The following is a 576716-nucleotide window of genomic DNA, read 5'->3' on the forward strand; positions in this document are numbered from 1 at the left end:
ATGGAGTTGGTATAAACTATTTAAAAGTACTCTCGAATGGACGACAAACATAACCTCTGATTGAACTGGCACATGATTCAGAAACTACAGAATTTTCTTATAATTCTATCAAGAAATAATTAGCTGAAAAGATGAGAATGGTACCTAAGATTAATGATAACATCAATAAGCTATTTGAACTCAATAGGCTAAAAATGAACACATGGAACACAGCAATTAAGGACATTTGATTTAAATAAAGTACTCTTACTTGCCAGGAAAATTACCCACTGCGTTTATGTTTCCACTGGGAAATATTTCTTGGGATTGGGGCAACCAAAGTATTTTAAAAACAATGGGGAGAATAATCAAGTTAAAAATATTTCAGAAAGAAAGAAAGAAAAAAGCCCTCCTAGCCATTATTATCTTAGATTCTTAGTAAAATAAGAGAGCAGATACTAAGGAAAAAAAGTATTATAAGTACATCAAGAGAGCGGTGAAAGCCTGGGTAATAAACAGCATGGGCTTATATAGAACAGATCATGCCAGACATATTCAATTGCATTCCTTTGATCAAATTACAAAGTGGATGAAAGGAATTCAGTAGATGTAATATATCTGGACTTTACTAAATCATTTGATTTATGCCTTATGAAAGTTTACTCAAAATTTTAATTAAAATTAGCTTAACTATTTACACTAACACCTAGCCTGAAATGAACTCATAAATTAAAAAAAGGGAGATGAGATTTAGCAACAATATATGAGTTGAAGAAGAGGGAGATGGAAAGCTCCAAAATAGGCACTGGAGAAACAATTGGTCCCTAAAGACCATGAGAACTATTAAACGAGTAGTAAGGTGAGATGCTAATACTGAGTTTCAGAATGAAATGTACTTCTCAATATTCATTTTAAGGGATCTGGAAAGAAATGGATATTTTTAGAAACAGTGTAAATATTGTCAGTTTGTAGACATGCTTGCAAGAGGATCTCTGGTCTGCCACCACATGATAATTTTGTTCTTAGAAAAATTTTAGAGTCAAAAGTTGTAAAACCCATTGTGTCAGTGAGAAGGGCCTCAGGTCCTACTTTCAAGACTTTGAAATTGCAATAATGAAATATTTCCTCTAGAAAGTTGAATAAATATTGCCCCAGATCCCATCTAGGTTTTGGTCATTAATTTTAGTCATGGTGTTCTCATTACCATTAACCCTACCATTAGCACAGTGCTTCCATACATTCTTATCATCCTTATTACCCCTATTATGAGAAAGAAAGCAGCTGTTGTAACAGTTGTTACAATGCTTTTTCTTTTTCTTTTTTTTTTTTTTTTTGTCTTTTGTCTTTTTGTTGTTGTTGTTGCTATTTCTTGGGCCGCTCCCACGGCATATGGAGGTTCCCAGGCTAGGGGTTGAATCGGATCCCGCGTCTGCGACCTACACCACAGCTCACGGCAACGCCGGATCGTTAACCCACTGAGCAAGGGGCAGGGACCGAACCCCGCAACCTCATGGTTCCTAGTCAGATTCGTTAACCACTGCGCCACGACGGGAACTCCACAATGCTTTTTCTTACATGAATGTGTTGGCAATCCAGGCATGATCCTGATATAACTGATAATCTGTGTTTTGCAAAACACGTTTTCCAGTTTATCAATTGCATCATATCCAATTTAGAATATGAAAATTCACACTGTCAAAATATGTATGTAATAGTAAGGTGTTTAGAAACACACCCAAAATGCATCTCATTCAGGGTAACTGGCTATAATTTTCAGTAGTTGCCACTAGATGGTGAAACCCTATGATGCTATAGTATAGTGATACTGTAGCAAATTCCAGAGCGACCTACACAGAGCCTGGTTTCCCCAGGGTGGCTGACTGCAAAAACTCTTAGAGAACCCTAGCAGAAGGACCCACTGACCTTGTCAGGGCAGGGAGATGTGTTTTCCTTCTACTTTTCTTATAAAATTCTCCCCAAACTCCAACACATGCTTATAAAAGTTAGCTCTGCCTTATAAACTGCCAAAGCTTATAAACCAGAAAATATGGTAATGTATTAAACAGATATGTAGTCTTTTCTCTCCAGTAGCACAAAACTCTTTTTAAGGCAAACATATTGTTACTATGAATCATGATTCTGTTTTTATCACTCTACAGATATGTAATTGAAAAATAACACACTGGGGTTATTTTAGACCAAGAATTAACATAAAATGTGAGAAGAAAATGGATAACAGGACATTTCTCAACATTTGGAAGTCAGAAATCTGTTGTTGCCATAGAGTTAAGTCACATAGTAGACAGAATTTTAACTGATTAAGAGTTTTAGCTGTTTTTTGAGAAAAAATTAGAAGTACATAAAAACATGTCTATTTGACAACCAATTAAAAACAAAACATCAAAACACAAAACAAAACATTGCATGTTTTGCTAGGCATTGAGAGGCCCACAATGTTTGAGATCAGATTTTTACTGGCTATAGCATTTATTTATTTATTTATTTATTTATTTATTTATTTTACTCAAAATTACACATTTATCATAGTCTCATGTGAATGGTTACAGAGGTGGGATATTATGTAGTATTTACAAAATTTGTCCAAGTAATTCCCCCCCACCCCGCATCCCACCCATCTCCTTTGGGAGGAATATCAAGTTTGATGAGAGTTCTTTCAACAGCTGGGAAAACCAACTCGTGATTATGTTTCTAACCGGAGGTAAGGGTAGCCCATGAGGCCATTTCTGCTTTAGATTACTTTGTCTTAGCAAACCAGACAGGGGGTTTTCTTAGAGGCCAGCCAATGTAGGACCTAGAGTCTCCAGGGAAACCAACTTGTTATGGTCTAAAGAGTTACCTCTGCAAAAACTACAAGTTTTCCTGGGCTACAAAATCTTCTGGACAGGATATATGTGGCTTGCATTTGGTCACTTCCTTAGTGAACACACTGCTCACAGTTAAGGTGGTGAATTATATCTGACTCAGGAAGGAACAATTCTATTGTTAGATGTGTGGACAATTGGAAGGAGGCTATGGAGTGATGGCAGGAGGTTATGATCACATAATTGTAAATAGAGTAGAATTTTTGTGCTGTAGCAAAACTTGTTTTTGTGTAGGAAAGCCAAATAATGTCCCTGTTAGGCCAAGGTAGATCCCAAGACCTAATCTGAACAGGAGCCATTACTGGAAAGAAGACTACCACTATTTCTCTACTAAGAAATACAAAGAATTTGTGAGTTGTCCCCTGGCTGGCTGGTAGGGATTTATTTTAAAATGTACCTGTTTTTTGGTTTTATTCAGGGCTAGGGTGGCCAGCAGACCCAGAGATGATTGCCATTGACAAGACAGATTCAGTTCCCAAGGGAAGAAGGAAAGCCATCTTGTGCAGGGCCACCTGAGCAAGCACCAGAGCCAGTCAGGAGCAGGAGAAACAAGGGGAAAGCAGGGGTAAAAACCTCAACTGTGGTTTTTGAAGGAGCGAGTGGATGAGAAGGGATAGCAGCTGAGAGGTTTTGGGTTGAATAGTTTGAATAAGTGGGTGGGCTCTGAGGTCTGGGGGTAGTCAGTCCCTAGTTGTTTAGTACCTCGCCAAGGGGTGATTAGGGCAGAGGAATATTCCCTCCTGGAGTGAAAACGTCTGTTAGAGGAGATGGCCCTGAGTTTGGGCGGGGTTGGTTAATTTGCATATGAAAGGTACACTTCCAGGAGAGTAATTTGTTCTCTCTCAGAATTGGCTAAGGGAAGCTCCAGATGCCAGAGCTTTAAGAATACAAAGACTAGAGTTGCCCGTCATGGCTCAGTGGTTAACGAGCCCAACTAGTATCCATGAGGACTTGGATTCTATCAGTGGGTTAAGGATCCAGCATTGCCATGAGCTGTGGTATAGGTCACAGACACAGCTTGGATCCTGTGTGGCTGTGGCTGAGCAGGCCAGCAGCGGTAGCTCCGATTTGACCCCTAGCCTGGGAACCCCCATATGCTGTGGGTCTGGCCTTGAAAAGACAAAGGACAAAAAAAAAAAAAAAAAAAAAAAAAGAAAAGAAAAAGAATACAAGGACTGAAGAAATATAAGTAATATAGGACTCTGGAAGGAGGAGAAGTGTCTAGGTAGTGAGAAATCTAAGAACTTTGCTCCAGCCTTCTCTTTCCTATAAAACTGACGTTCCAGGGATGCTCCCACCTCAGGGCCTTTGCATTTGCTATTCTCATTACTGAAAGCAGTCTTTCCAAACTTATCTCCATGGATTCTTCCCTTATTTCTTTCATGTTTTTAACCTAAATAATACTGTTACAGTAAATGCTCTATCACTCAACTTAAAATCCCTCTACCTTCCCTGCTTCATTTTTTTTTTTTTTTTTGGTGACAAAACCATTCTGTGACATACATTTTACTTATTTTAACTTTCTTCCATAACTGGCATACAAGGTCTATAAAACCAAGGTTTAAAAAATATTTTGTTCATGGGTGTGTCTCCATGATCTTGACGAGTACCTGCCCATGGTAGATATTTAAAAAATATTAGTCAAATGAATAAATAAGTGAACAGTGATGTTCAACATTCAACTCTAAGCTGTTTTATGTTCTCCTGAAGCCTCCAATAACACTATTGTATACACAACCTCAGGTAATGGTGCTTTGTACAAGGAGTCAGGAATAGAGTCCAACTTGGGATAAATCAGTACAGAGAGAAGACGGTAGCTCCAGGGGAGAAACAACTGGCAGGGACCAAGAATTAAGCAAGAGCAGGAATTCAGAGTAAAATTGAAAGGGAGATGTGTGCACAAGAATGGTAAGCAACTCTACCCCAATTCTCCAGGGGAAAAGGAAGGATTTGGATTTCTCCAAACATATGGCATGGGCAATCAAATCAGTTTACGGAATATTCAAACAAAAAAGTGACTTTGATGACTGCAGGCTGGGTTATACATGAGTTTCTATGACAATGCAAGGTAGTCTTAAGTAAGAGAAGCATTTAAAGAAAAAAAAAAATAAGAATCCCATATGACTCTCTAAGTACAATTCACAGAAGAAAGGAAGCACATTGAGGTTTGTTGAAGAGTAAGGAGACAAGGCCATTACTCGTGTCATTCTTGGCACTTCCCTGATGATGTTCTCAGTTCTGATACATGAGAAACACAAAAGCTCAGCATAAAATTTCATAGTTTGTGAGTCAACAGTGCAAGAACGCATGCAATAACACAGCAACCTTTAGATAAGTAAAAACACTGCTATTGTTTCTAACTGCATGGCAAAGTTATTCTCTTTTACTCATTTTCAAGATTCCACTTTGCAGATATTTTTTCCTAGTCAATGCAATACTTGCTTTGTTTTGTCACCTAGTTTTTCAATCACCTACCTCTAGCTGATAATAAAAGAAATGAGTAATATCCCAAGCGTTCGCTCAATTTTGTGCTTGTGTTACCAGTGGCAGGAACTATCTATACATAATAATAGCAGACCATTTCTGTAAACTGAGGCTAATTTAAGTACTTTTAATTTTTGATGTGACAAGTCTACTGTACACCTATGAAACAGAGAAACACTGAATTTTATTATAAAGCTTGCTGATGAGGTACAGTATACTTCAAACACATTTTAGTATAAGTAAATAATTTTTTTTTCTGTGATACACAGGAAATATTTAAATATTGTGTAAAGCCTTGTAATTTTTATGTTCACAGCTTTGTCAAAAAGATGTTATCTTCCCAGCAGCATCATATTATCAAAGATGCAAACCTTAAATCAACAGCTGTTACACCTCCAGCAAGTTATGAATTTTTCCTGATTTATAGCAATCATTCTTTTTATTTCTTTTCTCAGTCAAGCAGGGAAATTAAGGTTATTTTCATGTAAAAGATACACACATTGTGGCTTAGTATTGCATATAATCCACATCTCTTACCTTTTAAATTAAATTGCTATTGAGTTGAATGTGATCTGAGGGCTCTTTTTGATTAATGCTAGAAATATTGTTAGTAAATAGAAAGTGGAGACAACATTATTTACATAAAAATAAAGGGATGATAACACAGACATAATAACGGGAATCATTTTATGATTTCCATGATTTGTATTATACTGATATATCAGAACAAAATGAAAATAAAAGCTAAAAAAAATTTGTGATAGTAAAGGAGAGAAATTGCTTCAGGCTTATTTTTGTTGGTTTTAAGTGCTCTTTTAAAAAATATAGTCTGCCTTAGGTAGGTCAGAGAAGGTTATCTTTTGGTGAATTTAGGCAAACAACACTTTGAAGTTACAATCCGCTTCTTAACAAGCTAAAGGAGATATGGTTGTTCTTAAACTTATTTGCCCAAATTAAGAAGAGTTAACATTTATGAAGTATGTATAAGCATGGTTGTATTGAAATGTTTTATATAACAGAGCTAAGAACTGTTAGAGTCCCCATTTCCCGAGGAGGGAATTATGACCTGGTGTCTGGCACAGTGTCCTGGGTCTTAGATGGTGGAATAAGAATTCAAATCCAGGTCATTCGACTCATCAGAAGGAAGCCTCAGCAGAGACTCCTAATTACGGGAAGAATGTCTCCAGAGATTCAAGCATCCTCTTGCAGCAGCAACCAGTATAGAAAGTATAATGTTCTTGATGTGGGTACTTTGTTGACACATTTATGGGTTGATAATGTTTGTATATATATATATACATCCCATATACACTATTACAGGAGCTCCTATGTGCCAGGCACTGTACCAAGCACTTTATAAATATTAAGTATTTATAGGCACTGCTATTATTACCATTAGGTACTATTATTATGACCATTAGGCACTATTATAAGATATGCATTATTATCCCATTTAGGTACTATTATTATTACCATTAGGTACTATTATAAGATATGTATTATTATCCCATTTTATGAATGGGAAAACCAGTTGTGGTTTAAATAACTTGCACAAGGATATGTAGCTAATAAATGGTACAGATTTGACCTAAAGAGTTAAGCCTTATAGTCTGCACTCTTAACCACACTACCCTAAGTCTGCCTATTGGTGTCATCAGGTATTGCTTTAACAAACCACCCTCAAGCTCAGCTTTTATAATAGGCATACACTTTTCTTGGTCACAGGTCATCAGGTTAATTGTGGTTTGGCTGATCTGTGAAGGGCTCAGCTGAATGGCTCTGCTTCCTACTGTGGACTAGGTGATCTTCCTTCTAGGAGTGGTTTGGGTTCAGGTCTGCTATATATGTGTCTTTTTGAGGGGCTGAGGCTTAAGGGAAGCGGCTACCCGGTGCATGCTTCACTCATGCAGGTGGCAGAGCACTGCAGCCAAGCCCAAACTGTGTGAACATATTGAAGGCCTATTCACATCACATATACTAACATGCCATTGGCCAAAGCAAGTTGGGCCCATGCACAACATCAGGAATGGAGGAAATATAGTATTTTCACCAAGGGAGAAGGTCGTGAATGTTTCCTGAATAGCAAACTCAGTGATCACTCTCTACCCTGGTCACCACTCAACCAGATTCAGGAGTGGGAGTGTGTATTAGTTAAGCTTACTCTAGCTACTAAATTAGATAAATGCCCAAATCTCAATTGTATAACAAAATATTAGTCTTTTTCTCACGTGCGTGGCATTTGAGCAGTGTTCCACATGTTTGTTTATGAACTTAGCTAGGTCCTGATCCTGCATCTACCTTCCTCTGCGTTCTCAGAGACCTCTCCATTCAGCCAGCAGGTGCAGAAGAGCTGACTTGAAGCTCGTTCACGATGAAATCTGGAAGTCACATCCATTGCCTCTCTACATTCTGTTGGCTAAAACTTAGTCACAAGGTCACTCCTAACTCCATGAATAGAGTCATGAGCTCAGAAAGAAGGATACATCGATTTGATGAGATCATCTAGCCAGTCGTTGTTATGGATAGAAAAGTACTTTTGAAAAATCAAAGGCATCCGTGTGAGTTTCCAACAAAATATGGGTATTGAATTTGTGCTTCATGTTACCACAGTATAGCCCAAGCCACAAAGGCTTGGACATATTTAGTCTCCTTCTAAAATCAGAATAAGATTTTAGTATAAAAACATAGCTTTTTGATAATGGAATCAATAAGTATTGGCTTTTGGGGGGGACTGGGTGGGCAAGAATGGTCATGTGAAAGGAGGAAGCCATCTCTACTTATTCCTACCTCTATCATGACCTGTGAAAATTGAGCTTGGAGTCTGAAAGCCAGAGTTTGCATCAGAATGAAGCAGGCAGCATATAAAAATGGGACGTTTTGGAACCCCCCCCCAAGAACAGTGTGGGTCTGCAGAAGAAAATATTTTGTGATGGCATGATTTTACAGGAGCCATTCAGAAGAGTCTTATGAAAGTGTACTGTTTTCTACAGGGGTTTGAGATAAGTCACACCTCCCCAAATTAATCTTCACTGTTTCTCAGCACCATGGACAGTTAAAACTCTACATCATTACTTAACCTCATGTTTTTTTTTTTTTCTCTTTTCCTCTTTTTGTGTCTTTAAAAATAAAATTACTCATGTAAGACAGGTGGAAGATGAAAGATTAAATTTATTCTTCTATAGTGCCAAATCGAACTCAATTTTGAGGCAGAGCTGTGGCTATACTAGAAAACAAGTATTCAATTAAAGATGTTATTCATCATATGACTCATCAATTACTAATACAATTATTATAACACTGTTGCCATGAGAAGTTCAATTACATTACAGCAAAATTACTATGAAATACAAAATTGATATTTCTTACCTTTTCATTTTGAGGAATTCTGAGCATCTAAATCACATCTTGTAGCTGTCAGTTTTCAATCATTATTTATGTCAGATGTATTATTGACTGATGAAAGCCAGATTTTCCTTGCTCCCCTTAAAACACTTAGAATAGTTGCTTTTGTATCTTGTATTTTTGACAAGTGCTTTTTGTGTCAAAAACACATTATGTCACAGCATAAATCACTGCTTCAGCCCCTGCATGCATGATTTTCTAAAGGAAATAAAATCTGTTAGATTCCTTTAAAGTGAAAAACCCATAAAACAAAATAAAGTGAAAAAAAATTCTGCTACGTATCATCCACAACATTTTAGTTCAATTTATAACATTTGTTTTGCAAATTTAATTGGGAATGTGGATGAGGCATTTTTGTGTTGATAACATGATAATAACAATGACAAACTCTATGAGAATTCAGGCTTTAATTGATTTTGTTGTTCCCCTGTGAAATTCTGTATCTTATGCCTTAAAAGAAATCTCGCAATGTTGCCAAAACTTAGGTGTTTTTGTTTGTTCGGTTTTTTTTTTTTTTTTTTTTTTTTGCATTGTCATTTGTTTATTTGGTTTAAATGGCTCTAAGACGAGTTCCTTCATTTTCTGTCTCTCTCCTCTTTTAAGTAAAATTGTTGGTTCGTAGGAAATAACTATTCTCTAGAGTTGAAGCAGCTGGTGACTCAATATCCATATTTTTGAGCTGAAATAGCACAGTAAGATCATTGTGGATAGAAAAGAAGGAAATAAATCAGCTTGTGAGATATTATCATTCACTTTACATTGTGAAAAACAAATACAGCGGTCATATTCTAACATTCACCATAGATAAATTGAAAATGTATATCATTATTTAACACGGTGAAAAAAAGAGAATATCTGTGACTATGGGATATGCAGTATTTTGGTAATGTGTCTTATTAAAGCAAAGTAAATTGGATACTGGAGTTAATCAAAGTGCTGAATCAGAGACTCAATATATAGAAAGAAATATTACACATTTAAATGAACAACATGTTGGTGTTTATTAATCTCCAGAATAGGTTATAGCATTGTGTAGCATTTGAAAAATGTAAAAAAATATTAGATTTTCCTTTTTTGTTTTCTGCATCTCTCATTTCCTTTGGAAAAAGGACTTGATTTCTTTTGAGGAAGTATTTCTCCCATTCATATGGGGAGAGTTGTCATTTTGGGACAGGAACTTACATTTCTGACCATAGTGACTGCTCTAGGGGTAGAGGGATCCATCGTGGTATTTCATCCTCCTTCTATGGCAGATGTGATTCATGCTGGGGCCAATAGGACTTAGTCTGTCTCTGGGAATTTTTTTTTTTTTTAAACTACAGCTGGGAGCTGAGAGAAGAAGTACTTCTCTGGTCCGTTTACGAAAGGAGAGAATAAGGCCAAGATATATGAAGAGCAGAGAAAAGAGGGGAAAGAATCTTGTTTGTATCTGTTCTCTTGTATCCATACTCTAAAATCCCAAAAGCTGCTATGCTAAGGTTTGGTCTTTCACTTCTGTGAGACTCAATAGTATCTCCTTTTCTCCCCCTTAATTTCTGGAAGTCTAGGTTAAATTTCTGTCACTTTCAACCAAAGAAATAAAGAAACCCTGATTATATATATATTTTTTCATTCACTCAATAGAATTATATATGTTTATTTGAATCAGGAAAATTTTTAACTTAAAAACTCCAACATCTTTTGTGCTACACATATACAATGGAATACTACTCAACCATAAAAAACAGGAAATAATGCCATTTGCAGCAAGATGGATGAAACTGGAAATTATCATTCTAAGTGAAATGTCAGACAAATACCATATGACATCACTTATATGCAGAATCTAAAATATGGCACAGGTGAACCTATCTACAAAACAGAAACAGATTCACAGACATACAGAACAGACTTGTGGAGGGGGGAGAGGGTGGGATGGACTGAGAGGTTGGGCTTAGTAGATGCAAACTATTACATTTAGAGTGGATAAGTAATGAGGTCCTACTGTATAGCACAGGGAACTATATCCAGTCTCTTGGAATAAACTATGATGGAAGATAATATAAGAAAGGGAATGTATACATATGTATGACTGGGTCACTTTATTATACAGCAGAAATTGGCACAACATTGTAAACCAACTATAATAAAATAATTTAAAAAAGAATGAAATGGACATATACACACTACTGTATCTAAAATAGATAACTAATAAGGACCTACTGTATGGCACAGGGATTTCTATTCCATGTTCTGTAATAACCTATATGGGAAAAAAGAATAGATATATGTATATGAATCACTAACTCACTTTGCTGCACACCTGAAACTAATACAATACTGTAAGTCAACTATACTCCAATAAAATTAAAAAAACTCCTCCAACATCTTTTAAGACTAGGATAATAATGTTTAACTAGATAATAAGGCATGTTGGATTATATAATGTCAAGGAATGTTTTTTAGAGTATTTTTCCTCAAGGTCCCTAAATATAAACTTATATTTTATTTTGTTTTGTTTTAATATCTAGTGAAAAAGCAAGTTTCTAGGCACTCATCTATGCCTTCATTTATCAATAAACATTTATTGAGAACTGCTTTGTACTAGGTACTGTTCTAGGTGCTGGGGATACAGTATAGAAAATACAAGAGGCAAGACATCTGCCTGCATGGAGATTACATACATAATGGCAGAATACAAACAATAAACATGATCGATAAGAAGGTACTATAGTATATCAGAAGATGAAAATAGCCATAAGTGGGGAACACAAAATAAGGAAACAATTTTAAATCAGGTGTCAGCGTTCTCAGTGAGAGCCCGAGGTTGAGCAGACCTGAAAGAGATGAGGCTCTGAGCCATGTGTAGGGTGACCATATAACTTATTCAAATGGGGATACTGTAAGATGGTGCTCATTATGCTGGGATACCAGGCACAAATGGGGACTCTCTTAGGCAAACCAGGATGTATGGCCATCTTGACTATGTAAGGGTCTGGAAGCAGAGAGTGTCGGCTAGAGGAGATAGCAAGTACAAAGTCCCTGAGGCCAGAGAACACATGGCTGATTCAAGCTCTAGCAGGGGGGCCACTGTGGCGAGAGCCAGGTGAGCAAGGGAGAGAGCAGGAGGAAACGAAAATGAAGGGGCCGGAGGGCCACGTAAGGACCTTGGCACTTGCTCTGAGGGAAATGGAGAATCATCTGAGGGTTTTCTCATAGGAGGACCATGACCTGACTTGTGTTTTAAAAATATAGTAGCATGTATGTTGTTAAGAATAGAAGTAGGGATTTCACTTATCAGCAGTTGTAAAAATCCAGGTGATGGGAGTTCCCATTGTGGCTCAGCGGTAATGAATCCGACTAGTATCCATGAGGATACAGGTTCGGTCGCTGGCCTTGCTCAGTGGGTCAGGGATCTGGAATTGCCCTGAGCTGTGGTGTAGCTCGCAGACCTGGCTCAGATCCTTCATTGCTGTGGCTGTGCTATAGGCCGGCAGCTGTACCTCCAATTTGACCCCTAGGTTGGGAATTTCCATATACTGTGGGTGCAGCCCTAAAAAGCAAAACAAACAAACAAATAAAAACCCAGGTGAAGAAAGAAGGTGAGTGGGACTGGGTGTGGATGTCAGTAGCGACAGTTCTGAGAAAGTCGTCAGATCTTAGCTGTATTTTAAAGGTAAAACCAACAGCATCTGCTGATGGAGTGTGAGAAAGAGAGAGGAATCGGAGATGACTCCAGGATGGTTGGCCTAAGTAACTGAAAGTTGCAGTTCAGATGGGAAAGACAGTAGAAGGACCAGGTTTTAGGGGAGAAGATGAATTAACCATCAGACATGGCAACTTTTAAAAGTCTATTAAGAAGCCAAAATAGTTTCCCCAAATAAAACCAAGATACATCAGAAAGAGAGAAAAAAGTGTTGAACAGGTCAAGTTTGAGGGCATTATTTCTAGTAGTAACTGTCTAGAGAAGGAAGAGAGGTTTGTTTGTTATGATTTATTTTTAGTGAGCCTAAGCTGGGATCTTAGGAGTGTTTCTTTTCTAAATACTCCAGATCTGTTCTTCTAGTAATTAGGTGTAGAATCTTGCTGTAGTTTTCAGAAGCTGACATTTTTTTTGAAGATTGGAACTGCTTTTGCGTATGTTGTCTTCTCCAAAAGTTCTTGCAGTGCTCTGGGATGTATTTAATTGTAACTCTTATGAAATTGGTATGTCCTTTTAGGACCTCCTCACCTGGAGCTTTTGCTTCCTTAAAGTTCCTTTTACTTTATCTTTTCCATTTTAAAATCACTTATTTGTTCTGTTTTATTTTAAAAGAAGTGTGTGTAATGAAATATTCATGAAATATATATGCACTTCAGAAAAAAGAAAAAAGAAAATCTTACACCTAGAAACAACTGTTAACATTTCAGTGTATGTCCTTCTCATATTCTTTTTCTTTTGTCTTTTTTTAGGGCTGTACCCACGGCATATGGAAGTTCCCAGGCCAAGGGTCAAATCAGAGATGTCTTCAGCTTCCAGCCTATTCCACAGCCACAGCAACGTCAGATCCGAGCTGAGTCTTTAACGTACACCACAGCTCATGGCAACGTCAGATCCGAGCCGAGTCTGTAACCTACACCACAGCTCATGGCAACGCCAGAGCCTTAACTCAGTGAGCAAGGCATCTTCCTGGATGCTAGTCAGATTCATCCACTGAGCCATTATAGGAACTCCTCATATTCTTTTTTTAAAAATTTTTTATTATAGTTGATTTACAATGTTCCGTCAATTTCTGATGCACAGAAAAATAACCCAGCCATACATCCATATGCATTCTTTTTTTCATATTATCCTCCATCATGTTTCATCACAAGTGATCAGATATAGTTGTCCTTCTCATATTCTTTCTATGCACATACATATGTGTTTCTGTCATCTAAAATTAAATTATATGTACATTCTGTTTTTGTAACTCACCATTTTCACTCATATAAAGTAAAAGATAAAATGGAGGCATAATAGTTCCATGTTCTATAATCTGTTAACCTTACACCATCTGCCCTTAGCAGAGGGCTTATTGCTTCTTTATTTTTTGCTCCAAATGATTAAGAAAATCAAATTTATTTTTGCATTATTTTTCATGTATCTTAATTCTGTCTAGAATTTATCCATTGCCACAATTTCTAATAGATCTAAGCTACTCTCTTACATTAATTTGTCCTTTATTGTATACTTATAGTTACAAATATCCTCTTTGGTGAAGTGTCTGTTCAAGTCCTTTGCCCATTTATTTTTGAAAAAAATATTTATTACTTTTTAATTAAAGTATGGTTGATTTACAACGATGTGCCAATGCCCATTTCTTAACTGGGTTGTTTTACTTCTGACAATTCTCTATGTATTCTGGACATAAGTCCTTTATCAGATATAAATTTAAAAACATTTTCTCTGAGTGTATAGCTTATCTTTTCATTATTGTAATGGTGTCTTTCGAAGAGCAATTAAAATTTAACATAAAGTCCAATTTATCATTTTTAGTGGATGTATAATCATATGTCATATCTAAGACCTCCTTGTCTAATCTCAAGTCATGAAGAATTTCTCTTATGTTTACTTCTAAAAGTTATATAGTTCTGAACTTTATTTTTACATCTTTGATCCATTTTGTTAACTTTTGTAATAAGCGTGAAATTTAGATCAAAGTTCTTTTTTAAATGGATATCTGATTGTTCCATTTTTTTGAAGCCTATTCTTTCTCTATTGAATTGGCTTTCCATCTTTATAAAAAATCAGTTGGCCTTATTTGTGTAGTTCTGTTTCTGTTCTCTCTATTCCGTTTCACTGACTTATATGTCTTTTTTTTTTTTGCTTAATATCATAGTCTTGATTGAATTTTAGAATATAGATTGTCCATGTCCAGTAAACATGCTGCTGAGATTTTTTATTGTAGTCTTGCTTCGAATCTGTAGATTGATTTGAGGAAAATTGACATCATTACTATTTTGTGTCTTCCAATCCAAAAAACATTGAATGTTGCCATGTTGCCATTAATTTAGGTTTTCTTTGATTTCTTTAATTCGTGTTTTATAGTTTTCAGAATACAAATCCAGTACCTGTTTTATTAAATTAATGTATATTTCTTTTTGAGATATCATAAATATTACTTTAAAAATTTTGATTCTAACTGGCTATTGCTATTAAATAGAAATACATATTTCTTGTTTAAATCTTATGGACACTATATTTTTGTATAGCAACCAGGTGACTTATTGGATTCATCAGTTTCAGACAGCTTTCTATGAGTTGTGGTTTCAGTGGCAGTCTTGTTTCAAAACATTTGCCAAGCTATGCAAATTTGTCCCACATCTAATGGCCAGTCTGGGACCTGGATCTCTCAGTTCAGTTATCAAAGTCTTTGATTTGCTATTAAGGAACAGATCCATGTATGTGCAACTCCAGGATGAGCCCAGGAATTTATAAATAAGCTTATGATGTTGCTTTCTCGAGCTCCTCCCTCTATACACTCTTCTACACTCTTTTCTCAGTATCTGCTCCCTGTGGCTCCCTTTCATGGTGCTGGAAAGCTGGGATTTTATTTACCCTGCTCTGTCACACAGTTCCTGCAACTATAACCAACTTCAGGACCAAAACGAAACTTGTACCAGCTTTTCAGAGATTTCCCCCTATGGCCATCTATTTTCATCTACGGGCCACAGAGGAAAAAAAGCAACAGGGGTTCTTGTCGCCTTCTTGTGACCACAGTTCCTCTGGTCAGAGAAGAGAGTTCCTCTTCCTTAGTGCATTAGATGCTTGTGGATTCCGGCTGCCATGACTGTTGCTGCCAGTAGACTTTCTTGCTCATTCAGCTTGAACTAGAGGGCTTCTTCTTGAGATCTCCCTATCCACACCAATGTATACATCTGGTTCTTGGTCTGTCTTGAAACCAGACTTTGGGATACTGAAGGGAAAAAAGAGATAAACTTACTGTTGATTTAAGGGTGATTTGAATCCCTATTTTCTTCCCAAATCTGCCTGCTATCTTCCCTTTAAGCATCCTTAAATATTTGTTTCATTTATATTGTCCTGGTTTTAATACTGCATTCAGGGGGAGAGACAAGTTGGAGAATGCCTATTTCATTTTATGCAGAGCTGGAATTTTCATACTCATTTCTTGGTGGTGATTGGTTAAAGAAATAGCATTTAACTCAATTCTGGCCATTGAGATATAAAACAAAATGAATCCTGTTGCAGGGGTGGGGTTTTGTCACTACCAAGAGAAACACACAAAAAGAGATACTGTGTTTATTTTACTTCTGAATGCTGTTGTATCAAGATGTGACATCTGGGACTACTACTGCTGTTTTGCTACCAGCCTTGGGATAAAGGCAACAGACAGATAACAGTGTAAAAACATGAAAAGAACCTGGGTCTTTGATGACTTGATTGAGTCGGCTCCACTTCTGGACTTCCTCTAGTGGCTGATTCAAACTTTAAGCTTGTTTGAGGTTTGGTTTGAGACTTTTCCTTGTGGCCAAAAGTATCTTAAAATATAGCATTATTCTTTTTATAAATTGTTCAAGGGTTTTTTTTTTTTGGATATAAACTTTTCAGAGAGTTACCTCTGTGGCTAACTTTTTTTTAAACTTGTGTGGTTCAACAAGATAGCTACCATCCACATGTGGCTGTTGAACACGTAACATGTGGCTTTTCTGAATTGAGATGTGCAAAATATATACCAGATTTCGAAAGTTTAGTTTAAAAAGAAAGAAGGTAAAAGTTCCTGTTAGTTTTTACATTTATTACATGTTGAAATGACAACATTTTGGAGGTATTCCAATTATGAATATGATACTAAAATGAATTTTACTTATTTCTTCTAACTTTTAAAAATGTGGCTACTAGAAAGTTTAAAATTTATCTAGTCATTTATGATGGACCATGATGGAGGATAATGTGAGAAAAAGAATGTATATATATGTGTGACTGGGTCACTATTTTGTACAATAGAAATTGACAGAACACTGTAAACCAACTATACTGGAAAAAAAAACATTAAAAATTAAAAAAAATAAAGTTTAAAATTAAATACTTGACCTGCCTTAGATTTATACTGAATAGCACTAAAACCCAACTGCCTATTCAACAGTTCTACTTGGAAGTAATGAACATTGCAAACTTAGTATGTCCAAAATCAAATTCATATTTTTTTCTTCAAATGTGCTTTTTTTTTTTTTCTGTAGTCTTTCTCATCTTAGTAAATAGTAACTCAATCCCTCAAGTTGCAGGGGTTAAAACTTTAAATTTACCCTTGGTTCTTTCTTTCTCTCACATCTCATATCTCTTGGTTTGACATTCAAAAACTATTCTTCATCCAGACACACCCATTCCACTGTCTTCTATTATTTCCTCTTGAATTCATGATACTATCACCTATTGTCTGTATTATTGCAATTGTCTCTGATTTAAACAGAAACCAGAATGGCCTTCTTAAGAGGTAAGATTATGTCACTCCTCTGTTCACAATCCTCCAATGGCTTACCTTCTCATTCGAGAGTAAAAGTTAAAATCTGAGGGAGTTCCACGGTGGTTTGATGGTTAGGATCAGGCACTCTTACTGCTGTGGCACGAGTTCAGTCCCTTATTTGGTAACTGAGATCCTGCATCAAGCCACTGTACACCACAGCCAAGAAGAAAAAAAAAAAAGTTAATTTCTGAGCTCTGCCACATCATTGACCTCATTTTCTCCATCTCTCTCCCTCATATATTTCATGCCAGTCATGTGGACTTCATGATATTTTAACTTGTCCTGTAAGCTCTGTAGGGTCTCTGCACTTCATGATCCATCTATCTGGAATGCCTTTCTTCCAATTGTCATAAAGCTTGCTCTCTTTATTTCCTTTGGCTCTCTACCCAAAAGTCCATGAGATTTTTACCATCCATCTCCAGCACACCCTGTCTCCCTTATCTGTCTTTATTTTTCTCCATAGTACTCATTGCCATCATACATTGTTTATTTTCTACTTTCCTCCGAATATAAGCACCATAAGAGCAGGAATTTTGGCTGTTGTATTTATTGCTGAATCTCAGCATCTAGAACAGAGGTTGGCACATGGAAGGTGCTCCATATCTGTGAGTAAATTGCCTCTCCCTCTCTTATTAAGCATTATCTAGGTTTACTTTTTGCAGTTCATTTTTATCTTATGAATTCTAAATTCTACTTTTATTCCATACTCAATTTTTAAATTAAAAGAAGAAACAGAAGCAATTAATGTTGGTGTAGTTTCTCCTATTTCATTTCCTTTCTTGGACTTGAACATTTTATCAAATACAATTAAGTACCTTGCCAATAATTTACTTATGAAGAAAGTAAGACTTCCAGAAGAGGGTCTGGGTAGTTAATCTTATCACTAGTATTTTCTCCTGACTCTTTGCCAATTTTACAATCTGTATCAATGGGGATTATTTTACTTCCTCCTCCTTTCTTTCCTGTAGAGAGCTGAAGTGAACTGTGGGCTTTTTTCTTCCCTATTTACTCACTTGGCCCCTGGGGGGTTAGGGGGCTGGTAAATTAGCCAAAGCAAACTGGCATGTTTGTCTCATGTCTGCCCTTACTTCACTTAAGAGTGAGCCTGCCCACAGAGAGTTTAAATTTTCTTTTGCTCATCCTTGCTGTAAGCAGATATAAACCTTAAAACCATCCTTGCCTGTGAGTACCTGGCCTCATCTTCCCACTTGAGAAATGCAATTTATTGGGCTTCCTTCCTTGCTTTTTGCTTTTTAAAGCTGCACCTGTGGCACATGGAAGTTCCCAGACTAGGGGTCCCATTGGAGCTATAGCTGCCGGCCTACACCATAGCCACAGCAATGTGGGATCCTTAACTCACTGAGTTAGGCCAGGGATCAAACCTGCATCCTCATGGATGCTAGTAGGGTTCGTTACCACTGAGTCATAAGGAAACTCCCTATTGGGATTTCTTTAAGATTCAAATCTATGTCAAAAAGCACCAGATCCTTCTAACTCATCTTGCTTCTCTTGTAGATGATGATGATGATGATGATGATGATAGGAGGTCCCATCATGGTGCAGCAGAAACGAAACCCAACTAGGAACCATGAGTTTGAAGGTTCCATCCCTGGCCTCGATCAGTGGGTTAAGGATCTGGCATTGCCATGAGCTGTGGTGTAGGTTGCAGACGCAGCTCTGATCCTGAGTTGCTGTGGCTCTGGTGTAGGGCGGCATCAACAGCTCTGATTCGACCCCCAGCCTGGGAAACTCCGTATGCTGCAGGTGTGGACCCATAAAGACAAAAGACAAAATAATAATAATAATACTATCAAGTCATGATTTGTAGAATATTTTTCTGTTTCTCAGTATGCTCCCAGTCCATGTATAGGGTATGTATGGCATAGAGTCCTATCCTGCCTTCCTTCAATTACCTTTGTGCATTTAGAATACATTATAATTTCCATTATTATTTCACATCATTTTCTAAGCCTTATTATTTAGGATGAGGTTCTATTTATCACTTTATGTAATTAGATTTATTTTATAATCCATTGCTTGCACTTTGGTATATAGATATCTGAGATTATGATGTTACTGATCCATTTGCTCATGACTTTCTCATATGACCTATTGGAACTTCATCATTATTTTATGTCATATTGACATACTCCATAATAATGATTTTCAAACTAGGGCACATATAATTCTGGAGGTAAATAAGCTTTTCCAAAGGATATGGTACTAGAGGTAGGTAATTCAATAGAAATGCATTATGGATTCTATTTTAAATATTGCATTTGACAACCCTGTTTCCAAGCCCAGCTCTTAATAGTGGCCTAATATAGATCATCTTTTGACTGTTAATTTCCCTTGGACTCTCATTATAGATAAAAGTAATAAATATCCATGGATACATGAACTAATTGAAAAATAAAGAGCACTTTTGGAGTTCCTGCTGTGGCACAGTGGAAACGAATATGACTAGAAACCATAAGGTTTTGGGTTCAATTCCTTGCATCACTCAGTGGGTTAAGGATCTGGTGTTATGGTGAGCTGTGGTGTAGGTTGCAGACGCTGATCAGATCATGCATGGCTGTGTCGTAGGCCGGCAGCTGTAGGTCCAATTTCACTGCTAGCCTGGAAACCTCATATGCTTGGTGCAGCACTAAAAAAAGCAAAAAAAAAAAAAAAAAAAAAAAAAAAAGAGTACTTTCGTTTCAATAAAAGATGAATTTTTGAGGAGATGGGATTAAGATGGTGGAATAGAAGGACTGGAGCTCAACTTCTCTACTAAAAACAACAAAATTCACAACTAAAGCCTGAGCAATCTTCAACCAAATGGATTGGAAACCTTAAAAAAGATAACCTACTCCAGAAGACAAAGAGGAGGCCACATCACGAGGTAGGAGGGGTGATTTCGTGATATAAACAACCCCACACCTCCGGGGTGGGAAGCCCCACAAACTGGAAACTAACTGGTTCACAGAGACTCACCTACAGGAGTGAGAGTTCTGAGCCCCACTTCAAACTCTCACGTGTGGGGATCTGGCACTGGGAGAAAGAGCCCCCAGAGCATCTGGCATTGAAGGCCAGTGGGGCTTGTGCGCAGGAGCTCCACGGGACTGGGGGAAGTGGAGACCCCATTCTTAAAAGGCGCACACGGACTTTCACGTGCACTGGATCCCAGGGCAGAGCAACATCTCCATAGGAATCTGGGTCAAACCTGACTGCAATTCTTGTGAGGGAAGGACATTGAAAGCAAAGCTCTCTGGAATATTCAGCAGCATGCCTTTCTATGGAGGTGGCCATTTTGGGAAAGTCTGGCCACACCCATCAGTCCCAGCTGAGAAGCCCCAGGGCAAACAACAATCCAGGTGGATTACAGCCCCACCCCTCAGTAAACAGGCTACCTAAAGACCCCTCAGGCACACAGCTGCTACTAATCCCATCCAGAGACTATGCCCCACCCAAGAGAGGGATTAGAATCACTTCCACCTACTAGGGGGCAGGCATCAGTCCCTCCCATCAGGAAGCCTACAGCAAGCCCCTGTACCAACCTCAGCCACAAGTGGGGCAGACACCAGAAGTAAGAGAGGCTACAACTCTAGTATCTGTACAAAGGTCACCACCCCAAAAACCTATAAAAATGAAAAGACAGAGAACTATAACTCAGTTGAGGGAGAAAGGAAAAACCCCAGAAAATCAGCTAAGCAATGAGGAGATTCTCAGTCTCCAGGAAAAAGACTTTAGACTGTTGATGCTGAGGATGATGCAAGACATTGGAAATAACCTGGAGGCAAAGATGGATAACTTACAGGAAACACTGACCAAAGAGATACAAGATATAAAACTTAAACAAGAGATGCAAAATACAATAACTGAAAAACTTCACTAGAAGCAGCCAACAGCAGAATACAGGAGGCAGAAGAATGAATTAGTGAGCTGGAGGACATATCAATGGAAATAACGGATGCTGAACAGAAACAAGAAAAAAGATTGAAAACAAATGAAGAGAGTCTCAGAGAACTCTGGGACAACATTAAACTCACCAACATCCATGTTATAGGGGTGCCAGAAGGAGAAGAGAGAGAGAAGGGGACAGAAAAAATATTCCAAGAGATAATAGCCAAACACTTCCCTAACATGAGAAAGGAACCATTCACTCAAATCCAGGAAGCACAAACGAGTACCACATAAAATAAATGCAAGGAGGAATACTCCGTGACACATAATAATCAAACTGACCAAAATTTAAAGACAGAAAATGTTGAAAGCAGCTAGGGAAAAGAAACAGATAACATACAAGGGAACCCCGATAAGGCTATCGGCAGATTTTTCAGGAGAAACTCTGCAGGCCAGAAGGGAGTGGCATGATATACTTCATGTGATGAAAGGAAAAAACCTCCAACCAAGACTACTCTACCCAGCAAGGCTCTCATTCAGATTTGAAGGAGAAATCAAAACCTTCACAGATAAGAAAAAGTTGAGAGAATTCAGCAACACTGAACCAGCCTTACAGCAAATACTAAAGGAACTTCTCTAGGCAGAAAAGAAAAGACAGCAACAGGAAACAAAAATTCCACAAATGACAAGGCTCACCAGTAAAGGTTTATATACAGTAAAGATATGAACTCATCCATGCACAATTATGCCACCAAAATCAGAAATCATGAGAAGAGGTGAGTACAAATGTAGGACACTGGAGATGAACTTTCCATTAAGAGAACAACAACTTAAAAGAATCTCATATACATATAGACTCATATCAAAACTTCAGAATAACTGCAAACCAAAAATCGACAACAGATACACAAGCAAAGAAAAATCAACTCAAATACAACACTAAAGATAGTCATCAAACCAGAAGAGGAGAGAACAGAGAAGGGAAGAAAAAAGAGCAACAAAAACAAATCCAAAGCAATTAATAACATGGTAATATGAACATACATATCAATAATTACCTTACATGTTAATGGACTAAATGCACCAACCAAAAGACATAGACTGGCTGAATGGATACAAAAACAAGACCCATATATATGCTGTCTTTAAGAGACCCACTTCACTTCTATGGACATATACAAATTGAAAGTGTGAGGATGGAAGAAAATATCTCATGCAAATGGGGATCAAAATCAAGCTGGGGTAGCAATACTCATATCAGACAAAAAAGACTTCAAAATGAAGAATATTTGAAGGGACAAAGAGGGTCATTACATAATGATCAAAGGATCAATCGAAGAAGAAGATATAACAATTTTAAATATCTAGACACCCAACATAGGTTCACCACAATATATAAGGCAACTGCTAACAACCTTAAAAGGACAAATCGATGATAACACAATCATAGTGGGGGACTTTAACACCCCACTTCCAGCAATGGACAAATCCACCAGACATAAAATCAGTAAGGAAACACAGGCCCTGAATGAAGCATTAAACCAGATGGACTTAATAGATATTTATAGGAAATTCCATCTAAAAGCAATGGAATACACATTCTTCTCAAGGGCACATGGAACATTCTCTAAGATTGATCACATCCTGGGCTGCAAATCCAACCTCAGTATCTTTAAGAAAATTGAAATCATATCAAGCATCTTTTCTGACCACAATGCTATATGACTGGAAATCAACAACAAGAAAAAAATTGCAAAAAACACAAACACGTGGAGACTCAACAACATGCTACTAAACAACCAATGGATCACTGAAGAATTTAAAAAGGAAATTAAAAAATACCTAGAAGCAAGTGACAATGAAGATACGACACTCCAAAACCTATGGGATGCAGCAAAAGCTGTTCTAAGAGGAAAGTTGATAGCAATACAAGCCCATCTCAGGAATCAAGAAAAAGCTCAGATAAACAAGCTAAATTTACATCTAAAGCAGCTTGAGAGAGAAGAACAGACGAGACCTAAAGTTAGTAGAAGGAAAGCAATCATAAAGATCAGAGCAGAAATCAATGAAATCAAAGCAAAGAAAACCATAGAAAAGACCAATGAAACAAAAAGCTGGTTCTTTGAAAAGATCAACAAAATTGATAAACCCTTAGCCAGACTTCTTAAGAAAAAAAGAGGACTCAAATCAATAAAATTAGAAATGAAAAAGGAGAAGTAACAATGGACATCACAGAAATACAAAGGATCATAAGAGACTACTATATGCAACTATATGCCAATAAAATGGAAAACCTAGAAGAAATGGACAAATTCTTAGAAAGGTACAATTTTCCATGACTAAACCAAGATGAAATAGAAAAGATGAATGAACCAATCACACGAACTGAAATTGAAACTGCGATTAAAAAATTTCCAACAAACAGAAGTCTAGGACCAGATGGCTTCACAGGAGAATTCTATCAAACATTTAGAGAAGAGCTAACACCTCTCCTTCTGAAACTATTTCAAAAAATCACAGAGGAAGGGACACTCCCAAACTCATTCTATGAGGCCACCATCACTCTGATAGCAAAACCAAAGATACCACAAAAAACGAAGTTACAGGCCAATTTCACTGATGAACTTCGATGCAAAAATCCTCAACAAAATACTAGCAAACCACATCCAACATACATTAAAAGGATTGTACATCATGATCAAGTGGGATTTATCCCAGGGATGCAAGAGTTCTTCAATATCCACAAATCCACAGGTGATACACCACATTAACAAACTGAAGAATAAAAACCATATGATCCTCTCAATAGACGTGGGAAAATCCCTTTGACAAAATCCAACACCCATTTCTGATAAAAACCCTTCAGAAAGCGGGCATAGTGGGAACCTACCTCAACATAATGAAGGCCATATATGAAAACCCACAGCGAACATCATTCTCAATGGTGAAAATCTGAAAGAATTCCTGCTGAGATCAGGAACAAGACACGGATGTCCCCTCTCGCCACTACTCTTCAACATAGTCTTGGAAGTCCTAGCCACAGCAATCAGAGAAGTAAAAGAAATAAAAGGAACCCAAATTGGGAAGGAAGAAGTAAAACTATCACTATTGGCTGATGACATGATATTATACCTAGAGAATCCTAAAGACTCTACCAGAAAACTTTTAGAGCTCATCCATGAATTTGGCAAAGTTGTAGGATACAAAATTAATACACAGAAATTGATGGCATTTCTATACACAAACAATGAAAGATCATAGGAGAAATTAGGGAAGCAATCCCGTTTACCATCGCATCCAAAAGAATAAAATACCTGGGAGTAAACCTACCTAAAGAGACAAAAGACCTGTACTCTGAAAACTATAAGACACTGATGAAAGAAATCAAAGATGACACAAATAGATGGAGAGACATACCATGCCTTTGGATTGGAAGAGTTAATATTATCAAAATGACTATACTACCTAAGGCAATCTACAGATTCAATGCAATCCCTATCAAATTACCAAGGACTTTTTTCACAGAACTCGAACAAAATATTTTAAAGTTTGTTTGGAAGCACAAAAGACCCAGAATAGCCAAAGACATCTTGAGAAAGAAAAATGGAGCTGGAGGAATCAGGTTCCCAGACTTCAGACTATGCTCCAAAGCCACAGTCATCAAAACAGTATGGTACTGGCACAAAGACAGAAATATAGATCAGTGGAACAGGATATAAAGCCCAGAATTAAACCCACACACCTACAGCCAAGTAATCTATGACGAAGGAGGCAAGACTATACAATGGAGAAAGGACAGCTTGTTCAATAAGCAGTGCTGGGAACACTGGTCAGCCACATGGAAAAGAATGAAATTAGAACACTCCCTAACACCATACACAAAAATAAACTCAAAATCAATGAAAGACCTAGATATAAGACCAGACACTATAAAACTCTTATAGGAAAACATAGGCCAAACCCTCTCTGACATAAACAATAGCAACATCTTCTCAGATCCACCTCTTAGAGTATTGACAATAAAAACAAAAATAAACAAATGGGACCTAATCAAACTTCAGAGTTTCTGCACAGCAAAGAAAACCCTAAACAAAACAAAAAGACAACCACAGAATGGGAGAAAATCTTTGCAAGTGAATCAACTGACAAGGGATTCATCTCCAAAATTTATGAACACCCTCTGCAGCTCCATACCAAAAAAACAAAAAACCCCATCAAAAAATGGGCAGAAGATCTAAACAGACAGTTCTCCAAAGAAGACATACAGATGGCCAAAAAACACGTAAGATGTTCAACATCACTCATTCTTAGAGAAATGCAAATCAAAACCACTCTGAGGTACCACCTTACACCAGCCAGAATGGCCATCATCCAAAAGTCTACAAACAGTAAGTGGTGGAGAGGGTGTGGAGAAAAAGGAACCCTATTCCACTGTTGATGGAATTATAACTTGGTGCAACCACTGTGGAAAACAGTATGGAGAGTCCTCAGAAAACTAAAAATAGAACTACCATTTGATCCAGCAATCTCACTCCTGGGCATCTATCCAGAGAAAACCACGACTTGCAAAGACACATGTACTGCATTGTTCATTGCAGCACTATTTGCAATAGCCAAGACATGGAAACAACCTGAATGTCCATCGACAGAGGAGTGGATGAAGAAATGTTTTACATATATACAATGGAATATTACTCAGCCATTAAAATGAACAAAATACTAGCATTGTTTGCAACATGGATGGACCTAGAAATTATCATGCTAAGTGAAGTCAGCCATACAATGAGGCACCAACATCAAATGCTTTCACTGACATGTGGAATCTGAGAAAAGGACAGACTGAACTTCTTTGCAGAACAGATGCTGACTCACAGACATTAAAAACCTTATGGTCTCCAGAGGAGACAGTTTGGGGGTTGGGGGGATGTGCTTTGGTTATGGGATGGAAATCCTGTGAATTGAATTGTTATGATCATTATACAACTACAGATGTGATAAATTCATTTGAGTAATAAAAAAAGATGAATTTTCAATAAAATTTTACTTTTTTACTAATTATAATACTTTTAAATATATTTGTTTCAATTGATAATGTACTAAAATTTACTTTAATGATAATTCATTCCAGAAGAGATTATCATACTAATGGCCCCATAAAACTTTTGAAAATTAAAAATATATATTTTTTATTGAAATGAATATAACAGGTTGATCAATAACATACTTTCAAGCATAACAATTTATTGCATTAAAAGCAAATTTTGGGGGATAGACAATGAAAATTAAGTTCAGAGAGAAAAAGGAATATGTAAGATTTCTGACTAAGGAAAGCTTGTTCATGTAGGCTTCAAATTAACTTGACTCAAATTAAACATAATGGAACAGTTCTATTTTTAAAATATCATTATTGGAATTCCCACTGGGGCACAGGGGGTTAAGGATCTGGCGTTACTGCAGCTGTGCCCTAGATTGCCTCAGATTTGGTCCCTAGCACAGGAATTTTCATATGCCACAGGTGCCGCCAAAGAAAATGTCATTATTTGAAATTCACAAGAAGTTTTATCTTTTGAAACCATTTGTGTATATAGTACAGTTTTCAGACATTAACCCAACAATGTGAAGGGAATGTCAGTAATTTAAAAAAATACTTTTGTGGGGTGCAGGAAAAAGGGTGCTCTAGAGTCAAAGTTGTCAAGTTTCACCTGGGCTTTCTTTGAGAAGTCAGATAGTGTGTGGGCCAAAATCTCTCCAATGGTTTGACAAATACATTCCTAACTCATCATGTCTGTAGTTTAGAAATCCAAATTTCATTCTTTGATTTGGTATCTATACCTGTACCTATGTCTTTCTATTTAGCTATTCGCTCTCCACATACTACTTTTTTTCCCTCCCAAATCCCAACCATTATGGAGGAAAAACAATGGAAGCATCCCATCCCACAGTCCTACAAGGCTACAAATCTGTAAGTTTTTTTCCTCAAGAGTTTATCGTCGCTCTAGAAGTCTCTCATCTCTTTTGTGGGAATTTTCCATTCTCTGATCCCTACAAGAAGCAGCAGGATATTGCTTTCCAAAAGGTTCACCTTTAGTCATATGTGTGCATTTACATATCCATACATGTATCTATACAGCCATATATACATATATCTACACATTTGTTCATAGTAAATATATCTTCCCCACATTTCATGCTCCTTCACTGGAAATTATTTTAAAATTTTTCTGTTTAAGCTTATGCTCACATGCATACATATATTTAAGTATACTGAGGTATTTTAATACAATCGGGGGCATATGATATAAACTGTAGCTCCATCACATTAACTACAACACAGTACAAAGCACCACACTATATTTAACCATGTCCATGTCGATGGTCATGCAAGAGATTTGCAGTGTTTAGTCTCAGTCACAGTGTTACAAAGAACATTCTTATGAATGTATCTTCTTGCTCATATTTAATTATTTCTGAGTTATAGATTCCTATAAGTGGAATTACTTGCTCAAAGACTATACATTTTAATTTTTACTGGATGTTACACTCCAAAAACTGCCATTTTACATTCAGATAACAATGTTAGATATATGTGCTTCCTTATACTTTCATAAAAATGCATGTAATCAACCTTTATAATTTTTTCAAAGAAATAGGCAAAGAATGATTTCTTGTGGAAATTTTAATCTGCGTTTCTCTGACTTCTGGTGCATTACTCTGAGAAATGGCATGCATTTAATTTGAGTTCCAGCAATGCTAACTTACTATTCTTTCTCTCTCAGGCCATATTTATCTGCTCAGTATTATTTGGCTATGGCTTTTGATTCCCCTCTGACTCCTAAAAAACATATTTTTCAGTTTCTTTTTTTGGATCATTTCCTCTTTTCTATTTTTGTCTTCATCTTTCTCAATAAACTGTATAGAGAGGTCTTCCTCAAGCCTGTTAGCTTTCACCTCGAGCAGGTGACTTGCTTAACAGAAATAGTTGGATATTGCTTCTGGCAAAAACACAAACCTAGGCCACTCCCTGAAGGGCCAAAGGAATAATCACCTCACTTTCCATTTTCATTCCTCCTGCTTTTGGTTAGTTTCTAACACTTGTGTTATTAAGTGTTAGAAAAGTTATTTTCTTCTTTACATGAAGGTGGTATTTTTGAAACTTTTCCACCAAATTGCTTTTATAAGCAGAGAAGAGTGAACTTGGAAATAATGATTTGTTTTCTTATTCCAAAGCTCTGAGTAAAATTGAAGGTACAGGAAAGTTTGCTGTTTTATTATCAGTTCTTTCACTCTCTGACAAAAATATCTTGGTTCACAAGCAGTGTTATTATGTTGGATTATCAAAATCATGATTAATTCAATTCAATCCAATTTTACAAAAATGTCTAAATTACATCCTAATGTTTTATTCTGTAGTTATATAGGACCAAGGTGAAAGTTTGACTTTTGACTAGTAGATTCCCTGAAAGGGTTGCAGGGACCTCCAGTGGTTCATGGACCACATTTTGAGAATCATTAATCTAGAACAATGGCTCTTCATCTCACTGAACGTGAGAATCATTTGGTTACCCTGAATCTCAGTCTAAGATTTTGATTCAATTAGTTTGAGGTAGACCTAGTCATTGGTATTTTATCAAAACTTCCCAGGTTATTTTAACATACAGTCAAGAGTTCAAGATCAGTGCTGCAAAACACAGCATGTTGTACTTTGCTTTGTAGACACTCAAAATTTATTTGGGGATTATACTGAGAAACCTGCAAATACAAAAACATTTAAAAGACATTTAAATTTTATAATAGAATATTTATTAGGGCATATTGTGTAGACCAGGGTTATTTTGTGTAGACAATGAGCTACAGCAATTTCAAGAACCTCTTTCTCAGAATTGCAGATACCAGAATGGTATTTGGGAACCTCATTTTTTGTTAGATATAGCCCACTGGTATTTATCTGTCTCTACTCACTTAACTACCTATGCATGTTTATACATGTAAATCTAATGGAATTGAATACTTAAAGAGTGAAATGCTTATTCACATGTATTTTCACACTGTTTACATTAAAAGATGAATCAACATTACAAGATACTTTTCCTCAGTCATTGTGAAACTCCCTCTGACATCCTCTGAGACCATTCATTTCAGAGGATAAATCACTGGAAATATGTATAGGGGAAGAAGGAGGGGAATAGCAGCTTTAGAATTTACTAATTGTATAGTTTTTTTCCCAACTCTTTAAGCTTGAAGAGGGGGTGGAATTTTTACTGGGCTCTCCTTTGGTCACTTCTCCTTGTAAAATCCAATGCGCTGTGGGCATTTCAAGAGTAAAAAGAGAACCAGGAAGGGAGTTCTTGATAAGAGCATGATTCAGGTGGAAATTCCTATAGGTAACGCTTTTACCTTGGTACATGTGAAATGTGGGCGTTTTGTTAAGAAACTAAGCAGTTTATATATCTAGAGCTCTCGTTAATAGGTATTATTCTTACTTATTACACTGATGGTAATTCTTTGGGTTTAACATAAAACTCTATTGCTAATAAGTCAGTTTAAATAAGTTTAATATTAATGGAGACAGAGGGAGTTGAGTTCTGGCTTTTATTATTATTTTTAAATCAAAAGAGAATTAGAATGTATTAGAGACCTAGACATAAAAGATAAAACTATAAACCTCTAGACAAAAAAAAAAAAAAAAAAAAAAAAAGACTATATTCATAGCTTTGGACTAGGCAAAAATTCCACAGGCAAGACACTAAAAGTACTAATCATGAGATTTTTAAAATGATAAACTGAATTTTATGAAATTGAAACTTCTCATTTTCAAAAGACATTTTTAAGTGAAATGAAAAAGTAAGCCATGGATTGGGAAGTAAGATTTACAATATGTGTTGGTGACAAAGGCTTTATCCAGAATACATAAGCTCAATAAGAAACAGTCCAATTAAAAAAGGAGCAGAAGATTTAAGCAGGCTTTGTAGAAGAAGATATACGAAGGTTAATAAGTACATAAGAAGATTTCAAAATTATATGTTATCAGGGAAATGTAACTTAGTACCACATGACATACCACAACATACCCACTGGAATGACTAAAATTAAAAAGACTAAGCAAATTAGTTAGTAAGAACGTGGAACAGCTGGAACTCTCATATGTTGCTGGTGGGAATGTGAAATAGTCTGGCAGTTCCTTAAAAAGTTAAATATAAACCTCCTGTGTGACCCTAGGAGCCCTTCTATGCCTAGGTCTTTACTCAAGAGAAACAAAAGCGCATAACCACATAAAGACTTATATGTGAATAACCACAGCAGTTTTATTTATTAATAATCCAAAACTAAAAACCATCCAAATGGTCATCCACAAGTGAGTGGATGAATTATCTATACGTAATGGAATAAAAATAACTAGTAAGACGCACAACTTCATAGATACAAATCAAAACCAGTATGCTGAGTTAAAGAAGCCAGACACAAAAGAATACCCACTTTATGCTTCTATTTAAGCAAAATTTTAGAAGAGACAAAACTAATGTATAGGGATGGAAAGCAAAATAATAGTTGTCTGAGGCTGAGGACTGCAGAAAGAGGCCAAGGGAACTTCTTGGGTTTTTGGAAATGTTTTATGATTTTATTGATGATTCTACAAGAGTGAATTCATTTTTCCACATGCATCAAACTTACACGTAAAATGAGTACTTCTTATTGCATGTAAGTATGCCCCAATTTAAAAAAAAACATTAGTATATGTAATAAATATTGTAGAAGTTTATAGAGATGAGAGAGATCATTAGGGGCTGGCAGTTTAGAACGTAGAAATGTCAGGTCTGGCTAAACTCCATGAAAGGCAGCTGAAGATGGTAGAAGATCACACTGGTCTGGGAGTCAGATAATCCAGCTTTGAATTTGCTTCCTCTCATCTAAATTTTGTTTTTATGGATTGTAAGGGGCGGAAAGATGTTTCTCTGTTATGCTAAGGTCAGAGAGTAATTGGGAGCTGGATAAAATGAGAACCCATTGTGCATGGTCAGAAGGCAACTTAAACTTTTTTTCTAATAAGTTGCAAACAGGCGCTTAGAGGATACTCAATGTGTGACACTAAGCTGCTTTGAAAAGGTATCAGAGGCTTCTGAGTCTACGAAAGGCTTCAGAGTGGATCTGAAGAGTTCTTTCCTTTTAGTCAGAGAAAAGGCCAGAGATAGTCTAAAAGATTAATGCTAAAGCTAAAAAAAGTTTGCTGCTGTTTTATTTCTCTTTTGCCCAACATAATCTGTGACTTTAATATTAGTTACAGATTTAAAATTGTTTGATTTGTATTGCATACTTTCCTTTTCTAAAGCATAAGATTTCTCAAATGATTTGTTCTTCATAGGAAACCGCCCCCATATAATTTATTTAACTTTTAATTTTGAGATCATTGATACTCACATGCAGTTCTACAGAAACAATGCACAGAGATCCTGTATATCCATCACCCAGTTTCCCCCCAACATTAACATTTTAGATAAACATAGTACGATATTAAAATTGGAAAATTGACATTGATTTCACAGTTTTACATAACCCAATTGGGTGTGTATGTGTGCAATTCTATATGATTTTGTTACATGTTAGTTCATGTGACCATTGCCCATCAAGACCCAAAATAGTCCATTACCACAAAGATCTCTTGTGTTGCCCTTATTTTATTTTTTGCTTTTTAGGGCTACACCTGTGGCATATGGAGGTTTCCAAGCTAGGGGTCGAATAGGAGCTACAGCTGCTGGTCTATACCACCGTCATACCGAATGCCAGATCTGAGCCATGTCTGGGACCTACACCACAGCTCACGGCAATGCCAGACCCTTAACCCACTGAGCTAGGTCAGGGATGGAACCTGCAACCTCATGGTTACTAGCCACAATGGGAATTCCTCTTATGTTGCCCTGATATAATTGTGCCCGTTCCTTCCTAACCCTTGTAAGTAACTCCGGGAAACCATGAATCAAGTCTGCATTTATATAATTTCATCATTTAATGTATGTGGCAGAAATAAAATCATCTAGTATGCAGTCTCTTGGGATTAATTTTTTCACACAGCATAATTCCCTGGGGAATTATCCTAGTTGTTACATGTTGCAATAGTTCATTTTTAAAAATTACCCAGTTCTAGTCCATGGGCTGGATATACCACAGTTTAAGTTTTCACCCACTGTAGGGCATTTTGATTGTTTCTAGTTTTTGGCTACTATGAATAACACTGTTTTGAATACTCATATATAGGTTTTTGCGTCAACATAAATTTCCAGTTCTCTGGGGTTAATGCTGGAGAGTAGAACTGCTGTGTTGTATGGGAACTGAATGTTTGGTTAAAAAACCCTGCCAAACGAGTTTCTGGTGTATCATCTTACATTCTCATGGGCAATGTTAGGAGTCATTCAGTTTCCTCTACATCCTTGCCAGAACTTGGTGTTGTCACTTAAAAAAAAAATTAGCCATTCTAATAGGTATGTAGTGAGAACTAACTGTGGTTTAATTCGTATTTCCCTAATGGAATTGCATTAAGACTAAGATCAATTTGGGGAGAACTGACATCTTTACTATGTTGAGCTTTCCAATCTGTGAACATGGTGTCTCCTTGTTTACTTAGGTCATCATTAATATCTTTCCTTAGCATTTGAAATGTTCAGCAAGCAGATGGTGGGCATGTATTGTAAAGTTTATACCTAAGTATTTCATTTTCTTTGGAATGATTGTAAATGTGTTCTAATTTCGTGTTCATATCATATATTTATTGCTACTATGTTGAAATGACATTAATTTTTCTGTGTCGATATTAATCCTGTGTCCTTGTACAAATAACATTTTAGGTTCTAGGAGTTTTATTGGGGTAGAATCCTTGAGATTTTCTAAAAAGATGATGTCATCTGTAAATAAGGACAGTTTCATTTCTTCATTTCGAATTTTGTATATCTTTTATTTTGTTTTATTCCCTGAATGCAGTGGTTAGAACTTCTAATACTGTGTTGAAGAATGGTGAGAACAGAATCCTTGCTTTATTCCCTATTTTAGAGGAAAACATTCTGTCATTCACTATTAAGCATGATAGCTATAGGTTATTTTTAGATGCTCTTATCAACTTGAGATAGTTCCGACTTATTTCTAACTTGGTGAGAATTTTAAATTATGAATGAGTAATAGATTTTGTCAAATGCTCTTCCTTCCTTTCTCTCTCCTCTCTTTCTTTGACCCACCTGTGGCATACAGAATTTCCCAGGTTAAAGGTCAAATCAGAGCTGCAGCTGCAGGCCTACACCAGAGCAACACTGGATCCTCAACCCACTGATTGAGGCCAGGGATCACACCCACATCCTCACGGACACTATGTCCAGTTTTTAACCCATTGAGCCGGAATGGGAACTCCTTGAATGCTTTTTCTATGTCAATTGATATAATCAACTTCTTTAGTCTGCCAATTCCTCCTCATTCCATAAGCCTCATAGTAAGATGAGGCTTGCTATGAAAATCAAGTCTTGGTGGAAAGCCAGGTATCAGTCAAGCCTAGGAAAAATTAGAAGCAGTATTGGAAGAAAATATAGTACAAAGATTGGATTCATAATAGTACAGGAATTTCCTACTGTACATTAAAGTTGAGTAAAGTATGAATTCTTAATAAATAAATAAGGTACATATATGTTTGAGTTCTGGAGCAAAGGCATGTATTTTCTGGGATTTGCCAGCCTTAAGAGTGGTACCTTTACTTCAATAATTAATAGTAAGCAATAATAGTTCTTCAACTTCCAGGGACATACAATATGTTCATTATACCTCCTTTTTACTGTCTTTAACTTTCATGTCCTCATTTTAATCCCTACTAGCTTTGATTCCATAGTCTATATTTAAAATCACTCCCTTACAAATACCCTTTATCTCCCTTGCCCCACTCTCCCTCCATTACGGTTTACTTGTCTCTGAATCCTCTTAAATCAAGCTCTCCAACTACTCCAGGCCTGCACCTAGAGGGTAGCTTCAAAAAACTTTAAATTTGTGTCCATTAATATCATGTGGGCACTTAGGTCCAATAATCCCAAAGCCCAACATTTCCATATTCTGCTTTCTATTTACTCATTCTCTCAGATTATGGTAGCATATTTTAATTTATTTCCTGAAAACTTTGACGCATTTTACCTGGCTTTACTCAGCTGATGAACTTGCTTCCTCTTCTCACTGAGAAAACGGAAACAATGGAGAGAGAAATTTCATAAGCGCCCATGCATTTTCACAACGTACACTCTTGAACATCTTTCTACTGGTTCCTACAGATAAACTGTCCTCAAACCAAGGCCCACACCTTTACTTCTGGAACCCATCCCATCCTACCCATTTTAGGACATAACGCCAGCAACTCTTCCCATTCTCTCTTGCATTAAGATTTTCTCCCTGACTGTATTATTTCCCATTAGCATGTGCATATGTTATAATGAACTTTGAGTCCTCCCTCCCCAACCTCCCCCATCTCTTAGTCCTATATCCTCTTCTGGATGGTGCCCCCAATTCTCTACCACCCTTTACAGAAAAACCCCTGGAAATATTTGCTTGTTCTCACCACTTACCACTGCTCTCTTCCCATTTGCGCTTGAACCCCCTCCAATTAGGCTTTTGAATCCTGAGTCTGCTCACATGAATGTCATTAGTGGTCTCCACATTGACCAATTCTTGGACTACATATTTTTGATGAGCAGCAATGCAGACACAAAAATCTTGATCCTGCCATTCCCCAAGACTTTGCAGTATCAATAAATGTCAACTCCAACTTTCTAGTTTCTAAGATAAAATATCGTAGCATCAACCTTGAAGTCCCTCACACATACCCAAAGTATTGTCCTTTAGTAACACCCAATCACTCCTCACCACCTCTGTTGCTACCACCCTGTTCTAAGCCACAGTTGTCTCTTTCACAAAAGCGTTCATTCTACTTCATTTTTTACTGTCTTTAACTTTCATGTCCTCATTTTCCTCCCTTCTAGTTTTGATTCCTTAGCTCAAAACGTTCCAATGGGGAGTTCCCACTGTGATGCAGTGGGTTAAGAATTTTTGGCAGCAGCTCGTCACTGAAGAGGTGCAGGTTGGATCCTCAGCCCAGAGCAGTGGGTTAAAGGATCTCGTGTTGCCACAGCTGAGGCTTGAATTCATTCCTTGGCCTGGGAACTTCTGTATGTCATGGGTGTGGCCATGAAACATAAAATTACCAATGGTTTCCTAGCACTCTGAGACTAAGCTCAAGTTGTTGCAATAGCCTCCAAAACCTTACAAAATCTTGCATCCCCATTTTCTGATCCCACCTCATTTTCCTTTCTCTAACTTATTCCACTGTCAACTTAAGAATATTCACAACTTAAAAGTTGAGAGTTAAGTTTTATTTGGGGCAAATGAGAACTATAGCCTGGGAGGCAATATTTCAGATAGCTCTGAAATACCACTCCCAAGAGGTCGAAGGGGATGTCAGGATGTATGTGATTTTGGAGAAGGGAGAGGCGCATACAACCAGGCACACATTTTACAGAAGGCTACTGCTAGTCATGAGGAGCAGACATCATCACGAAGGATTTTAGTGCTTTTCTAGCTAATGAGGAAATGCAAGAATTAGGCTCATAAAAGCTTCTCACGAAAATATCTATCTGAGGACATGTTCCGCCAGTTTTCCCAGAGCACAAGATGCCTCACTCCTGATTTCCACCTTGAACTCCTTTCAAGGGATGTTGAGGATCTGCAGCTCCTGAGTCAATCCACACAGAGGCAGATGGCAGGTGCCAATCTCCAGTTTACAGGACTCTAGGCACACAGGGCTTCTTGTTTTATCTCAAACACATCAGCCACATACCTTTGCTCATGATGTTCCCTCTCCCTTGGTTATTTACACACCTTACTTCCTCTAGTCTTTGTTCAAATGTGAGGACTTCCCTGTCATATTTAATACTGCAACCTACCTTCCTGGGTTCCGCACTCTCTCGATCCCTTCTCTCATTTTTTATTTTACTTAAAATCTTTTTCACTGTCAGTCTATTAGAATGTGAACTCTGGAGTTTCTGTCGTGGCTCAGTGGTTAACGAATCCGACTAGGAACCATGAGGTTGTGGGTTCGATCCCTGGCCTTGCTCAGTGGGTTAAGGATCCGGCATTGCCGTGAGCTGTGGTGTAGGTTGAAGACGAGGCTCGGATCCCACGTTGCTGTTGCTGTGGTTCTGGCGTAGGCCGGCAGCTGCAGCTCCGATTCAACCCCTAGCCTGGGAACCTCCATATGCCGCGGGAGCGGCCCAAGAAATGGCAAAAAAGACAAAAAAAAAAAAAAAAAAAAAAAAGAATGTGAACTCTGTGAGATCAGGACTTTTAATTAGTCCTGATAACTATGCCAAGAACAGTACCTTGCACGTAGCTGTTTCTTAATATATATATATATATATATATATATATATATATATTTTTTTTTTTTTTTTTGCTAAATAAGTGAATGAATAAACACATAAAAAAAAGACATAATCTGGGGACAAGTTTCAGAAAATTAATCTCATGATCTAATGAATGTATCAGTGGCTATGCTAAGGAGAGATCACTGTAGTTCAGGGAACACATTCCAGCCCCTTCTTTGTGATACCCAGAATATTTGAGAGCTGCAGGGAAGATCCTGGGATGGAAGAGCAGGGTCTCAATATCCTCATCAGCACAGAGCTGTGAAATCCTAAGAGTGGCTCCTCTGGATGAAATAAAATAAGAGTGTTCACACCAGCTGTGTGTGAACACTGCATCAAGGGAAAGGATCAAAAGTGTGGCATGCAGTTCAAGTTGTAATACTTTTTTAAAGAAAATATTGTAAGTACAGTTGATTTACAATGTTGCATTAACTTCTGCTGTCAAGTGACTCTGTTATACAAATTTTTTTCTTTTTTCTTTTCTTTTCCACTATGGTTTATTATAGGATATTGAATATAGTTCTCTGTGCTACACAATAGGACCTCATTTTTATCCATCCTATATATATACTAGTTTGCATCTGCTAATCTGAAACTCCCACTCTTTCCATTCCATACCCCCAAGCCCCAGCTGCAATACTTCTTTGACTTTAGAGGTATTGAAGGGAATGAAGATATTGGCGGTGGTTTTCATGATGCCACCAATAGTGCTGCCTTTTTTTTTTTTTTAACCATCATCATCGCCACCACCACCATCATCAAATCAGAGTGATTATAAGGAGGAAGGCACCAGGTCACCTAATAGTGTATTTCCAAAGTTTCTATGAGGCAGGTTCTGGCAATAGAACTAAAATATCTCCCCAAATATAACTTGAGGCCACTGTTTCTCAGATGATTCTGATAGACAAATGTTGCTTGAGATCTTAGTCTCTTTGTTGTTGCCTTCTTTCTACCTCATCTGTCATTACTCAAGAATGGTGGCTATTTTAATTGCAGTCAAGATAATTTGAATTTAGATCTTCTAAAACTTTTCTCTTTCAACAATTTCCCACCTTTCTGACAGGTGCTATTTAGACTGGCAGACTATTTCACAGTCCTGACTTAATGCAGGGGAAGATGGGTTAAAAAAAACCCAATCAGTTTTACAGCCCTGATTTCCTTTCTTTCTACATTTTAAGTGAAAGGTTTGAGTCCTTTAGATTACGGGGTGAGAACAATTGCTGGAGGTCCACTTCTGTTTAATTAATTTCAAGAACAGTTTTATATCCCTGGTTCAGAGAAGAAAGGAGGAAAATAGTGAAAAAGAAGGAGCATGAAGACTGCTAGGGGGATATGCTGGGGTAAATGTGTAGTGATCCTTTTCTCCTCTGTCTCATCAAATGCAAGTTTGTCACAGGAGTGGGCAGGGTGAGGAAAGGGATTTTATGTTTACAATCAGTTCTTCCAATAGAGTGAATGCTGCTTCCAAAATAAATAAATTAAGGAAGAAAGGGAGGAAGAAAATGAAATCCATGAAAAGGAGAAAGGTCGCTAGTAGGTGGTATTCCCAGATGGTCTTTTGCTGTGTTTAAAATTTGTGCATGAATTATATGAAGGGAAAAGTGTGATTAAGGAAAGCTGATGCCTGCAAGATGCCAGAGTATGAGACAAAAACCCAAAAAAGTTGTGAAAAAAAATTGGTTGGTTGACATCATATGATTACTTCATCTTCTTTGCCACTTTCCTGATGCTCTTATAATTATTTTTCAATCAGCATTCCTTTTCTGGCTTGTGTAACTTTAGAGCTGTGCATTGGAAGTTTAAAAAGAGTACCAATGAGGATGAAGATTTTTATACAAAGACATTTTTAACTTCAAACAATTTCCACCTCTCAGAAAAGCTGCATGAATAGCATGACAAATTCCTAAATACCCTTCTCCCAAATTCAAGTTTTGCCAATTGTTCTGACAACGTCCTCATAACAAAAGGTCCAGTTCAGGACCACATGTGAACTCAGTTGTCATATCTCCCTGGCTTCCTTCAATCTAGAAGAATTCCTCGATCTACTTGACTTTCATGACCTTGACATTTTTAAGCGACCGTTATTTTGTAGAAGCTTTCTAAATTTGTTGGATATTTCCTCTTGATTATAACCAGGCTATGATGTTTTTGCCGAAATACTGGACAAGTGATATTGTGTTCTGTTCATTGCTTCCCATCAGGGGGCACATGATACTGATTTGTCCCATTACTGGTACTGCAAACTCTGAACAATGGGTTCAGATGGTGTCTGTTTGGTTTCTCCACTGTAAAGTGAATATTTTTTCCTTTGTAATTAATAAATATTTTATAGAGAGAGACTCTGAGACTGTAAAATTTTCACTCATCTTACTTTCACCTACTCATGCTGGCATTCATTGATATATCTTGCCTGGATTCTTCCTATATTCATAGCTGGAATTCTAATGTAAAAAAGATGTTCCCCTCCTGCCGTTTACCTACTTATTATATCAATGTACATTCATGGATTCCATTTTATTCAGTAGGTTATAATACATTACTTTATTACTTATTCTGATGCTCAAATTGTTCCAGATTTGGTCAGTGGGAGCTCCTTCAAGATGGCCCCTGTGTTCTTTGGTTATGTTCCCATCATTCCTTTGGAAACTTCGTTATTTTCTGGCACATGAACATGTTCAAAGCTCATTTCATTCTTCCCTGAGCCACCTTCAAAATCTTCACTGAGCCCTGAAAAGATGTATTTAGAAACCCGGACTTGGGCATTAAGTTTCTCATTGCTGCTCAGGTCCTCCTAATGGAACACACACACACACACACACACACCCACACACATTTAAATATCTATGTCTATATATCTGTATCCATATATGTAAAACCATGTTGATATCCATTCTTTCAATTCTAATTCAATGACCCAATACCAGAGGATTCATTTGGATTTTTCTCCTTTCCATATTTGCACCTTCCTTCTCCAGCACTAAAAATCTTAACTCCCTATATATAGCCAATTGCCTAATTCCACTGGGCTTCTATCATGCTGCCTACTCCAACATCCCCTTTGTGTGGGCCCTGATACCCACCATACTGCCTTCCTGCTGCAAAGAAAGGAAGGCAGGCATTACTGTCATTTTTAACTGAACTTTCTGCATTGGCTGGTTATTTTGGCATCATAGAAACACTGTAGTGAATTTGTAGCAGTGTTATTAAAACAGCATATGGATAATTTATTTACTCGATTTAATTAAATATTGTATATGCTGTACACCTTTTATACTTACTGTGTGTACATATTGCTATACATAGGAACAGGTACATAAAAACAAGATTTACTGCCTTTTGTGGAAAGTTTAGGGAATTTTTCAAGGGGAAATTTGATCATAGGTGCTTCTGACTTTGTAAGCCAACCTCAGAATCTAACTCCTGCATGAAGTATGATGCCATCGTATGGCCTAAATGATTTCAACATCTGGTCAAATTCTCCCCCTGGGAGAACACATCACTTTGGTCTCCAAAACTGAAGCTGAGAGGATCAGATGCTGATTCTATATCTCACTTACTTATTACTGGCTTATTCAGGGAAAATGATAACATTTTTGTTTGTTAGTTCGTTCCCTCTAAAATGCAGATAAGATGATTTCAACAAATGCTCTGATGCCACGTTTCTATGCCAGAGCTGGGGAACACCACCAATATGGAAGAGCACCGTCTTGGCTATAGGACCAACTTCAATAGGATGGTTCAATGGGAGGCCAAGTGGAAGAGCACTCTCACCAGGCATGGAGGCCAAAGAGCCCTGGGCATGGGGGGAGGAGAGAAGCCTTAAATCAGAGAGAGAAGTAATAGGGGCCAAGAAGCTGCTGACAAATCCTGAATGGAGCATGCATTCATTCAGTATATACTTAAGAACTCGGTATATTCCAGAGATATAAATGAATATACATGTCTCCTACCCTGAAGAAGCTTTTATTCTAATAGAAGAGTCATGCTAACAGTGCAGTACAGGATATCTCAGAAGACTTGTTACAGTTTTTAATTTGTGAATTTTGATAGCTGTTGCTGCATTACTTTCCATGAAGTCAATGCCAATATATAAAGTTGGAAAGTAACTTCTAAATACTACTTTTAAAACCATGTCACACAATATGTTATGTTGAAAGGCACAATATAAGAAAGATTAGATAAGAATTTTGACTTTTCTTGGTATTTCTCCCCACCACACACTTTGAGTTGTTAAAGAGGTACCAATGAAGTGGATAATGGTTTTCTAAGGAAAAAACCAACAGTGCCTAGTAGCTGTATTTTTCTAGATCTTAATGGTCCTAGTTCCAAAGGATATGAAAATTATCTTTCAGTTAAAGCACCGTTAATTGTTATTTTGTTTACTGTTCATTATCTATAACATTTTTGAAATGGCTATGGGTAAATAAAGGGCATTCAGTTTTGTTTAAAATTTTCTGGACTTTATAAAAGCAGGTGATAATTTCATAAGACACTTCTCCCCAGGAGATTATGCGACTGGCAGGAGACTTTCTGGAAGGTTAGGAAGAAATTGTAGATTACTCTTAAGTGGTTATCAACAAGTAAACGGTGATATCTGTGACATTTACCTTCCGCGGAATTTGATTTTTTAAGATGGGACTTGGATCTTTTTCCTTTACTTTTACAGAGTTTATTTTATACTAGTGAGCCTTCTCTTATGGTCACTTCTCTTCACTGACACATTTCCCATTCTCTAGAGTTTATGGGCAAAAAGGTATTAGGAAAGCAAGTAAACCATTGTGATGTCTTATATATTACCATCACAAATAATTGCTTAGGCAAGAGCTCTAGACTAATAAATGAGGGCATGTGGATAATTTAGAATGTTTCTCTTTTTAGAGCCAATTGCCGGGGAATTGAAAAATTCAAAGTGCTTTTTCATGGTGTTATTGTTTAAATTAATTAAAAAAATTTCACTTCATTTGGACCTGTTTCTGTGTCTCCTCAATTTGCCCTCCTGAGAAAGAACTGGAGAATGTGGCACTTTGGGAAAAATTTAATTAAGTCAGTTCACAATGGAACACTAGAAGATAAAACTCCTCAGGCCCAATCCTTTTTGGAACTTTAGAAATTGACAGGAAGTAAAGGTCTGCAGCCCTCTACCTCTGTCTGCAGAGTGGAAGCTCGCCTCCTAGGTGGGCAGGGATAGGAAGGCTGATGAAGTGGTGCTGAGGTGGGGACCGCAATTCCTCCTGTTTTTTTTTGTTGTTGTTGTTAATGCAATTTCAACTCGCCAGTTCGTGTGGGGTGTGTCGGGAGGATTATCATTTTGAACCTTGGGCAATCAGATCTGAGGGCTCATTCTGTTCAATTCATAACGCGGATCATATTTTGCAATGTTGCTAGGACTTGATTATTTGCACGTTCTAGAAGGTATAGCTCCTGCTCTGAACATTTCAAAGAGAACCACTATAGAACTCTGAACATTAAACTGAGAATTACTATAGGTAAACCTCATAGAAAGAAAGAAATGGTCCTATAATTCCGGTTTTAGAATTATATATTTGGATGAGCACCACATCACAGTTTAATCTGGCTATGGTGGCAAGTCTTGAAAATGACAGAGTGACACAGAGAACAATTCATGCACTTTCGAACACTGCAGTTTAGCATAGTGACAAATCATACAGTTTAGTTCAGCCCATAAAGATACACAGTATACCTCTCTCGTCTGTTTATATCTATCTCTATCCTTTTTAGGTAGTATAGATAAATAAAGACTGTACATGCAAATAAGACATAGTGATCACAGAGGGTATTTGCACACATTAATGTTAACTGGTGGACATACATTGATTTTTAACACACCTTTTACTTTAAATCGCTTTGATTTTCTGTCTAGAAGACAAAAGAGAACATTAATAGCTATCCCTTACTAAGTTTACCTAGTTGAATGTTTGCACTTCTAAAAATGAGTCTTAAAAAAAGTAAATATTCATACTTTTTTCACGTTGGAAGATTAAAGGAATAAATGATCCTTTGAAACTGAAAATGAAATTCTCAGAAATGTCAAGAAAATATTTTGCTCAGTCTCATTTTAAGAGGAACTGAATAGAGATCAGAAACGCCTTTTGACATTAAAGTGAAAGTCTGTTGTTATATAATGTAACCCAATTAATTAGGATCTGCTTAGTTTGGAATCTGAAAGAGTAGATATGAAATGTGTTTTGCTGCTTTGTAACTTGTTTTTAAAATTCCATATATTTAACATGAATATGATAAAAACGAAGCGAGGCTAAAATTCATCCCTGGGGTTAAACTGTGGTGAATGGAGGTACCACTTATTTGGATATAGTGCAGCCCCTGCAATAGCTCAGGTGTCCAAGGAATGCTGTGGATGGTACCACACAGCGGTTTATTCAGCTTAAACTGAAGAAAGCCACACTTTTATTATTAATTAGCTGAAGTCGAAGCATAAGTGGAAAAATAGTCACAACTTTTGCCGATCCCCAGATTAGAAAGCCCTGGTCCAAGAGCACTGTCTTGTTTGATGGTAGCCATGCAAAGGTTAAGTGGAGGACTACAGATTGAATGTTATTCTAAGGCACCTTTTTTGTTGTTGTTGTTGTTGTTGTTGCTATTCTAAGGCACCTTTTAATTTGCTCCTGTACCAGATCCATGGGAACTGGCTCTGTGTCAGAATATCATGGAGAAATTCAAATATCGAAGGGTGTAAAAATAGATAATTAAAATGCATTTCCTGAATTGGAAAACACAATTTACTAGGTTTAGAGACAAAGCATAAAGCTTATTCAGGTTAAAAATGATGGGGGAGTTAAATTCCTAGGTTTTTGCAGCCTTACATACTGATAACGTTTGGCTCTTTTGGTTCCATACCAAGATTTTAGCAAGCCTTTAATAACACTTAAATTTTTTGTTGGCGGTAGTGTGCTTCCAGCATAGATAACTGATTGTTTATAACACTCAGGTTATAGGTCAAATCTGAGGCCTTATTGCACATCCAGGGAAAATTACTTTTTGAATAACACATGGTACAACCTTCAACTCCTAATAGGGAAGGAGGAGTTCAGATATGGACATTTACACCTGCAAAGTGACCACATTACACATGATTTTCACTTGCTCTGAAATGATTCCATAAATGCAATTTAAAAATTTATTTCTTCATCATACCAAAAAAACCTTAGCTATAAATTCTAACATGTTTAGGTGTTTTAAAGAGGAGAAACTATTCTTTTTTTGTTTAGCTCTTCAAAAGTTATTTACTTATTTATTTTTGGCCATGCCCAGGGCATATGGAAGTTCCTGAGCCAGGGATTGAAACCACACCACAGTAGTGACCCAAGCCACTGCAGTGGCAATGCCAGATCCTTAGCCTACTGTGCCACAAGGGAACTCCTAGCTATTCAAAAGGTTATTATAGCATCTCTAATATATAGAGGTTGTTAGGGAATATATAACACACTTCCTGTGTGTTCCCAATAAAAGAAAGCTTTCAACATACTGTACTTACTTCCTTATTACTGCAGCATCATAATTAAAAAATAAGCTGAGTAAGGGAACGCAATGCAAATTCAATCTGTTGTTAGAAGTGAGCTGCAAACAAGACTAAATCAGATATAGGAGCTGTTTTTTTTGTTTTTCTAAACAGAATTCAGCAGCATTTTGAATCATCCAGAATCAATTCTCAAGGGACACTATTGTAGAAATGATAATACTGAGTTAAGAAAACATTTTTCTTATGGAAAAAAATCACAAGTCAGAGCTTGCCACTTGTGTTATCCAAGATAAGTTTGGTGATTATCCTGTAAATGAACATCGATTTTTGTGTAGATTCCAATATTTCCAATCTCTGAGAAACGGTTCTGTTGTCTGGAATGGCCAACTGCAGTATTATGGCAAATATTTTCTAGTGAAGTGGTTGCTTCTCTGAGAAAGCAAAAAAACTGCTTCACATCTGAGTTTTACTACACTACTTCCTACGACTAGCTTTAATACAGCAGAAGAAAAGAAAAAAAACCCAAACTCAAACCCCTCTATATTTATTGTTACTGGCTAACCCACAAGGTGGCACTAAAGAGAAAAGTGACAAAAGTGAAGATCACAGGCAACTTTTATACTAAATCAATCCTATTATGAGAAACTGATTTCATGAAATGATCATCCAAGTTTTAACACACTAGTAATTCAAAATATACATATTCACATTTGTTGCTTTCTTCCTACAGACTATTTTGGAGTTAAAAAAAAAGGTTTTAATCAAGCAGCTAATTATATTCTCAAAAGAGGTAGCAGTTTGGCTATTTTTGTGTAGTTATTTTGTAGGAAAGTTTTTTATTCCATGTGTAGATTCTACAATCATTGTATGATTATAAATTGTGACCGTTTCTTTTTATGTTTTATATAGTGCCTGGCTCTTAATGTTCTTAATATAAATGTTTAAAAAGACTTTAACATAATATTTATAGCAAAATGATATACTTAGACTTTTAATACAGGCATATCTTGTTTTATTATGCTTCACTTTGTTACAGATACTATGTTTTTTTTACAAATTGAAGGTTTGTGGCAACCCCGTGTATGTTGGCACCATTTTTCCAACAGCATTTGCTCACTTTGTGCCTCTGTGTCACATTTGAAACCACACCAGTCAGAATATTTCAAACTTTTCCCTTATTATTATATTTGTTACGATGACCGGTGATCAGTGATATTTGGTGTTACTGTTGCAAAAGGATTACGACTTGCTGAAGGCTCAGATGATGGCTAGCAATTTTGAGCAATAAGGTATTTTTTAATTAGAGTATGTATTTTTGTAGACATAATGCTATTGCACAGTTAATAGATTATAGTATAATGTAAACACCTTTTTTTTTTTTTTTTTTTTTTTTTTTTTTTTTTTTTTTTTTGCTTTTTAGGGCCACACCCATGGCTTACGGAGGTTCCCAGGCTAGGGGTTCAATTGGAGTTATAGCTGCTGGCCTACACCACAGCCACAGCAATGCCAGATCCAAGCCACTGCGGCCTATACCACAGCTCATGGCAACGCTGGATCCTGAATCCACTGAGTGAGGCCAGGAATCGAACCTGCAACCTCATGGTTCCTAGTCGGGCTCGTTTCTGCTGCCCCATGATGGGAACTCCTAAACATAACTTTTGTATGCTTCTGTGATTTGCTATATTGCGATATTCTCTCTCTCTCTCTCTCTCTTTTTTTTTTTTTTTTAAATCTGGAACTAGACCTCCAGTATCTCTGACATATGCTTGTCTTTGTAATAATAACACATGCATAACTTTTTTAAAACCACCAGGAATAAGTCATTTTAGCCAAAGTCTAATTGCTTGAATTCCAAAACTAACTCCAGGATCCCAAATACCTATTTCACCTAATTTTCAAGGCACCTGGAGAGTACTTCCTAGATATGAATGGGGAGATGGTCTCAGAAAACTGTGTATAGGGAAGGAAAAAATACCTGCTATCACATTGGCATAGCCTTATTATAACCCTGAAAGTAAAGAGACAGGGAGGATCCTTACTTACAATGCCATATGGTGGAAGGAACTGGGTCTTTCCTGGCAAACATCTCTGGGAATAAGCAAGAAGAAGGTACAGAACCCCTCAAAGGAGCTATTCTTCAGTTTATGATTAAGAGATGCTATTATTCACACACAGGTCTAAAATTCACACGGGAAATACTATAATTTGTTTTTTTTTTCCCTTGGTTTCAAAGTAGGAATTCAATAAGTTGAAAAAAAAAGTCCATTTTAATTTTTACTGTTACTGTGCAATATGTATATACTATATAGTGAAATATTTTCTAACAGAAAATATGTTTTTCACTCAGAAATGACTATGTCTTTGACTAGAATACTGACTCAGTAAAACTATATTATATATTTTATATTGTTAAAAATAAAAAACACCATAGATCAAAATCAGCTTTCAAAAACTCAAGATTAGCAACAATTCATTATCTAAAAGAGAAAAACCACCCTATTTACCGAACTGTCTTTATCAACCCATTTACAATGATCATTTGCTACTCAAATTTAAGAAGATATTGTAATTACCCCATTTAATGAATTAATTTTATCCTTTATTTTTTAAATTGAGATTTAACTGACATAACATCATATAAGTTGGTGTAAAATGTGTTGATTTGATAATTTATATATTGTAACACAATTACCACTGTAGCATTCACTAACATCTCTGTCATGTCACATAATTATCATTTCACTTTTGTGGTGAGAACATTTAAGATCTAGTCTCTTAGCAACTTTGAGGTATACAATATACTATGTAATTACCTCATTTCAAAAGCTATAGTGATACAGATTTATATATCAAACAAATGTCTATCTGTGTATGTCTAGTAAGTGTAGGTTTTAAAAGATAATATGTTTTATTATTATATAGAAGAGTGAATAATTGGGCAGAAAAGGGAAAAATTTGCATTAGAAGCTACAACAGGAGTTTTATGGAAAAAATATAACAGGGTATTTTATGTCTTTATGAGGGTATACATTAATATCTGTATAAGTGTACATTTGAAGCAGATACTTTTCATGGTTTGAAGGAGGTGTGGCAGTATTCAAATCATGTAAATCTGAATTGTCACATAACCCTGGGTCAAAGATACATTGCTTAATGCATTCAGGAGGTAAGATTTCTAAGGCATATAAACTGCTTGATTTGCAGAATAGAATAAGCTACAGTCAACTCTTCAACTACTTAGTTCTCAATCAGGGATAAATCATGTTCTCCTTTTTTCTTCCTATCATTATAAAATTGTAATTATTATTCTGTTCAGGGTCATACTACATTTTCTCTACTCACTCATTTCATTTAATAAACACTCACATAGTACTTCTGGGGCAGGCACTGTAGCCTCCAATGATGGGGGGAATCACAACTGTTGGGCTCAGTGCTAGACCTCCAGCACTTTGCCTGGCACTGACTTAATTTATGCAGCAAATATCAATTATTTGAGTAGATAGCTTACATCTGCTTACCCTGCAGGAAGTACTATAGCATAATGGTTCAGTGTACAGATGACGGAGTTTGGAATTCTGGCTCTACTAATTAAATGACTTTGGGCAAGGTACTTTATCACACTAAGCCTCAGTCTCCGCATGTGTCAAATGGGAGAAATAACAGCATTGACGTGATGGGGTTATTTTCATGATTAAATAAGATACCATCGAGTGCTTAGACAAACACTTGGTGGTGAGGTAAGCCCTTGAAAAATCTTAGCTATTATTATTATTTTCTTCCTGCCATATTTATCTAGAAACATGGATTTAAACAACTTAAATTCATGGTAAAAAATTATACCAGGATACTATTTCTATTTTCTGAGCTACTAGGCAAATCGACTAGTTCTATGGAAACATCTTCAGAAAGTTACCCAGTTTCTGTTCTGCTTTCAGAATTTGGTTTATGTCATGTCTGCAGGTCTCATGAAGAAACTGTAAACATTTCCACGATGCATTCTTTGCCTTTTTATGAAGCTTTCTTACTGAGATCATAAACCAAAGAGCTCACAGTGAACACTGAGGAGTTTTAACTAACCTAGCATTAGAACCCTCAAATAACAATACAACTTTTTTGAGATCCCAGTCCTCTCCTCTCTGGAGAGAACAGTTAAATCTAGAATTGGGAATGACATTATGGATATCTGGTTATGCTTTTTCTTATATTTGCCATCTGGAGAGGCCCTTTTAATGCTGTAACACTTGCTTATTTTGTTTTTAAGTATACTTATGAGACTTTTCTAGGCCTAATATCAGGCAGAATATATTAACAGATTAGAGGATGCTTTCCTTTCAAAATAACTTTATAATTTCACAGATTCTTATGTGAGAAAAGAAGACATAATCAAATTTAGATATAGAACAATTTAGATTAATCTTTTAAAATAAACAGAAGTCAGATAACTAAAGTTAAATCAAGGTGTTAACTGTAGCTGGCAAACTACAGACATTATTAAATTGCACTGTCCCAATTATGGCTACTTTTCAAGAGTCCTCCTCTTTCCATCTTTAAGATGTTGAGGAATGTTCTCTCCAGGACGGTATTTCTTATATGAAATCCATTAACAATGTCAACAGATGCAGTGGTCAAATGGTATGAAAGTTTGAAATTATCTATTATAAAAATATAGTTTGTAATATTGTGAGTTCTCCTCAATTAAAAATTTCAAGTTATCACAATCTCAAATATCAAAATGCTTTTAGTGTCAGCTGGCAGCACCACTTTAGCTGGTGAACACAGACTTCCATCATTCACTGTCAGCATTGGTCTCCCATTAGGTGGGGTCTTCAGGAACACATCCTTCTCACAAAATACATCAGTCCTATTTTTCCTGCCAAGTAAGCAGGCATTATTTTCTTTCCTTCATATTCTTTTACTAGTGTAGTGTATTTTTTTTTATAAAGTCTCTTTACCCATTCAACTTTTAGTTTTTAATTGATTATTTGTTCCTTCTCAATGGAGATGATTAATTAAAAATCCCTGAGCGCATAGAGACTGGATATTAGCATTGGAATTTCTTTCACAGATTTTGAGAACTGGAAGAGATATGAGGTTATCTAGTCCATCTCACCCCTGCACATTAACAAAGCAAGAAACTGAGTCAGTTAAGCAGGTCAGGCTAACGTAGGGAGGTGAAGGCAGATTAGTCTCTAGTTCTTTCTTCAGAGCTAGGATGCTTCTGGATGTGAAGTGCTAATCACATTTGAAGGGGCGGAGAATAAAAGGACACTTGAGCTGTGCCTCTACATACAAACCAGTGGGAAAAGAAAAACAGCACTTCAAGTGTAAACAATCAAAGAGTAAAGACTGTGCACATTCACTGAAAGTAGTTCAGTTTGATTATTCATAGGACCTAGGTGTAGATTTAATTACTAACTTCTTTTTGACCTTACGTATATTAAATACTCAGATTGTTTTCACTTTTACAAGCCCCTAAATCAAATATGGCAAAAAATGGCTTTAAAGACATTTATTAGCTAAGGAAAATAATCATAGATTCTCCCAACAATAAATGTATTTCTGCAAGCAGCAACAGGCACTTTGGGAAGTCTTATTCCCCTGCATGGTTTTAGCATTGGCAAAGTAAAACTAACTCCAATTTAGTCATCTACAATACTGAAGGAAACTTCTTCATAGGAATATTAGTGAGTCATCTCTTTAAGATTTTTTTTGTTAGGTACGCCATTTGATATTTTGCCTTTTTTGTTTTGGTTTGAGGAGGGTAGGATAGACACTCTCTAAAAAGTAACATTAAAATGGTATTATACCAGAGTGTTTGCTTCTCAGGGGTAGGTTATATACTTTCATAAATTAAAAAAGGAGGGACCTTTTATAACACTGATATGAAAAGAAGAAATACCCACTTGACCCTGATATTGAATTAATTGGGTAAAGTTACATTTTAGGGGAATCAGTGTTTTAATGAGTTGTGTTCACTCCAGGTTGATAAGCCTGTGTCCACTCTACGGTCTCAAAAATAACCATCCACTAACTGAATCACAGCCAATAGAGGCTTTACTAATTGGTAAATACATTCTTTAATTCCGATATTCTTGAGAGTTGCCTTGTAATCTTCAAAACTACATGGATAACACACAAAGATCTGAACAAGCCTTCTTTGAATCTTTTCTTGACTACTATCATTTTAGAGAAAGTGGGTAACCTCTTCATGGAGATTATGGAGTGGTTCCCTAACTTCTGGGGGTGAAGGTGGTTCCAATCCCTCTTCTAATCCAAATGAGTTGAATCCATGGACTTTAGATCAAAAATCTCAAACTGCCAGATTAGTATCCTAAAGTCAGAGAAGCTTAGAGAGCTGCTAATAGTCACACAGCTCTTTTTGCCTGCCTATACTACAGGTTTCCTGATTTGGTGAAAACAAACTCTCCACTCCTAAAATGCTTACAGGCAGATACATATGGACAGCAAGAGCACAGAGATTTAAAAACAGAGCAGAAAAAATTAACTTGAACAGAATGTGGCATTTCCCTTGGTCTGTTGCTAACGGCCCACATACAACATGCTTTAAAAAAAAAAAAAAAAACCCAGGTTCATCTTTTTATCATCATTTATAAATGATTCAAATGGACATTTAGAATGTACGGCATTGGGAATGTATCCCATGTGGGGATAAATGGCAAAGAGCTTCAATGTTCAGGGCTGTGGTTTTCAGGCTGAAGTTGATGCATATTTGGGCTCTTCGCTTTGGTCATGCTGTTAAAGCAAAAGATAATATTTTTAAGTCTATTTTCAGGACTCCAAAGCCAGTGACATTAAATATTCCTTTTTGTAAGAAAAACAATTATGGACATGATTTTTTAATGCCTTCAAGAATTGAAGATATGAAAGAAATGTGTAAAAAGGAATTACTTCATTCTCTTTTTATTCTGCCCCTAAAAAAACTGAGTCAAGTCTATCACACTTTGTTTCATTAAAAACTAGAGACTGTGCCTCTGAACTGTTACTTTTGGGGTGGCTGTTTTCTGAATATTTTTCCAAATAGAGTTTTTCACACAGATTCTATAGGTTGGATATCCCATATACTCATACCTACTCTGCGTTATAATTTCAAACTTCTACAAACTTAGACAAGAATCCATAACCAGCCAATGGTCTATGAACCTGTTTTGATGATCCTGCTGTCAGCAAAATTCCTATTGATAATCTAAAGCAGTTGAAACAATTTTCATGGTAACACTGAAAACTGCAAAAAAGTCATTGTGGCTGGGTGAAGTGAAAAACTGACCAATCACAGAATCTCAAGTAATGGGGCTCATGTCCCCAGCTTTTCTCAGTCTCAAGTTTTTAGTCCTGAATATTACACTTTAGGTATTATATTTTAATCATTTCCTCAATCTAAAAATAGAAATTATTCAATAGGAAAAAACATCTTTAGTCTTTACTTCCGGCGATTCTAATATTTCCTTGCTAACCCTTATTTTAATACTGCACACCTGGACACATCACACAGTATAATATATGTAGTCAGGCTCTGGAGAATTTATTTCAATTTACATACAGTCCTTCCAATCCTCTGGCGAGCTTGATGTGAAATCTGAGACAGCTACATCTCCCCAGCAGGATCTTCCTTTGCCTCTTGGCATTAATAGCCAAAGGCTCTAACTGCTCCTCCCGGGAGGCGCAGTGGGGCTAAAGAGTCGGGAAGAGGGGTGACTGCGGGGCTTGTTGCGCTGAAGATTTACAATGTACTTCTTGCAGGCGGCTCAGCAACCCCCTCTGTGGCTGTGGGTGTCTGGTGTGACAGAGCGGAGAAAAGCTCTCTAATCTCCCAGTGCCTGCCTCTGCCGCTCAGTCGCTCCCCTCCCTCCCGCCTTCCCTGCCTCCTCGCGCTCTCTCGCTCTCTCCTTTGCCTTTCTGGGGAGTTTCAGTCCCTGAATGCAGCCAGAGTAGCTTTGGCAATCTAGACCTGGAGCCTGTGTATATATGCTCACGCACACACATGCACACTCACTCGCACACACGCACTCCGGCTCTCCCCACGGGGATACAGAGCAAACCCGGAGCTTCGTCTACCTGAGGGGGATGGCCCGGCCGGACACTTCTTGCTCACTTGTCATCTCCAGAGGTCAGTGCAACGTCGGAACCAGGGAGGCTCGCTGTCCGGTTTGCAATCTCACGCTGTTTGCCGCCACCACTGCTTAAAGTGTCCAGGCAGGCGGAGAAGGCTTCTCCAGGACAGATTCCCCGTGCAGCTCTGCGGCCCTGGGACTTCACCCGGCTGGTTCACCCCGGTCTTTTTTTCCTGGCCATTCCCTTGTCCCCGGCTACGGGGTGCATGGCTCGGGCACCTCCGCTGCTGCCGCTGCCGCAGCTGCTGGGAGTACATCCCACCCAGAGGACTGAACGCCGCCGCCGCTGGAGTGGGGAGAGAAATCGGCAGCCCTAACTTCCCTCTCCCTCGCTCCCCCGTCCTTGCCAGCCAAGAATCCGCTGGAAGGCTCCCGCGGAAAGCCAGGCGAAAGCTCGGTGCAGGGGACTGCTAGCTGGGAGCCGCAAGCGCACAAGGGCGGGGGCGGCATGTGCCCCTGAGCCCTGCGCCCGCTGGAGAAGTAGCGCGCGTTGGGAGAGTGAGACGCTTTCCAAGTTGGGCGCGTCCCAGAGCTCGCCGCCCCGCACCTCGGCCGCTGGTATCCGGAGAGAGGCGGGGCTGATGGGGGGCGCCGAGGTTGCAGTCGCCTACGGCCAGAGCCCGTCTTAAAAGAACACGGGCCAGTCTCCCCAGGGTCCCAGCTGGCGTTGCGCCCTCGGCCCGCGTGCGCTCTCTGATGCCTGCTCTGGCTGTGGCCCGAGTGGCCCGCCCGCGGGGGGTGCCGGAGGGGGCGGGGGAGGAGGAGGAGGAGGCGGTGTGATGGCCCTGGACGGCGAGCGGGGGGAACAAGAGGAGGAGAAGAAAAAGAAGAAGAAGAAAAAGAAGAGGAAGAAGAAGAAGGAGGAGGAGGGGGCTAAGAAGAGCAGCTCACCCTTCGTGGCCACGATGGGGGAGAACGACGCCGCGCTCCGGGCCGGCGGCAGGGGGCTCTCGGACCCGTGGGCGGACTCCGTGGGGGTACGACCCCGCACCACCGAGCGCCACATCACGGTGCACAAGCGGCTAGTGCTGGCCTTCGCCGTGTCCATCGTGGCGCTGCTTGCGGTTACTATGCTCGCGGTGCTGCTCAGCTTGCGCTTCGACGAGTGTGGGGCAAGCATACCGCCCGGCGCCGACGGCGGCCCCGCGGGCTTCCCAGCACGCGGTGGCAACGAGAGCCTTCCGGGTTCTTCACGGCGCGACCACCACGCTGGCGGAGATTCCTCACAGCCCGGAGCAGGCAGGGAGGACACTCCTGAGACCCCGTCTGCCCAGCCGCCGTCGGAGGAGGAGCAAGAACAGTGGCAGCCATGGACTCAGCTGCGCCTGTCGGGCCACCTCAAGCCGCTGCACTACAATCTGATGCTCACCGCCTTCATGGAGAACTTCACCTTCTCCGGGGAGGTCAACGTGGAGATCGCATGCCGGAACGCTACTCGCTACGTCGTGCTGCATGCCTCCCGGGTCGCTGTCGAGAAGGTGCAGGTGGCCGAGGACCGGGTGGCTGGGGCAGTCCCGGTGGCCGGCTTTTTCCTCTACCCGCAAACCCAGGTCTTGGTGGTGGTGCTGAATAGGACCCTGGACGCGCAGAGGAATTACAATCTGAAGATCATTTACAACGCCCTGATCGAGAACGAGCTCTTGGGCTTCTTCCGCAGCTCCTACGTGCTCCACGGGGAGAGAAGGTATGGAGGGAGGCGGTGCCCGGCTGCGCCCCACCCAACCAGGCTGCTCTAAACCGCTGGGCAGCCACCGACCTCTGGGACCCGCTAGCTTCCGATACTGGAAGCAAGGGATGGGGGAAGGAAGGGAAAGTGGGATAGGACCATCCCTCAGAACTCTCACGGTCTCCCAGACACCTGGTTCCTACTGCAGCCAACTCCACAAACTCACCTGTGCCAAATGCCACTTCTCCTCTAGTCTGGGACCCCAGCCCCGTCAAAGTTCCTTAGCCAGCTTTTTTTTTTTAAGGGTAATTCATAATCTGAGCGATGCCAGGTCAGGGTGACATCAAAAGCCTGTCAGGTTACCGTCCAGGAAAAATATGTGAGTACCAGAGGCTAGGGCAGTAGCATATCCCAGGAAGATGTCAGGATAGGGTAAGTAGGGCAAAAATCTAACCCCACCCGCCCCGGGCCAGCAGAGGCTAGGCTTTGGCCTCATGAAGTTTTACCAAACTGGACGTTGAGATTCTGAGCAGCAAGAGCCAGTCCCAGTGGCAAAGTAAGGGTGGTGGCTGATATGGCCAGTGCCAATATGGCCAGTGCCAGGGAGAAGTGCTCCTGCTGGTGCTGCCAGCTCTCTCCTAACACTGAGTGATTCTAGTTTGTTCATGAGTTACTACCTCTGGAAATAACTCCAGTGGTGAAAGGGGGGAAAGCTAACAGTCTCAAATGTCTTGTTAGTGAGTGTCTTGGATGCTTTTTTAGATTTGGGCAGGATTCTGTTTCTTTTTCTTCTTTTTTTTTTTTTTTTTTTTTTTGAGAGGCTGTGACTTTCATCACTTGTTTAGAGTTCAGGCTTCAGAGTCCAACAGAACTGGGTTCAAATCCCAGCTGCAACTCTACCTGTGGTGAAGTCTTGAGTAATCTGATTAATCTAGGTCACCAGTTCCTGACAATGACTACCTCTAGTGCTTAATGAGCATTTTGTATTAAACTCAGTCTTTCGAGAATCCTATGGGATTGGTGCTATCAACACTCCCTATTTTACAGATGAAGAAATGGAGGCATCAGGAAATCAAGTAACTTGTCATATAGTGAGCCAACAAAGCAGGGTTTAGAGCCTTTGGCTCCAGAACCCATATTTTTAGTTTTAACTTGGGGAAATAATAATAACATCCTCATAGGATTGTTGCAAGTGTTCATGAGTAAATGCACTAAAAAGCACTTAGCCCTATACTTGGCATATATGAGTGTCTCATGGTAGTAAGCCCTCAAGCTTATTGTTGAATGAATAAACAAGTGATTATTGCTTTTTTGCTCAAGCCTATTGCATTTAAAATAACTTTGATTACTTAAAAACTATAGGGTCAGGGACAACCAAAATGAACTTAAAAATGAAATCAACAACCTTAGACATAGAGGCAGGTTGGCGCTTAGTAATGAGGCCACTGGCAGAGACTCCCCTGTTCTCAAGTGATTCTCATAACAGCAGAAAACTTGGAATCAGAGCAGTCCAGGGCTCCTAAGGTCAGCAGGTTTATCAGTGGAGAGCTGGGACTCAAACTTTGCTTTTCTGATCCCTGGTCTCTGGAAAGTCTCAGAAGAAGTCGATATGGCTTAAGAGGCTGGGGAAACCTCAGTGTGTTATGGGGAAACACATAGAGTGTTATGGAGGAACCTCATATAAATAAATTGTCCAGTGCTTTAGTAATTGTATGATAATTAAAGGCTCCTGGAAATGAATATATAAATTATTCAGTTTCAAACTCCCAAGATCAGATGTGGATAATTTAATCCCCTTTCTATCTCTTTTTTTGACATATTCTAAAGAATACAGTTTAAACAGATTTTTTTTTTTTTAAACTCATGGTCATATCAAATTTGGAGGGAAAAGGCATTGAAGGCAAGTTTGTATTTTATGTCAAAATGTCAATAGTGGGAGTTGCATATCATTACTGATAAATCTTGCTGTGGTGAAATAAATACTTCTAACACATCCTGTTTTTTGAGCCATGCCTAAATATATTTGGTGAATTGAGCTTGTTTTGGTCAGAGCTTTCAAATTAACAGGGCTCTTAAAAAGACCAGATGTTCCTGCTTGACCCATAACTGATTTCTTGTACCTTAGTGCCTATTTGTATTCACACTCTCTCCTTCAGTTTCCCCCGAAGATGCAAGAGTTTAACCTGGTGCACATATGGCTAAACTCTGTATGCCAATAGCAGCATAGGATTTGGTGTTTCTGGAGATTCCAGGATAGTTTTTATTTCTAAATAGCCTCTTAGAGTCCTTGTTCCTAGTTTTTCCTTTAATAACAGAGTGAATACGATAATTTCTTAGATGTTTCTATTGGAGTTGGTAAGGCAAGGGAAATCTAATCCAACATTTCACATTTATGTCAACATTACATATATTAAATTTTTTTTTTGGCTGTTCTGTGGCTATTTGGAGAATTTTTAAACACACTGATATCACGGACTCAGCTAGAGTTAGACTTTTATTGGTGATGATCTGTCCCCCAAGCACAAAGTAAATTGACATTTTAAAAACATACTTTCCAAAAGGACATCGATGCAAAGTCTACATTTTCATTTGATTAATGATTAAATATCTTGGTCTTTAGTTAGTCATAATTTTTGCCAATTTAAGTAGCCAGATAATTTCTGTAATGAAAATAAATATTTAATCTGCCAATGGGGAGTCACACTGAGCAACTTGAAATATTTAAAAAGAGCAGTACTGCCCTGCCATCCAGTCTACATTACTCAATCTATGTGGAAACACCTCGTTAATACCCAGTCAATCTGATTCTTTGACTCACTCCTCAGAGGTCTGAGAGAAATAATTTGGGTCAGGGCAGGACAATTAGACTTCACTATGTGCTGTCTACCTTTGGCCCCTGAAAGGTTTCATCCCCTATAAACTATTGCAGGGAGCCTGGTTTTGTTCTACAGGGAAAACTTACCTCTCTTGGTTCCCATATTACAGCAGAGAAAGGTTATAGGACAAGCTCCCCATTAGAGACCAAGGCTCTTCCACTTGAGGTAGATCATTTACTCTTGGTTGATCATTTGGCTGAAGGGAAATTCGCCACTTGTTGAATACTGCAAATAAATGGATTCGCTTACATTTGAAATGTTTACACACATCAGTAAATTGTCTCCAGTAGGCAGAATGCATACTCACTCTTCCCTCAAGTAGGTGGGCAGCAGGCAAGTACAGAGGGTTGCTGTACTCATGCCATAAGATCCTACAGTGGAATGTGCTTGCTTAAAATAGGGTAAAATCCTCATTTACCTGAAGTTATTGCTGTTTTGAGGTAGCCAGATGGTGAGCATACCCGTGTTCAAAGTAGGGTACCTTCATTTAGATCCAGATGGTTGGATTGAAAGAAGAAATTTACCCAAAGTAAATGAATGTTTTCTTCACTTTCAAAAGGGAGACTGTTTTTCTTTGACAAACTTTGGGTCTGTGACTTACCACAGTGGCAGAAGACAGAATGAGAAGAGGAGGTCTTTTTCTCTTAAGGGTTAGTGAGAGGGAAACCATGATCTCCAAGTTAAATGGGAAGATAATATTGTGGTTCTCAAAGAGAATAGCAATAAAGTCCTTTGCAAAAATCTTGTGGAGCGCATAGAGGATTTTATGGGTAGGCAGTTGATCATTTGTGGTATTAGCATACATGATTTGCTGCCTTATGCTTTTTCTGGAATGAATTCATAATCATGATATTTAATAAAAACAGGAAAACTACCATGTTGTTTTTATGTTGAAAGCAGCCTCATTTCTCCCATTTGCTCTGCAGAGGAGATATCTTAATGTGAGTGAGTTGGAATATATGGTTTTTTACCCTTCTATAGAAGGCTCTGAACTGAAAAATCCAGGAGAACCATTTATTTCTGTGAAAACTTTTTTTATGATTCTTTAATGGACTTAACTCACTGTTTTCCTGTCAGGCACATATGGCTAAGCTGAGTCCACTGCTGGATTTTGGTCACAATTGAAAATGCCACCAGTAAACTAAATCTAGAAAATATTGGGGAAAAAAGGTTTTTTTTTTTTTTTTTTTTTTTTTTTGTCTTTTTAGGGCCGCACCCATGGCATATGGAGATTCCCAGGCTAGGCGTTGAATCAGAGCTGTAGCTGCTGGCTTACACCACAGCCATAGCAACGCCAGATCCAAGCCTCATCTGCAACCTACGGCACAGCTCATGGCAACACCAGATCCTTAACCCTCTGAGCAAGGCCAGGGATCACACCTGCATGCTCATGGATGCTAGTCAGATTTGTTTCTGCTGAGCCATGGCGTGAACCCTGGGAAAAAAGTTTTGACCATTTAATACTGACTCATTCAGGGAGGAAAATCTATACAGGTGGTGTTTGTCTTGCTGTGTTTTTTTTTTTTATAGCCCTGGATAGTAATAAAGTATACCTTATTTATGAAAGAGTTAAATTAATTTGCTTGTGTTTTTATTTATTCAGAACAAGTCTAAACAGAGCCTGTCTGCTCTGGATCTCTCTCAGGCAAAGATAGACCCGCGACTGATTTTCTGTGTTTGGTTTGCATAACATGTTCATTTCGTCAGACCACTTTTTGCCACTGTGTAGATGGATGGGCTTGAGAGAATAGTACAGGGCAATAGTTTAGGTTTTGCTTGAGGATGATGATGACATTTGGATGATGTGATTACAAGATAGGACTCACTTCTTTAAGCATAACTTCAAAGAATGATAGAAAAAGAGTGAAGAAGAAATAGCCTACCTTTAATACGCATTGTACAGTCTGTACAGAAGGGCATCGCTCTGTAGCCCCAGGCTCATCCTCCTACCCACCAGTGTGATCATCACCGCATGGGCCTTATCTTTGTGTGTCGTTTACATCCTTTGAGATTTACAGTGATGGCTGGGTTCCTCCAGAGTTTTTCAGAGACCCATGCAATCCTGCTTTTTGCCACTAGAGAGTAGATGTTCTCTCCAACAGAGGGGATTTTGCGACATAGAATTTGAGAGACTATAAAGATGCAAACTACTTCTGCCCCTTTCCAGTGTTTTGGACAGCTGGAATCGATTCACAGACAGGCACAGCTGGATGGTGATGAGGGTACTGTGAGGGTGGAGTTAGACTGGCAACATTTTATTAGTGGGCCTGAACTGGGGTGAAGGGTCCCAGGCCCCCACTCTTGCCTTCCCTGCCTCCAGGTGTGCCTTCTCAGTCTCTGCATGAAGAGTGGCCCTAGGGTTTAAGGAAATCTGGCACTTATGCAGGGACAGAGGGGCTCAGGTGAGTTGATTCTTCCCAGTGCAGACCTGTGTTGATATGCAGGGTAATGTTTTAGCTTAATTATTTAGATCTTTCCCCAGGACTACACTCAAACCAAAACCAAAAACCAAACAACCAGAGTATGGAAAAAGAATGAAGTTTTAAAATTTGTGCCGTTGGTTACTTTTTATTTCTTTTAAGAATAGGTTCAAGCCGCTTTTGGTTGTGTTGCTGATGGAAATGTATGTGTGTGTGTGTGCATGTGTGTGTGTACAGTGTGCACAGGGACATTCTGGGACCAGACTGCCTCGATTTATGCCTTGATTCTGCCACTCATTAGCCTTATGACCTTGGCTAAGTTTCCTAATTGTTCTGTGTCTGGATTCTTTATTTGGAAAATGGGCATAATGATATCCTCTTCCATAGGATTACATGAGTGAAGTAATTTGTGGGATATGTGCTTACCAACTGTCAAATTTCATATGAAATATGATTCTATGATTATATTGTTACAAGGCTGGACATCTATTCTTTGAGCTGGTACAAGGTCATTCAGGCTCAATGTTGTTGCCTTAGGTGTCCCCTTACTAGCAAGACGGTGGGGAAATGGTCGTTCCTTCCACGGCTGTTTGTTTTGCCCCCTAAGCACAGAGTTCAATAAACAGGGAGCAAAAGAAGCAGAGCTTCTGCTTCTTTTGACGATGAATAAAACAGTGACGAGAAAGGCTGTGTGCTGTTTCATAGCCAGAGAAACCCCACGCTTGGTCCAGACTCTGTGAGATGGAGAAGGGTTGAGGAAGCAGTAGAGTGTGTGGAACAGAGGGAACGCACAACTCTGGTTATGGCACTGCTTTCTGTCAGCCACGAGAAAAGAAGCCAGCGACCGAAGGGGCAGGAGGGTGCCTTTTTTGTCACTGGAAGCCAGAACAGGAAATAGCAAAACCCCAAGTACCAGGGGATACAATTTACACGACTTTCTTTGAGTTCTACCAGTAGTGGTACTCTATAATACTTACATAATACCTTTTCTCTTTCCAATATTAAACAAATGAATCTCAGATACTAGTTTATTCTAATGAATACCTAATACTACGGCTCAGGAAAGTAATTTTTGTGCTTTCATAATACTCTTCATCAGTGGTGATCAAGTACTAAGTACTCATTTTTGATGAGTATTTAGTGCATAAAAATGAAAACAATTATGAATATTATGCTCTGTTTTTATAACACGATTATTCACATATGCACCACTTCCTACATACATATTGCTGGAATTATTGCATTATGCTTTTAGTTTACTAGAATGGTTATTTAAAAAAAAAAGTCTACACGCTTGCTTATATCACTGAATATTCAGCAGGAACACTTCTCTTGTGAAATGGCAGAGTTTTAATGACTCATTGAAGTACATAAAAACACACAGTCTAAACAACGACCCATTTTGGCTTAAAATGTTTTGTCATTGAGTAATAATTTGCATTTTGATTAACAGCCTTAACTTTAAATGGAACATGTGTAACTTCCATGACCTTGTAACTTTGCTCAGTTACTGCAAACAGTTGAATAGTAAATAGATGTTGATCCACTGGATCATTTCTTTAGATCTTGGGAGTTTTTATTACCAACCTTAAACTCTTGCAACACTGGGCAAATTGCAGTTGCAGTAGAAGCAAGTTCAAAGATCATTTTCCACTGAGCGTATGTGTGGTCTGTATAGATGTGGCCAAAACGGAAATCTCTCAGATATGCCCTGCCGTTTCGTGAGGTTCACTTGGTTTTGGTGGGTTCCACAATGAAATGTCATGAATCAATCTGAATACTAACGGCGTTATGCAAATGTTTGTTTCCTCTGCATGTTTTAACTTTATGAAAAGGCAAACTGAAAATGATGGAACAGAAATTGTTTGTATTGCATACTGTAATTTGTTGGCAATATCAACCAACGTTAATGCATTACTTATGCTGAATCTTATCATAATGACTTGACACAAGTAGCTTGCCTAGTGAACTTCCGCAGAAATAAGCAGAAATCAATTCTCTATATCCTTCAGAGGCAACATAGAGCTTTAAGTTCTCCTTCTTAGCTCAACCAAAATGTCAAATGGACAAGTTGTTAAGAAATCAAGTAATTTATTTTAGATAGAAGAGAATGAAAATACATGTATATTGTTCATATTTTTCTAGTTATGCTAAAGTGACATTCTTGGAATAACACTTCCAGGATGTCACTTCTGGAAGGAGAATATTTTTTTTTTACAATAATAGAAGGATTCATTAAAAGATAAAAATGATTTTGTTTCAGAAAGCAGGAGAAAAATAGACAGCAAAAGACTTTTCCCCATTACCTTCTGCTGCCTGCTGTTTTATTTTACATCTTGTTCTATTTACATGTGTATTTCATAGCCTTACTATATATTAAAGTGTTTTCTATTTTTAATGAATTTTTTGTATTTTTTTCTACCTGGTGTACAGCTGTCACCTCAAAATCAAATTTACTCAGAAATCAAACTCATTATTTTCTCCTCCAAATCACCTTCTCTGGAGGTCTCTGATATATTTGTAATGACAGTAAGCAGAAAAGAAGTCTCACTTCCACCAATAGAAGGCAACCATAAAATATATGCAGTGAAGACAAGATTATATTTTTGAAGCGGAACAGACACTGTTGCCTGTTGAGGGAACTGAGCCTGAAGCTGGCTCTCTTTGTTAGAAGGGAGGCTCTCAAGGGTGAGAGAGTTGTTGGAGATAGGCGGGCAATACTGTGCTCTGACAAAACTGGAACCAGTAAAGAGCAGACAAGGTGCTAACTCAGTATGTGAGCCGAAGCTTTCTTTTTTGGTCACGCTCTGGGCTTGCAGGAGTTTGCAGGAGTTCCCAGGCTAGGCTGGGGATCGAACCCGTGCCCCAGCAGTAACCTGAGCCATGGCAATGACAACACCTGACCTTTAACCCACTGAGCCACCAGGGAACTCCCTAAATCAAAGCATTTTTTTATTCAGTTTTATTTTTAAATGATTTTTATTTTTACAGTGTTCTGTCAATTTACTACTGTACAGCAAAGTGACCCAGTCACACATGCATATATACATTCTTTTTTCTCACAATCAAAGCTTTTTTAAAGCCTTGTTTCTGTGCTACCTGTATTCAACTTGCTTCCGTCTGTCTCCGACCCTTAAAGTAACCACCTAAGCTTCAATACCACTTCTTAGGCTTCCTCCTCCATAAAGCCTTCCTGTAGTTCTTAAGAGCACCAATTCTTGCCTGGATTAGTTCTGCCTCCCAGGGAATGATTGCAGTGTCTGGAGACATTTAGGTTGTCACAGCTGGGGAGGGGCTGCTACTGGCATCTAGTGGTAGAAGCCCAGGGATGCTGCCAAACACCCTACGGTGCCCAAGATGGCAGGACAAAGACAAATGACCCAACCTAAAATGTCAGTATTGTTGAGAAGTCTGCCACTGAACGACCAAATGCTTACATTAAAAAAAAAAAAAAAAAAAAAAAAAAAAAGTCATTAGTGCCAAGGTTGAGAAATCCTACTTTGGGGGATGTAATTTCTTCATACATTTTCCCTCATTGCCATGGCTTTTTGTAAGATTCCTGTTTAGGCATATGTTTTACTTATTTTATAAGAGTATAAACTCCTTGAGGGAGGGAAGCATATTTATTTATCTTTTTTTTCCACAGTATCGAACACTCAAAAATGATGACTAAGAGAAGCAAATGCATTATAGATCTTGTAGTAAAAAAGCTATTTAGCAGTAATGTAATATTTTAACAACATCTCATCAAATTCAGGGAATATTTTATAGCTAATATTTGTTCCAAGTTCTAGGATCTCGAGCTTGGAAAAGACCCTAAATGTAATCTAGTCCAACTGCTCTTCGTTTCCAAGGGGCTTGTTTTGATTTGCTAAATACTGAATTGAAATTCAGTTGCAATCATCCTCAGGTGACAGACTGTGAAATTGGTATTTCCTCATTTAGACATTATCAGAATATATGCTAGCCCTTGGTGCATAGATATATACTGTGTGTATGAATTCATTAAGAGCATTAATTGCAGAAAAAGTCACTCGATCTTTATAGTCCCTTTCAACCCTGAGAATCAGAGATTTAAATTACTAGCCTTACTCACATATTTACTTACTATGAGAGGCAGAAAGGGACTTGAACACAATATGATTCTTCTGCATAAATATTTGGTTTATTAATTTCTCATTAGCTCAGAGGTATTTAGATTTTCTACATCTAATAAATTCCTACCCTTTAATTGCTTAATATCAAAGACACCTTTGATTTTTACTTAATGACTAATACATTCTAATTGCAACCTCTCTGTCAAACTCTTCTAGAACTTTTCCCTAGTATTATTAGTTGTTTGTTATGTATCATATATATATTTCTCTTTCTAGGTAGATTGCAAAGACCTTAGGACAAAAATGATTATTATTATTTTTTTTTTAAAAATCCTGCCATGTACCTGATATAGTGAAAATCTCACGCATAGCAGACAATATTTGTTTTTTAATAGCTGGAACTGGAGCTCTCAGATACCTGAAAGTTAAAAGGGAACACTTTTCCTCATGTATTAAATTCCATAGGTATTTTAAAAATAGCTTAAGTAGAGAAATATGAAGCTCAGTGGACATTTTAATTAATAAAATTGAAACTTAAAATTCATGAACATAAGAAAAAAGCATGTGGAGAGAAAACTGAAGAAAACTGTAAATGGGTGCATTTAAAAGTTACCAACATTTCATTAAGCAAAAACTACATTACTATCAGTAGAAAAATAAGGAAAAATTACCAATATGCTGGCAAATATGGAAAGAAGAAGCTTTATTATCAGTAGTCAAGTTAAAACATTGTTTATAAATTATGGCTAAAGATTAATTTTACTGTTTTTGAAATACAATTACCTTTTACTTAGACACAGAAATATGAATTCTAGACCCAGCTTTGTACTAATTGCCCGTGTAACTTTGGATAAATCACTTAACTCTACTGGAACTGCTTTTTCACTTTAGAAATTTACGAGGGCTGGACAATTTGTTTCTAAGATTGCTTCCAACTTTAACCTTATATTTTTCTGAAGATTTATAGTTAAAACTTCTTTCCTATATATTATCTCATTTTATCATCTCGACAGTTTTGTAAGGGAGGCCTGGAAAATGTTATTATTTTCCTTCTGCTAATGAAAAAATAGACTCAGGCAGTTAAGTGATTTACCCAGGCCTGGTACACAGCAGCTCAGTTCTGTTTCCTAGATAATTCTCAAGACCCGTCTCTCTGCGAGTAAGAATATAATTAATCTTAAAAATATCTTATTTTTCTCTATTTTAGAACTAAGCTTTTAAAAGTAGGCCCTCAGGGATACATGTAAGCTTCATAATTTTAAAAAGGTATAAACATTTACATTTCATGGTTTGAGCCAAGGATAGCCAATAAGATTCAATACACATGTCAACCCCTATTGATTGTAGTAACTGCCTGAAGTGCTGTGCTGAGAATAATTTTGAGGCCAAGTTTGGGCTCAGTGGGAAAGTGTGCCATGTTAGATTAACCACAGACACTGTGGATGAAGGAGAGGGGAGTGGTGGCAGAACCACTTGTGGGGGGAAAAGGCCTTTTAAGGGAATGGCTGCAGCACTAAGTAATGTTTTATGAAGGGTCTGATATTGACTTGCCTTACGTTGTTTTCACTGGTATTTTTTAAAAAGTTTAATTAACTTATGTCATGAATGTTTTCATAAATAATGGCTCTTCTACGTTAAAAGAATGTCCTTCTTAAAGTACTTAATTTGAGTGTTTTCATTTGTAACCCTAACAGGGAAAGAATGTAGAGGGTGCCTCTAGTTTGAGTTTTAATGAGATGCAACTTTGCAGCTTGATCTGAAAACTTGAGAGCATTAAATATTATAATATATATATGCACACACATTGACATGCTTATTGTATAGATATTTATGTTAATTTATTATGTTCACATATAATATCATTTATATAGTAAAGATATTTTATGAGTAGTAAGAACCAAAAGGATTTTCCACTGTGTAATCTCTGGATTATTCTGTGTAAATGTGTTTCAGCGCTCCAAAAAAGGTCGAAGGTAATGTGAATCCATGGCTACCCTTTATTAGCTGCCTGTTGGACGCTATTCATCCATTCACAGTGATGGGTGCTTTACAGCCCCCTTTTTTATTCTATTAAGCTTTGCAATGCTTTTTAGGTTAGGCTTGATTATTTCCTTTTAAGCAATGAACTCTACACCTTAGGGAAATTTAGTAATCATCCAAGATGATACGGCTAAGAAATGTCATGGAGCCAGAATGCAGACTGAGTTTGGTGGGGTTTCAAAGTCCTTTTCCATCACAAAATTAGGCCGTGTCTTCCTGAAACTTGAGGACACGAATGTTTCTCAGTGATGATCTATGTCCTACTTATATCTGATGGCAAGTTTTGGATTTTGGTTTCTCTGTCTTTACTGGTTATAAGCTTCAGAAAAGAGTGAAGGAGAACCACTATCTTCCAGCACTTGCCAATATGATGATGAGTTGTTTTTCTGTGAATGTAATGTTTTGTTGAAGAAGCATGGCTCAGGGTTTAGAGAATTTACTTTAATTGGGACAAAAACTTCCCTGAAGAATTTTTATTGTTGAGGAAATACATATGAATTATGTTTTCATGCTATTTATGCACTTTGGTTCAGAAAAAAAATCTTATAAGTGGGCAGAAATATATGATTTTTATCAGTAGAAGCATGGAAAGTGTTTATAACTTAACTCATGCCATAAATGTAATTGAGAATGTCATTTTCTTTTTTCTAGATTCCTTGGTGTTACTCAGTTTTCACCTACACATGCCAGAAAGGCATTTCCTTGTTTTGATGAGCCAATCTACAAGGCTACTTTCAAAATCAGCATCAAGCATCAAGCAACCTATCTATCTTTATCCAATATGCCAGTGGAAACGTCTGTGTTTGAGGAAGATGGATGGGTTACGGATCACTTTTCACAGACCCCTCTCATGTCCACGTATTACTTAGCCTGGGCAATCTGCAACTTCACCTACAGAGAAACTACCACAAAGAGTGGGGTTGTAGTAAGTATTTTAAGCTTAATGTTGTCTTTGGATAGACTACACTTATTTCCAAAATAACAATGAATCATTTCTGTTCTCTTCACATGTTATATAGCTGAATTCTTTCCTTAATCCTTGGAAGGAAAATTATCCTCCTGGTTTCAAAGATTCAGACAGGAACTTCTCTTCTATACCCTCTTTTCCAGCCCTCTTATTACTTTAATCACTCCCCACCCCTGCATTCTCATCATCTCCTGATTATCACTGGGAACAGCTGTTGTCTGTTATGGGAAATTGCTTGTTTTTATTTATATGACTGGGAAAGCTGTTTCTTTTTATTGTGAATTTTTTTTAAAAAAGACTTTGTTTTAGTCTTTTTTGGCTGCATCTGTGGCATGTGGAAGTTCTCAGACCAGGGATTGAACCTGAGCTGCACTTGCAACCTGCAGCCACAGCTGTGGCAACACTGGATCCTTAACCCGCTGTGCCACAAGGGAACTTCTGTGACATATTTCAGATATACAGAAAATGTGAAGAAGAATGTGATAAACTTCACATACCTACTGGCCTAGCTCTATAGAATCTAAACATTTTACCATCTTTGCTCAGTCTTACTTAATTTTTGAGGAAGTAAAACATTTTGGATAGAGTTAAGCTCTCTGTGTACACCTGCCTCATCTGAAAGCCTCACCTGTTCCCTTTGAGATTAACTATTGCCTTGAATTTGGAGTTTGTCATTTCCAAGCATATTATCATACACTTATTAAGAATGTTATTAAGTATCAATCTATTTACAGTATAGTCCATGCTTTAAAATTTCATATGTGATTTTATATTGTGGATAGCATCCTGAAACATGTTTATTTCATTTTATTTTTTACTTTAAATTATGTTTTTGTGGTTTATCTGAATGGAATGGTTGAATATATCAAAATTTGTTGTCCTTCTGCAGATGAACATTTTAATTTTTCTGATTTTCAGTGATTAACAATGCTCAGTGAACTTTCTTATACATAAGTTCTGCCATTATGCTAGAATTCCTATAATGTACAAAGCTTATTTTAGCCCATAGCACCCAAATGTATGGAAATGGGTACTTAGAGAAGGGTGATAAAAGAAGATAGGCAGAGAATTCACTCTCTGTATTAAATTTATAATGAGGGGAGTTCCTGTGTGGTTCTGAGGGTTCTGGCATTGTCACTGCAGCAACTCAGGTTGCTGCTGTGATGTGAATTCGATCCCTGACCTGGGAACTTCCCCATGCCACCGGTGCAGCCAAAAAAAGAAAAATAAATACATTTGTAACAAGAACTGGTTGGTTTCTTTATGGTAGTTACCTCTTGTGACACCATGGTGTTCTGAGCACTTTTTACATGCTGTTGTGTTGCATTAGTCAGGCTAGGTTAGGCCTTGCCAACTTAACAACTTTCTCTTCATTTCAGTGACCTACACAATAAATATGCATTTATTTGAATTTTCATGTCAATCATTTTCCCAAATTTTACTCCCAAAGAGTAAATTTAAGTTTAAAGAAATAAAGTAACTTTGCCAGAGTCAAAAGTAAGTAAGTGGTAGAGCAGCAAGACAAACTCCTATCAGTTTGATCACAAGTTTTGGGCTGCCCTCCCCGTGCCCTAGGAGCTCTGTTTCACCATTTCACCTGTGCGTCTATACACAAATTCAGATAATGATTCTCCTTGTCCAGTGGCCATCATATTCATTGTTGCTCAAACATAACAGAAGAAGTGAATAGAAATCTATATTCTTATTCTATAGGGAGTAAATAGCTTTGTATTTTTTAATTTTTTAATTTTTTATGAGTCATTTTATTTTTATTTTGACAACATAAAAATGTGGTTAAAAGGTCTTTAAAGGAAAAATATCCTAATAATCCCCACCCTATGTTTTTTCTTTTTTAAAAATTTAACAATTTCACTTTTTTTTTAAATCGTTATTTCCCCAGTACATTTTTTTTTTCCTACTGTACAGCATGGTGACCCAGTTATACGTACATGTATACATTCATTTTTCTCACATTATCATGCCCCATCATAACTGACTGGACATAGTTCCCAGTGCTACACAGCAGGATCTTATTGCTAATCCATCCCAAAGGCAATAGTCTGCATCTATTAACCCCAAGCTCCCAATCCACCCCACTCCCTCTCCCTCCCCTCATAGCTTAGGTTTTGAATATTTGGTTTGGCTAAATAAACTTTTCTCACTGTTACTTTCAATCTAAATCACTGTAGAACCTATTTATAAAATAAAATCTGGTGCTTATAAAATTAATACCATTATTAAAGAACATAATAATGAAAATAATACATAATCATGAAAATAATGCCCTAAATGTTTTCTGAAGAAGGCTAGGAGACATTTTACTCTCTTGGACTTATACTCATTTGATATGTTCAATTCATCTCATGTTTGTTGATGTCTCCTATGGATACCTTAAGGCTATGTATGTTGGGCCATACACAGAAAAGGAATACTAAGACATCTCCTTTCCTTTTACATCTTCAGAAGTTGATAACTGACTTGCTGTGGGTCCATGAGCAGCACAGGGTACACAGGAAATGTTTTCTCCTAGTATGTTTTCTCTAAAGTATCTTAAAAGTGTTCTCAGTTCTTCACAATTATGCTTGTTGCTAAGTGATCCATATTTAAAACCAGACACACTCTAATTATTTAGATGTGACTTTCATTAGAGTTAAGAATTCAAGTAATTAATAAATATGTTTAAAGTTCCTACTTAATAATTTTTATGTAGAAAAGATAAAACGTATTACCAGAGAACACTGGAAGGTTAACTGAAATAAAATTTTTGTTGTATAATCTAAAATAGTAAGAATAGTAAAAGGGAAAACAGAATTGCTACTGGGAGCCCTTATTTATCAACTGTGGAGCTCAAGTTTAAAACCTAGTTCCTTTTTGTCACCCTTTGGAAAGCCAATCTATTTTCTTTTTATTACCATTCCTTGTTATTCCTGGGAACACATGGGAATGATGTTTCTGAACTCAACAGCTGCAAGGGGTGGAAATTTAGCTTTAGAATCTTGGGTGTGGGATGGGCATATGAAATCCAGGTGATCATTTTGGGTCAGATGCTGAAGCAGTTTCCTTTGGGATATGAGAGTTTTTCTTTCTAGGGCATCTTTTCTTTACCAATTAAAAAGTGATTTGTGTTTGCAATTAAATAACCTTCTCAGTTTGCTTCCTGCCAGTAAATAGTTGGGGGTCTAAAGGCCTATTTTTGTTTTCGTACTGGTTCTGTTTTAAGTCCAAACAGGTATAATTATGTAAAGAACTGTTAGCTTTTTATATATCAGGTTATATCCATTCCATTAGCCAAAACTGTACATACAGGTCTCATTAGGATGAGCATTTGTTTACCTTGAGGCTTTGCAGAATAATGCCCATAACATTTTTAGATGCTGTATTATTCAACAGAGAGGGTTTATGAGGCACACCCTTAAGAAACTTAGAAAGTGTTTTCTATTTTAAAAAAAGATCTAAGGGGCATCATTTAAGAGTGTCTGGAGTGCAGTTCCCATTGTGGCTCAGCCCTTAACAACCTGACATAGTCTCTGTGGCTGTGTGGGTTGGGTTTGATCCCTGTCTTCACTCTGTGGGCTAAGGATCCAGCATTGCCACAAGCTGCAGTGTAGGTCACTGATGTGACTTGGATCTGGTGTTGCTGGGACTGTGGTGTAGGCTGACAGCTCAAGCTCTGATTCAACCCCCAGCCCAGGAACTTTCATGTGCTGCAGATGGTGTCATAAAAAGAAATAGAAATAGTGTCTGAAGTCTTATGAAGTTTCTGAACATCCTTGGCTTCATCTTTAAATCATGTGCTTCTGACAGAGACTTCTGCCCACCTCCTCAAGGCCCTTTCTTACTTTAAGAATCTTTTGCCACCAGGAGAGGCTGGGAAGGAGAACAAGTTTAATTTCAAGCTCAGTAAGTCCTGGCTCCTTTCTATTTCTTCTAAATTTTGTTTGGAAACTGGACGGTTTGTCCTTAAGCTCATCTCTCCTGTTTTGCATTTTTCATGACCAGTGAGAGGAAGCCAGGTGGCACTTTCAGTGTTCTGCCTGGAAATATTCTTAGCTAGAAAGTATAGTTCAATAGTTATATTTCTTATTTTCCATAGTGCTGCAGGTAACAGTGTTACCAGACTTTCTTCCACTTAATAAAAAAGGTCCTCTTTCCTTCAGCTTCCAATACCACTCAGCTTAATAGCCTTCAAGCTCTCACCAACAGCTTTCTTGAGGACCATTACGCTTCTGCTAAAGAATCCCCTCTAGGATCTTCTAGCTTTTGCCAACTGTCCAGTCCCAAAGCTAATGTCATGAGTTTTAAGGCTTTTGTTGTGGCAGTGCCCTAGTCTTGGGTACTAAAATAGATTCCAGAGCTCCCATTGTGGTTCAGTGGATTAAGAACCTCACCAGGATTCATGAGGGTGCAGGTTCAATCCCTGGCCTTGCTCAGTGGGTTAAGGATCTGGTATTGCTGTGAGCTGCAGTGTAGGTTACAGACATGGCTCAGATCTGGTGTGGCTGTGGTGTAGGCCGGCATCTGCAGCTCTGATTCGACCCTTAGCTCAGGAACTTCCATATGTTTCAGGTGTGGCCCTAAAAAAAAAAAAAAAAAAAAAAAGAGCTTTTTTAAAAAATGCCTGATGAATTCTATGGGTCAGGAGTATGGACAGCACAGAGATGGGACTGACTCATCTCTGCCCTTTGATGTCTCGGCTGGGAAAGCTTGACGACTGGGAGTGATTGGACAGCTTGAGGCCAGCATCATCTAGCAGCAATCTTTACTTTCTTTACTTATTGCTGGCTCTTATCTGGAGCATTTCTGAGTAGTCTCCCCATGTGGCCTGAGCTTCCTTGCAGCATAGAGGCCTGACGTTGTCAGACTTTGCCACTGGTGATTCAGGCTTCCAAAGGTAAGTGAGTGCACCAAGAGATTTGCACTGCACATTCGTTCCATTATAAATTGTGTATCGATGTATTAGTCACCATCATTTTTTCCACCCTCCTCCTTTTACGAAGTCAGAGGCTGTATTATCCTTTCTGACCTAGCTTAAAAAGTTAAACAGTGTCAATGTTGGTTCATTCTGTACTTACAAACTTAGTTGGTCCAGATTCTAGGGAAGGGGAATGTAGTCCCTATCTTTCAGTGGGAGTGTTATCAAAGAATTGGAAGGTTCGTCAGAAAACCACCACAGTTGTTATGAGTATTATAGGGATTCTAAAATCACAAGCACAGTACCTGACACATTGTATTCACTCTGATGAAGACAGTTAAATCGATGATATATTCAGGAATAGGAATAGGTAAGTTTGAGAGGTAGAGGGAATATAGATTGTGAAAGGACTTGATTCCTGGCTATATTTTAAAGTTATAATTCAGTTAACAATAAGAGCCACTGGAAATTTAAGAGCTGGATGCATGATATGTATACTTTTTATAATCTCCCTGAGAAAAGCATACAAAATATGTAGACATGAAGAGATTGGAAATGGGGGTCCATTTAGCTAAGAAACTCTGGATAAAATAGTATAGCCATGAAAAGCATTTTAAAGAAAGAATTGGTAGGATTTGGTGAGGGATGAAAGAGGGAAAAAATAAACACTGAGGAAGAAGAAGAGCAAAGAATCAAGAATGACTTTAAGGTTGAAGGTAATAAGTACCCTGTAAGTTTATGCTCCAGATTCACTCTCTATTCTGAATTGGTTATCACAACCGATAAGAGTTTTCATTTTTGTTGGCCAGTCTGTTGGACCTGCAACCTACACTGCCTGAGTGCTCTGTTCCTCCAGTTATAACAGGTTGTATAGAATTTTATTAGTATTTTTTATTAGCATTGACAGAAACTCAATTTGAGCTTAAACAAAAAGGGAAATTTATAAGAAAACTATTAGAGAATCTCAAATAATCCTGGGTCAGGAATGGACCTGAAGCTTTGAGCACTGCCAGAAACTTGGGAATCCTATTTTAGGTCCTTGCCAGTGCTTCTTCTGCTTTGCTTTACTCTCTCACTGTGCACAGGCTTCCTCTGTCCTTTGATTCACTTGGTAGAATGTTGCTACCAAAAGTTCCCAAGTTCTACGTGTTGCCATACAGACCCCAAGAGGGCAACTGACCTGTGTAAGTTTCCAAACTCCTAGGGAGTGTATTGCCTGTCCTTGTTTGAGTCATGTGATCATCTCTGGTCACTGTGTCTCAAGAATGCACATCATAGGAACATGACGTCTTCTGCTTCACCTCGTGAATGGCAGTGTGTGTTGCAAAAAAGAGGAGTTTCCAGAGAAGAGATGCAACTACAAGTACCCCAAATATATTTTTTTCAGGGTTTTTTGTGTGGACTAACTACAACAGGGAGGATACACAAAATTTACAGTGGTGGTGCTTGTGTACATATACCTGGGGAAGTATATCTACACATCCATGTATAATGCACATTTCTGAGGCTAGGGTTCTAGTGATACTGTGTATATACACTTAAAATGTGATTATTCTGTATAGTTTCCTACTGAAAATGCAACTTAGGTCTCATTTTAACAGAAGTAGAGGCATATGGGTTAACGTACTCTAAGCATATATTCTAGTTTTAAAAAAAAAATCCATGTTGATAATGGGAGTCCTTTTGTCATAGACATTCTGTTTAATCGTATTACAGATATAGTAATGGTCCATAGAGAAGGAAAAGGAAATCATGACAAAGAGGGTTGGGTTACAGTTTATTTAGGAATATAAGTGGAGGCTTCTTGACTCTCCTAAGAAGAGATAATCCTTCCCCTCCTCCCTACTCTTAGAAGATCTTACACATTGATCTCTCATAGTCATTCTCTCTCTGTTTATCATCCTTGCTGGCCTCCACTCCTCTAGACTGTGAACTCTTTGAAGTCAGGTCCCATGTCTTATTCATTTTTGTAAGATCATCAGTTCCTATTGTGTATAGAAGGGAGATACTCAGTGGAAGTCCATTGGGCATCTAAATAAATGAGTTCCCTTCAGAGAGGTGACAAGGCCAGGAGTTTCCCAAACCTTTTGCTTAGGTTAATATACAGGGTGTGAAAAATCATGAGAAATCATTTTAACCCATATTGAAATGGAAATAGTAGATGTTGCAATACAGATTCATCACGGTTGTGAGATGTTAGGGAGAGTTGTGTACTGAGAGGTAGAGTTTTACTGCCAAACAGGGACTGAATTCACAGAATATAGGCTCTGGAGGGTCTAGTACAGGGGAGGTGAAATAGGGTGTTTCTTATAGACTAAAAGACTAGGGATTATCTCTGTCCTCCATCAGGAAAGTCTCTGAGTGCTATTGATTGGCTGGTGATAGCTGGGCTTGTGGGCTAGGTGGGCCTGGGCTGGCTGCGTATCTTGGAATTTTGGTCCCTAACCCAACTCACCCCTGCTGTATGAGAGATATTCCTGAGCCAGACTTGGGTCATTCAGTCAGGTCGATACTCTGGTCAGTAGGCTTTGTGGTCAGGTTAGTAGTTTTTGGAGTCAAAGTGTTTGAGAAATTAAAGGGAAAAAGTATAACGGATGAACCTCCTTATATTTCATTAGTGTGGTAGAAATAGAGCCAGTAGGTTTGGTTAAGGAGTGAGTGTCAGGTGGAGAAAAGGATGCAGTAATTATGGACTGTGTCTCTAAGGGTGCTAGTTCAGGGAAAGAAAAAGAAAATACATGTATGCAGAGCCTGGTGCAAGTGATTTTTTAAATATAGGGGTGCTGAATATACAGAAGAGAACAGAAACGTTTCCAGACAGTACCCAAATAGATACCAGTTGTTTAGTAGCTTTACTTTACTTTATTTATTCTGTCTTTTTTGGTTGCACCTGTGGTGTGTGGAAGTTCCTGGGCCAGGACTGAACCTGTGCCACAGCAGTGACCCACACCATAGCAGTGACGATGCCAGATCCTTAACTGCTAGGCCACCAGGGAACTCCTAGATATTTAATAGTTTGTGGTGAAAATATCCAACACGCCTTTGTACCTTTCTACAAATTTTAAGAACCCAGGGATAGGAATAGAGAAAGCAAATGTGGGGGATTCAGCCCGGGAGACTGATAAGACCAACACATGGCCAGTAATCGAGAGGGTACGACATCTAGAGTGACAATGAAAACGCAGTGTTGAAAGCACAGGCCATGGTTTCCAGAGAGGCAGAGAGGCAAGAGAACTCATCCTGGGAGTAATATTCATGGAAAATGAATTGGGACAGTTGAAGAATAGAAGTCAACCTGAGAATAAAACGTCAGAGTGGTGTGATGAAGTGGATGAGGTGGAAAACTAGTCTATCCTAGAAAGGAGGTTTCAGATTTCGGGGTGATTTGGAGGAAGTTTAATTGCAGTGTAATTGCAACTTTAGCTGCAGTTTGAGTTGGAGGAACATGATTGCAAAGTTGGATGCGTGAAGGGGATTTGGGTTTGTGTAAAGGGAGAGAGCAATTGATAATAAGGATTACTCCCATGGAGGGTGGTATGGTAGACTGGAGGGACATGTTCCCAGCAGAAGAGAGAGGGGTCTGAGTGGGCAGAATTTAGTTAGTAGAGATCTGTCCAGCTCCAAGATTTCCATTGGGTGTTGATGTTATGGTGTGTACTCAGCAAATCTGCATCCCCCTGGGGGCTGGCCTGAGTTGGTGGTGGATTAAGTGATGAATGATAATGGGTTTCGTTGCATAATCCACCATTTATCAATCACCCTGAGGTTTAAGAGTCTGCATGTTGAAGGAGTTAATAGAAACAAAGGGAAAAGGATTTTTGTGAAAACAAACCTGTGAAACAGGATGGGGTAGTCAGTGTATACATGATTGTCATATGTTTAATCTTGAGGATGGATTGCGCAGTGGATTGCAAGATATGTAGCCAGGTCCATTCTCTCTTGGTGGAGAGGAAGGAGATGATTCTGGCTGTGATCCTTCTTCCCTCAGTCTTCCTGCTAAAATTTTGGGTGGTTGTAGTGGAGGCCACCAGTTCAGCTGCCTCGGAGGTATGGTCCCCCATATCTAAAGTAACATAATAGCATATAATCTGATAATCTAAGAGTTTGCTGTTCCTTTCTTTGCTGTGTACTTTCCTTATGACTTCAGATTTATGATTGTTATTCTTTATCTTCCTTTTCCTTTTTACTTCTAGTTCTTTAGGACTTTTACTTTAAAGAACTGTTTTGCCCAAACCTTTATAATCTAAGGGAGGTATAGTATTTTGCAATATTGAGAAGGAAAGTGGTAAGAGATGAGGTTAGAGATTTTATACAGGGGTCAGATCATGAAGGGATTTGTATGTCATATTAAGGGGTTTTGATTTTATCCTTTAAAAAGAGGGAACCATTAAAGTATTTGAGTTTGGGAGAGCTTCAGATCATATCAGGAGATTTCTGTAGAAGGATGGGGATAATGGGATAATACACATGTCTTATCACCTTTGTCAGAAGATTCTCAGTTCCCTTTGTCCATTATTTACCTGACCAAGATCTGTTTTCCTGTTTGATTAAGGCTGTCACAATGGTCTCGCTCAGCTTTCCTGAAGATCAAGGAACAGGCAGTCAGTGCATGTGTGGCCAACAAATGGAGGGTCTTAGATCCTGGCTGACATGAAAAAAAAAATAGCCAAACTTTTGCATCTGGTCTTGGACATAAAATGTGCTTTAGTCCAGAGAAAAATCTCTGGGTAACCATGATATAAAACAAGTGATGAAACAAAATCATATTTTAAAGGTTGATGTTACTAAGATTCAAATGATTCTTATAGGATTTGATGTCAGATTTCAGAAAGACTAATGAGGGTATTCAGTTGAGATATATTAATGTTTCTGGATAGGGAACTTGCATGAAATGAAGAGGAAAATTATTTGCTGAAGAATCAAACACTGTTCCTTGAAGGACTTGGCGTACAGTTGGATATATAAAACTGAATACTCAGAGTAGAAGACATCACAAGTACTAATTGTACTGTCTGTCTTTAGCTACAGCCACCAACTAATATTTCTTGACTTCCTTTTCAGACCAGATGGCAGGAAGGAAACTTGTGTGAGATGTTGCTGTTTTCTGATTAGGTTTAATTTGGGGAGGAACTGGTGAATGCCTAAAACCAATCACAATCCAAGTATACTGTTCACATGGCACTGAAACTCATTTAGTTCTTAAAACCCTAGAAAACTATTGCTTTATCCATTCACAAATATGTATTAGGCAACTGTGTTCAATAATAAACTGAGATAACTGAAAAATTCTTACATAATTAGGACGACTGCAGAGAGAACAGACGGCAGAATTCTTAAGAAGTTCACAAAGATGTAGGACTTTGAGTGATGGAGAGGGGAAGAATTCTCAACTTTTTGTGATTAATCAATCAGCAAGCTAATAGTTATCCAGTCTCTTCTGGGCTTAGCACTAGGTTAAATGCTGCACATAAATCAATGTGTACGGTATAGGTTATTTCCAGGGGGTTTAGGAGCCAGTTGATTAGACAGCATAAACACATTACCACATACTGGATGGTACAAGGCACCATTTTATAAAGGAGAGGTAAATTCACCGTATGTGAGACGTTGAAGAAGAACAGAGAAGGAGATCAATGTGGACAGATACTTATTGAAAAGTATTGGATCTTAAGGGATGGGTGGATATGGGTAGGTGAAAGGCAAATTAGAGAGCCTTCTTTTGAGATGAAGAGGCCATCTAAGGAAAGGGTGATCATGGGATTTTCTTCAGAGTGAGAAGATTGATACGTCAGTTAGGTGGTTGCAAGTATCTGAGTAACTTAGGAGAACTTAAGCAAAAGAGCAAATCAATGATGGGATCCTGGCCAGCTTATGGAAGTGAAGAATTAAATAATTATATCTTGGGAAGGACAGCCTTGAGCATCTACACAACAGTTACCAATTAACAATCTTCTTGGGACACTGTCATTGAAATGTTTTAGCTGCAGTCCTCCAATTCTCAGGAGAGAATGAGTGATTTGTTTTGCCTGAGTCTCTAGGGCTGATGTAGATTCTAGGATTCCTTCATGGGGGCAGATGGAATCTGGAGAGGGGTAGTTTTTCAAAGGAAAAACAGTATGACATTGTCAAGAAGAGGGAGAGGTATATCCTGTCAGCAAACATCAGATAAATGTAGATCTCATTTATTGAGTACTTAGTAACTGCTGGACATTGTTCTGTTTAATTAATTAATTTATTTATTGTCTTTTTATGGACACACCCTTGACATATGGAAGTTCCCAGGCTGGGGGTTGAATAAGAGCTGTAGCTGCTGGCCTACACCACAGCCACAACAAAATGGGATCTAAGTCACATCTGCGACCTACGCCACAGCTCACAGCAATACCAGATCCTTAACCCATGAGCAAGGCCAGGGATTGAACCCGAGTACTCATGGATACTAGTTGAGTTTGTTGCTGCTGAGCCACAATGGGAACTCCTATTCTGTTCAGTACTTCATTTAATGTTTTGAGGCAAGAAAAGTTATCCCCATTTTCTAGGAGAGGATAATGAGGAGCTGAGAGAGTGAATACCTAGCTTGCCCATGGCTACCTGGTTTATGGTGGCAGAGCCAGCATTCACACCCAGGGAGCTGAACTCCCAGGCTTATATTCAGCTAGAATGGATCCTAAGGAAGATGGAAGGTGGAGTCATAGCAAATTGAAAGTGGTAGGTGGAATGGGGTCAGAAAGACAAGTTTAGGCTGGAAATGGAAGGAAGTCAGGATCCCCATAGGATAAAGGAACACACATGATAAAAGTGAGGTTTAAGAAATACTCATCTTTAAGAAGCATGCCAAATAAATTGGAAGGGAAGAAAGCCTGAAGTATTGAAAACTCACCAGAAGGTCATGGTGGAACATGGATAATGGGGATTTAGACCTGGTAAAGGCAAATGCAATGTTCATATGTCTTTTACACATGGCAATGAAACTTTTTTATGTTTTAAACATAACTCCATGAAATGCTGTGCCTTGATAACTGAATTGAGTGTTTAAAGAAAACTGGTTTAACAAGGAAGAATTATCCCAGCGCAAGAGCTTAACTGTTCTTCTGGGCAGTTTTAGGTTTCATTTCCTCCATGAAGCCTTGCCCTAGCTAGATTTTTTCCCTTCTTGGAACTGTAATAGCCCTTTAAGTATAAATGTCTTTGGATCATTGTCCTAATGAATTTATTATGTTGTTTTCTGCACATTTTTTCACTTATGAGATTGCAAGATCTGTGAGGATAAGAACTACTGCAAGTGTAAAACAGACTCATAAACTGTCAAGCACACATGTACACTGCATTTTATATATGTATAATTCTTTATTTTGTATATAATTATACATATATAATTCTTCCTTTTCTTTTACTTCTAGTTCTTTAAGACTTTAAAGAACTGTTTTGCCCAAATCTTTATTTTACATATATATGTATGTATACACACACACACACACACACACATTTATACGTGTGTGTGTATGTATATATGTATATTTATCCTGGGGGGGCTCACAGAAATGATATGTATGGCCTGTACTATTTACTCCATGGTATACAGCACATTTCCTTGTCCATAGCAGTCACTCAGTATATATTCAAAGCATGGATGTTATAAGATGCACTTGAAGGAAAAATCAATAGGTCTTGATGAGTGTGTTGATCTGGATGACAAGGGAATAAAAGTGAATCAAACAAAACCTCAGAGTTTCAGGTTGCTTGACTGAGAGGATGCTGCTTTAGTACTGAACTTCTGGTAGTTTTTCTCTTTGCTTTCTTTCCCTTCCTCTCTTATTTTCTCTCCCTCTTCTCCATGGAATTCTAGGTTCAGGTGGAAGTTTGGCCTGAGTGAGGCATTTCTTGTTCTTTCTTCCCCCCTGACTACACTACACACGCCTGTCATGCTCGTGAAAGAAAATGAAGAAATACAGTGTCCTTTTAAAAAATATGGTATATTTATTATATATGTCTCTCTGGCAAATGTAAATCTTTTAAATGGCAAATCAGGCTGAAAGTTAGGTTATCTCCACACATGCCTAGAATTAATACAGATATGACTCTCAGTATTTCAGAGAGGAAAGCACAGTCATTTGAACCAGGAACCCCTTTCCTGAATGGAGGAGTGTTCTTATTTATTTTTTCAGTAACTCATTAGACAATGAGAAATTCCATCAGAGGGGCTTCGTGGAGAATGTCAAGAGATGCTCATGGTGGAGGCAGTTCTTTTACCTCTCTTTCCCCTAGGGAGAGGCAACATGAAGAGCAAGTGAGTGGAATAGTCCTTTGTAAAAGAATAAACTGAGAGTGGAAGGATTCTATTAAAGGATGTGTTTTTTTAGGAAGCCATGGAGGAGTCAAGCCCAGGCTGGGCAGAGAAGGCTGGTGCAAACATCATTGGTATTTGGCAGATCAGGGTTGGATTTTGGATTCCTAGGGGCAGATTCTTAACTAGCGGCACATTCTCTGATAGAGAATGGAGATAACAGTGCATGCCTGGTAATGCTGTTGAGAAACTTAAAAGAGACATTGGAAGTGAAGTTTCTTTTTCTTTTCTTTTTTTGTCCTTTTTAGGGCCACACCCACAGCACATGGAGGTTCCCAGGCTAGGGGTCTAATCGGAGCTGTAGCCACCAGCCTACGCCAGAGCCACAGCAACGCCAGATCCAAGCCGAGTCTGCGACCTACACCACAGATCACGGCAATTCCAGATCCTGAACCCACTGAGTGAGGCCAGGGATCAAACCTGCAACCTCATGGTTCCTAGTTGGATTCGTTTCTGCTGCACCACTTCTGAAATGAACTCCAGAAGTGAAATTTCCATCACAATGTTGGACACATAAGGGTGCTCAATGCATGGCAGGCTACACAGACAAGGTTAAGTTTCTGTCTTGCTAGTAAGCAGGCTAGGTGGTACTGGATGGAGAAGGAGTACAGAAGGGTAATATAGGAGCTTTTTTGGCAGCAGCTCGAAAAAGTTTTCAAAGGCCAAGGAGGGTTGTTTAAGTGCAGACGAGAAATAGTGCTATTTCACCTTGACACCCCATGTAATGCTACTGTGAAAAGTGTTGCAAAAATTTGTAGTGTTTATATTTCCTGAATTTCCAACATTGTGCAAGTGACTTATAAGCTCATTATTAGAGGAAGAAAGAAGGGTATGAGGGATGTTCTTTGTGGGTTCTGTCATATGTGGGAAGATGGGATCTTCTTATATTTACAGAAGAACTACTCCCAGGGGAAAAAATGCCAGGGAGAGAAAGGTATTTGAAGACATGGAGAGTCTATATCTGTTATCTATGTTCATATGTGAAAAGATAAAATTATTTCCTACTAGTTATCAGACTATGATTTAAGGTGGGGTAAAGGAAAAGGATATAGAGGTTGAAAGTTGGAAGATACTTTTCTGCACTATTGGAGCATCATGAAATTGTTCATTCATTCATCAAATTATTTAGTTTTAATGTAGAATTATTTTATTAATAATTTATTATGTGTCAGGTACTGTTCTAAGAACTTTACATGGATATCTCATTTAATATTTTCAGCAGTTATGTTAGAAAATTTCTCTTTCATAATATTTTTTTATATTCTACAGGTGAGGAAACAGAGACTCAGGAAGACGACATAACTTGCCCGTCATCACAAACTATTAAAAGCTGGGCTAGAGCTGGAGCTCAGGTGGTCTTAGTGCAGAGCCGATGCTCCTCACTTCTCTGCTGTACTATCTCACAGGTGTCTACAGGGCAGACTCAGGGTGTGCATGATAAACATTGTCTCTCTCTTCACAGAGCGTACTTTTTAGCAAGACGTGAGATGCTTCTCAGAGAATGCATATCGGGATGTTCTAACCACTGGCCTATAGGGGAAGGAGTCCTTTTAGCACCCTCTGGAACAGTTTCTCAACCTTGGCACTGATGACTTTGGCTTGGTTAATTCTTTTTTTGTGGAGGTCTGTCCTGTGGATTGCATGATGTGTAGCAGCATCTTTGGACTTTCCCCACTTGTTGCCAGTAGCCCTTCCAATCATGATAACTGCACATGTCTCTAGACCTTGTCAGATGTGCCCTGGCAAAATCACCCCTGACTGAGAACCATTGATGTAGAGCAATGACTTGGTGGTTGATGACACTGTATGAGAGCTATAGAGGTAAATCCATCTGAAGGTGTGCAGCCAACCTGGAGCATGTCTTTGGTAGGTGACATAGGGCTCTTCCACTGATATCTGCTTACTTCTTCAGAAAAATTTGCACACAGGTGCAATTAAAGGAAATCTAGAATGTATCAGAGATTTTGAGGTTCTGGATGGGAAATAGGATCAAGAGATGAAGTTTTTCCTAATTAAAGAATATAGTTCATCATGTAGAAAGAACAAATGAGGTGTTCCCGTCGTGTCTCAGTGGAAACGAATCTGACTAGCATCCATGAGGATGCAGGTTCGATCCTGGGCCTCGCTCAGTGGGTCAGGGATCCGGTGTTGCCATAAGCTGTGGTGTAGGTTGCAGACTCAGCTCAGATCCTGCATTGCTGTGGCTGGCAGCTACAGCTCCAATTTGACCCCTAGTCTGGGAACCTCCATATGCTGCAGGTGTGGCCCTAAAAAGACGAAAAGAAAGAATGAACGAATGAGATGGAGCTTTTTATGCTGTGTTCAATTGTCAGGCATTGCATGGCTATTTTAGAGATGGCCTGAGTGTTGCTCAGTCTTCAGAGTTTTCAGTGTACTATTTGATTGATGTTTACTTGGTCTTTTTACTCTACATGTATGAGACTTGGTGGAGGCCCTATAAAGTGATTTTTAAACTCTATGTTAATATCAGAATCACCTAGGAACTATTTTCAGATTCACATTTATGGGCCCTACAGTGTAGACTTACTGAATCTGAATCTTTAGACATGGGGCCTTGGATTTAAGAAGGTATTAAAATACTCTGATATACACTCCTAAAGAAGAAGCATGGACTCAAGTTTTTCTTCTCACCCTTCTTTCTGTGGGACGATCTTTTGTGACTCTGCTGCTTCCTTTTAAAGACATATCCTGAAAGCCACACGTAAAAACATTAAAAAAATTCCCATTGGCCATAATTTTCTTACATGCTATACTTAAATGCAAAGGATATTGTGAAATGTAGTCTTTAATCCATAAGGCCATGTGTTGAACTAAAAATGAAGGGTTCTAAAACTGAAGAACAAGAGGATTGGGCATCAGTGGACAATGAACAGTCCCTGACACAGATCATTATCATTAAAATACAGTAACGGCATTGGACATTTATTGAACACTAAATGCGTGTCAGGAGCAGTGAAAAGCAACCATGTGATGTTGCTGCTATCATCATCCTTATTATATAGATGAGAAAATGAAATCTCAAAGGGCATAACAACTTGATCATTGTCACATAGTCAATGTTAGGGCTGAAATATTAAAACAGGTTCTGTCTACAAGCATTTTCCATGAGACAGTCTAATTGTACCAGTGAACCTGTTAGTTATATCTTTTAGATTCTTTAGTTTTAGATATAAAACAAAGTTGGCTTTTATTGGTAATAAGCATGTCAATAGTCCTATATCTTTCAGATTTTATTAGAATTTTACTACTATGCATATTTAATTTAGTATCTATTTTCTTTTCATAGTTCTAAATGGGAAAAGAAACCAGCACCATAAAATGGGGTAGCTGGAGAGAGAGCCTGATGTTATTTAGTAAATTTGGCAACATTTTCAGTTTCTAGTGCCCAGTATTCCAAGGGATCATTGATAAATATTAGGAAATTTTGGAGTGGCAGTGATCCCACCAGAGTATGATTCATAGAAAATCTGGCTTGGATTTATTTAAACATATAGGCCTCTCTCCATGATAGTGAGGTCATGAATCATATAGAAAGGTACTTGGTAAGCTTATTTATCCTCTTGAAATGACAGTCAAAGCGCAGCCTCTGAGAAGCCTTAGAACTGCCTGTCTGTAGTCAAAAGGCCAGTAAATAGAGAGCTCTTCATAACTGAGTTCACACCTGAGATGCTTGTTCTCATCTAGAGTCTTTCCTTAGATGTCTTTTGACATCCAGTGTCACTGAGCCAGATTATACACACAACTGAACCAGGAATGTTTTAGGAAATTGTTAACATAGGGAATATATTTTTCTATGTCTATGACTCACCTTTTAAATAGTCATTCCTAGCGTGCTGGTTTCTTTAGGGAGGGATTTCCTCTGTAAGCAGTTATAGGTTTGTAGATAAGCAGAAATCAGTCTTACAGTCCCATGTGCCTGTCATCTTATCCTGTGGATAGATAAGTATTCTAAGAACGAGAAAGAGAGAGAGAATGAGATTGACGTTTTTGTTAGCATACCCTACCAAAATTAAACCAAGTCAAGATTCTGATAAAAATAAAATCAGCATTCTTTTTTTGCATTTCTCATTCAAAAGTAACCAAACCCCAACAATAATAACAATAACAATAATAACAAAATTCTGACAAAGGTTTAAATGTGGTATGGGACATACGCATTAGAAAATAATAAATTTTATTCCTCAAATTAGGCTAAGTCATTTTCAACAGTTTTTCTTTTCTGAAAAAAAAAAAAAAGATTACTAAATCCCACTGAAAGGCTCCAGGCTCAGTCATTCCAGATAATTACTGGGGCAGATATTGGGACATTGTTGGTGCTCATGGTGTGATGTTTGCAAATGAAATCATAGAGACATAAATTGCCATTGATGACAGGCTGGATTATTAATCACCAAATGATGACTAAGAATCCTGGAGCCTTTTGGCTACCAGAATCATTTGCGTCCTCAGTAACAGGTCCTAATATTTTCAGTAGGATACACTCCAACCATATGACAACAGTTGTATGAAGATGTCTCTGCAACTCAAGAAAGGGAATTTCTCTGGTTTAATAAATGGGATCAGGACATTCTTAAGACAGGCACAAAAACCCACGAAAGAGATGAGATTTTATTGTTGAAGGCACAGGGCATGTCTAAATGTGTGGATGTAATCTGCAGGAGTAAATAAGTTTCCACTGACTCTGTGCCTAAAATGCCTTTCTTCTCAAACATGGCTACATTCCCTGCTCCATGCATTCCAAATCTTGGAAGACATTCTTAGATTTCCTTCTTTGTTTTCCCCTCTCTGCCATGGCTGTTATTACTTTATCATTTGGATGTGACACCTCCCTCTTAACAATCACTCCATTTTGCTGGGTTACTACTTAATGAGAGACACTAGTCCCAAGATCCCGTGCAATTTGGGTTGGTCTGTCATCACCTTTTTCCCAGCTCATGGCCTACAGTTTACTCTCTTGGTAGACATCCAAATGAAACTCTCTTTTGGTTTCCTTTTAAAAAATTTCATGAGATCAGATGTCTTAATCTAATATTTTGTGGGAGAATCATGTAGGCTTTGTATCTCTTTGTTTCTTATGAATGTTTTCCATGTTCACAATATCTGCTGAAAGCACACGAAAGGACAGTATTCATCAATTCCCCCGTCAGTTTTTGATTCCATGTCAGAAAGTAATTATGGACTAAGCATAATATTTCTGTAAATCATAGCCTGGTAAATGCTTTTTGAAAATCTGCATAATGCTAACATTGTTAAATCAGGGAGGGTAGGAATCATTTTATGATATATACAATTTCAGTACTCAGCCATGTAAAGAAGACTTTTGCTCTAATTTCTCATTTATTTTAAATCTACATTAAATGACTTGACAGCAGTACTAGAGGGAGTAGACATATGTACTTCAGCTGTAGCAAACAAAAAAACATTCTTCTCTGTGTAGATGTTATGATTTCATTTATTCAGTCATGGAATAATGTTCACTCACCAAATATTTACTTGAATTTTCATATGTTCCAGGCACTGAGGACAAAGCAATGAATAAAGCAGATAAAACTTCATAAAGCTTACATTCTATTTCATTGGGGGAGATTGACAAGGAAATAAAATACATAATATATGAGATGCCGATATATGCTAAGGAGAAAATCAGTGAAAAGAATGATGCAGTTTTATAATAGGGTGGTTAGGAAAAGCCCTCTGAAGATGAACATTTGAACGAAGATTTAACTGCAGGAGTGAGTGTTAAGGTATCTGGGGAAAGAGGATTCCAGGCAGAGGCAACAGACAGTGCAAAGGCATTGAGGCAGGATAATGCCTTCCATGTTCCAGGTGCTGCAAGAAGAGCCCTGGGGTGAAGAGGAGAATAGTAGATGATGAGCTCAGATGTGTGTGTGTGCACGCGTGAGTGTGTGTGTATGTGTGTGTGTGTTGTTTAGGGAGGGTCTGATGGGTGATTATAGAGACTTTTGCTTGCAATCTGAGTACAGTGAAAAGCCTTTGGAAGGTTTCAAGCAGAAGAATGACATATCAGACTTCTATTTCAAAAGGGCCCTTCTGGCTGCAGTGTGGGAATATGCTATAGTTGGGTAAGGATGAATGCAGACAGACCATCTAAGTAGTGACAGTGTGCAGCCAGTAGAGTGTAGAAAAGTAGTCAGATTTTGCGGAGTTTCTATTGTGGGTCAGTGGCCTCCCACATAGTCTCTGGGAGGACAAGGGTTCAATTCTTGGCCTCACTCTGAGAGTTAAGGATATGGCATCACGGCAGCTGTGGTGTAGATTGCAGATGCAGCCAGCTGTTACTGTGGCTGTTGGTGTAGGCTGGCAGCTGAAGCTCTGATTCGACTCCTAGCCTGGGAATTTCCATATGCTGCAAGTACAGTCTTAAAAAGAAGAAAGAAAAAAAAAAGTAGTGAAATTTCGGCTATATTTTAAAGGTAGAATTGCCAGGATTCATGTTAGTTATGAGTTGTGAGACAATGAGAGAATTCGAGGAATACTCTCAGTTTATTTTATGCTGAAACAGTACCTACAATTTCTCTGTTATACATGGAACGGCTGAGTTAGTTGTTCATTGTCATCAAAGAGAACAGTTCTGAATTTGTTCCACTAAAACTAAGAGCAAATTTTTTCCATTCTCTGAATGGATAATACTAAATACACCCCACAAAGTAATTAATTGAGCTTTTGAAAATGCATGTTGCTGTGCACACATTTTATGTGCACCTATAAAAGTGTAGTTTTTATTAAAGAACAAATGCTTTATGGCCAAGGTACTTTTTATGATCATGCCTATTTCTTCCTTATTATATGGTGGAGACCTCTTGGGATTCAACCAATAACTGCCTGAAGGCATCAGTGGCATTAAGGTTGATCATGTATTTTTTTGCTTTCTTGAAGATCCTCTTCTGGTTACAATCATTTGGGAGGACTTAGAATACAGTTGAGCTCTCAGAGTAGGGCAAGTCTGACTTTGGCATTTCATTTCTCCTCTTGTTCCATAGTCTGTGCACACATCAATGAACGTGAGGACAAATTGCCTGTGACCCAGTATTTGCCAATGACTTCGTCAGATAATTGATATCTGAGAGAGATCGCTTCCTGGGTGTGTTGACAACCTACTCCTTTAGGTGACTGGATGTGTATGGCATAGAAGAAGGATTTTAAAGCTTGACAGATTCTGGAACTGATTCTGGTTCTACTACATATTAGCTGTGTTATTTAACCACTTGAAATAAGTGATTTCATTTCATCTAACAAGCTTTCATTATGCATGTTAGATGAAATGAGATTTTATATATATATAAAGTACCTGGCATGCAGAAGATGATTTTTCTTCAGTCCTTATCTGTTCCTGCAGTGTATTGTATTGTCAGACAGTAACAAGCCCAGTCCAGGTTTTTTATCAGTAGCTGTAGAAATTCTTTCATTGAATATAATTTAGTGCTATGTGCTCATTATTTCAAAATAGAAGGTGATACATAAAATTAAATATTATTTCTATATTTTAAAAACTCTTTTGTTACTTAAAATCTCAGCTGTGAAGACTAGGTGATACATTCCTTGTTGAATTCTAGTATCATGAAGAGTTCTTATTTGGTTGAGAGGAAATACATCTCAATTTAGCATTAAATTGCATAATTCATCTTATTTACTTTTCATTTTTTATTTTGCTTTTTTGGCCACCCTATAGAATATGAAGTCCCCAGGCCAGGGATCAGATTGGAGCTATAGTTTTGACCTACACCACCGCTGTGGCAATGCTGGATCCTTAACCCACTGTGCCAGACAGATTCCAGAGATGTTGCTGATCCTGTTGTGCCACAGTGGGAACTCCCATTTTATATTACCTGTTGATAGTGCCAGTCTACTTCCTTTTAGTTCATTTCTTTTTTTTTTTTAACATTAAAACTCTTGCAACTGAGTTTATTTTTAAATCGACTTTATCAAAGGATAATTTATCCATGATAAATGGCACCCATTTAAAGTGTACATTTCATTGGACTTTGCCAGATGTGACACCGCTGACACAGTGAAGACACAGATTGTTTCCATCTCCCCCCAAAAGTTTCCTGATACGCCCCCTTCATCTCCAGCCCCAGACAACTACTATATACTGAGTTTAATTTTAAAAGCCCTTGCAAGTCATTTTTGAGGTAAAAGACGTAGGACACTGGTTAGAGAAACAAAGAGGTGAGGAAGAGGACACAAGGAACATCTTCTCTTTCAAGATGTTTGTGAAGAGAAAGTCTAAAAGGGGTAATCAGATACCACCTAAGGGAGGAATTTTTAAAAACAAAAACTATTTTTGTATGTTTATGTGCTGAATGGAAAAACAGTAGAGGAGGAGATTTTAAAGCTGCTGGAGAGACTGGAGATCAATGATGAAAGAAATCCCAAAGGAGATAAGAGGGGCCATGATGAAAAGCATAATTGGGGGAAATAACAAAACAGGAGGAAAAAAACAGCTTTTCTTCAAAAAGTGGAGGTGAAGCGATATGAGATGAAGCAAGCAGGAATATTATTATACTTAGAGACAGCAGGTTGAAGATTTTATACCATATCTTTTATCTTCAGGATTAAAGGATCATTAATCAAGTTCCAGAAATGTTCATGTGTTGACAGACACAGTGAAGATAAGTGAGAAAGTACCTCACTTTCAAAATAATGAGGCTTTGGAGAGCAACTGTGCAGGAGTTGTCCTGTGTGACGAAGATTACTGACTGGTCCTCAGGTCCAGTTGACATTGGAGGTCAACACTTCATGGTGGAGCCAATCTCATGGTGATTTTTTTTTTTTTTTTTGGTTGTTCATTGTAGAAGATGCTTTTACAAAGTTGGGGATAAGTTGCAAAGAGGATGGAGAGGAAAGATAGGAAAATCAGAAAAAGTATGTAACAGAGTAGTTGACTGCTATACACCATAGAATTTAAATGGATTAGGAACCTTGCAGGATTAGCAGTCAGGATAGGGTGAAAAACATTTCAGTTTCTGTCAGAGCTGAAGCCCGGTAGAAAAGGAGTGAAACACTGAACATTCTAATATGTTGCTTGTTAATTTAATTCCATTTCCATTAACACAAACTTGAGTAGAGTGTACACTGGTTAGACCGAGCCTTGTACCCGGTGCAGGGATAATAGAAGATGCTGTGACACACAGTATTCTGGAGCTTTGTCGCCTGAATTAAAATGCTGGTTCCTCAATTTTCTGTGTGACCTTGGCCAAGTTACTTAACCCCTAGGGAAATTTAAAAAGTTTCCACATTTGTTAAAGGGGGATAATAATAGCACTCAAATTGTAGTGTTGTCCAAATCAAGTGCTTTAATATGTGTCAACAGGTATGTCTAGTTATTATTAGGAGTCAGGAAACCTGAGTTCAAGTTCCATGTCAAAATTCAGAGCCTGAGGTCTGAGACTGTGGGCAAATTATCCAACCATTGCTGGTTAGTTTTTACTTACCTCATTTGTAAAATCAGTTTAATAGTTTTTCCTGCATGTGCTTTAGTGACAGTTAAAGGAGATGATATACGTGAAAGTCCTCTGTTGTTCTGAAGTACTGTACAAAATAGAGAATTCTTATTATGCCCATTATTCCCATACTATATTAATTGTGTGTCTGGCTTATATAAAGTAATGAGTGTTGAAAATGCTTCAAAATACAAAATGTTTGTATAAATGTAGAGCAACATTGGTAATTGGAAGTGTTTTTTAGGTTTTAACTGTAATAATTTAAATTATATATTTGATTATATTTTAATGCTTAGCTCGAAGACAAAATTTATTTGAGAAAAGGCAGCCATTTAAATTCCTAATTAAAATGGAAGTTTTTGCTTTCCTCATGGATCTCATTTCCTTCCTTTGCCTTACCATGTGGAGCTGAAATTTGACAGTACTTAATCAATACCAATTTCAGTTGATTCTGACCTCTAATGGTATTGGGCCCAAGAATTTAGTCATGTACAGAATGTTGCAGGTTCTTTTAAAGATTTGCGACAACTCTTCATTTTAGCTTCATGGAGCATTATTGGAGGATAAATTATAGCAGTTGTTGTCACTAAGGGTCCCTCTACTTTCTTTGCCCCTTTTCAATTAGCTGGTTTTTATTAAAGTTGAGTTTATATATTATTGGTCTATAAAGTTATAATCAGTACTATTCACCCTTTTGAAGCATATGAGTCTATGGATTTTGACAAATGCATGCAGTCATGTAACCACCATCACGATCAAGACATAGAACATTTCCATCACTCCCCAAAATTCTTTTATGATTCTGTGGTCAGTCCCTCCTCCTGAGCTCCAGTCCCTGGCAACCACTGATATTTTTTCTTTTCCAAATGTTTTGTCTTTTCCAGAATGCCATTTCTATCAATTAGCTATTTTAAAACAGTTTCTGGAAACCTCTTACTGGACTTCATTACTAATTACACACTAATTTATTCATCATCTATGCATGCATGAGCATATGAATGTATGTGTCTATGTATCTGGCTGCGGGTAGTTGAATGAAGATAGAATTAATGAATCCACAGATGCAGCCTTCATTGTAACTCATGGCACCTAGGGTTGGCAGTGCATCGGTAGTGAGATGGGCTCACTGCATTAACATTGCTAAAAATGCAGGGAAAGGAGAAGGTATCTTTCTCAGTTGCCACTTAATAAATATGATTGCCTATTCATCCAATGATTGATACTTTCATGGAACGCTAACAAAATCGCTAACACTGACGACTGCCGTGGAGAAACTCAGTTAATCTGTATAATAATACAATGATAACAGAATTAATTCTGTTTTGTCCATTACACTGACCAATCTGAAGTGCCATGCTTGAGTCAGTACATTTTGGTAGTTGTCCAGTAACACAACTGGAAAAAAACTAAATTGACTGCAGAACATTCAACTGAGAGGCTCTGTCAATTCTTCCCGTAACATATGGGGAGAGTGACACTCATTGCTGAACAGTCTGCTGTGATAGATTTAAGTCATTTAGTACCTTTCTTGGAGAAAGGATTCTTTTTGTGATTCTTTTTTTTTCCTCCTATTTTCTTCATTAGGACTATTATATAGATGTCAGTGTCTGGATTGTAGCATTAGTATAGGTGTAGATAGATACGGAAGCAAAGTGAACCGACATTTCATTAAGTGTGGTAGATACTTTAAATACCTCTCACTGAGTCCTCACACAAACCTAGAAATAGGTATTGTTATCACCATTTTACAAGTGAGTAAATCCAAAGGGAGCTTGTCCAAGGTCACACAGCTAGTAAAACCAGGTCTGCCCTCAAAGGCCAAGGTCAAAGCACCTCACCTTGCTGATTCCCCACATTAGTGCTTATTATGCTGTGTGATGACTTTTCAGTGTCATCCCTTAGGCTCTATTTATCTGCTGGCCAAATGTATTCATACTGTTCGCAGCACATCAACTTTATGACTATGTACAAGTGTTCAACAAATAACAGGAATTGCTTTTTATTTTCTATATTTAGGACTTTCGAATGACTTATAATAAAAATAATGACCTAAGGTCAGACATTTCCTGTAAAGTAATGACCAGCTCTTCTCCAGCTTGCTATTAATTATGATCTAACAGCACTCAGCCATTGTTTTAAAAATAATAAAAAAAAAAACGACAAATGATGCTCTGGTTATTATGTAACAATGTGGTGGGTGTTAAAAAGGTAATATTGGTAGCCTGTGACCATTTCCCGTTACTCCACTTACAGCACAGATGAACACGTTTTCCGGTAGGCCACGGATTTATTAGATTTCATTAAGCTGTGTTTTCCTCTCAAACCTTAATAAAATTTCATGAAGCCTATAATTCTGTGAACTTTTTAAGGTTATACCACTTAAAAAACTGAGATAAACATCAATTTCTTAGGTTCATGAGAAAATATTTGTTTAGCAGTTTTAATAAGTGATAGGCACCCATACATCGACTGTAATTTCTCTTTCTCATCCTTTTCTTTCTCCATCACTGTGGATGGATATACATGAAGAAATTTGTATCTAGGTTTTGAGGGTCTTGAAGCAACGCTTTCCTTAGATTTTGTTTTCTTTTAAAGGAGGCTTGTCTCTCCCCCACCTTCACCTGTTCCCACCTCCCTCCCTTCCTTCCTCCCTTTCCCTCTCTCTTGTTTCCTTCCTTCATTTTCACCATTTGAAATGTTTTTTGCTCTTGTAATGCAAGGCTTAAAATATCTTTCATTGGACTAGAAACATTGAAATTCTTCCGAGCTATCAAATTTTATGATTTCATTATTTTGGGCAGTGTTTATAGTTTCAAACAACTAGGTCAGGTAGGTAGATAATTTTTTGTTACTCTTTTCTAAAACCCAAGCTCTTTGGCTACTTTCAGAATAGTAACTAATTTTTAAAATTTTCTTGATTTTCTTGATCAACAGATTTTGTTGATGTTGCAGAGCACCTGATAGACCAAGTATTAGCACAGTTTTTGGAATTATATTTTTCCCTTAGCTTTTAACTTTATTTAAATTCATTTTAAATTAAATTTATTTCAATTAAATTGATGTAAGACTTAAAAAATATTTGTCATACCTGTTAAATGTTCTAATAAGTGTTTGTAAAAGGTTCTTTTGTTAAAATAAAACTGATAGTGTAAGATATAGCTCAAAATATATTTATTGTACCGAAATGAATCCTACCATCAAAAAAGGCATATATTTTTTTCTTTCTGTTTATCAACATCAAACTTGATATAGTTTTATCATTGGAAAAATGTTCTCAGGGAACTAATGCAAACTTTTTATCATTTTATTTTTAGATAAAATGTGGACCTTTTTAGAAGAAATAATTTTAGGATTTCCCTGGTGGCTCAGTGGGTTAAGGACCTGATGTCACTTCTGTGGCTTGGGTCACAGCTATGGTGTGGGTTTCAAGTCTTGGCCTGGGAACTTGCACATACATGATGGTATGGCCAAAAAATAGTTTTAATGAAGTATGAAGAGTAGAGCACAAAACTGTTGGGGAACAATTATCCGTGGTATTTCTATAAGTCTGTAACAGTTTTTGTTCTGGACTATCTTTTCAAGGATGTTGGCATAGCAAACAGCTTTAGAAGCTTGAGATGGTGTCTCTAGGGAAGAAGGCAGATTTATTTCTTGACCAGGATAAACTCCCTCAGGGACAGAAGTTAGACAGCTTTGTTTGCAGTTCTCTTTGGAAGATTGGTGGTTTCTCAAGCTTAGGATTCCTGAGCTGTGGCACAGACCCCACTGTGTGTGTACCACATCCCTCTTGGCCATACTGCATCATCCACGTTGGACTTGGGGCCAAGGGGAACCCATATGAACATGAAACTCATGCTGCCGGCTCTTCTCTGGGTAATAAACTCCTTTGCTGTTGATCCAGGGAGCTCATGTCTCTGCCAAAATCTATGAAGCTGTGGCAGACTAAACTGTTAGCTTGCAAGCAAAATAAAATTTCTGACCCTTCTCACTTCTCGACAAAAAACTTTTTAATCACGTGTGATCTGAATGTGAAAGAAGGAGTATCAGGTATATCTTTTTTTTAAAAAAAGAAATTATAAATTGCAAACTTGCAATCTGTTACTCCTGATTTCTGGTTTATTTTGTAAATTAAATGCACTGGGAATGAATTGTTCCTGTATAATATTTGCCTCATAAAGCATAATCCACTATGGCAGCATTTATTGTAGACACAGTACATGAATGTGAAATTAATTTTATTTGCATAAAATTGCTACTGTTTCAAATAAATGTCACTGAAGGAAAAACGGTAGTTCTGTGGATTTCAACCTTTTGGCCCAACTAAGAGTTGTAGGTTAAATTTATATCAGAATTGTAGCAACAGCATAAAAACACTCCAGAATTTTAAAAAGTAAAGATACTTGGTGACTATGATCTTGTTTGGCTTCTAGTATTTTTTAATCAGCTTCACTGATTAAATGCAAGAATTGAGCATTTGGATTTGAGATGTGGTTATGCTTAAAAAATGGGTGAGGGAGTGGGATGGATGGGGTGCTTGGGGTTAATAGATGCAGACTATTGCCTTGGGATGGGTTAGCAATGAGATCCTGCTGTGTAGTACTGGGAACTATGTCTGGCCACTCATGATGGAGCATGATGATGTGAGAAAAAAGAATGTATACATGTATGTGTAACTGGGTCACCATGCTGTACAGCAGAAAATTGACAGAACACTGTAAACCAGCTATAATGGAAAAAAATAATCATTATATAAAAATTTTTTTTTAAACATGACATTTGGGACCAGTGTTCAGAAATTAAGCAGTAAGTCTTTACTCACTGAACCACAAATACCTGTTAATATAACATGTTTTCATTGCAGATTGGCAGATTAACTTGATGCTACCTACTTAAAAATAGTTGAGCACATTTATCTATCAAATTTATATTAGAATGGTATCTTAAATCTTTTTTTTTTTTTTTTTTGTCTTTTTGTCCTTTGACGGCCATACCAGCGGCATATGGAGGTTCCCAGGCTAGGGGTCTAATTGGAGCTGTAGCTGCCGGCCTACACCAGAGCCACAGCAACGCCAGATCTGAGCCGAGTTTGCGACCTACACCACAGCTCATGGCAACGCCGGATCCTTAACCCATTGATTGAGGCCAGGGATTGAACCTGCAACCTCATGGTTCCTAGTTGGATTCGTTTCTGCTGCGTCACGATGGGAACTCCTTAAATCTTAAAGTTTATTTATGTGGAGTATTTTTACTTTAGCTTTAAATTAATTAATTTATTATTTTTACTCTTATTTTTTAGGGCTGCACCCATGGTATATGGAAGTTCCCAGGCTAGGGGTTGAATCAAAGCTACACAGCCACAGCCACGGCAATGCCAGATTCGAGCTGCGTATGTGACCTGCACCACAGCTCACAGCAATGCTAGTTCCTTAACCCACTGAGAAAGGCCAGGGATTGAACAATGTGAACTCTTACTTTTAAGCTTTTAAAATTGAAATATAGTGGACATACACTAGTATGTTAGTTTCAGGTGTACAACATAATGATTTGAAATTTACATACATTATGAAATGCTCACCGTGATAAGTCTAGTAAGCATCTGTATGCATACAAAGGTACTACAGTATTATTGACCATGTTCTTTATACTGTATATTACTTCCCATGGCTGTTTATGACTGGAGGTTTGTACCTTTTAATACCTTTCACTTAGTTCATTCCCCATCCCCCAACTGAATTTTCCCTTCTGGCAACCACTTGGTTGTTCTCTGTGTCTGTGCATCTGATTTTGTTTGGTGAGTTTGTTTTATTTTTTAAATTCTACATAAAAGTGGTATAACACACTATTTGTTTTTCTTTGTATGACTCATTTCACTTACCTTCTAGATCCACCAAAGTTACAAATGGCAAAATTTCTTTTTTATGGATGAATAATATTCCATCATTTATATATACCACATCGTCTTTATTCATTCCTTTATTGAGGGATGTTTAAGTTTCTTCCATATTTTAGCTATTATAAATAATGCTGTAATGAATATTGATATGCATTTATCTTTTCTAATTAGTGTTTCTATTTTCTCTGGGTAAATACCCAGAAATGAGATTGCTGGATTGCATGGTAGTTCTGTTTTTAATTTTTTGCAGAACCTCCGTAATGTTTTCCATAGTGGCTCTACTAGTTTACGATCCTACCAGGAGTGCATGAGGATTCCCTTTTCTTCACATCCTTACCAACCCTTGTTATTTGTTGTCCTTTTGATGATAGCCATTCTGACAGGTGTGAGGTGGTATGTCACTATGGTTTTGATTTGCATTTCCCTGATGATTAGTCTTGCTGAGCATCTTCTCATGTGTCCATTGCTATCTGTATGTCTTCTTTGGAAAAGGCTTATTCAGGTCCTCTGCCCATTATTAAATTGAGCCAAATTTTTTAAAGTAGTTGAGTTGTGTGAGTTATTTGTATATTTTAGATATTAATCCCTTATCTGATATATTGCTTGCGAATATTTCCTTCCACTCAGTAAGCCCCCTTTTCTTTTGTTAGGTTTCCTTTACTCTGTAAAGACCTTTTAGTTTGATATAGTCAACTATTTTTTAATTTCTGCTTTTGTTTCCCTTGCCTGAGAAGATATAGCTCCCCCCCAATTGCTAAGATTGATGCTAAAGAGCATACTGCCTATGTTTTCTCATAGAAGTTTTATGATTTCAGGTCTTACCTTTAAGTCTTTAATCTATTTTGATTTTATTTTTGTACATGCTTTGAGAAAGTGTAGTCCAATTTGACTCTATTGCATGTCCAGGTTTTCCAACATAATGTATTGAAGAAGCTGTCTTGTCCTTATGGTATATTCTTACCTCTTTTATCCTAGATTAATTGACCATATAAACATGTGTTTATTTCTGGGCTCTATATTCTGTTGCATTGACCTAGGTGTCTGTTTTTGTGCTAACCTATACTGTTTTGATTACTGTAGCTTTATAGTATAATTTAAAATCAGGGAGTGTGTTACCTCCATCTTTGTTCTTTCCCAAGTTGTTCTGGCCATTCAAGGTCTTTTGTGTTTCTATACAAATTTTAGAATTATTTGTTCTAGTTCTGTGAAAAATGCCTTTGGTATTTTGATAGCAGTTGCATTGAATCTACAGATTGCTTTGGGTCATGTGGACATTTTAAAAATATTAATTCTTAATAATCTATGAGCATGGTATATTTTTACAATGTTTTGTGTCATTTTCAGTTTCTTTCATTTTTGTCTTGTAGTTTTCAAACTATAGTATTTTACCTCTTTGGGTGGATTTATTCCTAGGTGTTTTATTGTTTTTGGTATAATTATACATTGCATTGCTTTCTTAATTTCTCTTTTTGATAGTTTATTACTAGTGTATAGAAAAGCATCAGATTTCTGTATATTAATTTTGTGCCCTGCAACTTTGCTGAATTCATTTTTTTTTTTTTTTGTCTTATGTCTTTTTTTTTTGTTGTTGTTGTTGTTGCTATTTCTTGGGCCGCTCCCGCGGCATATGGAGGTTCCCAGGCTAGGGGTTGAATCGGAGCTGTAGCCACCGGCCTACGCCAGAGCCACAGCAACGCGGGATCCGAGCCGCGTCTGCAACCTACACCACAGCTCACGGCAACGCCGGATCGTTAACCCACTGAGCAAGGGCAGGGACCGAACCCGCAACCTCATGGTTCCTAGTCAGATTCGTTAACCACTGCGCCACGACGGGAACTCCTGAATTCATTTATTCATGTACATTAGTTCTGCTGTGTTTTTGTAACATATTTAGGATTTTCTATATGTAATATCATGTCATCTGATATTGTAAGCAGTGAGTATTTTATTTCTTCCTTTCCAATTTGGGTTTCTTTGATTTATTTTTTGTCTGATTGCTATGGCTAGAACTTCCAATACTGTGTTGGATAAGAGTTATGAGAGTGGGCATCCTTCTTTTGGTCCTGATCTTAGGGAGGATGCTTTCAGCTTTCACCACTGAGTATGCTGTTAGCTGTGGTCTTGTCATACATGACCTTTATTATATTGATGTGTATTCCCTCTCTACTCATTTTTAGAGATATTTTTGATAATAGATAGTTGTTGAATTTTGTCAGGAGCTTTTTTGTCATGTATTGAGATGATTATATGATTTCTGTTCTTTAATTTGTTAGTGTGGTATATCACATTGATTTGCAGATATTAAACTACCCTTGCTTCCCTAGGATAAATCTACTTGATCATAGTGAATGATCCTTTTAATGTATTGTTGTATTTGATTTGCTAACGTTTTGTTGAGGATTTCTGCTTCTGTGTTCATAGTAATATTGTTCTTAGAGATTTGTGGTGTCTTTGTCTGGTTTTGGTATCACGGTAATGCTGGCCTCATATCTGAGTTTGGAAGAAGAATTCCTTCCTCTTCAATTTTTTGGAATAGTTTGAGAAGGGTAGATGTTAACCCCCTCTTTAAATGTTTAGTAGAATTGACCTGTGAAGCTGTTTGGTCCTGAACTTTTGTTTATTGACAGTTTTAAAATTATTTATTTAATTTCATTATTGGTAATTGGCCCATTCATATTTTATATTTCTTTTTTTTTTGAATTCCATATCAGCATCTTTATTTTGTAATTCTTTTTTTCCCCCAGATATTTCCTTTCTTCCTTCCTTCCTTTTCTTTCTTTCTTTTTCCCTTTCTTTCTTTCTTTCTTTCTTTCTTTCTTTCTCTCTCTCTTTCTTTCTTTTATTGTTATTTTGTACTTGTTTCTGATTCAGTCTTGGAAGATTGTACTTTTTTAGACATTTATTAGGTTTTACATTTTGTTGGTATATAATTTTTTGTAGTAATCTTGTGATCCTTTGTATTCTGTGATGTCAGTTGTAATGTTTTATCTTTCAGTTCTGTTTTAATTTATTTAAACACTTTTTTTCTCTACGAGTCTGGCAAAGTTTTATCAATTATTTTTAATGTTTTCTAAGCACCAGCTCTTAGCTTCACTGATGCTTTTTTTTTTTTAAGTCTCTATTTCATTTATTTCTGCTCTGATCTTTATTATTTCTTTCCTTCCATTGATTTTGGATTGTGTTTGTTCTTCTTTTTCTAGTTCCTTTAAGTGTAAGGTTGTATTGTTTATTTGAGATTTTTCTTGTTTTCTGAAGTAGGCTTACATAGTTATGAAGCCCCCTTTAAAACTGCTTTTGCTGCATCCCACAGGTTTTGGGTTCTCGTAAATTCTGTTTTCACTGTGTCCAGGTATTTTTTGATTTCCTCTTTGATTTATTTTTTGACCCATTGCTTTTTAGTAGCATGTTGTTTAGGCTTAATTAATTAATTAATTTTTTTTTTAAGTTTTCTTCTTGTAGTTGACTTCTAGTTTCATACTATTGTGGTTGGAAAAGATACTTGATATGATTTCAATCTTTTTAAATTTACTGAAGCTTTATCTCCTAGAAAGTGATCTGTTCTTGAAAATAGTCCATGTACACTTGGAAAGAATGTGTATTTTGCTGTTTTGGAATAAAATGTCCCGTATATATCTGTTAATTCAGTCTGATCTACTGTATCATTTAAGGCCTGTATATCCTCATTAATTTTATGTCCGGATGATATATCCATTGATGTAGGTGGGGCTGTTAAAGTCCCTTCCTATTATTGTGTTATTGTCAGCCTTTCCCTTTGTGTTTGCTAACATTTGCTTTATGTATTTAAGTGCTCCTATGTTGAGTGTGTATATATTTTTACAATTGTTGTCTTCTTGTTGAATTGATCCTTTTATCATTATGTAATGTCCTTCATCTCTTATTACAGCTTCTGTTATAAGTATTTTTTGTGATGTAAATATTTCTACCTACTTTTTGTTTGCATTTGCATGGAGTACCTTGATATCTTCTCACTTTCAATCTGCATGTGTCTGCAGATTTGAAATTATGTCTTCCGTAGGCAGCATATACATGGGTCTTGTTTTTGATACAAAAGCAGCAGCTCTATATATTTTTATTGGAACATTAGTCCATTTATATTTAAAGTAACTATTGATATATAGGTATGTATTGTCTTTTTAAAATTGTTTCCTGGTTGTTTTTGTACTTATTTTGTGTTCCTTTTTTCTTCTTTTGTTCTCTTCCCTTGCAGTTTGGTGACTATCTTTACTCTTATGTTTGGATTTCTTTTTCTTTTGTGGTGTGTGTGCGGTTTTTGGTTATCATTAGGTTCATGTAAAGCTGCATGATATTTGTAAGTTGATTGTTTTAAGTTAATGATTTGTTAAATTCAAATGCATTCTAACCACCATGCATTTTTACTCTCCCCTCAAATATGTGTTTGACATATTTTATATCATTTTGCTGTTTGTATCTCTTAACTACTTATAGTGATATAGATGATTTTTACTTGTTTTGTCTTTTAACCTTCCTAGCAGTTTTATAATTAGTTGGTTTCCTCCCTTTATTATATATTTGCCTTTACCAGTAAGATATTTCCTTTCATAATTTTTATAATTCTGGTTTTCCTTTTTCTTTTCTGCTTAGAGCAATCTCTTTTTTTTGTGTGTGCAATTTTATTTTATTTTATTTTTTATTTTTTTTATTTTTTTTTAATTTTTTTTATTTTCCCACTGTACAGCGAGGGGGTCGGGTTATCCTTACATGTATATATTACAATTACATTTTTTCCCCCACCCTTTCTTCTGTTGTAACATGAGTATCTAGACAAAGTTCTCAATGCTATTCAGCAGGATCTCCTTGTATATCTATTCTAAGTTGTGTCTGATAAGTCCAAGCTCCCGATCCCTCCCACTCCCTCACCTTCCCGTCAGGCAGCCGCAAGTCTTTTCTCCAAGTCCAAGATTTTCTTTTCTGAGGAGATGTTCATTTGTGCTGGATATTAGATTCCAGTTATAAGTGATATCATATGGTATTTGTCTTTGTCTTTCTGGCTCATTTCACTCAGGATGAGATTCTCTAGTTCCATCCATGTTGCTGCAAATGGCATGATGTCATTCTTTTTTATGGCTGAGTGGTATTCCATTGTGTATATATACCACCTCTTCCGAATCCAATCATCTGTCGATGGACATTTGGGTTGTTTCCATGTCCTGGCTATTGTGAATAGTGCTGCAATGAACATGCGGGTGCATGTGTCTCTTTTAAGAAGAGTTTTGTCCGGATAGATGCCCAAGAGTGGGATTGCGGGGTCATATGGAAGTTCTATGTATAGATTTCTAAGGTATCTCCAAACTGTTCTCCATAGTGGCTGTACCAGTTTCCATTCCCACCAACAGTGCAGGAGGGTTCCCTTTTCTCCACAGCCCCTCCAGCACTTGTTATTTGTGGACTTATGAATGATGGCCATTCTGACTGGTGTGAGGTGGTATCTCATGGTAGTTTTGATTTGCATTTCTCTTATAATCAGCGATGTTGAGCATTTTTTCATGTGTTTGTTGGCCATCTGTACATCTTCTTTGGAGAACAGTCTATTCAGGTCTTTTGCCCATTTTCCCATTGATTGATTGGCTTTTTTGCTGTTGGGTTGTATAAGTTGCTTATATATTCTAGAGATTAAGGCCTTGTCGGTTGCATCATTTGAAACTATTTTCTCCCATTCTGTAAGTTGTCTTTTTGTTTTCTTTTGGGTTTCCTTTGCTGTGCAAAAGCTTTTCAGTTTGATGAGGTCCCATGGGTTTATTTTTGCTCTAATTTCTATTGCTTTGGGAGACTGACCTGAGAAAATATTCATGATGCTGATGTCAGAGAGTGTTTTGCCTATGTTTTCTTCTAGGAGTTTGATGGTGTCCTGTCGTATATTTAAGTCTTTCAGCCATTTGGAGTTTATTTTTGTGCATGGTGTGAGGGTGTGTTCTAGTTTCATTGCTTTGCATGCAGCTGTCCAGGTTTCCCAGCAATGCTTGCTGAATAGACTTTCCTTTTCCCATTTGATGTTCTTGCCTCCCTTGTCAAAGATTAATTGACCATAGGTGTCAGGGTTTATTTCCGGGTTCTCTATTCTGTTCCATTGGTCGGTCTGTCTGTTTTGATACCAGTACCACACTGTTTTGATGACTGTGGCTTTGTAGTATTTCTTGAAGTCTGGGAGAGTTATGCCCCCTGCTTGGTTTTTTTTTCTCAGGATGAGCAATCTCTTTTTAACATTTCCTGTAAAGCCAGTTTAATAGTGCTGAACTTTTTAAGTTTTTGACTATTTATAATGATCTTTATTATTCCTTCAACTGTGAATGATAAACTTGTCAGGTAGAATATCAGGTAGAGTATTACTTGTAGATTTTTTTCTTTTAACACTTTGAATAAATCATGTCACTCTGTTATGGACTGCAAAGTGTCTGTAAAAAGTCAGCTCATAGTTTTATGGAAGATCTCTTGTATATAAGTAGTTGCTTTTCTCTTGCTGCTTTTAAAATTCTTCTTTAGCTTTAATTTTTTCCATTTAAATTATAATATGTCTTGGTGTGAACCTCTTTGGATTCATCTTCTTTGGTACTTTCTTTGATCCTTGGACCTGAATATTTATTTCCATACTCAAATTAGGGAAGTTTCCAGCTATTATTTTGTCAAATAAGTTATTTTACCTTTCTCTTTTCTTCTTCTCTAATGAGAATGCTGGTATGCTTGGTGTTGTCCAAGAGGTCTCTTAAAGTATCATTATTTACAATTTTTTTCTTTTTTCTGTTCAGCTTGGGTGAGTGCCACTAAACTCAATTCCAGGTTTTGTTCCTTTATATTATCCAATCTACTGTTGATTCCTTTTAGTATGTTTTTGTTTAATTATTGTGTTCTCCAGGTCCATTTTGTTTTTCTTTATATTTACTGCCTTTGCTGAAATTCTCACTGTATTCTTTCATTCTTCTGGGTGAACAGATTTATGATCATTATTTCAAACTCTTTATCAGGTAGGTTACTTATCTCCACTTCATTTTGTTCCTTCTCTGAGGCTTTGTCTTGTTCCTTCATTTATAATGTATTCCTCTATCTCTTCATTTTGCCTAATTCTTTGTGTTTATTTCTATGTATTAGTCAGTCAGTTACATTTCCTGATCTTAGAGAAGTGGCCTTAATGTAAAGGATGTATGGTAGAGCTCAGCAGTAGAATCCTCTCTGGTCACCAGATCTATATGCTCTGAGGGTGTACCCTATGTGGACTGCATATTGTAGCAGATCTGACTACTATGGATGTACTGGAGGTGGGACTGGTCTCTGGCCCTTTTGGCTGTGAGGCTGTGCCTCTTGCAGTGGCTGAAAGTCTGCTGAAAGGTTAGGCACAGTCTCCATGTGGCTGTTTATGTGACCTTGGGAGGCTCAGGGCTGGTGCTGTCTTGCTGGTGGCTGGGGCCAGTTCTCTGGAGCTAGCAGACTAAAGTAAGGATTCCAAAATGGTACTTGTCAGCACTGGTGTTATTAGGGTAGAAAGAGCTCCCCCAAATGGATGCTTCCAGGGTTTCTATCATCAGGAGAAGTCCCATTTGCCTCCTGCCTCTCTAGGAGGCTCCCAGCCTCTCTTACCCAGTCTTCTTTCAAATTGTTACCTCTGCAATGGGACTCTGAACAAGTGAGATTTTGCACACTGTTTCCTACAGCCCTCTGGGTCTCCTGTATATAAACTCTGCTTGCTTTCAAAGCCAGATGTTCTGGTGACACACCTTGGTGTAGGAACCCTCGGCTGAGGAGCTCAATGTGGCTCAGACCCCTCATTCCTTGGGGAGGAGCTCCAAAATTGTGATATTCTTAGTTTGTGGGCTGCTGACCTGGGGTGTGGGTCCTAATCATATGGCATCTCTACTCTTCTTACCTGTTTCTCTGTTATTCCTTCTTTGTCTTGAGTTGTGGAAGATCTTTTCTGCATCTTCAGGTCATTCTCATAGACATTTGTTTTGAAGTAGCTGTAATTTTGGTGTGTCTGTGGGAAGAAGAAGTTCAGGGTCTTCCTACCTTATCAAGTTGGTCACCTCTGTCCTTTACTTTTTTTTTACCATGCAGAAGTTCCTAGGCCAAGGATTGAACCAGTGCCACAGCAATGACAACACTGGTTCTTTAACCTGCTGAGCCACCAGAAAACTCCAGCCCTTTGCTTTCTTAAAGGGTTTTTTTTTGGGGGGGGGGGAACGTTCCATTTAAAGGGAAATTGTGTCTTTTAAATTTTTGTTTTTTTTTGAAAAGTTGACTTGTTTGGGTGTTTTCTCAGCTAATTCCCTCCAGATCTTTCATTTGCATAATCTTGGTGAGGACGAGAAACTTTTACCTCAGTCTTTAGTGAAATTAGAAAGTATTTCAAAGTGATATATTTGGGTTGCTTTCTACTAATTTTGTAAGAAAAAAAATGAACAAACTGATAAGTCTTACACAAGTTCCTCAAGGTGACAATATTTTATGAAACAAGTAGTTTAGTTTTGTAAAGTCCATATATACTTTAGATTATTTTCAAGTAGTGATCTGTGCCATAACTCATGATTTCTTGTTCATTTTTAATCAGCATCTAGTTATGCATGGCTCCAGCATTATTGCTGTCTAAATGCTTAAAAACAATAAAGTGCTGCAGAATATTAGAACTCATTGCTGTAAAATTATGGTGTGCATTTTTTCTCCATACCTGAGCAGATGATCTGCAAATCAAGGCCTCTCTGAAGACCATCTGCTGAGCTGCCAAAGAGTGTGGCTGGCAGCAGAATCCCATGGCTCATGTGAGGCTGCCAGGGGCCTGGCCTTCTTGTGGTTTAGCCTTGGGTCCTCCCATGAAGCAGGATGGCCTGGTGTACTCTCACCCCTGGCTTAGGCTAACCAGCCTCTCAATACTGATGGAAGAAAAGAGCTAGCAATGCAGTATTACTGCTATGTAGCCTGACTTTCTGCAACATTTTAATTGCATTGTGTGGCCTTGGAATTATGGTTACTTTAGATGGATGTGTAATGATTTTTTCCCCTCCTTTATGTGTAATTTAGCTGGGGAAAAAGAATGCAACTAAATTTCATTTCAAACAGAAATGTGTTGCACCAGCTGCGGGTTGTGGCCTGGCCTTGATTTGCAAATTTTCAGAGGATGTTCTGCCAGTAGCCAGTGTAATAGCTGGGATGCGGCCAAAGAGCAGCTTTTCATCGAATATATTCTATTCCAGCTTCTGAATGCACAGATCCAAGGAACTTTTTCCTTGAGAAGACACTGATATATTTACCTGGAATAGCATTATACACACATAAATCAAGAGCCCTGGCAAGAAAATCAGTACTTGCAGGTTTTAGTTCTGAGTCATGGATTTGTTATATGACTTTGGGTTAGTCACTTATGCTGCTGCACCCTTCTTATTTTATTTTGGTTTTTTTTTTGTTTTGCTTTATCTAGGGCCGCTCCCATGGCATGTGGAGGTTCCCAGGCTAGGGGTCGAATCGGAGCTGCAGTCACCGGCCTATGCCAGAGCCACAGCAACGTAGGATCTGAGCCGTGTCTGCAACCTATACCACAGCCCATGGCAATGCCCGATCCTTTAACCCACTGAGCAAGGCCAGGGATGGAACCTGCAACCCCATGGTTCCTAGTCAGATTCGTTAACCACTGCGCCACGATAGGAACTCCAGCACCCTTCTTATTTTAAAAATGAGCATGTTCCCTAGAGAACAGGTATCACTGGGAGCCTGACAATTACCAAGGATATAGCTAATACTTAGTGCTATCATTCTTTTCATAATAAAGATTTTCATTAAGGTATAACGGGTGTCAAGAAAAGTGGCTAAATCATATGCTTATGTCTCAGTGAATTTTTACAAGGTGAAAACAGCCACTTAACCACCACCCAGATCCAGATCAAGAAGTGGAATTACCAACACCCATGAAGTCCCCTTTCAGGCTTCCTTGCAGTCACTAACTCTCTTTCCTAAGGGAAAGTGCTCTTCTGACTTCTAATACCATTCATTAATTTTTATGTGTTTCTTAGCCTTTTGTGAATAGAATCATTCACACACACTCTTTGTTTCTGACTTTTCACTTACTAGTATATCTGTAAAGTTCATTCATGTCCATACCATACATGTAGCAAAATTCCATCATATGAATATATAGCTGGAAATAGTTATTTTGTGCATTCATTAGCATGATGTGTCCTAAGGTGGTTGTTTCTTCACTTTATGCTATTTTGGCTTATGAAAGGTTTCAGAGGAATGCTTTACATTGAGATGGCAGGGGAAGCCTGTATTCACACTACAGTAGGTACTTTCAATTTTTACAGCAACTTTACAAAGTCAATTTTTACAACAACTCTATAAGGTATTATCATTCCTTTTTAAAAAATAGATGGGGAGACTGAGTGTCAGAAAATTTAAGTTAGTTGTCTGTTTTTATGCAGGTTCAAAGTGATGGGACTGTGAATTTAACCCAATTAATCCTGCTTTCTCTACTGAATCCTCTTGATGGATTACTTACGCATGATACTTGCATGCCTGGAACTTATATTCTGGTGAAGGCTGGAGCTTCAAGTGGCCAAAGCAGACAAATTAAATGAAAATTTTAATATAATGGAGAAAAGTTATAATAGAGGTATGGGAGCTGTAGGTACTTGGAGGGGAAATGCCAGTGGCAAAATACAGAATGAGGAAGAAGCTGTAGAAGGGGAGGGAGTTGTAGCATTGAATGGGCAGAAAGTATTCAAGGCAGAACAGTGGAAAGTAGGAAAGTATGTAATGTTTGGGAACATTTTGTGAGATTTTTCCATAGGGAATGTGTAGCCTTCAAAAGATTTTTTTTCCATCATGGAAAAAAAAAATCATGATGAGAAATAGTGGAGCATTGCGGAGTCCATGTCCTTTAGCCAAAGTTACATCTGTATTTGGAAAAGTTGAATTTACTCCTCATTACAATAAATGCTATAATATGGGGGGGGGGCATCTCAGTAAAAAGGTAATAGAAAGGACTTCCTAGATCTTGGTGATTTGAGGGAGTGTCCAAAAGAGTGGGAATTTATTCTATATTGGGGTCTATCAGGAAACAGGGGTAATTCTATGATTTGGTAATTTAATCAGTCTTATCCATAGAAGGGTAGACAAAAGGGGTTTAAAGCTGTAATTGGTAGCAGGGCAGCAGTCACTCACTTTAACCAAAGAGGGGGATGTTTTGTATTTCTGTCATTTGCTCAATGACTTTATTTGTGAGTGTGCTTAGACCAGATTTTGAAATGGTCTTGGCTTTGGTCTCATTTTATCATAGACATAGTTACCTTGACTGACTTTAGATTATTTATACCAAGTGCAGAACACACCTGCCTAGTTGTGAGTTTCAGGCCAATTTCCAGATCTCAGGGGCTGCTTTTCTGTTTCTCAGTGGAGAGGAGTGCAGTGTATGAATTCAGACTGGCCTTTCTCATATCCTGGCTTCATTATATCTGAGCTGAGCGAACTTTGAAAAGATATTTATTTTCTTTGTGACTCAATTTCCTTATCTAGAAATGGAATGATTTCAAAGAGTTATGAAGAATACATGAGGTATGCACCCAACATAGGAGCACCTAAATGCATAAAGGAAATATTGACATATTTGAAGCAATAAAGAGACAGCAAAGCAATAATAGCAGGGGGTTTCAGGACCCAGTACCCCATTTTCAACAATGGATCATCCAGACAGAAGAAAATCAATAAGGAAACACTGAAGTTAAACTACACATTTGACAAAAAAAAAATTGAACATTTAGAGAATATTTCATTCAACTGTGGTGGGATACACATTTTTCGCAAGTGCACATGGATCATTTTCTAGGACAGATTATATGTTATATCACAAAACAAGTCTTAATAAGTTTAAAGGTTGTATCAAGCATCTTTTCCGACCACAATGGTATGAAAGTAGATGTTAAACTAGGTAAAACTAGGTGGTGAAGTATCTATGCATTGAAGACTATAAGACAGTAATGAAAGAAATTGAATGACATAAATAATTGAAATGATATTCCCTGGTCAGGGATTGAAAGAATTAATACTATTAAAATAGCCATACTTCCCAAAGCAATGAACAGATTCAGTGTAATCCCTGTCAAAATTCCAATAGTGTTTTTCATAGGAATAGAAAAAAAAAAAAAATCCTAAACATTTGTGTAGAACCGTGAAAGACTATGAATAGCCAACACAAGGTTGAGAAAGAACAGAACTTGTGGCATCACACTTCCTTATTTTATTTTATTTTATTTTTTTGTCTTTTTGCTATTTCTTGGGCTGCTCCCGCGGCATATGGAGGTTCCCAGGCTAGGGGTCTAATCGGAGCCGTAGCCACCGGCCTACGCCAGAGCCACAGCAACGCAGGATCCGAGCCGCATCTGCAAGCTACACCACAGCTCACGGCAACGCCGGATCGTTAACCCACTGAGCAAGGGCAGGGACCGAACCCGCAACCTCATGGTTCCTAGTCAGATTCGTTAACCACTGCGCCACGACGAGAACTCCACACTTCCTTATTTTAAATAATACCACAAAGCTATACTAATCAAGACATTAAAATATTGGCCTGAAAACAGACACAAAGATCAATGGAACAGAAGAGAAAGCCCAGAAATAAACATATACATATATTGTCAGTTATTGTATGACAAAGTAGCCAAGACTATACAATGAAGAAATGTTAGCATTTTCAATAAGTGATGCTGGGAATACTGGACAGCCCTATGCAAAAAGAATAAAACCGTCTTATGCTGTAAACAAAAATCAGTTCAAAATAGATTAAAGATTTGAGTGTAAAACCTGAAATCATAAAATTCCTAGAAGAAGACATAGGAAGTAAGATCCTTCATATTGGTTTTACAGATGTTTTTTGTTTAGAATTAATACCAAAAGCAAAGGGAACAAAAGCAAAAATAAACAAGTGGGACTACATCAAACTAAGCTTCTGCACAACAAAGGAAATCACCAACAAAATAAAAAGGCAACCTACTGAATGGGAGAAAACTTTTGTATCTAAAGGGATTAATATCCAAAATATGCAAGAATTCATATAACTCAATAGCAAAAATTAAACAACCTGATTAAAAAATGGGCAGAGGAACTGAGTAGACATTTTCCAAAGAAGACATACAGATGGCCAACAGACCGATGGGAAAATGTTCACCATCACTCATCAGTGGGAAAATGCATATCCAACCCACAGTGAGATATCATTTCACATCTTCTAGAATGCTTGTCATCCAAAAGACCACAAATAATAAGTGCTGGCAAGGATGCGAAGAAAGGGAACACTCTAGGTGGGAGTGTAAATTGGCACAACTACTATGGAAAACAATATCGAAGTTCTTCAAAAACCTAAAAATATGACTACCACATCTAGCAGTCCCACTTTTGGGTATATATACAAAGGAAGTAAAAATAAGATATAAAAGAGATATCTGTACTGCCACATTTGTTGCAGCATTATTTTTTTTACAATGGCCAAAATATGGAAACAAATGCCATTAACAGATGAATGGATAAAGAAGATATGCTGTGTGTGCATGTGTGTGTGTGTGTGTGTGTATAGTGTATGTGTATATATGTATATATACACAATGAAACATTATTCGGCCATGAGAAGAAAATTCTGCCATTTGAAACAACACAGATGGACCTTAAGGGAATTATGCTGAGTGAAATAAGCCAGAGAATGTAAATACCACACAGTACCACTTACATATGAAATCTTAAAAAAAAAAAAAAGAAAAGAAAAACTCATAGAAACAGAGAGTAGAAAGTGGTTGCCATGGGCTGGGAGTTGGGGTGGGGGAAGTAGGGAGAGGTTTTATAAAAGTATACAAGATTTTAATTCTATGATGAATAAGGTCTGAGGATCTAATGTAAAAATATGGTAACTTAGTTGATAACACGATGGTGTAAAATTGGAACTTGTTAAAGTAGAATTTAAATATTCTCACTAAAAGAAAGATAAATATGTGAGGAGATAAATGTGTTAATTAACTAGATGGGGAGAATTCTTTCACAATGTATATGTATATCAGTTCATCATGATGTACACTTTAAATGGTTTATAGTTTTATATATCAATCATTCCTCAATAAAGCTGAACTTTAAAAAAGATGTACGAGATCATATACGTAAAGCACTTGGAACAGTGCCTGACATGTGACAAAGTCTCCATAAATGCTACTATTGTTATCATTAAAATTTTTATTATTATTTTGGAAAGATACTTCATCAGAGTGAGGGAGGATAGGTATGGAGAAGGAAAGATAGGGGAATGATTAGGAGCACAATTCAGGGACATCCGTGAGAGGTGGTTCTCTGAACCAGGGTATCCGAAGTAGGCATGGAGAGAGGGACAGTGGATGAGAGCTAAGACTGGGTGATCCACAGTGGCGCCAAGGGAAGGAGGGGAGGCAGACAGTTTCCCTGTGGTTCTGCCTTGGAGGAATGAGTAGTAAGTCAGGTCATCATGAAAGATTGGGAATACAATAGAAAAGCACATTGAAGGACAGACAATTTGGCCAGATGGAAGTGTTCAGCAGGCTGCTGATGATACAGGTTTGAAACGCAGGGGAGAGGTCAAGTGCCACAGCCTGTGACATTCTCCGTTCTCTCATGGAGGGGCTGGCTGTCTAGGTGCGAAAAGAAGTGTTGCTGACCTTGCCCTCAGTACCTCCCTTGGCACCCCTCCGTAGGACTGTGGGAAAGGGCTTCAATTATTTTGTATGTGATGTCAAACCTAGACCCACCTTGTACACTGTCAAAAGTTATGGATTTGTCTTTAATCAGCAACATGAAATTTTTCAGTGCCAAGATCTTGTCAGAGACGTTTAACCTTGAACTCTTTTCTGCACAATACTTAATCAAAAGCTTGAATGGGAAAAATAGTGAATGCTTGAGAGGTATGCTGCTTATAGATACTTTCTTAAATATTTTATCTATCTATCATCTATCTATCTATCTATCTATCTATCTATCTATCTATCTATCTATCTATCATCTATCTATCTTATTAATCCAGCAATCAGATTTGCTAAGTAATTAGACTATTTTATCTTGGCTCTTAGTAGGATTGCTTTTACTGAATTGTGATTTGGCATTATGCCATCCGCCTGCTTTGGGAAATATAAGAAATAGCTGAGGGAACCATGGTTTATTGTTTTATTCACTGTTTTAATATTGTGGAGAATCAGAGTCTTTATATTGCATCAAAGGGAGTTTATGAGGACTCTCAGGGGAAAAATATCTCTCAGACATCAATAACATATTTTTTTCCTTGATATGGTGAGTTGGGTAGCTGATGATGTTTCCCTCTGTGCCCTGATCACTGGGAAACTCTGAGTAAAATATATGGTCTTGAATGAAGCATCTGATTATTATGGCATGTACCCATGTGTGAATCCTATCTCCAGTTTTATTTTCTTTCTCCTATTTTTGTTTTTTCTTAAACACAGTCTTCTCAATTGTTCTAGTCTTACTGTAGTGGTAAATTGTCTTCAGTTCTTGTTTGCAGTGAGGAGAGGGTATGTGCACTGAAGCATACACACAGAGATTCATATATTTTAGTGGCATTAATGGTGTGATGTGGACACAGGTACCCTTATTCAAGTGAAGTTGGCTCTTCTGTGTGGAATTTAAAAACACTTTGGTGTTTTACTTCGATGGCAAGAATATGTTTAAAAAGTGAAATCTGCAGTAAAGTATAGATCAGCCCTTTGCTCATATGCAGGCTATAGTAGGAAAATCTCTGGATTTGGAGTCAGAAATTTGGATCTCACCTTCCTTAGTCTATTGCTAGTTGTGTGACCTTAGACAAGCTGTGTCATCTCTGTGGGCTTTGGGTTTCTTGGTAGAGTGAGGATGAAATGATCTGCTGTTCCCACCTTACCATTATTGAAAAGATTACATTAGATAATGCATAAGCTTCTGTGAAGTGTAAAAAGCTATAGGTAAGATCATTATCCAAGCTTTGATTCCACATTAATGGTATTTTTAACTTCTTTGTCAGAAGAGTGTCTACCTTAGTTTTGAATAGGAGTTACCAACTCCAATGCCCATGTGAATAAACAAGTTTTGAGAAAGTGAAAACTGGGATTCTTGGCAGTTTCTTGGTCTCAATTTGGATAAGTTAGTAAGACAAATACTTTAATCTATCTCTTAACTTTATAATTTGGAAATGCAACTGATATGTAGCCAGAGTATGAGGAAATAGAGGAATTTCTAAAACCCAAGGCCAAGAGGAGAGGGTGGATGCTCTGCCCTGGAGGCAGCTACTATTCAGTGCTTGCTGATGGTTTCCAGACAAGAATGGGGGACAGTATTCACAAATGATTTTTTTTTCCAAGAGAGTTCAGAAAATTAGATTTTGTGTAGGTAAATTTCTTCAGTTAGTTCAAAAATTTTAAAATACACTGAGTGGGTTACACTGTTGAGGGAAAATTGAACTTGAGAGGCAGCCTTTGGGCTATCATGAACTCTGCTCTGGAAAGTTTTCAAAAGTCATCTTGTGTTTGGGGCTGTGTAGACCCAAGGAAGAATATTTATGTAAGTTGTATTCTTAAAAAGTAAATGTGCATCTATTTTACCAAGTGTTTAAAGCCCTCTCTCTAGTGAATATTCATTAAAACCTATACTTTGTGTTCTAAATATATTCAGTTTTGTTTCTAAAAGCACCCTTTACAGTGAATGCATTATAGAGACATTTATTAAAATGCAAGGCTAATATAATTGTAAAGTACAAAAGTAGCAGTATTTTATCAACAATTAGATGTGAATAATGTACACTTTTGCTTAGTGTTGTTGCTTTTTGCCTAGTTGTGGATAATGCAATAACATTAAAAAAAAAAAAAAAAAAAGAGGTAGTCCTGGAGGCTCTATTCCCCTAACAGTGAAGAACTGTTGACTACTCATTTTATTATAGTAGTCTCTATGGATAGACGATCACAAAATATCGGGAAGAAAATGGAATGCAATTTAATCATCTAGAGTATATATAAATAGAATCAATCCTCATTGTTCACAGATTCTGTATTTGCAAATTTGTTTACTTGCTGAAATGTATTTGTAACCTCAAAATCAATACTCATGATACTTTCATGATTATTCTCAGACATGTTCAGAATAGTGAAAAATATGAGTTACCTGGTGTAAATGTTTCCAGCTGAGGTCCAACAAGGTGATGTTTTGCCTACCTGTTTCAGCTCTCATTCTGTAGATGAGTGTCCTCTTCATGATCTGTTTAGTATCAGTTATTGTCTCCCCTACATTTCCGAGCTTCTTGTTGGAGATTTCACTGTTTAACATGGCCCCTAAGCAAAGTGCTGAAGTGCTGCTAGTGTTCCTTAACACAGGAAAACTGTGATTTTCGCCTTGTGGAGAAAATATGCATGTTAGGTTAGCTGTGTTTGGGCATGAATTATAGTGCTATTGACCTTGAGTCCAGTGTTAATTAATAAACAATATACAGTAAAAAATTGTCTTAAACAGAAGCAGACATAAGACAAAGATATACATTGATCGATTGATGAAAATGTGACCAAAGGCTTGTAGGAACCTAATCCTATATTTTCCCTAGGAACAATGGGTCAGTATTCATTGATTCAGTGTTTATAGCAAATTTATAGAACATAACTACTGAGAATAATGAGAATGGACTACATATGAAAATACTGACATGACTATTTGTTCAATATGTATACAAACTTGTAGTTATGACTTTAGTATTGAAAGAAATATCTGAAAAATTCCATAATAGCTCCATAAATTATAAATGAGATTTAGTATTTTCTATATGCATGTTCATATATCATATCAGTAATAGACATAGGGGGTGCATGAGCAGTGGGTAGGACCTTAGCCCACCTGCGTTCTTGTCTTAGCCTTGTTACTGATTAGCTGTGTGATCTTAGACAAACTGTTTTCACTGATTTAGATTTTTTAATCTCTGAGACAATGAGGAGAGTGCAGATTTCCATTTTCTCCAGTTTTAAAATTATATATGTCTGTGAGATTATTAATTTAGCACTCATGTGGTTACCCATGATTTTCAAGGTAGGGGTAAGAGAAAGATTACAAAGACGTGACTATAAGGTTCAGTACCTATAATTAAGAAGGTCACAATCAACTTGGGATAACTCAATAAATAAATTGAAACAGTGAACAACATGAAATGAAGTATAATTAAGAGAGAAATTAGATCCCACTGAGTAGTGGTTTTCAACCTGGCTGTGGACAGTAGAGTGTGGTTTATTAGAATTAACTGGTGGGGAGTGGAACATTTTCAGATTCGCTACACATAGCTTCTCTCCAGTTTGTGCTGTCCCTCAGAATGTGTTCTACCACAGAAAGACTTAGAACCCATGATAATTAGTGTTGTGTGTATTGCTAGAAAAGGTGAGCAGTCTACGTGCTGTTGTTCTCAGGGTTTGTCCCTCCCACAGTTTACATAGATGGCCACACCCTCAAATGGCTGTTCTTTTGCACCCATGTTTTTTTCCAAGTGCTCCTGGCTTTGCCTTCTCCTGCCAAATCCACAAGTATTTGAATTGTATGAGGGCCCCTTGCCCTGAAAAGAAGCCTATTCAGTGGGATGTGTTGGTGCAAAAAGATAAACTGGGCCAATCCAACTTCCCCTTAGCAAATTTGAATGAGGAAATGGCTGCAGATGGAGGCAGCTGTGGGAACTGAGGCTGAAGTCATGATGTAAAGAGAAGTTGGTTTGGTCGTGATGGATGATCTCTTGCAAGATGAAGTTTTGAGAGAGGGGAGAGAGAATTGAGAGAGATAGGGACAGGGATAGGCATAGGGATAAACATAGGAACAGGGAGAGAGAGACAGAGACAGAGACAGACAGAGGAGGGAGGAGGAGGAGAGAAGGAGAAAAGAGAGGAGAGAAGGGATATGGGTAGGAAAGAAATCTGGTTGATAAAGAATTCAGACAAGTTCCCATTGTGGCTCAGTGAGGATGTGGGTTCCATCCCTGGCCTCACTCAGTGGTTTAAGGATCTGGTGTTGCCATGGCTGTCGTGTAGGTTGGCAGCTGCAGATCTGATTTGACCCCTAGCCTGGGAACTTCCATTTGCCACAGGCCTAGCCATAAAAAAAAATTCAGACAGAGAAGTAGACACAGAATAACTGAGTCATATTATTGGAAAAAATATTCATTGAAATCCCAAGGTTAGTCTACCACATAATTTTGTGTGTTCTAAGACCAAAATATAATGCAATTCCTGCCCTTCCTGCTATCAGAAAGTGCATGTTTATCCTTATGGTAACCTCTCTGGTCATATCACCCCCTTGACTGACTTGCTCTTTCTTGGAACCAAAATGTCTAACAAAAGTGAGTAGTGAACATGGAGTAATCAGAATGTTTAATGAACATTAGTAGATATTGGATACTTTTCATTCATTACATCGGTTATAATTGGCAAGAATCTGAGAGACATCTGAGGTTCAGAGGGGATAAATGACAGTCACATAAGTAAATGTGTCAAAGCCAGGATAGAAACTGCATTTCCCTGATGTGACAGTCCTTGATTGTTAAAAACTGCCTCCATGGATGTAGAATAGGCTTCCTGAAGGAGGCATGGGTGCTGGTGCATGGGGAGGATGTACGGTGAAGGAGAGATGGGCCTCTTACATTGTCCAGTAAATGGTATCTGTTGCCTGTTACCAGAAGTAGAAGTCTGAGCACTTAGTGTGGGAGTGGCCAAGGAAAACAGCACAGTCAAGCCTTGAATGGATCAAGGCTTTTACTCACATAGGAAGAGACAGAGCAAGGTCAGCTCCAATACTGGCATCTGTAAAGAATTCAGATGCCAGTATTGGCCAGCAAGTCCTTCCCAGCAGCTAGCACAGGGCAGTTGAGCTCTTTTGTGCTGCAGCGGAAGGACCCCAGCTCCTTCCCCCAGGGATGCTGGTTGCAGTGGGGTTGGCCAGGTGCTGTATGACACATTTGCTTAAGGAGAACAAAGGAGCACACATTGAATGTGAAATAGGGAAGGATGTTGCCACATAAGATGCTAAGTCCAGCATGAGCTGTGAGGGCTCTTTCACTTATGTAAAGAGTGTTCCAGGCTCAAGGCCCATTCCTATGCAGGTGAGTAGAGGTCTAAAGACTGTTTGCCTAAGGCTGCCTTTCTCAACACATGGAAAGTAAAGACATCACAGAGGGTATGAAATTGAAATAATAAGTGTGGGGAAAATTGCTTAAAAAGTGAGGTGTGAGCTGAATATTCCTATTGTTAAATATGGTCCAGACTCATCATTATATAAAGGCCTCAGAGTTAGGCAGGTAAGTGCAGTGGATACAGAGAGCCAGGCCCCATTTGTGATAAGGTTAAAGGTGAGGAAGATCTGCCAAGAAAATCTGTCTGAGAGAGAGATAGAATGTTGCTGCATAAACAATTTTCTATTGAGGATAACTTCCTCTTGAAAGAGTACAATTATTTTTCCCTGCTGAATCTCTGTAGACCTTCATTTACGTCTCGAGATTTTTGTATCTGAAGGAGGCTTCTTACGCGATCTTCAGTATTATTTTATAAAACTCCTTAATGGGTGTTGCTACTTAAGTGATAGTTTTTCATCTTTCTGTCATCGACATCTTTCTAGACCTTGGGTAGGACTTGACATTTCAGAAAACACAGGTAATAATAAGTGTACATAAGCTGTGCTTCTAAAAGTGTTGATCATCAATTGGGAACTCTTGAGCTGAAATAGTCCTCTCAGGAAGAGCACAGAAAAGCAGCAAATTCTTTGAAACAAAATGAAAAATGAATTAAAAGAGAAAAATAAAAAACTCAGTGGCACTCACTTGGCATAAAACATTGCTCATAGCCATTTTCTCCATATTCTTAACCTGAAAAAAATCCTTGTTATTGGTTTTACAGACATAACATTGTCATTTTTAAAAAGGCTTAATTCTAAATTAAATTCTATTTTCTTCAGTGTAAGCCCTCACCCTCCAGTTTTATTCTCACGTAGGCACCATTCTTCTATTAATGATTTTTCATATACTTTAAAGCACTGCACACTAAAGAGATTTAATCTTCAAAGATTTATGTATTTTACATGTTTATTTAAATCCCAAAAAGGAAAAACCTAGAGAAAGAAAACCAGTTAAAAAAAATGAACTTTTCTGTTTACCAAATAGCATTTTGTAAAGAAAAACTACAATAGCAATTTTATTATTGCTGTAACCAGAATTTGATACTTCAAGAGCAAAGAAACTATGCAAATATAACAAATAAAAAAAACAACAAAATAAGGATTTTTTTTTTCTCCTAGTAACCAAAAAATTAGGAAAAAAGACAGTATTGATGGTAACTGAGTCACCATGCTGTACGGTAGAAAATTGACAGAACGCTGTAAGCCAACGATAATGAAAAAAATAAAAATAATTATGTTAAATAAAATAATAAAAAAGTATTTTACATATGTTTTATCATTTCCTATACCTGTAGATCTCCGTTGTTTTCAGACTTTCAGATATCTTAATCAATGGTTATGAAGCCAAGTTTCTGTCTGTGTGAAGCACCACAGTGAAACCTTTTTATTGTAAAGATGAGTTTAATTACTTTAAAATGAGGAATTATTTAGTGAAATTGACAATACAGCCAGCCAATTCTTTTTTTAATAGTAGGTTTGGGGCTTTTTGCTTCAATTAACTGGATAACTACCTGTTGTGCAATTCACTTTGCTTCTACACAAAATTTGATTCTTGGTGTGGGGGACTATAAACCAAGCATTTGATACAGTATATTCAATCAGGTAACTTGCCAATTTGTTGGAAGTGGGAAGCTTATTCTTATAGACCACTCAAAACAAGTCTCAATCCAGTTCTCTAGTTGATGTAGTTAACAAACAATGAGAACAAATGGGACATTTACAATGGGTCTCGGTCTCTACTTTCTTAACCACCAGCCATTTCACATTATGAGGCAAATAGTCTTTGATGTTATTATTCTTTCTTTTTACGGCCACACATGTGGCATATGGAAGTTGCTGGGCTCAGGGTCAAATTAGAGCTGCAGCTGCAGTCTACACTGCAGCCACGGCAACACTGGATCCAAGCCACATCTTCGACTTTCACTGCAGCTTGCAGCAGTTCTGGATCCTTAACCCAGTGAGTGAGGCCAGGGATCGAACCCTCATCCTCACAGACACTATGTTGGCTTCTTAACCTGCTGAGATACAATGGGAACTCCATGGGATTATTATTTTTAAAGGACTCCTATTATAGTTGCAAAACAAAGGACACTGGCTTGTCAGGACACTAATCCTATGTCTCATCCTTGCACTTTATGTGACTGTGTTCTGGTTTCTTTATCTTGCCAGGCTTCACCTATAAAATCATGTTTGGATTAAATCAAATTTAAGCTTAGGGAATTCATACAACAGAGAATAAAGAAACAAATAGTGTGGACCAACACAGGTTTTCCAGTGTTTAGTCTGCCAAGTGAGCCCAAGGGATTCCTCCCCTGCAAACCATCATCATTATTGCCATCATCTCATCAAAGACACTATTTTTAACACAAAAAAGTAGAAACTACACTCTTGAAATAACAAAATTTTTCACATTGGACAAATTAAGCTTTGTGAAAACTTGGCACATTGCCTTTGCTTTTCTAATTTTGACCTAAATAATGAATGCATTGGAAAAGAGTGGCAGCAACCTGGGGACCCTTATTTGGAAACTCCTGGTTAGATCACTGTATATGCCTATCTCTATACCTATCCTGATAAGCTCTAAAGTTCTTTGATTTTATGATTCTAAGTTTTGTTCCATTAAGCATATATTTACAGACTAGGGGGAAAAAGTTCTATTAACAGATTTTTATTTTGTGGGGGGGGGGACTCTTTGTTAGGACTTTTATCTTACTCATGATTTCTACAAACTGAAGGCTATTTCAGAAAATAGCTTGAGCTGACCTGTCCAATGAGAAGGAATGGCTCAGAGGGTAGAGATATGGAGCAGGAGCTCTAATTAATGAGAATGAATCTGAGTGGGGAGATCCCTTCCTTATACCCCTTTAATTAATATCAGGACTTTTACAGCGGAAATGGGGTGTAGCAGTGAGACCTGGGAGTTGTGCAGTCATAGAGTCTGGTGCAGATTTCCCACATTAGTAACTATTGGGTGGGTGAATGAATGAATAAATAAATGAATGAATGTTCTTTCCCACATCATTAAGTCTTCTTTCTGATTAATATACTTAGGTTAGGTTCATAATGGTCTAAAATTACTCATATTTGGGAAATCATTACAATTTAATGGATCATTTAGTAGAAAACACTGAAGCACCAAACTGACCATAGAGATTTCTTTTCATCATTCAACACAATATTCATAGTGACATTGTCAATAGAGGCAATTACTCTTAGACCACAATTAAGAGATGTTCTGTATCATTTTAGGGATGATTTATTTAATTTTTTTCTGTTTGCAGACCTGAACATTTTTTTTGTTTGTTTGTTTGAAGCTCCTTAAATCCCAGATGAAACTAGCTCTTAGCAGTTGTTCTCTTTTATGGGATTAATTTTAAAAGCAAAAAAGAGATGTAACAAAATTAACACCTAAGCTATTTGATTACATATCAGAATGGAAATATAAAAGAATTTGCTTTGACTTTCAAAAGATTGTTTTGGGAATTTGTTCTGCTAAGACTTCTTTTTGCCACTTGTCTCTCACTTACACATTTGCTCCTCAATTTTCTCACTAGGAGTGTGTGCAGGGCAGGCAGCCCAGTTTCAGTAATTTTCCTTGTTGGCTTTTACCTAATCAACACCAGTCACTCTGGTTTTTGCATACTGACATGCATTGTAAATGGCCCACGGGTATCAGAGAGAAAAACTTGGCTTCCCAGGTTTAAACAATGTCAGGTTATGAATTATATCCACCAAAGCCAAAATATTTAAGTGTGCGGCTCCAAAGGTACATTCTGAGTTTGATGCTAGCTTGGTGTACTTTGGTTTTGCTGTGTATTGACATACTAAGATTAGATTTCTACAAAGACTGGCATCAATAGGGTAGATAAAGTGTTCAGGGATAGTTAAGACAGAAGCGAGTGTTATGAAGACATTAATAGTAATTGCCTAATTTGGAATTTATTTATTTATTTTTTTGTGGTAGGAAACCTTACTACAGTTTAATGGTTTGACATTCTTTTCATAAACAACATCTGCATTGTGTGTTAGTTTTCTTTTTAAAAACTTTGCATAAATCTAAAGAGATATTCTAGTATTTACCTTTGAATTATTGATGATTTAATTCATCATTGTTTTAGGAAGATAAAATAAGGGAGTGATTTTTTTTTACAATGGGAGGGTTTGGGTGGGGAGCATGCAAATAAAAATTATCTTTATTCTAGATACTTCTGAGACTTTAGTACATTTCTACCATGTTACATTTTAGAGAGAAATTACACTACACATGCCTCAAAAATAGACTGAGCCAGCAAAAATTTTGCTGAAATAGTTTAACATGGCAAGATTCAACTTTACATGGAGTGAAGTAATTTTACATCGAGGAAAAGTTTCTTTGTTGCTAACTTCCTGAGCCCATTATACTGTTAGTTTTCAGGTGGCATAATTTCAAGGGATTTTCCTAATGGACATAATCCTATTTGAGTAAGTAGTTTATTATTTGTATTAGCTCCTACTATACTGTCTAGTTTATTTTAACAGCTAAGTCACATAAGCTTCTGTATAATGACTTCTTCTGTTATCCCCATTTTTGTCTTGTCTCATTTCTCTTGACGTCACTGAAAATAGGTCTGTATAAATATACAAAAATAGTTGCAAAGTTTTGTAAAGTTCTTATCCATTCATTCCATACTTATGGAGAGTTTGCCATACTCTTAACTTTTGCTGGACTTCAGGTTATAGTTCATACTTCCCAGTTCAACATCACCTGATTAGGAGACAGATTAGAAAATCAGTGTTGGAGTTCCCATCGTGGCTCAGTGGTTAACGAACCCGACTAGCATCCACAATGACACGGGTTCGATCCCTGGTCTTGCTCAGTGGGTTAAAATCTGGCGTTGCTGTGAGCTGTGGTATAGGTCACAGACGCTGCTCAGATCCCAAGGTGCTGTGGCTTTGGCACAGGGCAGCAGCTACTGCTCCGATTCAGCCCCTGGCCTGGGAACCTCCATATGCTGCAGGTGTGGCCCTAAAAGACAAAAAGACAAAAAAAAAAAAAAAAAGAAAAGAAAATCAGTGCTTATCATACATCATCTACTGTGATAAACCAAGCAGAGGGTGTTGTGGGAGCATTAAAGTTATAGTCTTACTTTTGGATATTAAATAAAAAATAGTCTTGATAGAGTTCATCCACTTCAGATAAACCAGTCTTTTTTTTTTGGCATGTGGAAATTCCAGGGGTCAAATTGAGCCATAGCAGGGATAATGCCAGATCCTTAACCACTAGGTCACCAGTTAACTCCAAAGCAATCCTTAAAAGTTGAAATAGTTGACAGTAAATCCAGCTCAGTGGGTTAAAATCTGATTTAGGCTACAGAAAAATCCAATTTTATTTGGAAACGGAAATTAGGTATATCTAGTACAAATCATGGGAAATTAGAGAATTACTATAGTGATAGCAAATGTATTGAACCCATTTTTCTCCTCCATGTTGATACTATTGAATCTTTGAAATGGGTGGTGTGCCACGTTTCAAAAGCAAGCAAATGGAACATTGATATCTTTGGTTTTTTGAGGAAGTTTCTAGTTTGTTCCAGTTTTGTTTTCCTGTTATATTAAATGCGGCATTGATAGGTGGTAGAATCATGTATCTTCATTTTAAAGCAGTATATGTGGTGGAAGTAGGGTATTTTCTTTGATTTTTGTTTATCCCATTTGGAAGGGGAGAATTCTTTTCTGGTTTACACCATGGAATGGTAGCTTACTTATCCCAAGCTAACTCCCTCAGAGAGGAGAAGGTACTTGGTACCCAAAGGAATCACTTGTCTTGGATTCCACCAGTCTCTTATCTTCAAAATTCAAGAACACTGGTATGACAGTAGGGGTGGGAATGAGGGGACCATGAGAAACATATGGGAAGCAAAGAGATGAAAGTGGCCCTCCAAAAAAGATAAATGGCTTGGTTGTCAGTATAGTGTAATGAAAATGAACTCAGTGTAGGCAGTGCCAGTTTCCTTCATCATGACTAGCCCCAAACTCTGCTTTAAATAAAACATATTTCTTTTATTTCCCATTTCTTGCTTGCTAACTTAAAGATAAATGACTTGCTTGCAAGTGCAGTGAAAAGGAAATAAAATCAGTAACAGGCAGTGTCCAAAATGCCCCAGCTGCTTAACGGTCTGGCCTTGAGCAATACACAGGTTTTATGGAAAACTTTTACTGTTCTGCCGTTAAAGAAACGAAAGCAACTCTTTCCAACCCCCGCCCCCAATTCTCAAAATATAAAAGTGAAGAAAAATAGGAAAACAGCATCAAAGCTGAAAAAAGTCAAAGCCACTCAGAATTGCGCACATGGCTGGTTGATGCAGCCACAGTGGTATTTAACGGTGGGAGTAGTGTCAGAACTGGCATGTGTGTGCAGTGCTCAGCCTCCAAGGCTGCTTTCCCAGCGATGGGAGAGCTCTTGGTCCTGCTCCTGCAGCTAGGGGTCAGCCACTCATAATTAAACCCATGAGGGTTTCTAGGTAGGCAATTGGAAAAGCAATTAAATAGTTTGTGAGCAGCAGTTTGGGGCACTCTCAATGGTTGGTAATTAGGCAGCACCGTTATTTCAGTGACTAGATAGTTCAATACACTGGGGCAAGACATGTTAATGTTAGGAAGTAGAGTAAAAGCAGACTTTTTTTTCTGAGCAAAAATCATACCCTGTTAAAAATGATAGGAATCATTTAGTCTCTCTCTCTCTCTTTTTTTTTTTTTTTGTCTTTTTGTCTTTTTCTAGGGTTGTACCTGTGGCATATGGAGGTTCCCAGGCTAGGGGTCTAATCAGAGCTCTAGCTGCTGGCCTACGCCAGAGCCACAGCAACGTGGGATCCGAGCATGTCTGTGACCTACACCCCAGCTCATGGCAATGCCAGATCCTTAACCCACTGAGCAAGGCAGGGACCGAACCCGCAACCTCATGGTTCCTCGTCAGATTCGTCAACCACTGAGCCAAGACGGGAACTCCAGTATCTCTTGTGCCTAGCAGGTGTAGGCTTACACACCTACAGTTTCTTTAATCATTGGAAGAGTGCTTCTCAAACTTAGTGAGAATATGATTCATCAGGAGGGTGAGCTTGTTTAAACACAGATTCATAGACCCCGCTCCCAGAGTTTCTGTTCAGGAAGTCCGGGATGGAGCCCGATAATTTGCATTTCTAGCAAATCCTGGATGATATCACTTCTGGCTCTGAAAACTACATTTTGAGAACCACAGCCTATGTAAAATCCTCTCTAGTAGCAGTCACAGTAGCAAGCTTTGGGCAGTCACTATGTGCCAGGCACTTGGTTAACCAGTTCATATTTATTATCTCATTCTATCTTTTTAAACATTGTATTGGTTATCATTTCTCTCATTTAAATACAAACCCTTGGGCTCCCACAAGCCAGAGGACTTGGCCAAAGTCGTAAATCTAACAGTGATGGAGCCAGGATTCAAACCCAGATATTGGTCTCTACAACCCCATGCTCTGACCACTATACCACAGCATGTCCTGGTATCTTGTCTTTATATATAGCTTGATGCAAAATTTTCACTTGTCCTTGTGTCCCAAGTAAAGAATGGGAAAATGCCTCTGAAGACAATTAATATTCTTTATTTACTTAGCGAGGACCATGGAAATACAAGACATCTCTCTCAGTGAATTTTACTCTGACAAAAGGACATTTCACTACTCTGTCATCAAAATGACTATCTGTGCTGTGGAGGTGCTCATATGTCATTTTCCAAATATCCAATGTCCAAAAAGAACTGTGAGGCACAAACTTCCTGGAAGGTGGCTGAAGAACCTGGGCAGAACTTCGTAGAAGAGATGGATCTTGAGCTGAAGAGGATGGTGGCCCTAGGTTCATGCTCCTACAAACAGGTTATGGGGCACAGGTTATGTACAGGCATTGGGGAGAATGGCCCCATCTGAGGGAAGGGTGTGCAGGGAAAAGCAGAGGGAGAGGGATAATGAGTCAAATATGAATCGGTTTGATGGCTAGGATCTTAGGTGGGCTTTACAAAGGATTTGACCAACTGTATACATGAGAAAGAGTAAATTAAGATGAATGCACTCCTTTGCTATTTTGTTTTCTATTTTGTTTTCTTCGTTTTAAATTATATCTCTTTCACAACTGATTATTCATTGCCAAGGTAGTTACTGAGCAGTTACTCTATGCAGTGGGCCAGGCACTGGTCTAGAATTAAGCATGAAAGACCAGACACTGCACACTTGCTGTGCAAGGCTATAGCAGTATTAGCATCAGGGAAAATCTGGGAGCTTGTTGGAAATGTATAGTCTCAGGCCCAGCATAGACCCACTGAGTCAGAATCTATATTTAAACAAGACTTTCAGGCAACAGACGCAAACAGTAACCTTTGAGAAGCACTAGGGAGTTCAGTTTGTAATACTTTGCCCTGTTCTTTTCATTCACTGAAATTACTGTCTGTGAAGGGTGGTCTGATTTAGAAGATACATTTCCTGGAATGATCAAAGTAAATAAGAACATTCAAAAATGTGAAGGAAATTAAAGCCCTGACTAATGGTCATTAGGTGCTTGATTAAAGTCTCTAGTAATGGAGAGGATGCTCATTACCTTTTTATCTCTTCTTTAGCTCCTAACTCAGAGGGCCAAGCTCTTTGGTGATGCCCTGTGGAGGACTGATGAATTGTTCAAATGGTGTAAAAACGAATCCAAATTAAATCAGAAAGTATAGATTATTCCTGAGTATTTACCAATATGTATTCATGTCTTACTATGAGATCTAAAGCCATGATGAAAACTGTCAGGGAAGCTGCTTTTAGCTGATTTGAGGTTGGCTGAATATGAAAATGTTAAAAATTAGGAATATGAAATTGGAGAGAGTGGTAATCTAGCTGAAGATAAGTAAAGTCTAGTTTTAGAAAATAAGGCAGATTGGGGAGATATTGTGAAGAATTTGTGACAGTCATGGGATTAAAATAATATCCCTGCACTACTGAGGATTTCTTATTCTATGTGTTAAAAGTGCAAGGACATGGGAAGAAGGGACCCAGTGGGTGGGAATTCACAAACCTCAGTGATTAGGTATATATTAGGTCCGTAATGCATGCCTCTGCCATAAGTAAATCTTTGTTTGATCCTCTTGCTTATGTAGTCTGAAGATGGAAATATACTTCTGAGGATGGAAATGGGGACAAAAATATCACCACCACCAGACTGAGTCAGTGATTTAGGTTTGGGATTGAGGTGAAGTGTTACCTTGAACCTTGGCCATCTGCCCATATTTTTCCTAGGGGTCAGTAGACTTTCTACTGGAAGTTTTATGAGTCAGGAAACTTAGGGTTTTTAAAAATTAAATTAATTTTTTTTTGTTTTTGCTTTTTAGGGCTGCATCCACAGCATTGGGAATTTCTCAGTCTAGGGGTTGAGTTGGAGCTACAGCTGCTGGCCTATGCCACAGCTCATGGCAACACCGGATCCCCGACCCACTGAGCAAAGATCGAACCTGCATCCTCATGGATATCAGTGCAATTTGTTTCCGCTGAGTCACAATGGGAACTCCTGTTTTAGTTTTTTTTTTTTTTTTAAGTATTATTACACTGGATAGATAATTCAAATTTAAGCAACAGCACAAGGAAAGAAGTGATGCTTTATGGTCCAGCTATTTGGGGATTAAAATCACCCCTTGGAGTTCCTGTTATGGCTTAGTGGTTAGAGAACCCAGAAGGCATCCATGAGGACGTAGGTTCGATCCCTAACCTCACTCAGTGGGTTAAGGATCCGGTGTTGCCGTGAGCTGTGATGTAGGTCACAGAAGTGGCTTGGATCCTGCATTGCTGTGGCTGTGGTGTAGGCCAGCAGTTATAGCTCTGATTGGACCCCTGGCCTCGGAACCTCCATATGCCACAGGTGTGTCCCTAAAATAAAGATACACACAAAAAATCAACCCTCGATTTTCTAGTTAGTGGAGTGGGTATAATTTTAGGCTTATTCTGAATGACTTTCCTTATTATCCTCTTCTTTTAATTCTTTTAAGGTATTAAGAGAAGAGCAGCAGTGGCTTCTACTGCTAGAACGGTGTTTCAAGGGGCATGGTATGAAATAATAACATTAGAGTGCTCACAGAAAGCAAAAATCTCTGTGTAATATATTGTTCAGCACATCGTTCATCATCATAATTGCCATAGTCGACACTTTGCTCATTTGTAGATGTTTTTCCTTTCTTGCCAGAAAACTTCTTCAGTAAAAATGATTTAAAGAGTAGCTATAGGGTTCAATCCTATTCTTCACAATAGAACAGGGACAAGAACAGTGTATTTTCCAAATCCACTCCCACCTGAATTCTAGTTTATTGTGATTACACATTCTTTAGGAGCTTGCCAATCACAGAGCATTTTCTTTATGTTCTCTTGGGGACAAATTCCATACTCTGTCAAGAAATTTCAGGGAGGAGTTCCCGTCGTGCCACAGTGGTTAACAAATCCGAGTAGGAACCATGAGGTTGAGGGTTCGGTCCCTGGCCTTGCTCAGTGGGTTGAGGATCCAGCATTGCCATGAGCTGTGGTGTAGGTTGCAGATGCAGTTCGGATCCTGTGTTGCTGTGGCTCTGGTGTAGGCTGGTGGCTACGGCTCTGATTAGACCCCTAACCTGGGAACCTCCATATGCTGTGGGAGCAGCCCAAGAAATGGCAAAAAGACAAAAAAAAAAAAAAAAAAGAAAAGAAATTTCAGGGAGTAGACTCTCGCTCCTATATAGCTCTTCTATGCCATTTTGTATCTATTCTTAGAAGACAGCCTTTGAGCCACAGACATTAAGTTCAATGACTCGCTAAGCACACACATATGATATTAGAAACTACTTTGGCATTTAGGCATGTATTATTTCAGTCTTCTTTTATGGGCCAGAGAGATAAAGAAGATAGGCATTAAAACAAGCACGTGACTTGGCACCAAGCACCAGACTGCCCTTGGGTGCTTCCATTCTGTAGATCTTCACCCTCCTCCGGCCAACCTGCCTGGCACACGCACAGTCAGCCACTAGAGTATGAACAACCAGAGGGCAGGGAGGGTGTCATAACCATGTAGGCTGGCCCCATGGAGTCTAACAGGTAGGCATTTAAAAATAGACTTTTATCGAATTGAGCCTATGGAATAGAAAATGTAGTAAAACATTTCCAAGAAACTGTGGCAGCAATTCAGAATATTTTGTTTTACATCTCTGGTGACCATATTTTTAAGCCAAAAATTGGAGACAATTGTTTGATGAGTGGGCAGAATATTTGAAATCAGAGCTGCCTTGAAAAACCCAGGATGTACAAATGCCATACTCTTATGTCTGTTAAAGAATAGATTTGTGGGCAATTATTTTTAAAATGCCGAGTAAGCAAGTGGGATAATACATTTAACACGTTAAAAAGGGAGTTAAATTTGTAAATTCACTGTGATTTTCCTTAGATATAAGCACATTGAGAGTAGTCAAGAATGGAAATTGTCATGCAAAATGGGGGAAAAAGCATTTGGAGGGACTCTACAAATGCAGTATTTTTTAGGTGTCAGGAAAAGTAGGAGTTTTAACATTTGTTAAGAACTTACATTTGTTATGTTTTCTAAAACTCAGAGGCAGGTTTTATTATACTCTCATGTTGGGAAACTGAAGTTTGGAGAGGCTATTTGACTGAAAATTCTGCGCTGTTTCTACTCCACACTGTCTTAGGTTAAAAAACACTGTAAAAATCTTATAGACCAACCCAAGAGAATTAGTAGCTAATAGAATTTCTCCTGATCCTTAAATTATCCATGTTAATTATCTCTGAATGAATATATCATGAGAGTTTCCTGGGTGCTCTTTCCTGATAGTTAATTGCACTAATATCTTCTAGACTCATCTCAAGGGTTGCCCTCTCTAGGAAGCCTGCTTTTTCTGTGCCTCTCAGGTTGGGTGAGGTGCCTATTGCATGTTGTTGTTAATTATCTCTCTGTGTCTGTCTACTCTCTGTCTGTCTACACCAAGGGACTCTGAGCTCTTTACTACTCAAAAGTGTGGTTTGTGGACCAGCAGCATCAGCATTGCCTTTAAGCATGTTAGAAATGCAGACCCTCTGGCTCCACCCTGGACCTACTAAGTTAGAATCTACATTTAAGGAAAGCCTTATGTATGCTTGCATACATAAACATATGCACTTAAGTTGTGAAGTACTGTCCTAGCACCTTCTAAACACTCATTTGAGGAAGTAGATACACCAGTAAATTTTTAGAATACATCGTAGCCCAGTTCCCTGCTGGGGTTTTAAAAGAGTGTGGATGCTCTGAGTTCCTGGAGTAACAGTGTGCTGAGGGAGATCCTATAATTCTGCTCCTGCTGTTGCTCTTCTGAGGCAGGTCTGAGCTGCCTGGTTGCAGGGAAAGAGTTAACCATGCTTCTCAAGCAGGGCAGACTAGCTGCAGGCACCCGCCTGTCTAGCGCTCTGCCCCAGTATATCCCAGGCCAGAGCAAAGGACTCTAAATACAAACATGTTTTGATGCCAAGAAGAAAGGAAGGGAGACGTAAATCCAGAACTTCATTTTTAGACCTCCTTCAGAAACAGTGAATAGTTCTTTTCCTTAATTATTTATGGTGTTACCTTGGTGGTATTTATAGATTATGATCAGGTTCCCTCCTTGAAGCTCATTCTCTAGACTGTATAAATTTAGTTTCCCTGAGTGTGTCTCATATGTCTTTTCCTCTGAGCCAAGCCTGAAATGCATTCTCTTCCCCTTTGCTTGCTCTGTGATTTATCTGCATTATTCCTAAACTGCCTGAGTCAGAAGAGTTCCTGCTTAGGGTCTCTGGCTGGTTTAGATTCACTGCTGCTTCCCTGGTTTTACATGCTGTCCCTAATATGCATATCTAAGAATTGCACTGGGATTAATATCATTTTTTTTTTATTGTCAGCCCAGGGCAAACATTTAAATGTAGTAGCGTGGACAAATATACAGTTTTCCTGTTGCATGCACTTGGTCATAGTTAAGCGTGATCCTAACAACTCTTTTAGGTAGGAACTTGAGACCTGTGAAACATCTCAACAAAGTTGAATAAATCCTCAAACAGATCCCAGAAAAAATTTTAACCTGTAGAAGTTTTGGGTTTGCAGGAATTTTGTGCTAATTGGAACTTAAAAATATGACTCAGATGACTTTTTGAACAAGAGTCACAGTGCCTACTTGTGTTTTCACATAGAGTGCTGGAAAGGAATGCATTTTCTTTTTCTTGGCTAGACTTATTTATTAGATTGATGCCAACTCTTTCCTCTGAAGCTTTTTATTGTCAGTTTGGGGCTTTATTCCCCCACCCTAACTCTGGCAAAAATCCTGTTGTTTTCTAATGAAGGATGGCAGTGATGATTGCTTTTCTTCTTGGCAGTTATGCCCCAAATCCTGATTAATTTTGTACATGGATTGTGACTTCTTCAATTGGGTATTTCCTACTTGTAGCACTTATCTGTTAAATTTTCAATAATTAAAGAACAATGAAGAAATAGATGCTTAATAGCTACACTGAACTTTAGAATTTGGAATCATTGAAAGCAAAGCAAAGACTATATTTGAATATCAATGTGTGAAGACGATAGAAGTACTGAATCAGGGGGAGTTGAAGGGTGCAGGTTCTAGCTTTGGATCTACCCTGTTCTAGTTATATGACTTTGCCCCACTCACCAGTTTGTTGGATGGCTATCTTCTGCTTTGCAGATCTCTAAGGAGAGTTGAATGGTTGATAATATGTGAAGCCCTGGGCAAACAAGGATGTGCTGCAAATGTATCAAGCAGCAGATGATGTTGAAGATGCTGCTTCTTATGGTGATATAACATTTCCTTTGAGGAAGACATATTCTAAATGAATTTTGTGAATCTACAGCATCTCTTTAGACAGGGATACTAATGAATGGAGAATAGTAATATTCAATTTTTTTCCTCTAAGAATGCCAAGTCTTTGTTTGTTTTTGCTTTTAGCCCCCGAGTCCCCCCCCTCCACTGCCTGCAACATATGGAATTTCCCAGGCTAGGGGTCCAATCAGAGCTGCAGCTGCCAGCCTATACCACAGCCACAGTAATGAGGAACGTGAACTGAATCTGCAACCTACACCACAGCTCAGGACAGTGCCGGATCCTTAACCCACTGAGCAAGGCCAGAAATTGAACCTGCGTCCTCATGGATACTAGTCAGGTTCATTACCACTGAGCCACAGCAGCAACTCCAGAGTGGCCAAAATTTAATAGTCAACATAGTTTGAGTTCTTCAAAGAGGAAAAAGCCTTCAAATTTTTTAATATTAGCGTTACACTTAGGCGTAATGGGCCAAACTTGGAAGCAACTAAGATGAATGGATAAATAAATTGTAGTATCTCCAGACAATGGAATATTATTCAGTGTTAAAAAGAAGTGAGCTATCTGGCCATAAAAAGACATGGAAGGATTGAAATTTATATTACCAAGTGAAAGAAGTCAATCTTAAAAGGCTGCAGCATTCTGTATGATTTCAACTATATGACATTCTAGAAAAGAAAAAAAACTAGGCAATGAAAGATCAATGGTTGCTAGGTATTGAGGGCTGGCTGTGAGGATGAACTGGAAGAGCACAGAGGATTTTTAGGGAAGTGGAAATACTCTCTATGATATGTAATGATGGCTATGTAATACATGTCAAAATCCACATTTGTCAAAATCCAGTATGTACAATATGGGGAGTGAACGCTAACTAAGGTAATCTATGGCATTGGGTAAAAAATAAATTGACCTGACATAGGAGAAAAGGATCATATTAAATTAAATTTAATCTATCCATGTTTTCAGTGGACTATTTTTTGGCCACACCCACGGCATGTGGAAATTCCCAGGCCAGGGATAGAATCTGTGTCAGCAGCCACCCAACCTCCTGCAGTGACAAGGCCAGATCCTTAACCCACTGCACCAAAGAGAACTCCTCAGTAGAGTATTTTTAAAATGAAAATTCAAGAGATAACTTTTCTTCTTTAAGCATTGAATATTGTGTCCTAGTTTATGACAAATTATTATCATCTCACTTTATTTGAACGTCCAGCATGGTTGGATGATTCCCTGTTTAAAAGCCCACCTACTTCATATCTCTTCATTTTTGGTGACACTTCTATAACATTTTTAGAAATTTTCACCCTTGTTCTGATCTTATATACTTATATTCTCAACCTGTGAATTATTTTTATCTCCTATTTTGTTGAAAATATTAAAGCCATACTTTCAAATTCTCCCTTTCACCTCAACAATTTTTTCTTCTTTGAATAGATATTAGCTTCTTGTATTGTTATCTTAACAAATGAGGTGTTATTCCTTACTTTTAAGACTATCTTTCTCTACATATGCTTAAACTCTCACTCCTACTATATATGTTATTTCATGGGGGGGTGTTCCTTGATGGGGCCATTTAACCTTTTTGGGGTCCTACCTTATCTCTCAAGAATATTGGTCTAGAGCTGATAGGATATTCCAACTCAGTTTTCTCCAGGCATTTACTTCCATAATTATCAATTTTGTGAGCATCTTCTATTTCTGCTTTATTGATTTTATTCCCTCTGCCTAAAAATAAACATCATTATTTATTGGTTTGTTTGTCCATCAATTCATACATCCAAAATGAAATAATTGTTTCTTTGTTTTTAGACATTGCATATTTGCAAATGAAAACACATGGTCTCTGACTGTAGCAGATCATGTGGTACCTACCCATCCACCAGCTGCTGAGGATACTTCCTGCTGAAGGATCATAGTTGAGTCCTCCACTGGGAATTGACCTTGGCCACAGGCTTCTTTCTTCTCATTTAAGGCTTATCTTCCTTGGTAGGTGAGGCAGGGTGACAGGAGGGGTAGGGACAAATTAAATAATTGGTTCATGTAAAGTTAGCAAGGTCTGCCCCTTGCCTCAGTTTGTGACAACTCTAAAGAGCCACCCCAGCCCCAGAGCTCTCCATAGGATGGGCTGAGGCCTCAGGTTCAACTGTCCAGTTCTGTTTTCCCTGCTTTCTTACAGATATGTCTTCTGGGAGTACCTCCCCAAAGGCTTTCTGTATACAACTTTCCCTCTGAGAGCTGGTTTCCAGAGAAACCCATCTAAGATGCTGCCTTTTGGGAAGTCACACTTTAGTTAGTATGAGATTAACAAGGAAACCAGTCATTAAAGGCAGACAATGGTAAGTCAAATGATGAAGTCACTGAGGCATATGAGAACTTGAAGGAAGGATAAAAGAATATTGAAACACAGGGAGTTCCCATCATGGCTCAGTGTTTAACAAACCCCACTAGTACACATGAGTACACAGATTCAACCCCCGGCCTTGCTCAGTGGGTTAAGGATCCTGTGATGCTGTGAGATGTAGGTTGCAGATGAGGCTTGGATCTGGCATTGCTGTGGCTGTGGCATAGGCTGGCAGCTACAGCTCCAATTCGAGCCCTAGCCTGGGAGCCTCCATATGCCATGGGTATGGCCCTATAAAAAGACACACACACACACACACAAAAAAAAAGAATATGGGAACACAGAACACTAAAAAAAAGTGAGAATCGATGACCTGACACTGTGTGTATGGAAGTGAGCCTGTCTGATGAAAGGGATAAAAACAATCCAAGCAGCGAAATGTTTTTGCTAAGAGAGCTTGATATATTTGGACAATTCTAAATAGAAATGAACTCTAAGTAAAATGAGGGGAAAGGTAAATGGAGTGAAAGTCATGAATGGTTGGGTGTAGTGGGCATCTATTGTTTTATACTTTGTCCAGCATCCATTTTTCTTTCTTCCAATGTTAACACATTGAGTTGCTCTGAGCAACTGTTTTAGTTCAGTTTAGATTTAGCTGTGAGTAATAGAAATTCCACAAATAATAGTGTCTTAAACTAGAAATATATCTGTTTCTCTCTCATATAAAAAGAGTGTGGAGATAGCCAGTGTATTGCTGCTATGAAGCTTCATTTGCCAGGGACCCAGCTAATATTAGTTTGCCAGGGATGGCTTCCATTCCCAAAGCCACTTGATGTCCAAGATGGCATCTGGACCATCGATTCTTTCAGCATTCCAGCCAGCAGGAAGTAGGAAGGGAATAAAAAGCTATGCCTCCTGTCTTTAAGGCTACTTCCCAGAAGTCCCCTACAACAACTTCCACTTTATGCTCCATTGGCCAGAACTTAGTCACATGGTCACACGATATTTGGGAGGGTAATGTAATATGTATTATAAGAGGCTATGCATAATTAAAAATATGATGAAGAGACAGAATGTTGAAAATATTAGCCTTTTCTACAATAGAAACTATCACCTCCCATTGGATACCAATCTTATTAGATACCAAGGGATGGGCAGATGCCTTAAACCCAGCTAAACATATGCTCTGTTCATGGTATTTGAATATGACCTGAGCGACCCAAAGACCAATGTTCGGAGAGACCATCCTTATGTTCCTACAAGCTGGAACCTCCTTTTCTAAACCTGTTGAATCGGTATTTCCTTTGATTTGTGAGCCACTCTGCTTCTTTCTTTAATTTCAAAGTTTTTTTCTGTTAACTTGTAAAAAATTTTCCTAACATATTAACCACATTAAAGGATTTAAATGTTATTCTGTAGATGAAAAGGTATACTGGTGAGTTGTAAGCAGGATAGGGATGGGCAAGTTTTTTTTTTTTTTTTTTTTTTTTTAAGCCTTTGGCATTAGATGAATAGAAGAAGTTAAGATTGGAAGCAGAGACAGAGTTTTAAAATTAGTTCATCGATCTAGATGAGAAAGGGTAAGGGGCTGGATTTAGAGATACCAATAAGGATGGACTAAGAGGCAGTATTCAAAAGCCATTTGGAAGGTAGAGGTAACAGGATTTAAAAACTATGGACAGGAGTTCCCTTGTGGCACAGTGGATTAAGGATCTGGTGTTGTCACTGCAGCAGCCGGGGTCTCTACTGTGATATAGGTTTGATCCTTGGCATGGGAACTTCCACTGCTGTGGGCACAGTCCCCCATTCTGCCCGCACCCCCCCCACCACACACAGAACCCATTATGGACAAGTAATATCCATTAGTAAAAGATGAATCTGAAGTTTGCAAAAACAGTTCTAAAAGAAGCTTTTATTAAAAAAAAAAAACCCACGATACTGTACTTCTTTAGAATGGATAAGCAATGAGGTCCTACTGTACAGTATAGGAACTATATCCAGTCTCTTGGGGTAGAACATGATGGAAGATAGTATGAGAAAAAGATTGTTTATATGTATGTATGACTGGGTTACTGTGCTGTACAGCAGAAATTGACACCACACTGTAAATCAAAATCACCTATACTTTAACAAAAATAAAAAAGAAAATCCTGGGCTGGTAAGTTATGGGTATATATTCAGAAGGAGAAAATATTTGAAAACTGTTTTGGAAGAACTTATCTAAGGAAGCTATAAAACAACAGGAAATCATAGTAGAAAGGATTGAAACAATTCAAAATCAGTTTTCAAGATTTAAATAAGAAAAGACCTTAACAATTCACAAATTTCTGTGGTTATGGAGCTATTTGAAATAAAATTGGAGCTCATTTAGAGAAAGACTTGCCAATAATTGGTATTTGTCTTCCTGAATTTTTTAGTGTCTTGTTATATTTTGATTCTGTTCACTTATTTGTATCATTATACAATAACCAGATTTAAGGAAAACTTGGGGGTATAACCTTTTTATTTGATTGACAGATACTTGAGAATTCTAGTATAAGTGAAACAAGTTAAATCTACCAGAACTGAAGACTTGTTTTAGTTCGGAACTAATCAGTTATTTTTAGATGTATACGCCAAGCTCATTTTCAGTATTTTGATCTCCTAGAAGACAGAATAGATTTTCAGGAGGAGAGAAGTTCCCTGTGTCTACTGAAAAAGTGTATTCAAAATAACATCTTTGAGTGCACTCTGTTTTCTAAGGAATGTAATAATGAATATAATATGGTTCGTGTAGGTGATTGAGATGTGGAATTGGAAGAATATATCTTTTTTATTTTCACTAACTGTTGAAGTAAGCAATTAATAAGGAGAACACTGTTGAAGCATAATTTATGTATTTTTAAGTAGATTTAGCTAATACCTTTGAGGAAGAATTAGTTCTATTGTCTTTCTTAATACTAGAAGAAGATGGAATTGGAAATATAGGGAGTAGAACACATTCATTGATTTTCTGCCTTCAATATAGTGGCATGTAATAAGTTGTAAAGACATGATTTGCAGATAGAGGGTTTTTTGTTTGTTTGTTTGTTTGTTTCATTTTTTGGAACTCAGCCATTGTAGGCAACTAGGCTTTGAGAGATCTCTTAGTTTGGGCAGCTATAACAGAACATCATAGACTGGGTGGCTTAAATACCAACATTTATTTCCCATAGTTTTGGAGGCTTGAATGTCAGAGATGAAGGCACTGGCAAATTTGGTATCTGGTGGGTGAGGGCCTTCTTTTTCATTTGCAGATGGCAGCCTTCTGCTGTGTCCTCACATGGAGGAGAGCAAGCTCTGGCTCTCTGGGCTTTCTAATCCCATCATGGGGATGCCACCCTCATGACCTTATCTAAGCCTAATTACCTCTCAAAGCCTCCACAACCGATTATCATCATGTCAGGGGTTAGAATTTTATTGTATTTTATTTTATTTTTTTGTCTTTTTGCCATTTCTTTGGCCTCTCCCGCTGCATATTGGAGGTTCCCAGGCTAGGGGTCGAATCGGAGCTGTAGCTGCCAGCCTACGCCAGAGCCACCGCAACGTGGGATCCGAGCCGCCTCTGTGACCTACACTATAGCTCACGGCAACGCCGGATTGTTAACCCACTGAGCAAGGGCAGGGATTGAACCCTCAACCTCATGGTTCCTAGTCGGATTCGTTAACCCACTGAGCAAGGGCAGGGATTGAACCCTCAACCTCACGGTTCCTAGTCGGATTCGTTAACCACTGTGCCACGACGGGAACTCCCAGGGGTTAGGATTTTAACATGAATTTTAAGTGGGACATAAACATGCAGTTCAGAACTAGATATTATTTAAGTTCTGTGATAATGCTAGAAATCACAGCCACAGCACTAATTATGTGCCAGGCCATACTCCAGGTGCTTTGCACATACTCATACTGCTACTAACATCTCATGAGGTGGGTTTTATTACTGTCCCCATTTTATAGAGGAGAAAACTGAGGAACAATGAGGTTTTATAACACAGCTAATAACTGTCAGAATCAGGATTCTAATCCATACAATCTCTAAAGTTTATGCTCTTAATCACTATGCTATTTAAATAACATGTACTGGGGATGTCAACAAGAGTAGGCTAAGGAAGCAATCAACAGAAGTCACTTCTCCATATAAGTATTGATTTACAAATTTAAATATTAAGATTTACATTATTCTGACTATGGTCCACAGCAGTGCAAGTTTTCTTGTCTCAAGTCAGGTATATCTGTCAACATTGGTACCTGTTATTTTACTTTTATATAACCTCCTGCTTACGGTTCCAAGAGCTTATCTTTTCAGTGTTTGTTGTTTAAGGTGATTCACATTTGATGATTGGTACTCCTTTTTTCTTTTAATTTTTTTTTCCTTGCCACTTCTGGGGAAGTTCCTGGCCTGGGAACTGAACCCATGCCGCAGCAGTGACATTAATATACTTCTTTCTCATAGGTTTTTTTGAAGCAAAAAAAAAAAAAAGTACTATGACTAGTATAATTAGGGATATGATGTAGGAAGAATTAAATGATCTAAAGAAAGGGTTAAACTTCCTAAAGTATCTTCTTGGTCATTGATTCTAAAAGGTGAAAACCCTTTTCAGGACTGGAGTATCACTGGCTAGTATATCACTTGTAATAAATCATTTATATTGTGTTGTTTTCACTGAAAACATAAATTATGATTGTTATTTTTGTCTGTCTAAGCCAAATTTGCAATAGGATCATATTAATCTCCTTTGACTGTATTGATTACTTTTTGTATAATTTGTTACCATTGGACTTGCTAATATTTGTTTTTCAGTACAAGATTTACTAAACATGTGGCCAGATTATATGGGCTACCTTGTTATTATTAATATCTTAATAATCTTTTTATTTGAATTTATTGTAAGTTAAATCCTAACCCAAATATATTATTGCTTCAGTAGAAGTAGCTAAAGAACTATTATTTGAGGAGTTCCCATCGTGGCTCAGTGGTTAACGAATCCGACTAGGAACCATGAGGTTGAAGGTTCGGTCCCTGGCCTTGCTCAGTGGGTTAACGATCCGGCATTGCCGTGAGCTGTGGTGTAGGTTGCAGATGCGGCTCAGATCCCATGTTGCTGTGGCTCTGGTGTAGGCTGGCGGCAACAGCTCCAATTCGACCCCTAGCCTGGGAACCTTCATATGCCACCGGAGCAGCCCAAGAAATGGCAAAAAGCCAAAAAAAAAAAAACAACACTATTATTTGAGTCCTATTATGTGAACATAAGCTTCTTAAACCTCAGTTTTCTGCCTTTCTCAAATGGACATAATAATAGTACCTCTCTCCTGGAGCTAAAATGTGAGAGGAAAAATGAGATAGTCTATCTCATTAAGTAAGTGCTTAATAAATGTTGCTACTATGATTACCACATGAATTCTGTGTTTAATCTTTACAACAAGGTGAGATTATTTATCCTCTCTACTGAGAAGACTGAAGCCTGAAGAGATTAATTAGTGCCACTTAGCTAATAGGTAATGGACCAAGCACTGGTGCCCATAGCATTTCCTCATTCTTGTGCCAGCCCCTTGGTTGGGTTCTGGTGATGGGATCATGGAAATAAAGGGACCTCCCATGCAAGAGGGTGACACGAGCAAGGGCTTGCTGGGGAGAACATGGTGTGGGGGTGTGAAGAATAGCAGGCAGTTGGTGACCAAAAGGCAAGACAATCAGAGAGTGGTGTGGATTCTGGACTGCCTCCAATACGTGCAGAACTGGGTCAGAGTGCAGGTGGAAGCCATGCCCAGGTCCCTGTGCAGACCTCTGGCCGGCTGTGGTCCTTCTATCTTCACACCCCTGGCTTGATCAAGCAACAAGAAGGGCACTGTGCCAATAAGTGAAAACCCCTGGCTTCGTGTGGTCCCTACAAGTGTACATCCCAGGTAGCATGGTCCACTCTTGGGAGAAAGGATCAAAGGGTAGTCCATTGTTGGCCTTGGAAATGGATTTTGGGCCTAGTGGTGTGTAAATGTGTAACAACTACCTTTCTGAGTGTAGTTCCTACATGCATGGTGGTTGACATTTTTATTTATATTAATGAGTAAGCTGAAGGTGAAACAATGAAGCAGAACTTCACTCTCTCCTCAATGACATGGGTGACTTCTTTGCTAAATGATATAGTAGTTTTTGAATACTAGACAAATGTTTCTGTACTTTTTTATGCCTGTGTGTAATGCCTAGAGACGCAACACATTTCTAAGTTTAATCTGTATTATTAACATTTTCTTCACTACTTCCTTATTCCTAGATCTATAAATCAAGTCTTGATTAATAGTTACTGATTTTTTGTGATGTAAATATCGTTACCATGGCCAATTTCAGGCTACTAACATAATGTCACTGAATGCAGATTGAGATGCACAGGGACCTACAGTTTTATCATATTTCTATTATGCAGATACAATAGACAAATAATTTCAAGTTCATAAATAATAGCAAAATAATTAGGAAGTGAGGATTTTTAAATGCTTACTAAATAATAATAATAAATATAAATAATAAATGTTTACTTTGTTTTCAATATAACTACTGAAGTTTATGTAATTCATTTTAAATAGTGGCTATGTTTAACATCCAGCTTGCAAAATTTCTGAAACTTTAGCTGTGGACTTCTGTGAACTACTAGGAGCCAGTTCCAGAACTCCACTGTCTGAGCTGTTTGGACATGGAATTCTGGATTCTTGGGTATTAGGAGTAATGTCTGTTGTCTGTGGGGTGGGGGAATATGTGAGCTCCACCTTGTCACACCCCCTGGTCTCCAAGAATTCTTCTTCCCTTTGGAAGAGAGTCAGCTGAAGAAGAGGAAGAAAGAGGTAATCTCAAGCCTGGGGCCAGTGTAGGAGCCCAGGTGCTTCACATTGAAAGACAATTGAGGCCAGATCGCAGGATGCCTCCTCATCATGCTTCTTCTGCTTTTCAAATAGTGATGAGTGTTCTTCAGTTGAAGTTATAGAATTAGCATAACATCTTGGTACAGCATTGCTTTTACTCAGATGTATGAGAGGAAAATCCATTATTTTTCTATTAAAATAAGAGTGACTATATCACTGTGTAGTAATGTAAAATTTGAATTTAGTTTTAAAAGAAAATGCCACACAGAAGAGAAATTTCATGCTTGAGGGAGTCTGTTTCTCTGGATACCTCTAGATGAGTCTATCATTCTCCTCTCTGTTATAGGTCATTCAGTGGACTTTGAGACCTGAACTGCCCCCCAAAAAACCTGTATCTGGGTTGTTCGCACATGAGAATCTGGGTTTTTTGTATTTCCCAAAAAAGAATTGATGGAGAAGCATAAAGGGATCTAAGTTTTGAAAGATCTGTGAGGGTTGAGAAGTAGAGATCTTTGCTTAAGTCTGCCTTTAATGGATGAGCAAGTTGACCCTTCATAAAAGCATCCTGCCAAGAGGGTGGCAATGCAGGCTGAAATCTAGCTGGCACATCCTTACCAAGTGCAATAGCTCTGCCCAGATAAAACCAATGGGTGTGTCTGCCCCTGTGTTATACTTTTGTCTCATTTTTCCTCTAAGAAGAATATGTTTATGTTAATGCATCCTTGAGGAGAGAGTGGTATTTTGCAATATGTCTGCCTGGAGATGGCCTCTCTTTTCTCAAGCACAGCAGTGCCGAATGTGCTAGTGTGTGTTTCTTTTCTTTTTTTTTTTTTTCTTTTTATGGCCGTACCTGTGGCATGTGGAAGTTTCTGGGCCAGGGGCTGAATCAGAGCTGCAGCTGTGGCCTGTGTCACAGCCATGGCAACACCAGAGCTGAGCCTCATCTGTGACCTATGCTGCACCTTGCAGCAACGGCAGATCCCTAACCTACTGAGTGAGGCCAGGGATCAAACCTACATCCTTGCAAAGGCAGCATTGTGTCCTTAACCCACCAAGCCACAGGGGAACTCCTGTGAGACACTCCTGTGGCTGAGGTTTACTGATGAATGTCTAGTACCTAACTTAGAGCCTGGCATGTAAAAGGTACTGAGTAAATAATTATCAAATAAATGAATGAGTAGCTGCAGTGTGATGGTGAAATTCATATTTCAAATACATCTCTCTTGGCAAGCTGTGTAGAAGATGATGTATTTGTTTGCCAGGGATATTGTAACAAAATACCAGAAACTGAATATCTTGAACAACAGAAATATATTGTCTCACTATTGTGAAGGCTAGAAGTCTGAGTTTAAGGTATCAGTAGGCACCCCTGAGGTGCTAGGGAAGAATCAGTATTAAGCCTCTCCCTTAGCTTCTAGTAGTTCCCAGGTGTGTGGCAGCTTATCTCTGGTCTCACATGGCATTCTCTATGTGTGCGTGTCTGTGTCCAAACTTCCTCTTTTTGTGGGAACACCAGTCATATTGGATTGGGGGCCCATCTATTCCAGTGTAACCTCATCTTAGTTAATTATTTCTTCAATGGTCTTATTTCCAAATAAGGTCACATTGTGGGCTTAAGACATAAACATATGAATTTTTGAAGGCTATGAACCCATAATGCAAGGATTCAGAGGAACAAAACTTGAAGCAAGGAATCAAGTCTAAGTGAGAGGTACTAAAGTTATGAAATTGAGTCATAAGGTTGGAGTGGAAACAAAGGATCTTTCCATTCACAAATCAGTAATGTGTTTATTCAAAGATGAAGTCATTGGGCATTATTTTTGTTGAACATGGTATGTTATTTTTTTGCTGTATCACAAATTATCTCAAAAACTTGGTGGCATAAAACAGAAGTACTTGTTATCTCACAGTTTCTATGGGTTAACAACTGGACACAGTTTAACGGGGTCCTCTGGCTTAGGATTTCTCATGAGGCTGCCATCAAGGTGCTGGCAGAGATTATCGTCATCACAAAGCTTGATTAGGGAGAACCTATTTTAAGTTACTGCCACAGTTGTTGGGGTGGGTGGGTTATTGGACTAAAGTCTTCAATTTCCTGCTGGTGTTGACTGGAGGATGCTCTCAGTCCTCCTCATTTGAGCCTCTCCATCAGGCAGCTCACAACATGAGAGCTGGCTTCATGAAAGTGAGCAAGCTGGAAGAACCAGGTAGAGTGCAAGTCAGAAATCACAGTCTTTTGTAACCTAGTCTTGGAATTGACATCCCATTATTTTTGCCATATCTGCCGTATTTGCCCTATATGCTGCCAGTCGCAGCCTGTGGCCAGGTCTAGCTAAAACCCAAGAGGAAGTGATTACACAAAAGTATGCATATCAATGGGCAGGGACCACTGGAGAACATCTTACGAGATGTTGCCTATGCATATGTTTATTGTTGGTGTGACTAAAGATTTAAGGAGTTGAGAAGCTTTTTTAAACGTTGCTATGTGTCAGTCATCTTGCAGTATATTTCATTAATGCCTTTAAAGCAGCAGAGTCTCTGTTTGCTGGTTTAATTCTTCATGTGTGTATGCTATGCCACCTCTCTTCTGTATCATCTTGGACTGCTGGTGGAATAATTACTCTGATCCTTGACACTGGCATTGATCTTTCCCAACTGGGAGTCCTGCTATGGGAATAACTCTTTAATGGATGCACTTCTTTTCCTTTTTTGCTGTGTAATATTTTTAAAAGATTATTCTAGAACCCACTATACATCCTAGCAAATTTAAGTATACGTAGAGGGTCAAATCTGTCTATTTTGTCCTCCTCTTCCTATTAAAGAGGCTAGGACTTCTTTTCCAGATTAGACATTGTTTGGAGTAATTACACAATGGAACAAAAACTTGGAACACTTGACATTAAATTTGGGGTAGCTAACGTGATACTTTTTTAAACTAAAAAAAAAAAAAGCATTTAAGTGCATTCCAATCAACATGATTTCTTTCGGGGTCTATACACCCAGAGAAATATATTGTACTTTGATGGATTTGTATAGTCAAAATATAATATCAATCATATAAACTTTCTGGAATTTTTCTTGACTTTAAATCATTTATTTTTATATTTGTTTTGAATTGAAAACATTTTGTTTAGTAGAGGTCTTTTTTGATAATATATATTTTTTTTCAGTAGGATATGGTATATGGGAAGTTTGATTTTTGTTTCCCTATTTCATGGTTAATGGATTTTGCTTTTTCAAGCTGAATTGTATGTCTTTCCCCTCTGACATGTTTAGCTTCAGGGAATGTAGTCCCCTCTGGTCCATTAATATTAGCAATCATCAATGATGTAATCCTGTTTCATTTCCACTATGGTTTTTGTACTGAAGTTATGATTCCTCATACATAAAGTTGAGTTTAGCTAAGCATGCATTTTTACCTTTTTTTCCTATGAATATCTTTACATTCCTAAAAATGCTAACCATATATATCAGAAATTCATTTGCTCATACAAATATTCTGCAATCATCATGGAGCTACATAGTTTTATTTCTAATCTGCCTGCCTTTTATTTTACTTTATTGGCCTTATTAGACAAATAGGTGTTCTTTGTGTTTCTGAAATTTCTAAGCATTATATGACAATCTTGAAAGGAATAGCACCAGAAATGCTGTTACTAGAATGACTTTATTTGATGACTGGGAACAATGAATGCAAATCTGGTTCATTGTTTCTTTTCTCTGTTTTGCTTTTAGTAAGAGAATTTCCTTAAAATGTAATTGGCATGCCTTTGGCCCCTTCAGCTCTTTTTGGCGTCTAAACAACTATATAGCCTTACAGGATTCTGAGTAGTAGACCCTGCTTATCCTTTAACAGATGTCTAGCAATATCTGGTTATTGTTGAAGGTGGTAATTTGTGACTATAACTAATTGCATATGCAGTTTGGGTCAAAGCAGGCCAAACTATGTGGCCTGGGGATTGACTTTGCTGTAGTAAAAAAGGGTACTTTGAAGCAGACCTTGAACTGAGGAAAACTGGGTCTGTTGTTTCCTGATATATGATTATAAATGAGTCATTTCTTTGAGCCTTAGTTGCCTCATCTGTAAAATGGGAATAGCTATCATGCATTTCTCATGCAGGGAGTTAGTTATAAACTAGAATATGTTTATTCTTACACAAATCTAAAAGGTAATAGAAAACAGGGGTAATAGATTCAAGTCCATGTGGCCATCCTTTCAGCTGGTAGTATATCCCATTTTCCATACATCATGTACTTTGTTCTTTGGAACCAAAGCTTATTCCTTCATTAAATCTACTCAACAGACACATGTAAGTATCACTTTACACCTTTTTTCCTCATGTATTCTTGCTGAATTTACCTAGTTCTTTGAATTTATTATTAATTTGCTGTATGAATTTCTTAATCTTGCATCTTAGGAGACAGAAGATCATTGGCAAAACCTTTACCTCTTAAACTTCCCTCCTTTGGTCATGGCTGGAAAAAAGCAGGAAATATAACAGTGATGACAGCAGTGATAGTGAGAATAGCTCCCATACAAATCTCTGTGCCAAGCACTATATATATATCCCAACATATCATATACTACATCATATAACATGGGACACAATTTTTTTTTTGTCTTTTTAGGGCTACACCTGTGGCATATTGAGGTTCCCAGGCTAGGGGTCAGATAGAGCTGTAGCCGCCGGCCTACATCACAACCACAGCATTGACAGTTCTGAGCCATGTCTGTGACCTACCACAGCTCATGGTAGCGCCAGATCCTTAATCCTCTGAGCAAGGCCAGGGATCGAACCCACAGTGTCATGGTTCCTAGTCGGATTCATTTCCCCTGTGCCACGACAGGAACTTCAGAACACAGTGTATTTGATTGTATTTTTTTTAATAGTAAAAAGAGGCTTACATAGGTTAAATAACTTGTCCGAGGCCATATAGCTATTAAGTGGCAGGGTATCATACTGATACCAAAGTCCGTGGTTTTAACCAGTGCTGGCCTGTGCCGATATGTGGGTCCAGAATTCCAATAGGTGGTTGATAAGGCTAGTAATGCTTGGCTAGGTTTGGAACTTCCAGGTACAAAATTCTCTTATTGAAATTGCTTATGAGAATTGAGGTTTGATATGAAAAAGGAAGGACAGATATATTCTAAAAATTCAAGGTGTGTGTGTATTTAGAATAGGGGAATGGATGTGAACACATAAATCTGATAGTCCAGTTAGGAAAGAACATGACAAAACCTCACGGCATCCTTAGGGGTTATGGCTTAGCAAGGGAGACAAACAAATTTAGAATCACACAAAAGTAATATTACTCTGAAGGGCAGGATCATGGTCAATGTCACTATGAGAGTGTGTAATAAAAGAAGCAGAACCTAGCCAAGTAGAACTAGAATTGTTTGCATACAATTCACTGTGAACTTGAAGAAAAAATTGTTGCAAAGCCTTTAAATATGTTTGTATTTCTGTCATACATACCTTGTTCAACTAATAGAAAAGCCAGAGGAAAAGGTCAGAATTTTTTTCTAAATTTCAACTGGTTTTTCAGATAAAATATTTCATAAACTGGAACAAATCCTTAGAAAGGAATGAAGCCCTGGGAAGTAGGCGTCCTGTGTGTGATAATCAGACATGCCGAGGAAGCGAGTAATGTTAACAGCAGTGAAAATAACTTATGTCCCACGGGGTTAAAAAGGATCATACATTGGTCTGGAAAATTAGTTCTGCCATGTTACAGAAGTATGGATTACAGAATGTCTACAGCTAAAACTGTTCTTTATTATAAATGACGCCCAAACTATTTCTTTAACGGATGCCTGAAAAATTCTGCCTGGGTGTCCAAATAGTTGCAAGAGCATAGATCCTGTTTAACTTGCAGAAATGTGACCAACTTGGCAACCATAAACAGAGAAAGCGGTACAATGCCTAGAAAGATTCTTGGAGAAATTATGAAAGAGGCTTTTGTTGCACCTGCCCTTTCCTATCTCATCTTATTGATTTTGCCTCTTCAATATCTCTAGAGTCCTGGCATCTCTTTTCATCTCCATCACTACCACCTCATTTCAAGTTACAACTGTCTCTCACTTGGACTATAGAAACATTTTTTATAATCGGTTTCCATTCTTATTGTTCCCTGAATTCATTCTCTACATTGGAACCTCCCTTCTTAAAGCCCATCAATAGCTTTCCATTTTACTTAAAGATTCAACACCTAAGATAGCCAAATAGCCAGGCCCTTTCTGGAAACCCGTCTTTTATCCTGCCTTTATCTTGCATCTTCTTTATACTCTCCAGCTCAGCTGTTGGTGTGGACTTAACTGCATCCTCCTACACCACAGAGTTTTGAACATGCTGTTCCTTTCACCAGTTTAACTCATCCTCTCCCTGAAGGTGTTGGCTCAGGCAAACTTCCTCTGATCTTTCAAACTAGGTCAGATTCTTTAATTATGGACTTTCATACTAACATTAACCATGATCCTCTCCTTCAGAATAATTCCACTGTTGTGTGATTTCAAAGTTAACATTTGTTTCCCCTGCTGTATGATAACCACTAGGGACGTTGAGAGTTTTTGCTCATATTTGTAACTCCCAGAATCTAATGATGTTCATGAAACAAACAAAGCAATGTTAACAGCAATGAAAATAACTTACGTTGTGGCTGTGGTATAGGCCAGCAGCCTGTAGCTCCAATTTGACCCCTAGTCTGGGAACTTCCATATGCCGCAGGTGCAGCCCTCATATCCACCGAGGAATTTGTTAGAGAAAAAGAGATTTAGCCAACTCTTTCTTAATTGTATCTATTTTACCTACTTAGTATGTTACTAATTCATATTGGAACCAGTTAGTGTTCACTGGGATATCTTTTCTGTTAATGACTGAATTCTTATCTATATCACCGAAACTTTTCATTAAAAAAAAAAAAAAAAAAAACGGAGTTCCCATTGTTGTTCAGCAGTGATGAACCTGAGTAGTATCCATCTCTGGCCTTGCTCAGTGGGTTAAGGATCCAGCATTGACATGAGCTGTTGTGTAGATTGCAGATGCAGCTCAGATCCCACCTTGCTATGGCTGTGGTATAGGCCTGCAGCTGTAGCTCCAATTGGACCCCTAGCCTGGGAACTTCCATATACTGCAGGTACAGCCCTAAAAAGCGAACAAAACGAAACAGAAAACCTACGGCATCATTAGGTGGCATGTGGAAGTGGTGGTGACTAGTCTTTATTCCATTTCTTATTTAGCTGTGATCTCTTCCCCACTCTCTCATTTTTATATAAATTGCACTCTTTCAAGATGGAGATAATTCCTTTTTCGTTACTGATATTTTTGCCTCTCTGTTTAAAAATAAGGTATAGTAATTATAGACTGCCTATGTAGATCTGAGCTAATCAGTTTGTTATCAATTTGCGTGTTGTTTGAGTTGCTATGAAAATGGTCACAAACTTCAGAGTTCTCCATGTACGGTTTTGTTAAACAGTATTTCTCATCAAATGTTTACTGCTGCTGTAACATTTCCTAAGATTTTTTTGTGTGTTTTTATAAACAATTACTAAGAATTTTATAAAAAGTGGCCCTTTAAGGTGATAAATTATTCCTTGGTAATTTTTTTCTTTTGTATTTGAGGGCCACACCTGCTGCATGTGGAAGTTTCCAGGCTAGGGGTCCAGTTAGAGCTACAGCTTCCATCCTATGCCACAGCCACAGCAGTGTGGTATCTGAGCCATGTCTACAGCTCACAACACTGGATCCTTAATCCACTGATCAGAGTCAGGGATCAAACCTGCACTCTCATGGATACTAGTCTGTTTTGTAACCTGCTGAGCCACAGTGGGAGCTCCTGTTTCTTTGGTAATCTTACAGAAAATTATTTTGCAAGTCCATTTTAAGGATTATTCTAGTTGAATACTGGGTTTGAAATTGAGACAAAGTACTTGTCTCTGAGAGGACTAGAAAGAATCTATAGCTCTTAATACTATTTTTCTACTTTTCTAAAAAATTGTGCAATGAAAACCACAAATAGAATTAATTTTTTCACTGAGGATCTAGGATGTTTCCTCCCACAATTGTGGGTTTGTGTGTTGTTGACTTAGAAAAATGAATATAAATTAAATTTTATTTAAAATTTATTGACCATATTAAAAGTACATTGAAATTCAACATTTTGTTCACAAAAATGACCCAGCAAAGCAGTGAGCAGAAAGAGCAAACAGTTGGAGTTCCGTAAGACCAAACTGCCATGTTTAATCTCTGATTACTCATTCACTTATTCATTTAAAAACATTTTCAGGGGATTGATATCCAGTATATACAAGAAGCTCATGAAAACCAGAAAGGAATAGATAGGAAATATAGAAGAAAAACTGGTTAAAAAAATATATAAATGGGCAATGTACAGAAGAGGACACCGCAGTGAAAATATTTTAGTAAATAATTATAAAAATAGCCAACATTTATTAAGCACTTATTTGTACCAGATTTTTTTTCTTGGTGTTTAATTTTTTAACAATTTAAATCCACATAATAGAAGTATTATCATCTTCCCTCCTTTACATAGGAAGCAACTGAGGCTCATATTTATAACTACTTGAAAGCTAAGTGAAAATCTGGCTTCTGATCTCTCATATTTATACAGCTACTTGGTCTTACTAGGTATCAGAAAAATATGTATTAAAGTAATAACAAAATGATACCTTAACACAACCAGATATCCAGAGATGTGAAGATCAGATAATATAAAGTGCTGGTGAGGATTGGAAGATGAGGGGAGCCCTCTTCCATTGTTTGTGGGAGTCCAGGCTGGTGTGGCTATTTCAGGGAGCAGCAGTAGTTCGTAGGGAAACTCTGTGTGCTAACCCTGATGTCCTGGCAGTTCTACTCCTGGGCATGGGCCAGAGAGAAACTATCAAGTCTCTGCACATGGAGACATGCACTAGGATGCTTATTGCATTGATGTGGAAGATGTGGGGGGGCTGAAAGTACCATGGGAGTCCTTTTCTAGGGAAACGGATTCCTTAGTAGGTTTATAGGATGGCATAGTATGGAATGCTTGGGAGATATTAATTAGATTTTATATTTAAAACATGGATAGATTTCAAAATTAGTTAAAATGAACCAACAGGATTTCCCGTCATGGTTAACGAATCTGACTAGGAACCAGGAGTTTGCGGGTTCGGTCCCTGCCCTTGCTCAGTGGGTTGAAGATCTGGCGTTGCCGTGAGCTGTGGTGTAGGTTGCAGACGTGGCTGGGATCCTGCATTGCTGTGGCTCTGGTGTAGGCTGGCGGCTATGGCTCCAATTAGACCCCTAACCTGGGAACCTCCATATGCTGCGGGAGGGGCCCTAGAAAAGGCAAAAAGACAAAAATAAAATAAAATAAAATAAAATGAACCAACAGTAAAAGTTAAAAAAATTGAGTGGGATTATAACAATACCCTTTATAAAAAAATAAACATATATATAATCCTGTGTATTTTCCTGGATATACTTACATGTAAAAACAGGTTTGGGGGTGAATAGAAAGTGCATAGGAATAGCTACCAATGAGAGTGGAATGGTCTTGGAAATACAGACTAAAGGGGAAATATAATGAAAAATCAAATCTAGAACAGAAAAAGAGAACCTTCTCATATCACTGATGAAAGCATGACATGACATAAGCTCAGTGTGGGCCAAAAATCTCATCTGCTTCATTGGTCCATACCTTGAGTTGCAGTCAGTACCTGAAGTATAACAGGTGCTCAGGTAAGTAAAATGGGAATGACAAATGAATGTCTAAATTAAGAAGAATGATTAGCTTACTTCCATGTGCCTGGGAGCCAATCAAAAGTAGCATCCCTCTGCTAATTTCTTATTTTATAATTAAATACATATTATATAAAAGCCCTAAGTCAGTTGCTGGAGATATAAAAGTGAATCGAACACATTTTCCTCCCTCTAGGGTCTCATAATATACTTGGGGAGACTGAGTGGGAAATTATTAATATAAAATCAAGTGTGATAAGTAGTGTGTAATAGCAATTTACAGATTAGAGTGGAAGCACAGAGGAGGAATGCCCCATCCCTTCATTCATTCATTCATTCATTTGGCCACTACTGATTTGAGTTCCTCCTTTGTGCCAATTCCTCTTTTAGATGTGGGGCTACAGTGATGAGCTTTCATGAAACTCTTATTCTCCCGTGGAGACTGACATTTATCAAATAGCTGCATCAAAAAATTGAAGGTTCAGAATTGCTATTGTGCCAAGTGTTCTGGGAACTTATATTAAAAAAAAAAAGGAATGAAACAAAACTTTCATCTAGCTTTGGACTCCAAGGATGGTTTCCCTGGAGAAGAGCTGGGAAAATTGAAAGATTATTGAAAGTTAATTAGATAGTGGTCAGGGGTGTGGTGGAGAGTAGAGGTTGGGGACAATGTCAAGATTAAATGAATAGTTTATGCATAGCTGCTTAGAACCTAATCACGTAGAGCTCCTAGACCTTTTTCCTTAGAGAAAATGACGATTTGAAGATGGAGGTTACATCAGCAAATTTTCATTCTAAAAAGAATTTTCTGGTACATTGTGAATGTAACCAGATATAAAGGGGAAGGACAGGATGTGAGAAGTTTTGAAGTTATTACAGTGGTTCAGGAGAGAGATGGGATCACTTGACTTGGATGGTAGTAGATATGGAGAGAAGTGATGGATTAAAAATCTATTAAAAAGGTAAATTAAAAGGGCTTGACCATGGATTGGATTTAGGATCGTATGGTGAGGTAGAAAGGAAATCACAAGTGATCTGAGCAGGATAAGGAAAAACAAAGCCACATTAGAAACATTGAGCTAAAACTGCGAAGCACCAAACTCAAGGAAAAAAGTCTTGAAGGAAGCTAGAGATTATGCTGTAAGATGTATAATGAAATCATGGTTACGTTAAAAACAAAATATAGTTTTGGAGTTGTATGTATTATGGGTGAAATGAAATAATGTCTGTGATTTCCTTTAAAATACTTTAGTGAAGACAGAAAACATATCTAGATGAAGCAAATTCTTAATTATTGTTGAATCTAGGGGATGGTAATACAGAGGTTCGTTATACTCTTAGCTCTCCTTCTTTCTGAATATTTAAAACTATTCATGTTTCAAAAAAGCAACCAGAGAGAAAGAAAGACAAATAGATTTCTCATCAGTGAAAGAGTCCCCTAGATAATGTGAAACACACTTTCAAAATGTTGAAAGTTAAAGTTATGACCTAACTGGTCTTCCAAATTCTGATAAATTATTAATTATAAGTGAAGGCAAAATATAGACATTTTCAGACAAAGAAGAACTGGAAGAGTTTTCTGTTTAAGACCATTGTGAAAAGAATGATTGCAGGATGTACCCTAGAAAGAAGAAAATTTAACCTAGAAAGAAAGAAGCAATAGTGAAGCAAGGATTGGTAAACTTGTTGGTAAGTTTAAATAAACATCACCTGTTAAATTATAATAATGACTAACTTTGATGATGTAAAAAATGATCAATAACAATAGTATAATATGAAAGTGAAGTTTCGTAACAGCTAACATATATGCTAGCCACTTCCCTAGGTCCTTTCCATGTAGTGACTAATTTAATTCTCACAATTTTCAAGTAATGATGATGAACATTTTTATTAATAACTTTATTTTTCTGATGCAGGGGCTGATGTGGAGTAATGGTTAGTAACTTACCTATTAAATGTTAGTAAGAGGTAGAGCTAGGATCCAGATCCAGGTAGTCTAGCTCCAGACCTGGTCACTTGACAGCACACTATACTGAATGTGTAGTATATTCAGGTCTCTGTTCTTGAGGCATGTAGAGATATGGACTATCATTAGAATGTATAAAGTCATTATGCATTGACACTTAATTGCATCACTGAAGGAGTACAAATAGAATCTACAATTTTGAATTGACAAGAAGGATAAAATAGAACAGAGAAAAAGTTACAGATCTAATACAACCAGGAAAGGAGAAAAAAGAAGCAAAATAAAAGCAAGATGGATGAAAGACACTGAAAAATAGAACAGAATCAGAATCTATCTAGAGCTAAATCTATATCTGTGTTGACACTAAAATTTCCTATTAAAATGTAGAATGAGTAAAGTTTTAGTTTTGTTTTAAATAAATTGAATAAAATTGAGTTCCTGTTGTGGCTGAGTGGAAACAAATCTGACTAGTATCCATGAGGACACAGGTTGGATCCCTGACCTCGCTCGGTGGGTGAAGGATCCAGTGTTGCCGTGAGCTGTGGTGTAGGTCAGAGGCGAGGCTCGGATCCTGTGTTGCTGTGGCTGTGGCTACAGTTCTTATTTGATCCCTAGCCTGGGAACCTCTATATGCCATGGGTGTGGCCCTGAAAGACAAAAAAAAAAAGGAAATTGATAAAGAAGTAAGATGTGCTTCTGTGCTTAACAGGAGATGCATCTTAAATATAAAGCCCACAATTCTGAATATAAAAGGAAGGATAAAGCCGATGTTATTTGGTGAAGTACATTTTAAGACATTCACATTATTGAGGCTGAAATTACAAAAAGATTTCACCTGGAAGACATGAACCTGTATGCACCTAATAATATTGACTCAAACTATATGAGGCAGAAATTGGCAGAACCACAGATGGACAATGAAATCAATGGATGCAACTAAACTATGCTTTGAAGGAATTTAGAGCCTTAAAGAATGTCATATAAAATATGATATTTAAAACATGATTTAAAATTCACTAGCTGATTATTTTACCAAAGTGTTCGGAGAAATAACAGAGCATAATGAAAGAAGTAAGAAAATAATAAGGATAAAATTAGAAATCAATGAAATAAAAAAATGAAGAAATAATAGAAGGCTTAGTAAGTCCATAAGACATTTCTTTGAAAAGACTGTTAGACATACCTCTGATAATCTTAAGAGCAAAAAAAAGAGTACAAATATTATTGGAATTGAAATAACTTTAGATGGACAGATTTTAAAAATAGGGAATATTACGAAGAATTTCTTTCTCATGCTTTTAAAGCTTAGGTGAAATGCATAATTTTAAGGAAAATAGAAATTACCAATAACCATAGAGATAGTGAATCACTAGTCAAAAGTCTGTTGTCTCCCACACGAACCACCAGGTTTGCACAGTTTTACAGGTATATTTTAGTTTAAAAAACTATTCTAGGAATGGTTAAATCTTCTCTTAAAAAAACAAAAAGCTTCCCAATGCATCTGAGTAGAATTCTCCACCCCCCCCCCACAACCCCATAATGCTCCAGGAAACTTCAAGAAAGCAAACAGTTAACGCTGGACAACTTATTACCACAATTCTCTAACAAGAACAGAACAGAACACGGAGGAAAAAAGAAAGAAAAACATTATCTGAAGAATTGTGATGCAAGCATTAGAAAAATCCAGCACTATTCATGACATAACTCCTGGCAGACAATGAATAGAAGAAATTTCCTTATCTGGTAGCAAGAATTACAGTTGGTAGTGAAACAGTAGAGGCATTCCAAATAAAGTAAAAAATAAGATGAGGATGCCTCCTTCCACTGCTTTTTTTTTTTTTTTTTGCCATTTCTAGGGCCGCTCCCTCGGCATATGGAGGTTCCCAGGCGAGGGGTCCAATCGGAGCTGTAGCCTCCGGCCTACGCCAGAGCCACAGCAATGTGGGATCCCAGCCGCATCTGCAACCTACACCACAGCTCACGGCAACCCACTGAGCAAGGACCGAACCTGCAACCTCATGGTTCCTAGTCGGATTCGTTAACCACTGCGCCATGACAGGAACTCCCTTTCACTGCTTTTTAAAGAAATGGGCATTGTTCTAGAAATCCTGAGACCAGCCAACACAAAACAACCCAGAAAAACTATTAGAATTATTTCAGACAGTTGGCTAGTTTCAAAGTCATTTTATTAAAATCAAATACATGGCTAATATCAGAAATAATAGATTAGAAACATGATTTTTCACATCCCATTCACAGTAACACAAGCCATAGGTATCTAAAAGTAATTCTAATACAGGACATGCAAGGCTTAATTAAGGAAATTGTTAAACTTAAAAGTGGAGTAAAGACTGAACTAATCAAGAAATATTCCATGGGCATGGATTTTAAGATCTAACATTTGAAGGTGTCAAAATGACATGCAAATTGAGTACAATTTTAGTAAAATCTCCAACAGGATTTTGTGTGTAAGCGTGGAAAATGATCCTAAAATTCATATAGAATAATAAGGAGGTTTTGAAAAAAGGAGAAGTACTGGTTATATTAGACCTCACAGTTTATTATATAGTTTTATTGATTCCAGAATGTGTTATTGGCATTGTGATAGACCTACTGACCAATAGAAAATGATGGAGAGCTTAAGTATGTACAAGAACTAGGTATGTGGAGGGGGGCATTATAAATCAGTGGAGGGGAGTTCCCTGGTGGCTCAATGGGTTATGGATCTGGTGTTGTCACTGCTGTGGCATTGATTTGATCCCTGGGCTGGGAACTTCCACATGCCGCTGGTATGGGAAAAAAAAAAAAAAAAAAAGTGAAAAGGCAAGATTCTTCAACAAATGGTACTGAAACAATTGATCATCCACAGGAAAAATAAAACCAAAATGAGATCACTATTTCATATTATTCATGTATATACATTCTTCATGGGTTAAAGTTCTGACTTTGAAAAGCAAAAGTTTAAAATTTTTAGAAGAAAATATAGGAAAAATATCTTTTTGACCTTGAGGCAATGAAAGAGTTCTTTAAAGAGACCCAGAAAGACCCAAGCCCTAAAGGGAACATTGAATATTTGACTACATTCAAAGTAAAACATTCCGTTTGATCAGGGACATAATGTACAAGACTAGCACAGACTAGGAGAAGATTTTCGCAGTCATGCACTGGCAATGACCACTGTCCAGAATATAGTAAGGACTACTAAAAATCCTGAGAAAAAAGATAACTGATCCAATGGAAGAATAGGCAAAGGACCAGGGCAGTTTACAGAAGAAGAAAATATAAGCCAATGGCATGTGAAATGGTGCTCAGCTTCACCGTTATCAGGATGATGCAAATGACAACTCACAACGAGACACCATTTCATAGCCATTGATGAACTAGCATTGGTGAGGATGTGGGGAAGCAGGGACCAACATACATTGCTGATGGGATGTAAACTGGTACAACTCCTTTTGAAGAGAATTGATAAGGTCCATTAAAATGAAGGACGGTGATAACACAAATTGGAAATATATTGAAGGCTCCACTTCATGGCCCTGTTAATTCTAGAGTGGGAGGGAGGGGTGTGAAAAGAAGTGAGTGTATTGCCTCAATGGAATTGCAATGTTTTACATAGTTAAAAAATACCAGAAGCAATTGAAGAAAATTTAAATATCAACATTATTTAAATCTGGGAGTTCCTGTTGTGGCTTAGTGGGTTAAGAACCCAGTTAATATCTATGAGGATGTGGGTTTGATTCTTGGCTCTCTCAGCGGGTTAAAGGATTTGGTGTTGCCTTAGCTGTTGTGTAGGTCACAGAGGCAGCTCGGATCTGGGTTGCTGTGGCTGTGGTGTAGGCCTGAAGCTGCAGCTCCTATTCAACCCGTAGCCTGGGAACTTACATATGCTGCAGGTGTAGCTGTAAAAAAAACAAACACAAAATGTTATTTAAATCTGTTGGGAGTGAAAGAATAATGCACTTTTATACTGTTCTATGTGATTTCCATATGATTGGGATATTTTGAAATTTCTTTACAGAAAGAATTGAATGGAGAGACTTGAGGACTGAAATGATGGTTTTTTAGGTCACAGATAAGTAGCACTTCTTGGAATGCATTCTTCCCAGAAATCTATATCCACATGGCTCACATCCTTGCTTATTTTATATCTTTACTCAAATAACACCTTCTCAGTGAGGCTTTTCCTGGCCTTTGGTTTATTTTAATGTTGAACACTTGTTACCGTTGAACATGCTATATTTTATTTGTATTTATTTATATTTACTACTTAAATTGTACTAATTGTGTTATTTATATTATTTGTGAGTTTGCAGTGTTTATTTGTATTGTTTGTACTTATAGATCTTTCCCACCAGAATATAAGCTCTCCATGTAGGGATTTCTATCTGTTTGGTTTACTTCTGTATCTCCATCACCTAGAAGAGTGCCTGGCGTGGAGTAGACTCTCAATAAATATTTGTTAAATGAATGAATGGACAAGGAATTTGGAGTCCTGACCCCTACGTAGTGGAAGGCTGCCTGCATCATTGAAAGATCCAGGAGAGAGGATTGGGGTAGGCGGGATGCTGTTTGAACTGGATGATGAGAGTTGAAGGGGAAGGTGGCGCACATAAAAGGGAGGTCAGCAGGTTGCTGGAAATCAGGAAATAAAAGGACAGATGGGACAAACCAAGTTGGAACTGAATCCAAATGAGCCCTGAGCTCCTGTATTTACAGATAGGTGTACTTGGCCGTCAGTCTTGCTGAAGAAATTTGACCAGGCATAAAACGAATAGCTTAATGAGGAAATTCTCTACATTTATTCTATCTCACTTATAAAGAAAGAAAGAAAGAAAACAACTGCAATTCAGTTTACTACAAAAGATGTACTCTATCTCAGAGAGGGATTAAATGCTACTGTTTTATCTATGGGCTGTGACAGTATTAAACAACTTTTACTGGTTTCCAAACATTGGATCTGACTCATCTGTTGTTTATCGTTTACTGTTCAGGGGAAAGAAAGATTAGTTGTTAGAGTTAAAAATAATAACAGTCGTGTTGAATGTATCTTCATTGAAGACTCTGATGTTGAAAGAGATTTAAGGAATAAGGATATATGTGTTTTCCTATGTGTTAGGCTTTTGCTAAATATTTCTTTCCAGACTTGAGGGTTTGCTTGCTGTGGGGCTGAATGAACAAAATGTCCTTAGTGACTCTAGGCCAGTAGTTCTTCAACTTTAGTGTATATATAATTCAATTGGTAAGTTTGTTCAAATGAAGATTTTCAGGCCCCGCTGAGAGAAATGATTCAGAATTTCTGCACTGCGTAGACCCAGGAATCTGAATTTTAAGCAGTTACTCCAGGTGATTCTGATGCAAAACACAGTGAAACAACACTTGGAAAAAAAATGCTGTGAATGATTCCTTTACCCAATTATTTCACCTTTTTGTGTGTGTGCCAATTATATGCAGCAGTGTGTTGTGTGCTTGGAAGTAATATGTATAAGTAAAACAGATGTGCCAACATTAGCTGTTTGAAAACTGTAAATAATTATATCTACAACAGAAGGAGGGGAACACAGAAAAATACAAAATATGCTCCTACAAAAAGCTGAAAATCTAACACAAAATGATGTTAGTTGGCATGAAGATTACCAAGTTGTATGAGTGCCTATTGCTGCTGTAATAAATTACCGGAAGCTTAGTCACTTAATGCCACACAAGTTTATTCTCTTACTGTTTCAGAGGTTAGAAATCTGAAATGAGTTTTACAGGGTTAAAATCAAGGTGTTGGCAAAGCTGATTTCCTCTGGAGCCTTCAGGGAATGGGGTGATGTGATCTTTGTCTTTCCAGCTCCTAGGATAGCTTCCAGGTTTCTTTTTTTGTTTGTTTTCTTTTTCTTTTTTAGCTGCACCCATGGCATGCAGAAATTCCCGGGTCAGGGATCAGACCTGTACCACAGCAGTGACAATGCCAGATCCTTAACCGACTGTGCTACCAGGGAACTCCAAGAGATGCATTTCTCGCCTTCAGTGGTTTATGGCCTCTTTCTCCTTCTTTGCCTCTTTTAAATTTCCCTCTGCTTCTGTCATCCTATTGCACATTCTCCTTTTCTGTAGTCAAAACTGCTTCTCTCTTAGTAGGACATTTGTGATAACATTTAAGGCCCACCTGAATAATCCAGGGTAATCGCCTATGTCAAAATTCTTAATTTAATCACAGAGACCCTTTTGGTAACTTTCACAGGTTCTAAGGATAAGGACATAATATCTTTGGAGGCTGTTATTCAGCCTACCTCGTGTATATTAGAAAAATGGGAAGCAACTATGTGAATATGGCAGAACCCTGCCCTTTCCTTGAAATAAGTTGAACTTGTAAGCTCCACAGTGAACTAATAAATACTGTGCTTAGAAAATAAATGTGAAAAGATTTACAAGAAGAGACCGTACAGGTTGCCACAGTGCTAATTTCCTTGCCTGCAGCAAAATGCAGTTGGAAGATGTAATCAATCTATTATAACAGCATTTTAGTACTCAAGTGGACAAGGACCTTCAAAGTTTATTGCCATTTTATGACAGTCAGCAACACATTGTCAGTCTCTATTGGGTGAAAGGCACTGTATTAGACACAGTTAGGAGTCAAAAGAGAGATTAAAAAGATGAACCCAAGAATTTACAGTCTCAGGGAAAGATGAGACAGAAACACTTTACATGCAGAGAGCCTATGAACCCATAGACTAAAGGCCACTGGTCCCAAAGAAACCCCACAGAATGTAGCCAGTTGTCTCAGAAGGCTTTGAAGTGCGTTTTCATAAATCCTTAGTAAAATTCTGTGAAGTGGGAAGGGGCAAATACAAGCAGGGATGGGCTGTAAGAGCAACTTTACCAGTGAGGGTACTTGGATTTTCTGATATAAAGTAGAATTTAGACCCCATTAAAGACATTTAAGTAACTGGTCTCACAATAGCTATCACATGGATCTGTGGAATGTATTCCAAAGTGAAGGGGCTCTGATATTGGTTTCTGCAGGATGTGCTTGTTAAAATGGTAGGTGTCTGGAGATCCCAAGTGGCCTAGTGGTTAAGGATTTGGCATTGTCACTTGCCGCTCTGGTGCGGGTTCGATCCTTGGCCCGGGGGGAAAAAGAATAGTAGGTTTTGAGATAGTTGTGGAATCGCTATCACCATGTGCTTCATCTTCGTCCTGGGATTTTACTACCTATCCATTCCCAATTCTAAATGCTCCTCCTCAGAATGAGTTCTTTGACTCTGGCAGTGGAGACTGCTTATTCCCGGCTGTTCTCCTTATAAAAGCTACAGAACTAATTTTTTAACTTGTGGTATTAGGCTTTTCTGCTCCTTACCTACCCTGTCTCCATATGCCTTAAATCCGGAATACTCTCCCCATGTCATTTTGGGTCATGTTGTTCTGCTTCAGACTCAGAAGTGGCTCTCAGTTCCTCAAAGCTGCACACCCAGGCTCTTCCCTGATGATGTCAAGATGCTTCACAGGTTCTGCTTCCTGGGACTGTTCCACCTGCCCCAGTCAGCTCCTTCCCCAGTTCCCCAGCAGCCTCCTCTTTGTGTTTATTGGCTCCTGCTTCTGGGGTCTGGTTCCTTGTTTCTGTCAGAGTTTGTGTGTATTTATTTATTTTTTTATTCACACACACACAAAAGTTATCTTCCCAATTTAAAATAAGACTAATACTCTTGGGCTTTTAGCTTCTCGTTGACACATCCTTCCCTCTTCATATCAATATATTTGTCCTCTACTTTGTGCCCAAAGCACCTGCTCCCTTCTGCCTGGCTTGTTCTGTTTTCATGATTTGTATGAACCCCCAAATCAAATTATTTTCACAGAGGTGAATTAATTCAGTTTTAACGACAGAGTTTAGTGACAGCACATCATTGTTTTGCAGTTATTAAAGAAAGTGACTGATTTTTCAGTTAGGCAAAAGGAAAAGTAAATTTGTTATTTTATTAGAGTGAAATTTTAAAGCGATGAAATAATTTCCGTATCTTCCAGAGTGCTTAATGTACTCTTGCAGTGTGAAATTTTCCCAGAGAATAACTCTGGCAAGCCAGAAGGTTTATTTAACTTAACGTACCAAACTGCAAACATCAAATCAGAGGAAATGTTATTCAAGTCTTTGTCTAACAGGTGTGCTACTGTTGTAAATGGGCTTTTTTGTCCTTTGCTGTATGGTGTAACTACACAGCGTTTTACATAATTATATAGCAACTACCACAATTCATTTTTAACACAACAAATAATTAAAACAGTCTAGAAGAAAGGCACTAGAGAGATTTAGTTTCACTGTCCTTAAAAATGACTCAGTGACTATAGAAGACCTTCTTTTCAAATTCTTCATCTGCAAAATCAGAATTCACTGCTAACTCCATATTGACTCTGCAGGTATTTTGTAAAGATAAATAAGAATATCTGTGACGTATTTTAAATTATGAGAAGAAGGTATCCAAAATTATTCAGTATAAAATTTTATGGTATTCTTGCCAATTTGCACATGTCTGCTTATTTGCATTATATTACAATTGTGTATATGTTTTTACCTTTCCTTTGAAATCCTAAATATGATGAGAGGTAGAATATTATATTTGAGAATTTGAATAGCTGTTTGTGTCCCTATACTTCTGTGGCGACTATCTCTGCTCCCATGAATCCTCATCTCTACAGAGAGGACTTGGAAGAGCTGCTGTAAGTTAGGTCCACATCGATTTTGCAATGATCAGACGTGGTTGCTGTATCTTCCCACTGGACTGTAAGCTTCTCGAAAGAAGAGACTATGTCTCTTGCTTACCTTTGGACATTCACCACATGACCAATAATAGATGCTCATTAAATAGTAACTGACTAAATAAATATCCCATTGGTGAGGTGATTAAATGGTCTTTGATGTTCTTGTTCTAAATTGCACAGCTATCAGAGACAAAGTCAATTTGAATTTATCTAAAATTTCCTTCCATTATGATCCCTTTCCAAAGAATAGTCTCTCCTAATAATTGCAAATATCTGACATCAGTGCCATCTCTCCACCCCTGTGAGCACAGATGGCTTTTCATAGGTTATGGTACTTTCTCCTGACAAGTGCAGATGAAGTCCCAGAATTCCTCTTCATGTCCTCTAAGAAGCCACTTTGGATTGTCAGAATAGTTGAAATGTAATTGCCTTCTCTGTTATTGTGACAAAGTGAGATGACTAACAGGATTGATAATATTTGCCTTTAATATTTTCCCACTTCTGTGATTAAAATACAGTTGACCCTTGAACAATAAGGGGGTGATGGGTGCTGACCCCTTGCATAGTCTAGAATCCATATGTAACTTTGGACTCCCCACAGCTTAGCTACTAACTGCCTCCTATTGAAGCCTTAATGATAATATAAACAGTTAGTTAACCATATACTTTGTATGTTATATGTAGATCAACATACATTTTATGCATTCATGACATAACTTTTGTTTATTTTTTTTAATATTTCTAGACTGTGGTTCATTTCCTAGCTTTTTTCAAAATTTGCAAATCTCCGAAAAATTTTCCAATGTTTTTATTGAAAAAAATCCACATATAGGTGTGCCCATGAACTCAAACCCATGTTGTTCAAGGGTCAACTGTACTTAAAGTCCTAAGATGAAATAAACATACTTTAAATATAGAGGGTCCATGAAACTACAGAGTAAAGGCCCCTGGGTCAAACAAACCCTCCCCAGGAATACTTATTTTGGGCATTTAACTTTTCTATGGGATCAAAAATTTGTAGATATTAAATCTTCGCTCATTGCTACTGTGTATTACCATAGCAGTGGGGCCATAAGAATATTTTTCCAAAGTCAGCTTCTATTTCATTTTGGCTGGTTACTGTAGTTGTGTCTGTTTAATCAGTACCAGGTTCATGAGCAGTTCGGGGGCGGGGGGGGGAAAGAAGAACACTCAGGGGGAAAGGATGGAAAATGACAGCTGAGCAGTTTGTATATATCTTCAAGGGAAGTGAAAAATGTCAGGGAAAACTATGTGAAGATAAAAACAGAACCTTTTTGTTATTTTCTTCTCAAAGTAAGTCATGACAAGATGAGAACAATTTAGGCAAATTAGTATAATGCACTGATCTCTCAGGGTTAATATGATATATAGATAATGATACATATTATCCCTCGATGGAGGTTTGAGCTGAGATCCAGAGAAGTTAACAAAGTTTCACAAGTTGACAGCAGCCAGTGAGAAAGCTGAGTCTCTCATCCCTGTGTGCCAGTTTCTAGTGTAATGTCCTTTCCACAGGGCTCAGTGGGCAGTTTGGTTTACATTTGTTGTAGGAAGAAGCTATGCAGAGGGAGAGATAAAGCCTAGTTAGCAATTTACATTTTCAGAGCTGGACTCTTATCATGGAATGTCAGAAAAGCAAATGAGTAGGTGTAATAAAATTATATTTCATTGCTCTTGAGTGATAACTGTGTTTTTGAAGATTTAGTTTCTATGTTATGATTAAGTAGGACGTAGTTACTCTAAAGGAAGAAAACAAAGTGATTTTTTTTTTTCATAGTATAAAAGTGAATTACTGCACAGCCAACCCTTGATTAACCATACAAGAATTATCCAGGTTGTGAAATATTTTGGACTTTCTTCCTGTCCTTCAGTTGGTCTCACTTGTTCTAACTGGGCCCTGGGGTGAGGCAGGTACAGATAAGGTGAATGATGGTTCATAGGTAAGAATGTGACTGCAACTGGCTTTGCTTGGTAACTAAAGGACTTGTTCTATAGATTGTTAGGACCAATTGAATAAATCTATCCAATTCTCTGCATCCCTGCTGCCATATCTCAGTCCAAACCACGAGCATCTTTCACTACAATGGTCTCATTTCCTGTTATTCATTCCTTGTCCCTCCTAATCTATCATCTACATTGCAGCTTGTGTCATTGATTAAAATTTAATTCTGATTATGTCATCCTGTGGCTTAAATCTTTGACTTGCCTATGCCTATAGCAGTAAATTCATATTCTACCATTTGGTTTACAGGCCCTTCTTTAATTTGGTTTAAAGTTTCTCTTTACTTCTCCGGTCTTACCTGTCACTATAGATCTCTTCACTTTTCTAATTTTGTCTCTCCTGGATGTCTTAACAAATGGCTCCTCTATCTCCGTTCACCTGGTAGAGGTCACTGATGTAATCTTTCTAAAAGGCAAAAACAATTTTATCACTTTCTGGCTTAACATCCCCAATGAATTACCACCAGTATTATAATTAAGTCCTATCATTTAACATTGCCTTTAAAATCACTTATCATTTAGTTAACACTGTTGCCTCAGCACATTGTTTTCCTTTGATCTGGGATAGCCTCCTCCACTTGGTAGTTTACTACATCCAGCTTTTCTTTCTTATCTAGCTTATCCTTAACTTAGCCAAAACATCTCCTTGCCTGAGAATTCCACAGTTTTAACCAAAAGCCATTATTATATTTACATACCTGTAGAATTCATTCATTCTTTTCATTCATTCATCAAAGCTTTATTGACTGCCCACTCTGTACCAGGCACAGGGGAGGCAAATTGAACAGGATATTTTGACCTACAAAAATGGTACTTTTGGGAGTTCATGTCGTGGCTCAGTGGTTAACGAATTCGACTAGTAACCATGAGGTTGCGGGTTTGGTTCCTGGCCTTGTTTAGTGGGTTAAGGATCTGGCGTTGCCGTGAGCTGTGGTGCAGGTTGCAGACGAGGCTCGAATCCCGCATTGTTGTGGCTCTGGCGTAGACTGGCGGCTACAGCTCCGATTGGACCCCTAGCCTGGGAACCTCCATATGCCATGGGAGTGGCCCTAGAAAAGGCAAAAAGACAAACAAACAAACAAACAAACAAACAAAACAAAACAAAAAAATGGTACTTTTGTATGGTTGGAACTAATAGATAAAAATCTTTGCAAAAAAAAAAAAGGGAGTTCTCGTCATGGCGCAGTGGTTAATGAATCCGACTAGGAACCATGAGGTTGCGGGTTCAGTCCCTGCCCTTGCTCAGTGGGTTAAGGATCCAGCATTGCCATGAACTGTGGTGTAGGTTGCAGATGCGGCTCGGATCCTGTGTTGCTGTGGCTCTGGTGTAGGCCGGTGGCTACAGCTCCGATTGGACCCCTAGCCTGGGAATCTCCACATGCCGAGGGAGCGGCCCAAGAAATAGCAAAAAAAAAAAAAAAAAAAAAGACAAAAAAAAAAAAAAAAATCTTTGCCCTCATGCAACTTATGTTCTTGGAAAAAAAGACAGCAAGAAGCAAAATGAATAAGTAAAGCATACCTTTTGTTAAATGGTAATAAATGTATGGGAAACAATAAAGCAAGGATGGAGAAGAGAGTCCTGAGGTGGGAGGGATGATGTTTCAGAGCAGAAAGATATTTGAAAAAATATTTAAAGGAAGAAAGAGAATGAGCTGGGGAGATATCTAGGGAAAAACTCAAAAGCTTTGACTAGATATTTATAGGGATTTGGGAGTTCCTGTAAAAACGTGGGCTTTTATTCTGAGATGGGAAGACATTGGAGGAGGAAGAATGATATGATTTGACATTCATTTTAATAGGAGCATTTTGGTTCCTATGTAGAGAATAGGCTGAGTGGAGTAAGGGACAAGACATCAGTCGGAAATATGAGCATTTGGATTCTGGATATATATATTTATATGTATCCATTTATATTTATACCCATATTTATTTATATTTTTGTCCTTGTATATTTATATCCATATATATTATGTATATATATATATATATATATATATATATATATATATTTTGAATCAGAGCTATGGAGCTACAGTTGCTGGCCTACACCATAGTCATAGCAATGCAAGATCTGAGCCGTGTTGCGACCTACACCGCAGCTCACGTCAATGCTGGATCCTTAATCCATTGAATGAGGCCAGGGGTTGAACCCACATCCTTATCCATTCTAGTCGAGTTCATAACCACTGAGTCGGATGGAAACTCTTCCCAAATTTTTAAAATGGTAAAACATTTAATTCTTTATTCAATAGTGAGTTCAACTAATAATTGGTATGATATAGGAAACAAAACAAATATTTCTCTTTAAAAAAATTTTATTTTGGGGAATTCCCATATGGCTATGGTGTAGGCCAGCAGCTATAGCTCCAATTCAACCTGTGGCCTGGAAACTTCTGTATACTGTGGGTGTGGTCCTAAACAAACAAACAAAAACAATTATTTTAATTAGAGTATAATTGATTCACAGTACTGTGTCAATTTCTGTACAGCATAGTGACACAATCATATATACATATTCATTCTTTCTCTCATACTGTCTTCCGTCATGTTCTATCTCATGACACTGGATATATAGTTTCCTATGCTGTACAGTAGGGCCTCATTGCTTATGTAATAGGTGGCATATGTTTAAGGTAGGTCCAAAAGGATTTGAAGACCACTTGAACAAGGGAGTGTGAGAGAAAGAGGGAAAAAAAGGATGGTGTTGAAGTATTGGGCTTGGGCACCTGGATGGAAAGACTTCAGGAGGGGCATGTGTGTGTTTGAGAGAGAAAGAGAAAGAAAAGAAAGGAAGGAAGGGAGAGAGGCATCAGGTACTTGGATTTCAGGCATATTAAGTTTGAGATGCTTGTTAGATCTCCAAGTAGAGATAGCCAGTGGGCAGTTGGAAGTCTGGAATTATGGGGTAGGTTTTCAGCATCTAATATTCGTAACCGCGAGACGATGTTATCACCAAGGGATTGAGTGTAGACAGAAAAATGAAGATGTCTGTGGATGGGGACCTGGGACCCTCCACCATTAAGAAGTGAGGGGGAAGAGGGAGAGAATGAGGATGAATTAGTCAGAAGAAGGAGGAGGTGTGGTCAACCAGGTAGAAGGAAAATGAGATAGAAACCAAGTGAAGAAAGTGTTTGATAGAGGGGGAATGACCAACTGTGTTAACTGCTGTGTTGAAGCCTGGGAACTAATGATTGGATTTGGCATCCTGGGGCCATTTAAAATGATGAGGAGAGAAATTTTAGTAGATTAGTGGAAAGGCAGTGTTGCAGGAGAGAAATTTTAGAGTAGTGGAAAGGCAGTGTTCCATCAAGGGAGACTGGGAGTATAAATGGGCAACCACTCTATTCATACTTTTGGTTTTAGGATGTTAATGCTCCTTTTCATTCTCAAACTGTTGTAGTTTGCATGTTAATTTATATGTTAATCCTAACTCTTTCAAGGACCATTGCTGGAAACTAAAGCTGGAGGAACCGTGGTCAACAAAGATTTTATTTTAAACCTAGGAAACAATACAGAGTATTTGCTGAGGGAAATGATCCAATCTGGAGGCATATATTGATGATATAGGAAACAAAGGGGAGAATATAGAGAATTATGTCTGAAAAGGCAGGAAGGGATAGAATGTGGAGGGTTTGGCCTTGGATAGGAGTGCAGGCCTTTGTAATGGGAGTTCTTCCCATAATATTACAGGACTTCATCCTTCGTAATGGGAGGGAAGGCAGAATGCAGTTACATTTCTCATGTTGTATTTGGCTGTTGATTTATTTGCTTGTTTCCCCACATATTGTGAACCTCTTAAGAGCAGTAAGAGTAAATGTTTTGTTTATTTTGTGGCAGAAGTTTTTATTGTTCTGTTCTCTATAATGCCTGGCACTCAGCAGACATGCAATAAATGTTTGAATGAACAAATGAAGACACTGTACTAAGCATGTGGATGTTTTATCTTCTCACTCAGATTGGCTCATTTCCATCAAATCTTGACAACCAGATTGATTTAATTGTTCTTCTCTTATCTAGGCCCACAGATAGCTTGACTAACTGGTAGAGCTGATTGTTAGGAGAGCTGTTTCTATGAAAATCTCTGATGCTTCCTAAGAGTAAAATCAGTGACCTTTTGCTACATTATTTTGCAGTGTTCCTGGTTATGCTTTTAACTTGTTTACTGTTCACTCACCTTGAACCTTCTGAAAGCTATACATTCTCCTCAGAATTCATTTGACATTCATAGTGTACCATTCATATGGCATGTATCACTACTTAATAAATGGGAAGCTCTTTGAGAATGGGAGTTACTATCTTTATTGCTCTTTGTTCCTAATAATGCTTTGTACCATCTTTGGTACATGAGAACATGTCTTCTTCATCACTAAGGTAACAATGCTTAGTTCAGGCCCTTGTGAAAAGCTGATGCCAAATAAAGATTTATTGAATGAGTGAGTGCAAGAATGAATGATTCTTGTCTGTGGTGTATGCTGTCTGGTCACAGACCAGATCTTCCTTCCTGTTTGGTGTGTTTATTACCCAGCTTTCACTGTTTTGCTTCTAATAGCTCACACCTGAGCTCTTCTCCAAAGGCCTTTCCTTGGGCCACTGGAGTTACATCATCCAGATGCACCAAGAACAGGAAGTGCCTGGGATTTAATGTCTTCCCCTTGGTAACCAGGATCCAATGAGTGAGGTGCAAGAATATGGAAGCTGTCTTGCCTTAAGGCAGCACAAACTCACCAGTGCAATTTACACTTTAGAGCTCCCTGTAGGATTAGGCTGAGGCCAAGACTTCACCTTGAAATTACACCTTTGCTTGGCTTTTTATGCTCCTTTATATTGCTTTCCCTGCTCCCTTGTAGGTTTCTCCTTGAGAACACTTCCTGCATAAACCACATGTACACTCATACTTTCCTTAGGGTCTGCTTTTTGGGAACTTAAGACTGTGTGTGCATGTTTATAAGCAGTTGATATCAGGGGTAGGGGATCCTAACTACTGTCTCTCTGAGAGTGTTAGGTTCTGTTACTGTGGGTGATGTCTCCTGATAGTTTTTGGTTTTATACTCCTGCCAACCAGAACCGTAGGTGACTGTGAGCTACATTTGATATTTCATTTGATTGTCAGGTGGGAAATCATTTCACAATTTGATAATTGTTATTGAATTTAGTAAATGTCTTATTGAATTACAGGCCTTGCTAACAGCCTCAGAATGTAGTTTCTTTGACTTTATATCCTTTTTGATTATATATCATCTCTCTTCCCTTTCAGCAAGGATAATAAAGAGTTAATTGTATAATTAATTTCTATATGATTGAGCATAGCCTCCTTTTGTCTTCCTGCTGATATAAATATCCATTTCCACATACCAAATAAACCATTTACTCTTTTTTAGGGATTTGCAAAGAACACAAACTCCTTTATCTGTAAAATGGGATTGGAAGTAATGTGTTTTAGAACTTAAAAGCACTTTAGCAACCAGCTGGTGGCCAACACCTTCATTTTATAAATGAGAACATTTGAGACCCAAAGAGGTTAAGTAATTTGTTCAGTATCCCCCAGCTTGGTTAGTGACAAAGCAGGACTAAAATGCAACTCCCAGGCTATGGCATTCTCCACTACTCCATAAAATATATATTTCTTATTCACAGAATTGATATGAGGATTAGAGACCACATCTGTGAAAAATAGATTTAGCCTTTGGAAAGAAAGATGCTGGATAGCTTTATGAAAGCTTTAAGAGAAAACTAATCTCATTTTAACCTTTTCTGTACAAGTGTTAGTTTTGTTCAGTTTTATGTTATTTGCCTCAGGCTCCTTTTTGGCCAAGGACTAGATAATATACAATGCTTGATACAATATTAAGTATACCGATTATGTTAGAAATATGCATTCCTTCAGCTGGTTTTGAAGCAGGGAACAGTTGTAGACAGACTTCCAGGATGGCAGTTGTTTCAGTACATGAAGTTTTTACTTTGCATATTGGGAGTAGTTGGATAGTTGGTTCCAAAAAAAAGAAGAAGCATAAATTATATTTTTGTTTAGCCTAGTAATACTTCCAAAGCTTGATGCAATATATCTTTAACAAACCATGAATTTTCTCTCCCGCTGAGCCACCGTATCCTGCTTGCTTTCAACATAGTCAGGGAACCATTATACTAATCCACCGTACCTTCATATCTCTAGCAAGCACATGTAAGTGATAACTTTGAATATTTATTTTGATACAAGGTGTATAAATCTTCTCTATATCATTGAATATTTATTTTGATACAAGGTGTATAAATCTTCTCTATATCATCTTATAAAGCTGGGAAATTGTTACTTGCTCAAGTCGGTTACTTTAATTGTTCAAGTTTGCTTCTTTCAGCCACAGCATGCTTTGATATATGAACAAGAAGGCTGTTTAATTTTTGTAGTATTCAAAGTGATTTGTGTAGATTCATCTATGCAGGGAAGATAAAACTTGAGTATCAAAAGGCTAAAGCGACTTTTATATATATTTTTAATTAGGTACGATTATATGCAAGACCTGATGCGATCAGAAGAGGATCTGGGGACTACGCTCTCCATATAACAAAGAGATTAATAGAGTTTTACGAAGACTACTTTAAAGTGCCCTATTCCTTGCCAAAACTAGGTAAGAATTTTCTTGATTATTTTGTTGGAAGGGCTCCTTGAAGGTGGAATTTCTTCTTCATGCATTTCTTTGAGGCATCCAGAAGCATGAAAATTCCTAGGGTTTTGTTTTTAGAGAAGATGAGCATGGAAAATAGTTTCTTCTGAAGAGGTAAAAAATACAATTCAGTTTCCGAAGTCTTGCCAAAAAGCCCTCATAGGAATTAAAAAAGGTGTTATGTAAGTTTGAGATTCCAAAAAATAACCCAAATAGCTCATATTTGTTGAATAAGTCCTGTGGAGGGTGTGCTTCCCAACATCTTGTTTAATCCTCACAACTGCCCTGTGGGTAGGTACTGTCAGAACATCTTCCGCAAAAGGGAGTTGAGACCTGGGAGTCTTCCATTTACTCAGACAGTCAATAAAAGAAGTTGAGTGGGATTTCAAGCTAGGTCTTGGTGACTCCCAGAACTATTCAGTATTTTGGCTCTCATTGTTTAGTTTCTGTTTCTTAATTCTCAGATGTCAGACCTTAACATGTTAATTCTCCCTCAGATTATTTTTGTTCAGTCATATTTTGAATACACAGATATCATAAATAGGATAAAAACAAGAGAAGGGAAACTGCAATGATGGAGGTTATGTTCACCATAAATATGTGTACCTTTCTTCCTTTTACAAAGAGAGTAGTTTCAAGAATTATTTGTTGAATGAATAAATGAGTGAGTTTTGTTATCCTAATTTGAATGAAGCTGCTGCTTTTGCAAGGAGCAAACTATGACTTTCCAGGATATTAGAAAGGGTATATATTAGCCTTAAAAATGCTGAAGTTATTTTTTTCTTCTCAGAAAGCCTGTTTTGAGATATTACATCACAACAATTTTTTGGTCCCCTCCCCCTCCTCCTTTATCCATTTTCCTTTCCAAGAGCATTTTTGATCATCATCCACATAAAAATTATTGCTCATTTACAAAAATAAAGTGCTTACCCGATCAAAAGTATTAGCATTTGAACCACAGGTTCCCTTCTCTGGAGATGGGCCTATTTCACTGAAGTACCTGCCTGCTGTGCAGCTTTTTTGGTCTTAGAGGCAGTGATTCAGAAAGTAGATGGAATAGTTGATATTGTTATCAATGGATATAGCATACAGTTTTGATGAGTGATATTATAAAATCCTGAGGTCTCTTGAAACATATGCTCTTGGAGTCCCTAAGATTTTATTCCAAATTAAAAAAAAAATTTTTTATGTCAAATAGGGTCTATGTTTTGTTTTGTTTTGTCCTGCCTTCTTTCTTTTCTTCTCTATATCAACCTCTCTATTAGAATCTGTTACACTGAAATCTCCCTGGTAGGCACCCAAGGCAGAAAGGAAGACCTGACCTCATTTGTGTGGGTGGGGGTGACACTGTTCTCTATTCCAGGTAAAACAGTCTGGAACTTCCCAGCTTGACCCTAATGTAAAATTCACGAGTGCTTGTGTTGCAGGTTCAGCAAGAGAAATAAAATGTGGATCTTTGTCCCCTTCAGACCAGTAATTAGTAGAAGAACTCAATTTATAACTTCAGGGGGTTCCATGTAACTGTCAGCTTGCAGCAGGAAGCATTTCTGTTCCTCTCTTTCACTCACAATTGAACCATACGGACTTTCATCTGTAGAAAAGAGCTTTGTTCACTGTTATTATTACTTGTTAAGCTACCTTATGGTGTATATAATTGAATGATTTGACTTACCCCAGCACACTCCTTTTTATGTATCTAGGGCAGTTACCACAGGCCCTGCACTTTGTAAAATATCTCTCAAAGCTCTTATTATTTAATATACATATAGATACTTTGATCTACATGCTAATGGATTTATAAGTATGCTTTCTAAATACTCCTTACATAAAAATTCCAAAGCACAGAAACATTTTTACAAATCCTTAAATTTTTTTTTGTATGTTACAAATTATATTTTAAATGAATTCTGTGGAAACTCAGTCTTTGTAGATGATGAATGTAGATTTCTTAGGTATCAGCTGCATCTGCCTTGCCTTTTCAGATCTATTTAGGTGGTTTCTAAGATACTATTCTACCTCTCCCTTCCTCCTTCCTTCCCTGTCCTTCCCTCTCCCTCCCTCCCTTTCCTCCTTCTTTCCCTTATTTATTTATTTATTTATTTATTTTTTGCGATTAGGTTGAATACACTGTAGGGCAGTGGTGCTCCATGGTGGGGTGATTTTGCCCCTCAGAGGCACTTAGCAACATCTGGAAACATTTTTGTTTCTCCTAACTCAAGGAGCACTGGTAGAGTATGTACCACTGGCATTTAGTGGATAGAGAGAGGCCAGGGACACTGCTAAATATCCTACAATGCACAGGATAGCCTCCCACAACAAAGAGTTATCTAGCTCGAAATGTTAATAATGCTGAGATGGAGAGACCCTGTTGTAGGGGAAAAGAACAGAGGCATAAAAACAGTTAAGAGGCTATGGCAAAATGCAGGCAGCATTTGACAGTTGCCTGGACTGGGATGTTAAGAGTGAGGTAGTCAGGAGTGGTCCAATTCTAGATATATGTTGAAAGCAGAGATGACAAATTTGCTGATGAATTGGATGTGGGAAAAAGAGGTACCATGAGTGATTCCAAGGTTTTAAGCCTAAGAACTAGAAGGATGGAACTGCCATTGACTGAGACAGAAGGATTGTGGAAAGAGATAATTTTAAAGACTGATGTGTCTATTAAACATTCAGGTGGCAGCTTGATGTATGTAAGAAATTCAAGTAGACAGTTGAATTTATAAATATGGAGCTTGGTTGAGAAATCCAGCTAGAGATACGTATTTGCTGGCACACTATGATGTATAAAGCCATGGGACTGGATGGGATCACCAAGGCTGTGTGAGCAGATAGAAAAGACAACTCTCCACCAATTGGCGGGCCTCTGCTGCATCTTTGCAGGGGATGTGCCCATGTGTGAACGTCAGGGCATTACATTCCAAACCCCGCCTCCAGCCAGCTCTAAAAATGTGATACTGAATCCTTCTTTTCTTAAAAATCACTTTGCTGTCCTGTGATTAAACTCAGCCATATCTTCTTTCTTCCCAAGTTCATTTCTAATGCTGAATAGTTTAACTTTCTCTGCCCTTTTATCATCTCGTGCTAGCTCACCGCTAACAATTCGAGTTTCCACTCCAAATAGTTTATCCGAGTTGTTCCTTATGAGGAATTCTGATTCTTGCTGTTGGGATGATAATTGATTCTCCTTGTTGCACAAGGATATCCCTTTAACATTTTAAAACCCAGATAGGCAGGCATGGATGCTGTGTAAAGATTTGTTTCTAAAATCTTTCTATTAGGTAATTAGAACTATTAGTATGAGGTTTGTAGAGATTTCCTCTTCCTTGCTGTTAAGTTGCAATGTGAGGTATAGAGTCTACTTGATACAATCCAGCGACACTTTCTGTAGCTATGTGCCCTATTTTCATGAGAATTTGAGACATGGAGGTTCACATTTAAAAAGAAGATTGTAGACATATAATCTTTCCTCTTATCCTCAAAACATTTTGACCACAACTACAAAAACAAGTGGGTTTGTGTTTATTATACATGGACCACTCTTAAGGACTTTGGACATTCTAGCCCATTTAGTCTTTATTACAGCTTTTTGAAGTAGTGGCTGTTATTTTCCCGTTTCCCAGGTGAGGAAATTTAGGCACTAAGTGACTAAGTAATGTACTCAGATCACACAGCAGGATTAGTAGATTTATAATTCCAACTCAGGCTCTGACTCCAGAGTCTTGAGATTTTGGTAAAATAGTTTCCAGAAATTTTGAGAATTCAGAGAATAAAATATGGGTCACCTTACTAAACTAGGTCATCTGTTTGCTAGAGGAATAAAATAGTTATTTTTGGTTAATTTCACATGGATGAAATATATGGTCTTTATAGAAAATTTGTTAAAAAATAAAGAAGCACATGCCTTACAACTCATAATTTCATCGAGCAGAAGATATATTAGGGTATTTTAAATTTTTTTTTTTTGTCTTTTTGACATTTTCTTGGGCCGCTCCTGCGGCATATGGAGGTTCCCAGGCTAGGGGTCTAATTGGAGCTGTAGTCGCTGGCCTATGCCAGAGCCACAGCAACGCGGGATCTGAGCCACGTCTGCAACCTACACCACAGCTCAGGGCAACACTGGATCCTTAACCCACTGAGCAAGGCCAGGAACCGAACCCAAAACCTCATGGTTCCTAGTCAGATTCGTTAACCACTGTGCCACGACAGAAACTCCAGGATAGATTTTTTTTTAAGTCAATTAGGTGGCAGATAAAGTGACTTAGATTTCGTATTGAAGTATTGTGTTCTTCATCCTGTTTAGATTTCAGTTAATTATGGCAGTAGTTTTCAGTTCTTTTGCTACTACTTTGTAATGTGTAAATCAATATGTTTTGTAAAGGAGTGGCTTGATTGCTTCCTTTTTAGGACACCATGCTTTTGTGAAGAATGTATTACTTCCCTGGAAGAGTACTCTGATTGTAGAGGGAGCACAGGTATTTTGTAACAAGAATTTCTGGCTTCCAGGTGGTTGTGATTTTGTTAAAGAGAGAGTATGATATTTACAGGAGTGAATGAATTAGAGACTCACACCATATGGAATATAATCAAACACCAAAATTTCATAGGGCAAAAACTTAGTACCATGTTCTGGATGTCAGATCATCACACAGTGCTGTAGGCATGAAATGCACATAAAAAGAAGCCTTATCTTTACTTGAGTCCCGAAAAAAGAAACAAATGTAATCTGAGATGGAGAAGAAAGAGAGAGGTCATTTTGAGAACTGTGTAGTGAAGGAAGCCAAGGATGCTTTGGGTTCTCTCTCATGTTGGTGGAGTCTACTTATTTTTCTATGATGGAAAAGATAAACTCTGGCATAAATTTCCCTATTGAAGTTCATGAATAAGAGAGGCTACCTTTAATGGTTGGGTTTTGTTTAAGCTGTAACAAGATGCATTCATTTCTTCATTGTGACAATGATAAGGGAGGTGATGGTGATGATTTGCTATATGCAAGTAGTAAAGCTTTATAGTTATTTCCTTCTTAAAATATTTGCATTGACTTTTATATATTTCACTATCTGGTTCTGGATCTTTTTTCTTTAAGTAGTGGGTATATTTGTTTTTTATTTGAGGTGATGATCATGTAATACTATTCTCATTTTAATTATACATCTCATACTTGAATTATTGAGACTTAATTTTTTGAAATTATGATTTTTCTTAACCTCCTATGGATTAGGTAAATATTGAGTACTATATATATATATATTTTGTTGATAGCCTCAAGTAATACTGCTTTTTTAAAATGATTTTTTTTTTTTTTGTCTTTTTGCTATTTCTTGGGCCGCCCCTGTGGCATATGGAGGTTCCCAGGCTAGGGGTCCAATCGGAGCCATAGCCACCGGCCTACACCAGAGCCACAGCAACACGGGATCCGAGCCGTGTTTGCAACCTACACCACAGCTCACGGCAACGCCAGATCGTTAACCCACTGAGCAAGGCCAGGGACCGAACCCGCAACCTCATGGTTCCTAGTCGGATTCGTTAACCACTGCGCCACAATGGGAACTCCTTAAAATGATTTTTATTCTTTTCATTATAGTTGGTTTACAGTGTCATGTTAGTTTTCTACTGTTCAGCAAAGTGACCTAGTCTCTCTCTCTCTCTCCCTCTCACACACACGCACACACACACACACACATTCTTTTTCTCATATCATTCTCCATCATGTTCCATCACAAGTTCCCTGTGGTGTACAGCAGGATCTCATTGCTTATCCACTCCAGATGCAATAGTTTGCATCTATTAATCCCAAGCTCCCAGCCCATCCCACTCCCTCCTCCTCCCCCTTGGCAACCACAAGTCTGTTCTCTTAAGTTCATGCATTTCTTTTCTGCGGACTTTTAAAATGAAGACCATAAAGTAATACTACTTTTTAAAATAACATCTCTAGAAGCTCTTTATAGAGTTTGGTCTAATTGTGTATAATGTCTGTTCACTCTCAAGATGCTTCCTTGAGCCAGAATTCCTAAAAATATTGAATGTATGGAGCTATTTAATGACATGGTTTTTTGATGGAGGCTAACATAAAGATCTGTCTGTGGGTTAATGTTACTAGTAACATTTTTCAGGAATCAGATGAGGCCATTCTTTGTCTTCTTGTTTACCAGGTATTATGGATAAATAAATTTCTCCTAATGACTATCCATTCCCCCTCTTTGGAATCAAATGAATATAGTCTCCCAATTTTATGAAGGTAATTTATTTCTGAAAAACTGTTTGCGTGGTGATTTTCTCATCAACCCAAAGAGCTGTTATCATGTATTTTAATGGAAAATATTTTTTACATGTTCCTAACCTCCACTCTGACAACCATTTGTGCTGAAACAACACCAAATCCTATTAAAATGGACACAGTTACTTCAATATTTAACAGTTATTTTAACACAATTTAACAAGGCATTTTCCCCCTTCATTAATTACTCAATAATGTGGCCATTTAATTGTTCTTGTTAAGCTGTTTTGCAGCTATTACATGCTGTACACTTCCAAGATTGTACTAACAAACAAAAATATATATATGATGCTCAATGTTTATTATATTTAATTACTAATGCAAAAAAGAAATAGACAGAATAGTAAAGGAGAAAGAAATCAATGAAAACAGTGCATTTAATGGGAATGATGCATGAGATTATTACTGCTATAAACTAGCAAACCATAAGTACACCCGGTAGAGAACTTAATGCAACACAAATGAACTATAGAACTGAATTATCTAATTAATTCAACAAGCATTTATTGAGTAGTTACTATGTATATTGTACTCAACAATGGATATTAAATGGCCTCTTCCACTAGAAGCTTACAGTCTACTTGAAGAAAAGTTTTTTATTATTTAGCTAGCTTGTCAATATTGTTACATGTTCAATTTGTTCGCCACCCTCCTCCCTCCTCTGTTTTTAAGATGTGCAGAGCTTCAAGGCCAAGACCAAGATGTTAGATTTACTCTTATGTATATTTTTACTAATTAAATCAGGGTTTTGTGAAAGATTGTTTATCCTGAAAATAAATGCAATTTTAGAAAGTGCTTAACTTCTATTTATAGAGGCCTCCAAGGCGTTGTTTTACATATTCCAACAGAGGCATTTGGCCCTTACAGCTTTGCCATTAAGCTAAGAAATAACTACTTTCAATATTTTCCTTCGTAGTCATTGCTCAAGCCTTGTGCTGTAGGCTCTGTTTTCGTTCCTGTTATTATGGGTCAAGTTGGTCCAGTAACAGATACCTCCTCCTTTGGTGCACCTGACCTCATCCTCTGTCAAGAACATCCTGTCAGCAATTCTCTCTTCTCTTTTCTGGATCTTCAATTCTCCTTCTTCATTAGGTCTTTCTCCATCAGCATTAAACATATGGTGCTGTTTTTCTCAACCTAACCACACACATGCACACTCACTCCAACTCCTACACCATTTCTCTCCTTTATGTCACAGCTGAACTGCTTGAAAGGGTTGTCTATCTCCAATGACTCCAATTTCTCACTTTCCCTTGTCTCCTGAGTGCATTCTACATCAGGCTTTTGCCCCCAACACTATACTGAAACTGCTCTTATCAAGTTCAATAATGCATCCACATTGCTAAATCCAATGGCCAATTCTCTGTCTTCATCTTGAACTGTCAACAGCATCTGACACAGTGGTCTCTCCAACTCCTTGAAACCCATTTTTCAATTGCTTTTCAGACTAATACCTTTTCCTGTTTGGGGGGTTTGTTTTCTTCCAACTCACCACTGACCATTCTTTCTAAGTCTATTTTTCCTCCTGTTTTCCTCTCTAGCTTCTTAATACTGGAGTGCTCCAGGACTCCAGTTTTGAATCTCTTCTCTGCTGTTTACATTGGTGATGACCTCATCTAGCTCTTTTCTTTAAATGCCCATCTGCTGATGCTGGATTCCTAACTTTCTATCTCCAGTCTGATTCTTGCTCAACTCCAAACTTCTACATTCTACTATTTGACATGTACACTTGGATGTCTAATGAATATCTCAAATTAACTCATTCAAATTAGCTTCAGATCTTAAACCACTGCCTTGCTCCTTCCATGGTCTTCCCCATCTCAGTAAAGGGGAGTTTAGTCCCTTTAAAAGTTGATCAGGTAAAAAAAATCCTTGGACTTACAGACTTTTTTTCTCTCATTTTACACATTTAAACCATCAAAAAATTCCTTTGATTCCATATTCTAAATATATTTGGAGTCAGATCACTTCTCACCATTTCCAAAGCTACTACTCTCATTCCCGCTACCATGGTTTCTTGCCTGGGTCAACTTCAGTGAAATGTGAAGTTAAAGTGGAATGAGAATATGAGATATTTGAACTTACTGAGTTCTTGGGAAGGATATTGGACTTGTCTGGTGATGTTGTTCTCCTGCTCATTCTGTTGGCTTCATATTAGTAATAGAGTAGAATCCGGAATTCTTCCTTTGGCTTTCAAGACTCTTGAGGATCTGTCTGCTTGCTGCTACTCTAACCTTGTCTGACATGTTTCTTCTACTCATTCTCTTTGTTTCAGCTGTGGTGACTTCCTTGTTTATTCTCCAACATATCAAGCATGCTCTTGGGCATTTGCAGTTGTTCTTCCCTCAGCCCAGAACACTTTTCCTTCAGATGTGTGGATGGCTGAAATACCACCTTTCCCAGTGAAGTTTTCTTGGATCCTCCTACTAAATTGCAGCCTTACTAACCATATCTCATCTCTCTTTCCTGATTTTACTTTTCTTCATAGCACTTTTTATGATCTTCCCTAACATGCATTTTATTTATGCTTTATTTTATTTATTATCTCCTAGCTACCTCTCCTCCTTCACCAAATGTAAATGTTCTATGGGAACAGACTTTTTTGTCTGTTTGTTGACTGCTATTCACTCTGCCTAGAACTGTGCTTGGCCTGAGGTAAGTAATTAATAAATTATTGTTGAATGAATTAATAATTTCCAACTTCTTCCTGTTTTAACCATCTTCACCACATCAGAGAGGGGAAAAAGGCAATGCTTTGTTTCCTTCATGAATGAAATAAAAATGATTTCTTTCTAACAGAATAAACAAAAAAATAATGACATACATTAAAACTAGGAAAATCTTTTTTGGTAAATACAAGTGAAAGAAGGGAAAGATGAATTAGCTATAGTTTCAGCCACTTTTCCACTTGGATTTATGTCAGGTTGTTGCTGAAAAAATGGGTAAATTGATACTTAGAAGTATTGAGCTTTGTTTATTATCTTGGCATCTCTAGAATGAGGCTCTTAGGAGGCTATCTATACTTTGCACTTGGGTTGATTTTGCAATGTGAAAATGAAGTATCTTGTTTTCTACCAGCTCTTTTTCCTCTTCTTTGAAATGAAAACAACGTTTATTCATGGATTTGACAACATTGTTGAATATGTACTATATACTAGATGCTGTTCTATTAGGCACTGAAGAATCAACAGGCAACCTAAGTAAGAGACAACAATCCCCATCCTCATTGGGATTATTTTTTAATAGAGGAGAGAGGCAAGCAGTAAAATAAATGTGTAATGTTAAAAAGTGAGAACTATTCTAGAGAAAATAAAGCAGAGAAGCAAGTGTTGGAAATGTTGGTAGGGGAAAGGGGTTGGGAACCCTAAAGAAGAGGGTATATGACTTGTTGAAGAACAAGTGTGCCTGAAGCAGAGTGAGTGAGACTGAGAGGAGGATGAGATGAAGTCTGAGAGGTAACTGCCAAGCGATGAAGGGTCTTGTGGGTTAACCACTGAACGACGTGCACTTTTATTTTGAGCAAAGGCATTGCTTTAGTGTCTTGGGCTGCCATAGCAAAATACCATAGACTGGGTGTCTGGAACACTGGAAATTAATATTCTCACCGTTCTGGAGGCTGGAAGTCTGTGATCAGGGTGCCAGTATGGTTGAGTTCTGGTGAGAGCTTCCTGCTTTGCAGATATCCACCTTCTTGTGTTTTCACACAGCAGAGAGAGACAAGATGAGCTCTCTGGTGCTTTTTCTTAGGAGAATACTAATCCCATCATGGGGGTCATATTCTGTTGACCTCTTCTAAACCTGATTACCTCCTTCCTAAAGGCTCTGTCTCCAAATATCATCACATTGGGAGGGCTTCAATGCATGAATTTTGGGGGATATTATTCAGCCCATGATATGGCATGACATATTTTTAAAGGATCACATTGGCTGATTTAAGAACAGATTATTGGGGGAGGGGAGCCAAGTCCAAAGAGAGAGCAGCTATTACATTAATCCCAGAAATGATGCTACAATGGACCAGAGTCGTAGCAGTGGAGGTGGTGAGAAGTGGGCAGATTCTGAATATTTTTGAAAGGAGGATCAACAAAATTTATTCCTTTACAATGGGACTTCAAATGAAAGTTTGATGTCAGTTATTCTCAACTGAAAATTGTAACATGCTTGAAAAGCTTGGAGCTTGCTTCCCCCACTCCCTTACTGTGGCATACTTTTTCTGTGATGCTACATTGGGAGGGAAAAATCGTTTTATGCCTCTTTCTCTCTTTCTTGGTCATTTGAGATTAACATAGCAAAATAATTTGTATTTTCTGTATTTTCTAGATAGAGCAAGTATATTTAGAATAAAATAATGCTTGCAATAGTCCTCTTCGGAAAGTGAGTTGCTTCCTTCACTGGCCATTGGTCAGTCTGGAATTAATTATAGCCAAATAGCAATCCAAAGCCCTAGAGAAAAGGAGGAACATTTCATTAAAGTCTAGTCTGGGGATTACTGCTGATAGAAGCACTCCAATCAGGCAGTTTTAAAAGAAAGGTGACTGTTGCCATAAACTTGAGAGCTAAAATAGCTTGTATTGAGATCAGAAGGTTTTTCCAAATAGCTTCATTTCAAGAAACTGAGACTGAGGGATAGTTATGAAAATTAAGGTTATACATCTAAAAGTCAACTAAGGTAAAATGCTTGGAGGAGAGACAGAGTTGAAATATATTTTTTTCCTTTGCTTTGTTCCAGTGTAATTGTGACAGCGTTCCTTATCCAATTCAGAACCTTTCAGATGTTTCTGCTGTAAAGATTTGCAGTGATTACATATTGATTGTTTATCATTTCTAAGGTTTAGGCGTTCTAAGTGATAATCACAATCAGGGCATTCCTTTGCCTTTGGCATTAAGGTCTTTTGATCTTTTCAGATAATAAAGTGTAATAAACATCCTTGCTGTAAACCATAACTATCTACTTATGCTTCTGTCTGTGAGAAGATGTGGTTTTTTTTTTTTTTAAATTATTGTGCCTATTTCTTTCTTTCTTTTTTTTTTTTTTCTTTTTTTTCTTTTTTTTTTTCTTTTTGTCGTTTTGTCTTTTTGTTGTTGTTGTTGTTGTTATTGCTATTTCTTGGGCCGCTCCCGCGGCATATGGAGGTTCCCAGGCTAGGGGTCCCGTCGGAGCTGTAGCCACCGGCCTACGCCAGAGCCACAGCAACGCGGGATCCGAGCCGCGTCTGCAACCTACATCACAGCTCACGGCAACGCCGGATTGTTAACCCACTGAGCAAGGGCAGGGACCGAACCTGCAACCTCATGGTTCCTAGTCGGATTCGTTAGCCACTGCGCCACGACGGGAACTCCAGAAGATGTGTTGTAAACTAAGCGAGGTGTATGTGTTTTGTTCACTCTTTTATCAAATATAGGAGATAGATCCTTAGCAAACCATATAAGATTCAACTTGGATGGATATTGGAAAATTATTACAAGTAAAAAGAATGTTAGAAAAATTGCTATCTATTCTAAAAGTGAAGTAATCATTTGAGAATGAAGTATTATCATAAAATCACCTATTTTAAAGTTTTACAATTATGGAGTTCCTGTCATGGCGCAGTGGTTAACGAATCCGACTAGGAACCATGAGGTTGCGGGTTCGGTCCCTGCCCTTGCTCAGTGGGTTAACGATCCGGCGTTGCTGTGAGCTGTGGTGTAGGTTGCAGACGCGGCTCGGATCCCGCGTTGCTGTGGCTCAGGCGTGGGCCGGTGGCTGCAGCTCTGATTGGACCCCTAGCCTGGGAACCTCCATATGCCACAGGAGCGGCCCTAAGAAATAACAAAAAAAAGACAAAAAAAAAAAAAAAAAAAGTTTTACAATCATGACTTTATTTACCATGACACTAGGGAATCTAAGATTGAGACTAAAATTTTTTGCAAGATTTCAAATGGAAAATGGACTCTTGGTCCATCTTTTGGTCTTAAAATTTTTCATTCCCTTCTTTGAGAATTTTGATACTGATGCTTATGGACTTTGAAATGTAAAACAGACTAAAGTGTAAAACAAACCTTAGCCTGTAAGGGAGGTTGCAGTATACAAGCAGAGCAAATCCAATATGGTAGTTGTAAATGAAGCCTTTAGGGCATTTCTTAAGCTTTTTAAAGGGTCATTTTGAAAGAGAGGGTGAGTCTCAAATGCCATTTTTCACTTGGAAGAATTTTAGTGGTTTATAACTTAGATTTATTCTTTATTGGCTTTATTTTTTTTTCCTTGTGGATTCTATCTTCATATGGGAAATAATTCATGAATGACCTAGCGTGTATCTTCAATAGTATAAAATAGGATGGTTTTTAGCTTTTAAATTGTTTAGCAACTCCTTTTATTTTACCGACTGAAAAATATTCACTAAGCTGTAAAATAATTGGTAGGTTGATAATGTTTAGGATCATTTAGCTTCTTAAGTACATTGAGATATATCCTGTCAATTTTTATTAATGTTAATAAAGTCAGCTGGTAAATGGTATGAAACTTGATGAGCTAAATTTCTCTAGTTGACAGAACCAATATGCCATGTCTTCAGCAGAAATTTGGGCATACCCCAAATCATAATTTCTTTCTTTCTTTCTTTTTTTTTTTTTTTTTTTTGCTTTTTTAGGGCCACACCTGCGGAAGTTCCCAGGCTAGGGGCTGAATCGGAGCTGCAGCTACTGGCCTAACCACAGCCACAGCAATAGAGATCCAAGCCATGTCTGTGACCTACACCACAGTTAATGGCAATGCCAAGTCCTTAATGCGTTGAGTGAGGCTAGGGGTTGAACCTGTGTCCTCACAGATACTAATTGGGTTCGTAACTGATGAGCCATGATGGGAACTCCCCAAATCATATTTTCTTAACACTTATTGCTATGGACTGAATTATATCTCCCTCAAATTCATTTGGGTTGAATATTTAATATTCTTTGTGACTGCATTTGAAGATAAGCAGTAATTAAGAGATAACTGAGGTTAAATGAAGTCATAAGGATCGAGTCCTAATCCATTAGGTTGGTGATTTTATAAAAAGAGGAAGTGAGCAAAATCTCTACCTTCCATGTGAGGACATGATGAGAAGATGACTAACTACAAACTGAGAAGAGAAGGAGAGAGCTATCGCCGGAACCTAACCGTACTGGCAATCTGAGCCCAGAGTTCTAGCTTCTAGAACCATGAGAGAACAGATTTTGTCAAGTCACCCAGTCTGTGGTGTTTCATTATGGCATCCCAAGCTGACTAAGACTTCCATGCATGGGCTTGAGTCATTTTCAGTGCCATTGGCTTAGATTTGTGATGGAGTTGACAGTGAGGAAGAGGAGGGCAAAATAAAGATGGATAGCAACCATTTGAATTATTCAGGCCTTCCCATTACCATTTTGTTTTGCTTGAATTCATTTGATTACTGAAGAAGAAATCATTGCTTTACCTTTTAAAAGGTCTGTTACTTTGGTACACCTCTCCCTCTCATCTGTAGTGAAAAAAATCTATGATTAGAAAGAAGTTTAATCATGTAAAGAAGTCTCTATAATCAATATAATAGTGGTCAGCAAACTCTCTCTGTAAAGGGTCAGATAGAAAATATTTTCAGCTTTGTGAACCATGCCATCTTGGTTGCAGATTTTCAACTTTGCCATTATAGCAAGAAAGCAGCAACCATAGACAACATATACCGGAATCAACATGGATATGTTCCAATAAAATTTTACTTACAAAAACAGATGGCTGTCCAGATTTGGCCCATAGTCTATAGTTTGCTGAATTCTGCATTACTTGATAACCTCTTTGTTCAACAATAAAAAAATTACAAATCCCTCAAACCTACATACTCTTATTAGAGATTTTTTTCCCCCTACATTTTTTATAAATGCTTAAGAATCAAATTGGGAAGTTCTGGTGGTGGCTCAATGGTTAATGAACCTGACTAGTATTCATGAGGACTCATGTTCAATCCCTGGCCTTGCTCATTGGGTTAAGGATCTGTTGTTGCTGATCTGTGATGTAGGGCACAGACTTGGCTTGGATCCCGCATGGCTGTGGCTGTGGTATAGCTACAGCTCCTATTCAATCCTTGGCCTGGGAACCTTCATATGCCAAGGGTGCAGCCCTAAAAAAGATGAAAATACAAAAAAAATTTAATCAAATTGAATTGGTACATTTAAAATAATATATAGGAAATATGTACATCGATGGAATTTACATTTGTATTAATGAATAATAGTTATATATCATATTATTTATATACTAGTTATCAGTTTATTAATATACACATTTAAAATTGAAATATACACTTGTATGCAATTTATTTATATATGCTGATTACATATTCACATTATATATATTATATATCATATATTACATATTTACATGAAGGATATTATATCACATACCTTTGTATAATTTATTTTATATTGTCACCAAAAATGAATAATGTCTGAAAACCTTGGTTTTGTTGGGATTAAGTTATCTATTTTAATCTGCAATCTCTAATATTATTTCAAACTAAGAAGGGAGCTAGTACAGCTGAGATTGAAGAGAGATGTGAGATAACTGTCTTAGAGGATAGGAGAGCAGGATGATAAACAGTAAGTATCACACTTCTGGGCTTGTGTGTTGTGGGGTATGAAAGAAAAATCATCCCCATTTGAGAGTGTGTCCTTCAAGAAATAGCCAAGTTTCAATTAGAGCTAAAAAGGAAATGGAACATTCAGAAAAGAAATTAAGGAGATAGGAGAATTTGCTAATGACACACAGAGAGTTCCAAAGTATAGAATGAAAGAGCTTGGAGAAGATGTGAATTTGACTTGGATTAGGGAATATACACATATAAATGTGGTAAAGACTCAAAATGATAAGAGATACCCTGAATACTTGGGATTATGATGGTATAGAGATGAATAGATTTGATCATCTATTAAGAAAGGCCAATAATCAAATCTAATTACGACTTTCTTCTTTGTACAGTTTTTTTTTTTTTTTCCCCCCCTAGGCAGTGTGTTATGGCTAAGAAAAGGAAGGGTTGTGATGGGAGATGAAAAGGGTAAGAGTCATGTCACAAATGCATGCTGCTATGTGGATCTCCTTTAAATCCTGTTGAAAGTGGCATGTTTAGAATCTATCTGACCTCGGCTAGGAGTCAAATTTCTAAGTGTTTAGAATTTGAGAGCTCAGGAAGTATTGTCTTATCCCATTTGTTAGACACTGGTGCTTATTAACATATTTAAATAAAGCACATTAAGGGAGGACTGAAAATAGTTCATCTTAACATTTCTAAGTCTATGCAATTAATTGCCCAAGCTAGTATTTTTTATACTTTGTCCCCTTCAGTGCACAAATGGGTAGTGTGAAGCTAAGCTCTTATATGAGCCAGGTGAATTACTAATTGTCATTCCAACCCCTTCATTCTCTCCCAGTGAAGCATTGCAGAAAGCAAATGTAAGGAAATTGTATTGATATATTAACCTTGGTTCCACTGTATTTTTAAAGAAAGAAAGGACTTATTAATAGTAAGCTTTAATATTTTCATGAAGTTTGTAGTAGCATCTTTGCAGTACTTGTGACACACTGCACATCTGAGCTCAATGATCTGAGATTCAGTGTCTAGGCTCAGTACAAAAAAAACCTGTCAACTATAACACAACTATTATATTGTTCAAAATAAATCAACTGCTGTCTGAGAAAGAGGATCAGTGCATTTCCTTTTTTGTGATCATTTATTTGTAGTTTTTTTTTTTCCATCTCTTATCTTCCGTGACTGATATGTTTGACAACAGATATACAAAATCTGACACTGTCAGAGCAGATCCTCAATTTTGCTATTTGCTAGGTTTAAAAATGTGACAGATTCTGAAACATGTGATGTGTTCCCTGAGATTGACTTTTTGGTTAAGCACTCTCCTTCCACACCTTTTCCTTGTTCCCCCTTCCTTTCTCAAGAATAATTGCATCTCAATATGAGGGCCACCTTCCTGCAGCTCAAGTTCTAAAAATAAGAACTGCATAGGCATGAGGCTTGGTGAACTGAGTACTTTGAGAAGAGGCATGGTATCAATAAAAATAATATCTGTTATTATTAGGTACATAGATCTGAGGTTTAAATCCAGTTGTCCAATTCCAAAGTCTTTGTCGTGGTCCCCATCCAGGTCATAGGCATAGCCTGGACATTGTCGTTTCCAATATCTCTACCTCATGGAAATGTCTTTCTGTCAAGCATTCCACTCCTTGCTTGCAGTCTCCCTATCTTTGCAGCCTTGTTCTGCCTCTTCTTTGGCTCCAACAATACTTTACTCTCCTCCCTGAGATCCCCAACTCATTAATTGTGCACATGTTCACTGCCATTCTTCATCTCGTATCGTAGGATCCATTTTACCTAGGTTAGATGATATGACCCACCATGGTAATCATTTAATCATTCCCTACCTGTTATCTTCAACTCCTTTGGCCTTTTCTCCATCATTCTCAGGCAGCAAAACCCCCACCCTGGTGAAACACTACTCTGTGCCTATTCTGCACCTGCATTAACTCAATCAAGGTATTTGCTTTGAATTTATGACCGTATAGTTATGTGTGCCTATATGTTGTGCAGCACTCGTACTGTATTTCTGTTATTTTGCTTTCCTACCCTCCCATCCTGCTCTCCCATGATCTTGATCCTATACCTTCTGTCTGCTTTTACATCTTTGCTCTTGAAATTATCATCTCTGTCTTGCATCATCAGGTTCTCCCCTCCCCCACCCCAGCTGAATTATATTGAAACAGAGTTTAATATACCCCATTTTAAACAAACAAACAATAGTCCTTGACCTTGATTTCCCCTCTAGCTATGATTTTTCTGTTCCTGTTTATTACTAAACTCTCCAGAGTGTTTTCTGTGTAGTTTCTATTCCTTGCCTCCCTTATCCTTTGAACCAGTTTTAATCAGGCTTCGAGTGTCACCAGTGACTCTAGTGTCTCATGGTCAGTGAGGGTCCTTATTTTCTTTCCAAATGTTCTTCCCTTAGCTCCTGGAATGTTACAGTGTTACACTAGCTTCATCCTTCTTCTCTGGCTTTTTTTTTTTTTTTTTTTTGTCAGACTCCTTTCCTGGATTCTCCTTTTCTCAATGTCCATATATCTAATATTCTAAGAATGGAAACTTCACTCTCTTTTATTCTCAGTTGAATGTCTCCCTGTTGATCTTATTCAGTCTCATGGCTCTGGGGCCATATGTTTGCTGATGACTCACCTGTTTATATCTTCACCTCTGACCTTCTATGAGGTCTAACTTATCTGACATTTGTGTGAAATATTTCTCTTTGTCTTGGGGATTATTTGGGCCTGAGGCTTGAGAATTTTTGTTTGTTTTGTTTTTAATTATTTTTATTTTATTTTTAAGTTTTATTGAAGTATAGGTGATTTACAAGGTTTGTGATGTCAAATGCGCAAATGTGGACATCCCCACCATAGAATTCTTTATTCCCCCACCAAACCTGCTCCTTCTTCTGTCTTCTTCATTTTAACAAATGGCAACCCCAGGTACTGGGATACTCAGGTGAAATATTGAGGAGCCAGTCTTGATTCTGTCTTCTTGTAGCCTTTATGCAGTTCATCAGCATATCTTGTAGGCTTCTACTGTCAACATATGTCCTATGTTTTACTAATTCTCCCTATTCCCACTGTTACTCCCTGGTCCATGTCACCGTCTTCTTTCTCTTGGATTATTGAACCAGCCTCTAAATTACTCTCTGTCTTGCAGTTTTTCCACATCCTTCCTTACTGCCCAATTCTATTGTCTAAACAATAACCAAGAGTGAGCTTTTAAAATTATGAATCACGTCTACCTCAGTCTCTCCCTGTGTGATCAGGATCCTTAAGATGGCAGTCCTCTTGCCCCCTCTGAACACCCCCTGCTTGACTAGTCCTGGTTTCACTTACACCCTATTCATAGGACTGACCTTCCCGCTTAAGTCATAGAGCCTAAGCAGTAAAAGCCGATGTACCTGACCTGGGCTCTAACTTGTGATTGTTCTGATCTTTAGATCAAAAGGGTTCCACTATGACAGGTAATCAAAGGGAAGATATCCGCCCAGTGAAGGTCATTAGCCTGAGGGGCAGTGAGGGATCTGCCCTGTGCTTGTTTCCTGATGACTGATGGTCCAACCTGATAGCACCACCCCATCTCCCACCCCATAGTGAAGGCTGTTGCCATGTCCTGTCTGCAGTCTGCCATCCATGGTGGGATGTTCCAGGACCTTTTTGGTTCAGACATGTAAGATCCCCCGGCCTGTTAAACCATTGATGTCTCTGTTGCTGACCCTTGGTTCTTTTCTTTTTTTTTTTTATTTTGAGGCTGGACAAGTGCAGTCTTAACAGGCCTGTGGGGTGCAGGCAACACTCCCTTTGCTGCTTCCATCAAGTTTAGAAGAAGTCCTTATATCAGCCTGGGGGCGCCTTCCTTGATCTGACTCCTAGTTACCTTTCTGACAGAACCCATCATTGCCTTTGTGTTTATTCCTCTCTACTAATATGATTTTTTATTCTTACTTGAATAAACTACTCTCATTTTCCCCAAAGAAACGTTAAATTATTGCTCCTTCAGTTTGAAATGCTTTTCACTAGAGACATATTTTGGGAATATATTCAAATGCCACCTCCTAAGAACTTATCAAAATTAACTACTCATTAGACCCTCTCTTTGTTCCTCTTTATTTTTCTTTCTAGCATGTACATGCCATTGTATTATATATTTTGCCTTTTATATAACAATGTCTATTTATTCAATTGGAAATTTCATAAGGGCAGGGACTTTATCTTATTAACCATGTATGGTTTCTCAGTGCCTGATGTATGGGGAACAAAACTTGCCACCCCAGAATATTTCTTTTTGTTTTGAGGATTATTTGGGGCTGGGACTTGAGGATTTTTGTTTGTTTGTTTTGTTTTTAATTAATGTTTTTTATTTTAAGTTTCATTGAAGTATAGGTGATTTACCAGGTTGTGGTAATTTCTGCTGAACAACAAAGTGATTCAGTCATACATATACACATATTCACTCTCTTTCAGATTCTTTTCCCACATAGATTATCACAGAACATTGGGTAGAGTTCACTGTACCATACAGCAGGTCCCAGTTGGCCTGTCATTCAATCTATCTCAGTGTGCAAATGCCAATCCCAGCTCCTCAGTCCATCCCTCTCACCCCACCACCTCTCCCCTTTGGTAATCATGCGTTTTTAAGTTTGTGAGTCTGCTTCTGTTCTGCAAAAAAGTTCAATTATATCCTTTTTTTTTTTTTGACTCTACATATAAGTGATATGATGCGATGTCTTTCATTGTCTAACTTCACTTAATATGATAGTTTCTAGGTCCATCCGTGTTGTTGCAAATAGCATTATTTCATTCTTTTTAATGGCTGAGTAATATTCCATTCTAGATATGTACCACATCTTCTTTATCCACTCCTCTGTTGATGGACATTTAGGTTGCTTCCATGTCTTAGTGCTGCAGTGAACATTGGGGTGCATATATCTTTTCAAGTTATGATTTTCTCTGGATAGATGCCCAAGAGTGGGATTGCTGAATGATATGGTAGTTCTATATTTAGTTTTTTGAGGAACCTCCATACTACTTTTCATGTTGTTTATACAAATTTACATTCCTAGCAACAGTGTAAGAGGGTTCCCTTTTTGGGGATTTTTTTTTAAGAAACAAAAGATCCGGAAAGAGTTTTTGCCTCTTCCCCTTAACTGCCTAAAAGAATTTAGATAAAGGGCCTATTCCAGGAAGAAGAACTGTCACCACAGATAATGAAAGTATAATATGAACTGGGTGTAATAGACTGGGGGAAACTTATCAAGGTTTGTTTGATCAAAGTCCTCTGTTTCCCATTGCCTCTCTGTGGCCCAGGAAACATTCATTTACCAAACATACACTCTTTTTCATCTTCCTTTAAGCTGCCTTTCTTTCTTTTGAAGTCCTGAACCTCTATGTTTCTTCTCTCAGATGGCATGTAAGTTTCAATTGTCTAAATTGTCCTTGAGCCCCATATTCTTATGGAATCCTTGGATGAATGAAATTAAATTTGATTTTCTCCTATTAATCTGTCTCATGCTACTTTATATCTTAGACCAGCTGGAGGAACCTAGAAGGGTAGATGAAATTTTATTTTATCCCTCACCCTGACATACAACAGATGCTCAATCAATATGTATTGGATATGTATTATTGAAATATCAGTGTTTTATTATAAATTACCCATAGTTCACTTTTTTTTTTTTTCTTTAAGTCTGGACAACTTCTCAATTATTTCAAGTCAGCAGAACCTGATTTTAAAAAAGTTTCATCTTATTTTGGGTACCAATATAAACAAAAAATGCAAATATAGCTTCTCTTGCTAATGGGGTGGGGTGGTTATTTTTCATTCTTCCTTTTTTTTAAGAGGGTACAAATTGAAGTATTGCATACTTAATGTTAATAGAAACATTTTTTACTAGTCCAGGCTTGAGCTGTTTCAAACTTAATAGAAAAATTAAACGCCAAGTATTACCTGAAGGGCAATATTGGAAAAATCTTCACAGAGTGGCTGAGGAGAATCTCCTATATATTAGATCATGAAATTGAGTTTTCAAGAGAAGAACATCTAATTCTTATTAAGAAACCATTTTATCCAGCAAAGGGGTCAAGTTCCAATTTCTGGAATAATTCTCTGTAGAACTTGATAATTTTTTTGCTTACTTAATAATAATAACAGCAACAGCAATAATAAACCATTCCATTGCTGCTTAATAAAATATAGGAAATGGGAATGATTTATCATTCACATAAGAATATAAATGCCAAATCTGTGAGTCACATTTCTCACCAACTAACAGATTTTTATCACAGAAACTACTATAGTTCTTGGCAAAAGCTAAAATTTGCCTGTAGGAAGTTCAAATTAAACACAGTTTGTCATTGACAAGACGTATAAACTGCAAAAATAGCTTTCTTTCGCTGGATTTTAGATGACTCCTGCACAAGTTTAACTTTAAAACATATTCTTTTCTTTTTATTCTCTGTTAAAGTAAGTTGTTATTATGACTTTAAAAAACAAACTACTTTTTTTCTTAGAAAACGTAAACTTTCAATGATAAATGTCTGAAAAATTTCTAGGTTCTTTATTGCCTCTGTATCTTAATCATCTGAGGTCTATTTTAAAATGTAGATAAGTAAGCAAGCTATCAAGGGAGAAAATGGAGTGCAATGATTTCAGTTTTAGTTTCTCTCTACCACTAACTCATTAATCTTGGGCAAAAATCTCTCTAATAAATGTGAATCTTACTGTTTGTCAATTTCATTTTTTTGTTGTTATTGTTGTTAGCATATTGACAGATGAATATCAAGCCTTTTAGTCAGAAAGTGACTTATTTGGTGAATATAGGTTAGATGCCAATGGAAGTATGTTAAATTCTGCCATTCAATTAACCAAGTGTGTCTTCCTGTGTATTAGTAAAATGAGTCATTTTAAATAATGAAAACTGTCTTTGAGGACCCTGTAACAGAAAGTATTCTGAGAGGTGTTCAAGTTTGTTGGTGTTAAAGTCATTTTCTGATTTTTGAGAGTTTTTTCCATGGCAATGTAGAAAACTAGGCATTGGAATTAACTGCTATTGGTATGAGTAATTCTTTTTTTTCAAAGGAGAGATATATCATAGACTGCACATATATTTATTTAATACGGAGGTATAAGCAAAATCAGATTTCACATACTGAAGAACAAAAATTCTCGGGTTTATTATACATTAGTAGCTATGCACCAGAGGAGGAGCTTCCGCTTAACAAATATTGAGGATTTGGCAGAGATACTTGTAAAAAAAAAAAGTCTTCCCAGTTATTACCATATATCTATAAAGTGACTTAAAAGTAAACCACAACCCTAGTTTATGGAGACAATTTTGAATAAGCAGTATCAGGACTGGATTATAGATTACATATATTTTGTCAAGTCACATGTTTGATTTATGCATATTGTATGCTATTAAGGTTTGAGGGAAAAACCATCTTAATTAAGGAAGCAATGATTACTGAAACCTTTTGCATGTTGAGGAATGCTCTCTTGAATCCTACCTAGAGCATTTTATGTCTTTGCTTGAAGAAAGTAATTTTCAATTAAAGGAGAACATTAATGAACTAAAAATATTTCTATCTTGAATTATTATGTTTAGTGTACAGTTAAGATAATCTGCCAAGAATATTTAGGCATTTTTTAAAATATAAAATGTTTTAGGAAGGTCCCACTCAGTCATTTTCTCCTTTTTTAAAATGTATAACACTTATTCAGCTTAATTTCATTAAAAATGACATATATCCTAGGAAGAAAAAACATTCAGAGAGAACATCTTAGCGTTTTTTAAATTTTTATTTTTAAGGGATTTTTTTTTTTGGCTTTGGGGGTGATTTTTCTTTTCTTTTTCTTGTTTTTTTTCTTGTTTTTTGTCTTTTTAGGGCTGCACCCATGGCATACAGAGGTTCCCAGGCTAAGGGTCCAGTTGGAGCTATAGCTGCTGACCTATGCTACAGCCACAGCACCTTGGTATCTGAGCCTCATCTTTGACCTACACACAGCCCATGGCAACGCCTGATCCTTAACTGACTGAGCAAGACCAGGGATTGAACCTGCGTACTCATGGATACTCATGGGGTTCGTTAACTGCTGAGCCATGATGGGAACTCCAGATTTATCTGTTTTAAAAGGCTGACCTCCCTGACAGATATCAATTTTCCAGTGTATCATTATGAAATTAATTCATAATTAATTACATACCTAATACTAAGGACAACAGCAGTGATAGCTGATACTTGCTGTATATATACATGGGATTGGCTAAGCATTTTTACATCCATTTTCTCATTGAATTCTGATATCCTTATGATGTTAGTATTATCATTATCTTTATTTTACAAAAGGGAAAACTGAGCCTTGAAAAGATTAGTGGCTAGAGTCACTGTAATGTTGTGATTTATAATAAGAAATACATATTTGGTCCTTTGTCTCCTTCTGGCACAAAGATTCTAAAACCCTTGGGAATTCCCTGAGTGTTGAGAGCAGCATTGAAGTGTCTTTTGTTATGTTAATGAGATGACAGCTAGTTGGAACCTTTGGATGGGGGCTGGTTGCTAAAACAACCAAGGGAGTGATTAGAAGGTTAGCATTTTCATTCCTACCCCCTGACCTTTGAGGGGAAGGGAGAGGGCCTGGAGGTTGAATCAATTACCCCATGGTCGATAATTTAATCAGTCATGCCTATGTAATAAAGCTTCCGTAAAACCCACCAAGGACACAGTTTGGAGACTTCTGGATTGGTGAGCACATGGAGATGTGGGAGACTGGCCCATGCGCCCTTCACCCATGCCTTTCCCTCTGCATCTCTTCCATCTGGCTGTTTCTGAGTTATATTCTTTTATAATAAACCCATAATTCTCTGAGTTCTCTGAGCCACTCTAGCAAATTACTCAAAGTTGAGGAGGGTGTTTTTGGAACCTAGCCAGCTGGCCTGAGGTGGAGACAACAGCCTGCATTTGGGATTGACATGTCTGGTGGCGGGGGCAATCTTGTAAGTCTGAACCCTTCACCTGTAGAATCTGCTGCTCTCTCTGGGGGCAGCAGAATTAAGTTGAATTGAAGGACACCCAGCTAGTACCCTAGAGAATTGCATCTTGGCGTAGGAACCTCTCTGGAATTGGTGGCAGAACTCATTTAGTCACATTCAAAGCAAGTGGAAAATTAAGGATTTGCCCCCCCAACAGGGTGCTCCAGAGACTGCAGCTGCCTATCACACTTAGAAATTGGTGTTATCCTTTCAACTGGCAAATGACAGTTTGAATATAAGGAAAGTGATCAACATCATATTAACAACAGATTTTATGAAATCAATAGGAATATCTTTAGTAAGAAATTTTTGAATCTGTATTCAGTGTCATTTAAAAATCTACTTGAACCATTGTATATGTTATCTTAGAATAAAGTTGACTTGGAGTTCTTGTCGTGGTGCAGCGGAAACAAATCTGACTAGGATCCATGGGGTTACAGGTTCGATCCCTGGCCCTGCTCAGTGGGTTAAGGATCCGGCATTGCCATGAGCTGTGGTGTAGTTTGCAGATGTGTCTCAGACCTGGCATTGCTGTGGCTCTAGCGTAGGCTGGCGGCTACAGCTCCAATTAAACCCCTAGCCTGGGAACCTCCATATGCCGTGCGTGTGGCCCTCAAAAGACACAAAACAAACAAACAAAAATAAAGTTGACAAATGCCCTTAAAGTTCAGTTAGAAGACTAAAAGTAGATGAGCAAGAATGGACCACAAACATTGGGAAAGAGAGTAGAAATGGCAGGGGCTGAGAAGTACTTGCCTTTCTAGATGTAGATGAAAAGCTGCTAAGTGGAATTGTTGACCTGAGATGAGTAAAATTTTTTCTCGTTGTTTCAGTAATTTGGTTAAAATGGTTACATTTACTTATTTTCTTGACTGAATACCATTATACTTATATTTTACTGAGATTTCCCTCTTGTTTCCCAAATAAATCTGTGTTAATTTGCGAGGGCTATGGTAACCATATCACAAACTGGGTAGTTTAAACAAAAGACATTGTCTTGTCTCGCAGCTCTGGAGGCTAGATGTTCAAGATCAAGGTGTAGGCAGGGGTGGTTCCTTCTGAGGGCTGTGAGGGAGAATCTTCGCCTCACTCCCAGCTTATGCTGGTTTGCTGACAGTCCATGATGTTCCTTGATTTGTAGAAGCATCATCCTGATCACTGCCTTTGTGTTCACATGACATTTCCCACATGAGCATGTCTCCCTTTTGCATTGGTCTGTCTCTGTACAAATTTCCTCTTATTTAGGACATCAATTCTTTTGGATTAGGTAGGGCTTCCTTAATAGCTTCATCTTGAGTTTATCATCAGCAAAGAACCCATTTCCAAATAAGTTCACATTCATAGCTACTGGGGGCTAGGACTTCCATGTGTTTTAGGGGACACTATGCATCTTATAACACTCTCCCATTCTAGTTCTGATGATGCTATGTTTCCTCTAAAGGATTCCCACTGACTTCTATTTAGCAGGACACACTTTCCTTCTTTCCTTCCTAAGGTGAAAGCTGGTTAGTCCACCTGAGGAGACTGACTCAGTGGCAGGGTAAACTTCAAGATGCCTACACTCTGTCTTGGAGCTGAGCAACATTTGTAAGCAGATGATTGCTTCCTCACTCATCTCCCTCTGCTTTATCCAACCTCATTATTTTACCAGTTTTCACCTTCTCATTTGGCGGTTCTGGTATAAGAGCATACACTCAGTTCACTTAAGTCCAGAAAAAGCTGGTGCCTATGATGAGCGAACAAAGGTAAGTAATATATCATCACTTCAAATCACGCTCAGACATGCACACACACAGACCCATACACACCAACCTCTCTCAGGAAGCTGAAAATCTAGTGATATAGACAAAAACACATGATACACTATGTGGCAAAGACTAAGAGAAAAGTTTGTTTTATAGACAGTATTTTATAATAATGTTAACTGAAGTATAACCTCTAAAAACTGAATCACTATATTGTACACATTTAATATGTGTAATATTGTACAACTATACTTTAATTAAAAAAACAGAATCACAGTGCCAAGTCTTTTAAAAAATATGGCTATTTTGTTCATGGCATAAACTTTCACAACTATGATTAAAAATTTGTTTAGATTGTTTATGAGAGCACAGAAGGGGAGGGCACTTCCCTGAAGTGATGATGATTGAGCTAAATCTTGAAGAATGAAGGGGAAATGAAGTATAGGAAGGACTTTCAGGTAGGCAAAATAATAAAAGCAGACTGAATGAGCCTGTTCTCAGCCTTCTTTTCATACAGTGCACCTTTTCATTGTTTGCTAGGTAGAAAGCTCCATCCTAAATGCTTAACATAGATTTCTTTCATTTCATTCTGACAGCAGCCTGGTGAGACAAATCCTAAACTGAAGCTCAGAGAGATTAAAAACTTGCCCACAGTCACTGGAGTTCAATCCCGAGCTTCAGAACCTAAATATTCATACTTGCCTTCAAGGAAAAATGGATTTTAAAACAAGGGCCTAGAGTGGATTCCTGGATTGGACACAGGAGTAAGATAGACCACATCCAAAGATGGCAGAGTTTCAAGCTGAAGGTAATCCAGGTTCTGGAAAGAAGCCAACACTGAAATTCAGCTAGGAAGTCCAAGTCAGACTTGCATCTGCAGAAGAGAGTCAGAAAAGCAGAACCCAAGAGAACAGAAACCAAGGGTATGGGAACAGATCTGATCCTGGGGCTTAGAGTAAAGTGAAGGAGGTGGGGAGGTCCTAGTGAAGGTGGCTTCAGCAGGCATTTCTGATTTCGACCGTAGCTACCCAAAGGAAGACATTAAGGAGAAATTGACTCACACTGTGCTATTTATAGCTAAGTATGGGGCACACAAACATGTGTGTGCTTCTGTAGTATCTGAACTCAGTGTGTTTTGCTATTTATATGTCATACTACCTGGGTTAAGTCTTGGCTCTGCAATTTCTTAGACCATGGAGAGGTTAGTTATTCTCTCACTGCCTCTGTTTTCTCGTCTGTAAAATAAGAATAACAATAGCACCTACATGAAAAACACATAGATCAGTGCCTTGTATATAACAACTTCTCAATTAATAGTAACTATTAGTTTTGATTACCTATATTAGTTCTGAGTAGCAAGGAGATTGTAACGAGGGAGACAGATCTAAGTAAAGATGTTCACAGTAGAATCTTAATGGTCATTTGCTGAGTGCCCACTATGTTTAAGGCATGTACTTGGAGCTTTTAGAAGTTGCTCCATTTAATCCTTAGTGTATGATTAATTCTTTTTACAGAAGACAATATTGAGACAAAGAGAACAATTCATGAATATAGATTGTAGAACACTATCCCAGGACGCTGGAAAGAGTCTATTTAGTGCTGGGTATGGGGGAAGGTCATGGTATGCCTCATGGAGGAAATAATGTTTAATTTTTTATCTATTGACTTCTAAAATATTGCATATAACTTATCTGTTTTATTCATTTAAATTGACCTCTATGGAGATCACAACTCTAATTGCTGTGTTAGAGATATCTCTTCCACGGTTTGATTTGGTTCTCTAATTGTGCATTGGTAAAACTCGTCTCTAATACTTGGTAAATTCCTAATTATACTTTCCCCCAAAGTCATCTTTCATCTTAAGCATAACTCATTGAAGTCTGCTGTTATTTTTCTTTTTCTCTATTGCATCTCTTTTCTGTGCACTTGAACCACAGCAGGGAAAATAAAAAAACAAACCAACCAAACAAAAAACTCACTTGGCTAATTTACAGAGGTTTTATGCAGATTCATTCAAAGCCTCACACAAAGTCCTTTGTGATGTTGCTAAAAGGGTGAATGCTTGGTCAGTGTAAAGGAAAACATAACATTTTATGAGGATTATATTTGCAAGCAAGTTGGCAGTCTTGCATTCAGGGAGCAGTTACTGAGGCCAACATTTTTGGAGTATAAACATCAAAGAGATGGTCAGAGCTCCTGTCATATCACTATTACCTATGTATGAACCTTTGCTTTCTAAGACTTGCCAACTGCAACAATAGCTCTTTCTCGGTCTCATTAACGCTTCTCAATATTCAAACATTTCTTTGCTCACTGGCCCATAGGACTTTTACTTCTCTCTTGCTTTAAAAAAAAAAAAAAAAAAAAAAAAAAAGGCTTAAGTAAGTGACTTGGCTGCTTTACTAGAAAGCATTCAGGTATACAGGATTCTGACGGCTTCTGTATAAAATAATGTGTAATATTATTTCACATACTGTGTTTACAGAGCTCATACTGCTAAAGATTAAAGGAATGTGCTGTGACAAATCTGATTCTGAGTAGGATTACCTTCCCCAAAATAGATCAGTTGCATTCAAGTAGAACTTTTGATTTATGAGAATTAGGTCTTCCTAGGGCATTGTATAGTGCTCTATGTAATGACAACAGATTATTGTTTCCACTGAGACTCCCAGCAGAAGTCCAGCAAAGACTTCTTGGCTTGCGATGTCATTGCTTCTGAGCTGGGGTCAGGATATTCAGGCTTCTCATGTGAGAGGCACACAGCATTTAAAGGAAATAAGATTTTTACTGGTAGGTGTTGGTTGCCCTAATAAGAAATGAGTGGAGGTATACCTGAGTATTTTTGGTGTGGGTGAATTTTTCTCCTCCTGAAGGAAACTTTAAAGTATCTATTTCTTCTAAGTATTATTAAAATAGATTTTGCTGTTTTAGAAGCTTTAAAGCTCTCCCTCCTGTTTCTTCGTGAGATACATATTTATTGCTTCCATTTTTTTCTTCTACCAGAGTTTGGATTTTTTTTTTTGTCCTTTAGAAATTTTGAAATTCCCATAATCCATTCACTTGACTATATCTTGTAATTTTACTTGTTGTTAAAAAATATTAAAGAAATGATGTGAATAGGCATTAGACTTCGCACTAGAAGCATCACACAGATAGATCCTGATTAAATGTGGGGTTAATAATTTCAAAAACAAATTTTGATAATTTGGTTTTGATTATGAAACAGTGATTTCAACATGTACAGAATGCATCATTTTTGATTGAGGTGTCATTAAAACCATATATAGAAGGACATCAAGTCAGAGAAAGGCAGTTCATTTTCCATGCAGAATTTATAGAAAATGAATGATAAGCTACCCCATGACTCTTGGATCCCTCATCAAGACGGAGAGCTTAAAGAGTCAGAAAGGACTGGGGGGATGAAGTAATAAAGAAATTTCTTTTTAGAGACCTCTGGCCCTGTTGTGAATCTCTATTCTACTGCCTTCAGGAGAATGATTTTCTGTACCCTCCCCTTCAAAGCTAGTTGGGGAAGACTTTAGTGAGACAACTTTTAACTCTAAATGTGTTTCCTACAGTTGAAAGTCATAGAGGACCTTATGTCTTCTTACATGTGAGAAAAACTAAGGCAGATATAAGACTAAGGTCTGACTCTTGCCGGCAAAATTTGGAAGTGATAAAAGTTGACAGGTTGCTTTTTAACAAAACTAAGAAAGTGCTGATGTGTTTTGATTGACTTGTATTTCCAGAGTTTGTCAGGCACGTTTCCCATAGACTAAATTTGGACTACACAGGAGAAAACTGTATGGAATTGCCTGAGGATTTATGCAATGGTTATCCTCCAAAAATGTTTGGAAATGTACCATTGATAGCCAGGGCTTAAGGAAGGCATCTTATCATGAATAGAATCACATGTGCCCTGCAGGAATCATCCTCTAAGCCCACAAAGTACCTCATAAAAGATAGCTCTCATTATTTGCCAGGTTCAGAGAGCACAAAGTCACCCATCTAAGTAAGTATATTTTTGTTCCCTTAACTCTTGTACCTCAGTCCCTTGACTCATTCTCTTGATTGCCACACACAACTTTAATCCTGGAGATAGGCTAATTATCAGTTAGTGAAAGGGGAAGAAATTGCATAGAGAGGAGTACAATAGAGTAGAATTGCAAAGGGATCAAATGGGAAAGAAATTGAGTAGAGAGTAGGGTAGAATAGCAAAGAGGAACCTTTCAATAGGCAGACTTCAGACCAAAGCAGGCTAAAGCTAATGAGGGTGTGTAGAAGGAAGTGAAACAATTTAATGCTAATTGAGGTTTAAAACTTATTGTTGGATATTCAAAGGATGAGACCTATTGCAGTTTTAATCCAGGGCGAGGACGATTCATTCCACTGAATAAAGTATAAAGTGATGGTGAGAGAAAAATGTAACTTGTGTTTTGTTTGCAATGAATATGTGCCTGTTACAAAAACATCAATGAAGTGTATGAATAATTTTAAATGAAGATAAATTCTGGAGCTTCTCTTTTTGGAAACATGATGATATAGAGTATTTAGACAATCTTTACAGTGGAATAAGAACAACTAAAAATGCTCTATAAAATAGAAAAAAAAAGTAAAGCACTAAAGATCTAAAAAGAGAGTAAAGATCAAACACATTAAAATGTAAATAAAAGCTGAAACTTGAATGTTAAGAGAATCATTGAATCCCACTTTTATTTGAGGATGTTTGCCAAATGAGTTACATGCAGGTAAAAATAAGATAGATTGAATAGAAAATAAACCCAGGGTCCACTTTAGTGGAGAGTCTAATAGATTGCATGCCTCTTCCAGAGCTGGGAACCCCAAGGAAATTGGAGGATTAGAGGTTAAACTGGCCTCATTCTTCCAGTACCATAAATCTGTAAGGAAAATCATATCTTGATGCCGACCAGAGCAGAAGAGGTAGCTCTCAGAGAAGTTATAATCACAATCTGTTTTTCATGTGTATTTGAAACCCAAATTTACATAGGTTGATGGTTCCCCTCCTAATTTCAATTCTATTAAATTGCTTCTGACCTGGGGGTAACTAGGGACCTGATAGAAGTAAAATAAAAGCTCTTCTGTAGAAAGTTATCTTCACTTTAGCCTCAAAGAGTGTCTATAAATATCTTTCTAAGGAAAATGACTCAATGTCATGTAATAGCAATACAAACCAATCACACTAGGAAATAGCAAGAATCAGATAACAAAATACAAAACAAAAACAAATGTGCAAATATTTTAGATATTATAATTATGTTCACAAATTATAAAAAATCATGCTAACTATGTTTAAAAATATATTTGAAGTTAGAGCATTCTAAACATACTCTAGCATATGTGAAAAGAAAATGAACATGTTTTAGAAATGAGAACTCTAATAATTGAAAAACTCAGTTAATCAGTCAGAATAATTATCCAGAAAAATCAGTTAGAATAGCGTTCCAGAATTTAGCATGAGGAATCAAAGAAATATATATGTAATATACATATATATTATAATATACATACATATATAATATACATATATGTAATATACACATTACATATATATGTAATATATATACATGTAATATACATTATATATATATGAAAGAGACATTACAATTCTTAGAGGAGAGAAAGTCTAGCATATGAGGTATACATATATATCTAATTGGAGTTCTAGAAGAAAAGAAGAGGAAGAATGAGAAAGAGAAAATATCTGAGGAGACATTGCTGTGATTTTTCAGAACAGAATCTATGGATTCAAAATGCTTAACAAATCCCAAGTATGATAAGTAGAAAGGAATACATACCTGAATATTTCATGTTCAGTGTACCAAATAAAGTTCAGATCTTAAAGTTCAGCCAGAGATTTAAAAAAAAGATTATCTTCAAAATGGTACCCATTAGACTGACAGCTAATTTCTTAATAGTAACAATGAATTCAGAAGAAAGTGGAATGGTGTCATTATTGTTCTGAAAGGAAAAATACCCAAAGAATTGCTTACCCAGAGCATTCTAAACATACCCTAGCCTATATGAATAGGAAACAAATATATGATTTAGAAAATGTCATTTCTAATGTCAGTAAATGAAAAACATTTTTCAGGCAGACAAATACTGAGTTTGTCATTAATAGATACTGATTACTGAAAATGCCAAAAAACAAAAACAAAAACAAAAAACTTGTGTAGATCCTATTAGTGTCAAAAGATTTTCCTGCTCTTTCTAATATGGATTATATGCCCCAGTGTTATAAGACTTGATCATATTGCTTTATTAGCTGATTCAGTGTGAGTGGAAGTGGCATGTAACACTTCTGAGCAGAAATTTTATAACTTTTGTCCTGGATAGGAGTTTCTCCTTTAGCTTTGATCCTGGGATGAAAAGTATATTGAGCATAGTTGTAATTGATTTGCCACAGGCATAAATATGAGAGAAAAATAAAGCTTTGTTGTTGCAAGCCAGTGAGATTTTGGAATCATCTGTTACAGCAGCATAATTTGGACTAAATTTTGATACAGATGTCATTCAGGCTGAAGGATAATAATCCCAGATGGAAGGTCTGGAAGGCAAGAGAAATGACAAGAAAAAAATGGTAAATCTCTAGGCAAACATAAAGCAACATTATTTATTTAAAATAATAATAAAAATATATCATGAAATTTAAAATAGAAATAAAGTACCTGCTAATGATAACATATCTCTTGGGAGAAGAATAAGTGTAGTTAAATTGCTCTAAAGACTTTGCCTTATCCAGGAAGAAAGCAGAAATTAAAGAACTGTAAGCCAATCCCAAAACAGTAATCACAAGTTGATACCTGAAAAGAATAATAAAATTTACAAATATATGTTGAGATTAATCAAGGGATAAAAATGGGAATGTACAGATAATCAATGTCCAGACTAAATAAGAGTGTTATCACAGATACTGTATATATTAAAAGTAATGTGAGGTTTTTTATTAATATTTTATGCTACTAGTTTTGACAGTTTAGTAAAATGGACAAATTCCTAGAAAAAATAAACTTACTAGGGTTGACAAAAGAATAGAAATATATTAATAGTTCTTTCTCTATTAAATAAATCAAATGTGCTAAAAATTCCTACAAAGAAAACCCTGGATCTAGCTGACTTTGCTGTTGAATTCTGTCATATTCTAACGAATAGTAAGAAAAGGGAATAGCACCAATTTTACAAAAGTTCTTAAATTCAATAGAAAAGTGGGAGTGCTCCCCAAATCATTTTATAAGGTCAGCATAACTTTAAAATCAGAACCTGACATGGGCATTATAAAAGGGAAAGTTACAAATATTTCTCATCCATGAGCATAAATCCAAAAATCCTAAACAAAATAAGTAGCAATTATAAAATATAGCATTGCGAAGTTGAGTTTATTCCGGAAATGTGAACTTGGTTGAACATTTGAAGATCAATCAATGTGATCAAGGACAATAAAAGAATACAAAAGAGAAAATATATATCTGATGAAAGGTCATTTGCAAACATTGGATAGTAGAATAGAACTTAATGATCAAACACTGAACATTTTCTCTTTTGGATCAGGAAACAGGCAATGATGCTGGCCGGCTATCCACCACTTCTATTTAATATCACACTAGAAGCCTTAGCCAGTAAAGTAAGGCAGAAAAAAAATCAAAAGTTGTGAGGATTATATGTAAAATATAAAGTTGCTATTGTTTATAGATGACATAATTTTATAAAGAACAACTAAGAAATTTAATTATTCATATACAATTAGGAATTGTATTTTTATATACCAGTTGCATATCAAGTAAAACAAAATAACATTTTACTCTATTTTAAAAATTATGAAGTCCATGGGAATAAATCTAACCAGATTTATGAATTCTGTGGAAAAAATATAAAAGTTTATATTAAAAATGACCAAAATGAATTTAGAACAAAAATATTAATAGTGTGAAAGTCTCAGTTGATCTGTATAGTCAATGAATTCTAAACCAAATCCTACCAGACTGTTTTGTTCAACTCAATGAGCTGGTTTTGAAATTATATGGAAGTTTAAAGGGTCAAGAAGAGAGTCAGAAAACTCTTGGAAGAGCAATATCAGGTAAGGGAAAATTGCATTGTCAACTACCAAGATATTTTATATTTGTTATAAAATATCTGTTATAAAACATGTATCAAGTATATGTTAAGGTTATATAATATGACAATGGCATAGGATGGACAAATAGACCAAAGAAACAGAATGGAGAGCCCAAGCAGAAACCCACTTGTTTATGAACATTTGATTTGTGAAAGAGATTGCTCTGTAGATTAGTTTGCAAAAGATGGACTTTTTTTTTTTTTTTTTAATGGCCACACCCATGGCATTGTGGAAGTTCCCAGGCCAGGGATTGAATCTGAGCAACAGCTGCAGCTGTGGTAAAGTGGGCTGAGGATTGAATTTGTACCTTTGCAGCAACCCGAGCCACTGCAGTCACTTAATGCACTGCACCACAGTAGGAACTCCAATGGACTTTTTAATAAAAAATATTGGACCATTTAGATGTTCAAGTAGAAAAAAAATTAAACTTGACTCCTCTATCCCAGCATATAGAAACTGACGCCATGCAGATTATATAATTAAATGCCAAAGGCAAAATGCAAAGGTCTATAATTTAATATAGAAGGATTTCTTCATAACTTCAAGGTAGGGAAAGCTAACCAGGAGAAGACTAATACATTGTTTGCATTAAAATTAGCAATGTATATTCATTAAAAGATTTCATTTTTAAAAGCATGGTAAGACAAAATGCAGAGTTGAAGTTATTAACAGTTCATATGAGCAAAAAAAACAAAAACCCAAAAAAAAAACCAGAAAACAAAGAGGACAAATATCCAGGACATATTAAGAAGAATAAATCAATAAGAAAAAAATAACTTAGTAGTAATATGGATAAAAGGCTTCTAAGGTACATCACAAAAGGGAAAATCAAAATGGTCAAAAAATATATGAAAAATGACCAATTTTATTAATAATTAGAGAAATATAAAATGAAACTATAGTAAAATACCATTATATTCCCATTTGTTTACCCCAAAAAATTAAAGTAAATTCTGACAATACCAATTATTGGTAAAGATGTGGCAGAACTCACTCCTGGTGGAAATGTAAATTTATTTACCAATTCAGAAAGCTTAGACATTATCTAATAAAGTTGAAGATTGGCCTATGACAGTAAGTTCCCTCTTAAGAGTACTCTTGAAATCTTCTTGGACTTGTGCTTCTTCAAAACACATGGATAAGAATATTCAGAGCAGAATTGTGTGATGTCAACCTGCAGTCAGTGCTTGAATGTGGAATGGTAATAGTCACACAATGAACTGATGCACTCCTGAAAATGAATAAACTTTATCTAAAAATATATATGAAGCCTACAAAGATAGATTTGAGCTATGTTTGTTCAAAATGTTGCAGTTCTCAAAATAATACACACTACATGATTCAATTTATATTAAATTAACAAACAGGAAAACTATTGTATATTGTTTGGAGGATGTCTACTTTCAGGTGATAAAACTGAAGAAAAGTAAGGAAATGATTATTATAAATGTCAGGGGTGTTTTTACCTCTAAGGAGGAAAGGAATGTGAGGTGATCAGGGCATATATTGAAAGTCATTGGTTAGGAACTGGTTGGCTAAGTTGTATTCCCTGTCCTGGATGGTGGTTATATGAAGGTTTTCAATATATTATTATTTTTAAGATATTTGCATTTTATCACTTTTTCTACATATGTTGTCTCATGATAATAATAAAAGACTAGTTAGGCAATAAAATCCATGTAGTTATTAGTGCTACTTTGGTTCAAGGTAGTTTTCAGCATAAAACTTTGACTCCTTTCAGCATATGTGTATTTTTTTTGCAACTATAGAATGATATATCTCTAGATTTTGGGATGAAAGAGAACTGGAAAGTTGTCTAGAGCTGTATTACCCAATACAGTAGTCCGTAGACACAGGATATTATTGAAATATGACTAGTTCAAATGTGCTGTAAGTCTAAAATACACACTGAATTTATAAGATTTAGAAAAAAATAATAAATACTTCACTAATAATTTTTATATAAATTACCTGTAGGGAAGATGTTTGGGATCTATTGGGTTAAATATTATTAAAACTAATTTTACCAATTACTTTTTGAAACTTGGCTCCTAGAAAAATTTGGCTTACATTTCTCATGGGCAGTGCTGATAAAGATAATTTTACCAATAAGAATGTGCATCCCCAGGAGTTCCCTTCGTGGGTCACTAGTTAACGAGTCTGACTAGCATCCATGAGGATGCAGGTTTAATCCCTGGCCTAGCTCAGTGGGTTAAGGATCCTGCGTTGCAGTGGCTGTGGTATAGGCCAGCCACTACAGCTCCCATTCGACCTTTGGCCTGGGAACCTCCATGTGCCATGAGTGTGATCCCCTCTCCCCCCAAAAAGGAATATGCATCCCATGTATAGTAACTCACTTGCCCCAAATTTGTCTACCATAATCAATTCATATGCAAAACCTAAAATCTCTCTGAGGGCCGAAGTCAGGAAAATATCCTCAACATCACAGTCCTCCAGAGCTCTTCATAGTGTCACACGGCCATGATAAAATACAGAGAATATTGGTCTTGTTGTCATACAGACTTGGGTTCATATCTCAGTAGCACAACTTAGTAATTTTTTTTTTCTGTCTTTTTTGCCATTTCTTGGGCCACTCCCATGGCATATGGAGGTTCCCAGGCTCGGGGTCCAATCGGATCTGCAGTTGCCAGCCTACACCAGAGCCACAGCAACATGGGATCCAAGCCACGTCTGTAACCTACACCACAGCTCACTGCAACGCAGGATCCTTAACCCACTGATCAAGGCCAGGGATCCAACCCGCAACCTCATGATTCCTAGTCGGATTCGTTAACCACTGTGCCACAACGGGAACTCCAACTTAGTAATTATTTATAAAGTTACTTAATTTAGTCAGGCCTTTTTTGGGTCTATAAAATCATATGATGTTACTTAATTCACTGGGCAATTATGATAATAAAATGAGATAAGCCACATATCAGTTCTTAGCAAAGTGACTGCTTTAGAATAAATCTTTTGAAAGTTAATTCCCTTTAATTAATTAAAGAGAACTGCCCCTTTCATAGTCTTTCCTATTTGCTTTTGTATTACCTTGTGGTTGAGGCCTATTTTTTTTTTTTATATCTTTATTTTAGTCCTTTCTACAGATATAGTCTAAGTCGTGTGGACATGTCTGGGGGATACACACTGAAGACAAGATTCAAAATATGAAAAATTATTTAAGTGTCCAGGGTCAACATATAAAATATGTGCTTTTATAAACATAGAAGACACTCATTTTGGTAGTCGCCAGACTACCTCCAGCAGCCTTTTTTGGGAGCAGATTCTGCTGTGCTTACTCATTCTATGTGGGATGCAATTGTCATTTATTTATATGATTCGGTTGGTTGGTGTGATATTTTATACAAAGGGAAATAAATAATTGCCTGATTTTGACTGGGATTATAACAAATTGTTGATGAAGCAAAGCTCAAATTAAGACTTAGAATTTTTTCTTTTGTCTTTTTAGGGCCATACCCATGGCATGCGGAAGTTCCCAGGCTAGAGGTCAAATTGGAGCAATAGCTGCTGACCTATACCACAGCCACAGCAACTCAGGATCTGAGCCATGTCTTGGACTTATACCACAGCTCACGGCAGTTCTGGATCCTTAACCCACTAGGCAAGGCCAGGGATCCAACCTGCATCCTCATGGGTGCTGGTCAAATTCAATTCCACTGAGCCACAGCCACAACAGGAACTCTAAGACTTCAAATTTTTAAGGGAAGTACTGAAGCTGGGTGCTTTATAAATTAGGATCAGGGGAAATAAAAATATCACATATGAGGGAAATCAGTGGATAACTTTGGATAAATTTTCAAGACTGGTAAAAATAGACAATGAATTTCATGGGCTGTAGGAGTACGAACCCAATATTCATTGCTAGCTACTCGATGCAATTATTCATTTGCACAGAATTAGAAGAAAGAACAAAGAAAGGTTAAAATGGCATTAATAGATTTTAGTTTTAGACAATGAATTTAAAAAGGCAAAGAGTTTCTCAGTAACTACCCTCTGTCTAGAAGCCTAGAATTAAGAATGGAGTTTGGCAATTGAATAAGGTCATGAAGAAAGTGACTTAATTTGTAGTTAGGTAGGCTGTAGGAACCAGCATCTTGCCAGAAAGGCTATAAATCACTGTGATAACCTGTAAGAGATGGCTAGATGTAAAACTGCTTTCCCTTTAAGTCTTTAATAGTGTTTAGTTTTGGTAGAGACATGGGGATGTATTAATTGATCCCTGCTTAGTATCTTCTGGAATGAGGAGGGGAAGAACATAATTTATTCATTTACTACTCTCCACTGACCTCTTTACATACATTACAACGTTTAATCATTGCAATAGTCCCGTGAAGCCTGTGTTAATACGCTTTTATTTTTAATGAAGAAATTGAGATTCAGAAAATTGTCTAAAGTCACACAATTAGTGAGGTTATGAACAAGGATTTGAATTTAGTTATATTTGTCTGATTCTGAGCCCTGTGCAACTGCCTCTATGGCAGGTTTCCCCACTATCTATTCATTCGTGAGTCTGTATTTCAGCGTTCTAACCATGGAGTCCTTTCCACAAATGAGATCTATGTATGCGATATAATGCTGCCTCACATTGCTCTCGACACCTCACTTGGAAAACTGTTGCTATAGTTCATTCCTTTTTTATTGAGTTCTTAATTCTTTTGGTTCTTCCACTAATCCATAAAAGGCAAATGTAGTAACCATAAGGAGACTGGAATATTACTTTAAAAGTCTTAAATTTCTTTCTTTCCTTTATTTTGTCTTTTGTCTTTCTAAGGCCACATCCAACGCATATGGAAGTTTCCAGGCTAGAGGTTGAATCGGAGCTGTAGCTGCTGTCCTACACCACAGCCACAGCAACACGGGATCCAAGCCACGTCTGCGACCTACATCACAGCTCATGGCAACGCCAGATCCTTTAACCCACTGAGTGAGGCCAGGGATGGAACCCACATCCTCATGGATGCTAGTTGGGTTCATTGATCACTGAGCCATGACAGGAACTCCAACAGTCTTAAATTTCAATTGTGTTTTATTTATTTATTTATTTATCTTTTTCTAGGGTCACACTTGTGGCACATGCAGATTCCCAGGCTAGGGGTCTCATCAGAGCTGTAGCCACCAGCCTATGCCAGGGCCACAGCAATTCGGGATCCGAGCTGCGTCTGTGATCTACACCACAGCTCATGGCAACGCTGTATCCTTAACCCACTGAGTGAGGCCAGGAGTCGAACCTGAAACCTCATGTTTCCTAGTTGGGTTCATTAACCACTGAGCCACAATGGGAACTCCTAATTGTGTTTTCTTAATAGATGTATAACTGGAATGAGTAGGAGTTTAGCCTTGGTGACGATTATAGAATTAGACTCTTATTCTTACAATTTCACATCAGCTCTGGCTTGTTTGATCGTTCTGGTTTTCTTTTCTGCCCTGTGCAAGAAAAGTCTGGGGCAGAGCAAGACATTACTGAGTCTTTCTAAAACTGATTGTGTTTTGCATGTTGTAGTTGCTGTGAGCACTGATACTGTCTGTTTCAAACATAACCTTGATGATTTTGTATTGAAGTTATTTTCCAAGGAAAGAAAGAAAATCGGAGAGGTGGGGCTTTAGTAATATTCTTTACTGGATTTTATTTGCATTACTGCTCTGTGATAGATTTTTATACTTTGTTTTCCAAAATCTCTAGGTTGTGAGGTTCTATTTATATTGTTATTGACTTTTTTCCTGGTTTGATTCCTCCATTTCCTAGAGGATATGACTTCTGAAACTAATTATCTAAATAACCCTTAGATCTAAATAAATGTAATTTTCTCCTCACAAATGTTAATAATATATTTTATCCTTATAACTCTGTGGACCAATTTTCATTAGTTTTCTTCAAAAGTTTCATTGTCTTTTCAGTTACATAGGAACATTCATTGTGTATATTAATTGCTTACCAAGTGCAGTAGAAAATGACAGTTTCATTTATGGCAACTGTCTGGAACTTAACTATGAACTCATCTTGGGTATCTTGTGTTTCAAATGTCCTAGGTATTGTTTTTAAATGTATTTCAGAACTTATGCTAAAGTTTAAATCTCTTTATAATTCCTCCTTTATTAACTCTTGTTATATTTTTGAATAACTGACAGGGAGAGTGTGTTGCTCAATTTCTTTGAAGCATAAATATGTGAATAAAGAGTGGTTATCAAAAGTGACTTTTAATTCTGACATTTATTCAAGCATGATTCAAAGTTTTTATTTGACTGTTTCTCTTTTTGTATTCCATTATAGTAGCGGAATGTAAGATAAATACTTTCATGGATGATTGAAAAATATGTGATACTTACTTGAAAAATGCTTATTTACTTTTTTAGGTAAATGCATATTTTAAATATTTAAAAGCTGTTGGTTGCGTACAAAATTTCTTAAGTCTAATATTCTTTACAGTTCTGATGACAAAATGTAATACAACATTATTGAATTTATATCTTTTTCTATGTAACATCTTCTTTCTCTTCCAGCTCTGTTACAAAAAGTCAGCAAATAGAGTTCCTGCCATGGAGCAGTAGGTTAAGAACCTGACTGCAGTGGCTGGGGTCTCTTTGGAAGTGTGAGTTCAATCTCTGGCCTGGTGCAGTGGCTTAAAAGGATCTGACGTTGCCACAGCTGTGGCATAGGTTGCAGCTGAGGCTTGATTTCAGTCCTTGGCCTGAGACCTTCCATATGCCATAGGTGTGGCCATAAAATTAAAAAAAAAAAAAAAAAAAAAAAGCAAGCAAAATGTATTTTAAAAAATTTTCCATAGAGACTAGCAAATTGATTTCTTTCTTTTGGGGGAAACCACAGTGATAGTAGAGCAACTTTCCTGGGAGGCACTCAAAGGTCTTTTCATTGTTTCATTAATCCTCACACCAATAATGTGAAAACATTATTGTCCCAGCATTTCAGATGAGAAAAAGAAAGTATCAAGAGGTCTTCTTGTTTCAAATCAGGTGCTGAGTCAGAGATCAAGTCTATAATAGAATTTTATCTTTTGCTTTGGCTTCCAAGGAGCATTGCTGTCACCTGTGCATTTTGTTGTTAAAGAAAAAAATGCTTCAGAACACTCTATTTTTTTTTAACTTATCAAGGAAACAGAAGGATAATGATGATAAGCAAAAGTTACTTTATTTTCTTGAGATAGACTAAGTAGAAGTACTGCTACTTTGACTTAAATCTGGCCAAAGGGGCACTAAAGGAAAGGATAGGAAGTACTTCTAGGAAAAAGCAGCTCTGTCATCCGAAAAGTAGTCAGAGAAGAGGTATCTGGACACATCACAATGCAAAATTAATAGAGGAAAATCTGTGTCGAATTCTTTTGATGGAGATTTAAGAATGAGTAGATGGACCAAGAGGAATGGAAAATAACTCCAAATTATTCTCAAAGAATATTTAATTTCTTTAAATACTGATTATACCCTCACTATAATCAGTGTTTAAAGAAATGAATGGGTCTATCCAGGAAGCTCTGTTATGAATTTGTCAGAGTAAGATGCAAAAGGATGTGCACAAAAAAATGAAAGAGAGGTAGATGACCAAAGATGACAAGAGAAATGATGGTTAATGTTTTCTGAGCACTTTCTACAACCACACTGTTTTAAATCTCACATCATAGTGGAAGGTGGCTGCTATTGCTATTTCATTTTGGAGGTGATAACACAAAGAGCTTCGGAGAGATTAAGCAGTTTGCCTCAGGTCACACAGGAATATAGAAAAGTCACATGGACTTAAGTGAACCAGGCCTGAAAGGTATAACACAGATTTAGAGGAGGCTCTTTAAAAGGAAAAAAAAAAATGTTAGTAGTAATCAAAAGGCGAAATGATGTTTGGAGCAAGAAAAGAAAGGGAGTGGATGGTACACCTTAAAACAGATGGCAGGAAGAAGAGAAGTTTTTCAACTTCAGTTCTTCCTTCCTTTTCTCTTTGAAGGAAAATAATCTTCAGACCAATGAGAGAAACATTTATAAAGAAAAATTAGAAAATCCTGGATTGAGGAGATAAGAGGCAAGTATCTTCCCTCAAACAAGTTTAACCTTTATGGGGGAAGGTGCATGGGCACTGGAGTCAGCCAGATGTAAGTTCGAATCTTGACGTCTGCCACTTTCTCACTTTAGAACTTAGGAAACATACTTAACCTGAGTCTGTTTCCTTGCATGGTGATTCAAAAAAACATACCTAGCTCCTGGAAGTTAGGAGATTAAAGGCAATAACTGATATTGACAAAGCTCTGGTAAATTGTAGCCACTTAATGAATAGATACCTAACACTTCCTTCCCAGACCCTGATGAATCTGTCCTGTGAATTATAGAGGCATCTGCTAAACTACTGTGGATAAATCTTTGAGAAATCATGGAAGATAAGAGTGGAAATGGAGAAATGCCCCATTTTACAAAGAAGCAAAAAGGCAAATTAGTGAAACAACAGGCAACAAATCAACAAACTAAAAATAGGTACAGTTCTAGAATGCATTATTTCAAAGATTTCTACCTTGAGCTCCAGAGGAGCAGTCATCTCTATTAAGAAGTGCCCTTTCCTGGCCTCTACATTCTGTTACATCTTACATTTATTTGAACCTATCTATAGATTCAGGCTAATCTCATATACTAAGGTCAGGTCTGACATGAGGTTGAACGTAATTAAGGAACTCTAGCTTAGAACTCTGGAAGTCAAGGTGCAGGCAGTCCATCCCAAATTTTGGAAACTGTAGCCTTGCCTTGTTTAATGTTCTTGATTCTTTATCTGGGAGGCCATTCCTAATATCATAGTTTTCATAGGATGAAGGTCAGGAGCTGAGGGAACAATCTTGGGACAAGATTGGGACTCATGTTGGAGGGTACAAACTGTTTACATAAGCAAGTTAAAGGGATTTTAGGCCTTTCTGATCCAAGCCAGCATCATGTTCAATGTCCTGTCTGCATGATAGGATACATAATAATATTCATATTTCTTTGCATTAGATAGGTTCTGATTCATAGAAAGGGGAACCTGAGTAACTTCCTGGAAGCACAGTTCAGCTCTGGAGAAAGGTCTTGAAAAAAGTTAAGGGGATTAAGGTATCATTTAAATAGACACTGTTCAATTACACCAGAGATTATTGCATAGAGCCAGTCATGCAAACTGACCACATGGAAGATAGGTAGGGAGACTAGATCAACTTCACATGTACTGAGATTGTCTCCAGCTTTGGGATATCATGTGTGGGGAAGTAGATCCCAATCCTGAGTAGGGAAACAACTCTCTATATACTCTCAGGCTAGGTTCTCAACTTGGTCTGAGGAGTGGGCATGGGTCCTAGCCTGTAGGTGGTAGACTTTTAGTACATGTAGCATGACTTCTGAATCTCAAAACAATACCTTATGTATTGGATTATTTTTTTTAATAGACTAGCTTCAGGGTTTGTATAGTTTTTATACAAAACATGAACTGGAAGAAAAGTTCAAGTTATTATACCACATAACAAATAAACTTAGTGGTATCACACTACAACCATTTTGCTAGGATCATGGATTATGTGGCTTATATCTGCTCTACAATATCTTGCTTCAGTTGGGAAATTTTGAGGTTGGGGTGACTCTTGAATCATCATTTGGAAGCTTTTTATTCACCTGTCCGATAACTGGCCTGGGGGAATTGAAGGCTGGATTTATCAATGACTGATGACAATTGTACCTACAGATAACTCCTCTGTGTAGTTTGGTCTTTTTTAAAAAATTCTTTTTATGGCTGCACCTGCAGCACATGGAAGTGTCCAAGCCAGGGGTCGAATTGGATGTGCAGCTTCTAGCCTATACCACAGCCACGGCAACCCTGGATCCTTAACCCACTGAGTGAGGCCAGAGATCAAACTCACATCCTCACAGAGACAACGTTCAGTCCTCAACCCACTGAGCCACAATGGGAACACCAATATTATAGCATGATAATTGGTTCTAAGAGGCAATGGATTGAAAAGGAGCACATGGAAAGAACATTTCCAGAGACCAAGGCTGAAGCTGTAGTGCTTTCTCTCACCTGGTCTCTGAAGTCATGAAGCCTTTTTTATTGCTACATTCTATTGGTTATAAGAGAGTCTCTAAAGCCAGCCCAGATTCAAGGCACTGAGAAATTTACAACATCACATTGTGCAAAATCCTATGGGATGGAAGATATTATTGCGGGCTTTTTGGAAAAAGGCAATCTGCCACCTTGTGCTGTTTTGATTAATTAGTTTGATTGAATTTTGATTTTCTTGTTGAAAAATATAGAGAGAACTTTATGCTATTTCTTGCTAGGTATGTAAGCTTTTTAAGACTCATCTGTGGTGGTAATGGCAGTTCAATTATGACTTCTAAAAGCTCCATTGCCTCAGAATATTTTTGTAAAAGCTATGATGGTATATATTTCAATACCCTATTAAATAGAAATGTTGTATAAACCAGAATGCCTAATATTTTATGATACAGAGACAACAGATGTATATGTTCACCTTTATTCCTTCGTATTGACATAGATTTATTGTTATAAAGTTTTGTGTCTTTTTCATAGCTACAGTGATTCATTATCTCTCATCTTGAAACAATTGTTTTAAAGTGTTCTGGGGCTGCTACTGTTCATCTCTTATATTAAATTTTTATCTCCAGAAATAGTTTCTTTTTCAGTTGGGATTTTATAGTTCCTAGAAATAGTGACAAGAGTATGAAAATCTTACCAATTTTATAGTGTACTTTAAAACAATGGCAAGAGTTAGAAAATTGGTTAACTAGCAGTTAGCACCATGTTGAATTGAAAAGGTTAACATTTATTACAACTTCTACCATTTAATCTTTGCATTCCCCTATACTATCTTACAGTTTTTGGAGCTTATATTCATTAGCAATGGAAGGCAAGATACTGCAGTCTGGGTATATACAGTGCCAAGTGACTGAAACGTTTTGATTAACAGTCTGCCTTTTCAGTTTTTGCTAGTGATTAATTCTTGTGAAAAAAATGGATTAAGATAGGAATAGTTAAAAAAATTATAACCTCATAACTGAATAATACATCATGGTATTATTTAAATATTATATCTTCAAAGATTGTTTTTACTTTGTTCTTCCTGGTATAAATTACTTTCTGGAGAGTAATTCTATCTCTGTAATATCTTCAGTTTCTTGACCTCCTCAGTGAGGTTAAACTCACTTAAGTTGGCCTTGGAAGTTCTTGACGCTCTGGCCTCATTCTCATTTCCAACTTGCTTTTATCTATCTCTGTTAGATTATCCTTTACTTTGGTAAAACTACACTGTACTTCCATGATTGCAATCCTTATTTTTCTTTTTTTTTTTTTTACATAGACTCAAACTACTCTTCCATTTGAGATACTTTATTCTAAGACCACTAATCACACATCCTGCTCAGCTTTTAAAGTTGCTGGTCCCCACATACAAGGTGACAAACAAGGCCTCAGAATCTGCCTTTTTAACTGACATCAAAGTGACTCAGAGAGATGATCTGTCCACTGCACTTTGAGGAACTCTGCTTTATGGGCTGTGGTAGGAAAATAAAGGTCCCTAAAGACATCCTTATCCTTATCTCAGGAATCTATGCCTATGCTATGCTAAATGGGAAATTAAGACTGAAGATAGAATCTTGGTTACTAATCAGTGGACCTTTAAAAAGGGGAATCACCCTGGATTAAATGGGTAAGTCATATGAAATCATCAGGGTCCTAAAAAGTGGAAGAGGAGAGCAGAGGCATCACTCAGAGAAGGAGATGTCACAACGGAAACAATGCTCAGGGTGGGGTGGTGTGGAAAGGGCTACACCTGCTGGCTTTGAAGGAGAAGAGCCATGAACTGAGAAATGCTGGTGGCCCCCAGAGGCCAAAAAAGGCAAGGAAACTGATTAGCCCCTTGTACTAGTTTCCTAGGGCTGCTGTAACAAAGCGCTGAGAACTGGGTAGTTTGAATCAACAAAAATGTGGAGGCCTCACAGATCCAGAAGTCAACAGTCCAAAATTAAGGTAATGGTAGGACCATCCTCACTCTGAGACTCTGGGTAGAATCTTTCCTTGCCTCTTCCTACCTTCTGGTGGTGGCCACTGATCCTTGGTTTGCAGCTGCATCACTCCCACGCCCATCTCTGTCATCACATGGCATTTCCTCTATGTGTCTCTGTCTTAACGTGGGATTTTCCTTTTCTAAAACTACCAGTTATATTAGATTAGGGCCCATGCTAATGCCCTCTTCTTAACCTGATTATATCTGCAAGGACCCTATTTCCAGATGGGATTTCATTTGTAGGTACCGTGAATTGGAATTTCCACCATACATTTTTTGAGGGGAATGCAGTTCAACCCGTAACATCCTTAGCGCCTCCAGAAAAGAACCCAGCTCTACCAGTGCCTTGCTTTTCATCTAAGAGACCCAAGATAATCAATTTGTTTTAAGCTACTAAATTGGTGGTAATTTGTTACTGCAGCCATAGAAAACTAACCTCTGGACTAACTTAAATGCTATCTCATCTGTGAAGTCCCTTGTGTACCCTTGCTAACTTCCATCTCTCCTTCCCTTACTAACTTGTTTAACTTTCTAATTAAATATCAACCACTAAACATCCCCTTTTTATTTGTATCCCTCTAATTCTAAAGTTTTTGGGGAAAGAGGCAATTTATGTTTCATCTCTGTCACTCCTTGAGTGACTAGCCCCTAGTAGCCTTTCAATAACTATTTAATGAAAGAATGTTAAATTCTTTTCCAGAACGTAATCCCCATTGTCATATTGTTAAAGAATTCTTCCAACATAACTCTTTTAAAACTAAAATGAGAGAGAAGTAACCTAAGAAAGGAGAAAAACATCCTTTAAAAATTTACTATAGAACCATTTTATAGTAACTTTTAAAGTCACTATAAAATCTTTGCTCCTATAAGAGAAATGAAAGCAATATTGGCCTTGTGTTTTACATTAAATTTTATTGTGGGTTTGGAATATTCTTGATCAAAAAGAGCAATTGAATATTGATCATTTTGTTGTGGTGGTTAGTATGGCTTAGACTCCATGAGCACTTTTCAAGTGTAGCATAGGAAGTGTTGGCTTTCAGTGGGCCAGCAAAACCAGTATAGTTTTGAAAAGTTATATTGGGTCTGTTTTGCTTCTCTTTTTGGTTCACTTTATGCAGCTAATACAACTTGTGTAACCTGTTTAAACATGCCTACCATATAGAATTAATATCTAACTTTGTTTTTTAGTCCTCAACTATTTCATAGTACATTTGATGTTTTAAAATTCTTACTTATAGAAGCACTTGAGAAAGTTTTTTTTTAATTACTCAAATGAATTTATCACATCTATAGTTGTATAATGATCATCACAATCTGATTTCACAGGATTTCCATCCCTCAGCCCAAGCACATCCCCCACCCCCCAAAATGTCTGCTCCGGAGACCATAAGTTTTTCAATGTCTGTGAGTCAGCATCTGTTCTGCAAAGAAGTTCAGTCTGTCCTTTTTTCAGATTCCACATGTCAGTGAAAGCATTTGATGTTGGTGTCTCATTGTATGACTGACTTCACTTAGCATGATAGTTTCTAGGTCCATCCATGTTGCAAACAATGCTGGTATTTCATTCATTTTAATGGCTGAGTAATAGTACATTGTGTATATGTACCACATCTTCTTGATCCACTCCTCTGTCGATGGACTTTAGGTTGTTTCCATATCTTGGCTATTGTAAATAGTGCTGCAGTGAACATCAGAGTACATGTGTCTTTGCAAGTCATGATTTTGGATAGATGCCCAGGAGTGGGATTGCTGGATCAAATGGTAGTTCTATGTTTAGTTTTCTGAGGAATCTCCATACTGCTTTCCACAGTGGTTGCACCAATTTACAATCCCACCAACAGTGTACTAGTGTTCCTTTTTCTCCACACCCTCTCCAGCACTTATTGTTTGCAAACTTTTTGATGATGGCCATTCTGGCTGGTGTAAGGTGGTACCTCAGAGTGGTTTTGATTTGCATCTCTCTAATAATGAGTGAAGTTGAACATCTTTTCATGTGTTTCTCGGCCAAGCATTTGAGAAAGTTTTTAACCAGATTGTCTGTGCATATGCAAGTTGGCTCTGTTTAGTTTAGCAATTGTACTATTATCAAATCAATTGAGTTTCTATAATTTCAGTTAAGACCCTTACTTCATGACAGCTGATGGAAGGCTCTTGAAAGAAATTTTCATTACAAGCAAGATTGAAAATAAATGGAAAAGCAAGATTTTTCTTGTCTCAATTCACAGCAACATGAGACGTTTCTGTGCCAGTTTTCTGTTTCCATCCCAAGTTAAAAGAAACCATGCCAAGAGGAAAACATTGACACTGCCTCATATTATTGGTGGAAAAATTTTTATTTATTTTTATTTTTAAATCTATATGACTGTTTGCTTTTTACTATGGATCTTTGACAGAAAAACGATACTCAGTGCTATGGATAACAACAACATTTTTTTTGCTAAAAAATTTAAGAAGCCCAGGAACCATTGGAGCTGCCAGAACTTGTAGATAAAAAGTCAGAGGATCTAGAAAGGAAAAGTAAGACATCAAATATTCATGCCAATAAGAACTGATGATGAATCAAGAAATTGAGCTAGTGGTAAGGATGAAACTAAATTATCAAGCAACTGTATGCACTAAATGCAGTTAAATGGCAAGTGAATATAGTGTGTATATTCTTGATAATTCAAGACACATATGGTTTTAAAGTACGTAGTGATGTGTTATTGGGGATATCCTATTTAAGTACATGTTTGATGGACTGAAGAAAATTACATTGGCATATACTATTTTCTCATTGTTGAATATAACACTGAGATTTTAAATGTGTTTTAGTGGGCAAAATGTCTTTATAGAAATGTATAATATGTATATTGGACTTTCCTTCTTTTCAGGTTTATAAATTGCAAATATTTTTCCTTTTTTTAAGTTGAAGCAAAGTTGATTTATAATATTGTGTTAGTTTCAGGTATATGGCAGAGTAATTTTGTTTTGTCTTATTTTGCAAGTTATATTCCATTATAGGTTACTAAAAGATATTCGATATATTTCCCTGCTCTATACAGTAAATCCTTGCTATTTTATGTATAGTAGTTTGTATCTGTTAATTCCATACTCCTAATTTGTTCCTTTCCCCTTCCCTTTCCTCATTTGGTAACCATAAATTTGTTTTCTTTGAGTCTGTTTTGCGTATAGATTCATTTTTATTGTTTTTTAGACTCCAAGTATAAATGATACCATGTAGTATTTGTCTTTGTCTGACTTATTTCACTAAGCATAATATTCTCTGGGTCCATCCTTGTTGCTGCAAAATGGCAGTATTTCGTTCTTTTTTATGGCTGAGTGATATTCTACCATCTCACATCTTAAGCCAATCATCTGTTGGTGGGCACTTAATTGCTTCCATGTTTTGGCTATTGTGAATAGTGCTTCTATGAACACAGCCATGTTTACGGTGCTTGTATCTTCTCAAATTTAAATTTACATTTTTTTTTTTCCTGGATATATACCCAGGAGTGGAATTGCTCGATCTTATTTATGGTTGTTCTATTTTTTGTTTTTAACGAAAGCCCCATAATGTTTTCCATAATGGCTGCACCAATTTACATGCCGTTTAACCTCTCTACATCCTTTCCTCAGGGCCCAGGCTCTCCTTGTCAGCTTCTGGGTAGAGCTGTAAGTCATTTCACTCTGCCATACTTCATACTGGTAGGATGATTTCCTGTACTAAGAGGAAAGCTTATGGATGACGTCATGCAAGAAGACTTATTTTCTTTCACTCTTTCAATCACAATGCCAGTTTGCTCCTTCTGTAGCCCTGGGTTTTGTATGTAGAGGGTTGGGAAGGATTAGGGAAAAACATCCCTCCATGGGATGTTTCACTCTCCTACATGACTTTATGTCTATTATTACAATGCAGATAAGTCTAGCACCAATGAGTGGCTTTTAGTATGTTGAGTCAATGTAAAGGGGACATACTAACAAACAGAGCTCTCTGATGATAGAATGGTCTGCCACCTGAGGTGGCGAGCTCCCTTTCCCTTTATGTATTTATGTGTAGCTGGATGGCCATATGTTTGAGATGTTGAGGAGGCCATTCTTTTATTAGGTCAGAATTACCTATTGCTATCTAAACCCCATAGTTGTGCCATATTGGCAATGTCCAAATGACCTGGAGAACTTGGGAAAACTCATATCCCTTAGGTCATACCTCCAGAGGTACAATAGGTTTAGAGTGGGTCAAGTGATCTGTCTGTTTGTAAAGTTCAACATTATTCTTAACATTCTAACAATACAGAAGTTTAAAGAAAAAAAGAAAAGAAAAATGAATGTTAACAGTAACCTCAACAGCTGGATAATACTGCTGTTAACATTTTGGGTTATATTTATTCCACATATTATTGAATCAATCTTTATTAAGTTGCAACTTATATATATAAAATTTGTCTTAACAAATATATCAAGGACATATTTATGGGTCAATACATAAGAGCAAATGTATATATGTGGTGGTTTTTGACGACAGCCACAAGATATTGTAAGATTGGATGCATTAAGTTATTTAACTAATTTTATAAATTGCTGTTATAAAGAATGTGATGAGTATGCTGGTGAACATCATTCAAATATGTGTATATGATATATATGTATCTACATATAGAGATATATATATATAGAGAGAGAGAGAGAGACAGAAATATATACAGGTATATATATCTGTGTATATGAATTTACTGAAATGCCTGTGTATAAAATATTAAAAATGGAGTTCCCGTCGTGGCTCAGTGGTTAACGAATCCGACTAGGAACCATGAGGTTGTGGGTTCGGTCCCTGCCCTTGCTCAGTGGGTTAACGATCCAGCGTTGCTGTGAGCTGTGGTGTAGGTTGCAGACATGGCTCGGATCCCGCGTTGCTGTGGCTCTGGCATAGGCCGGAGGCTACAGCTCCGATTAGACCCCTAGCCTGGGAACCTTCATATGCCGCGGGAGCGGCCCAAGAAATAGCAAAAAAATAAATAAATAAATAAAATATTAAAAATGATCGAGCATCCTGTCTTTAATTGGCAAAGCCTAGGTTGGAATTTTAAAAATATAATAACTTTATTGAGCTTTTTTTTTAAATATAAAAGTTTTATTTATTTATATATTTTATCTTTTTAGGGCCACACCTGTGGCATATGGAGGTTCACAAGCTAGGGGTTGAATCAGAGCTGCAGCTGCAGGGGCCTATGCCACAGCCATAGCAATGCGGGATCTGAGCTGTGTCTACAATCTATACCACAGCTCACAGCAAAGCTGGATCCTTAACCCACTGAGCAAGGCCAGGGATGGAACCTGCATCCTCTTGGATACTAGTTGGGTTTGTTAACCACTGATCCATGATGTGCACTCCAATAACAGTTTTTATTCACTTATTTTGTTGTTAAGAGGAGGGAATACATGCAGTAGAGACAATTGAAAAATATCTGTACAATTCATATATCATACAATTCACCTATTTGAAGTGTACAGTTAACTGTTTTTTAGTATATTCACAGCATTGTGCAGCCATTACCAGCTCAGTCAATTTCAGAACATATTCATTGATTCCAAAAGAAACATTTTATGACTCCTTTATCCCTAAATCTGGGTAACTACTAGTCTACTTTCTGCCTGCATAGATTTACGTAATATGGACTTTTCATAGAAATAGAATCATACAATGTGTGGTTTTTGTGGCTGGCTTCTTTTAGCATATGGATAAACTTCTTGGCAAAGTTTATCCATGTGTTGTATGAATCAGTATCTTGTTTGTTTTTGCTGCTGAATTATATTCCATTGTATGGATGTACCACATTTGTTTATCAGTTCATTAGGTGATGAACATGTGGGTTGCTTCCACTTTTTTAAGCTGCTGTGAATAATGCTACTATGAATATCCATGTGCACGTTTTTCTGCAGGCATATATTTTTATCTTGAGTATATAATTAGGGGTAGAATTACTGGGTTGTATGGTAACTCTATATTTAATGTTGTGAGGGATTGCTAGACTGTTTTTCAAAGAGATAAACCATTTTACATTCCTGCCAGCAGTGTGTGAGAGTTCCAGTTTTTCTATGTTCTTGTAAACACTTGCTAATCTCTTATTTCAGTTATAGCCATCCTAGTGGGTGTGAGGTAGGATCTGGTTGTGGTTTTGACTTGCATTTCTCTGGTGACTATGGCTGTTGAGTATCTTTTCATATACTTATTGGCCAGTTGTATATCTTCTTTGGAGAAACATCTATTCAGATCTTTGATCATTTTCAAATTGAGTTGTCTTTTTATTATTGAGTTGTAAGAATATTTAATATATTCTGGATACAAGTCCATTATCACATATAAGATTTACAGATATTTCCTTCCATCCTGTGGGTTGTCGTTTTACTTTCTTCATGGTATGTTTTGAAGCATAACTGTTTTTAGCTTTGATTAATTCTTAAATTAGACTGTTTTTTCTTTTGTCACTTTTGCTTTTGGTGTCATATTTAGGAAAGTTTTACTTAATACAAGGTCACTGTATTTTCTTCCAAGAGTTTTGCAGTTTTAGCTTACATTTTGGCCTATGATCCATTTTGAGTTAGTTTTGGTGCATGGAGTGAGAAAGGGGTCCGGCTTCATTCTTCTGCCTATGAATGTCCAGTTATTCCAGCATCAGTTGTTGAAAAGACTAATTCTCCATTGAATTGTCTTGACACCTTTGTCAAAAACTAATTGACCATACATTTTAGAGTTTGTTTCTCAACTCTTCATTCTATCCCATTCATCTCTTTGTGTATCCTTATGTCAGTACCACTAGTGTTATGATTTCTACAGCTTTGACATGTTAGTACTCTAACTTTATTTTTCTTTTTCAAAATTGTTTTTGCTATTTTGGGTTCCTTGGATTAACATATGGGTTTTAGGATCAGATTGTCAATTTCTGCAAAAAAGTCAGTTGAGATTTTGATAGAGAATGCTTTGAATCTCCAGTTCAATATAAGGAGTATTGTCATCTTAAAATTGTCTTTAATTTCTCTCAGCAGTGTTTTGTAGTTTTCTGTGTATACATTTTGTCCTTATTTTGTTAAATTTATTCCCAAGTATTTTATTCATTTTTTAATGCTGTTGTATATAGAATTATTTTCTCAAATTCATTTTTTATTTTTTTCTTACCAATATATAGAAATACAATTGATTTTTTGCATATTGAGCTTAGATCTGGTAAGCTTGCTGAACTCATGTATTAGTCCTAATTGTTTTTTAGTGGATTACTTAGAATTTTCGATATAAAAGATCATGTCATCTTCAAATAGACTCAGTTTTACTTTTTCATTTTTAATATACCTGCTTTTTATTTTACTTTTTGCCTAATTGCTTTGGCTAGAACACCTAGTACAATAATGAATAGACATGAAGAGAGTCAAGATCTTTATCTTGTTCTTGATCTTAGAGGGAAAGCATTCAGTATTTTACCATTAAGTATGATGTTAGGTGTAGGGTTTTCATAGATGACATTTATTAGATTGACGAAGTTGTTCTTTATTTTTAATTATGAAGTGATGTTAGACTTTTAAAAGTGCTTTTAATGCTTCTATTAAGATGTATGGTTTTTGTCCTTTATTTTATTGATGTAGTATACTACATTCTAATTTTTGGATATTATACCAACCTTGCATTCCTAGGATAAATCTCACTTGGTCATGGTATATAATATTTTTTATATATTTATGGATTTGGTTAACTAGTATTTTGATGATGATTTTTGTGTCTGTATTCACAAGAGATATGGTCTATATATTCCTTTAATTTTGTTCTCTTGCCTGGTTTTGATTACAGAGTAACACTGGCTTTATAAAATGAATTGGGAAGTGTTCTCTCCTCTTCTATTTTTTTGGAAAGAGTTTGTGATTAATTAGTATGAATTCTTCTTTAAACTTTGATCCAATTAAAGTCAGGCTCCTTTGTGGAAGTAATTTAGAGGCCAGTCTTTGAGGTTTGTTTTGACTCTAGGAGGGCTCTGCTCAGCTATTTCTTTCTCTGATTTTTCTCTGGTAAACAAATTGGCCAATGTTTAACCTGTTGCTCCCGTGGAGCTATGAGTCTCCTTTTCACTGCTTACTACCAAAATATCCATGGTTTCTTTAAGTTTTTTTTTTTTTTTTGGTTTGTTTTTCTTTTCTTTTCTTTTTTTTTTTTTTTCCCACTGTACAGCAAGGGGGTCAGGTTATCCTTACATGTATACATTACAATTACATTTTTTCCCCCACCCTTTCTTCTGTTGCAACATGAGTATCTAGACAAAGTTCTCAATGCTACTCAGCAGGATCTCCTTGTAAATCTATTCTAAGTTGTGTCTGATAAGCCCAAGCTCCCGATCCCTCCCACTCCCTCCCCTTCCCATCAGGCAGCCACAAGTCTCTTCTCCAAGTCCATGATTTTCTTTTCTGAGGAGATGTTCATTTGTGCTGGATATTAGATTTCAGTTATAAGAGATATCATATGGTATTTGTCTTTGTCTTTCTGGCTCATTTCACTCAGGATGAGATTCTCTAGTTCCATCCATGTTGCTGCAAATGGCATTATGTCATTCTTTTTTATGGCTGAGCGGTATTCCATTGTGTATATATACCACCTCTTCCGAATCCAATCATCTGTCGATGGACATTTGGGTTGTTTCCATGTCCTGGCTATTGTGAATAGTGCTGCAATGAACATGCGGGTGCACGTGTCTCTTTTAAGTAGAGTTTTGTACGGATAGATGCCCAAGAGTGGGATGGCGGGGTCATATGGAAGTTCTATGTATAGATTTCTAAGGTATCTCCAAACTGTTCTCCATAGTGGCTGTACCAGTTTACATTCCCACCAACAGTGCAGGAGGGTTCCCTTTTCTCCACAGCCCCTCCAGCACTTGTTATTTGTGGATTTATTCATGATGGCCATTCTGACTGGTGTGAGGTGGTATCTCATGGCAGTTTTGATTTGCATTTCTCTTATAACCAGTGATGTTGAGCGTTTTTTCATGTGTTTGTTGGCCATCTGTATATCTTCTTTGGAGAACTGTCTATTCAGGTCTTTTGCCCATTTTCCCATTGATTGATTGGCTTTTTTGCTGTTGGGTTATATAAGTTGCTTATATATTCTAGAGATTAAGGCCTTGTCGGTTGCATCATTTGAAACTATTTTCTCCCATTCTGAAAGTTGTCTTTTTGTTTTCTTTTGGGTTTCCTTTGCTGTGCAAAAGCTTTTCAGTTTGATGAGGTCCCATGGGTTTATTTTTGCTCTAATTTCTATTGCTTTGGGAGACTGACCTGAAAAAATATTCATGATGTTGATGTCAGAGAGTGTTTTTCCTATGTTTTCTTCTAGGAGTCTTTAGGTTTTGATTTTTCCCCATCCTGTACCAAATGAAGAAATCTATGGGGCTGACTTTTGAGCAGTTTGTTCTTATAGTCTGTCTTCTCCATAGATAAAATCTCTGAGTCACTGCTTTGGAATTGGGCCTGGGGACATGATCTGCCTCTCTTGGAGTAAAACCCCTGCTTTATGAGAGTGGTTTCAGGCAGGAGCAGTACCTCTGAGTCTTCTTGGCCTGCCTCTCCCAGCATCAAACCTCTGCCCTTTGAGAAAACTGAAGCAAAGGTAGTTGGTGTCACAGTGTTCTCAACTTGCCACACCTGGGGTAGAGCCTCTATCAAACAAGCAGGGATGGAGTATAGAAAGGAAGATTCTGATCTCTTTCTGCACATGCACTGAATTTGGTCTCTGCAGCTTAGAGCTGGGGGTGAGGAGAAATGCTGGCAGCCCTTCCCTCCAGGAAAGAGGCTGTATATTGATTGGCAGCTGGTGGAGAGACTTTCTTGAATTCCATCTTGGTAGCCACCTGATGGTAGAGGAGCTCCCATTGTGCTGACCAGATGGGATCCTGCTGCGTGAGGGGATGGTTTGTGGTTCAAGTGCCGCAGACTTACACTCTTCTTACTGAGAACTTGGTAGATTTTTAAAAATAAATGTTCCTTATTTGCTATATATCCTTAGGGCATTTCCAAAGATTTGATATTTGTTGTTACCATAATTCTGACCAGAATTGGTTGTTTTGTTGAGGAGTGGATCTGGGAGTCCTTATGCCACCGTTCTGGAAATATTTGGAATCTCTAGATTAAATTTCCGGTTACTACTGAAATTTCTGTCAAAAAATAAATGTTTTTCAGTGATTCTCATGATGGTCCAGGTTGGGGTAAAATGACTTTATAGGTTCCTTCTAGTATTAAGGTCCCGTATTTTAATGTATACTTCTGTACCTTTTAACATCCAGACGTCATCAGTCATGGGAAGAATCAAAGACTAGTAAAAAAACGTCAACAAAAAACTCTGTCTACCAAATCAGTCTCTTCCCCCCCGCCCCCACCAAAAGTTCTACTTTTGTGTGAATGACTCCACTTTTAGTTCTTCTCTTGTCCCTCACCCTTCTCTCTCCGTGAGGTAGAAGCCAGTCCAGAGCAGAAGAATGATAGGAGGGTTTTTGGACTAATCAGACAAGGACTGCACATTGAAGTAGCTTAAATATGCCTTCATAGGTCAAGGGTGTAATGGGAATTGGAGAACTTGGGACTGCAGTAAACCGGGGGCATTGTACCTCCTTTACAAAGGAGTTCTTCCTCATCAGCAGGGATTGTTTCCAGATGAGGGCCATTCATTTTTATCCTTCCAGAGATCTTGTCACTCTTTAAGAGGAGCCAGAAATCCAGATTTATTTTTTATATGAAAGCCCCCAAACCTCTTAGCCACTGACAACTAAGTAAAAAACCAAATAAAAACAAACCCGTAGGTCAGGAGTTCCCATTGTGGTTCAACCGTTAATGAACCTGACTAGTATCCATGAGGATGAGGATTCAGCCCCTGGCCTTGCTTGGTGGGTTAAGAATCTGGCATTATCTCAAGCTGCGGCATAAAGCGTACACGTGGCTCAGATCCTACATTGCTGTGGCTGTGGTACACGCTGGCAGCTGCAGCTCCGATTCCACCCTTAGCCTGGGAACTCCCATATGCTGCAGGCATGGCTCTAAAAAGCAAAAAACAAACAAACAAAAAATTCCCAAATTTGTAGATCAGCAAAATATGACTGTCATCTGTATCGGGCAATCAGATGAAATTAGAAACCCTCTGATAATCTGTCTTCTCAAAAATTGGGAAATATTCCCTCCAAGTGTAACAGCTTATTTCACTAATCTTATATAATGGGTCTTTAGAATATGAGCTCTTGAGTATTTGTGGTCTTTTAGGTTGAGAGCTCCTTGTCTTGGGGAATTAGGCCAGATTCCCCTAAACTGAGATCAGAAGCTATTCAGTACTGAATGATTCTCACCTCAGCCCCTCCTAATCAGGTTAATGTATGTTTCTTCCAACTTTATTATATTAAACACATTGTCCGGCTCTTTTTGCACTCTCACTCAGAATGCACTTGATTTCATTTTGTGACTCTCATAGTTGACTGAAAATAGAGCCAAAGCCGGGCATACTTTTTTGGTTAAAATTTCCCCAATCCATTGTTGTACTGTGTTTGCTCTGAATGAAGTGATGTTAGGGATTTTTTCATAGTTCTTTTGGGATGCAATGTAAGAATTTATTATTATCAGCTGTTATAAGAGAAACATATAATTTTGAACTAATGACCTGATAGGTAAAGGAATAAATAGCTGCAATATAAAAACCAGTTCCCAAGGACAAAATTATGTTATAACTAGCAAACAGAGAGTTTCTGGTTCATTAAATAGGAAAGGCACAATATGAGTATAAATGATACAAGGTGAAAATTTAATTTTTTTACTTGTTCACATATTGTCCCTTCTGACCAATAAAAACAAGAGGGAGGTTTTTTACACTAAATGAAAATATAAACGATGAAGCATCTCTTCAAGCCAGGGCCATGTGTCTATCCTCAAGTGTTTTATTGTGAGGAGTTTGACCTTTATTTAAAGAGCATCTCTGTTCGATGATAATTGATAGAGCTTTGAGTGAGAGTTTATGACAGGACTTCTACTTTTAAAAAATATTTTCCTTAAGGTAAAGATACTCCTTTTTAACTTTTGTCCTAGCCTAACCTTTGGAAATACCATGTCAGTTTAGTTGCCTTTATAGATTTAATTAACATGGTGTGAGCTTTTCTCAGGTCATTAATAAAGATATGGGGTATGACCAGACTTATTTCCAATCCTGATAATTCACCAGCTTGTTTAATTTAATCTTCCACTCTTCTTTTCTGTCATGTTGGTTTTTAGTCTAGCTTATGATCATAATTCAAACCCATTAAAATTTTAAAATGTTCTATATATAAAGACATTATCCTAATTACTTCACTGGGATTATTTCTTAGGTGTTACTACCAAATAATGATGTTTTGTTTTGTCTTGTTTACTCAGGCATACGCCATCTGCCAGGCTTCACAGGGTTCCTATGAGGTCAGGCCCAGTAATAAGACATGGCCCTGGGTACAAGTATTAATGCTTCCTTTAGTAATATTCCAAGAGAATCAGTCTGACATGCCCTCCAGAATTAGCATGCTTGGAAGTTCAACAGAGTTGAGGTATTGAAGAATAGAAAGCTATTTCTCTAAACTCTCTCTTGCTTCTAGAATCCTAGTCTGTTAAACACTGTGAAGAAGAATCTGGGCAGGTGTAATGCAGTATGAACTCCCTTCTTAAGTATCATAATCAAACTTTCCTGCCAAGCTCACAGTGTCTATTATATTAAAGCAACATTTTAACATTACCCCCATCATCTCCATGTTAACTTTATGTTACTATCTGATTGAATGAACATGCCATGAAACATGCTCTCCATTATCTATTTTTCTGATATTTACAATTTCAGCATAAACATGACCTAATTAAGCTAAACATATCACCTTGTATTTGAGAGAGGCAGTATAGTATCATGAATAAAAGCTAAACTGGGCACAGGTTTTAATATACCACTTATCAGCTATCGTATGATCTTGGGCAGGTGAATTAACACCTCTCCCAGTTTCTCTGCATATAAACTGAGAATGGTAATATACCTTCCTATTATTTTGGGCTGTTGTGAAAGTTAAACAAGTTAACATGAGTAAAGTACTTAGAATATTGCCTGATGGAGAATGAACACACTATGGATGTAATTATGATTGTGTCTTCTTGTGTGTTTTTTTCTCACCTCCCCTTCACTCTAAAATAATTCAAATTCATCCCCTTCTGGCCTCCTGTCTCCCATCTCTCAGCTTACCTCCCATGGTAATCCAACTTTAAAGGTTTTTTTAAATTTAGTTTTTATTTTTTAATTGAAGTGTAGTTGATTGTAATCCAACATTTGTCCATGTAATATTTCAGGCTGTTAAAACAGGCCCCTTAGTCTGCTCTTTTGTCCTCAGGAACGCTATAATTTTTGTCCAAAAACATCAAATAAAAAATGTTAGAAGTCAGAGTCAGGCAAGTTTTGAACTACTGTTGTCACTTTCTGCTTATTATATAGTTTTTCATAATTTTTATGGAATAGAGAATGGTAAGAATATTCAGAAGTCCATTTTTTGAGCCATGCCCATGGCATGCAGGAGTTCCTGGGCCAGGCATAGCAGTGTTTTGAGACACAGCAATGATGACACAGGATTCTTAAACCATTGCACCACCAGGAAGCTCCCAGAAATCCATTTTTAATTCATATCTTTACATATGCAAAATTGATTCTATTTAATTTTTACATGTATGTTTTGAGAAAAGCTGATATCTGACATGATTTGAGTTTTTGACAAATTGCTTTTGTTTTGTAGAGGGATCAAAAATAAATTTACCTCTTTTTTTTTTTTTTTTTTTTTTTTTTTTTTTGTATTTTTAGGGTTGCACCCATGGCATATGGAAGCTCCCAGGCTAGGGGTTGAATTGGAGCTTCAGCTGCAACCTACACCACAGCTCATGGCAACACCGGATCCTTAACCCACTGAGCAAGGCCAGGGATTGAACCCATGTCCTCATGGGTGCTAGTCGTGTTTGTTACTGTTAAGCCAAGATGGGAACTCCACATATATTTACCTCTTTAAATTCATGTTAATAATGCTGGATAGGACATATTAAGCATGTATTATATGCTAGCACCTGTACTGACTTATTTAATTTTTACAACAGTCTTATATATATTCATCTTACCCTATTTTGATGAAAACAGGAACTGAAGCTCAAAGAGATTAAGCAGTGGCCGTAAGTGGCAGATTCAGGATTCAATTCTAGACAGCCTTCCTCTAACATCTGAGGTCTAGACCCCTCTTTTAGTCGCTTAGTGGAACTACAGCGTGCCTAGAACATTAAGAGTAGATCCCACTCAGCGCAGTGTCTGTCACAGGTAGATGCTTGGTAAGTATTTGTTATTAATGGCACTCAGGACCTCAATTATTGGAACTCAGGTAACATTACATCTTTACTGTGACATATACACATGCAAAATAAACTTTAACCAAGGAGCTAGTGACAAGTGACTCAATTAATAAACAATACATACTTGGGGGAGTTCCCTTCATGTCTCAGTGGTTAATGAACCGACTAGGATCCATGAGGATGCAGGTTTGATCCCTGGCCTTGCTCAGTGGGTTAAGGATCCTGTGTTGCAATGAGCTGTGGTGTAGGTTACAGACGTGGCTTGGATCCCACGTTGCTGTGGCTCTGGTGTAGGCTGGCAGCTGCAGCTCCAATTCAACTCCTAGCCTGGGAACTTCCATATGCCACGGGTGTGGCCCTAGAAAAGACAAAAATCAATCAATCAATCAATAAAAATAAACAATACATACTTGGTGATGTTTTGGGGTGAGGAATATTCATGTCTGTTACAAGTTTTTGAAATGAGGAAAATAAAGATGAATTAGGGAGGATCAAAATACTGTTTTATTCAGTTCCATGATCTTGCTTAAGATTTTAGTACGATGTAGGGTGATAAAGTGTTACAGGAAAAGTATCAAGCGGTAGTAAATGTAACCTTCTTGCAGATCAGATTGTTTATGCTATGGAAGGTTCCTCTTGCTTTATTTTGGTTATTGTTGTTGTTTCTCTCTTAATTGACACTTGTTCCTCCTTTCAGATGAAAAGTTTTCTCTTTTTCATCATTGAAGTTACGGAGTCGTTTGCAAGGAAAAATAATTTGTGGTTTGGTTGAAGCAGAAAAAAAATTCCCTGATGATAACTTTTCAATTTTCCCTTTACTCCCTTTGCTTCTCTTCCTCTTGCCCACACTATGACTGACGTTCTCTCTGCAGACTCCACCAGTGACGAGTGTCTGTGAATAAGGCAGTCTATCATTGCTGCACACAGGTGGTTGACATGGAGCTAGACGGGCAGGGAAGGGAAAGTGACAGGAGGTGTGGGAAAAATCTGATGAGAAATGCAGCTTTCTATTCATCCTCCTGGAGAAGAAGAATCTCTTAAAATCTCTTTAAGTGGTTTGCTGTTACAGGAAGCATCGTAAAATATAAGTTATACCAGGTTTGAGTTTAATGAAGAGAGCTGTTATAGGTGCATTCTCATTTCCAAAGAACTAGAAGCTATTTCATTCCTGTCGATGCTGTTAGACCAAATTCATCACATACGTGTTGAATCTAATCACCAGATTACAGCAATAAACAAGATAATAAAGCCAATGCTTGCAAGAAATAGAAAAGAACAATAATAATTCAGAGGTGGTGCTTGATGCTTGAAATATATTTTTTAAAAAGAAATAAGTTAACTTGCATGGGAGTCCATTTCTGCCACTTGTTTTCCTTGAATAAGCCTGGGAGAAGTAGAGTAGAAGTCTCTAGAACATTCCTGTAAACACTAAGCAAAAGATGGAGTGGCTTAACTGAAGCTGCATGTCTCTTTATATTCTTTATAATATTTTAGGTGTATTTAGGACAGGATTTTACTTGGCAAAGAGGGTGTAGTTCTTAAATGATGCTGGGATTATTAGAAATTTATGAGTTGGCATCCTGCCTCATCTTACCCCTCTACAGGATATTTATTAAGGTGTGTGATAACTATTATTTGCAACGGCTTTGAGGTGTAATTAAGAAAACACTCAGTCTGAGGAAAAGAATTCTATTTTCAAGCCATCTTGATGGAGGTCTTCACTGATATGTGGTAACATACACAGGAGATTTCTGCTCCATGCAGAGGAAGCAAACTACTTGGGTAAGTCTCATCCATGGATATGGGTTTGCCATCTCTGGAAGATTTGATGCTGTTATTTCTTTACAGCTTGGTCTCTCCTCAGCTTTCCTTCTCAGGCTGGCTCTTATTCCCAGTAGTTCAGTGAAACAGGCTGGCAAAGTCATAATCACCAAATACAGGAAACACTTTTTTGGTACTTATCTCACTGCATCTTCTTGCTGCATTTGGCATTATTGATCCCTCTTACATTCTTGGAACTTTATTTTCTCTGGCGCTGTGTCTGATTTCTCCTTCTATCACTTTGATTAATGCTTGCTGAACCTCTCCTGATGGATTATGACTCATATTTTTGTAGTAGATGCAAACAGAATTCAGCTTCCCTGCTCCCCATTTTGCACCCTCACCAGTTCTGCTCTTCTCATGTATTTCTTATCTCTATTGTGTGCTCTCCTGTGTGGGAAATTGGTTCTTAAACCTGAAATGTAAGGAGGATTCTTAGATTTCTTCATCTTACTGTCTCTGTACTATTCCTTTGATTTTAAATTTTAAATCTTTCCTAATTAAATCCATTCTTCTAGAGTCCTGTTAACTTTGCACAGCATAGGGACTCAATTGTCACTGATTTTCTTGCCTTCTGTCATTTTCCCTCAGATCCATCTTTCATATGCAATGTAGGCAAATCTGGTGATGTTGTTCTCCTGTACCTTCCATTGGTTTCCCATTGCCTCTAGGATAAATTCTAGATTCTTAGCCTGGCATATAATGTCCTCCATGATTAATCCCTGACTGCACTACAGCTTCATTTTCCCATGCGCTCTTATGTCTACTCTACTACAATAATACGTTATAGCTTGTTTTCCATGTGTGCTACACAACTTCACCCCGTGTGTCTTTCTTTTCACTATTCCTTCTCCTTGGGATGCCTTATGCTTTCTTTTTCTTTTTTCATTCTACCCTTGTTTTGTCTTCAAGGGATCAGCTTGAATATCATTTACTCTAGGAAATCTTCTTTTGACTCTGAATTAGAGACCCTCTTTTTGTGTTTTCTTAGGGTCCTAGGCATATTGCACTTGTTATGTACCTAACCTATTTGTTTTAGGACCTCTTTGAGTTCTATGATACAGGGAGTTGGATTGAGTACTATTCATTTTTGTTTCCCTAGGATTTAGCATAGTAGCTTAGTATAGACATAGTATGTTAATGCAGTGAACTGCTAAAAAGAATAGAAAAAAGCAACAATTTAGGAAAAATGGAGAATACATTCATTGGAATATTTTGCATGTATATGTGTGTGTGTATGTGTATATATATATATATATATATATATATATATATATTTAAATCCCTCTCTCTAACATAATGTACTGTGGCAACACTGCCAGGAAGAAAGGCATCTTGTTTGGTTCCTATGCAGGTCTTCTCTATAGTTCTGGATTTCTTACTAACAAGTTGGTAATGGAGTTATATTCATTCTAGTTGGGTGAGGCTGTGATAAGAAGGGAATAGATTCCAAGAGAACAGTGATCCTTGTGTGGCTTACTGTGATCAGGATTTACATGGAATTTACATAACAATTTACTCAAATATTGCATAGAAATGAGATGAGTTTTCAATTAAAATTGCAATAAAGATTGTCTAGTTCACCCTGTCATCTGACCAGTGTTTTTACCAGAGTTTGGCAGTTATTAGGTGCTGATTAAATGGCAATTTCTTTCCTTCCTCCTTTTGTGTATAATGAAAATGAAATGGTGACACCAATTTAAAATAAGGAAGCTGAAATGCTTTGGTCTTGAGTCACATGGTTTCTTGCAGGCAAAGGTAAAAAGCAAAGTGCTTTTGATTTTCAGTGCTCTCCTCTTTTATATCATGTTCTAATTTCAAATTTAAAAAAATCCTGTCAGTTTCCATAGTGGCTCAGTGGTGATGAACCTGACTAGTTTCCATGAGGACATGGGTTCGATCCCTGGCCTCGCTGAGTGAGTTAAGGATCCAGCATTGCCTTGAGCTGTGGATCCTGTGAGCTTGAATCCCGTGTTGCTGTGGCTGTGGTATAAGCTGAAAGCTGCAGCTCTGATTCGACCCCTAGCCTAGGAACTTCCATATGCTGTGGGTATGGCTCTAAAAAGACAAAAAAAAAAAAAAAAAAAAAAAAAAATCCCAAAGATGGAAAGTTCTTATAAATATAGATGCTAGCATATGTAATCTCTAATCATGGCCACTTCAACTACAAATTCCCTTATTTCGATAGGGCTGTAAAAGTCTGTCTTTCGTCTGTTCATATATATCATTTAAGATGGCAAATGTTGTTTGAGGTGCTTCTTACTTTTTCTTTGAAATAATAATTAATATATCTGTGTTACTTATCTATCCTTGGCATACTGAACATTTTTTTTAAATTGGCTAATGAGAGGATAGAGTGAGTGATGATGGTGATTCTCACAAATATTGAACCAAAAAGGCATCCAGCTAACCTTTGTTTCATTATTTTAACAGCAAAAGCTTGAAAAGTTTATAAGGATGTATTTAAGAGTCCGGAAAGTATCTATTCTTTAATTGTTGGCCTAATTGAGGGGATTTAGAGAGAAGTGTAAGATGGTATTTAATAATTTAATAGGATTAAAGCTAAATTGTATTATAAATACCTTTCATCATGGGCTAAGAAATGTGGTAGTCATCCTTGAGAGAGCCTTTTGAGGTTATGGAGTTAAAGATCACAGAGTGAAAAGAAATGGCTTAGGAAGGACAGCCTGGTTAGGAGAGATTGAATATTACCTTAGCCCTTTGTTCTATGCTGTTCTCAACTCCTTTATGAAACTTTGCTTGTTTACTGGTACTCAAGCAGAGTAATAAGCAGATTTCATAACTTTCCTATTCTCTCTTCTCCCACTCAGTTATATAATTTGTCTTTCATGGTTCTTTTCAGCCTGCCTAACTACTCCTTTTGTGTTTTTTTAGTCCTCTGTGACCCTTCCATAAGGTACCTTCTTGTTATTCTCTAGATAGCATCTACATGGCTTTAATAAGTGATTGTGCAAGATTTAAAGAAAAATACGCAATGACTTTTAAAATATCATACATTGAGAATATTGTGTACCTCCATTGGAAAATTTTTTTCAAACTGCTTCATAGTTAAAGGAAATGATACAATGCAATGCTATTAAATAAAGATGGAGAGAAAGTATGGGACTGAGGTTGTTTTACTGTATCCTCTTTTACAAGTGAAAATAAATTCTACCTGTATAATGCTGCTATTTTTCTTCCACTGTCAAAGGCTTATGATTAGAAATTTTGCTGTGTCCATAGGTGTATTTATCAGTAAACACAATCAAATGCCTCACCGTTCTCATTTTGAGATAAATTGGTTGTACATCTTATGTTCTTCAGAGGTACTCCTGAGGCACTTCTGTGTCTTCTTGCTTCCTACCTTACAGGTGCATATTTTTTTCTTCCATACCATATTTCAAAGCTGCCCTGTCTAACATTTATTTCTGTTGCTTTACCAGGTCTGTGTCAGGCAGAAGTATGCCCTATGGAAAATAATTAACTGTTGCCAAATATATCATTTATCTTAAGCTTTTAAAGGAAGAGTTCTTAGGGGATTTCCAGTGATTTATTTCAAACTCTAATTCAATTTATGATTGACTCATTCTAGATCAGAGGTCACATATGGGCAAGCTATGGGCCAAATGTGGCCCACAGACATATTTTATTTGGTCTTAAAGGTGTTATAAAACCTTTGAGGGAATCGCTAATATTTTACAGTTGAGAGAATTTCACATAAAACCCCAGATTACTAACCTTTTTACAAAATTAGAATATCTACTAACAGTGAGTCTGCATGCCCACGTGAGCACTGATTGGTTAGAGCTGAAATTTTTAGAATATGAGCTCTCTCATAAGTCACATGTCCCTACCCTATGTCATCCCCAAATTCCTTCTTATCCCAGTAAAGTTTTTAATTGGTCTGTGCTCTAGACCAGTGCATCTCAAATTTTAATTTCTATATGAATCACTTGGGAATCTTACTAAAATTCAGATATCAATTTAATAGTAGGCGGAAGCTGAGATTCTGCATTTCTAACAGGCTCCCAGTTATGTCAAAGTTGCCATCCCAGGACAGCATTTTGAGTAGTAAGGTTCTAGGCAAATGGTCCTTAAAATGCAGTTTTGGCAGCTTCAACTACAGATTCCCTTATTTTGATAGGGCTGTAAAATTCTGGTTTTCTTTCTTTTCTTTTTTGTCTTTTTAGGGTCACACCCGCTGCATATGGAGGTTCCCAGGCTAGGGGTCTAATCGGAGCTGTAGACACTGGCCTATGCCACAGCCACAGCAATGTGGGATCTGAGCCACGTCTGCAGCCTACACCACAGCTCATGTAAACGCCAGATCCTTACCCCACTGAGTGAGGCCAGGGATCAAACCCACAACCTCAAGGTTCCCACTCAGATTTGTTTCCTCTGCACCATGATGGGAACGCCAAAATTCTGTCTTTCATCTGTTTTTGTATGTCATTTAAGATGCCAAATATTGTTTGAGGCGCTACTTACTTTTTCTTTGAAATAATAATTATCTAATATCTCTATATTACTTAAATATTTTTGGTATACTGAACATTGTTTTCAGCAACCACATCATGAACTCTGGAAATTGTGCCTAGCAGTCTGTTTATTGAAGCCCTCCTCGTGATTCTAATGTACACTCAAATTTGAGAACCACCATTCCAGTTTATCTTAGGCAGGAACAGGGTAAAATCATCTGTGTTGGAGGTTTTAAAACCTGGCTGGACATGAGAGGTAATTTGGGGAACCTTCCAAAAAGATTGATGCTTGAGCACAACCCCTAGAGATTTGTGCTGACTTGGTCTGGGTTGAGGCACAGTATTCCAGAGCTCCTGAAAGGATTCTAACGTACAACAGAGCTGAGAACTAGGCTAAGTAGAGAGACTTTCTCGGCACAGTACCTGGATGTTCAAAAGCTCTCTTGTCAGAAAAAAGAATACATAACCAACGCTTTTAACTTAAGTCCGTTTGTTTTTTTGCTATACTCTCTGTAAAGCAAAACAGCTATTTCCCATCATTTCTTAATGACCACTGAGTCTTTTAATCAATGTGGTGTTGCAGGGGAACAAAACTTTGTCACCCCAAAATGGGTCTCTTTAGCTTGAGGATTATTTGGGGCTGTTTGTTTTTAAGAAACAAAAGGCTCAGGAAGAGCTTTTGCCTCCTCCTCTTAACTGCCTAGAAGAATTTAGATAAAAGGCCTGGTCCAGAAGAAGAACCATCACCATAGGTAGCTAAAGTATAATATGAACTGGGTGTGGTAGACTGGAGGAAACTTAGCAAGGCTTGTTTGATCGAAGTCCTCCCTGGGTCCCATTGCCTCTATGTGTCCCAGCAAACATTTATTTATCAAACATTTGCTCTTTTTTATTTTTGTGTAAATTGCCTTCTTTCCCTTTGAAGTTCCCAAACTCCCACCCTCTTCTCCTTCTCCCAGGTGATATATAACCTTCATTTCTCTTTTGGCCTAACTTGTCTTTGGCCCCATATTCTTATGGAACCCCTGTATGTATGTAAGAAGTTAAATTTGATTTTCTCCTATTAATGTGTCTCACAATTTAATTCTTAGATAATCCAGAAGAACCAAGAAGGGTAGAGCAAAGTTTTTTTTTTTTTCCCCCAACCACAGTGTTTCATAAATCATCTCTTCTCAAGTGGACTTGTTATTTTGAAAGCCTGTCTCACTCTCCTTGCAGAGTGCATTAGATGTCTAAGCTCTATGGATCAGGAAACATTTCTTGTTAATTCTGTTGACACAATTTAATAGATTAGGTTTTGCATTACACAACTCTAGAAGGGCACTGTTCATGTTTGTAGCCATCATAGATTTGTAGATTTATTACGAATGTTTTCTGGAAGAAGGCAGAACAGTGCCTTAAGGAAGAGGTGACTTTTTTATAATTTGTGTAAGTGATGTCGTTTGGGTTAGCACTGGGGCTCTATTTAGTCTAACAATTAAGTCCACTAGAAATTCGTGATGAAACAGATTTCCCTCAAATGCAAAACCTACTGAGTAATCAATCATTTGTCAAATAAGCATTGGTTCAGTTTAGTATCTGATGTTAGTGTAGCAGCTAACATGTTTTCATTAGATTCTATAAACTTAGGGTGGTAGTGTTCCAGTTAAAATTTATCTGAAAAACCAGATACTAATACCTAATTCATTTGACTATTTTAGAACTATTTTTAAAAGTTGTGCCCATTACGTACTGTGTTCTGAATTCTGGCATTATTGCAGTTTAGCCTAATAATTTGAACCACTGCCTTATAGAACACAACTTAGAAAAGAAAAAAAAAAAAGACAGAGAAAAAGAGGCATATTATCAGCTAGTCGTTTTGTTTGCCTTTGGAGATGAAGGAACTTTTTTTTATTTTTAGTTTTTGAGAGTATATATATGTATAAAAGAAGCACCAGAATGATTTAAGCTAACTCTGCAAATAGAGTGTATCCTTTGCCTTTGGGCTTAAGGGAAAGTGACTGTCTTGAAATGCCGCTTTACCACCTGCTGGTATGTTCAGCCAGAGTAGAAATAAAACATTTGTATATTGTATCAGTCAGTACCTTGCCATATATATATTTTCTTAATTTGAGAATGTCAGCAGAGCATAGTCTGTATCTAATCCCAAGTTTCCCCTTTTCTCAAAGGCTTAAAATTCATTTGTTCCTGTTATAGGGTGTTTGCGTATGGGAGAGCAGGTTTTGATGTTTTTCATTAACACCAGATAATATGCCATACTAAGGGATGCTGGCTCTCAGCTGACAATAAATTATGTTTAAAATAGAGATCTAAGTATATTTTAACTATATTGGCAATTAAGCAAAGGAATTGAGAGCAAGTTTACTCAGAGTCTTGCCTACATACTTCTGTAAGAGGGGATTAAACATTTCTGGAAAGCATCACTGGTAGTCCATAATGTAATCTGTAAAGAAATGTTTATGTCTTTCTAGATATTAGCAAAAGTTCATGGGATTGGAAATGTCAACATTTTTTTCCCCCAGCACTGCAGACATGCTGCCTCTATTGTTTTTTTTGTTTTGTTTTGTTTTTCTTCAAAAAGCTTTTTAAAACAATAGACTTTTGTTCAGACTGCACCATCAGCAATGAAAGCACATGACTAGAGTAGGCATAGTCTTTTTAGCATTTCAAAGCTTTGGGTGCTAATCCCTATTATTTTTGATTTATTGTTTGGCCTTTAATTGAGTCCTATTTCCATCAGTATAAGAATAGAACAGCATAGAGTAGAGATTAAGAACCTGGACTCTGAAGCTAGGCAGTCTGAGTTTTAGCTGCTGGAAGGATTTAAAGAAGTGTATGCTATCAATGGAAAGGAACTTTTGTATCATTTTCCATTGCTAGCAAATATGGACTTTTTGAGGTTAGCATTATGAAAATAGTGTGTTCTATTTGCGATTTAAAAATATTTTCCTTTTTCTCTTCCTTTTACTCTCTACCCTTCCCCTTCTTCATTCTCCCTCTTCTGGTTCTCTGTATTTATAATCATGGTTAATGGAAACCATGATCCTACTTATTACCCATTCATTCAAATAGGTGTGTGTGCATATATATTTATATTTATATATAGTGTGTACACATGTATAATATTACATGGTGTATACACTTCTGTACACTTGGTATGTATATTTATATAATATACACATATAATAAATAATTGCACATATATACATATACACACATGAATACACATATCTGTTACACATACATATACCTACATAATTGCACTGAGGAGCCTTAGACCTGTACATTTTCGTGCAGCACTCTGCAGAATGCTGGCTTCCATTTTAATACTGATGCAGGCAGGTCCCAAGACGTAAGTACAAAATGTGCATAGTGTTTTAGGAGGGTAGGAAGAAACAGAAATAAAGAGAAGGGTTACCATTTTCTTCCTTACCTCCCTGCTTCAAGTGTATGGTGATCAGTTACATGTTGTGTTGAGCCACAGAGTCCTCATGCTCTGTTAACTGTAGTGTTAGGAAAATGGCTTCTGGCAATTTTCCATCAAGTCAGTTCCTTGTATATTTACATTAGGAGCAACATTTTTATGATGGGTGCAAAAACCAAAAAACCCTCTTCTCAGCATTTCCCCACCAGGAGTACAAAATATTTTCCTTCCTATAAAATATACTTTAGGAGCATAACTTAGTGATACACACTAGATCGTGGAGCTTGGAGAAGTAAAGGACTCAGTTCAATCTCTGGCTCATTATGAGTTCTTCCTGTATTTCATTTCTCGATCTAATGTAAATTGAACTAGGGAATATTTGGAGCTCTACTAATGGGTTTTTTTTTTTTTTTTAAAGACCCATTAAATAGAAGCTCTCAGAAACTCTTCTGTAGAAAAATTTGGAAAGGTGATTTCTTTATACTCTCAGAAGATATTTATAACAAAGCATCAGGTACTTTCAGTAATGAAAGACATGGTTCATATTTTGATCAGTACCTCCCATCTGATACATAATTCAGCCTGAATGGGACATGACGTTCATTTTTCTTCATGGCATTGAGTGACTTGATGCTCTTTCAAATGGTAAATCTATGGGCTCAGATTATACAAAGGTAAAGTCTTTTAGTAATATGCCAAGGGCTAAATTGATATGGTTTTATTTTAGTTCCCTTAAAGACAAATTAGCTTTGAATTAATATAAAATTTAGTCAAGTAACAGTGTCACTGTGTTTTCTGTTTCTATAATAGTGCTATTTTTAAACTCTGTTTTCTTCCTTTTTCTCCCTGCCTTCATTACCCTAAATACCATCAGAGTTTTCCCTTAGGAACCTTTAAAATTCAGAGTAAATTTTGGAATCTCCTGTTTATACTACTAGCTCTCTGAAAATTCATCCATTGTTTAGATGCCAGTTAATATCAGATAATACCTTGTACAATAAGAAGTGATTTTAAAAAATCAACTATTGGGCTTCAGTGATTTCCCTCCACCCCACCCTCCTGGCAACTCAGGGGCTTTGACCAGTACCTGAATTTTTGCTTGAAAATAATGCCTAGACAGTTTTAAGTTAAGCATCCAACATTGGTTCCTTTGAATTCTATGTATGCAACTTTTTTTTTTTATTGAGTAATGTGTGTATTACTAGTACAGTGTATGCTAAGAGAAATAGGCCTTAAGGCACAATGAATCTTTGTTTCCACTGTCCCAAACTTACATATATAATTTCTTTTAGGATTAAGCACACTGTACTTAGACTGTCTAAAGTACATATGAATTTGAGAATGCATTTTACTGACAACTCCAAATTTCAAGAGTTAAGAATGCTCATTTATAAATAGTACTATTTTTATACTCTCTTCTGCTGGAAATCAGAATCTGTCAATTAAAGAGTGGCAAAGAGCTATCCAAACCTGGAAAATGATTCCCAGCTACCTCAGACTTTTGAAACAAAAAAGACTTCTGAGTTCTAGGCTGTGGGATGGGCCCACTTCAGCAACTCACTCACTAATTGGCTGGTTACTGAGAGCCCTAAGAGAGTACTGTTTCTTTCCCCCTTCAGGTGATGATGCCAACACATACAGATTTTGTGTTATGTCTGTGTAAAAGGTTTCATAATTCATTTTGAAAATCTGTTGAAAATGATATTGGAAGCTAAGTTAGTATTCTTTAAAAACAATTTTTTTTTTGGCTGGGGGGGCTTTTTTCTTTTTAGGGCCACAACCATGTCATACGGAGGTTCCCAGCCTAGGTGTCAAATCAGAGCTACAGCTGCTGGCCCACACCACAGCCACAGCAACTCGGGATCCGAGCTGTGTCTGCAATCTGCACCACAGCTCATGGCAATGCTGGATCCTTAAGCCACTGAGCAAGGCCAGAGATCGAACCCATATCTTCGTGGATGCTAGTCAGGTTTGTTAACCACTGAGCCATGACGGGAACTCCTGAAAGCATTAATTTTTTTTTAACAATTTGAGTGTATAATATCTGTGTTTTATAAATATGCCTAAGATACTCAGAGATGCTGTCCACTCTTGTCTCCCTGTTGGGTGGGTCACTACTCTAGAATGATATGATGTCACATTTCCTGGCAACCCTCCACCTCTGAGGACAGTGCCTGCTAGTGTTCTTTTCTCCATCCCCCCCCGCCCCAGCCTGTTTCTTAAATCTCAGTACTGCTCCGGCATCTTGCCCCTTTTCTGTGCTCAGCATGTCATCATCTGTTCTATTACTTCTTAAATCTGCCTCTGCAGCCCAAACCTCCCCCAACACATCAGGCCTCTATATTCAGCCTCTTCCTAAATATCTCTATTTGGATGTTCCAGAGGTTCAGCATGTCCCAAACAAGATTTGTCACTATATGCTTCAGTTGATGCAGTTTTTGTTAACTGAAAGTCCTGTGGTCTCTCTCACTTGTTCACACGTACCCATAGCCTGAAATATACTTTCCCTCCAGCTGACTCATGTTCACTCAACAGATCTCATAATGGACTTTCTCCAGGAAGCCTTTCCCATTTCTTATGTTAAGATTTGGGACCTCTTTTATATGGTAATAGTGATAATAACATAGTAACATTGTTATAGTAATATATTACCCTAATATAATATAGTAATATTATAGCAGAATAATACATTTATCAATATAGTAATAGTGATAGAGGTAATATGATGATGAGAGTCTATTAGTTTCTTATGGAGACTGTAACAAATTACCACAGACTTAGTGGCTTACAGCAGCACCAATTTGTTATCTTACAATTCTGTAGGTTGGCAGTTTGATACTGTTCTCACTAAAGACTTTTATTTAGGGGAGAATCTCTGTGAATTTTCTTTTCGATTCTAATTTCCAGAAGTCCTCCCTCCCCCCCATTCCTTGGCTTGTGACCTCCTTCTATTTCAAGGCCAGTGATGGCCTCCAGAGCCTTTCTTACAGTCCCTCATTCTGACCCCAGCCCTTCTGCCTTTTCAGGACCTTTGTGATTCTGTTGCATTCACTAGATCATCTAGGATATGCTCCCATTCTAAGGTCAGCTGATTAGCAACCTTAATTCCATTTGTGTCCTTAATTCTTTTTTGCTGAGTAATCTAATATATTCATAGGTTCTGGGAATGAGGACAGGGACATCCTTGGAGGACATTTTTTCTGTCTACCACAAAAGCTAACAGCTGTTGAGAACCTACCACTTGCTAGGTACTGTTCTAAGCACCTCACGGGTATTAAACTCACATAGTTGTCAAGAACCATGAAGACTCTGAGATTTTTATCTTACCACGTTTGCAAGCTTGACAAGTCAGCCTGCCATTATTTCATAAAGGTTGGAAGAAGACATGAAACTCCGGAATTAGAGGCAATAAAACTTTGCTGCACTAGCTATAACAATAGCCAGACTATCAGCAACTTTTTTTTTTTTTTTTTTGCTTGCTCCCTGGGCCCCATTCCCAAGAGCAATGCAAAGAAGTCCAGGTGATACCTGTGTATGCAATGGATTATTTAATTGGTGAGGAACGCTGGGCCCAGGGAATGTAATTTTTAAAAATAAATTATTATATGTTCTCCTGTCTTTTGCTTTGGAGAGGAAACGATCTCTCTTTTTGCTGTAAAAATATCCTTAAAAAGATAGTCTAGAACATGAAACAGTATCTGTGCTCGTAGACATACAGAAATGTGAAAGATGCTCAAGAGTTGTGGTCCAACAATAACCCTTGCAGTAACCCTGTGAGATCATTCCAATTATGATCATCCTTGTTTTACAAGTAAAGAAAGTGAGGGGCAGAAACATTAAGTAACAAGCCCGCTAAGTAATGGGATTGAGTTTTGAATGGAGGCTTCATGGCTTCCTAGCCCATATTCTTAATCTGTTCTGTGCTGCCTCCTTTACATCATGTCCTCACACTGGCTACACACTACACTGCAGTTTCCTTCACTGCATCTATAGTATATATACTTTTAAAATTGTTTGTATTCCCATTGGTTTTTAAGTCCCATGAGTGTTTAACAGGACTGTGTCTTTATTGCTCAAGGTTTATATATCCATTGTCCAGATCAGTCTGGCCTGTGTAATAAATAAGTATTTTAGGAACAAATTACATAATAAATGAAACCTTCATAGAATAGAACCTTTACTTACAACCTGCATCCTCTTAGATAGCAGCAAATCTTTGTTATATGACAGGCATTAGTCAATTTGGCCTGTCCCTAGATGATGAGACTAGGAATCATTTAGTGTGTTTTTGATGTTTAGGCCTAAACATGTCCATTAAAGACCATGAGTTTTGAAAGTGTTGAAAGAAGATGCAAAATGAAAGTAGAGCTAATTTTAAAAATTAAATGGGTGAGAACATGGCAAACGTTCCTTGTGAATGTGGGATAAGTCCTTTGGCATAAAAACTCTTTTTCAGAGAAAAAGGGAATTAGACAAAACATGAAAAGTGTTCCTCTTTGCAGTTGACAGTAATCAGTAAGTGTCGAGGAAAAGTGATTGCAGAAATGAAAAGAAAAAATCTTTTGAGTGTGTGGCAGGAGGATCAGCGAAAACATTGTGTATAATGGCCTAATGCTAATTCAGGAGTCTGAGAACTCAGATGCTAAGCTAGTGAATACAAGTGATACTGATGAAAAATTCTGTTGTGGGCTAAAACCTGTAGCTGAAACTAGTCTTTTTTGATGGAAAAATGCCCACATAGAAAGTCTATCAGGAGAAAGTGTGTTTTGTTTTAAAGCTTTGAAGGACTGATTCATTCTTAAATTTGGCAGAAATATATCCAGGGATAGAAAATCTTAAACTCCTCTTTGTCAAATGAATTTTAAAAACAGCCATTCAGAACCTAATCTGTTTGTGAGTTTAAAAAAAAAAAAAAAGCACCCCCAAAACTCTGAATATGCCCTAGAAAGGAAGGAAAAAGTTGATTCTTATTTTATAAATAAGAGTAATTGATAACTTTTATGAATTTTATTTTATTAACTTTACTATTTCAAATTAAGTTAATATTTATACTAGTCACATATGGTTGTCAGAGCACAGAGTTTTATTTTTATACTTTAGCATGAAATGCGTATGTAAATAAGTATCTTCAAGTGCCAGTCATGGCATAATCAAAGTACAACTTTTTTTTTTTTAACCTGCTATACTTATTTAGAGCCCTTAAATAATAAAATGGGAATATCTTATGACTTTTTCTTGGTTTATTTTTAGGTAGGTCCTATATCGCTTTACATCATAAACAGAATTTTCAATTCAAACATCAGAATGTGTAATGTAACACATTAGCCAAAACTTTATGTTTGTTCAAAGACAAGGAAGATTCTTTCTCCCTTAAGCTAAGTCCTGTCACACATCCAATTCCTGAAGATGGAGATGAACTGGAAAGATACCAGGGATGACACTGATTTTATCATGTTTTATGTTTGGCACTAAGTGCTCTGCATGGACCATCTCATTTAATCTTCACAACAACCTGCAAGGAGGATGCTATTAATATTCCTCCTTTATCAATGAGAAGATGGAAACAGAGAGAACTTGAACGATTTATTTGATGTTCTACAGCCAGTAAGTGTTGGACCTGGGTTTGGATCCTAAACAGAGTGGACACTGAAGTGCCAAGTTTTAACTGTTATGTCTATTCCCCTCTGCCAAGAAGGTCTGGGCAGCAAAGCTGCAACGATAGCTTGGATTGTGACTGAGATGCTGCTGGGATACATCATGGAAGACAGTATGAGGGTGAAATTTAAAGGGTGAAGCATGCAGAAGAAGAGTTAGGTCAGAAGCCTGGGGATTTGAGGGCAGAATGTATTTGGGGTGGAAGAACCAGAACAATGTCCAGACTGTGTCTGTTATCCTGGAGGTAGTGCATCTGGGTGATACTTTGTGGAGAAGTTAAAAGTCATGGAAGAGCACTTCTCACGGCAAAGAGTAAACCCATGGAAGTGACGACCGGAACTTCCACACTTAATGCTCTTTCTTGGATGGGAATTGGTGATGGTTATGTGTATATTTGGTTTGTAACATCAGGTGAAAACTAGTCGTAAGCTGTTATCAGCATGACTTGTTATCAGAAGGGAAACTGCTCACTTATTTTGTAATAAATTATTGACACCTCAACCATCTGCTTGGCACTGCACTGGGTACCGGAAATGCAGCAACTGAAATAAAAAATATCCGACCTTCCTAGAGTGAAAAGTTCAAAGGGGTTGGTGTTTCAGCTTAGGTGCTATTTCCCTAAAGACTTTTCTTGGCCACTCAATCTAAAGTATCTCCCCTAATCCTAGTATTCTTTAATATTTCCTCTATTATTTTCATCATAGTCACAATAGCAATCTCATATTATTTATTTAGTTAAGTATTTTTTTTTTTTACTTCCTACCCCATCCACTTGCCCTCCCCAACATCTGAAGCTGGAATGTGAGTTTCATGAGAGCCAGGTCATTGTCAGTGTCTTTTTTGACTGATATGTGTCGTAATAGCATAGGTCGTTTTTCTGTTTGCTGGTTTGTTTGTTTTAAAATAAGACAAACAAAAAGAACAGGTTTTATTTTTTATTTTCCTAAAACAATAAAATAGCACACAGCAAAGCAATTTAGCACACAATATAAATGGGTTATGTAATCAATAATTCCAAAAATGGAAGAGTCTTACTTTGGGAATTAAAAATTTACACTAAGTGACTTAAGGACTCAACAAACTTTGTGAATGAATGAATGAAATATACCACATGTGGAGGGAAAACAAGAAAGATTAGTTATCCCATGAAAAAAAAAAAAAAACAAACTTACAGATTTTTTTCCTGTTGTGAGACCAAAACTTCTAGGATTAATGTATGGCTCTTTAGATTTTCTGAGGAGAAAATCTCACACCAACTGGGGACCAGTGTGTGAGGGAAACACCCCAGTGATCATAGTTGGGGATTGGCAGCAGGTCTGTTTTCTGCTTAGGTTTGGAGGGGTTGGCTGCAGAGGTGGTGCTCTTAAGTTGTCTGGGGTAATATTTCTTTCCTTGTAGTTCACCTTCTTGTCTTCCAGGACTTCCTATGCTTTTCCAGGCTCAAGACTGAAGTCTGGGGCTTTGAGGATTCTGATCTTAGAAGGGACTCTCTTACTAGCTTCAAATTATTTAGATAAACAAAGGGATGGCAAATTCAAAATGAACTGACAGGTTTAGGTGTGGACAATGGAAGGCAGGGATTGGCAGTTGAAGAAATATTGCTGAATGCCAGGCCTCTAGGGAGTCTGGTTTAGGCAAAAGGGAAAGTGTCAGGAGAGGGCAGGACAGTTGACAAGTCTCTGCGGTCGTGCTTCAAATGGTATTTCCTCTATACCTGTCACTCTTAGAGCATGGTGTGTGAGCTTGATATTGTGGCAGAACGTATCTGAGCTGGAGGATGCCAGGATTTGGATAAGCCCAGAGCTAGGGCCAATGCATCTTATTCTGGATGACAACTCTGATGATCTGTGGGCTCAGAATCTGACTGTGGCAGAAAAGAGAGGATTGATATTGCACACTGGTTTTACTAGTGGTTGTTTAATAATGCAGAATACATTAACCTCCATAAAGTTATGCATCAGAACACAGTCACTAATGCTGGAGACTGGAGTTATTATTAGACCCCATTTGGTGGTTCTTTGAAAATTTCTTAGCATGGTGTTGTCAGGGTAGTGGGACATTTTTCATGGTGACTGATTCTCCCCAGGGTCCAAAAGAGGAAGCTGCCAAGCTTTCTTAAGGTTTAAGCTAGATTAAAGGGGAGGGGATTATTCTAGAAGGAATAGCACATTGTTGGAGGGGGGGCCAGCCATCAGTTACAGAGTCTACTACTAAGGTGCTTAGATATTTTCTTCTGTAGCTATCTGGGCATGTGGGTAGTGACAGATGACATTGGAGTGGGTGAGAACACTCAAAGAAAACCTGTAGAATCAGTTAAAAAATCACACACACACAGATGGAAATCCTAGAACTTTGGTTTTCACAAGTCAGAGGGTGAAAAGGAACTAAAAACACAAAACACAACAAAAACAACAGGAAGAGAGGCTAATCTGAGAAGGAGAGGAGAAATATGAATGTGATGATTACAGAGTCCAATTAATGGTATGATAACTCTCAGCAATATCAAAAAAATAAGACCTGAGAGGTCTCCATGAGATTTTGTGATCTTACTTAGCAAGAGCTGTATGAACATAGTGTTAAAGGTAGAAGGCAAACTATAATGCATTGAAGGGAACAAGTAGAGAAAGATTTTTAATGGTAATTTATATAATCACATTCACTAGTCTTGTATGAATATTTGCTATCTGCCTATGGTTTTTAGGACCATAGTCATTAATTGGAAGCAGATTCCTATGCATAATTTTATCCAGGATTTTCTTTGAATTTCTGAGTAAATTGGATTCTGAAGCATTTGAGTTTTCTTACTTTTATTTTCGGCACATCGAAGAGTTGTGGTTGCACATTTTAATGGACATAGCCTCATGAGAAATTATTTTGAAAAAATTAAAATAATTTAACTCAATGTGAATAAATTTTATTATTTTCAAAGTTAAGCAAAAGAATATTTCACTTACCAAAGAGATATATTTTTAACAGCTTCATTGAGATACAGTGACATGCAGTATGCTGCACATATTTAAAGTGTACAATTTGATGTTTTAAGATATGTACACACCCATGAAATCATCACCATAATGAGCCTATTCATCACCCTCAAAAGTTTCCTGTTGGCTATTTTTAATCCCTTCTCTCCGTGTCCCTAAGTGACTACTGATTTGCTTTTTGACTCTATAGACTAGTATGCATTTTCTAAGATTTTTATATAAACGGCATGAATCATACAGCATATGTATTTTTTTCTTCCTTTTTACTAATGATAACTATTCTGGGGTCCACCCATGTTTGTTGCATGTATTTCTTTTTACTGCTAAATAATGTTGTATGGCTGTACATCACGCTAGCCATTCATGTATTAGTGGACATTAGATTGATGTCCAGTTTGGGGGTATTGGAAATAAACCTTTTATGAACATTTGTGTACAAGTCTTTATGTGGATATATGCTTCTTGCAGGCACTCTTAAAATGTTAAACTATCTATGAGATGAAGGTGCAGAGCAGAGAGGCACAGTTAAAATATCTCTCCAGAGTTGTTAGAACAAAGTCCAAGTTTCTTTAGTACTTTGATAGAAGGTTATTATGTGTGTAGTGACATAATCTAATTTCTTAAATTTTCTCTTTTTTTCCCTTTTCCCAGGCCTAGACATGATTCTCTGTGTCTATTATAAAGCCTGTGAGTGTCTGAGAAGCTGCCTCCTGTTACTCATCCCTCTGTATTTTAATGTTCTCAGTCCCTTTATCTGAATATGGCTTCATTTGCTAGAGCCCCTGTCTGGTTGAAGTACAGCTTTCTTACTCAGGTTCTGACTTCTCTGCCCTCAGACCTCAAAACCATCCTGTCACCAGCTGCCTGCTTAGGGCACCACTGTCTGAGATCTTTGGCACCAAGCTTTAGCTGCCCCCTTACCACACCTGCTTACGCTGCTACTCAGGCCTTTGCTGTCTGATGACTGCCTATAGTATACCTTCCTCTTTGTTCCAAAATCCTAGACTCTGTGTCTGGCCCAGGTCTAGAGTCTTCTCACTGGGCTATTTGAGTCAATCCATATCCCAGTGTACGGCCTGATTTGCTCACTTAATCTTGGGAACCTAACTACTCTTGGCTCTTGGAGAACTCCAGCAAACAGAAGTTTTGGACAGGTTTGGTTCTGAAAAAGTATTCCTAAATTCACATGTTCCTACAAGTAAGTGACACCAGACCTGCTACTGCCATCTGCTGAGTTGACAGAGTATCCACATTGTTGTTCTGTTGCCTAGTTTCTTCATATTTAGGGAAGGTCTCCAGGTAAAATCTTAAGTAGAAGTATGTCTATTTGTTAGGTGTTTCAATTACATAACATAATAAAATTACCTTTTTAGAACTATGTCACAGTTTGTTCTCTATCTTAGTAAAAGGCATGTAGTTTTCTCTGCTCACTCTTACAAACAATACTACAGCAACCATTCTTATACCTTTTTTTCTTAGCATCCTAGGGAGTTACTCCAAGGGTTATATGTGGAAGTGGAGCCACGTTGCCTGGGTTCGAATTTTTACATTGCTGCTTGCTAGCTTTCCCAAGAAGTATTGAGCACCAGCTATTTTCAGCCCTTCTTATGAGCACACATGCCCTACCTCAGCTCCTGGCTACATGCCATCGGCTTGGCTTAGGTCCCTTTGGCTCCGGGGGATCCTTTGGGAGCCAGTTCCCAGATGCCATTGCCTGTTCCTGGAGCCAGACCCCAGCAGGCTTGTGACTGCTTGTGCAATCACTACTTTGCATGTATGCACCACTTCTGGTCCATGGAGAGTTTATTTCCAAGCCTGAAGATGACTTTTAGTTTTTTTCTTTTAATATTTTATTTATCATTGCTCTGTGTTTCGAGCGGAGGGAATACATCAAAGCATGAATTTATTGTGTCACCTTAAACAAGAGTTGATAATACCTCCACAAACTTTGAAAATAAGAACAAATCTTAGAATCATCTAATCATAGATTTTTGGAGCTTGAAAGGATTTTATAAATAATGAAGTCCAATAACCATATTTTATAGGTGAGGGAATTGTGTTTTTTCAGAAATTAAGTGATTTACTGATGTCATATATCTAGTTTTTAAAAAAGTTTTACTGAAGTATAGAGTATAGTTAATTTATAATGTTGTGATGATTTCTGCTGTGTAACAAAGTGATTCAGTTATACATGTACACACATATTTTTTTTTCCTGATTCTTTTCCCATATAGATCAGCACAGGATATTGAGTTCCCTGTGCTACACAGCTAGTCCCTGTTGACCAGCCATTCCATACACCACAGTGTGCATGTGCCAATCCCAAGCCCCCATATGTCTAGTTAATGGTGGAGGCAGGACCAGAACCAAAGTCTGCAGGTTCCCCTGAGAGTCCTTTTGCCACTACATCTACGATTATACTTTTCTCTATATGACCTGTATATACATGTAACATTCTATTTTTAACAGCACTAAAAAAATAAATTAGAATTAAGCAATTAAAAATATGTTACATTTTTAAACTAGATGTGCAATGTTTTCTTTTTGAGCAATATAGAGGTAAAAACAAGAGTAGAGTATTCACAGCATTGAGCTGAATATATTTTCATTTAAGGCACAATGCCTTTTGACCCTGTAGATTCTTGCTGCATTTGGTTTCCTTGACTTTCTGCAACTTATTAGGGTAGGTCCATCAATAATGGTGCTGGTACTTCCAACCTCCTACAGCACTGGGTCTGAAAATGAACTGTGATGGATGGATATGGCCAGCCTTTATGGTGATAGCCTATATATCTGCTGTCATGTACAAATGGCAGGTAGTTTAATTTCAAAAAAAATTATAAAGAAAGAGCAAGTATTCCTTCTAATTAGGATTTCTGGACTTTTTGTAGGATATGAATTTAGAGTCTGATATGTTTGTTAAAGCCTTTGGAATTGTTTTATTCTATTTCTAGATCTTTTAGCTGTGCCTAAGCATCCGTATGCTGCTATGGAGAACTGGGGACTAAGTATTTTTGTGGAACAAAGAATACTCCTGGATCCCAGTGTTTCATCTATTTCTTATTTGCTGGATGTCACCATGGTCATTGTTCATGAGATATGTCACCAGGTATGAGAAAAAGATCAGGTGTAAGTATAATTGCAAATTATCAAGACTGTAGAATGATTTCAGATACTTAGGAGTGAAGTTATTATCCTCCCAGTTAAGTTTAATTCTATACAGAGGACCATGTAGTTCTGTCTGGAAGATACGTCATTTTTCTCAGATGACAGCACAAACGAAAGCAAACACACGGATCCTATTGAATAAGCAACTGTCATTCAGTTTAGTTGAGGAGTGAGATGGCACTGCCACCCAGCAGCCTCTTTGGAGACCCTACCCACTCACTATTCTTTGTCAGCCTTGCTTTATTTTCTTGTGATTATTGGTGTGTATATATGGTAAGTGCAGTGATGGCAATGATTTATTGCATTGCTGTAAGATGCAGCTGAGTTTTGTGTACATGTCAAAATTTGCTTTTGCTGAAATCAATTTGTTATTCCCCTTCTCCCATCACATAGATATTTAGGAAGTCTTTCACTAACTCAGCCACAAACTCTTTGTTCTCAAATGATTGATAGTTTTTTGTCTTGGCATGTTTAGAAATTCATATGTAAATTAGCCAGCTTTGTCACGAAGTGAAGATAAAATTAATTTCATCTTGATTTTATGCACTTCTTTACACAGAGGGAAAGGTATCACAGAGATTTCACAATGCTTATTTGAACCTTGACTCTAGTGAAAAAAGTTACTGAAAATAAATGTTCACGCTAATAACAAGCAGTCCTTGTCCTGGTTACCGGAAACTATGAATTTCTGGTGTTTTTAAGTGATGACACCGGAAATCTCTGTCTGATACTACATGCCTTCAATTTGTTATAAACCCAAAATCTTTTTAAAAAGGTAGAAAACCTTAGGAAAGAGTGAGATGGAAACCGTCAGTGAAGAAAGCTGAACAGCTAAATGCTAATACATGAATAGGGACTTAATGATGAATTGTTCCAGGCCATGGAACCATTTACCTAAATGTCAGCCTTTTGCAGTGAACCTGTAAAATGTTTGTATCTGTCATGCTGGCCGGGTTGGGCATGTGTTTCTGGCTTCAGAGACTTAAGGGGAATCCACTGCAGAGATAACCAGGGCTGCTCTGTTGGGCCAAAAATGGTTTTTAGCTAAGCATACAGTTCTTTGACACAAAAGCAGTTTCCTTTTTGAATGTTCCTGGAAACGAGTTACATGTAAAGTTCTATTGAAATAAGAGCACACTGATAATCATTGTTCCCTGAACTTGATTTCATTCATTTTCAGACTCCCAGTTACTTTCTTGTTCTAGCTTTGTGGTACTAGGTTACTTACTATGAGAAAATGAACCAGAAGCTGGGAGCAGCACATAATCATTTCCACTGTCATTGCTCCATTATTGTCTACATTACTGCCTCCCCTCATTTATTTATTGTCACTTTTTTTTTGGGGGGGGGTCTTTTTAGTGCCACACCCATGGCATATGGAAGTTCCTGGGCTAGGGGGTCAGATCTGAGCTGTAGCTGCTGACCTATATCACAGCCGCAGCAATGCCAGGTCCTTAACCTACTGAGTGGGGCCAGGGATTGAACCCACATCCTCATGAATACTAGTCAGATTCTTTTTTGCTGGGCCACGACAGGCAATAATGCCCCCTTTTCTTAATGGTCTGAGCCACAGTGGGAACTGCCTATTGTCACAATTCTTAAGATAGGCTTTCAATTTAAGGGGAAAGAAATGCTCCTTTCTGATCAAGAATTTAAAAATATTTTCAGTATTGTTTATTTTGTCATCATCAGCACATTCAGAGTTATCACTTATTTGTATTTCAATTAGAAATCCTATTGCATGAGTGATACTTTGTTATTAATATTGAAATCCTCAGCCACCAAGTGCTTCACTCTGGCTTCCAAAGCTGTTCATAATCTAATCCTTGTCCGCCTTTTCTTTGTTTCTTAAATAACTCACTCCCACTTAGAGTCTTTGCACTAAGGGTTACTTACATATGCCTGGAATCCTCTTGCCTAAGGCTTTTTCCTGGCTCCTTCTTATCATTAAAGTCTGAGCTCAAATGTCACCTGCTTAGAGAGAACCTTTACCATTTTGCAGTCTAAAGCAACCCCTTCTCGATTCCTATCACACTTTAATAGGATCTGAACTTGTATTGTTCATTTGCTTATTTATTTTTTATTTTCTATCTCACCTCATCATTCCTGCCCCCACAATAAAGTGTCAGCTGCCTGAGAAGGAACATTGCCTGACTTTTCCTTATTGAATCCCAAATCTTTAGGATTGTTCCTAGCATGTAATGTTTGTTTGTTTGTTTTTCAATGGGAAAAAAAAGAATTCCTTTAAGCTTTTGCTGAACTAAGCAAGGATTTCGGAGTCATACATTATGATCTAATCGAAACACCAATTTAAAGTTACAATATTATTTTTCCTGACGGGATCTGAGAGATTTTTTTTTTGTTCATCCCTCATTATTATGGAATCATGGAGAATCACGTGTGGAGCATCTTAAAGACCCTTTGTTCCTTCAATCAGCAGATGTCTTCTGGAATTGCAGCTGCCCCTAGAAGGCAATGCCTCAGTACTTCCTGTGATGCCCTCACTACCTTTCGAAGCAGTCATTCCCGTCATTGCCCATTTCGGTCTGTTTTAGGGTCTCCTGCATTTTTAGCAGATCTATCTATCAACCTTAATTTCCATCCCTTAGTCCTGATCTGTCCCTCTGTAGGCCCCAAAACTCAAGCCTTTTCCTCTTCTACCTATTAGGTCTTCAAATACTTGAAGAAAGCTGTCCTCAGTTTGTTTTTTGTTTTTTGTTTCTTCCTGATCCTTTCTTCAGGTTAAATACTCTTCTTATGTTCCTTGATCATTTCACTTTTGTTCTTCCCTGAAGGCAATTATAAAAAAGTAGTGTTACCCAAGTAGTTGAATAAATCAATAGTCTTGATTTATATATTATAAATTCATGAAATCAGTTGAGTGAATTCCAGTTATGACGATTCTAGATGAATACATGTAATTTTAGAGAAAATAGTTCTAGGATAGTTTTGACTTTATCTGATGCCCATTCATTTTCTTATGGCAGTGGTTTGGTGACCTCGTGACTCCTGTGTGGTGGGAAGATGTGTGGCTGAAGGAGGGTTTTGCTCACTACTTTGAGTTTGTTGGTACAGACTACCTCTACCCTGGCTGGAACATGGTAAGTGCACTTCTCTTGGATTGCTTGGCACTTTCAGTGAAAGGTTGATCATGTGTTACACTGGGCTTGTATTATCATCGGACATGATTGAAAATAATAAGTAATATTTTAAGTGTATAGGGTAGTTCAGTATAGAGAGAACAATATTTTTATTGAACAATATTTTTGAGAACAATACTTTTCATTGTGATGACCTCAAAAATAAGCTAAAAATTTTGATGCATTATTGTTTTTTTTTTTCCTTTAGGATTAAAGGACTTAGTAAAATTTCACTAACTTTATAAGGACTTGTGCATGTTACACCCATACCTGTGCATCCAAACCTGAAGTAGAAATTTGTGTACCTTTAGTACTGATGTCCTAGAACATCCTAGCAGAAAAAGTGGGAGGGAGGATGTGATTTCTATGTCATTAAATGCAGGTTTTTCATTTTATAGAAGCTTCCACTAATCAGTAAGTGACTATGTTATTATTAAATAGAACCCAAGGTATATGTTGTTTTAGAACTTGAATTTTAAATTTATTTTAAGTGGTATTATGTAAAAGTTGCAAAGTACTAACATTTATCAACTTCTAGAAGCTCAGATTTCACTTGTGATATAGCATGGGTGATAATGTATATTTATTTTACACCACTCTTTTTTGATATTTAAATTATTCATAATATGGGATTATCTAATTATCCATCATGATTGCAAGCATGATTTGAAAAAGTATTTAAACCATGGTGTAATTTGATGATGTCTGTTAAGTCATGATACAACTTATCTACCATAAATTCAGCCAACTCCTGCTGTGATCTTACATATCTTGGAGGAAATGCTACAATTTTAATATCATGTTGTTATGTCTGAATTGTCCAGTTTTGTTTATATTTTATAAAGGCAACATGGTTCATTTGCACAAATGTATGAATAAATTTTATTTAGCCTTAGGTATCTAGGTAGGTATTATATATAATATAATTTTTAAAATCTTACTTGAACTGTTTATTATGGCATTAAAATTAATTAAAATGCCTTTAAAGAATGTAAAAAAAAATCAGAACCATGCAATATTAATTATTTACGGTATTTTTAAACAAATAGATTTTTAAAATGAAATGTTTGAGGATATTGAAACATATATAAAATATATTTTGATTTTTAGTTTACTTTAAAGTAATATTTGTGTAACATTTTCATTTAATTTTCATTATGCTATGTATTATTACTGATTTATAATTCTATTATATTTTATTGTTAAAAATGTTAGTATTACAAATGGCATGTTATTCATATAGGTAAGCTTTTTTTGTTGTTCATTCAGCTATCTAGGACAAAATTCTTTTCATTCGTCATTATAAAAATACATCTTAGATTACACATCTGAGACTTTAATACTGTATTCTTAATAGAATATAGACCATGCCCTGAAAATAGAAAAACCTTGGGGATGGTAAGATATAAATCCATATTTTGTGATAAAAAAGGGAATTAATGATGGATTAAATAAGAAATGAAAGACTAAACTCCATCACAATTAATCAGGCAATAGTGAAAACAGGCTTTATCGTTATGTCTCTTTATGTTCAGATTTTAAGGATTATAAATACTTTTTGATCATTGGCCGCTTTTGCTTTTTAATAACTTTTTCAATTTAGTCTGTAGAGTGTCTCAATATACTAAATTTATTAAATCTATAAGAAGAAACTCTAAACAAATGCTCCTCCATGAGTCATTAATATCTTTTTTTGCAAACAAAATTTTCAGACTAGGTTAGCCACACATAAATAAGAAAGGATATTAAATGACTTTAAGGCTATGTCAGCACTATTTTTCATAATGGCATCAGCAAAAGAGTGGAAGAAATACTAGAAAGAATAAGAGTGATGGCTGTGTCAGCAGTAACTCATACTCCTGTGATATGCACAAAAGCTTACCTAGGAGCTCACGGCTTGGGCTTCACTACAATTTAGCCTAAATTAGAAAAACCAGAAGTCAGGCATGTGTCAGAAGTAAAGAAATTCAGGAAACTGACCTCTTTTGTCTCTAATCTCAAAAACGGCGCTTTTATTATTTTTAGACACCAAGGCTCAAGTTTTGAAATACAATTTTGGTTTGCTAGGGAGATTACTAGCCTCTACTGTAGATGGAACAGCAATAAAGAAGCCCAGAATTTATGCTGTGTTGTAAAGGAAGCTCTTGTTCTAATCTAGGCTAGCATTATGTAGCCTGCTTAACTGCTAGTAAAATCTTGGGGTGTTTGTATGTATGTGTATGTGTTTACAGCCAGTTTCTGATAATGAAATAATCAGTTTTTACATAAAGAACACTACACGGAATAAACACTGCGATGAAGTTTTGTTACCCAACAAACTCATCAAGTTTACATTTTACAGATATGGGCCCTTACAGGTAGTATGATATACCATCAGGGGAATGGATTGGAAAGAAGAAATTCAGATTCCAAGAAAAGCATATCACTTCTGTAACTCATTCTCATCTTTTGAGAAATAGGGCAATTGTACAGACATAGGAAGCACACATAATTTTTATGAAGATAAAATAACTTGGGAGGTCTTTGAAATGTAGGAATCACTACACAAGCAGAAAATAGTAAATGCTCTATTAGAAAGGGGTAGTGATTTATGTACAGATACCCTCATATTTCCAACCCTAGGAATCTGTTTGACACCCTATATTTATAACAATTATGTATTGATTACCAAAAACTCTCTGTAATTTTTTTTTTTCTTTTTAGGGCTGTACTTGTGACATTTGGAGGTTCCCAGGCTAGGGGTCGAATCAGAGCTGCAGCTGCTGGCCAGTGCCACAGCCACAACAATGCAGGACCCAAGCTGCATCTGTGACCTACACCACAACTCACTGCAACTGAGATACTTAACCCACTAAGCGAGGCCTGCATCCTCATGGATACTAGTTGGGTTTGTTACCACTGAGCCACAACAGGAACTCCCTTTATAATCTTTGTATCTAGATTCAGTCTCATCGAATCAGTGCTTATCTATATTGGCAATGTGAACTCTTCTCTAGGAACATAAGTCTTAAACCATCTTTCATTCATTAAACAAAAGTGTCAAGATTACTAGAAGCAGCTTCTTTAGCTCAGGCCTGAGGTTAGATTTCATTGGGTGAGTAGAGTCGTTCTCTTGCTTGACATTATTTTATCAGTATTGGTTGTTAATGACAACATTATTGGATGAATTAGGTTACAGTATGCTATTAATGGTGGTCATATAATTTATTTTCCTTTTTGGCTGTGCCCTCAGCTTGTGGAAGTTCATGGCCTAGGGATTAAACCTATGCCATAGCAGCAAACTGAGCCGCAGCAGTGACAATGCTGGATCCTTAACCCTCTAAGCCTGATGGCAGTCATATTAAATCTTACTGTGTCTCTTCCAAAGGGAGAACAAAAAAAGACTCTTGCAGCATGGTTACTATTCAACTATTCTACATTATTTTAGTTTGAAAAAGTCTAAGAGAGTTTTAAAACTGGAAAAGGATGAATAGTAAAATGCTACCATGAAGACCTCCTTATGTTACAAACCTAGCCTGAAGCAGGCAAAATCATATCCTTTGTGAACATTGCACAGGTTTTCCTCTATAATTTGTGTTTATATGGTAGGTATATCCTTTAGTTTCCTGAATGTAGCCTTGTAAGTATGTGCTTGCTGTAATGAGAATTATTAAATACGAGTGCATGTTCTTTTATTAAATAATTTGGGATGCTAAGGAGCTTCATACAGCAATAACTTTATACACTGATAAAGTCTGTGGACTGGAAATTCTTCCTAAATTTTTATGAGGACACATACCTGGGGACAAAGATAACTATTAATAGAGAATCATGCAACTAAAGTTCATTACGCTAAATACTTAGGATATCTCAAAGTGTATTGCCCAAAACCTTAATAAATGTTCTCAATTGTTTTTGTCATGGACAGGACTAAAATAGTTAAAATGAATTCTGCCATTAGACTCAGTATCATTTTAATGTGCTCCAATGAAAATTGCCTACTAAACTTAATAGGCATTGGAATAAAATTATCTTCACTTCTTAGATTACTTTTATTCAGAAAAGAAGTTGAGAAAATCATTGGTGAACTGAATTAGATCTATTGTTTATTAAGTTCTTTTTTTTTCCAGTTTAAATGTAAAGATGTACTGCTTAATTTTTCTAAGCAGTAATAAACACTCTACTATTCTGAGAGGGGAAAATGGAAAATTAGAAAAAAATTTGTCTTGGTTAATATTTTACTTGTTTAGCTGTCCATTTCTTAAGTCTATCCTTGATTTAATGTCTGTAGGGAAACGTGCTTTCATCTGCTCTTCAAAGTTAGTTAGCCGTTGTGGAGCAGTGGAAACAAATCCAGCTAGTATCCATGAGGATGCAGGTTCAATCCCTGGTCTCACTCCGTGGGTTGGGTTTCTGGTGTTGCCTTGAGCTGTGGTGTACATCGCAGATGTGGCTTGGATCCTATGTTGCGGTGGCTGTGGCATAGGCTGACAGCTGATTCAGCCCTAGCCTGAGAACTTCCATATGCTCTGGGTGAGGCCCTAAAAAGCAAAAACAAACAAAAAAACAAAGTTATAAAAAAAAAAAAGGCACAATGAACTTCTTTGCATAACAGATACTCACAGACTTCAAAAATGTATGGTTTCCAAAGGAGACAGGTTGGGGAGTAGAGGGATGGGCTGGGAATTTGGGATAGGAATGATATAAAATTGGGTTGTGATGATCATTGTACAACTATAAATGTAATAAAATTCGTTGAGTAATTAAAAAGAACAAAGTTAGTTAAAATACATTTCAGCAATAGTTGTTGGTACCTTGTACTTTGGTGCTATTGCCTATGATTCATCAATATCAAAATATATTTGTCCTGGAGAACTATGGTGTCAGAGATAGGCCATTTGGGCATTAAATATTTATTTTAGAATCTTACCTTCTAAATATTGAATATCAAATAAATAAATAATTAAATACATGATTTTTCCATAGACTTGTATTTTGTCTATGATAATAAAAAAAATCAACATATGATAGTCTACTCCTGAGAAGTCAGTAAATTAGAAGGTGATCCAATTGTTTTTTGACTGGTCAATGATATTTTATTCTTAAATGACTGACACACATTGAATATGAAGAATGTAAAGGCTTCTTATGGGTAGTCTCAAGGGTCTGTGGTATTTTTGATTCTTCTCAGGAGCTTAAAAGTGACATTTATGGTGAAAGACTAGAAGAAAAGTAGGAGTGCCCGCTTGGGTCTCTTGAGGGGTCAGTCTTCTTTGTGCTTTCTCTTTACTCTTCCCTCTGCAAGTAATTTCTCTTTGTGCTGAAAACATCAACTTTCATTTCTCAAATAAGAGAAAAGCTTTTTTTCTTTCTTTCTTTCTTTCCTTCTTTCTTTTTTTTTTTTTTTTTTTTTTTTCATTTGAGAGGATCCAGGGAGCTATAGCCCTTTATGTCATGGGTTGCTTTGGGCATTGGTGGACAACAGGTCTATAACAAACACAAAGAAAGGCCCCAGAAGAAGTAAGATCTGCAAAGAGAACAGTAGCTGGTGCCATCAGAGGAGAGGGGCTCGTAGAATTCATGTCTGAGTTCTGAGTAAATGTAGAAGGAGTTCTGTGGTGCATAGTCCCAATGCACTGCGAATGAGAGTAACCCTCAGAATATACAAATAGGGATATCCCCAAAGGATGTCAATGTTAAAAAGCAGGCCAGGGACTTGGGTGCCAACTAATGGGTGACTGGAGAGAGACCAAGAATTTCTAGCAAAGAAAAACAACGAAAACAGGAACTGTATCTGTGATACTAACATGTTAAAATAACTCTCACTAAGGCTAATACAATAACTAATTGTGTTAACATTTTCTTACATTGGGACTAAATTCTGTGCTTTTTACAAACGATTTTACTGATGTGCTGCTTGCCCTGTTAAGGACATGTATCAGAAAGAATAAGGCCAACCAGTTGCTCATTGTTGACATACATTAACTGACTTAAAAAATTTTGTGGCACAAATACATTTTTAAGGACAATATGTGGTATAGATAATGCATTCATACTTTTGTTTACACTTTTAATTCTTTATAAGAATCAAGACTTTGGCTTTACAGTTGATTGAGAAATGAAAAATTTGAAAAGCTTGTTATCAAGATATGTGATCAAGGTGTATTAAGTCTCAGAAAATGTAAATCTGCTTCACTTATTGCTTCACGTGGAAAACCAGCTTTTTATTAACTAAGACATATTTAGAAAGGGACGAAAAAGTGAACATAATTCATTTGTATTCACATGTATTCACATATATGTCTATATGTTCAGGTAGATATCTGGAAGTTTTCTTAGTCACATTACCTAATTTTTTTTTTATTCTATGAATTTTTAAAATTTAAAACAAAGCTGCAAATTGAAATTTCATGTATGTTCTTAAGGGATGATTTTTTAAAAAAAGCCATTTATGTTCAGAAAGATGCTAAGTGTTTCAGGTTTTGTATATTTTAAACTTAGAGATAAAATATAAATGAGCATTCCCTTTGGAATAAACTATTTCTTCCACAGACTGTATTCAGGTTTGCATGGTATCAAGGTCTTTCTACATTTCTTCAGGAATTTCAAAAACAAAGCAAAAACAATAAATGGACAAGATTAGACACTTTCTAAGAAGGAAACTTTTACTGAACATGGAGCCAAACAATAATGCAGGGAAATACCTAGAAATAATGCAAGAAAAAAATTAACCCATTCATTCCCCTTTTAGGTAAGAGTGCTTTGTAAGCAAAATAATCAAATTTGCTAAAAATGGTCAGATGGCACTTAATAAACAAAGATATTAGTGATGCCAAAAATTTATACCAAAATGATGAAATGTTCTGTTAGCATTGTTCTCAAATACTTATTATTTGCAATAGCAGATGATATCAGTTTCATGTGTCCCTTTTACCACATCTGGTAAAAACATTTATCTTCCTATGATATAGGAATTGTTCAACACCTGGTATTATTCAGTATTTCCCTAGCTATGTTAAAAATTTTGTTCTGCAAAATCTGTAGCATGAACACAACCAAAAAGGAAAGCTGGCGACTAAGAGGGCAACCCGAGAAAAATTCTTTACTATTCTAATTATTAATCATCCTTAACCAGGCAGCTATATGTTTTAAAAGACATTAGAACACAACTCATTTCTAAGTAAGGAGTGACTGTTTCAGTCCATAACACTTTATGGGACTTTTTTTTTTTTCCTTTTCATCAAGGTTACTCTAACACTCTTCAGATGTTACCAGACAAGGATATGACAAATGAAAGTAGTGAGTTCAAGGATTATGAGTCAAAAAGTGTAAAAGAGCTTTCTGTCAAGAGAAAACAAAGAGCAGTAAGATATTTGAGGTTAATGAAGATTTTACCTCAATTACTCCAGTAACACTTGCAATAATAAAGACTTATGTAGGATTTACTTTGTACCTTTAAACACTTTGTGTATGTTAATTCACTGTGAAATGGAGTAAGTCATGAGCTACACATCTTTGTTCTTTTTCTGAAGAATCTGAGGACATAGTAATGGCTAGACTACCATGTAGGCCACTGCTTAGGTAGCTCTTCTCAGCCATGAAACCAAAAGACAATTTGGGGTAAAGCACTGTTTGTGTGTTTGTTTTCATTTTTCAAGTTTTATTGAAGTGTAGTTGATTTACAAGGTTGTGACAATTTCTGCTGTACAACAAAGTGATTCGGTTATACACACATCCATTCTCTTTCAGATTCTTTTCCCTCATAGGTTATTGCAGAATATAGGGTAGAGTTCTCTGTACTATACAGCAGGTCCCCAATGACCAATCATTCTATATACCTCAGTGTGCATATGCCAATCCTAAACCCCCAGTCCATCCCTCCCGCTGCCACCTGTTCCCGTTGGTAATAATAAGTTTTTCATATCTGTGCTAAATAACATCTGTGGATCTACACATCTGTGGTTCACAAATTTACACATTTGTGGTTTAAGTAAGCCCTTTTTGAAACCATTTATATCTTTTTAATTCTCCTTGGGACCGATGAAATAAAATTCTTTCTAATGATTAGAGTGTCATCTTTGTCTTTAAAATTAAGATATGTGGGGATGCTTTCTTTTCTCTAAGAACCTACTTCAAATCCACTTGTGTCCAATTAATTCTTTTAATCATTTTATTTTCTCTTCTCCAGATTTTATTTATAGTTCAATGATGCCTTTCCTGAGTGCCGTTAGGATTAATTTTATATAAACTAGTCTGATGGATTGCTGCCACTTTTTGGCCATTCCATTCAGTTATACATTTAATTCATCCTGTTTATTAGTTCATCAAAGAATTATCAAGTACCCAAAATGAGGCATTCATTTTCTAATTTCTATGGAATAAGCCTCAGGGTATTATTAGCATAGACCTGCTATGCATTAGTTTCTTCTACACGCTGTATTTTATCTTTAGTGTGTTGGTTTAAGTTAGAAGTTATGGTTAAATTTAGGATTTTTTTTTTATTTGGGCTCTTCACTGATGAACCGTGACTCTGTCAGAAGTTGTTTTGTTTGTGATGTAGCTCAGAAACAGATCCATGACCTCAATTAGACTGTTGATATTCATAGGTATGTTTGGAAACTAAAATTTAGTACAGTTAAGTTTCAGAAGATTAGCCAAATGGTAGGATCAGGAAGAACACTTAGCTACCTATTATTGTTTTTATACTACATGGTTCAAACACATTCTCTAATATTTGCTCAGATTTATCTAGTTACAGTAGCTATTTATTTTTATTTAGATTTTGAGTATTTTTCTGCTTAGTTAAGTTCTGTTCTTAAGCTGCACAGCTTTACATAGAAGAACATACTTTTTATAAAAAAGACTTCTGTTATTTTGGTTATAGTGGTGGTGGTGGTACGGTGGAATATTTAAATATTATTGTTGTTATTATTTAAATATTATTTATTTCCCAAGTTTTCTGATTAAGGAGAATGTTAGTTTGATTGCTCCTACAGAGAAAAACTTGGCATTAATTAATTACATTATCTTCCTAACTAGCCACATGATCAGTTCCATTTGGAGAACATTAAACACAATACATTATTGAAAATGACTAATTAAAGATAAAAACTCTCAAAACTTCTTTGCTTTACTTTTTAAGAAAATAAGGAGATTTTCTTGGTATCTTTGGCTTCTTTTGAGAGCTGATGGGTTATATCACTTTCTAGGCCTACAAATAATTTTACTTCTCACAACAAATGATATTACTCTATTAGTTGCTAAGCATTTTGTTGGGATTTTTGGCCCCTAGTTGACAAAATATTTCCAGTGATTAATCTGTATTGACTGGTGCATTTTTCATTATGTAACAAACACATTGAATGTCTTTGCTCGTATCTCAGTTGGAGACAGAGAACACAGATGAGTATGAAATGTGTGTCCTCAAAGTCTCAGAGATCCATTTTTGTACATCAGAAATTATCACAACATTGTAAATCAACTATGCTTCAAAAAAACTTTAAAAAATGAAAAAAGTCTCATAGACATATTTTACCAATTGAAATTATTTTTGTCAGAGTAATGTTACATTATAGTTTCCTAGAATGAAGTTTGATTCTTTTCCTTTTTTCTACTTATCCCATGGGTTAAATTTTTGATTCTTTTTTTAATTCTTGTTTTGTTTTGTTATTTTAGTTATCTTTCCCCATAATGATTTTTAAAGTTTTTCCATTATAGTTGATTTACAGTGTTTTTCCAATTTCTGCTGTATAGCAAAGTGATCCATTTATACATTATATATACTTTCTTCTCACATTATTCTCTATCCTGTTCTATCCAAAGTGATTGGATATAGTTCCCTGTGCTATACAGCAGGATTCCACAGCCCATCCACTCCTCATATAACAGTCTTCATCTACTAACTCCAGACTTCCAATCCATCCCACTCCCTTCTTCTTCCCCCCTGGCAAACACAAGTCTGTTCTCCATGTCCACAATCTGTTTCTGTTTTGTAGCTAGATCATTTGTGCCATATTTTAGACTCCACACATAAGTGATATCTCTTTCTCTTTTGGACTTTCTTCACTCAGTTTGAGAGTCTCTTGTTCCATCCATGTTGCCACAAATGGCATTACCTTGTCCTTTTTATGGCTGAGTAATATTCCGTGATTCTTGATACTTAGTTGTTTGATCTTATTTCTCCATCTTCAAAGTATGTATGAAATACCTGTTCTGTTTTTGTCACAGGATAGCTTTAAGAATCTAAGAATTTTTATTCTTGTTACTAATAGCATTATTGCTATTGGGTACTTAGTATAATTGCATTACCTTTAGTGTCCAGAAATTTGTTTTCCAGTTACGTATCTTGTGAATCACATGTTAAAAATTTGTAAGAGCACTGCCTTCACATAATACTTTTCAGTATACCTATTTTATTTCTGAATAACTTTGGAATGCTAATATTTATGCACTTTAAAAATGGAATGCAAGTCCAGATTTTGCATTCTGAATAGTGAAGATTTTTCTTTGCTAATTTCACAATCAATTTATAAATATTATAGTAGCTTACTCTGAGATACAATATATAGAGAGTCTAGGAATAAATGTGGACCTTCCTTTCTGAATTGGTTAAATTTGGGGGCCACAGCATTCTATATATTCTGGAGTTGTTTGTGATGGATTATTAAATCTTTTAAATTTGAAAAAAAATGCTTTGTATTTTCATTGGAAAGATACAGACCTCTCTGATCTGGCAACAAGTTAAAGGTTTGTTTGTTTGTTGTCTTTTTCAGGCCGCACCCATGGCATATGGAAGTCCACAGGCTAGGGGCCGAATTGGTGCTGCAGCTGCTGGCCTACACCACAGCCACAGCAACACAGGATCCGAGCCATGTCTGTGACCTGCACCACAGCTCAGGCAATGCTGGATCTTTAACCCACTGAGTGAGGCCAGGGATCGAACTCGTGTCCTCATGGATACTAGTCAAGTTTCTTTACTACTGAGCCACAATGGGAACTCCCAAGTGTAAAGTTTTATTAGGCTAGGTCATTTGATGAACTGACCATTTATTTCAGTAAATATTGAAATTAAAGTACAAAAATGTATTATTTACTACATTTCACTATCAAGTTAATAAGAATTTTGTTTCATATGCCACAGGTGAGGTCCTAAAAAAATCCATATGCTGTGGGTACAGCCCTAAAAAGACAAAAAGGCAAAAAAAAAAAAAAAAAAAAAAAAAAGAAAAGGACTTTTGTTACAGAGTTAAGATCATTTGAATTTTTATTTCACAAATTAGCAAAATAAACTAGTCACTTGGTAATCACGTTAATAACTTCTGGGAGTTGATTAGCTTATTTCTGGAATGATTCCAGACCTGAATGCTATAAGAAAGTTTTCATTAGAATTTGAACAGAAATTGAATGTATATAAGATGATTAATCTGTGTATATTTAAAAATACTGTTATATTTTATCAATCAAATAAACCTTGATTAGCTTATTATTAATGTGTCTGAGAAATACCAGCAACTTCTTGTGATGTGAAAAAAAAGCATATAAGTATCAAAAAGATTGGCAAATTTGATTATATTGAAGTGTCTTATCAGCTTCTCCAGCAATTTGGCATTGAGATAGATGAAAAGATTCTTACTGCCACAAAGTTGAGAGAGGATTATTGAAAAGATGAAGAAGCTACTACCTCTCTATGGAGAGGGTCCAGAAGTGACATAGATGAGGGGGTATGAGTTCATGTTAACTAGCAAAGGACAGGAGGTGAATCTGCTCCACTAAACAATATGCTTCACCAGGTTAAGCACTGTTTATTTCATCATCATATCTCAGCATAACCCAAAGTATAGCATCAATGAGATATTCAATAATAAAAGTCTGGCCAAAAGCCAACAAAAAATTATGGAAGGAAGGTCAGCAGATCATTTATGAAATATTAAAAGAGTTTCTATCTCTATATAAAAGGATATTGAGTTAAAAAAAATTTAAAACCACATTGGATAAGTGTTTGAAGGAAAACAGAAGGAAAAAAGTATCAAGAAATCCTAAAACATAAAGGGATGCTAAAGGATATGAACATTTTAAGAGGGTTATGTAAAAGCACATGGCAGATGGTGATTGTTCACAGCGATTTTTTTGGGCTACTAGAATCAGAAAGAGCTAGGTAATTAGACAACCTGTTCATAATTATTACTGTGATTGACATTATGTGGAGCATATTCAAGATTGTAAAACCCAGGATTATCATAATTAATGAATGCATAGATGATTTATTGGTGGTGACTTTTGCCATATCAATTTTGCTGTATCTTAAAGGTTCTGGTATAAGTATGCAGAAAGCTCAGAATTTGGTTGAACACAATGCGGTACATTTTGTGTTTCATCTTAGCAATTTCCTTCAGCTGTGTCACATCTTGGATAATATGAGGCATGACACATTCAGCCTGGATGTTACAAACAAAACATAAGGCAGCTGAAGGATGTAGTCATTGAAAAGACTCACAATTTAACCTACCTTCTCTGTGTTAGTCATGTTTGAGAGTATATCAGTTCGTAAAAACCTGTGCAGGAAGTTGTTTGGGGTTATGAGAGCCTTATAAAGTCATCCAAGATAGTCTTATAGAAATACAATTGCTTTTTTAGTTACTATGTTGACTAAGGCTTTTAAAAGCAGTTGTGGCTTGGCAGTGGATTAAATGTGATTGATAGCTCAAATAAGAACATATGGAACACATTTTGGTTACTTATTGTAGAACTTGTGTGAAATCACAGAATAATGTTATATCAGTAGAGATTATTGTGTTCATGTACCACTTTCTATAAAATGTGAACAAATACAGAGGTAAAAATCTCAAAACAGTGTTTAATTATAAGCATTAATGGTGATTATTTCTAAAATTATATATGTCTACTATATATGTGTGTGTTTACATAAGTTTAATATGAATGGACTACTTTAACAAGCTGCACATGAAAATGATTATTTAATCCTAGGCATGTGTATTTAAACATGAGATTTTGAAATGTTAACTTTTAAGAACATTGCTATATATAGAAGCAACCCTGATTTTCACTACATCTTAGTGATTTGGCTATCTATGAAATGTTATAGAATAAACATGTATAAAATGTTATCTATAAAATGTTAGCTAATCAGCTAAATAATGACAAAATATTTCATAAGTATATCTAGCTAACTTTCAATTGAGTAAAGCTTAAATACCTTTGGACATTTTAGAACCTTATAAAAGGAGGATGGTATATAAAATTACAGAGTAAGTTTCTTTTAATATTTTAGGACACTTGGAATCCAAATAATTTCTGATTTTTACAGATATGGCATTGCATTTTGTGTTTACAGAAGATAAGTGCAAAGTCACAAAGATACCATATCACATACATAAAATCTGATGACACTTTTTCCCCTGTAGATTTGCTTTTCTTTTTTGAAATTTTGATTGTATTCCTCTCCTTTGCCTTGTCATGATATGAATAAGTCATGAAGAACCAGAGTGAGAAAACCAAAACATGCAATGCGAGGTATACCAATACGCCTTCTTCTTGTCTTGTAAAAGCAAGGGTTTTATGTTAGTCATGATTTATGTGTCATTTTGTTTAACCCAGGAAATCTCAAAAGTCTTAATCTCATGGTAGTATAGATTTCCAAAGATATAAAATATGAAGGACATGTCTTCTTCTTCTTCTCTTTATGATAGACCAACATAGTCATAAGCACTGAAAGCCTATTACCCATAACTTTCCTTCTATTCTCTACTCCCATAGTTCTTTGTTTGGCTACTAATATTTTACACATCAAGTAGCACTAATGAGTTGTACACATCTCTATCCTGCCTATCATAATGGGAGTTGCTTGGCGGCAGGAATTGTGTCCCATGTGTGTTTGTTTCCCCAGCCTGTAGCACATGGAGGTTGCATATACAAAGCAACAAGTAAACATGTATGGAATTAGATTGCATTGTTCAAATAATCTTCATCAGCCATTCTTAGGGACTTGACTCTGTGGATTAGAAATGTGTGTTTTTCTATATCCAAGAGGATATTGTCAGTATTAAAAATTAGAATAAGATACTGCTTTAAATAAACAAATAAAGATACCTAAAAAGGAACGTTTTGTGTCTATTTGGTTATCTATATGTATATCTACATATATATTTACATCTGTGCTATATTTACATCAAAATCTACATTTAATTCATACATTTTGGAATTCCAAAGTAAATACCTTGTTTGATCACCATTGGACATCACAAAATTGAATTAAATTTTAGAAAAATGATTGGTATAGTATTTTGCGATCACAAAGATAAAGCCCATGTTGTGTGCTCTTTGTGCATAATTGTGCAGTATTGTCCTATTTTGTTTTGAGTTGCTTCTCTAGTTCACTTTCTAGGATACACTGTCACCTCTCTAAATGTAGATCTGGTGACGTCACTTCTTAATTCTAGCTTCCTAACTTGGCATAGAGGACCTTGATGATTTTGTTCTTGTCTGTCTCTGTGCATCAATTATTCCTCATTTGCCCCATTATATGCCCTGCCTTCTACCACACAAAACTCTGGAATCTCCCAAACAGGCCAGGCTGTTTCAAATCTACATGACTTCCCCCAGATAGTCCTTTCTGTCCAAACTGGCCTTCTGAGTCCTCCTAGAAAACTCAAATCATCCTTAAAGACTCAACTCAGACTATTAGTTCAGAACCATTCTTTCCTTCCTTCAGGCAGAACAAATCACAGCCTTCTCTGTGTAGTCACAATATATCCTGAACTTCTTTCCATTTTTACATATAGCAGGTGCTGTTTTAATATTTGTTTTCATCTTTGTACCTCTTTCTACTAGTACAAAATCTTTGAAACTTGGATCCACACTTTTCTATCTTTTTATCCCCAGAACCAAATGGACCATCTGGGATATAGCAGGTGCTCAATAAATATTTGTAGAACAGTTATCTTGTTTAATCTTTACAACCACATGTATTTACAAATGAGGAGGAAGAGATTGAATGTCTTGCTCAAGGTGAGACAGCTAACGAATGGCAGATATTTTTCTTCCAGTTTAGGACTCTTTCATCAATTTTGCAGCAGTGTGCCTGTCTTTTATCCCAGGATTAACAGAAGAGCTATTTATGTTCAGATCCATCCTCCCAGAAAATTGAGTCCTTGTGGCTGCTCTGATATAACCCACATCTGCCCTGAGAAGTTTTTCCCATTCTTTTCATGCCTGTGAGCACCTTACTACTCCTTGAACTGGCTTGGGTTTAGCTCTCATCTTCTTCATCTGGTTTGATATATCTGACTTTCTTCAATCTAGATTCAGATTATTTGACTTTTTTCTCTCTTTTCTGATGACAAGAGTCAGAGTGAATGCCTGGTATTGCTCTTCAGTAAAATCAGTCATCCCTTCTATAAGAACCTGCCAACAGCCCTGCCTTCCAATAGTCCTTCCTTTTCCCACTCATTTCTGTGACTTAGACTAAATCAGGCATATTCAGATCTTGACATGTTCAGGCTGAAGCAATTTGGAGACATCAGGGAATTTATATTTTCATATGTATCTAATGGTATGATAAAAATCATTAATAACTCCCTTCACATATATTGCTAAATACCAATATATTAAATACTAATATTATAAGAAATAATTTTTTAAAATAGTTGATTCTTTTAGAGACTTCATTTACAGTTTTATACAAATTACTATTTCTTTTTCTTTATTTAGGGCCACAACCACGGCCTATGGAAGTTCCCAGGCTAAAGATTGAATTGTAGATGCAGCTTCTAGCCTATGTGACAGCTGCAGCAATGCCAGATCTGAGCCGCATCTGTGACCTACACCATAGCTCACGGAAACACCAGATCCTTATCCCACTGAGGGAGGCCGGGGATGGAACCCTGATCCTCATGGATATTAGTTGGGTTTGTTAACACTGAGCCACAATGGTAACTCCACGAATTACTATTTATTGTCAAAAGTTGGGTATAGCGATTGCCCTTCATCTTAGACCTAGGCTTTTACTTTCAATTGCCTCTGGTGTGTTGGTTTTTAAATATTCACTATCACATTTCCTTGCAAATGTCTAAAATGGACATTTACAAGACTAAATTCTTTTAAAATTCTGTCAAGTCATTCCATATAGTTATTTGTTAGTACTTCCTCTCCGTCAGCCACTAAAAGGACCAAGACATCGATGTCAGTTGATTTTTCATTCAAAATATCTCTCAGATTCAACAACCTTTCAGCAGCACCTGCTCTAATACATCATCACCATATGCCCTCTTGGTACAATAGCCACTTCCTGTCTCCCGTCTCTGCATACATCAAGCTACCCTGTATACCACAGATAAGTTAATTTTCCTAAGACACTACTTTCATTGTGTCATTATGCCTGCTACTGCCTATTTATTAAGACCAAACTCTTCAACCTGATAACTGAGGATTCAAACAAACTAGCTTTTTTTCATGTTTCCTCTGCCTGGATGTGCCCTTTTTAGCTACTTCCCCCATTCATCTGAGTAACCTTTCATCCTTCAACAACTCACTTTAATGTCACTTTCTCTGTGAAGCCTTTTCAGAACTAATTAGTCATTTCATCCTCTGTGTTTTATAACATCCATCATATTATAATACAGCTAGCTGTTTATCTGTCTTTCTCTTATACTTTCTCTTCTACTTTTAAGTTCTTTACAGTTGAGGACTAGGTTTTAGTCATATAATTTATTCCCAAAACACAGTGCAAAATCTGACATTGAATAGGAACTTAATACATATTTGTTGAAAGAAATGAATAAAATAATAGTGGCTTTGTTGTTTTCCACATATTATTCTCAACTCTGTGCATTTACTCACACTATACTTTTCCAAAAAGCCTTTATGCTATTCTCCAAAAATTCAGACACAATGTATTTTCTAAGATAGTTCAATACATAATGACATGCATATTCAGTATTGTTGGAACTGTTTTAATGTAGGCATGTATGCAGCATCTCCAGGAGGTGTCTGTTTAGAGTGGTAGAATTTATTGTTACTGTTAATGATAAATTTCTTGTAAACAGATTTTAAAGTTTGCCATTTTACCTATTCTGCATTTTGAAAGTGGCAGAATGGCCTATCATGGTATCCTTAAGATATGGAATAGAATAAAAACTGTTGACTATGCATCATAAATATACTATTCTCTTCACACGCACAAGCACACACACACATACAACATGAACACGATTTTAAAGTTATTTCAAGGATCAAATCAAGTTCTATCTCTTCCATTAAACTCTCCTTCAATAATTCTATTTTGCCATGTTTTTGTCTCAGAATTCTTTAGCATTTCTAGTCTGTAAGAGAAAACGATTATTTTGTTCACTGTGGCTAACTATTTTGTTTGATCTTTTATATCCCCTAAGAGCCAGGATTTCTAATTTTATGTTATTTCTGAACTTATATAGTCTCAGGTCAACAATAGGCAATCAACCAATACTTAGTAATTTTTGCTGTTATTGTTGTTGATGATGAAAAGGAGGAGGAGGAGTGACTGACAAGCTGAGATTATTTCTTATTTTATAGTGATACAGCTCTTTTATAAAAATTTACCACCTTCTCTCTGGGAAACTCTTTGTAGTTTTGCTATATCAGGTTTGCCTCTGGCTAGAATTTTCTTCTCCCCCCCTCAATTTAAAGTATTCCCTCTGTGAGTGTCTTCTGCCAGGCTTTTCCCTTCTTTTAATTCCCCTCCTCTCTCTCTTATAAAATCTTTTAATTCCCCTTTTTCTCAAGTAGACAGTTTCATTCTCTCCAAAACTGTAGAAGATGAGTCTTTTATAAATGACTTAATACTACTCATTTTTGAAATTCGACTGACCAGGCAAAGGTTTATTTTTATTTTTTTCCAGAAGCATGAAGTAATATAACTTATTTTTTTAAACAACAAAGTTTCATTTTTTTAAATATACCTTAATTTCATTTTTATAACTACATAGCCATTTACTTTATACCACTTAAAAAGTGACATCTCTAGCAAACCAAGCTATGTTTAATAAATGTTAATATTGATCAAAATATATTTATTGCTGCTAAATATTAAAAATTAGAATTCTCATTCTAAGTAAGTTAGAAAGACACCATATTATATCACTTACATGTGGAATCTAAAATATGGCACAAATGAACCTACCTACAAAATGGAAACAGATTTGCAGATAGAGAGAACAGACTTGTGATTGCCAAGGGGGATAGGATGGAAGTAGGATAGAACAGGGAGTTTGAGGTTGGTAGATGCAAACTGGTACATTTAGGATGGATAAGCAGTGAGGTCTTACTGCATAGCACAGGGAACTATATCTAATCTCTTGGAGTAGAATATGATGGAAGATAGTATAAGAAAAAGAATGTATATAAATATATGTATGACTGGGTCACTATGCTGTATGACAGAAAATGACACATTAGAAAGCAACTACATTCTAATAAAAGTAAAATTAAAAAATTTAGAAAAGTGAAAGCATCATTTTTTTGTCTTTTTTTTTTTTGGGTCAAACCTGTGGCATATGGAGGTTTTCAGACTAGGGCTCGAATCACTCAGATGAGGGGTTGAATCGGAGCTGTAGCTGCCTGCCTATGACACAGCCACAGCAACACCAGATCTGAGTCACGTCTGTGACCTATACCACAGCTCATGATAATGCCAGATCCCTAACCCACTCAGCAAGCCTAGGGATCGAACCTGCATCCTCATAGATACCAGTCAGATTCATTTTCAGTAAGCCACAATGGGAACTCCAAAAGCATTGTTATAAGTTCACTTTATACTATGATTTTTTTTAAAAACTTTATGGTCACACCTGCAGTATATGGAAGTTCCTAGGCTAGGGACTGAATCCAAGCCACAACTACGACCTCCACCACATTTGCAGCAATGCCAGATCCTTTAACCCACTGCATCAGGCCAGGGATTGAACCCACACTTCTACAGTGACCCAAGCTGCTGCAGTTGGATTCTTAACCCACTGCATCACAGTGAGAACTCCTATCTGTGATTTTTGATTAGATGTTTGAGTGACATAATGAAGTGAGAAATTACTGTTTGAATAGTTGACTATCATTTGATCTTCAGAATGGACATCACATTTTCAGTTGGTACCTTTCGTAAATAAAAATGTTCACTCGTATCATTATACATTTCATGATTCCTCTCATTAATTCCAGTATCAAATAGCTTTAATATGCACTTCAAAATTAAATGAGTACAATTGCAATCCTACTTAAAATTTTTTTTTGGAAATATGTGATTTTCACTTATTCTCAAAATGTAGGCCATTTTTCTGAGATCTTATTTTTGCTTTTTAGTGGACTTAAAATGAGTCACATAAATACCAGTCTTTTATTCTTAAAAATTTTAAATCACAATGTCCAATTTTGCACTCCTTAATTCATCTTGAATTAGGGACTTGATTTGAGAAGAAATATAGTATTAGTTTATGTAATAATTGTCATGTAATTTATTGTAAATGTTACTAATCTTAATTCATTACTAAATATTAATACTACTTTAATTACATTTTATTTTTTTATTAAAGTATAATTTAATTACAATGTTGTGTCAATTTCTGCTACAGCAAAGTGACCCAGTCACTTTATTTTCCATCATAGTCTATCCCAAGAGATTGGATGTGGTTCCTTGTGCTATACAGTAGGACCTCATTGTTTATCTATTCTAAATGTAATAGTTTGCATCTACTAAACCCAAGCTCCCAGTCCAACCCATTCCCTCCTCCCTCCCCCTTGGCAACCACAAGTCTGTCCTCCATATCTGTGAGTCTGCTTCTATTTTGTAGATAGATTCATTTGTGCCATATTTTAGATTCCACATGTAAGTGATATCATATGGTATTTGTCTTTCTCTTTCTGACTGACTTAGTATGATACTCTCTAGTTGCATCCATGTTGCTTTTTATTGTGGCCTCTTACCATCTAGAGCATACTTCTGGGACTTAGCATGACCCCTCTGGTTCAGTTAGTGTAACAAATTCCTCTTTGATAGAGCATAGACTATTGATGTGAAACTCTTAGACCAAAAAAAAAAAAAAATAAAATAAATAAATAAATAAATAAATAAATAAAAAGGACCAAAAAATTATGTATGTAGGCCACAGATTATAAAAATAAGCTATTAGAAAACAACAAGTCTTACAGTATATAGTTGGGTGGCTGATTAATTAAATTATTGATTAAATATGCTAAATTATTGAGTAAATGATGATGAACAAAAGTATGTCTTTAAAGCCAGGTTTAATTTAACACACACATATATGCCTAGTTAACTGTTCTTTTCTTAGTATATTTATTCTCCATTTCCAATTTTTAAAATCTAAGATTGGTGTATTCTCACCTTGAAATTACAACTCACTCAGAAATAATGTGCAGTTTATCTGCTGGCTGAAACTAGGAGGCTCCAGGAATGAGTTCAGAATTAGCTAGAGCAATTTAAGTATTTCAGTCTTTAGTCTCTGTAACGATACTCCTCAGGTCCCAACTATCTAGGGGCTATTTAGCCCTTGTTATCTCTTGCAACTTTTTCCTTTCCTCCTCCCTCAATGAAAGCAGGAGGCAGGGAAGACGAATAGCTGCCAGCATTTTTGTTAACAAAACCCAAGCTGTTTCTTTAAAGCAGGCATCTTAAAACAAAAACAAAAGAGATGTACTTTTTCTTTACAGTTTATTTCTAACATAACAAGCCAGCTTTTATTAGAGCAAATAGTAATGTCTCTGCAATGCACAGCATGGAAGTCTCGTGATTTTGTCTGATTTCACAACTTTATGGTAATGGATTTTTGATACCTATTGCTCTCCATTTTCTGAATTCATATATTACAACCACATCCACAGATGTTATAGTTTGATGTCAATAATGCTTTTCATTATTCGTTGTGGTCTCCTGAAATTCTTTTAGAAAATAAGTATGTGTGTGTGTGTGTGTCTGTGTGTGTGTGTGTCTGTGTGTGTGTTAGAGAATAAGGGAGAGAAAGGAGGAAAGGACAGGGAGAGAGAGAATAAGTTGTTTAAATGGCACTATAAAAAATGAATTGCACTAGCACTCTGAAATTTAGTTATTATTTTTGTATTGAATTAACTAAAAAGACTGGAATTTTAGTCTTGATCCTGCAGTCAAGCTCAGTCAATTTCATTTATGTGCCCACTCTCCAAATTTGCTTTAACCTCTGTTAAAACAGAGTCCATTGTTTTGATCTATTTGGGGCCCATTCTAGCCCATTGATTTTGTTTCTTGTGCTTGAATCAACAACTTTCATTTTAGAGTAACTTAAGGGGCATTTTATTTACTGGATTCTCTTTAGAGCTGTCTCGCTGTGTAGGCTGACTTGCATCATCAATTAAGTAACACACACTCTGTTCACATTGTCACACATACTCTGTCATAACCATGAATCACCTATGATGTTGCCCCATCTACTGTATTGCAGGAAAAACAGCGGTTTCTGACGGATGTTCTCCACGAAGTGATGCTGCTTGATGGCTTGGCCAGTTCCCATCCAGTATCACAGGAAGTGCTACGGGCAACAGATATCGACAGGGTGTTTGACTGGATCGCATATAAAAAGGTGGGAACAGATAAGACCTAAGTGTCAATTGGATATTTCACTATCTTGGGGTAGCCAAACTATTTCATTCTGGATGTATTTTTCTCTTTTCCCTGGTGGATAGAAATGATCTGTGAGTTAGAAAACATAGAGTCAGTAGGTTCATGTCGTTTTATGAGTTAGGGCTTTCCTTTATAAATCAGTAAAATGGAGATGAATGTTTGTCAGATAATGCGTAGAAATATTGGAAGTATTAATGAATAAATGTTTGGAGATGGTATGAAATTACTCTACAAATGGTCTATGTAAACGTCAATTTTTATTATTATTAATAAGAGAGCTGACCTATATAGTGACAAATTATTTTCTACCAATGCCTCTTAAATACTTATTTTGACTGGCTGATGTAAAGGGTATAGGCAGTGACATGACATACGTATTTTATAAATATTATTCAAGAGAAATTTAGGAATAAAACCTGTTGCCTGGATAATAAACATGATAAATGAAATCTTGAAGACCAGACTTTGAATGGCAAAGATTTTGGATGAATGACTAGACGCCTGTGAAAATAAAGTGTATTATGAATTATAAGATATATTATGATTTTTTTCCACTGTTACTTGGATTAGGATTTTTCCTTATATCTCTATCCCTTACTTATTCTAATTTTAATATAGAGATATACATATCAGTATTTAACACATAGCAGCCACTTAATTATTGTTAGAATAGTATTAAAATCTACTTTGATGTAGATCAAATTGAATTTATTAGGATATCTGGATATTTTATTGACAATAATGTTTTACATTAAAAAAATTGTTAATATTCTTTTAGTAAAACAATATTCCTTTTTATAAATAAAAGCCAAATAATGATTTATCAGAATTCCTTGATGCAGTAATTTGGATATTTGTGCCCAGGAAATGACTATTTCAATGATTATTAGTTAATATTGTGTGCTATAACATACAAATAAAGGTATGTTAGAAAATATTAAATTTTAGAATAATTTTTACCTATTTCTATAAAAAGTGGCATTGGAATTGTGATAGGAATAGTATTGAATCTGTAGATCATTTTGAGTAGCATGGAGATTTTCATGATATTAATTTTTCCAGTCCAAGATCACGAGATATCTTTCCATTTTTTTTTGTCTTCTTCAATCTCTTTAATCAGTGTCTTAACAGTTTTCAGTGTATGTCTTTCACCTCCTTGGTTAAATGTATAAGTATTTTATTGCTTTTGATACTATTGTAAATGGGATTGCTTTCTTAATTTCTCTTTCAGACCGTTCATTGTCAGTTTATAGGAAAACAACTGGTTTCTGTATGTTGATTTTGTATTCTGCAAATTTTCTGAATTAGTTTATTAGTTGTAACATTTTTGGTGAGGTCTTTATAGGGTTTTCTGTTTATAAGACCATGCCATCTATAAAAAGAGATAAACTTCCTTTCTGATTTGAATGCCTTTTATTTATTTTTTCTTGTCTAGGCCTCTCAGTCCTAGTACCGTATTGAATAGAAATAGCAAGAGTGGGCATCACTGTCTTATCCCTGATCTTAGAGGAAAGGCTTTTAACTTCACCATTGGGTGTGATATTAGCTGTGGGCTTGTCTTCATTCCAGCCATATATCGTCATGCTTAAGTACCGCAGGAAATGTCCTTATGGTGTGTTTTCAACTGATGATAGGAGCTATCTGTTTTCAATGAAAACTTCTAAAAAATGTTTTTCTTTTTTTTAAACAACTCTATGAGGAATAATTAAAATACAATAAACTGCAGGTGCTTGTACCTTTTATGACATGACTGAATTATTTTCCAAGCTAGTTAAACCATTGTACTGTGGTACATTCTCACCGAAAGTATACTAAAGTTTTAGTTGTTTCACATCTTCACCAACACAAACCTGGTGTAGTTAGTTTATTTAATTTTAGATATTGAGATGGTGTCTCATTGTGGATATAAATTACATTCCCCTAATGACCAACGATATTGACCATTTTTTATTTGTATATTTTCCCTTATGTATCTTTCTTGGTGAAGGGTCAGTTCAAATCTTTGCCCATTTTTAAAAATTTGAGTTCTTTTCTTTTCTTTTCTTTTCCCACTGTACAGCAAGGGGATCAAGTTATCCTTACATGTATACATTACAGTTACATTTTTTCCCCCACCCTTTGTTCTGTTGCAACGTTAAGTATCTAGAAAAAGTTCTCAATGCTACTCAGCAGGATCTCCTCCTAAATCTATTCTAAGTTGTGTCTGATAAGCCCAAGCTCCGATCCCTCCCACTTCCTCCCTCTCCCATCAGGCAGCCACAAGTCTCTTCTCCAAGTCCATGATTTTCTTTTCTGAGGAGATGTTCATTTGCGCTGGATATTAGATTCCAGTTATAAGTGATAACATATGGTATTTGTCTTTGTCTTTCTGGCTCATTTCACTCAGTATGAGATTCTCTAGCTCCATCCATGTTGCTGCAGATGGCATGATGTCATTCTTTTTTATGGCTGAGTAGTATTCCATTGTGTATATATACCACCTCTTCCGAATCCAATCATCTGTCGATGGACATTTGGGTTGTTTCCATGTCTTGGCTATTGTGAATAGTGCCGCAATGAACATGCGGGTGCACGTGTCTCTTTTAAGTGGAGTTTTGTCCGGATAGATGCCCAAGAGTGGGATTGCGGGGTCATATGGAAGTTCTATGTATAGATTTCTAAGGTATCTCCAAATTGTTCTCCATAGTGGCTGTACCAGTTGACATTCCCACCAACAGTGCAGGAGGGTTCCCTTTTCTCCACAGCCCCTCCAGCACTTGTTATTTGTGGATTTATTCATGATGGCCATTCTGACTGGTGTGAGGTGGTATCTCATGGTTGTTTTGATTTGCATTTCTCTAATAATCAGCGATGTTGAGCATTTTTTCATGTGTTTGTTGGCCATCTGTATATCTTCTTTGGAGAACTGTCTATTCAGGTCTTTTGCCCATTTTCCCATTGTTTGATTGGCTTTTTTGCTGTTGGGTTGTATAAGTTGTTTATATATTCTAGAGATTAAGCCCTTGTCAGTTGCATCATTTGAAACTATTTTCTCCCATTCTGTAAGTTGTCTTTTTGTTTTCTTTTTGGTTTCCTTTGCTGTGCAAAAGCTTTTCAGTTTGATGAGGTCCCATGGGTTTATTTTTGCTCTAATTTCTATTGCTTTGGGAGACTGACCTGAGAAAATATTCATGATGCTGATGTCAGAGAGTGTTTTGCCTATGTTTTCTTCTAGGAGTTTGATGGTGTCCTGTCATATATTTAAGTCTTTCAGCCATTTGGAGTTTATTTTTGTGCATGGTGTGAGGGTGTGTTCTAGTTTCATTGCTTTGCATGCAGCTGTCCATGAGTGATTTTCTTATTATTGAATTTTGAGGATTCTTTATACACTGTGAATATAGGTTATTGTATATATGATATGCAAATAATGTTTTTCTCAATTTGTGACTTCTTATTATCATAAAAACATCTTTTAAAAGCAAATAATTTTAATTTTAAGTATGTTTTATATTTTTCTTTAATTGATAATGCTATTGATATCATAGTTAAGAAACCTTTGACAATTCAAGGTTATAAAAGTTATTCTTAGTTTTTTTCTTCTAGAATTTTTATAGTTCTGGCACAGCAGTGTAAATCAACTATATTTTAATAAAAACTTAATAGAAGTGTTATGGTTTTAGGTTTATATTTAGATCTATGTTCTATTTTGAGTTAATATTTGGGTATGGTGTGAAGTTTAAATTGAATATTTTTCTTTTTTTAAATATGGATATCCAATTTTTCAAGAATTTTTTCTTAAAAAGCCTGTTTTTTAAATCCCATTGAATTACCTTTGCACATTTGTTGAAAAATCCGTGAAATATCTACGTGTGAGTCTATTTCTGGATTATGTATTTCATTCTATAGATATATTTTTTATCATGGCACCAATACCACACAGTCTTGATTACTGTAAATTTTAATAAGCTGTAAAATAAGGTTGTTAGTCATCCAACTTTGTTCTTTTTTAAAGTTCTTTTGCTTATTCTTGATTCTTTGAATTTCTATTTAATTTTAGAATGAATTTTTTTTTGGCTGCTTCTGTGGCATATGGAAGTTCCCAGGCCAGGGATACAATCCATGCCACTTCAGTAAGAACAGTGGATCCTTAACCTGCTCAACCATCAGGGAACTCCTAGAGTGAATTTTTAAATTTCTATAATATTCTGTTGTTATTACCAGGATTTCATTGCATTTGTAAAACAATTTGGGAGAAATAGACGCCTTAGCAATATTGAGTGACCTATGAATACTCTATATGTCTCCATTAATTTAGGGCCTCTTTATTTTTTCTCAGCAATGCACTTTTCAATGAATCAATCCTTCATATGTATTTTCAGATTTACCCATAGGTATTTCACATTTTTGGGCTACTGTAATAGTATTGGTTCTATTTCCCGCTTCTGACTTTTTGTTGTTCTGTATGGAAATACAATTGATTTTTGTGTATCTATATTATACAGTGTTAAATAGAAGTGGTGAGAGCAGAAAAATTTGCATTGTTTTGGATTTTAAGAGCAAGACATTTAGTCTTTCATCACTGGGTATGATACTGCCTTTAAATTTTTATATCTACTCTTTATCAGGTTGAAGAGATTACATTCCATTCCTATATTGTTGAGAGTTTTAATCCAACATAGATGCTGATTCCATCAAATGTTTTTCTCCCGTCTATCAGTATTTTTTTTTTTAGTTTGTTAATATGGTGAATTACATGATGGACTTTTTAATGTTAGGCTATCTTTATATTCCTGGGACAAATACCATTTGGTTATAAATTTGTTTTATATATTATTGGATTCAGTTTGCTAAAGAATGTGTAGAAATTTTGCATCTATGCTAATGAGAAGTATTGGTCTATAGTTTTCTGTTCTTGTAATATCTTTAGGTTTTGATATCTATAATGCTAACCTCATAGTTTGGAGGCTCTTACCTCCTTTTCCATTTTCTGGGTTCATTTATGTAGAATTTGTGTTCTTTCTTTGTTAAATATTTAGAATTTACCAGTACGTCTCTGGACCTAGAATTTCCTTCATGGGAAGATATTTAACTAATAAGTTAATTTCATTAAAAGATAGTGAGTCATTCAGGTTATATCTTCTTGAGTGGACCTTCATCGCTTATATATTATCAAGGATTTGGCTCATTTTATCTAAGATATATAACTTACTGGCATAAAGTTGTGCATGTTATATTCTCTTATTCTTTTAATAATCATAAAATCTACAATAATGTCACCTCTTTTATTCCAGATCTTGTTAATTTTTGTTTATGCCTTGCTCCTGATTAGTCTAGCTAGAAGTTTATATATTTAATTTTTCAAAAATTAGCTTTTGGTTTAATTGATTTTTGCTCTCACTCTCTTTTTCATAGATTTCCTCTCTAATCATTATTATTTCCTTCTTTGATATACTTTGGATTTAACTTCTTCTTTTTTCTAGTTACTTAAGGTTCAAGCTAAGGTCATTAATTGGACACCTTTCATCTGTTCTAATTCAGGTGTTTGTTCTGTAAATTTCATCCTCTAAGTGTACTGCCTAGGGTATGTTCTAGATTTTTATACATGGAGGTTTCATTTTTATTCACTTTCAGATACTCATTTACCATTTGATTTGTTAATTTATCAATAGGTTATTCAAAGTGTATTGCTTAGTTGATAAATATTTGATGATTTTCCAGAAATTTTTCTGTTATTCATTTCTTATTTAATTCCGTTATTGTCAGTGAAATATACTCTTTATGATTTGAATCTTCTTAAGAGTTACTGAGGCTTATTTTATGGCCCAGAATTTAATCTCTGTTGGTAAATGTACTGTATGCACTTCAAAAGAATGTATATTCCACTGTTGGCTGGAGTGTTTTATAAATGCCAATTAGGTCAAGTTAGTTGATAAAATTGTTCAAGTCTTCTTTGTCCTCATTGATTTTCTGTCTACTTGTTCATCATGCTTTCTTGATGGGCCTTCATTGTTTGGATTCACCCATAGGGTGCCAAATCAAATTTCTACAAGTGTAGTAAAAAATAGTGGCCTGGTGCCTGCTGGCATATCTGAAAAATAATCTTTGGTGTGAATGTGGAAAAATAAAGATCAGAGAAATTTGGCCATTATCTCAAGGGCTTCATTTATATAATCTCTGTATTAGATCTTAATGTATATTTAGTAGTTTAATTTAGTTCTCCAATTTGGCTTCTCTCAGCCTCTTTCTCTCAGCAAGTTGGTATATGTTAATATGAAATAACCACTTTAACTTTGTGGATGGAGTGTGTAAACTCTGTTATTCTGGGTTTATATGACAGGTAATTTAAATAATTGTGCAACCATAGACAATATCCACTGCTAACATTTATTGAATGCTTACCTGTGCTAGCTCTGTGTTAAACTCTACACATTCATTAACTCATTTAATTCTCATAATCCTCTCCTGGGGTTGCCATTTTCATGATCCTCATGTTAAAGATAAGGATATTGAATCATGGTCAATCTAAGGAGATGATTCCCAGGCAATCAGGTTCCAGAGCCAACGTTCTTAACCACTATTGTATTTGAACAGTAAACTTGGCTGGAACATTTATTCCAAAGTCATTTATAAGCCCAACTTATTTTCCAGTCACTGTGTGCTGAGTGCTAGGGATATAACAATCCGGAAAGGACCAACAGCATGTAAATAAGTCAGTGCAGAAACATTTGAGTAATAATAGCAATGTTTCTATTTTAAATGTATAAACCTAATAATTCGGACTATCTTAAGCAGTAAAAGAAATCTGTTGACTGAATAACTGATAAGTCTGAGACATAGTATTATCTTGAGGAATGACTGACTCAGGCATTTTAGCAATGCCAGCAGAAATCTACCTTTCATTAGATTCTTGGCTCTTTGCTTCTGACAATTTCTAGATGATTCTTGGATAAGTGGCCTCAAACAAGTTTAAGCTGATAGAGTCCTCAAGCATGTGATCCTAATGAGCTCAGAGGAAAGAGTAAACTGCCTTGCTCATGGCAGAACCTGTATGAGTTTCTCCCAAAAGCTATGATTCATTTTATTTAGGTAATACAGCATCATTTGCCAATCCCTATTTCCATGATATGGACTATCTTTGTGGACTGGCTAGCATGGATCACAAGCTCATCCTCTGGTTGGAGAGATAGGTCATGCATTTGGTAGGTCTACTGGGATCACCTGAAGTAGGGTTTCTGAAAGAATATGATGTTTAGGTAAAAGTAATGGATGCCAAGCTCAGAATCTTAGGAGTTAGGATAGAAATATGTACAAGATATAGTTATATGTACAAGATATATAGTCATGGGGGGAAGGGAATTGACCAAAAGGCAAAAAGGGTCATTCTATAGAATTAGCTCAGAAAAGGAACACAACGGTAATTGAGTGAAACGTCAAAGAGTTCAACATGGCCATAGAACAATGAGTATTTAGCGTAGTAGACAGGCTGGGAGGTAAGCTGGTAAGAACTTGGAGGACCTCTTATGCAATACTAAGAAGTCTGAACTTTATCCAGCAGACCAAGAGGAACCAGTGAAGAATTTCAAGCAGAGGAGTAACATAATTAAAATTGTATTCTAGAAAGAATATTCTTATAGGTGTGGTAAAGATGGAAATAATATGAAAGGTCTGGACATTTCAGAAAAAAATTATAGCTAGAGCTATAGCATGAGTTGCAGCAGAGCTGCTAGAATTGTAGCAGGAAGCACTTTTTTTTTTTTTTTTTTACTGTGTAGCACTTAATAAAACCTTCTTGCCATGGCTCTTCTGTGCTCTTCTCCCTGAAGATCCCTGTTACTAGACTGTTAACCTCTGCCAACAGTCAACCCCTCTCTGCATCAGTGCTCTGCTGGCTTATCATCTCTTGTAATTATTCCCTTAATAATTATTCTAATTATTCCCACTTCTATTTTCTGTTATTCTTCCTGCATAGTAATTTTGTTACCCTTTAAATAAATTTTTATATAGAACTGTATTATAGGGGTAGAGAAGATTACAGAGAAATATAGGTTAGGAACAAACAAACCAGAAATTTGCTTCTGTGGATTTGAATTTAAGAACTGAGTGCTTTTGAAGAAATACTGAGTGATGTTCAATATGGATAGTTTCAAGACTAATATTAAAAGAAAAATAAAATTCTTAAAATTACACATAATCTATTTTTAGAATGGAAAGAGAAAAAGGCTAGTCTTTAAAGAGAGAGACTTACATCCTGGGAAATAACAAATTTTCCGTTTTAATAGTAGATGGAAAATGATGATGCTTTTATCCTAAAAGTACAATGGAAATAGGAAAATACTTTTCATATATAGGAGGACTAGAAAGGATGGATTGAGATAGTCTCTTTAAAAGCACAAAGGGAAATAAGAATCAATGACCCAGTGACCTGGATGATGGAAGTGAGCGACTGCTCATTAAATTTACATATGGTGCCAGGTTGGAGAGGATTGCTACAAGCTTGGGAGAGAGGAACAGATTGCAAAATGACTTAAGCAAATTTAAAGAGGTTCTTTAAAAACAAGAACTCTTTTCAGAGATTCTTATATCAAGGCTGATATACTTTAGAGACCAAAAGAAATTACATAGAGTAAAATGAAAGAATTGGCAAGAAGAAGAAAATCTACAAGGAGTCAGAGTGAATACAAATAAAAAGATGGGGGTGGAAATTCAACTTTAGTTATTCTACTGACATATTCCAGATTGAAAATTTAAAATCCTTGCATGGATAAAGAGGGAAATATATATAACTTATGTCATTTTTTGAAGTGAATGTGAAAGACCCCATCAGCCATCTGTATCTTTTGTCCCTATGAACCCAGGTTCCACAGCATAGTGTCAGCCAGGGCACAATTAGTACAGTGAGAGAGTAACTCTGTACACAGGACAGAAAATTTCTGCAGAAAAATTTAATATTGATAATAATAAGATAGTGCCTTCTTTCAAGAAGATAACCCAATAGTAGGCATAAAACATTAAATAAAAATAATTGTACTAAGAATCACAGTGAAGCACATCTTTCATTTAACACACATTTGCCATCTATGAGGCATTTTGTGAAATGCTTTGCATGCATCACCCCATTTACTCTATACAGAAAACTTGGGATTTGGATTTTTATCCCATTTTACTGATTAGACTAAGACTTAAAAGAAGTTAAGTCATTTCCACAAGGTCAGACAGCTAGCAAGTGAAAAACAGGATTTGAAGTCAAATCTGTGTAACTCCAAATTCTGGGCTCATAGATATAAAACTTTTCACAAATAAAGATACTTCACCACAAGTTATTATATGAGCCATCTCAGTGGATGGCAACTCCAAGTTCTCAGGCTACCTTTGACTTTCTCTTTTTCTCATCATATGTGTCAGGAAATCTTGTGTCTTCTGTGAAATATTTCCACAGTTTGACTTCTCCCAATCATTACTGGTCCCACAATGGTCTGAATCACAACCATATGGACACAATAGTTTCTTAAAGGCTCTCTGCCTCTAATCCTGTAGCCCTACAGTCTGTTTTTAACCAAACACTCAAAGTAATCTTTTTAAAAGTCTAAGTTAGATAATGCCACTTCTTTGCCAGAACCCTGCAATGACACCCCACACAAGTGAGAGTAAAAGACAGTCTTTGCAATGACCCATGAGGTTCTGCCTGATCTCCACTCAGTCTTACTCTCCGCAAGCATCCACAGATCCCTGACCCTTATTCTATCTCTCATCCTTCTGACTTTGCTCTTACTACTGTCCCTTCACTCATGGTAATTCTACTCCACCAACTTTCTGGCATTCTCTGAAATCCAACTAAACTCCCTCTCACACTAGGATCTTTTAAATTGGGAATGGTGTTATTCTGGCTATCATCATAGTTCTAACTTGTTCTCCTTGAAATCTTTATTTAAATGTCACCCTCTCAAAGAAGCTGCCCATTTAAAATGTCAGCTGAGGAGTTCCCGTTGTGGCGCAGTGGTTAACGAATCCGACTAGGAACCATGAGGTTGCGGGTTCGGTCCCTGCCCTTGCTCACTGGGTTAATGATCCGGCGTTGCCCTGAGCTGTGGTGTAGGTTGCAGACGCGGCTCGGATCCCGCGTTGCTGTGGCTCTGGCGTAAGCCGGCGGCTACAGCTCTGACTCGACCCCTAGCCTGGGAACCTCCATATGCCGCAGGAGCGGCCCAAGAAATAGCAAAAAAAAAAAAAAAAAAAAAAAAAAAAAATGTCAGCTGACACCCTCCTTTCAGATCCACTGTTTGAGAGCCTTAAAATGTGTAACACAAGATATTCATTATTATGTTTACTCTATGATCCAGTTTCTTGATTTCCCCCATTGAGTATGAGCTTCATAAAGGGAAGGATCTATGTTTGGGTTTTTCACTGTTTTCCTGTGCTCATTATACTGCCTGCATATAGTAGGCTCTCAATAAGTATTTGTTGAGTTAAATGAAAGTAAATGTCAGAAAAGCAATATAAGCAAAACATTATGGTGTTTCAGAGGGAAAGATCCCATCTGTTTATAGGAATTAGGGGAAAGACTTGGCACTTGAAATAGGATTAGAGTTTCAAATGTAATTCCATATGAATTCTAGAGGAGAAAGGAAGATTGTGTTGCCCAATCATTCTGCTTTCTAATGGGTTTTGTCACATGTGGCCTGACCCCTCAGCCCTGGACCACCTGGGACCCTTTCCTGTCAGCTCAGCTCTTCTCCTGCTGTCTCTTGCCTCAGGCACAATCAGCCTCCTGTTCTGCAAGTCTTTCCAGCTCTTATTCTTGGAAACACAGTCCTTCTTTTCAGCTTTGGCTTTCTCATTTACAGCCTACTATAGACAGGCTCTCAAATGAATGTAACTGATTACTATTTTGTCCTCTGTGACACATTTGTACATACTTTACTATACACTTTCTGGTATATGATGTATGTTGATTAACTAGCACTTTAGGTCGTTTTTGTAGAATAGCTGGACAACGGGCTTTTGGTCAGGTATATAATGGCAATAATACTAGTAGTAGGAAAAATAATACCAATTGTTTTTTGAGGGTTTATTTTGCCCCTAGGCATCCACATAATTATCTCATTAAATCTTCCATTCCTGTAAGGTAGATATTATTATCTTCAATTTACATAAGAGTAAACAGAGATCCAGGAGTTTAATGGTGTTTTCAGGCTTCTAGGTGTCAGAGCTGAAATTCACATCTTGTTGTTTCTAACTCCTGCTCTTTCCACTCTACCAGGATACTTTCTTTAACTAATTGCCTATTATGCCACTGTTTCATTAGGAAATATGATTTGGGTTCCAGTCTTTTGACATATACTAAAGTTAGAGATGTTCCTTGACTGAAAAAGTGCAATGTTTTAAAATAAGTAATGTACTGGCATGCAAATAAAAATAAAAGTTTCAAATGTGAGAAGTAACAATCCCTAGTTATGATCATCTCATTAGGTTAATGTTAACAAGCTTACGAGATTGGGGAAAATTAAACAAAGAACAAAGAAATAGAGATACAGAGGGAGAAAGGAAGCGAGATTGATTTAGAGACAACTAGAGATAAATTCTATGAGAAAAAACTCAAGAACTTACATATATCCACCCTGGAGGATACAGGGTTCAGAAGTGACTTAACAATTGACTCTAATATATAAATGGTCATTGTAGGAAGGCTGTTTATCATGTCTCTGTCAACATCAAGGTCAGAGTAAGATAAATGGCCTTAAATATAGGAAGGAATTTCTGTTCATCTAAGAAGAATCTTTTGACATAAAAGGCAATTAAACATATTAACATGAACCACCAAAGATTATAAAGTCTTCATTCTTTGATAGTCTTCAAAAATAAAATTAAAAATCTGTTCCAAAACTAGCAAACTAATTTGTAGGACTACTAAAGAAGTTCTCTCCTGAATCTTGACTCCATGGTATATCATAGTCAAAGAGTGTAAGATTAAATACATAATTTATTAGAAATTAATTTTGTATACATATTATTTGTTTGTATCATTCAATTTTTCCCTTTTAAATAAATGTAGAAGTACGAATGAATAAAGAAGCAGAATACTTGATTCTTAGGTTAAATGGGAAAATTTAGAGATGATTCCCATCCATCTGTGGATCATCTGTTGACATCTGTAAAATAATTATGAAAAGAATATCTAAGATAGAACTTGCTTTAGTGGCTCTCTTTATTACCAGTGAGTCTTGTCTTTGCTTTTGGCCTTGAAATTACCATTATTCTAGGCCAGAGGTGATTTCAAGACATCATGTAAAGGAAATACTTTTTTGCCCTTGTAAAAAAAATGTACATGGTGGGAGGAGATGATTTTATTGACATTTCTGTGATAAATGCCTTTACCACTTACTGGTAAATTATTAATTTGTGCATTTTGCTGACGGAGGCAAGCTTCCTTTTGCACATGTGTTTGACTGATTCATGACCATTTTAATGGTTTCTTTTTTTTTCTTGCTCAAATTTTAACATGTGAAACAGCTTGCTTTTTTCTTTTAAGTCATTTATACTTCTCCCTATTAGCTGTTCTTTAATTCACTTGATGAAATTGAAAGAAAACCATGTATTTAATGAAAATAGGTAGCAGGTTATTTGGTAGTGTAAGGAATGGATTAATCTCGTTCAAAGGATTCTTATCCTCCCTTGCCCTGCTTGTGTCTCATTGATTTATTATTGTCAACTAATGGTTTAGTATGCTAGTTTTGAATTCCTCTCTTGCACACAGTTCTTTTTTACTTTGCTGAGATGCTTAAGAAGGTGTAGTGTTGGTTTTGACTTTATTATTCTGCTCTTTTTGTGAAAGCCAAAGTGGTGATCACACAATATAAGAAGCTTAAGAGCCAAAGCTGTGTAAGTCTTAGCTTGCAGAACTTGGCTGTAGTGAAATCCTCCTTCAGTAGCTTTATGAAATACTTTCACAGCTAGAGTTGTTCTTAGTGTTTTGCTTATGCAAAATGCCTAATTCTAATGACTTTTGCAATGGCTCACTCATGCCAGACTTTATCAATGGCTATAATTAAAAATAAAAAAGTACCATTTCCTTAAGTATAAATGGCAATATACAAAGAGTACTCCATTCCTATAACTTCCTCACCCTGCAGCTGTATGTGACTTTAATTCCATTAGTCTAGGAGGCAGCCTCTCAAAAAGGAATGGGGGCTTCTGTTAACATTACAAAGTCAGTTCAGTCAGGGGACCTGTGAATCTCAAATTGTTTTGTACAGTATTTTCAGAGAGAAATAGCAATTGAAGATAAAAATTCAAAAAAAAATTAAAAGTATTAAAAGTATTGGGAATCAGCCAATGTATATTCCCCTAGCACATAGAGAATGCAATGCTATAAATAGATGTTATGGAAAATGGGATTCTGTGGTAGTTAGAAAAAGGACAAGTAAAGTTAGGAATAAATTAAGATTTAAAGGATAAATAAGAAAAGACAACTGGAATTAAAGGTTGACATTTTGACAAATGAGGAGTAGAAGGAAAAGGAGAACAGAGATAAAATTTCCTTTTTTACAAAAAGAATATTTGGAGAAAATGAAGAATAAAAATGTATTCATGATATAGGTGGTCTGTATACTTATAACAATGGAATAGGTTGGATTGAAGGAATTTTCTAGTAGAATAATTATGAATGGGTTGTGTTTAACTTCTGATGGATTCACCTTTTTGCTTAACATAACCACCTCCCATTTTTAATCAAACACCCACATAATATGAATATAATATAAATATCTTAAGATCTATATGGTCACCAATGTTACATATAAAGTGCAAAAGACTTGTTCTCAATTATTTTGGCATTAACCAAGTATTAAACAACTTACCTCTATATTAATCAAACACATATATAAGTCTTAATCGGAGTATTTGATTTAAACAGGACAAACTGTAGTACTTTGCAAGGAAAATACAATTCTAGACAAGCAAACAAACCAAAAAAGCCTTTCTATATGGCCCCTTTAGCCTTTTGAAGGTAAATATGGCATTTCATATGAAATAATGAGAATATTTCTTTGCATACACTTTCACAGATATTTTCATGGAATCTTTCAGGGAGGCTAAGGGCCATTTGATTACCTACTGAGAAAATTATCTAGAGACCACATGTTTTATACATCCTTTATCATTCATGCTATTGCATATTTCCTGGTAGCACTGAATCAACTTTTTAGCTTTTCTGCTTTTTAAAAGTAGAATATCCTTCAGCTTTTTATTTTATTTTTTGGAGTTGCCTTTGGATCAGTATTAGAAGGCCTGACTGTGATTTCATACAACATATTCTTACCTTTGAAAAAACAGAGAGATTAAAAAGAAATACTGAAGCTGGCTTTTACCTTGAGGGCATTTTTTTCAACCAGCAGTGTTTGAGCACAATTTTCAAGGTTTCACAGAGCTAGGAAAAGAAGACAAAGCTGAAGGTGAGAAGTTTAATGGGAGGCCTCCCATAAAGCCAAGACCTTGAAGAGCTGCACCTTTAGCACACAGATGAACTAGAAATAAACCTGTCCCTTTCCTCAGAAGACTATGAAGAAATTGTCCATTCCAAACTATGACAGCAAGTGGAGAGGGAAAGAAAATTTCTCTGGAAAATTTGCAATCACGAGCAACTCTTGCATGGCATTGCAGCTCCCATGAAAACTACCTTGGTGCACTGTGAACAACAAGCTAAGATTTTAATTTAAAATACTTGGTCCTGGACTAAAGGTATCCCCAGATGACAGACAGAGCTAAAACAATCCCTTCCAAAAATGTATGCTTTCATATCACCTCTCAAAAGGTTTCCACAGATAAATCCCAAGGAAAAAGAGCAGCATCTCACAGTCAGAAATCACCAGTTACAAAAGGAAAGAGGGTTCCACAAACGTGAGACTGCTGAAACAATTGAGAGCAGAATCACACATGCAGATGATTAAAACATTGGATATGTTAGATACAGGGTATAAAACCATATATTAATACATTTGAGGAAATAAGCTTGAAAATATAAAAAAAATGCCAGCAGATAAAAGAATAACTAATGAGAATTTCTAGAAATGAAAATGTAATAATTACATTTAAAAATATAGCACATATTAGAGTTCCCGTCGGGGCTCAGTGGTTAACAAATTCGACTAGGAACCATGTGATTGCAGGTTCAATCCCTGGCCTTGCTCAGTGGGTTAAGGATCCAGTGTTGCCGTGAGCTGTGGTGTAGGTCGCAGATGTGGCTCAGGACCTTCGTTGCTGTGGCCCTGGTGAAGGCCAGCGGCTACAGCTCTGATGAGACCCCTAGCCTGGGAACCTCCATATGCTGTGGGAGCGGCCCTGGAAAACGCAAAAAGACAATATATAAATATATATATATATAGCATGTATAGTAGATGGTTTGACACAAATAAGAATAAGCTGAAGAGAGAATTTTAAATGGGGAGAAAGAACTGAAGAAATGATCCAGAGTGCTGCACAGAGGGACAAGCACGCGGGGAATATTCAAGAAACATTAAGAGATATAGGAGAGGGAATGAGAAGGACTAACAAATGGGCCATACATAATTTCAAAGCTTAGCTTCACTTATTTTTTTCCATCCTTTGTTTTTCATCAAATGATTGCCTTTAGCTTCAAGGACTAAAGATTTTTGCTTTCAACGGCGCATCATTCTTAGGAACAGAGTTCTGAATTTGAGCTAAGATTTTCTTTATTTTAAATTAATAAATTTTATCCCATCAACAAAGCACTGTTTTAATTATCTTTATTCTCTTTTACCATCTTAAGAGCTTGAACAAGATATTAATTTAAAAAGTAAGCACAGTGTCCTTTTTTTTTAAATTGAAGTTGCTGTTCCAGCCTGCTTTTAAATTATGTCTTGTAGTTTATGGTTGAGACCAACTCTCCCCCTTCCCCCACCTCCTCTTTCATACATTGTGCAGAGGGAATCACACAGTTACAGGCATTCATTCATAGGAGTACGGAATGGATTGAAGTAAGCAGAGAGGCATCATGTTTATTTTTACCACAGATATGAAGTCTAGTCACCAAACAGTGAATAATGCAGCATCTGATGTCACAGTCTTCTAATTCCTAAACAACAGCTTAACTTAAAGAGACATTAAGGAACAACGAGGACCACACAAAATAAAGGTGCCGAGAATATAGTAAGTACCAAAAGGAAAACACAGCCAGGTTGCTGCTAATCCCAATGTTCAGTAGAATCTGACCTCCCTGATATTTAGAGAAGTCACAGGTCCTGTTTAAACTTCTCTGCTCTGTGATAATTCCTTAGAAAAACAGCCCCAGGTAAGTAAACAAGAAGCCATGTGCTGCTAGTTAACCAAGTGATAAGCCTGGGTACAGTGGCTGCTCTTCTGCCTTCTCAAGGAAAGCTACACAAGTCTTTGGTAAAAGACTTTGGAAAAGCAAGGCTCTGAGGGAGTGTAGGAGGTGGGCGGTACCAACCCTGTACTAATTTACAGAGAGGCAAGGTCTGAGGGAAAATAAAGAGGACCTGAGCCAGGCAAGCCTGGTCAGTCTCCAAAACCTTGAAATATTTTTATATTAATGTTTTTGTTTTTGTTTTTGTTTTTCACTAAATGTTCAATATGTTCTTGTTTTACTGTACATCATTCTATTTAAACATTATATCAAGCTGCCACCCATGATAGTTATGTTTTATGACCCAAGTTCACGTCGCTCATAAGTAGAAGAACCAAGATTTCAACCCAGCCTACCTGGCCCCCCATTCTATTCTCTCATTGCCTGATCGCCTCATCAAATAAGTATTGACTTTCACAGTAGAGGTTATACATTTCTTTAATTCTGCCTCTCAGCTGACCATTTATTTCATCTCTCTTTTGAAAGGTCCTTTGGATACAATTTCTTGTCTAAGAAAATCAGTGTCATTATTTTATAGTTCCTGAAGAGTCTGTCTTGATCAAACAGATACTTTCATGTTCTTTGTCCTCCATTTTCACCCATCCTTATTTTACACTACTTATCTCTTCCTAGTTTTCATTCCTTTGCACTTGAGCCAATAACCTAAGGATCTTTGAAAAAATTCTAGGCCAAGACTGTCTTGGAGCCAAGAGACCCTACGTAGAAGTGTATAAGGGCTGGAAGGGAGCTATGTGGGTCTGGAAGACGCAGAGGCATAGTCAGGCTTCTACAGAGTGGAGTATATCCACAAGCAAACAGACTAGTGCCGTTCAGTTGTGCACAGACTTTCTGTTGTAATTTTACCGGAGGATGCAATTAGTTTAGTGTCATAAAAATATATGGCCTCAAGTAGAGAATTTGGGGTGTGTATCCCCTGGTAAGTACTATAAGCCAAAGCAGAGCAATGATCAAGCAGATGAATATCTATGTTTTGCTTACATATTCCCAGAACTGTTTTCCAGCCCCACAATTTTAAGATGAAATGTGCAAACATTTATTGCCATACCATTTTCCTTCTGGAAGGGCATCAGTCGCAGCAGGAACTTTGTAACTAAATTGGAGCAGTTGAAACTGTTTTAGTAGTCACATCATTAAGAGTAAAAGCAAGAATTTTCAGTGCTATCAAATGTTTTTTTCCTGTTTGAAATGAGTGTGCTGGTAATATTGGGGAAAACTTAGCATGTTAAAGATATGTATGTTGGAAATGATATAACTTCAATTAGCACTTCTATAACATTGCTTACCAATTACTTTTATACAAGTTCTTTTGATACATTGTCATATAATCCTTACAGTAATTCCATGACACAGGTAACCCTTTCCACCCCCAATTTATGGATGAGGAAGCTTAGGGAGTAACTTATCCAAATCACAAAGCTAGTAAATGGTGGGATCAGGATTCATATACAGACAGTTCTGTCTGTGCTCTTAGTCAGCTCTGTTAGATTGGGCATCCTTATATTTGTTTTTATGTTTTGAGAACACATTGCACATACAAAATGAAGAGACGGTCTTCTATTTTCTAGTAGATCTCAGACTTTCTAATTATTCGTATATGTCTGTTTAGTTAGTTCTCTTAGAATCAAAGCTTTTTCAATATCTTTGTTATTACCTAGTTCACTGCCTTACAGACAAGTGAGGATGCAACAACACTGGCAGTTTGAATGAATTTTAACAGATTAATTCTGCCTTCCAAACCCTCAGAGGGTTTAAGGTAGTGAGGCACATTTAATTTCTAGGTGGTTCCTATTCCTAACTGCAGTGACTTTTGATATATTTTTGCTTTTTTTTTTTTTTTTCTTTTGTCCTTTTAGGGCCACACCTGAGGCACATGAAGGTTCCCAGGCTAGGGGTCCAATCAGAGCTGTTGCTGCCAGCCTACACCAGAGCCACAGCAATGCCATATCCGAGCCATGTCTGCGACCTACACCACAGCGCACGGCAACGCTGGATCCTTAACCCACTGAGTGAGTCCAGGGATGGAACCTGCAGTCTCACGGTTCCTAGTTGGCTTTGTTTCCGCTGTGCCATGACGGAACTCCTATATTTTTGCTTTTTATTTTAAACATTTAGCATACAAGAGAGAAGTAAATTTGATTCCGTACTATTAAGCAAAGTCATGCTTTCTGAAATGCTAATACTACCTTTTTAAGCGTTCCTTACTTTGAACTAGTCAACTTATCCTGAACAATAACGCAGAATAAAACTTTGGCTTGTCCTAAATCACTTTCCTCAAGCATTAAGTGGTCCTCCCTTGTTCTGATAGCTTTCGATTCCCTCAACAAGCCTGATGGAGAAGTTAGGAAGGTTCAGAACATATCCCTCACCTCCAAGACGAAGGTCATGGAAAATGAAGAGCATACCTGCTTCTCAGCATCCCTTGGTGCCTCTGTCAGAGACAGCCTACTGCCTGACGGACCATTCATCTACCCCTTTATGGCAGTTTTGTTCCTAATTCCACTCTTGTTCACTTTAAGAGCTAAATCTTTCACTATTTTTCACTTCTGCTTCAGAAAACATTTTTATAGCTTTGGGACCAAATCTTTTTCATCAGTTCATTTTAATGTCTCTTTTCAGTGGAAGCCATGATGCTGCTGGTGGACTACAAGAGAAATTTGCTATGACCAAAGCAGAACACTTTTTCTTTTCTCCAAGAAATAAGGAAATAAGAGTCAGTTATTTTTCCCCTTTTACATTTTCTTTATGTTAAACCATAAGAGAGTTGAGTTGACACTTTAATTGCCTTTAAAAAGGGTGCTAGATCACTAGGTATTGGGATGGTTTATTTATTCTAAAATTCTGGTAGTGTCAGCGATCACTATTTTTTGTTTTGGTTGATGATGAAGAGAATGGAGGAAAGCTAGAGGTAGAAATTTGCCACATGTAAGAAGCTAAAGTTTGGGAAGGTAAGAAGAGAACCGGTGAGGTAGTTGTTTGCTTAGAGTGTTAAATGCTTCTTTATAGATTCCTAGGAGAAGGGGCACTGTGCATTTTTAGGTATGTGTCGTGGGAAGTTTTATCATAAAAAGTAGTTCTTCCCAAAGTGTGATCTACGGAATATCACATATTCTCAAAATTATTTTCTTTTCCTTCATTCAGATATTGAAACCAGATTTTATTGATTTGGCTTAATGGCATTACACAAAGCTCTACCTTAAATGAAAAGTTTAGGAGTTCCTGTTATGGCCTAGTAGAAACAAATCTGACTAGTATCCCAGAGGATGAGGGTTTGATCCCTGGCCTCGCTCAGTGGGCTAAAGGATCTGGTGTTGCCGTGAGCTGCAGTGTAGTTTGCAGATGCAGCTCAGATCTCCATTGCTGTGGTTGTGGTATAGGCAGGCAGCTACTGCTCCAATTCAACCCCTAGCCTGGAAAATTCCATGCTGCGGGTGCGAACCTAAAAAGCAAAAAAATGTTTAAACAATGAATTTCTTTTTTTTTTTTTTCTTTTTGTCTTTTTAGGAATCAGAGCTATAGCTGCTGGCCTACACCACAGCCATAGCAAGGCAGGCTCCAAGCCTCATCTGTGACTACAGCACAGCTCATGGCAATGCTGGATCCTTAACCCACTGAGCAGGGCCAGGGATTGAACCCATGTCTTCATGGATGCTAGTCGGGTTCGTTAATCACTGAACCACCATGGGAACTTCTAAACAATGAATTTCTTATGTGGTTAGCCAAATATAATCCGGCAAGATTCCGTTTGCTTTGTATATATATAAAAGCAGGCTTGTTCTTTGTGTTCATGATCTACCACTGTCAGAAGGGATAGTTTTGAGATAAATGGCTTGCTGCTTTGGTTTCCTAGATGGTATGTTTTTGAGTTTTGAAACTCTCTAGGGCCAACATACATTTGTGCTTTGCCACATTGAAAACGAAAGTCACAAGCTGGAGGGAAAATCTGTCATTTTTTACAAGAGTGGATGATGAACATTTACCTTGTTGACCGGCTTCTCGATATTATCAGGTCCTCAAATACTAACCTGCTCCCCATCATACTCTGCTTCCCACAAGCATCCAAACTGAAGTTATGACTTCTGACTTCCTAGAGGAGAAACAAGGAAAGAAATAATCCGTCCCTCAATGAAATGGGTGCAGAGGCTAATTTATTTTCTTGAGAACTGCCAAAGGTGGTTTGATGAAACTTTAATCTGGTCATTTCCTGCTCTCTGTAAACTGGCCCTGAAGTCAGAACACCAGAATGTGAGATAAAGTAAGCCTTACTCAAGCAGTTATTTCCCTTATCCTGCAAATATTTCATAGTAAAATAATTTTCTTAGCTCCCAGAAAGTTTGTCATATCATGTATGAATGAATTTGACAGTGAAGATTAGAAAGTGTCATTCAGTTATCTAGACGAGATGGTTTTCTTTGCTTTTCCACGTATATCTGAATGATAAAACAATGTGCAAATCTCAGTTGATCCATTTCCTTTGTGGATTAATTGTGATGATCAAAGAAACATTAGCTCTGCTGGTATTCACTGATAATACATATTTTACTTATTATGAATTTTGTAGGATGGTAAATTCAGTTTTATAGCCCAGTGGTTTGAGAAGCGTGGCTTTATTCAATATTGTTCTTGAACTCCGTGATGGCCCATCTGTATAAATAATCTCATCAACCTCTTGTGTGAGCCCATCCTTGAAGAGTTCCTCATATGGAGGCTTAATGAAAAAATATACTATGCTTTTGTCCTTGTCAGTGGTGTCAGAACATATGAGATGTTCAGCACAACTGCTAAATAAAGTTTCTGCTATAAGAGGAGGCCCAGCAACATTTTGTCTGGATGAGTAAGCAGCATCCTGGGTTTCACAGAAAAAAGACCATCCTAAGCCCACATGAAGGACATAGTTATTTATGGTCGTGTCTAGTGAATTCTGCTCATGTGGAAAGTATGCCTAAAAGTTCAAAGAACTGACCTCCAAGTCTTGAGTCTGCTTGACTTGAATTTCTTTAATTTTTCCATGGCGGCTTCTTTTAACATCTGTCCCTAAAGTGGATTTATACTACTCAAGACAAAACTTATACTAAGATATATTTGCATCTAGGGTTTCTGCATGAGACTAACAAGCTCTGTTATATAAAATACCCTGTGAAGCTTACATAAAATATCTTGTGTGTACACTCTTTGCCCCCATGTATTTCATTTTAAAGTCATTTCAGAAAAAGGTCACTTGACCGTGTCCATGTTTTAGGAAAAGCAAGTTTTGAAAATCCAAAATCCCCCTTTTAAAATAATAATAAAATAACTTTAGATATGTATATTATTTTAAATTGAAAGGTGTTATATCCTTAGATAATAACTCATTTTTATTATTTCCTAAGATTATTTACTTTTAAAAATGTCAACTCTTTCAAATCTAAATATAATGAAATATTTAAATATTAATTAGCCTGATGAATTACAAAACAAGAAGATTCAGTTCAGTATATTTTGAGATTATATTATTGAAATTTAAGCTTGGATTTGTTTGCCTTTATATAATCATATAGAGTCTTAAGATATTGCACGAGGCTGCTTCTGTTTCTTAGTGCGTGTGTGTGTGTAGTTGGCAAGTTTTTGGCTGTTGTCTTCTTCACAAAAGGAATACCAGTGAGCTATGGCAGAGAAAGATTTTGGAGCAATGACTACATTAGTAGGAGGCTGGCTTATATTGATATATAAATAAATGAATCAAAGAATGTGCCAGTTTGGGAATGGGCTAAACAAGAGTCCATACACAGCTGTTTGATTATGGCAGGTCTTACTAGAGAATATTCTTATACTTTCTGGGAGTTTAATGCTTAAACCCTAGGTACAAAAAGAAAATATGGTTATTCAGACTACATTTTGAAGACAATCAATGTGTTCCATTGATGGTTAATATCAAATAGTAAGTATTTAATTGTTAAGAAATATTTTCTTTCTTTCAGTCATTTCTTTATTTTTAAGTATGGTTTCTATTTAACTCCCAGTGGAGCTAAATATCAACCAAGTGCGTCTACACTATGTGAAAATTTCCTATATTTGAACATTATTATTACATGTTTGACTGACTTTTTTCAAGAAAAAAATCTTTATATCTACTTTTTAAAAACTTTTAATCCTATCTCTGGCATTTTTACCTATAACCTTTTTTTCAGCACATGGTTTTTTTAAATCTTGTTCAGTATAAAGGGTTTTTTTTCTACTTTATATTTTACATCCCATTGTGCTCATTCTTAACAGCCTTTCCAGATACTCAGGATACTTAGGAGCAAAGGGTCATGCATTTTACTGTTATGCTTCCACTGGATTGATTTCTTTATACTTTTTTTTCAGGTAACATATTGATAAAATCCTCTTTTTAAGCATTTCAGACAATAGCAATTGCTTGCTTTTTGTCAGTTATTAGTAGACAATTTATTACCTCAAGATGCCAGCTCCTTTTGGCTTTGTTATTAAGCTTGTAATTGATATTTTATGTTGCTGAAATTACTGTACTTTGTAAATATTCTATTGATGACAGGTAATAGTTCAAAGTTATCCTTTAAAAAAGAACATGCAGAGACAGTTTCCCATTACTATAAAATCAGTTCTTTATAACCCGCAAATAGATTTTCTCTGGCAACATGAAGATGGCATAGAAGGGCTTGTCCCCTACAAATTTTATACTTCTCCAAGTGTCACTTTCAGTAGAACTACACTTGACAGTCCTCTGGCTTGACTACAGTCAGCAAAGTGTCTGCACATGGATAGCTGAGATTTGGAGGCATGTCTCTGTGACTTTAATGTAAATGCCAAAAGGGCCTTTTATAACCAAAGGGTATAATTTAATGTTTGGATGAATGAGATTACTTAAGATTAAGTATCAAGAAATACCAAGAGTACTAAAGTAAATCTATAAAAGGGAATCATGAATTTGTGAACCCCCCAAAAAGAAATAAATGTAGGTAAATAAACTCTGTATCTAGTTTTATGTTATGCAGTCATTTTCTTCTTGACATCAGCACCTAGGATAGTCTTTGTCCCAAATATGGCTGCTATTATACTTATTTACTATTTTTTTGTTTACCTGTTGTTTACCTATTTCACACATTAATATATTTACTTAGTTACCTTATTTAATAGCCATATATTAAATGTCTAGTCACACAGCAAGATGCTGGGTTTTGTAAAATATGACCCCTCCTCTTCTGACTCCTGGTAGTAGTTGCAAATATTTGTAATATGTAAATTCCCAAATAAGAAAAACTGTGCTCTGTGTCAGTGTAGATATAAGAAGAGAATTCCCTTGTGGAACATAGGTTAAGGATTCGTCATTGTCACTGTAGTGGCTCAGGCTGTTGCTGTGCTGTGGATTCCATCCCCAACCTGGGGACTTGCACATGTCCCTCTACAGCCAAAAAAAAAAAAAAAAAAAAGAAGAATAGGTATAAGAAAAAATAGATATATAAAAAAACAAGTGCTCTAGGAGAATTGTAAGAACAATTTTAATTCTGGCTTGAGTTAGGGAATATTTCTTTTAAAAAGTGACATTAGGGTTAACTGAAGACTTCAGTCATATTAGAGTTAAGACTTGACTTTGGGTAGTTGGGGAATTTTTCATGCACAAAGACTTGTTCAAAGGCAAGGATAATGGGAAATGCAGTGAGGCCAAAGGGAGGGCCCCCAACCCCCGCTTTTTTTGGCTGTACCTGTGGCATGCAGAAATTCCCAGGCCAAAGACTGAACCCGAGCCACAGCAGTGACAACACTGAGTCTTTAACCATGAGGCCACCAGGGAACTCCAGCAGCTTTTTACATAGTCTCTCAAAAGACTCTATAGGCCAGAATCTGGGAGAGGGATTATAAAGAAGAAAGAGACAGATATTAAGAAAATACTTTTCCCATGAGTCACATGCCCATTTATTTTTTCCTCCTGTCTGTCAATGAGTCAAATAAAAAATATAAAAGAACTAACATATATTATATGTATTTTATAAGCCTCACTATTCTATACATCAATATGCATAATAAAAAGTAAAATTTAGAAAGGAAAAATTGGAAAGAATGAATTTAACCACACAACTATATGTTGTGTGTATGAACTCTTTTATAGATAACCGTCAAATATTTAAATATTTGGCATTTTGATTATTAGTTGAAAAAACAAATGTTTAGATTATTCAGAAAATAGGCAATTTAGTCATTTATTAGAGGTTAGTGCCATACTCTTAATTCTCAGACAAAATGTCCAACTAAAGTTTTATTGCACTAACGTATTGTTCACGTAATAAACCATATTTACTTAAGTTGTTAGCCTTCAACTTAATCCAGCAGTGCCTCTTTAAGAAGTACCATGTAATCTTTTATATTAGACAGAAATTGGGGAAATATTTTATATTCAAAACATATCAGAAACCTAATTTGTAATGAATCTAAGTAATTTGTGACGTTTGCTAGCGTCTTTTAAAAAATCTTATTTATGTAGCATGTTTGATATGCCTTGTTCACTAACATTAATCCATGTTGTATTTTTCTTACTAAGCTAAATTCACATGGATTTCCAGCTGTGATGTTTAACTCCGACAAGGAACAATTGTTCTATGATAAGTGAGAAGGGTACCATTTGTTGGCTAATAGTCATAAAAGCCTGCTGTTCTTAAATTGTAAAATGAATTTGGAATTAAAATGTATTTAGATTTCTACAAGTGGTGTTTCTGAATTCTTAAAACAAAATTAAACTTGTTTTACTTATTACAGGTTTGGGACATTTTAGCCTTCCACTTGGTTCAGAAATTTTAAAAAGTAAATATTTTTTATCACATATTCTTAAACCGTCACTCTGTTAATACTATTACACTTTAATGGAAAAGAAAATTATAGTTCATAAGATCTTGATTGTTTAAGGTATACTCTAAATGTCTGGCTAATGAAATTCAACTTATTTCCTTTTTCTTCTGTCAGATAAGATTCTTTTTTAAAAAAATGGTAGCATCAAAATACTCCTAGAATGCTCTACAGGTACATTATGGAATAAGAGATTTTTCCGCCAGCAAGAGGACGACAAGGGGAGTTCCCGTGGTGGCTCAGTAGGTTAAGAACCTGACTAGTAATGCTAGTGAGTTAAGGATCCAGCATTGCCACAAGCTGGGATTTCCATATGCCGCAGGTGCCACCCTAAAAAAAAAAAAAAAAAAAGGTCGAATACAAGGAGGAGTACAACATCTGATGACTGTGTACTGTGCATATATTTCACTGAGAAATAATAGTGTTCTCTTACCTCTAAAACTCTATAAACATCTTGCCTGTTGATTCCTAAATACTCTGCTTCCTTCGCTGTTTGTTACAGCAGATAAATGTCTGTACGTCCGTCTAAGCCAATCCCTGTGCTATGTAGGAGTCTCCTCCTCTCCTCCCTACTTGGGGTGATTGCTGACTCAGAGCCGTCTCTTCTCTCCTAAATCATCCAATTTTCCTTCCCTACTCTATTTCCTTTATCTGCATAGAATGTTATATTTTATTCTTAATAAAAAAATCCCTTGACTGGCCTCTCCTGAGACTCTGGCCTTATGTCTTTGTATCCTTTTAAGGCAAAACCCCAATTCCTTTTTCCCTCCTCTTTTAAAACCACTGTAATTATACCTTCAGTTTTACCATTGACCAAATCTTTCTAGTGAGGTTGAATATTAACTCCACATTGCAAAATCCAACTAGTTTCTGACTTAGTTGATTTGTTTTCTCCAGCCCATTTTATGGCAATGGTCATTCTTCCCTTGAAACATTTTCTTCATTTTGTTTCTTAGATGTTGCATTCTTTTTTTTTTTCCCCTTTTTTTCTTTTGTTTATTTACCTGCTCACTGGCCATTTTCCCCTCATCTTTTCTGATGAACTCAGTTATTTTTATCAACCGCTAAATGTGGAAACATTTCAGAACCCATTCTTCAGATATATTTATATGTTAATAATTTGATATATAATTAATATTTTAATAATAAAATAATTGTGAGAGCCTGGGGCTTCTAGGCTTCTAATCCACATCTCTCTTCTGAATTCCAGGTTTCCAAATTTCACTCTGTGTCTTCTCTCTGCCTGGAATGTTCTTCCTCAGTTACAAATACAGCTTGCTTCTTTATGAATTCAGTATCTCTGCTGAAATGTCAGTGTATTAAAGCAATCTTCCTGATTATCTTATGTAAAATTTGAGAGTCCATCTCCCTCAGCATTTTTTTCCCCTTACCCTGCTTTATTTTTCCTCATACTGATAGTAGTTGGCATGATAGTATGAAGCTGTTTCTTTGTTAAATGCCTCTTCTGCCTGGAATATAAACTCCATGAAATCTTTATTTGGCTTGTTCTCTGCATCGTTTTCAGTTCCTACAGCAATGCCTGACACAGAAGGCATTCAATAATTGTTGGGTAATTTGCAAATAAATCAGTCTTTCAATTTACCTTAGCGTGATGCCCCCCCCCAAAGTGTGTATGACTGTATTCATACTCCCACCAGAATGTTTGAGAAATCCTGTTTCCTTACATCTTTGTCTGTATTTGATATTACTAAAATCCCAAAGATTTTGCTTAGTTGATGGATGTGAAATGTTATCTCACTGTTTTATTAATTTGCATTTCTTTTTTTTTTTTAAGTGAGATTAAGAGACTTTTATGTATTTTTTGCCCTTTGGGTTTCTTACTTTTTGATTTTTCTGTGTGTTTCCTTTTCCCATTTTCCAGTGGGCCTTTTTTTTCTTTTCTGACTTTTTGGGGCTGCACGTGTGGCATACGGAGGTTCCCAGGCTAGGGGTCTAATCAGAGCTGTAGCCTCTGGCCTAGACCATAGCCACAGCCACTCCAGATCTCAGCCACATCAGAGATCTACACCGCAGCTCACGGCAATGCCGGATCCTTAACCCACTGAATGAGGCCAGGGATTGAACCTGCGTCCTCATGGATACTAGTCAGATTTGTTTCCACTGAGCCACGATGGTAACTCTGGGGCTATTGTTTTAAAATTTGTTTGCTTATTTGTTTAATAATTGATAAATGAGAGGATTTTTCTTTTGTATCGTGGCTGCTAATCTGTGGTTGCTGATAAGACTGTAATTTATCTTTTAATTTATGATGTCTTTTATCATACAGATATTTTTAACTCAAATGTAGTCTAATTGTCCATTGTTTCTTTTATGCTTCATGCTTTTTGTTTTGTTTAAATTTTTTCTTTATCCCAAATTCTATTTTTTTTTTTCCCCTTTGGCTATGACTGTGGCTTGTGGAAGCTCTTGGGCCAAGGATCAAACTAGCACCACATAACCTCTGATGTGCTGGATCCCTAACCCACTAGGGAATTACTCTTTATCTCAAATTCTTAAAAATATGCTTTGAGATGTTTTTTCTAACATTTTTAAAGTTTTACATTTTATGTCGTTTTTTTTTAATCCATTTGGATATTTTCTGTTGTTTTCTAAAATTTTATGATGTATAATGTAATGCCATTTTTATTTGGATAATCAGTCTTTTCAGTGCCATTTATTGAATTTCGTGCCCTGCTCCCACTCATGTATAAAACCTTTTTTTTGAAGGTTTTATAGATTAATTTTGGAATAATTGAAATTTTACAGTACTAATTCTTTTTAGCTTTATAAGGAATATATATAGTGCTTGGTTTTTAGGTTCCTGGGCCTTAGGATAACTTCTGAAATTTTTTCCATGAAAACTCTGAACAACTTTTAACTTCACCCTATAATTTATGTTTTTCTCATGTTTATTTATATATTTGCTCTTGAGAACAGGGTGTTTTCTAAATTGATTCTTTAAATTAATTTTTACTGATTTATATCAACTTTAAAAGAAATTTTTTTTTATCTTTTGTCTTTATAGGGCTGCACCCCCGGCATATGCAGATTCCCAGGCTAGGGGTCTGCTTGGGGCTGTTGCTGCCAGCCTATGCCACAGCCACAGCAATGCCAGATCTGAGCCAAGTCTGCAACCTACACTACAGCTCATCACAATGCCAGATCCTTAACCCACTGAGCGAGGCCAGGGATGGAACCCTCAACCTCATGGTTCCTAATCAGATTCATTTCCTCTGCACCACAACAGGAACCAATATAAACTATATATTGGTTTTGTATTGGCAACCTTGCTGTACTCTTTTATTGCTTTTATAGATTAGTTCTATAGATTTTCTTGGAATCTGCAAGGACTTTCACATCATCTCTAATATTAATTTATTTCATCATTTTTATCTTTTGCTTTATAATTCTGTTATTTGTTCATTTTTATTGTGCTTTTAAATATAAGTATTACTAGGAAGCATTCTTGACTTATTTTAGTTGGTTAAGGAGAATAGTTACAATGTTTCACCACTGAGCATATTTTTGGAAGATGATCTTTAATATGTTATTGAATTCCCTCTCTTTCTAGTTTACTAAACATTATTTTGAATGAATGATAAGTCATAGCAAATGTTTTTTCATCTTCCCAATAATTTATTTATTTTCTATTTTGTTTATTTTATTTTATTTTATTTTATTTTATTATTTCGGGGCAGCATCCATGGCATATGGAAGTTCCCAAGCCAGGGACTGAATCTGAGCCACACCTGTGATCTACACCACAGTTATGGTGATGCCAGATCCCTAACCTACTGAACTGAGCTGGGGATTAAAACTGTACCTCCACTGCAGCCAAAACCACTGCAGTTGAATTCTTAACCTACTGTACTTCAGTGGGAACTCCCTATTGTGTTAATTTCTGCTTTTAAGATGTTATCCTTCCTGAACATTCATTGAGTTTACAGTATTTTTATGTCTCCAATTTATTTATTTGAGTGCTTTCATGTAAGTACTATTTCTGGCACTGTTGAAATCTCCCTGTTTTCTAGTCCCAGATCTGTGGTCCTCTTTTTTGGTTTCCTAGTGACTTGTGTATTGGCTATAAGATCATGATTTGGGTTGCTGATTTGAAACTAGCAAGTAGTTGGTGGATACTTTTCTTAGCTAGGACCGTCTTTTACTGGCAATGGAAAAGTTATGGCATTGACAACTAACAGTTGTATCAATAGTAGTTCTAAATGTTATGGCCTTCATCTAGTTGTGAAAAGAAGAAATAGTCATATGAAACAATTAGTGAGTAATATAAAATAATTTGATAAATTATGTAGTTTAGACTTAAAGGATTTATGACCACAGAAGAAAGAAAAGCACTGAGGACTAACATATTTATGGGAAATTTCGTATTATAGTATTGACTTTCCTTGTGCTTTTTAAGAATTTATAGGGCTTAGCATATAGATTGCAAAAGAATGTCATTGCAGTTGAAATAAATAGCATGATTAGAGCATGAGTGTATAAGGTATGCTCATGGGATATGAGATGATCAGCTTAACTAGAGGCTGATCATTTGTCCATATGGGAAAAAGTAGGTATGTTGAATTTCACTGTACATGGTCTCAATTTACTACCATAGAGATTTTTTTTGTCTTTTTTTTTTGCTCATGACATTTATAGGTTCCCAGACTATGGGTCAAATTGGAACTGTAGCCACCAGTCTATACCACAGCCACAGCAATTCTAGATCCAAACCACGTCTGCAACCTACACCACAGCTTATGGCAATGTTGGATACTTAACCCACTGAGTGAAGCCAGATGTCAAACCTGCGTCCTCATGGATGCTAGTCAGATTCATTTCTGCCTAGGCATGATGGGAATTCTGAGTTTTTTTTTTTTTTTTTTTTTAAGTAAAGAGCTTGGATGGCAGGATGCTAACATGCTAACATAAAAATGATAGTAATGATGAAGATGGTGTCAATAGCTACAAACCTTTGTTCAAACATATTATATGCCAAACATTGTTCCAAGTACTTTATATAAATGATTTAAAAGAATCTTCAGTGAAATCTTAAGTATTACTATCATCATTGTCATCATCATCATCAGTAATAGTCTTTGTTGTTGTTCTGTTCTAATTGTAGATACTTAGGTAGCTTGTCTCACATGCCTAAGCTCCCACATCTGGTAGATTCAGAGCCAGGACTTTTAGCAAACATTATGCTTCTTCAGAAGTAAGTATTATTTGATGTGTTCCCTAGGCTGGACTTGTGTTGTGAAAGCACAGCTGAGGTTGTCATTGGGAGGCTGTGAAATAATTCAGCTGTGCAGTGATAGAGGCTTGGCCTAATAAATAAATCAAAGAGGACTCCAAGGTTTCAAGCATGAGTCACTGGGGCAATGGGTGTTAATTCTGCCTTCTTTGTCAAATTAACTTTCCTTACCTTTCTGTCCTTTTTTACCCCCTTCCTCTCCTCTCTCCCTCTCCCACTCTTTCTCTCTTTCTTTCTCTTGGGTAGTCAGTTTGAGAGGGAGAGATATTCAAGATTTGATGTTTTTTTTTTAAATTTATTTTTCCTTTTCCTTGGGTCCTAAATATAGCTATCCTACTCTTCAAAAAAATAAAGAAAGAAAGAATATAACATGTTTTTGAAAAACCGTGGAAGATTTAGCATCATGCTTTTACTCCTGACCAAAGATAATTCTTCACTAACAAATCATGTTAGAACATTGTATAATCTCCAGACAGGTCCGGATATAGTGCAAAGACATCATTTAGAAATTTACATTATAAAAGTACTTTGATTTAGAATCAATAGACTAATCCTTTCAGTAGCTTAGAAAGTAACAAGAAAGTCTAGTCTTATAGGTTTTTATGCTAATCAAAGAATTCAAGGAATGAATGGGTGGAGACAAGTTCCAGGAACTACTATACCTGTGTCACTTTGAACATGTAATATTCTAATATTATATGTTATGAACATATTAACTACTTCTTTGCCTCAGTTTCTCTCATATGTAAACCAAATATAGTGATACCTTATTTCTTACCCGTTCCTATCCTGGAGAATAACAAATATGTCTGTTATGTGGAATATTAGAATATACCCATTAAGAGACTTCTTGTGTGTGTTACTTAGCATTAGAATATACTCAGTACCAAGTTATTCCAGTGACCTATTGTCCAACAATTTATACTTGTTTGTACTTTAGCATTTAAAATCACCCCATTGGGTTAGATCTGAGAAGAAAACACCATGGTATCTCATATATTTACTTGGGAAAAGAACCAGAGAATATAACAAAAGCTGCCTTGAGACCACACTGTAGGTCAAAACTTGTGCAAGGAGAGAGGGAAGGGAGAAACATTGGTTTGGAAGAGTTTCAGACTGCAGCCAAGTTGCAAGAAATATTCATCCAGGCCAATGGGGAGTCTTTGAACCAGAGTTTTCCATTGCAGGAGTTTCTTGTCTCTCTGAAATGCTTCCAACTTAGTTCCACTGTTGTGCTCAGTCATCGGCTTGGGATGAACTGAGGAAAGTGCTGCCAAAAGCACTTTGGTGGTGGCAAAAGCAGAGGGGCAACAGTAGGAAATCTAAGCAGTGCATTTTCACAGCTGCTGCATCCACACACAGCATCTGATAAAAACAAAATACCATTATTTTCAACTTTATTCTTACTGAACCTGGCTGAAACTGGCTTTATGTCTCCTAGTCCATTAATATGTTTTATTCTGCTAGCCAAATAATGTATTTTTCTGTTCTAACTCTAATCCTGGGCATATTGGTCAGTTATTTCAACTATGTATCTTGAATTAGGTTTCCTTCATCCTTTCCTGGGAATACCTATTGATTCCAAGTTCTGAATAACTCTAAGAATTTCCTCTGTTTTTCTAAGATCTTGCAATACCCATTGTTACTGAAGAGTATCATGTAACTGTTTTGGTTGGGATCACAAGATCGTCATCCAAATCAGTTGATATTACTGATTTTGGAGTTGGATATGAGTAGGTTTCTAGTCTTGGCTCCATTACTTACTGCCTGCATTAATTTGGACAGGTCACACATCCTTTTAAGCCTCAATTTTATGAACTGACAAAGATAGTAGCATTTTCTTTTTTTAAACTGAATAAATTTTATTATATTTATACCTGTACAATGATCATCACAACCCAATTTTACAGCATTTCCATCCCAAACCCCCAGCCCATCCGTCCTTACCCCAACCTGTCTCCTTTGGAAACCATAAGTTTTTCAAAGTCTGTGAGTTAGTATCTGTTCTGCTAAGAAGTTCACTATGTACTTTTTTTTTTAATATTCCACACATAAGTGATAGCATACCATGTTGGTGTCTCACTGTCTGTCTGACAGACTTCACTTAGCATGATAATTTCTAAGTCCATCCGTGTTGCTGCAAATGCCATTATTTATTTCCTTTTAATGGCTGAATAATATTCCATTGTGTATATGTACCACATATTCTTTATCCTCTTCTCTGTTGATGGACATTTAGGTTGCTTCCATGTCTTGGCTATTGTATATAGTGCTGAAATGAACATTAGAGTTCATTCTTTTTGAGTCATGGTTTTCTCTGGATAGATGCTCAGGAGTGGGATTGCTGGATCAAATGGTAATTCTATTTTTAGTTTTTTGAGGAATATCCATACTGTTTAACATAGAGGTTGCACCAATTTACATTCCCACCAACGGTGTAAGAGGGTTGCCTTTTCTCCACACCCTCTCCAGCATTTATTGTTTATAGATTTTTTTAATGATGGCCTTTCTGGCTGGTGTAAGGTGGAACCTCATGATAGTTTTGATTTGCATTTGTCTAATAATTAGTGATGTTGAATGTCTTTTCATGTGTTTTTTGGCCATCTGTATGTCTTCTTTGGAGAATTGTCTGTTTAGACCTTCTGCCCATTATTTTATGGGGTTGTTGATTTTTTTTTTTTTTTTTTTTGGTGTTGAGCTGCAGGAGATGTTTATAAATTTTGAAGATTAATCTCTTGTCAGTCACTTCATTTGCAAGTATTTCCTCCCATTCTGTGGGTTGTCTTTTCACTTTGTTTAGGGCTTCCTTTACTGTGCAAAATATTTTCAGTTTAATTAAGTCCCATTTGTTATTTATCTTGTCTTTACTCTAGGAGGTGGATCTAAGAAGATATTGCTGTGGTTTATGTCAGAGAGTGTTCAGCCATGTTTTCCTCTAAGAGTTTTATAGGATCTGGTCTTATATTTAGGTCTTTAATCCATTTTTAGTTTACTTTTGTGCATGGTGTTAGGAAGCATTCTAATTTAATTCTTTTGCATGTAGCTGTCCAGTTTCCCCAGCACCACTTATTGAACAAGCTGTCCTTTCTCCATTGTATGTTCTTGCCTCCTTTGTCATAGATTAGTTGGCTGTAAGTGCGTGGGTTTAATTCTGGGCTTTCTACCCTGTTCCACTGATCTATATTTCTGTCTTTGTGCCAGTACCATATGGTTTTGATGATTGTTGCTTTGTAGTATAGTCTGAAGTCCAGGAGCCTGATTCCTCCAGCTCAATTTTCCTTTATCAAGATGTCTTTAGGTATTCTGGGTCTTCTGTGCTTACAAACAAACTTGAAAATATTTTGTTCGAGTTCTGTGAAAAATGTCCTTGGTAATTTGATAGGGATTGCATTGAATCTGTAGGTTGCCTTGGGTAGTATAGTCATTTTGACCATATTGATTCTTCCAATCCAAGAGCATAGTATATCTTTCCATCTATTTGTGTCATCTTTGATTTCTTTCATCAGTGGCTTAATAGTTTTCAGAGTACAGGTCTTTTGTCTCTTTAGGTAGGTTTATTCCTAGGTTTTTTTTTTTTTAATTATTTTTGAGGTGATGGTAAATGGGATGTTTTCCCTAATTTCTCTTTCTGATCACTTGTTGTTAGTATTTAGAAATGTCATTGATTTCTGTGTATTAATTTTTATCTTGCGACTTTGCCAAATTCATTGTTGAGCTCTAACAGTTTTCAGGTAGTGTCTTTAGGATTTTCTAGGTATAGTATCATGTTATCTGCAAACAGTGATAGTTTTACTTCTTTCTTTCCAAATTGGATACCTTTTATTTCTTTTTATTCTCTGATTGCCATGGCTAGGAGTTCCAAAATTATGTGGAATAGTAGTGGCGAGATTTGACATCCTTGTTTTGTTCCTGATCTCAGCGGGAATTCTTTTAGCTTTTCCCCATTGGGAATTATGTTAGCTCTGGGTTTGTCATATATGGCCTTTATTATGATGAGGTAGGTTACCTCTATGCCCACTTTCTGAAGGGTTTTATCAGAAATGGGTGTTGGATTTTGTCAAAAACTTTTTCTGCATCTTAAATAGAGGATCGTGTGGTTTTTATTCTTCAGTTTGTTAATGTGATATATCACATTGATTGATTTGCAGCTATTGATGAATCCTTGCACCCCTGGAATAAATCCCACTTGATCACGGTGTACAGTCCTTTCAATGTATTGTTGAATTTGGTTTGCTAGTATTTTGTTGAGGATTTTTGCATCTATGTTCATCAGTGATATTTTTCTGTAATTTTCTTTTGTGGTATCTTTTCTGGTTTTGGTGTCAGGGTGATGATGGCCTCATTGAACATGTTTGGGAGGGTTCCTTCCTCTGCAATTTTTTGGAATAGTTTCAGAAGGAAATTAGCTCTTTTCAAAATGTTTTATAGAATTTACCTGTGAAACCCTCAGGACCTGGACTTTTGTTTGTTGGAATTTTTTAAATCACAGTTTCAATTTCAGTACTTGTAATTGGTCCATTCATCTTTTCTATTTCATCTTGGTTTAGTCTTGGAAGATTGTACCTTTCTAAGAATTTGTCCATTTCTTCTAGGTTGTCTGTTTTGTTGGCCTATAGTTGCTTGTAGTAGTCTCTTATGATCCTTTGTATTTCTATGATATCTGTTGTAACTTCTCCTTTTTCATTTCTAATTTTAATTCTCTCTTCTTTTCTTGATGAGTGTTTCTAAGGGTTTATCAATTTTGTTGATCTATTCAAAGAACCTGCTTTTAGTTTCATTGGTCTTTTCTATGGTTTTCTTTGTTTCAATTTTATTTATTTCTGCTCTGATCTTTATGATTTCTTTCCTTCTGATAACTTTGGGTCTTATCTGTTCTCTCTCTAGTTGCTTTAGGTGTAAAGTTATGTTGTTTATTTGAGCTTTTTCTTGTTTCCTGAGGTAGGCTTGTATTGCTATAAACTTCCCTCTTAGAACTGCTTTTGCTGCATCCCATAGGTTTTGGATTGTTGTCTTTGTTTTAATTTGCTTCCAGGTATTTTTAAATTTCCTCTTTGATTTCTTCAGTGATCCATTGGTTGTTTAGGAATGTGTTATTTAGTCTCCACATGTTTGTTTTTTGCAGTTTTTTTCTTGTTTTTGATTTCCAGTTATATAATATTGTGGTCAGAAAAGATGCTTGTTATGATTTCAATTTTCTTAAATTTACCAAAGCTTGATTTGTCACACAGAATATGATCTCTCCTAGAGAATGTTCCATGTGCACTTGAGAAGAATGTGTATTCTGTTGCTTTTGGATGAAATGTTCTATAAATATCTATGGTCCAATGCATCATTTAAGGCCTGTGTTGCCTTGTTGATTTTCTGTCTGGATTATCTCTTCATTCCTGAAAATGGGGTGCTATAGTCCTCTGCTATTATTGCGTTATTTTCAATTTCTTCTTTTAAGGTGTTAGCAGTTGCCTTATATATTGAGGTGATCCTATGTTGGTTGCATATAGATTTACAATTTTTATATCTTCTTGGATTGATCCTTTGATCATTATGGAATGTCCTTCTTTGTCATTTATAATATTAAGGTCTGTTTTGTCTGAAATGAATATTGCTACTCCAGCTTTCTTTTGATTCCCATTTGCGTGGAATATTTTCTTCCATGTTCTCACTTTCAATTTGTATGTGTCCCTGGAATTGAAATGGGTGTCTTGAAGACAGCGTATATATTGGTCTTGTTTTTGCATCTATTCATCCAGTCTGTGTATTTTGATTGGGGCATTTAGTCCATTTACATTTAAGGTAATTATTGATATGTATGTTCTTATTGCCATTTTATTAACTGTTTTAGATTTGTTTTTGAGACTGTTTTTTCTTCTCTTCTATTCTCTTGTGGTTTGATGACTATCTTTATTGTTATATTTGGATTGCTTTTTCTTATTTGTGTGTATCTATTTTCGGTTTGCAGTTACCCTGAAGTTTAGATATAGGAATCTATCTATCTATCTATCTACACACACACATATATATACACACACAAGATTGTTTTAAGTGGTTGGTCTCTTAATTGCAAGTGCATCTCCAGTGTCTTGACTTTGTACCCTTCTCTTGTCATGATTTCTGATTTTGGTGGCATATTCATGAGTGGATGATTTTCTACCTTTACTATATGTATGCATTTTCTGGTGGGCCTTGTCATTTGTAATATTTTTTGTTTCTAGTTGTGGCCTTCTCTTTTCCACCTAGAGAAGTTCCTTTAGTTTTTGTTGTAAAGCTGGTTTAGTGATGCTGAATTCTCTTAGCTTTTGCTCATCTTTAAAGCATTTGATTTCTCCAAATCTGAATGAGAGTCTTGCTGCATAGAGTAACCTTGGTTGGAGATTTTCTCCTTTCATCACTTTAAGTATATCATACCACCCCCTTCTGGCATGCAGAGTTTCTGCTGAAAAATCTGCCAATAACCTTATCAGGGTTCCCTTGTATGTTACTTGTTTCTTTTCCCTAGGTGCTTTCAATATTTTCTCTTTGTCTTTAATTTTGGCCAGTTTGATTAATATGTGTCTTGGGGTATTCTTCATTGGGTTTATTTTACATGGTATTCATTGTGCTTCTTGGATTTGAGTGAGTGATTCCTTTCTCATGTTAGGGAAGTTTGCAGCTATTATCTCTTCAAATATCTCCTCTGACCCTTTCTCTCCTTCTTCTCCTTCTAGCATCCCTATAATATGGATGGTGGTGTGTTTAATGTCGTCCCAGAGTTCTCTTAGACTATCTTCATTTCTTTTCAATCTTTTTTCTCTTTTCTGTTCTACATCAGTGAACAGACAGACAGATACTAGACTGTCCTCCATCTCTCTTATTCTTTCTTCTGCCTCCTGTATTCTGCTATGTGTTGCTTCTAGTGAATTTTCTATTTCAGTTATTATATTTTGCATCTCCACTTGCTTTATCCTTAAATGTATTTCTTAGTTCAGTGTTTCTTGTAATTTATCAATCTTTGCCTCTATTTTTTTTCAAGATCCTGAATCATCTTTACTATCATTAGTCTAAAGTCTTTTTCATGGAGGTTGATAATCACTAGATCACTTACCTCTTTTTCTGGGTTTTCTTCCTTGCTCCCTTATCTGTGTTATAATTCTTTGCCTTTTCATTTTGTATAGATTTTTGATGTGGTGTCTTTTTTGTAGACAATAGAGTCATAGCTTCTATTATTCTGATGTCTGACCCCCTTGTGGCTGAAATTGGTATGGGGGATTGCTGTAGGCTTCCTAATGGGAGGGACTGGTGCCTACCCACTGGTAGTTGGAGCTGATTCTTATCTCTCTATGGGTGGGACTTTGTCTCTGGGTGACATTAGAGATGGCTGTGTGCCTGAGGGCTCTTTGGGCAGCCTGTTTGATGATGGGTGCGACTGTGTTCCCACCTGGATTATTGTTTGGCCTGGGGCCTCTCATCCCTCATGGGTGGGGCTAGATTTTTCCAAAATGACCTCATCCAGAGGAGCACACACACTGATGATTATTCCTGAGAACTTTCCCTCCATTGTCCTTCCTTCATAATGAGCCACAGTCACCGCATTTTCCCAGGAGATCCTCTAAGAATGCAGTAAGGTCTGACCCAGATTCCTATGAAGTCTCTTCTCTGGGATCCAGTGCACACGAAAGCCTGTGTGTACCTTTCAATAATGGAGTCTGTATTTCCCCCAGTCCCATGGAACTCCTGTGCACAAGCCCTGCTGACCTTCCATGCCAGATGCTCCAGGAGCTCCTTCTCCCAATGTCAGATCCCCAAGTGTGGAAACCTGACGTGGGGCTCTGAACTCTCATTCCCATAGGTGAGTCTCTGTGATACAGTTACTTTCCAGTCTATGGGCCACCCACCCAGCAGGTTTGAGGTTGCTTATATCATGTAATCGCCTTTCCTACCTTCTTGATGTGGCCTTTTCTTTGTCTTCTGGAGTAGAATATCTTTTTTTCATAGCTTGTAGTCTATTTGGTTGAAGGTTGTTCAGCAGTTTGTTGTAATTTTGTTGTGTTTATGAGAGAAAGTGAGCTCTAGTCCTTCTACTCCACCATCTTAATCCTGTCTCCAGATAGTAGCATTTTCCATATAACGTTGTGGATATGGCATGCAGTAGTAGCTTAGTGAATGACAGATATGTTAATAATTTAAGCTAGGATTTACAACTTTTCTGCACATTTCCACCTTTTTAAACTCTCTCTTACCTTCTCACTGGAGTTATTTCAAACTAATTCTACTCTTCCCAATCACATAATCTTGGGACCACATAACCACATTACTGAGAAGTGACAGGTCACTTATCATTAAGTATTTATTGAGGACCTACTGTGTGCCAGGAACTGTTTTTTTGCAATGAGTCTATAGTGGTGAGTCTGACAGACCAGGTCTCTACCTTGGTGAAGCTTACAGTCTGTCTCCTCAACTTCAGTGTTTTATACCTCAAAATTTTAATTTATTTTTACTTCCCTATTCTGCCTTAGGCCTGTCTCAGACAAAGTCTGCCTTAGTCTTTCCTAAAACTAACCTTAATTCTCTTCTTATTTAGCTATCGTAGAATTTTTCTTCAACAACTATCTCTTGATTTTCTATGTCTTCAGTACCTATCTCCACCAGATTATCTTTTTCTATGAATAAAAGTTTCTCCTCTATATCATAAATAATAAACCTCTTGTGAACATGCTTATGGCTTTCTCTTTTCTTTCTATGTTTCCATTGTTTTTCAACCTAGCTTTCATACCAGGTATGTTTAAATAGCCCTCTCTTAAACATGACCTACTTTGGCCTTCTCTTAGCTATTTTTTTCCCGTTGAAAACTGAAGCACTTACTCTTAAAACATGTTTTCTTTGACACTACTCATATCCAGGTCTCCTATTTTTTTTTCCACAGTGTGTCTGCCATCCTTTGCTCTTAATTTCATTTTTTTCATTGATTTTCTCCACAGATATTTATTGAGTGCCTATTATAGGCACTCAAGTACAGATCATACAGAATCTGTAGAGAGATTCTAAATTCTGTTTTCTATCTCCTTCACTAAAACCTCAGCACTTTTCTCTTGTCAATCTCAGCCCCTGTAAATCCAAATTTATGTATTCAATCATAATCTTCTGTTGAATTTCATTCCTCTGTCACATTTGCCTCTGTTTCTCAGGTTTCCTGCTTGTTCCTCAAATGCAACCTGTTTCATATGGATACCTTCATATTCAACTAGCACTTACTTTTAAGTTCTTCCTATCTGCTCATTCATCTTCTAACCACTGAGGCTTTAAGATTTAAGATGATGTTTATTCTCTTCCTTAGACCTTGCTCTGGTTTTCTTCTTCATTGCTCATTTGCTTCTGGTTATTTTACTTCCTCTTGGAGTATCATAGATAAGTCCTGACATTTGAACCATCTTTCCAATCACTCCTGATTCTCTAATAAAGTTCAAACTTCTTAGTCCCAATATTCAGTCTTCTGTAACAACTGTTTCAATCTTACATTCCATTGAATCTTCTGTTGCCTAGTTATAAGCCCTTTGCCTTTCATTATCACCTTTCCCACTTGTACTTTTCACTTTCACACCTGAATGACATCACATGAAGTCTATTCCTGCCATATCTGCACATGCCCTCTTCTTACCTTTGCTCTTGGAATCCCACACGTCCTTCAAAGTCCAACACAAGTGACACTTCTTTAGATCGTTCCCCTTCATCCTGCCAGATAAAATAAACTTCCTGTCTTCTGAAATACAGTAGAATATTTTATTTCTTTTGTTATTCATCTTATGCTACCTTATATCTTCTCATCTCACTGAGGAGGTTTTGAGATCCTCGAGGATAGATTTGTGGCACTGCTGTTGATGTTTTACAGGATGCTGAGCACACTGTCTTACTCTATAAGCATATGTTAAAACAATACATTAGTTGGGAAGATCCTCCTGTCTTCAAGAGTGAGTACTTATCATTGAAGTACACCAATATGATAAAGTAATAAACTGTCTATCCTGGCTGAATACTCTTCTAGAATACAAAGTAATTGCTATGTGTGCACCTAATTTCTCTTTCTTTTTCATCCAGTTATTATGTTAAGGGAGCACCTTTCTGAGCCAGGCCCAGGGAACAGGGGTACCAAGTCAAGAAGACACAGGCCTTTCTCTGGAGATGTTTACTATCTTTGAGACTGACATGCATGCAAATGACTGCATGTAAAATAAAAGAAATTCTAGCTGGCAACTTATATGTAAAAGATACTCCAGATAGAAAAATTGCTAAATGACTTGTGGATATATAAACATACTTTTGTAGAATATTCCTTTTTTTTTTTTTTTTTTTTTTTTTTTTTTTTGTCTTTTTGCTATTTCTTTGGGCCGCTCCCGCGGCATATGGAGATTCCCAGGCTAGGGGTCTAATTGGAGCTGTAGCCGCTGGCCAAAGCCAGAGCCACAGCAACCCAGGATCCGAGCCGCGTCTGCAAGCTACACCACAGCTCACGGCAATGCCGGATCGTTAACCCACTGAGCAGGGGCAGCGACCGAACCCGCAACCTCATGGTTCCCAGCCAGATTCGTTAACCACTGCGCCACGATGGGAACTCCTGTAGAATATTCTTTATGTAAACTTTAAAAAATCAATTAGTAGTTTCCACCCTAATATCTCCCTTAACCTTAGTAGAGCAAATATAGTGATGCATTTTCTGAAGTTTCATCATTATACAAATTCTGCAGAAATTGTGTATTTATTTCCCACAAAGCTACTTAGGCTGCCTAATATCCAGTTTGTTTGTTTGAGGGTGGGATTCTGAAGCACAAGTGCATATAAATTACAATATTGTAAATGATATTTTCCTTGGTAAAAAAAATGTTTTAAAGACATGCAGAAAGGGGCTTCCTTGTTTTCTTTTTGAAAAAGGGTTTACAGTGACTTTTGACTGCCTTAAGAGGTGTTATATTTGTTATAACCCATATATAGTAGGTGCTTAGTATATGTTGGCTGCATGATGACAGTTGGAGAGCCCATCTGCCTCTCTATGAAGCAGGGATTCTATGAACAGGGATTTTAAAAATTTATCTTTGGAAAGTAAAGGCTAGTTATATATAGAAGAATGCATGCTACTCTGGAGAACTTAAAACATTCAAGATGGAAAGACAGACATATTTTCCAAAAGTTAATTAAATTATACAATATAATATAATAAGGAATTCAGTGATCTTCTATAGCTTTTAAATATTGATTATATTTCTCAGTTTTATTTCCCATTAATCCTCTGCTCCAGCTCAACCGGACAGGAAAATGGGTACATTCTTTATGATTAATAAGGACTCTTACCATTTGCCCATGCTGAATTGATAATTTTTACAGCCAGACAAGAGAAGAAGTCTTCAATACAGGAGGGAAACATTTGAATCATCTGAACATGGCTATTCTGTTCTGAAGGAAAGTTTGAGTTGACTGCTCAAGATTCTTTCTCACTCTCCAAGCAGCAAGGGTTAGTTTTTCTGCAGAACTGACAGTTTCTACACTCTGAGTGGGTAGATTAGATTGGGAAATATATAGGAGGGGAGCTTGTCAAGGAAATTCGAGGAGCAGAGTTGATAAGTTCTAAAGGGAATTCTAACCTGGTCCCCAGATTGAATCATCAATGCTTATATCTTATGGATTTATACAAGTGTGCAGAAGACGAAGAGTAAGAAGCAAAAGAAAGAGCAAAGCATAGAAGGCATGGAAGGAAAATATACCAGAAGAGGCATACAACACTTTGGCTTGTTATGCTCATTGTTTGTTGAGTTGTGAATAAAATACCAATTGGGGGAGCAACTGTGGTGATGATTAAAATTTTTGAGACATTTCTTTAATGGTGATGCATGAAACCTGAGTACTGTATCGCATTAAAATTCTAGAATTACAGGAACCAGTTTTGGTAACAAACAGTGGAAATTCATCCTTGCATCTCTGTACTGACTGCTGTAGTCCAGCCTCAGGCAGAATGAGTCTGTATGTGGTTCTTTTGATTCTCTTCTAAAAGAGAGACACCTGGTAATAAATTAGTTATTGATGGGTATGAATTTTTAATGAGTATGAAGTTGGATATGTAGTCATAAAGGAATTTATTCCCGTTAAAACCAGACTATCATTTATATGTAAACTTTTGCTGCTTATAATTCACTGCTTCATAGTTAAAACAATTTGGTGCAAATTGAAATATCTCCTTGAAGGCTTATTTATATTTTACATACAGCTTTGTGATCATCCAGGCTTAACCATCATTTCTTGGAATGTTTCATATTGATTACATGTCAGCCTTTTTGCACTGATATTGTTCTACAATATAGTAATCATTCTCAAAGTGAGATAGGCTCTTGAATTAGTATTTTCTTCCTTTACTCTAAAATATTTATATCAGCACATATGTGCTCTATTTGTATGTGGATTTAGACAAGTCTTTAAGTGGAAGAAAACAGGAAATAAAAACAATTAGTTTGATGTAATACTGACAGCTAACATTTCTATCATGATTACAATTTTTCAAACCCAGTTTGATCTGCCTTACATGTAGTAATTTATTTAAATTTCAGAATAACCAAAATTGTAAGTCAACTATACTCTAGTAAAATTTTTATGTTTTAAAAAGACAGGATATAGGAAGTAGGGTGTGTGTGTGTGTGTGTGTGTGTGTGTGTGTGTGTGTAAATAAAATGGGTAAATAAATGTATATATCTTTAAAAAAGACTATCTGTTTCTTCAGAAAAGTGACTTTCAGATGCTCATTAGGAATGTCAAAAGTAGTTGCTTAGAAAAGAGAACACAAAACAAACTGAAAGCCCTAAGGAAAAATCTCTATAAATCAAGATATTTGGGACTTCCCATTATGGCAAAGTGGAAATGAATATGACTAGGAGCTGTGAGGTTGTGGGTTTGATCCCTGGCCTTGCTCAGTGGGTTAAGGATTCAGCATTGCCATGAGCTGTGGTGTAGGTCACAGATGTGACTCAGGTATGGCATTGTTGTGGCTACGGTGTAGGCTGGCAGCTATAGCTCCAATTAGGCCCCTAGCCTGGGAACCTCCATGTGCCATGGGTGTGGCCCTAAAAACAAAAAAAAAGTCTTTAATTGATTACGGCAAAAAACAACAAATACAACAAAAAAAACATATTAAGTTGAGATTATTATTGCCTACACTTAACAAGTGAGAAGAGTGAGGAGCAGAGAGGTTAAATAATTTTCCTGAGTAAGCATAATGGGTAAAGCCAGAGCCAGGATTTGAACCCTAGCAGTCTGGCTGCTTGATGCTTCCTACTTTCCACTTCTGTGGCTAAATCATTCTTGGTTGAGTAAGGGGTAGAGTACATAGCTATGTTACTTCACAGCTGTATTTTATTATGATTATTTGTTAACATGGGTATCCCTCCTTTACTAGATTATGAACTTGTGAGTACAAGAACCGTGTTTTATTAACTTTGTTATATACAGTGCTCAGTAAAATTTTTATAATTCATGAGTTAAAGTTTGTTATTGCCCTGAGAGAATTTGTCCAAGAGACTTCTATTTAAAGTTATAGGTTTTACATCCACAAAACAAAAAATGCAGTTGTTACCTATAAGTATTGTACTCATAATTCTCTTAACTATTTTTAAGAATAAATAGCATGAATGAAGTAGACTATTATCGAGTGAAATAGAATAATTTTAGAATCACGTTACTTGGTTGAACTTTTTTTCTTTTCTTTTTAAAAAATACTCTTTCCTACAGGGTGCTGCTCTAATTAGAATGCTGGCTAATTTTATGGGCCATTCAGTATTTCAGAGGGGTTTGCAAGTAAGTAAAATCCTTTTTTTCCTCTTACATTTTCCCTTGCCCCTTTGTTTGTTTTAAAGACTTTTCACATCTTGGGAAATTGTTAGTACCAAATTGCTGAATTCAATGGAAAACTTTAAGATGACTAAGGTAAGCAGTGTCTTTCTGTATAACAAATGAATGTGGATAAATCAGATACTGTAACAACCCATAAAACTCGAACTTTATACCATTTAGAATCTCTTTAGTATGCACTTTTAAATTGAAGTACTTTTCAAATATACTGTATTCTAAATAATCTATGTAAGATTTTGTGAAAGTCTATTTCCCTTTTCTTCCATTTAAAAGTTTATATAAAGTTAAAAGTTGTTATCCTGAGAATTATGTATTTAAGAAATTCTTAATGCTTTGTTTCAGATATGTGTCTTTTATATTATTTGCTGTTTTAATGTTGAAATATATAGATTATTTGTCTCAAAGATATTTACATATTTTTAAATTAGAAAATACGCTATTTTAAATAAAGGGGAGAAACAGTTTTATCACACTGAATTTAGAGTATGAAATATGGAATCTAGGGGCAGTTTCTTAGAAAAGGAGGATTCTTGAATTCTTGAAAGCAAATACAAATATAGAAAAATAGAACTTTCATTCCATTGAACCTGTTGGACTCAATCATGTTCCGAGCAGCTGTGATTGATGAATTATTTATGATGCATTCTGCTACTTAGAAGTGTCCTTTAAAGTAAATTGATGTTCACCTGAAATACAATTATGCTAAAACAGAGAGAGCAATCAATCTTATCTGTTCTTAGTAAGCTTTTCATTTTGAAATTTAAATAAACTACCTATAGGATCAGGTCATTTTTTAGTAGTATAATTCTATCTTTACCCCAAATAAACTAAAAGATAAAAAAAAAGCAGGAGTTAAATATGCTATGACAAAGCTATAAATACTTAACAGAGAAAAAATATAAATTTTTTGAAGAGTAAGTTTCCTTAGAAAATATTTTTACAGAATTGTTCCAGCAGGGGTTGAAATTTACTTTAATCAGCTCTTCCCAATAGGGACCCCTTCAGAGTAGCTGAATCCATTGAGCCAGTTTGCCAGGTGCTTAAGTCTCTATTCTGATCACATATTTAGGAAAATCTTTTTTTCTCTGGGAGTGCTCTCCATGAATACCAACTGTCTGGAGGTATGTCCTTCTTTATCCCCACTCCTTTGTTTTTCCCCATCCAAGTTGTAGTGCGACAGTTCCAGAAAATATCTAAGCTTTCATAAGGGCTACACAAATTGAATTTGATTTCCTGGGAGCAAGTTGATGTGAAATCATTTTCTGTATACAATCTTTATTGTTTTTTTTTTTTCTCATTTGTGTGTATAGATTTGCTTGGCAGATTGAATAACTATAGTTATGTTATCTGGAAATGATTATTGTTTTGTTAACATTTTTCTTTATCTTGTACTTTCTATGATATGCAAAATACATCCATTTTTAATACACCCTTTTCTACTCACCTGGTCTGTTCAGTTTTATCTGAAACAGTTAGAATATACCCTCTGACTCCCATGATATTAAACTTTCATTTGAATCTTGTGTTAATGCATGCCTTTATGCTCTAATACCTGATTTGGTTAATTTTCAACTGAGGGACTCTATGTCAACATTGCATTTCATTTGCCTTGTGACATCTCATTGATCAGATAGATCTTTATCCTTCAGTACTTCCCTTGCAGCTTTATTTATACTCATCACTCAAACTGATTTAGTGTATCATCAGCAGTTTGGATTAGTTTACAGTAGATCCCTACATCTAGGTGACAAATTATCATCTCTTGTGCATGAAGATGTATGGGATACATTTTGGAAATGACCTCCTGGACATACACTTCATGTCATGGTGCTGAGTGGTCACAGAGTTGATATTAATATATTTCCCATCTACAGGGCTCTGGGGAGTTTTGGTTTACATGTTGAAAGAGCTAATCTGGACTGTCAGTGCATACCTCTGCTGGAAAATCTATTAACTCTTTTTACATTAACCGTGGCTATTTCTTTGTTGACAAATCAAAGTTTATATTTGCAGACAGACTCAGGGTTAGATTTACAGGTGTAGACATCCCGAATTACAAAAAGTATATGTTTCATATATTTTTCTCTCCCTCTCTTTCTTCCTTCTTCCCTCTATCTTTCCTTTCCTCTTTCTTTTTGTTTTAGCACTTAGACCTTAGTCCTCATGTTCACACAGGAACAATATTATAATGGTGTTTTCTTCTAAAATTTGTGTTCTCTTATTTTTTTAATATCCTTATGACCCATCTTAGGCTCTTTTTGAAACAAGGCAAACATTTTTTATGAATATGACCAAAAATATATAAAACATAATGGGTACTTACACAATATAAATTTAAAGTATAATATAAACATATATGATTATAATAAATATACATAGATATAAAATAAATTATAAATGTAATATTTATATAATAAATATAATAAAAATAATAAAAGGCAGATTAGTTCACGTTTAATTTAGCAAATATGTGAGTGTCGATTCAACTACATTTTTCTAACTGTTGTAATATTTTGTATTAGACAATATATTCAGGTTTCATCTTACACATATACCCCTCAGTAGGAAGGGACTACAGAGGCTTTTTGACAAAAAGTTTGCTCCTAATACCCATGAAATCCATTCAATCGACTGTTAGGAAGATGAGTAAACAGTTTCATACTGAATAATCACAACTTTCCAAGGTCTGGTCTTCTTGAGTTTGTGGTCAAATCCCCTATTTCTTAAATACTTTCTGATGCTTAAATTCTTCAATCTTGCATAGTTTTAAAAATAAATTTCTGTAAAACATCTTTTCAAAAATAGACAGTATATACATTCATAAAAAGCCTTGGCTGCCGTTAACAAGTCAGCTTCTATTCTGATGTTTAAATTGAAGGTGAGACTGGCGTTCCTCTTGTGGTTCAGTGGGTTAAGGACCTGACATTGTTTCTGTGAGGATGTGGGTTTGATCCCTGGCCTTACTCAGTGGGTTAAGGATCCAGTGTTACCTTGGCTGTGGTGTAGGCTGTAGCTGTAGCTCTGATTTGACCCCTGGCCCAGGAACCTCTTTATGTCACAAGTACAACCATTTAAAAAAAAAAAAAGGTGAAAGTGAAACTTAGAACAAATCAAACTTGAACGCTTGTTGGATTACAAGTATGCCACTTTTAAATAATAAATTTTTAAAAACAAAGGAATGTTTTTATTTTAGAAAACTCTATATTTACTGTTCTGCCATAATTAATTTCCCCAAAAAATAGCTGGCATATTTGGGGACACGTGAGGCAATGGGATAAGTAGGAAGAAATGATTCTTATTCCTGTTTATAATTAATGATGGGCTTTCTAATAGTCACTAAATCTTTCCTGGACTCTGACTTTATAGTTATAAAATGCAAGAGTTGAACTAAATACTTTCTAAGATTTTTTTTTCATATTTTAGATTCTCAAAGATTTATTTAGTGCATTTTATTTGTTAGACAATTTGGGTTTGGTACTTTAATTTGGTACTGCTTTTTCAAGTTGATGAGAAAATTCATAGACTAGATATGCAAAAATGTTCTTAACCATCTGAATGTTCAGACTCCATGGCTTTCAATGTCTGTAAGACTGTAACTATAATCAAATCAGACAAGGATTTGTTGTTACAGATAATTTTTTTCTGGTAATATGTATATTTTTGCCAACTTATATTTCCTTTACTTTTAGTTATCTTTCCTATTTTGTGATACTTTCAGATTTTGTTTTGGATACTTTACATGTTTGTGATTCAATTTTGAAGGTTGGTGTTGAGGAGAATCAACACACCCCTTAGTGAGTGTCATTATAAGAGATTCAAAAAAGGATAGCTAACTTTTTCAGAGACAAAAAGAAAAGCTGCTTTTGATGCCAAGGAAATCTCAGTGGAGTTTAGACTTTTAAGGTCCCCATTCTCATTCAGGGTGTCTCATAATTTCTCAATCAGTACCCTAATTTTCACACAAAAGACCCAATAAAGCCATGAAATTTACTTGAATTGTAATTTTACCACTCAGAATTTCAAGCCATGGCCTGCCTTTCAGTTGTATCGATTTTAAGGCAACAAGAGATACAAGAGTCTTGTAGCACAGACTTAGAAGATGTCTGGTTCCCTGCCCATATCTTCAGCTGAGAATTTAAAGCACAGAGGTTATACATGTCTTTTTGTAATCTCTCCAGTCTAGTCAGAAATACCCATTTTTCTCAAAGACTTTGTAATTCTCTATTTTACCATAATGTTCTACTGAAACAGTCACTTGTTTTCCCAAAGCCTAGTTTTCTATTTAGACAAGTATTGATGACAATTTAAGGAATCATTTTGACTTCGAAAGCAATGAATTACCAGGATTTTATTTCTCAAGATCAATGTTATTACCTCATTTAAGTCTATTCAAGTCAGGAAATTGTAGATTCTCAGCTTTGAGGGTCTGTTTTTTGGTACCTGCCACTCTTGGTACATAATGCAGTAGCAAAATCAAAATCATTCTAGGTATTTTTAACAGAAAGGGATTTGACATAGGATATATGAATTTTCTAAAACTGTTGAGAGGATTAGAGGACTGAACATCAGGAAAACCACTCCTGAATTTCAGAAAATCAAGACATTTTGGTATTACAAAGAAACGATACCCACAACTTTAGATGTAGTTTTAGTCAGGTTTTGGGAGGGAATAAAATTAGATGGGTTTGTTCAGTTTACCCGTTTTACCCAGAGGTCCTTTGTATCCTTTCTTCAGTTGACTTCAGTGATACTGTATTTTGAGTATCATCTTAACGCACCTCATGCTCAACCTCTAATACTGTAAGAATTGCTGAATCTTTCCTAAGTTCTCACATTTTAGTTTCCTAGGCTTCTTATTATTCACATAGATATATATCAGTTTTCACCCATTTGTAGCAATGCTTATGCATATGATCAATAAATTAGGATCTACTTCTTTTACTTTTTTTTTTTTTTATTATTTAAGCCTCCACGGCTCTAATCCCCATTCTTACATAAGAATGTCTTTACATAAGAATGTCATTACATAAGAATGTCTTATGTCCATTCTTACATAAGAAAGTCTTATTTTTAAAATAAATAATTCAGATAAGGATTCATTTAGATATAATTGTTTCACATGACTTTGACCTATCTTATTTCATTTTTACTTGTTTTAATCTCTCTAGTTACATTTTTTCTTTGTCTCTGAGTTTGCTGGAAATAAAAGAATAAAGCTATAATTTTAAAATCCTCAAATAACATTGATTGGCTCAGTAGCTATTAAAAAAATAATTAGTACCTAGTGCTACTGCTTTTTCTTTTCAAACAAAACAGTACTGTTTTAATGATTTTGAGCCTGGCAGTACTGTTCTTTGTGTTGTTATGAGGCAACACCAGGGGACTGAATTATGAAGAAAGATCATTGTTAAGCTTGATATAAAACTCAAACTCTGAAACCCATGTCAGAAAATGAGTCACCTTCTTGCTCATCCAATGAGGATAATTCAATATCATTTAAAACATGTTTGAATAAAGAAAGATTTCTCTTGATTAGTGTTTAACTGCTCTTTTCCATAAGGTAACCTACAAGAAGATGTTTGGCTTCAATTATCAGGGTGGAAATTGCTTATGCAAATCAATGTAAGGCAATGAGGTGTAGATAAAAAGCAAAAGGGAAATATCATTATTATTGGTTTATGCTCATAAACTTCTGATAGCCTGAAGGTAATGACAGCACAAAGCTGTAGGGATTATTAGTAGCAACAACATACTCAGTAACTTGTATTCCAGTGAGAAGCTATATGTTAACATGTGTACACAGCATTTTTATTTGGAAACCACAAGCTTATGGTTGTGAGAGAGTGTTTGCTCCCTTACATGAAGGTTTTTAGATAAATGAAAAGTCAGAAAATAATAGAGGAGCAAAGACAGTGTGTCAAAGTTAATTTCCTTTCTGAAGAGATAGTGTTGTATTTTTTTCCAGATGGTAGCTGAATCATGCTTAATCTAAAATTGAATGACCATAGACTGGTTTTGTTCACATTTTTCCATGTTTCACTTAAATCACTGTGCAGTTTTAGGTATGCTATAGGTAGAAAGGTTAACACATCAAAATAATTTTTTGTGATCACTCAATACCATGATAATAATGCTATCATTGCTGATGTATAGTCATTGGTTGTGACCTAATTAGCATTTAACTTATTAAAGGCTTAACTACAAAGCTAAAAATAATGATTAGACTATAGAGAAAAAAAGTATTGATTTTAAGGAAAGATTCCATGGATTTGAGAATCAAGAATACCATCTCTAATAAAAAAAAGTACATTAAAAAATTAGCTATTCATATTTCTCAATTGAAGAAAAATAACTTCTCAGTTTCAATTAATTTGTTTATATACAGCTACTGATTGACTACTTATCATTTTACCTTGGAATTAAGTGTTGTTAATGACTATATAGCATTAACTAAAAAGCCTTCAATATTAATGACATCTCTCTCTATTTGGTCATCCTACAGGCATTTTCCAGCTTAATGGGAGCCTTTAGAAATTTATACTTACTGATTTTCTTTTACCTGCTAGTTAAGAGCTCAAGACATATTACACATTTTAACTAATAGGGTTGATACTACAAAATGAGGTTTTTGATAACTTTATTGAAAATGTATTTGTGAAATGATTAGACACATTTGGTTGATGGGCAATGTATTTATATGTTGATATGTATGTAAATGCATAATGATCTTTAAATATGCATACACTGATGTATATGTACCTATCTGCAAAGACTCTCTCACTCCTACTAAACGTTACCATTTGGTTAGATTGCTAATTCAGAGGTAAAAACTTGCCTTAGAGGCATTTTTCTCTAACCTACTTAGTTCTCGCATCAGCAGTTTTCTTTTGTTTCCATTTTAAATTTATTTTTTCTCTAATTTTATGTTCTCAGAATATTCATGTAATAGCCTAGAACTACATATTTGGCAGTGCCGATAGCTTTGATGCTAAAAAACAAAACAAAAAACTCTTCTAGGTTAGAAAGATTTTTTTCCTAGTTACTCATATTTTCATAATTGCTTGATGATTCTATTACATAGCTTAATACTAGTAATATGGAATAGGTGTACATAATATATTTAATTTTTTCAATGTTGGTGAACATTTAGATTGCTTTCTAATTTTTGTTAACTAAACAATGCCCTAATAATCCTTAAATTATAGATTTTCCCATTGTCTTTCATCTACATTCGTGGCAGTACATTATCAATTTTTCATCTAAAATATTAAGCCTTTATATAATGGTTAAAGTTTGAAAGTTTTCTTTTAATAATACACTAAGCAAACAACATTGGGCCTTATTCTCAAAATAAATTTCTTGCTAATTTAATGAGTAAAAAATTACCCAGTTGCTATTTCAGAGTATTTTTTAATCACAAGTGAGTTTTCATATATTCTCTCGCTTTTCACTTTTATCACTTACTTTTTCAATGACATATGTATCCATGTGTTTTACTTGTTTTAAAAATTGAATCTTTACTTTTCCATAACATAATTCTTTGCAAATACTTATAAAATAAAAATAATGAACCATAATATATTCATACAAATTTATTTTCACTTATGGTATCTAAATATCAAAATTATTACTATGAAAAACAACATGTTATAAATTAGTGGCTTAAGAGGAGTGCTGTAAAGACCTATTCTAAGTTATATATTTGGAACCTGTTTTACAAAAGTTCAAATGCATTCAAAGTTCAGTGTTGATCTACCTCTATGTTTCTGTCTATGGAAGAGAAGTCTCTGTGTTAGTGTGACACACAAAGAAATTAGGATACTCATTAGTCATCCGGCATCTCATTCCCTTTTGCAATCAATCTCTTATATTCACCTTTTCTCTTCTGTTCAAGGTCTCTCCCTGTGATTCTGTTAGAGACCATTTTTTCCTCCTCAAGAGCAATAACTCATTTTAGCGTTAAAATCTTTTTATTAGTGCTTTGTGTTAATAAACCAAAATTATGACTTCTCTTCCTGTATCAACTCTCCTTAGTTTTATATATCCCTGTTGTTTACCCATCAGATATGTTCAATTACTCACTTATTTCACACGTATTTATTGCATAGCTCCTCAGTGTCAGACACCATGATAAGTACCAAGTATTCAGGACATGCTGTATTCAGCAGGTATGCCCTTTGATCTCATGAATCACACAATTGGATAAATTGATACTAAATAGGAGAAAAACAAATACATATGTATTTATTAAATGTGATAAACACTGGGAAGGAAAAAATGGGATGAGGTGAGAGAATATGTGGGTGGGTGGGGACGACAACTTTAGGTTGGGTGTTTAGAAAATCCTTCTTGAGAAGAAGACATGTGTACTGAGTTCTGAAGGATGAGAAAGAGCTGGAGGTGGGGGGATGTGATCCCAGGAAGAAGGAAGGGCTTGTACAAAGGGCTGAGAGAAAGGACCGAGCATGTTCAAAGAGAGGAAACTGGTGTAGATGAGCGGAGTTAGTAAGGATAAGAGATGAGGTAGGAGAGGAGGGCAGGAACTGATCATGCAAGGCCAAAGCATACTGTGCCTAAGAAGGTTGGGCTATATTCTGAGTGCAGTGGGAGGCTATTCAACAGTTTTAAACTGGGACATAATGTGTAGTTCTGTTTATATTTAAAATAATTATCTGGCTGATTGTGATAATATATCAGGATTGGGGCAGTCAGCATACCAAGAGTGGAATCAGGGAATAAAATTAGGAAGATATTTTAATATTCAGGGGAGAGTAATGGAGACCTTAAATAGTAGATATATAGAGACATGGATGGATTCAAAATGTTTTTTGAAGGTAGAATGAAATGGACCTAGGGATAGATCAGGTGAAATTAGGGCATGAGAGATGAGGAAGAAAAGGCACCTAAGTATCATTTTGAAGTTTCTGGATTGGAGGCCTGAGACCAAGCCTGAAGGCCGGGACAGATGGAGCTGGAGGCAGAGGAGGGGCTAGAAGAGAGACTGAGCTGGAATAGTTGGAGAGGGAGGCGGAACACCAAGGGTGTGTTGTAGCTAAGAAAGTAATCAAGGAGGTAAAATGCTAACGAGAGGTGGAGTAGAATAAAGTCTGAAGAATGTGGCTGTTGGCAGCTTGCCGATTTAATGATTTCTGTGGAATGGGTTAGTGAATGGGAAATACCTAAATGCAGACAGTGCATGTAGAATAACATTAAAAAAAATCTGCCAAAGCAGGAGGCCAGAAAAACAGGGTAGATAGTTAGAGAAGGATAAGGGCTAAAGAAGGTATTTTGTTTGGTTTGGTTTTTGAAGATGAGAGAGCAGCCTAATCAACCAGATTAGGCTGGTTGAGAAGGAAGCAGGACAGAGATGCTGGGGAAGGAAGAGATAATGGGGATGGACCTTGGTTCTTGAGATATTAAAAAGACTGGTCTTTGATAAGAGAGATACTTCCTGTATATTTGGAGATTTGGAAACAGGAAAATAAAGGAGTCCCTGATGAATTCTATCTTTTTACTGTTACTTGAGGCAAGATCAATGGCTGAAAGTGAAGTAATGCTGGGCAGTAGAGAGATCTGAAGATTGAGGGTTGGGAAGAGAAGTCAGGAATGGCTGCCTGTCAGTTATGAGTGCCTATTTGAATTTGGTAATTACAATTTTATATTAAAACTCAACCATTCAATTGCATTATTTCCTCTTGTGGTGCCCAGCTGCATGGCTGCAGGTTTAGAGAAGGCAAGTACTTGAATTCATCCAGAATTTTTGTTGTTGTTGTTATTGTTCTTGCCATCTAGAATAATTGAAAGACAGAGCTGCTAAGGAGATGAGGCTATTAGCTAGGAATTAAGATAAACTATGAAATAGAAGCTCGATTATAAGGGAAACAAAAAGAAATAATGCTAGTAGTAAATAATATATTAGCTAGTGCATATGATATCAAATGAAAGAAATACCCCATGCTTTTGAGCATATGGGAAATTTAATCTGCCCTTATTGAATTCCTCTTATGTCATGCCCAGTTATAGGAGAATGTTCCAAGGAATTTTATCAGTCCGGAACATATGGAGAAGAGCCCTCCATTCTCATCCACACTGACAGGCATATTGGTTTCATGGAGAGAAATGATGGGTGAATGGGAAAGAAGTGAGATATAGTGCATGTTAGTACACATTGCTTGGTGTTTGGTATATATCTTGTCTAAGCCTTGCCTTTCTGGTCACCTGAAGGTTAGTGTCTTAGCTGCTTTAGAGCTCCTTTAGGTATGGCTATTTTGTGTTGGGGAGCCTAACTGATACTCCCATTTCATGAGGCACTGCCCCCAACCCCTCTGCCGCCAATCAGTGATCTTGTTGCCTCTGTAGACCTTTGTGAAAAACAGGTTGCTGGACCCCATAGCTTGCAGAGCACTCAGGGTCTCTTTCTTTTTCCACACTTGGGTGGGGGAAGGTTTCTAAACTTTTCTGAATCTTTGGTCTGCATTTTTTTTTCTTGCAATTTTACTTTTTAAAATTAAAAAAAAAAAATTCCTTGAAGAACTTTCCTCCTACAAGTTGGTCCATTTAATTTCCCTTCCTGGGACACCTAGAACATTTTGACTTCCCAAGGTTGAAGAAGAAGATGTAGACTTTGGACTTAATCTTAAAATAACTAAAGTTTCCTTGGTTCTTTGTGTGGCACGCTTTTTGTTTTTCTAAGTGCTTGTGTCATTTTTTTATGCACTCTCTTCTCAAGTAAGTACTATATTATCTGTTTTTTCCAGTTGAAGAAATTAAGGTTTAGAGAAAATAGATCTCTTACCCAAGATCACATGGCTGGTAAGGAGTAACCTGAATTCTTAGTTTTTCTGAATACACACACCACTTCTTTCTCAGTTAAGTTTCATTTTTTCTCAACTAGTCACCAGAACCAGGGGCTGAGTGAGAAAACTCCATGTACAAGGCCTGCCGCCAATAGGCATCTTGATTTACAAAAGGCAGTGTAGTTTTACCAGCCAGGATATAATTTATCTGTTTTGTAGCTCACCATGGTCAAAACCCTTTACCAGGGCATTCAGAAAAAGCAATTCACAAACTTCAGTTTTACCAATAGATTCATTTTATGTCTCAGTCATATTTCAAGCTAGTGGCAGAAGTGAGAGGTGGGGATATTTTAGTACCCAGAACACCCCTTTGGACTTACATTCACAGCACTTCACTGACAGGTGTAGGACCCTGTCAGGTTGTTCTGGAATGGAGTACAAATTCAACAGTGGCAGTATTGCACCTCTGGCGATGCTCCTGCATGTTATGGCATTGGTGGCATGATCTATAATTGCTAAATCAGAGACAGGCAAAAACAGAACTGAAGTGAGAATATCCTGTTGTCTGTAATTTAAGACAAACAAATAAAAAATCTTTCATGTGCCAACAGGTTGTTCTGATTTAAAATTTTCTAATTTTTCTGGTATACAGCCCTTCAAGATAGTACACTGATTTTACAAAATTTACACTCCTTAGGTGGAGTAATGGATTTTCAAAACATGTAAAATGCCCTTTGTTCCTACAAAAATATCTGGATACTCCTATATATCTAAGTAAACTAACTTCTGAAAGTAAATTTAGGTTAAACACACATTTAAAAAATCAAAATCAAAACGGTACGCAACGACATCACTGACTTTTCAGTTATTATTGTTCTAGCTGTTTGAACAAATTCCCTTCCTAAATTCCACCTCCTTTTTACTGTATCTGGTGATTAGAAGCTGCTGTACCTCAGTGTTTGGTAATGGTATTTATTTTACTGGATTTCCTTCTTGGAAACTAGTGTAATTTAATAATAAAAATTTAATAATTATTTATACTTTTTTATCCTTGGTTCTTATCTAATAGAATTAAAATGTAAACATTATTTTTCATAATGCTTTGTCAGTGCTTTGCTACACATTTTTACTTAATTTATTAATCTCCAACCAGTCTTCTGCATTAGCAAAAATAATGTTTTGATCTGTAGTCCAGCTTTCTAGTGTTTTAGTTGGTCATCTGTCACTGCTTCTGTTTCTCAAGGTCAGGAAATGTAGAAACGTCCTCTGAAGTACATGGCCAGGCTTCAAATGGGTTTTGTCCAACACTTGTGTGACATTGCTGTGATCTGGCAGATTTTACTCTGCTTTTGTTGTTGTCCATGGTTTCCTTTAAGATCACATAATAATCGCCTAATCATCTAATATTACATACACTTAAAAATATTTAATTTTAGACCTTATGGTTCCTAGTTTAAAAGCCCTTGCTTTAAGACACAGGTTTTGCATAGTTTTATTTTTTATTTTTGTCATCCACCTTGCACTCTTCCCTGTGGAAATTTCATATCTTTTTATTTTTTTCTTGTCTGCCTCTTTTTGTAAAGTTTTCACCTCTTTTCCCCATACCTAATAGCAATGGAAGCCTAGTTGATTTACTAAACAGAACAAGGTGTTCTTTTTTTTTTTTCATTATGCATAAGTTGTGGGAGATTGTTTCTATTTTTCTTGCTGAGGTAACCAAGAAAATGTCAGATGTCTTTGTGTTGTGTGTATTACCCATTAGTCTTGTGTCAGTCAGGGTTTTGTGTTGCAAGCAACAGAAACAAACTCTGACTAAATTAAACAAAAAGAAATTTATTAGAAGGATGTCAGTTAGCCCTTGGAATCACTGGGAAGGCTGGAGAATCAGGTTTACAAAACAGATAATAGGAACTAAGGGAGACTCATAAATTAAGAAACCTAGCCAAAGTCATGCCATAGGATTGTCTGGTGCAATAGCTGCCTTTAGCATGGCTGTATCTGGAACCTCAGGGTCACCATCTCAGGGAATGTGACTTCAGCCATTCCTGCGCCTTGCATTGAGCCTGTGGGATTCCTGCTCCTTGCATTACATCCCTTCCTGGGATGAAGTATCCGCTTGTGTCCATGCTTTAGCTGCCAGGGAGAAGGGGGAGGGAGGATTTAGTATTTTTGTCCCTTATATTGCAAGTGAGAGAGCCCTCAGTTTTCTCTAAGATTCCATGATGAGTTATTGCCCTCATATGAAAGTGGTGTTTAAATGCTGGAAAGCCAAAAGAATGACAAATGCCCACTACAAATATTTTGAGGTACAATTATTCTTAATAGAAAGGAACAATATTTCAAACCCTTGCTTCAAACTTCTTGTCACATAGTCAGAAAAATCAATGCCCGATTTACCTGGTATTTCCCAGACTAGTCTTACAAATAGAAGATATCATCCTTCCTGCTGTGCCTGAGGCCTGGGCTTGCATCCCTTGTCTCACTGGAGAAAATGGTTGACTGTCTCCCCATAAGCTAGTCTCCTCTTCCTTCTCATTAACCAGATTCTGATTTTCTTCAGATTCTCACTCTTTTATATGTAATCGATGTAATCATATACATCACAGAATTGGGTACTGATTTATGCAATCTCAAACCAATACTCCCTGAATCTTTGTTACCAGCTTTGGCTAGAGCAAGGATGCAATTCTGGTAAATGGGAAACAGGAGAAGATTGATGTAGAATTTGACAGGAAGTTTTCCTGATTCCTAAAAAGAAATGATCAGAAATAAATTCCTTTTCCTCTGTGCAGTGTTAACAGCTGAATGTGGGGTTTAGGGCTGCTGCAGCCATGTAGCCCCAAATCTAAGACTAAAGCTGCAACACAGATAAAGGTGGGACCAAAAGAATCCAGGGGAAAAGAGCTGAAGCTCTGTCTTACCTTTTTACAGTAGGAAAGAATAAACTTATTAAGAAGATTATTCCAGGATGGATATTTTTGTTTCTTGCAGCTAAACATATACAAGCCAGTCCATATATCTTTGATTTTTATCAAACTGTCCCTCCATGTCCTGGGAAATAAACCAGTTATAAAGTTGATCCTTTGTTTTAATATGCTGAAGCGTTCATAAATAGGAGAGCAAATATTCCATACTTATTTCCATGTAAATCTTAAAAGGTAATAGTGCTTTACTTTCTCAGCTCATTTTTAACTTTTCCCTTTGTTATTCGTTCCATTGGCCTTTATACATAAAATTTTATGAACCGTGTCACAAGTTAAGCAAAGAAAGTAAAACAAAAAATGGTCTCACACTCAACAGTTTACAGGCTTTTGATGACATCATGGCCAGCTGCGTATATCAATGCAAGTTGTATATCTGACATATATGCACTGAAATAGTAAATTAAGTCCTATATAAAGTTTAAAGACGACATTTTGGGGAAACCTGATGGGTGCAAGAAATCTCCCTTTACTGTATTGTTAGTTGTCAACAGAAAGGCATCTTGAATAAGCAAAGTTGGAAATTGCACAAAAATATTGAGCACCTGCTATGTACTGGGCTGGCCACAGAGATGCTGGTTAAATAGTGGTGAACGGGAATAACAAGGTCCTTTCTGGCATGAAATTTACAAACCATGATAGCAGTCAAACTAACTCTTGGAGAAAATGCATCAAACTTGAGTCCTGGAGATTGAGTTGAACTTAAATGGGCAAAGGAGGAGAGAAGTATAGAGAACTGCATGTGCAGAGAACTAGAAAAGAGAGAAAATATGCAATAGGCATCTGTAAGAAAGCTGAAAATGGCTAAGTTGAGGCAGGGAGGCAGAAAAATACAGATGGGATTGCAGAGGTTCAGAGGGACCAGACCATGAGAGAGACTTTTATGTTACATTAGGGTGTTTAGACTGCATTTTGAATGCAGCCTGGATTCATATGTATATTTGATGAAAAGTGTTCATGTGTGGCTACATGATAGAGATTAAATTTGAAAGAGACAAAACAAAATTAGCATCAGTGGTAGTCATCTGGGAAAAATATTGTAGAGTGACTGTCAAACAGGTAAAAGGAAAGGGAAGTATTGGGGGATTATTTAGGGTGTGGATCATTACCTGAATGTGATGGAAAGGGAGAGAGAGGCATCAAGGATGACTCAGTTTAATCGGAGGTAAGGGTCATCGCTGGGGAAGGGCTGCTAGAAGAAGATGATATGAGGAAGAACAATGAGTTCAGCTCTGAGCATGACAGTTATCTATGTGTCATAGATGTTGGACTTGGGTCAGCAGTTGTGTGAGCAGATATGGGGTTTGGACTTGGGCTGGAGTCTCTGAGTGCTAGTGTTTTGATTTATTAAGTGATGATGATAACATCTAACTCATAAATGTTGTCATGGGATTGAATGAGATAAAATATTCAGCAACTAATACAGTGCTAAAAGGAAGGCAAATATTAATGCTTTCATAGACTATGTTCTTTAATTATTATTGTTAATAATCCTTTTCCTTTTGTTACTCAGCTTTCCAGCCTGTAACCTGAAATGATTAAAAAGGTTATTGCAGCTAGTGTCTACTGAACAAACACTATTGTGTTAGGCACTTCTCACTGTTTAACACTGTACAGATATGAAATCATTTATTTCTCAGAAAAACTCTGTGCAGCAGGTACATTTATTACCCATATTTTATAGATGTGAAGACAGGCACAAAGAGGTTAAGTAACTTGCTAACAGTAGCATAGCCAGGGAGTGCTGGAGCATGGATTTGAATAAAGACAGTCAGACTATCATTCCTGTACTTTATGTATCAAAATATACTTTTGCTTAACGTGCTTTTAACTTTTAATCAGTTTATATCATTCGTGATGTTTCTTAATATTCTAGTGGTCATTCTTGTTTTATTCTTTTCAACAACTCTAGTGTTTCTGAAATACTTTTTTTTGTTTTTTGTCTTTTCAGGGCCACACATGACATATGGTGGCTCCCAGGCTAGGGGGAAAATCACAGCTGTAGCCACCGGCCTACGGCACAGCCATAGCCACAGCAACAGGATCCAAGCCGCATCTGTGACCTACACCACAGCTCAAGGCAGCACCAGATCCTTAACCCACTGAGCAAGGCCAGGGATCAAACCCATACCCTCATGGATGCTAGTTGGATTCATTAAGTGTTTTATAGGAGTACCAATCATGGCTCAGTGGTTAAAGAACCCGACTAGCATCCATGAGACATGGGTTCGATCCCTGGCCTCACTCAGTGGGTTAAGGATCCAGCGTTGCAGTGAGCTGTGGTGTAGGTCAAAGATTCGGCTTGGCTCCTGTTGCTGTGTCTGTGGCTGTGGCATAGGCTGGCAGCTGTAGCACTGATTCCACCCCTAGCCTGGGAAAATCCATACGCTATTGGTGTGGCCCTAAAAAGACAATAAATAAATAAATAAATAAGAAACACTTTATATAAATAACTTAATTCTCTTTAGAGAGTTAATATTAATACATTCCTCTTCTTTACATTATAGTGTCAAATCTACTGCTGATTGACTTTCTTACACATAAATATTAATTTCTATTTGAGGTTTGTAACTCCAGCCATTTCCATATTCATTGACTTCTAGGTTTGCAAGGAACTTAAAATCTTCTTATTTACTCTCATATCAAATGTTTGATTCATCCTGTCAACTGGTTTTTGTACCAAGACCTCCCTGGTTTCAATCACAGAAACCTTCCTACACAAAGCACATCTCAGTATTTGCAGTTGTTCTCAGTAAACTTTTCTCCATCACTGTTGCCCCAACACCTGGTAAGCTACCTGGCACATGCAAAGTGCACCATGTATTTTGTGGAATGCATAAATAAATAAATAATCATCAAAAGACCACATTTGCTATTTATGTTTTTTAAATAGTTCTACAAAGACAATGCAAAATTTCCTCAATTCAAAATATGACTATTTTGTAAAAGAAGACATCTAAAATAACTAAGGAAAACATTGGAGTTTTATTATGGAAAAAAAAAAGAGGTGACATATGTAGAGTTCCAATAACACCCCAAAACTAGGATGGCAAGAAGACATGCTATATGCCCTGAATAGCAGGCAAGATGGAGCTGCTTCCTAAACTTGGAGAATTGCCATTTCTTCCTGCTTCAAGTGTAAATTTGAACTTTCTTCTGAATTGGGGAGAGAACCAAGAACTCAAGTTGATGATCAGTATTGAGCCAAGGTCAACTCATATCATGAACTGTTGAATTTTTATGATCTTTTTATGAAGAGATGCCTGTGGTTATGTATTAGTCCTTTCAAGCTCTATGTAGAATTCCTTTGTTCACTCTTTTGGATTATCCTAGCAGTTCTATCCATAAGCAGAATCCAGTAATTAATGGTTCTATTTTTAAATACTTTTTTATTATAACATCACTAAAATAAAATTTAAACTTATGTTTAATAATTCCTATTGTTCCAAATTCCTCATTTAAGTACCAAACAAGCATAAAATACAATTCTGATAACTAAATCTGAAATATTGGTTTAAATCCTTGTCCCTGGGTTCTAACTGGAAATGCCTCACATGGCATGTTGAAAGCCAAAATTAGCATTCAGATTGGCCATTCAGGTTTGTATTTTTACAATAAACTTATTGTAACACCTGATGATGATGATGAATTTGTGGTTGCTAGGTTAGTGTTAAGTATCACATCTCAAAGAGGCTGATTAAGTGGGAGTTGTCATTTGCTGAGCTGTAAGTTGCCAAGAATGCTGAATCTGTCACAGGTGCTACAATTTGTGTTTCAGAAAATTTGCTTCCCCAATTTTAATTATCCCCAAAGTATGCCTCTCTACATAAAGTACTGAAAGGAGTCAGTGTTTTTGTTTTTTTTTCCCCAGTTTTAGTACCGTGATGTAAATTAGAATTTTGTCTACTACTTATGTGTTGTAGAGGTGATGGAATTTCAGATGAAGGAGGGGATGCTCTGTTTTATAATATAAAACACTGCTTTCTATTGACTTTTCCACTTTGGATTCAGAAAAAAAAATAATGCCAAATGGCCATAATTAAATAACATTAGTTATTTAGCCATAACTAAATAACATTCAGAGTAACATGAATTCAAAAGTGCATACATTTAACTACTACTGATTGAAAATGGAAACTGTGAAGTCCTAAACTTAAAAATATTAAATAAACTTGAAATTGACTTTTTAAAATTAACTACTAATATGCGTTTGAAACTCATGGAAATAAATCTGAATCATGTTATATTAGGCAATCTGCCCTTTACAGAGATGTGGGGGGACGGGAAGGGCTGTGGAGACAGGCATTGCCTTTTTGGTAAATCAGTCCCTCTTCACATCAGTATACATCAGTAAAGGTGTTTTTTTTTTTTTTCTTTTTCCTCAAAACAAAATATTTTTTTTCAACCCTTCAACATGAAGGCATGATGGGGAATTTCCCCCCAAATATTTCACTTGCAGCAGTAGTTTTTTCAACATGAGTTTGACTTGTTAAATTAGAGGAAGATCTTTCACCCTGGAAATCCATAAGAAGTGATTATGACTATGAAAATAATTTTTAAGAGGTTAGTGTTGTTTGGTGACTTAATTTCAGAAATACACTGTAGTTAAATCTCTGTGGAGTATTTTAAAATGTGATTCCTCATCTCTTTTTGCATGTCTTTGTATTAATGTAATTCCAACAAATGGAAATGGTTAACAGAATTGAGAAATAAGTGTGTTTACTGGAATTTGTTTAACCTTTGAATTGTAATTACAATGTTATATTCTTTGTAGGATTACTTAACCATTCATAAGTATGGCAATGCAGCCAGAAATGATCTCTGGAATACACTATCAGAGGTAAAGAATAGGAAAGTCGAAAACCCAAACCTCTTCTTGAGTATTTGAATTGAATTATAAAATATTCATGACTTTTATTGACACTGACAGTTTTTTACTTTTTTATAGTTCTTTTTTCTTCATACTGTTTTTTTGTTTTATATTTGATGTATTATAAGGATAATGGAGTTTAAAATTACTTCAAATGCAAATGGTTGTAAAAGACACCTTGCCAACTTTCAAGCAGGTTAATACTTCTGAAATACCATTTTAATATGCTGTCAGATATTCATGTTTGGGTAAAATATTGTGGTAAATAATTTTTTTCTCTATATGTGAGTAACATATTTAAGTTTAATATTAGACATACTGGAAATGCTTCATTATGTTACAATTACTTAATTTTAACAATAAAATATGTTTTGTCTTCAATTAGGTGAAAACTTTAATGCTAATAAAGATTTCATTTCTATATATATATACACATATATATGCATGAAGCTTAAGGCAAGAAGATTAATTTTACTAATACTTATATTAGTTTCACTGATTTTAAATGTTTTCATACTTAAGTAAACCATAAAGGTGAACATGAAAATAGTTTAATGTTAATTATGTTGATAATTCATATTTATAAAATTAATTTACACAATTTTGATTATAAAGGCATTAAAAAGGAATGGAAAATATGTAAATATACAAGAAGTAATGGATCAGTGGACGCTCCAGATGGGTTATCCTGTTATCACCATCTTCGGAAATACAACAGCAGAAAATAGAATAATAATTACTCAGCAACATTTTATTTATGACATCAGTGCTAAAGCTAAACCACATGAACTTCAAAATAGCAGGTACAACTCTTATTTACGTGAAAACGTTGTTTTTATTTTTACTTTTACTTTGCATGTTAGCATTTTAAAAAGAATCAATAACAGAATTATGAAATGTATGTGAAATATAGTTTTCATTCATTTCTTTATTTATATATAGTATTTTCATTTTGAATACTCTTCTGCTTCCATTTCCAGATATTTTAACTATCAAGGTGACAGCACACCAAAGTTATTTTGTTTAAGAAAACAGAATTTAAATTATCATGACCATTTAAAAATTAATTTTTTTTTATTTACTTTTCTCTATAAATGTTTGTTGAATTAAATACAGGAAAGTTGAAATACTTTGAAGCGAATGATACTGAGAAAATCAAGATTTATACAATAGATAAGAACAGAAACTAACAATCCAGAAAGACTAGTTAACCAGACTAAATAATATCTGAGCTGAAGGAACTCAAACTAGATCTGTTTAAAATGGTCTAAGTATCAATGCCATTTATTATCAAAATATATTCTATTCCCTCACTTTTAGTGTTTAAAAACCACCAGACACAACATACATAGAATTTGATTTGTTACGTTAGCTTTCATTTGAAACTCTTATTTAATTGCTGAAAATTCAGCATGTAGTGTATCTTTTCTATTTCATGTTTTCCCATAGTTTTATGTTTTATTAAAACTGAGGCAAAAAAAACATAGTAGAGCTTATACTATTCCATTTTATTTTCTCAAAAGTGTCCTGAGGGGTTCCCTTGTGGCTTAGCAGATTAAGGGTCCTGTGTTGTCACTGCTGTGGTTCAGGTTGCTGCTGTGGCATTGGTTTGATCCCCGGCCTGGACCATCCACATGCCAGGCCAAAAAGGTGTGGCCAAAAAGGAAAAAAAAAAAAAAGTATCCTGATAAGAGGTTGAGGAGGGGACAGAGAGGGATGGAGGTTAAAATTAATACATAAAAGAAAATGTTGGGATTAGGCTTGTCATGCCGTGTCTATTATTTGGGAATATTAGGAAACTGATTTTATCATCCACCAGTATCTAGGAGGTGGGAAACACTCCTAAGCTTTCTTTATTATCTCTAAGAAGTGTGGAAATCATTCCCAAGTATGGGAGTTCCAAGACTGTAGGTAGAAGTGATTGAGAAATTCATGTGTGTTTTCTGATGACTAAATTTGGAACCCAAAATTTTAAGAAAGCATCTTAAATTTACCGATCATCACAAATATTGTCCTTCAACAAACTGTCCTTGCAATCAACTGTTTGAATCTGTGGAATACAGTATTATACTGCCACACTGCCAGGGTCTAACCAGACTAAATAATAGGGTCTGACTCTGTCAAGCCTTCTTCATCCACCCTGGCTTCTCCTCAGCTGCCAGACACCCCTTCTGATCGACCACTGTCCAGCCCCAGACGAAACCTGCTTAGACATCAGTCCTGGCCTTGCCAGGAAGTACATAAAAATTACTTGACTGTGGCAAGGTTAGCGAGACACAGGCCATGCCTTTGAGAATGATCAATCTGACACAAGCATCACTGGTGCAGAAAAACATAAAGGACATGCAGATGACAGGACAAATTTTGAACAAAATACTCTGTCAACCTGTAACATGCACCAGAGGTATCAGCCACAAGACTGGCTCTTTAAAGGAAGAATTTTTGCCAGGCTTTATGGGTATAGGTAACATCTACAGAGCTTTGCTTTTGCTGAGGTTATAAAATCATATGGATAATTTTTGAACCCTGAGAACTTGGCATAGAAAAATATTAAGAGTGAGGTAATGCATGACATCTCATCAATCTCAAAATGTGTTTTCAATCTATTTTGAAATAATGGAGCTTGAAGTTGAGACTTTAGTATTCAATTTTATGTTATTGATCATTTAATTCGCTATAATATGGTGGTCAAATTTTCAGTACCAAATCTATCTGCCCATTGTCTGTAACCTTCTTAGATCTTTATTGTATAATGTAAACCGTTAATGTAGTAAGACATAGTGCCCATTTATGCCTGAAATCCTATGAATTGTGGGTATTTTCTGAGAGAGTATAATCAGTTCTTTGTTTTTAATTTTGTAGAGAACACTAGACTATCACTACAATGCCTAGAACATTTTTAATGTGTATAGTAATTATATTTTCCTATGTAGTAGCTATATTATAGCATAGAAAGGAAAGATCTCTATAGTAATTGCATAAAGTTAGCTGATATGTGAAAGTAAGTAAAACATTTGCTAGAATTTTGGTATTTGGGAAGTTATGAATTTGTGTGGCTTTTTTTCTTTTTAAAGTTAGTGCATTATAATCTTCAGTAATGTCTCCTACATGTATGGAACTTCGTGGAGTCCAGTACTTCAGAAAATTATATTTATCTCCTTTTATTTCTGGCCTGATAACAGTAACCTCTGAACCATTTTTCATGGCACTTAAATTAATGCTTCACTAATATTGGTACCATTTTTAAAAAAAGATTTTTCACTTTAGATAAAATAAGTACCTGTTCTTTTCTACCTTAACATAATCATTAGAGTAAACATTGTTTTATTGTAAAAATGTGACCTTCAATGAAGAGTGGTAGTTCCAGGTACTAATAGAATAAAGATATCTTGAGGGTCTTTTGAAATGCATTGTTCTTGTTATTGTTTTTTCTGCTTAAAATGAAATGATTAAAATTCAAATTAAATTTAAGGGACTGGGGCACAGTCTAATTTCACAAGTTCTTTTTCTAGTCTCTTTTTAAACATAACTTACTGCAGTCTCAGATTTTTTTTTTACAGCATGCTACACAGAGCTTTTCACCCACAACGTTTAGGGTCTTTTAACTTTTTAATCATAAAGCATTATAATTGCCATGTTTTATTTGATTTTAAAGTGAAATTGGTGAAAAGATCAAATATATACTTTTGGAAAGTTACAAAAAATAACTTACATCACATTGATAGTGTAGCTATTCAAAGATGAATACAAACTTCAGATATGTTTGGTAATTTGCAATTTTTATTTTGTCGCTATGACAATGTATAGATTTTTGACAGACACACACACATACACACAAAGAATAGACTGAAAGAGCATTCTTAGGAAAAACAGAGAAGGCTTTTAAAAATGTTTTATAGAATGCCCTGACATTTGTATCTCAATGCTTTAAAGTTAACTTTTTTTTTGCTTCTGAACATTGCTATAAAGTGCATTGTCTACCTATTAAGAAGTTTCCTGTATATATGTGGAATTGACTATAAGCAACATGTAGGTACTGATATGAATCTCTTTTTTTCTAGACTTTGGAGATTTTTGAAAAACTCAAATATAAAAATATATCTGTTGGTATTATAATATCTAGTCATTATTTAGAAGAATGTAGTTTAAATAAATATAAAATTATAAGTTTGTATGGGGCAAATAATATTTCACATAGACATTTTATGATCATTCTACAAAAAGATACATTTATCTTCGAAGGATTTTAAGCATCTTCAATTTTATGTATTCTTTGCCCTTTAAATGATATTTATTTGACTTTACAATTAGTTGGCCAAACTCAATATGGAAGATATGTACTAAAAAATTAAGTTCATCAGGTTAATCTCTGTCTTACTGTAGATTTATTTGGTTCCTTTTATTTAACTTCAACCCAATCCCATTCAGTCTGCTTCAACAGCAATTCGTGGAATGATTTCATTTCTAGGATTTTATAAGATCTTAGGTACAGGAGTTCCCTTTGTGGCTCAGCGGAAATGAATCTGACTAGTATCCATGAGCTTGCAGGTTTGATTCCTGGCTTTGCTCAGTAGGTTAAGGATCTGGCATTGCTAGGAACTGTGGTGTAGGTTGCAGACACGGCTCGGATACGGCATTGCTGTGGCTGTGGGATAGGCCAGCAGCTACAGCTCTGATTCAACCCCTAGCCTGGGAACCTTCATATGCCACGGGCGTAACCCTAAAAAGTTTAAAAAAAGAAAAAAGATCTTAGGTACACAAAAATGTTTTTGTAGTTTAATTTGAGAGTCAGAAGGAGAGTCAGATATTGTTATCTCAACTGATTATTTAAATTAATCAAAATGTATCATTATTTTTAGAGAATGGCTGTTAAAACATATATATATATGTGTATCAATTGATATATGTATATTTGTCAGTTCTCTGTATCTTCCTCACAGTAAATCCATTATTAAATGTTTGTGGCATATTCTTCCTGTTACAAGCTTGAAGGTATTTCTTAAAGAGCTTACATGGGTTGTGTCCACCATACAAACAATACCTGTTTCTCTACTATAGTTGTTTATTTCCTGGCCAGTTGTGTATCATCCACTACAATATAGCATCATGTCTCCACATAGCACTTAAAAATGTTTATCTGATTAAATGCATCATATAATTTAAAATTTAGAATCTTAAACATATTAACTTTCCATATTGAGGATAACGGTTGGTTTTTAACTAGGAATTTCTTCCAGTGTTCCGTTTGGATTTTTTGCCATTACTAAATTTCATTTATTATGAATGGGAAACATGAAATGATAAAGTAATAATTGAATTCCAGATAACAGATTTGGAGGAGCTGTCTTCCCCCATGAAAAGATAATACTCACTCTGTTTTTAGCTCTATAACCCCAGACATGTTGCCTGAAAAACTCACCTTCTCTATTCACTCCCACAGTTACTGAGTTTATATGCTATCTCTTCTTATACTTTTCAAATCAAAAATATTTTTCACATCTCCATATTTTTGGCTCCCCCTGTTTCTAATGGTGCAATAACTGCTCAACATAATCTGGCTACATTTAGGGTAAGCAAAATGTAGTCACTGGATTTTGTTGTTAGACTGTCCAGCTTATCTCTGGCTCCTCATTTGAGATTGAATTGATATCACTTCATGTACAAGTTTAGGCCTCAATTTTTATTCTATAAAAAGCTGTATTCTAGAAAATGCCTCTCTTTAATAGCTAAGACTCATGATCAATTCCGGCACATTGGTGGATGATTTCACACATCAGTTTGGAAATTCCATTTCAGAAAACAAAGCAGTACATGTGCCCCATGGTGTTCTTTGTATTGATCTGGATTTTTAGGGGGATCTAATTAGTTTTGTTTTTTGTTCCTACTTTGCTGCATAACTTTATATGGACTATATTAACTTCTCTATAAGATATGATGGAAGTATTTTTTTAAGAATAGTTAAGACAAAAAGAATGTTGAAATGTAAATGCATGAAGCTACTGAAATGTGCATTAATCTAATATAGAATCAAGTAGGAAGGAGTTATTTTAAGACTTTAATCAATATGCAGTTGGCTCAGATTTATAGATTTTAGCTACTTTTTACTCCTAATGTAAAATGCAGATATTTTTCCCAAGATTAATTATGTTTTTGGTAGTCTTCCTTTTGTATTGAAATTAAAACTCATAGAGGCCAAGTCTGCTTGTGATATTGAAAGAATAAATTCATCTTTTTGACTTATTCCTTGTATTTATGACTGGAGAATGTTAAAAATCACAAAATAGTGCATAGGAAATGTTATTTGTTATAACCATTTTTATTCTTAAAGTTTTTTTAATTTTTTTTTATTTTGCAGTTACCTGTGGCAGATTCCACTAACTATTGTGGTAGGAAATAGAAGTCATGTGTCTTCAGAAGCAATTATCTGGGTGTCTAACAAAACAGGTAAGAAATATATTCTCTGCTAAGGAACTATTTGGTTTTAAATTATTGTCAAGCAACTTAACCTCTAGTTTTAGCTGTTATAAAAATGTGAATAAGATAAATTGGAAAGTGTATATAAAGGAATAACCTCTATAGAGTTAATATAGTATAGTTTGTCTAATTTCAGCCTGCTAATATATTTATTAAATTTGTGCCTGATGGCAAAGAGAAAAATTTAAACTAAGCATGTGTAGTACTAATTTTAACTGTTTTAAACTGTATCATTTTATAATCCCAAATATAATTAAATTATAAACATGACTTCCAATAGAATAGTATGCCAAATACTGAAATACAAGTCTCATTTTCAATGTGATTTTCCTGCAATCTTCTCTTTACCAGACTGGCTTTTTAAAGAATGGGTAAAGCAGCGTTCTCCATAGAATTAGATAATTATAGGGCCAGAAAGGAGAGGCTTGATAGGTCATCAAACCGTCCCTTAGGTAGGGTCAACTCTCAAGGAGCAGAGAAAGATGAAATTCTATTCTACTTCTAAATATCTTTCAATAGGATAGTGACCTATTTCAACTCACTGTCAGAAAGCTATTTCTTGAATCCAATCTAAATCCCTCACTGTAGAGTGTGAAACAGGTCTCTTTTATTTCTGTTTTCCATTGAATTGAAGAAAAAGCCAATTATCATCTTTTATGTAACATATCATTTAGATTTAAATGATCAAGTATGTCCACATTTTGTTTTTCTTACTCTTTTCTCACATTCTCTTTTCTCACATTTCCATTTTGTAAGCATCACTTTAAAACAGCCACAAATATTTTCTTGAAATAAGATGAGGCATAAAAAAATAACAAAAATATGGTTTCTTCCCCTCAGTTGTTTTGCTATTATTAGGGAGAAGTTAAATACTCAAAATGCATACACACATGCATACAAAAAAAAAAAAAAAAAGGTCTTACAGTGGAATCTAATCTGCTTACCAAAAATTTAAATACTTGTTTTTCCAGTTGAATTTTCATTCAAATTTTCATGTTATTGTATTTTTAACACATAATCACATATTATGAAAACATACACTTTCATTTATATATGTAGTATAAAACATTTATATGTGGTGTAGTGAGGCATTAAAATGCTTACTTTAAAATGTATTAGTGTTTCTTCCTTTAAATCACTTAATACAATCTATTTTTTTCATTTCTTTGAGTTAGTACTTATACTGTGATTCCCAGTTCACACTTACTGTATTGTCTTTATACTTCTCTTTGGTGTTCAGGTGGTTGTTTTATTTATCTACATAATTTATTATGAAATGAAGATTGAAAGCATTAAGTTGCTATTATAATGATCCAGGTATTAGAATAAAGTCATTGCTCTATAGTATTGCTAGGAACAGGAAAGAGAACAGTTTGCAGAAATAAAGTAAAACATTTCTCATTGGAAGGTAGATTGGAAATGGGAAATTAGAAGAGTGCAAAGATATTGATCAAATGTCAGGATCAACCTCAACTTTTACTTTTAGACAGTGCAGGATTCAGGACAAGTCTGATTCTCTTTGAATAATTTTCCCGGGTCCATTTCCTCTAACTCCCTGGTTATTTCTATGCTATTATTTATGATATCCACTTACTCCACACAGGAGTATCTGAAATAGTATCATGGATTTTCTTTTTTTTTCATCGAAGTATAGTTGATTTACAATATTAGTTTCAGGTGTATGGCCTAAGGATTCAGTATTTTGGAAGATCATATTCTATGTTATTGCTTTCACAGCTTTTCTTGACCAATAGTCTCAGGATGTTGTATTCAAGAAGTTGTTTTTATTTATAGTCTTTTATTATTAATCAGGAATAATAAAAACATGGCATTTCAAACAATATGTTTGCCTAAAATGTCCCCTTTGGTAATATATTTGGTTGTCATACACAGCTGCATAGTTTGTGCAGTGCATAACTCTAGGAGATGATGTTTATATGGACTGTGATATTAATTGCACACTGCCTCATCCCAAAATTGTGCAGTGTGCAACCTACAGAGTACAATGTGTCATAATCCATTAAATCACAGCAGAGTCTTCTGGTTGATAAAACATTGTCCCAGTTGAAATGTTGAGGCTTTTGTAAACACCCATACCAATAAATGTTTCTTGAAAACTTTATAAATACATAAATCTGGAAGATTTCCCAAAAAACAATCTAAAAGAAAGGCAACTTTTCTCTTTCTCCTGTTTATTTTCATTCTAAATATATTTAGTTCTGTCTTGAACTCCTTCATTCTGATGACAAATAAAAAACTGATGCCAGGCAAAGATTAAAAAAAAAAAGATCGATAAATTTGTCTCCTTTTAGTTGTTGTAATGTCTCTCTCTTTTTTTTTTCAAAATATAATCACTAATATCAAGGAATAATATTCTGGTCAATCCTTATCCATATTTGTAAAGAAAATTCTACCTTTTAATTATAGCAGTCAGATCAATGTTTTGTAATTTTTCATTATCAGTAATATCGATTTGATGTCACATGATACTAAGGTCAAGTCATTGGTGAACACTATAAAGTATGAATTTGATATGAATCATTAAATATTCTTGGCACTTCATTTTTTTGTTGTTAGATGATTATCTATTAATTCCAAAGTTAAGGAACAGATCATTTTAGGCTAAAAAGAGTTTTAAAACAAAGTTTTAAGTTGTTGAAAGCAGGAAAAAGGATTTGTATCTTTTGTTTTTACTCTCAAAATGCTGAGAATGCAGACATTTATAAATGTGGTAGCCTGCATGTTGACTGGCTATTTTAATGTGCAATGGGAGGGAGTACATTTAAGGCCAAATGTTAGAAAAGAGTCAAGATAAAAGAGAAATTGATGCTGACAGAAGTAAACATTAAAACTGGCCTAATACTATAATGTTTTCCTTAAACATTGGCTCATATGAAACTTACAAGCCTTTAAATTGAGGATTCTTTTTTTTTTTTTTTCTGGCTGCACCCAGAACATGTGTAAATTCCCAGGTCAGGGATAGAACCTGTACCACAACAGGGACCCAAGCCACTGCGGTGGCAATGTCAAATTCTCAACCTGCTGTACCACAAAGGGAATTCTTAAAATGGGTATTTTTTTAAATCTTTACTTTACAAATTAGAAAATTAAGACTTTAGAAATAACTTGTCCAAAATTTCTTAGGAGCTTGATTTTTTTTTCTTTTTTCTTTTCAGGGCCACACGCACAGCATTTGGAAGTTCCCAGGCTGGAGGTTGAATCAGAGCTGCAGCTGCTGCCTATGCCACAGCCATAGCAATACAGGATTTGAGCTGCATCTGTGACCTACACCACAGCTCACAGCAACGCCAGATGCCTAACTCACTGAGCAAGGCCAGGGATCCAACCCGAGTCCTCATGGATGCTAGTAAGATTTGTTTCTGCTGCACCACAACGGGAACTTCTTGATTTTCTCTTCTAAGTTTATTTTCTCTGTAATACAGACACACACACACACACACACACACACACACACACACACACACGTTTTAATGCTATAGTAGGTTACTTTGTAGATCTGTCAGTTACTCAACATTTTGCTATTAGATATTCACATTTAGTTCTCTATAATCTCTACAGAGCGTTGTCTAATTTGATTCTCACAAGAGTCTAGTGAGAAAACAAGTATGTGTTATTATACCTGAGTTTGTTTCACATTGTTACACTTGTTACCCTGGGTGACTTTTTTGATTATTTTAAATTCTGATTTTTCTGCAACCAGCCAATAGTTGAGTTGAAAGATCAGATCTCCTTTCTCTTTTATTCCAATTGGAAATGTAGAATGTAAAAATATAAAATGCTATAAAATGCCAACAGCTCTGTGCCTTGATATAGTCTAAGTTTTGAGCCATTTTGGATATATTCTAAACATAAATTTGAATTGTTATTACTAACACTTGAAATATAGCTTCTATACTTTTTATTATGGTACTCATTACATACTGTATCTCATTAGACCATTGGAAAAGACCTCTTTAAAATTCACTGCTTGCTATTAGTTAATTTGAAGAATATTTTAGAGCTATAATTAAGAAGAACAAAAAGGATATTTAAAAAATCTATTACAAAACCTTTTGGGGAATTGTTTCTCCAAAGATTTAATTTTCAAAGGCATGAACAGTAATATTCATGAACAGTAGTACCCTTCAGGTTTTAGTTATCAATTTAGTAACTGCATTCTTAAAAGCAACAGATGCCTGCCTTTCTTCTTCTTAGACGATATAGAAGGTATAGGGATTGTTTTCCTATTTTAATTGGTCTCTGTTCCACCTATAAGTTGTTGAATTTGAAGTTCAAAAAACTAGAGCCAAGTGCATCACATGAAGTTAAGTTATGCCAGCCATCTGAAATGTCAGGAGGAAGTTCTCTTGTGGCTCAGAGGGTTAAGGATCTGGCACCATCACTCATTGGCTTGGGTCACTGCTGTGGCACAGGCTTGATCCTTGGCCTGTGAACTTCCACATGCTATGAGCATGGCCAAAAAAAAAAAAAAAAAAAAAAAAAAAGGAAACTAAAATATAAGGTGAAGTTACTTTAAAAAAATGAATTATTATTATCATAGAAATCTGACTTTCAAAATTATAAAAAGATAGATCATACATATGCTTTAATATTGCAATTTCTTCAAAGACTAACCACTTCCCAGATGAGAATGATTAAATTTGCTCTTATCCCAAGCAAATTCAATAACACTTTAAATATGTTTTGTTATGACAATCTTATCACTCCTGAAAACAGAGTTAGGTTTACTCAAGAAAAACAATATCCTTAGTATTTCAAACAATTTTTCTTCAGTGAATTCAGACATGATTAATTAAATCTCTTTATGAGAATTAGTTTTAAAAAATGCCATTTTTAAGATTGCTTTTCTTTTTATATCTGTAAAATGGAGTGATATTCTAAAGCTTCACAGAATTGTGAAGGATAAATACATTAACTTGTATTGTGTGGATAAATACATTAACTTTTTGAAAAATATGCAAATACAAAGAATCAGGACTTTGGAGAGCTATTAATATTAGATCAATATCTGACAGCTTTATTTTCCTAAGTACAGGTTAAGCTGGGTAAAATTTCAAATGAAGAAAAACTTCCCTTTCTGCCACTGAATCATAGAATTGGAAGAGACCATAGATGCCATTACTTGGCCTTTAGGTAATAGGTAAGGAAATTGAGAGCCAGAGGTTCAATGGCCTAAGTTCAAACAGTTATACATAGGAGAATTGTTACAAGGACACAATTTTCCTACTCCTGTTATAATTCTTGTTTACCATGTTATTTTTTTTCAAATCAATATAAGAATATGAACAATATATACAGTATCATATTACGTAAAAATGCCATACCATCTTCTATCAGTAGAGTAGAGGGGGTAAAAAGGACAGGGAACAGAGTTCTCTGGTGGTGCAGGGCGTTAGGTTTCCAGTGTTGTCCCTGAAATGGCTGGGTTCAATTCCTGGCCCCGGGAACTTCCACAGACAATTCCACTAACCCATCTCAGCCTCATTTCTTTATCTGTTATTACTGATACTATTTATAAAGATGTCAAGAAGTTGAAGTGCTATTTGAAACATTAAAGATTGGATTTTTATGCTTAGTGTACATGTATGTTTAAGTGGTTTTTTTTTTAACAGTTTTTTCAAAACTTGATCATATGTAACATGCATTGGCTACATGATCCCACTCCATTCTAGCTCTGAGCAATTCATGGTCATTACAATTAATTTTTGTGGTATAACCTCTTCCTGTATGGCTTCTACTTGAGAGAGAGTACTCTGTAAATTTAATGTTAAAAAATAAAACTAGACTTGTTCTGTAGTTTGATATGTAGAAATCTTGATAATAGAGTGAGAATTAGAGGCTGTGCCTCTTACTCAGAACTGACACAAATGGTTTCTGTGATGCATTTTCCGGTCTTGAGTCACTGTGGAAGTTAGATAGAAGTGTGTATGTAAAATAAAAATTTTAAGTAAACTTCATCCATTATGCAACTTCTCTGAAGCATGGGTCCTGAGGGCATCAGCAACAAAATGATTAAAATTGCAAACTATGGTTCTGGGCAGTTAATAAATGCTGCCATTAACAGTGAATGAGTTCTCTATCTGTATCATATTTGAAGGGGTTAAATATGTAAGTTATAAGATTGCTTTTATGGGCTTCCTTTAATTGAATTAGACAGTGAACATAATCATGTTACCTATTTTCCAAAGTGATTCCAATAAGCAGAATTTATTATCTTTGTTCTAATTATATGTAGAAATATTAGAGTTGTAAACAAATGAGGTTCCTTTCCCACCATTATTGATGATGCTGGAGTCTGTTATTTATTAGCCTGTCCAGGAAAGCGCAAGGAAAAAGGTAAGCAACAACAGTGACTTTCATATAAATGAGTGCTATTGTTTTAATCACTTTCTTTCTGAGTGAAATAAGTAGAATATGCACCTAAAGCCTTTTCTTTTATTCTAGCCACAGATATATATATATACAATCTAACTGGAAGCCGTATGAGTACAGTATTAGATTTCTTGGTAACATTTACCTTGAGAAAGAAAATTATGTATAGGTAATAGGGTTTTATCGAGAACAAAAATGTTAATTATAAGAAACCAACTAATTGAGTAATAATGAGTAACCTGCTAAAGGTTTTCTGGCAAATTCTAGCTTTAGTGATTAATTGATTGAAGAGTAGGTTTCACTTAGGTATTTAGGATGATGTTTGCTGTTAGTTATTGGTACTATGATATCTGGGATTAAGAAGACATACTTCATATCATTTTAACTCTTAAAATTTAAAATCACTCTTATCCCCCAAAATGCTGTTTTCAGAACACCACAGAATAACTTCTTTGAACAAAGGAAGCTGGTTGCTGGGGAATATCAACCAAACTGGCTATTTTAGAGTCAACTATGATTTAAGGAATTGGAGATTATTAATCGATCAATTAATCAGGAACCATGAGGTAAACTGGATTGACTCATCAAAGATCTGTTTTGACATGTGCACACCTGCCATTTTAATTCTTTTTTTTTTTTTTTTTTTTTTGCAAGCAAGCAAAGTCTTTATTACAGGGAGGCAAACAGCTCCCAGGACCACTGGGAGGGGGTGGAAGAGCCCCCTACTCTATTGTCTTATAGGGCTTCTATCCCTTAAAGATGGGAGAGGGTACCAACATGGGGTCCAGAAAGATGTGGGTTTCTCCCATTGGCCTGCACAATTACCTATATCAGTCCTTGTCCAGTAGGGGTTTTAGGGGTGAAAATGTCCTGTAAATCTCATGGTTGCTTTGTCCTTTCTTCCTGTAAACTGAGTCACAGGGGGTTAGAGATTAATGTCCACCTGAGTGTAGGTATACTCCCTATGGTAAATAAGGCCTGTGGGGAATCTTACTCCCTGGAGCCCGTTAAGTCACAAATGTTAATCAATAGCCATATCAAAGAATGCGTCAAAGCCCATGCTCCTACACTGGCTCATTTTAATTCTAAGTGGTTCCATTTTCCCTCTTGTTGACCTCACAGGTTCTCTCTGTCAGTAACCGAGCAGGTTTGATCGACGATGCCTTCAGCCTAGCCAGGTAAGTTTTTTCCTGTGGATCTTCACAATGAAACGCATGCCTACAAGACTTCCTCTATTAAGCTACATAGTATGTATGTTTTGAATAAGAAATCTTTTGAAAATAATTTCTATCTTACATTCTTTGTGTTTGTATATGAATTATAATCAGTGCCGCAAACCCTTAATCAATAGTAGCCGTGGGGTATTTCTGAGTCAGGAGAAGCTTGATCAATTTTTGCTGTAAGTTCAATTTAACACTTGAGATTAATAATCTCTTTCCAATTTCATTAATGAACTCTATGGAATGACCATTGTGCCATATTTAACTTTTGATGGAAAATACCTTCAAGCATCAGCAGTTTTTTTCCCTCTGACATATACTAGTATATCTTTTTTTAATGTATTTTTGAATGTGATTCATTATGAAAAGCTTGTGCTGCAAGACAGAAATAAATATTCCACTGAGTGAAGCTGTTCTGGACAAAATACATATCAATCTTGCAGCAGAAGCTATGGTACTAGTTATGGTAATGTTTGTGTTATTTTCATAGTTAGATATATAATGTTAAAATCAGTTCTTCCTTTGAATAGTCATTAAGTAGCTATTCCATTAAAATAATGTTCATTGTAAATCTGAGTTATTTTAGTCAATTTTGAGACTAAATAGTAAAACTCAGTCATTTTAATATTGTGTATTGTTTCACATCCATGTACAGTTTTGATTTTAATAATCTGATATTATTGGGTTTTTTTTGTTTTGTTTTGTTTTGTTTTTTGTCTTTTTAAGGCTGCACCTGTGGCATATCGAAGTTCCCAGGCTAGAGGTTGAATCAGAGCCACAGCTGCTGTCCCACAGCCACAGCAACATGGGCTCTATGACCTATACTCAGCTCATGGCAACATCAGATCCTAACCCTCTGAGCAAGGCCGGGGCTCAAACCTGCATCCTCATGGATCCTAATCAGGTTAATTACTGCCAAGCCACAATGGGAACTCCTATTGGGTAAACTTTTAGAAATAATAGAGGTGAAAGAAAGCCTACCATGATAGTAATATGAGGAGATGATGACTAAGTAAGATATGAAGACTTTGAAGAAAGTATTAGGTATGACATAGACATTATTTTTACATAGACATTTAGAGATGGCAGAAAGTCAGGAAGAGAGTGTACTTAATGTAACATTGCACTGAGAGAGAAGCAGGAAGAAGAGTTATGTTGAGTTCCACAAGGAAAGGTTAAGCAAACTAGAAAAGAACTACTGTCAGTAGCTAATTAAACACTTACAAGGCTTCAGACACTGTTCTAGTCTATATATAGTAATTTGTTTCAGTGTTATAGCAACCTTATGAGATAAATATGTATGTATGTATTATTATTATTCCTATTTGGTAGGTGAGGAAACTGAGGCTCAGAGAGGTCAAGTAACTTGCCTAAAGTCACACAGCTAGTAACTGATAGGGCCAAAGCTTTGTCCAGATGGTCTGGCTGCAGAGACATGCTGTTATGTTATTATATATATAATAAAGGATCCAGTAATAAGAAGATTGAAGGGATTTGAAGCAGTAGCTCATGTGAATCCTTATGAGTTTGAAATGATAGTAAGAAAGCAAAAAGATGGAGGGCAGATGGGAATTGATAGGACAGGATGTTTGACTCATCTGCATTAAGTGATAGAAGTTATTTTTTAATGAATTATTGTATTTAATTTTAGTGGGTGAATTTTTTTCAAAAATTAAATTCCTTGTTGACTAAGATAGAACATTGCTTTCAATCAAAGTTTTTGGAAGCCTTAAACGTTTGAAGTAAACAATTTCATTATCATTTATACAAATTTACCAGGAAAATATGCAAATCCCCTTGAATATATATTGAAATTTGTTCTACTGATGGTGAGATAATTTTCCTATTAGCAGTGAAGTAAATAAACACAAAATTAGATTTATTCTGCATTTACTGGAAAACACCTTGCACTCTACAGAGTTAAGGGTTATTCATATTTCATTGTATTCTAGTAAATATTTCAGAGTTTTGGCACCAACCTGTATCAACCATAGTTCAATCTCCTGAACATTTCTCGTTTTTGGCTTCTTAAAGATAACAGATGAAGAATAGCAAATACTTAATCAAAATGAATGTTCTGGGTACTTTACTGAGGCTTTTATGAATGATTTTGTTCAATCATTCATATGGAGTGGGTGTGGTTTCTGCAGCTAGTCATAGCTGAGACATGGAAGCTGAATAGGGGTTGTGTCAGTTCAGGGTGAACAGCTTTTAAGAGAGTGGTGGAGAGTGACATTCGACTCCAAACAGTGACACTGAAGAATCCATGACCTGAGGTCAGGGTGACTTTGCCCATTTTGTGAAATTCCTTCCCACTGCCCTTGTCTGCTGTGAATATTACTACTCACATAAAAAAAATTTCATTTCACTGTTTGACCCAACATTTCTCTGTCCTCCCCACCAAGAATAAGGTGACATCCTGTGAACCTGTATTTTAGCAATTGTCACCTTGTAGCTCAACTACTTTTCTGGGTCCCTGTGATTTTTGGATGATGTTTAGAGGAGGGCTTTTATCTCATCCTTGTATTACTACTGCCTATCTTGATCTTTGGTACAGGATTTTGCTAACATATATTTGTTGAATGAATTGCTCAGACTATAAACTTTCATGCCCACTATTTTTTGTGCAATTAAGTATACATATTCTAGGTATCCTTTTCTGGTTGTTTGTTAAATATTGAAAAACCACCTGAATGCATTCTAGTTGTACTGATTAAAACAAAAGAGACATAACAATGTAAGAAATTCTTTTTTTACTCCTTCCATGACCTCCCATAACTTTTACTCTCTTCACAGGTAAAATTATTAATATTTGATATATTATTTTCCAGACTTTTTTCTTTACATTTCCATAAAGTTTAAGCTTTTTTACATGAACAGAAATATACTCTGTTCTCTGACTCATTTATAAAAATGAGTCCAAGGAGATTTATTCTATTGTTTCTAATTTTTCATTATTATCATCAAGACTGCACTAAGTGCCCTTGAAAAATTTTTTGTCATACACATATGCATTTTTAGAGGATTGACTCCTGCAAGTGAAATTTTGGTTTAAAGAGTATAAAATTTTTGATAACTAATACAATTTGTGTTCCAAAAAGTTTCCCAGTTGAACCCTCTCTCCATTAACCACACAGAAATCCTAGATTCCCTCAGACCTTTTAATAGTGTGCACATTTTTTTAGACAGTCTAGCAGCAAAAATAACTTTTTTTTTTTTTTTTGTCTTTTTGCCATTTCTTGGGCCGCTCCTGTGGCATATGGAGGTTCCCAGGCTAGGGGTCTAATCGGAGCTGTAGCTGCCAGCCTACGCTAGAGCCACCAGCAACGTGGGATCTGAGCCGCGTCTGCAACCTACCCACAGCTCACAGCAACACTGGGTCATTAACCCACTGAACAAGGGCAGGGATTGAACCCACAACCTCATGGTTCCTAGTCAGATTTATTAACCACTGTGCCACAATGGGAACTCCAACAAAAATAATTTTTGAAGTTGTTACAGAACTAGTTAAATTAACTTGTGCATCTTTTCATGTAAATTTGCTATTTGTATTTTATTTTCTTCCGTGAATTATTTCCTGGTTAAGAAAAAAAAAAAAAAAAGAAAAACCTAATAGAAGATGGTGAGATATTTTTCCTACTCTGTATTCCTGTGTATTTTGGATGTTTTTGGATATAAATCTGTTTTGTAGTGTACAGCTTTACAGTATTTTCTCTTATTATTATGTCTTTTTTTTTTTTTTTTTTTTTTTTTACTTTGTGGTGTCTTTCATCATCCCAAAGGCTCTTAATTTATTTGTCAAGTCATTCTTTTTGTAACTTTCTAGTCTCTCATTCTGACTTCTATAGGAGACCTTCTCTATCTGAACATTTTGAAGATATTTAAAATTTTTTGTTTAAAATTCTATGTTCTTTTTACATCTGTTACCTCATCTCTTCCTTCTCTAATAGCTTCTATGTCTAGAATGGAAGAGTGGTATAGTTAACATTTATACATTCATAATCACTTATTTAATCCTATTTGCTGAAAAGGGCTTTCTTATTCACAAATTTGAAATGATATCTTTATATAAATGCAAATGCTTATATTTTAGGAAATTGATTCAATTCTGTTTAATTGGTCTCTGTTCTTTTTCGGCACTAGTAACATATTACCTAATTAATTTAGTTTTATAGTATGTTGTGGTTGATAACTTTTTCTCTTATTCTTGTTCAAAATCTTAATTTTTAATGTAGATTTTTTAATGTAGATTTTAGAATCAGTTTGACAAAACACATTAAAAATCCTGCTGCAATTATGACTGGATATGCACTGGATTTATAAGTTATTTTCTTAAAAGAATTAATATCTTTTCAAATGTGGGCTTTCCAATACCAAAACATGTTATTTCTTCCCACTGATTCAAGTTCCCAAATCACGCTCTAAGTATGTTGGATGTTTCTGGATATAATTTTATGTACATGGGTTTTGGTAATGTCATATTATTTCCTCATTTTTTATGGTATATACTTATACAGAAAATGGTACAGCTTCTGTACTTACATGTTATAGTTTTCATTACTTGTGTATAAGGAATAAATTAACCAATTGCCTTGCAAATGTCACTGTGTTATGACTCAAACTTTGAAATTAGTGACTAAAATGCCTAGATTTTTTTTTTCTGTTGAGTGTTTATGTTTTGTTTCAAGTTTTGTTTTGATGAAGCTTTGCTAGATTGGGAGATATAAAAATAAACAAGATGCATCTCTTATTTATAGTGAGTTATAGTCTAGTAGGGACAATACAGTGCAGACAATTAACTGTATTCACTCTGTAAGTTCTATGAATAAAATATTATGAAAGCATTAGGAACTAAAGAATGAATGTGGTCTAGAAAGCTTACAGAACTCGTCATATAGGAAGTAACATTAGAAGGATCTAAATTTGCTATGAAATTCATTACAAGTGAGAAAGTGAAAGCAGGAAAAGGTATAAATTAAAAGATGGACTTAGGACAAGAGAACAGTTACCACAATAGTGCTCATGCAACAAATTAATTAAAACTTAGATTCGAGAAGGAGTGGAATTGGCATCTAAATAAGGTAAGAACTCATATTGAAGTTATTAGCTTAATATGTGGCAGAAACTGGAAATTTGGTAGATTTGCCATAGGAAAAATAATAACCTCTGGATTTGGTATTTAAAGCTATTAACATGCTCTGAGTATGAATTTAAAAAGCTATAAAGGTGTGTATCACTGGATTCTGGACCTATGTGGTTAGTTTGTTTGAAAATAGTCAAAATAAATGAAAATTATTTGGAACATTTGTTCGTATCCAAAAGAGTTCTAGAGATAAATCACCATCATTATCATAATCATCACCACCACCTCCCTTGCCTTGGGCAGTTACTGCACTGATTTATTTATTAAGTCACCAGTTTCCTAGAAAATTCAATTATGCAGAACATATGCCAAATTATTGCATTATTAATGTCATAACATATTTTTTAGCCTGCATAGCATATTTTAAGACATTCTGTTATATAGGCTATCCCATTAAGAATCTGATCACCTAAAAACCCTTAACAAGGGTAAGAGTCTTAACAACTTGGTTTGCAAATTTTGTTAAGAAATAAGATAGCACTTAATCTCTTTTAAAATATTAGTATCTTTGGTGTTCATGTTGTGGTTCAGCAGTAATGACTCCAACTAGTATCAAGAGGACGTGGGTTAAATCATGGGCCTTGCTCAGTGGGTTAAGGATCCAGTGTTGCTGTGGGCTGAGTTCACAGATGCGGCTTGGATCCTTCATAGCTGTGGCTGTGGCTGTCAGCAGCTACAATTCTGATCTGACACCTATCCTGTTAACTTCCACGGGTGTGGCCCTAAAAATGCAAAAAAAAAAAAAAATAGTGTCTTGTTAACAAGCATAAGGAATTGTATCTGGAAATTATGAATGTCACACTTAGCAGTGCTCTAAGTACTTAGTGAGCCATCATTAGTGTTTAAAACATGTCTGATGACTGTATAATAATAAATACATTGTTATCAACTTGCTTCAGAGCTTATAAATATGAGATAGGTTAGGAGAACTGGAAATTCAGTTCATGAGCCAGTGAAAATATGGCTTAAAGAAGCAAATTATGAGTATACCCCAAAACTACCCTTACACATGTCTTCTGTTTCTAAGTCTGAATTTCAGGACTTGCTTGTTAAAACTGCCTTCACACTGTTTGCAAACTGAGTGGTAGTAATCTACTCCTTGTGAGACTTCATCCATCATAGTTTTTATTAAAAGTTCTACGTTTGCTGGATGGCTCTCCTAGTCTTTGTTTAAAGTTCCTATTGACAATCATATGTTCAGTATTTCTTCACTCACTGCAGAAAATGGGAGCATCATGTGCCTAAAAAGCAACTGCATCCTGACCCAGGCTAGATGACAAGTAGCTTTTTCTGTGTGGATCCTGGATGTTTGCAATGTGCTAACCTTTTGTAGGGAAAATTGAGAAGGAGTGACTTCAAAACCTGTCATGAGAAAGACCTTGGCAGACTGGACTTTTTGTTCTCATTTTCCCACTCTGTTAAGGAGATAACAGGGCTATCTCACTTCACCTGAATACTGCTATGCAATACCTGATTAAAAATCCTGGATCCCTCCGACACTGTCTACTGCTTTATAAATTCTGATTTCACGAAGGATATTTAGTTTTGGAATTTTTTCAATACCTGCCTTTTTCTTTTTTGAAAGTAATACATTATCTGAAGCATAAATATTTTTCTTCCTTAGTTGTGTTTTGTAATGAAATCATGAGAATTATTAATAATAGAATCCTGGGAATACTGATTAAAATGGATTTTAATATTGTATTCAGTGGGCAGGGAGACAGGAGTGATTTCTTAGCTGTTTATATGAGACTCATTTGGGAGAAGTATCCATGTATGATTGTGTTCTTATTTATCTTTTGTTAAGCCACTAGAATGTGTGTGCAAAGGATTACAATTAAATATTTATGAAATCCTGCAAGTGATAAAATTGTTTATTGCAAAATAAGATTTACTGTTGGCTATAGGCTTCCAATCTTCTGCCACTGGCCAGAGGTTATTAAAATTAGCTCATATTTATCCTTTTGGCCTTTCTGACCAGGGCAGATCTTTCTGTGCTCTGAGCAGTGACTCATAGCAAGTCCATTCAGGAGCTTTGTGGCCATTTCCAAAAGATCACACTATTTCTCACATCTGCGAGGCTGGGGATTTAATTATCTACTTGTCATTATCAGCTAAAGCTTCTCTTGAGATATACAAAAAAGTCACCTTGAAGCCCTCTCATTTTATATCTTTCTGCATGCAATTACTTAAAAATTCATATCCAAGAGGCCTCTACATTGGTCTTAATTTTTGCAACACTTTGTCACAGTAAATGTTAAAAAAGAGTTGGAAAGCATTTTTGGCACATTTACTGTAATGAGCTGGGAGTCTTCAGCTTTCTTTCTATGATAACCCAGTAAAAGGCTAAAGTGTATTCCTGAATTTTTAACCCACGCTGTTCCTACTGGCGTGGGTTGGTTTGCTCAAGGTTAGAGAGCTAGGTAACATGTTCCTTTGAGCTATATTTAGAAAACTTTTGAAGATGGAGTCACAGATGTTGTTCCTGGCATAAGGGTTTAGGGGGAGCCACCATAATTACCAAGTACTTCTGAGAAGTACAAAGCTCCTGGAGCATTAAGGGCAGGCCTGTGACTCTTGAGGCAAACTTTCTTGGAGATGTATAAATTGTACTGCATTACATCAAAAGCAAACTTATGACCTTCTGGTGCCAAATTTGTGTTTCAGCTCTGTAGGTAAAAATGTTTTAATATTAATATCTAATGTCTGAGACTGCTGAGTAGAAAGTAGAAGAGAGATATTTTGACATCATTCTGTAGGTTTGATCCATTTTCATAGCAAACAGCCTGCACTCTTGAGTTATAAAAGTGTGGGTGATGTTTGTGGCTTACATGGATTTGCATAAGCCATTTTTTTAAAGAATAAATAATATAGATTTCCAAATGCAAATTTGTTTGAATGAATATATATATACATGCTCTTTAACGTCTCATAAATTAAAACAAATATGTAATTCACATTGTAGTTAGTACTGCTTTGTCATACTTGCCACAAAATTGTGATTTTTTTGGATTTTCTAATTTTTTTGAAACCTAAGCCTGAGATTTCATGAGAATTTCTCTAGGATCCCTCTGAACTTCCTGAGAGTTTGAAGTATTTTCCTGTTCACAGATAATTTAAATTATTTAGTCAGAGCTTTCTCCAGAATGGTCATTTATAACACCAACTTTACTTGAATAAATATTTGTAACATGATTTTAGCATGAAAATCTGAACATTCCTCTTATATTGGATTCCTGCACTGTGATAGCATTATCTTAGTGTTTCTCTTTTCATGAATTTGCTGCTTGCAGGAAATCTTTTGCGTATTCGGGTTCACTGCTTCTTTTTGAGTATCAGCTGAGAGACCGTCTTCATCAGGACCACCCCATCTGAGATATTTTATTAAAAATTGCATCTTCCCACTACTACCTAAGGATTTACATTCTATGAAGCATACCATGTGATTCTGATATGCACAGCAATGTGAAAACCACTGCTTTTGAGGCCCAGAAGGAATTTATGGCGTCAGTTTAGGCAGGCAGGTGCTCCTATGAAGCTGAAAGTCCTTAGAGTAGCATCCTCACAGCAGTGAGGGTGAGTTTCTTAGGGTCCTAGTATCATGAGCTGATCATTCCACAATCGGGACATCAGGGATTCAGTTGTAAGTGTTCAAAAACACTTTAAAAAAATCCTGTTATTAAGTATGTTACCGTTTCAGATATGCTGTCTGATAGCTTTAAACAAAATTCAAAATCTCAGTGTCAGAAATTTTCCCAAGCCTGGAAAGCTACTGGAGGATTTTTATATAATTAAGGGACCTTTTGTTTTGTTTTATTTTATTTTATTTGCTTTTTAGGGCCATACATGTGGCATGTGAAAGTTCCCAGGCCAGGGGTTGAATTAGAGCTTCAGCTGCTGACTTACACAACAGCCACAGCAATGCTGGATCCCAGCCATATCTGTAACCTACACCACAGCTCACAACACACTGAGCAAGGCCAGGGATTGAGCCTGTATCCTCATGGATGCTAGTCGAGTTCACTACCACTGAGCCACAATGGGAACTCCCACCTTTATGTTTAAATGAATATTCTGGGACACATCAACCATACATACACATGCTGAGTCCTAAGGTGTTCAGTACTTTTCCATCATGAGTGACAAGGCAGAATTTTCTTGTAGGCTAGTCTGTCAGCTAAACCTAGAATAATTTGTACATCTACTGACAATGTAAGTACGCAGGAATAGTAGAGCTACCGGGGCAAGCGTTAACTGTGAGAAGAAGGCTTCTTTTGCTTTTGTGGTTATTCTGTGATAATTCTTTGAGGAACTCAGGAACTTAGAAAGATGAAGGCAAGAAAAGAAAAGGAAGGAAAAGTAAGTAGTTCTTTCAGCAATAAATCATCGATAAGAAAGAAGAAAACCAGTGTTTTGTGGTCGACTTAGTCTGTGGAAAAATTAAATGAATCCTCTGGCATTTACCCTGCTTATGTAAAAGTCTCATTTTCATAAAGACCTACATATATGTAAAATCTTGCTCTCAAAAACAGAGATTCATAGGGCTTTTTCTGATAGCAGTCTTTCTTAACAAATATGCTAATCAGCCAATGATGATGTAAAGAAACACTCATATTTTTCTCCTAGAACTTATAAAATCTATTTTAGGCTTCAAGAGTTATTTACCTAAGATAGCAATGCTGTCTTGATAAGGAAACTCAAATAAAGGTAATGAAAAATAGATATTTTACATTAGTTTCTCCTTGCCATGGAAATGTAAGATTCCATTTTTATATTTGAAGAGATAATAATTTGGGGAAGAGCTTAAAGGGAAGGAAATTTATTTCCAACATTTTGTGCAATGAAGGTGAGTGATTAATTCAAAATAACATGCACTTTTGCATGTGTGGCAAATCTTAAAGTCTTGGGAGATGATTTGAAATACATGATGTTCTCCCTTAATTGCTTGCAATTTGAACTCTTCTGTGTGGAATGCTTCAAATGTCCTTATGTGGAATGGAGTACTAGTGAAGAGGCCTTCACTACTTCGGATGTAAGAAAACATCAGATTAGGGAAACTTGACTTGCAGCAACTATGCCAAAACCTATTTAAAGTATTTTAAAGACATGAATACAGGCCAACTCAGAAGCTAAGAGGTAGCAAGGGGCCCTACGGAATCATACTACATTTAAATCACAGATTGAGTTCTTCCTTGCTAAACTGGTCAAGGCCTGGAGTGCAGTGGATTTGAGCCTCTAAAGGTAGGGAGCCGGGGGTTTCCAGTTGCTTAGCTGCTTCACCTAATTAGGATGTGAATCAAACAGAAGTTCAGTATCCATTCTCCAGGTTACCAGGTGGTAGTGCTAACCAAAGGAGGGATAAAGAGGGTTTTAATAAGAAAGACAATGTTAGTCTAGCAGTCCATATGTGACAAATTCAAGTAAGGCTAATAGGCCCTGAGGAGAATAATGATTGGCTATCAGAGAGTTTTATGTGGATGCTAACTTACACTCTCAATTAGTGGAGGGTTCTTGGGAATGCTGTCAGAAATGCCAACATAGAAAGAACTTCAAGTGAAAATAACTTTTGCATGCCCAGTGTGCAAATGCCTTGGAAATTAATTGCATAAGCTGAGGGCAGATCATGGGCTTTATCCGGGCTCTATCAGGGGAAATGTTACTTCCCCTTTTTCAACTGATAATGAGACTAAAATTATTAAAGAAATATAGTTACTGTGCAGAGCAACTAGGCCCCTTGCCTCCTAGTTTACCATACTTTTTAATTTCCAGCTTTGTAAAGTTTCTCAGGTTTCCTATTTCCATTTTAAAAATGCTACTGCAGTCTGTTGAATTTTGACATTGATAGACTATCAGCTATTTCATAGAGTGTGAAGAGTTGAGAAATCCATATGAAAATTTGTATTTCAATAAAGAAACTGTAATATGTAGGGTATTTCACTAAATTATATATACAGTGTGAACATTAATGAGTTTGTTGATGGACAGATGATGGATACATGGATTGAAAGGTAGGTGGATGACAGAGACAGAGACATAATACTTATTTCATGCCATGCTGAAATCATTATATTTGGTCTCAGAAAGATTATTTTGTCACACTTGCTTTTCATATGGGGAAAGTAATGGAGACTTTTTAAATTGGAGAATCATAGCTGATGTTTAGTTAAAATCAAGTGATTTTCTTAGTGAAAGGAGCTATTACTGAGATGAAATATAAACATGAATTATATACTAAATACTTATCACATGTAACAATAGAAAGTTGTAAATGTTGGTGAAGATATTTTCAAATATACGACAAATTCAAAGGTAGAAACATATGTTCTTTATTTCTTCATCTATATTTTATCATTATAAGAATGCATAGAAACTAGTAGGAAAATCTTTCAATAGCTATTTGCCTGCCTCTTATGTCATAATTCAATATCTACTTTTCATTTCCAGATGAGTTAATCAGTTTCTAAAGAGTATGTACATGATTTTAAAATGAATTGTGTATTCTTATTCTTAACAGATAAATGATATGAGAACATCTTTCATAAACAGGCAAAATGAAAATAATGAAAAGCATGAGAAGCAAGCACTTCAAAATGCTTTTAGTGGGTTAGCCTTTTTTATTTCCATTTTTGATGCTTATTAGTAAGAATAATTTCCATATGGAAAGTTCTATAATACAAAGTTAGCAATATCTTCCAGTTGTATAGTAACAGTTTTGTACATTTAAAAATACATCAGAGTTAAAAATAGACATAGACACATATAAAAATGGTAATCCCAAATGGTCTATCCACAATGTGACAGTTCATTACTTCAACAAATATTTAATAAACACCTGCTGTATATGAGGTACTGTTATGGACACCATAGTAAATAGTAGTGAATAAAATAGTCAAAATCTCTGTTTATGTTACAGTGAATTGGATTATAGTCCATTTGTCATGCAAAAAAAATATTTCAGATTGACATACTTTTAAAGTATATAAATAAAACAAAAAGAATGAGAGAGTTTGGAGAAGGGACACAGAGCATTTATTTTAAATATGGTGGCCAGGGAAACTCATTTTTCAGTTGATATTTGAGTGGTTATTTATGTTAAAAAGGTAAATAAAGGAGTCATCTGGGAATAGAGCATTCCAGACAGAGGAGCAGCATGTGCAAAAGCCCTGAGGTAGAATGTGCTTGGTATGTTCAAGGGAAAGTAAACAGGTAAATGTGGCTCTACTGGAGTGAGAATGGGTCATAGTAAGATGAGATGGGTTTAAGGAGCTTACTGAACCCTAGTTATGTAAGGGTTTATAGACTTTTGTAAGAATTTGGGGTTTTATTCTGAGTGAGAGGGAAAGCTGTTGTGAGGGTTTTGAACAAAAGAGTGATGTGATCAGGCATGTTTTTATAGGATCACTCCAGCTGCTCTATTGAAGATATACTATGAGGGAGCCAGGGTGGAAGCAAAAATCCCAGGTAGGAGGGCAATCAAGACAAACTCTATTTAGAGAGCTGTTGTTCTTCACCAGGTAAATAATTACAGGAGATACCCCAGGGTAACTTGGTAGCCTCCTGAGTGTAAGAGGTTACAGACCCATACAAATGTTTTCCTGGGAAATACTTATTAAGCAGTAATAGCAAGAAAATAAAAATAGATTTCTATATTTTTTAAACATTTGGATTGCTTCTGTTTTTAGTCTATTATGAATAATGTTGCTCTGGATAGTTGGATAAGTATCTTCATGTGTATGTATGTTTTCCTTTCTCTTATAAATACCTTGGAGTGGAATTGCTGAGTTGTCTGGTAAGATGGTTTATTAGATTCTACCCTATTGTCTTCCAAAGTGCCTGGACTACTTTGCATTCCAACAGGCAGTACATGACAGTGCCATTTGCTTTGCATTCCCACCAACACCTAGATTGTCTGTCTTTTTTTTTTTTTTTTTTTTTACTTTTTAGGGCCACACCTGTGGCATATGAAGGTTCCCAGGCTAGCGGTCTAATCGGAGCTACAGCTGCTAGCCTACACCACAGCCACAGCAATGCCAGATCCCAGCCCTTTCTGCTACCTACCCCACAGCTCACGGCAACACTGGATCCTTAACCCACTGAGCGAGGCCAGGGTTTGAACCTGCATCCTCATGGGTTCTAGTCAGATTAGTTTCCACTGTGCCACGACGGGAACTCCAATTGTCTGTCTTTTTAACATTAGTCATTATATTGTGTATAGAATGTATCTTATTATGGCTGATTTAATTGCACTTCTCTGATGATCAAGAATATTGAGAATCTTCTTGTACTTATTTATCATTTCTGTGTCTTCTTTTATGTAATATCTGTTCAAATCCTTTGTCCATTTAAAAAAGTAAATTGTGTTTTTATTAAGGTATAGGAATTGTGTATATTGACCTTATATTCTGCAACCTTACAGAGTTTATTATTTTTTATGGTCTTTTAATATTTTTCTTAGGGTTTTCTACAAATGTTGTAATGTCATCTGGAAATGACAATAGTTTTACTTCTTCCTTTTCAATCTTTATGCATTTTATTTCTCTATCTTAATAATTTTGAAGTACTCTCTAATATTCTATTATATGGGTATATATACTATATCTTAAAATATTCATATTATTGGAAATTCAGAATGTCTTAAAATTCTCACTTAAGAATAATTCTGAAGAATATATTTGTACATGAATTTTTTATTATTTATTTGTTGTTTACTAAGATATATTTTTGGAACTTTGTTTATTGAGTCCATGGTTAAAATCATTGAAACAGATTGTCAAGTTGCCATTAGAGATGGGCAAATTTCTCCACAGAATAATATGAGAGTGTTTTTTAGCATAGCTGATTTTTAAAACTGATATTATTAATTTCAGTTTTTATATTATTCTACTATCTAGATCAAAACATTTTTTTTTTCTTTTTAGGGCCGCACCTGCAACATATGGAATTTCACAGGCTAGGGTTCAAATTGGAGCTGCAGCTGCTGGCCTATGCCACAGCCTCAGCTACTCGGAATCCAAGCCACATCTGTGACCTAAACCACAGCTCGTCGCCAGATCCTTAACCCACTGAGCAAGGCCAAGAATTGAACCCATGTCCTTATGGGTACTAGTTGGGTTCATTACTGCTGATCCACAACAGGAACTCCTAGATCCAAATACATTTAAGAAATAAATATTTAAAATAATTTCTCTCTCATCTAACTTTTAGTTTAGAAAACTATAGTGGTTAAAATCATTGACTTCAGAATTAAATATGAATAAATCCTAGCTTCTACTAAAAATCTAACCTTGAGCAAGTTACTTATTTTTATCCTTAGTTTCCTTCTAATTTTTCCAATTACAAAATGTGGGTAAAAGAGAATCCACATCAGAGTTTTATTTTGAATATTAAATGAGATCAAATTAAATTAAAACATTCTATGTAGCCCTGGGCTGGATAAATGATATATTAATATTTTCTGGAGTTCCTGAGTGAACTCAGGTTAAGAACCCAACATAGTGTCCATGAGGATGCAGGTTCAATCCCTGGTCTTGCTCAGTGGGTTTAGGATCTGGCATTGCCACAAGTTGTGGCATAGATCATAGATGCAGTGTGGATCCGGTGTTGCTGTGCCTGTGGTATAGAATGACAGCTGAAGCTCTGATGCAGCCCCTACCCTGGGAACTTCCATATGCCACAGGTGCAGCCATGAAAGTGTTTTTTTTTTTTTCTTTCTGTTGTTATATGACAGTCCATGATAGACCAGGATCTGCATGATGTTCAAGAGACATATGATATTAAATTGAGACATTTAGGGCTAGAAAAGTAGTTAATCCAGAATACGTCCTTTTTACCTAACTTTTCCTCAATTTAAATCAAATTATTCAGAATTGGTTTTCATTGAAATGTATACCAATGTACTGAAGTACAAAATGTATACTCAAGTTTTAATCTGAATCAATTTTGATGAAGTTGTTGACTCAGTTTTCACCTTAATTTATTTTTCTCTATAACTCTGTTTCATAGCATTCTTTTGTTAACAAATATCATTGTAATCTAGATTTTTTTTCTAATACACAGTGTGTAATTTTAAATATGAAGGTTGAACATTAATATTAGATTCATTAGTTTTGATAATTACATAGATAAAGGAGGTGAAAATATATCTGGATAAATGCTGCTTCATGATCTTAAGAGCAAGGAATTTCTTAAAAACAACATTCACAACAAAATTAATTTTTTCTCAAACAACAGTTGTTAAAAATACATGTATTTCATTTTTTCACTAAGTAAATGCTCATGAGCAATCTACTGTAATAGTTATTATATTAAACATAATGAACTACATATATTAAAAATATGAATGAACTACAACTTCTAGCAAAATATTCTCAGATGCCTTAAAATTTAGAGAGTTATAATCTCACAATTATCTAATGGAAGATTTTATCCAATGCAATACATTGATCTAAAGGATTTCATGTTTATTTAATATAAATGTTAAAGAGTAGTTTAGGAATACAGTGCTTTAAGGAATGAATGATCACTTTGGGGTAATATCCTCACAATCTCCTAATGTTTCATGGAAGATGTTGAAAATTTAGGGTGAGCTTTGCAAAACATCTGGAAGAAGGAAACAAGTAACATCACACATATACTCTAATGATACCTGCGTGCACAGTTATCTGGTCATAGATCTCAAACGTGTTAGCAGTAGACAGTATTTTGGGGTAATCTTCAAAGAAGTCTCAAATAAGATGACTACAACAAGTGCACATAGTAGAGGAAGACACACATGAAGAAATCAAAATGGAAAAGTTAAAATGATAGCATCTTTGTGAAATTTAAATTCAAAAAAATAATCCTTTGCCATTATGAAAATCTGTTTCCTAATTTTGGGTTAAGTATTCTCTGATTTCAAATCTCTAGATAGAGAATGTTCAGATTTTGACTTAGAGTGACCTGCTAATACAGAGAAGCCATTTTAAAATCTTTCCTTTGCCAACCAACTTCACTTTTTAAGTGATCCCCTTTAAACCATGTTTATTTGATTGAAATCACTAATGAGACAACACTATCAGAAAGTAAAAATCTGTCACTCTGGAGAATATAATGTGTCTCTAGTTATGCACAACTATATAGGAATGTATTGATATGTAGAAATACAGATGTTTCTTTCTCTCCATTAAGCCTTATTGAATTGGAGATTTTTCTGGATCTTATTATTGTTGGGTTTGTCTTTAGAATATTACAATGCATAAATTTCCTTGTTAACTATTAACAATTTTTTGTGGTCCTTCTTATGTTTTATTTCTGAGTTGATAGCAATTTGTATTTTGATTAGGAAGAGAAGGTTTGGGTGTGTGTGTGTCTGTGTATATTCTAAAATATAAATTTCATGGGACTTTTAATATTTAAAATATTCTATATTTTAAAATAGAAATTATATTTCAAGCTTATTTAAAACAACTAATTGCTGGTTTTCCTAGTCTTCATGCCTCAACTGAAGAGCTGATGTAAAAATGAGAGAAAAAGTTTTTTTCTGTTTCTTTCTTGCTTTTTTTTTTTTTTTTTTTTACAGCCGCACCAGTGGCATATGGAAGTTCCCAGGCTAGGGGTCTAATCGGAGCTGCAGCCATTGGCCTATGCCACAGCCACAGCAATGTGGGATCTGAGCCACCTCTGTGACCTACACCACAGCTCACAGCAACACCAGATTCTTAACCCACTCAGTGAGGCCAGGGATCAAACCCTCAGCCTCATGGGTGCTAGTCTGGGTCTTTAACCATTGGGCAATGAGGGAACTCCCCCCCCAACTTTTTTTTTTTAACAGTCTAGGTCTTTTATTTTCTTTACACTTATCATGCCATGAATTTATAGGGAATGTGTTCTAACACGTCAGGCTCCTTTTCATTGCTTCTCACGAAGTGAGCTTCTCTGGATGGAGCAGGCTGTCACTTCAGCTGAACCCAGGTAACTTTCTCTTTGGCTTCCTTCTTTTTCTGATGGGTTTCCTTTACACATTTCAGGAAGCTGTCTTAGAGTGCTTAATATGCTCAATATGCACATGAATTCTCTTGGCAACAATCTTACCCTTAACTTGTTTGTTTACAATGCCTACAGCATGATGGGTTACATTGTGGACTCTTACAGTTTTGCCATGGTAACATTTGTGAGGCATTCCTTTTTGAACAGTGTCCATTCCCTTTATGTCTTGGAATTTCTCATGTATGTGGCCAAAGGAACAACTCCATGTTTTCTAAAGGGCTTAGAGAACATAGAGCGGATGCCCTCCTCTCTCCCTTTGTATTGGTCATTTTGGTGAATGACTGGAAGATGGTGGTGCCGTCCATAAGGTGAAATACAGTGTTCTTAAAAGCACCATTTTAATCTCTTCTTTTTCTTGAAATACAGTAGTCTTAAAAACACTATTTATCAGAAAATAACCAAGTATACTTATCTAAGTGTACAAGTGAAATTAAATATACTTGACCAAATTTTTCCTCCACAAATGGATTGTATAACATAACCTAGTTTGTGGCAGGAAAAAAATTGTTGATTTACAATTATTAATTACTAGAGCACAATATCAGTGATCATATCTCTATATCAAGTTAGAATCAACATGGTATTCACCCACTATTGATTTCCAAATGTTTCAATTAAATTCCCACACTGCTTTTTCACACTGAAAAGTCTTAAAGAAAACTTTGCTTGATACCAAAAAAACAAAAACATAAACAAAAACAAAACTCTGATAGATGGGATTGACATCTATTTTTTTCTTTCTAATAAGTGAAATGCTGATTCATTTGTTTGCTTTATACTCTTGGTCAGCATATGAGAAATTGAAGTGATACTTTCTAAAATTTTATCTTTCCAATACCAACCAAGGCCCTAGCTCTAAGTCCAATATCTGCAAGTGAAACACAAATATCTACCAAGTTAAAAAAAAAATCTGGGGAATAAATAAGTTGGTTGTCCTCACACAACTGATTCCCAGTGGTGGGGCAGGGATAGCATAAAACCTGCCATTTAAAAGAGGAAAAAAAAAGGAAAAATAAATGCCATTGTGAAGGACTGGGGGATGGACAAAGTTTCTTGGAGAAAATAAAAATCTAAAAAAAAAAATGATTATGCCACCAGAAATACATGAGAGCACTGATTTAAGGACAGCATTCTCAAGATCCAGATTAGCAGGACCAGTTTATTCTGATTTCTTTCTGTTTTTTAAGATGTTCAGTTGAGGGGAAAGTAATATATGTGTTACTACTTCTCAGCTTCCCTAGCACCAACTGCCAATAACCAAAAAAGAAAGAAAAAAGAAATACTGACAAATAAAATGAATTATGGACCAATATATGGAAGGATTCTGAAAATGGATGAAAGTATTTACAGAGCTACTATGGGACACAGAAATCTACAAAAATGGAAGGTGTATCCATGAAAGGGCTGCCTTATTGAGAATAATGAAATCTGGAGGTGTAATGGGTTACATTTCTTTTTTTTTCTTTTTTTTTTTTTTTTTTTTTTTTGTCTTTTTGCTATTTCTTTGGGCCGCTCCTGCGGCATATGGAGGTTCCCAGGCTAGAGGTCTAATCAGAGCTGTAGCCTCTGGCCTACGCCAGAGCCACAGCAACGCGGGATCCGAGCCGCGTTTGCAACCTACACCACAGCTCACGGCAACGCCGGATCGTTAACCCACTGAGCAAGGGCAGGGACCGAACCCGCAACCTCATGGTTCCTAGTCGGATTCGCTAACCACTGCGCCACGACGGGAACTCCTTATGGGTTACATTTCTAAATCTTTCTCTACGTGGAAGAACAGGACACCGATTCAGGCCTGAAAGAGAAGATGTGCAAACTTCAACTTTCTGCAGGAAGCAGGGGGCAGATGTGGTGGGGTGGGGAAGAAATATATGTGGCAGTTGGCGTGGCAACCATTAATTGAGACAGCTGGAGAGAAACAATTAAATGCTAAATCTCCTTAACAAGAACCTTCAATATGCAAGGTTGAACTATGAATCACACAGCTCTCCAGCATATTCTGAAATAGGTCTATGGAGCAGAAATATGCCCTTAAACAGATGGACCCACTGATTTGATTAGAACCAGATCTAAAATAACAATTACACTAAATGTAAACCACTACCATCCAGCCTGTTCACCATGATTACTCTCACACCACACCCTATTAGCAATTACTTCTACTGTATAGGATTACCCTTTCAAATAAGAGTGACATTTAGCATATACCAGTCTGAAAGCCATAGAACTATGGAAAGATACCATAAGAGTTAAGAATCATAACAACAGCAGAAGGACTACAACATCAAGCCAAAAATTGAATTATGCTCATCTGTGTGATTTCCAAGAATGAAAAAAATGTAGTTTTTTTTTGAGACAAGAATTTAAAGACATGCAAAATAACTTAAAAAAAGAGATAAGGCAACAAAAAGAATAAAATTGATCTGGCCCCATAAGGAAGAAAGGCATGCTAGAAGCAGTAAAAATTATATATATATACACAGAGGAAAACAGAGTCAGGGATGTGGAGAATAAGCTTGAAATAACTGAGATAAATGAAATGGAAAAAAACAGTGAAAATTATATTGTAAGCAAGAGACATCCAGTGTCTTTGTGTGTTGGGCTGTGTGTGTGTGTGCGCGCGTGAGCACTTAATATTATGTAATGAAAAAGATTAAAGCTGTAGCTGGAGTAACTTTCTTATAATAAAGATGTCAACATGTATGTTGAAAGGGTACCCTGTGTTTAAGGAAGAAACACAGATTAATATTAAGACATATTTTTTGAATACCTTGTGCTTTAAAAATTACACAAAACAAATTCCCTAGCAAGTGGAAAATTCAGACTGGCTCAGATTTCTATAAGCAAAGAATATTCCAGTGGATAGAATGCAAAGTTTTTAATGTAGTCAAGTTATCCTTTGATTGCAAAGGAATGATGGTAAGTCTTGAATCCACTGTATGTGGAACAAAGGAAACAAGGAAATTAAGGCTGCAAAATAGAAGGCAAATGTTTAAACCAAGAAAATTTAGAAATAATTCAACAAGTAAAAATCCATAGGGAAACAAGAATTAGTAGAAAGTATACATCTGATGGTTTTCTCATTTTTTCTTATTAGAGACTCAGTGGATACAGATTTAACTATGGATAAATGCATAGGAAAAATATTTTAAGACAGTTTAACTAAGATAAATTTCCTTTTGAAAGAAACGTGTGTCAAGTATAAGTTTTTAGAAGGCATTTTAGTCACATGGAGTATCCCAGTAGTCTTGTCATTTTTCTAAAACTCTATAAATTCTTTAAAAGATTTTAATCACTTTGCTACTTTCTCATATGCTTTTACTTTTAATATTAAATTTGCAAATCTTATGAAAATTATTGTTGTACTATAATTGTACATAAAATAATAATGGTAATGATTTTCCTTAAATTAAGATTCTAGAATTTTCTACTCATACAAGATGTTCTCTTACTAGAGAGAAATTTCTAATTTTTACAAAATATATCATTTTCAGCTTCATAATGTTGAACTACATGTGATCACTTTAGCAAAAATATAAAACATTTTAAACCTATTATTCTTGTAAAAATTATATATCTTATCTTTATGCTAATATTTTAATAATATACATATATATTTGTTCTGAATTAGCTAGCACTTTTTGCATTGTTTGTATTTTCACTGATGCTTCAACTTTTAAAAATTACTTCCTTCAGGTGATAATGAGGGATAAGTTTTCAGACAGTAAGCAAGGACTTAACTATAAGACTATTATTAAAATTAATGAGTGTCATTGTTAGAACACAGTAAATCTATACCATTAATGTCCTCTAATTGCTAATCATCATTAAGGAGTGAGAACATCATTATCATTACTTTTCCTAAGGTTTTTTTTTTTTTTTAACACCATCCACATTAAAGAAAATCAAGGAAAGGTTAAGGTCATATATTTTTGAGTTGGGGATCCAGATTAATTAAATATTTCTATGTAAATAGTATATCTTCTGAAATTTGTCGCACTGGAAGTTGGAGCTAAAATTGAGTGATAAGCTATGTAGCCATTAGAAGAAGCTATTGCCTTCCTCACTTCTGTCTCTGGAGGTTTTATAAATAGTCTACAAGCTAGTGTCCCAAAGGACAAAAATTACCTATTATTATAATATGTAGTTGTTAGCTGATTTCAAAAGTATCTCAGTGTGTTTTAATTCTAAGAATTGAAAATGTTCCCAAATCTAAAACTCATTTTGGTACCAGTTCTCAAGTAAGTTGATAGCATTGTTTCTGTATACAGTTTATATACCCTTTATACCCACTGACTGTACTCTTTGTGGCTCAGCCGGTTTGTTTAGCTTTGTCCTTTAGGTTATCATTTAGCATTGTTTTGGTAAAGAACATAGTATCAAAAATCTTGCCAACTCACTTGCTTCCCCAGAAGGTGTTTTCAAGTGGGCACAACTATATCTTTCAAGATATTAATCATTCTTCTATATAATGAATTATATAGTAGAAGTCCTTTTTCTATCTCACTGGTAATAAAAAGCATTTTTTTTTACTTTCAATGTTTCATCTGCAATGGCTTTGAGTGGCTTTTAACCCATTTACAAATAGGGTATAATGTTATGGGAGGCAGGAAAATATCATTTTAAATCATAAAGAATTAGATTAGATATTCAATTTCTCCATAAGTAAAGATGAATATCTTTTACTAATATTAGAGAAGGAGGAAATGCATGGCATGAACAGAAGGTGCGTCCTTCTCTCTCCCTTTTCTCTTATTCACTATTATTGCTTGAAATTGTTTCTTTGACATGCTAGTAGCAGCTATGATTGAATTTAAGAGGAATGTGGATGATTGTTATCATTACTAAATGAGAAGACTTTTTTTTCCTTTAATGCCATGGAAATGTTGTAAAGAAAAACAAAATGCTTGTCACATGTTGTACAATTTACATAAGATAGATGACAGGATATTTCTCCAGCTGACAGATGAGTAAATCACCTCATTTTCATTATTTCCACAGTGTTGACCAACATACCTCCAGCCTGGCTTCCCACTTCTGATTTAAACACATGATTCAGAATGACTTTGGAGGGTTGTGATACTCTCGGATTTATGGGGCACTTGTATGTGGGATTCTCATCACTGTACAGCAACCCTGTCGTTTTTGTGACAGAGCCTGTTTGACTGGTTTTGGATTTATGATAGAAATAATTCAGAACAGAGTAATAATTTTCCCTTGGCAATTACACTACCATTTGGTACTTTGTCCCTAAGGGGAAAATGAATGTGCTGGGATCTATCCATGAGTTTAGTAGCTCAGTGTAAGGAACAAATCAAGGTCAGAATACACATGCAGAACACGTGGTTGCTGAATTCTAGTTCTAGTTCTTCAGCCTTAAGGCTCTCTACATTTGTGTGACACTTTAGGGTTTACAAAATATCCATCTGTTTCTTCTTTTTTAACCCTTACAATGACCCTGGGAGGTAAATACCATTGCTCCCATTTATAAAGAAGGAAAATGAGACTGAAAATGTTGCCTTTCTTGAAGTTCATTATTCAGCAAGTATTTTTAAGCATTTGCAACATGAAGGCTTTATGATGCACACTGGGGATACACAGATAAATAAAACTTAGTCCCTGCTCCATTTTTTTAAACTGTTTGTTATGAAGAATTTCAAATATACTTAGTAACTGCTAGAACTATGTACCAAAGCTCCTGTATCTATTGCTCTGCATCAGCAATTATTAACTAATGGCCAGTCTCGTTTCATCCATGTCCGCATCCAACCTTTCATGCTATTTTGAGGTAAATTCTACATGGGAAATCATTTCCTCAAAATAATTTTTACCATTTTATATCTAAAAAATGACATTATTAAACATGATGACCCCACATTAGTATCTCCTCAATAATATCAATATCCAGAAAGTGTTCAAATATCCAGTTGTCTCATAAATGCTGTGTATTTTTTTTTTTTTTTACAGTGTGTTTGAACTGGTACCCAAATAACATTACTGCTCTGTAGTGGGAGATTTTTTTCAGTCTCCTTTAAACTGCTGATTTTCTTCACCTTTTAAAGAATTTCTTTCCAAATTATTTGGTGAAGAGAAAGTTGGTTGTCCTTTGCGATTTCCCACAGTTTGGATTTTGTTGGTTACCTCCCCAATCTGCCCTTTTATATGTTCCTCAGTCTTCTCTATCACCTGTAAATTGCTCATCAAATCTAGAGACTTAATTTAAGGCTTCTTAGCATGTTAACTTCAGAGTTGACTCTATGAGAACACAGAAGATAAAAAGTAATCTCTCTTATGATGTTTGGAGCTATTGCTGTTCAGAGACTTAAATCTGTTAAGTCACTAGAGCTTGTAAAATGGTGATCCATTCATTCCTTTTCTGTTTGAAAAATAAATAGCTCTTCAAAGAGAAACTTGCTCTCATTTACTTTTTGGTGACCCAGTGATAAGAGTTCTTAAGGAGAGGAGGGAGAAACACTTGATGTGTTTCCCTGCACTTTTTCAGCATCAAAAATAACAGGCCAATTCTCTAGCATAATGAGTTGGTTCTCTCCAATGTGACCAATTATTTTGTTTTGTTTTTAGTTAAGTATCATTTTGACCTATGAATTTAAGTATATTTGATAAGTTTAAATCCACTGAAGTTTTTATTCTTACTGATACTCATAATGTTCAAACTTTGGCCAGGAGCAGCTTCAGGTTGGCTGCAGAGCCCAGATTAAGTGGAATGCTATCACTCCGCTCATTTTAGATTTTCTTCAGTGCTCTTCTAAAAATCTTTCCAACTGCGTCATTGCTCTCTTTTGCATGTCTAGAGTATACTCTCAAAAGTATTTTGTTTTTGTTTTTCAAAGATGCATCTACATTTTGGACTGTGTCTTCCGGCTTAATTATTAACTTTTGTAAAGTCAGTCTAAAATTTGGGCTTTAGCTGTATGTTTAGAAAATTACATAGACAATGATAGTGGCCTCCTATTTGTAGCAATACCTCTGTGGATAAACTAGGGGTTGGATTGCCTTGATTTTGAGATTTCTTTTTTTTTTCATGTAAATATTGATTTTTATTTTTTCCATTAAAGCTGGTTTACAGTGTTCTGTCAGTTTTCTACTCTACAGCAAGGTGACCCAGTTACATATATGTATACATTCTTTTTTCTTACATTATCATGCTCCACCATAAGTGACTAGATAGTTCCCAGTGCTATACAGCAGGATTTTGAGATTTATTATTGAGATTTTTTGAATGAAGTGGACTATCCAAGGCTCAGGGGCCTTCTCTACGGTTTTGTCCAGGAAGCAATTTCTCCCATGCTTTCTCTGCTATTATTCGAGTCCTTAATTCTTCCTTCTAAGCCCAAGTACAGGACTTCAAATCATTTTCCATAGCCTTAATTCTCCCCTTCATATCAAACCTTGAGATGGAAAATTTCCTTTGAAGCATTTCCTCTTATTTAAAAGATTATAATTTTATGTGATTACCTCGCCCTTTCTTTTTAGAACACATTCTAGTACTCTGTTGTGTTTACTGGTGTAAACAATATTTCTGAAAGCCAAATGTTGTTGTAATGCATGCTCTTTATGGTAGCTATATTGCTGCTAACTGGAGTCAGTCTCTCCAGGGTAGAGTCTGGGCTGTGGGTATATTCCTTGATTTATGGAGATTAGACTTGATAATGAAGGAACTCAGGGAGAAGGGATAGAGGTGAAGAAAACTGTTTTGGCAGAAGAGGCCAAAAATGGCCAAAGTCAAAAATCCGTATCTACAATAAATCCACTAATCTCCTCATTTCAAAGTCACCATGATGGATCAGAGCAGTCTGTCCTTCCACACATGTGCTGTTATATTATGTTTTCCTCATAAGGCCCCTAGAGATTACTTCCACTTGATATGTCCCACATTCGTATCCTCATTTTTTTTTTTTTTAACTGGAAAAAGGAATGCTAAATCACTTGCCAGGCATTTTAGAATGCCTGGTACAATTATCATGGGCTTGGAGAAGGAAGATTGGGTTCAAATAATAGTACCACCCTTATTCGCAATATGACCTTGGAGAGGTTAAGTAACCTTTTGAGCCTCAGTTTGATCTGTATAATGAAGGTGGTACTGTTGTTAACCCCAGAAGATTGTCATGAGGCATTAATAACATGGGGCATGTGTAGTTCTTGGCTCAGGGACTGGCACATAGGGAGTACTGACTCAGTGTTGGCCACTGTGGTGACTGTCTGCCTCTTTTCCTTTGTCTGAGACCAGCTGCTGATTGATAAAACCCGAAAACATGAACTCAGACTTTCCAAGAACCACAGTATGTTGGAACTAGTAGTATGTTAATTCTAATTTGGTTGTTCCATCCAAAGAAAATCATTCTGAACATGTAAAAGTACTGTGCACAAAGATGTTCAAAGCTCTTTTACTTATGATATGAAAAATGTACACATATATGTATATAAAATAATAATAGTGAACTATACTTACCTTCCCAGTGGAATATTGTTAGAGCTAATCCAGAAGTAGGAATTCCTAATAGCATGGAAAAATTATTTTAAGTTAAATGTATAAACTTACATACAGTATAAAAATGTATATAAAAATCAAAACTTTTTTGACACAAAATTAGACAAGAGGAGACATACCCAGTTATTTTTAAGTGGTTTGCTTTGAGTTGTTTTTTTCTTTTTCCTAGTTTCCTGTTATTCACACATTTCTTTAAAAAGTGCCAAGTATGAAGTTGGAAGCTCCACTGATTTATGATCCTTTAGGTTAATGATTTGATATCCCGATGTCAGTAAATTCAAACTCTGCAGAATTATGCTGCAATTTTTTTTATTCTTTTTACTCTGATGTGGCTCTGTGGAGCACTGGAAAATTTCAATGTCCAGAAAGCAGAATTCCATAGCAACTTTACGCATTGTATTTTCCATGGAAATTATAAGCTACATAGATAATTTTTTGTGTGTATTTTTGGCTATTTTCTGTATTTCAATTCTGGAATATCTCTTCTAATGAAATCAAAGTGGAATATAATGCTTCCCGAATATACAGTCTATATTCTTTATGTGTTCATTGTTTAAATGATTTCTAAGTGACTTTCCCATATCATCTGATGCTGTTTTTAGCAGTTGCACAATGATAAATAATACATGGATAAGCTTTTGGAATTTTTTTCATAATACCTGTATAGGAAACTGTTTTTAAAACAAATGTCATGCAGAGCCCATCTTAAGAAAAACCAGACATTATGTCTGTTTTTATGTCATCGATTTCACTTACTCATGAAGTAAGTATATTTCTCATACGCATAGTCCTTTTAGTGAGAGATAGGATCACCTAGAAACTATTTCACTTCATTGTCATTTTGAAAGACCACTTGGTATATTTGAGTTTGCTCTCTATTCCAGCCAGAGTCACCCTTTTAGAGCATAAATCAGATCATGTCATTTTCCTGCTCAAAAAATTGTGGTGGCTTCCCATCACCCATAGAAAAACCAATGGAAGCCCTTACTATTAGATCCTTCATGTTTTAGCGCCTCCAACTTCTGCAACTTTATACCCCACTCTCTGTCTCAGGGCTTATTCCCCTCCAGCCACACAGTTCTTTTTGTTATTCTTCCAAGATCCCAAATGTGTTCCTGTCTCAGGACCTTTGAACTTGACTTGCTGTTTCCTCAGTCAGAATTCCCCTCCTGCCAGATTCACTCAACCTGTTATTTCCCTTCATGAATGTGTCTTCAGGGAGGCCTTCCCCTAAGTACCCTATTTATTTTTTAATTATTTAAAAAAAAATTGAAGTGTAGTTGATTTACAGTACTGTGTTAACTTCTGCTGTACAGTATATATATACATATATATATATGTGTGTGTCATATATATATGTATATATATTTATTTTCATATTTTTTTCATGGTGGTTTATTGCAGAATATTGACCATAGTTTCCTGTGCTATATAATAGGACCTTCTTGTTTGTCCATTTTGTGTATAATAGTTTGTATCTGCTAATCTTAAACTCCCAATCCATTCCTCCCCCACCTCTCCTCCTCCTTGCAACCATGAGTCTCTTCTCTATATCCATTAATCACCCTATTTAAAGTCTTCCCCCATAATTTTCCTTTCTCTGATGTTGCTTACTTTCCCTTCATGGTCCCTGAGATTACATTAGGTATTAATGTGTGAATTTGGTCCAAGGCGATGAGTGCTATGATTATGACATGTAAACAGATGTTAAAGAAAGGGAAAAAGAAAACCCTTAATTTTAAGTAGTATTTGGGGAGGCAGCCTTATGTGGGAGAATTGGTGGGAGCTTTCTTGTCATTCCTGGCTTTGAATTCTAACTGTCACTTACTAGCCAAGGGAGGGGCTTCTCAGCTGTAAACTTTAGTTTCTTTATCTAAGAAAAAGTCATATTAGTACAGATCTTGAAGCTTTGAAGTATGCAAAACTGAACTTAGACCATCTTTCCATAACACTACAGGTGGAATACAGTAATTCCTCAATATAGGACAGCTTAAACTAATTAAGTTAATAGTTTTCTAAAAAATAAAAGAAGATTCATTAGTTGATTTTGGCCATAAAGCTAAGAATTTATTCATTTTAGGGAAAATAGCTAACATTTGTTGACTTTTCCAATTAATGGCCAGACATTGACTTTGCTTCTTAACGTTCTGGAGTGCCTAGGGGACTCTATAATTAGATGATGGCTGATTTCTTGATACTTTATGTTTGGAAATGAAGAAACAAGTGCATGTGGAGAAGAAAGAATTGTTGTGGGGGTGGTAATTGGACTTTATAAGTTTCAAGCATTATTTCTGGATGTTTTATTTTAAATTATTAAGTGTTTGCTGAAGAAGGGATCTCAGAGATCACATGGTTCCACCCTTGTCAATATACTGACCAGGAAAAAGAGTTTTCCAAGCCCTCCTTCAGTTTATTTAAAAGCCTGGTATAAAATAACCCTTCTTGGAGAGTAGGAGTGTCATTTGCTAGTCAGAGAAAAAAGACCAAAAATGTTTATATAATGCCTCTGCTTTCTCACAGACTGTAAAGCTATTTTACTTTATTATAGACTAGCTTATTAAAAGCTATTGGCTAGAAAGCAGTGACCTGTTTGTCTATCACGTGTTTCATTAATAATAAGGTGAACAAAGGTATACAAAGATCATCCCAAAAGAATTTTCCCATCTTGCTGGTATTGTTTAACCTTAGAAAATTCTAATTTAAAAAATCTGATTATGTCTAAGTTTTAATATACTTGTAAAGTGTTCTCATTTTTAAGAACTATTGACATTATTGCCATAATTTAATTTAGTTTAGGGAACATTTATTGAGTGTATGTTTTGTGCTAGTTTCTGCATTAGGCTATGGGGATGCAAGGATGGATAAAGCATGCTTTTCCTTAAGATCTAAGTCCAGTAAGATAATATTATGATAAAATTATGATTAATATCATGATTATTATTACAGGTAGGAGTGTTGTCAAGGTGTTATGTGAGCCCAGAAAATAAGGTGTATAAGTCAGTTTTGGGAAGCCTTCTGGAAGAGAACAGGAAGAAGAAGGGCTATGATAACTATTTTTTGTGCATTTTTTCACATTTCTAATGTTATCAAGCTATAAATAAGTATAGTCTTTCCTTGGGGCCCAAGGGGATTGGCTACAAGAACCCCAGATCTATCAAATGTGCCTTAGATGCTCAACTGTCTTATACAAAATGGTGTAGTATTTGCATATAGCCTACCAATATTATGCTGTATACTTACATCATCTCTAGGTTACTTTTAATACCATATACAATGTAATTGCTGTGTAAGTAGTAGTAAATATAATGTAAATGCTATGTAAATGTTTGCCATTGTGCAGTAAATTCAAGTCTTGCTTTCTGGAACTTTCTGGAATTTTTTTCTTAATATTTTTGATCCAGGGTTGGTTGTATCCATGGATGCAGAACCAGTAGATATGGAGGGCTGATTGTTACTTCCTTTTTATCCCTGCAGACAACAGTTTGGCAATGGCTGAATCATGTCTTCATTTTCTCTAGGAACTAGCCAAATGGACCCTTGCTTGACACAGTTACCTCTCCTGTGCAGCTCCCTCTTTATTCTGGGGTACTCTAAGGGCTTGTAGAGTTTTCAATCTCCACGATAGGATCATTCCACAAAAAGCACTTAAGTCTTTTAATGGTGAATAACAGAGAATAATAGATAAAACAGTCAACTTTTAAACTAAGCATTTCAGTAATTGCTTTAAAAATCTACGCCCTAAGGGACAGTCTTATGTATGTATGATGAAGTGTGTAACAGGCTATTTATTTGTTTTAAATGAATATTCAATTAATGAAAACTTGAGTATTGTGCTCTAAGAAGTCTGAGGATTGTGATTTTAATTTTTTTCTTAAATTTCAAATACCCCAAAACCAATGGATTTTAAAGAAAATTCATGGTAAAATAGGTTATTTGTGTACAAGCCACCCAGCATAGTCGATTTAAGAGTTAATATTCACAGAAATTCAGAATTCAGAATGGCTTTGAAAAGTAGTTTTTGAATCTTAGTTAGAAACAAAGCCAGCTAAGATCAGTGCATTTAAACATCAGTTAATACAGTCTGGTTTTAATCTCCTTTTTAGAAAAAATATTCTCATGAATTACCAAAGCTATATTTCACTGCAAGCTCCAGTAAATTAGAGGAGGAGGAGCGAGAGTATGTGTGTGTTGGGTGTGCAGGGATGGGAAGAAGAACTGTATAGCTGCATAAGGGCAATCCTGTATCCATTTCTTAAACTTTTCTCATTTACCTTTCTTCCCCATTGTTTTTTCTTGATTTCTAACTCATTTCTTATACCAACCCCCACCCCAACCGTAGAGAAGATAAATATCAATACAACTTCTTCTTAAAAAATTAATAAAACACATGTAATTATACATGAAATTGTCTTTAAATTTGCTAATTCTACCCCCTCCCTCCATTTTTAAGCAACACTTCCGTGTGATGATACAAATTTAGGGAAAATGCATTTCAGCATCAGGACCATAAATGTGCTCCCTACCGAGCTGATTACTTTGAGCTAATGTAGTGTTCCATTCACTGGATTCCACACACTTCCCCTATATTGATTGTATTATCAGTAGTAGTAATCACAGATATCATTACCAGCCAATTACACAAACACATATCTAAACTAGGTAACTTATTCACCAACATTATCTCTTACAAGTCTTAATTTTGTGATGAAGCTGATTATCCTCTTATCCAATTGAGTATAGCTACATATTTTGATATAGAAGGCTAAATGCAAGTATATTGAATTATGTAGTAGATAATTACTTACATATGTTTGTGACAACGCAAAATGAGGGCAATTTGAGTGTAATCTGTTTCTTATTCCATCCGAGGACTGCATTAGAAAAGGTTAACTGCTTTAAAAAATAGAGCCAAACATGTCTTTGGATCAAACACAATAGAAGCATATTTCCTGATCACGTAACAGAATGGGGTTTGAGAACTGGTACTTGTGTATAATGTCATCCAGAGACCCAGATAGGCTTCTGACAGGTTCAGTGCAAGAGTTCAATACAAGGTCACTCTAGAAGATTCATTTCAAGGGATAAGAACATGGAGGAACTAATAAAAATGGCTATGGGCTAACCTTGACAGTGAGAACTGTTCATATTCTACAGGCTAGAGCTTGGTTACATGACTACCAAGGAAATGGTAATTATACTCGATCCCATGAAGTAGAGGAGAAAATGGATTTTGGTGAGCAGTTGGCAGTTTTTTCCATAAAGTCTCAAAACAGAACTTGCTCCATTTCTCTATTTAATGGATAGTTTACTTTTAATTATTTGGAATTTCTATTAGGCTTGCTTTGCTTTTATTATCTTACACTATGTAAGATGTCTTATACAACCTAAATCTAAGTTCTGATTCTTAGAAGACTTGTGCCTATCCAAAAATAAATAAATAAATAAATAAATAATAATAGGGAATATAAAATTTACAAAGTATTTTCTTTCAGATGTTAAAACAATTACCTGTCTTATGCCCATATTGTGGTAATAATTTTTCAGCAGGCTAAATTCTAGATAAGTAAGTTAGAATAAAAGGGTTTTGAGCTAAAAAAGATATCTCCTATTTCAACCTTTATTTCACAGACATTCATTGGAAAGATGAATGTCTAATTGTGCAGAGAGCAGTCATGGTTCCAGGATCTTTCTCAGTTTCAGGCTCTTTCTCAGGCCTGAGACTCTTTTCATAACATTTTTTGTCATATTTTTATTTGTAGTCATATTGCTCACAAAACCTAAATCATTGAAAGATGTCCATTCATTGGCAGTGATGAAGTAAAACATGATAAATTATAACTGACATAAGGTAATATGTTTAAATCTATGAAAAAGTAAATGCAAACACCTTTCCTGATTTTTCTAAACTTATCTGAAGGGCCACAATAAATTAGCTACTACAGGTTCTTTTTTAATACATTATTTTTCTAATTTCCTCAACAAAAGAATAATGGCTTCTAGATAAATCTTCATCTCTGAAATGTTATAACCTATGGCATGCAGACTGCATAATTTAGAGGAGGCAAATTTATGATCACCATGCTAATTTAGAATTAAAAGTTCAGGGGAAACAAATTATGAAATCTGAAATATTGGAGGCTATATTACTTTTAAGGAGGAAAAACCATTATTTTTTTAAAAAGTTATATTGCTTTTTTAGTGAGTGACGAACCTTTATAAGCAAAATTTAACTGTTTTATTATGATGCTACACTAGCAAAAAAATAAAGTTTCTTATTATTTGTTATTCCCCTATCCTATTTCATGCTATTTTATACATTCTAGGATGTATAAAATGGAAACTCTACAAGGAAAATGGCACAAATCTAGATGGAATCTAAATCATATAAATGGAAATCATATGTGGAAATTTGGGGTTATTTTCACCTTTCTTATTTATGTCTGACATTAACTGTGGTTGATCTTATGCCAGGGGTGAACCAAAACCATTAGAGTAATGCATGTCTATTTATTAAATTCAAAGAAGCACAATCTTCAGAATTGCTTTTTTTTGTGAACATTATAAACACAGCTGCAAATTATTTTTCTGTAGTTTTTGGTTATCATGTGGAATGAAGACTAAATAATTTGACAAATTGTTTGAAACAAAAATGAGAAAAGGCCCTGCTCCTTCTCTATCCACCTTCTACCAAACACAGATAAGAAGGTCCATCTGATTTTATGATGCCGAAAAAAAAAAAAAGGTTAAAGGAGATAACCTGGCTTTGGCTGCTTTTATATTTCCCTGTCTTCTGTGTTAAAAGTCTGCATTCAGTTAATTATTAATGTAAAAAAAATCCAACAAAATACATAGTGTCACTCCATGTATATATCAGGGACATCAGGCTAAGGCCATATTTTAAAGTGCTGGGTATTGTCATTTATATTGCTTTGATTTCAAGGATTTTTACATGCAGTCTACTGGAGTATAGAGACGACACTTCTTTGGGGGTTCTTTTTTGGATATACCTTCTTTCATTGTGAGCCTCTTGTGTTCAGATAGTTTTAAAAAGCTACAGTTTCATATTTTCTGAAGAATCTAATATTGGTCCCCAAGGTGACACAGCATCTATTTTGAAAGGAAAATAATAAATGGGAAGAGTCAATTTTTTTTAACGTTTTAGAATTTTGACTCTATTAAAATCTAACTGATTTTTATAGGTGTTATAGAAAGCAGATTTGAAAAATGCTTGTATGGTAATATAATACAGATAGAGTCAAAACTAAATTGCTACTTTGATTTGATAATTTTTTTTTAAAACAACCTGGATTAAATATCATTACACAGAGCTACATGAAAAGTAAAGAAGTGCATTGAGAAACCAGAATTTCTTTTCAGTAATCAATTATTTTCAATTACTTGTGACCTCTGAAGAGTTTCTGTGAAGGAAAATAGCCAGAGTTGATTTTATTCCAATTCCACAATTCTTTCCTTTTTAAAAATATGTATCCTGATATTTTTGTATTCGTGTAAATTTTAACTCTCCAACTCTGTATATATTAAGGGGCATTGGCATCCTAAGTAGGACTATATTTAAAAAGTGAGTAATTTTATTTTTATAGGACTGAGTATGGCTTCTTTATACTGTGATGAATCTTGCATTCTGCCTTTTATTTGCATAAGTAAAATCTTCATTTTTGCATCATCATGTATCTTTTCTGCATATAATTAACATTAACTTTTTTGACTGTGCAGAGCTGGCTATTTGCCTCAAAACATTCCCCTGGAGATTATCAGATACCTGTCTGAGGAGAAGGATTTTCTTCCTTGGCACGCTGCCAGCCGAGCTCTTTATCCTCTAGATAAATTACTGGACCGCATGGAGAAATACAATGTCTTCAATGTAAAAAGATATATTTTTCTTTTTCTTATTTTCAGAAGATAAACTGTTTTCTCATTATCTACTATATTCATCTGATCCTGAGTTATTTTTAGTTCCTTCTAATTTGTGCTATCATTTTTGTCCTGATTTTCTGTGCAATACTAATGACACATTCTTGAGGAAGAAAATTTAATACACACTCCTTTTTGTTCTGGCCTAAAAGTGTCAATTAAGCTTAAATGCCTCAGAATTTAAGAACAAATATACATGGCAAATCCTTAAAGTTTCAACCTACTTCCCAAGAGTTAAAGGGCTCTGTGTTCACAAAGGACTTAACCTGGGGAGAGGGATCCCAAAGATTTTCCCAGAATATAGACAGTTTCAGTAAAGATTCTTAGTCATTATTTTTATCCAAAAGGGCATAGTAAATTCAATTCACTTCCTTAATTAACAAGGATAAGATCAACATTGAGTCAAAAGCCCATTCATAATTGGGTCCAAGGGGATATAGGAGAGCAAACAATGGATAATCCAAATAGACCTAAAGACATGACAAACATTCCAAAATGTTACCTGACCAGATTTCCTAAGCGTAGAGCCAGAAAAACCAAAACTGCACTCACTGACACCACCTAATCTAATGTAATAATAATTTTGAGTAAGATTAGGATTAAGTACTGCTAATGAGCCTTTGATTCCAAAATTTCTTATCACCAGTGAAGCTCTGCATGTGACAGAATGCCTCCGCAACTTCTGTCACCTTTGAGCACAATTTATTTTCCTTCTGGTAATTTTAAGACTCTGCCCTGTGTCTTGTAAAATCATCCTATTTCTTATGACACACTGGCCCTGCTAATTGACCTATGCATTTGGAATAACTTGAGACTAGATTGCCATGAGGTGAAATCGGTTTTTTTTCCAGCCATCTAAATTGTGTGATGGCTGTAAGATTTGCTGCTTTTATCTTATCCTAAGCCTACATGAAAGCACCTCTGTTTTAATATTTTTTTAATAGGAATAATCCTGGCTTGACTGTTCATCGTTGTTAGTTTTATCTAAACCCTTACAACAGACATGCATGGAAATGTGTCATTACAGTTATGGTATAATTTTTATCTGCTGGAGAAAGACTTACTATTCTTCTCTTTTCTCCTTAACACAGAGACACTGCAATATTAAAGTTCTGTAAAAGTAAAATACATTTTTGTATATATTTGTACTTCAGAAATAGTATATTATGTCAGACACCTCAATTTCAGTAAAAGTTAAGAATTGCTTTTACTGTAATTTCAGTGCTTTCGTTTCTTTGGCAAAATTCAAGGACCACATTAAAGTGAGGAGAACATATCTTATATTGCTACTCATATTTATATGTGTCATTAACTGAATGGATTTTGCCTTTGAAATACCATATCATTTTACTGAAGAGTGTCCTGTGGATGTCAGGTCCGACAAGGCCAAGCTATTGACTGGGCTTAAGTAACAGTTTTGTATTAACTATGCTCTATTGATATAAAAACTTAAATATTAGGTGCTCATTTTCATAACTATATTTACATATAACTGTATACATGTATGCATGGAGTCATTATCAATATTCTTCACTTTCCTTGTTTTGCTACAGAAATTGTCATCTCAAATATTTAATAGTGGAAATTACTTAATTGCTCGATAGGAAGTAAACTTCCACCATTGCAATTGTATTGGATACTTATTTCCTATATTTGAAATACTGAAGTTATAAAATAATTTTATTATGTTTGTTTTTAAATAAAATTGTAGTAGAGCATTACCATACCCATAATTTTACTGATATTTTAAAATAGGCTTATTTAGAAAATATTTTAATTTTACTATTTAATTTTAATTGTCAGCATGGAGTGATGTGAAAGTGACATTATCTTTATTTCTCCTATCCTCCTTTTAGGAGTATATTTTAAAGCAAGTTGCAACAACATACATCAAGCTTGGATGGCCAAAAAACAATTTTAATGGATCTCTTGTTCAAGCATCTTACCAACATGAGTACAGTTTCATTTTCTGATTTCCCTTTCCCTCCCCCAGAACTGTACAATGCCACACCACCAGACTCATTGTGACTTTACCAGCATGAAATGATCTTTCATTCTGCATGTTTCATTTCCCTTTCTTGGGGGCACAGCTGATGGGCAGCACAGTTTCCACCATCTGGTACTGATAACAAAGGATTTTCCTTGCCGTGTTTTAATTTAAGACCTATCTCTACTTGGGAAAGTTGAAGTCTGAACCCATACTTCTTACTATAGTACTGTTTCCAGAGAAGACTTTTTTATGTACAACTTCCACCCCGTTTAATTGTCTCTTACTCAGCATAACAGAAATTCAAAATCTGAAAATTATTTCTGTGCTAATTAATTTATCTACTGTCATGTACTATAATAAGTCACTCTTTCTCTCCAGATATTACTACTGCTTGTTAATTTTTCTTTTCTTTTTTATGACACCTAGAGAACTACGTAGAGAGGTTATCATGCTGGCATGCAGCTTTGGCAACAAGCACTGCCACCAACAGGCATCAACACTTATTTCAGATTGGATTTCCAGCAACAGGAACAGGTAAGTTGAGCAAAATTCTGTATTTCTGATAATGATTCATCCTGGTTTCAGATTCTCAGTGGATGCATTCCATTTATCAACTGGAGAAAAATAAGACACGGAAAAAAACACTGTAAAACTTCGTTTCAGGTTCACAGATTACAAAGCAACAGTGTGACAGCCACAATACACTTATCTTTGAAATGTTCTATCTTGTTTTAAATTACCTTTCTTTATCCAGGCTCTTATTATTCATATATAGAGTGTCACCCTCTTTTGAATTTTGATAGCTTTGCTATCCCATGAGAGCAAAATAATTAAATTTAGGTCAAATGCTAAGGTTCTTTAGAAAGGTTGTGGTATTTATTCATAAAACAACTGTGAGCATTTGATATAAATAAAGTAGCATAGCAAATATTAACATTAAAAACTAAAAACAAAAAGGTTATAAAAAAAACCTTTACTCTTTCAGTGACCCTTGACGCAAATCTTAAACTTGCATCTTATCTTGGAATTTCACAATACAATATTTTAATACATAAGGCTAGGTTAAAACTGAACTTATAATTTAATAGAATTATTTTGTATTAGAATATGATACTAAATGTCACTTATTAATGTTAATGAAATAAATATTAGATGTAAATAAATCAAAGATCAGTGATCTTTTTAGTATAGTTTTTTTAAACCTTCTTAGGTGTCTATATTTCCAAGTATTTTTATGTTCCATTTCTTTTTATGCTTTGGGCAATTTATAATCAATCACTCGTCTCCAGGCTTTGGGTACCAGGTTAAGGAGAGTCTGATCAGAAGGGTGAGGAGCTAGGGGGCAGTTTGTTCATATAATTCCATTTTATGTGTGACAGTGGGCTTGTCCCTGCTCTGTGTGGCTGAGATGATCCCACAGAGAAAAGGATGTTTTAGAAGAACATTGAGAACTGCAGAGAGTGTAACCTGTTTATGGAATAAATTTTTGTCTTGTAGAGAGTTACCTAGGTTTAAATTTAGTTTCAACTCCAGGTCAAAAGGTAGCTCCCCTGTTTTAAAAGTCCGTGAAAGAAATCTTTCACTGCATTACTTAGTCATTAGTCATCCCATCTCAACTTCTCTAGAATTTTCCTGTTTTTCCTTTAAGTTAATTTTTTCCAGCCTTACACTGAGCTAAGAAGGAAAAATTTTTAGCACTATCCTCTTTCAATAGATCCACCATATACTTGAAGACAGTGGTTAAATTCCTCATCACTCTTCTCTAGAACTAAAGCATCTTCATTTTTTTTAAAATTCAGACTAATGGTTAATGATTATCCTTTTTTCTAAGTCTTCAAAAAACTCTTCTATTAGACTTTAAAATATTAAAAAGGCTTTTTTCCTATTTTAAAAAATCACCTCCATCAATTCTACTACATGTAATTAAGCTGTGAAAACATAAACATTTACCCAAAATCAATGTAACCAAAATTTTATGAAGATGTATAATCATATATACATTTGAGGGAAAAAGGTGAAATAAACTATTTGAAAATTACTGTGTCATGTTCCCTTCCCTCTGTTTTTTGTTTTATCCTTTGCTCGTTTTATTTTGCTGCAGACACAGCCTTTTCTCAGAGCTGATAGTTGTTTTTGAACTCTTTCATGAACTTACCCATATTCACCTATATTCTTGCCATTTTAGTAAAACTAAACTTATACCATTGCATTATTATAATTTCTCTAGAGAGTATTCAAGCCTGATATCACTTTCTACATTTAAAAATATAGCTATTGGGATAATTCTGTTTTTAAGATAATTCATGTTTTTAACAAAATTTTATTGAGTGATTCTCAATACTGCCTGGTAACCAGAAAGCAAAGAGGAGGAAGAGCTCAAAATTAACAGGAGATACAGCTCTATTAAAAAAAAAAATAGTTGTATTTGAAGCAAGAACTAAGCACAAGATAGGGTGTGAATACACAGAAAGGAGGGATTACTGCCTTGGAGAAGTTATATTCTTCTTCATGAAGGATGAGTAGGACTTTGTCAGATGACAGGGCCAACTGAGGCAAGGGGTAGGTTTGTAGAAGTATGTGAGGAGGGTGGCTGGGAATTCTAGGCTGAAGGAAGGCACATGGATTGATATTTAGTTTAAAGGCTGCGGGGATTTTTGACTTGTGAGTTTGAACCATCCATCCCTTCTACAATTCCATTATAAATGAAAGTGTCAGCTCATTCCGGTTTTGATAACTCTGACATATATTTGTGGTAAAATAATTAAATTGGAACCTGATACTTTCTTTTGTTATTTCCTCCATCATTTTAATATTCTCCTGCTTGGCTTTCTTTTGTAACTGGGCGAATAAAGATGCTAAATGGAACTAACTCTGTGTTTACTAGGATTTGCTCAGCTAAGCCAACCACATGACATGCCCCAGCACCTGCAAGTGACCTCCTGAAGGGAGGTACATGATGCTCACTGAGCTATCTATGTGTGAAGGTCAGAGGTTTAATCTGTATATTGAGTGACAGCTTAATAATAAAAAAATAATGCAATCTTGGGTTTAAGTTTCTTAAATTTAGTCAACGAACGGGGAGGGCTCGGTTTCTTTTTAAATGTGTCCGAAGTAACAGGCCAGTAAGCTTTGTTTGTTTGCTTGTTTTTGTTTAACTGGAAGCTTAAAAATCATCTAGAAAAAGACCTCCAAAGGTAATGTAATAGTATACTAAAAAATGTTGGTGGTGGAGATGCTATGTATTTACGCTAATAAATCTAAAGGACAAGGAGGCTTGCAGTAGTAGGGACTGCAGACCTTTGGGGTGCTTAGTATACAGCCTAACCTTGATATGCTGGGGAGATAGGTCGAATCAGTGGCATTGGATTCAGAAAAATGGAATGGAAAATTGGTGCAGGCTGGGTAATGGAACCAAAGAGTGCAATGAAAAGCTAGAAATGGTTGCAGCAGTGAGGAAAATTCAAAAATTGCCATGGATGATACATTGAATGAGTGGACAATCTGCTTCCTGTTAAACTATGCAAAGGCTACAGTGTGTTGAATTGTGATGGTGATGTCATGCATACAAACAGATTGAGCTATGATCAGGTGTTGGTAGGCTGCAATTTGGGGACTAAGTGCAGTAGAAGCCATATTTCAGAAAAGAGACAAATTGCCAAGCGTTTTGTAGAAAACAATATGAATGATAAAAGATCTTGAAAATATCAGCCAGGAGAGGAGGTTGTGAGACCTGAGAATTTTTCTCTTAAAAAAAAAAAGACATAGAAAAGATGATAGTACCCGTGTATGTATAAAAAGCATAATAAGAAGGAAGAAACTGGTTTCTTTCACTGGTTGGCACAGATAAACAAAAATAACTGGTCTAAGCATCACTGCGTTAAATATAGGGGATATATTATTACTCCAAGTGAATTATTATTTGAAAATGTCTGTATTAAAATTTTTTTATATTGCAGTTAACTCTACAAATATCAATATGGTAATGTGGAATTTTCTTTGAATACAATTTTTTTTTTTTTTTTTTGTCTTTTTGCCTTTTCTAGGGCAGCTCCCGCGGCATATGGAGGTTCCCAGGCTAGGGGTCGAATCGGAGCCAGAGCCACCAGCCTATACCAGAGCCACAAGCAATGTGGGATCTGAGCTGCGTCTGCAACCTACACCACAGCTCGCGGCAACGCCGGATCCTTAACCCACTGAGCAAGGCCAGGGACCGAACCCGCAACCTCATGGTTCCTAGTCAGATTCTTTTTTTTTGTCTTTTTGCCATTTCTTTGGGCCGCTTCCGTGGCACATGGAGGTTCCCAGGCTAGGGGTCTAATCAGAGCTGTAGCCGCTGGCCTACGCCAGAGCCACAGCAACGCAGGATCCTAGCCGAGTCTGCAACCTACACCACAGCTCACGGCAACGCCGGATTGTTAACCCACTGAGCAAGGGCAGGGACCGAACCCGCAACCTCATGGTTCCCAGTCGGATTCGTTAAGCACTGCGCCACGACAGGAACTCCCCTAGTCGGATTCTTTAACCACTGTGCTGGGAAGGGAACTCCTCCGAATACAATTTTTAATATGAAATTAAATATGTGTCCCCAGTAATACAGTCTCTTAATTTTGTGATAACGTATTACTTTTCAAATAATGCTAAGATGCAATTTAAAGCTTTAAGACAATACAGAGTAAAGATTTAAACTATAAAATTTTAAAAAGTGATATCTATTTCCTAACATATAAATTAATAACTGATATCAATACTCAGACAATACTCTGAAACAACAGTGTAGCTTGTACATTATGGGAAATAAAAAAATGTTTATTGAATTGAAATGAATTGGAAATTCATTTTGAAACTGGAAAAAGTAAGGCCCTTTTATAATAAAAATTATAAGTAGAGAAGCATCTCTGGAGCTTTAAAGCATACATAATACCTAAGCTTCACTAATTATAATGTTACCAATAGTATTGTCTTTAATGATGATAATCATAATGAAAATTATATTTACTATGTTGAGTTTTTATTTACTTATTGCATTTCAGGCATTGGGCTAAGTGCTTTTGGTAGATGATTTCATTTTTTTTTCATTTTTAGAGAAAACAAATCCATAAGTTATGCAACTTGCCAAGCTTATATAACAATAGGTGGGAGACCTGAGCTTCCATTTGTAGCCTGTTCAGTTTCTACCCCTACTGCCTGTAATTCTGTAGTGGTATATCAAATGACCATACATCAGAAATATATATTTGTTCAAAAATGAAAACCCAAAACCAAAAAAAAAAAAAAAAATACACCAAAGAGAACTCAAGTACTCCTTGCAGTGGGTTTAAGTAACAGTTTTATGCTACACTGTATAAGATGGTGGTTCTTTAATCTTATTGTACATAAGAATCACTACAGAGGCTTGGACGGTCTTTGCTGGGCTCCACATCTAGAGTTCTGATTTAGTAGGTGGAATGAGAACCAGGAATTTATATTTATATATTTCCAGGTGATGCTGATGCTGCTAGTCTGGGAACCACTGTTTGGGAACCATTGGTACAAATAATAGTTGCAGTTCAGATTCTGACACACTGTGATCAAGTTGCAGCTGTTCCACTAAATAAACTTAGGAAAATCACTGGGTTTCATCATCTGAAAAGTGGCAATGATACTACCAATTTGGAGTCCCCATGTTGGCTCAGCAGAAATGAATCTGACTAGCATCCATGAGGATGCAGGTTTGGTCACTGGTCTCACTCAGTGGGTTAAGGATCTGGTGTTGCATGATCTGTAGTGTAGATTGCAGATGCAGCTTGGATCCCGTGTGGCTGTGGCTGTGGTGTAGGCCAGCAGCTGTAGCTTTGGTTCGACCCCTAGCCTGGGAACCTCCATATGCCCTAAAAAGATGAAAAAACAAACAAACAAACAAAAACAAACAAACAAACAAAAACAAAGAACAAAAAACAATAGAGAGAGTTACATACCTATACAATATCTGGCCCTTATAGGAAACTGTAAAACATTAATCATCCTTGAAGTCGCCTTCTATTTGTTTTGACCACTCCTGTGTAGTGAGTGGTATGAATTTCACATGGGGAAAGTAGGTACAGTGTAGAAAAGAATAGAACAGAATAAAGCATTTATATAATGCCTCCAGTATTAGATTTAACTCTATAAGCTTTGATGATATAAAGATGTGACCTGTCACGTAAAATATAGAACAAAATATTATCATAGAGATTCTCACTTAAGAGCAGGGGGGTATTTGCCGTTTTCTCCCTGCTTTAAGAAATACTGTCTGTCTTGGCCTCTAGGTAAATACTACATTTTCCTCCCTTCCCTTAATCAGTTGCTATTTATGGTACATGTCCCTTCATCAGCCATAGCTTTTTTCTTTAATCTCATAATGTAAAGAGCTCCAGTTACGCTCCTTTCTCTCTCTCTTTTTTTAAAAAAATTGAAGTGTAGTTGATTTGTAGTGTTGTGTTAGTTTCAGGTGTACAGCAAAGTGATTCAGCTATACATACACATCTATCTATTTTTCATATTTTTTTCACTTATAGGATATTATGAAATATTAAGTTCTGTTCCCTGTGCTGTACAGTAAGTCCTTTTCTTTGTGTCTGCTCTCTCTCCATCAATATTTGCTTTATTTAGGTGAGAACATCAAGTTGGAGGGACAAAAGGCTCTATTATGTTCTGTATGTGTCTGGTTCAAAAACATCATATTTTCTTCCCCTAGAACATAGATCTTAACTTATTGTCCATGTTTCCAAGTTATCGTGGTCCCATTCCCTTTATTCTTTACGTGTCTTTTTGTATTCTTCTCACTATAAAATGACTTGCTGTAGATTTTCACAGGCTAGAGTTAGAGCAGCCAGACCTGCTGTTTTAGTGCTGTTTCCAGCATAGGCATGTTGCAGATGAGTGAACACAGCACGGAGTCCACATGGAGCAATGGAAAGGACAGGGCTGCCCAAACCTCCAGTGAGCTGGGGCTAAGTTTGCTCCTAGTTTGTCATTAGGCAGCTGTGGCTTTAGACAAGGCAATTAACATCTCCAGTTGAAATCCAACTGTCTTTCTAAAGCAAGAGCACTGCCTCCAAATTTCCAGGACTTACATCCAACGGTCCAGAATTTCATATTCACTGTGTATGAACATAAATTATACAGTTTCCTCACAATGTGTCCACTATGGGTTCTCTTTTGATTATACAGTTAACCGGTATCTGTTCATTTATTCATGTATTTATTAAGCACATGTCGAGCAGCTACGAGACATCAGGCACTGTGCTTGGCACTTGGAAGGCAGCATTCCTTTGTTCAAGTAATGCTAGCTCGTGCTGCCTGATCGGCATATATGTGGTCCATGCCCTTATCCACCCAGAAGATGAATGCAGAGGCAAGGAGAGAGTTTAGGAGGGAGACAAAAATTGTTCAAAATAATCACAGAAAGCTAAAAATGAAGCTCAGCAACCGAGGAGAGCTCTGTGGTGTGCTGGGAGATCGTCAAATAGGCATTTGATAAGATCTGAGAGATCAGGGGAAACTTCCAGCTCTGAGGGCTGGGGGTAGAGATGAAAAGTGGACATTTTGAAGAGTGACAGGAGTTAATGATTATTTGGATACAAAGAGTAAGAGAAAGGTAGGCATCACTGACACTTCACTAGAATCATCCTACAGGGCTCAAACTTTTGTGCATATGAATTGCCTAAAATGATTTAAAACTCTCCACACACTATTTAAATAATTGTAAGGATTTAACTGCCAGAATATTGTAAATAGACATTTTTTTCAATAAAATTCAGGACCTTTAAAACATATCCAATGGAACAAACACTATAGCTGTTTTATACTTGTCATTAGCCATTTAAAAATATGATCATATTCTGGAGTTCCTAATGTGGCTCAGCAGGTTAAGAACCCAACTAGTATCCAGGACAGATGCAAATTTGATCTCTGGCCTCGCTCAGGGAGTTAAGGATCCTGTGTTGCCACAAGTTGTGGTGTAGGTCAGCAGCTGCAGCTCTGATTCAACCTCTAACCCGGGAACTTCAATATGCTACAGGCGCACAGTACAAAAGATCATATCCTTATTTACTAGTCATAATTTCATATTATTCTTTTCTCCTCCCTCAAATCATCTTCTGATATATTTTTTCCTGAAAATCTTTTTTGGATCACCCTATTATATTTCTTTACAATAAAAAATACACAATGGGACACACATAGACATACACACATAAATTTTTTCAGGTCATCATAAAATCCTGTGTTACATTTTTTTCTAAATTGGGTTTTCATTATGATTGCTGCCTGTATACACTTAATCAACATACATATATTGCAGATTTTGGTATATAATTTCTAAACATTAAAAAAGTATTAAATATAAAAGTAAAAATTGAGATAGGCTTTCTTTCCTATTAGTTTATGTATTCAGAGATAAATATTGGCCATTGCTAGAATGAGAAAAGTTTTACCATCAATTCTACTCATATTTTTGTTAGAGTGCTGAAAAGCCTTATACCTAAAAATAAGCAGATCACAATGGGAGGTATGTTTTTTATGGGAATGTATACAATTCTTTCCAAGTTTTGTGCCAAAAATCACATGGTAATAACTATCACCAAAATTTAATTATCACCTGGTAACTTGATTAAGCCCTTTTCTAGCTATCAGCACAAATATTTTCGAATTTTCTCTTTATTTAGTACTGCAGTACAATGCACCCTCAGAAGATGCGAGGTGGTTGAATGAGAAATATTCTTCTGGAAAGTGAAAAAAATGAGAAAAGGTTTTTATGAGTAGAAATGTATCTATGTAAAAGTGGAAACTGTCAAAATTGATTGCTCTAACACTATGCATATTCTTAGGTACTCCTTGAAAAGTCTATCTTTACCCCCAGCGGTATGAACACCTTATTTTGAAGACCACAGCACTAGGGCGTAGGTAGAAATGGAAAGGCTGAGAGGTAGATGAGATTATCTAGGGAGAGCATATAACACAAGAAGAGCGTTCAAGGCTAAGGATTTGAGAAATCACAACAGCTTCATTTCGAAAATAAAGTAATATTGCACATGTCTTCCACAGCAACATATACTTAATTTGATTAATAAGTATTAAATAAAATTCTTAGAGTGCTTAATCCATGGGCCAAATCTTCCCTGAGTCTCTGCCGTGTCCCAGGCATCAGGCTAAAAAGCAGTGGGATCCCATGATGAGCAAAAGGACACAGTTTCTTCCTTCTTACAGTGGACAGTCCTAATGGGATAGACCAATACTAATCAGATGTCATACACATACTGGACAGTTTTACTGTATTGAGAACCAGAGGAGAGCTTTATAAGAAAAGAACAATCTGAACTGTCAGAGAGGTTGACATTCCTGCAGAGTGACAACTGGCCTGAGGCCTACAGGAAAGATACGCATTCACAAAGAGGGAAAGGAGATGTTAGGCTGAAGGAGCAGGGTATAAAAATGGCCTTCCTCTTCAGCATCATTTCTCAAGATTAAAGGTTCAGAATTGTACTGAACCAAGAATCACCTCAGGAAGTTTAAAATTTCTTTTTCAGTTAATCAGTTTGTTTTGTTTTTATTTGCTGAGAAGAGCAAAAATTCCAGTTAATTGATTATGCTCCTTCATCAAAGCTTTAGGAGATATCTATTCTCATATTAGAGTACGTTAACAAATAGAAATGTTTCAGTAACTTATGTAGAAAAAAAGCAATCTGTGACATATAGTAAGTGGGCTTGCTATCTGAATTAATCCAATTGTGAATTCTTTCATCAAGCTGGAAATCATTTTCATAAAAAGATTAATAATTCAGTAATCAATCACTACCTGAATTACCTTTTGTATAAGGAGAGGTCATGTATTGAGATTATAGATACCAACTAGGACCTACTGTATAGCATAGGGAACTGTACTGAGTATTTTGTAATAACCTATGATAATGGAAAAGATTCTGAAAAAGTGTATATATAACTGAGTCACTGTGCTGTATGCCTGAAACTAACACGATATTGTAAATCAACTTGATTTCAGTTTTTAAAAAATAAAAAGTTTACTTAAAGAGTGTCTGTAGCTAAATATAGAAGAGAACTTGGAGTTCCTGTCCTGGCTCAGCAGAAACGAATCTGACTAGAATCCATGGAGACACAGGTTCAGGCCTTGTTCAGTGGGCTACAGATCCAGCATTGCTCTGAGCTGTGATGTAGGTCACAGGCATTGCTCAGATTCTGCATTGCTGTGGCTGTGGTGTAGGCCGGCAGCTACAGCTCCAATTTGACCCCTAGCCTGGGAACCTCCATATGCCATGGTGGGGCCCTAAAAAGACAAATATATATATGGACTTTGTCTTTTCTCAAAGCTTCTCTAGAAGCTTCAGGTACCCCTTTTCCTTGCCATTTGGAGAATTTGATACATACTAGTTCAGTTTAGTTCATCATCAGATAAATATTTGACTGAATCACCTACTTGAGGGACTAACTAATCTGGATGTATTTTTAATTTACTTTTTGGTGTAGCAGGGACTTTAATTGCCTTGAGAGCTAATATAACTCCAGTAAGTGCATAATTCTATTCATTTTCTTATAGTCACATTTAGTTTGTAATAAAATGCATTAACGATTTTATATTCTAATTTAAAATGCAGAAATAATCATACACTTATTTTCCTTTTCCCAACTTTTTTGGCTTTCTCCTGACATTTTACTTAAAAAAATTATATTATTAGCCATGCATAGAGGAAAATAGTCAATAGTATTTTTTCAAAGTATTTTAATTTTTACATAAGTGTGATTTTGAAGGTGACTTGATTTAACTTTTTTTCTTTTCAGTATAATTGATTTTTTCTCCATTTCTGCCAAAAGTAATTTTCCTATCAGACTAGTATTGTTTGCCAAATATTATACCAATTTCGAGCATAACACCATTGAACTTTTGTGTCATCTGTCAAAAGATATGCCTATTGATTAGTTATAGAATAGCTCTATTTATCACTCTACAAGTGCTAAGTGAATATAGATTTACATAGGCAATACAGGGAGCAATAGTGATTAAACTCACAATAATAATCATTATTATTTACTAAGCCAGAGCTGAAGCAGCAACAAAAATATTTGCAGATCCCAAAACATCTTTACATACTCACAGAGAGTAGATTATACTGATGGATTCATGGTTCATTGATTACAAGATTTATGGCAACTACTACCAGCCCTTATGAAAGACGTTTTCTCCACATTTTCCCCCAAATAATATAAGCATTGCTGTTAGGTCTCAGAAGATTCTTTTAGCAACATCAACAACATTTCCTTTTTATTTTCCCCCCTGTGATTAAGAATGATTGTATACGAATAATTTATTCTTTCTAAAAATTAAAATAACCCATGTTAGTCTTTCTAATGATAGTGTGATAACATTTACTCAATATTGTGACAATATTGATGAAAGATATTCCGAAAGTGAAGAAGAAGCTTAAATATTCAAGGATGGGGATAGAGCAGATTTGAGATTCTTTGGGAAGCCACGGATAATAGGCACGCAATTATCAGGAAACAATTTGTCTCCTTAACACAGGCATCTATACATAGGGCAATTTATCAGCCATTTCACAACTTCTCCTACAATTGTATACCTCAAGTTCTAAATTATGTTATGCTTTTAGAGCTATTTATGCCGGCAGCCTGCTGCTGACTGTTCTAAAGTGAGTCATCATAGATATCTTAATGTTTCTACCTTTGTTATAAACCAATTTTATTTTTCTTTTGAGGTCTTATGGGTATAATTGATTCTGGTTGTCATAAGAGTTCTGAATTGTGAACTGTTAAATAACAGCATTCTAAGATTTTCAGTAGCATGTGTCTAAAGTCCAGGTCAAAAAAATATTTTAGACAAATCAGGTTACGAATTCTCCTCTAATTGTGCTGTTTCTCCTTTACCTTTTTGTAGGTCTTTGGCATGCCTGACTTTGTCATCATCAGTCTGAATTTTGGGGCCTCTCTGTACATGTCTGTCTTTTCTTCCTTCCCTCCCTCCCTTCCTTCATTTCTCCCTTTTATTTATTTATTTATTTTAGGGCTGCACCTGCAGCAATGGAGTTTCCCAGGCTAGGTGTAGATTCAGAGCTATAGCTGCTGGCCTACACCACAGCCACGGCAACACAAGATCCAAACCTCGTCTGCGATCTACACCGCAGCTCACAGCAACGCCAGATCCTTAACCCACTGAGTGAGGCCAGGTATCGAACCTGCAACCTCACGGTTCCTAGTTGGATTTGTTTCCAGTGTGCCAGGAAGGGAACTCCCTCTATGTTTTCTTTAAGGTCTCCCTTTTTATCCTCTTCTTTTTAATGTTATTTGGATCACTTGGTTTCTTTTGTTTTTGTCCTTTAGCAATTACATTTTATAAAGTGGTCTTACAGCCCAGAAATTTAACCCTCACTATCCCTTTCCCCTCTCTCCTCATAGAACTAATAGCTACTTTAAATGTGAGACTTAAAGTTTTAAGATATAATGAAATATATATTATTTCAGTTTAAGCAAAGTGAATGTCCCTTTTAAAGTAATTCATTTCAATTATAAAAGCCATTTAAGAGTAGTGCAGTTATCTTAAAATACACTCTTAATACCTTCAGGATATTAAGAGTTAAAATGACTCACCCCTTCCCAGCAAGGCTTTTCCCTTTTTTATAGAAAGAGCAGCATGTGCCTCTTTGCAAATATGCAAAATTAAAAGATGAAGAGGTTTTGAACATTATTTCAGAACACAGTCATTTTAAATATAGCTGATGTACTGTCCACCAGGTTTCACTAATTCTATTTTTTTTTTTTTAAGTCCAAAGTGTATTTCTTTTTGTTGCACTCAAGGTTCAGTGGGAGGAAGTGAGCAGGCCATTGGGCACGAGTAAGAACTCTCAAGGAACAGAGCAGTCCCAGCTGCTGCATGAATGGTGCAGGCTGACAGCATTGCTGTCTCCTGTTCTGCATACTTCACATGGGAGTCTATTCTCCCCTGGGGCCTGGAAGAGATCGTGAGGAATGCTCTTCCTTTGGTTGCCAGGGTTTTTTGTGTGGATTCAGAAGCATATTTGATTGACAACATACCAATATAGTTAGGTGGAATTATGAAAGTGTATTTTATTGTAATGCCCTAAACTTGTAAAATATTGTCAGTTGTGATTTTTATAATTACTCATTCACTTTTAGCAAGGTTGTCTAAAAACTATTTCTGCCTTCTTTTTAGCCCAGTACTCATTTGGGAATGATAGAAATATCTGTTGCCACTGCATCCTAATAATAATAGTAATAAAAATAATGAGGAGGGATGTTTTTACTACATTTTGAGACACTTTTCTACATCTCCTGCATTTGGCTGAACCCTTGATGTGCACCATTATCATGTGACTATCAAATGAAAAGTTATTTCACTTAATCATTGTGAGAACCCTGTAAGGAATTAATATTCACATTTTGCAGATGAGGAGACAGACAGGTATGTGTAAAAAGTCACACATTCCTTCTAAATATCTTTAACTTTTATTCAAGATGACTTTCTGAGCAGCAGCCAAGAGACCAAGGAAAGCAGACAGAATGAGAGATGGGAACAGAGTAGGGTCAGCCTTTGTAAATGCAGGTTATTTTCCAGTGTGATATTTTAAAGTCAAGGATTGTCTGCCTTGAAAGAGGTAAAAGTGCTTGTACTTACAAGGCAGAGCAAGATTCAGAGTGTTGGCAAGGAAGCTGAAACCAAAGCTGCCTTTTAATTTTTAGTTAGAGTAGGGAAATGGTATTTCAAATGATGTAATTAACTTCAAATTAGTTAAAAATAATTAAATGGTAGGCCACACTCTATATCAATGGCATGTGTAGTCCCACTGAAAGAAAGAGGTGTTATTTGAGAGTCTCGTGATTTGATAAAACTTTTTTCATTGACTTTGAAAATAATTAAAATCCACATTTCAATGTTAATATACTTGCTAATAAAGAGACACTTGTACTAACAGAACAGGACACAGGGACAGGACCTGAGAACACATGTACTTTAGTTTTGTCCAATTAAGATAAAAAATGAAGCCCAAAGCAATGACCTTGACATGCCCAGTCCTAGAGGCAGTTACTGGCCAAATTAGGTCTACTGAGAACCTGCTTAGAAATAGACTTGTATCATGAGTAAGCATCAAAATTTGTATTTTAAAATAGTGTGATTTTTTTCCTTTGGCAAGTATAATTTTCCTCTGGGAGATATTTTAACTATATCAGAATTATTTCTATATATTCTTCAATAGCATTTTTATATTGGGATATATTTTATTCTAATAGTAACAGAATTTTATCTTTAAAAATTAATTATGTATTTATTTTTAAAGTAACTGTAAAAGTTATTGTTATTAAATTTGAGATATGCGATTTAAAAAAGGAAAGACTAGTTACCTATAATCCCCAAACCTAGAGGCTAATGTTAATATTCTCCTGTTTATCCTTTCAAAAATCTTCCAACATAAATAATAATATTTTCCTTTAAATTTAACACAGTGATATTATATTAATGTTATACTCTGTCCCTAATAATATATTTCATCAAATTAAATAGTATATTTTTCCATATCATTAAATATAAATCTGCAATACCGTTCTCAGTTGCTATTTATATCTTAAACCAGTTCTTCATTGTTAGATGAGGCCTCGTTTTTCACCTTAAAAAACAACGCAGTAATGAAAACTTTCATAGCAAAATCTTTGGAAAATGTCCTAGTTATTTATTTTAATTTACCAATGTCCTTCACAATTTTCCATTTAATAACTAAAATACCAATTTACTGTGATTTAAACTATTAATCCCACTATATCATCATGATTATTTAACTCAGTAAAATTTTTTTCCTAAAAGATGTGTGTCTTTAATTGTCCCCCTACTTAATTTTTAAACTTCCAGCCCCAAACTTTTAGTTTTTAGGCATTTGCTTCGGCAAAGGTAAAAAAGATTAAACATATTGCCAAAAATACAAAAATAAATTTTATGCTTTCAAAACTTTTATCTTACTCTGTCATCATACTCTATCATACTTTTATCATGAGCTCTGTCATCATGCTATTTAATATGAGAGTAGCATGAAATATAGTTCCAAGATACACTAGTTAGGTAATCATTTCTGCAATGTTAGTATCCTAAAGAGATAAAGGTGCTTCCTTTTGGCTAAGCATTATCCCATTCATCCTGTAGGATGGCAGCTTAGGAAAGACTAGCTCATTGCTCCTGTCTATATCATATACCATACCTAGAGAAAAACAAGCACAGCTTTCCTTTCCGCAATGTAAAATTCCTCTAAAAGATTTACTTTTGAGGCAGCAGTTAAAGAGAAATGACCGTGGGGATAGTCACACTTTCATAAACAATTTCCATGTTCACGAGAAGAGGCCCTGTCTCCCTGTAATCCTAATATCAAGAATCTCACAGGACTCATTTGTACTATTCATAACTATGGGTTCTGTGGGTTTTTCAGCTCATGCTTTACAAACAAATGAGCTTTTTCATTTGTTCCTAATGACTTTGGTTTATACAAAGAGATCTTAAACTGTCCCCAGAGCAATCATTTTGCTAAAATGTTATTAGAACTTCTTTACAAATTTAGCAACCAAAGGGGGTTTCGTTAACAATGGAAATCATTGGGAATCAAGGGCCCTTGGCAAATTCATTGCTCACCAATATTGTTTTATTTTCAGTGATGAGTACAAAGAATCTTGTGAACTATACATGGATTCTTTATCTGGCGGGTGGGTAAGGAAGACGAGGAGCTGATGGGTTGGGAAGAGATGATAGAGAAATCAGAGAGGTATTTTCAGATTAATCCACTCTGCCCTTGTTCTAAGGAGCCTTAGGAGTCTTAAGAGAGGTATACCCCCCAGCATTTGCTAACACAGCCATTTCTTTCCTGAGAGCCTGGGGATTTGTAGCTGAGACTGAGGGCTATTTTTCAATGGACTATCAACGGGCTTCAGATTATATATGTAAACATACATGAGTCTCATTTTCATAGTAATCAAATTTGATATATCTGCTATGCACAGGGGGACAACTACTCGTGAGCTGAAACGCAACTTGCAGTTTCTTGAAGAGCACATCCAAATTCTATGCTCTTTTCTCTTGGTTTGGGGCTGCAGCTTCAAAAACAGAATCTGCTGCTATTCTGGACAGCTTTGCTTTCAAAAGCCTCCATTGCCCAGGACCGCTTTTTTTAGGTTCCTTCAAGATGGGGTCTTTGTCCTTCCATCCAGCACTTCATTGTTAGGTGCCCTTGCAAGATTCCTTCTCTTGGTCTGTGTATGACTGGCTGGTCGTACAGCAGCTTCTTAAATTCACCCCTTGTCTGTGTCCTTTCAGTCACCCAGAGGCTGTGTTTTAACAAGTATCATTCAATTCTGGTTAGCAGAATGGATGCTTACTGTTGGAAAACTATTTTTGCCTATGTTGGATATTTCTCAAAGGTGACTGATTAAACTATGGATTAAAAAGAGTAATGAAAAACGGGGGTGGAGGTGACGTCTGTGGCCAGTTCAGCACTAAGGGAATGATAGATTAGATTCAGGCTACTAGTTATGCCCAGGGTTGGTGATAATACCCTCTCAAAGGAGATATATTTACACATATATTTATAAAATTTTTTTCATTGTTTTTACTTACTATAAGTTCATGTTTTATTGAACAACAAAAGTTAGCTCTGAGTGACTATTAACTGATTATTACTACTAGTAGAAATCTATGTATCTTTTATCACCTTTGGCTATTGCGAAACCAATAAAAACTGGAAACTTTCATGTATAGGTCATCCTGGTTCTCGACTTGCTATAATGTTGCTACAGTGCAAAATATTCTCTTTCAGAAAAGTTTCTTCTCCTGCAAAACAGAAGTTTATAATACAAATATCATCATATAATCATATAGACTAAATAACAATTTTTCTACTTCTGATGTCCCTTTAGCTAGTGTCCAAGGCTTCAAACTGACCAATCCATTTATTCATTTGTATATGCATCTTGCACAGTTCAGTATCAGCCAATAGCAACTACTGAATTATAAATATAAGGGCTATTGACAATCAAGTGATTTTTAAGGAACATAGTTTAAATGATTTTTCTTTTTTCTTTTTTTCTTTTCCTTTATTTTTGTATGCCTTTTCTGTTAAACATTGGAGATTAGTTTCATAGACAGTAACAAACCTAATTCACTGGGCTCCATCCCTGAACTCTTTGGTGTATTAATTGCCTAAGGAATTTCTTTTAGAAATTAATCCATTACTCTTAGGTCTGATATGCATTGATCTATCAGTTCATGACTTAAAGAGACATTTTATTGTAACTTGCAAATTTTTATAATGATCTCTTAGCCAAAATCATGACAATAATATAACATTGTGCTCTGTACTGTGTAAGATTTGGAGGAAAAGACTCCTCTTTTCTGGCTGTTTATTTAAAGAATGACTAGATTTGTAGACTCTCTTTTTGTAGTTATTAAGAATGGAGGCATTTTTGTAATCTTATGTGGTATCTATTGGGACCTATACACTCTTCAAAATGGATGTTTTCCTTAGTGATTTCAGATGCACTGTGAGCAAGCTAGTCATAAACAGAGCAGGGAGAAGAATGTTTCACCAAACAGTGGGAAGACTCTTATTGGTACTTTCTTCAAAGGGTTCCAGGGCTAAGAGGGAAGACAGAGGAAAGATGTGAAGCTATTTTCTGTCCTCTGATGTCTATATTCCTTTTGTTTCTTCAAAAACAAAATAAATCAAACAAACAGATAAAATTCTTGCCTTCAAATGCCACAAAGGAAAAAAGCTTCGGTCAGCAAGGTTAAAATAACTTTTCTCCAAACACTTTAATTATTGGTAGGAAGAGACAGAAAAGTATAATTTTAGCCATTTCTGGGAACCATGAATTTTGTATGATAGCACTAGCAACTCTACACATTTGCTATCCTGATACACAATCCTCAGTATCCAGACTACTTAGGTGCTTAAAAGAACATGAAGATGATCTTACTGGGTGTGATTCAGGTGCTTCCTCCTATTTTCCAAATAGTCCTCTAACCAAAGTGGCATTTTAACCCTCAAGTTCCTAAATATTTAAAAGGGATTGTTTTGGTATCCAGATAAAACACTTATTATTGGTAGCCATAATCAAATTATAAATGAGAAATTTGAACATTAGGTTGTTAAATATTATGCACAGCCGAAATGTATTTTTAATTAAAGTATTGGAGTCTTTCAGAGAGTTGACTTTTTTTTTAATGTTGGGTATATATCAAAACTTGAAAAAATAATATTTAGTAAAAAATTGCTACAGGAAAGTACACATGAGAATTTACAGGTTATAAATAGCCAAGACTAATTAAATCCACTATCGTTTCTCACTGTATCATTTAGTGTGGTGTTGAAGTCAAAATTTAGTCTATTTTTATAGTCTATTTATATTTTTATGAACATAGGGGAAAAGTACTTTCTTAAAATTGACTACTTATGATCAGTTTATTATCTATATTAATAATCTAGGTTCCAAAATTTGGAGAGATATATGAAAAAAATAATTTTAGAAAAAATTGTCAGAGATTTTAAGAGATGTTTCTATTTAATACAGATTAGTCAGTCTCTTAATCCAGTACTTTCTTGTCATTCTTGGGCCTAACAATTATAGGACAAAAATTGGGGGTTGATAAATATATTAATGTTGGTGGAAATATAAGGCACTCTATATTTTTTTTTGCACTCTGTATTTTTTTAAACCTTTATATTCTGACTTTTGTTTATATAGTTTGAAAATAGAAAAATTACATTCAAAACTGTCTTTAAATAAAATACTTTTTAAAATTCATTTAGTCACCAACATTTTTGAATATTATTACTATGTAGTATTATTCTCTTTCAGGTAAATCTAATTAACAAAACCATCTTTTTAAAAATTGACTGTAGTAAAGCAGCATCTGTCTTTATTTTCAATACTATGAAGCTTTTAATTAACAGAAAACCACCATGGGTTGCTTCTTTAGAATACCACTAAATGTTAGAGACATCGTCTACTGTACAGGAGTTTCACTACTAGATGAGGATGTCTGGGAATTCATATGGATGAAATTCCACTCCACCACGGCCATTTCTGAAAAGAAGATATTGTTGGAAGCTTTAACTTGCAGTGATGACAGGAATTTATTAAATAGGTGGGTTAGTTAATTTTTAAAAGTTGTGTAATAAGAGTATTCTCTGTTAAACCATTCTGAACTTGTTTTTATGTCCTTAAATATATGCTAGTTACACTAAAATATGTCTTTCTAGAACTAAGGAAAACTGCCATATTAATATGACTAAATCTTATTGATTTGAAAGATATACCTTTGTTTAAAAGTATTTTATATATTTTTCATATATATGATAATATTTCATTATAAAAATATTTATTTAAAAGATTTTTAAAGTGAGTTGGCATCATCAAACCAGAATTGTGTTTTCTCCACCCACAATTTTTTTTAGACTTTAATTAATATATTAATTAAGGGAGTTCTTGTTGTGGCTCAGCTGTTAATGAACCTGACCAGTATTCATTAGGATGCGAGTTAGATCCCTGGCCCCACTCAGTGGGTTAAGGATCTGGCATTGCTGTGAGTTACAGTGTAAAGTCACAGATGTGGCTCTGATATGGTGTTGCTGTGGCTATGGCGTAGCCTGGCAGCTGCAGTTCTGATTCAGCCCCTAGCCTGGAAACTTCCATATGCCACAGGTGTGGTCCCCAAAAATATACATATATATATTATACACACACATATATGAATTAAAATACTATGAATTTGATATTCCTCCTTTTATAAACACAAAATGTTCTATTGATAAATTTATATTACTAAAGTTTACACTGGACTATTCTTTGAAGACTTTGATAAATTAAACCATGTAATTTTGGTAAATTAATAAAAGTTATTTGTTATTGGACTAAAATTCCTCCACAATTCTATCCTTTAAAGGCTTTTAAATCTATCACTGAATTCTGAGGTGGTGCTGGATCAAGATGCAATTGATGTGATAATCCATGTAGCTCGAAATCCACATGGCCGAGATCTTGCTTGGAAGTTTTTCAGAGATAAATGGAAGATATTAAATACCAGGTAAAAATAAGAGTTCAATCATTCATACTGCAGTGAGTAAATTAAAGGTGACAAATGAGAGATAAAGGCCCAACTTGGTGTGTTAGAACCAAGATTCAGATAATAGAATTAGATTTTGAAGTAGTCAGCCAAGATGGGTGTTGCCATTCTTGTGAAACTGAGAATTAATTTAACAGTTCTATAACATTATTCATTTATTAAAGATTGATAACCATAATTATATATGGAAATGTGCAGAGTGAAAAGGTTTAGCATTGCAGCTTTCCTGGAAAATCTATCAAACTGTCTGAGGTTGAAAAAAAAAATCATGTCATTAAAATCCTATATCCTGAGTGTGTTGTAGAAAAAAATGATTTATGAATCATACATAATGGTATTATAATAAGAAAACTTTAATGACTTCTATAGAATTGTTTAAAATTAAATATATATATATAAAATAAAATACCCAAAATAAAATCATGGTATACAAGAGAAATATTTGAATGCTGTATAATTCCAGTTGCAGTAGAATTTATTCCTGAGACATCTTACTTCATGTTGAGATTTCTTCAGCCTCAATTTTAGAAAATATTCCATTATGTATTTAAATATATTTTAATAAATGTTAATTTATTACCTTGATAATCTCTATGGTGTTTTAAAATTAAATTTATTATAGAGCAAGTAAATGCTGCATGTTCTCAAACTTAAATGTCCCCAGACAGCATACCTACTGTTCTGTCTCATAAAAACTGTTGTATAAACTTAATTTCTTTAAAGTACGCTTTTATTGATTGACCTTGTAGAGAGAGTTCAATTTGAATGGATGTGTCATGTTAAAATATATATCTATTGTATTTCATTATTAGAAAATACTGATATTCCTAAAAGGCACATTGGCTTTTTGTGTGTGTGTGTGTGTATTTTTAAACTCAGAAATTGGAGTGATTGAAAGATTAGAATGTGCTTTGCAGATATGCACTAAGTATGATGAATAGACAGAAGGCAGAATTAACATATATGTACAAGCACTTCACTCTAAAGAGTATCAAATCTAATAATACCCAGAGTTTCTTTAGACAGTGCTTTTGTTAATCAGAGTTCAGTCTAATTCATGTGTAGTTTATAGTCCCTACCAAAAAATGTTTGGCTCCTATTTTGCCTGTTTTGTTTCATGATCTCTAACCAAAAGATAGAAAGATTGAAACAGCATTAAAACCACTTCAGTCCAATGACCTCTTTGTTCCATTAACTGAGGGAGGAAAGGCATGTGGGAACTCAATTAACTGCTCAATTTTTCCGTAAATCTAAAACTGCTATAAAACTAAAGTCCGTTATATATATTTTTTAAAGTAGAAAGGTTGAGGTTTCAGCATTTCTAAAGATAGGGCAGTGTTTATCTTGACAAAAAGGATTGTCTTCTTCATTTTCTACTCTTCTGTCAAATTTTGAATATCAAATTTCATAAGGGAACTGTCCTTACTTCCTGCTTTGCATTTCTCCCTGGTTTTGTAGCCATCTGTTTTTGTACTTTGAATCACTCTTAAATCTGTATCTTTAACTCATATATTTCACCTAATCTTCACCCCATGATAGACCTCTGCTTGTTGAGATTTCCTACTGGGGTGTACCTGCAAAGCTAAATCATCATTTTCCTCTAATCTTCCTTTTTCTAAAATTTTATTATTATATTTGATTTATAATGGCAATTTCTGCTGTTTAGCAAAATGGCCCAGGTATACACACACACACACACACACACACACACACACACACACACATATTTTCTTTTTCTCACATTATTCCCCATCATGTTCCACCACAAATGATTAGATACAGTTCCCTGTGCTATACATTTCACTGCTTATTCACTCCAAATGCAATAATTTGCATCTACTAACCCCAAACTCCCAGTCCGTCCCATTTTTTCCCCCTGCCCTTTCCCCTCCCCCTCAGCAACCACAAGTTCTGTTCTTCATGTCCACAAGTTTCTTACTTTTCTATAGATAGGTTCATTGTGCCATATATTAGATTCCACATATAAGTAATATCATATGGCATATGTCTTTCTCTTTCTGACCTACTTCACCTAGTATGAGAATCTCTAGTTCCATCCATGTTGCAACAAATGGCATTATTTTGTTCTTTTTATGGCTAAGGAGTATTCCATTGTGTATATATGTACCCCACATCTTCTTAATCTATTCAGCTGTTTATGGACATTTAGGTTGTTTCCATGTCTTGGCTATTGCGAATAGTGCTGCAATGAACATAGGGGTGCATGTATATTTTTCAATGAAAGTTTTGTCCAGATATATGTACAGGAGTGGGATTACTGGATTATGTGGTAGTTCTATATTTAGCTTTCTATACTGTTTTCCATAGTGGTTGTACCAATTTACATTCCCACCAACAGTGTAGGAGACTTGCCTTTTCTCCACACCCTCTCCAGCATTTTTTATTTGTAGACTTACTAATGATGACCATTCTGACCAGTGTGAAGTGGTACCTCATTTTAGTTTTGATTTGCATTTCTCTGATAATTATTGATGTTGAGCACTTTTTAATGTGCCTGTTGGCCATGTGTATGTCTTCTTTGGAGAAATGTCAATTTAGGTCTTCTGCCCATTTTTCTGTTGGGTTGTTTGTTTTTGCTGTTGTGTCATATGAATTATTTGTATATCTTGGAGATTAAGCCCTTGTCAGTTGCATTATTTGAAACTACTTTCTCTCATTCCATAGGTTGTCTTTTTGGTTTTTATTTAAGGTTTTCCATGCTGTGCAAAAGCTTGTCCATTTGATTAGGCCCCATTAGTTTATTTTAGTTTTTATTTCCATTGCTTTGGGAAACATAAGAAAACATTTGTATAGTTGATGTCAGAGAATGTTTTCCCTTTGTTCTCTTTTAGGAGTTTGATGGTGTCTTGTCTTATGTTTAAGTCTTTAAGCCATTTTGAGTTTATTTTTGTGCATGGTGTGAGGGTGCCTTCTAGTTTTGTTGATTTATATGTAACTGTCCAGTGTTTCCAGTACCACTTGCTGAAGAGACTTTTTCCCATTTTCTATTCTTGCCTCCTTTGTCAAAGATAAATTGACCACAGGTGTCTGGGTTTATTTCTGGGTTCTCTGTTCTGTTCCATTGGTCTGTATGTCTATTTTTGTACCAGTACCATACTGTCTTGATTACTATAGCTTTGTAATATTGTCAGAAGTCTGGGAGAGTTATACCTCCTGCTTGGCTTTTGTTCCTCACTATTGCTTTGGCAATTCTGGGTCTTTTATTTGATTGTTCTAGTTCTATGAATAATGTCATGGGTGATTTGATAGGGCTTGCATTGTATCTATAGATTGCTTTGGGTGGTAATGGCCATTTTAACAGTATTGATTCTTCCAATCCAGGACCATGGAATATCTTTCCATTTCTTTGAATCATCTTTAATTTCCTTGATTATTGTATTGTACTTCTCAGCAGAGAAGTCTTTTACCTCCTTGGTCAGGTTTACTCTTAGGTATTTAGTTTTTGGAGGTGCGATTTAAAAGGTATTGTATTCTTATATTCCTTTTCTAATATTCAATACATAGAAATGCAACTGATTTCTGAATGTTAATCTTCTTCTATCCTGATACTTTGCTTTCATACTTTTTTACTTTCATGATCAGTTCAAGTAGTTTTTGCATGGAGTCTTTAAGGTTTTCTATATGTAGTATCATGTCATCTACATAGAATAATAATTTTACCTATTCTCTTCCAATTTGGATACCATTTATTTCTTTTGTTTGTCTGATTGCTATGCCTAGGACTTTCAGTACTATGTTGAATAAAAGTTGTGGGAGTGGGCATCCTTGTCTTATTCTACATTGAGTGGGAAGGCTTTCAGCTTTTCTCCATTGAGTATTATATTGGCTGTGGATTTGTCATGAATGGCTTTTGTTATGTTAAGGTATGTTCCCTCTATACACACTTTAGTAAGATTTTTTTTTTATCATGAGTGGATGCTGTATTTTGTCAAATGCTTTTCCTGCATCTATTGAAATGATCATGTGTGTTTTGACTTTTCTTTTGTTAATGTGGTGTATGACGTTGATTGATTTGCATATGTTGAACCATCCCTGTGAACTTGGGATGAATCCCACTAGGTTGTGGTGGATAATCTTTTTTATATGTTGTATTTGGTTGGATAAAATTTTGTTGATAATTTTTGTGTCCATATTCATCAAAGATATTGACTTGTAATTTTCTTTTTTGGTAGTATCTTTGTCTGGTTTTGGTATTAGGGTTATGGTACCTTCATAAAATGCATTTGGGATAATTTCTTCATTTTCAACCATTTGGAAAATTTTAAGCAGGATGGGTTTAAGTTCTTCTTTGTATGTTTGGAAGAATTTGCCTATGAAGCCATCTTGTCCTGAACTTTTGTTTGTAGAAAGTATTTTTATTACATATTCAATTTCATTTCTAGTGATCAGTCTGTTCAGTTGATCTATTTCTTCTTCATTCAGTTTTGGTGGGCTGTATGTCTCAGGAAAGTTGTCCATTTTTTCTAGGTTGTCAAATTTGTTGGCATATAATTGTTCATAGTATTCTCTTATGTTTTTTTGTTAATTTCTGCAGTATCTGTTGCGATTTTTCCTTTTTTCATTTTTTATTTTGTTTGGGTTTTTTCTTGCCTCTTCTTGGTGAGTCTGGCTAGAGGTTTGTCAATTTCATTTACCCTTTCAAAGAACCAGCTCTAGGTTTTATTGATGTTTTTCTGTTGTTTTTTGGATCTCTATTTTATTGATTTCCTCTCTGATCTTCATGATTTCCTTCCTTCTCCTGACATTAGGTTTTATTTGTTCTTCTTTTTCTAATTCTTTTAGATGATAGGTTAAATTGTTGATTTGGGATTTTTCTTCTTTTTTGAGCAAGTCTGTTATGAACTTCACTCTAAGCACTGCTTTTGTGGCATGCAATACATTTTGAATGGCTGTGTTTTCCTTATCATCTGTCTAGAGGAATTTTTTTTATTTCACTTTTGATTTCCTCATTGAACAACTGGTTTTTTAGTAGCATGTTGTTTAGTTTCCATGTAGTCAGTTTTTTATCATTTCTTTTCCCATAATTGATTTCTAGTTTCATGCCATTGTGGTCAGAGAAGATACTTGAAATAATTACTGTATTCTTAAATTTGTCAAGGTTAATTTTATGCCCCAGGATGTGGTCAATCTTTGAGAATGTTCCATGTGTACTTGAAAAGAATGTATATTCTGATTTTTTGGATGTAATGTCCTGAATATGTCAATTAAGTGTAAATTTTTTGTTGTGTCATTTAACATCTCTGTTGCCTTACTGATTTTCTGTCTAGAGGATCTATCCATTGATGTGTGTGGGGTGTTAAAGTCCCCTACCATTATTGTATTCCCATCAATTTCTCCTTTGATTTCTGTTATGTAATATGTATTATTTATTTGGATGCTGCTATATTAGGGACATATATATTGATGAGTATAATATCTTCTTCTTCAATGGATCCTTTTATTATTAAAGTGTGCTTTTTCTTTACAGCCTTCATTTTAAAGTCTATTTTGTCTGAGATGAGTATTGCAAAAGAAAAGCAGGAGTTGCAATACTCATCTCAGACAAAATATCTTTTTCAGTTCCTTTTCAATTTATAAATGTGCTTTGCCCAAACATGAGTCTCTTGCAGGCAGCATATTGTAGACTCTTGTTTTTTCATCCAGTCTTCCACTCTATATCTTTTGATTGGAACATTCAGTACATTGACATTTAAGGTAATTATTCATCAAAATGTATTTATTGCCATTTTAAACCTTGTTTTCCGGTTGATTCTATGTTTCTCCTTTGTTCCTTTCTTTTCTTCTGTTGGGTAATTTCCTTTTATTTTATGCTTGTGTCCTCTTCTTTTTAGTTTTTGTGAATGTATTTGGTTTTGATTTGTGTGGTTGCCCTGCTTTTTGAGTGTGTTAACTCCTTCCTATATCTACTCACTTTAGCCTGACAGTCATATAGGCTAAAAAACATTCTTTAAAAAAAAGAATGGTTGTTTTGGCACAGCAGAAATGAATCCAGCTAGTATCCATGAGGGTGCAGGTTTGGTCACTGACCTCCATTAGAGGGTGGGGGATCCACCATTGCCATAAGCTGTGGTGTAGGTTGCAGATGCAGCTCAGATCCTGCATTGCTGTGGTTGTGCATAGTCCGGCAGCTTTAGCTCTGATTAGGCCCCTAGCCTGGGAGCTTCCATATGCCATGGGCATGGCCCTAAAAAGGAAAAATAAGAGTCTAGATTATATTACTCTCCTTCCCCACATTTTATGATTTGATGTACTTTTTTAAACATCTGCATTTTTATTCTTTTGCTGTTCATTGGTTTATTGTCACTTTTACAACAGGTTTTGTTTTTTCCTCTTAGATCTGTATACTGCCTTATTTAAGTGATTACTTTCCAAGTGTGACTTATTCCATCCTATGTTTTCTCATCTCTTTTTTATTTAGGGGAGCCCTTTTAGTATTTCATTTTTTTTTATTACTCAAATGAATTTATCACATCTGTAGTTGTATAATGATTATAGCAATCCAATTTCACAGGATTTACATCCCATAACCCAAACACATCCCCCCACCCCCCAAACTGTCTCCTCCAGAGACCATAAGTTTTTCAAAGTCTGTGAGTCAGCATCTGCTCTGCAAAGAAGTTTGGTCTGTCCTTTTTTCAGATTCTACATGTCAGTGAAAGCATTTGATGTTGGTGTCTCATTGTATGGCTGACTTCACTTAGCATGGCAATTTCTAGGTCCATCCATGTTGCTAAAAATTCTGGTATTTCATTCCTTTTAATGGCTGAGTAATATTCCATTGTGTATATGTACAATATCTTCTTGATCCACTCCTCCGTCAATGGACATTGAGGTTGTTTCCATGTCTTGGCTATTGCAAATAGTGCTGCAATGAACACCAGAGTATATGCGTCTTTGTGAGTCATGGTTTTCCCTGGATAGATGCCCAGGAGTGGGACTGCTGGGTGAAATGGTAGTTCTATCTTTAGTTTTCTGAGGAATCTCCATTCCCCAGTGGTTTCCACAGTGGTTGCACCAATGTACATTCCCACCAACAGTGTACTAGGGTTCCTTTTTCTCCACACCCTCTCCACCACTTATTGTTTGTAGACTTTTAGATGATGGTCATTCTGGCTGGTGTAAGGTGGTACTCAGAGTGGTTTTGATTTGCATTTCTCTAAGAATGAGTGATGTTGAACATCTTTTCCCGTGTTTTGTGGCCATCTGTATGTCTTCTTTGGAGAACTGTCTGTTTAGATCTTCTGCCCATTTTTGGATGGGGTCATTTGTTTTTTTGGTATGGAGCTGCAGAAGGTGTTTATAAATTTTGGAGATGAATCCCTTGTCAGTTGATTCACTTGCAAAGATTTTCTCCCATTCGGTGGGTTGCCTTTTGGTTTTGCTCAGGGTTTCCTTTGTTGTGCAGAAACTTTTAAGTTTGATTAGGTCCCATTTGTTTATTTTTGTTTTTATTGTCAATACTCTAAGAGGTGCATCTGAGAAGATGTTGATGTCGTTTATGTCAGAGAATGTTTGGCCTATGTTTTCCACTAAGAGTTTTATAGTGTCTGGTCTTATATCTAGGTCTTTAACTCATTTTGAGTTTATTTTTGTGTATGGTGTTAGGGAGTTTCCAATTTCATTCTTTTCCATGTGGCTGTCCAGTTTTCCCAGCACTGCTTATTGAACAAGCGGTCTTTTCTCCATTGTATATTCTTGCCTCCTTTGCCATAGATTAGTTGGCTGTAGGTGTGTGGGTTTCATTCTGGGCTTTCTATCCTGTTCCACTGATCTATGTATTTCTGTCTCTGTGCCAGTACCATATGGTTTTGGTGATTGTTGCTTTCTAGTAGAGTCTGAAATCTGCGATCCTGATTTCTCCAGCTCCATTTTTCTTTTTCAGGATGTCTTTGGCTCTTCTGGGTCTTTTGTGCTTCCAAACAAACTTTAAAATATTTTGTTTGAGTTCTGTGAAAAAAGTCCCTGGTAATTCGATAGAGATTGCATTGAATCTGTAGATTGCCTTAGGTAGTATAGTCATTTTGACAATATTGACTCTTCCAATTCAAGAGCATGGTATGCCTTTCCATCTATTTGTGTCATCTTTGATTTCTTTCATCAGCATCTTATAGTCTTCTGAGTACAGGTCTTTTGTCTCTTTAGGTAGGTTTACTCCTAGGTATTTTATTCTTTTGGATGCAATGGTGAATGGGATTGCTTCCCTAATTTCTCTTTCTGATCATTCATTGTTAGTATATAGAAATGCTGTTGATTTCTGTGTATTAATTTTGTATCCTGTGACTTTGCCACATTCATGGATGAGCTCTAACACTTTTCTGGTAGAGTCTTTAGGATTCTATAGGTATAGTATCATGTTATCTGCAAATAGTGATAGTTTTACTTCTTCCTTTCCAATCTGGATTCCTTTTATTTCTTTTACTTCTCTGATTGCCATGGCTAGGACTTCCAAAACTATGTTGAAGAGTAGTGGTGAGAGGGGACATCCTTGTCTTGTTCCTGATCTCAGCAAGAATTCTTTCAGCTTTTCGCCATTGAGAATGATGTTTGCTGTGGGTTTGTCATATATGGCCTTTATTATGTTGAGGTAGCTTCCCTCTATGCCCACTTCCTGAAGGGTTTTTATCAGAAATGGGTGTTGGATTTTGTCAAAGGCATTTTCATGTCCATTAAGAGGATCATATGACTTTTATTCTTCAGTCTGTTAATGTGGTGTATCACACTGATGGATTTGTGGATATTGAAGAATCCTTGCATCCCTGGGATAAATCCCACTTGATCGTGATATACAATCCTTTTAATGTATTGTTGGATGCAGTTTGCTAGTATTTTGTTGAGGATTTTTGCATCGAAGTTCATCAGTAAAATTGGCCTGGTAGTTTTCTTTTTTTTGTCGTATCTTTGTCTGTTTTTGGTATCAGGGTGATGGTGCCCTCATAGAATGAGTTTGGGAGTATCCCTTCCTCTGCAATTTTTTGAAATAGTTTGAGAAGGATAGGTGTTAGCTCTTCTCTAAATGTTTGATAGAATTCTCCTATGAAGCCATCTGGTCCTGGACTTTGGTTTGTTGGAAGTTTTTACATCACAGTTTCAATACCAGTTTTTGTGATTGGTCCATTCATCTTTTCTATTTCATCTTGGTTTAGTCTTGGAAGATTGTACTTTTCTAAGAATTTGTCCATTTCTTCTAGGTTTTCCATTTTATTGGCTTAAAGTTGCATATAGTAGTCTCTTATGATCCTTTGTATTTCTGTGATGTCCGTTGTTACTTCTCCTTTTTCATTTCTAATTTTATTGATTTGAGTCTTCTCTCTTTTTTTCTTGAGAAGTCTGGCTAAAGATTTATCGATTTTGTTGCTCTTTTCAAAGAACCAGCTTTTCATTTCATTGGGTCTTTTCTATGGTTTTCTTCGTTTTGATTTCATTGATTTCTCCTCTGATTTCTTTCCTTCTACTAACTTTAGGTCTTGGCTGTTCTCTTGAGCTGCTTTAGATGTAATGTTAGCTTGTTTATTTGGGCTTTTTCTTCTTTCCTGAGGTGGCCTAGTATTGCTTTAAACTTTCCTCTTAGAATGGCTTTTGTTCCATCCCATAGCTTTTGGAGTATTGTATCTTTGTTCTCATTTTCTTCTAGGTGTTTTTTAATTTCCTCTTTGATTTCTTCAGTGATCCATTGGTTTTTTAGTAGCATGTTGTTTAGTCTCCACATGTTTGTGTTTTTTGCAGATTTTTTCTTGTTGTTGATTTCCAGTTGTATAGCCTTGTGCTCAGAAAAGATGCTTGATATGATTTCAATTTTCCTAAAGTTACCAAGGTTGGATTTCTAGCCCAGGATGTGATCAATCTTAGAGAATGTTCCATGTGCACTTGAGAAGAATGTGTACTCTGTTGCTTTTGGATGGAATGTCCTATAAATATCTATTAAGTCCATCTGGTTTAATGCTTCATTCAGGGCCTGTGTTTCCTTATTGATTTTATGTCTGGTTGATCTGTCCATTGCTGGAAGTTTTTTGTTAATGTCCCCCACTATGATTGTGTTATCATCGATTTGTCCTTTTAAGATTGTTAGCAGTTGCCTTATATATTGTGGTGAACCTATGTTGGGTGTCTAGATATTTAAAATTGTTATATCATCTTCTTGGATTGACCCTTTGATCATTATGTAATGACCTTCTTTGTCCCTTCAAATATTCTTCATTTTGAAGTCTATTTTGTCTGATATGAGTATTGCTACCCCAGCTTGATTTTGATCGCCGTTTGCATGAGATATTTTCTTCCATCCTCTCACTTTCAATTTGTATGTGTCCCTAGAAGTGAAGTGGGTCTCTTGAAGACAGCATATATATGGGTCTTGCTTTTGTATCCATTCATCCAGTCTATGTCTTTTGATTGCGGCGTTTAGTCCATTAACATGTAAGGTAATTATTGACATGTATGTTCTTATTGCCATTTTATTCATTGCTTTGGATTTGTTTTTGTTGCTCTTTTTTCTTCCCTTCTTCTCTTCTTCTCTCCTCTTCTGGTTTGATAACTGTCTTTAGTGTTGTATTTGAGCTGTTTTTTCTTTGTTTGTGTATCCGTTGTAGATTTTTGGTTTGCAGTTATTCTGAAATTTTGATGTAAGAGTCTATATGTATATGAGATTGTTTTAAGTTGTTGTTCTCTTAATTGCAAGTTCATCTCCAGTGTCCTGCATTTGTACCCACCTCTTCTAATGATTTCTGATTTTGGTGGTATAATTGTGCATGAATGATTTCATATCTTTACTGTATGTATACCTTTACTGGTGAGCCTTGTCATTTGTGGAATTTTTGTTACTTGTTGATCACTTTTCTTTTCTGCCTAGAGAAGTTCCTTTAGTATTTGTTGGAAGGCTGGTTTAGTGTTGCTGAATTCTCTCAGCTTTTGCTTATCTGTGAAAGTTTTGATTTCTCCTTCAAATCAGAATGAGAGCCTTGCTGGGTCAAGTAATCTTGGTTGGAGGTTTTTTCCTTTCATCACGTTAAATATATCATGCCACTCCCTTCTGGCCTGCAGAGTTTCTGCTGAAAAATCTGCTGATAGCCTTATTGGGTTTCCCTTGTATATTATTTTTTTCTTTTCCCTAGCTGCTTTCAAGATTTTCTCTTTCTCTTTAATTTTGGTTAGTTTGATTAATATGTGTCTCGGTGTATTCCTCCTTGGGTTTATTTTATATGGTATTCGTTGTGGTTCCTGGATTTGAGTGAGTGGATCCTTTCACATGTGAGACAAGTGTTCGGCTATTATCTCTTGGAATATTTTTTCTGTCCCCTTCTCTCGCTCTTCTCCTTCTGGCACCCCTATAATACGGATATTGGTGTGTTGAACATTGTTCCAGAGTTCTCTGAAACTCTCTTCAGTTGTTTTCAATCTTTTTTCTCTTTCTGTTCTGCAACCATAATTTCCACTAATCTGTCCTCCACCTCACTTATTCTTTCTTCTGCCTCCTGTATTCTTCTGTTAGCTGCTTCTAGTGAATTTTTTATTTCAGTTATTGTATTTTGCATCTCTTTCTGTTTAAGTTTTATATCTTGTATCTCTTTGCTCAGTGTTTCCTGTAACTTATGCATCTTTGCCTCCAGTTTGTTTCCAATGTCTTGCATCATCTTCAGCATCAACAATCTAAAGTCTTTTTCCTGGAGGCTAAGAATCTCATCACTTAGCTGATTTTCTGGGGTTTTTTCTTTCTCCCTCATCTGAGTTATAGTTCTCTGTCTTTTCATTTTTATAGGTTTTTGGGGTGGTGACCTTTGTACAGATACTAGAGTTGTAGCCTCTCTTACTTCTGGTGTCTGCCCCCCTTGTGGCTGAAGTTAGCATGGGTGCTTGCTGTAGGCTTCCTGATGGGAGGGGCTGATGCCTGCCCACTGGTAGGTGGAGCTGATTCTAATTCCTCTTGTGTGTGGGGCTTAGTCTCTGGATGGGATTAGAGGCAGCTGTGTGCATGAGGGGTCTTTAGGTAGCCTGTTTACTGAGGGGTGGGGCTGTGATCCCACCTGGATTGTTGTTTGCCCTGGGGCTTCTCAGCTGGGACTGATGGGTGGGCCAGATTTTCCCCAAATGGCCACCTCCAGAGAAAGGCAGCTGCTGAATATTCCCAAGAGCTTTGCTTTCAATGTCCTTCCCTCACAACAAGCCACATTTACCCCTGTTTTACCAGGATGTCCTCCAAGAACTGCAGTCAGGTTTGACCCAGATTCCTATGAAGACTTTGCTTTGCCCTGGGATCCAGTGCATATGAAAGTCTATGTGTGCCTTTTAAGAATGGGGTCTCCGTTTCCCCCAGTCCTGTGGAGCTCCTGTGCACAAGCCCCACTGGCCTTCAATGCCAGCTGCTCCAGGGGCTCTTTTTCCCAGTGCCAGATCCCCACACGTGAGAATTTGATGTGCAGCTCAGAACTCTCACTCCTGTAGGTGAGTCTCTGTGAACCAGTTAGTTTCCAGCCTGTGGGGCTTCCCTCTTGGGAGGTATGTGGTTGTTTATATCACAAAATCACCCCTCCTACCTCTTAATGTGGCCTCCTCTTTTTCTTCTGGTGTAGGATATCTTTTTTAAGGTTTCTGGTCCATTTGCATGAAGATTGCACAGCCCTTAGTTGTGAATTTTGCTGTTTTTAGGAGAGAAGTTGAGCTCCAGTCCTATTCCACCATCTTAATCTCATCTCCAGTATTTTTTTTTTAGAATGAGCTTAGTATTGCTGTATTCTTTTAGTTTTGGGTTTTTTTTTTTTTTTTTTTTTTAGAAATTCTTTATTTCTCCTATTTTAAATGATATTCTTGATGGGTTAAGTATTCTAGACTTCAAATTTTTCCCCTTTAGAACTTTGAATATTTCTTCCCACTCTCTTCTTTCCTGTAGTGTTTCTATAGAGAAATCAGCTGATATCCTTATGTGGGTTCCCTTATAATTAATTCTTTGTTTTCCTCTTGCTGCCTTTAGAATCCTCTTTATCTTTAACTTTTGCCATTTTTATTATAGTATGTCTTGGTGTGGGCCTGTTTGGGTTCAACTTGTTTGGGGCCCTCTGTGCTTCCTGTATCTTGATATCTGTTTCCTTTAGATATTGAAAGTTTTCAGCCATAATTTCTTTAAATATATTTTCAATCCCCCTTCCTTTTTCTTCTCCTTCTGGAATCCCTATATACATAGAATGTCCTGCTTTATATTTTCCCATAGATCTCTTATATCGCTTTTGTGTTTTCATTTGGTTTTCTGTCTGCTGTCCTGATTGGGTAATTTCCATTATTCTATCTTCCTAGTAAATTATTTGTTACTCTGAATTATTTATTCTGTTCTTCAACGCATTTAATTCAGAATGCATCTCTACAAATTAATTTTCTAATTTTTCTTGGCTCCTCTTTATATTTTCTATTTCTTTTCTAAAGTAATCTTCACTAGTGTTCATATCTACTCTTAATTCCTTCAGAATTTTCACTATCACCTTTTTGAAGTCAGTGTCTGTTACACTGAAGAGGTCTCTTTCATTGTTTTCTCCTTCAGGGGATGTCTCCTGTTCTTTTAACCGGGAATGGTTCTTGAGCTCCTTCATTTTGCCTTTATTTTTTCTTTTTTATGAGTTTTGAGAAAACAACAACTCCTGTAGTCTTAGAAGACTTGTTATATGTGAGAATGCCCCTGGGTGTTTTGTGAGGGCCTTAGTATTTATTTTTAGCATAAGGGCTGCTTTGATTTAGATGCTTGCTGTCTCTTTCTTCAGTGTGTGCAGGCTGTTATCACCATGATAGGGTGCTATGTGTGCTTCCAGGGAGATGGAGGCCATGGGCCTGGCTAGTAGCCAGTGCCTGGTTACTAGGCTCTTGACTGTGGCAGGGACCATGGGAAGGTTGCATAGGCTGCTCCTAGTTGCATGGCCCTGGGAAGTGTCACTGACCCTCAGGTGGGTATAGACAGGCCTGAAGCATTTGGCAGTGCCAGGACAGGGTGTGTGTGTGTTCCCAGGGGAGTGAGAGCAATGAATTTTACCCAGTTGCAGTACACTTCTCTTGGCCTACCTCTGAGGTAATCGGCGCTGCCTGTTCATGGATCCCTAGTGATGGCAGGCCATGCCCAGCTCTGGAGTCTGACATGACTATGCTGGTTTGCCCCTGCCACCTGTAGACCATGCAAGAAGCACGTCTTAGTCCTTAGCCCATGCAGGAGATGCCACCACCCATAGCCCAAGCAAGAGGGGCCTGTCACCTGTAGCCCTTGCAAGAGGTGCCTTGCAGCCCAAGCCCCACCTTCCAAGAGTACATGCATCATTCAGAGAAAGATATTTCTATGGCAGTCCGCACCTCATCCTCTTGCCATCCCCAGTAGTGGTTTGTTGCTTCTCCTGTGGGCCCAGACTTCCTTCTGGGTTCCCTCACTGCAGCACTCTACTACCTAGCCTTTGATGCACCACTCACTAGCCTTCCCAGAACCAACGCTGGTCATTTCCCCGGACCTGACCTCAGGATGCTGAGTCTCAGTGCCCAGCCCCCTTCCGAGCATCTCAGGCTGTGGTATCTCAGGAGGTGCTACTGATGGTCTGTGTGCCTCTGTCTCTGCTTTGCCCTCCTCAGTCTAGCTGCTGCACTTTTCTCTGAGGCTTTGAGGTCCCTCTGTCTTGTTTGATCTCCCCACCAGTTAGGTAGCTTTCAGGGTTTGGGTTCCGTTCCTCTTACACACCTCCCTCTCAGGAGTCCTAGTCCCACCCTGATTCCCCTCTCTTTCTTTTTCCCTTTTGTTCTGCCCAGTTATGTGGAGGTTTTCTTGCCCTTTTTTGAGGTTTAAGATCTTCCGCCAGTGTTCAATAGATGTTCTGTGCGAGTCATTCTACATGTGGATGTTTCTGTGTGTGTGTGCTTGTGGCAGAAGGTGATCACCATGTCTTACTCCTCTGCCATCTTGATCCTACCTCTCTCATCTTCCTTTTCTTAGTAAATATATGGCCATCCACAGATTGCTTAAGCCAGGCACCTGGAAATCTAAATAAATGAACAACAATTAGGCTTGAGGGCATATCAATTTAACAATTCCTGAATGTTTCTTAAATTCTTCCTCTCTTTCCTGCTACTGTTGTCTTAGTGCAGGTTCTCATCTCTTACAAGTTCTTTTAACAATAGTCTTCTGTCACCTGCCTCTATAATTATATCTACCACCATACACACACGTGCACACATAAACATGCATGTGCTTGCCTCTTCCCTTTATCCCAAGAATCTCTCTGCAAAGCAAAAATGATATTTCCCCACTGTGAAATCTTCAGTGTTTTGTGTTATGCTGAAAATATAAGCTCTTCTCTTACTAACTCTTCAACATTTTATTCTACCATCCCCAACCTCACAATTTACATAGTCTTAGTTATCACACACTATATTGGTTCACACCTATTGCCTTTGTTTTCTGCGCCAAATTACTTTCTTCCTTGATATTTGGAATTATCCCCTACTCAATCTACATGTCATCATCTCCCAGAAGCCTTTCCCAAGACCCCACTGCTAAAGACACCTTTTCTGAGCACTGTATAATTTTATTTGCACCATATTTAGCCACAATAACTGGAAAAGATCTCTTTACTAGACTGTGTATTACCTTCAAAGAAAAGATTGTGCCTTTTTCTTCTTCACATGACTGCAGGCAAAGAATAAGCCAAACACACTTAGATGGAGAATTATTTTCAGTCCTGTTCAGTAGGCCTTTTCTGTAGCCACATACTGATTACTAATGATTACTTATATTATTATTAAGTGCCTATTTATTTTACTTTATTTAAATAATTTTCCCACGGAATAGTTCAGTATTAGAATTACAGCAAATTATAATGGTCAAACAATTTAGGTCCCCCCCCCCAATTTTATAGATGAGAAAACTGAGGCTCCAGAAGCTAAATTACTTAAGTTCCTATAGTTAAGGACAGCATCAGAAAACCTCTTGTAATGATGGCTGGAACTCTGCTTTCAAAAGCTTATGTTCTTAACTTCAGCATACTCTTTTTTTAAATTGAAGTGCAGAGGACATAATACAGTTTCAGGTGTACAACATAGTGCTTCTATATTTTTATAAGTTTCATACCATATAATGTTATTAAAATATTATGTGCTATGCATCATATCCCTGTGACTATTTTGTAACTACCATTTGTACCTCTTAATACCCTGCGCCTATTTCACCCTTCACTCCACAAGCCTCCCCTTTGACAATCACTAGTTCTCTGTGTCTATCAGTCTGTTTCTGTTTTATTATATTTATTCATTTGTTTTGTTTTTTAGATTTCACGTATAACTGAAAACATATATTTGTCTTCCTTTGACTTATTCCAAATTGTATAAGACCCTGTAGGTCTATCCTTATAAGTGGCAAGATTCCATTTTTTTCTGTATCTGTGTAATATTCTATTGTACATATATAAATACCACATCTTTATCCATTCATCTGTTGATAGAAACTTCACTGCTCACATTTCTTGGCTATTATAAATAATGGTGCATTGAACATAATAATGTATATATCTTTTCCAATTAGTGTTTTTTTGGGAAAAATACCTAGGAGTGGAATTGCTGGATCACATGGAAGTTCTCTTTTTCTCATTTTTTGGGGGAACCTCCATATTGTTTTCCATAGGGGCTGTATCAATTTAAATTCCCACCAACAGTGCAAAAGGGTTTACTTTTTCTCCACTTGTTCACCAATACTTGTCATTTCTTGACTTTTTGTATAATCGTTTTTGACAGGTGTAAGGTGATATCTCAGGGTGGTTTTGATTTCCACCTCCCTGATGATTAGTGATATTGAACATCCTTTCTGGTGCCTATTAGTCACCTCTATGCCTTCTGTGGAAAAATTCCTATTCAGGTCCTCTATTTGTTGTTGTTGTTGTTGTTGTCTTTTTGCCTTTTCTAGGATTGCTCTTGCAGCATATGGAGATTCCCAGGCTAGGGGTCAACTTGGAGCTGTAGCTGCCGGCCTAGGCCGGAGCCACAGCAACACAGGATCTGAGCTGCATCTGCGACCTACACCACAGCTCATGGCAATTCTGGATCCTTAACCCACTGAGAAGGCCAGGGATCAAACCTGCAATCTCATGGTTCCTAGTTGGATTTGTTAACCATTGAGCCACTACAGGAACACCTCTGCCCATTTTTTAATATTGAGTTATATAAATTCTTTATGTAGTTTGATTATGGCTATTAGCCCATAATGAAACGCATCATTTCCAGATACGTTCTCCCATTCAGAAGGTTTACTATTCATTTATTGATGATTTCCTTTGCTGTGCAAAAGCTTTTTAGTTTGATGTGGTCCTATTTATTTTTGCTGTTGTTGCACTCAATGAGGAAACAGATCCAAAAAAAATAATATTGCTAACAGTTAGGTGAAAGTTTACTGCCTGTATTTTATTCTAGGAGTTTTGTGGTTTTAGGTCTTACATTTAAGTTTTTAATCCATTTAGAGTTTATTTTTGTATGTGATGTAAGAACATAGTCCAGTTTCATTCTTTTACATATAGCTGTCCAGTCTTCCTGACACCACTTATTCAAGAGGCTGATATTTCCCAATTGTATGTATTCTTGCTGCCTTTGTCATAAATTAATTGATCATAAGTATAAGGATTTACTTCTGTCCTCAGATCTATGTGTCTTTTTTGTGCCAGTACCATATATTTATATTACTAAATCTTTGTGCTAAAGTTTGAGGTCAGGGCGTGTGATTCCACCAGTGTTGTTCTTTCTTAAGGATCACTTTGATTAGTCAGGGTCTTTTGGAGTTTCATACAAGGTTTAGGATTATTTGTTCTAACTCTGTGAAAAATGCCATTGGGATTTTGATAGGAGTTGCATTCAATCTGTACATTGCTTTAGGTAGTATGTGCATTTTAACAGTATTAACTCTTGATACATAAGCATGTCATATCTTTCCATTTAATTGTGTTAAATTCATCTTTTTTCATCAATGTTTTATTGTTTTCAGAGTACAGGTCTTTCATGTTCCTCAGTTAAATTTATTCATAAGTGTTTCATTCTTTTTGATGCAACTGTAAAAGGGATTGTTTTCTTCTATTTCTGACACACCATATTGGTACATAGAAATGCAACTGATTTCTCTATATTAATTTTGTATCCCGCAATATCACTGAATTAAATTGATAGCGCTAACAGCTTTTTTTGTGGAGTCTTTAAGGCTCTTCTATATAGTATTATGTCATCTACAAACAGTGAAAGTTTTATTTCTTCCTTTCCAATTTGGATTCTTCTTACTTTTTTTTTTTCGGTCTGATTGCTGTGGGTAGAACTTCCAGTACTGTGTTGAATAAAATCAGTGAGAGTGGGCATCCTGTCCTGTTCCTGGCCTTAGAGGGAATGCTTTAAGTTCTCTACCATTGAATGTGATGTTAGCTATAGGCTTGTTATATATGACCTTTATTATGTTGATGCATATTCCTTCTATAATAACTTTGTTGAGAGTTTTTAATCATGAATGGATAATGGTTGTGCTTGTGATCATTGGGTAGTTGTATTTTGGGCATGTTGGTTTGAGGTGAGTTCAGGATATTTCTACTCTGCCTTCTTGATCTCGCTTCCAGTTTAGTGTACTTTTTTTTTTTTTTTTTAATTTCAAAGAGTATAACAGCCTGTAATAGGTATCCTCAACACAGTAGTGACCAATCAATAAAATGAGAAATCTTTCTACTCAATGACATGTCCTGAGTCTGGCCTTATGTCCTGAGTCAAGTAATTATGCTTGTGGTTCAAGGATTATGAAATTCAAATGAGGAATTCCATATTTTATTTAATACTCATGTGAAAAAAACCCTAATATTTTGGGAATATTTTTGAGAAATTTGGCTCAGTTTCTAGGATAATGCCAGTATCTATTTGACTGACCTGACCAAGGGATCTGTGTGACTTACTGATAATTCCCAAGTTTGTCCTACAATCCTGTTAAGATAATTTTCCTACAAATTGCAAGTTGTGAAACATTTCTTCCTCAGACCTTATATTGGAAATATAACAGTAATTCCTAAGTTTAATTTTAGAGGACCCCCTTTTAAAAAAATTACTACAACTTAGACCTCTTTGAAACCCCATGAGCCAAATCAGGATGCATTTGATGGCATCCCTTAGCTGCAGCAATTTGCACCTCCCAGACTCCCTGGGGAAATTATCCTTGAATGGCCTTAAGACAATGAAAGTTAAATGGAGCCCTTGAAAAGGATTATAAAAAAAATATGTGGAGTAGTATTTCCTAAATTACTTCTGGTTTTAACATAACTTTTTTTTGTAATCTTTCAAGGTATGGAGAAGCACTCTTTATGAATTCCAAACTTATCAGTGGAGTTACAGAATTTCTTAATACTGAAGGTGAATTGAAAGAGGTAAATATTATGAGTTCTAATGTGTTTCTTTTATAAACATATGAGGTTATACATTTACCTTAACCATTTAGTTCCAATAAGTTCATGCCCATCCCTTTAAAGCATGCATGCGTGCACACACACACACACACGTATATCCATGCAAAATATTTTAGTCCATTTATTATTTGCAAAGGTATTTCCAGCATATTAAACATTAAACGCCCATGCGAGGTGTTTGAATGTAAGGATTCTCCAACCGGGTGACTCCAAATACACTTCAGAAATTTTTGATTCGGTCAACTATTCCTTGGCTGATTATGTGAATCTGGTTAAGGATCCCTGGAACAACAAAACTATTCTGTCACAATGACTCCATATTTGGATACCAAGAGGACCAAGTTGGTGTTTCAATATAGAATTTGAGTCTCACTGCTTTGTGGTCAGGCCTACACAAAGAATGATAATTGAATATCATGATAATGCTTCATGCTCTCTGATTCATTAAATGAACAAAATTCCTACATTTGGAGTAGTAGGATACAAAGCTCACCTACTTTCACAAATACATAAAAAATACACATAATTGAAACAATTTGCACAGAAAATTTACTGTATGCTGGCAAAAGACCTCGACATTCTGATAGAGCAAGAAAATCTCCACATAGCTGGGTAGGACAAAAGAAAAAATAAAATGAGAAAGGATGTGGGGGATGGGACCTGTATCTCTGGGAGGGAGCTGGTAAAGAAGAAAAGTTCCTGCAACATGGAAAGTACCCCCAGAGGCAGAGTGATTGGCTGGGACAGAGGAGGAACTTCAGAGTCTTGGAGGAGAACACAACAATGGGTTGATAGCAATTAAATCAGATACAGTCCTGTACAAATGGTCAGTACTACCACTCTGCACTCCCCAGCCCAAGTCGATATCTGCTGGTGTGAGCAGGGGCTGGAAACTAAAACTTGGAGATGAGACTCAGAAAAAGAACTGGAGCTGACTGTGTAGAGACATAAACTGGGATTTTCAATGTATAAACAAACAGCCTAGAGAGACTAGAAACTAGGATGATCACATTTGAGGGCATGAGCTGAGGAAACCAAGATGGGCGTGGAGGCCATTGTTTGGGGTACTGGAAGGAAGGGACAGGATCCACTACTACAGCTTTGTTCCCTGCATGCCCGCGCAGGTGGCAGGACACCATCTACACCAGCTCCAGGAGGTACAGCACAAGTAGCTGCAGCCTGGCAAAAGGAGGGATCATAGGATCTAGTGCCAGTGCCCCTGCTTTAGGACCAGTCCTGTGAACTGCTCCTACCTCCCTCACTAACCCCATCTCTAGCAACCACCCAGCTCCAGGAGAGACAGTAAACTGCATGCATGTGAGCCCTCACTATCCCCGAGAACTCCAGGACCAGGCACCAGCTGCCACATCTACACACCTGCAGTCAAGGGGACCATATACATAGAAAGTTAGACAATATGAGATGACAAAGAAATATGTTTCAGACAAAGAAACTAGATAGATAAAAGCACACAAAACAGCTAAATGAAGAGGAAATAGATAATTTACCTGAAAAAGAATTCCAATTGACAATTATGATAACGATGATCCAAGATATTGGAAAAATAATGGAGGCACAGATTGAGAAGTTACAAGAAATTTTTATCAAACAGCTATAGGATTTAAGAGCAAGCAAACTAAGATGAATATTTGAAATGAAAAATATACCACAAGGAATTAATAGCAGGATAACTAAAACAGAAGAATGAATAAGTGAGGTGGAAGGGAGAATAGTGGAAATCACTGCTACGGAAAAGAATAAAGAAAAAGGAATGAAAAGAATTGAGGACAGTCTAAAAGACCTCTGGATCAAAATCAGACATACCAACATTTGTATCATAGGGGTTCCAGAAGGAGAAGAGAAAAAAAAAAAAGGCCAGAGGGAAATACCTGAAGAGATTATAGCCAAAAACTTCCCTAATATGGGAAAGGAAACACTCATTCAAAATTGAGGAAGCACAGAGAATTCCATACAAGATAAACCCAAGGAGAAACACAGTGAGACACAAACTAATCAAACTGACAAAAATTAAATACAAAGAAAAACTATTAAAAGCCACAAGGGAAAAGCAACAAATAACATACAAGGGAACCCCCCACCTCCCACCACCATAAGGTTATCAGCTGATTTCTCAGCAGAAACTCTGTAAACCAGAAAGGAATGGCAAGGTATATATTTAGGGCGGTAAAGGGGAGGGACCTGGAATGAAGAATGCTCTACCCAAGCGAGTCTCTCATTCAGATAAGATGGAGAAATCAAAAGCTGGAGTTTCCATTGTGGCTTAGCGGTGTCAAACCCAACTAGTATCCATGAGGATGCAGGTTCATTCCCTGGCCTTGCTCAGTGGGTTAAGGATCCGGCCTTGCTGTGAGCTGTGGGGTAGGTTGCAGATATGGCTCAAACCTGGTGTTGCTGTAGCTGTGGTGTAGGCCAGCAGCTGCAGTTCTGATTTGATCCCTAGCCTGGGAACTTCCATCTTCCTTATGCCACGTGTGCAGCCCTAAAAAGACAAAAAAAAAAAAAAAGCTTTACAGACAAGCGAAAACTAAAATAATTTAGTACTACCAAGCCAGCTTTACAAAAATGCCAAAGGAGCTTCTTTAGGTTGAAAAGAAAAGGCCACACATAGAAATAAGAAAATTATGAATGGGAAAACTCACCAGTGAAGACAAACATATAGTAAAGGTAGGAAATCATCCACACACATATATGATATCAATACCAGCAACTGTGAGAAGAGGAAAGTACAAATGCAGGATGTTGAAAATGCAGTTGAAATTAAGAGACCAGCAACTACAAACAATTTTGCATATGCAAATGCATACACTTGGAAGGATAACTAAATATATGACAACATACTGAGATTAATAGTTTAAAATTCTACTGGATACGATCACAAATAAATGTCGTTAATGAAATTGAATCTTTTTTAAGGACTAGTGTCCAGTTTGCAGGGTATCTAACATTTTCTTTTTCTCTGGTTTATGTCTCTGGACATTGAAACCAGCTAGTTTTGTGACCATTAATTCACATCTCTAATAGAGAGGGGTGTGAATTGGGGGAGGAGTAAATAGGTAGAAAGAAGGAGCAAAATTTTTAACTGATTAAAATGAGTTGGGCTTCAAACATTAGTTCCTTCTTAGTCTGCTGTTCTCTTCCATTGTAAGGACAGCTGAAATTTGGCATTGAGAATCTGAGTTTCCTTAGTCTTCACTGACAAAATGCCTGATGCTGTGATAAAAGCTAATCCCATTGTGCAGGATTCCTCCAGAAGCATCAACCCTGGCACCATCCTTAATATCTCCTAATATTGCCCAATTTTATGTGATCATGTCCCATGCACTCACTTGGAGTCTTTAACACCAGGAGCTAAGTCTCTGATTGTAATGATTTGAAATTCAGTTTTTATCCCTGCTATGTGTTTTCAACACTGAAGGATTTGGGTTTCAAAGCCCCCGCACTTGTTTTACTCTATTTTTTAATAAAAGAAGCTAAAAGGGAAGGAATTCTTTCATATCCATAGGAAGCAGAATGAAAGAATAATTAAGTTAATGATTTTATGTATTTAAGTAGAGTTGTTTTAATTTTTGATTTTACATTCAATAATCTGGGAATGAAAGACTCATTTATGGACAACCTGTGCATCCAGTGAAGTGAACACACAAATGAAAGCTCTCTCATCCCTATTTCCCTTCTCTCCTCTCCCCTTCTTTTGCCTCCCTTCCTTCTCTCATCTTCTCCTCCCCCTTCTATTCTCTAACTCTGTCTTTCCAGTTTTACTTGCTTTGCTAATACCCAGCCCATGGAAACACATCTTTTAAATGGATATTCAAACTGATTTTATTATATCATGGCCAGTTTGTTTTACATGTTTCACTTACGTATTTGATATTTTACACTTGATTTAACTGCCATTTGAAATGTTCCAAAATACTCCTACAATGTAAGGTGCCATTTGCAAACTGGAACTTAACTGTGGCTTTTATTCCATTATCTACAAAGCAGCTAACTTCTTGATACAGGCTCTCTGCAGCCTGAGTGATGAATCCCTTCATGACACAGCTGCTTGTACTGACTTTCTAGTTTATCAACTACAGCCTGAGGCTTTTCCATACTTCCATTATCTAATCATCAGGATTGTGGGCCACTCTTGTTGGGTGAGGAGAGTTTAATTTGTATTGCTGATAACTCCTTTTCATAAATATAACGGGGCTGAGGAAATTCCAGTCTCATTTTCCCATAACCAATGAGGCTTGTAAGCAGAAAAACCAATGTGCTCCCTTTGGATATGGCATGTTCTTATTTTCAAAAGTTTATAGATCAAAAGGGAATCAGCATCTTTATGAATTCTGAAAGCTAATTTAAGGTTTTAATGATCCCCATCAGCGTTAGGGGCATTCAGTAGAGACACTTATATTGTTCTATAGTCCCTTCCCCCAAACTGCCTTCTACTACCTGTAACTGCCAATTTCCTTCTAATTACATGGCTCTGGAAATTTGAACAATATTTCTCCATGAAATAGTACATCATTTCCTTAATTTTAAACTAATGTAACTTTGGGAAGGTAACCTCTGAGGCTCTTTCCAGTTTTCCATACTAATTTCTGCTCAGCAATCCTATCCAGAACTTGTTTTTTGTTTTTTTTATCTCTTGAACCTTATGTACGACACTGTTGTGAAAGAATATACATCCTGGGCATCACAGGCATCCCATTTTCAGTTTTAATGTTGAAAATAAAAACCTCATAATAGGGCAATAGTTAATTCAATTCATTTATATAGTTACTAAGATTATATTCTGCAATTAACTCTACAAATTATTTTGTGATATTTAGGGCCTAGGGTACCCTAAATTAAGAGTTTTTTTTCAAATACTGAAGTATTTTTTAATAAAGAAATTAACAAGCCTAGAAATTTTATGTTAAGAAGAACGGGGAACAAAAAACTCTGACATCTTACTAAATGTTACTATATAAAAATGTCTAAACATTTTCAAATAAAAGCATAAAATACAAATAAGCAAACCAGAATGCCAAATGCCTTCTACCTCTGGAGTGAGGCAGGGGTCTGGACCTCAGGGGTCCTAGGTGCAGTGATCATGCCTAAGGACCAGTCAGATGGCTACTCTGATTGGGTGTTTGCCAGAAGAGTTGTAGCAGAGTAGCAGGCATAAGGTTAATTTATGCCACCCATGGAAAGTGGGCCACAAGTGTCCTGAATAAGCCTCTCCTCGGATGCATATAAGTCACCTCAGGCTTTCTGGGCTTGCAAGGGAAGTATTTCGTACACTTAAATAGTGATTTAAAAATGAATCCCTAGAGGCCCATCAGTTATACTTTCTGTTGAGGGTTCTCCTGCAAGATAATCTGACCTATCATCTTTGTGTCAATAACCAGACAAAAATACCACCAAAAAAGAAGATTATAGGTCAATATTTTTGATGAATATAGACACAGAATTCTCAACAAAATTTTATGCAACAACATATAAAAAAGGTCATATACCACGAACAAGTGGGACTCATCCTAAGTTCACAGGATGGATCAATATACACAAATCTACCACAACATATGTTATATACCACATTAACAAAAGAAGTCAAATCCCACATGATCATCTCAATAGATGCAGAAAAAGCGTTGACATTTCTCCCAAGAAGACATGCAGATGGCCAACCGGCATGTGAAAAATCACTGATTATTAGAGAGATGCAAATCAAAACTACAATGAGGTACCACTTCACACTGGTCAGAATGGCCATCATTAGTAAGTCTACAAATAAAAAATGCTGGAGAGGGTGTGGAGAAAAGGCAAGCCTCCTACACTGTTGGTGGGAATGTAAATTGGTACAACCACTATGGAAAACAGTATGGAGGTACCTAAGAAAACTAAATATAGAACTACCATATGATCCAGTAATCCCACTCCTGCACATATATCTGGACAAAACTTTCCTTGAAAAATACACATGCACCCCTATGTTCATTGCAGCACTATTCACCATAGCCAAGACATGGAAACAACCTAAATGTCCATCAAACAGCTGAATAGATTAAGAAGATGTGGTACATATACACAATGTAATACTCATCAGCCATAAAAACAAAATAGTGCCTTTTGCAGCAACATGCATGGAACTATAGATTCTCATACTCAGTGAAGTTAAGTCAGAAAGAGAAAGACAAATACCGCATAATATCACTTATATCTGGAAGCTAATATATGGCACAAATGAACATGTCTACAGAAAAGAAACAAACTCATGGACATGGAGAACAGACTTGTGGTTGCCAAGGGGGAGGGGGATGGAGTGGGAGTTTGGGGTTAGTAGAGGGAAACTATTGCATTCAGAGTGGATAAGCAGGGAGATCCTGCTGTGTAGCACAGGGAACTATATCTAATCATTTGTAATGGAAAGTGACAGATGATGTAAGTAAAAGTGTGTGTGTGTGTGTGTAAACTCAGTCACTTTGCTATATAGCAGAATTTGATAGAACATTGTAAATCAACTATAATAATTTTTTTTTTTAAATCCACATTCGGGAGTTCCTATTGTGGTGCAGTGGTTAACAAATCCAACTAGGAACCATGAGGTTGTGGGTTCGATCCCTGCCCTTGCTCAGTGGGTTAAGGATCCTGCGTTGCTGTGAGCTGTGGTGTAGGTTGCAGACGTGGCTGGGATCCCACGTTGCTGTGGTTCTGGCATAGGCTGGCAGCTACAGCTCCAATTAGACCCCTAGCCTGGGAACCTCCATATGCCCTGGGGAGTGGCCCTAGAAAAGGCAAAAAGACAAAAAATAAAACAAAAGAAAACAACAACAAAAATCCACATTGAATCCCACAATTTGTCTTTGTGGAAGACTTAAGAGTTTTACTTCATGTCTCCAGGTTGGCTTGCTATCTTGTCAAGAGGCCAAGAGCATACTCTAGGATCCAAGTTGCCAAAGGGTCATTTATCAGTAACTGGCATATTCAGTTACTGCCTGGGAAAATATGTAATAATGCAGAGTGCAGTTTAAAAGAAGTGGATGTAATTTTTTTCTGATTGACATAGTATGTACATAATGCCACTGTAATGTACAGATTTAATTTAGATATGTACACTGTAATGTACATATTTTTGTAATAACTTAAAACACAAAATTCAAAAATAGATCAAAATGTACTATTTGTTGCTTTAGGAGTATAGACTGAATAAATCTGAATATAAGTATATAAATACAAATGAATTATTGGATTAATCATTTGAGTTTAAAAATGTGATTCAAATGCTTCCATTAGACTTTGTCTTTGTGCCCATGTCACAGGTATATGTGTGTGGCACAGTGCCTGGTGTATTGAAGGTGTTCAATAAATTCTCTTCCCTTCTCTTTATCCTCTTTCTTTTGTATCTATAAATTTGGTCAGATGACAAATCAGTTTTAAGGAGAGCACCAATAAATCTTTGCTATACATTAAATATTTTGCTTGTTTGTTACAAAAGCATAGTGATAAAGGCTATAACTCTGAGATATGGTTATCCATTGCTAATGCAGCAGGACACCAGCTTTTGTAGAGGATAAAGTTTGAAAAAAAATCACTACCATGTAATTCAAGTAACACTGTCATAGACAAGCCAAGTTATTCCCGAACCAATCTCTAGATTAATTCAGAGAAGTATAATTAACTTCATTTTAAATGCCCTCCCCCCATACCTCCCTGTCCCTGAGCCAATCTTGATGACATTTCTCTCCTGGCATATTCTCTATGTGGTGCCCACCATGTGATGAATCACACCCACACTAATTACACAATATAACATTTCTGTGTTGCAAGTTGATTTTTCACATTCGTCTATTAGCATCGCAATGGTTGGTTAGTTGCCAGTTTCTTAAGCCAGATCAAACAGAGAAAAACTGCAAGTATTTAATCTTGAAATAAAATCCCTGAGCACTCCCAGAGTACATGGGCTCTAGAGAAGATCTTATATGCATAAAATTATGACAAAACATTTAAAATTATAACATTTTAGATACATGTTCCAATTCCTTAGCTAAATGACTCCACATTCCTCCTTCATTCTTTCTAAATCGAGTTAGGTGATTACAGGGTCATTTATCATCCAGTCTTCATAGCATCATTACTTTTTTTTCCTTCCCCTCCCTTCCAATAGTTTGGTATTCTTTTGCAATCAAAGAAAGTGACAAGCACTCATACTATTTATTTGGAAAAGATAAATAGTTTTCTTTCTACACACAAAAAATTGACTTTAATCCTTACATCCAGTTTTCAAGTCTGTTTAGCACATTAGATATGCTTTGTAATTAGTCTTTGCCACAATTCCATCAACCTACTGTGAAAAGACAAATTAAATATATCTGCTTTAATATTTATTTATGATAGAAGAAGTTGAATTTGGAGCTATTTAAACTATAAAATACACTCTTTTTCCTTTTCAGTTTTAAAAGAAAGTGCATCACACCTTAATGGACCCAATCTGTTATATTGCATTTCACTACTGAGCCCACTCCATATATTAAATATACCTTCTATAGTGACTATGGCACTTTGTTTCAAATAGATTCTTATTTATATATGTTGGATGTGAGTTCATTTTAGACATATCTACTTACCATTTTTTAATTTTACTTTTTATTGAAATGTTGTTGAAATACAATGTTAGTTTCAGGTGTGCTATATAATGATTTGCATACAGTATGAAATAATCACTGTGATAAGCCTAGTAACCATCCACCCCATACAAAGTTATTAGAGTATTATTGACTATAGTCCTTATGCTGTATATTTACCATTTTAAATTTTCTATTTCCAGCTAAAGAACTTCATGAAGAGCTATGATGGAGTAGCTGCTGCCTCTTTCTCAAGAGCTGTGGAAACTGTTGAAGCCAATGTACGCTGGAAAATGCTTTATCAAGACGAGCTTTTCCAATGGTTGGGAAAAGCTCTGAGGCACTAATATGTGTCTCTTATAAACAATTCGACTCAGAATTTTTGGGAAGACCTGCTTTGTGTGGAATGAGGATAATGGCCAGATTTTCAGTGTTAACATGCGGGAGGAAACTTTTCGTTTAATTTTTGGTTCTGGGGGATTTTTTGGTTTCATTCATTCTATTTTGTTTCTCTACTGGGCCTTCTTTAAAGAAACTCTTGCAAATGAAACTAGCCATGATTGCTTCAGCCATACATTCCTCGCTATACAGGACCAAATATGATAGTGGTGCATGTTGATGTGGCAGTCAGTACGGAAAATCATATTCAGAATATTTTGTGCATGGTCGTATGGTCCTGCCTGTGTTCCAGCATGCTTATTTAAAATGTCCAATGTTGTATGTGAATATATGTTACATCCAGGATGGGCATTATGCAAAAGCACAAAGATTATCTATGACAATCAGTGTTGCAATGAAAGAAAAACTTTAAGAAGGAGTTCTAGAGTTAGTCCTGGGCAATATGAGAGGTAAAATAGCCCTTTAAGTGATCAGTGTCACTTATTTCAGCACTTGGATTGTCTTGCAATGATTACTGTGTGGCTAACTCATTTTCTTTGAGTTAAAACTGTGTATACATTTAAAAAGGCATATAGATAGTGTATACATATGTGTATGTACATAGGGGAGCCCCATATGTATATAGTATGTTGTACACTGCACTTGTGCAAAGAATCTCTTCAGATCAAAGAAAATTTATCTCTTTTTATAAATTTAGGCAAACTTTGAAAAGACTTAGAAGAATTTAGCTCCACATTATCCTTCCTGACCGTTTCCTAACTAAATTTCTCAACTTTATAGATTTTTTTCATCTACTTCCTGAATTGTCTATTCTACATAAAAAAGTGAATTCAAACAAAATTTATGTATAAACACAGTGCTAATTTTCTTAAGTGGCAGCCTCACATCATAAATATAGATTCTCTGATCATTTTAGTTATACTTCCTATTTGATAAAACCGTTGTGCATACTTAATGACTATCAGTGCTGAGAAAGTATTTTCCATCTTGTTTGTTTTTCCATCTCATGTTGGGTGGTCCAGAGAGTTAAAAACTCTCTGTGTGTGTTGGTCTTTGTGTCTGTGTGGATCTAATCCCCCATTAAGCAACCATACCTCAAGCAGATTTTAATGGACCTTTGATGCCAGTTGTGCCATCCATTAAGATTAAAAGTTTCTTTTCTTGAGCAAAACTTTTCCTTTGGCACTGCCAACTCTGTTCTACATGGGAATTTTAAATAGGCTTTTCCTCACTGTGTATTATGTAACACAAATGTTTTTAAATGCCATTCTCACCCAATGGGCCAGCTCTCCAAACATTGCTTAGATGCTCCAAAATGAACATATTTTAAGTTTACCATTATGATACCAATGCAACTACTGTACATAAGCCAAATGTTTGTGGACCACTTTATATTTTCCTGAGGTTTCTCACCCTTCCAAATCTTGCAAATCACTGAAAGAAATATATTCTAACTCTAAAAGTCACTGAACACTGGGAGGAAAAAATAAGGTTATTTTAGAGACCCATAGATTTATTATAAGCTTGTTTTAAAGAGGAACAATTTCCTAATCCATAGAACAAGTATCACCTAAAATTGAATTTTATCTTTTTAGCAATTAATATGTGTTACTCATACCTAAATTTTTCAGTACTTCATTCAGTTAACATATGAATTTTAAATACTCTCTGTGGTGTTAATGACATAGTAATGCTTAGTATGAAATTTAAAAGTCATCCCACCTTATGTGAAGTGATGAATTTCAAATAAATGAATGAATTAGTGTGAAATCAACGTGTCACATATATGAAATCCCTAAAGGGTAAGTTCTGAAACAGAACAATAATAAATATCATACTGTCATGCAGGTCCAAAATGTGTACTGTGTCATCATGGATTCATGTAATAGAGAAGATAAAAAAATTAGAGGTGGATGTCTTGTTTTGTGTCGTAAATCACTGAAAACTCTTAATAGTGGTAATATTCTTTTGAGTGAAACCACCATTTACAATTTTGAGTTAGAAGGGCTTTTAAAGTTCTTTTTTCCTCCGCACTGTTAATAATCTTAATCCTCTTTCAGTATTTTAGTGGCCTTGAACAACTGGTTTAGCTACAGTGTCAAATCCTAAGTGTATAATTATGTGCAATGTTCAATACCTCATATAATACTTGTTTAACAGTATAGTGGTATCAATGGCATTGAGATGGAATTTTTGTTCTACATATTTTTCAATAATTTATCCTTTCCAATGTTGAAGATTATATCAGGCTATAATGTTTTTTAGTTGTTTAAATAAGTAATATTTTCAAAATAAAATGACCAATGATATCTCTTGGAATATTCTGTAAAATGTAGTTATAAAGTTCTATTTTCTACATAGAGTTTTTATTTTTTTCTCTTCTTTGTCTGTTTTACAAATCATGTATATGCATGAAATTACATATGAAGGTGTCCAACATTTAGACTTAAAACTTTACTATGCCAATATATGTATAAGATCAAAATTTACTTTCAGGTAGAAAGGACTAAATATTTACCATCTTCCTAAGTACTAAATATCTCTAGGTAACTTGTAAATAAAAAGTTTTTCCCATTTTTACATATTTTCCCTTAAAATTTTCTTATAATCTTTGAAATTTTTTTTAATATATAAGCACAACCTCTAAGGCTAATATCTACAATGCTAGGCTTTTCTCAAGTGTCCATAACATGGATTTTACCTGGCATTTAACCTTACTTTGACTTACATTATTTCTGAGATAATTATATCATAGGACTGAGATTTTGTGATAGTGAAATTTACAAATATTACAACAGTAATATTTACAAGGTTATTAAGATTATATCATATATTTATAAATTCCATTTCAATTTCCAAGAACTTTTACCTATGCTGTTCCATTTGACCCCTTTCAAAACATAATAAATTATATTAGTCCTAATAGTCTTATGAGAAAACAGAAGCTCAGAGTAGAAATACGAACTTTTTTTAGGGCCACCTATGGCATGTGGAAGTTCCCAGGCTAGGGATCAAATCGGAGCTCTAGCTGCCAGCCTACACCACAGCCACAGCAATGCAGGATCTGAGCCAACTTTGCAATCTACACCACAGCTCATAGCAACGCTAGATCCTTAACCCACTGAGCAAGGCCAGGGATCAAACCCACATCCTCATGTATACTAGTTGGGTTCTTAACCCATTGAGCCACAGTAGGAACTCATAACCTTTAAAAATTACATAATTGTCAGAGATCCCACTGTGGCACAGTAGATTAAGAATCTTACTGCAGTGGCTCAGATTGCTGAGGAGGCATGTGTTTGATCCCTGGCCCAGCATAGTGGGTTCAAAGATGTGGCATTTCCACAGTTGCCGCATAGGCTGAAGCTTGGATTCAATCCCTGGCCTGAGAACTTCCATGTACTGCAGGTGTGGCCATGAAATTTAAAAACAAAACAAAACAAAACATAATTGTTGTTTTGGGATCAGTTGCAATAACGGGAGACTTTCAAGAAAGTCTTCCTACAACTAAAATAGAATGATACTTGAAATGCTTCTATCCATTGTATTAATTGGAGCTTTTCCAAATACCAGAAGCAACATCAAAATATATGATTAAATATATCTACAATAATTACTTTTTAAATTCTGGGTTTCTAGTTTGCATACTGTTAAACAACTGGATGAAGTGTTTGTTAATTAGCATTCACTTTGGTCAGTGTAAGTAGACAAATATTGGGGTAAAAAATACAGCTCATTGATAATAGTTTTCTTTTTAAAAATATTTTGGCGAATGTTATTTAAATACGACCTTAAAATACTGACAATTCACTTTATTTTTCGATACAGATTTCCCTGATAAACATTGTAATAACAGATGGTCAGACCACAGATAAAACGATGTCCATTGAAATCAGTGAAAGTAATATTCAGTAAAATGTTTATAATTCTATGCAAATTAAGTTTGAAAAAAATTTTTGTGCAACTGTAGTACTGGAGTAGACACAGTACTAAGGGATTCTTAAAAATGTTAGAACAATATATTCACATCTATTGCCTATTAAGTTTTAAGGAATTTTTTTTCTAAGCTGGAAGCCTAAAATAGCTTAATTATTCTTTTTGCTTTTTAGGGCCATGCACTCAGCATATGGAAATTCCTAGGCTAGGGGTTGAATTGGAGCTGTAGCTACTGGCCTATGCCACATGCACAGCAACGCGGGATCTGAGCTGCATCTGCAACCTACACCACAGCTCACAGCAATGCTGGATTCTTTATGCACTGGGCAAGGCCAGGATTCAAACCTACATCCTCATGGATACCAGTCAGTCTTATTGTTATCATGGAGCCATAACAGGAACTTCAAGTAAGTCATTAATATGCCTCCTACATGCCTGGAAATGTGAATGATTATCCATCTCTGTAGAATATTTGACTAGATAAGTTTACTTTTCATTGTCATTGGCTAATTTGAAAAAAATTACATTCTGGTTTACCATTGACTTCTTAGCAAGGTTACTTCATATGGCCTATAAAAGTCTTTATCACAATGTTTTACCTTAGTGTGTTGTGTAGTGGGTTTGAAGCTATAACAGATAATTACGAGAGTGCAGCAAACGAGCCATGAAAAATAAGGGAAAAGAGAGGATGAACTGCAATGCTCTTCACCAGTGGACCAAGAGATAAGGTTAAACCTCTATCCTGCATGTGGTGGAGACCTATTAGTCTTGCCAGAACTCAACCTTTGCTTAGCAATGAGGTCAGAGAAATAGTTCTCTCTTTTTGCTTAGAACAATATAGATGGACTGCAGCTCCTTAATTTACTTGAAGTTACATTTTCCATTGGGCTGCTGTGTGTAGATACAGTTGAAGATAACTGCTTTGACCTAGCTCTGCACAGGTCAACTTGGTTCTAATCACATACATTCTTCTTATGTCATGTAAATAAATGACAGAGAAAAAATATTTTATAGCAAATATTACAGTGGAGTTAAGGATATCTGCCTTGAATGTGCAGTGCACTTACTTTCCAAGTTAATCATCTGTCACTATCCTTTTAAACCCTTGCAAGTTCATAATATTACTTTTGCTTCTGTGCACTATGCTGTTCCTACTTTCACATAACTTATGACCTACTGGGTGAAAACTTTCATTATTCAATTTTGCTCTTCAGTTTCATTTAAAATAGGTGTATTATCTGTCAATTCTCAAGTATGCAACACTTTTCCAGTGAATTTCTCCTCAAAGGTTGTATTTCTACACTTTAAAATATTGTATAATAGTAATCTCACATTATCTTTTAAATGCTACCTTTGCATCGCCACATATAAATGAATATACTTGACATTTTTCTTTGTTGTATTTTAGTCCCTTTATATTTTGATAGTCTTTGAAAACACATCATGACAATAAAATAAATTCAGTATGACTATGAAGCTTATGCACTGTACAGTTACTTGAAGCAAGTAGAGAAATTCTGCCTTTGAGCCTTCATAATTGGCTTTCTGGATACCGCTGAATTTGTCAGATAATCTTTTAAAAATATTATGTGGACTATTTCTAATGAACTTGAATTTACTCAGCAACAAGTTTTATTTTTCCTAAAGTCATTCCCCAGATGAACAGACATTTAAAATATGCCAAGTGGAAGCACTTTTTCTGTTTCTAATATTTTATGATTTAGGAATAAAAAAGTAACTGCTCTTTTAGTAAATATGAGTTGCTAAAGCACTTGCCAAATAACTTTGTGTTAGTTTAGCAGATTAATGTTTCTTACAATATGACTTTAAAATTATTCAGCAAAAATTGAATCAGTATGTATTCAACATGAAATTTTTATTCCACCAAGCACTAAAAAAATGGATTTTTCTAAATGAGAAAATATGTCTTCTGTATTTTAAGCAGAACAAATTTGAATTTTGCCTCTGATAATAAAATTTTGTACAGTAATGTGTAAATCACCACTGTCTTAATTTTCTGACATTTGCAGATAAGGCCAAGATAAATAATACCTTCCCCTTTTAAAAAATTATGCTTTTGTTTTTAATTAAGGACTAATTTTTAAAATTCTGAGTGGACACACTGTAGAGGTCTGTGAAAAATGAAAAAAAAAAAACACTTTCTTTTTTGACATGGACTTTTTCAAAACTATATACTTGCTAAAGCAGGAATAAAGAAGTATGTATTTGTGCTGCATTATAAAATTCAAAAAATATCAATTCAGTCTCCTTTCTAATTACCATGCCTTCAGAATAAATGAAATGATCTACATTTTGGTAAATGATTTCACCTAAAATGGATTTTCAGATTGCTTTTTAATAGGTTTCTGCACTCCACAGACTGTTAGGATCCCTGAATTTCAAGAATAGTTTTCAATAACAACATAACTGTTAAATATAAATAATCAGGGTGAATAAGTAGTATTCAAAGTAAAGTTTTTAATGTCTTTGGGTTTTTCTCATTCTAAGGATTTTTCATAGAATATTAAGACTTGACTCTGCCTAACACCCATGTAGGCCTTGCCCATAATACATTATTCAGCCATAGAATATTCTCCTTTGCATGAGAATAGGGATAAGAAATGGAATAACTTTCAAACCAGAATCAAGAACTCTTCTATTAGTACTATGTTCAGTGTCCACATATACTAGAGATATATAGATGCATACATATGCATATATCTATACATAATATATACATATACATCTCATACATCCATATGCATGCAATCTATTTATTTCTCTGTCCAAATGTTTACTGTGCTGTATAGAAACAATCACATAAATGAGAAAATGGTCACTGTAAAACATGAATTGGAGTAAAGGTATCATCTTTACCTAAAGAGCTTGTCAAGTGACATTAAATTATATAGGCATGATAATAGGAATTCTCTAAGAATCATGAGGGAGCTTATTAAGAAAACAATTGTTGAGAGATGGGATCAAGATGGTGGAGGAGCAAGATGTGCCACTCACTTACACACACACACACACACACACACACACGATCTTTTTGTAGAATGATTTGCACAGAACATTTAATTATGCTCATGGAAGATCATAAACCTCCAAAAAGGGGAAGAAACACTCCACCTAACAGGGTAGAACAAAAAAAAAAAAAAAAAGAGAGGGAGAGAGAGAAAGGAATCAGGCAGGACTAGAACGCCTGAGAGAGAGCTGTGAAAGAGGAAAGGAACACACACCCTGGGAAGCCACAAAACTGAGGGGAGATCAGCCAAGACAGAGGAACCTCAAAGCCTCAGAGAAAAGTTCAGCAGCTGGACTCAAGAGGGAAAAGCAGAGCAAGAGCTGCACAGACCAATGATACCACCTTCTGGGATGCCACAGCCTAAGATGCTCAGAAGAGGACTGGGTGCTGAGACTCAGGATCTGGAGATCAGTTCTAGAGAGGAGGACTAGGGTTGGCTGTGGGGACACAACATGGGGGGCTGGGGAGTGGATCTCTGCAGCTGAGAGAACCCAGGAGGTAGCCTGGGCCCACAAGAGAAAAAACAAGCCATCGTTGGGGAGAGGGAGAAGAGGAGGGGTAGACTGCCATAGGAATATATTTCTCTGTGCACATGCAGACTTTTGGAGGGTGAGGCTATGGGTGGTGAGATGCCTCTTGAGTGGGCTGTGAGTGACAGGCCCCTCTTGCATGACTTAGAGGTGGTGGTGTTTCTGGCATGGGCTAAGAGTGACAGGAAACCTCTTGCATGGTCTACAGGCAGTAGAGGTAAACCACCATAGTCATCTCAGACTCCAGAGACACATGATCAGACACCATGTGTGGCCCTAGTCACCTCAGAGGTTGGCAAAGAGGAGGGCACTGCAACCAAGCACCACCCATTGTTGCTCTCACTCCCCTGAGAATACACACACCCTGCCACTGCCACTGCCAAAGGCTCCAGGCCTGTCTACACCTACCTGAGGGTCCCTGCCACTTCCCAGGGCCCTGCAACAAGGAGCAGCCTGCGCCACCTTCTCACATGTCCTTGCCACTGTCAAGGGCCCAGCAACCAGGCACTAGCCCTGCCCATTGCCTCCATCTCCCTGGAAGCACCTGCAGCACCCTATTAAGGGGATAAGAACCTACACACACTGAGGAAACAGACAGTAAGAATCCAAATTAAAGCAGCCCTCATGCCAAAAATAAATAGTAATCCCTCGCAATATACCCAGGGGCACTCTTACATATAAGTACCCTCCAAGACTACAGTAACAGTTTTCCCTAAACTCACAGAATAAGAAAAATATAAGCAAAATGAAGAAACTCAGGTACCATTCCCAGTTAAAAGAACAAGAGAATTCACCTGGAGGAGCAACAATGAAACAGAACCCTGCAGTCTAATAAACACTGAGTTCAAAAAGGAGACAGTGAAAATTAATGAAGGAATTACTAGGGAATATGAAGAAATTAGCAGACATGAACAAGAATGAATTTACTAAAAATTACTTTAGAAAGGAAATAGGAAATATAAGGAGGATCCAAGAAAAATTGGAAAATTCATTTGAAGAGACACAACTAGAGTTAAAGAAAATGAAGAGCAGAATGAATAATAGAGAAGGACAAATTATGACTTGGATAGAATAATGGAAATCACCCAATCAGGACAGCAGACAGAAAACCAAATGAAAAAAACACGAAATAAATATAAGGGACTTTTGAGCAAATATAAAATGGGCCACTCTATGCTTAACAGGGAGTCCAGAAGAAGAAGAGAAAGAAAAGGGGATTGAAAATATATTTGAAGAAATTACAGCTGAAAACTTTTTATCTCTAAAGAAAACAGATATCAAGATACAGGAAGCACAGAGGGCCCCAAACAAGTTGAACCCAAACAGGCCCACACCAAGACATACTATAATAAAAATGGCAAAAGTTAAAGATAAAGAGGATTCTAAAGGCAGCAAGAGGAAAACAAAGCATTAATTATAAGGGAACCCCCATAAGGCTATCAGCTGATTTCTCTACAGAAACACTATAGGCCAGAAGAGAGTGGCAAGAAATATTCAAAGTTCTAAAAGGGAAAAAATTGCAGTCTAGAATACTCTGCCTAGAAAGAATATAATTTAAAATAGAAGGAGAAATAAAGAATTTCTCAAAAAAAAAAAACCCAAAACTAAAAGAATACAGCAATACTAAACCCATTCTAAAAGAACACTTGAAGTTTCACTCTAAATAGGAAAAAAGTAAGAGTATATAGGATGGAGGAAATTACAAATGGAAAGCAATCACATAAATAAGCCAATATTCAGATCTAAAAGGAAAAATAAAATTGTGAAAGTGACAATAAACTCAAGGAATAGCAAAAGGATAAACATGAAGGTGTTTAAAAAGGACATCAAAATCATAAAATGTGGGGAAGGACAATAAGAAAATCTTGACTCTTTTTTAAGAATGTGTTTGAGCCTATATGATTATCAGGCTAAAGTAAGAAGATATAGGAAGGGGTTAACATATTTGAAAAACAGGGCAACCACAAATCAAAACCAAACACAAAAACTAAAAAGGACACAAGCATAAAATAAAAGGAAATCATCCAACCAAAAAAAAAAAAAAAAAAAGAATGGAACAAAGGAGAAACATAGAATCAACTGGAAAACAAGTTTTAAAATCATGATAAATACACATTTATCAATAATTACCTTAAATTTCAATGAACTGAATACTCCAATCAAAAGACATAGAGTGGCAACTATGGAAAACAGTATGGAGGTACCTTAGAAAACTATACATAAACTACCATGTAACCCAGCTATCCCACTATTGGGCATATATCCAGACAAAACTTTCCTTGAAAAAGACACATGCACCCACATATTCACTGAAGCACTTTTCATAACAGCCAAGACATGGAAACAACCTAAATGTCCATTGACAGATGATTGCATTAAGAAGATGTGGTAAATATACATAATGGAATACTATTCAGCCATAAAAAAGAATGAAATAATGCCATTTGCAGCTGCCTGGATGGAACTAGAGCCTCTCACACTGAGTGAAGTAAGTCAGAAATAGACAAATACCATATGATATCACTCACATCTGGAATCTAATATATGTCACAAATAATCCCTTCCACAGAAAAGAAAATCATGGACATAGAGAACAGGCTTGTGGTTGCCAAGGGGGAGAGGGAGGGAGGGGGATGGATTGGGAATTTGGGGTTAATAGATGCAAACTATTGCTCTTGGAATGTATAAGCAATGAGATCCTGCTGTATAGCACTGTGGACTCTATCTAGTCACTTATGATGGAGCATGATAATGTCATAAAAAAGGTTGTATATATGCATGTGTGACTGGATCACCTTGCTGTACAGTAGAAAATTGACAGAACACTGTAAATTAGCTATAATGGAAAAAATAAAAATTATCATAAAATTTTTAAAAGACATAGAGTGGCAGACTAGATAAAAAAACAAGAGTCTACAATATGCTGTCTATGAGAGATTCACCCTAGGGCAAGGACACATACAAATTGAAAGTGAGGGGATTGTAAAAAATAGTTCATGTAAAAGGAAAAGACAGGAAAGCAGGAGTAGCAATACTCATATCAGAGAAAATAGATTTTAAAACAAAGGTCATAAAAAAGGCAAAGAAGGACACTATTTAATGATAAAGGGATCCATTCAAAAGATATTACACTTGTCAATATATATACCCCTAATATAGGAACATCCATATACACATGACAATTAGTAACAGACATCAAAGGAGAAATTGATGGGAATACAATAGTAGTAGGAGGATTTAACACCCCACTCACATCAACAGACCGATACTCTAGACAGAAAATCAACAAGGCAACAGAGATCCTAAATGACACAATATAAAAGTTAGACTTAATTGACATTTTCAGGACACTGCATCCAAAAAAAATCAGAATGTACATTCTTTTCAAGTGCACATGTAACATTCTCAAAGATTGACCATGTACTGAGGCACAGAACTACCTTGACCAATTTAAGAGTACAGGAATTATTTCAAGTATCTTCTTCATCACAAAGCCATGAAACTAGAAAAGAAAAGAAATACTTAAAAAAACAAAACTGACTACATGGAGACTAAACAACATGCTACTAAAAAAAAAAAAAAAAAAACAGTGGATCAGTGAGGAAATCAAAGGCAAAATTTAAAAATACCTTGAGAAAATGATAATGAAAACACAACTATTCAAAATCTATGGCATTCCACAAAAGCATTACTTAGAGGGAAGTTCATAGCAAAATTCACAGGCCTTGCTCAAAAAAGAGGAAAAATCCCAAATCAGCAATTTAACCTACCATCTAAAAGAATTAGAAAAAGAAGAACAAACAAAACTTAGTCAGCAAAAGGAAGGAAAACATAAAGATCAGAGAGGAAATCAGTAAAATAGACATTCAAAACACAACAGAAAAAAATTAATAAAACCAAGAGCTGGTTCTTTGAAAATGCAAACAAAATTGACAAAAACCAATTGAAAAAAATCAATAAAACCAAGAGCTGACAGAACATTGTAAATCAAACAATTCTTCCATCAAGAAGAGGAGAAAAATAACTCAAATAAACAAAATAAGAAATGAAGAAGGAAAAATCTCACTGGATACTGCAAACATACAAAAAAACTGCAAGAGGATACTATAAAGAATTATATGCTCACAAATTTGACAACCTAGAAAACATGGATAATTTTCTAGAGGCATACAGCCCACCAAAACTGAATCAAGAGGAAATAATTGAACAGACCAATCACTAGAAATGAAATTGAAAATGTCATAAAAAACAGTCCCTACAAACAAAACTCCAGTACCATATAGCTTCACAGGCAAATTCTACCAAACATAGAAAGAAGAACTTGTACCCTTCTTTTTTAAACTTTTCCAAAAGTTTGAAGAAGAAGGAATAATCCCAAAGACATTCTATGAAGCCACCATCACCCTAATACTAACACCAAAGATACTACCAAAAAAGAAAATTACAGGTCAATATCTTTGATGAACATAGACACAAAAATTCTCAACAAAATTTTAGCCGACTGAGCCCAACAACATGTAAAAAAGATCATACATCACGACCAAGTGGGATTCATCCCAAGTTCACAAGGATGGTTCAACATACGCAAATCTATCAATGTCATACACCACATTAACAAAAGAAAAGTCAAAACCCACATGATCATCTCAATAGATGAAGGAAAAGCATTTGACAAAATCCAGCATCTATTCATGATAAAAAATCTTACCAAAGTGTGTATAGAGGGAACATGCCTTAACATAATAAAAGCCATTTATGAGAAACCCACAGCCAATATAATACTCAATGGAGAAAAGCTGAAAGCCTTCCTGCTCAAATCTGGAGCAAGACAAGGATGCCCACTCTCACCACTTTTATTTGGCATAGTATTGGAAGTCCTAGCCATAGCAATTAGACAAACAAAAGAAATAAATTTTATCCAAATTGGAAGAGAAGAGGTAAAACTGTCATTCTATGCAGGTGATATGATAGTATATATAGAAAACCCTAAGGACTCAACCCCAAAACTACTGAAACTGATCAATGAATTTAGCAAAGAGGTAGGAGTTGAAAGATTTATATGCTGAGAAGTATAAAACATTAATCAAGGAAATTAAAGAGGATTCAAAGAAATGGAAAGATATTTCATTCTCCTGGATTGGAAGAATTAATATTGTTAAAGTGGCCATATTACCCAAAGCAATGTAATTGCTATCAAATTACCCATGATATTTTTCACAGTACTAGAACAATGCAAAAATTTATATGGAATCATAAAAGACCCTAAATTTCCAAAGCAAGCCTGAGGAATAAAAAACCATCAGGAGGCATAACTGCCCCAGACTTCAGACAATATTACAAAGCTACAGTAATCAAGACAGTGGTACAAAAACAGAAAAACAGACCAATGGAACAGAATAGAGAACCCATAAATAAATCCAGACACCTATGGCCTATTAATCTTCAACAAAGTTCACAAGAATCAAAAGGGAGAAAAACAAATATCATATGATATCGCTTATTTTCAGAATCTCATATATGGCATTAATGAACCTACATACAGAAAAGAAACAAACTCATCGACATGGAGAACAGATTGGTGGTTGGCAAAGGGGAAGGGGAGAGAGTGGGATGGACTGGAAGTTTGGAGTTAGTAGATGCAAACTATTACATTGGGAGTGGATAAGCAATGAAATCATGCTGTATAGCACAGGGAACTATATTCGATCATTTGCGATGGAACATGAAGGAGGATAATGTGAAAAAAAGAATATGTATATACATATATACACACACACACATACACATATATGCACATATTTGTATGTATGTGTGTGTGTGTGTATATATATATATATATACATACATATAATAAAGTTACCCAGTTTTACATACATAGGTATAACTGGGTCATTTTGCTGTACAGCAGAAATTGACAGAATATTGTAAATCAAATATAACAAAAAAAATTAAAAAATAAAGAAAAAAAGAAAACAACTGCTCCCTCAAATGTAGAGATTCTTTCTTAGTAGGTATTAGGTGGGATGCAGTCATTTGTGTTTTGAACAAGGAGTATAGGTGATTCTGGTGGAGGCCAACCATCTAGACCACACCTCAAGGAACAATGGGTAGGCACAGTGGTTCTCTGCCCTGACATCACATTCGACTTGCCTAAAATACCTTCTTAAACATACTTATGCCTGGGCCACACTCCAGTTAAAGAAGAATCCCTGGCTGAGTCATCTGCATTGGCAGTCTTTTAAAGCCCCCAGATAATTCTAAAACACAATCATGCTTAGGAAACTCTGGGCAACAGTTACCAAAATGAGCATTAAGTAACTTAAGCAGTAGTTACAGAATATTATCAAAAGTACCTATTTTTTAAAGAAATCTTAAGAATTTCTTATAACTTTATTTTTCTTCTTTGAATATGGAAGTAAAATGTGTTCTCAACGAGCTTAATAGGGAAAGTCAAAGAGAAGGCTTGAACGACTGACCTTATTGCTGTGTGGAAAGCTGTTTCCCTGCCATCCACTTGGATGTCTTGTTTTCCCTATGTTCCAACACTGACATTCTCCTGCCACCCACTTTGTCTTACATCCATTTGTGTATAGTCTTAATGAGTCTCTGGAGTCTTGTGATTATATCCACATCTACTATTATGCAGCAGTAACAATTTTTCAACTTTTATTTTGTTCTGAAATTGTCAGGGAATTCCAGCAAGTGCCTGCATCTTTATTCTGCTGAATAAAACAATTGTTCTGGCTGCCCATTTTGTGAGTGCCTAAAATTGGAGCTCAGGACCAATCCATGGGTTAAAATTGTTACATCATAGAGATAAACAGATCATAAATGATTATTATAAACTGTTATCATCTCAGATGTTTTGCTTTTCTCTACTTCTTTTCCAGTTTCTTTTACTTTCTCTTCTTTTTCTCTCTCATTGTGACCTGCCAGCCGAGCACTGAGCTTTTTTTCAGCACCAGACAGTATATTTTCACTTGACGTTGCAAAAAGAATGGTGAAAGTTTGGATCTCTTTCTCTATCAGGGTGCATAATAGAAAGTGACATGTGTTCTTGAGATTGTCAAACAAGACCCAAAGGGCATCTGGGTACATTGAAACTGCTTGGGTGCACTCTTGATTCATTGTGCTCATTCGTCAATCCTTTAGTTCTTGGCTTCCTTTGGGTCGCTGAAATTTGCTTTACTTTCCTAAAATATCTAGCTAATTTCAGATTTTCAGAATACAAACGAATTCCTTTTTTCACTAAAAAGGGAACTAGAAACACTGTCACCTCCAGAACATTTTAGCAAGCTGGTAGAGAGTGAAAATTTTAATTGGAGAACTCTTGAGCCATATGTGATCAAAATAAAAAAAAAAGAAAGAAAAAAAAGTCTTGAATCTCCTCTATCCTACTTTTGCATTTTTTAAATTCTCCATCTTTCATCCTAGAGGTAATTGCCTCCATATGATTACATGTTGAACCCATTTTCATACAGAAAGGCAATTTTGTTATAGAGTAAGACCTTCCAAGTTAGTAGCTGTTTAAGTTAACAGAATTAAATTTGCACAAAGACTAACCTTACTGAGACATTATGACAAATTTTGGTCTACCCAAAACCTTCAACAACTGCCTGCTGCATAAAGTCAAAGAGGACACTGTTTAATGAGCAAAGATTATGTGGAAATCCTAAAGCTAGGAATGGATTCAAAACAACATTATTAGATAGACACACAGCAAAACTTAGCACCAAAAGGGATTGGAAAGTAGGCTTTCTATATTCAACATAGGGATGGACTTCAGAAGACAGAAAATATGCTAAATGGAACAGATGTCTAAAGGATCACCGTTAAGTGCCTAATGAATATATTATAAAACTAAGTTATTTTGGTGGGTGGATAACTTTAATATTTTTCAGTGAAAAGTAAGTGAAAAGAATTGAGCAAAATAAATGGAATGTTTCATATAATAAAAAGTTCCAAAATAAATATTAATTTAAATCCTGCTCAGACTACTTAGGAAGAGCAAGAACTGACTAGTGTTGAGATAGCTGAAGTGTGTGTGTGTGTGTGTGTGCGCCCCCGCGCGCGTGTGTGTGTGTGTGCACATGCGTGCGCGTCTGTGTCTGTATGTTCTTGATAAAGGAAAAGAATAAGGAAAGTTGAGAGCAGATGACAGAACTTTTAATCAAGCATATTTCCACATGAAAAAAATGAAATTATAGTCACATGTTATATATTAAAATCATTTTCCAATCTTTTAGACTAAATTTATTCAATTTTCTAGTTTGGAAAATCTCATCTTGTTGCATATAAGAAAATACCAGGTGACATAGAAGAGAGATTTAGACGGAAGTGTGATTTTATTACTTTTGGTACAACAGAAAGTGATGTGAGTTTCAAGGACCATCAAATAAGATTCAGTATCTATCTGGGTACATAGAACTAAGTGTTCTTTTAAGTGCAAAGAGAAATACCAAAACCTAACTTTAGATAAGAAAAACTGGAAAATACCAAATTGCCCTTTCTGATGGGTAACAAAACATAGGAACTCTGATGTTGAAGGTGATATATGGACAGCTGCCTATTTTATTACAAATTCATTTTAAAATAAGAATTCCTATGTGCTAAGTTTCTAGTCCTTCTCGGTTACTAGAAAAACATGAATGCTTTGTCTGAATTTTGTGTACAAATATTTGATTTAACTTTGGATGATTACTCTTCCATAATATTTATAATCACTTGAGAGGTTTGATTTTGTAATATAGACTTCATACAGCTTGGCCATATTGCAAGAATAGAACAAAATATCCCTTGTCATGCTGTAAGTACTATACTTCTAGCAATGCCTTAATATGCAGTTTCCTTATAAGGATTAACTTGATCCAAAAAGGTCTTAGTTTATTAAAGGTCCAAAATTTGAATACTGCTAAGACAAATATCAATTAAATACTGGCAATATTTTATACTCATGTGAAGGAATTAATATCTTCATTCTTAAATTGTGCCATGTGAGAGTTTTGGGATTCTGATCTTGTTATCCAGTATAACTTCTCTCTGCATATTTACAGCGTGTGACATCTTTGTCCTCATTTAGATCTGATATGAGATTGTGTTTTTTTTTTTTTTTTTATTTTCCCACTGTACAGCAAGGGGGTCAGGTTATCCTTACATGTATACATTACAATTACATTTTTTCCCCCACCCTTTCTTCTGTTGCAACATGAGTATCTAGACATAGTTCTCAATGCTATTCAGCAGGATCTTCCTTGTAAATCTATTCTAAGTTGTGTCTGATACGCCCAAGCTCCCGATCTCTCCCACTCCCTCCCCCTCCCATCAGGCAGCCACAAGTCTCTTCTCCAAGTCCATGATTTTCTTTTCTGAGGAGATGTTCATTTGTGCTAGATATTAGATTCCAGTTATAAGTGATACCATATGGTATTTGTCTTTGTCTTTCTGGCTCATTTCACTCAGGATGAGATTCTCTAGTTCCATCCATGTTGCTGCAAATGGCATTATGTCATTCTTTTTTATGGCTGAGTAGTATTCCATTGTGTATATATATCACATCTTCCGAATCCAATCATCTGTCGATGGACATTTGGGTTGTTTCCATGTCTTGGCTATTGTGAATAGTGCTGCAATGAATATGCAGGTGCACGTGTCTCTTTTAAGTGGAGTTTTGTCCGGATAGATGCCCAAGAGTGGGATTGCGGGGTCATATGGAAGTTCTATGTATAGATTTCTAAGGTATCTCCAAATTGTTCTCCATAGTGGCTGTACCAGTTGACATTCCCACCAACAGTGCAGGAGGGTTCCCTTTTCTCCACAGCCCCTCCAGCACTTGTTATTTGTGGACTTATGAATGATGGCCATTCTGACTGGTATCTCATGGTAGTTTTGATTTGCATTTCTCTTATAATCAGCGATGTTGAGCATTTTTTCATGTGTTTGTTGGCCATCTGTATATCTTCTTTGGAGAACAGTCTATTCAGGTCTTTTGCCCATTTTTCCATTGATTGATTGTTTTTTTTTTTGCTGTTGGGTTGTATAAGTTGTTTATATATTCTAGAGATTAAGCTCTTGTCAGTTGCATCATTTGAAACTATTTTCTCCCATTCGGTAAATTGTCTTTTTGTTTTCTTTTTGATTTCCTTTGCTGTGCAAAAGCTTTTCAGCTTGATGAGGTCCCATGGGTTTATTTTTGCTCTCATTTCTATTGCTTTGGGAGACTGACCTGAGAAAATATTCATAATGTTGATGTCCGAGAGTGTTTTGCCTATGTTTTCTTCTAGGAGTTTGATGGTGTCCTGTCGTATATTTAAGTCTTTCAGCCATTTGGAGTTTATTTTTGTGCATGGTGTGAGGGTGTGTTCTAGTTTCATTGCTTTGCATGTTGCTGTCCAGGTTTCCCAGCAATGCTTGCTGAATAGACTTTCTTTTTCCCATTTTATGTTCTTGAGAGATTGTGTTTTTTTTGCCAGATACTGTTCCACCAGCAGATCTGATATTTGTCAGCACTTTCTTACTTAGCTGTGTAGATCCCATGGTTAATCTTTGTTTATGTAGGATTTGTTTGGAGAGAACTCTGCTTAGAGACGACGACGCACTGCCTTCTTCAGGGGTTCATTAAAGGAGTTACAATAAAATAGTAACAGATCTCTATGCTTTTATGTTTTTGATTACTTCACTTTACCCACCTCAGAAACATTTATATGACAGCTACCAACATGCCATATAACCAATAAATATTTTTACTCTAATATCATGCTAAACTCTATGAAGAGGTATAAGGGTAGATTTTTTTTTTCTCTCTCAATGTTTTCAGTTACACATGAATAAAATCAATTGGAAATCTTATAATCCATATCTGACATTGATTCGTTCACAGCTACATTTTTGGATCAATTTGCAATCTCTCTCCTCTGAGCAGATGCTCTTTTTAGTGTAATTATTCTGACTGAGAATACCATCCATTTCACACTCCTTTAATATTTTAGATTAATGTATTTTATCTCCCCAATAGATAACACATTCTTCAAGGGTGGAGATGGTATTTTTTTTTTCGTTTCTTGACAGCAACTTCAAATATAATAAATTCTCAATCCCATTTTCTTGATTGAGAACCACCTAAAGGCCAGTATAGAAACCAATGGCTTTCCAGTGTGAGCAAAATCAGCACAAAGCAAGAAGTGTTTGGGGGATTTAGAGGCATAACTAGAATAAAAAGTGTTGATCATTTTGAAGTATTACAAAGCTAAAGCTTTAAAACCCACTCCATTCCTTTAATTTTTTCAAAAATATCACTTCAGAGGAACACTTGTTATCAACTTTGACCCACTTGGTAGAGAAAATAGAAGAAGAGATGGATAATAAGATGATATTTCATGACACATCTATTAGAGTAATTCATTTATAGTATGGAACTTTGTCAATGATAAATGCATGTTACTGCGGTGCAATTACGAATGTACCTTGGCTTTTCAACAATAAAGCTGCCAAAAGGTTGCAAAATGCACAAGGGAGAAAGAAATTTTAGTTGAAGAGCTGAAATAACCAAGAAGCATAATTTCTTTAAAAAAAGTGTCTATATTTTTAAAAGAGATTTTTGTTCATTGCTAATGGAAATTTGTAACAACAAAGCACACTTTTCATGTAATATGCTATGAACTTCACATGCACTTGACCTTGCATTCATGCTGCCCTCTCAAATTATCTTTATATAGAAAAGATTTGCTGTACTAAATTATTACCATAAAAAATGAATCTCAGTTGATTTTGTATTTATTCTTTGTTCCTTTCTTTTTATTTTTCTTTTTCCTTTCTGTGTCTTGATGATTTTCTTTTGTATTATGCTTGTGTCATTTTCTTTTTGGTCTTTGTGACTCTCTTTATGTTTTTGCTTGTATCCAGAAAATGGTTCCCTTTATGGCTTTGAAATTCCTTGAAAGATCATGGATTGGACTGGGAAAATTGTGTCAAGCTTTTGTTCCTTGCTATTTTATATGAAATGGAGGTGAGGTGAATTATACGATCGTCCAACTCACATGTCACCACTAAGCACCATAATCTTACTAAATTTTAAAAGTCTAAACTAAAATCACTATGGAGCTAATGAATGGTGAGTTTTTATACACCTACTGTGCATTCAAACCTTATTAAACACTATGCTGATATTAAAGAAATAATAAGACATGGATCTTTGCCTAGAAGACATTTTTGTGATTGGATAAATGGCAATTATGGATAAAGAAGAATACCATAAAAAATATAGGAAAGAATAAAATATATAATATAGGAAGTAAAAGAATATTGGAAAAGAATATAGGAGAATATAGGAAACTACACATTTTAGGTTACTTTTAAGAACAGGGAAATTTGGATATAGACTGAACTCTAGGAAAAACTGTGGAGTAAATGGAGGTGGAGGAATATTACTGATCATTCCTGGGTTTCAATGAGAGAAAGAGTAAGAACTGGGTGGGGGGGATAAAAGCACTATTTAGTGACATAGTAAAAGTTAAATAAGACCTTTAGGATCTCTCCTACCCATCGTTTTTATCCACCCAAGTTAGAGAAGAGTTAAATTAATTCTGACTGACCTGATAAAAACAAACAATTTTTATTTTGAGGACTATTTTTCAGAAGAAGTAATTCTTACGAGTTGAATCTGAGATATAGAAAAAAATGTCTTTTTAAGATTGTGGGTGATGGCAGAATATAGAAGTAAAGAGAACAAACAAATGCATGTATAACCCCTTAAGTTCCCATTTCATGATTTTAAATTATTTATATAATCAAAGTGATTAAAATTGTGTTTTTCTTCTAGAAGACCCAATAATAAGGCTTCTGGGATTATGCTTTGGATATTATATGAAAGCTCCTTAAAAAACAAATTGGAATGAATGCTGTAATTGAATTTCTACCATAAATCAAAACCAAATATTTTGAGGGGCTGACTATTTAAGAATAATCCTAACTGTGAATCTGTATAGAGTTTTCTATGTTAGTTTTGAAATAGGTTAGAAATAGCCAATTTCTCCATGCTTTGCATACAGTTCAGAGTTCTCACAGACCAATTTGAATTATGTGCAATGATTTTCTTTGGTTGGATGAAAAAGTTCTTTGCCTGAGCATTCAAGATTTTTTCACAGTTTATCTTTGGTATATTACTTATTCCTTGATTCTCCTTCTTTACCACATACCACATTTTCACCCTAGTATTCTTGATTCTTTTACAAGGTTTTTGTTGTGAAGGGCACTTAGAAAGTTCTCATCTGATGGAGGCTGGATGTTTACCAACTACTCAGGTGTTTTTCCTTGAGTCCCAGTCCCCACCTCTGCTGCTGTGGCCTTATGTAAACACACATAAATAGTGTTAGGTTCCTTTTTTTTTTTGTAGGAACAGGTCATCAAGAGGATGTGACCACCTTTGAGCCTAGGCAATTGGAAGGCACCTCAACCCTTCCTCTTCCTTAAAATGTACATTCAATCTACCATTCCCAAACTAGGAGCCATTCTAAGGATGCAGCCTTGAGAGAGTAAGGTGTTGTTGAGACCATCTGGACTGACTATGTGACTGTATCCAGTTAGGTTATGTAAACTTGTATATAAAGTTGTAAGATTCTGGCAGGCAGTTGTGGAGGTTTACTTGTCCTGAAGCTGCCCAAGATGAACTTTGTCAATAAGTTCTCTGGCTTATTCTGGAGTGAACCGTCTCTTTCTTCAGTCTTTCCTTGCTCTCCCTATACGGGGGCCAGTTTCAGATTTCACCTGGGGAACTTTCTAGTGTATGAACCAATGCTTTCTCCAACAGAATGTTGAGTGGGAACAGATAATACAAAAAACAGGGATGTGAGTGAGAGTAAAATGTAAATAAGGGAATCTGAGCTTATATCCAATGGCATAGGACATAGGGAACTCCCAGTCACTTGCTGTTGGACATGGGAGCAAGACTTCCCTATCCTCTGCCTGCCACAACAATCATTGGTGCATGTTTATGAAAACTTCCCATTGATTGTAGGGAGAAGTTGAGCCAGCCTGGCATCAGCAAAATAAGACAGTCACTCAGAGCTGGCCCACAGAAAGCGGATATTTGTGTGCTGTTCCAAAAGAAGTGCATCACCTCGCTGACCTCCCTTACAAGTGCCTGTGATGATTTCCTCCCAGGAGTTCGGTAGCTGTTTCAATGAGCTCACCTAGTGATGTGAGAACCTCTTACTGACACTTTATATACTACTCATCAGCTCTTAGGCAATTTAGAGATAATTTGGGGGTAGTGATTCTAAAGGTGTTCTATTTCTGAATTCCAAGTTTCTCCATTTTCTAGACTTGCTCATCAGAAACCATTATTTTAATAGCTAATTGGAGTGGGAGAAGGGATTCCAAAGCCCCCTACAGAGGTCACATAATACAGCAAACATTTATATCTCCTTATTTATTCTAGCATTCCTTTACTCTGAATACCTTCTGCTTTCATCAAAGCCTTCTCAATTCTATTATCTTTTAAGGTTCTAACTATGTGTTCATAAAGCATGATACTTGGGCCATTTTCATCTAAATCACCCAGAGTGCCGGTTAGAAATGCAGACTGATTGTATAAATCAGAATCACTAGGGATGGTCCAGAAATCTAAAATGTAACAAGCTCCTCAGGCATCTTTTTCTTATGCATGCAGAAGTTTGAGAAACACTGTTCTAATCAAACAACACAAAGTCTTTTTCAATCCCCTAGAAAACCAAGGTTCTTTCTCTGTCTTTAAAATTTCTGAAAAAGTTTTCTTATACCCTTCTGATAGTATTTATCATATTCTGTCTTATAATTTGTCATAACATAATGATCTGTGCACTAGTTTTATTCCCTCTGTAACAGGTATAAGCTCCTTGCAGGCTAGGCCTGTGTATCTCTGGAGCATCTGGCATGGAGATTTGCTTCTAGCAGGTGCTCAATTCTTATCTCTAAGAATGCATGAAATGTTACCTTCAGGCTTTTCCCCTCCTCTTCTGTCAATGCACTGTGAACATAAGCTACAGTGTAACTCCAAAACGCTTGTACCATATTAAAATAAATGAACTGCTTAGAAAACCTCTTGCTTGAACTAAGCTTAGTTCACAGAATTTAGTCCCAGATAAATAGTTGACTCAGGCTTTTTTGTTCTCTGTAAATCTCCTTATCAGCAGAAGGTTTATTTTTGAGACTCATGGCTCAATATAGTGAAAGGTAGTCACTTGAATCAAGAACTAAAGAACGATTCATGGCTCAGGTCATAAAAATTATCTATATGTCTGTCACTGGTGAATCATTTATGATGTCCTCAGTGTAGTTTGAATTTTCAAAAGGTTAACTTTGGATGTGCATTTTTAGAGTGCACATGTTTTCTTAGAATATGTCAAGCTACAAAAAGGGCATTTTCTTAAAACAGCACGCTTTAATTTCTACAAAATCCAAGCAAATGAAAAAAGCAAACTCAAATCAAAGATCAGAAACATGGCTTGAACTTCAGTTATTTAGCTACAATTATGAAGAGAGGTTTTCTTGAAATCAGGATGCAACCTAACCATTTCGAACATAGATTTAAATGGAATGAATGATTTGTTTTGCTTTCTAATATTGAATAGACACGATATTTCTTTCTTATTTCTTACAGGCTAGGTAAAATCCATATACAAAATATAACTGAACTGATTTAAAAAATTACATAATGAACCTCAAGGTGGTAATCATTTTGCAATGTATATGTGTATATATCAGTCATCACGTTGTAAACCTTACACACTATAAACGTACTATCTTGTGTAAATTATATCTCAATAAAGCTGTGAAAAAAAAAGAATGGGTTTCTCTAAGCTTCTTGTAAGTATTGTTAGAAGCATTATTAGCATTCAATACTGCATTTAAAGAATACACTAAGTAAATATTAGTAAAATTATATTAATAAATTACTCTAGAGTTGACATCTAAACAAAAAATTATATTACATTTAGTTAGATGAAAGGGCAGCCCAGTTGATGACATCTAAACAAAAAATGATATTACAAAATACTTTTATGGAAGTGGAGTCACTTGAATGCTTTATAGATGTATGCCTTTCTCAAGTGACAGGGTATGAAAACATTTTAGGCAGGAAAACTTTTAAAAAGTCCAAGGCTCAAATAAAAGATGAATGTAATATTTTGAATTCAAAAGAGAAGTCACTTATTAGCATGCTGTCAAAAAGTAATGGAAATGCAGAGAAATAAACTGTCGAATGTTAGTAAGAACACATTTTAGAAATATAAAAACTCCCAAAATCAGGTATCATCTGAACAATTCCAAGGAAGTTGACTCACTCGTGGTCAACTCAATGGTTACTTTGTTCTCCTAAAGCCTCTTGCTCTCTGTTTAACCTTGTCTGGTTGCATGTCCCAGATCTAAATATGGGTTGAATTTCTACAGAACTTTTCTAAGTGCATCTTCTGCCTTTCCATCCTCTCCCCACCTCTCCTCCAATTCTCCCCACCTCTCCTCCAACTCTAGGCTTCCATCCTACACACCTCTGCTAAAATGACTCTTTTCAAACATAGTTTTCATCATGTCACTCCTCTGCCTGATAATTTAGAGTGATTTTCCATAACTTGTTATATAAAATCCTAACTTGCCTTGCAGTAACATCTTTCATCAGCTGGGCTGCCCTTTAATCTAACTAAACAAATAGTCATCATTCTCAAGAATATGTGAGTTTCTATATCTTACATAACCTATTTCGTATTTTTAGGGAAATCCTGAAAGATTTTTGAAAAAGATTATTGGTTGCCCTTTCAAAGAAATGATAGATGTTATCTAGGGGACTTCTCAGGGATTATTATATTTTTATGGGGTGTATACATTTGATTGGTACTTTGCATCTTTAGAGAGATAAAGCTTAACATCTAGATGGCTGATGACAATGCCATCAACCAATGATGCATCAATAATGTTTCCTATCCATAGCAATGTAGAATGGCAGTTTGAAGAAGAATTGGATTTATGAAGAGTTAACTTTACACTTTTTTAATCTTACTAGTCCTTTAATTAATGTTCTTAATGAAATTATTGACTTGTGTTCACTTTTTTCCCTATGAGACTCACGATTGTGTTCACTTTTTCCCCCTATGAGATTCATGATTTTACCTTTTTGAAAAGATGAGTAACAGGGAATAATATACATAAATCCTGATTGCCTTCTTTGCCTCGTAAGTCCCCACATGTCAGTATATTCCCACCCTGTTGAAACTCAATTCACATTCATCCTTTTCCAAAAACTTTATTAATGTGGATGGTGTTAAAAGATAATTAATGAGGGAACTAGCAGGATGTTACAAGTTCTTCAAAGGAACTCAAAGAACCACACATATATAAGGCCATCGGAAATGCTGATGCAAATTTTCTTAGATGAAAAACTGTCAAACTGATCAATATCCACTGGGCAGTAATCAACTAAATCTCCACCAAGCCAACTTGCCTTTCTATGGACAAGTACAATTTATATTACCATTGGATTGCTACAATTTGTCAGATGCAGATCTAATCCCTGGAGATGAAAGAGTAAACAAAACAAAGTTCCTGCCTATAGTGTGTGTGTGTGTGAGTGTGTGTGTGTGTGTGTGTGTGTGTGAGAGAGTGTGTGTGTGTGTGTGTGTTTATGGGAGGGGAGTGGAATCACATATTAAACAAATAAACTTGTGTTATATATGAGGAAGTACAAACCAGGATACTGTTGCTACCTAAGTAATATAAGGTAGAAGAGAGTACTAATTCTATGAAGTTTTTCATCAAGAGAGCCTCTCCATTAAGGCAATATTTCAACAGAAGTTTAAAGGAAAAAGGGAATCAAATTATGGGGCTGTAGGAGTTGAGGGGAGAGAGATTTTTTAATATAGGAAATGCTAAGTACAAATGCCTGGAGGCAGGAGCACCAGAACTGAGAGAAAACCTGGAAGAAGAAGTTCTAAGAAGTAGCTCTAGAGCGGGTCTAACACAAGGAGGTATGGGAAGATCAGGATGAATTGCCTTTTTCTTTTTTTTATTTCATGGGAAATGGATCATCAGGGGAGGATTTGAACAAAGGTGGAATATGATAAGACATAGAAAACATTCCAGCTGTGATGGGGTGAATAGTTTGATGGAGTCAAGGATAAATCAGGAAAAGCCGATGGGATGTTATGAGTTGAACTGTGTCCACCAAAAGGATATGTTGACTTCTAACCTGCTAATACCTGCTAATATGACCTAGTTTGTAAATAATGTCTTTGCAGAATTTGTACTGGATTAGGGCAGTCTCTTCCTCAAAGACTGGTGTTCTTATAAGGAGAAGGAAAGGTAAATATATTTGGGAAGAAGGTCAGAGATTGGAGTTAATGTGGCATAATTTGAGAAATGCCAAGGGATTTTCAGAAAGCACCAGAAGCTAGGGACGGGTGAGAGTCCAGACCTTCCCCTAGAGACTTCAGGTGGAACATAGCCCTGATGGCCCATTGGTTTTGGACTTTAAGCCTCTGTGACATGAGAGAATATATTTCTGTTGTTATAACTGCCCAGTTTATGGCACTTTTTTTTCCCCAATGGAAGACTTAGGGAGTTATTGCAAATAACTCATATGAGAGATGATGGTGACTTGGCAGGACTGGTACCAGAGGAGGTCATGGGAGGCATTGGATGTGGGGTACTTCCTTGGAAAAATCAGCGGGATTTGCTGAAACATGCGTAGTTCAATAGAGAAGAGTTAGAAGTAATTCAAGAACAAATATAGCCTATTTTCCTTAAGAACTGAACACAGTAAAACTTGGTAGCCATTTTTCTGAACTATAATAAGTACATAGAATTGTCTCTGCTGCAAGTTTGCAATGAAGACCAAACCTAGAGAGGTTGGTTATAATGGGAGCTGTCCATTATTGATCTCATTCTACATACTAGGCTTTTAGTACACATTATGCCATTTAATCTTCCCAAGAATTAATTCTGCAAAGTGGATATTATTACTCTCATTTTACAAATAGAAACCTTTTATCCAGAGATGTTTTATATGCACTCAAGGAAGTACTGAAGGAAAAATTGGAACCCAGATTTTTCTGATGTCAGCACTAACTTTCTATCAAGAAGGGAACAATACTTTATGGGATAAAATAATGTTTCGTAGAAATTCAGATGCTAAATAAAACAGTTCTCTTCATTTGCTGCTTAGTCGTAAGAAGCTTTTTATATAGCCTCATATAGCATGGAATATTCCTACTCTTGTTGCTTTTGTATCTTTATGGAACCTAATTTTCTGCTAGGTATGCGTAGACACTCAAGGAATACCTACTGGGTTTAAATGAATTTACTAACTGGCCCTTGGTGTTGAACATTGAGGTTTCTGAGATTTTGTTTCAGATGCAGTCACTTGCTCACAAACAGTTAATATAGGCTAATATTTCTTTACATTTGTGTAATACTTTATAATATACTAAGATTTTCATACTTGTCCCAATAATACTGACAAAATATAGAATGGTTCCTGTTATCAACCACTGCATATCAAATCACCTTAAGATTTAGTGGCTTAAAATAACTTGATGATTTTTTACTTATCTCTCATGGTTCCGGGGGCGAACTGGGTGTAGCTGATTCTTGCTCGAGCTCTTTCCTTTCAGCACAGCCATACTCTGTGTCCAGAGTCGCCTCAAAGATTTCCTCATTTGTATGTCTCATGTTGGCATTAACTGGAGCTCTACCTGGGTCATTGGCTTACACACTTATGCATGGCCTTTCTGGGCTTCCTCATCCATGGAGACTAGGTTCTAAAAGAGATCATCCAGGAGTTCCCATCGTGGCTCAGTGGTTAGCAAACCCAACTAATAGCCATAAAAACACAGGTTCAATCCCTGGCCTCTCTCAGTGGGTTAAGGATCCAGCATTGTTGGGAGCTGTGGTGTAGGTCTCAAAGTTGATTCAGATCCTGCATTGCTGTGCTATGGTGTAGGCTGGCGGCTACAGCTCTGATTGGACCCCTAGCCTGGGAAACTCCATATGCCTCCGGTGCAGCCCTAAAAAGACAAAAAATAAAAATAAAAATAAAAATAATAAAATAAAAGAGATCAGCCAAGGAGACAAGACAAAGAAACTGACAATAGATTCTTAAGGTCTACGCCTGGGAACTGGCACATTGTCACCTCTCTTGGGTGACTTCAGAGCCTGGATGTAAGGGGGGGAATATAGAGCCTACTCTTCTTTCTTTTTTTGTCTTTTTAGGGCCCCACCATGGCAAATGGAAGTTCCCAAGCTAAGGGTCAAATGGAGCTGTAGCTGCCGGCCTATACCATAGCCACAGCAATGCAGGATCCAAAACAACTTTGCAACCTACGCCACAGCTCATGGCAACACTGGATCCTTGACCCACTGAGCAAGGCCAGGAATCAAACCCTCATCCTCATGGATACTAGTTGGGTTGGTTACCAGTGAACCAGGAAGCGAACTCCAAGACCTCACTCTTCAATGGAAATTTAGAATCAAAGAATTTTAGGATCTCATTGAAAACTGCCACAAAAAGAAAAACTTAATTGTTTATATTTTATACTGAACAATGTGGAAAGCTAAGAAATTAGAGATCTTGCCTAAGGTCACAGAGCTAATTACTGTTTTAACTGAGATTCAAACCAAATTTTACTTATTTGTTATTCTATCATCAGAAAGCAGTGGAATGGAATGTTTGAGAAGTGGGTGTATGGAGTCAGATTGGCTGAGTGTGAATTTTAGTTCTACTTTCTAGTTCTATGACATTGAGAATATAACTTGGCCTCTCCTGCCTTAGCTTCCTCACGTGGGAAATGAGTTCATAATAGTATCTGCTACAGGGAATTGAGAGGATTAACTGAGCTAATACACATGAAAGCTCACAATAGTGCCTGGCATATCAATAAAAAGTTAGCTATTACTTAATTTTCATGTCTGGCTGGCAGTACTTATGAAGGAATTTGGTAATTTTGTGGTTAAAGTTTAGCACACATGGATGAAATTTAAGTGGCAAATGACAGAACTGCACAGGTTTAAAATGCAATGCGATGGGAGGCCTGACAAGTGGTTAGTTACCTTTTATTTCTGTGCTTTGATTCCACTGAATCATACCTTAATCACCATACTTTCCACATGGCATAAAAGTGATCTGTTTAGTCATTTGTTTCCCTACTGGAATGGCAACAGAGGATAAGACTATTCTTATTCATCTTTATTCTTTGTGACTTGCACAGAACCTAGTACATGGTAGGAGTCCAATAGACTGGTCAAAGAGATACCTAACAGGTCAATACATTGGATTGAAAAACAGAAGAAAAGGAAGGGATTTGCCATCTATAAGGATATTCTTAGTGGACTTGTGAGCTTATCATATTCTGGAAATTTCAGGGATAGAACAGAAGAAGGATGTATAGATTGGGATAATAACCAAACAACCCAATTACTTCAATGTTAATTTATTCATTCACTCATTCACTAAAGCAATTGGGTTCTTCTGTATCTCTTTACAAAACAGTATTATTTTTCAAGTGCTTTTATTTTAGACATAATTTGTTATGTATTAGGCAGCCAAGTCACTCTGGCTTAGATAGGACTCAGCAGTATGTTAATTCTCAAGAGAAAATGCCTAAACTTTTGAATGCATTATCAGGTTGGAAATGTTAGAAGCTGCAGTAGTGTTTAAACATACTAAGAGAACTAGAGGACTCTGCTGCTCTAAGTATTTAAAGACTTAAATATATTTTAAAGTTTACACTTTATTTCAACACATAATGGCCTTTATCTTTTCTGTGATGTTGGTAATCCCTTAAGAAATAGCAGAATAATTTAGAATTCTAATCCCTAGGGTCATTATGAAAAAAAAAATTCTAATAAGGTTCTTAAAATTCTCCAGATTGGTAATTGGATGAATGAGATTTTGATGCAAAGATAAGCCTAATGACATATTTCAGTGCTGTCCTTTTTGGAATGTATGGGAGAGTCCTGCCTTGTTGCATATTACATATGGTGGCCATTAAACACAGATTATTTTTCAAAGGAGTGGCAGAGATTAATGAGTAAAAACATAGTGAGGCATTAAATGAGTCAGATGAGACAGCTAACATAAAGAACCAGCAAAAATATTCATGAAATAAGAATAATTGCAAAGTTATTATTGAATGATCAATTTGAGAAGGGCCTTATCCAAAAACAAACATCACTGTAGTGAAAAAAATTTTTATAATACTTTATGCAGTTTTTGACAATTCAGCTTGGGATATAAACACTGAAAATGTTTGCATCTGTATTTTCTTATTATTTTTTGAGTTTCCATCAACTTTTCTGTCAGTAGTCAGCAAGTTCTAGATCATAGTTATGAGAAAAAAATTAAGAAAATATCTTTACTTCTGGCTCTTTTACATTGTCTACTTCTTTCTATCCCACTGACATCGAAAATAGAGGGGAAAGCTTGATGTTAAAAAAATGTTTTTGTATTTGTTCAGTGTAGATTTTTTTTTCCTCCTGTGAGTAAATACTTGATTCTCTAGGGGTTTAAAATTTCTCATAAGATAAATTACTGAACCAGTGAATTAGTTAATGTTATTAGAAGGAGGGCACTGACCAACTGTTCTCCTCAGGGGGCAGAAAAAATAGACTTACATAGGAAATAGAACATTATAAGGAAGGAAACCTTCCTGACAACAAGGTTGATAGAAGCCTAGGGGATTTAAGATTTCTCCCCAGAATAAACATGACCCAGTGGATGAGAGCTAGGCTGTAACCTGAGTATGATTCCTGACTGTACACCTTCCTAGACAAGACTATATCCCTGGACAACTTTCCTGATTAACTTTCCTATTTAATCAACTGTAGAAAGGAGGAATAATAATACTAAACTCTTTGAGCTGCAATGTGGATTTTGAAATGATTTATATAAAATCCTTGGCAAATAATTAACAGTTGCTAAATGGTAGCTATGAATATTAGTACTACCACCGATCAGGGGCATGTAATCTCACATCAGTTCAAGGTGATTTCAGTTATAATAATTTTCCCAGTATTCATCTGAAGGAAAGGAAGCTTGAAAATAACATACTTGAAGTTCTTTAAAAAAAAATAACATAAAGAATCCTCTTTAAGTATGGGACAGAGGGAGGAGTCTCCATATTTCCTGGAGGGAGAAACACATTTTCCTCTAATGGCATTTCATAATGTGCTTCTGCCCATATTTTTGCCATTCTGATTTACAATAATAATATGCTCATTTTATACTTGTAATATTAGATCACATTAAGTGCCAGATTTTAGTGGAATACATGACAAAATGTATTGCTTTCAGAGTATGTTTACATAGGAACATACTTAAATTCTTCCAATGACTATATTTGACATGTATATCTAAACCTTGATCAAATTTTTCTCAGTTTGGTCTTTTTGCACACACTTTTGATAGTAATATATGCATACTTAAGAAAAAATATTTTTGTCTTTTTGAAAAATATTAATTATGGAGTTGTTAGAAGAGCAATGTAGAACACTAATTCACACTTTTTCTGCTTACATTGGGATTATAGTTTTATTTTTTAGGTTTCGCTTGTAATTTTTTGACAATTAGAACAAGCACATAAATTACATCAACCTACATTGTATGTAGAACCCATAGCTACACATATTGAAATCAGTATAGATACAAATGACATGTATTTGTAAGGCATGAGGGCATAAAAGCCTAAGTTAGATTCTTCTATGAAAGGCTCTAATGACTTCCACTGGCTTGTCCTATAAGGTGAAAACAGCTGTGGTCTTCTTATCACAGATATATTTTTCCCTAGTCTGGGTAATCAGTACTGTTTTAGAGATATTACATTTTTTAGATATATTATTTGCCCTTATTTTCTTCTGTGAGGCACTCTCTAGCTTTTCTGTCAGAGAAGTTAAATGGAATGTGCTTTAGATTGCCCTGGCTGACAATATTTAATCAATTAAGAAGTATTTACAATGTGCTCTGTACTGTAATAAGTACTCAAGAGACTAACACAGAAGGAAAAGACATGACACTTGTCAATGACACATATATTGAAATATTTCTTGGGAGGGAAAGATTTATTCATAAGAATCAACTTCTAGGCAACTATTTCTAATCTCTACTTATTCCATTCCTTTAATCATTTCCTTACCAAAATTTATCAGAACATGCCATACCGTCAAAATGTGGTAGGTTTAGAAATTATAATTAAAAAAAAAAATTTCTGCCCTTGAAGAGAACAGCAATGATTATGAAGCAGTAATGTACAAAAATGATGGACATGTGAAAGAAAGAATGCCAATCCTCAGGGTGTTGTCATGGAATTCTTAATATAGGTCATTTTTTTTTAAAAAAAAAGCAAATTAAAACCAACTCTTGAAAGACATCTTGGAATTCATCAGACAGATTATGACCAACCAGGGAATAAGCTGACGGAGTGAAGGCCATCATTACCAGAGGTAGAGTAACTGGACAACATGGAATTACGACACAGAATAGCATATTCAAAAAATGAATGTAATGATTCAATGCAACAGGAACATAGCAACAAAGCAAATGATAGAAGACAGGACTACACCAAGAGAAAGACATTGGCCAGATTATGAAGGATCTTAATTGCCTACTAAGGAGTTAGCATTTACAATGTAAGAAATTGGAAGTAACTGAAAATTTTTATGAAATGAATTATTATGGCCATCTTTGAGTTTTATGAAGATAATTCTATTGGCAATATGAAAGATAAACCGGAAAGAGTAAAGGAGGGGGTTCAGATATTAGTTAACAAATAACCTATTGCATTCCTCCATGACAGAGTTGATGAGTTTTTGAATGGGACCACTGCAGTTGAAGTGGAATGGAGGGAATAATACCCCTGAGAACCATTAGGAGGTAGAATTCCAGATTGTAGCCACCATTAGATGTGACAGCTACAGTACAGAGAAGAGTTTCTAATCATAAATAGGTTGCTGGCTTGAAATATAGAATGTTGTTTGTCAATAAGCCAAACCTAGAGCAGATGCAATGGCACAGAGACTGATAGAAAAAAATATTAGGAATACTAATAAACTACATGTGGATCTCAAGTGTCCCACAGAGTAAATATATTCACTTCAGATTAATATCCTAATTTTAGGAGATCTGATGTCTTTTTCATTTTGGTGGACTGTCTTTAAGAAAATGACTACATGACACCAAAAGCAAAGTCAGCAAAAGCAAAAATAAACAGGTGGGACCTCATCAAAATAGAAAGTTTTTGCACAGCAAAGAAAACCATCAACAAAATGAATGGCAAATATGAAATGAGAGAACATTTTCAAATCGTATATGCAGTAAGGGATATTTGAATATTTATAAATTAAATATCAAATAAGAGGTTAATATCCAAAATTTATAGGTTGTAAATAAATAGATAAATAAATAACCCAATTAAAAGTGGGAAAGGGCCTGAACTGACATTTTTCCAGAGAAGTCATATAATGGACAACAGGTACATAAAAAGGTGCTCAATATCATTAATTTTTAGGAAAATTCTAATCAAAATCACCTCACACCTATTAGGATAGCTATGATCAAAAATACAAGAGACAAAAAATGATGTCAAGGATATAGAATAAAGAGAAACCTTGAAAACTACTCCTGGAAATGTAAACTGGTGTAACCACTGTGGAAAACAGTAGGGAGTTTCCCCAAGAAATTAAAAGTAGAGCTACCATATGATCCAACATTCCCACTTCTTGGTATCCCACTTTCCTTGTAAAGGAAATAAAATCACTACCTCAAAGAAATACCTACACTCCTATGTTTGTTGCAGCCTAAGTCACAATAGCCAAGGTATGGAAATTTAAACATCCCATTGACAGATGAATGGATAAAGAAAATGTGTATGTGCGGAATAATATACATGATGGAATGATATCATATGATTTAGTCTTAGAAGGAAATCCTGCTACTTGTGAAAACATGGATAAATGGTCTGGATAGTATCATACTAAATAAAATAAGCCAAACAGAGGAAGAATAATAATGTGTGGTATTGTGTACATCTGGACTCTTAAAGAACAAAACAAAACTTAACTCATAAACAGAGCAGAAAAGTGGTTGCCACAAGCTGGAGAGGGAGTGGGAGGAAAAGGGAGAGATTAGTAAAGGTGTACAGGTTTTTGTTATAACATAAATAAGGTCTGAGGATCTAATGTATAATGTGATAACTATAATTGATAACACAGTTCTGTTATTGAAATTTGCTAAGAGAGTAGAACTAAAATGTTCCTTTAACTCTTTTTTAAAATATATTATTTATTTATTTATTTATTTTTTCTTTTTTGCCATTTCTTGCGCCACTCCCGCAGCATATGGAGGTTTCCAGGCTAGGGTTCCAATCGGAGCTGTAGCCGCCGGCCTACGCCAGAGCCATAGCAACGCGGGATCCGAGCCGCGTCTGCAACCTACACCACAGCTCAGGGCAATGCCGGATCATTAACCCACTGAGCAAGGCTAGGGATCGAACCCTTAACCTCATGGTTCTTAGTCGGATTCGTTAACCACTGCGCCACGACGGGAACTCCTAAATATATTTTTTTTTTTAAAAAGGAGCACACATATTATAAAAATAGAAATTTTAACAAAAATATTCAGTCTTTATTGAAAAAGTACTGTATATAAGATAGCCCCTTTATATCTATTAACTTATTTGATCGTCACAAAACCCTAAATAATAGGCTTCATTATGCTTCCCATTTTAGAGATGAGAAAAGTAAAGCCCAGAGGAGTTCAATAACTTTTCCAAGTTGGAAGCAGTTAGTAAATGGTAGAGCCAAAGCTTACATCTTGGCAGCCTGGTTCAAGAACCTGTGCTCTTACCTCTCTGGTCACTGTATTGCTTATTGTGAGTATTCATGTTATAAATTTTTCAGTGGGATGGATGCCAAGCACACAGACCTTCATTCGTGGGCATTTTAAGGAACAATTAAAGGACTGAGCTTACACAAAGAGACATGTCAGTGAACTATTAACCAGTTATTGAGCCTCTATTATGTCGAGTATAGCCATGCCTGCAGACCTTTTCTTTTCTGTCCTCTTGGATATGCCCCCAGTTCCTTTCTGGAGGATAAAGATATTTGGGGGATTGATGAGAGAATCATTCAAGGAACAATCTTCTGGTTGTTCTGGAGGGTACATCTAGTCTACTAGAGTCCTTCAGATCCCCACAAGATGGGGTGGCTGGAATTATGACACTCTGTCTTCTCCTGATCAATAACACACCAGATGCCCATATGCACCACTTCTTTCCTCTTCATTTGTCTCTTGTGGACCTCATGTTAAGGCAGACTTTGTAAACATAGATGTTTCCAGAGGACAGGGATATAAGATAATTGTGCGAAGCAGGGCAGAGTAAAACTATGATGAATGATGTGAAATACAGAACTAATAACTATATACTTGATGACCTGAAAGGCATTCAAATTCAATATAAAAACCAAAAAAACAAACACCCTGCTAACCAGACAAAACCTTCAACCAGATGCAGCTTCTTTATTTCTGGTCAACCACTGTTTGTCAGCCCCTTTCTATCTGATGTCCCTTCCTCTTTTCCCGTAATTAAACCATTTCCTCCAGCTCTCATAGTGAAACCAAACTGACTTAGGCAAAATAATGTCATCCTCAGGATAGCCATACTCTAATCCCTCAGAAACTGTGAATGTATTATTTATTTTGCTGATGCACTAAGATTAGGGGCCTTAAATAGAGAGATTATGCTCAATTACATGGATGAACTCAATCTAGACACAAAAGCTTTAGGAACAGAGAACTACCTCTGGCTGGAAAAAGCAGAAGGGGAAGTCAGAGACAATCAAAACTAAGAAAAAGCTGATAAATCATTGCTGGTGTGAAGTTGGAAGAGATGATGTCAAGAGGAATGTGGGTGGCCTTAGGGAACTGAGAGGGGCTCCTGGCTAATTGTCAGCAAGGAATCAGATAGCTCATGCCTGCAACCACAAGGAACTGGATTCTGCCAATAACCTGGATCAGCTTGGAGCTACTCTTACCCAGAGCTACTCTTCTTCAGAAAGGAACATAAGCTTGCAAGAACTTTGATTTCCTCCTTGTGAGATGCTGAGCAGAGAACTAGCTGAGCCACAATGTTCCTGGACTTCTGCCCCTCAGGAAATTCAGATAACACCTGGATGTTATTTAAAACGTCCATGTTTTTGGTAATTTTTTGTGGCAGTACTAGAAGTCTACTATACAAGTCAGTTTCTACTCCTTTTGTCTTACAAAATGACATCTCAGAATGGAACTTGATGTTAATGAAATTAATTTTGGCTGGCTCCACAAGGCATGTGGAAAATGGGGAGCTCTGCTCTGTGGCTGGGCAGAAGCCTCAGAAACAGGTACAGAAACTCAACATTTTTCTCTCTGTGTTGGTAATGACTGTGGCCAGTTTTTCTCCTGGATTAAATAAAAATAAATATTCTTCACCAAAGAGGTAATTTTATTTTTGAGACAACCTGGTCCATCTTGTACTAGGCATTTTTTTTCCTGTTTTCACAGTTAATCCTTCAGTGTTGAGCAGTAGTATTTATTCCTATTTTTCAAATCTGACACTTGCAGAAGAGCCAGTAACAAGTAGTGTGGTGGGATTCAAATTTAAGTCTCTTGGACTCTAGTGATGGTGGGAAGGCGATGGGCTGCTTCATTACAAAGCATTGGAAAGTCAAGATGAAGCACACTGGCTCTCAGCTCAGGTGTGACATCTCACAGTCCTTCTACTTAACAGTTTTCTCATTTTCCTAAGAAAGCAATCCCTCCCCAGTGTCTATAACTAGATTTATTATTGTTAATTGAAACTTTGGAGCATTGGAACACTTTCATAATTTCTACAGGGCATTTGTCATTTTATTAAAGTGTTTATAATTCAAAAGCCATGTACTAATCATAAGCGGAATGAAATGGTTTTATGATTTTGATAATATATCATTTACTACTGCAAAGAAGCTGAGTGGCCTCCACTGGCACATCCCCTCCCATGTAGTCAATTTTCATTATTACATCCTTCCACGGTACCCTTTGAAATTCTCTTAGATGTTAAAGCCTATTTCACTGGTATCACCGACTTTTCTTTCAAGAGGTAGTAAACTCTATGAGAGCAAAGGCCGTTGAATCTTTTAAAGTAGCCCTTCGAATATCCACAGTAGGAACTCAAGACAAATTTGTAGAAGAAATTAAATGATGAAATTCAACCATTAAAAATAGACGAATAAATATTGTATTTTTTTTTTGTTGGGATTGGGTCTTTCTCTGAACATTACTTATCTGATAATATTTGTGTGTGTGTATGTGTCTGTGTGTGAAAATAGCTACCAGAAATCCTGTCATAGTTAAGCTGGTATCCTCTCTTTGTTATGCAATGTTAGATTACATCTTTAATTTTGTCTCATTTCTTTTTGTTTGTTTATCTGTGGTTTTGTTGTACACATGCACTTTCTGTTTGACTGAGGACAGACTGTTAAATTTGGAGAAGGGAATATGATCAAAAGCCATAATGCAGTCATGTGGTAGCTTGGCTACTTAACCTGAGCCCAGGGCCCCACTAGCCTATACAGAGCCTTTGGGAAGACAGATGAGATCTGAAGGAGTAGCTCTCGCTTGCCTCTTCTGCCTCTGTCATGCACTGTACAAATTGAAGAGCTACACAGAGTGTCCCTGCCTGGGCAAACATTGTCATAGGCAGCAGCCTCTTATATTAAGCAATTGTTTAAGACCATCCTTGACTTTTTGTGCAATTTTCTTTTTCTTGTACTAACTTTCTAGCTTTAGACTCCTGTTTCTTTATAACTCTACTCTGATGTCTGCCTCTGATAGCTTCAGATTGTATGGTCCTCTGAATCACCTCCTGCCATTTAAATTTTAGGTATGTTTTCTGTTTTTTTTTTTTTGTTTGGTTTTTTTTTTTTTTTTTTGCTCCATGACTCTGATGCTTATGAGTGGAATTCTCAACTCTGGTCTTGGCCCAGGAGAATCTACAACCCCACTCAGCAGCAAGCCCATCCTATTGCCATTGGGGACCAGTGGGAATTCAACTAACATCAGTGCTTCCAAGTGACTTAAATAAATATCTCAAAGAACAATTTGGAATGTGTCCAGTCCACACAATCAGAAGCATCAGGCAATGGTAGAATCAGTGTGATGTGCTCTGAACGGTCACTGGGACCTAACTGCGTAAACTATATGGCAAATTTGATCACTTTTGGAGAAAAGAAAATGCATTGTGTGAGCTCTAAAGTAAAAATGATACATCATAAAAAGTTTTATTATGTGGAAATGGAAACTTTACCTTATGTTCAAAACACAACTCCTGAATGCATATTATTCTAAAAGTGGTCATTATATTTCACGAGTTGTACAAATTACGTGCAGGTGAGCAGATGCATCAGGATATCTGCCATTTTAAATAATCACATTCATTAAAGTGCTCAAGATAAAGAATTATTATTAATAAAACCAATTCCTTTCAAAACTTACTCCCAGAGGGCTATTATTTGTAAAGCTACTGGGATGACAAAGAATAAAGGATTTTGGACAAAGACGAAGACTACCTCTTCTGACTCTGGCCATAGCTGGCAGAACCGTCCTTAAATAATGCAAATGTCTGTTCTGAAACACTGCTATCTCCAGAAATTCTCTTTCCACTATCCATCACCGTCATGACATTTTCATCAGTTGCTTCTAATGATTTTGTTGCTGCTTCTGACTCAAAATTTTAAGGAGATGAATGAATTGATAAATGGATGAATGGATGCATGCTAACTTAGAACTGTCTTGTTCTGAGTGGATGGAAGTCAGTCAGATGGCACTGATGTGGAATGTGAGGGCTTCTCTTTGCCCATGTTAATGAAACTCTGTCCTATTTTAACTCAGTGATTCCACCAACTGATGGGAGACAGATAGCTGCAGTGAACACAGGAATTTTAAGTTGCATGAGTGAAAAAAATGTAGGCCAGAGTATTTGACTTTTTAGCTCAATGGATTTCTTTATTTACCCTGTAAGCATGCTATTAAAAACTTATCTAAACAAGAGTAAAAAATCGAAATAGTAAAAAAAAAAAAAAAAAATCAGAAAAATTGAAACCTCTCTTCTTCTAATTCAAATTTCTGGCCAGCAATTTCACTCTTTGATAATAAGTATGATGAATAATTTTTGCATCTTTCCTGAAATTTTGTAAGTATAAACAACCATATTCTGTGTATCATGTGTATATGTGTATCTTTTGTATTTACACTAATGAGATTCATTTAATTTACGTATTATGCTTTTATTAGTTAGCAACATATTTTATAAATAATTTTATATTATCTAATCAAGACTTACTTCATTTCTTCATTTTTATACTTTCAGAACACATTTTAGTTATATTCAAAACACTGGCAAAAATTAAATTCTACCTGCTCCCTGCCCCATATCTAGAATCAACTACAGTATTCTAAACACTTTTTTGGTTCTTTTTTGGTTTAATTTAAACTCCTTTGGTGATTACTTTCAGGCCACTGAATTATACAAGTAACTTCTATTATTACTTTTAAACAGAACACTAATGCACTGTTAGTGGAAATAGTATAGTAATGCAGCCTTTATGGAGGTTCCTCCAAAAATTAAAATAGAGCTACCAGATGACACTCTTTCCCCCCTAATTTTTAGTAGTTATTTTGATTGTCTTTGCAATTTTGAGCAGTACATTTATAACTATTTTTGTTTGTTTTCATGAACTTTAATTAGGAGGCAGAGTAGCCTATATTATGAGAATCTCCTTTTACCTTACAAAGCAGAAACTAGCCCCAAATCCATTCTCCTTTTCCTCCATGGTTAAAAAAAAAAGCTTGATCTGTGGCTTAAGTTAAGAACAACTGCCAGATAGATTTGTTGCTAAGGTGATCATGCTAATATTACATGATTGAAAATGATGTCTGTTAAGCTTCAATATACAAGCTGGAAAGCAAATCTCTACCTTCTGTTCTTTTCCCCTTTCCCTGGCTGAAAAGATGATTTTCAGTGTGGCCTTGGAAGCCATGTATGGAATATTGCAGAACTGCCATAGCCTTGGCTTCTGAATGAAGAAGAGCCATGTATTGACAAGGAACTTTGAATGTGATATGAGAAGAAAATAAGCATCTACCTCTCTTGAACCATAGTATTTGGGGAGTGTCTATGTTGCAATATCTGAACCTTTTCCTCTAAGATATAAAATTTTTTATCTCTCTTCTGCTCATCCTTTTCTTACTGTCCATATGCTATAATGTATATAGCATGTGTAATTGATGCCCTTTGTGTAGCTCCTTGGTGCTCATGGTGCCATAAAATACCACATCTTCCTACTGTAAGTTCCTGCCAATTCAGTCTCAGGGCTTCTCTCTACATTAAGGCCATCTAGAAGTATTAGGAAGTTAGCACTCTAGGAGCAGTCCATGGCCAATGATGGATTGGAGGTTGAAGATAGATACTTCAGCTTTCCTGACCCTTGGGAGGGATAATTTTGAGGTACATTTCACATTGTCTTTAAAGGTTCCTCAGCAAGATTGCATTTTAGTTGCCCAAATCAGTCACTTGCCTGATAACAGTCTGTATTTGGCTTCCTTTCCTTATTTATCTTACTTCCTCTTTCCCTTGCCAATACATGTTAGATACAATTCTCAGATAGGCTGCTTGTCCTCATATTTTTTTCATGGGGTATGCTTGTTGAGGAACTCAACTTAAGAGAGTACCAGACGTTGTGTCCTTTATGTGAAATACTGGAATTGGAGAGCTTACCAGACAGATGGTTAGTAAGAACTCCATCACCAACTTGATGTATGAACAAATCAGAATGAATTTGCTATACAAGTGAAAAAAATACCAACTGACTGTGTTTCCTGGAAGGTTCCAGAGAATACTCCTTTTATTAAAACAATAAGGTATGCAATATTAAGGCAAACAACAGCATTGATGAGAACCAGGGGTGTCTGTCTCTGTAGGCTACCATTGATCATAGAAGATGCTTGTACAGAGCTTGTCTCCCTAGGGTTAATGTGGATAATAAAATCATGGCATATTTGATGTCAGGTGGCAGCCCTTATCCATTAGCAGCAAAGTAGATGTAATTATTTTTATGGGCAGCAAAGTCAAAATGACACGCAGCGATGGAATTTTGGGGATTCATCTTATTTGAGAAATTATAGATCTCCTATGGATAAGATAGATGGGCAGCCAGTAAGGGTATTACTTGACTTGTATTAGGGTCAGCAAACTACAGCATGTGGGTCAAGGCCAGTCATTTGCCTGTGGAACAGAAAAGCCATGTCCACTTGTTTACCTATTGTTTATGGCTGTTTGTGCTACAGTGGCAAAGTTAAGTAGGTTCAACAGAGACTGTATGAACGGAAAAGCCATAAAATATTTACTCCATGGCCCTTTCCAGGAGAAGTTTGCTGACCCCTGACTCATACAATCAAAGAAGGTCAAGAACAAGTGAGAAGAAGATTGATGTCAGCCCCTGTAATGGAAAATCACAATCCTTTTTTCTAGACTTTAGCCAGTTTTCAGACTCAGGGCTACTGATTGAAGAGGAGGAAGAATTCTGCAGAAGCAATATGCATAGAATGTACATTCAATAGTCATTCACCCATTTCTTTTCCCTTAATAAAATAGCATAGACTGGGGAAAGGAGAAATTCACAGATATTTTGAGCACACTTAGATTAGGCTCTGAACTGACACTCATACTTGAAGATCCAAACATCAACTGCCCAACCTGTAGAGGAGGATATACAGAGGACCGTGATAAATAAAATTCTAGTCCATGTATTCCACAGATCTCCAGTGTAGTCATTTCTCTGGTTCCTGAGGGTATATATATATATATATATATATATATATATATGTATATACCCTCAGAGAGAGAGAGAGAGAGAGTAAACTTAGTAGATAATGGACATATCACACTGGGTCTCTGACCAGAACCCCTTGTCATCTACCACTGTTATTAAGACAACTCTTTCTAAGTTCACAGGTATATCCTCTTTGAGGGTTCCTAAGGCCAGCTGACGGAAGTGAAAAAGACCTGGACCTGGATCATGGATGGATTGATTGATATGTTGGTACAAATGAAGAAAAGACTGCTGTCATACTATCACCACTTGGAGTGGCCCTAAAAGACAGTGATGAGGGAAGAGTATCCCAGTAGACTGAACATCACTTAGTATAACTTGTCATTAATTTTATGTGAAGAAAGAAGTGGTTCAAAGTACACAAATTTCTGAGAAGTGGTGAATAGCTTTGCAGATTGTTCAGGGATCTGGAAAAGTGCAAGAACAGAAAATTGGAAACAAGGAATATGGAAGAGGCATGCAGATGGTTACACATGAGAGTGGCACAGAGGTTTGTGGATCTTTTTTCATGATAATTCTTACTATAGAATATCAATTTTATAAACCATGATGGAAGATAACATAAGAGAGGGGATGTGTGTGTGTGTGTGCGTGTGTGTGTGTGGATATATAGATATATGGATGTCTGGGTCACTTTGCTGCATAGCCGATTGGCACAACATTGTAAATCAACTATACTTTGATAAAAAAATTTTAAAAAATGATATCAATTTCAGAGGAGCCACCAAAATCAGACAGACATAATTACTCATTTAGTATATTGCTAGCCAGCCTCTGTTTTTCTACCCTAGTGTTTGTGTGTTTGGTTCATGAATGGAGAAGCTATGTTGGCTGACATAATGACTATCTATAGTCTAATAGAATGGATTCTCTTTCACCCAGGGTAACCTATTGCTGAATATCTGACCAGCCAGCCGCAGAACTTAATACCAAACCCTCATCTTTTGAGGAATCCAGTCACTTGGTGTCTAGTTGAATATATGGATAGCAATTCATCCATATTGAGATTGGTTTGTATCCGTGTATACAGTGCCTCAGCTAGCAGAATTGTCAGAGGACTCACAGAATATCTGATTTCTTGGTCAGGGTCTGATTATATTGGAAAATATCATCTAGGACTAATCCATCATCATTACTGTAGGATTGAGGACGCATAACAAGAGACATGTGGCCATGGGAGCCATATGTTGAGAACAGTTGATCTTACAGAATCTTGGATGGGCCCCTCAAAAGTGCACATGAGGTGTCATCTTGGGAAGAATTTTTGCAGTTAGAGCCTTGTCCCTCAAGGTGCAGCATATACTTCAAATCAATGGCCGTTCTATAAGACTGTGATACAAATAGCTAAAATACACGGGTCTACAAAACAAGTGGTGGCAGCAGCAGGTCTTCAACTAATCATTACTTCTATTTAGCTGGGTAGGGAATTTGTGCTTCCTGTCCCTGCAATATAGTCTCTAACCAACTAATAGCTTAGTTCTTGAGTGGGATGTGGGAAGGGGAAGGGCCTACAACTAGAGGCACAGTAAACACTCAACTAAATTTAAAGCTAAAGCTTCCATTGGCTCAATTTGGGCTTCTCACGCCAGCAGACCAGCAGGCAAATGAAAGAGTTACCATATTGGCGGGAATAACTGACCTGGTTATTATGTAGATACTGTGTTGCTATAATCATAGTGGTGTAGTGAGGACTAAGTATTTCAGGATTCAGGAGATTCAGCAAGACGCCTGTTGCTGTTTCCATGCATGCCCAGTGATAATTACCAATGAGCAACTGCTAAAACAAAGGCATGAGAAGAGAAAGGGGACTAGGGGCTCAGACATCACATGATGGTGTGGGATAACTAAGAAAGAAATCCAGAACAGAAGGGTGTCCAAAGCTGAAGGGAGATTTTAATGAATGCTAAAGGAGGGAGGAGAGAATGAATACATAGGATAGTAGCTGGTCCCATTAAGCCTTTCACTTTTTAAGTCTTTCTACCTTTTTAAATAAATTTTGACTGGTTACCAACTTGAAGAAGTGCTGACATCATTATGTTTTATTAGTGTTAATTAAGGGAACAGAAGTGGTAGCACTTCCATAACAGTTGTAGAGAAGTGTTTGAAAGCATGTGTACAGAAGTTGTTTATGAAACATGATGATGATATCTTAGTATGTGGGATTAGTTTTTCTTTGGTGTGCATCTGTAGTAATGAATTCTCTCAGTGTTTGCTCTTAATGATGTTTTTATCTCACATTTATTTTTAAATGATGTGTGTAAGGGGTGTGTGAGTGTGTATTGGAAAGGGTGAATTGAGGAAACTTAATAGTTGAGTATAAAAGAATGAGTAGGGAAAAGTTAGGTGAAGCCAGTAAAGAGAGAAAGAGGAAAGACCCTTTTTTTTTTTTTTTTTTTTTTTTTTGTGGCTGGCATGTGCCAAGCTAAGAAAAAATAGAATGGTGCATTTGAAGAGTAGCAGCTCTTTAGTCAGACTGAGGTGGGGGATTGGGATTGATATTGACGAAGACAAGAGGAGTCAGGAGAGAGGATTAAAATGGTGGAATAGAAGGACTGGAGCTCAACTTCTCTCCTAAAAACAACAAAATTCACAACTAAAAGCTGACAAACTCCACCCGAATGGACTGGAAACCTTAAAAAAGATACCCTACTCCAAAAGAAAAAGAGGAGGCGATATCAAGAGGTAGGAGGGGTGATTTCGTGATATAAACAACCCCATATCTCCTAGGTGGGAAGCTCCACAGACTGAAAACTAACTGGTTCACAGAGACTCACCTACAGGAGTGAGATTTCTGAGTCCCACATCAAACCCTCACATGCTGGGATCCGGCACTGGGAAAAAGAGCCCCTGGAGCAGCTGGCATTGAAGGCCAGTGGGGCATGCATGCAGGAGCTCCACAGGACTGAGGGAAATGGAAACCCCATTCTTAAAAGGCTCACATGGACTTTCACCTGCACTGGATCCCAGGGCAAAGCGGGGTCTCCATAGGAATCTGGGTCAAACCTGACTGCAGTTCTTGGAGGACATCCCGGGAAAACAGGGGTGAATGTGGCTTGTTGTGAGGGAGGGACATTGAAGGCAAAGCTCTCGGGAAGATTCAGCAGCTGCTTTTCTCTGGAGGTGGCCATTTGGGGAAAATCTGGCCCCATCCATCAGTCATCTCTGAGAAGCCCCAGGGCAAACAACAATCCAGGTGGGATCACAGCCCCACCCCTCAGTAAACAGGCTGCCTAAAGACCCCTCATGCACACAGCTGCCTCTAATCCCATCCAGAGACTAAGCCCCACCCACAAGAGGGATTGGAATCAGCTCCACCTACCAGTGGACAGGCATCAGCCCCTCCCATCAGGAAGCCTACAGCAAGCCCCCATGCTAACTTCAGCCACAAGGGGGGCAGACACCAGAAGTAAGAGAGGCTACAACTCTATTATCTATAAAAAGGTCACCACCCCAAAAAAACCTATAAGAATGAAAAGACAGAGAACTATAACTCAGATGAGGGAGAAAGGAAAAAACCCAGAAAATCAGCTAGGCAATGAGGAGATTCTCAGCCTCCAGGAAAAAGTCTTTAGATTGTTGATGCTGAAGATGATGCAAGACATTGGAAATAAACTGGAGTCAAAGATGCATAACTTACAGGAAACACTGACCAAAGAGATACAAGATATCAAACTTAAACAAGAATAGGTGCAATACACAATAACTGAAATAAAAAACTCACTAGAAGCAGCTAACAGAAGAATACAGGAGGCAGAAGAAGGAATAAGCGAGGTGGAGGACAGAGTAGAAGAAATTACGGATGCAGAACAGAAAAGAGAAAAAGGATTGAAAACAAATGAAGAGAGTCTCAGAGAACTCTGGGACAACGTGAAACACACAAACATCCGTATTATAGGGGTGCCAGAAGGAGAAGGGGGGGGAGAAAAAATATTCCAAAAGATAATAGCTGAAAACTTCCCTAACATGGGAAAGGAACCACTCACTCATATCCAGGAAGCACAATGAGTGCCGTATAAAATAAACCCAAGGAGGAATACACCAAGACACATATTAATTGAACTAACCAAAATTAAAGACGAAGAGAAAATCTTGAAAGCAGATAGGAAAAAGAAACAAGTAACATACAAGGGAACCCCAATAAGGTTATCAGCAGATTTTTCAGCAGAAACTCTGCAGACCAGAAGGGAGTGGCATGATATACTTCACGCGATGAAAAGAAAAAACCTCCAACCAAGATTACTTTGCCCAGCAAGGCCCTCATTCAGATTTGAAGGAGAAATCAAAACCTTCACAGACTTGTGCCTGCCTGATGGGAGGGGGAGGGAGTGGGAGGGATCGGGAGCTTGGGCTTATCAGACACAACTTAGAATAGATTTACAAGGAGATCCTGCTGAATAGCATTGAGAACTATGTCTAGATACTCATGTTGCAACAGAAGAAAGGGTGGGGGAAAAATGTAATTGTAATGTATACATGTAAGGATAACCTGACCCCCTTGCTGTACAGTGGGAAAATTAAAAAAAAAAAAAAAATTAAAAAAAAAAACCTTCACAGATAACAAAAGTTGAGAGAATTCAGCAATACTAAACCAGCCTTCCAACAAATACTAGAGGAACTTCTCTAGGCAGAAAAGACAAGACAGCAACAGGAAACAAAAATTCCACAAATGACAAGGCTCACCAGTAAAGGTGTATATACAGTAAAGATATGAAATCACCCATGCACAATTTTACCACCAAAATAAGAAATCATGAGAAGAGGTGGGTACAAATGCAGGACACTGGAGATTAACTTGCAATTAAGAGAACAACAACTTAAAACAATCTCATATACATATAGACTCTTACATCAGACCAAAAATCTATAATTGATACACAACAAGGAATCTCTGGAGAAGAAATATATCTCATAGCAAATAAGTGCATAATCCACCATGAAGGGGGTCATTTGACATCATTCTTGGAATGCTGAAGTCTTCTTAGATCTGATTCTGATTTCCTCTCCATCAAAGAATTTATGATAATTATAATTAAATAATGCAATTGTACAATTAAATAATACAATTGAATTATTAATAACCATTTCTGTCCATGGTACAATGTAAGGTCTATAATGTCTTGTTTATCACATCACCTAGAATGGTGTAATGCCTATATTTAAGAATCAATAAGATGTAACAAATTGTGAGGACATATTTATATAGTTACACAGTTTTTTAACCAATTTATGCATTTTATATTTTACTTATTTTCAGAGGGTGTATCATTTTTGTTATTCTTACCAGTTGTTATTCTTTTTATTATGCTGTATAAAATATTTAATGGTATATAAGGCTTTCTTCCTTATAAATTTTAGTTGTATAATATACACAATTTTAATATAATGCTAATTTTTAAAGAAAAATTGAAATGTAATAGACAATACTAAATAGCAAAGATGAAAGCCATACAAAATGGGATAAAGCATAGAATAAATTTCCTATTTGTTTCAGCATATTTTCCATTCCACTTCTCCGGAGGGAGACACTTAATCTGTTTCTTAAGATCCATGATATAATAATCTGTCTGAACTGTGTTTAAATATATGTATTTTATTCTGTAAAAAAAAATATTCTGTGATAATCTATGTGGGAAAAGAATGTGAAAGGGAATGGATGTATGTACATGTGTAACTGAATCTCTTTTTTGTACGGCAGAAATTATCACAACCTTGTAAATCAACTATACTTCAATAAATTTTTTTAAAAATGAAAAAAAAAAAGAGTTATCTGGGGTCAGATTATGAAAGACCTTGCATTCAATGCCTGAGAGTTTGGCAGGAGATATAATGTCCAGGTGGAATAGTTGAATGGCTATAAGCAGGACTGTGACATGATAAGAATTGACTTTAAAAAGATTACTATAACTACAGGGCAGAGACTGTAATTAGAAGTAGGAAAGACCAAAATTGAGGGAAAAAAGAGGAAAGAAAGCTATTGAAATAATTCTGGTGAAAGAAGATAAGAGAGTTATAAGGAGAGAGGAAACTGAAACTTCTGCACATATTAAAATTGGAGGATTGTTATGAATTCATTTTCCATGGGTACTGGAAGTGAGAGTGAAGTGAGAAAAAGTCCCAGATTTTGAACTAGGAAAGCTACCTGAATGGCCGTGCATTGGATAAAGTACAGAACACAGCAGAAAGAGCAGATTGCTCCACAGCAACATGACAGTTTCATCTCCAGTTTTGTTGATATGAGGGGCTCAACTGTAATTATCCAATGTGCAGTATGATTAAAAGATCTAGACATCATCAGCAAGATCAGAACTGGAAATATGGAGTTCCCATCGTGGCTCAGTGGTTATCGAATCCGACTAGGAACCATGAGGTTGCGGGTTCGGTCCCTGCCCTTGCTCAGTGGGTTAACGATCAGGCGTTGCCGTGAGCTGCGGTGTAGGTCACAGACGCGGCTCGGATCCCACGTTGCTGTGGCTCTGGCGTAGACCGGTGGCTACAGCTCTGATTCGACCCCTAGCCTGGGAACCTCCATATGCCACAGGAGCAGCCCAAGAAATAGCTAAAAAGACAAAAAAAAAAAAAAAAAAAAAAAAAAAGAACTGGAAATATGATTTTTTTTGAGATAGTAATTAAGAATGGATAAGATCACAAAAAACTACTCAGAGGAGGGTTGAAAATGGATCTTGTTGAATACCAACATTTATATCATTAACAAAGCAAGAGGGAGAAACCTCAAGAGATTTCCTGAAGGAGTGATGAGAGGGGTAAGAAGAAACGCTGAGAAGAATGTTGACTCAGAACTCAAAAAGAGGGGAATTTCAAAGAGAAGTTAGTGGTCGAAAGCAGCAAATGCTTCAGAGAAATTGAATTCGGTAGGAACTGTCAAGTACTCCTTAAATATGTAGCACCTAGAAATTCTGGTAGAACAATTTCCACTGTTGGCAGATTCGAACTGTAGTGGGTTGAACGGGAGGTCAGAGAGTGCCACCCAGGTGTTAACACTGTAATAGTGGAAAGGCAAAGGGTAATGGTTCCACTAAAGAATGTGAGAGTCAACCAGGGGAGATTAAAATTGAGCAGGAATGATGACAGATCTTTTTGCTACGATAGATTAGCTTTTTATAACAAAATAATTTTCAACCAAAACGTCACCTCCTGTAATGATCCTAAGAGATACTTTATTTTCCTGTTACTTAAAAAAATTTTACGTCTTTAAATTGTGTGTAGAATCTGGCCTTTTGTCTGTGTCTCTTCTTGGGCTTTGCCAGAGAAATATGCTTGGAAATAGATGCTGCTGATTTAAATGCTACATTTCCAGTTCTGTCAAATATAACCCATTGTTTGTTATCCTTTAAATACTGAGAAAGCAAATGAAAAATGAAATGTAAACCCATGTCTTTTCCTACATATTTTTTCAAAGACTGGTTCAATGGCACTTAATTGTAGTATCTCCTCAGTAATTCAGAAGCTCAAATTCAAAATTTTTTGTTTGTTTATTTGTTGGTTTGCTTGTTTTTATCTAGTAAGAATAGTCATGAACACGAGGAAAATTCCAGCAGGCAGTTTATCATCAGTGTAGATTAAATGCAAAATGACCTACTGATTTGGTAAAATAGAAAATTGCAGTCTTTTCTCAATAGTCTGTGTAGATTAGTTGTTTTGTGGGTTTTGTCATAAATGTTCATTCCTACCTGTCAACATCCTTGGGTCCCCCCCTTCTGCCTGCCTTCCTTTATCACTTAGAATGTGCTTCTGGGCCAAAAAAGAAAGAAGTATTATAATTTGTTTTTTGTTTTTTGTTTTTGTGGGGTTTTTTTTTTTTTTTGCTTTTTAGGGCCATACCACAGCATATGGAGGTTCCCAGGCAAGGGGTCTAATCAGAGCTACAGCTGCCAGCCTGTGCCACAGCCACAGGAACACCAGATCTGAGCCGATCTATGACCTGTACCACAGCTCACAGCAAGACCAGATCCTTAACTCACTGAGCGAGGCCAGGGATCCAACCCACAACCTCATGGTTCCTAGTCAGATTCGTTTCTACTGCACCATTATGGGAACTCCCATTTTTTTTAATTTTTATTTTTTTATAATATTACTATAAGGGACAATTAACAAGATAAATCAGTCAACATATGCCTTCTAAAGGCAGTTAAAAGTGTGTCTTGTATTACTAATGAAATGTTCTTTCCTTATGTATGTATATATATGTGTGTGTGTCCTATGTAATTAGTATATTTGATGCCAGCAGCTTTTAACTATAGGAGATATAGCTACTAGGAAATATCATGGGCTATGAAATTAGGTCATTATTTGACTTTTTCTCTACCCCTTACTGGATTGTATGACTTGAGGAAAGTGATTTAACCTTTCTGGGTTTCATTATTCTCAGCTGTAAAATTGAGACCGTGAACAACTTTGAGGCTGTTGGTGAACTGAAAGTTAGACAATGAATTCACGTGAAATACTTATCATAGTGCCTAGAACTTAACAAAATAACAATAAGTTAAATTTCACCTGCCACTTTCTTTCCTAATCTTATAATATGTCTGCTTTTCCCCACACAGAGGGTAAAAACACAGACAGCATCTGTTCAAAAAGCTATGGTGACTTATGCTCCAGAATCACAGGATTTTTTTTTTTAGTAGCTTTGCCTCTTAGCCTTTGTTCTGAGCTTTTTCTCTAACCCTTGGTGGCTAGTTCATATCCTGTTGCCTGGTTCCTGTTTTCTGCCTCGCTAGCCATTTCATTAAATTGATGATTCAGTTTTAATGTCAGTTTAGTTTTGCTCCTGCTGTATCCTTTGTTGTCATTATTTAGAATTGCCTCCATTCATGCTCTGACTCCCATGTAGCTCCATTATCACTACCATATTTGGATCCTAGGACTCCAGCCTCCAGCTATCACTTATCTCATTTTTCCAGGAGATAATACCTGTAATAATACCTGAGTAATACCTGGGGAAATACCTGAATAGTAATATCTCTCATTATTCATAATCTTATGAACAGGTGTTAATTAATAGGAAAAATTTTGAGGACATATTCATTTTGCCTTCTCGATAAATATTTATTGTCCAATTTATATTATGCCAGGGGCACTGGGTAGTTCTCTACTATGAAGTACTAGAAGACTGCAAAGGGCATTTCCCAGATTTCCTCACCAGCCGAGTTTTGATTAAGTTCTTCCAAAGGATGCGCTGATTAGAGAGTAGGTGATGAAAGGAAGAGAGACAGGATTTTGCTTTTGGCTACAGCAGAAGTACGGTAGTCATATTGGAAGAATCAAAGAACCCCAGGGTATCTGGAGTAGAGAATGAGTGAAGGGGAAGAGTTATGAAAAGACTTTACATTTAGAGAGACCAAATCATGTACATGGGGCCATGGGGGTGTTGGTAATGGCTTTGGATTTTATTCAAAATCTGATGGGAAGCCATTAGAAGATTTGGTACAGAAGGCAGACACAATGTTTTATGCATTAAGGAAGCAACTGGCAACTTTGTTAAAAAATATTCTGTAAGGATGTGGAAGAAAGAGCATATAGAGAAGATTGATTTGGAGCTTGTGTCAGTCAGGATGGAAAGTGACACATGCAAAGTGTAGTGTGGGTTGAGGCAACTCTCATGCATCATCAATTTCATGGCACCTCCACATCAACAAGTGTTTCTACAATTGCTAGAGAAAGGGAAAAAGATCTAGAGAGTCAGCAATGGCAATGAAGGGACTTCATCTGAAGAAGAAACAAATCATATGCATATATTTCCCTTGCCAAGGCAAATCACATGTCAAGCAGGTAGAGAGGGGTGTTACTTCTTTGTATCCACAAGTCAGAGAGAACCTGATATTTCTTAACAAAAGTAATATTTTTCTCAAAGGATATATAAGTAATCTAGAGAAAAGATAGTGGCAGTGGAACTGGTGGGAAGTAGACAGATATAGGATGTATTCAGGATACAATTTGATAGTAGAGTTGGAGTGAGTTCAAGAAAGAATGAAAAAGGAGGAACAAAAAGAGTAACTCAGCTTATCTTTTCAAGAAATTTTGCTACAAAGGAAAGAAGGGGGAAAAGGTATCTAAAGTATTGTGTATGAGCGAGAATATTTTTTTAACTCAGAGATTGTTGTGAATATTGAATGGGATAACACATATAAGGCACATAGAATAGAGCCTGCCATTTAAGAGCTCAATAAATATTACCTATTACTACTGTACGCTAAAATGATTTTTTTCCATAATAGCAGCAAAAAGTCAACTATTTCTGTTCTTTTCCTTCTCAATCTCTACATAACTAAGCAATTCTAGCATCACAAAAATATTCAGAAATCGCCTTGACTTGCAATTTAATAAGTCAGCTGAGTAGGGGACAAGGAAATATAATTCAAACACATGAGTTATCAGATAATCCAAACTCTGTATTTTTGCCATATATTTCAAACTTGGCTGCATTTGACAGTTAACCACCTCCTCCTTCATGAAGCTCTCAACTATCTTGATTTCTATGACAACTTGTTACTGTTTTTTCTGCCTCACTGAACATTTCTCTAAACTGTCTTATTCCTCTCTACATGTACATATTTTTTTTCCAAGATTCTGTCTTCACTCTTGGTTTCTCCTATCTTCCTCAACAATCTCAATATCCAGAGGTGCCTCATTCTCAGTATGCTCAAATATGAATTATATTTTCTTAACCCTGCATTGGCTCTTCCTACTTTTTTTTTCACTGTTAAAGTTGAAGCCATCATCATCTTATCTGGTGGCTACCAAACAATTCTATCATTTTACCAAAACTTCTCTTAAGTCAATAGTCATATTCTTGTTATCAAATTCCAAGATCACTTTTCACTGCTCATCTTTAGACAGCATTTAGAACATTTTCTTTCCTAATCCCCTGGGGGTCTCTAAGTGAGACTCCTTCACCAGCCATTTCTGATCTTTTCTAACCTCAGTTGTTGGAATGCTTTAGATTTCAGTTCTTAGACCTGTTAACCACCAACACTAACTACCCAGAGGATGTCATTCAGTATCAAGTGCTCAGATAATAACTCTACACTGATGAATTCCAAACTTACATGTCCATCTCTCATGAAACTTCAGACTCATGTAGGCAACTATCTACCAATGGCTGTCATTAATGTATCATGTCCTTAACCTCCCTTCCCAGCCAAGGTAGCTCCTCTTTGAATCTTCATCATCTCAGCAGATGGTGAGGCAAAATACCTTCTCTTTCCCTCCTACCCATAACATTCAGTATATTAGTGATTTCCTTTAGGTCTACTTTGTAATTATACATGGACTCTGATCATTTCTCACCATGTCCACCGGGTGACTGAATTAGAGCTACAATTATTTCATTTCTTAGTCACTCTTCTGTTTCCACTCTTTCTATCCTATCATCTTTTTCAACATACAAGCCACTGCTATTTTAAAAAACATAAACAAGTTTATGTTGTTGCTCTATGCAAAATCTTCCAATGGCTTCTCATCTCAGTGAAGGTAACAGTTAAAGTCCTTACCTGCACTCAAAGGCCCTGGATGATTTGCTACCTTCCCACCTGTTGTCTCCTACCTCTTGAAATTCACCTTCTGTCACTTGCCCTCTGTTGCACTTTGCTGAATATTTACTGGCTTGTTTAATCTTATTTGTATGTATTACCCAGGTCCTTGGTTCAGGCCTTTCCAATCCTTTTCTTTGCCTAGGATGACTTTCTCTGCATCTCCCCGCCCCTCCGCCAGAATATCTACATGGCTGGCTCTCTGACTACCTTTAGTTACCATCTTCTTGGTGAGCTCCTCCCTTACCACTTATGAAATATTGACAGCCTCTCCAACCTCTTGTATTTTCACTCTATTCTTTTATCCTGCATTATTTCTGTTCATATACCCTCTTAACAAATTTCATCTTTACTTTTTTATTATCTCCTTCTTCATATGCACCCCATGAAGACAGAAATTATACTTTGTTACTGTTATATCACTGATGCCTACAACAGTCCACGGTATCTATGAGGTGGGTGCTAAGCATTTACTGCCTAGGTTTGGAGAGGATAAGGACCTTGCTCTATTTATAAGTAGTGGAGCTGGAACTCAAGTCCAGAAAGTCTGAGTCCAGAGCCTGTGCTTTCATTAAGTACGTTAAATGATTACAGACACTTCTAACCTTCTACCTGTCTCTTTGAATCTGCCTATTGCATTTTAATAATTTCTGTTACCGTTACACCTCACTGTGACATTTGTTTTAGCCTGATTTTATTTATGCAAGTGCATTCATGGTATTTGAAATGGTACAATGAAATTTTCTTCTGTTTCCAGAAGCCACCCTGATCATCTCTAAGCAGTGCTCCACTGTCTACAAGGAAAGCTTTGCTACCAGCACCAATGATTAAGAGTTGGAAAATATCCAAGAGACCACAGGGCAGATGCCCTTATTAATTTGGTTCTTAAAAACGAAAAGTAATTAGATAATTGGAACAAATATGATGTCTAATAGCATTTGACACCTCAAGAGAGATAAATAGAATAAAGTGTATAAAATCTGAGAAAACTGATCAAAACCATCCGGGAACTCTAATTATAAAGATTCTAGGAGAGAAAAAGAAGTATCCCACCAAAGAACTGGAAATAGACAAAATTATCTCTTTACTTTTAACCATAAATTTGCTTAACCAGCTTTTTTTTTTTTAACCAAAATCATCTTGAATGGCAGGCAAGCATCAGATACTTTTCCACTGAATATTTTTTTAAATGTATATTAGTTTTCTTGGATAATTGAAAGGTTATATGTGAAAATGTCAACATAATGTACTTAATAAAAAGTAAATATCATATTTTCACATATGTACACAAATAAATAACAAAAGTAAGCATATCCAAGTCATTATATACCCAAGAATTAGTGGAAAGAAAAATCACTTAAATTTTGTGTCCCTGAATACAAAATTATAACTGAGCTATATTTGAATTGCACACTTAGAAAATTCTGAGTTACATTTTCTGTGGCAACAGAATGAACTAGAAGTCTATTCCACTGGATTTTATATAAAGTCCATAAATTAATAAGATTATCACAATATTAATGAATATGAACAAAAAAAATTGTACCTTTTACTACCTCCTTTCCCTTCTGTCTTGCACTTTAACATGTGTTTTCAAAATGCCTTCCATTAAAAAAATATAAGCCATCACTATTATTCTAATGTATGTATTCAGCTACAAACAGTCTTTGAAAAATTGCTTGGATATCCAAAAGGAAATGGAAAGAAAAATCTTTGTATAATACATTCATTGTATTATTTGCATATACCAATTTCTATGCCTTAGAATATAAAATAATGGAACAAAATCAGTCAGAAATTCAGTTTACAGAATAGAGAAGAAAAAACTTTAAATAGATTTATCAGAAATACAGTCAAGGGAGTTCCTATTGTGGCTCAGCAGTAATGAACCTGACTAGTATCCATGAGGATGTGAGTTTGATCCCTGGCCTTGCCCAGTGAATTAATGATCCGGTGTGCCCTGAGCTGTTGTGTAGGTCACAGATGCATCTTGGATCTGGTGTTGCTGTGGCTGTGGTGTAGGCCTGAAGCTGCAGCTTCCATTCAACCCCTGACCTGGGAATTGCCATATGACACAAGTGTAGCCCTAAAGAGTCAAAAAAAAAAAAAAATGCAATCAAAATATACTATTGCCATTAAAATTGAGACAAAATAATCTTTAAAAATGTTTTTATTTTTACTAGTTAACATGTTTTAAATGTATGCATTTGTAAATCCAAAGCTATCACTGGAAAAACATCCACCTATTTATTTACAAAGGAATTTCTAAGGATGAGAATGTCTAGATCTATTATTTTTCCTGTGTATGTGCATATATAAGGATGGAGAGGTAATTTCTCTAAGAAAAAGAAAAGTTTGAATATTAGTGAACAATTTACAGTGTTCTGAGGCTGCAATATCATTTAAAGAATTATCCCCTTTTGGAACAATATAATCACCCAGTTGGGGTCAGCCAGGGGATATTAAATGTCTGAATATTTGTACTTTTAAAAATATTTCTAAATTGTTCATTCATGTCTGCATCTGTTGGAAGGTTAGTCAGAAAATAAATACTACCTGCTGCTTAAGAAGCATAAATAGCCTTGTCATGCTATACTATGACAAATAGATAAAAAAAAGGACAAAGTAGACTTATTATGAAAAACAGAATAAAGAAGGTTATAAGATAAAGGAAATTCAAATTATTTGTGGAAAGCTAATGTGAATATTGTTTTACCACAGTTTAGAAGAGTAGGAGAGAAGACTTTTTCATATTCAGACCAAATGCTAGGCAAATCTAGAATATTCTACAAGCAGAAAACTCTTACCATTTACAACATAATGAAATATAAATTAGATGTTTACAAAACTATTAAGTGTTTTTTGGCTAAGCAATACAAACAGTTTACTTAGGACCAAGTGCAAATCCAAACAGTATTACTTAAAAACATAAATTTCTCTTCAATTAATATGCCATAACTATTTTTTAAGGCTGTGTTAAAGAATAGGAAATCAAGTTGAAATCATATTTCTAATGGCCTTAAAACCTTTTGGGGAAACAATGTGAGTATAAATCATTTAAAAATATATTTCTTGTCCCTTATAAAAACTCTTTTGGCCCTTACAAAGTAATTTAGTGGTAGTTCAGTTTGTACATTTTATTACCAAGGGGCAGTATATAGGAACTTTTTCCCAAGACAAGATAGAGCTAGAAGCATCATTACCCACTGAATCTATGGGCTTATCAAGTTGCCATCAGTTGTATCTGGGAAGGGCAAGAACACACAGCAGTACATTCAGGAATGGGTCTGCAAGGCTGTGGGCTTTAATGTCAGAACATTCTGAATGTGAAGTATGGGTTCACTTCTCACAAGCTATGTGATCTTCTAGCCTCCAGGCCTCAGTTTTCTTCTCTGAAAATGAGCTTAAAATTATACTCATTTCAGAATTCTTGAATGGATTATGTGATATAATACGTGTTAAGCAGCTATCACCATGCATGGCACAGAGAAAACACTGGTGGCATACCTGTGGTGGTGGTTTTTTTTTAATTTTATTGGAGTATGGTTGATTTATAGTGCTGTGTTAGTTTCAGGTATACAGCAAAGTGACTGTTCTACATATATCCATTCTTTCTCAGACTCTTTTCCCATATTTGTTCCTACAGAATACTGAGCAGATTTTCCATGCTATACAGTAGGTCCTTGTTGGTTATCTATTTTATATATAGTAGAGTGGATATGTTAATCCCAAACTCCTAATTTATACCCCTCTTCTTTGGTAACCATAAGTCTGATTTCAAATCCCATGGAGTCTATTTCTGTTTTTTAAATAAATTCTTTTGCATCATGTGTATTAGATCCACATATAAGTGATATCACCTAATGTTTGTCTTTCTCTTTCTGACTTACTTCACTTAGTATGATAATCTCTAGGTTCATCCATATTTATACAAATGGCATTATTTTGTACTTTTTTGAATTTATTTTTTATTGTTATTTCCCCCAACACAATTTTTATTTTCACTGTACAGCGTGGGGACCCAGTTACACATACATGTATACATAAATTTTTTCTACCTGTGTAGCACTAAGAACTATTTTGTACTTTTTAATGGCTGAGTAATATTCCATTGTGCCATATATATATATATATATATATATAAATACACATATACATATATATATATATACACATACATACATATATATATATATATATATATATATATATATATATATATATATATATAGCTTCCATGCCTTGGCTATTGGAAATAGTCTGCAATGAACTTTGTGATACATGTATCTTTTCAGATTATGGTTTTCTCTCCAGACATTTGCCCAGGAATGGGAATGCTGGATCATATGGTAGTTCTATATTTAGTTTTTTAAGGAACTTCCTTACTATTCTCCATAGTGATTGTACCAATTTACATTCCATGGCAGTGTCTATGATCATATCATTATAAACATCATCATGATCATTATCAGAAAATGAAAAAGGAGACCAGGAAACAGAGAATTTGTGAGGAATGAGATGCAGAAGTGACAACTAGGGCAGTTTAGGGAACTAAATTGGTGAGCTGTGGGCATGAAGCAGATGTTTCCATCATGCAGACCTCAGCATGTGCTGCCAGAGCAGGATGGTTCCTTAAAGGTACTGCTCCAGGCAAAAAATGAATCAGAGGAACACACACAGTCTGTTGTCAGACTGTCATCCACACTACCTAACTAAAAGTGGGCATTAAATACAAACCCTTTGGGGTCATGTACTGATCAGTCTGTGTCAGAAAAGCTTGTGTGATTTAGATACTAGCCAAAAACATGGCATCAGAAAAACACTACATTAAATTGGAAGGCATGGGAAAGAATAATGGAAAGAGAGCAACAGTTCACTTTGTTTCTAGTTCTATAGCAATCTAGGTTACATTCTTCCTTTGTAGTTGTACAAAAACAGCTTCTCCAGGAAGTTGGGACTAAGAAGACCCCACATTAACATACTCAGATATTTAGGAAGTATGCACTAAAGCCATATGGGTTGACGTAAAACTTTCCTAAAAAATAAGATGTCAAGAATGAGATAGGCAGCTGCAAGTTAACTAAATTTTTCACTTGAGAGGCCATATGGGAACACTACTAGTAAGGTGGGTGGAGGAAAATGTTGTAAAGGAGCTTGCTATATACACCCCTGATAATATGGCATGGCTATTAAATTATAGTGGCCAAAGCAGCAGGGAGCAGAATGGTCCTTTTAGAAAGTAAATTAAATAATGTCATTCTTCTGCTCAAAAACTTTCAAAGCCTTCCCCTTTTGCTTACAAATAAAAGTCTACTTCTGACAATGGCATTAATGGTCTTAAAAAGGTCTGGGGTTTACCTTTTTGACCTCATCTCTTACAGATGGTAAGTTTTGTTTTCAGTCTTCAGGTCTCATCTCAAATTCCATTTTTTTGAGAAATTCTCAATCTGCCAACCACTCTTCATCACTTTGATGGACCAGTAACCTTGCCATACTGGTCATTAAATATTTTGAATATCACACTTCCTATATTACATATTAAATATATCAAAAAAGTACTTCCATGAATACCAAGTAATGAGAGTTATTGAATAGATTACATGAGACAATATATGCTAAGCAACAACCACCATGCCTGGTATACAGAAAACACTGATGCATACTTCTGGTGGTTATTATTATTATATTATAATGTTATATTTTAATTATGTAATTGCACAATTGTCATTATTATAAGCACTATTTCTCAATTCCTCAGACTGCATAGGCTTTTGGTAAGATGGTCTTCTCCTTGAACCACCGTAATGGAGAAGGGGGACACTTCGGTGGTTGTTATAGACAGGAAATACTCATGCTTTGTCTCTCTTGTACCTCTCACTTTCCTTTTTCTCTCTTCAATGCCCCAGAGCAAAAAGAGAAATTATTTTACATCCCCAGTCTTATAAAATATTTTTTATAATAATTTTTTTTTAATTTTCCCACTGTACAGCAAGGGGGTCAGGTTATTCTTACATGTATACATTACAATTACATTTTTTCCCCCACCCTTTCTTCTGTTGCAACATGAGTATCTAGACAAAGTTCTCAATGCTATTCAGCAGGATCTCCTTGTAAATCTATTCTAAGTTGTGTCTGATAAGCCCAAGCTCCCGATCCCTCCCACTCCCTCCCCCTCCCATCAGGCAGCCACAAGTCTCTTCTCCAAGTCCATGATTTTCTTTTCTGAGGAGATGTTCATTTGTGCTGGATATTAGATTCCAGTTATAAGTGATATCATATGGTCTTTATGTCATAAAAATAACCAGGTTTTTCAAGGTGGATGGATGATTATTTTTAAGTGAAAGGAGAACCCTATATTCTATGCCTTCTACTCTCTCCAGTTTCTGTTCCACTGAGGTACAGAGGGAACAGAGTGATCTTGCAACTCCTCTTTCAAGAATGTAGGTTGTCTGGAAATATGATCATTTAAGGAACAATATTGATGGTGGCAAAATCATTGTCTCAATAGCCCCAAGTTACATATCTGAAGCCAAACATTACACTCTTCTTTCACCAAGAATCTTTTATATCAAATCCCAAACGTTTTCCATCTCTCCAAAGCACTGCTCATCTGCCATGTCCCGGTAGATGAATACTTTGAGCAGAACAACTGAGTCTTGTGTTCAAAAATGTAATACAGACAACCCATGAATACAATTCAAAATATGATCCCTATTCCAAAAGTCTTCATATTCTTCTGAATAGAATATAGCTACCTTTATTCTTGCTCAACTCTCCTGGTTTGCCTGAGACTCAGGGTTTTCCAGGGCTTTGAGACTTTTGGTGCCACAACTGGGACAGTCTTGGATAACCTGCAGCGGTTGTTCACCCTCCCTCTTGCAGACATAAAACAACACTGCACATAACATTATTGTGTTAATATGCTGGAAAAGGCTCTGCGGCTTTACTTGGCTTGCAAAATATTTTCTGTTCCTATAAGAAGTGAGAGAGTAGAAGAGAAGATATAAGTGGGGGTGGTAGGGTCTTTCCATACTTAATTTGCTTCTGATTGGTAAACATTAAAATGACTCCTCTTCCAGCCAATGCCAAAAGGCTAATTTCTGACGAGTTGTGAGATGCCCTTCTATCCTTTATTCAGTCAGTAAATTGCTTTGTTTTTTTTTCCCCATAAACTGCTAGTGTATGTTCCTAAATTTATTTCAAAACAATTGCTCTATTTCCTAATGTTATTTACTTGTAAAATAAATAATATGGATTTATATATTGTAGTAATGCTTGCATTTTACAATTGTTCTAATAAGTTTTGTATTCCTTTCATGATGGTTGTTTTATGGTCATCGTTGCCTGAACAACAATAGATAAATTTAGAGGGCAATCCAATTGTTTAAACTTAGCAATTTATATTCTCCTTAATATTGCAACTGAATATAATCTTTCTTTAAAAAGGTGACTATAATGCATTACCTAATAACTATTTTGTGTAAATATAATCATTTTAATATTTGGTCATATGCTTCAGTCCTTTTTTCTTTCCCTCTCTCTTTTTTTAACCTGGAAGCAATGTTGCTGGATGGCTGAACCAGTATTAAAACTTAGACACCATGTAAAAATGTCAATTCCTGTACTCCACCAAAGGAGAGGAAACTGGAATCTCTGAGGTACAGGGCAGTTTTAATAAGCCCCTTATACACCTTAATTTTTTACAACTGCTGAACTCCTTACCTGTATGAATAAATAGGGCCCACCTTCCATCTGGAAGCAGTCACCCTAACTGTAGCCATAGTGTCTGGGTGTATGTTAAGTTAATGAGATAAGCGCTCAAATATATGCTTTTACTATATGGAAATAAAACCTATCCTGTCCAGTCAAGTGGAGGTGCATATGTAGAACATACAATATTTTCATAGGCTAAAAGTCAAGTGTTCAGAAAAGAAATTTTGATTTTTTCCTACCTGAACTTAATTTCTATCTTGATTGCAGATTCTATCTAGAATTAGAATCTGGAATCGATTCATTCCAAGGAAATTTAGACATCCTGCAATCATTTTGAGCTTAAAATCAAATATAGAATGATTTCTCCTTACTCTCCCAACCCCTACAATTGTTTCTAAAATCCAGGGTTTATGAAAAAAAATCTGTATTATTGGTAGAGAGAGAACTTCGCTTCTTGATCTTGATCTGCCCAATGCTGGTATCCAGGGAGACACAACTGTTTGGCTTCCACATCCACTGGCATTTGTTTCAATGGCCTCTTGGCACACAGTACAAGCTCCTATCTGTGAATGCATGTCTCCATTGAGTTAGAGATTAATTTTTTGTGATTCTTTTACCTTCAGGTAAGGCTCGACTGTTTTCCTAAACCTTCCTGAGACTGAGTTAGACTGAATCCCCATCAGTTGTCTGCCACTGAAATCCCAGACAGTCATCCTGATTCAGTTGGCACCGGCATCACTATGACCAGGGCACATCTACAGGCCTGTCAAAGCTCTTCCAGAAAGTGGGCCTCAAATGTTCTCGAATTTTGTTTTTTCACATTTAAAGAGGCATGTCCTACCTCACTTTCAATGCTTCCATATCAAATGCTAATCACTCAAATTTGGGTTTCTTTCTTTATAATTAATTCGCTTTTCTCTCTCTCTCTTTTTTATTTTTGGCCATGCCATTGGCCTGTGGAAGTTGCTTGGCCAGGAGTTGAACCCATGCCACAACAGCTACCCATGCTACCGCAGTGACATACTGGATCCTTAACCTGCTGAGCCACAAGGGAACTCCTACAATTCTCTTTTTTTTTCTGCCCCGTTCAGAGGCACAGAATTGGAGTGATAAGTGGTGGGAAGAGTGCCAGATAAACTTTAAAAGTTGTTTTATTTTTTAAAAAAAAATTTTTAAACCAACTTTCACATATGTTGGGAGTTTTTAAAACCTAAAAGGCAATCATTGACCACCAGTTCATCACATCTTCTAATGACAACCTTGACTTGGAGCAAGAGTAGTCTCAATTCTCATCCTTAAGTGGAGGGAAGTCTTAGGTTAATATTATGTGCAAGATCAATGGGGATTGAACTGAGAAATTGAAACAGTTTATAGCATCTTTTTGAACATGTACGTTAGCACAGAAGTAACTCCTAAGAACTACTTGGTAATTTATAATAGCTACAATCACATTTTTGGCTAAAATTACTGAGTGTCTCTATGCCTGAGATTCTGCAAAAATGATATGTGTGATCTCATTTAAAACTTATAACATCTCTGTTAGACAGAAACCATCATTCCCATTTTACTGGTGAGGAAACAGTTTGAGGAAATCAAATAATTTGTTCAAGAACGTACTGCCAGCAGTGGTGAGCTAAGTCTCAATTACAAGTCTGTCTTACTGTCTAGCCTCTGTTCTGAACCATGTAATCATCACATTATTTCCTGTCCTATTTCCTCTCTCATTCTAGAGCTGACTTCTCATGCCCCAACTTTTCTTATGACTGGGAGTGAGAGTGGAATGTGGAAGCAGGGATGAACGTGATATGTTTGTACGACAATGATGCTGGCCACATACAAGAATGGAATTTTCATAAAAACATATTTAAACAAAACATGAAAATAAAAGACATGTGCAAATGCAAGACTTTATTCTTGTGATTATTAGAAATATAAATACCGTGAAACTTTCATTGTTTCTTTAACATCCATAATGTCTCTGGGTTTTCCTCAAGAGATATTTTCTCAGCAAATAGGGTTTCATGTTTTCCTTAGGTCAGGCATGCTAATGAATTTGTTGCTTTATTTTAGCTTCCTTTTTACATTAAATGTCAATGTGTAAACAAAAAGCCCATATCTTGATCGACATAACATTTTATTGGAACATTAGTTCATCCACCCTATCTCTTGGAATTAGCCAATTTGAGTTTTAAGAGTATCAAGCCTTTTCCTGGCTAACCTATAAGTGTGGGAGAGCTAATTTTATCTCTATAGCTCTAATTTATTTTGTCTTATTTTACGTTTGTTTCTGCCTCAGTATTATTTGGCAAATTATCAGTGAAGAGTCTGAGTTGAATAATAAAAGAGCTGAGGTATCTTGGCAAAGCTATGTGGGAAGTTACAGTGCATCTGGCTCTAGAGACCGTTTTATGTTTGCATTCAAGAACATTAAAAATAACTTTCTGAATTTTTTTTGGAAAAACTAATGACATATGCCAGGAAAATAAACAAAATGAAATATTTTTTGAAATTTCTGGTATTATAGGCTGATAATGTAGAATTGTGTTACATATGCATTTATATTCATGCTATTGTAATATCATCTTAAATTTATTGATCACTAAAAAAAGAGTCAAATATAGTGTACTAAATTTATTGAAGCCAATTATATTTTGTGAACATTCAATGATTATTAGGATTGGAGTTAAAATTTTCCATGATTAGATATGCTGATGTTACACAGGAAATGACTCCATGATCATCTGTAACCAAGTAGATTTTATGCATTCTGGATATTTTCTTTCCCTGATAGAGGTTCACAGTATGTATCAGGTCCCAAAGTCTCCAGGTGATTGGCAAGTGATATTTCTAAACAATTTGTACAAATTGGTAAGTTCACACTTAGTCTACCTGGTACTCCTGAGTCAGAACCCACATCATATCCAGCAGATGCCCTGCCCCTTTCCATGGCATAAATGAGGAAACTAGGGGGCTCTCTATAGCTCTGTCTTTCTGACTCTTGTCAGTTGGCTTTTTCCTTTCTCTAAACAAGCTATTTAATAGTCTATAAATGTGAAATTGTAGGATTCATCTGGCACACTTGCAGGACTGGTGGCAGTTCGAACAAGCTCAGCTTGGCTTGGCAGCTAGATTAATGGTTTGAAGCGCTATATCTAGCCATACTCTGTGATGTATGACTTTTAACAGATATCATCCTGGGCTGTAGTAGAGTGATGATACAGTAAAAAGCTTCATATTTAGAGTCAGGCCCCTCCATTCCACAGCCATTTAATGGATGCTGTTTAGGTACTAGTTACAGACTCAGATCTTGAGTCCTTCCTCCAAAGAGAGCTGGCATGGCTATGATTGCTGTTCTTATGAACTCTGGCAGCTTCAGACATATTCCTTAATACCTTCAATCTATAGTTTTCTCATCTGTAAAATGGAAATAATATTACCTTTTCCACAAGTATTTGTTTTTTAAGTGAGTGAAATACTGCATGTAAATTCCTAGTAGAGTATAGAGTTAAGCAGTTAATAAGTGTGGGGGTTGTAGGTATTTGGAGACAGACTTAGATTTAAATTCTATTTCTTCATTTTATGATCTGTGCGACATTACATAGACACTAACTTGTTTCTTTACTACCAAATTTTTAAATTCATAGGATGTATGTAACCAACAGAGAGCTTTCTGTGCAAGGACTGAGGGAAGCAATTTAGAGGCATAACTCTCTTAGTCTTTATGAGTCTGGTACAATTGTTGTCTATTCTTCACAGATGAGAAAACTTAATCTTAATAAGAGAAGCAACCCTTCAGAAGCAGAACTTAACATTACACTAGACTATTTTAACTACTGAGTGAGCTAGTGTTGCACAATTCCCTAGCAGAGCACTTGGAATACAAGAGCATGAAACATAGTCACACATCCCAAACTTCTATCTAGTGATAGCTTCTCAGAATGTTTTCATCCACAAGAGTTTGATCAGTGCCCAGAGAAGCAATAAATACACATGAGGTTTGCATGACATTTGGCTTAAATAATGGAATCTATGACCAAAACCACTTTTAGGCGTGATATTTAAATATGTGCATTTCTTTTCATGGATCAATCTTCTGAATCCTAAGCTACTGTTACATTCCTAGGAACTTAAATATGTGCATCCTTTGAGTCAGATAAAAAATAAAATGGCAAAATTTATTACAAAATGTATTTCAACTACACTTTCCACTGGGACAAAGTCCTAGGTAATTGCACAATTCTAGTTTCTCCAGGCAGTAGGTTTGTAAGCAAGAGGTTTTTAGAGCAACCAGAAAGCAAAACCATATTTCAGTGGCATTTCAAGTAAAAGTCCCTCCTTCCCAACACTGTAAAAAAAGGACTATATCTTAAAGGAGAAATTTTAGATGCCATTGGAGACTTTTGAAATAGTAGAGACCATATGAAGAGTGCTTTACCACAGAGTCTTTAAACACAGGTCTTCAGTGGTGACCACAGTATATAAATGGAGGGACAGAGAATTAATTCATCGTACGGTGGAGCAGAAAACTCACATCTGTTCTTTCTACAACCCAGTACACCCCATTTATTAATGTTGCTCTCTGCACTGTTGGGTCCAAGCAATTAGCTTGTGCATACTCGTTTCTGTGGGGATAGATAGACAGTGTATTTATCAGGGCAATATACTAGTTTTGGCTCTTTTAACGTCAGAAAAAAAACAAGTACTATATCACTTATGCTCTATGTAGACAAAAACACTACAAACTTACAGTCGTGGAATAATTTCAGTGCCAAAATAATACTTAGAATTATAAAGTAATAGATAAAATTTCAGTGATTTTTCTCCCCTTTAACCAGCTAAAGAATAGATGATTTGGAATGGAGTCCAATATAGTTATTTTAGTTTCTCGGTGAATGATTCATTTCTAAATATATTGGTTGCCCACATCACTGATAATCTGAAAATGGAAAAAAAAAAAAAAAGAAAAAGAAAGAAAATGATTCTGTCATTGCCACTAAACATAGCAAGGATGAAGATGTATATTCATGTGTGTGTTGCTCATTGGTGCTGTCCTATTGAGGCAGCAACTGGAATCCTATCCTATCCAGGTTGAGCAACTGGAATCTTCCCTGTGGACAGATACTTCAAGATTAAGATTAGGGCAAGAGCAAGGAGGAGCTGCATCCTGTTTGGATAAAAGATAAAGAGACCACATATTTCTCATTCTTGAGGTTACAGAAACCTCCAGAACAATACAAGTTCAGAAAGTTTCCTCGGGGGTCAGAGAAAGGAGGAGTGCCAGACTGTAATACAACCTGTCAACTTCCCAGAGACCCTTGCACTAGAATCCATCCTGGCTAGAAGATGTGCCCACACACTGGAGGGCCCTGAATCCAAGTGCGGATGCAAGCCCCAAACGAAGCAAGATGATTGGCCAGAGGAAGTCTGGAAGGGCTGCCCTCATACAAGTGATTTAAACCACTTCTAAAGCACATGTTTCTGTCTTCTCTCTCTCTCTTTCTTTCTGTCTGGCTGTCTACACAGCCCCCACCAGCCTGCCCATGCTTTCCCCAGCATATCTTCTCTCTTAATAAACACTTTATTTGGTTCACTAGCTCTGTCTCTTTGCCAAAATTTTTCTCCAGAGGGACAAGGATTGGGGACCTACATCAAGTGGTTAGGATTCTGCACTCTCACCCCCCAGCCACCCAAGAACACTATGAGTGCTGCTGACCTTATACACAAGATGAAGGGGTGTATGAGTGTGGATCCTTGGTGTAACAATCAGAAAATAGAATTTGTAACCCTATAATTTCATGAATTTTTTATTCCAACTTCATTTTCTAGCTTTCCAACGGATAAAAAGGGATTATTTTGTCCTACTTGCATTGGCTATGATTGGGATAAAATGAGTGAAAGCATTAAGAAGCAAATATACAGAACTGGTTACTTCCTCTTTTTTGGGGGGAACGCTTTTGTCCTTAGACTTCCAGGAGACCACACATTCTTGTGTTCATTCTGGTCACCAGTTACTCTTATCTCTGTGACAGAGTACTCCAGGGAACCAAAATAGATTAATCTAAGACTCCAATCTCAGATCTTGTTTCTACCCATTGTCATGGCTTTAAATGCTATCTGGTGACTCCCAAATTTGTTTCAATGGCTTTGGCATCTACTCCTGAATTCTGGAGTTCTACATATTGCCTGATCAACATTTCATTTAGATGTAAATAACCATATCCCTTTTGATTTATTCAAAATTGAGTCTTTGATTCTTTCCCAGTTTCAGTAATTGGCCCAACCATTTACCCTGTGGTGACCTGGTAACCCTGGAGACACAAGGACTATTCTTTCTTTCATGCATTTGATCCATTAGCAAAAGCTCTTCAAAAGAGATTTAAAAAAAAAAAAATCCTGCTACTTCTAATTTATTTTGGGTATGCCATATTCTAAGCCACCTCCCTCCCTCTCTTGGATCTTTGCAGGGTCTTCCTGGCTGGTCTATTTACTTCCCCTTTTGTGTCCACACACATAAAGTCTGTTTCCTTTTCTACTCAGCAGTCTTAGGGATCCTTTCAAAACATCAAATAACTGCCTGATCAAATAAATTCCCTGTTTAAATTCTCCAGTGATCTTCCATCACGCTTAGAATAAAATGCAATATGCAAAATATAAAATAAAATACCACATGATCTGACCCCTGCCCCATTCACCACCTTAGAGTGTATCTCCCACCACTCTCTCTCGACCCACTTTTTTTTCATGAGGCACACCTACCTCTTTGCTTGCTCCTGCCTCAGGGATTTCGAACCAGCTTTTCTTTTTGCTTAGGGTGATTTTCCTCTAGATAACTGCCTTGTTCATGCTCTTACTTTATTCATGCCTTTGTTAAAATGTCACCTCCTCAGAGAAACTTTTCCTGACCATCTTTCAAAAGCTTATCTTCATCACATTTAACCCCTTAGCAGTTATCACTGACATTATATGTTCATCTGTTCATTGACATGTAAGAGAAGGCACTTTTTATTTATTTTATTATTTCATTTTATCTGTTTTATTTTATTTTATTGTTACTATCTGTGTTTATAATTGTGCCTGGTACAAAATACATGCTCAGCAAAGGTTTGTTAGATGAAAAAAATGAAAGGATGAAATTTCTACAATGGGATTATTTTATTTGCATAAACCTTATTCAGGGTAAGGCCTCTCATAAATCTATTTTAATCAGATGACATCATTAAAAGTCAAATTTTAGTTACTGTTTAAATTACCTGGAGTATTATCAATTAAGAAATGGAAACAAGAAGACATTCCCAAATTATCCTCCTTGGTAACCAAAAACAATGAGTGTTATGAAATCTCTCCTTCATTGGTGCTGTGTAGACATAGCCTGAGACTGATATTTACCAAGTGCTATGAAGTTTTACTGCTTGAGCAGATGGTGAATCAACCTCCTGGGAGTAAAACAGGCGAGGTTGCCTTTGAAGATTTTCAAACAATAAATAAAAATATTGTATGGCAGAGAAGTATCTATATATAATGAAAAACAAACAAACAAACAAACAAAGATTATTTGTAAAGGTTGGGAAACTTCCTGTGTTCCATATTAACCGAGAACTTACTCATTGATCCCCTTCTTCAGTGTTTTCTAGTGGCTCAGATTTGAGAATATAATTTATTTACCATTTTTCTAAAAGCAAGTGCTATATTTTCAGCCGTTCCCACCAAATCAGACTCATGGCTGTGAATAATAAAGCCAGTTTATGCATGGAGAATTCCCAAATGAAGCATGCCTAAGAAGAAAACCTGTCCAGAGATATCTCAGTAAACATCACTGCTTCTTCCTCTGTATAGTGCTCTGTGCTATTCATGAATTAGTGGGAATTAATCTTTAAAATGAATTGCATCCTAACAAGTGAAATAAATTTCTGTCTTGATGATTTGACAGAATATTGCTATGTATTATTTTAAAGGAATCTTAAAAAAAAAGACCTCCTGTCAAATAAATCCTATTTCATTTTCTGCTTCTTATGTCTCAAACCTTGATTGAACTTATTAAGGAAAAAAAATCCTAAATATAAATGTCTAATAATGTTTCAGAACACATGAAGCAAGAACTGTCAGGACTTAAGAAGTGGAAAAATTCACAATTATAGCAGATTGATAATAGTTGATGGTAACTGATAGAACAAGTAGATTAAAAATATAAGCATTATATTAGAAGACAACATTATGGAAGACAACATTATCAAAGAAATTGACATAATTAACATTGACATAACTGACATCAATATCATGCTATCTAACAAGAGAAAGCATTTGTTTCAAGTATACAGAGAACATTCACCAAGATATAACATATACTGGGCCATAATAAAAAGCATGTTTTCTGACCACATCAGAATTGAACTAGAATCAATAGCAGAAAGATATTGGAAAGAGACCATAAATATTTATTTATTTATATGGCCACAGAGTGCAGTGGCTTGATGTGAGATTTCAGTTCCCAGATCAAGGATTGAGTCTGAGCCTCAACAATGAAAATGAACACTGGAGTACCAAGGAACTCCCCTAGAAACTGCAAATATTTAGAAATTCACAAACTTACTTCTTAATAACCTGTGGTTCCAAAAAAAAAAAAAAAAGAGAGAGAGAGAGCATAATAAGCAAAATGTTTTTAAGGAAAAAAAAGGCCTTCCAAATCTGGAATGTAGACATGCTTAGAGAGTAATTTATAGCATTTTATGCTTACATAAGAAACTAAAAAAGGTCATAAATCAATAATGTAAGTTTACAGCTTAACCAGCTAGAAAAAAAGAAAATTAAATCCAGAGTAAGCAGAAGCATAAAGATAAGAATAGAAAAGAAGAAACAGAACACATAACACAATAGAGAAAAATAATGAAGTCAAAAATCTCAGTCTTTGAAAAGATTACTAGTTTGATGAAACTAGCCAGACTGATGAAGAAAAAGAAGTTATAAAAATTATCAATATCAGGAGTTAAAGAAGTGATAACACTACCGCTCTTATAAAATTAGCAGGATAATAAAGGCATATTATCAACAATTTTCCATTACTACATTTGACAAGTTATATAAAATGAGCAAATTCCGGAGGAGGGGGAAAAAAAAAACTACCAAAGTTTATTCTGGAAGAAATAGCCCTACTTCTGTTAAAACTCTTTTAATGAAGGAAACTTCAGGCCTATATGGATTTATTGGTAAACTCTATTAAACATTTGAGGAACAAATAATACTTTTACACAAACTCTTCCAGAAAATACAATGTGAGGAAACACTGTCCTACTCATTCCACTAAGCTAAAACCTGACATTACTAATGAGAAAACATCAGATCTATGTGTCTTTGATGAGTATAGATACAAAAACTCTTGAAAAAACATTAGCAACTTGATTTACCAATATATAAAAATGAAAATGTATCATGACCAAGTGTAATTTATGTAGGAATGCATTGTTGGTTAATCAATGACAAGCAATCAATACAATTCATCATATAAACAGGCCAGAAGTGAAAAAAAATAAAATTATAAAATAATTTCAGTAGATGAAAGAAAAACATATAACAAAATTCAACATATATTTGTGCTATAGAAGAGAACTCACTTTACTTTATAAAAGACATTAAGTGAAGAAATATTATAACTCAGTAGCAAAAAATAAATGGAATTATTTTTTTCCCCTAAAATTGGAGACAAATCATGGTTATCCGCTCTCATTACTTCTTTTCAATTTTGTACTGCATATCCTAGGCAGCTATATAATGTCAAAAATAATAATAAAATAAAACAAGATCAAAAATACATATGTTGTGAAGGACAAAGTGAAACTGTCTTTATTCACAGATGACATCATTAAGGAATTTATGAAGAGTCTACTAGATCTAAAACATAATTTTTATCAAGTTTCTAGGAGAAAAATTTATGTATTTTCAAAAACCCAACTGTTTTCTATATATTTGTATGTATTCATTAATGGGAGTGTACGTTTTATCTTTGTTTTAATTTCAGTCCTAAGAGAAAAAACAATGTTATATTACTGCAGAACAAATTAAACTGACAAGTTGTCAACCATAGTTTAGTTTGCTATTGTTGCTTTAATAAAGTATCACAACTTTAGTGGCTAAAAACAACCTAAATTTATTATCTGATAGTTCTAGAGATCGGAAATCCAAAATCAGTTTCACTAGGCTAAAATGAAGGCATTAGCAAGCCTGCATTTTTTCTAGAGGCTCCATTAGAAAAATATGTTTTCTTGCTTTTTCCAGCTTCCAGAGGCTGCCTACATTCCTTGGTTTATGACCCCTTCTTCCAGCTTCAAGTCCAGCCAGATGCGTAGCATCTTTTCTCCTCTCTGACATCTACATCTGTCCTTACATTTCCTCTTTTGGAGTCTTTATCCTCCTTTCTCTCTTTAATAGACTTATAATTATATTGGGTCCACTCAGACGATCGAGGATAACCCTCACATCTCAAGATCCTAACTTAAGAAAATCAGCCAAGACCTTTCTATTTTGTAAGGTACTATATTCATGGTATACAGTTATATTGGGTAGGATGGCGACATCTTGGGAGGCTGTTATTTATCCGATCACAGTTCACTTTCTGGCCCTCGAAGATTCATATATGTCCCACATGAAAATACATTCATTCACTCCATCCCAAGGTCTCAAAAGTCTCAACCCAGTCAGCATCAACTAAAGTCCTAAATTTTGCTTAAGCCTTATCTACTGAAAGTCCCTAAACTCATCATCTAAATCAGGTATGTGCCAGATTCTCAGTGTAATCTATCCTGAGGCTAAATTCCTCTACATCTTTAGACCTGTAAAACTAGAAGTTATCTTTTTCCAAAATACAAAGAAGTTATCTTTGGAGTTCCCATCATGGCTCAGCAGAAACAAATCCGACTAGGAACCATGAGGTTGCGGATTCAATCCCTGGCCTTGCTCAGTGGGTTAAGGATCCGGCGTTGCCATGATCTGTGGTGAGGGCCACAGATGCAGCTCGGATCTGGCATTTCTGTGGCTCTGGCATAGGCCTGCAGCTATAGCTCCAATTAGACCCCTAGCCTGGGAACCTCCATTTGCCGTGGGTGCGGTCCTCAAAAGACAAAAGACAAAAAAAAAAAAAAAAAAGAAGTTATCTTTTTCCCATATGCACATAGGTAAATAAGGGATAACAGTTGTAGACATTTTCATTTGAAAAGAGAGAAAATGAAAAGAAAAAGAGATTATCTCTATAATACATAAATATCTGTTTTTCCTGTAATTTTGCTGTAGAACTAAACCTGCTCTAAAGTGATAATCTTAAAAATAAGAAGAAGAAGGAGAGGAGGAGGATAAAAAGAAGAGGAAAGGTGTTACTAGTCCTAAGTATAATTTTAAAATCCCAGCAGTCAGATTCCATTAGCTTCCAAAGACTAGGGACAATCATCTGTTGCTTGTGCTCTACCCTATGGGTATACAGTTCTTTGGAGTTGTCCTTCCTTTTTCATGAAGAGTAGCACATTTTTACAGATGAGTAGGTCTATAAACCAGTGTCCTGCCTGAAGAATTTCGATGGTTCGGCTGCCTTCTTTCATCTGGTTTTCATTTGTCCCCTTTGGGTTCAAACTGTCAGTGTTTTTGCTGCTATAACATTGCCAGAAACTTGTGAGTCTCAAGTATATATCACAGGAATTCACTCTCTTAGACAAGAGGCTCCATCACAGATCTTTTCTGGATAATCGTATTTCTTATTTTGGCTTCTGCTGAAGACGAAGGGGATCTATGAGTCACATGCCTAATCTCTTCAAAGAGCCTCTGTGTGATTTGAGCTTTTGATATTTCCGAGGTGCTAGGAAAAGATTGTCCAGCTACACATATCTCTGGCTTTCACTTCAGAGAACATTTTATTGAAGTAGATTTCCTAATTTTAGCTTTTGCAATCTGGATAAGCTCATTTCCCCAAACAAGTCCTCATTGCTTTTTTGGTTACCAGTCCTTCTTTCAATTTCTCTCTTTCTAGTGGCATTTTGGAATAAGCATTAAGAAGAAATCAAGTCGCACCTTCGGTATTTTAGAAATCTCAGCTGAATATCCATGTTCATTGTTTCCGAGTTCTGCTTTCCATACAACTAAAAGCCTCGATTCCACTAAGTTTTCTGCCATCATTAACACGGACTTTTTTTCCTTCAGTTTCCAATAACCTGTTCCTTACTTCCCTGTGAGCACTTACCAGAAGTGCCTTTGATGTTCAGGTTTATACCAACTTTTTACAAAAATGTATTTGTTTTCTAAGAAAATAAAGGCTCTCTCTACAATGCTCTCTCACTTTTCTTCTGACCCCTCACCTGCAGCATCTTCAACACCCATAATTTCTAACACTAGTTTATTCAAAGCAACAGAAGCAGGTTTCAGACAGTATGGAAAGTGCTGTACCTCTGGGTTTGAGAGTAGAGAAAGGGGTCACAGCCAAGGAATGTAGGTGTCTTCTAGAAGCTGGAAAATGCAAGGAAATGAATTCTAATAGACTCTGGAAGGAATATAGGCCTCTTGATCCCTTGAGTTAAGTCCAGTGAAAATGATTTCAGATGTATGACCTCCTAACCTGTAGGAAATAAACTTGTGTTGTTTTAAGTCTCTAAGTGTGTGGTATTTGTTATAATAGTAATAGGCAACTAACTAAGTGAGGCCATAGATGTGATTTTGTGTTCTATAATGTATTATGTTCTAATGTGTATTTTGCCTGTGAAAAGCCACCTAACTCTATAAATGTTTCTATTGAAGTGTTCTTCTCACAGAATTTGAAGTAAAGGGTGGGAAGGGAGAGAAAGAAAATAGTGATTAATAAAATGATAGCATAGGCTCAAGGACAAGATTGCTTGTGTTTGAGCCTCATGCCTACTTCATCCTACCCATGTGACAGAATGATGTTACTTAATCTCATTGTGCTTTAGTTACCTTTTCTATAAAATGGCAATAATAATTTTAATTACTTCATGGGCTTGTTTTTAGTTTAAATGAGATAATCTATGTGGTGCTTAGCACAGACTGGACACATAGTAAGTACTCAAAGTTTAGGTAATTTTTTCTTCTATGTAGTTCTTATTTTTTAAATTAAAAAACAATTTAAAGGAAATTGCTATGTAACACATGACCCTCCACAAAATTATAGCTAAGGAAAAAAAAAAGCTTACAATACAAATCATGGGAGAATTCACTATTGGTGTGACTGTGTTTATAGGTATACAGGATATTAGTACAGACCTGCATTAGGGGAAGGAAAATGAAAAACAGAAGGCATCTCAATGTCAAAAGGTGGGAAAAGGCATGGGAGTCATATGGAAAAAAAGCATTCCAGCAAGATTTAAATGACACATTTGAGACAATTCCTATTCTTGTCCTGGTTAAAAACACAGAGCAAAGTTACTTCACTTCTCAGTGAATGTGTTCATGGGCTCTAAATTTATATGTTCATAACATATTACTTAGCATATGCATAAATATAACAAGTCCCCTTCGTAAATTCTAAAGAAGGAAAGTGAACACATATTAAGTGCCAGGGACTTTAAACTGATATCTTATTTGTCCTTATATCTTTCTGAAGTAAGAATCATTGTCTCAGTGTTATAATTGATAAAATTAAGGCACTGGGATACAGATTTGAACCAAGATCTACTGGTTTTCCATGGTCCCACATTATTATTTTGCCATCTTTTTGGAAGCACCTGTATTTCCTTTGAGGAATCTCTGTCTTTGTAAACTCCAGATATCTAGTAATAAACATCATGAACACAATAAAAGAACTGGCGTCCAATTCCTGTCAAGAACTATGCTCCTTAAAAATCTTTAGACCTTCAGCTAGGATTAATTTATATAGTACATTATAAAAAGAGAATAAATTACAGAGCACTTGCATTTGGAAATAAATCCAGATGGGTGTAAACCAGAATCACACAGTTAGTGACACAGTGGCCCTGAGCCTATACCTGGTGTTCTTGAATCCTCTGAAGGACTCTCTCAGCCCACGTAAACCTCTCAACCTCGACTGACTAAGACCAGAAAATAAAAATCAGAGTAAGGATTTTATTGTGAACAGAGAATAGATAATCAAATTTATTTTTTAATGAAAAAACCCAGAAGTTATAAACGAAATGGAGATTTATTTTTAAGTGAGGCAGAAATTGGAGCTGCACCTGGCTATGGAGATGAAACACTGAGAAGATGAAAAGTAAACAAGATGCTGGAATTGTTTCCTTAAGTGAAGATAACATTTACAGTAAAAACATATTTTTAATTATGCAAATAAGGAACAAGTAAAAATGTCACTTACGAATGTTACCATGATTTTTGTACTTTGCATGCCATGCACACCATCTCTATGTGTTTGAATCCTCAGGCCTCTCACTCTGAAGCTGTTTCTAAAACATGTCAAATGCTAAGTGTATTGGGTCCTATAAACCCCAATTTTTCATGACTCCTTGATTCATGATAACATATTTATCAACAAGAGGATTTTAGTGTGGTATAAATAAGAAGTGGTTTTATGTTTTTTCTCCAATCACTGTATTTAACCAGGATTTGTTGTTTCTCCTGTTTCTGCAATTAAATATCATCTTATAAAAAAAAAAAAATCTTTCAGTTCTCTTGCTCTGTTAGGTTCTGAAAAGTCCAGTCTAGGCTACTATTTCAATTTCAAATCCATTTTAAGGCCTTTTTCTCTTTGCACTAACTCTGGATGATATGTCATCTTTCCTTAGTTGTTACCTGCCTAATGCCTATCTTTCTCATGGAGTGTATGAGTGGGTGGATTCCTTTGTAAGCCCTGGATGAGATCTCTCTACTGCACAGGCACTGGATTTGGGAGGAGTATTCTGGAATAGTCTGGGCTGACACTCTCCATAATCTCCTGCTCAGTTTTCTTTTGCTAGGATCTTCTTGCACAAAAGGAAGCTTTCCTGGGCAGTTACTAGAATGATGGTAGAAGTCCCACTACCTTCCATAGAAACCCCTTAACACAAAAGAAACACCCTCTATTTGCGGTACCCACAGTGGGGTGCAGTGGGGATAAACAATCAGAGAACAGATGGACAAGTCTGCTGCCTGAATGGGCATCTACCTTGGGATTGAGACAAAGTTTCTTTCCTTGCAGCAGAAAGGACTTTACCTTTAAAAATACTTCCTCAGGAGGCACCAACCCTTAGCTTGTACATGTGAAAAAGGGAGTAGCTATTTCTTTCCACTGCTGGGAGTTGAGTAGTCATAAATTGTGGGTGAGTGATAGCAGACAACCTATAAAATTGAAATTTGGGGGAAGTATGGTGTGGGAATATCTGCTTTGTATCCAAACAGACTTGGATTGAAATCCTTGGCCCTTCCCCCTCAGTGTTAGGATGATCAGGTAACAGAGACTTCATTTCTCCAGTCTAGTGCGGGATTCCTTGCCTGCAGAGGAGCTGATGAGATATTTCAATGTAGTAACATCTATAAGCACAATTCCTGGCAACACAAATAAGCTCCCTCCCTTAGGAGTACATCAGCCTTCCTTCACAGTCCTATGTGTCCTCAGCCTGCTCTCTCCCCAAATTTCCCCTGGGAGCTCTTCTATATCTTATTCATTTCCCTAAATATTCCATTCTACTAACCAAAACCATCTGAACAGAGAAAAAAACCTAGGCATTTAACTCTCCTCTCCCCATCTTCACACATATAAAAACATCTAATGACACTCCTTTGAAATTGTTTTCCCCTCTATTTTCAAAAGCTAATCCTATCCCCAAACCTATCACTACCTATATATTTAATTTCTTCCTTTTAAACACTGAAGCTTTCTCCATCCTAAAAACAAAAGCAAAGAAACACTAACAAAGCAAACAAGACCTTCCCTCAGTCTTTCATCCTTCTCTGGCTACATTCTACAATTTTTATCTTTTTTCAGAAAATCGTCATAAAAAGAATTATTCACAAAAAAAGCATCTCTTCTTAACTTCCTATTCTTTCTTCAATTTATAGTTTGATTTCTATTTCTCATACATCATTGAAGTGCATCTTTGTCAGAGGTTTAAAAACTTAACATTTCCAAACCTCTACTAATTCTCAACAGCCCCACTTGCTCCCCACAAAAAAGGAGAAATCAACTACCCTGTGATGCTCTTGAGCAAAAGATGCTACACAAACCCAATTGTCTAAGCCTTAAACCTTGGTATTACCCTCAATTCCTCATTTTCATTCATTGGCCTTTATGCATACATGCCAATACCAATCTATCAACCATTTACTTCTGAAAATTCTCAAATATAATATCTACTCTCTAACTTTTCCAACAACAATTTTAATAGCATCCTGAAAGTATCTTTCTATTTCCCTGTTTCAGCCATGTCCCTGGCCCTCTCTTCTTATAGACTCCACCTTTCTTATAAAATATATTCAAACCATCTTAACATGGTATCTCTTTCCCACTTAGCCTAATTTTTAAGCCATTAGAATCTATGTTTTAGTCCCTGAATGCCACTCTCCTTTAGGTCACCATGATTTAACACATATCATACCCTGTCCTTTCCACTTCCAAAGTTATTTTGCAGCTGGTCACATATAGTGGTGGAGTCTATTTCCTTCTCCTTAAATCTATCATGGCCTTGTGTCTCACAATAGAATGTGACAGAAGTGATGGTTTACTCATTCTACACCTAGGCTACAAAGCACTATGTGTTTCAGCTCTTTCTCTAGGAGCTCTGCTGATACCTGTGAATGAATCTGGCCTAGCCTGCTGGAGGGTGAGAGGCCGCTTGGAATACAGAACACATCCCAGTGGATGCCAGGTGGCTGATCTACCACCCAAATAGAGTTGCATGGAGGTTTAATGAGCTGTTTCTAGACCAGACCAATATGCAGGATCAACTGATCCACAGAGCTACATGAATATATATTTTTAACCACTAAATTTTGTAGTTGTTTATTTGCTGGAATAGTGAACTAACAGACCATGTCAAATTCACATTGGTGCTAAAAAATATCTAATTGAAGAGTTTATATCCCATATAACAAATATCTTTTATTTAACCTTTGCATACTAAAGACATTTTCTTTTTTTAAAACCACTTTATTGGGGTAAGATTGATGTACAATAAACTGTACACATTCAATGTATACAACTTGATGAGTTTGGAAATGATGAATATACATTGGTGAAACTATCACCGCAATCTAAGCTATAAACAAATCCATTACCTCTAAAAGGTTCTTCCTGTCCTCTTTATTTACTCTTATTGCCCTGTATAAGAACACCAGACCTATCCTCATAGCAAAATTTCACCTATATAATACATATTATTACCTATAGGCACTATGATATTTTCTTGACAAATATTTTCCACTTCTGAAGTCTAATTATTTTCTATCACCTCAAAATACAACTTTTGGGTTCATATTACCTACTGCTTTTGTTCAAATCATGGTAGAATCCTATCCACTCTCTCTTCATTTCCCTCTACAGTTAAAATCATTTGTTCAGCATTAGGATAATTTCTCATCCTGACAAACAAAATGTTTTGCCTCTGATTTTAATCATTCTTTTTTCTGTTATAAAAGCTATCATCAACTTTCTCTCCTGGCCAGTTTATGCTTTGCTAAGCTTTAAAACGTGTTCAAATTCTTGTCTTGTATTTATTTCTTACCTTGTCTACTTCCCAGATCTTATTTCTATTTATTTTCCTTTGCCAATGTCATGGTAAACGGTATCATAAGTCAATTCTATCTTTCCTTTTCCCTGATCCCTTCCCCTATGTTCTCAACACACATTATTCCATTCTCTCTGGATTTTTCTGCTAAGAGACCAAATCTTTTCCTAATGTCTTTTGAAAAATGGGTTCCATGAAAAAATTTATTCCATACAGAATACCTGAGATCTGATTTGTATCTTTTAGCTATATTAGTCCTCTTGTGAATTTTGTATGAATTGTATTATCTGAGTACTTGCAGTTACATAACTCAGATTCTATTTTCTCAACATTTCATGACTCTGCTTTAAAGCTCACACTCAATCACTAAAAAGAAAAGCTACATTACACAGCTACAACTTGTACATGCAGAGTCAGGTTCATAAGAATTAAAGAGCTTGGTTGCATTGATAATGTATGACATAAAGTAGGGGGTTAAAAAAAGTGTGGGGCATTAATGATCCATTTGTCATTCCCTATTAAACTTTGTTCATATCTCTCCTTTGCTTAAGGTAATGTTAGATGCAGTACAAATCATATTTATTAGCCAGTAAACATGAAAAAACACTAAGGGGCTCATAGGCTATGGTCTCTATAGTATACAGAAAAATGAGAGTGTAATCAGTTATTCTTTATGTGATGTTATGCTAAGAGATTAGGCACCCAAGAGGACAGTTTGGATGCCATAAGGACCTATAGAAGAATATTAAAAAGAAAAAAGGTACTGGGGACAATTACAGTGGCTCCTGTTGCCAAGGAGATTCTAGAAATAATTGTTATTGTAACATTTTTTTCAAAGGAAGGAATAATGTCCTTGAGCTTTGGGTCTCAAAGGCCGAGGAAGAGGTAATGTGCTCCTGATTACCAGGACATGATGATGGAAGACACTATGGGGATTTCAGATGAAAAATGACTAATAGAGGGTCTGATTCTTGTTAAGCGATGGGAATCTCAAAAAAGACCTTGCAAGGATGGTTTTCAGTTGCACTCTAAAGCTAGTTAAGGATGGGGGTAAAGGCAAGTAAATGCTGCTGGATGGACTTTGTGATTCTCAGATAAGAATTGCTCTTACAACTTAATTTTGTATATTCAATTGCTATAAATAAAATTGAGTATGCAATAGAGTTGAACAATATTTTTAACTTATATTTACCTGCTTCTTACTAGTACATAAGAATGAAAAGTAAGCAATGTACTAAACAGGGTAGTTCAAATTCCATAGCAAAGAAATAATAAAATCGAATTTGGGCAAATTAAAAATAATTACAGTTTTATTTTTCTTAAAATGAACATAAAGAAAATTCTAGATAAGAGTAATGATAGGAAATAATAAAGATTTTTATCTGTTTTACTTCAGAATTGAAAATATTACTGAAATCTGTATTACTTTATAGACAAAAAGAAGACATTCGTTTTAAATCATAGCATTGGCCCAAACTCTCAAACTAAAATAGCTCCGAAGCAGAGGAGCCAAGATGTAGCTTTACCACTAGTAGTTAAAAGATGAAGCCAACATCATCAGAATAATTTAAGACTAAGTAAACAAAATTAGGAATAAATGTTCTATGCTTTAAGTGATAATTAGGGCTTTCGCATTTTGATTACTTGGTAAAAAGAAAAGAATTGGAAGTAAGGGGTGGCACAAATTTGGGAGGACCTAAAAAATTTTACAAATAATGGAAATGCTCTAACTAGGGCATAAATTTATGTTTTTTAGTTATTGCTCCTCTTGACCTTTAAGCCCCTTATGCCTTCATTATCTTTTCTCTTTTCTGTTCAGCTCTTCACATCTATCCTCTGATAGTCTAATCTTTCCAATTCCCTTGTCTTCTTTCTTCCCAATGACAATAGGGTACTTTATTTATTTATTTATTTATTTATTTATTCATTTATTTAATGGCTGTACCCGAGACATATGGAAGTTCCTGGGCCAGGGATTGAATCTGAGCCTTAGCTGTGACCTTTGCCATAGCTGTAGCAATGCTGGGTTCTTTAACCCACTGCACTGAGTTGAGGATTGAACCCACGCCTCCACAGCAACCGAGTCACTGCAGTGGATTGGACAGTCTTGACCAATGTCAATTCCCTCTTCTCTTCCTAGGCTGACAGGTGTGAGAGTGAATCTAGTTCTCTGCCAGGGAAGATGTTGTAATTTTATCAAGAGTCTTAGGAGAAAAAGTTCTTAACCCAAAGAAATGATAAGTTTGGTGACAGGAAAGGAGAGTTTCAAGCAGTGTCATGCAAGTGATTTTGCTGTTGTTGACAAGGGAGGCTTTAAGATGCCTGTCCAATTATACCTCGCTGAAGCAGTTGCTGCATCTCAATCAGCATGGCATTGCTTCTGCAAGTTCTCCAGGTGAGTTTATCTCAGAGATCTACAACAGAAGTCTTTGAACTTCAGATAATGTCAGGTCATAATAACGACCTAGAATTTAGCATATACTACAATGTAATTTAAAACCTAATAAAAATAATTCTGACATAGTCAAGACTAAACAGAAAACATATGGGATGTTTTAAAAATATAAAGTGATTCAGCGGGATGAATTAGACCAGTCATTCCCAAACACGAAATGATATCAAATAATGTGAAGTATGACTTGTGCTGCCTTAACTTTATAAAGTGACCTTACGTCTAATAGAGAATTTTGATGTAGGGGCTGGACTTTGGCAGAATGGCTTCTAAAATCACTGAAATAAGCTGTTAGGTTAACAGTAGTTCACAGGCAATATTCAGAAGAGCATGCTGCTTCTTGAATGGTAACTTATTTCTGTTCCTCTGGCCTCTATGCTTTCGGTAGATTAAAAAAAATGTGTTAATCATTTATTTTCACTTTTTAAAAACTTGACAGTAATACCTAAATTCTGGTGAAATTCAAAATTTATAGTACACTTACTTATATAATAACAAGTTTCCCATTCATACGGGTTCAGCATTTTAACTTCAATCTAAAATCATCCTTATTTTGAAAAACTGATCACCTATCATTTCATCCCTCTCATCTTTCTAACAGAGTTACATGTAAAAAGGCCATGTTATATCCCTAGGAAATTTGAATGCTTAAAAGTTAGTAGTTATTACTACTGGTATGAAAACAGGACCTAGGAAATTCCCTATATTGTTAAAATGCATCAGCGATTAAACTAACATCTAAGTGAAAGAATTTATAGATCCTGCTGATGAGTTCCACAGTGTTTGAAATATTCATGTTTAATACCTGTGTTATTATTAAACATTTACTAAATATAAATCTCATAGAATCATTCTTTTCAACCACTGTAATCTATAGCAAGGCTTCATTACAGATCTATTAAAATAGCTCCACTCTTCATATTACAATTATTTTGAAGTATACTCTGCTTTAAGAAAGCTAACAGAAACATATATTTCAGGATAGTTGTTTAAATTTTAAAAAGCTGTTTCATAAAAAGATTCATGATCACATTCTTTGAATCACATGCTCTCTCAGCACACCTAAGTGCTGGTTTACACATCATTAACTACTTGACAGGGAGTAAAAGGTTGGGAACAGAAGAGAGAAATTTAGAACTAATGTAATGGAATCACTAATAATTGGGTGCAAAAACAAACCTTACCTGAAGTGTATAAAGTCAGTCAATGAGGAAATATGTTTTTATTATCTAGACAACTTTAGAACCACCTCTATGGTGTAAAGTGAAATATGGCTTCAATTTATCTTATTAAAATAATTTAAGGTAGGCAGGTTTTGAAAATTTCCTTAGGTATCCTTAAGTCAGCACAAAAAGTGACTATAATTTTTTTCATTGCATCATTGTCAGCAGCATTAAATTCAGATGTGTGAGGTGTTATAAACGCCTATGGCAACTTAATACTCCTACAATCACAGGGTTGGGAAACACAGATCGATAGCACACAGTGGCTGTAATCAACATGCAGATTAATGAACAGGGCCATATCCACTGGGGAACACTAGAACAAAGACCAGTTGAGCATTTTAATTGCTAAGTTGCTGCTAAGTCTCAATTCCCCATCAATCTCCATCCATTATGACCATTGATGCAGAGCAGACATTAAGAGGAAAACAATAACATAATGATTCATAAGTGCTAGGGTGCAAGTGAATAGTTAGCTCTGGGAAAATCATGGCTGTGATTATTTCATGGCTCAGACTACCTAAAAGACCTGACACATTATTTCTAATTTTCATTGTTCCCTGGACCTGACCAGCCTATATTTAATAAGTTGGTTTTAATGGCACAGCAAGAGGTTAGTTGAACAATCTTTCCCCAAGTTATCTCAACCTAGGTTTGACTTGTTCCTTTAATTTATTTAACTTAGAAAAATCACAGGCAGAGAAATTAAAAATAAAAAAGACTCTTGAAATCATCATCTAAAATTTTATCTTGTGAGGGCAAGATTTTCCCACAGTATGATTGTGTACACAATCACTGAATGCTAGGTGCATTCAGTGGCCAGTGTCTTTATTTTCATTAACACTGACAGCTCTGTTGATATCTTGGGGTGATAAAAATAAATCTTACAGAAGTTGTCTGACTTGCAGTCCATAGAGTAGGGCTTGATCTGGGAGAAGATTTCCATTGCTATTTTGGAAGGTATAAAAATGATTACATTTCTGTGGAAAGGTTCCTTTGTGTGGTTGCCAAGAGGGAGGAGGATGGAGCAGGATGGATTGGGAACTTGGGGTTAATAGATGCAGACTATTGCCTTTGGAATGGATTAGCAATGAGATCCTGCTGTGTAGCACTGGGAACTATGTGTAGTCACTTATGATGGAACATGATAATGTGAGAAAAAAGAAACTATACATGTATGTGTAACTGGGTCACCATGCTGTACAGTAGAAAAAAAATAATGTATTGGGGAAATAAAAAAAATGATTATATTGCAGGTACGGCACTCTATTGTGGAAATTACATGTGCTTCTCTAATCCTTACAACAACTTTTTGACCTAAACAGCATTATCATTTCTTGCATAAGTGAAACAAGTAAAGCTGGGCGACTTTCCCAAATTACATGCCCATGAGCAGTGAAGCTAGATTACAAACACAGATCATTCTAATTCCAGTTTTGGTATTTCCTCACCATCTCCCTTGATCTTAGGCACTAAGTCTGGGCTGACATCTCCTGGGCATTCTTATTAATCAATGACTATGGAAAACATTAGTATTCTTACAGATTATACACATATAGAGCATCAACCTCCTGCTTGCAGGTGACATTAAGTGCAGGAACCTTTCACTCAGTGAAGCAATCTCTTTAGCTTTGTTTTAGTCTATGTCCCCTGAATATCTGTTCCTTTACTGGATGGATTTTCCAAACAAATTGCTGCAGTTGTATGGCCTCCAAAAAATGGACTCTGCTTAGGATGTTAGAGCATGTTATCAAGTCATGATTCAGGCAAATTTTATATTAATTTACGTTTCCTTTTTTTTTTTTTTTTTACAAAATCCTTCCTATATATATATATTTTTTAAATTTTGATTCTTATGACAGCCTTGTCAAGTGATTAGTATAGTTATTAAAAATAATTGTTAAATTTAATGAACTTATTAATGGATTATATTGAGACTTAATTTATAAATTCTGAAGCTGAAAAATCACAATAATAAAATAAATGTTCTAGGTTTCAAGCAAAATTCTTCTAGCTCCTGGTATAGGTGTTCTTTACCAACTTTTCACAAGTCAGTTTGGAACCTATCACTAAATGGTCTGCATAGAAAAAATGACACTACAAACAACCATTCTTGCCTTAACCCTGTACTGATCCTTTCTTGATTTCTTTTATTCTTCCAAGAAATTGGTGTGGAATTTTAACTTTCTATTAAAGCTTTAAAAAAAAAAAAGGAATTGCCTATATTACAATCAGGATATTTTCACAGTCCTAATGCTGATATTAAAGTCAGATCTGGCAACAGTGCAGGGATCCAGGAGAGAAATCAGTAATCATCAGACTTAAACTTTAGCTCAGGTTGTGTTAAATATTTGCCTTAGGAATGCGAGCTAGTGCCTTAAGCTTTCTTGGTGTCATATCCTTTACCTATACACTGAGAGCATTTTTAAAGCTCTTGTGATCTGATGCATGCAAATTCAACTTAATTATGGGTCCATACATAAATTCGTATTTTCACAAGTCATTATTTCTTCCAGCTATCTGTTCTTGCTCCTTTTTAAAATTAATGCCTCTACATTTATGCTAACTTGAGATTAACTCTTCTTTTAAGGGGTTATTGCATTTCTGTGTGCTGTATGTTATCTCTCTATGTGTCTTTTTCTTCTAAACTGGATCGAAGGTCATTTAAACTGGATTATAGTACTGTCATATTCTATATTGTCATCTTCAGCCTGAGAGTCATTGAGCTATGAACAGCATCTCAAGCATCTTCAACCAATCAAATCTGGTGTTTAGATGATTTTGCATCCTGGACCTATTTTTTTTCTCATACTCCAGTTTTTAACTTCAGAGCTTCTGTTGTTTGCTGGTATGTGCTATACCTTTCAATTAAGAAACATCTGTGAATTTAATTAATGTGCTGTTGACTCCCACCCTTTTCCAGGTCATTAATGAAGAGGTTAAATCAGAATAGACTAGGCTTTATCTCAAGTCCCAAGGGGACCATTTGGAAAAATCTTCCATCCATTTGCATTGCTTTAGAGAATTCATGCCTGTAGGGTGGTGATCATATTTTGGAAATACAGCATTTTAGATGTTAAAGAAATATTTTGGTAAGATCACATGTTTTTAGTCATGTCATTTTTAGATGCCTCTCCTCTGATAGAGATAGTCATTGATGGTTCGGTGGAACATGTATTTTGGAGGAAATCAGTAAGTTAGCATGTAAAGTGATAGAATATGCAGCCAGTGGTATTATCCCCAATATTATACAAAAACACCAATTCTATGGAATGTAGAATAGTTTGAGAAATCCACTGTGTTCAGGTACTGGGCAGGAAGGAATTCTGGTCATAAGCATGTCTAGTAAGCAGTGAACCATTAAAGTTTATGCTATTGGAATTATTACGTTGGTTGCACAGATACTTTATAAGATCAATAATAATAATTTATGTTTATGGTACTTATGTTCATGCTTAATAACACATACACACATATAAATGATGATCAAAACTGACAATGGGGAGAGTGAATAGCCAGTATATCAACCATCATCTTAGATCATGAGAGCAAAATAAAGTACTGAAAAATAAGATAGGACTCTAAATGCAGGTTCATAAATCTTTCCCTTTTTAAAACAGAACTGAAGATTTTAAAGCAAGGGGAAATTCCTTAACCTTTAAACTTGAGAATTTCTTGTCTCTCACTTATCCTGCTTGGACAACCTGCTAAATATACCACGATATGTAAATATGTAAGTGGCCATGTAAGTCTTGAAGGACTTACTTACATGGCCATTTACATATATAACCTTCCTGCTCTACTTCCTGTTCCTCACTGAAATCAGGCTCTTAAAGGATACTGTAAAGATCTAGTCAAATTTCACACTACCTGAGGGCAAGATTGGTATCTTCCATACCTTTATCCTCAAGACAGAGCATGGGGAGTTCCTGTTGTGGCTCAGCGGGTTATGAACTCCACTAGTATCCATGAGGATGTGGGCTCAATCCCTGGCCTTGCTCAGTGGGTTAAGGATCCAGAGTTGCTGTGGCTGTGGTGTAGGCCGGCAGCTGCAGCTCCAATTCAGCCCTTAGGCTGGTAACTTCCATATGCTCCAGGTGTGGCCATAAAAAGAAAAAAAAAGATCATGAATCACCATAAGTGTTAGAACAAGTCCTGATGAGGTTAGATCTATAAAATATTAAATAGTGGGTAAAGAAGGGAACAATTTTATTTTTATTTCAGAGCACACTTTCGTACATAACTTTATTTTAAAGGCAGGATAGCATCTTTACTAAGCGTCTTGCCTCTGCAGTGAGAAAATTGCCTCAAATACTCAATCTACCTGTTTTAGTAGATGCCTTATATTGAGCAACTTAATTTGCCACCTGTTCCTGTTTCTTTATCTATAAATCAGTTGTTTTTGAAGAACTTGGCATATAACAAGCACAACATAAATAATAATTCTGAAAGCCATATATATATATATTTTTTTGTTTTCGACTAAAAGGCTCAGAGAGGTTGGGTGACCTGCTAAATGCCATTCAGAAAGTAGATTCAAAGCAATAACTAGAGTTCAGGTGCTCAGCTATCTAGCTTAGCTTTCTTTCCACATGACAAGGGAGGCATAGAAGAAGGAACTATAATGTTGACCAGAATATTCTTATGTGCATAAAGGACAGAACCTTGATTTCTAAATGCCAGAGAGGGATTTGGAGGAATAAATAGTTTGGAGAGAAAGGCTGGGAAAGATAATGAGTTCAGTTTCAGGAAACTTGAACTGGAAATGTTGCCACGAGGTAGTAATGGAGATGACCATATCATGCTCAATGGCTTTTTATTGCACTAACAATAAAACCTAAAGCCTTCTAAATGGCCTACAAAATTTTGTATTAACTGTGTTTTATCTGTGTATATTGCATTATATGTTCCTTCTCTGACCTTCTCTCTCCCTTTCTTATATACCTCTGTCTTTTTTGCAATTCTATGGTTATGCCAAGGCTGTTTTTGTTATAGTGTGTGCACAGGCAGCTCGCTCTTCCTAGAATTTTCCTTCTCCCCATCTTTGGATGGATTCCCCCTCATCGTAGGCTGATTCTCTTTAAAAACCATCTCCTCAGAGAGATCTCCCACTATAATGACTCTATTAAAGCCACCTTGCTCTGCCCTCTGTTACTATCCATCCCCTCATCTTGTTTTGTTTGTCTTCAAAGCGGTTAGCACTAATTAAGCGTATGTTTCTTCTGTTAAACTATAAAGCCTATAAGGACAAAGGCTTTGTCGTGGCATCACCATGTCATCATATCTTTAATGTCTAACATATACTAAGTGAGCAGTAACTATACAAAGAACATATAAATGAGTGGCAGAAGCATCTAATACTAATAACCTCCACTTAGGTTTAGTGTTGGTAACTGGGAAGACTTACTCATGGCTTACATTTTTGCTTTTCCATTGCTTACTTGTTTCAGACAAGGAAAACATACAACTTCTCTATTTTTATGGGTCTTTGAAAGTCTTAAAAATTGGGTCCCAAATAGGAAGGAACTTATTATAAAGAAAGCTATCCCCTTTGATCCTTTTTAATTTTCTCTGTGTGTATGTGCTTCTATGTTAAAAAGTTAGCACACTTCTATGTTAAAAACAAATGGGAAATCTTTTAAGTAAGAGACTGGGTAAAAATTTATCTGTGAATGTGAAGTTGAATGTAGTGCTTTGTCTGCTCTCTTTAAATAACAGTCAGCTTAATGAGGTTATCAAACACCAGAGCATCCCCAAGGTATCCAAGTATAAGCTGCAGCATTTCCTGCATACTTAATTCCTAAAAATAACTCTATAATAGTCCTGGTATCCACACTCCCTAATCTACTGTGTGTTAAAAATCTTGCTGTCAGTGATATAACATGAGAAAAACACTCTTGATGCCCAGTCATGTTTCACCATTTGCAAAATTCATTGCCTAAAATTTCATTTTCCTTCTCTCAATCTGGCCTGGCATATTGTCAAAAATCTAGATAATTATTTTAAGAAAAAAAATTTTCACAATACTTCCAAGAGGACAACTATAGCATCTGTAGTGCTCAGAATTTGTCAGAAGGTCTGGCATAAAATGAGCCTTGATATATACCTAATGAATGAATGACTTAATGTGTGACTTGTGAATGAATGAAAATCAAGCTTAAATTTAAAAAAAAATTATCCTTAATATTTTCATTTTTCTTATCTACCTTTTGGCCTTTGAATTCACCTTACTTTTATTTTTTTCCTTTAGCCACACATTTTGGGTTTTATTGTACCATATCACAAATCTTTTTGAAGCAAGGTTATATCCAAATCACATCTTTCCCTTTTCTGCCTCCACTCATATTTTTACACTATAATTATTTTGGTATATTTAGTATGTTTTACTTTTTAATACTTTAATAGGGCCAAGTTTAAAATTAGCTTATTGGTTATTTTTTAATTCCTTTTAAACCTATGTGCTTTTTGATTTAATTATCTAGCAACATTTCCATTTTTCCTTTATGTTGTTAAAATAGTTACAAATAAATGGCTTAATAGGTATGTTGGCTTCTCATTTACTGCCCTGAGTTATTCAATGAGATGGTTTCAGATCGCTCACTTGTGGAATGGAGAATGTCACATCTCCCTCCTTAATTTTACCATTATTTTCACCTGAACTACCTAAGGAGTATTTGGCTCTGAAACTCTAATCAGGAGTGACTTGTATACCTTTGTATTAAATATTTTAGAAAGTGACAATAATTCCTGACTTCAAGAGTTTCCCTGGACATGCAAAAAGCAATTAAAAAAAAAAAAAAAAAAACCCACGTAGGAGTTCCCGTCGTGGCGCAGTGGTTAACGAATCCAACTAGGAACCATGAAGTTGCGGGTTTGATCCCTGGCCTTGCTCAGTGGGTTAAGGATCCGGCGTTGCTGTGAGCTGTGGTGTAGGTTGCAGACACAGTTCAGATCCTGTATTGTTGTGGCTCTGGCGTAGGCTGGCGGCTACAGCTCCGATTGGACCCCTAGCTTGGGAACCTCCATATGCCTCAGGAAGCAGCTCTAGAAAAGGCAAAAAGACAAAAAACAAACAAACAAACAAACAAACAAAAAACAAAAACAAAAAAACAAAAAAACAAAAAAAAAACCCCACATAGTTGAATGATCCAACATGATTAAAATTCATGATAGAAGTCATCAGATTGGGGAAATATAGACATTTCAACATAATGTATATTTGGAGATGTTTGTCATATCAATTGTAAAAACATGATTTTATGAAACTCAAAACAGAAACTTTTTTAACATCTATGCTGAAGTTGTGTGTGCTTAGCTTTTTAGGACCTCACTTAACTAGCCTACCCCTCATCCGTGAGCAAATGGTGGCTGTGGTGAGTGCACAGCAAGATCTTGCTCCTTTGACCATAATTGCTATTATTAGGAAACAACAGACTGCAATGTGGTCACTTCCCTGGGAATTTGGGCCCCAAGAGAACCTGTGTTTTCTGCTATGATGCTCTCAGTGAGGGAAGTGCAGAAAAACAGAGATTAGAGATGGAGATGTTTGGAAGTTATTTCTTTATATTAATTATGCTCCCTGGAAGTTATTTCTTTACATGAGTTATCTATTGTAGTATAATAAATTACCCCAAACATAGTAGCTTAATAAAATAAACATTTATCATCATATGGTTTTTGGTGGATTCTGAATCCAAATAGGACTTAACTGAGTGCCTCTAAGGGTTTGTCACAAATCTGCACTCAAGATGTTGGTAGTGGTACAGACATAGAGAACAGACTTGTGGTTGCCAAGGAGGAGGAAAAGTAGGGGAGGGAGGGACTGGGAGTTTGGGACTAGCACAGGGAAACTACTATATGTAGGATGGATAAACAGCAAGATCCTACTGTATAGCACTGGGAACTACATTCAATATCCTGTGATAAACCATAATGGAAAAGAATACATAACTGTAAATCAATTCTACTTCAATAAAATAAATTTTTTGAAAAAAGGTATTTACAATGGTTATAGCCATCTCAAGACGTGACTGGCAGAAGATCCACTTCGACGGTCACTCATATGGTCATTCACACAGCTAGAGTCCTTGCCTGTCACTTCCTTGTGCAATTAACCTCTCCAAAAGGCCACTTGCTTTCTTTGAAGCTGCTTGTCTAGAGCTAGTGCTTGGAGGGAAAAGGAGAGGGCAAAGTCACAGAATTTTTGTTATCTATGCTTGAAATTTATATTCCACCACTTTTGCTAAATTTTAATCATCAGAAAAGGGTTTCTAGCACCAGCTCACATTCATGAAGAGTATGAATGTGAGGATATAGATGTAAGGATCAGGGAGGGCTATTTTACTGGCTGCCTACTATAGTCTACCCTGGAGCTTCCAACGATTTATATTCCTACCATATTCAAAAGATGCTCAGCCTTTCCTAAGGTCCTCCAAAGTCATATCTTAATACAACATCAGTTCAAAGCCCAGAAGCACTTTATACAAAACCAGCTTCAGGTACAAATGAGGATCCTCAGATATAGTTTCTTAAGTATAGCTTCTTGGATACAGTTCCTTTTATCTTGAGATCTGTGAAACTAAAGAGACAAGTTATCTATGCCTCACACACCACACTACAGTTACTTAAATCCCCCAGAGCAAAAGCTGGGAGAGAGAGTGATCAAGACAGAAGTCACGTATTTCTGTAATCTAATATTGAGAATGACACCGTATCACTTTTGTCATATTTTATTCATCATAAGTGAGTCACTAGGTCCAAACTACCCTTGAGAGGGGAAGATTTAATAAGGTATGAACACGGAAAAGCAGGCATCATTGGGGGCCCATTTGAAGGCTGCCTACCACATCCTTCTAGAGGTCTTGCAGCATTTCTGTTCTGAATTATATTGAGGCTTTTTTAATAGTTCCCATTTTGCTTTTAAGAAAGTTGAAGTTCATTTTTGCTACTTGAAACAGAGAAGTCATTTAAGTCCAACCTCTCTGTTTTTAAACTGGATTATTTCTTATCCCTTCCTTGCATTTTTTTCTTAAAGTCAAACTTTCTTGAAGTGTCCCTTATAGGTTGAAAATTTTTCAACATCAAGAAGATTCTATCCACATTTTTTTCTTTCCATAGTCCTCAGTCACCTCCTTGCTGTTAAAGTCCACTGGAAAGACTCAGACTATTTTAGTTAACCACTACTATGTTTGATACTATTAGCTATTCCTGCATTTTGTTTTCAAAATAGAACTTTCTTCTTTCTTTTCTTTTCTTTTCTTTTTTTTTTCTGGTCTTTTGTCTTTTTAGGGTCATACCCAGGGCATGTGGAAGTGCCCAGGCTAGGGGTCAAATCGAAGCTGTAGCTGCTGGCCTATGCCACAGCAACACTGGATCCAAGCTATGTCTGCGACCTACACCACAGCTTAATGGCAATGCTGGATCCTTAACCCACTGAACAAGGCCAGAGATCGAACCCACTTCCTCATGGATACTAGTCAGGTTCATTAACCACTGAGTCACAATGGGAACTCCTCATAGAACTTTCTTTATTCTGATACTACTGCCATTAATCCAGGAATAGGGGAGAGAGCACAGGCCAACTCTGGATACCCAAGCTCCACTTTAACAAGAGGTAGGGAAGTTTTTAAAAAGCTGAGGTGGGTGGACCTTAGGCAATCGGATTTTTAATTGGCTTCACTCAAGAGAAAATCCTCTTATCTCCATGACAGGAGGTTGCTGTGCAACTTGGAGTACCAAAGTTAGACTCCTATCTTCCCACAAAATCTGGGAAATAAGGGCACTCTCTTCCTTGATGTTTTCAAAGGGATGACTCCCAGGTCTTTGAAAAAGTTCTGGCAAGAGACTGAAAAAAGATTTACATCTTAAAGAAACATGGGGATAATTTATAATTACATATTTTATAAGGTAAATCCAATAAGAAAATGGAAGTCAGAGGCCTGGAAGTCAGGAAGATCCCTCTCTAATATTCGATCAAGCTGAGAGGAACTGTTAGGGCCTGTAGACTTGACTAGAGTTCCTGTCTCTCCTCCAGGGAGGTAGCTTGGATTCCAGCCTATTTCCTTGAAACCATGCTCCTTGTTCACTCTGTGCTTTTCCACCCTAAACAGACAGGAAGGCTGGAGCCTTTTCCAGGCTCAGGAAAAGTTCTTTCCTTGAGGAGTTAGCCTTTGCTATGGAGAAGAAGAAGGAAAAGAAGAAGGAGGAGAAGGGAGAGGGGGAGCAAGGGGAGGGGGAGGAGAGAAGAAGAAGAAAAAGGAGGAGGAGGAGGAGAACAAGAAGAGGCTTCACTAGGGTTACGCTTGCCTTTCCCTATCCAGAGCCTCTTGCATCCTCACCATGAGAGCCTGTCAGAGTTCCTGGAGGGAATGACCACAAAAGTTTGGTACTCTCTGAGGCTGTGGCTCCAGAGGCTTTTCAGCCTCATGCTATTTCTTACTGAGCCTCCAGCAATTTGTCAAAATTGCCATTGAACTGTTTCTACCATTTTGTGATTTCCTACAACTCTCCTTTGGGACAATCAGGTCTTTGTGTCTGTCTTTATCCTCCCTTAATCTTGATTCCTCTGGCTTCTGTGACATCACACTCTTCTGGATTAACTCTTATCTTTTTATTAACTCAACTTTTGGCTTTTTTTTTTTTTTTAAATGAAACAGTTTTCCTTTCGATGTCCTTTAATTTTCACATGTATCAGGATTCCATACTTTGTCCTTTTCTTTCAATATGCATAGTCTTTGAATGACTGCCTGCATCTGCTTTTAATGCCCATCTTAAGTTGAAAACTGAAATCTAAATCTCCATTCTAAACCGCCATCCACAACAGCTACCAAATTGTTCAACAATTCCATTTGACATCTTATGACATATCTTTTGAGCACTTATAGTATAACATGTCATATGACAATTAATCCCCATTCTCAAAATCCTTCTTGTGTACTTCCTCCCTTGCCCAAGTTAAGGATAGCATCCTTGAGTCTATCTTTCCTATCCACACAGCACCCACCTCATCCTATTTCCAAATCTTGTCAATTTTCCCTCCTTAATATCTCTCTTTCCAGGACACTTTCCTCCACCAATACCACATTTTAGAATAAAAAAACAAAACAAACAAACAAACAAACAAACTATCATTTCTCTTGTGATGTAGAAGATAAGAAAGAGATTAAGAGTATAGGACTTGAAGAGACTAATTGGTTTTGAATTCCAGTTTTGCTTCTTCCCCATTTATTAGGCATGTGACCTTGAGCTTATTGCCTAGCCACTCAGGTTATTACTTTGTAAAAGACGTGAGATGATGTTACCTCCCTCACTGAATTTTCGACAAGATTAAGTGAGATAACGGCAAGTAAAACATTTAGAATAGAGTTAGGCTCATTATAAACAGAAAAGAAGTAGTTATTACCCCAATTAGCTCACGATTACCACAGTCTCCTAAGTAGGACTCTTTTCTTTTCCTCAATCATCAGTCTAAACTATTCTAACACTGCAACAGAGTGCAAATGCAATTTTGCCCTTCCTTAGCCCTATTAAAATCTTTTGATTTTTGTCAATTGCTCTCTGATCCAAAATACAAGACCTAAAAAGAACCTCATGATCTTGTTCCCTTTCCAATCATAATATCTTGTTAGTCTTTCTGATCCTCACAATCTGGGGTCATTCATTACCACTGAGTAATTACTATGCTTTAGGTAATTACCAGGCATGGAGGATGCAGTGACCCTCTTCTGCTCTCACAGAAATTATGTTCTTCATGGAACCAGCCATGTTGTCTGACTCTCAGTTTTCCAAACTGATAACACCTTCACAGTTCCAGATCTTGGAAAACACTGCTCTCTTTTCCTCTTCTGGTTTTCTTCCTGATGGTATAATTCCTCTCATGCCTGGGGTTTGAGATTAGACATGATTTTCTTCAGTAAAGTCTTCTCTGACCACTAATACTCAGTTATTTCCCCTCATTCATCTCCTGTGGTACAATGGAGTCAGTTCTATAACTATTTTCTATTTACTTCTTAGTTTTACTCACAGACTTTAAGCTTATGGAACACCAAGACTGTGTTCTCATTCATCATTTCATCTCTGGTATCTAACATCAGGCCTGATATAAAGTGGGCCTTCAACACACATCTGTTGAATAAATTTCAGGGTGTGTTCTCTGGAGGGTTGTTGGGGCAGGGATCTAGATATACGGGGGACTGTAGACCCACCTCAAAAAGATCTTGCCCCAGTCTGAAGTTAAATATATTGGATTCAAAGGCAATAGGCTAGCAAGGGAGAGAAGGGGCCACTTTGAATATGAAATGTAATTAATTAAAAAGTCATCTGGCCAGTACCATGAATCAAAGCAAAAGCGGAAGAGGGGGAGGGAGAGTGACAGAGTGAGATAGACAGGAAGAGGTGGGGAGGGGAAAGAGGGGGTGTTAAAGTAATTGAGCTGTTTACTAAAATTTTTGAGGCACTTGATGGCATAAGTGCTCAACAGAATTGGTGATAGAAGTTTAGTTCACAGTAGATACTTTAGCAGGGACATAGACCATGCTGTTTTGCAGACGTCAGCTCCCTGGCTATCTGGCATCAGAAGCCTGAGCACAAACTCCAGGAGTGATCAATAGCAATATAACAGTGCCCCTGGTGTGCGCTAGCTATGAAAATTATCTTTCTCATGTTGGCAGATACAGAAGACATCTGTGCAGCAAGCTGAGCCAGAAAGGAAGAGAATGGTAGTGCTGCAGGATAACCAAGAAGATTGATCTTACATCTCCCTTGATATATCACAAACGTATTTCTACAAATGTCCGGAAGAAATCTGTGTATTAAGATCAAGAATATACGAGAGGGTGGGGACAGAGGGAAAGAAAATTTTACTAATATGAATCTAGTTTGATCTCCAGTGTGCGTTAATCTATGATTATATACACAATGCCAAGTCTTTCATACATGTGTTTCTTATTTGACCCTTATGTGGATTTTCTTTAAATGAGTTAAAAATCCCTTACTTATATCCCATAAGTGTACATGTTGTTTGAATGCTGTGTAATAGTCGGTGTGTACAAAATTATGCTGCAATAACGAACAACCACAAAGCTCTTTGGCTTATGGTAAAAAAGGCTTATTTTTCATTTATATGTCTTCTCTGAGTTATCTTTGACTGTATTATACACATTGTCTTCATTCTAGGATCCAGACTGAAGAATAAGCCCCTTTTGAGGATTATTATTTGCACTGCCCTGTGGCCAAGCAAAAGAAAATGATGCAAAACCCAGCAATGATCCCTAAACTTTTAAACTTCACCTGCTATTATTGGACTGGTCTACCTGGTATCTGTATGGAGGGATACTGCCAATCTCATGGTGATGTGTATGGATGATTAATCTCACTGCACTTGCAAAAAATAACTGAGAGCAGTAGCAATAATCTATATGCTTTCTTAATTATACAAAAAAATCTGTTTTATTTCCCAAGTGTTATTTCCCCTTCCTATACATCTTAATTGAGTATGTGTGTTGTCATGTTTTGTTTCCTAATCAGTATGGCTGTTTTTCTTCTTTATTTTAATGGTCGCTTAAGTGTGGTAGAAAAATCATAACCGTTACAGTCTTCTATTAGGACTCTGTGCCTTCAATTTTTCTTGCTACTTTGAGAACTGCATGGCCAAAAGTCTATTTTCAACTGATTTTTGATTTTTAAGGAACAGGTTTTAGTCTTTTAAATATCATGGTAATAATTTTTCTTATTATTGGAACTACTTTCTTTTGTATGAGATTATTATATATGCTTGAAACTGTTTAATATTCTCTGACATGTTTTGATCACTTGTACCAGCTTCCAATTACCTCCATGCCCCCAATCAATCTCTTCTCATTACAGACTATCCAAAATATTTTTTTCATCACTATTATTATTTCATATTGTGGGCAATAAAATGTGCTCAATTTAATTTATAAAAAGAGTCTTTTCTTCCCTAAAGGAAGGTATACATGATACCTGTGGATAGTCTGAAGAATTATCACAACCAATAATTTAGTATATCCATGAAAAATCTATCTTACTTCAAAAAGGTAGTAACTTTCTCAGGGCTTCCATTTATAGTTCTATGACTTTAATGAAAAATAATCACCAACATTTTCTAATCATCTTTGTATAAATTGATTACCTACTTTATCCAAGTGGAAAAAAATAAAACTCCCATCAAATGAGTTTATCCTAGTCCAGTGAGGAAATGCATTGGAATGTAATGGAATGTATTGGAATGCATTGGAATGCATTGGAATGCAATGGAAGTGCTGAGGTAGGACTGGGTCAGGTTAAGCAGTGGTTATATGACTTCTTCCTTCCCCTTGTTTTCCTTTATTCTCAGGCTAATAGCAAGGGGAGCCTAGGCTTCACATCCATACATGATAACTTGAAGATGAAAGATACCATCATTTCTTAAGTTCTTTCAGGGGAACAAATTCTAGGAGGAACTTAATCAGAAGCTCTGGGAAAATCATTATATTTTACTGGTACAAATCAAGCCATGTGTCATTCCTTAATCAATCACTGGTAAGGGCAATACAATTCTTAATATAACCAGGCATTATCTGAAGATGAGGGCTAATGTCAACTGTCCTTTTGGCACATAATTTCAATAGGAAGATGTGGAAACCAGAACAAAATCAGGTTCACAGAGGAAGGAGAAAGGGATAAACAAATACTGGATAGGCAACCAACAATAACAACATTCAGTTCACCTTGCTCTGAATCAGGTTACTTGTTGCTTTTGTCCTTATATCTAAAATGATATGAAAATCATTCATTTTTGTTAGTGGATGCCAGAGAGAAATAAAGGTTTTCCAGTAAATGTTTACTTGAAGGACTTTGCTCCTGGCAAATACTTTCTTTCCTACACGATTCATAATTCTTGGTAATTTCAGTATATAGATGGTCCTTTAATGATGTGGCCACTTAGTACTTTGATCTTTCTTTACTAAGTGACTTTTCTCTTGCCCGTCTTTCCCAGTGTTATATTTTAAACCTTGTTATTGCTAAAACCACACTTAGTTCCTTTCTTTTCTTTCCTTTTTTTCCTTTTTATGGCCCACCCTGCAGCTTATGAAAGTTCCCTGGGCAAAGGCGTCCAACAGGCTTAGGCCATGGCAACAACAGATCGGATCTGAGCTGCATCTAAGATCTTTGGGGCGGCTCACAGCAGAGCTGGATCCTTGAGTGAGGCCAGGGATCAAATCCACATCCTTAGGGACACTACGTCTAGTTCTTAATCTGCTAAGCTACAACTAGTGAACACCACACTTAGTTCTTAATCTGAATTTCAAAGACCCTCCCTCCTCCCCTTTTTTGGGGAATTGATCTCATTTTATTTTTATCTCAAATCGAGAAACTATAATACTCAATAGGACCTTTCATTCACTGATTACACCACTTTATACTTTTTCTTACCTGCCCTTTCTTCTTTCTTTTGTCTGCTTAAATTTCCTTGTCAAACATTATTGTCACTCTCTTGCACAGAGATTCAACTTTTTGGTTCCTTTCTTATTTTGTTACATCTCTTTTTAACAAAAGTACAAGCTTAATTAAATTGAATCCTCTCTTTAATGTATGCCTGAATCTATGCAACTGCACAAAGCTAGATGACTCCATGGTTATCTCACTTTAAATTCATGGTTACTAATCTCAAGTGAGCCTTTAATATTGTCTGGCTATCAAACTACATATATATTTTTTTTTTTTTCCCTAGTCCATTAACCCTCCTACTGTCTTAGATAATTACTTTTCTTTTTAAATGGCCAACCTCCTATCACCATAATCACTTTCGGCTCATGATCTTGTTTCCTATTTTACTGACAATAAAGAGGCCATCAGAAAAAGACCACCAGAACCCATCACCAAATTTACTTCCAGGTATCTAGCCACCCATATACTGGGGCTCTTTTGTGATTACTGCAAATGAACTGTCTCCACTGCTGGTAAAGATCAGCTCTTTCATTGGTACACTTACCCAGGCCCTCTTGCCTTCTACAGATCAGTATTTTAGAAAATCTTCCATCTTTCTCGTGTATTTTCTTTCTTTCTCCCTATAAGCATACAAACGGCTATTTTTCCTCAATCAAAAATACTTTTTTTTTGGTTACATTGATCCTGCCTACTCTGCTGGCTTTTATCCCCTCTATCTCTACTCCTTTTTGCAACAAAACTCTTCAAAACTATTGTCTATACACACAGGCTTCAGCTTCCCTCTTTTTGTCTTCTTGTTCTTTCTTGAACTTACCTCGATCAGGCCTTTGTACCTCTCTACTAGGGTTGTTCATGTCAAAATGACCAGTGACATACTCTCCTATCATTAAGTAAAAAGGTTATTTGACCCATTGGCATCATTTACACATTTCCTTGGCTTTCACATGTACCTGCTTTCTTCTTTCCACTTCTTCCTCATTGCTTTTGTTGATTCCTTCTAACCTCTCTAACTTCTAAAATTTGGGATTCTCTAGAGCTCAAACCTCAAAATTTTCCCTACTCTATACATTCTCAGAACTCCAAATGTACATCTCAAGTTCAAATGGCCTCTTGGGATTTTAGGCACATGTAGCAAACCGCCCACTCAGCCTCAGCATGTGGGTAAGATTAAGGTTAAGGAAGAGTCTTAATGAATGAAGCTAAGGAATAAAATTAAGATAAATGACATGTCTCCACAAAACTTGAATAGTCCTGTAAAAAAGAAAAAAAAAAAAGGATTACAATAAGTGCAATGTGATTGAATTATTCTCTGCAAACTAAAGGACTAGCTATGTTTTAAATCAGAGTTGGTTTGGAGAAGAAATAGATAACCTGTACCAATAAGAGGTGTATCTCACATCTGGGCCTTGAGAATTTTCTGAGACACTTTATCTGTAGAGGGCATCTCGAAGCCTATCAGATTAAAACGTCACTCTTAATGGACCTCTAGTGCCTGCTCCCCATGGCTAATGGTGCAGGCTCTAGAGATTGATTTACTCTGAGCAGTGCTGGTCTCTGGTAAAGAAAGTAAAAGTCAGAGGGGTGCTGTGGAAAAGCCTCTGGAACAATGTATGATTGGGTATTGAATGTTTCACATGGTGAATCTCACATGCCCAGTATTTTGTGAGCTTATTGGAAGAGATTAAAAAAAAAACAAAAAAAAAAAAATGAAAAACCTCCTTCATGAAGTATCTAGCTTTACATTTGTGTTTCAATGAAACTTGGCATCATTTTTCAGAAAACTGGAATGTGTCACGGAAGAAGAAAGGGAATATTTTGCACACAGGCGTGGGCTATTAAGAGATCCGATCAGCTTTATTAGCTGCCACTGGATTGCTATTGAACACTGTATCAAGACCATTGTTCCAGCTCTTGGTTGGGTGCTTATACTAACAACACAGGGTCTAAAGGCTTCGGCAGCGGTGGGGGTGGGGTGGGGGTGGGGAGGGGAGGAGTCCAATGCCAGGAGATTTAGAGGAAGATACACCATTGAAGTGTTAGTGGGGTGCAAAATCTCTGAGGCAGAGATGCAACAGATATTAATAGAAAATGTGTAGAGTCTGGCACTAAGAATTACGCATGCTTTCAAAAGCATAGATAAGCCACAATGCCTCCTTTTCTATAGCAGAATGTCTGACATCAGTCAAAAAGTTACTCAAGAATGCAGGCATGTCAAGTGTATGAACACACATCACTGAAAGTACCTTAATATATATATATATATATATATATATATATCAAGACTTGAAGGACTTTTGCATAGAGGTGGCAAGGAGTTCAGGGTGAACAATTATGTCCAGTTAGTGCAAGTTGCTGCTGCAGTTATTCACAATGAAGAGAATTGCAGCCTCCAGGAAAGTCCACAAGATGCTTCAATTTCTCACTGCTAGGCAAATTAAACTAGAGGAAATGGAGAGGCAACACTCCTAAAGAAACAAAGCTGGAATAGTGGGCTTGTTCTGCAACTGAAGGCACAGTTCAGATTGAGGGAGCTGACCCTGACGCTGGCACGGTTATGCTGAGTTTAGTTACAGAGAAGCAGAGTCTTGCGGAAAGAATGTGAGCAGGCCATCACCCTTGGCAGGGAAGTTCCTCAAGATACCCTAGGATCTCACTAGAGACTCTGCCAGTGGCCTGGCTCCCAAGTTAGCACAGCTGACCCACAATTAGCACAAACAGAGCAGTTGCATCTACCTACCAAGGCCTTAGCACCTTGGGATCCCAAGTTGAATTAGAGGGTGGATTCAGAGAACATAAAGGAGTTAAAATCAAGTAAAATAGAAAAGAGGAGGGTTGTAATGAGGGTGGGATTAACGAGAGAGAGAGAGAGAGAAAGAGAGAGAGAGAACACCCATCAGGAGAACTCTGACTTTGCATTTTTATTGGTATAAAAATTGTTTGAAACTGAGAGATGGGCTGGAGCGATGACAATTTTAGCACATGAGAGAAAACCATCTTAGTTAAAGATTCTCTTTAACTCGGAGCTCCTATTTGACCCCTAGCCTGGGAATCTCCATATGCCATTGGCACAGCCTAAAAAGACCAAACAAACAAACAAAAAACTTTCTCACATTTATACAAAGAGTGATCAATAAGCTAAATCTCATGTTTACGTTGCCAGGGAATATATATATATTTTTTTCCTTTTTTTTTTTTTTTTTCCTTTTTATGGCCACACCTGTGGCATGTGGAAGTTCTTGAGCCAAGGGTCAAATCAGAACTGCAGCTGCTGGGGAGTTCCCATCATGGCTCAGTGGTTAATGAACCTGACCAGTATCCATGAGGACAAGGGTTCAATCCCTGGTCTGGCTCGGTGGGTTAAGGATCCAGCATTGCCGTGAGCTATGGTGTAGGTCGCAGATGCAGCTTGGATCCTGTGTTGCTGTGGCTCTGCTGTAGGCAGTCAGATGCAGCTCCGATTGGGCTGTTGGCCTATGCCACAGCCACAGTGACACTGGATCCCTAACCCACTGAACAAGGTCAGTGATTGAACCCATATCCTCACAGAGACAATGTTGGGTCCTTAACCTACTGAACCACAATGGGAACTCCAGCAGGGAATATATTAGTGCACACATAATTTAGGGCACATCCTCACTTCTTAAACCAAATAATCTTTCATCAGAGAAGCAAAAAAGGTTTAAAGAACTGATTAAAATTTATAATTAAAGTAAAATTTAAAATTTTGATATTTTATTCATGAATTTGGTATTTTGCTCAATATAATTTTGTATTAACTTAGATTTTAAAATACACTGCACTTGATATTATTTATCTTCATTACTGAATTATTTGGTGCCCTCTTAAATTTTGGACCTAAGGCCAGTGACTCTGTCTTCTCATCCTGGTCCCCACCTTGGGTGGGAGCAATATTAACTATTTGTGCTTAGAATTGGAGGAACTGCTTAAGATATTTTAGAAATTTCCTTAATTTTTTGGGATAAGCTCTACTTTCAGACAAGACCAGTTTAGTGAAAGTATGCCTCAAGGCAGTGCCTGATATACATCTGAAAAAAAGAGATGCTTTTAAAGTGTTGCTAGGTTGTACATTTCTTTAAAAGTGTATCAGGAGATTCATTTAACAATCTTAGAAAGTTAATCCTTGTCTAAGAATGGTAAACAATGGAGAAGACATAGGACAGAGAGGTACACAATCAAAAAAGCTCCTACTGGAATGAGACAAATGGTGAAGGTTTCAGTTTGCCATAGGAGGAAAAAAGCAGGAAGCCTTTGGGAACTCACATTTTTTTCCCTTTTAAACTTTCTACTTCTTTCATCTTTTAGAACTAAGCTTTTAAACTCCACCATTTTAACTCAACCAACACTTTTCTATTTCGACGCTTTATGTTTTTATGCCTTCCCATTTTCCTACACAGCTCCATGCAGGCACGCATACTTTTTGAGTCAACCACAGAAGCAGCCAGAAACACCATCTTGGCTTTTTCTTAACACCCCTGCCCTTTCCACCCAGTCTGATTGGCTTTGGATCAAGTCATTGTCCTGAATTTGAGATTGTAGAGCCACAATTTTCTGTGTAGCTCATTGCCCTGTAGTTCTTTAGCTGCCAACAAAACACTGGACCATGTGTGTCAGATTTAAGCCCCAGATGCTCAACTGGTCACTAAGTTTAGCACTACTATAGTCCCAATTATAAGTCCAGAGAATTGACGCTTTCCTTACTGTGAACTGATTCATTCTATTTCACCAATTCCTGCCTCAAGGATCAAAGCTTCAATGTAAACTACATCTGTCACTTGAGCCTTATGCCCTATTTTTGATCTTGTTCTTATTGGTTTTTCTTGGGGCTTAATCCTGCCTCATCTCTCAAGTATCAGCAGTTTCTCTGATATATGCCCAGATCCCTAGGAGTGACAACTATCATATTTTGTCTTTTGGGGTCCCCCATATTGGGCTAATACCTGGATTTCTGAGTTGATTGGTTGCCTTGGAACTTACTGCTATGGGAATAACACAGCTTATGTTATGGTTTCTCAGACAAATGTGTCAAGAGAACCACATATAAATATCTGTTGAATGGATGAAAAAGGTGCATGATCCTGCCTCAACTGGTTTTCCTGTGATAGGAGGGAGTTAAATAAAAAACAAACTCCACTGTGTGATACATTTAGCTAGCTTATTTTCAGAAAAATTTTGTAATTCACAATACGCTTTGCTTGCAGGATTTGTGACCAGACTCTGGAGGCAATGTTAAAGAAAGAGTCAAACTTGTTTTGACATGGTACCAAATTGCTATTAGGGTTTAGCTTTGTAAGCTGACAGCGTAGAAGGACAATGTTCATTTTTTAGGTATTACTATGTTAATTTAAAAAATATTTTCAGTGCTTTACAATCACACTTCAGTGCCTGTGTTAAATGATCAAATTCAATAAAAAACTGTGCTTATAGTCTGAAAATGAAAAATGAAGTAGCGGTGATCAGGTCACTGATAGGCACCATTTGAATCAAAGGCTTCATTTGTAAATGTACTTACTGATATTTTCAAAAGCTATTAAAAAAACGTATTTTGCTATGAAAACAATGAATCAACACTTTATTAGCCAAAGTTATAAAATTCAAATTGCATTAAACTTCAAGTGACCCTTGACTCATCTCTTTCTCTAATACATCATATTAATCTGTATCATTATTTAATTGCTATTGCAACATATCACTACAGAACTGTTTAAGCAACACAAATCTGTTATTTTACAGTTCTGTAGGTTTGAAGTGTGACATTAGTCTCAGTGGGTGTAGATTCATCAAGATTAGCCAAGACTTCATTCCTTTCTGGAGACTCTAGAGGAAAATTGTTTTCTAATCCTTCCCAGCTTCTAGAGGCTGCCCCTCGCCTTGGCAAACGGTTCAGTTCTTCTATTTTAAAAGCCAACAATGTTCTCTCTGTCTCTGCGCCTTTCCTCAGCAGTCACATCTTCCTCTGACACACTCTTCTACCTCCCTCATTCACTTTTTTTTTATTAGCAATTATTTTATTTTTTCTGTATAATGATTTTAATTTTTTTTCCATTATAGCTGGTTTACAGTGTTCTGTTAATTTTCTACTATACAACATGGTGTCCCAGTTACACATACATGTCTAGAACATACCCTCACACCATGCATGAAAATAAACTCAAAATTGCTTAAAGATTTAAATATAAGACGAGACACCTCTTTCACTTTTAAGGACATTTATGATTACATTGGGCCCACCTAGATAGTCCAGGATGTTCTCCATGTTTTAAGAGCAACCTTAATGCCATTTGCAAACTTAATTTCTCTTGGCCATGTAGCTTAAAATACTAATAGGATATGGATGCTTAGGGAGACCATTATTTTGTCTTTCACACAGTACATTGCTACTAATAGCAACACTTCTTTACTTTCCAAATATATCAACCCCCCCACCCACCTTCTCCTTTCGCCACTGCTGTACCCATGGCCCAGAAGCATCACCTCATGTCTGGATTATTGCATTAGCTTTCTAACGGGTCACAGCTTTATTCTTGCCCTCTACTGACTACTCTCCACACAGCAGCCTGGTTCATCTCTTAACACAGAAGTCAGATATACATTACTTTTGGATTCAATCACTCTTCCTCCAGTGCTTTCCAACTAACTCAGAATAACATGAGTCTTTAGAGTGGTGTCAAGCCCTCCATAATCTGAGCAAGCTATTTCCTTGACCTCACCTATGCCATTCTCTCCATTACTCACCCTTTCCAACTACATGTCCTTTTGATATTGTGCTAGTAGAATCAAGCTTCTTTCCCTTCAGGGCCTTTGCACTTGATATACCCTTTACTTAGATTGTTTTTCTCCAGATATCAGTCATGGTTCATTCCTTCAAAATACTATCTAATGTGAGAGTCTTTCTCTGGACATCTGTATCTAAAATAGAACCCTCACCCATATACAAAAAATGGTTTATTGTATTTGCATTACACTATAGTCTAACAAATCATGACATATTTATATATCATCACTAACTTGAATCACTAAACTAAGTAAGATTGTTCTCTTGATTACACATGTGCTTATTTTCCCCTTTGGTATGAAATCATTTTAGCTGATCTAATTTGAAAATAAGAATGGAATGTATGAATGTATATGGAAGTCTTCATTTAAAAATGAATGATTAAAAAAAGTCTCCCACAATTAAAATTATAGATTTGAATAAAAACTTAGGATCAGAATTCCAATTTTTTCTTAACACATCTAGTGTGCTAAACATTCTGGGAGCCTATTAATAATCTATAAGGCAGTTATACATATTTTATACAAAAGGATGTCTTAAAGGCTTTACCTCTATAGGTAATAAGCTACTTACAAAAACACTTTCATGAATATTTAATTTTTATTTGGAACAAAAAATATCTGTCATTATAGAAGGTCAGGTATGACAAGCGACTTTAATAAAATAGTGTTTGGTCTCAAATTGGATAGCTATTTAATTTACAATCTAATTGAAAAGGTAGTTATCTGCTATAATTTAGGAGGTCTATGCCTTATCCATTAGGCAACTGGGGCAGTTATCTGCTATAATTTAACCAACCAAGACTTCTCTATTCAGAAGATATATTCAATAACTAAAGGAAAAAATGTTTTCAAAAAGGATCTCTCCCTGAAGAAACACAATGTGGAGTAGTGAAAAAGGACTGAACTCATGTAGTTTGCTAACCATCTTGGATGAGTGAGGTGAGCTAACTTAATTCTTTGAACCTCACCTTTTTAATTTGTCAAATGAGGCAATTGAACCAAATAATCTCTAAATTTCTTTGCACATCATCAATTTCTCAATCTGACTCATTTTTGCTACTATTTCACAAAAGATATATTTTCATTCTTTATGTCCTGTGTTTCTCAGGCATCTCTACAATGATGAGAAACAATGAATCCTAATAAACACAATACTGATAAAATCTCGAGATAGTTCAAGAAATAATTCCTTTCCTAAAACTTAATCGAATTCTTCAAAAATTGACAGAATAACATATAAAATAATTCAAAGTAAACCAGCATGGCTTAATGGCAGAATAATGGATTTCACTGTTTATTTTTAAATTTTATTTATTTATTTATTTTTGTCTTTTTAGGACTGTACCCACAGCATATGGAGGTTCCCAGGCTAGGGGTCTGATTGGAGCTACAGCTGCTAGCCTACGCCAGAACCATAGCAAGGACAGATCCAAGCCACCTCTGCCACCTACACCACAGCTCACAGCAACGCGGGATCCGTAACCCACTGAGCAAGGCCAGGGATCAAATCTGCAACCTCATGGTTCCTAGTCGGATTCGTTTCTGCTGTGCCACGATGGGAACTCCTTTTATTTATTTTTTATTAAATAAAGGGTTGATTATGATGTTATATTAGTTTTAGGTATACGACAAAGTGATTTTATTTTTTTTTTATTTTTTTATTTTTTTGCTATTTCTTGGGCCGCTCCCGCGGCATATGGAGATTCCCAGGCTAGGGGTCTAATAGGAACCGTAGCCATCAGCCTACGCCAGAGCCACAGCAACGTGGGATCCGAGCCGCGTCTGCAACCTATACCACAACTCATGGCAAAACCAGATCGTTAACCCACTGAGCAAGGGCAGGGACTGAACCCGCAACCTCTGGTTCCTAGTCAGATTTGTTAACCACTGCGCCACGACGGGAACTCCTGATTTGATATTTTTATAGATAATTCATCAAAGTTATTATAATATTATTGACTGTATTCCCTGTGCTGTACATTACACCTCTGACCTATTCATTTTATAGTTGATAGTTTGTATCTCCTAATCCCGTTCTTTTGCCCATCTCCCCAACTCCTGTCCCCTCTGGCAAGTACTAGCTTATCATCTGTACCTGTGAGTCTATTTTTTGTTTTATTTTTTTAGAGTCCATAGATAAGTGAAAAGATACAGTGTTTATTGTTCTCAATTTGCCTTATTTCACTTACTATAATACTTACCTGCTCCATCTATGTTTTCCTAAACAGCAAGAATTCATTTGTTTTTACAACCAAGAAATATTTCATTATGTACATACACCATATCTTTATCCTTAGTCTATCTATCTTTTGATATAAAATAGCTGAAGGTTGCTTATTGTCATAGGGAAATTTTGGCTGCCTTAGTTTAGCTCATTGGAAAAAGATTTGAAATTAACAGCTTCATCTCTTCTGTTTGTAGTTGGCGGGTGGGGAGGGGCCCTATTAAAGAAGAAATGACAAGTAAAAGATGATCTCTTTCCAAGAAGTAACAAAATTCATGAAAGACTTATATTCTTCATCTGCCTACAGCCCTAAAATCACAACTTTTTTGTTGGGATTTTATAAAGTTTGGGTTTTTGTGATGACTGTTACATGCTGTCAACATTGACACAACCTGTATTTTAAGGTTGACAAAGGTCAAAATTCTAATTTTGTGACTGAGTTCAACTTGGCCACAGATAATGTTTTATAGAAGCCTGTGAAGTGGCAGTTTTGAAGATGTCATACTAACCACTTGTATCATTTTATTTTATCAAAAAAAAAATGGTGAAAGAGCCCCTCTGGCCATCAAAGTGGTTCTATGAGTTTTGATTAACAATACCCATTTTTATGTTATTCCAACATATTCTTTCTCTTTCTGTTAGCATTCACAGAATATCCCAGAAATATCTGTAGAGATTGTCTCCTGTTTCTCATTTCAGTGTTATATAGTGGTGGTATAGAGCTACAGACATGGAAGTACTTTTAGTTTTTTCTGAGTAAAGGGGAAGCCAGTTACATAATATGTTAAATATTGGTGTTGTTAAGAGTTCTATTTCTTAATCATAGTGACATGAACAATTAAAAAAACATACCAGAGGATGAAATACTCTTAAGAAAGACCATTAGTGCTCTGGGCCACTAATAATCTTTTAAGTAGATCTGAACAAACAGTGCAATACTGTAACTTTCCTTTTAAGGCGACACCTGCAACATATGGAAGTTCCAGGTTCCCAGGCTAGGGTTCAAATCAGAACTGCAGCTGCAGGCCTATGCCACAGCCACAGCAACACCAGATCTGAGCTTCATCTGCAATCAACATGAAAGTTTGCAGCAATGCTGGATCCTTAACCCACTGAGTGAGGCCATGGATTGAATCCTCACAGACACTATGTTGTGTTCTTAACCCGTTGAGCCATGACAGGAACTCCTACTGTGATATTCTTACCAAGAATAGTTTGCCTGTTGCTATAGTTTATGCTACAAAACATACTAGTAATTTCCAGGGGAGAGCAACTGTTAGAAAAAAAAATGCTCTCTAGAATTCTTCAAAGTATTAAATGAATTCACATAATACAGTTTTAAGTAATAGGGAAAGACAAGTTTATAAACCTCATAGTCGTATAATATAGGTCTCCATTCTTTCCAGAAATTAGAACACTTATTTCGATTTGGGTATTGTTAATGCTCTCTATTCATGTTTGCTTGTATCACTCTGTGCTTTTTGATTTGAGAGAGATACTGAATGCTTTTTCCTGTAGTTTTCCCTTGTTATTGTTACAGGTGGAGGGAATTACTATAAAAATATATCTCACTATTTATCCCCATCCATAGCTAATCTCCTTCTAAATTAAGCCCCTATCTATTCCAAATTCTCTTTTCTACTTAATCTGACAATGCTGCCTTATTCTTTGATATGTAAATTCCAGACACAGAACCCTGAAGAAGATACTCAGTGATATCTATGATCTAAAATAAATGACATAGAAAGACCTTGAGAGTTAGTTTGAACTCATATCTCAGCTCGACCTCATTTTAGCTGGTGAAGTATTCCATGCAACCAAAAACAACATCAATAGCACTCAAGTCCATTATCAGTTCCTTGAATTCTACGAGGGAAATTACATATCCATCAGCAATACTCTTACCATTTTTTCCTCCAGTTCCTTGTCTTCACATACAGGAGCTGCTCCTCAAGCTATTTCCTCAATGACTCTTCCTTGTCCACCTACATAAAAAAGATCCTCTTTGAGCCCTTAAATATAAGGCATTAGTGTCATCCCCTTTCCGTTCTTCCTGAGTTCGTAAGACAAATATCTCTACCACTGACATTGAGTAATGTCCTTCAAGGGTCAGAAGATCAGAAAACTGAAGCACTCAAGCTGAAAACAGCAAACAAACTGTTTTCAATAACTACCTTATCACTAGCTATTATAAAGATTAAACAAGATAATGGCTTTGAAAATATCTGGTAAATACTTAAAGTCTTTAGAATAGGCATCATAGTTCCTGCTGTTATAACAAGAGGGCATAGACTGCATGGCTTATATACAACAGAAACTTATTTCTTACAGTTCTAGAAGATGAGAAGTTCAAGATCAAAGTACTAGTGGATTTAGTTACTAGTGACGGTCTACTATCTGGTTTGCAGACTGCTGCCTTCTCATTTATGTTCTTACAGGGCGCACATACAGAGGGAGGGGGAAGAGAAGGAGAAGTAGATGGAGGAGGAGGAGAGAGAGAGAAAATCTTCTTACAAGGCTATTAATGTGATCTTGAGAGCACCCCCATGATGTAATCTAGCTCTAATCAATTTCCAAAGGCCCTTACTTCCACACACTATCACACTGAGAGTTAGGACTTCAATATATGAATTTTAAGGGAACACAAACATTCAGTCTACAGCTAAGAGTAACTGTTATTATGAAACCAAGTTTATTGCATATGTTAACTCAATGGAATAAAGGAAAAATCAATATTTTCCAAATCCTCTCTTTCAGCGGGTTAGGTCAGGAGCTTGTCTCTGTCAGGCAGATAGCATAGTTTTCCAAGCATGTTAAGATGTTAGAACAGACAGAGAAAACTGTAATCAAATATAAAACCATCACTTACATCTATTGTCTACTTTAAGGCCTGAATTCAAGCTTTGCAGATTAACAACAGGGTTAAAAATTTTGCTTTACCATCCTCCTGATACACCTCTTTTCCACTAGTTTTGTTCCTTCTGGCTTCTAGAAGGCTATATTTTATATATTGAACTTAATTGATTATGGACATATAATAACTTTGTAGAATACAGACCAAACTAGAATATTTCAGAATGCATCTTGTGCAAGAAGGATTATGTGAAATATTGATCCTCTATCTTCTCTCTCTATCAAGGTAGACAGGACTGTGTGTGTGTGTGCATGTAACTGCCATGTAAACTGTATTTCATACCATAGGTTATGATCAAAAAGGTTTTCAATTCGCTGGAGTAACACCCGCTGTTCTTGGAACATCAAGCTTGTTTTCTAATGGGATGACTTTGGTCTCTTCAGAGACCTCCCATGGGACACTCTTCATTTCATTCTTTGGATGACACACTCCCCTGTCAACCCCTTATCACGTCCTGGCTCCTGACTTCTGGGGGTGCACCTGGGGCTTCTTCATGTAACAGGCATCCCTCTCTAGCAGGGTTCTTTCCAGTTGCACTGGGCAAATGGGACTTATCTGCACTTTCCCAGCCAGCATAGACATGCAGGCTGCTTCTACTGCAAACTTTCTTATGCAGTTTCCCGCTCTCAGACTTTTCTGGATAAAAGCCATGTTCCAGTCTCTTTGGTGCTCAAACATAGAGACTCAGGTTAGGCTCTTGGAAGAATCCCGTCATACTGTATCCCAGCACTGAGAGAGTTTATGAGGTTCAAAAACTCAGTAATTATCTGATTGGAAAGTAGTGTCACAATCTTTCCTGCTGATTGTCAAGTCCTATCTCTATGAAGACTTTCCAATTTGGCTACTGAGCTGGGGAAGCAATAAAAGAAAGCAGTTTTTTTAAAAAAAACTACTAATTCCTTTTGGAAGATCTTCTGAGTCTATTTAAGTTCGACAAATGTTTTAGGAACTCTTGTATGGATGGAAGGTGGGATTGGCAGGAATCACAGGATTGGATGTAGGCACCTCTTTGCAAGTTCTATGGCGACTTATCTAGTGCTTCTGGGAAGATGGTAAGTGAATTAGTGATTGTTGGTGGTTCTCAGTTTGGGGACCTCAATGGAACTGTGAGACAATAAGAAAAGTACCCTTCACAATTTTATTACATTTAATATTGTATTTCTGAGTTGTCTTTTCCTTGAATCTTCTTTATAGGACTCCTCTACTGTGCCAATGACCAAAATGCTCTCCTTGAGCACTTTGGGATTCTGGATGTAGTGTATATATATCTCTATCTATCTATCTATCTATCTATCTATCTATCTATCTATCTTTCCCCCTAAATCCCTTTAAATAATAGCAAAATATACCCATAGTGTGAGATTCTTGATTGGTTCAAATGTGGACATAATATATATTTTTTAACCTTTTGGGCCACTTCTGTGGCATATGGTGATTCTTGGGCTAGGGGTAGAATAGGAGCTGCAGCTACTGGTCTATGCCACAGCCACAGCAATGCCAGGTCTGAATTGAATCTGTGACTTTTGCCCAGCATTCAGCAATGATGGAGCCCTTAACCCACTGAGTAAAGCCGGAGATCAAACCTGCATCCTCATGGATACTAGTTGGGTTCTTAATCTGCTAAACCACAATGGGAACTCCTGGGCATTTAATTTATGTTGGATAAATGAGTCCATTTCCTGGCATTTTTCTTTAAAACATGGATTAGAAAATGGGTCTCAGTCAGTTTCCCTCAAGTGAGTATGTAAGTTTTTTATAGAAATAGGGCTCATTAGTGGTTATTGCTGGCCAGTGGCTCCACAGTAGTACCCTGATGACCTTCACATATTAGTTCAGACCTTGCAGGCAAATAAATGTTTGACCTGCAGCTAATTTGAGCCTAGAAGATTTTTTGTAATCCTCTCGGGATAAAGAACCCCTTGTGAGTCTCCTGAGCTCTCTGTCCTGGGAGGTTTCTGCCTGGGAGGCTGTCCTGGAATAGTTTCTCATCCTCTCCTGGTTTCTGATGAGGTTGGGTACTTTCTGCCTCACCCCCGAGACAGAGGAGCAGGGCAGGGAGACATCTAACTACAGTTTAGAATCAGTCCTTTAACACCAGGTTATCCCAAACTCATTGCAGTCATCTGGCCACATTTGTTTCCATGTTCCGAGTTTTGCTGGGTGGTACAAAAGTCTGGGGAGTGGGCATATTTGGCTTACTCTTCCTTTCAACTGTCCATGTAAGTAACAAGCTGTCTGAATCAAAAAGCAGGTCCTTGTATCCTTACCTGTCAAATCAGTCAGACACTCACCCTGGCCTTCATTTGCCTTTCGTGTGCTTGAGAGTTATGCCTCTTCCAGAGGGCAGGGAAATAACAGTCTGAAACAAAAGAGAAAGAAAAAGACAAGAGAAGGAGAGGATATGAATCCTGGCAGCTGCACCCCAGACCCTACAATTTCCTATTTGTTCAAGCCCTTCCTGGATTCTACCAATAATTAGAATTAGAGACTCTGTTTCTCAAAGTCAAATAAATCTTGCCTGATAGACATGTGATTCTCTCTTCCACTCTGTTGTTCTGGTGCCAGTGGTTCTCAGAATGGTTTGGTTTAACAATATTAAATTATGAGTTTACATTCTGTTCCTTCAAATTGCTCTGTGACTCAGTTTCCCCAATTCCTGCCACAGAACATGTGTTATTTTCATCAGTGGGGTGTACTCACATCCATATCTGGGGAATTGCTGTAAACAGTGATAAACCTAATACTTTAGCTCTGATCTCAGATACTACATCCTGGAGGATATAGAGTCCCAGGTTTCAACTCAGAAAAAATGAATCAATTCACAGGGAATGATGTGAGGGCAAACACACATTAAAAAGATGAGGCTTAATGCTCCCTGTTGCAAATAAGGGAAGAGATTTCCTTCAACTCCCTTTTCTCAGAGCATTTATTTTAGAAAAATTATAAGTCCTTCCTTCCTTTCTTAGAAATACATGTATATGTTTTAAATAGCTTAATAAGACTTTTGCCAGTTTTAGAGCCCAGGAATGTCTTTCTCCAGGATCTGGAACCATGTCTTTGAAATGTAAACATTCAGGGATATAGCGTCTCTGTGGGAGGGTAGAAACACACCTCCAGTGGGCTTCTTGTCCCAAAGTGCAACCTGTTATAAACATAAGAGACTTTTTTTTGGTATAAAGCCAATTGACTTACACAGATAGTTGCCCCAATTACCAAGTAAATTTATGATGAACTATGTGTGACGAATGTTGCTACCAAGCCCTCCTACCTGACAACTAGTTATTTATCTTAAGAACAGGTATGTAATGAATTGTTTCTGCTCAGCTCTATAAATGGGTGATATTTCTTTTTGTCTTTGCAATTTTTTAGAACATTGTATGAGATTCCCACTGTATTCTGGTTTAAAGCTTATTCAATAACAAACTTGTTTTCTTTCTCTACTGTGTGTGTGGGGAGCTTTTCTGAGCTGGAAGATAATTTTGTTTTTAATTTTTTTTCCCCAACAATTGTGTCTAGGCAGTTGCTTTTTAAAACTTGACAGGCATGTTTTTATGCACCTTTGGTCAAAAACAATGCTCAAGTGTCTTATACAGAAATAGATGAAACCCCATAACTTTCAGGACCTGGCAGCAACAATAGGTCTAAATTTACTTCGTCAGGCATCAGGACTGTTCTCATTACAAGGCAGAACTGAGGGTCTTGTATCTGATATGATTTGAGGGAGAACATTAAGGAAATTGACATTTATCAGATGCTTACTGTGAACCAACTCCACATCTTAGAAGGTAGCATAGTAAGAGAAGTAAGGGCATGGGCTCCAGCTAGTCAGTTTAAGCAAGCTTCTCTTTTTACTTTTTCCACTTACTCTATGACCGTGGAGATGCCACTTAGCCACACTCAACCTTAGTTTCTTCACTTAGAAAGCTGGCTTTAATTGTGCCTATCTCATAGGCATACCACAACGATGAAATGCCATAATAAATATAAACTGTTTAGTTCAGAGCCCCGTGCATATTTAGTATTTAACATATAAATTTTATAGTTACTTTTGTACTCAAAGGTTTCTAGCTTCTTTCTAATTACATAATTAAAACCTTAATCTTTTCTGTCTTAAAGACCACTCGATCAGTAAGCACAATTCATTAGTATGTGCAAATGAACCATGGGTAAGGTTACCATATTTTTAACTGATTTTAACTCCTTGTAAATAATAGCTTCCAATGGACCAGATATCTGAAAGGAAATATATTCAGCAAAAAGACCAAGGGATGAGATGGGTGCCTTGGTTGATATGAAAGTTGTGAACCATAGAGGAGTTCTAACGGGAGATGCAAATTGGAGAAGTGGAGCCAGTGCCAAGCCAGACAGTATAATAACTCCCGAAGAACAGGTTACTGGACAGCATTAGTGAAGATAGTATACCAGTCTAGATATTTTTAATGCTGCTCAATGATTTCTCATTTGCATCTGTTATAGATGGGAAAACACACTCAGTATTTGGACAATTATTGAAGGCTGCTAAATCCAAACTACCCCCCTAAACTTAGTAACCTACACATTAATCATAAGAATTTATTTCCCAGTTTCTTTAAGTTTGAAGTATTTCAGGAGTCTGTCCTGGGCAGATTTCTTCCAAAAAGAGACTTTGGGATATAAGCTCCTGTCATAGTGAGGCTGGGCTGTTTCAGTCTTCATTTCCTGAGATGAGAAAGGAAGTCAAATTGCCACTGGAAAATTTATGAGCTGAGTTAGGAAAATATGCACCTGATGTTGGTCATGATTCATTGGCATCTTGACCCTAACCTAACAGCAAAAGTGGTTAGGAAATAAAATCTTTGTACCCTGATGAGACAATGACAATTGTGAGGATCTAACTTGGTTTTGCCACCTTAGGAAAGTAAGAATATATTGGTCTGACACCTCTATTAAGGCAATAGGAATGTTATAAATTCATGAAAACAGGACTTGATATAGCCTGTAGGAAAGCCTCAAGAGGAAAAAAACAAACAAACAAAAAAAACTTTTGTTAATGATGAAAAGAACAGTAACATTTTTTGTCGAGATTCTGTCAGTGGTTAGATTTACTATTTCACAGTCTTGTTCATTTTCTAAGCTTGGGTAAAGCCCATGAAAACAGCAGTGAACTATAGCTCCAAATAAGTAATCTCACCAGTAGCAAATAATCTCCTTTATCTAGAAAAATGATGTTCTCTATGTTGCTGTAGACGTCATTCTGCAATTTTGTCACTTCTCTGTAGACATAACTCCTAAGAACATTATGGGACTGTGAAAGAGCCAGGATTAGGTAACAGACTGGGTCAGTGTTTTTTTTTTTAGACTAGAGAGAAAGAAAGATTGCAAACCAGCTGCATTACCCGAGGGGAATAAGAAAGACTGGATTTCTTTACCTAGTGCTCCAGTATCAATCAGCCTGAGCACATGCTTCCCTGGTAATTGCAGATTTGCTTGGATTCTGAAAATACAAGGTATCTATTAGAACATCTGAAGCAAATCCTTAATGACTGTCATTTGTGAGCCTTGTGATATGTGGGAAATGGCATATCACACTTGGGGACATGGCCTTAAAACAGCTGGTGGTGAAAACTCCCACTTCACTTGGTTCTGAGTCACTGGTGCTAATGTTGCCATGAGATCAATTTCTGGAAAGCTGAGGATGGGAGTCAGGAACAGATAGTGGACAACGAATAACAGATAACTGATACTAGAATATATCCGTTCCCCTCATTTCTGTGATTTTAATTTAGTTCATTTTATAGCAAATTAAGAGTTGTCAAAGAATACTTTGTCATTTTGACATGGAGGCCACACTGTTTTGATTGGGTGAATGGATGAACATAATGGAGTGTAGTGATCATGGTGGTCTTTCAATGATAATATCAGAGGAGATGATGCTAATTAATATTATTTTTTTCTTATTTTAAAGTAATACAGGTTCCTTGTAAAAATTTAAGAAATACAAATAAACAAAAATGATATAAACACCATCCTAATTCCATCCCAGATATTAGACTTTTTTAAGTTGATATGTAATTGACATATAGCACTGTATAAGTTTATGATATACAATATGTTGATTTGATACATTTATATATTACAATATGGTTATCACTTTAGTATTAATGAACACCTCTATAATGTCACTTAATTTCATTTCTTTTTTGTAGGGAGAACAGTTAAGATCTAGTCTCTTAGAAACTCTGAAGTTTATAATACAGTATTATTGACTGTAATCACTGTGCTCTCCAGAACTCATTTATCCACTAGTTACAAGCCTGTTTCCTAGAAATATCTCCCCAATTTCCCTACCTCTGAATGCCTGGTAACCACCATTTTACTTTGTGTCTCTGTGAGTTTGGCTTTTTTAGGGGCCACATATAAGTGATATCATAAGGAATTTGTCTTCCTCCCATTTCTCTCACTAGTGTAATGCCCTCAAAATTCATCTGTGTTGTTGCACATGGCAGGATCTCCTTCTTTCTCACAGTTGAATAATATTTCATGGTGTATACACACTCACACACACATCTTTATCCATTCAAACACTGATGGGAATTTGGGTTGTTTCCGTATGTTAGCTACATGAATAATGCTACGATAAATATGGAAGTGCAAATATCTTTTGGATATCCTCTTTTCATTTCTTTTGGTTATACACCCAGAAGCAGGATTGCTGGACCATAGAGTAGTTCTATTTTTTAATTTTTTGAAGAACCTCTAGACTGTTTTTCATAGTGACTGAACAAATTTATATTCCCACCAACAGTGTACTCGTGTTCCCTTTTCTCCACATCCTCACTGACATCTGCTATCTATAATCTTCCCCATGATGGCCATTCTAACAGGTGCGAGGTGATATCTCATTGCAGTTTTGATTTTCATTTCCCTGATGATTACTGATGTTGATACCTCTCCATGTACCTCTTAGTCATTTGGATGTCTTCTTTGGAAAAATGTCTATTCTGTTCCTCTGCCCATTTTTAAATTAGTTTTTTGTTGTTGTTACTGAGTTTTATGAGTTTCTTATACAGTTTAGATATTAACTCCTAAGCTTTGTGCAGTGGCAATATTGTAGCCAATGAGGTTTATTTGAGGTGCAATTATTGCTAATTGGATATTAACTACATAACATATGGTTTGTAAGTATTTTCTCCCATTCAGTAGATTCCCTTTTCATTTCATTAAATTTTTTCTTTTACTGTTTAGAAGGTTTTTCGTTTGATGTAGTCCCACTTAAAGCTGTGTTTGTTTATTCTCTTAATTTTTTTCTGTATGTCTCTCTCCACAGAAATGCATCCTATCATACATATTTTGATTTCTGAAACATGATTTATTTGGAATTTAATTTATTTGGAACATTTTCTTTGGTTAATCTTCTATGATCTCTTTAGTTACTGAATTATGGATAATGATATTATTATTATTATTTGTGCTGCCTGAAATTATATTTTCCTGTTTTTTTCACATAACTATTTCTTTTTATGTTATTAACTTTCCAGCAAATGTCAACATGCTGAGACTTTAACCACCCAATTAACATAGAAATCTAGTCATTCTGTCATATCACTCTTTGAATTTTCTGTATACTATTTTGTCATATACTATTCTGTATACTATTTTGTATACTGTTCTGCCATATCACTCTTTGAATTTTCTGTATACTATTTTGTCTTCCTTGCTTTCTTCTTTCTTCTTACTTCCATCTTTCCTCCTCTTCTTTTTATCTTGCCTTTCCCTTCTTAGCAAAATAGCCTACTGTAATTTCCTTTCACATTCATGTCACTCTAGTTCCCTGCCTCTTCTTTGGTGTTTGGTTCCTGGAGATTTCCCTCAGCTTTTCACAAAAGTAGTTGTGTATTTTTAAAAATACAATTTTTAGATATTTTAATATGAGTAATGCTTTGGGGAAGGGTTGTGAACTATCATACTATCAGAAACTGAAAATTATCCTTGCTTTTCCTCTGAATGTTATATCGTACCTCTAGGCAACTACAGGCTAGAAACCCAAATAAAATACTTACACTCTACTAAATTGTATAGACTAATGTTCTATTATTATATAACTTAGAGAGTATGCTTTATAAGACTCTATTTCATTTTTGCATTATTGCCTGAGTTAATTTCCCACGGTTTTCTACAGATTGTATTTTGAAGGTTAAGAAGTTAAGAAAATGTACACACACTTAAGGAATTGCTGGTAGGTTATCTAATGCTTAGTCATTAAATAAAATATTTAATATGAGCAAGACATGGACTTCTTTTAAAAACCTGAATATTTAATGTTTCTTTAAAATATTATTAAAGAATAACAAGTTTTTGTTGTTGTACAGAAAATGCTTGTGGAATTAGTGAGAAGTGTATTAAGAAATTTTGATATTAGGGGTGAATAATTCAGTATGTGGCTAGCTGATGTTGGAGAAGCAACTTGACTTTTTTATCTCATTTGAAAAATTATGAATATGAATAAGATACTCATCAACATAGTTTACAAATCAAAGTGTCTGTGTTTTGTGTGATCAGATGTATTCAAAAGATCAGCTTTATCATGAGCTAACTGCCGGTTCTGCTGCATATTATCACATAATGTTTCTGTACCTTTGAAAAGCTGTGTGAGTTTTAACTATTAGTCATTATTATTAGTTTCTGTTAGTTTCTACAGACTTACTCATTTCACAGTTTTTTTGATTCAACAATATGGTGGAAAATATTTCTGGAGAAAACTTGTTTTCATGAGAACAGAAAAATATAAGCCAAATTGTAAGTTTCTAAAAATTTATTTTGGCTAATCTCCTAGAAGATAACCTTGCAGAAAGGAGATATTTATCCCCCTCCCCTCAGGCTTAGTCATGTAATTATTGGCAACATGACTAGAGAACATATTGATATATCAGGAAAAAAAGTCAGCAAAAAAGCTCTTTATCTAAAATTTAGGACTCCAAACTTTTTAACACACGTTCGTAGTTCAAAGTAAATATATTTTTGGCTGCTCTTTAAGGATAAACAAAACTCCAAGGAAAGCTTTGGTAAATTAGATGCTACCTAAACAGAAAGTTAACATTGCTATTTGTATTTGTTTTACTGATTTGAGCAAGATTAAAAAAACACATGAATACCTGTTGTCAATTATTTAGCCAATGTGATCCTGGTTTGCCACCATAAAATAAGGTGAAAGTATTAGGGACTGAGGAGGGGAGCACAGTCACTTCTCAATCATTTCACTCAAAAGACAATCCAAGAAATCATTTCATTTAAGCAAATCACTATACTTGTCATGTAAGTGCAGCTTCAAAACACTCTCCAGACCTAGTCTATACTCCCCTACCTTCTTCTTTTCAACAGATTTCTATCCTTAAACCACTATTATAAGGAAATCTTGGAGCCTAGAATTGATTATAAGATTTTAAATCAGTCTCAAAAGGAGGCAAATGACCTTGTCAGTTTATAGGATTGATATGTACATATCAACCTGACAGCAATAACTGTTAAGATAGCAATTCTTACAGTGAGGAGAGTCAATGAGAACAAATAACAACTAAAAAAAAATTGAAATATATGTAGGTCTAAGATACAATGAAGTTCCCACATGGCACAGCAAGTTTAGGGATCCAGTATTATCTCAGCTGTGGCACAGGTCACAATTGTGGTGCACGTTTGATTCCTGACCTGGGAACTTCCACATGCCGCAGGCATGGCCAAAAATTTAAATAAATAAATAAATAATTTAATTAAATTTTAAAAGGTACAATGGGTCACAGGTGTGGCCCCAAAAAAAGAATGGTACATTGAATAATCTTATTGACATTGTAATATGAGCATGCTCTGTGTGTTTATATATTTACTGATGTCAATTAGAAAAACCTAGTGCTTACTTATTAATAAGGCAAGTATCCCAGAATCTTTAGCATCTAAGAGTTGGATATATCACTTCTATATTTTTATCTACACAAAACTCATTATTTTACATTCACCTTTTTGATTATGTCAGGGTACAGGCTATAATTACAATTGGAACAGATATAAATAATGTCAGTTGCTCTTGGAAAGTCAGTTCTTTAAAACTTTATGAAGACGTTATTAAATTTTATGAATTAAAAAATACAGAAATATCACTGTAAGCTATGATAGCATCTCTGTGAAAATCAGTAGTCTTTGAGAAATTAGCCTATCTAGTGAGAAGCCTTTGAAGAAACTATTGCTCTTAGTGAACTTTCTCTGAGCTTGCAACATCCTTCGCATGATTTGCTGACATCTGAACCCTGACATTTTGGTCTCACAAGAGGGTATAAGGAATTTTTTTCAGTTATGATATTTTCTGTACCTTTTCAATCAGTCAGTTAACAAATATTTATTCCTTCACTAATGAAGGTTGGGTACCCAGGGAATACAAAGTAGTAAGAGGCTGGAGTTGAGCAATATTTTAATGCATATGGAGGGCTACGGATCCTCTAAACTTAAAAGATAAATACTATTAAAAAGGAAATTATTCTGGATGGCCTATGATTAATTATCTTATTACTTGCTTGTGGTTCAGAGTGCATTGAGTTTAGAGGAGGTGAGTTTTGAAGGTATTGGGCAGGTCTCTTAGATGTGAAGGAATCTGGAAAGAACTCGAAGACTGGGAACTATTGCTGGAGGATATAACATGTACCAGACACTGTGGTAAGCAGTGTATACACAATCTCAGTGGAACCTCACGTTAGATTACTATGAGGAGAAGGACGGCCACAGCAATAAGGCTTAAAACATGTATTTCAGTATCAAATAGACCTGTGTTACTCATAATTCCTCCGTTTAATGACCTTGGAAAGTTACTTAATTGTCTTAATTTTCTGTTTTGTCACCTTTAAAATAAGAATAATATTAACATCTACCTCATGGTATTAATTTTAAGTGAGATAATGCAAATTAAAGCATTTAGCCCAGTGCTAAGTGCCATTAATGCCCTTAATATTAGCTTTTTTTTTTTTTTTTTTTTTTGCGTTTTAGGGCTGCACCCACAGCTTATGGAAATTCTAAAGGCAGGGGTCCAATCAGAGCTATAGCTGCCAGCCTACGCCTCCGTCACAGCAAGGCAGGATCTGAGCCGCATCTGTGACCTACACCACAGCTCACTGCAACACTGGATCCTTAACCTACTGAGCAAGGCCAGGGATTGAACCTGCATCCTCATGGATACTAGTCGGATTCATTTTTCCTGAGCCATGACAGGAACTCCTAGCTACTGATATTTTTAAAAACCACCTTTTGAAGGGATGAGGAAACTGGGAGAGAAATAAATTGCCCAGGGTTATAGAATTAGCAGTGGAAGAATTAGAATTTGAAATTCCGTGTGTCTGATTTTAGAGCTTATTCTCAAACACTACATTATTCTGTGTCCATTTTTATTCATTTATTTCATAAATATTTTTGTACTGATTATGGACCAAAGACCATGTATGGCCACTGAAAATGCAGATGAAAAAATTTAACTTCTCTTCCTTTTAAAGGAGGCTACAAATAAGAGGTCCAAGTTATTAATAGATATTTAATTAAAAACTTAGATAAGTCCTTAGAAGGAAGGAAGTATAATTCCATAAGAGAGAAAGTAAACCAACTTCACCTAGATTGTGAGATTTCAAACTACTTCCCTGGGAAGGGGAGATCAAAAGGGTAAGACTAAAAATGATAACAAGAACTGGATAACATTGTATGCAATATTAAGGACCTTAATCTTGTTCCTAAGAGAAATTAAAGTCATGGAAGAGTTTTAATAAAAAGTGAGCTGATCAAACTTGTTATTGGAAAAATCATTGTTTGGAGATTGGTGGGAAGAGACGCAGTATGGATAAAGAAAAAGAATTTTGTTGTCTAAATAATAATAATGATAATTTATATATTCTAATTTATTATAAATATTGTCCAGGAAAGACATGATAATAGCTTGGATAAGGGCTGATTGCACAGAAGATAATCATAAGAGTAGAGTTTTGAAATACTGGATGATTGGTTTAGAGGATTTAATAATCAATTACATTACATATGAGAAGATAAGAGAAGGGAGATAATAAGAATAGCTCCTAGGTTTTTGGCTAATGCCTCTGGAGGATGGAGAGTCTATATTCAAACAGTTGGAGAGAACCAAGGTTTTGAAGGTGGATAATGTGCTCAATCACAGATATGAGGAGTTTGAAATGCTTTTGATATCCAAGTAAAGATGTTGAGAAAGCAGTTGGATGGATGGATGACCCAAAGGAAAGGTCTACCTAGAATTACAAACATGAAAAGATGGGAGTCATCAGCACATGGATGGTAATTATGGCCATGGATATAAGTTTTCAGATAGAGTTAGAGAGAAGAAAAAATATCTGAGTCGAGAAATTACAACATTAAATATCCAGGACTAGAAGAACAGATGGATATTATTGAGACTTGAACATAAACATAGTTGGGAAACCAAGAGAGGATGATGTCACAGAAACAAAGAAAAGAGAAGGGAAATATCAAGAATAATAGAAATAATGCAGTTGTCTACATTGTCAAGTACTATGGAAACATCAAATAAGATGAGGACAGAAAAATATTCATTGAATTCCATGATAGGGAAGTCAGTGATGAGATTGGTGTAATTTTCACTGTAGGAAAGAGAAAGGAAGGCAATTTGGAATAGATTGAGGGGTGATGAACTGAAGAAAAGGAGATGAGACTATGAACAGTTCTTTCTAGAAGTAGATTAAAGGTAAAGGAAAGTAAGGTGATAAGTTGGAGGCAAATATGGGGTTGTAGGATGATTTTATGTGATTGCAGGTAAGAGAGAGAGAACTAGTTGAAAGGGACTGGTTTCAAAAATTGGAATGAAAAGTAATAATTAATAGTAAAAGCACCCTTAGAATACAAAAGAACAGATCTCGAAGCTCAGATGAAAGAGCTGTGCTTAGAAGAGAGACAGAATCTCTTCTAATGTCACGGGAGGGAAGAAGACATTCTGTGTTTGCATGAGTAGGTTTGTAAATTTTGTGCTTTGTAGGAGAAAACTGAGGGAGTTTCTGTTGGATGATTTACATTTTCTCTATTTACTATTGTTTCCCTGAAAATCAGCTTCTTTGCCTTTTAAATTTTACGGGAAAGTTATTATAGGTACCATGTGTGCCTATAAATGACTAAAGCTACTGTCTGTGGTATTTAAACTATTTTAATGATTGAACAATTTACTTATACAAAGTTAGCCTGAAGCCTTAGGGTAAAGGTTGTATGCTAAAATCAATAATAAAGGCTAGATCTAGGTCTGGTTTAATGGAAAGGATCAATACTTTGTAAAGAGCTTTCAAAAGTAGAATTTTTATACTGAAAAAGAGTTTATTTTTAGCAAATAATCTTCCCTCCCACCAGACCCCCAACCCTAAAATACTTATTCCCCACATTTCATCATAAACACTATCGTATGTAGTCTTATGCATTTTCTCCCTTTTTCTATAGTTATAGGAAAAATTATAAATGGATACTTCTATTAGTGGTCATTCATTTATTTTCAGAAATATGTGTTTTGTGAAGTTAAAAATTTTCCTCACTCAAGTATACCTTATGGACATCTCTCCAAATCAATTAAAATAGTTCTAATTTATTCTTTTTAATATTTTAGAGTGAGATTTGTACCATAAATTATTCAGTTATTCCCCTATTGGTGGTGATTTCTTCTTTTACTGTTTTTTTTTTTCTTTTTTGCTTCTGTGAACCAATACTACTACGATATTCTTGTTATGAAATATTTTATAGTGGTGTCATTTTATATATGTATAATGATTCTCAGGAAAAGTATCTTCAAAGTGTGTATGTAATTTTTAGTTTAATGGAATTTGTCAGGTTGCAGATAAACACAGTTGTAACGATGAAGATTTTTACCAGCAATACATTAATAAAAGGATAAGGGTCATTTTAACCTCACATCCCCACCAAATCAAGATGCAAATTTCCAAATCAAATATTAAGAAAGGTTATCATCTCTAAAGGAGATTATTTAAAAATGTTTCCAACAACAGAGATTGGCAGAGGACTTGTAGAAAGTATTCTTTGTATAAATTTGAACTGAGAGATTCATGTGGCCGTACCCAATGTAATGGGTTAAGGGAGGCCTGTCCTCACTTCAGGTCAAGAGAGTGGCATCAACAGAACTATTAGGAGTAGAGTTTCCAGATAAAATACAGAACACCCAAGCTAAAGTTAAATTGCTACTGTAGATCAACGACAAATCATCTTTTAGTAAAAAGTATACCCAAAATATTGCAGAGGACATACTTATACTAAAAATATCTGTTGAGGATCTGAAATTCAAATTAGCTGGATGCCTGTACTGTAATTTGCTAAATCTGACAATCCTAACTCAGAGAGCTTGATGTCCCAAATTAAGGCACCACAATCGACCAGTGTCTCACACATGTCTGAGAAATCTAGAGGGATAGAGATTGGCCAGTGGCCTGCTTAGGCTGGAATTAGCCTGCACTCATCATTTGTCTCATCAAAGAATAAATGTTTCCTCCCATTTCCCAGATGCGGGAAGTGGGCAAGGAATATTGACATGTGTCCTATGCAGACATGCTCCAAGATGGGTAAACTGGACTCAGCAGAGGAGAATCCAGAGGTAGGTCATCAATGTTTAAAAGCTAAAAAGAGAGTGAGTGAGCTAACACCAACATATTGTGCATTTGTGTTGGCAAGAAAACTTCAGGTAATAGGGTAATAAACAAGATTTCCAAAGAATCTGCAAATTTAGCAAGGAGAAAGCTAGCATTAAACCCACCTGACCAAAAGCATGGGAGACGCCCTCATGAGAGTGAGTAAGGTATGTCCTGTCCCACTTATCTCTGCTCTTTTTTGATGTAGGCAGGTTCAGAAACTTTGGTTGCTAAAATCAAAGAGGGGAAAGTGGAATAATGAAGTGTAGAAGGAGAGAAGAAAGTTTTGTCCCACTCTTTTTGTCTATATTCTGCTTTCAGTGATTCTGGGTAGTAACCAGGGAGAATATTCAACTTGTATTCAGGTTTAGAATGTTAATTCCTATTTGGGATTGGATAATTTTGTTAAGAAAAATACTATTTTGTTATTTAAGTGATGATGGGATTTTGCTGTTGTTGTTAAAGGATAAAAAGGAAAGCATGGAATCATCACACTTTTCACTCAGACACATGGAAAAAAATCTTCCCAAACAGATACAATTTCAAGGAAAAGTGGGAGAAACATGTTTGTTCAATTTATGGGTGTTATCAGTCTTTTTAGGTTTACTGATTCAAAGAGGTTTAAGTACAAGTTCTTGGGGAGTTCCCCCTATGGCACAATGGGTTAAGAATCTGACTGCAGTGGCTCAGGTCATTGCAGAGGAGTGGATTCAAATCCCAGCCTGGCCTAGTGCAGTGGGTTAAAGAATCTGGTGTTGATTCAATCCTTTGCCTGGGAACTTCTGTATGCCATGGATGGGGCTATAAAAATAATAAATATCGAAGTAAATAAATAAATAAAAGTTCTTGGAGGTGGTTTTGAAATTAATTAACTTGGGGGGAGACAGATGGCAAATTAGATGATAAAATCCCAGGAGCTGGGGTGAAAGCTACAACCTTAAATATGCCCAACTTCTGAATTTTAATAATTCTGTATAATATGGTATTATGATTTGGTTTTTAAATTTTTATGATGAGTCTTTGCAAACTGTCTGTAAGTGTCTCAAAGGCAGTGGCTATCATATATCTTCTTTGAATTCTCACCATCAAGCACAGGGCCAGCCACACAGTAAGTATATGCTTTGATTTATTGGTGTCTTCTACTGGCCCTTGAAGAAAGAGATATAATAGGGGATCAAGATGATTAGAACATTAAGAACCGGATGAATTCAGAAGAGAGGCTGAGTCCCAGGACAGTTGAAGCACTTATGAAAAGGCAGGCCATGATGTAAACTTTGAAGGAAGAATAGACCTCCGGAGATTTTTCATCAAAAGTACTTTTCAGGCAGGGTATGAACTGAGCAAACGGAGGTGTGTCTATTACATGATTTGTATTCAGGATATAAGGATTGATTGAGTTTAAACAATAAAATATTTAAGAAGCTTGAAATTTAAACAGTAATTTTTGAAAGTATTTGATGAAGGGAATGCTATGTACAGTAAAGATAGTTTTTAAAAAATTCCTCATATATTCTGAACTGGTAGAAGATAAAGGACAAGGGGTTAGAGGAAGCTGAGTAAAGGCCACTTGGAGGGTATCAAGAACCCTGGAAGAAGTGAGTATGGATTTGGATAGAGCAGTGGAGTTAAAGAGAAGGAATTCATATGGAAGGCTCTACAACAAAGGAAGAAGAGACTAATAGATGGCAGAAGAAGGAGAGAGGAAGGCTAGCAAGATGGTTTGGAGCCAAAGAAACTGAGGAGCTCATTCACAAAAATAGGACAATTAGGAAGAGGGGACTTAAAGGTCCACAGGGTGCATTTAGTCAAATAAAAACATAAATACAATGTGTAGACTTAAAAGATCCTTGCCTACTTCATAAAACAATATTTTGCAACTACATTTGATATTATACCTAAGAAAATTTTAAACTCTTCCAAATTCATTTTTTTTAAAGCAAAAGCTATTTACTGTTATAAAGTTAAATACAGCTCTTTTCCTTCTGTTCTTTTGTAATAATTCTGTGGTTTTTAGTTCTCATTCATCAGACAAAGCAGGATCCTCAGTTATGCAGGTATTCTTATATGAGGTTGGATTTTTTTGAAAAAACTCAATTGTTTATACTAGTCCTGTATTAGTTAAATATTGATACAAATACATTGAAAGACCAATTAGTAGTGACTTGAACATGACAGAAGATTTATGTCTCCTCTACATAAAATTCTAAGATGCTGGGATTTGGAAGAGTTACTTTTCCATCATCAGTATAGATTCCATTTCTGAATTCAAGGTGACTACTCCAGTCGTTGCTACTTCCTAGGCATGGGAAAACGAAAAGAATAAGTGGAAGGCAAGTTGCTTCCTTTTAAGAATATGACCTGAAAGTTGCTCACATCCTATTGGCTAACACTTAGTCATGTGGTTTGGGAAATGTCATATCTAGGTGGGAAACTCAAACATAATTGGTGAGCTTTGCACAGAGGCAATATCCAAGGCATAATTATTGCTAATTATAATGAATAAGCATAGTCCTATGTCAGAAAATCCACGTCTGCTTATATTTCCTATAGTACACCCTATCCTACTGATAGGATACAGACTTTCTTTTTTCATTCTTTTTATTTTTTATTTGTCTTTTTTTGCCTTTTTTAAGGCCACTTCCTGCAGCATATGTAGGTTCCCAGGCGAGGGGTCTAATCAGAGCTGCAGCCGCTGGCCGATGCCACAGCTACAGCAATGCAGGATCCGAGCTGCGTCTGCAGCCTACACCACAGCTCAAGGCAATGCTGGATCCTTAACCCACTGAGTGAGGCCAAGGATCAAACCTGCAACTTCATGGTTCCTAGTCGGATACGTTAACCACTGCGCCACGACGGGAACTCCTCTTTTTTCATTCTTTATCATTATGCCATTATTAGTTATAGATTATTTTCTTTTTTTTTTTTTCCTTTTTTTCTTTTTTTGTCTTTTTGCCACTTCTTGGGCCGCTCCTGCGACACATGGAGGTTCCCAGGCTAGGGGTCAAATCAGAGCTGTAGCCGCCGGCCTACACCAGAGCCACAACAACGCGGGATCTGAGCCACATCTGTGACCTAGACCACAGCTCATGGCAACGCCGGGGCTGAGCAAGGCCAGGGATCAAACCCTCAACCCCATGGTTCCTAGTCGGATTCGTTAACCACTGAGCCATGATGGGAACTCCTAGATTATTTTCTTTAAAGGTTTAATTTATTATGTATAACAATGTTAAAAGATAAACTTCATGAGTCATATTAAAGATTTTTAAGAGTTTGGTCAAAAATCAATTCCAATCAGATAGTACTGAATCTAGCAGATAGAAAGGAGTTCTGAGGAGCTGTAGCAAATGAAATTCTTTTATAGGCAGAAGGGAGTAAGGACAAGGAAATTATACTTGGAAAAGAAGTGGATTGATTTTTTTTTTCCTTTAGGTGATGGCAGGGGTCTGTTAGCTAGATTACTGAACTAGTGCTGATCAGATATGTCCTGACTGACTGGTTTAAGGTTCCAGTCAATTTCTGGGATAGTAAAAACTAATTAAGTTAAGTTTGGTTTGGTGATGGGAGACTTAGCATAAGCAACTCCATTTGCAGCCTGTTGTCTTGTTTTTAACAGCAGAAAGATTCCAGGTCACTCGAGGATAATATTCTCTATGAAAATTATTTGAATAGAAAGTGGCATGAAGCCGTACCACTTGTCAAAATAAGAAGGCTTTTAGATTTATTTGAAATGATTATTTCTTATTTAGTAGCCTAGAAATGATATGTTAATTGTAAGAGATAATTTCTGCTGAATTACCCCTGACCTCAAGTGTTATTTACATGAATTAATAGTATGCACAAGAGAGTATCATTTTTTTTGGCTGAAGTGGGTGTGAGGTTCATAGTTCTTTGGGGGTGGATATTCTTAGGAAAATAAAAGAGAGCTACCAGCAGAATAGAAATGAGAGAAAGTTATCTGTCACCCTGACTACTATTGCTTCCATTTGGTCAATAGACTGATCTTGAGCTATTTGAAAAGTGCTGTTCATAGGAACAGCTGTAGAAGCTGTGTATGTATATGAACGTGTGTGATTCTGGGCATATGCAGTGCTGATCAGAGGCCCAGAGAGTCAGTTGTAGTGTGATTTCCAGAGAGGTCAATTCTTCATCCATTCCATCAGCTGTGACATAGATAATAGGACAAATTTGTTATCCTGAGGGCTAATAGAGGCAGGAAAGAGAGGTCACTGTGCCTGGAGCTAGACAGTGGAGAGGTTAAAGAGAGGCGGATCCCAGACGTGGCTGGGTGATGATAGTGGCAGTGAGAAATTTGGGAGAAATTATAAAATTCCTAAATGGATAGGTGTAAGCTTGGAGCAGGAGACAGCTGTGGGCTATTTCCAATGAGGCAATGTGTGCTCAACGAACAATTTTGGGAGTTCCCGTCATGGGGCAGTGGAAATGAATCCAAGTAGAAACCATGAGGTGGCGGGTTTGATCCCTGGCCTCCCTCAGTGGGTTAAGGATCTGGCATTGCCATGAGCTGTGGTGTAGGTCGCAGACATGGCTCAGATCCCGTGTTGCTGTGGCTCTGGTGTAAGCCGGCAGCTACAGCTCCAATTAGACCCCTAGCCAGGGAACCTCCATATGCCATGGGTGTGGCTCTAAAAAGGACAAAAGGCAAAATAATAATAATAATAATAATTTTAAGACAGGGCTTCTCAAACTTTAAATAAAGATGAATTGCCAAGAGACCTTGTTAGAAGACAGATTCTAATTCACTACCTTGGGTGGGGCTGAGATTATACATTTCTAGTAAATTCTCAGGTAATGCTGCTGTTCCACAGACAAGACAACTTCCAGCACAGAGGACTTAGTAATATTGGATTAATCAAGAAGCCATTCTACTAATTTCACATTCACTTTCACAGTAAGAAATGCTTGGATTTCAAAACTGACTATTCCACCTGTGTCAAGGATTACTTATTAGACTTCCCTGAGGCTTAGTTTCATTATTCAAATGGGTTTTTATGCTCATTGTAGTATTTGCAATTTCTATCCAACAAATACTTCTAGTTTTTTTCTTAGTGCATGGTTGGATTGTATGCCTTTATTGTGAAGTGAGGTGTGGCCAATAAAATACTTGACCAATAAAATATAGGCAGAAATGTTATCTGTTACCCGCATGATTTACTACCTTCTATTTCTGCCTTGATTATTGCCTTTGTGGCTTCATTCAAGTAGGTATTTCATCATGAGGATCACACACAGCAGAAATTTTAGCAAACCCTTAGTAGATATGTAACATGGGAATAAACATTTACAGCTTTGAGGCACTGAGATTGTGATAGTTATTATATTGGTAAAGTGGGCTTACGTTGATTGATACAAGCATTACATGGAAAAAGTCAATATTTGGTTATTGCACAGATATTCAGATATGTTTCCCCGTGTTTTCTCATCCCAAGCCCTACTATATAGCTTTTTTCCATATCTGTATCTATATTATAAAAGAAATGGGTAATTTTTAAGAGGGTGAAAATTATTTAAATTTTATATATTTATCCTTTTTAAAAATGCTTTTAGTCTTTATAGTTTTATTTTAGAGCACTAAGTCTGTTTACATTTATTATTACTATTTTTAATAGTAATTTCCCCAGTACATGTTTTTTCTACTGTACAGCATGGTGATGCAGTTACACATACATGTACACATTCTATTTTTGCACGTTATCATGTTCCATCATAGGTGACTAGACATAGTTCCAAGTGCTACACAGCAGGATCTCACTGCTAATTCATTCCAGAAGCAAAAGTCTGCATCCATTAACCCAAAGCTCCCAATCCATCCCACTCCAAACCCCTCCTCTTTGGCAACCACAAGTCTATTCTCCAGGTCCATGAGTTTCTTTTCTGTGGAAAGGTTCATCTGTGTCTTATATTAGATGCCAGATATAAATGATATCATATGGTATTTGTCTTTCTCTTTCTGACTTACTTCACTCAGTATGAGAGTCCCTAGTTCCATCCATGTTGCTACAAATGGCATAATTTTGTTCTTTTTTATGGCTGTGTAGTATTCCATTGTGCGTATATACCACATCTTCCCAATCCAATTGTCTGTTGATGGACATTTGGGTTGTTTCCATGTCTTGTTTATTGGGAATAGTGCTGCAATGAACATGCGGGTGCATGTGTCTTTTTTAAGGAGAGTTTTGTCTGGATATATGCCCAAGAGTGGGATTGCTGGGTCATATGGTAGTTCTATGTATAGATTTCTAAGATACCTCCAGACTGATCTCCATGGTGGCTGTACCAGCTTACACTGCCACCAACGGTGCAGGAGGGTTCCCTTTTCTCCACACCCCCTCCAGCATTTGTTATTTGTGGACTTATTAACGATGGCCATTCTGACTGGTGTGAGGTGGTACCTCATAGGAGCTTTGATTTGCGTTTCTCTAATAATCAGGGATGTTGAGCATTTTTGCATGTGCTTCTTGGCCACCTGTACATCTTCCTTGGAGGAATGTCAATTCAGGTCTTTGGCCCATTTTTCATTGGGGTTGTTGGCTTTTTTGCTGTTGAGTTGTATAAATTGCTTGTATGTTCTAGAGATTAAGCCCTTGTCAGTCGCATCCTTTGAAGCTATTTTCTCCCACTCTCTAAGTGGTTGGTCTTTGTGTTTTCTTTTTGGTTTCCTTTGCTGTGCAAAAGCTTGTCAGTCTGATTAGGTTTCATTGGTTTATCTTTGCTCTTATTTCTGTTGCTTTGGGAGACTGACCTGAGAAAATATTTGTAAGGTTGATGTCAGAGAATGTGTTGCCTAATGTTCTCTTCCAGGAGTTTGAAGGTGTCTTGTCTTATATTTAAGTGTGTAACCCATTTTGAGTTTATTCCTGTGCATGGTGTGAGGGTGTGTTCTAGTTTCCTTGATTTGCATGCAGCTGTCCAGGTTCCCCAGCAATACTTCCTGAATAGACCGTCTTTTTTCCATTTTATGTTCTTGCCTCCTTTGTCAAAGATTAATTGACCATGGGTGTCTGGGTTTATTTCTGGGTTCTCTATTCTGCTCCACTGGTCGGTATGTTGGTTTTGGTACCAGTGCCACACTGCCTTGATGACGGCGGCTTTGTGATATTGCCTGAAGTCTGGGAGAGTTATGCCTCCTGCTTGGTTTTGGTTCTTCAGCATTGCTTAGGCAAATCTGGGTCTTTTGTGGTTCCATATCGTTTTTTTGGACTGTTTGTTCTAGTTCTGTGAAAAATGTCCTGGGTAGTTTGCTAGGGATTGCATTGACTCTGTAGACTGCTTTGGGTAGTGTGGCCATTTTTAAGATATTAATTTTTCCAACCCAGGAGCATGGCATATCTTTCCATTTCTTTACATCTTCTTTAATTTCCTTGTAATGTTTTGATTCACAAATTCAAAACTTGCAGGTGAATGAAGATTGAGATCTGTCCAGAAGCTTTTTCTCCTCATTATCACGGACTAATTTCAAATTAGCTGGAACTGTTCTGAATTCTAATCTGTTTCCTGATATTTAACACTATTAACTTATTGGGAAACATAACAACTGATAGGCAGGCCCACAACCTTGACACCAAGTCACACTGATGGCTTTTTTCTATCTGTATTAGTAAGTTTTATATCTGAATGTTTTGCTTGCTAAAAGAAGGGCTTTTTTTTTTTATTGACCAACTTTTTTCTTTTTCCCACTGTACAGCAGAAGGCCATTTTTTATTATTCCTCTGGACACCCACTTGATTTTGGCACCTACATAGCAAAGGCTCTTCTTTCTGTTTTTGAGCTTGTAGTTCTTTTTATATTTCGTCTACCCTAAAAAATAAAGTTTTAACTAGCATTTCTTTGACCTCCTTACTGGGTTATAATTTAAGTGTCTGGTACTTCTTTTTTTCACCCTCCCCTTTCTTTGAGCTCTGTAATCCATTTGACAGAACAAGAATCACCAGCTAATCAAAATAGAGATAATTTACAAGGAATGTTTGAACCAGTCTTTCTTTGAACTTTCCTATAATTATTCTCCATCATTTTTCAGGTTATTTTTTCCCATTTATATCCTAAATCTATTTTCTAATGGCAGGATTTTTTTCTCATGTCTTCTTATACTTATGTTATTCTAAAAAATATATAATTCTGATTTTAAATTTTAATTTGTAAGGATTTCACTTTTCATAGTCTCTTTACTATATATGAAGTCTTTTGATATTCAGGTACAATACCTGATAATCATTTATCCACTTCAATATTCTTTGTATTACTTTGGTTCTGTGTACAGAGTATTAAAAATAATATAGGTGTTCCTATTGTGGCTCAGTGGAAACAAATCTGACTAGAATCCATGAGGATTCAGGTTTAATCCCTGGCCTTGCTCATGAGTTGTGGTGTAGGCTGCATGCAGCTTGGATCCTGCTGCATTTCTGTGGCTGCGGTGAAGGCCAGCAGCTACAGCTCTGATTGGACCCCTAGCCTGGGAACCTCCATATGCACAAGGTGGGCTCCTAAAAAGCAAAATAAATAAATAAATAAAAGGTAAATTGTTGATTAAGAATGGAAAATGACAAATCCTCACTGTGTGGGGATATGTATATATATACATACATATATATATAAAACACATATAGTTTTGTGTATATGTATATATAATATGTAATATATAGTATATATAGCAAGTTAAGATGGAATGTGAAATATATGATAGAATGTGTAAGAATATATGATAGATGTAATGTGTAATACATATAAGAAGTAGTGTGTAATATATGATATATGTGTAAGAATAATATACATATATCATATTTGATTCACCTAATGGAAAAGAAAAACAATGACTCTTATTTAAATTAGCCAGGGTTAATTTAACATAGGAAAACATTTGTTCTCTGGCACTCACAGTTGACTAAATACCAAAGAAAAAAATTCTTTACCATGATCACACCTTTTTCAGTTGCTGAGCTCTTTGGCCGTTAAGGTATGAAAACATCTGAGCCATGGCCGGAAGCCACCTGCTAGCCTGTGGCAGACCAGGCATCTCTGGTTCAGGCCACCTGTGGAGAGAAGCCACTTGCTAGTATATGGGAGATTGGTCTCTTCTTGTGCAGACTGCCAGTGGCCAGGCACCTCTAGTGTGGGGAAGGGCATCAGGGGGCTAAGTGTGACATGGTATCTACCAAGTACCATCCACTATTGATCTCACTCCACCGGGAACACACCCGCCCTGCAGCTGCCACTGCCAAACACTCTGGGTAGCACCCAGACACTTGCTAACTGTCCCCTCCCAAGACTATACAACTGGGAGCAGCTGGTGCAATACCCCCTGCATGGTCTAAGTGGGAGAGGGTGCTTTTTGTGTGGCCTACAGGTAGCAGGAGCAAATACCGCAGTTATCCCTGACTCCAGAGGTGGGCGTGGCCCACTGCCACTGGGGATACCTGAACAAAAATCACTTGCAGCCAAAACCACGTCAGAGGGCACCACAGAGAAGGATATTATGATGGAACACCATCTGATGTTGCTCCCGCTCCCCTGGGAGCACACTTGCCCTGCAGCTGCCACTGCCAAACGTTCTGGGCAGTGCTCAGATGCTTGACCACTGCTCCTTCCCAGGAACCTACAACTAAGGGCTAGGCACATCTGTGGGGGCTAGGGAGGATGAGGTGCTTCTTGCATGGCCTACAGGTGGCAGGGGCAACCCCCCCCCCCAGTTATCATAGATACTAGAGATGGTCATGGCCCACTCCCACTAGGGGTCCCTGTACAGACACCAACTGAAGTTCCAATCACCTCAGAGGAGGGCAATGCAATTGAACACTGGCTTTTGTTGCTCGCACTCCCCTGGAAGCTCAGTCACCCTACTGCTGCTACTGCCAAATGCTCTGGTCACCTTGAAGATCTTCCTAGAGCTCATTACCACATCCCAGGATCCTGCAACAAAGAGTAGCCTGTACCACCTTCCTGCAGGTCCTTGTTGTTGCTGAGAGCCTAACGAACAGGCACTAACTCCTGGCCATACCCATTGCCTCCTTCTCCCTGAAAACACACTAAGCATCCTGGGAAAAACAGCCTGCTCGCACCAAAGAAAGAGACAGCAAATATTCAAACTCCCACACCAAAAATAAACAGTAATCACCCCCAAAAATACAACGGGGTATTCTTGAATAGAAATAGCCTTACAAGACTACAGCTTAGCTTCCCCAAATTCACAGAAAAAGAAAAAAAAAAAACACAAGCAAGATGAAGAAGCTCAGAAACCATTTCCAGTTAAAACAACAGGAGAATTCACATAAAGCAGTCAACAATGAAACAGACCTCTGCAGTCTGACAGAATTTGAATTCAAAAGGGAGATAGTGAAAATACTAAGGAATTAAGAGAGGATATGAAGGGTAAGGCAGATTCCTTTAGAAAGGAACTAGAAAAAAATAGTAAGAGCCAAGAAAAACTAGAAACTTCATTTGCAGAGATACAAACTGAGCTTAAGGCAATAAAGATGAGAATGAATAGTGCAGAGGAACCAATTAGTGACGTGGAAGATAAAATAATGGAAATCACCCAATTGGGACATCAGACAGAAAACCAAATGAAAAAAAACATGAAAGCCGTATAAGAGACTTATGGGATAAGATAAAGCAGGCCAACCTATGCATAATAGGAATCCCAGAGGAGAAGGAAAAAAACAGGGGAATGAAATATATTGGAAGAAATTATGGCTGAAAACTTTCCAAAAGTAAAGCATACTGATATCAAGATAAAGGAAACACAGAGAGTATCTGTGTGTTTCGGGGCAACACCAAGACAAATTATAATACAAATGGCAAAAGTTAAAGATAAAGAGGATTCTAAAGGCACCGAGAGAAAAACAAAGCATTAATTATAAGGCAACCCCCATAAGGCTATCAGCAGATGTCTCTACACAAACACTTCAGGCCAGAAGGGAGTGGCAAGATATACTTAAAGTGCTGAAAGGAAAAAATTTGCAACCTAGCATACTCTATCCAGCAAGAAGATCATTTAAATTAGAAGGGGAAATAGAGAATTTCTCCAATAAAGAAAAGCTAAAAGAGTACAGCAATACTAAAACCATTCTAAAAGAAATACTGAAAGGGCTTCTCTAAAATAAAAAGAAGGAGAAGGAGAAGAAGAAGAATTAGGATGGACAAAACCACAACTGGAAAGCAGTCGCTTAAATAAGTCTGCATACAAATCTAAATATGGAGATGTTAAAAAAAAGAAGACATCAAAATCATACAATGTGGGGAAGGAAAGTAAGGAAATATAGATTCTTCTTTAGTTTTAATGATGTGCCTGAGCCTATATGACTATCAGGCACAAGCAGGCAAATATAGGAAGGGCTTAACGTGCTGAAAAAACAGGGCAACCACAAATCAAAACTGAACATTGCATTCACAAAACCTGAAAAGAAGAGTACCCAAGCATAAAATAAATGGAAACCGTCCAACCACAAAAAGAAATGAAGAAAAGAGAAACATAGAATCAACTGGAAAACAAGGTTTAAAATGGCACTAAGTACGTATCTATCAACAATCACCTTAAATGTCAATGGACTGAATGCTCCAATCAAAAGACACAGAGGGGCAGATTGGATAAAAAAGCAAAAACCTTCCATCTGCTGCCTACAAGAAACTCACCTTAGAGCAAAGGACACATTTATAGATTGAAAGTGAGGGGATGGGAAAAGATATTTCATGCCAATGGACAAGACAGGAAAGCAGGAGTTGCAATACTCATATCAGACACAATAGACTTTAAAATGAAGGCCGTAATGAAAGACAAAGAAGGACACTACTTAATGGTTAAAGGATCCGTTCAAGAAGAGGATATTACAATCACCACCATATATGCCCCTGATACAGGAGCACCCAGATACCTCCAACAAATACCAACAGACATAAAAGGAGAAATCAGTGGAATACAATCATAGCAGGAGACTTTAACACCCCACTCACAGCAATGGACAGACCCTCTAGAAAGAAAATCAATAAGGCAACAGAGATCCCAAAGGACACAACAGAAAAGTTAGACTTAATCAATCAACATTTTCAGGACATTACATCCAAAAAAGTCAGAATGTACTTTCGTCTCAAGTGCACATGGAACATTCTCAAGAACTGATCGCATCCTGGGGCACAAAGCTAACCTCAACAAATTTAAGAGCATAGACATTATTTCCAGTGTCTTCCCTGACCACAATGGCATGAACCTAGAAATCAACCACAGGAAAAGAAATGAGAAAAAAACTGACTACATGGAGACTCAACAATGTGCCACTAAAACACCAATGGGTCAATGAGGAAATCAAGAAGGACATTTGAAAATACCTCGAAACAAATGATAATGAAGACACATCCACTCAAAATCTATGGGATGCTGCAAAAGCAGTGCTCAGAGGGAAGTTCATAGCAGCACAGGCCTTCCTCAAAAAAAAAAAAAAAAAAAGAAAGAAAAAAACCTCAAATCGACAATTTAATCCACCACCTGGATGAATTCGAAAAAGAAGAACAAGAAAAACCTAAAGCCAGCAGGAGGAAAGAACTCATAAAGATCAAAGAGGAAATCCATAAAATAGAGATTCAAAAAACAATAGACAAAATCAATCAACCCAAGAGCTGGTTCTTTGAAAAGGGAAACAAAACGGACAAACCTCTGGCTAGACTCACCGAGAAGAGGAGAGAAAAAACCCAAATAAACAAAATCAGAAATGAAAAAGGAGAAGTCACAACACATACTACAGAAATACAATAAACCATGAGAGAATACTATGAACAACTGTAGGCCAACCAATTTGACAACCTGGAAGAGATGTACAACTTTCCAGAGACTTACAGCCTGCCAAAACTGCATCAAGAAGAAATAGATCAATGAATTTGAATATGTCATAAAAACACTCCCTACAAACAAAAGTCCAGGACCAGATGGCTTCACAGGGGAATTCCACCAAACATACAAGGAGGAACTTATACCCAGCCTCCTTAAACTTTTGGAAAAAGTTTAAGAAGAAGGAACACTTCGAAAGACATTCAGTGATGCCACCATCGCCCTAATTCCAAAACCAGACAAAGACACCACCAAAAAAGAAAACCATAGGCCAATATCTTTGATGACTATAGACGCAAAAATTCTCAACAAAATTTTAGCCATCGGAGTCTAACATCATATCAGAAACATCATACACCATGACCAGGTGGGATTCATCCCAGGTGCACAAGGATGGTTCAACAGATGCAAATCAATCAGCGTCACACACCACATTAACCAAAGAAAAATCAAAAACCACGTGATCATCTCAACGGATGCAGGAAAAGCATTTGACAAAGACAACCATCCATTCATGATAAAAATTCTTCCCAAAGTGGGTATAGAGGGAACATACCTTAACATAATCAAAGCCATTTATGACAAACCCACAGCAAATATGATACTCAATGGAGAAAAGCCAAAAGTCTTTCCACCAAAACCTGGAACAGGACAAGGATGTCCACTCTCACCACTGTTATTCATCAGAGTACTGGAAGTCCCAGCCACAGCAATCAGGCAAACAAAAGAAATAAGAGGCATCCAAATAGGGAGAGAAGAGGTAAAACTGTCACTGTAGGCAGATGACTTGATACTGTATAGAGAAAACCCTAAGGACTCAACCCAAAAGCTACTTGACCTGATCAACAAATTCAGCAAAGTAGCAGGCTGTAAGAGTAACATTCAGAAATCACTCGCATTTCTCTAAACTAACGATGAAATGATAGAAAAGGAATACAAAAATAAAATACCTTTTAAAACTGTACGCCAAAAAATCAAATACCGTGGAATACACCTGACCAAGGAGGTAAAGGACTTACATGCTGAAAACTATAAAACATTCATCAAGGAAATTAAAGAAGATGTAAAGAAATGGAAAGATATGCCATGCTCCTGGGTTGGAAAAATTAATATCTTAAAAATGGCCACACTACCCAAAGCAGTCTACAGAGTCAATGCAATCCCTAGCAAACTACCCAGGACATTTTTCACAGAACTAGAACAAACAGTCCAAAAAAACGATATGGAACCACAAAAGACCCAGATTTGCCTAAGCAATGCTGAAGAACCAAAACCAAGCAGGAGGCATAACTCTCCCAGACTTCAGGCAATATCACAAAGCCGCCGTCATCAAGGCAGTGTGGCACTGGTACCAAAACCAACATACCGACCAGTGGAGCAGAATAGAGAACCCAGAAATAAACCCAGACACCTATGGTCAATTAATCTTTGACAAAGGAGGCAAGAACATAAAATGGAAAAAAGACGGTCTATTCAGGAAGTATTGCTGGGGAACCTGGACAGCTGCATGCAAATCAAGGAAACTAGAACACACCCTCACACCATGCACAGGAATAAACTCAAAATGGGTTACACACTTAAATATAAGACAAGACACCTTCAAACTCCTGGAAGAGAACATTAGGCAACACATTCTCTGACATCAACCTTACAAATATTTTCTCAGGTCAGTCTCCCAAAGCAACAGAAATAAGAGCAAAGATAAACCAATGAAACCTAATCAGACTGACAAGCTTTTGCACAGCAAAGGAAACCAAAAAGAAAACACAAAGACCAACCACTTAGAGAGTGGGAGAAAATAGCTTCAAAGGATGCGACTGACAAGGGCTTAATCTCTAGAACATACAAGCAATTTATACAACTCAACAGCAAAAAAGCCAACAACCCCAATGAAAAATGGGCCAAAGACCTGAATTGACATTCCTCCAAGGAAGATGTACAGATGGCCAAGAAGCACATGCAAAAATGCTCAACATCCCTGATTATTAGAGAAACGCAAATCAAAGCTCCTATGAGGTACCACCTCACACCAGTCAGAATGGCCATCGTTAATAAGTCCACAAATAACAAATGCTGGAGGGGGTGTGGAGAAAAGGGAACCCTCCTGCACCGTTGGTGGCAGTGTAAGCTGGTACAGCCACCATGGAGATCAGTCTGGAGGTATCTTAGAAATCTATACATAGAACTACCATATGACCCAGCAATCCCACTCTTGGGCATATATCCAGACAAAACTCTCCTTAAAAAAGACACATGCGGGAATTCCTGTCGTGGTGCAATGCATAACGAATCTGACTAGGAAACATGATGTTGCAGGTTTGATCCATGGTCTTGCTCAGTGAGTTAAGGATCCAGCATTGCCATGAGCTGTGGTGTAAGTTGCAGACATGGCTCGCATCCTGCCTTGTTGTGACTCTGGCATAAGCCAGCAATAAAGCTCCAATTAGACTCCTAGCCTGCAAACCTCCATATGTTGTGGGAGTTGCCCTAGAAAAGACAAACAACAACAACAACAACAAAAAGACCCATGCACCCTCATGTTCATTGCAGCACTATTCCCAATAACCAAAGACATGGAAACAATGCAAATGTCCATGGACAGACGATTGGATTTAGGAAGATGTGGTATATACACAATGGAATAGTATTCAGCCATAAAAAGAATGAAATAATGCCAATTGCAGCATCATGGATGGAACTAGAGACTCTCCTACTGAGTTTGGTTCAGGTAGAAACAGAAAGACAAATACCATATGATATCACTTATATCTTGCATCTAATATAAGACACAGATGAACCTTTCCACAGAAAAGAAAATCATGAACTTGGAGAATAGGCTTGTGGTTGCCAAGGGGGAGGGGGAGGCAGTGGGGTGGTTGGGAAGCTTGGGTTTATAGATAGAAACTATTGCCTTTGGAAAGAATTAGCAGTGAGATCCTCCTCTGTAGCACCGGGAACTCTGTCTAGTCACTTATGTTGGAGCATGATAATGTGCGAAAATAGAATGTGTACATGTATGTGTAACTGTATCACCATGCTGTACAGTAGGAAAAAAAATGTATTGGGGAAATAACTATTAAAAATAGTAATAGAAAATAAAGAATATTACATATTCTTAGATTATATTTCACTTGAAAAAATCATGTATTTTACTTTTATTATCAAGCTGCTCAGTTGCACTAAGCATCAAGAGAACTGTGGTTTGTGATCTAGAGTCTCTGTGGCTGATTTTGGCATACAGCCTTGATTGTAAAATCAGTGTTCAAGGAGGGGGCTCTGTAGTGTATAGCTGTCACTCATTTTATGGCCTCTGAGTGTAGTATATTGCTTATATAAATGGAACTTTTGGAGGCAACAAGAGGTAATGTATCAGAAGCCATGTAAATCAGCATGTAAGTATCAATTTCCAATGTGATTTTGGAGTATTGCTGTGAAATTCTATGTAGTATCTCCAAAGAGATATCTGTGGAAGTCAACATTCATAGAATAAATAATTCAGTGATGCTAAAAATTATTATTCGCTTAGATAAGTAACCAGTAAAATTCCATACACCCGAGAAAACAATAGTAATCAATGTCACTTATGACATCATCTCCTCTTGGTGATATTCACTGCTTCACGGTTCACTGAATAAACTCTTTGGGGTTTAGCTTCATTAACATAAGTTGTCATAAGAACACTTATCTCAACCTAAATTGGAAAAATGGAAATGCTCAAATTAAGCTCATATTTAACATATGAAACTTCCAGACGATACTCCCTTGACAGTGACTATAATTCAAATATATTTTTTATGTTTAGTAGAGCTTTCAGCTATCTGTCCCAAACACTTGAAAATAAATCATTTTGTTTCTGCAATTTAAATGATGCAGTGAAGAGTAAACCTTATGTTTTTCAGAGTTTCTCAGTAAAATGCAAATTCATTTATTGGTCAAGAGATGCATAAGAATGCGCCTTCCAAAAAGCTTCATTTTACTGAGAAAGAAAAATAAATTAGATAATTTAACATTATTTTTTCAAATTTAATATGTGTTTTCACAAGGTGAATCTCCCTATTTTGGAAAGAACAATTTTATTTCAATAGTGTGTGCTTCCGACTCCAAGACTTCAGCCTACATCTACCACTGTGAGTCTTAAGCATGAGTCACCTGTTATTTATGTTGTCTTCCAGGGAGCATGGACTCCTGATGCTCTGGCAGCCTTCTTTATATTTGCCATCGTTTCCTCATACTTTCCCCTTACTTTTTGATTCAGCTTGCATCATCCTCTTTGGCAGAGACAACAGGAAATTTCTTTGATTCCAGGTACAGTGTTAATCACTAAGGGAACTATTTTCAAAAGGAAACTCCTAATCTCCATGGACCTCTAACAGACACCCCAAACAAAATTTTTCTTAGATCAATAAACTGTGTATTCCATCATCTTTAGGTTCCTATAGTTATCATTCCTGTGATTTGAGGACAGTAAAAACTGTGAGAAAAGAATTGGAAACCCATGTAGTTTAAATAATATCTCTACTGTTATACACGTGTTATCTATCTGTATGTAATTTCCATGTCCATACCCATGTCTAGGTTATAGAACTTAATAGCATGATGTCATTTCAGTTGACAGTCATTTCAGTTGATGCTATTTTTGTGAAACAGATGTAGTGAGATTAATTTATTTGTATCTGCTATACTGAAGAAATTCTCTCTGTATAGTTCCATCTTTATAATGAATAGTTTATGACAATGATATATTTACCAAAAATAATCTTTTTTTAATAATTTTTTTTATTTTCCCACTGTACAGCGAGGGGGTCAGGTTATCCTTACATGTATACATTACAATTACATTTTTCCCCCACCCTTTCCAAAAATAA

At 36.4% G+C, this 576716-nt stretch overlaps 1 protein-coding gene, 1 long non-coding RNA gene and 1 pseudogene across 2 annotated transcripts; 1 reads left to right on the forward strand and 2 right to left on the reverse strand.

Moving 5' to 3' along the window:
• LOC110260707 lies at positions 13449–36276 on the reverse strand. Its single transcript, XR_002344045.1, has 3 exons — positions 34268–36276; positions 17246–17376; positions 13449–15664 (listed from the first exon to the last, which is right to left on the reverse strand). It is a non-coding gene; the product is annotated as an uncharacterized LOC110260707 (long non-coding RNA).
• On the forward strand, positions 45472–441797 carry TRHDE (thyrotropin releasing hormone degrading enzyme). The gene is made up of 19 exons (XM_021092004.1): positions 45472–53857; positions 65924–66197; positions 167078–167204; positions 248746–248900; positions 251947–252060; positions 273555–273692; positions 317929–317994; positions 336600–336665; positions 337311–337498; positions 343051–343139; positions 349995–350128; positions 350685–350740; positions 384193–384340; positions 386247–386344; positions 386807–386914; positions 405396–405563; positions 406362–406502; positions 425857–425938; positions 434790–441797. Exons 1-19 carry the CDS (start codon positions 52953–52955, stop codon positions 434931–434933), a joined length of 3201 nt encoding a protein of 1066 aa, XP_020947663.1. The 5' UTR covers positions 45472–52952; the 3' UTR covers positions 434934–441797.
• Positions 367549–369391, reverse strand: LOC110260705 (annotated as a pseudogene).

Source organism: Sus scrofa, chromosome 5 (assembly GCF_000003025.6).
Source record: "Sus scrofa isolate TJ Tabasco breed Duroc chromosome 5, Sscrofa11.1, whole genome shotgun sequence".
NCBI classification, from domain to species: Eukaryota; Metazoa; Chordata; class Mammalia; order Artiodactyla; family Suidae; genus Sus; species Sus scrofa.

What these genes read in the sequence shown, in the direction of transcription:
- TRHDE (XM_021092004.1), top strand. Translation starts at nt 52,953, where the DNA reads ATGGCCCTGGACGGCGAGCGGGGGGAACAAGAGGAGGAGAAGAAAAAG. An exon ending in CTATTCCTTGCCAAAACTAG is followed by an intron (nt 167,205 to 248,745) that starts GTAAGAATTTTC and finishes TTCTATTTCTAG; the next exon opens with ATCTTTTAGCTGTGCCTAAG. An exon ending in TATTTCAGAGGGGTTTGCAA is followed by an intron (nt 317,995 to 336,599) that starts GTAAGTAAAATC and finishes TATTCTTTGTAG; the next exon opens with GATTACTTAACCATTCATAA.